Source organism: Camelus ferus, chromosome 3 (genome assembly GCF_009834535.1).
Source record: "Camelus ferus isolate YT-003-E chromosome 3, BCGSAC_Cfer_1.0, whole genome shotgun sequence".
NCBI lineage: Eukaryota > Metazoa > Chordata > Mammalia > Artiodactyla > Camelidae > Camelus > Camelus ferus.
In genome coordinates, this window is record NC_045698.1 from 60,797,130 (window position 1) to 61,373,845 (window position 576,716).

General features: G+C 37.2%; 1 protein-coding gene and 2 long non-coding RNA genes across 5 annotated transcripts in view; 1 reads left to right on the forward strand and 2 right to left on the reverse strand.

Annotated features, from left to right (window-relative positions):
• Positions 1 to 255: 255 nt before the first annotated feature.
• Positions 256 to 471,664, forward strand: ADGRV1 (adhesion G protein-coupled receptor V1). Its single transcript, XM_032475997.1, has 90 exons — positions 256 to 444; positions 32,435 to 32,619; positions 34,680 to 34,829; positions 35,898 to 35,993; positions 38,684 to 38,788; positions 40,152 to 40,265; positions 42,154 to 42,719; positions 43,073 to 43,343; positions 43,716 to 44,045; positions 49,875 to 50,051; positions 52,323 to 52,546; positions 57,148 to 57,274; positions 57,364 to 57,549; positions 58,378 to 58,558; positions 59,285 to 59,448; positions 60,800 to 60,923; positions 61,905 to 62,171; positions 66,149 to 66,275; positions 66,931 to 67,148; positions 67,678 to 68,421; positions 70,636 to 71,009; positions 78,271 to 78,447; positions 81,924 to 82,104; positions 83,247 to 83,449; positions 90,323 to 90,452; positions 93,044 to 93,124; positions 94,805 to 94,944; positions 96,476 to 97,085; positions 100,714 to 100,929; positions 102,590 to 102,805; positions 103,496 to 103,740; positions 104,949 to 105,130; positions 105,936 to 106,747; positions 108,747 to 108,956; positions 115,535 to 115,665; positions 116,714 to 116,813; positions 117,460 to 117,639; positions 118,290 to 118,453; positions 124,111 to 124,204; positions 126,200 to 126,278; positions 126,384 to 126,522; positions 127,133 to 127,274; positions 131,341 to 131,603; positions 133,484 to 133,659; positions 134,476 to 134,600; positions 137,591 to 137,748; positions 137,839 to 137,985; positions 138,330 to 138,437; positions 141,176 to 141,440; positions 142,177 to 142,299; positions 149,760 to 149,982; positions 150,309 to 150,513; positions 153,725 to 153,871; positions 156,410 to 156,665; positions 158,121 to 158,323; positions 159,521 to 159,697; positions 160,088 to 160,270; positions 162,195 to 162,374; positions 165,639 to 165,803; positions 170,452 to 170,569; positions 172,443 to 172,566; positions 173,464 to 173,602; positions 173,772 to 173,957; positions 174,227 to 174,459; positions 176,583 to 176,731; positions 178,333 to 178,534; positions 179,132 to 179,351; positions 181,173 to 181,412; positions 183,199 to 183,348; positions 184,406 to 184,879; positions 189,221 to 189,364; positions 191,507 to 191,678; positions 192,344 to 192,479; positions 194,216 to 195,309; positions 197,571 to 197,688; positions 198,587 to 198,758; positions 205,715 to 205,957; positions 210,008 to 210,415; positions 215,008 to 215,192; positions 218,314 to 218,563; positions 219,082 to 219,221; positions 220,666 to 220,826; positions 228,298 to 228,398; positions 311,640 to 311,756; positions 321,824 to 322,002; positions 390,684 to 390,841; positions 416,198 to 416,319; positions 460,140 to 460,331; positions 462,631 to 462,808; positions 471,206 to 471,664. Exons 1-90 carry the CDS (start codon positions 423 to 425, stop codon positions 471,322 to 471,324), a joined length of 18,912 nt encoding a protein of 6,303 aa, XP_032331888.1. The 5' UTR covers positions 256 to 422; the 3' UTR covers positions 471,325 to 471,664.
• Positions 141,048 to 153,871, reverse strand: LOC116662248. The gene is made up of 3 exons (XR_004318281.1): positions 153,862 to 153,871; positions 150,959 to 150,965; positions 141,048 to 141,130 (listed from the first exon to the last, which is right to left on the reverse strand). It is a non-coding gene; the product is annotated as an uncharacterized LOC116662248 (long non-coding RNA).
• Positions 471,665 to 571,349: 99,685 nt separating the features above from the next.
• The window catches only part of LOC106730045, a 7,320-nt gene continuing 1,953 nt past the window's right edge, over positions 571,350 to 576,716 (reverse strand). Inside the window, exons 3-4 of one of the 3 annotated variants that reach the window (XR_004318283.1) lie at positions 576,187 to 576,716; positions 571,350 to 574,764 (exon numbers count right to left, since the gene is read on the reverse strand). The exon at positions 576,187 to 576,716 is cut by the window's right edge and continues 1,174 nt beyond it. This is a non-coding gene — a long non-coding RNA (uncharacterized LOC106730045). Of the gene's footprint in view, positions 574,765 to 575,823 lie in introns of those variants that run through there. The other 2 variants (XR_004318284.1, XR_001366474.2) reach the window with 2 other exon arrangements.

Sequence of the window (576,716 nt, forward strand, 5' to 3'; positions counted from 1 at the left end):
GGATCCGAGACGCGCAGCAGCTGCTGGCCGCGCGTGTCCCGGCGCGCCGGCAGGTCAGCTCTGGCGCCTGGCTGATGGGAGAGTCCATTAGGGATGGCCAAGGCAGGGAGTTCCCGCCGCCGGAGCGCGGACCTGGCTGCCAGCTGCGCAGACGAGGGCGCGCTGTCTTGGACGACCACCCCCGCTCCGCTGGTCAGGTGAGCGCAGCGCGGAGAGCCGCGAGTCCTATTGGAGCAGACGGACGATGGGGGAGGAGGCAGGGGGCAGAGTGGGGGGGGGGGGGCGGTGCGGCTGGAGCCACCTTCCAGACTAGACAGCGGGAGAAGGAATCCGCAACCCGGGCGAAGCGTGGGGACGCGAGCGAGAAGGCGGAGCGAGGCTGTGCGAGGGGAGAACCGGCGAGGACCGCAGGGCGCGCGCGGATGTCGGTGTCCGCGGGGCCAGGTAGGCTATGGCTGCGGGGTGGTAACGCGAGCTTCCCGGTGGCCCCGGGAGCGCTGCAGCGTCCCCCGCGGCGCGGAGTCGCTCTCCCGCACCTGTTGCTGGAGGTAGGCGGCGAGCGCGCGGCGGGCTGCAGCGAACCCCGCGGAGCTGCCCAAGTCCGCGCTGCCCTCGGCCGCGGCGGTGCGGGGAGCGTGTTGTTCCTGCCGCGCGCCCGTTCCGAAGCAGCCTGGTCTCAGAGGGGGTGAGAAGTGAAGGAGCAGAGGGAGAAGTTTCTTCTCTTTCTTCCTGTGTGAAACTCGAATCTTAGCTTTAATTTTAAAATGTCTGCCTGGAAAATAACCGATTAAGAAAGGCGCGCCGTAGATAATAAATAACGGGAAGTTGAGATAAATTTGAGTCTTATTTTCCTAAATAACGGCTACTTTGAAGAACTTTCAGGGAATTGATTTCACGGAATTTGGAATTAGCCTGGAGCTGTAGGATGTTACATATATATTTACATACGTATATATATGTTTATATAAAGTTTACACACTTTAAATGTTTTAAACACGTTTTAAATGTTTTAAACTATTTTAAAATTGATTTTTTTCTTAAAACTAAAACTAAGAAATTATAGCGATGTTCATCTGGGGAAAACCGATTTTTAGGTGCAATGTTAGTTTATAATGTGTAATTTTTGTCTTAAACCAATTTCCACATTTCAAAAAATCCACAACCTTTAGAAACGTGTAATATGTTAGCTGCACCCTGTTTTAGAAATTACTGATATCGAGTCTTGAGGGTGCATAACTACTGATAATTAGGATAAAGCTAAAAAAAAGTACCTTAACTAATACATACAGCATTATATACAAATTCTTGTTGAAGTTATTACCTTAAATTACTAAAGTTCTTTTTTCTCTGTGTCATTTATCAAAGAGCCAGATAGACCTCCCCCCCAAAAAAAAAAGAAAAAGAAAAGAAAAAAAAGATGTTCTATGGTCTAGTTACAATACAAATGAACACTAGCAGTTTATTTTGGGGTAATTTCCTAGGCTGCAGAGATGTGCCAAATACACCGTGAAATGTGTTTCAATAAAACATTTTAAATGCATGCAATTAGATATAACATCCTGATTCTGACATTAACTTATAGTGACTTTGGACGTTCACTCATCCTTCTTTGGCTTTTCTTCAGTCATAAAGTAAAGGGATTGGACTAACTGATTAAAAAGACTTACTTCAGCTTGAAATGAAATGTCTCAAGATTACAACTTTTTTGAAAGAAGTAACCAAAATGTATACGCTAAAAAAAAGTATGAGGGGGGAGGGTATATCTCAAGTGATAGAGTGTATGCTTAGCATGCACAAGGTCCTGGGTTCAATCCCCAGTACCTCCTCCAAAAATAAATAAGTAAACCTAATTACCCGCTCCCCTCCACACACGAAAAGAGTATGATCGAAGCCTATCTCCATGTTCCTATTTCCATGGTGAATGACAGTTACCCAGTATTGAATGCTTGCTATGTAATCAAGTCTGAGAAACCCTTTATATAAAGGTTATTTTATTTAACACAACAGCACCATAAATTAAATAGTATCCCAATTTACAGATAATGACACTGAGGCATGGAAAGTTTAAGCTCCTTGTCCAAAGTTCCCCAGTTAGTAAGAGCTAATCAAGGATTTTTCCTGAGTACTCTGAGCATCTATGCTATACTAAATGTGATGATTAAAAACTGAAAACGCCCATAAACACCAGCTAAGAAATAATCTTAAACTGAAATATGAGTCCACAATGGAGTGAAGGTAAATTAGGCAACAACAGTGAGTCTTGATATCATCAGATATAGTATCAGTCAACATTTATCATATTTTAATATCAACAATTATAGTTAAATGTTGTATGTATTTTATCAAATATTGAATTCTAATTGTATTCATTGTTAGAAAATGATAAGATATATTTGGAACATAAATGCTTTTGTGGTAATAAAAATAATGATTAGAAATGATATAGGAAGTCAGAGGCTAATGTTAAGCAAAAATATTTTAGATATCTTTCCATTTGGAGATGTCCCTGCCTATGCTACGCCCAAAGAAAAAGACTTCACAGCAGAATCAGCTGTGACTAAACCCTTCTGTGCATATTCCCACGATGAATGATAATATTATGCCACATTTATTGAATGTCCTCTATTTATCAGAAATTCTCCTCAGGCCCTTTAAATAGAGTAGCTTTAGGTTTAATCATCAGACACTGTTACTCTGATTTGAAGGTGAAGAAACTTAGGTAGAAAGATCTATGCTCTGGGAGGGTCCACAAAGAAAGTCTATTTTGATATAGATTAGGTGCATGATACTTTATTGTTCAGAAATTCATACGCTGTGAACACAGCACTGAAATCCTTAAGCCCTGGGAGGAGACTTGGAGCCAAACTAGACCAATCCTTTATTTTATATTTTGGAATCTGAAACTTAGAAAAGTTAAGAGACTCCAAGTCACTTATTTCTATTTTCCCATTTATGACTTTAGTCACCTGCACATTTCAAGAAACTGTGAAAAGTAAGTGAAAAGCATATTAACAGGTTAACTTGGTCATTAAATGTTTGATTTATTGCCACTCAACCAAATGCTGCCTCATGTCCTTTTTTAAGTTACCCTTTTTTTTTGGTGGGGGAGGTAATTAAGTTTGTTAGTTTGTTTATTTAATGGAGGTAATGGAGGTATTGAACCCAGGACCTCATGCGTGCTAGGTATGCACTGTACCACTGAGCTATGCCTTCCCACTTTATGTCTTTTTTACATTGCTGTCCTACAATTCTTGAAATTTTCAAGTTGCCCCAATTAGGATACAAAATCTTTGAGGATGAGTGACTGTGTTATATATTTCTCTAGTATCTCTAGGGTTTAGCAAAGTGGTTAATACATTGAATAAATAGCTTTATTGCACATTTACCTGTAACAGGGAATTATTTTATGCACTGGGTCCAAAATCTGCACAGGGAAAGCACTGTGCCATCCCTACTTTTGACTTTATATAGAAGGTAGCTAGATAATTTATGCATAAATTATAAAGCATATTGAGCTCCTTAGATGATGATTGTGTAATTTCATTGTAAAATGTATGTTACCATGGAGAGATATGGATGGGCATTTCCCTGATTTTGTGAGAGAAAAATCACATAGCTAAGTATTACACACAGTTGAGTGTAGATTTCTTTCTCTCATTCTGACTTGCAAATAACTTTTCTTTTTCCTATTGTAAAGATAGTACAGAGGTATGTGGGAAATTCAAAAAGTCCAGAAAAAAAAAATTGACCAGGAATGCCATCATCCAAAGGTTTTGTTGAACATCTAGCCAGAGAGATGTCTTTTTTCCCTTAACTCCTATTGAATCAGGGTGAGAGCTGAATTATTTATTGAAACAGTTTACAGTTTAAACCTCTATTTAGACTTAGTATTCTGCCACTCTCAGGCAGCTCAGACATTATATAAACAAAGATATTTGTTGAGAAATGGAAGATAAACTTACTACTAATAAGCCAGACTCTTTCCCTCTCATGCAGGATGAAGTGCACAGAAAGTTAATTTCCCCAAGCATGCATGCCTATTTTTTTCCTTCACAAGGCAGGACTGGAGGGACAGGAGGCATCTTTGCATGTATGGAGGGCTCCCTGATATGCCAGCATGTCAGGCCACACAGGAAGCCTCAGCACCCGAGCTCTGTCGCCCTGATAGAGGTGTGGCAGAGGAGGAGACGGGTGGAGCTGGGACCCAGGAGGCTGTGTTAATACAAAAGCTGTGTTTTCTGATTCCACTGTGACACACTATACACTAAAATATACCAGACCAAGTCCCTCCCCCAGCTGTTGGGCAGGTGGTCATGGAGCCCTTTCTGGTGCAGCCAGGCGTGAGTCTAGCTATACCTCAGATGATGGCAGGGTGCTGAGAGGGCATTTCTCATTCATTTATTCTGGATTCTGAAAACCCAGAAAGGATCCTCTTTCATATAAAGGGGGAAAACTGGCTGTTGAAATAGTTGTCCATAAATGAGTTTTGAACTAAGACAAAGTTATTAGTTATAAAGGGAGGCTGGGGGTCTCTGAGAGAGACAATGATAGCACCGTCCATATGCACTTGAATGTAATTACATTGAAAATATTCATGTTTTAACGATTATATGATTTGATTATTTTAATTTCATAGATTTATTTGTTATTCAAAATTCCTTTTCCCTAGGCACATTTTCTTGATCTGTACTATATATTTGGGAGTAGAATTCTTTCATGCTTTACTTTATTAGGGGCTTAAGATGGCTTAAATCCAACCATCTGTTCGCATCTTGGCACATCAGCACTTGGAGGTGCTGGTAGGGGCTAAATAAAGTTCCCACATCTTAAAGGTTAGGGAAAGAGCTACCTTTATGAATAGATTTCAAATGATTCTCAGCTAGACAATAGTGCAGAAGTGGAATAAAAATGCATTTCGTTCTTTGAAGCACAAGGTCCCCTGTCTATCTTTAGTTTTGCTGAAAGGCAATTAGCATTTCAACTAGCCAATTTGGTTACATGCAATGAAGTACTTGGGTTTATAATTTGCTGCTCTCTGTCAGAGGCTGTTGAGCTGCAGCTCTTATGCAGTCCTCTCCAAGTAGCCTTCTCTCCAGCATAGTTATTGTTGCTGGTCTTAAATAACTAATCACCGGAGAGTTTTCCTTGCCTTCAACTGTAGGGTGCCATAGGGCAAGGAAAATGAAATGCCAAGCTTGTCATTATTAAATAGTCATTATTGAAATGTGGCATAGGTTGAAAGATACTGAATAACTTCAAATCAAATGCAACTTCAAAAAGGTATTGTGTGGCACTCTTAATAGTTTATTTCTGCATGTAATATGTGCAGTAAATGGTGAGTATATATATTGGAATTAATTAAGATGACTCAGAAGTAACAAAGAAGAAGCAATTCTTAATTATTTATATTGACTTTGCTCCTTTCTGCAAGAGAGAATTCTGTGGGTAATAGGTGTAAAAGAAAATAATTTTTTTTAAAGTGTTATAACAAATGAACAAGTGCTCTGAGTCATATTGTGGAAATAATTCAAGGGATTGTATTTGTGTGCCAGTTGGAAATAAGATTTTGTTAGCTTCTTTAGTTATAAATTCTGACAATTAGGTAGTATTAGTACCCTTCATGTATATACTCATCCCTCTGAAGGAACCACTGTATGTTATGATAATCCATTTGTCAGGATAATTGGAATGATGTTATCCTTTAATCCATGTCATGGAGCAGTTATTCAATTTAGCTCATCTTTTAATGCAATCCTGTTTTTGCAAAGTTGTACTTATGTAATTATTTGGAAGTAAAATAATACATTTTCTCATTTTCAAATAATTTTTAACTGAAAGAAGGCATAATAGAGAGAAGTGTATTAGATACAAGCCTTGCAATTATCATTAAGCATTATAATTTTGAGAACATATATGAAAGGATTGCATTATCTTCTATATTTCCAATCTGTGATGTAAAGAGAAAGCCCTGCCTGTAGCTGTAGCTAGAATGGTTTGTGTATTCAACTAGATTCAACAGTATTGATGAGTAGGAATGAGATAAGTAGGCTTACCTGTCCTCTGGCAGACTAATCAACTAAAGATGGAAAGTGTTCTGGAAAATGTAGGACTTTATCTGGGCTTTGAAGAGAGGTAAAGCAGAGGATGTGGGGAGAGGTTGAGAGAAGGGCCTGGGGAGTATCTTGGATCAAAGCGGCAAAGGTAAGAATGATCTGGCTGTCTTGTCCCAGATGCGCATTAGATCTACTTGACTGGAACTGTTGACAGATGAGAAAAAGACAGCTGAACATGCAGGGTAGGTTGGATTTTTTTTTAAATTGAGATATAATTCTCTTACCAAAAAAAAAAAAAAAAAATCACCCTTCAAAGTGGATAATTCAGTGGTATTTAATGTATTTACAAAGTTGTGCAATTTTCACCATTGTCAATTCCTTAATATTTTCATCACCTCAAAAAGAAATCCTGTACCTATTAGCTTTCACTTCCCATTCTCTCCTGCACCCCCCTGCCCAAGCTCCTGGCAACCAGTCTACTTTCTATCCCTATAAATGTGCTTCTTCTGGAATCAACCAATACTTGGCCTTTTGTGTCTGCCTTCTGCCAGTTACTATGATGTTTTCAAGATTCATCATGTTGTAGCATGTATCACTACCTTGTTCTTTTTTATGGCTGAATAATATTCCATTGCATAAAGCTCTTCCAGTTAACTAAGACAGTTAATACAACTGACTGTGAGAAAACAAAATGAAGGAGCAATTTGCAGCTAACGACTTCTCCCTCACTGCTGGCTGTTGGTCTTCCTAAGAAGGGAAGTATGGTAGTGTCTGGCATGACTGACCTATCTAGTATATGCCAAAATCAGAAATGTGATTGAATATTATTATCTGAATTCCATTTTCCGATGACTTCTGTCTTTTTTGGTAGGGACTCATCTGAATAATGTTGGTTGAATTGGTAAAATTAGATAAATTTATTTTTTCTTCTAAGGCAAATTACAGAAGCTTTAACATTATTTTGTTAATGAGGGCAATTCAGTAAATCACTTGACTGAGAATCAGGCTTTAAGTAAAAGACTTGTCCAGTTTGCTAATATATGGTTAGTCAGATATCACTCATTCTGGTGTGTATATAGGTAGGTATATGTCTGTACATTTATGTATTTGTTTATCTGAATCCTTAACTAGTTTCTTGAAAGGGTCTGATTCACTTTATAAAATAAATTGACATTTGAACAAATTTGTCTAATTTTGCTAAAGGCAAAATATTTTAGGCTCCTTTGATAAAACCTAAAAAATACATTTGCTTAGTGCCTTATGGTATGCAATATATGTTCGTATAAATTAATTTATGTAATTTTAATAACCTCTTCATTTTTTTACTTTGTAGATGAAATGAAGACTCATAAAAATCAACAAAATTAATTAAAAACAACAACAAACCGAGGTTTTCAATTTAATGTCCAAAAATTGTCCACTCATTAATAATTTTGTTATTTTGGTGTCTCACAAGAATATTTCTATTAATTTTAGAATGAATTGACTTCCTATCTTAAATCTACTAGTATAAACAAATATGATTCATTGGGTAGCATTACATTGAAAACCTCACTATAATGAAAATATTTCCAAACCTCAGCCAGGACTGTAATTCTTTTGAACATTTGTTACCAAAATTATAAATAATTGGAAGTAATCTTTGAATACCAGTGTAAAGCAATTTGATCATTGTGTGGCAGTTTTACATAGTATTTAAATACCTTTCTTACAGAACGTCAGCAAATTTTGGAAATTATTCATGGTTTAGGTGACTAAAGTACACTAGCTTTTATGTCAGTGCTATCCCTACTACTTGAGACTTTGGAATAATATGATTAATAGAATTTCCAGAAGCTGTTTTTGCTTGCAGAGGATTTTACATCATCCTCTTTTTATTTCTCACTAATACTCATGAAAGCTGTTATATTGGAAGTTGGTCATTCATTCATTCCTTTTTAACTGAAGCTCTCTCCCATGGATTTGGAAAACACAATGATTTCTACTTACACATTTTATTATAGCTGCTGACCTTAAAATTTATTTAGATTTTAGAGTGATTTTTAATGATGTAAAATTCCAGTGATTTCATGGCACTGTGTGTTCAGAAATCCTAACCCTACTCTACTGGGCAACCAACACCTTTTCCCTCCAGCCCCAGGCTCACTTCTTTCAACACAGGAGATGAATGTAGCCATGGAAAGAATTAGGGCTGCATACTTACTTCTTTCATTGCTTCTGCTCTTATTAATGTATCATGTCAGCTACAAATAAAATCTATATGACAACTAATTACCTTGCAAATGGCAAATCAGTCTGGGTGTGAAATGGTACATAATATGACTATTCTTATTACATCATTAAGCGTTCGGTGTGGGGCTGTTTTATTCACCAGACTATGCCAGTGGGTAGGCTGTGCTGCCATTAAGAGGCTGAGTGTAGTAACAAACAGAATAAAGATGTGCACTTTTTATTTCATGGCATTTTTGTATGATAGGAGGTATGGAGTAGTGGCTTTTAAATTATCTTCCCTATATGACTATTAGCAAGATTCTTTTGTTAATAAAAATTATTAATCTAGTATTTAGTTAAGAGCATAAGATCTGGACCTTGGGAGCTTGAATTTGTACTCTGGCTTTGCATTTCCACGGTGCTGTCTTGACAAATATATTTAATCCCTCCATATCTCAGGTTCCTCATCTGAAAATGAGCGTAATTATAGTACCTATCTTATATTTCACATGGGTGCTATGAGGATCAAATGAGTTAACACATGTAAAGCAATTAGAACAGCACCCAGCACTTAGTAAAGTTGGCTATTAGCTAATATTGTCACACATGAAGTCCGAATTACGGATGACTAAGGTGCCTAAGGATATCTTCTTCTTTAGCTCCTTTTGCCTCCTCTAGATCCCTGAAGAGGATTTAAATTTACCTCAAAGCTACAAGAGCTCAAGTTCCAACCTCCAATTTTTTTTTTTTTTTACTTTGTAGGTTGATTTTGGATCCTTAGCACATTAATCTTTAGCCTTTTTATTTTCTAATGTAAATACTTCCTTGACAAAGTCTTCCACGAACCCTCAAATTAGATTTTACATCATTCAGGTTCCTGTTTCCATGATTGCTGCTTTGACTTATGAGTTTTTCTAGGACTTGTTTTTTTAAAAATTTCTGAGTGACACTGTTTTAATTTTGGTTTTAGGTACTGTCAGTTTATCAATGAATTTTATTGTATTCAGAATGAAAGGTCTGTATGATATTCAATTTTTGGAATTAATTGTCAGTTTTTATAAACCTTTCCTGTGTGTTAAAAAGAACAGTGTATTCTCTGATTGTTGGGGATATATTCCGTATGCCCATCAGATCATCAGACAAAGCTTATTAACTGTGTGGTTAGAATCCTCCATATCCTTCCTAATTTTTGTGAATCTGGTATATCAACTACAGAGAGAGAGAGAAAGAGAATATGAATTTAAATTCCTCACTTCTCTTTGAGGTTCTAGCGATTTTTTTTGAAGGGGGAGGTAACTAGGTTTATTTATTTATTTATTTATTTACTTACTTACTTACTTACTTACTTAATGGAGATGCTGGGGATTGAACCTAGGACCTCATGCATGCCGAGCATGCACTCTCCCAGTTGAGCTGTACCCTCCCCCTGGCAATTTTTGTTTTATATATTTTGAAGCTATGTTTTAGCTTATAGTATCTCCTGGTAAATTGATATTTTTGTTGTTGTATAATGACTGTCTTTATCTGTAGTAATGTTTTTTGCCTTGAAATCTATTTTGTCTGTTACTAACAGACATCAGTAATATTTCAGTAGTATTTTCCTATTATCTCATGAACTTCAGAAAGAAGGAAGTGACCCCAGAAGGGTATAAGATGTAAAGAATGTTGGTAAAAGTAGAGAGTACACTTTTGGATAAATGAAGAAAATGTGAATGCTTAAGTTCTGTAAGTCTAATGTTAAATACTGAGAGTTAAGTAAAACAAGCTGTAGCTTATGTTGTGTGCAAAATTAGCGTGATAATGGGGTTTGTGTGACAGATGATTGGGCTAAGTATTCTAAGATCCTTTCATTGTTTACCAGTAAGGTGAGGGTATTAACTTTAAACCTTTGAAAGTTTACAAGAAAAAATGAACTCTCTCAACAAACAAAGGCATCCACAAGCACAGCAAAGGAAAGAAAGAAGAAAAAATAAAACTGTAAGAGCAGGGCAAAAAACCCTGCAAAATCATATGACAGAAAAAAATCTAAATGTAAGGTTAATTATAATAAGTGAATGAATATAAATTGAACTCTTCAGACAAGCACAGAGATTACCAGAAGAGACAAAAAAAAATTAATTACATGCTGTTTATAAGACACACACGTTAAACATAAGGACATAGAAAGGCTGAAAGCCAGAGATTGCAAAGAGAGGTAACAGCCCCTAACAATTTTGTATTTAATTTGATGCTCTTCCTTAAAGAGGAGCCCCCAGTTATATATGCTTCAGTTATAACCAAGCACTCTAAAACTTAATGGCTTAAAATAACCACTTATTTTGCTAATGAGTCTGGAACTTGGGTGGGGCTTGGTGGGCACAGCTTGTCTCTGCTCCATGCAGTGTCTCCTGGGGCAGCTTGCCTGGGGTTGGGGATCCTCTCCCAAGGTGTTGCTTGTAATGGCTGGCAAGTTGATGCTGGCTGTGGGCTCCTTTCCATGTGGGCCACACCAAGGGGAGACTTGTACTTCCTCATAGTGTGGTGATCAGGTTCCCTGAGCAAGTGTTATTTAAGGGACAGGAGGTGGAAGCTGCCAGTGTGTTAAGGTTTGGGCCTGGAAGCTAGTACTGTATTCACTTCCACTGAATTCTGTGGACAAGTGGCCACAGAGCTTAGATTTAAGAACAGGAGACATATAGCCCATCTGTCACTGGAAAAGTGTCAAAAAACTGTGGAGCCATATTTTAAAACCACTACACTGCTGTTGTTACTCATCAAAGTAGTAAGAAAAGTAGCTGTGACGAACTCCTTTGTTGAGATGATGGCAGTTTGGCAGAGGGTGTGGTTTCTGAGTAACTTAAAAGGAAAAAAAGCCACTTCGACCTGCTGATGGCAATATATTCATGCATTTTTAAATAGGGATTTTCAACTGAGGCACCAAGAAATATGTATATCAAATGTTAAAATGAGCTGTAAGAAATTATCGAGACTCAGAATTTCAAAGAAAATAACAGAAACTAATTGCATAATTTAGGAATTTCTTCATGTAATATATATAAAAAATCCGAAAGAGTGAAGTCTGAGAGAGGGTTTTCCGAGCAGAATTTATATTGGGAGAACCGTGGAAGTGCTGTGACTAGCCCCTGTCCCATGGGTATCTGTGCCTTGTTTAAGTGTGATGAGGAGGGCTTCATTTCTCCTTGGGGAGTTTGATTTGTGGGTGAGGACCAGAGCGAAAATTTTCCTGAGTGATTCCCGAGAGAGCTAAGGTGGCCTGTGGCAGCAGGATGGAGGGATGTATCTGGGCTGACTGGCATCCCCTCCCACAGCTGCACAAAGAGAGTTGAGCCCCAGGGCCAGCTGTGGCTCTCACAATAGGGATGTCAGCCTGAGGTTGTGTTAAAGGGATCTTGCCTAAGAGGCGGCAAGGGGAGCTCAGTAGTAATTTGCTATGAGTATATTGCCGGGGCAGAAGCCAGCGGGGATCTGGATTAGCCAGCTGAAAGAGAAGCACCGCCTGCCTCTGGGGGATTTAGTTGATGGGGCTCAGCAGTGAAACCGCTGTGGAACCTGCAAAAGGATCCACAGGAAGAGCTCAGCTAGGCTGTGGAGACAAAGTCGTCTCATGACAGTCCCATCAAGTAAGAACCTGTCTCGTACCTCTCCTCAGTCCTGACTCCCGCCTTGCTCTGCCCACAGTGGGGATGGGAAACCAGTTGGCCAGCTGAGGGAGGGGTGAACTCTAGATGGACAAAGAGAAAAGGACACAGCCCCTTCACCCACTGTAAGCCACCAGCTTGCAGCAGGCCCTGGTCGGGGTAAAAGAGGAGTTAGTGTTAAATTAAGATTAAACCTTTGATTGTTATGTGGGTTTGCCAGTAAAAATGTATTATTATGAAAGCTTTCAAATATTCACATGAATGCAGAGAACAGTAAAATGAATCCCTTTATACTCACGACCCGAAATTGCCAATTTTCAAGATTTTGTTTCATGAATCTCAAAATTTCACAAAATGAAGCTGTAAAAAATATGAGTGTTTTCTTACATAACCAAAATGCTATTATCCTAACTAATAAAATTAACAATAATTCCATAGTCTCATTCAGTAATGAGTCTGTATTAACATTTCCTTGATTGTCTAAAAAATATCTTTTTAGAATTTGACTCTTCTGATTAGGATATAAGTAATTCCTGATATTCTGTCTGACAGTCTCTCACAGTCTCCTTGAATCTCCCTTTTCCCCTGTACCATTGATTTGTTGAAGAAGCTCTAGGGGTAATTTGTCCCCTATAATGTCCATGTTCTGGATTTGATTGTTTCTTTCTCTTTGGACTACTTACTGTGTTTCTTTATCCTCTTTTTTTTGTCACTAGTAAATTGAGAGTTAGCTTTACAGCTGCTGTTGAATTCAGGTTTTGTTCCTTGGGCAAGAGTGCTATGAAGGTGGTGCTCTAAACTTCATGTGGTGTCACATCTGGCTCTCTCACGTGAGTGGCACGAGGAGTCATCAGCGAGTTCGAGTGGTGAAAGCCCAGTCCCTGCATTCACAGGTGTCCCACTGACAGCTCCCCGGACCCCAGCTTTATTGAGATACAATTGACATATAACATAGTGTTAGTTTAAGGTGTACAACATAATGATTTTATACATGTAGGTATCGCAGAATGATTATCACAGTAAATTGAGATAACATCCATCATCTCATATAGTTACAGTTTTTTTTCTTGTAATGAGAACTTTTAAGATTTACTCTCTTAGCAACTTTCAAGTATAAAATACAGTATTGTTAACTATAGTCACCATGCTGTGCATGGCATCCCCAGGACTTATTTTTGGGAGTTTATACTTTCTGTACACCTTCACCCATTTCTTACCTCTCCTCTCCCCTCTAGCAATCAACAATCTTCTCTGTTTCTGAGTTTGTTTCTTTACAATTCCACATATAAGTGAGATCGTATAGTATTTTTCTTTGTATGACTTATTTCACTTAGCATAAAGTCCTAAAGGTCCATCTATATTGTCAAAATGACAGGATTTCCTTCTTTTTTATGGCTGAATAATATTCCGTTGTATATCTTATATTTTCTTTATCCATTCATTCATTGATGGGCACTTAGGGTGTTTCCATGTTTTGGCTAAATAATGCTGCAGTGAACATGGGAGGGAAGATATCTCTTGAGATAGTGATTTCATTTCCTTCAGATATATATACACAGAAGTGGAATTCCTGGATTATTGGGTGATTCTATTTGTAATTTTTTTGAGGAACCTTTATCATGTTTTCTATAGTGGCTGCCCCAATTTACATTCTCACCAACAGTGCACAACTACTTTTCTCCACATCCCTGTCAACACTTATCTCTTGTCTTTTTGTTTACAGCTCTTCTAACAGTATGAGGTGATACTTCATTTTGGTTTTGATTTGCATTTCCCTGATGATTAATGATGTTGAGCACCTTTTCATGTAGTTGTTGGACATTTTTGTATCTTTGGAAAATGTCTATTCACTTCCTCTGCCTGTTTTTAATCAGATTGTCTTTTTGGTATTGAGTCATAAGAGTTCTTTATATATTTTGGATATTAACTCCCCATCAGATATATGATATGCAGATATTTTTTCCCATTCTGCAGGTTGCCTTTTCATTTTGTTGATGGTTTCTTTTGCTGAGCAGAAGCTTTTTAGTTTGATACGGTCCCATTTGCTTATTTTTGCTTTTGTTGCCTTTGCTTTTGATGTCATATCCAGAAAGACATTGCCAATACCATTGTCAAGGGGCTTACCCCTTATGTTTTCTTTTAGGAGTTTTATGGCTTCAGGTCTTAAACTTCAAGTCTTTAACCCATTTTTTGATTTTTACTAATTGCTTCATCCATGAATATCATTTCCTTAATTATTTTATTAGGAGTTGCAAACAGGTGCTTTTCTAATTCTTGCTGCATTAGTTGGAATTGGGTAAGGAAAGACTTTTTCCTTAACTAGGCTGTTTGGTTTTTCTGAAAAGGAATTTACCCAGGATATACGGGATAAATATTTAATTCTTCCCCTTTAAATGTTAATTTCAGAGTAAGGAGTTGATGCCCTAGTTGCTTTCAGTTACCCTAGTTGATCACCAATGAGATAGATTTTAGTACCCTTATAAACATAAGGATTTATACATTCATTGTGTTTCAGACAGTTGCAGTCATTACCCTTTTAGATGCCCAAAAAGCTTAGTCTTTGGCTTGTGGAACCCTTTCATGTTCCTCTTGTGCCCATTGAATGACTTCATTAATCTTCAGTGGTGTCCTTACTGGTATAAGATGTTGAGGTTCATTTTGCATATTTCCTTCCCCTGACATCGGTTATCCCTCTGAGGAGCCCTGGCTCCTTCTAGTGGGGAATGGTGTTTAGAGACAAAAATCTGGGCACTACTGATGCTCGGTGTTACTGATTTGTCATTACTTTGAAGCATTTTTAATGGTCAGAGTCAGGGAATACTTATTTTTACAAAGAAAAAAGTCATGAGGTGTTAGTGCTACTTCCAACTTAACTTTAACCTTATAGAGACCTTGCATAATTTCTTTGGCTTTATTGTAATTTCTTAATTATTATTTGCTCTATCCTACAACATGGTTTCAAAATATATTCTCTACAACATATAAAATATGATCCCAAAATGTATATTCTACAGTATAAAATTTATTTTAAACATAATAATACTGATATTACCACTGACAATAAGAATATTGAATGAAGTATAAGCTTTCTTTGCAGCTGTATTTGTCCTTCGAATGTATTCTGCTAAGGGCGGACTGTCAAAATACTATGTTCTAAAGGCATTAGAAATAATTATTTTGTCTGTGTGATTATATCACCACTTGATAATACAGTCACCTTGTTGCATTTTGTGTGCCTAGTGTATAGTTGTTTGCAAAAGAAACACTGGCAACATGATTTGAGGGCTGGTAAAAATGGTTATCTATAGGGGAAGAAAAGGAATAGGTGGATAGAAGTGAGAATCCTCTAAATATGCCTTGTTATAATGTAAGTTTAAACCTGTATGCATGTAAGTGCACTATATATTCTGAAAATAAAAATTAGATTAAACAATTATCTGCACCTGGAGATGTCTGTTGACTACATGAATTTGAAGTTGAGGGGAGAAGTTAGGCTGGAGATGTAAATCAGGAAGGTTGTGTTTAGAGCAGTGAGGTGAAGGAGTTCACAGTGGGAGCGAGTGCAGGTGGAGAAGAGGCCTGGGCCTGGGGACTGGAATATTCGCTCACGTAGACATTGGGAAGAAGACAGGGATCTAGCAAAGGAGGCTGAAGGGGACCTAGTGAGTATGAAGGAAAACCAGATGAATGTGGCATCAGGAAGCCACATGAGAAGGTGATTCAAGAAGCAGGAAGTTACCACTTGCCCTCTCAATCATGTTTTGTGTTGCAGTGCTTCCAGTATATTCTAAATCACAAGTGAATAAGGAGTTATGGGGGTAGCTGAACTTAGGGGAATGGGAGATATTTAGAGTGGACAGGGATGTGCTATGATTATGGGAAAGCAAGTCCAAGTTAGAAGAGAAATTCAAGTAAGCCAGTTCTTGTAAAACTTTGACTCCTGATCTAACTAACTTCTCACGACCTCAACCCTTTCAGTTGATTTTGTAAGTTTAAATGGAAATCTGGATTTAAAATAGGATGAAGTTAAAATTTAAAGTTGGAAGAATAAGACTTCCCAATACAAAAATGGGCAGAAGAACTAAACAAGCACTTCTCCGATGAAGACACATACAAATGGCTAATAGGCACACGAAAAAAATGCTCAGAATTGCTAATTATCAGAGAAATGCAAATCAAAACTACAATGAGGTATCATCTCACGCCAGTCAGAATGGCCATCATTCAAAAGTCCATGAATGATAAATACTGGAGAGGGTCTGAATAAAAGGGAACCCTCCTACGCTGTTGGTGGGAATGTAATTTGATACAGCTGTTATGGAAAACAGTATGGTGAGTCCTCCAAAAACTGAAAATAAACTTACCATATGATCCATCAATTCCATTCCTGGGCATATATCCAGAGGGAACCTTGATTCAAAAAGACACATGCATCCCAATGTTCATAGCAGCACTATTTACAATAGCCAAGACATGGGAACAACCAAAATGTCCATTGACAGATGGCTGGATAAAGAAGCTGTGGCATATTTGTACAATGGAATACTGCTGAGTCATAAACAATAATAAAATAATGCCATTTGCAGCAACATGGATGGACCTGGAGAATGTCATTCTAAGTGAAATAAGCCAGAAAGAGAAAGAAAAATACCATATAACATCACTTATATGTAGACTCTAAAAAAAAAAAAAAGACAAGTGAACTTATTTACAAAACAGAAACAGACTCACAGACATAGAGAACAAACTTATGGTTACCAGAGGGGGAAGGGGATAAGAATGGATAAATTGCAAGTTCTAGATTTGCAGATACTACTAATACACATAAAATAGATAAACAACAAGTTTATACTGCATAGCACAGGGAACTATATTTAATAACTTGTAGTAATCTATGGTGAAAAAGAATATGAAAACGAATATATGTACGTTCCTATATGACTGGAGTATTGTGCTGTACACCAGAAATTGACACAACATTGTAAACTTATTATACTTCAATAAAGAATATGTATATATATAAAATAATACTTAAGAAACTTTGTTTTTCATGAATTGTAAGAAAACACAGAGAAAAATGATACATCTTTTTTAAAAAAAGCCAATTAATTAGATACGTTTTATGATTGAAGGAAGGGACAATTATATGCTAGAAAGTGAGGGCAGAGTGGGTGGTATAACTTCAAAGTATTCTATACCCTGGACGCATTGATCAAAGGCAAAATAAAAAAAGAAGTAAGTCTGAGAGAGTCATTGCATTATCAGAAAAATCTCCCTGTATTTCAGTTCATGACACCAGATCTCCTCAGGCAAAATCAAGAGATGAAAGATACGGAAGTTTATACACACAGTGAATTCTATTGAAGACTTCCTTTTCACTCGTGAGTTTTCTTCAAAGGGAAGTTTTGGGTATAAAGGATTTCATAGAAGGACGTGAAATACATGTGTGTAGGGGAAACTGTGTTCTCAAGTCATGCATTCCCCCTGGAAGAAGAAAATGGAGAATGGAAGATAAGGAAGAAAAGAGCTTAGGAAAAGTACAAAGATGATAAGAGATTTGTTTGTCGATATTCTTGTTCTACTTAAATGGTATTTCAACCTTTTTTATTTTACAAAAACACTTAGGTACTGAACATATCTAGAAGTTCCCTGTTTTGATACATTCATGTAATTCTGGGATTGTAATTCTTGGATTGTAGTTTATATGTACAGTTCTAGTGTTAGGTTGGGTGTGTAAATGATCTTAGTTTTAGGGTTTAGTTTCAGACTTCTATTTCTTGGTATTTTGCTTTTCAAAAACAGAATCAGAAATGACCAAAGTAAAACATATTCAAATGCAATGACTTAGGAAAACATAGAAAAGGACAAAGAAACAGCACAATATCTTTAAACTTTATTACTTAAAGTTCACCACTATACTTCCAGTACTTTTCTATGTGGACACTCACTTGTATACATAAATGTATTTGTATGGTTAGTATTTATTTTTTATGTAAAGTATTTTATTTTAGATTAACATATTACATCATAAAATTCATTTAAAATATGCTCTATGATATTTCATAATACATTCTTCATTATTTTAAATAATTATGTAATGAGAATTAAAATGACACACATTAGATTTGGGTAATTAATGTATATTAAAATGGTAGGCTCATGAACAGAGATACTGAAGTTATTTATAGCTGTATACATGAATTGCCCCAAAACTTAGTGACTGAAACTAATTTATGATTATCTTGCACAGCTCTGGGTTTTGAAGGGCTTAGGGGCTCTTCTTGCTTGGGGTCTACCGTAGAATTAAAGCTAGATAGTGGCTGAGGTCATTCACATGCTGGTCTGGGTTGTGATGTCATGTCTGGACATGACGGGTGGACAACTAGAAGTTGTCCAAGTATCTCTCCTTCCATGCAACCTTTCTGTATGACTAGTTTGAGCTTCCTCAAAACATGCCAGCCCCAATCAAGGGAGTCAGATGTCCTAAGTCATGGTTAGCTTCAAAAAGCATTTCAAAAAGACTGGGCAGAAGTTTCAAAACAGTTTATGACGTAGCCTCAGAAGATCCAGAATGTCACATTTCTGTTGCATTTTATTGGTCAAGCAAATCACTAAGGCCAAGATTCAAGAAAAGAGGAATTAGATTCCACCTTCAAGGAAGGAGTAGTAAAGACTTTGCATCTATCTATAACTTGTTGCAAGTGGCTTCATCCAATTTTAAAGTGGAATAATGCACTTTAATTCCAACTTGCTATAATAGTAGACTCATATCACCCATGTTATGTATTCATTTAACTACTGTTATTTGTGAAAATGGACACTTAAATATGCTATCATAATATGATATTGTATTTGTCCTACTTTTTATCTGGGAACATTTTCTCATGCCTATACATTTTTTTATAAAAGATTTTTAATGACTTCATATTGCTTTCATATATTACTTCTTAAAAAATGGGTCTTTGCACAAAGATTATCTACCATTGTTACTATATTGACAAAATAGTTTAAATTGTTCACCTTAAATTAGAGAGGGGTTAAGCAAACCAATATAAAGGGCCAAAATAACTAGAGACCTGCTGAAGGAAAGGCATACCTGCTAATGACTCATTACTTAACTAGCCATTTGGGAATTAGAAATGATTTAAAAAGTCAACTAATCAGTGACATTTAAAGTGAATTCCTGTCTTAGCTGCTAAAAATAATTTCAGCCTGAAGTCCTTCTTGATACATCCTTGTGGAGGTTATGACTTTGTTAATATGAATTGGGTGAATTAAAAATAATGCACAGTTACTGAGTAGGTACTCTCAGCTAAGCAGTGTGCTAAGAGTGTTACATATTATTTCATCTAATCCTCACTACTAGACTTTGACATAAATGATGTAATCTCTCATTTTCATGAGAAGTCTGAGGTTTAGATACAACTGAGCTTCAGAGACACTAAGCCACTTGCCAAGCTATCGCAGAGAGTAAGGACTGAACTTGGATTTAACTCAAGCAGTGTGACCTTAAAACTAGTGTTTATAAATCTGTGTGATATACGGTTATCCCTTAGTATTGCGAGAAATTGGTTCCAGCACCCACCGCGGATCCTAAAATCTGCGGATACTCAAGTCCCCATCATCAGCCCTCTGTATTTGTGGTTCTGCAGCCATGGATTCAACCAGCCACAGGTTGTGTAGTACTGTAGTATTTATTGAAAAATCACATATACGTGGACCCATGCCGTTTAAACCCATGTTGTTCAAGGATTATCTGTACTTTCTTCTTTTAAATATATATTAAAAAAGTATTGATCAATGATTTGAAATATGATTAGGCTCAGTGCAGAGGAGGATGCAAAGATAAATAAAGCATGACTTCCCTTAAGGAGACCAGAGAGTAGTAGATGGCGGATTTCAAATCAAAGAATAATATTATAAGCGATTTATAAAAGAGAAGTGCTCAACTTGTCTCTGCTATGAGGATGCAGAGGCAGGGGACAGAGGGGGAAGGTTGGGAAGTGTAGCACTTATTTTTGATTTGAGACATGTTTGAGGGACTGGTAGGGCCTCTGTATGGAGATGCCCAGTAGTCATTTGAAAGTGTCTCAAGCTCACCATGTAGGATTGGGATTTTAACAAGGATTATTGCCTACTGTAGTCAAAACAGTTTACTGGAAACTGTGGGGTAGCTAGATGGAAGTGTCTAGGTAGTTGACAATATGAGTCTAGTTCTACAGGATGTACATAGATATCAATAGGGGAATATTGTTCTGTAGTTGTTATAGGCTTGGGAAATAATGTATTAAATAAAGTTAAGTCTCTGTTTAGGTCTTTTTGGTGCTTGTTATTTGTTTAAAGTATTTTAAATATTTAGGAAGGTATGTACAGTATCTGTACAAATTTATTTCTTACACATAATTCACAGCAAAATTCTTTAGTCTGGTCAAAATGTGGGCATAGCATTGAGCAGAGCACACTTGGGGAATATTGATTGGAGCTTATATGAGACTTTAGGAATTAGAATTGGGAATCTTTTATAGGAACTAGGAAACGTTGAGATCTTTCAGAGGGAAAGTTTAAATTTGATATTGAAGGAAAGGATAGAGTTGAGGGAGAAGCTTGAAGAGGAGGCAAGGCTGAGGATAGGGAATTACTTGTAGGTAAGAAGACTGCATTTGGGGCACAGGGAGGGCGGGAGAGAGGAAAGGAGAGGGGAAGGAAGAGGGGAGGTAGAGAGACTGTTAGGAGTAAGGTCTTAAAGAAACACCAAAGAATAGGGTCCAAACATATGTGTTGGATTATTCTTAGGAATATGGGCGTTCCATTTTGGGAATAGTCTGTGGTAATGAAGGAAGAGAGAATTTTGAGCAAAAGGAAATAAAACCCCTAAAGTGTTTGAAGTATAAAATTTTAAAGGTAGGCAGTTATTATTGATGGGCATTCAGATACAGTAATGAAAGCAAAGAAGAATAAACCTTACTCTAATTTTGAATTTACTAAGATGTATAATTCATTTTCCAGTGACTGTTTACACACTAGTGTAGAAGGTATAGTTGGGTGGCAAAAACTGATCTAATGAAGATTTACCTTTTCTTTACCTAGGAGAAAAATCCAAATGAAATTCTATTCTAATGTGTTGGTTTTGGTCATGTTTACTGCTGCGTGCTCAGGCCTTAGACGATGCCTGGTGCTTAGTAGAGACTCAGTAAGTATTTTTTGAATGTTGTTGAAGGGTAAATGAATGTTAGACACACCTACTGCACATCAGTAGGGTCCACATGCCACATGTGGGTTTCCTTTAAGCTCTTTCAAACTTGTCTACGTGAATGAAAAGACTACACTCTTAAGAGGACTTGACACTAAGCCCTGTGGCTGGACGGAGCTAGTTAGGGACTCTGAGGGCTGAAGATAACACTGAAGAAGTGGTATAGTCAGCAGGTAACACTCCTCTGAAAATAATGCTGACCTGTGCCATGGCCAGGAGCTGGGGCCAACATGGCAGTAGGGCCACAGCCTGATGCAGCAGACCCAGCAGATGGAGGAGGACCAGGTGCAGACAGAGCACCAGGTTCTGAGGCTCAGGGGCAGCTGAAGCAGTCGGGACTGGGAGACACCGGACCTCCTTTAAGAGTGCATAAGCCCTGGAATTCTTGGAGCATATAAATAAAGGACCTCCAGGAGGTGAAACTGGACTTTTTTCCAATGTGGTACATGGAGTCTTGGATAGCATTTAACTTGGAGAAATAATGGCATGGTGATATATTTGCACACTGGGTGTTTTAAACTGGTTCATACTTGTTATATACTAAGGATCCCAAGGAATTAATAATTTTTGTCACATCAGAGCCATGAGAAAATTGTAATCACATCCAACTCCACATCCAACTCCGTTATCCTCCCAATCCCCAGCATAGTACTGAAACAAAGTTTGGGCTCCGTTTAAAACCACAAAAACAAACACTGTATTCTTTAAGAGGAAGAAAGAAGAGAACCATTTAATTTTGGAACGTGTAGGCAGTGGATCATGACCGTAAAAGCCCCAAAAGAGTGGAAATGTAAGGTAAGAGAAGAAAAAAATTAGATGAGCTAAAAAGAATGCTTTGAGAAAAGTACAGACACAGTTACACAGGATATTCATGAAAGCAATAAAGAGTAAAGTCAATATGTTATAAGGCATTTGCTTCTCTGTAAAGGTAAGTTTAAATCAGTCCTAACGAATACAGTATTTATAATTAAAAATCGGAAGACCTTGCAAAATGTTTTCTATAGCTCAGACCTATCTCACTGATCTATTATTGATAAACTTGTATAGACTTTTCCTGAATTGGACAAATTTCAGACTTTGACTTAGAATTTTGAAATGTTCTGGTAGATATTATTAACAATTTTATCAGTAAAAATTCAGCTTGAAATGAGTTTATTCTGGCGTTAGTGGTGCTTCTGGAGGGTTCTTAACAGTGTTTAATGACCTCAGTGATGAGTATTTTAGCATTTGGAAATTTTGGTCTGCTTGATAGATATTTGTAATCTTACCAAGCATTATAGAACTTTATAAAAATGTATTTTCAGCTTTATCATGATGCTTTTTATTTGTAAACCATTCTGTGTAATTAGCCAGTGAAAGAAGCTTAATCTCATTGATTTCCTTTAGAGACAAATATATAGACAGAACATTGTAGCACACTGATGACATGGAATCTATTTCTCACGTGTTCAGTGTGGGTGAGACAGATGGAGAAATAAATTAATATTGTGAGGTCACTGGCTTCAGATTTCCTGGAATGGAGATGTTTGTCATCCAGTCTTAGGTTTCACATGTTTCAAAGTGTGGAGGATTATAGAAGTTGGGGGCAGAGTAGAAGGTGTTCGAATATTTTGGTCTCAAATTAAGCTTTTTACTTTCACATTAAAATTTTGTATAGTTCTTGAGGTGCTGTGGAAAATTTGAAAATTGTTAATTGAAGAGATTGAATATCTAAAGGGTAATTTGTTTAAATTAGAAAATGACTGCTGGAAGTGACAACAGACTGCATGTTACCTTGCAAATGGGAAAGAGGAATTACTCAGCTGGTCCATAGGTAATCTTCTAGCATTTTACCTAATTTATCTGAACATTACATATTTAGACAGTGTAGTTACTTTAAAGAAACTACTTTATCTTAACAAAATTTGGGCGAGACCAAAGAACTAAATGTATTCCCCTGCCAGCTGTCGTTTCATTTTTCCTCCCTTTAGCAGTTGAGAGAACTCGAGGCCCAGAGAAGTGAGTTGATTTGTCCAAAGTCACATAGCTGGGAAGATGGCTGTGACTAGAGTGGAGCCCAAGTCTGACTCCTGAGGCAATACTAACCTTCTGCTTCAGAGGTGCCTCGGGGCTCAACACCCCCAGGGGCCCTGGCGGTGTTCAGCTAGATGCTTCGTAGCATTTATGGCAGGAAGCCGAGGTATTCTAGGAATGCTTTCCCATTGTCCTGTAAAATAAAATTCCTGGGACTCTGCTGGGAGGCAGTCACAATTTGCGTATGTGTGCATGCGTAATATGTGTGGGCACACCCTTGTGCCTGTTTTTCCATATTTGAATGGCACAAATATAAGAAATATTTTACTTTCCTCTTTGACCCTAGTCTGAGGAGACATTGGCAGGTCCTGGAGAGCAAATACTCTAACGTTGCTGCTCAGATCCAGCCAGTTGAGGTCATGTAAAAATCTGGACTTAGATTTACCAGTTCCTTAATTTTTCAAAATAGTCTAGAAATCCATTTTTCTAAAAATGCAGAATTTTTACATTTTCAATCTTGGCAGAAATCATTTTAGTATCTTTAGAAACACAGTTTAGGCTGAAAAACACACATCCCTAGGTCTCTTTGAGTTGAAACCTCTGGATTCATAACATGAAGCTCTCTCCCTTACCTGCCACGAATGCAAATAATTCATTTAGAAAATAAAAGTGTCTCAATTCTCCATAAAAACAGGTGATATCCAGTAAGTAGGTACAGAATTGAAAGAAACCTACACAAAGTGACTGAGAGACCCCCTCTCTTTTTTTTAGGTAATACTGAATCTCAGAGGAAAGACTAGAACTAATTAGAGCTGTTTTTAGTGAGATCTCAATTTCAAGAAAGTTGCTTTTGTGATTTTTGTGTTTGAGTTCAATGGAGAATTAAAAATTGCATTTGTCTGCAAAGAGTTACAGGTGGCAAAAATCTGTCTTTAAATTCTTATGACCTCTTTTCACAATTTGAGAAATTGTTGTTTATTGATTGTTTTTGAAGATGGAGGGGTGCCATCTAATGGTGGTTCAAGAAACCTTCCTTTAGACACACGATTCTTTTATTTCAGAGGCGCGAAAAGCCAAGAGTGTCTTACTTCTTCTTGACGGAGATACCTTTCAGATCTGGCAGCTGCATGAACAAATCTTGACTTGATTTACTGCTTTTGAATTTTCTTCGAAGGATTTAGTATAGTGAATCTTTCATTTTGTGTTTTGCCAAAGTGGAGTTGAGAGAGCACGATTGAAACCCGTGATCTTTGAGAGCCCCACGTAGCTCTGGAATTGAAGCATCTGTATACTGTTCCTTCTTTTTCTCTGGTGGGCATTTTGTAGTCCGAATATGAGCATCTTGAGTGGTTTTTGTGGTCTGCTTATTTGGTGACTTATGAAAATGAGAGTACATGATCTCATGGAAAAATAAATAATTGAAAATAAGATAGAAATCAGATTTTATGTATTGTATCAGGTATTTACTTACCTCATTTGTGTTCAGTGACATGCTTCTTTTCCTGGAAATATTGGTCCAAACTGTAGGATTGTTTACTGATATGGTTATGGAACCAAAGTCCTATGTGTGTGCCAGGGTGACTTGTTCTGTCATGGTTACACTTCCGAAAAAAACAAAACAAAGCAGATTATTGTAGTAAAGTATGCTTCACAAAAGTTTATAAGCATAACTCATACAGATATAAAATAAGCATGTATCAAATATTTTATTCAACCGATTAATGAGGGAACCAGTAGGATGTTAATACTGGCTCAAAGAGCTTTTGAGGAGCTAAGTATGTAATAGAAAATTAACAAAGGAATGTTAAGATTTCTAGGTTACTTATAAAGCTGGTTAATGTCCTACTGGGCAAAAAAACTGTGACCTTTAGGTTATCTACTTCACTGGACAAAAATTATTGGCACCTTTACCGTATGAAAATTTCTGAATTTACATATAATTTCACCAAGTCTGAAACCTTTTATCAGTAGTAAACAATTGTTGAGTGAAACAAAGTACATTTCTTTAAATTTTGGGCAGATCTGTGCCCTGTATGATATTGAAAGTACAGGCCGCATGCATTTTTCCTTACCTTCAAGATTTGGATACTTTTAAAAATTATTAATATGGATAAGCCTCATGTCTGTTGCCATGCTATGAGTCTCACAGTCCAAGTTAAGACCACTGTGTTTGGTCCTGATAAAATTAAGTAAGGCAAGGGAGTTTGGAAGAGACTCTTGCTTTCCTTTACGACGCTGTATTTTCCCTGTCTTCCCACTACTCTAAAAAGATGGGTTAACTTATTCCTTCCTCGTTTTCTCATTGAATAAACATATCTTGATGACCTATTATATGCCAAGGACTGTGCTGGGTGCTGGGAATGCAAAGACATCCAAGATGGGCAAGTTCATTGTCCTGAAAGTGATTTTGTTGTAAGGAGAGAGACAGAGAGACAGAATAAGTGCAAATTGTGATGAGAGCAATGAAAGACAAAAGGCTGAGAGGAGGATATCAGAGGACAAGTTTCTGTACGTACAGAGAATAGAAAGGTGGTGACATTTACTCAAAAAAGTAACAGATTTTAAAAAAGGGCCATGTAAATTACAGGTGGAAGAGAAGAGAGTCCTAGGCCTCAAGAGCAACCAGCCATGGCACAGATATGGGAAAGGCTCTGCAGCACCAGTGTGGCTTAGTACGTAAGCAGGAGAGTGGTATTTGACAGAAAAGATAAGATGTGTTTATATTGGGTGTTGTGGTCCATGATAAGAAGTTTGTATTTTATTTTAAGTTCAGTTAGGAACCTTTAAAGATTTTTTTTAATGAAAGCTTTTTTATTATGGAAAATTTTAAACACATGCAAAAAGTAGGAGGAATAATACAGTGAACCCCCCTAAAACCATCACCCAATTGGGGACTAGATCCCAGGTACTTTGACTCCTAATGTATGATTAATGCAAAGGTAGGTGAATGATTAAGAAAATTAACTAGTTGAAAATATGAAAGTGATAAACGTAAACCGTTGGTATCACTTAATGGGAGACTTTAGAATGTTTGGTTAAAACCATGACAGACAGGATTAAAGTCACTTTGAATATTTAAGAAAATTGGGGAAATACGAGCTTTAGGTATACACTTTTAATGCTGGGTCTGTGTATATGACCTGAAATCTTATGGTAAAGGGCTTTTTTTTTTTTTTTTGAAAAAAATTATATACACTTACACAGATAGAAGAGGAGAGATCAATAGCAGTGCAGTTTTTGAGCCAAAAGGCAGAATGGATAAGTAGTAAAAGGCAGTGGAAACTGTTGTTTTATTGATGAGATCTACAATGATGATGGTGTATAGTTAAAACAATAAACATGTTCCCCTCATGAGTGTCTACATGGACACCTAGTATCTATCTCTCTGTTAACCACTGGCTTGAAAAAATATGTTGATTCCTGTAGTCTATAGGTAGAAGAAAACAGAATTTGCTGCAGGAATTTTCTCCTATAGACATACTTCTTAATATAGGCATATAATCTTTCTTGAGAGACAGGTGAAGTTGGTTACTATAATGGACTGTGGGTGGAAGCAGCATATGGCAGGTGTGGACTGGTGGGAGAGAGACTTACTTTTTACTGTTTACTTTTTTCCTTTTTAATATTGTACCACAAGTATGTATGTTATTTAAAGATGACTAAAATAAAATATATTCCTTAAGATTATAAAGTAAGTAAAAAATAAAGCTAAGAAACATTACTTATAGTCTGAATAAGGAGACCATTTTCTTTATCATTGAAAGGTATTTAGCATTTCCTCAATTTGTAACATTATTTTGTTTTTGAGAGTTGCACATTTAAATTCTGTTTTGGTATGGAAGAAGGAGAAGGCCATTTTTTTGTTAGTACTTGCCAAATACAAATAACACAGATTAAGAATTCTTAGAAGCTGAATAATTGATGATATAAATGAAACTTCTCATGTTCCACAGGAGTAATTCTATAGTTTTAGAATGCCCTTTAGTAAATGTAATAGAATTCAAGTAATTCTAAACTTGAAAACCTTGCTCCATTAGGATCATATTTTCAGTATGAATTACCTGGTGGTTGCACCATGGGAAGATGCTTGCTGTGGCATTGGCAAGGCAACAGCTGAAGCTAAAAGGTCAATGTATCCTTTCAATAATGTTTGTCTTTTCACCTTGTCCTGTCATTCACAGAGGTTGTGCAACTGTTTATTGTGAAACTTAAAAAGACAAAGTTAACATTTAAATTGGTGAAAGTATTGTATGAAAGTTAATTACTGCAAAATCAGCAAAATCAATTGAATTCTCATGTTTTTCAATACATGTCATCTATTGGGTCCTTATTCTCATTTACTTATTTTATTCTGTTCTGTTTCTACAGACTTATTAAAAGTTAAAGTAGAAGACTATCCCCTTTAATTCAGAATATACTATACTTTCTACTTTTCCTAGCGTACTTGTTAATAAGAGGCAAGATGTGAGGAAGGTAATATCCTAGATAAGCAGGATTTAGAATTCAATGATTATTATAATGTATTGTTTTGGTGCATATTGTTTTATAAATGGAGTTTAGTATGTTTGTGTGCTAAGTAATACAAGTGAGGAATAAAATTAGCAAATACCACATTTTTAGAAGGGAAGAAAGCTAGGCATCCAGGAAAAAAGCAAGAGAAAGGAACTAATGCTAGGCTAATTTAAAAACGTATGATATTGAGATTCCTTATGACAATCAGATGGGCATTAACTTTTTCAGAACACTGAATCTTTGTGTTCTCCTGCCCTGCTTTGTTCTGTTGTGAAGACAGTTTTGGTTTGTCTGTGTGTCCTACATTTCCTCACTGGTCATTGTTCATTTCAAGGTACAGGGGAAAATATTATAGATGGTGGCAAAATTGCATGGAAACAGGAAAGAAAGCCAGTGTGGTGTCCTTTCACAAATGTTTAGAAAAGACTATGACTGTTTAATGTTAGAGCAGAGACAGAGGGACCTTCCACTTGGTATATCCTAACATGAGTTCACAATGTCACAGATTTCAATTTAGTGGATAAATATTGACGTTGAAAGTGACAGAATATCCAACCCAAGCTGGCTATAGCAAAAAAATTTAATTTATTGCCTTAGCAACTGAAAAGGCAAGGGTAAAACTGGATTCTGGAACCTAAGCTTGATTATCAAGACTTGGCTCCTCTCCACCTCTTGGCTCTGTCTTTGGCTGTGTTGGCTTCATTTTCAGGCTTCGCAGGAAACTGGCCCCAGTCAGCAAGATCCTGAATCCAGCAGTAGAGGGAATCAGCATCCTTATGTTTAAGCAAAATTCTCAGAATTGTGTCTTGTTGGCTTTGATTGGCCTGATCTGAATCATATGCCCATCCCTGTGGGTGCCCTGGAGCCAAGGACCGTTTCTTGTGGATCTTTGTGTCCTCAGTGATTAAAACGAGTGTTACACATTGTATAGCAGGTGCTCAGTACACAGAAATTACACCAAACTGTAAGCTGCTCTTCTGAAAGCAACCAGTTTACATTGTAAGAGCTACTCTAATACATTCCTGGTTTTAATTTTGAAGTGATTTTTTTTTTCTGCAGAATTATGTGTCTTGTTGCATAGGCTGAATATGATTACTAAAATCCAAGAACCCAAGACTCTGTACTATCAGAATTCTGTCAAAACTTCATAATATAATTCAGGAAACAAGAAGCAAGAGGGTAGCCTAAGTTTCTTGTTAGTTTAACACGCTAAGAGATCTAAGAGATTAGAGCTCTACTGGCAAGAATAGTTTGTTTCCTTCCTTCCTTCCTTCCTTCCTTCTTTCCTTCTTTCTCTCTTTTCTTTTTTCTTTCCTTTCTTTCTTTCTTTCTTTCTTTCTCTCTCTCTCTCTCTCTCTCTCTTTCTTTTTTTGAATCATACTGAAAGTGGGAGGTGTGAGGAGAATATGGATAGCTGGAAATGAGAGGATTTGAATATTGGAATATGATGCTGTTACAGAGTAGAGGAATGACTGAGTAAAGCTAAAATTATTCTTTCGCGATTGTGACAATGTGAATTAAGCACATTATGATCTTTAAACATGTGTTGTTTGAAATTCGTTTTATGGAGAAATTTTAAGTAGGTGATGGGTCATGTAAAGCATTCATTAAATCTAATAAGAGAAAAGTGACCTGAAATAGATGAATGACTTATGTTTTGTGTCAGTTACTAATACCTGGTCTTCTGAGTTTAATAAAGGGAGTTCGAAAGGCTAGTAGCTTTTTGGTATGATAGAGGAAAATGTACCTAGTTGCCCTAAAAAAGAAACTATTCAGCATTTGTGCAATTATGCCTGTCTTCTAATGCAAACTTCACTTTTAAAGATTTTTCTTTATTTTTTAACTTCTATTGAATGCCTACATTGCCTCAACAACTTTTCTTACAAGTTGAAAAGATGAAAGCAGAGGAGATTAAATTATCAATGATGTCACATAATTTGAGGCATTTCCAATCATGCTTGTTTGTTCATTTTGCATAATTTGAAAACACTGATGTGCTCCAATTTTAAATGGATTTACTGACTTAACCACAAGATCTAGGAGTTCTAATTGTCTGGGAAACTGCAAGAATGCACCATTTGAGCTCATAGGTCCTGACATTAAAAGATGCTGTTAAATATTTAAAGTAGTCAAGAGAACCATAGTTTTGGTTAAATAAATGTAATGTTTATCAGAATAATAAGGGGCAAACTTTGTGATTGTGCAGTTTTATGGTAGTTTTGGTTATTGTGCATGAGTTTGAAATATTTAAATGCTTGGAAAAGTGTAGCATGAATAGGCTACCATATTAGTCAAGATGGGGATGTGTGACTTGTAGGAGTAAAATGTAAGAGGCAGTCTTGTGTGGTTACGGGTACAGAGTCTGGAGGGTGGATTCCTGGGTTCAAATCCTGCCTAGTTACTTAGCTAAATAACAGTGCAAATGTTAACTAATCTGTCTGTGCCTTAGTTCACTCAGCTATAAAATGGGGTTAATGATATAGCACCTTCTTCATAGAGATGTTGTGAAGATTAAATGTGTTATTGTGTGTCAGGTACCTAGAACAACACTATTTAAGCATCTGCTGTTATATAGTTACTTTCTATAGGTTATTACAGGTTTTCTTCAGGATACATGGAATCTTAAAACACTGTATAGTAATATGTAGAGAAGTGTCTGAGCAAGCCTACAGCAAGTTCAAGCATACTGCACTGAAAAACTCAGTGATTAACTTTAAGCTACCAGTGTGGTCTGTTGTGTGTCTACTCCAAGACACACCCCCCACACTTTCTCACACTCTTGGGTGGAGTATTTCAAAGGGCATCCCAAGGATCAGTTGTATTAGAATCAGTAGGGCTGCCTGTTAAATGCAGATTCCTGGGCCCCACCCTAAACTCACCGGATCAGAGTTTCTGAGTTTGCGAATCAGCAGGTGAACAAATGTGGGTGTTGCTCCTTATGCATAACACATTTTGAGAACTTGTGTTCCCAGTCGTTCATGATTTCCCCTTCTCATACTATAGCTCACACTCTTTCTCACTTAGCACTTCAAGTGTCTTCTTATTTCTTTCAGCTTAAGGAATTGAGATTTTGCTTTCAAAATCACGATAGACCAAAGTTGTCTTTTTTAATGCATCCAAGGCCTGGGCCTACCTCCTTCCCCCTTCCCCCTCTTCTATATTCTCTTTTTCTTCCCTAGTTTATTTCTTTCCCACTATTTGTTGTGAGATGTGAAATCATTCTGGCTTTAGAATTCCACAAAAGATCTTCTGTTGTCTCTGATTTAGCCCAGAATTCTTACTTTCCTGCTTCACCTAGGCGTTCCCGTTTTCCTTCTCTTTCTCACATCTTTTTTCTTTCCTTTCTCATAGTACACTTACCTGGCTAAGAAGTCGGGGAAGAGTTTGCAGTTGGTGAGGGAGAACTATTTTATTTCTTCTCCCAAGTCTTTTAGCTCCATGGCAGGCTTTCTTAGAGAGAGGGCCCCATCCTCCAGAATCTCTGTCCCTATTGGTCTCCATCTTTTTCCTACACTGTCTGAACTCTGCATCCCTGTCTACGGATTTTCCAGCCATAAACATGTGAGGCATCATTAAGCAATCCCAGACTGCATTGTTTGAATATACTTGACTGAGAAAATTGCCTTTTAACCCTAAAATATATCAAAACTCACAAAACTTTTGGTGGTTCCTAAATATAAAGCCATGTGAAGCCATGTGGAAATACCAGATACATGAAAATTTTATTACTTCTTGACCAAGGCAAAGATTAATAGGAAGCATTTTGGCTCATCGAGTACATAATGCAGCCCTTCTTTAAAACGCGTGAACTTGTTACGTTCGTGTGACTGATCACATAATCCTTTGGAATCTTAATGATCCGTGAGATAAATTGTTCACATTTTTAGAGGTGCATCTACATTACAAAACAGCAGATCTCTTAAAGGCCTCTGCACTGTTGTGCTTTTGAAAACATTTGAATCACGCAGTGCTGAAAGTGGGAACAATATTGACGACTCATAAACACACACACTGTACTAAGAAGAGCACAGTAGAAATTAGGAAAAGAAATAAAACACTTTGCCAAATTTGCTTAGTTTTAGAGCAATATGGACATTTTCTAAGAAGTGGTATTAGTGTTCTAGCCAGCAAAGTGGGAGAAGTCCTGGAAATTTTCTTTCAGTTTTCTGAAAGGATTAGCATTTCTTTGCAATATCTAAAAGTTTTTAAGAAGTACTCTCAAAGAAGACAAAATTAAGGAAAAAATAGAGATAACCAGGAAAGTTTTAGCTTCAGCTGCTTTATGTTTCAGGGGTTTCAGGGGTTCGCTCATGTTTGTATGATCATCAGATAGATAATCGCCCAGTAAGATTATTGATCCATTTGGTAACTTTCAGTTTTGGCTTGTATTTTACAGTTTCATTTGGGGGAAGGTGGGGCTTTAATTCAGTTTTTATGTTGCTGCTCAATTTTTTTTAAGAATAAATTGGAGGGACAAAATTTTTTAAAAACTGAATTTAATAAATAAGTTTAAGGCTCGTTATAACTACTATGTTAATGTGTTAAGTTATGGATAGTAAACAGAACCATAGAAGAGGATTGTGGTTTCTGACTTATTTCTGTGGTCACACATGTGAATTGGATGGCTTAATATTTGATGTGTTCATGTCTTAGTTGCTTATTAACTTTTCATCTGTGTTAATATCTGTAGACAGCGCAATTTAATGAAAATATATTGGGTATGTTTTGTGAAAAAAATCTTTTTTTTTTTCCTATAGGGATGCCCTCTGCATCTTTATTAGTAAATCTTCTTTCAGCTTTATTCATCCCTTTTGTGTTTGGAGAGACAGAAATAAGGTTTGCCGGACAAACAGAATTTGTAGTTAATGAAACAAGTACAACAGTTATTCGTCTTGTCATTGAAAGGATAGGAGACCCAGCAAATGTCACTGCAGTTGTATCGGTAAGAAATGACTGTGCTTCTGTTTTTATAGAAATAGATATGAAATTTCTTAGTTTCAGTGACAAGAATATTTTTAACTGTTTGAGATTCTGAGTAGTTCCATTATGATAAACAGTTTGCAGATACACTATTTATTCCTCTCATATTTCTTAGAGGTTTATAAAGTGCTCCAGGGTAGCACATATATTTGACAATAATAGCGTTTTAAAGATCTAGACTGATTATTTTAAAGTGTTCATGTATTTATTTTAAAACAAAACCCGAAAATATCAAGAAGTATTTCTAAGTAAAAGAACACGTCATTTTGGGTAATTTGGATTCTAGCTAACACTGCTCAAATTTATAATTGTGTCAAGTGGCTTAGAGACCGTATATGAAATATTTAAAAGTCGAAAAATGGCGATTAAAAAAACCCTTGGTTGTGTCAGAGAGCTCCTTTTTTAGGAGAAATTAACTTAAGTAGAAGTTAAGTAGAATTTGTTAAACTCTTGCTCTATCTTGCACACCACGTAGTTAGTGGATGGATAGTTTGAACATGTATTTGTGTCTGTGCTTAACCAGGAAGTCACGTCATATGCTATATTTGAGGCCCAAACTACTTGGAATTTTTGTTTTAAAAAATAAGTTTTAGGGGGAAGGTATAGGTCAAGTGGCAGAGCTCAGGCTTAACATGTACGAGGCCCTGGGCTCAATCCCCGCTACCTCCTTTATAAATACACGAATAAACATAATTGCCCCCCTGCCAAAAAAATGTTTTTAAGCAATAGGTTAAATCATCACATTGGGAAACACTGTAAAAAGAGACAATGGAGAAAAACTACCTAAGAAAGAAATCCAGTATTACGATTTTGTGCATTGCATTTTTAGTTTGAGTGTATATTACATTTAACAAGCTTTTACGAATAGTTTTGACTGTATCCTAATAATTTTTTCAGGTTACACTATCATTTTCACAACTTTTCGGGATGGTGATGTCATTTCCCAATCATTTCTGAACAATTTTTCATTGAGGTTGCTTCTAATTTTTATTGTTGTAAATGTTGCTCTTATTAAACTGTTTACATACATATCAGTTTTTGCATATTTTGCATTGTTAAAGTTGTAAATGATTTTAGGGGTTGAATTATTGTGATTTTCTCTTTGTTTCAGTGGCTCTTGATATTTGATGCTTTCTGAAAGGCTTTGCCCCTTTTTATATTAAGGCATGAGTACAAGTTTTGCAACACCTTTGACAACTTACTTGTATTTCTCAAGTATTTAAAACTAAGTCTTTTTAGTAAATGAAAACTAGAAATTGACTACAGTGTCCCTATAGAGGTGCTTCATTTTTTATTTATACTAAATCATATTTTTTCTAATAGCTAAGTTATTCACTTTGAGTTCTTTGATGTAGGAAATCTCATTTGGATTTGCACAAGAAGTTGCTCCTTTAATAATTTCATAATTCCTGCCTCCTTGCGAGTCTTATCAGCAATGCTGATGTTACAGAGTGAGGTCTTAAAAAGTTTTAAGGATAAGTTTGTAATGACTACTAAGTTTGGAATGCTAAAAGAATTGGGTCTTTATTGGTGGTGTGGGAGAATATAAATAAAACTTCAGGTTGAAAGTTTTGGAAAGAGCAGTTTCCTGGAAGCTGATAGGGAAAATCACTGATTTTCCTGATATATTTTGGCAGGCTACTTACACCTCTTCTTTGGGAGAGTTTCAGCTGCAATGTGCCTTCGTATGAGGTTTGCTGGAATCCACTTCAGATCCATCAAGAGGCAGAGAAAAAATTCACATCATTACTTTCCTATATAATTATTACTTTTCTGTGTGATTCCTTTGCCTTCCAGAGCATGAACAAATATTTTTGTATAGAATCACTTTTTTAATAATGCTTTTAAAGGAGATTCTTATCAATTGTTAAATACTTGTTTTGTTCTTGCACATCTCATCTTGTAAGCATCAGTGTCACTTGACGAGTCATGTATTTTTTCTGTCGATTGCTCCAGTTAGCATCCATTTTGCTTATCCTAACATTGTGTCATGTAAGAACGAACTGTGTTTTGCATTGATAGCTGTATGGAGAAGACACCGGAGACTTTTTTGACACATATGCTGCAGCTTTTATACCTGTTGGAGAAACAAATAGAACAGTGTACATAGCAGTATGTGATGATGATTTGCCAGAGCCAGATGAAACTTTTATTTTTCACTTAACTTTACAGGTAAGTCCTCCTTTCCCTCTTAAACTTAAACTTATAAAAATCTTAGAATGCTTAAAAATCAATTTCTCTAGAGATAAGCCAGTTTAGGTGACTGGTGGTGATTTTCATAGAAGCCAGAATTGACAGTCTCTTTGGCAATTCCACGGTCTGGTTATTCCTTAGACAATCTTGTTTAGAAGATTCTACAGCTAGTTTTTGGATTAATTCAGCTTATTTAGGAATCGCCATGACAGATGCTCAGGAAAACCTTGTCTTCCCTTTGGCCCTTTTTCTCTTTTATCCCTCCTGTGCTATCAGATGCACAAAGAATGACCGTGACTTCTGAGTTCAAAGGAGAAGGATACAAAAAGCAGGCATGGAAGTGGGAGGTCCCAGTACCTTAGAGTAGAGCGCCCCTGGGAAAAATGCTTGAATAGCCTAAGGTTTAATTGTTCTTTATGGCTTGATCTGTTAGGTTGAGGCTGCTAACACAGTGCTAGCTAATTTTTTTGAAGTGCATTGAGAAGTTTTTTAGAATGATTGTGTTGGTATGATTTTTATGAAAATGATACTTGAAGCAATCATGTTTTGCTTTTGTAAATCACTTTTTCATATTCATTTATGCTGCTGTTGAATATCAATAGAAATGCTGTAGCAAACTTTCCCCATATTTACTAGAAAAATTGTTTTAATATCTTAGGTTTAATTTTGCTCTATGATTTATAGAATAACTAATTCTGAAGTTTCAGCACCTTCTATAGTATAAGAAAAGAATTACATTTGAATAGAATTTCATACTGTTACTTAATTCTCTGTTGTATTAGTAATGACACTAGAATAATTATGTTACTCAGTGTTTACTTATTTTAACAGTCAGTGATTAATGGTTTTCAAAACTCTTTTGAAGTATTCTTGTTTGGGACTTCTTTACCATGTTGATTTAATTTGAATTTTTTTTTAATCTGTGCATTAAAAATATACTTGTATATTTATTCATATTCTGAATAATTATGTAACAACTGAAATTCTATTAAAATAATTTTTTTATTATGTTTAATTTATTAATTTATTTTTTGGCTTTTATTTTAGAAAACTTCAGCAAATGTAAAGCTTGGCTGGCCAAGGACTGTTACTGTGACAATATTGTCAAATGACAATGCATTTGGTATTATTTCATTTAATATGGTATGGTTTCAATTTGATTAATCTTGTGGTTGCTAGATAATAGTTTATTAAATTTTCTGATTACATCTCATGTTACCTCGTATCATCCTGTCTTTTGATGTGTAAATAAAATTTGCTCTAACTCTATCCATATTCTACATTCTATAGACTGTCCTTTTGTTCTACCTAAAATTTCTCTGAAGTGAGGAGTCCTTTGAAGTGAGAATGGTCATCTCTTGCCCTGATCTTTTTCTGCTGATCATTCTACCTGATTCATTTGTTACCTCTTTTGATGGCCTCTAACCCTGATGTCCTGGTTCCATCTGCTGTAACAAAATACCATGGACTAGGTGGCTGAGAAACCACAGAAATTTATTTCTTATAGTTATGGCAGTTAAGAAGTCCAAGATCAGGGCATCAGCAGATTTGGTGTTTGGTGTAGGCCTACTTCCTGCTTCACAGACAGTTATCTTTTTATTGTGTTTTGTTATGGCAGAAGGGGCAGGAGAGGTCTCTGGGGTCTCTTTTAGAGGGTACTAATCTGGTTTAAGAAGGCAGAGTCCATGTGACCTAATCCCCTCCAAAATGCCTCCTAATACCATCACATTGGAGGTTAGGATTTGAACATGAATTTTGGTGGGAGGCACAAACGTTCAGTCTGCAGTAGATGTTGTAACCTAGTTCCTTCTGCTTGATGTCCCCAACTGCCACGTAAAAAAGCACTGTCTGTTTGTTAGCCTCCTCTGAAAATTTTGAATGACTCGAGACAAGAAAAATATATTGAAAGAATACTGGAAAAACCAATTAAACTTACAATTGAATAGCAGACATTATAGCTCTTAAAAATTCTATAGTCAGTTCCTACCCTGAGATTTTCTTATTAATTAGTATTTCTTTTATTTGTTTTTTATGTGTTGTGGGGAGGTAATTAGGTTTCTTTATGGATTTTTAAATTAGTTTTTTATTTTATTTTATTTTTTAGTGGAGGTACTGGTAATTGAACCCAGGACCTTGTGCACGCTAAGCATGCAGCCTACCACTGAGCTATACCCTCCCCCCTTAGTATTTCTTAAAGATTAAAACTCTATGTCATCCCCCTCAGTTTTGCTCAGAAGTTTATTTTTTCTCCCTTATCACCATATTCACGTGTCACTGGCCAGACCTGTGTTCAGAGGATTTTATCTTTAGAAAAAAAACCACGCAAAATGGGTCCTTCCTTGAGATAAACTGTTTTTAGCTCTAAAATAAAACAAAATTTATCTCAAGTAAAATTGGATATTGCCAATATCTAAAGTAAGTTTTACTCTACAGTAACCTTCCTGATGTGGTCTTTTTGAATCATGTTACTAATTATCATTACTAAAAAATAATATGACACTCTCCAGTTACTTATTTTCCAGTTTCGGTTGGTGTATTTATGTCATTTTCTTAGTACCTTAAATTGTCTTTGAAACAAGGTAGGCCATAGATAAATATGATCTTTATAGTTGCAGTATCTTTATTGAAAAGGATACGTGGGTAATGACAATATCAGAGACATTTTGTAGCCTCCATTATATCAACATTTATAAAAATTAATCACTTCTATTTGAATGATAGGGGATTATTAGTTATTTATGAACCAGTCTCCCTAATTGCTTAATTTTTCTCCTTACTGCCTTTTCTCTAAACTTACTCCCAGCTTATCTCCAAACTCATGCTGATTGATTTAAAGCTTTCTTTCCTTCTTCCTTTTTTGGCATTAAATATCGTAGCTCCCTCGGAATCCTAGTCTCTCGCATTGGTCCCAGGTCCCTGATTCTTGTGGTCCCAGAGCTGCCAGGCAGCCTCTGACTGAGCACCTGCCCTGTTTGATTAAAATTAAACTAAGTAACTGTTGAGCTCACAGTAGTTACTACATAGGCTGACTTTGGTACCTGGAAGGATGATGATTATACTGATGATGAAGATAACATTGATGATGATGATTGTAAGTACAGCCAACATTTGCTGGGCCCTTCCTGTGTGTCATGTACAAGGATAAGCTCTTAGACATGAATGATCTCATTGAAACCTCATCACAACCCTTTGAGACAGGCATTCCTGATCCTGTTTATGGACTGGGATACTGAGACTTAGTGCCACCTGGAGAGATGGGCCCTGCTGCCTTAGCTAGTGTGAATATGGCCACTTCCCCCTTGCACCCTGAGTTTCAGCCAGCCATGCCAGCACATTCCAGTATTTGAAGTCTTGGCTTTTTCTTCCCCTCAGTGGTCATGTCCTGAAAGTTGCTGGCAGTTGTCCGTTTTTCAGTGGCACTTTGACCAATGAGTGAATAGTGGTTGGGGGCAAGGCTGAGTGGGAGTCCCAGGGAGCTGCTCTGAGCTTAAGGCACAACTCATTTCTGTGACCTCCTGGACCACTGGGAGCATTTGAATGTTTCATCTTTGGACCAGATAACCTTTAAGATTCCTCAGTAGAGCAGTTAGTTGTTGGTAGAAGTAGACCAAGAACCTACATCTTTTGCTTGACTAGTTTTGTTTCTTCTATACTATTACTTTAACCTTTTAAGCATTTACTAGCTACAGTTAATGAATGCTAGGAAACTCCACATTCTTAGTGTGCAATGTGGATTGATTTGTCTGTGGAAATTGAGTATTCCCATGTTATAGTTTGCATGACCTCCTACCTCTGATGGATCAATGCCTGATGGTCTTTGCTCTTCCCAATAGCCTTTCTCAGTCACAGCGAGTGAACCCAGGGGCAGAAATGAATCTGTGCCTCTTACTTTCATCAGAGAAAAAGGAACCTATGGAATGGTCACTGTGACTTTTGAGGTAAGTTCGCTGTGAAATAATTTTATATGGTAACACTTTAGGGTTCATACCAGATGGCTACAAATTTAGAAATCAAGATCCTTTTATAATAAACATGACCCTTAATGAAAATGAAATAAAAGTAAATACTTCCATTATCTTTTAAATGTTATGTTTAGTATACGAATGTATTCCTTTCTACTTGAATATACTATGCTTACATGAAACACAAGCTATCATTTTAGGTACAGGATAGTAATAAACCACAAATTGAATAATAATAATCATAATAACAATAAAAGTGTAAATTATATAAAATTCATAGAACTTTCATGATAAATCTTTTCAAGGATATAAATTTAAAAAATTCCCATGGGTTTCTTAGGCGTATATAAAATTACTTAATATGCAGTCTTCCCGCTTATATACATCCCACATTTAAAAAAATACACTTGATGGATGGTGTTAACAGGAGTTACCTCCAAAAACTGGAAAAAAAATTGGTGTAGAAACAATAAGACATCATCAGGTTATGGTGTTTTCAACTCTTTGTAGATGTCTGGAGTTATTTTATTGGGTCTTAAGGCTATTGTTTTGTTGAAATGATTACAGCTAACATTTGTGAAGCACTTAATACTGCCCGGTGCTGTTCTGAGTGCTTCATGCTGAATATCACTGCATGCAAACTGCACCTCTTCCCAGCACTCAGCCTCCCTCATGCCCTTTTAGATTTTTTCTCCATAGTACTTATCATCATTGGACACACATTTATTTATTTTCCATTTGTTCCCTTTCATTAAATGTAAGGTCCTGGTGATCAAGAAGTTTGCCTTGTTCACTGCTATATCCTTAATACCAAGAAGAGGTCAGGCACAGAGTACTTAAAAAATACTTTTCAAAAAGTATATGATTTTATTAAATCTTCAGCTGTAGCCTGGGGAGTGGATATTATTATGCTCATTTTCAAGATAAGGGAAAAGCTGCACACAGTTGTTAAATACCTTACCCAAGATTATGCCGTCAGTGGTTGAACTGGTATTTGATTCCATTATGTAAGAGAATATACTAATTTTAAATACCTTCCTCTCAAGAAAAAGCATTTATGCTTTTCTTGAAAAGAAGTATTTTTTCCTCATTTAATATTATGGTTGAGAAGAAAAGAGAAAGCTCTTAGAAACCATGTAGTTTACTATAATTATAGTCAAGATTTATAATTATATTATAGGCCTTGACTGTCAATTAGAAAAGCAGACTTAATACAGGTTAGTATCATTCTTCTTGCAAAACCTTTTTAAGTAAATATGTCAGCTGGTATCACAATAACGCTTTCTTACTCTTGTGGAGTATTTTATATTTCTTGATGGCACTGTGTGTTTTCTTGCAGGTCGAGGGGGGCCCAAATCCACCTGAAGAAGATTTAAGTCCAGTTAAAGGAAATATCACGTTTCCTCCTGGCAGAGCAACAGTAGTTTATAACTTGACAGTACTTGATGATGAGGTACGATAGTGTTAAATGCTTGAAAGGAACAAGACGTGTTAGAGAACATTATGAAAAGTATTAAATTATGTTCACTATTTGAAATTATTCAAGAACACAGGCCTATGTAAAGTTAGTGTATTGTGGTCAATTATGCCTTAACTATTAATAGCTATTTTGGAATATATCTTGTTAATATTTACCTTATTTAATTCACATGAAATTGTGTATCTAAAGGGTGATGAACTTGAATGTAACTGGCAACCACCCTTAATACAAACATTGAAGCTTTCTGTAAACCTTGAGGATTGATTTTTGCTAGTGATTTCAGTTTTGAGCAGGTACAGTATTACTTACCCAGCGTAAATATTTTACTATAAAAGCAAAGAAAATTCTCTTACAGTTGATACTCTTTTGTTTGGATATTTTAAATGTTCACATTCATAGGAAGGCTTTTGTTCTTTTTGATTTCACATCGAAGCTACCAAGGAATGAAATCTATGACACAGCTAGTTTAACTGGTAAGAAAAGAATGAATTTGAACAATATGTACAAAGATGTCCCCCAAGAGCTAATCAAAAGAAAACTTGACTTTTAACGAAATAATCGCAGTAATATAACAGAAAAAAAGGGAATAGCTGGGAATTTATAATCATCCCTCTACCTTCCCACAAAATATCATGAAACCAAATTACAACAAATCCTAAGAGAAGAAAAAAATGAATTAGAAGACATTGTTAGAAAAGAGTATTTATCTTGAAAAAATGAAGTTATAGGTAGCATCGATAACTCAAGTTCATCTTCTGGAAGCTAACAAAAACCTTTTGTTTTTAGATCCCAAACGTTGAACAGGTTATAATTTGGGGCAATGACTAATTATATATTTTAATTGTAAATTTAAAAGATCATCTTTTGAAGACCTGATGTGCAGCATGGTGGCTGTAGTTAATAATATGGTTTTGTATACTTAAAAGTTGCTGAGGGTAGGACTTAGGCAGTCTCCACATACACACACAAAGAATTAACTATGGGAGGTGATGGGTGTGTTAATTATCTTGCTCTTGATAGTCACTAAGTATCTCTCTCTCTCTATATATATGTATATATATGTGTATATATATATCAAATCATCATGCTGTACCCCTTAAGTATATTAAAATTATATTTGTCAATTATTCCTTAGTAAAGTTGGGGGGAAAAGATCATCAAATATTACATTTCTTTTTTTGAGATAAATAGCTTTACTTTTTATATTGCTGTTGATGGAGGTAAACATACGTATTTTTTCACTTTCATTCATTTAAAGTGAAGGAAAAGCTCAAATAGCACAGTAAAGATTATCCCTAGGATTTCTGTGCAGTTAAAAAAAAGAAGTTTCATTTTAATGGTGTCATCATTTTGCCTAATAGTGACTCTTATGGCTTGTTCTCCAGAGAGCTGTGATGAGTATTTTGAAAATTGTATGATTTGTATCATATATTTAACTCTTGAGTTAGAAACCATTTAGAGAGAAGCAAGAATAATTCACATGATTGAAAACTAACGATTTGTGATGTTTAATGTAGTTTTTCAGATTCTTAGTTATTATTTGACCTTAATGCTGCTTCTGACCCTACCCACCTGATGAAACTATAAGAATTATGTCCATTTTAGTTATCTAAAGATTTATCAAGTTGAAAGACATTATACCAATACTTCAATACCTTTGCTTTATCTAAAACATGTTATTTACCTTTGGAAAATATTTTAGTAAATGGACACCAGATAAACCTCTTTATCTGTTTCCTTCAGTTAAAGAATCTTTATTTCTATGTATTTACATTGAAACATAGGGACTTTATACACTATGGGTTTTTTTGCACATGTTTTGGCTATTGGTGTTTTGCCACTGTTTGTATTTCTTTGACAGGTTCCAGAAAATGATGAAATATTTTTGATTCAACTGAAAAATGTTGAAGGAGGAGCTGAGATCAACACTCCTAGGAGCTCAGTTGAGATCATCATTAAGAAAAATGACAGTCCTGTGAGATTCGTACAGAGTGTTTATTTGGTACCCGAAGAAGACCACATACTCACAATCCCAGTGGTTCGTGGAAAAGGTGACAATGGAAATCTGATTGGATCTGATGAATATGAAGTTTTGATCAGTTATACTGTTATAACTGGGAATTCAACAGCACATGCAGTGCAGAATTTAGACTTCATTGATCTTCAGCCAAACACAACTATTGTTTTTCCACCTTTTATTTATGAATCACACCTGAAATTTCAAATAGTTGATGATGCCATACCGGAGATTGCTGAATCATTTCATGTCATGTTACTGAAAGATACCTTACAGGGAGATGCTGTGCTCTTAGGCCCTTCTGTTGTCCAGGTCACCATTAAGCCAAACGACAAACCTTATGGAGTCCTCTCACTCAACAGTGTCTTGTTTGAAAGGACAGTTATAATTGATGAAGATACGACATCAAGGTAGGATTTAAATGTTGTGTTGCTACAAATACTTAAATATGTTATTCTAAGATTTAATGTTTGTGGTGTTGGATATAGTGATGAGCTGTCAAGAGTATGTGTCAATTCCTCGACTGTTGTTTCACTGTTTTCTTTCTTGTTTGAGGAGTGATTTAAAGATGCAAGTGAATTCATGTTATGGTAGTTTCCTAGGACACATCTACATCTCTACTCCTTCATATTAAAACGATCATTCTTTATGATTTGGATTCTGCTTTTACCAGTGTCTGATGGCCAACTTGATATGAAAATACCTATTTGAGGGAAGTAGAATGTATCGTGTGACTGTATATATTTCTTTAAAAAAATTCTAGATTTGAAGAAATAACAGTGGTTAGAAATGGTGGCACTCATGGGAATATTTCTGTGAACTGGGTGTTGACGCGGAATAGCAGTGATCCTTCACCGGTAACAGTGGATATCAGACCAAGTTCTGGAGTTCTCCGTTTTGCACAAGGGCAGATGTTGGCATCGATTCCTCTCACCGTTGTTAATGACGATCTTCCAGAAGAGGCGGAGGCTTACCTACTTCAGATTCTACCTCATACAATACGAGGAGGTGCAGAAGTGAGCGAACCAGCAGAGGTAGATCTCTTGTTACATTTTACTTGGGTGACTGTTTCTGTGCTATGAAATAGCCAAAGAATTTGATCACATAAATCACATTTCTGTTTAGTTCACTGTGACAGAAAGAACACTGATTTTAGAAATGATAGTTGCTTCCCTTTCTTGAGGTTGTTCCTTCTATAAATAAAAAGTTTGCTGTTAAAAAAATTCCACAAAGTTTGCTAATGTGTTTTTGATTCATCGTTTACTCTATTACATGTAAGAGTGATCATTTTTAGATGTGGTACATAAATAAATATTACAAATCAGAATAGTCTTAGAAAATAAACCATTTGGTAATCTCAGATGTGAGAATTCTATAACTTTAATATTTTATTCCTTTATCTGCAGCTTTTGTTCTACATTCAGGATAGTGATGATGTTTATGGCCTAATAACATTTTTTCCTATGGAAAATCAGAAGATTGAAAGCAGTCCAGGTGAACGATATTTATCCTTGAGTTTTACAAGACTAGGAGGAACTAAAGGAGATGTGAAGATATTTTATTCTGCACTTTATATTCCTGCTGGAGCTGTGGACCCTTTGCGAGCAAAAGATGGCATCTTAAATATATCCAGGAGAAATAGCCTCATTTTTCCAGAACAAAAGACCCAAGTCACTATAAAATTACCAATAAGAAATGATGCATTCCTTCAAAATGGAGCTTACTTCTTAGTACAGGTACTTTAATGATGAAAATAATCTTAACTTTGGTTAAACTGTAAGTGTACCTATCTGTGTGAGAGAGTAACTAATCATTACCTTGCCCTCATCTATATTTTGGGTTCTGTTGCTCACTAGAAATTCTGTGGGAGTCCAAAGAGAGACTGTCTGCTCCTAAGACATAGAGGGATGGATGGAACAAAGGTTGTACTAAAGTCAGTATTTTAATCATGTGACAATAAAAGCAGATCAGACATGAAATGTGGGGCAGAATGTGATGGATGACATAATGGAGTGATTCATAAACTGTTTGTGGGGGAGGGCCGGGAGGGAGAGAGCAAGAGACCTGCCTTTCTTTTGAGTTGATTTGGGAAAATGAGATGTAGGGATGTGGTTTGTAGGGTAAATATGTTTTTCATGATGGATACTGCAGGGAAGGCATTTCAGAAGTAAAAAAGTATGAGAAAAAATGTATAGATACTTTAAAATAATATACTAAAAAATCTGTTGGTCTAGTAACTGTAGATAAAAATCTTTGGAGTTTTTCTACTTAAAAAGAAGAGATAAGGACCCTATAATGTATTTTGCCATCTTATGTCTTTAATTTCTTAACTTTTATTAACCATATAATAACCAAAGCATTATTTTTATTGCCAAAGTTTGAAAATCTGCACTCACTTGTGATACTGTGCTTATATTTTCCAAACGGTTGGTATTGGTTGATTCTGAAAATTAGAAAGCAAAAAAGGGTGCTTATCAAATTTTGGTTATATAAATAAATTTAATATGGAATCAGATAGTATGAATGGATCAATAAAGGAAGAATGTGTAATCTGTGTCACCATGCATTTTGCTAACTGAAATATATATCAAATGAAGTCTCATATTCCATTAATTTCTTTGACTCATGCTGCATTTAAATTTGTTTCATATTTTTGCCTAGATTGTATGTTTTATTATTGCCTTCTCTGGAGTGTCTAATTGCCCCTTTCCATATGCTGTCCTTACCACATTAGTCTAACAGCTGTCTTACATGCGTGGGATGTTGAGTTTAGCTGCAGTAATTACTTTCTCCACTTGCTTCACACCTGCTACTTGGAACTGTTTCTACTGAACTCCTGAATTTTCTTTATTTTGGACCTTTTACTTCTTGGATTGTGTTTTAGTTTTGTTGGAGTGCATCTGTCCTCTAAATGTGCAGGAAAGGTATGTGCAAGGTAAAATTTTGAACAACTGAAAATGAAATTTCATACTCACATTGATAGTTGGCTTGGTAGAAATTTCTAGATTAAAATAATTTCTTCTTCAGAACTTGAAAGATATTGTTGTTTAGCTTCCAGAGATGCTGATGAGAAATTGGAGTGGAAAGAAATTGTTTACCTTTGTGGTTTACTTGCTCTTTATCTCTGAAAGCTTTTAAAAAGCTTCTTGGCTTTCTGAATTTCACAGGACTGTGTCATACCTTACTCAGCATGGGGTGGGGTGGACCCTTTCATTCTGAAGACTTTTGTTTTTGAGCTGGGCCGCTGCTCAGGCTTGTATGGTTTGAGCATTAATTGAGGACTCCTAGCGGAGGTGTCTAGTCAATGACCTGTTCTCGGGATATGTGATTTGTCAGTACGTAGGGGTGCCTTTTTGCTGCGTGCCTGTCTATAGGGAGACCTTTTATCAATGTCCCCAAAAGCTTTGTCCCTAGTGGTGAGAGATCTGTTCTTCATCTTTACTACTATTACTATTATTATTTTATTGTGTTTCCTCATATTGGGGAAATTATGATATGATGCATTCGCCTGTCTAGGAGGATAGCCCACTTTTGGAGGACCCTTGAATTTCTCTTTTTGGTGTGATGGGTGAACAGAACATGACATCATTCACAGTTGTGTCCGTTGCCCCTGCAGCTTGTGGAATGTTCTTGTGAGATAACTGGCTAGATGGTGGGGGATCTGGATCTGTGGAGTGGACTTGAGCAAGTGGTCAAGCCCATGGCTCTGGCCTTGTTGAGCAAGAAGTTAAAGCAATTAGAATGCTGCTGCCAGAGCACATTTAGAGATAAATTTAGAATTTTTGAAAAGCTTTCAGTTTGGCCTTATACAGAAATATGTCATAACTTACTTTTGAAAGTTGGTTCTTTTAATATATGGAAATACATACTAATTTCACCAGTTTGAACTCAGGGTAGCATATCCCAAACTTAGGAGTTCTCTGGTGCCTCTGAGAGATAATAACTTGTCGAGTGGAGTTTCAGAATTTAATGGAGGTTTTTGTGTTTTGTTTTTATTTTTGGCATCAGTGCTCTCCTTCGCCTTCTCTGTTGTCAGTGTCCTCTGGCTTCAGAGCATTCTCATTAATACAAATCACTCAATCAGTTTGGGCTGCCGTAAAGACTGCCACAGACGGAGTCGCTTAAACAGCAGACGATTCCTTCTCGCAGTTCTGGAGGCTGGGAGTCTGAGATCATGGCGCTGGAACGGTGGGGTTCCAGGGAGAGTCCTCTTCCTGGTTTGCACACTTACATTTTCTTGTTGTGTCCTCACACGGTGGGGAGAAAGAGGAACAAGCCCTTCAGTGTCACTTCTCATAAGGGCACTAATCCCATCATTAGGGCTCTGCTCACATGACCTGATCACCTCCCAAAGGTCCCACCTCCAAGTGCCATCACATTGGGCATTAGGGTTTCAACATATGAATTCTGGAGGGGCGTGGGGGGAACACAAACATTCAACTTACAGCATATGTTTAAGGTTTTTTTTGTCCCTAGTATCTCAGTATTCATTTCTCCTTTGGTCTCCAGTCTTGTAGCTCACAACTCATATGAAGTGAAGGAAGGATTTCACAGGGTTTCCTTTGCTTTCATAGAAGCCCTGCATCCTGGCATTCGTGTCACAGTTGCAGCGACGTGACATGAGTTTGAGAACTGATGATGCAGAAGTGTTGATTTTGAGTTGTAGAGAATGTCTCTGTTTTCTGATTTCTTCTCTTCCTCTGCCTCAAAACAGGTCTTTACTGTAGAGACCTCCTGTATCTATGCCAATATTAGTAACCTTTGTATTAAACTTTCAGACTCTTGAAAATATCCAATATCTATTCAAGTAGCTACAGAGAGTCCCTATGTAGACAAAACCTTATTAAGAACCTCTAGTGGGTCAGATATTAGCCTAGCTATTTTCTTTCAGCATTCTATGTGAACATGACAGAATTTACTTTTGATGACACTTGGTAAGTAAGGAAGAACTTGCAGAAGCATGTAATACCTGAATTTGGGTAATCCTGCGTTAGAAATCTGTTTATACCACTAATTCCAGACTCAGTTCTTTATCTCTCTTTGTATTCAGTTAAAAAACAAAGGTCTTGCAGTGCAGACAGGTCAGTTTAACACAGTCGGAAAAAAGGGCACTATTAGTCACTGACACAGCTCCTTAAGGTTCAAAACAGCTGTAGGCTCTGGAAGGCTGGTTGGAGTCAGAAGGTTGTGTAGTTTGAATAGTACATAATGGATGAGCAGCTCACGAATAGGAGGCATCAGACTCTGCGCTGAATGAAACTGAAGAAAGGAGAATCCGAGACTTGAGCTCCTCATTCTTCAGTAACTCTCTCGGCTAAATCCGTGAGTCTGAGATACAGCTTTTGGCAGGCCCGGGGTCACTAATGTGCTGTCCCAGTAGCAAACTGTCTGAAAGCAAAGAACGACTCTTTATGAATGGAGTGGTTTGATTTAGCAGATGCTTAAGGAACCCAGACAAAAAGGCTTAGAGACGAGGAAGTAAGCCATGGGAAATTAGCATTTTCCTTTTGATCAGGTCATTTCATAGCCTTCTATATCTTCTTTCTTTATGGTTTTTCAAAAATACTATACTTAGAATTAATTCTGTAACTGTTTTGATAAAAGTAAGTAAAATATGAATTTTTTTCCTTTCTTGTTGAAGAGTTTTGAACTAAAAATATATAAAGTTTTTTTCCTTGATGTTTTAAACAGTATTATCAGTTAGCTCTTTGTGAATATACAGGAATGAGAGGGTTCATTCACAAATACGTGTTTACTCACACAGGACCAGTGTCTTTTTAAAAAGTCTTCCCCTCCAGCCAATGCACACTTTATATTTATATGCCATTCACATATATATTTTTATTTTTAAATTTTTGTGCTATTTTAAAAGATAAATATATATGTATATAGGTATATATATTCTTTTTCTCTAGAAGGAATGACAGTTACACTTATGTGATTTTAATTATGTATCTTCACATTTTATTTATTTTACAAAGTAAATATGCAGTATCCTAAAGAACCACATGTTTTATTTTACTTGCCTCAGTCTGCATACCAATATTTGGCAAAATCGACCAGTCTAATTTTTTTTTCTTTTACTCAAATGAATATTTACCAAATATGGAATTTTTGATATCCTTCTCCTGTTTATGATTTTCAAAGCAAAGTATGTTACTTTTAAGAAGGCATTTACTTTTACCCTTAAAGTGAACATTGTTCATCACAAAATGTGAGCATCTGTGCAGGGTCAATACCAGTCCTGTCCCGCTGTGGAAAATCAACTTAAATCACAAGTCTCTAGTGATGCTTACTTAGTAGTGTTGTTTCTGTATTGCAGAGCTTAACAGAGGGAGGTTTCTAAAGAGTGGGAGGTCCATAATGTCCCATTAAGTTCACAGTTGCTTTTTAACTTAAAATCTCTGTCCTTTTTGCACTCCTGTAGTGATTATCTATTCCTACACTTGCATGAACACTGTGATATTGATAAGTTGGTTTTTGGAAAGTTAGAATATTAAGATGCTGAAGTTTTATGATGTGTCAGGATTCTTATGGTGCTTAATTTGTGTTGGAGGGATAAATCAACAAGTACTGTGTAGCTGCTGCACTTGCAGGTGTGTGCATGTTTCAGGAAAGTACTGAGAAGGACACAGACAGACCTGCAAGAGCTCTCTAGTCCTGTTGGAAGTAAAAGTCTGGAGCACATAAAATGATAATAAGCAAGCATTAAGTGAAATTTAAGTTCTAAGTTTCGTGAGGATTCAGAAAGAGATAGGAGAAAGAAGGCTGGAGAATCCAAGGAAATCTTCACGAAAGAGATGGATGTTTAGTCTTTAAGAGCGGGTACATTTGGACTCGTAAGGTGATGAAGAGAGGCCACTCTACATGAGGAAGAACCATGAAAGTTACTCTGGAGGTCATGATTATAACAGGGACACTGTATGTTATATGTATGTTGCATTTCTTTAAAGACATATTTAGGCACATTTGGAGTTCTGAATAGTCTTCTGATAGTGACTTTTCTCTGTTAGAGAAGGGCCAGTGGGTGATTTGATTGGAGGTGTGGGTCAGTGGATGAGAGGAAGGAGATGTGAGCAAGTCTCTGATATTTGGCTTTTAAGTCAGGGTAGTTGGATATCGGCAACAAGGAGGAAAAGTGGATGGTAGTATTGGTAGAAGGTGGTGGTAAGAGGACATGGACCACAGCTGGTGATTTCTATTTGGTACATTCTGTTTGTAACGTGTCTCTGTGACATTTATGTCATATCCAGTGGCAGTTGATTATAAATATTTGGAATTTGAAGGAGAGATCCCAAAATGATTAGGGAGAGGGTATGAAATTATAAGATAAAGGTATTAGGAAGAACCCTGGGGAAGAATAATAATAATTGAGGAGCAGAAGGAGCCCAAGAAGCCAGTGCAGGAGGTCAAATCAGGATGACCAATGAAGAAAGAGGAAAAGGAAGTTGCCAAGTGACTGGTGGCCTTTAGCTGTGCTTTGTTGCCTCATGCAATTAAGGCTAAACATTTTTCCAAAAGCTTCTTTTCTGTCAGTTTTATGGTGTTTTCTTCGTTTATTATAGTTGGAAACTGTGGAGTTGGTGAATATAATTACCCCAATCCCACCTATAAGTCCTAGATTTGGGAAAATCCAGAATATTTCTTTAGTGGTTACTCCGGACATTGCAAATGGAGAAATCAGCTTTACTAGCAATCTTCCAATTATTTTGCACGAACCGGAAGATTTTGCTGCGGAAGTGGTAAGTAGGCTTTTTCTTATTGATGGAGTGTAATGAGTTTGAGATAATGTATAGATACTCTTTTTGGGGCAGGGTAGAATTAGTTTATAGAGTTAACAGATGTAGAAAAGCTTCATCATTTGCAGCTGAGTCTTCAGTATGTAATTTGACATATGTAACTGGTAAGTGTGTGATTTTCATCACCTTTTGCCATATTCGATGGAATAAAATTAGAATTAATTGCTTACAGCAAAAGGAGGATATTTTGATATGGCTACTTGCAGCTAGTGGCATGGCATTTGATAGAGTGAAAGCCAAACACAATTTTTTTTTTATTGTCCAAGTGATATGTATCACAGGAATCCTTGACCTTTTCTATTTCTGAGCACTCCTCATACTTGCCTTGGAGGTCTTACTATGTTTTGGGGGTTTCTTTGGGTGGGTGGGTGGGTTAGATTTATTTATGTACTGCTTTATTTACCAGAGGTACTGAGGATTGAACCCAGGACCTCATGCATACTAGGCATGCACTCTACCACTAAGCTGTACCCTACCTGCCTCATGCTTGCCTTGGGCAGGGCTAGGGTGGTGTCCTGTGCATGGTGTGGAGGTGATATGGTTAAATTGTGAAACACCAAATCTTAGGAATTTTATTTTATGTATGTATTTACATATATATATAAATTTCTGCATACACACACGCACACACACACAGAGGCTTGTTCACATATATAGCACCCTTCCTGCCTCCCACCCTGACTGAATTTTCCTGCCATCTATCTAGGGACAGCTCTGACCTTTGGCCTTTCTATTCCCTGAGCCACAGTCTGTCCCTGAGACCCTCCCCAAGTCTCTCATGCTTAGATTTGATTTAAATTGGCTTGTGTTTCACATCAGGAATGTGGAGAGTTGTTTTTGTTATCAAAGCCTCATGTCAAAATATAGTGACCACAACTTCCTTTGTTTGTATGTTTGATTCTGTAAATTGGCAGAGAAGCTCCATTTTTCAAGATGGTTTTGATTTTTAAAATATTTTTTTTTGATACCCTGTTTTCTTCAGAAAAACTAAGAAGTATTTCATTTGTTCTGAAAGAATGGATTGTTTTAATTCATTTATCTTGCAAAGCTGTACATTTACGATTTCATGTTTTTCCCCAGAGGGAAATTAGATTCCAGGGAAAGTTTTGAGCTCTGTGAATCTGCATTCTTCCCCTCCTGGGAAATAGCAGAAGGAGTGAGAATTTCCCTTTGTTCTCTTTGTCCCATCCACAGCTTGGCCACGCCTTCTCCCTTGGGGTGATTTAAGGGCCCAGACCTTTCTTAATTTTTTTTTGTCTTTTCTAAGAATCTTACTTTGCTCACTAGTTTCCAGCCCTGACTGTTTCTAGCCAAATTAGAAGAATGGTTAGTGAGGAAAGTATCTTCCATTTTTTTCAAGATGGCCTGTGTTAAAAGGAAAAGAACAAAGAGGATTCCTTTTTTAGGAGCTTAAAAAGAATAGCATTATCTACTATTAAATATTTGTTTGAAAAAACTTCATTATGATTTACAGTGATCCTTGTATGATATATATTTAAAATGTGCTGCACTTTAATAAAACTACCAAATACAGTTTGTTTCAAAATTACTATAAAAACTTCCATTTATTTAGCTCATACTATGGAGAGACACTTTTATCTTCACCGCAAACTTGTAAAATAGGCAACTACTAGCTTCACTTCACATGTGGAAATTGAGGTCAGACAGGTTAAGTAACTTGCCCAAGGTAACACAGAGCCGTGATGTGAGTATCTGATTTTGTTTCTGCTGCATTTACTGTATTGGTTAGAAACATTTCTTATTCTTATTTATATTATTTTCTTATTTTGCCTCTTTAGGATACATTTTATGTAACTATCCTTTTCCAGATCTAATCACAGAAGTTTATTTTTCAGTTCGTATTAAATTAATTCTTTTTTCAGTCAACCTCTGATGGAAATTTACTCTTTAACCAAATTGTTCTATGTTTTTCACAGTTCCTTGGCTTTTAAAATTAAGTCTTTTTCTTTAAGACAAATCCCAGGTTAGTCATATTTTTGGTTGGGGGAAATTTTTTAAATAAATTCGATTAGCAAAAACTAATATAAAATACTTTAAAATTATTGTCATGCTTAAAGAGAACCTTGTTCACTTCTCTATGCACACAGTACATAAACGAATTCATGTAACGTGTGTGCACTAACTGAAAAGCTTATATAATTTGTGAGCATATAGTTCAGAAGAAATTATTCTGTTTTTTTCTCTTTTTATGAGGTATGCATTCCCTTACATCGGGATGGAACTGATGGGCAGGCTACTGTCCATTGGAGTTTGAAGCCCTCTGGCTTTAATTCGAAAGCAGTGACTCTGGACGACATAGGACCCTTTAATGGCTCTGTTGTGCTTTTATCTGGGCAAAGTAACACAACAATCAACATTACCGTCAAAGCTGATGACATACCAGAAATGAATGAGACGGTAACACTTTCTTTAGACAGGTAATAGCCCATTTAGGTAATGTTTAGTGATGTTTATGTCTTCAAGTTCTCTGAAATAATTTTCTTTTTTGTCTTAGTTCTTTCTTCCATATAAAGTAAAAACAAAAAACTAAGTAGGTAATGTTACGTTGACCTTCTGACTTTTCTGCTGTTTGTTGATGGCTTCTGGTTAGACCGTTAATATTATGACATAGTTAACTTTAACCTGGTGTTTATTGTGAAGAAACATTACATAGAGAATTTATGGAAGGTATTAGACAAATCTTAACCATAGCTTATATTTTGCTATATTCAAAAAGTAGGCAGCAAAAAATCTAAAATGTTAGGTTAGGCAAACAGCTCTGCTGGTTTCATTTTCAACAGGGAAGAGGATTAGAGCTTTTTTGTGTGAGTAGAAAGAAAGCGTTAATCTTCACATAATGAAATTCGCGCTTTACATGGAATTTAAACATTAAATAATACTTACGTTCCAGAGAATGAAAAATAATGCAGTCTTAAGAGGTATTTTTAAGTAATAATAAGGATTTACTTAACATTTCTCAGTAGGTAATTTATATTGAGAAAATATCATAGTCTCTCAAAGAGAAATTTTTTCAATAATTCAGAGAATTCTTTCCAAAAATGAAAAAAATACTGTGTTTAATTGATGTTAATTAATTTAAAAAATCGAAACCAAGATTGTCTACTACAGATACGTATTCGTAAAGGTCAGTGTGACTTGAGGGCTCTGCAGAACTCTTATTTTAGAAATGGTAAAATTCGTAGATGAATTTAATAGGTGCTATTTTGTATCATATTAATTAGGATGGAAGTAGTAATAATTATGTTTTATAACTCCCGGTCCTCTCCAGATTTTACTCTCAGACTCTTGCAGGTTTTTCTATAAAGGTGTATTGTGTAAACACATTTTATAAACCTTATAAGTAGTTTTTATTTTTATGTGAAAGAAAAATATAGAATGTAGGGAACAAATCTGTTGAATGTCTGCTGTTTGTTTTGTTTTCTATCAGAACCACATTGTGTTTTCTTCCTTTTTTAACATAAAAATTAAAACAAAGCACAACAACAACAAAACAGGCAAAAAATCAAAAAGCAAAACCCAAATCGACACACACACAGTTTAAATGACTTACAGTTTAAATATATATTTTGCATTAAATCTTAAGAAAAAATATTTCATGTGTTGAAAAAATTTGTGAAATACAATGTAAGATAAACTGAAAATTATTATTTTTTCACTTATATGATTTTTTCCTTTAAATCAGATTTGACTACTTAATAAATCAATGGGCAATATTAAAAAAACTTAAGAAAAAGGAACAGCAATTATAAACAAAAAATATAGCAATCTATAGAAACTTTGTCGCTCAGCTGAGAGTTTCTGTTCTGAACTGAATGTTTAAAGAATGATTTAAATTATACCTCTGCAAGTTTGTAATGACTATTCTTATTCTTTCAAAATAATCATTTTTTAACCTTATGTAAACCTTTGAAATTAACTAAATATAATTTTTAAGTGTTTTTAATTTCTCTTTCTTTACTATGGGTAAAAGCTGTACACAAGTACAAACCATGGGGTAGAGAATTTCAGAAATTATCGGTTCCTCTCTTTTCAAATAGAGGAAATTAGTTCAAATTTATACTAAAATGTTTCAGTTCAATTAGTAACTAGTGCAAACTTGGATTATCTCAGTTGTGCCTGAACAAATTACATTGAAGTGTTCTAAGGCGTGTTTAATTAAATAAATGTGAGAATCAAATGTATGGTTTAAAATAACATATTTTATAAAAACCTCCATCTCAATTTTGCAAATTTTTAACAAAACTAAAGGAAAGGATGAATGAATGCTAGTGTGATTAGCAAAAGTAACAGTAAAATATTGCAACAAAAAATAATTAACACTTTATTGTGGTACCATGTACAATTTTCTTTTAATGTCAAATTCGAATGAAAATTCCCTATATTTCAATTAAATATAGCTAAAAGTTGCCCTGGTACGAAACAGTTTATGATGCCGTACTAGTGAAAAATATTTTTGTTTCATTTTTCCCAGATCAGAAACAATTTCACGATGCCGATTTATTTCAGAAAAATTTGTGATATATGTATGTAGAGAATAACTCCTTATTTATAATATTATTTGACTTTAGAAATGAAGTACTAGGACTATACATGCTGGTGTGTTTCTCGAGGCTGCTTGAAAATGCAACACATTGCGAATTTGGAAAAGTGCTTTAATTTCCTGATATAAAGTTATATTTAAGTAAGATTTGTCATAATTAAAAGATACCATGATATCATTTGGCTTCTTGAGTATATTCGTACACAAACGATGAAAGGTGTATGTTTCTCTGCTGATAGAGGTTTTAGTTTTTCAAAGAATAACTGGCTTTAGATCTGAGGATGTAGGTTTTTTATTTTTTTGAAACCTAATTAAAGCTGCTAAGTAATTATAAGTCGGGCTGAATGAAATTTGCTCAGCTGCTGTGGTTTTGTAAGCCTGCACAGTGCTTGGCAGGCTCCAGCGCCTTGAGGCAGGCCTGGAAAGGAATGTCTGCAACGGGGCTTGACATGCTGGCTAGCCATGGGGTCATCTTCCCTAAGTGGGAACTGCCAAACCTCTTGCTAGCATTTGTCAATAGCAAAGAACCGAGTGTGCAGAGTTCCCTTAAAGTGAACATGACTAGCTCGTAGGGGGTTGGGGGTGGGGAAGGCTTTCTTTAGCTTTATTTTTACCCTGCCGTTCACTTTCCAGCAGTATTGGTGAGATTTTGGCGAATAGTGTCTCTGCCTCTTTCCCCCCCTCCATACTTCTTTCTCTGTTGACAGGGTAGAAACCGAAAGGTTTGTCGTGTATTTTGGGTAAGTGTCCTAAAGAGTGCCTTGTTTTTGATGATCCAACATTTTGCTTTGCAAGCCATTGTTTTGGACAAGGCTGCCTTTCTGCATGCCCACTGGTCTTGAGAAATTTTGCTTGTCCACCTGCCTGTGCATGCTTTTTTGTATCCTTTTATTTTCTAATGATAAGGGTAGCTTATCTGAAGGGTTTTTTGTATTAAGAGTTTTAAATTATGAATACATTTAAGTATTTGATAAAATTTTTGAGAATTTATGTAATTACATGTTTTGAAGAACTAAAAAGTTTGAACTTTCATTATAGTGTACATATAAGCAAGATAACAATTAGTGTACTTTGCTTGTGAGATTCTTAATGTCTTTTATCAATTTTGTAGCTTAACAGAGAATTCAGAACCAGTGCTCTCATCTTTTCCATTGGTTTTTGAGTTCATCTAAGCAATTTCTTGTCTATATTCTCTCAGTTTTTGTATAAAGAACTTACTAAAAATATGCTTTTTTTAAAAGGGTGGCTTATTTTAAGAAATTTTAACAACAAATTCATTAGTTTAATGCTCAGAATGGATTTTTATATTTCACATCCTGATCCTGTTTTGTCTCCTAGTTTATATGGACATAGGAAATTTTAATTAATGAAAATATGGATGTAAATAAAATATGGGCAAACTTGCTATGAAAATCATATGACTGCATTAGTATGTAAAAAGGATAACCATCTTATTACTTGGACTATAACTTCTGTGGCCACTAGTGTGTTAGGTATTGATTATTAGAATTCTAAAAGCTGGGGAAGGGTGTTAATTCAGATTCTTTATTACACAGGATGTGTGCTCTTCTTTCTACATATTAATTGTGGCTACATTGTAGTTTTGAGGTCTGACCAGGGGTACTTCTTGATTCAATAGAAAGTGACATTTGGAAAGGTTTAGAGCAGCTTGCAGGATTGAGAATTCTCAGAGTATGCTGGCTTTTAAACCCTCAGAGCCTTACAGTCCCAGTCCCTTTGATCATTCTAATTATACACTGAACATAAAAACCAGAAATACAAAAACATATTGTTTTAATATGTTCTTATGAGATGTTTATGGGAGTTGCTATAGCAGGTCATGTGTCTCAGGTCCATTCTTTTCCGTTTTTTTTTTTTTCTGTCTGTGTATGTCCCGCATTTTCTTTTATATGCATGCAGTTAAAATCAAGGTGAATAGAATCATATTAAAGATTACAAAATATTTCTAAAATCTAGTCACAATTTTGTTTATTTTCAGTCATTGTTAGTCCAAGCAGTTTTCCAACTTTTATTCAGTTAGTGTAATCTCATGTAATGAGTTTTTAAAAGAAATTCAAGTGTATGCAAAGTTAAAAATTTTTTATTTAAATATATTTTTAAACTACATGTTTCAAATTAAAATTTTTTAAAACTGGGAATAGATCTATAAATTTGATGCTACTTTATAAAATATATTGAAATCTTGGATTAATGTATTTTTGATCTATGTATGTACTGTTTGGTTTCAGTCAAATATAAAAGTTACAATGAATTCAGATATAGTAGTTCTTCTATAAATGTTGTGAGTAAAACTGTTTTGATCTTCAGTGGTTTTAATACACTTAAATTCAATTAAAGTTTCAACTCCTCATAACTTTCATATTCATTATCTGGAGGTGTTATAAATATTGTAAATAAGGCTTCAGAATTCAGAAAACTATAGGTAGCTGGTGCCTTTTTTCCCTCTGACTTCTTCAGGGTCAATGTGGAAAACCAAGTGCTGAAATCTGGATACACCAGCCGTGACCTAATTATTTTGGAAAATGACGATCCTGGGGGAATTTTTGAGTTTTCTCCTGCTTCCAGAGGTCCCTATGTTATAAAAGTACGTATGAGAGAGACTTCAATCTGTTTGTACTCACAATTTAGAACAGTCTTGAAGAATTTGAACTTTGGTGTTTTTTTTTTTTTAAGGAAGGAGATTCTGTGGAGCTCCACATCATCCGCTCCAGGGGTGCTCTGGTTAAGCAGTTTCTACACTACCGAGTAGAGCCAAGAGACAGCAATGAATTCTACGGAAACACGGGGGTACTAGAATTTAAACCCGGGGAAAGGGAGATCGTAATCACCTTGCTAACAAGATTGGATGGGATACCAGAGGTACGGGATTTTATTTTTCCCTTGTGTTTTGTGGAAAGTTGATAGTACCTAGTATATTATAGATATAAATATTTTGAAGATTGGCAAGGAGATATAGGGAAGGAAGAGGGCAAGAAAGGATTGAGAAATATGTATGTTTGGAAAATTAAAAAAAAAAAGAAGCTTAAGAAACAAAGTAAGACTCATTCCAATTTGAATGGTCCATGTTTGTCCTACATAAAGCAATACTAAACAATCTGAAACTTTCAGTGTGTAATCAGTTTTCCTCTCCTTTCAGCTTAATTTGTGTTAAAACCTTATTTTATGTATTGACTGAACTTTTAATGATAATGGTTTTGAGTTAAGGAAGTATTTCTGTAATACTACTCTTTTAAAGACAATAAATTTTAAGTTTTATATTAATGAAACTAGATACTCATTTTTTTTGCACACCAATGCATATACAGCTTTTTTTAAAATTAGTTTCCCAGAATGGAGAAGGTATATAAGATCATATATAACTTTTAAATTAATTTTATTATTTTATTTACTTTTCTTAGGTAAAATGACTAGATCGTCATGACAAGTTCCAGTCTTTCTATTTTAGTGTAGAATCATTGTTTACCTTTTTCTTTTATGTATAGTGTGTACTTATATCTGATATCTCTCTTAATTGATGGGAGAATGTTAAAAATTAAAAAAATGATAGTATCAGCTCTTTTGTCCTTTTAGTAAGTGGTATATTTGTAGAAAATTGGCAGTATTAATATTCTTGAATATATATATATATTTTACTTGCCCTGAAAATGTCAACTTTTCCTTTTTCCTAATTTGACATGTTCTTTTTAGTTGGATGAACATTATTGGGTGGTCCTCAGCAGCCATGGTGAGCGGGAGAGCAAGTTGGGAAGTGCTACAGTTGTCAACATAACGATTCTGAAAAATGATGATCCCCATGGGATTATAGAATTCATTTCTGATGATCTAATTGTTATGATAAATGAAAGTAAAGGGGACGATACCTATTGTGGTAATTTATTCTACTTCTTATATTCTGTTACTGTTTACTAAAAGAAGAAATCAGTCATTTTTAAATTTCTTTAGTAAATAGTTATTTTTATTTGTCCATCTGCTTTAGGGAATACATGTAGTGCAGAAATCGGTGTTTTTAAAAAGTCATATTTAAGATTGCTATTTTTATTTTTTATGTAGTATTGTGATGATACTGATGACTTCAGTTATATTTTGATTTCAATTAAATATATGCAGTGGAACTCAAACACTCAAAAGAATGAATTTAGTCTAATAGGAAGAACTTTAAAACTAATAGTTACTGCTTGGGAACTCTTGCAGTGGCATGAAATGAGAATAGCTTCTTTTTAGAGCCATTTCTGTCTGGGTAAGGAAATCATTTTCGAGTGTGCAGTTTTCTCTAGCAAATATCCTTATAGGACTTTGTGATGAGTGTACCTAGTTAGTCACCACCATGTTCCCAATGCTAAATGACTTTTAAAATCGCAAATTGTGATAAAATAAATGGACTTGATCTTTCCTATCAATTGTATACCTACAGAGGGAAGACTAGGTTATTACATTTATATATATATATACACCTTGAGGCTGGGCTAAGCAAATAATTGGCTTTTACTAGAAAAAAAACCCTTATTTTTACTTTTATTTGAGCAATTTCTTTAATTATCATTTTAAAATTATTTAATATATATTCATACGTGTTACACGCTTTTGTGTTTCACAGCTATTTATAATATAATAAGAAATCAAGGCAACTTTGGTGATGTTAACGTGTCATGGGTGGTTAGTCCAGACTTCACACAAGACGTATTTCCTGTGCAAGGTACTATTTTCTTTGGAGATCAGGAATTTTCAAAAAATACCACCATTTACTCGCTTCCAGATGAGGTAAATGTTACATGTATAACTCTCTCTTGTTGTTGTTTAATAATTATTTTTTATTGAATCATGAAGCATCTGGTAATTTATTTTGTTATGTGAGTATATGATAAAGAATTCAGGTGTAATAATGTCTGACTATGAGACAAAAGAGAAATATTATTTCTGGTTTCCTTGAAGGCATTTTTTCCTCTTAGAACTGATAGTCGCTGGTGACACCTTGTAGGTGTCAAATATCAGGGATTCAGTGGGGAGAGAGGTTAAGTGCTTGGCTTGTACTTAGGCTCTTTGAGAATAAGGCACCACCTACCAGATATCGTAGGTGCACTCTCAGAGGGATGATGGGTTCAGGGCAATAAAGAAAGGGAACTAAGTAACAGTTCTAAGTAACAAAGGGAACTGCGCTTTGAACAGGTGTGGAAGCCTGTCTTCTTTCCCTCAGACTCTTGCCTCGAGAAACGACAACACTCTTCCATTTTAGGGTGCGGAGAAGACGAGCTTACATGAATGAAGTAAAAGAGAAAGTGTCCATGGGGATTCATATAGACTCAGAGATATGGGGAACCTCACCTTATTAGGACATGGGAATGAGGTCTTTATGATGCACTTGGGTAACACTTAAATTAGGGTTTGTAAGGGGCCTTTGAGAGCTAGCTGAGCTTTTGTTACTATTACAAATTCTGTTCTAAATATGTCAAAAGTTCTTTTTCTGTTCTGTTTTTTTCCTTGAAAACAACATATATCCCATTTTTTTTTACAGAAATTATATGAGCCATGTAGTGTTTCTATTTTTAACTTATATAAGACAAAATATCTATTTCCATTAAATTTTGTAGTGAGTCAAAATAAAGTAGCTGTTTGGGACCCGCAGACATAGTAAACAGTCTTATGGTTACTGAGGGGAAGGGGGTGAGAAGGGATAAATTTGAGAGTTTGAGATTTACAAATGATAACCACTATATATAAAAATAGATAAAAAAATAAGTTTCTTCTGTGTAATGCAGGGAGCTGTATTCAATATCTTGTGATGGCCTTTAATGAAAAAGAATGTGAAAACAAATATATGTATGTATATACATGACTAGGACACTATGCTGTACACCAGAAATTGAAACATTGTAGCTGACTATACTGAAATAAAAAAAATAAAGTAGCTGTTTGGATGAATGCACATTAAAATTTTGAGGGGATCTGAGTCCTACAGGAGTAGTTTAGCATGGTTATTGCCTTGGTAATGGAAATGAATATTAGTACTATTACTAATAAAGCCATTCTTTTAAAGGAGAAAACTAATTTAGGAATATGTAATGGAATTATTTGTACAAATCGCCTGACTAAAACGTGTAACATTTTCCAAAAGATTCCAGAGGAAATGGAGGAATTTACCATTACCTTACTTAATGCCACTGGAGGAGCTAAAATAGGAAATAAAAGTACTGCAACTCTGAGGATTAGAAGAAATGATGACCCCATTTATTTTGCAGGTGGTATTGCTATCTTATTTAAGTGAGTTGAACAGTATAAAATATATTTTTTCAATAGTTGTTTTAAGTGAACGTTTTCTATAAACCACAATTGATGCTTGTTGAAATATGATTTCATAATTTGGGTGATCATTATTCAATCTCTTTGATAATTTAACAAATATTTTTAAGGTTCTTCTAAAGGAAAAAAAAGGGTAAGTACTATTTTGTTAGCTTTATTCTCCTCCTACCTTTAAATTCCAATGTATTTTCTTTCCTTTGTGCAAAAAGGAATACTCTTCCACATAACCTCTTCCAGGACACAGTGGAAGTCTGGGTATTATACTTAGTGAATGGTCCTATAACAACTAATATTTAATGGACATGTAATTAAGTTTTCCCCATTTTTGCCACTTTAATGCTTTCTTTAAAACTGTCTTTTGCCACATGAGACACCTTTTAGTTTTATTTGGGAGACTTAATTGGTGTCTAATTCTTTCTTAAACCATTTTTGCAAGCTATTCAATTTACAATCGTAGAAGGAATCTTTTAAACCTGTTGAATTTTTATTGATTTATATTCTTAACCTTCAGCTGACACTTACTTAGTGACTTAATCCGGTATTCAACTTTCTGCTAACTGCTGTGGCAAAAATAAAACCTAAGATATCCTATTCTCAAGGAATTCATGGTCTAAATTTGGAAATGAGGTGTATGAAACAATAGGTAGAGGATTCCAGATAGTATGTAATTCACTGACAAACTGAATGTTGAAAACAATGGATTCTGTGGGAATCAAGGCAGGAGGAAGGCCATTGACTGGAAGTAATCAGAGGAGACCTCGTGGAGGTGTTGGGAACGGAGCTGAGTGTTTAAGCAGAGACACAGTGGAGGGCATTTCTTGTTGGGGGCGGTGTGCAGAGAGAAACGTATGTGATCTGAAAATACGTAGATGGAATCAGAAAAGCTTACACGTTCCTTCTTTTCTTTGTGACTATTTCAGAACCTCGTGTAGTGAGGGTTCAAGAAGGTGAGACTGCTGACTTCACAGTTCTCAGAAATGGATCTGTTGATGTTGCCTGCGCCGTTCACTATGCTACCCTGGATGGGGAGGCAACTGCAGGAGAGGGAGACTTTGTTCCCATTGAAAAAGGAGAAATGCTTGTTTTTGCAGTTGGAAGTAGAGAGCAGAACATATCTGTACTCGTTAATGAAGATGATATCCCAGAAACAGATGAGCCCTTTTATATAATCCTCTTTAACTCAACAGGTAAATATATTTATGGCAGCTCTGTTTCAGTGCTTAAAAGATGATATTAAATACTTCACTGTCATCTGTGATTATTCAAGGGCAAGACTGTTTGTTTCATTGCTTTCTGAAGTGAAGGGGTGAAGAATATATGTGTTGAAACTTCATGTACCTGGTATGCATTGTGTCATCATTTTTAGTCTTTTTTTATAAGATAACACACATAGAAAATTACAATATTATATGAAGAATAAAAATCTTTTAGCTAAAGGTACCCTAAGGCTTTTCCAGGCACCCAAGGGCTTAGGGCATTCGCATTCTGTAGTCTCTTTCCTCCTGGCAGAGTGCTGGCCAGAGGGGCTGGGAAGCTGCCAACCTAAATAGGTGGCTGATCCCACCTGGCTGTTTGATAGTTCTCTGAAGCCTCAGCCACAGTGAATGACAGTTTGCAAGGGGGCAAAATCCACTCTTCCTTCTCCTACTACAAATGAAGCAGGATGTTTTGACTCCAATAAATGGGCCCTGAGAATGTTTTCACCCCATCTGTAGTAAATTGGAGGGGCTGTGGCTTCTTTTGATATTTGTTTTATTCTTTTAAAAGTACAAAGAGCTATTTTTTCCTTATTCTTTTTAGAGTGAGTTGAAGACATGATATTCTGTCACCCCTCAATACGAGTGACATTCTCCTACATAATGACAACATAACCATTAAAATCAGGAAGTTAACATTAATACAATCATTGCCTCAGGCCCCGTTCAAATTTCTCCAGTTTTATGAACAGTGTCCTTTCTAGCAAAATGATTTTTTCCCTCAAATTATGAATTGCATTTATTTGCTACATCTCTTTTAATCGCTTCAATCTGGACTAGTTCCTCAATCTTTCCTTGACTTTCATGACCTTCATAATATCGGTGATTACAGGGCAGTTATTTTGTAGAATGTCCCTCATTTTGGTTTGTTTGATGTCTCTTATTATTAGATTCAGGTCTTGCATCCTTGGCAGGAGTTTCACAGAAGCAATTCTGTGTTCTCATCACATCCCTTCGGTTGGCACATGAGTTTGTTTTGTCCCTTTCCTGCTGTGTTCACTTTGATCACAATTTAGGTGGTGACTGCCAGCCTTCTCTATTGTACTTTTTGTTCCTTTATAATTAATATTTTGTGGGGGAGATGCTTTAAAACTATCTGAATATCCTATTACTCATCAAACTTTAAAGTTCTTCTCTGATATCTTTTCCAGAATGGACTCGTGATTTCTGTTTAATGCAGTGGGTTATATTTTTATCATTATTTACTTTGATGGTCAGATTGTCCCAGATTTGACTCGTGGTAGCCTGTTCAGGATGATTTCTTCATCTTTTTGACATGTCCCTGTTATTCTTTGAGCATTTCCTTATTCCTGACACAGCAAGCTGTTCCATACTCGTCCTGTACTTCTCCTGGCACAACCCTGAAATCAGCCATTTCTTCAAGGAGCCCTGGTTCCTTTTAGTGAAGAATGTTCTTTGGAAACCAGGACCCTGGCACTAGGTGTGCTGATTGTTACTGAGGTTGTGACCCTCCAAGACCCTCTTACAGGGATAGGGACTGTATGTACGTATGTAGGCATTATGTACACACACACACACACACGCTTTAACATCTGTAGTTCTCTATCCAGGTGTATATACTGAGGACGATAAGTTCATAACAATGTCTCTGTTTCTATCCAGTATCACAGGGTTCATTCTAGTTTTCTCCCTTTCTATATTTGTCCCTTCCTCCTCTGGTAATGGGAAATCCAGCTCCCATTAGCTTTAATATATTTACTTATTTGGTCAGTTCGCCATTTACGTGACCACTTTCTCATTGTTTCCTTTACCTTCTTCCCACATTGAGACTGCCTTCATTACTGCACTAGGGCTCTCACTTCCTGCTCTAGGCCAACCCTCTTCCCCTGTGTGGATGCCCTCCCACTCCAGCATCCATCACTGTTACCCTCAGATGAGATACCCTCTCACCCTTTGTGAGCTCTAGCCTTGCACTGGGTCCCTGTGATGCTCTGGCCCCCACTGGGGTGAAAGAAATTGTTACTGATAAAAATAACTTTGGTGAAGTGAAATTGGAAAACAGAAAGTTCTGCTGTGAGGTATAGGAAGTTGATGAAGAAATAACACTGTCTTAGAATCGTTTACTCTAGAAATAAATTCCTGATGTGGTTTATTACTTTGATATAATTATGGTGATAATTATGGTGATAATCTTTGGGGTCAAAATGTCACTGGAGTTAAACTATTGTTGATAACAAAATGTCACTATGATTAAAATAGTGGATCAAAACATCCTGAACCCCTTGTAAAGAGAATGGAAAATGACTGCAAGGAGAGGTTTAGTGAGTTTATTTTGTAAGAGGCATCACTGAGGAAATATGTATTTGATTTTGAGGGAGAATGAGAGAGAGAGAGCGGTATGTGTGTATATGTACTGCTGCTGCCTTTGACTCCAGTATTCTTCCAGAAATAGTGGCCTGTGAGGATTTAGTGACTTTAGCTGTGAAGGCGTGGCTGACAAAAATCTCTAGAATTTGTGCATTTAACATCCTTTCTTAGTTCTTTCTCTTCCTCTTCTATGATGTCAAAACACTGAGGGCTTGAGGGGATCAACCATGGGAGAGCCGGAGGGCCTGCGTCTCTGCGTGACCTGGTGCTGCCAGTGGTGTTTGCACCTGGTAGTTATTTTCACAGTCTGTGCCCTGAGATTGAGTTACTGGATCCCAGGATGTGGTCATCCCTAGAGCCCTTGTAAATACTGTCAGTTCTTCCTGTAGAAAAGCAGTATCAGTTTTTAGGACCACCTATGACATGCTGCATAACAAATGCACATGATAGCAGAACCCTCCCAGAATTAGGCTTTCTTGTTTTTTATTAGATTTGTGATATATTTTAAGTTATTTTCTTACTTTATATTGTTGGCATTTTCTATACAGCGATTTACCGCCTGTATTTTGTGTTTTTTTCCCTCTTTCCACTGGCTAATTATCAAATAAGGTTGAGTACAACTGTCTATATACATAAATTGTTTTTAATGTGCTGGTTTGCCACATAGTTCTGTTTCTACAATTTTAGTTTTAGGTGCTGTCCTCATCTAATTTTGAAAGTTTTATTTGTATCACTTCAGTTAACATTCATAAATAATTTCTGTGTACCAGTTACTTACAGTAAAGTTTCGTGTGTGTGTGTGTGTGTGTACTAATATAATGTGATCGCTATGCTAGACTGACAAAGTGTGAAGTGCTGTAGGGACACAGTGGAGATGCACTTAACTTGGGAATTCAAGGAAGGATTCCCGGAAGAGCTGGTGCTTAAGCTGGTTCCTGAAGAGTGGTAAGAGGTGAGAAAAGATGGGGAAGACTGGCTCGCAGACGGAGCAGCTGCAGCAAAGAGGAAGAGTTGTGGACCTCAGGGGAGTGATGAGAAGACACCTCATTTACAGGCTGTGATGGTGCTAACATGCTGTGGAAAGAATTGGAGTGGAAAGGAATAAAGTTCAAACCATCAGGATTGCCGTGTTCTATGACCAGATCAAACTCTTCTGTCCGAAGGCAGAGATCTAAAGGGAATTGCTCAAGCCGGTGGTTCTAGTTAATATAGCTTATGGAGCAATTCTTTCATTATTTTTTAATGAAATGAAGGAATCTACCTCAAAAATTTGAAATTTGATAAAGCTGTGTTTTAAATTTCTAATTAAATTATTGAAGTGATATTACTATTGCAAAGAAAAATACCTTGTACATTTTTCAGTAAAATAATTCTTCTGTAATTAAACAGTTCCTCAGAGACAACTCACATTAACCGTATTTAGACATCTCTCTCTTGCTCTCATCTATTGATAACCTTCAGTGAGGAGATTCTTGCTGGAATTTGAATTTTATTATAAATTGTTTCTTAATTTCAAAGTACAAGTTTAACAGTAAGTTAAGTGCTTTTTTGTTATTTTGACTTTTCCATTTTTAATTTAGGTGACACAGTAGTCTATCAGTATGGAATAGCTACAGTGATAATTGAAGCGAATGATGACCCAAATGGTATTTTTTCTTTGGAGCCTATAGACAAAGCAGTAGAAGAGGGAAAGACTAATTCATTTTGGTAAGCAAAGCTGAATAAGGCAAATTCAAAACTGGATAAAATAAAATAAAATCTTTACATAGGCAAAAATTTGAAATTTTGTTAATCTTTCAAAATTAAAAAAATTGGTTAAGAATTGAATACTTTCAAAGTGGTAGAGTGAATGAATTGTAAACTTTTTTTTTATGCTGTTACCACTTGTTAAAAATCTTGACACTTTAGATGTTAAGCAGAAATTATTCTCTCCACTCTCCTTACTCCAACTTCCATTCCTTGTCAGGACCAAGAGACTTGAATTATCTGGGGTCTTCTGGACCTCTTCTCTTAAATGATGTGTGACTGCCCTCCCCTGTGCTTTGCTTTTGAAGAACTTTTGCCAGTTTTCATCTAAATATTTTTCAATTGAATTTGTCTTAAGCTTTATCTTTCATTTTGGACTTTGAAGCCAATGGTTTTTTAAAATTTGCTTCTCTTTATTATTTAAAGTTGCACTTCATTCTTCCTTTTCCATGAGATCCTTCGTGGTTGCTTAGTAAGAACTGGCTGGCTGGTTTATATTAAAGATGATAAATAGAAAAATTATATCTCTGAGATAGTACAGTAAATTCCCTTTAGAGTTAGATGCACTACTTATACATTTTTCATAAAAAGTAATTTTCTCTAATTTGTTATATAGGATTTTGAGGCACCGAGGACACTTTGGCAATGTTTCTGTGGCCTGGCAGCTGTTTCAGAATGACTCTGCTTTGCACCCTGGACAAGAGTTCTATGAAACTTCAGGGACTGTTAACTTTATGGATGGAGAAGGAGCCAAACCAGTAATCCTCCATGCTTTTCCAGATAAAATTCCTGAATTCAACGAGTTTTATATTCTAAAGCTTGTAAACATTTCAGGTGCTTTGTTTTCCCATCTATTTTATTTTACCACCAAAGTTTAATATTTTATGCTTAAATAATTAGACTGTATAGAAAATGCAGTTAATGAGATAGATTTGTGGACAGAGACTTACACCCATCCGCAAATTTGTAAATAGATTTTTCCACTCCAAATAGAGTGGGGAAACAAACAAACAGAACATTAATGGAAGTTAGCAAATACAGATTCATGGTAGCTTAAAGCTTGGTCTTTGTACCATAATTTAAACAATCAATTTTCCTATCACTTTTGGTTTTTAAGCACGGAGATTAAACCTTTCTAGTTAATAATCCTTTTTTCAGGCTCTACTGGTTATTAATGAATTTAGGCTGAACCAGAATACCTCTGAAAATGTGGTGAAAACCATGTAGTGACACTATTGTTCATTGATCAATGAGTAAATTATTTAATGAGGAGTTTGCTAAACAAATTCCCTTTGTCTTCACCTTACACTGGAAAGTATTTCAAATTCTGGTTTCTCATTCCTTATAAATTATCTCACTACAGGTGGGTCCCCAGGTCATGGAGGCCAACTAGCGGGAACCAACCTTCAGGTCACAGTAATGATTCCATTCAGTGATGATCCCTTTGGGGTCTTCATCTTGGATCCAGAGTGCCTAGACAGAGAAGTGGCAGAAGATGTCCTCTCAGAAGATGATATGTCTTACATCACCAACTTTACCGTTTTGAGGCAGCAGGGTGTCTTTGGTGATGTACGAATAGGCTGGGAAATACTGTCCAGTGAGTTCACTGCTGGTTTGCCTCCAATGATAGACTTTTTGCTTGTTGGAATCTTTCCCAGCACTGTGCATTTACAGCCACACATGAGACGTCACCATAGTGGAACAGATGCTTTGTACTTCAGTGGAGTAGACGGTGCATTTGGAACTGTTAATCCAAAATATTTTCCCTCTAGGAACAACTCAATTGCCAACTTTACATTTTCAGCTTGGGTGATGCCCAATGCCAATACTAATGGATTTGTTATAGCAAAGGATGACGGTAATGGAAGCATCTACTATGGGATAAAAATTCAAACAAATGAATCCCATGTGACACTTTCCCTTCACTACAAAACTCTGGGTTCCAATGCTACGTATATTGCCAAGGCAACAGTCATGAAATATTTAGAAGAAAATGTTTGGCTTCATCTTCTAATTATCCTGGATGATGGAATTATTGAATTCTACCTTGATGGAAATGCAATGCCCAGAGGAATCAAGAGTCTGAAAGGAGAAGCCATTACTGATGGTGAGTGTCATCTTTACAATTAGGACCCTGCATTTTGAGTTTTAAAAATTTTTGACTTTTTTTAATAATATCATTTTAAAATTTACTTACCTCTGTTATCTCACACATTCTTTTTTCTTTTCACCCATTTTTTAAATTGAAGTATAGTGACTTCTTAACAAGGCTAACAGGTATTTAAAAATCTGCTCGTGTATCGGTTTAATTTCTTTGAGTAAAACTGTGGCTACCAAGACCGTAAGTTCTGTGCTGAGTGTTGCAGAAATGGATCAGGCAAAGTGTCTGCCCTTGAAGTATCTGAAATAGGCTGTGGATCACTTCAGCACATCGTAGGAAGAAGGAAAAAAATGGTGAAGGAGGAACGTTTATGCTTCTTGTGGTAGTAGGAGGGTTGGGCATGATACTCCAGATAGAGAAGAGCAGAGGTGCAGAGATGGGAAACAGAGAATTGTATCTGGGGAATTGCTAGCTCAGGATTACGGAGGGTGGTGGGCGGTGAAGATCCTGTTAAAGAGGAATCAGAAAAGAAAATTACATTAAAAAACCCAACAATTAAAAGGGATTTATAGTTTCAGGAGTTAACCTGGTGAATTCTATGGTGTGCTTTGAAGAATCTTTGTTGTCTTCAGGCCATATCATGTGCTGTTTCCTTGAGAAACACACTGTGGGCATGTTTATACACAAATCTCAGTCATCTCTATTACGATCGCCAGTTCCCTCCCAGCTCCTCCATCTATGAAATGATTGCTTTTTATTTAGTAGGAAAGTAGAGCAGAGCTTTTATTGTTATAGCTTAACAGAGTATTTTCCTTCTGAACCTCCTGCAATAGATGTCTGGTTGTATTTCTTTCGAGTAGGAAAAAATATAGGCAAAAGAACAGCATACACATACTACTGATTGCAACCTCAAGAACTGTGCTTATAGCATTGTGTGGCATTAAGTTATTCACCTTTTCATCGTGTGAATATATACATATGTCTGTTAACATTGATTCCTTTGGTAATGACATGGTGGTAGAATGAGAATGGGAAAGACTGGGGAAAGTGAGAGCTGGTGTTTCTTTTCTCTGTTTGGCCTACTGCAAGGAACTTATATATTTTTGTCATTTGTAACTTGGAAATAAAATTGAAAAAGTATATATACTTATTTAGGTTATTAATGAAATAAAGGATATTTTATTATAAAATATATGAAAGTGTACCGATAGGTGAATTTAAAAAAATTTAAGTTAACCATTTTTCAGCATCCCATTAAATCAGCTTCCAGATCAAGAAACAGTGTTCCAGAGGCCCCCTGGCTCTTCCCCAGTCACTCACTCACCACCATGCCCAACTACTATTGCCATTTCTAAGAGTGTAAGACTAGCTTTTAATGTTTTTAAAATTTTATGTAAGTAAAATTGAGCAGGGTGTACACTGAAGTGTCTGGATTTTGCTCGGTACTGCTTATGAGGTTCATCCACATTTTTAGATATTTCACTCTCATTGCTATATAGTCAGTCAAAAACCACTGTAGAAGGCATGGAAGCAATCCCAAATCACTGCCAAACACCCATCTTACATAAATATCTTAGCTGAGTTATTGGAGAAGGACAAAGTAAAGAAATAAGAATTGGGGAATTCCTGAAAAGGGTTATTATAATAGTAATGGAGCAATATGTTTGAGCTGCATGTTGTGATTATCATGAAAAAGTCCCTAAGACTCATACAGCGTTCCTGGGAAGGGATACTTCTTTTCCTACATGTATTACAGTAGTTGTTTAGATAAACACTTACACTTGGTCCACAAAAGCTTCTCACAACTTTATGTAACTCAAGATGAATTTGTAGCAGGTCAAGACTTGAAGTTCTCAAAGAATAGTAATACTAAAGTTTTAAAATTGTGAGTGAATTGAATTATTCCATCTGTAGATGTGAAGGGAAATTTTTAAATTTCCTGGAAGAAATGTCTATCCAAATATGAACACATACACGCATATACACAATACATACACATGGACAAAATATCCTTTGGTACAAAATATCTTAAATCCCAGTGATTACTGATTCAGTTTTCATCATAATAGAAAATAGCCTTTATTTGATTGTGTTCTAGTTATGTAAAAGTTGTACTTACCTAATAAAATCTTTCAATAAAGTCACTTTCTTAATCACAGTTGTAGTTTAGTACAAGCTAGTTGTGGATATTGTAGCATTTAAACTCATTTCTAATTTCAGGTCCAGGAACTCTGAGAATTGGGGCCGGAATGAATGGCAATGACAGATTTACAGGTCTGATGCAAGACGTGAGGTTCTATGAGCAGAAATTGACCCTTGAAGAAATTTACGAACTTCATGCCATGCCGGCAAAGAGTGATTTACACCCTGTTTCTGGATATCTGGAGTTCAGACAGGGAGAAACTAACAAATCATTCATTATTTCTGCAAGAGATGACAATGAAGAGGAAGGAGAAGAATTATTCATTCTTAAACTAGTCTCTGTACAAGGAGGAGCTCGCATTTCTGAAGAGAATACTACAGCAAGATTGGTGATACAAAAAAGTGACAATGCCAATGGCTTGTTTGGTTTCACGGGAGCCTGCATACCAGAGGTAGGTAGTGAGCTTGCTGAATTTCAGAGTTAAAATATTCATCGTAGGTGGATTTGTTTGGGAGTGGAATTTCTTTCATTTGGTAAGGTTGCTTGAGTGTTGACTCTCGGCTCAGAAGTATGCTACAGCCAGTGGTTGCAAATGTAAGGTCTTTGCTCTTACAAGTTCACAGTTTGAATCAGAAGCTGAATGAGCTGAGAGAAGTAATAACAAGTTAGCAAATGAAACTTTAGCAGTTATCTTTAAAGTTAATGCATTTCACAGAATGCATAATTATATTCCATATGTAATTTACTTTTGGGCTAACAGCATAAGGAAATGAAAGAATATATATTGAAAGCTTCTGTGAATAATTTTAATTGAAACTCTATTAAAATATGACTTTTTGAGTTATTTTTTTACCCCACATGTGAAACGTCCTTAAGTAGTTAGTTACAACATTCTTCCATGTTGGGTGTAAATGCCCTTTCTTATCACCCTTCTTGGCCAGCTTAATTCATTAAGTGGTTTTACTGTCCTTATCAGTTCTTTCCAAGTTTTCGTAATCATCTTGGTTTCCTGTTCAGTAATGTGAGAGCTCATGAAACGACTTCACAGGTGTTGTGTGTGACAGTAAGAGCTCAGTGTCCATGAAAGGATGCCAAGCAACCAGAGAGGCTTTCCCTTTGCAGGTTGATTCTTGTAGGTTTGGAGGGGTCTGTGTGTATATTGAAGCAAATTGAAGGGATTAAGAAAAACGTTAACGGGTAGAGCTTGAAAAAAATACCTAGGTCATAGGCCTCATTTTGTTCGTATTGGGGTGCTTGGCTCTCTCAAGTGTCTTATTGTGCCTTTTAGCTCTTTGGTGACAATCATAAGAGATCTTCAAATAGTGTTCTTTTTCTATACCAGAAATAGAGTATCTTAGACAAGGAAGAAAAATATTATACAAATCTATGACTTAAAAAAGAAATATGTTTATCTATATGGTACTTTCAGCTATTCAGTCATCAAAGAACTTTACATGTTAAATTTTTAATGCACCTTTCTGACAATTCATAATATAGTTGCAACTAATATTAATATTTAATCTTTCTACTTCATAGGGTTAGAAATGGCAGCTTGGAGACCTAAGAAAATAACTAACCCTAGTGGAATTAAATGGGATAGGATCAAATACCTGTTTCAAAGCGTGGCAGTTACTAGTGCTTAATAAATACTAATTCCAGCCCCCCCACTCAACCTTTTTTGCTCCTAAGGTACAATGGGAAGAACTGGAATTTGAACTTACGTCCTGTGACTTCTAACCTGCTGTCTTTCCCCCCTCTATCTTTAATATTATCATCTCTTTTTTTCCCTTAAAGAGACAGGTGACTTCCTTCTCTCTCAGGTTGTGAGAACCCATTCTGGTGCCATGTAAAATAAGGTTCCCTTCTTATCCCTTCATGACCTGGCACTTGCCTATGGCTCTGACTTCCTGTGTAATTCTCCTCTTTGGTCAGTATGTTTCAGGCAGATTTGCCTTCAGTTCCAATCTCAGGCCGTCAGCACTTCTTAGCCTCTCTTATTCCAGATCTTCAGAATCAGTCATTCAAGTCTCAGCTCCAAAGACATCTTCTCAGTGAAGACTTTTTGTTTAAAGTAATCCCCCTACTTCTCCCAACTGGTCACTCTCCATCCCTTCTCCTATTTTTACATTTTTAGTAGCATTGTTCCCACTCTTAAATTTCTTATGTTATTTATAAGCCTACTTACACACTGTCTATCCCTTCCACCACAAAGATGAAAGAGCTCTGAGTATAAGAAGATTTTATTATTGCTCATTATTATATCTCTGGCACCTAGAATGCAACATAGAAGTTACTCAATAAATCTTTACTGAGCTTGTGAATGTATTTTAATATTGAGACATGAAAAGGCTCATAGTTCAGATAACAAAAACGTTATTCAGCTAAGCTGCATAAACAACCCAACTGAAAACAAAACAGAACAATACATGAAGTTTTAGAACTTGCCAAAAATGAGGAATAGTATCAAAGTGTTTCTCTGGCTTTTTGGGCCATTATAGTAAGTTCAGTGCTGGCTTGTCTCGTAAATTCCGTTGGTAGATTGTGTTGGTGTTGATTTAGCTTCACCTAGATATGCAACTTTGTTCCAGAAATCTTGGAATTAGAACAGAGCCAGTCAAGCCTTTGATTGCAGAAGAGAGCTTCCCTGTGAAAGCCACAGTACCAATACTAGTAGAACTGCTGGAAGATGAAAGAAAACATGGTTGGCTATTCTCCAAGCCCACATGAGAGAAAAATAAAATACATTTATATTGGAAAGAGTAAATTTGAGATGGTTAATATGGGAAAAGTACTATGTCTAGAAGATCAAACATTGGAAGTTAATTGTCAGGAAGATTACAGAATTTTCATTCCTGAAAGTGTCAAGAATAGAAGTATAGAACTTTTACTTTCATTTTGGTGTGATTTGAAGACAGGAATAATAAGAGATAGTTGTGTCATGGTGACCATCATCAATATTTATTAACTGCTTAGTGAAGTCATTCTCAAAGTGTAGCCAAAGAACTCCAAGGGGTTCCTGAGATCTTTCAGTAGATCTACAAAGGTCAAACCTAATTTTATAAAATACTGTGATGTCTTTGTCCTTTTATTGACATTTGCACTGTAAAAGCAGTGGTTGCCAAAACAGCTAGCTGCTGGTGCCTTTGTACGATTCAAAGTGGTGGCACCAAACTGTACCAGTTGTCATTGTTTTGTTTATCACAGCACACCCGTAGTTTAAAAGGTGAAAATTTCACTTCAGAGTATCTGTGATGAAGCAGTACAAAACATTAGTTTGATAAAATCTCGACTCTTGAATACCTGTCTTTCTAACATTCCATATCATGAAATGAGAAGCACAAATAAAGCACTTCTGCTAAGATAACAAAACATGGTAGTTATCATGAGGAAAAGTGCTTGTGCAGATACTAAGTTGTGAGGGAACTAGGTGCTTTTTCATGGAACACCATTTTTACTCAAAAAATGAGAAATGAAGTTTGTTTATTTGGACTTGGGTACCCTGCAGACATGTTCATGGAAACGAAGCGGGCCAGTGACTACAAGGAAAACAACTAGTAGTATTTGTTGCCAGTGATAAAAATTGAGCTTTTTCAAACAAAGTTAGAATTTTGGGTACATTTTACCTGTCAAAGTGAGCTTGTCTGTTTCCCAATATTTAAAGACTTTTCAAGTAAGATTGATAGTGATGTTAGCAAGTGTAATTTATTTATTTATTTAGTGTAATGATATGTGTCAGCATTTGGAAGATCTGTATAACTCAGTGAACCAATACTGTCCGTATAATCAATGCATATTGTTACAAAATCATGCATGGGTGACAGAATGATTCACAGTGTGAGGTGGACCAGAGTATGATTTCACATTGCAACTAAACCCTAAGAAACTACCACTTGTCAAATTTTGATATAATATTGAGGAAGAGTACCCACAGCTATCTGAAAAGATGGCTATAGTCCTCCTCCTTTTCTAGTTAAATGTCTGCGTGAGGCTGGATATTCTTTATATACTTAAAATAACAAAGCAGCAGACAAATTGATTACAAAGGTGATAGGAGAATCTAGCTGTCTTCTGTTAAGCTAAACATTAAAGAGAATGCAAAAATGTAAACAATGCTCCCATCACTATTTTTTTGTTTTAGAAAATACAATTATTTTTCATAAAATACGTTGCTTATGTTAACATGTAATGAGTTTATTACTGCAGTTTTAAAATGAGTTAATGTATCAATATTTAATTTTTTTCAATTTTCATTCATAAAATGAATGAAATATCAACAGATTTCACCAACATAGCAAAAGCTCCTTGGGGTTCTCCATAGTTTTTATGAGTGTTTAGGAGTCCTGAAACTAAAATATTTGAGAACTGGTGGTTTACTTTATGCCTGGAATTATCTTCAGAGTTTAAAATATATGATTATTTGATTCATTTTCAGAAATAAAACCACTTTCACTTCTATAGATTCTTCTCCATTGTGTTGTTGCAGTGACATTGAAAAGTTAACTTTTTTTTAATCCTTTCAAAAATACAGAAGGCAATGGAGATTCTTTAAAGACTTCTCTATGAGTTATGTTACGCTTTTACATTTTCATAGATTAGTATGATGTTAATAGTAAGGTTAAAATGAAGGCATATCACATCTTAAATAATGAAAATATGCGGAAATACATAGTCTACTCCTTGTATATCACATAATTAAGTAGTGAGATTGCTTTTCATAAGTAATTCATAGAATTTGCTAGTCTTAACTATTTTACTTTCACAAATAATACTTAGATTATGTTTTATAAACTCATTGCTTAGGAATAAATCTAGAGATATTTTGAGAGGGTATTTGTAAAAATGAGAATATTATTTAACTTGGGCAATGTTTATTTTTAAGTGCCTGCCATATGCTGTGTGAATAGATTCCTTTAGATATAAGCGATATTGATCTAATCTGATATCACAGATCATCACCCAAGCATGAAACCAAATAAAAAATTAATTGGGTATGTAATTGTTCGACTTTAATCTTCTATCTCAGTAGAGAAAGCCAGTTCATGGCTTGGAATAATCCATTATTTTTCCTGGGGAAATTGTTAACCTTATAATTACTTTTCTGATGATCAGGGGGTCCTCACATTCCTGACTCAAAAGAGAAAACAGTTGTGGGTGCTGCTGTTTGTTGTGCAAAACTGAGTGAGGATGGTTCCGATGATTATTACTTGATGTTATGCTCCTTCATACACTGGCCTAAACTTTTGATTGTATTATGATTCTAAAGTCAATTACATAAATATTTTCATAGTAGAAAAGCATCTTTTAATTATTTATTCTCTCTGTCTTAATCATCTTCTGGTCATTACGAATTCCATCCTCTGGTCTTCTGTTTCTCTAAGTGCTGTGCGTAGACAGCCTTGGTTAGAAATGTCTAGTGCATGTTCCTGAACACCATTCCTGAATCAAGACCCCATTTCTGAGTCAGTACCTCTGACTGGGATGGGATGGGAGGCAAAATGCTGCCTTTAAAAAATCTTTTAAAGTGGAAAATATCATATGTACACAAAACAAATAAGTAGAATAGTGGAGCCCAGTGACCCATGTGCCTAACTTCAATGTTTGTCAGCCTTTCACCAATCTTGTTTCTTCTTTTTGGGCTGAAGTAATTTTTAAAGCAAATCACAGGCATTGTGTCCAAAGTTGATAAGTATGAAAGGCAGATTTTCCAAGCATCCTATGTGACTTTTTTTATGGACCCTTGATACTTGAAGCATCTTCCCTAGTGAAAACTTTGTAGAATATACTTTATTGTATAAATTAATAATTTGTTAAATTTTCTATGAAATTTTGATAACATAGCCTGTATCTGCACACACTTGTATTGGATATGGATAGTTTTTTCCCACTTCTTTTTAAAACTGAAACTAGTTAGAAGGTGATAATTTTAGTGAAGGCTTTACTAAATGAAAGTGTGGTGAGATAACTTCTCCTCATATGATTCCTGCAAGCAAAATGCTTAGCCCCAGATGCTGCCTGGTAATGTCGTTGACTTGGTAAACAGCTGTAAGGAAACATCACATTCCTCAGTGTATCTTTGGATCTGTTTAAGCTATGCCTCTTGCATAAAGGGAAAGGTTGAACACTCACATATTGGGATTAATGGTTTATAATGTAACTCATGGAAAATATTCTGATTAAAATTTGGGGTAGGAAAGTAGAGCAGATTTTTCCCCATTGTGATAGGAATCTAAATACATGGGAATTAGTTTGTGTTTTTAATATGCAAGCATATAAATTTTTGATAAGATGAGGGAGTGTTTTATGTAGCATTTTTTGGTTATCATGTATGTGTGTCTGTATTTTAAGGGGAAGAAATTAAATTTTTTTAAAGCACTTACTGTATTAGTAGGTATCATGTAAAGTACTTATTTAACCTCCACCAAAATCCATTAGACGTTGTGATCTTCACTTGAAGAAGAGATGACTGAGACTGAGAAGGCTTGGTAAGTGATAGAGTGAAGGTGCTAAGGACTATTTGATCTTAAAGCCATACTCCTTTCACCCCACCACGGCTATGATGAAAATGCTGATGTAGATGTCTAGGTGGAAATTAAATTAGGTGCTGTATTGAGCACCTGTGTCTCTTTGCTGCTCCCTCTTCTCTCCAGCCTCTTAGGGTTGGCAGGCCCCACCTTCAGAACAGTCAGTTCTGCTGTAATGTGAAAGATGGGCTCCTAAAAGTCACCACATTATGCCAAATTGCATAATGGAAAACACAGTAAGTCAAAAAATTGGTCGGTGATAGAGAAAAATAAAAATAGGGACATAATAACAGTTTTACACAATAAGTGATTCTTAAATATGGTAATAACTATGTATATACCTTGAAAAAATCATTTGCTTGTAGAAGTGGGCATCAGAGGAAGGGCAGCTTGTATGTTATTGTGAAGTGATGAAAGGAGGGTTATCTGAAATCAGAGGGAAAGTTGAATTGAGAGACTGAGAATGTAAAGACCTATTCTAAAAGATTTTCCAGCTTCTTGCTCCATATAACTTTTAAACAGTATCTTAAAGTGTAGATAAAAATGTTTTCCACGTGAAAGAATGCACACAAGTATGTATGTATACTTACGTATATAGGACAAATACCAAAAAGATATTAAGCATGACAGCAGTGCCCTCCTTTACCTGACTATTGTTTCCCCACCAGGAATTCCTCAAGGCTCTCCTACTGGACACTTTATACCAGCCTCGGAATGATTTCACCAAATCCACTCTATTACTTCTTATGTCCATGCCTAGAAAGTTCTCCCTGATGTCGTGTTGCACTTTCTTCTTCTCACTTCTCTGCTGAACTCATCGTAAAATCATGAGTTTGTTTTTCTCTTTTGACTTATCCAGAGGAAGGAGTATGCTTGTTAAAAAATCTTTTGTAACCTTAATATCTAGCACAGTGCCTGACACACAGGACGTTTCAATAAATGAATTCCATGTATAGTTAATTATTATTGTTCTTGCTTTATTTATCCCTCTAAAGGAATGAGTGGGAAAACAAATGATTGTAAATACTTCTCAGCAGTCAGAGATATATCTGGAGAAATACAGAGGTCTCCTTAGAGAGTTAGAAAAGTTATAGAATTAAGTTTATGATAAAAGAATTTCATGAAAGCATTGTAGTAGTATCACGGATTTGAATCGGTACATACTTATACATAATTTATGTTCAATTTCAGATTGCAGAGGAGGGATCCACCATTTCATGTGTGGTGGAGCGAACCAGAGGAGCTCTGGGGTACGTGCATGTTTTTTACACCATCTCACAGATCGAATCTGATGGCGTTAATTACCTCGTTGATGATTTTGCTAATGCCAGTGGAACTATCACATTCCTCCCTTGGCAGAGATCAGAGGTAAACCCTTATCTTCTTTGTTTCTTTGAAAGCATCCTGGAAAGCTTTTCCTGGTCTGTTTATTCTGTAATTCATTTGCAGCTTCTTGCTTTTTAAGCAATTTAAAATTTTTAGGCGATTAGGTATATATCATATTAAATATTTTTGTATTTACTTATGCAAAATTAAGAATGTTGAATAATGTGTGTTATAGTTTTATCTGTTCTTTAACCTCAATGTAATAAAAATGGTATAGCGTGAACATTTGTCATTACGGGCTTTTTTGTTATTACTGATAGGAGAAACTGCAGAATTCTTAATGATACTCTTCCAATCAGCCAAGAGAAATTCTTATAACTGTAATCTCATTTTACTTTTAAATTTGGAAATTTTTCTTTCTTTTGAAAGTACAAGTGATAACTAGTTTTATCAAAAACTTTCTGGGAACCATAGTTGATTTCTGAATAGATGCTCCAGGAAAAAAATGATAGTTCTTATAAGTGAAATCGAGATGAGCCCTCCTCCTGTATCAGATTTTTTTTAAACATCCTTTTAGTCTATCATGTTGGAATATTCATGTCAATATAATTTTTATTAAAATATAAATAGCTTATAGATCATCAGGGATAAATACTAAAATAACATAAGATTACAAATACAATCTTTGAAGAAATTTCTAAGGGATTTAGTTAATTGGATGAAAAAGATAAAACTGAGGGAAGATTTAAAATATTCTTAAGATTTAAAGAGTTAAAGCTAAAGTAGTGTGATCAAATCTCTATAGTTTGGGGAAAGAAGGAAACAAGTTAATTTATAACAAAATTTCCTTAATAGCAGTCTGCAGATAGAGCCATGATAAATGTTCTACTGGTGTTTGGTAAAATGAGGACAATTAGGACAACTACTGAGTTTTTGTAAGGCTGAAAGCATTTAATTTAAAGGACTATATTTTATACTGATGCTGTCTTTTTCACTTCTTTTTTGGATTTAAAGTGCTCTTTCTTTTATCAAGTAATAATGATAGTGTGTGGTAATTTTTTTATGTTCCTGTTTGGGAAATGGAGTTGATTTTTAAAAATTTCTCTTGGAAAATGTACCACCTGTGAAATAAAAATATAACTGGGAACTACTGTTTTATAAAGTGGATTCATACAAATTTTGGAAGCGGTATGAGTTAATAAAATTTTGGTCAGGAAAATAGTTGTGTATACTCCTCCCAAGATTTATTTAAAATAATTTTCTTCATCATGAATAATTGACTTTTAAAGCAACAACGACATGAATATTGGGGTTGGATTATAACACGTTGCCAGCTGGATCTGTGCCAGCCTCTCAGTCTTATTAAGCCAGGGGCTGGATACAGAGATGTCTGCCAGTGCTCCGTGACTGCTTTATAACACAAACAGCAGTAAGGTGGCCTCCACTTTGCTTCTGCCTTCCACTTATACAGGGAGTGCATTTAATTAAATAGACTTAAATCACTTCTAGAAACCTAGCTGTAAGAGAGTCTGGAAAGTGTGTGTGTGTGGTGTATGTGTTGGTGCAGCACAGGAACCTACACTGGAAATGTGTTTCTCAAGTGTTTTTAAATGGCCCCTTAGTTATTAAATCAATTTAGTGAGTTATGATCAAGATTTTAAAAATAGAGTAAAAAATAGCAGAATGTAGTATGGTTAAGGTAAATATTGTCTTGTGTACTGAATCACCATGTAAAATATATTTGTGCCTTGATAGGGTCTTCAGTTTCAAATTCTTCATTTCACTGAAAGAGTCATTACTTTGGTATTTTTCAATGCTTTACAAATATTAATTGCTTCATTTTTAAAGTACATCTTGATGTTTTGGTGTTACTTTTCATAGCAACATTTGTCAGTTTACTTTCTAGGGGAAGACACTTTAAATCTTCAGACTGCTTATTATTGTTCACTTTAATTCAGCAATTAAAGTGAATTCGCTGTGCCATGTATTACTTCACTAATTAAAATTTTGATTAAAATGAACATTAAAACCAAATTCAGATTCTACCTTATGCCTATTTGAATCAAAATCTCTGGAAAAACTTCATTGAAAAGAAGCTCTTCAAATGCTTTTAGGTCCAATGACTAGTGTTTTGGATATTGAATTTGCAGTTACAATTTGTTTTCAGACTATTGTCACCCTCCTTTCTGGGAGAAACTGGGAAATCATACATCATTCCATCCTGTCCCTCACTCCCTATGTTGAGTCATTAGGCCTGGGTATTCTGTCTTCAGAACAAGTCTCAAGTCCATCCATCTTTCTTCATCTCCATTGTCACTGCATTAGTTCAGAATCTCATTATTTCTGGTCAGTCACCTCCTACCTCAACCCCTTGCATCTGTTCTTCCTGTGTCCACTCCGTTTACATTCTGCCGCTCTATTTATTCTAAAACAGAATTCTCATTTTGTGAGTCTCCTTATGATTCTTCAAGTTTTACTCTACTCCCTGTGGAATGAAGTTCATTTTAAAAATCATAGCATAAAAGGTCCCTGTGATCTTGACTCCTGATTATCTGTCCAGCCTCTTCTCCCACTCCAGCCTTAGTGGTCTATGTGCAGTTGCTCAGATGTCCTGTTCTTTCACACTGTGGTTTCTTTTATTCCGAATGTTCTTCCTCATTATTAGTTACAACTGCAACTAATCCCTTAAGACTTGCTTCAACCGTGTCTGCTGTAAAACCTTTACCAGATAGGGTTGACTGTTTCTTTCTCCACTTTGTATGTCACTCTATTATGACATTTTTACATTGATTTTAATGTTTTCCCATAGGTCTCTCTCCGTGGAAGACTGTGAGCCTTTTTGAGACTGGGTATTTCTAACCCTTGCAGGTTGTAGGTGTGAAAGCATGCTTGTTCAATTAATAAAAGAAGGGAGGATGTTTTTCCACTTCCGATTTTGACTTAAATTTGGAGAGCATGACTGAGTTACTGCTTCTTCTTTTCATAATTTTTTTTTACAGACTGTTTATGCCAGACTTCTAGGGCCCATTGTGAATCTGTTTTCTAGAATGCCGCTGCTAAGTGTGTCAGGCTTCCCTTAGGTAGGAACTAGACATGGATGTTCTGTCCTTTGCTACTATCCTGCCACGTCCTATCAGATACCCTGCAGTTCCTTAAATAGGAACTCTGCACCCTGAGGTTGCTGATACCACTGTCTTTGGTACAAAGAATATATGATATGGTATTGATATATCGGTATGTCATATGTGCTATTATATTTATACATGAACAGGGTATTTTTAGACAGAAAATATTACTGCTCAGCACCCATTATTTAAAGAATTAATTTCTCAGATCTCTCTCTCTCTACCTCTCTTTCTCCCTCACTCTCTGTTTTAGTGTTTCAGTTTGTGTAGAAATCTGTCATGTTAGATATTAACCTCAATGAGAAATAATTGTCTGTTTTGTTTTCTTCTGGTAGGTGGTAAACAATTTCCACATGCCTCATTGCTTAATGCCTCTGGGTTTTGTATTTATAGGTCCTGAATATTTATGTTCTTGATGATGATGTTCCTGAACTTAATGAATATTTTCGTGTGACACTGATTTCTGCAATTCCCGGAGATGGGAAACTAGGTTTTACTCCCACCAGTGGTGCAAGCGTAGATCCTGAGAAGGAAACGACAGATATCACCGTCAAAGCTAGTGATCATCCATATGGTAACCACGCCCTTTTGCAAGAATAAGCTTCCCTTCTCTGGGTGTACTTGATCCTTTTAGGAAATTAAGGGACTTTCTGCAAGTGATCGAAGTAAAACTCCTTCAGACCCTCTAACTTCCCGGCTCTTGAACTTCTAAGCTGCCTTGTTGAGGGAATGTTTATGAAAAAAATGTAAAGATCCATTTCTAAAGTTTAATAATATATTTTGAAAAGTATAAGCAGGGTTGTTTTAAATGAAAAAGTATTGTTATTCATGGCTATCATTTTTTTTTAATTTTAAAAATTATCCTTCTATGATATGTTAACACCTAAGTGAAGTACTTTGTAATTTATGTTTTATTAAACTTCAAGAAGTAGAGTTATCACTGTCTATTTATATTAATTTCTTTTTTATCTTATGCTGGAAAGTGATAATTTTCTTAATTGGGGAACTATCACAGATGTCTGTCCTAGTAAGTCGAGACTGTTTTCTGCATTGAAAAGTAATAATTCTTTTGTAGGAATGAAGCAAGAACACCCAGTAAAAGCTCTGTGTAGGAAACTTGAGAGGTTCTTCAGATGTGATTTGCATAGTTAAATTTTTACAATATGTGTTGCCAAGTCCTTCAGGGTGGTGTTAATTTTATTCTGCTTCTAGTTTAAGAATCGGGGGAGGACATAGCTCAAATGGTAGAGCACATGCTTAGCATATATGAGGTCCTGGGTGTTAAACAATAAATAAACCTGATTACCTCCCCCACCCCCATCAAAATAAAAAACAATTAAATAATATGATGATAAATACATAAAATATTTTTAAAAAAGAATGAATTCTGGAGACTCAGATATGAGTAAATGTTTAACAATATGTATTTTTAAATGTCATCCATTTTCTTTTTATTGATGCTTCCATTTTAAAAAGCTTTCTTTGGACAGAGACAAGAAAAATTATCATTTTAATTTTTAACATCCTGAAAACTTACTAACATATTCCATGTCAAATGCATGTTAATCAAATCTTCACTGGGGTCTTTTCTAAATGAGAGCCCTTAGAATTTTATCCCGGTGATCAAAATAATTGTGCAGGATTGTTTCAAGTGAGTAGGAAATTCTTCCATGGATAATGGGGGCAAGAATGCTCTCTTCTCTTTGTATCGGCCAGGCTTGCTCCAGTTCTCCACAGACCTGCCTCCCCAGCCTGAGGACACAATGACGCTGCCTGCAAACAGTGTTCCACACGTCACTGTGCTGGAGGAGGATGGAGAAGTCAGGTTATTGGTCATCCGTGCACAAGGACTCCTGGGGAGGGTTATGGCAGAATTTAGAACAGTGTCATTGACAGCATTCAGTCCTGAGGACTACCAGGTAAAACACTTAATCCTTTTGAAGTGGTGTTTACACTTGTAAAAGAGACACAATCCTCTTGGAGGACTGGAAGGGACTTGGTACTGTACCTAGAACATGCTACACAAGGAAAAGAAGCACTGAGGGTGTTTCAACCTTTAAATTTACATAAATTAAAGTATTTCAGTCCATTGAAGCCTGACACTTAAGTAGCTCTCCTACGGATTCCTCTTATACCTAATTTTTGTCATAGGCTTCATTTGTATTATTTATTTTAATGTTACAGGTTTTGATCAGATATATTTAAAATTATGTTTCTTACACAATTTAAATCCTCTTGTCTGTACCCATCAAGCAAAACCATAATTGTAAAGAAATTGTATGTCCATGTCATTTCAGTTTTAACTTGTTTTCCTTTCAAGTGAGAACCAGTATGATACTGACAAAAAAAAAAAAAAAAAATGCCTGGGATTTGGAACTGGAAAGAACTGGGTTTAAGCTCGTCTTTTACGAGCTTGTGTGGTTTTGGTAGACTCAGTCTTTCCTAACCTCAGTTTCCTTATCTGTAAGAGAGAGCTAATATCTGCTGGGCAGGATCACTCTGAGGATTGATGGCAGCTTTGTAAATGTTATGTACTGTGCATGCACACATGCAGTAACACTCAGCAAGTGTCACCTCATCATATTAAAACTAGTACTCAAATTAAATGAATGCTCATAATTTCTCTGCTACACTTCTCAAGAATTATTTTATGTCCTTCAACATTTGTTTTCCCAAAGAATCTTTCTCTTTCTTTTTTAAAAAAATGTTTTATTTATTTATTATTTAATTATTTTATTTGGGGAGAGGTAATTAGATTTATTTATTTTTAGAGGCGGTACTGGGATTGAACCCAGGACCTCATGCATGCTAAGCATGCACTCTACCACTTGAGCTATACCCTCCCCCCAAGAATCTTTTTCTTTAAATTCAGTTTTTCTTGTTTTTCCTCTTCTTCCTAATAAGACCTGTACAAAGGTGTAGTGTTCAGTAATTTGTATTTTTTTCTCCTAAAGCCCAGAAACCTTGGCTAATTGAATTCAATTAATTTTGGCTGAATTTCAGTGAGAAAAATTTTCTCAGATTTCTCCTTTCTCAAACTTTTTTCTCCACATCCTTTCCAATACTTGTCATCTCTTGTCTTTTTAATAATACCCATTCTGACTGGTGTGAGGTGCTGTCTCATTGTGCTTTTGATTTGCGTTTCCCTGATGATTAGTGATGATTTGTATCTTTTCATATAGCTGTAGACTATTTGTATGTCTTCTTTTGAGAAATAACTATTCAGGTCCTTCATCTATTTAAAAATTTTTATACAATTTTTAAAGGTTACTTTCCATTTACAGTTATTATAAAATATTGACTATATTCCCCACGTTGTACAGTATACCCTTGAACCTATCTTATACCCATTAGTTTGTACCTCCCACTCCTTCAGTCCCTGTATTGCTCCCTCTCAACAGTAACCACTAGTTTGTTCTCTGTATCTGTGAGTCTACTTCTTTTTTGTTAGATTCACTAGTTGTAGTTTTTTAGATTCTACATTTAAGTGATATCATATGTTATTTATCGTTCTCTGTCTGACTTACTTCACTTAGCTTAATAATCTCCAAGTCCATTCATGTTGCAGCAAATGGCAAAATTTCATTCTTTTTAATGGCCGAGTAGTATTCCATTGTAGATATATACACCATATTGTCTTTATCTGTTCATCTGTTGATGGACTCTTAGGTTGCTTCCATATATTGGCAATTGTAAATAATGCTGCTATGAATATTGGGGTGCATGTATCTTTTCAAACTGGTTTTTGGGTGTTTTGGATATATACCCAGAAGTGGAATTGCAGATCATATAGTAGTTATATCTTTAGTTTTTTGCTAAACCTCCATACTGTTTTTCACCGTGGCTGCACTAATTTACATTTCCACCAACAGTGTACAAGGGTTCCCGTTTCTCCACATCCTCGCCAACATTTGTTATTTCTGCTCTTTTTGATGATAGCCATTCTGACAAGTGTGAGGTAATATCACATTGTGGTTTTAATTTGCATTTTCCTGATGGTTAGCAATGTGGAGCATCTTTTCTTGTACCTATTGGCCATCTGCATTTTCTCTTTGGAGAAATGTGTAGTCAGTTCTTCTGCCCATTTTTTAATTGAGTTTGGGTTTTTTTGATGTTGAGATGTATGAGCTGATTATGTATGTTGGATGTTAATCCCTTATCAGTCATACCATTTGCAATTATTTTCTCCCATTCAGTAGGTTGTCTTTTTGTTTTGTTGATGGTTTCCTTTGCTGTACTAAAGCTTTTAAATTTAATTAGGTCCCATTTGTTTATTTTTGCTTTTATTTCCTTTACTTCAGGAGATAGATTAAAAAAAAACTGCTGCAATTTATGTTAAAGAATTTTCAGCCTATGTTTTCCTCTGGGTGTTTATAGTATCTGGTCTTACATTTAGGTCTTTAATCCATTTTGAATTTATTTTTGTGTATAGTGTTAGAGAATGTTCTAATTTGATTCTTTTACATGTAACTATCCAGTTTTCCTAGCTTATTGGAAGAGGCTGTCTTTTCTCCATTTATATTCTTGCCTCATTTGTCGTAGATTAACTGACCATAAGTGTGTGGGTTTATTTCTGGGCTCTCTGTGCCATTGATCTAAGTGTCTGTTTTTGTGCTAGTCCCATACTGTAGCTTTGGAGTATAGTCTGTAGTCAGGGAGCATGACTGTTCTCCCTTATCAAGATTGTTTTGGCTATTTGAGGTTTTTTGTGTTTCTATATAAATTTTAACATTGTTCTAGTTCTATGAAAAATGCCATTGGTATTTTGATAGGGATTGCACTGAATCTGTATATTGCCTTGGGTAATATGGTTATTTTAACAATATTGATTCTTCCAGTCTAGGAGCACAGTATATCTTTTTATCTGTTTGTATTGTCTTCAGTGTCTTTCATCATTGTCTTAAAGTTTTTGGATTACAGGTCTTTTGCCTCCTTAGGTAGGTTTATTCCTAGGTGTTTTCTTCTTCTTCTTATTTTTTTTGATGTGACAGGTAAATGGGATTGTTTCCTTAATTTCTCTTTCTAATACTTTGTTTTTAGTGTATAGAAATGCAACAGATTTCTGTATATTAGTTTTGTATCCTGCAACTTTACCAAATGCATTGATGAGCTCTAGTGGTTCTCTGGTGACTTATTTAGGGTTTTTTTTTGTGTGTCATGTCACCTGCAAACAGTGACAGTTTTACTTCTTCCTTTCCAACTTGTATTCTTTTTATTTCTTTTTCTTTGATTGCTCTGGCTAAGACTTAACATAGCTATGTTGAATAAAAGTGGTGAAGAGAGGGCCTCCTTGTCATGTTCCTAATCTTAGAGGAAATACTTCCAGCTTTCCACCTTTGATGGAGTATGAGTATGATGTTAGCTGTGGGTTTGTCATATATGGCTATCCCTAATATCCAGTTGGATTATCATTTTCTTTAATAACTAAAACAAAATGAAACAAAACCTTTGTTCTTATTCTTTGTGGCTATCAGAAAGCTAATACCCTTGGGGACATTCCTGAAAATTTTCAGGGATGCTTCAATGTCTTGTTTGACAATTATTACCTCTTTGAACCATTGTCTTTGCTTATCAGTGAAAACCTGGTAACTTTCGCCTTTACCATTTCTCTATGATGCTTCTGCTCTCTCTGATCTGTGATAGCATGAATAAGATTTCCTAGGCTCTATATGTGAGTCTGTGTGTATAGGTATGCTGGAGAGGGGAGGACACAAGCTAGGAGTGATCAGGTATGGAAGAGATGGAAGAGGAGACAGCTGAGTATCAGACATCACTGTTCTTAACCTTATTCTGTACACCAAGAGGTGGTCCTCACCTACCAGGTGTTCATTTCTAGCTCTTGAGAGTGATATTAAACAACTAAGTAATGACTAAATCACAGTTACAGGAAATTTTCAGAGTTGATATTCTTGGAGAAAGGTGAGTGTTCACTTAGTCTGGGTAGTCGAGAAAGGCTTTTCTGGGAAAGTGATATCTAGGCTGAGTTCTGAAATTGAAGGAGAAACTAGCAGACTAGATGAAGTGGGGAAGAATTCCTTGAGACTGGTAAAATAGCATGAATAAATGGTAAAATGGCCCTAAAGTAAGGAAAAGCACAGGCTGTCAGAGGAACTGAAAGAAGACCAGTGTTTCTAGAATGTGGTGAGCTGGATGTGATGATAAAACATAAGGTAGGCAGGGAGTAGATCATTCTAGGCCTTATGGGTCATGCTGCATGTTGTAACTTTTCTTTTAAAAGTAGAAAGAAGCAATTGAAAGATATTATGCATTTATAAAAGATCATTAGACTGAACTGTGGAGAATGGATTAGAAGACACTGGATGCAACCAGTAAAGTGTCCATTTTGTGGAGCAAGGCAAGAGGTGATAATGTCTTGGACTAGGCAGCTAACGGTGTAGATTAAAAACAAGTAGGTGGGCCCAGAAAATATTTAAGAGTTAAAATGGCAGGATTTGAGGATGATTTAGGGTGGAGGATAAAGCAGAAGAGGGTGTCAAAAGTGACTTCCTTGTTCCTGGCATAAGAAACTTGCTACTCTACAGTTTAGTGCTGTGGAGAGGGTTGGATAAGACTGTAGATTTTAAGGGAAGATCATAAATTAAAAATTCTGACAGAACTTTGAAATAGACATTAAGATTTAAGTTTGGCTATCAATGGTTGGAGATACAATCAGACCTCAGAGATACTTCAGATTCAGTAAAGGAAATATCGCAGTAAAGACAGTCACATGAATTTTTTGGTTTCCCAGTGTGTATCAAAGTTTTATTTACTCTATACCGTAGTCTGTTAAGTGTGCAACAGCATTGTGTCTAAACAGACAATGTACATAGCTTAATTAAAAATCCTTTATTGTTGAAAAATGCTAGCTGTCATCTGAGCTTTCAGCAAGCCATAATCTTTTTCCTAATGGTGGGTCTTGTCTCAGTGTTAATGGCTGCTAACTCATCAGGATGGTGGTTGTTGCAGGTTGGGATGGCTGTGGGGATTTCTTAGAATAAGACAACGATGAAATTTGCCACATCAACTGACTCTTCCTTTCATAAGTGATTTCTCTATAGTATGCAGTGTTGTTTAATAGCATTTTACCAATAGTAGAACTTTTCCAAAATTGAAGTCAATCCTTTCACACCCTGCTGCTGCTTTATCAATTAAGTTTATATAATATTCTAAGTCCTTTTATTGTCATTTCCACGGTCTTCTTAGCATCTTCACCAGGAGTAGAATCTATCTCAATAAACTGCTTTTCTTTGCTTATCCATAAGAAGCGACTTCGCATCCACTAAAGTTTTACGCTGAGATTGCAGCGATTCAGTCACATCTTCAGGCTCCACTTCTAATACTACTGCTCTTGCTACTTCCACCACATCTGTAGTAACTTCCTTGAAGTCTTGAACCCTTCAAAGTCATCTGCGAGGGGTAGAATCAACTTCTTCCAGACTTCTGCTACTGTTGAAATTTGGACCTCCTCCAACGAGTCGTGAATCTTAATGACATCTAGAATGGTGACTCCATCAGAGCAATCACTATCTATGACAGCTATATCCTTACAAAATGTATTTCTTAAATAATAAGACTTGAAAGTCAAAATTGCTTCTTGATCTGTGAGCTGCAGAATGGACATTATGTTAGCAGCATGGAAACAATGTGAATCTCACTGTACATCTCCATCAGTGCTCTTGAGTGACCAGGTGCCTTGTCAATGAGCAGTAATGTTTTGAAAGGAATCTTTTTTTTTTCCTGAGAAGTAGTTCTCGACAGTAGGCTTAAAATATTCAGTAAACCATGTCGACAGAAGTGCTATTATTTCTGTCGTTAAGACTTGTGGAATTACTTCTCTGATGACTATACTCTAGGCAAAATTAACCACTCATTTTTCATGAGCTAACTGTGTGCCTTTTATAGCAGTTGTTTTCTATTCCATGCTGAATACTCCTTCTGGAATGTTTTCATGAAACTAGAGATTTGTCTTGGCTGTTTTTGAATCCCAAGTGTCTAAAATGGTGCCATGCATATGCTGTGTGAAGATATTGAAAAAAGTTAATAAATGAGTGATTAGTGATTGGTACTTGGGTTCCTCAATTTAGCTGTAGGATCATTAATTGCTCTACAAGATGAAATATAGTTGTCCACACAAGCTAACCCTAGAAACATTTAAACAGCTTTAAATTTCATTCTCATCACTTGAGGGCAAAATGCTTACATTCAATAATGGGAGGAAAAAAGGGCCTTAAGACTTTGAATTTAAATAACGTTTCATTTTCCTTAGAGTTGTGAACTTTTCTGATGAGGAATCTATATTGTGAATTGTGATTGCAAGTATAATCAAGGAAAGATTAATGCCCAATATATTGATATTTATTATTGCTAGGAGAAATTTTTAGAATGAAAATGCCATTATTATTGTGCACTGAGTATTTAAGTTTGTCAGTGATATAATTTGAATAGTTCTAAGTAAACTTGGTCAAGAGAATTCTGTGCATCTCATTCAATCAATTCATTAGAAATTTGTGGATGTCACCTATTCAGGTTTCTCATTTTCCTTGACTGCTTTTTTGATGAATAGGCAAATAAGAGAGATAAAAATCCACCTACTTTATTTCATTGAAGAATATTTATTTAGAATTATATTGAACATTATTCATATCCACTTAAGTGTTTTCCATTTTATATTTTGCTTATGTTCATCTGTTTCAGTATGTATACAATTTAGGACATAGTAAACATTCTCATTTTACACATTCATGTATAGAATAATTATAATCTAATGGATAAATCTTCTATTTATATTTCAGAGTGTTGCTGGCACCTTAGAATTTCAACCAGGAGAAAGATATAAGTACATTTCTGTTAACATCACTGATAATTCTATCCCTGAATTGGAGAAATCTTTTAAAGTTGAGTTGTTAAACTTGGAGGGAGGAGGTAAGACCAGTGACTCAAAAATATTAAATATTTGCTTGTCCATTCATCATGATAGTAGTAGATTCTATTAAAAATATGTTCCTTTGATTTAACCTATTGTTCTGGTTTCCCCCCTTTTATTACCCATTGGTCTTTTCATAAAGTAGATGTGCTTTTACGATGAAACAGTTTAAATATGCTAAATCACCAAATTATAGTTATTGTTCAGAGCAGGTGCCCCTAAATTCACCTCTCTCCCTTCTCCCTTATTTCAATTTCATGGTAGCTCCTCTAGAGCTAGCTCCAGGTGTAGCACAGGTACAGACAGGTAAAATTATTAGTCCCTTTAGGTGATCTTTTATGAGGTGGTTGTCAATAAAACAGTTAACAATACCTTATCCTCAATTCTGATATTCAGAAAGCTTCGATTATCAAAGATTTTTGGAGTCAAAAATCCGTTTTGTGGCAAAACTCATCTGCATTGAAGAATAGCTATTTATAATATTTATTTATCACTCTTAGGTTAACTATTATATATGTATTTTTGCAGAAGTATCACTGTGTTTGATTATCAGGTGCTACATGAGATGTGTGCCATGCTACCTTTATAAATATAAGAAATTGAGCATTGGTATGGTATTCATTAGGGCAGTCTCTTCCATTACAAAACCTGATATTGTTACCTTATTATTATTTTCATGTTTTGGTGAAGAAAATCATAATACTCTATAAGCCATCCAGAGGGAGAAATTGGATAGGACAGAAACACTGTCTTCTGGTATGTAGTGAGACTTTGGAGTAAGCACGGCAAAATTTCTCCACATTTCCCTTCCCTGTGTTCCCACAGCCCAGGAGAAGGGAAAGGAGGCCAAGCCAGAGAAGTGATTATACAGCACCTCAGTATGGTGACTGCATAAAACAGTAGAAACATGCTGGACAACCTGTCTGGCAGGTGGCATGTCAAAATACCAGCCTTGCTTGTCTTCCGGAGACAAGTCTTCACATCTCCAAATCATTATTTTCATGACAAGATTTCATGAATCAAAGGTCACTATAAAATATATGAAAAGTTGTTCTTTGTATCACTTATAGCTAAAAATACCTGTGTAATAAATAACATGTTAGTGATCAGTATCTACTATTGATTAATAAGGAACATCAAATATTGTCCCAGAGTGATATTTGTGATCATGGTGATACTTGTGATTTTGTGAAGAAACTTCTTCCCATATCTCTAGAATATGCATTGTTAATTGGGCATGACTGCTCATTTGAAAACCAATCTTGCAGTTTCTTAAGTGGGCAATACTGGCAGAGAATCTGATCCTGCCCACCTTGAGTCGGGACTAGAGGTAAAGGAATCCAGACGCTGGCCTCTGGTCTTTGAGTCATAGCTGGGCCTGCCTAAGACGTGAAATGGTTTGTAGAGCTAAATTCTTTTGCGGGTCAGGGGAGAAACCCTTATTCCACACTGTTGTGTCTATAAAACCGATTTTACATATGACAGCCGCCTGAGTAGATGTTTTATGCTAACCAGAGCACTTTGGTGTTAAACCTCGCCTCTCTTTCTCACAACTTGTGGTTAATATGGAAGCAAAGCCATGCACTGGACAGTCCCTGAAATCCATTTTCCCTCTTGTAAGTCTCTAAGATAATTTCAGGTTTTGGGTGCCACAAATTCTCAAGTCTGATGTATCACAGTCCTTTTGAGGGGAGAGCAGGGCAGATCTTAAACAAGCATGTCAATCAGAGATCCCGTAGAAGGTGTGCATGTGGTCTCTCTTCTCTTAGCTCTTCTTTTCCACTGTGGCCTTTGCTGCCCTCCCTGTCTTCTTTGTTTGCAAACGCTTGGTGAAATAATGGTTGGCGTATGAGATGTATTGGAAGTGAAGTTAAAACCACTTTCTCTTTATTATAGTCTTTATGTATTGCCAGGGTACTTAATTTTCTACATTATTATTTATTTGATCTTTAGAGAATTTCTGTACAAGGCAGCAAGCGCCTTTTATAGGTAAGAAGAATGAGGCACCAAGAGGTTTAGTGATGTGCTGAAGGTTTTATAGCTGGTATCTCTTGCAGCCAGGGCTGAAGCAGGGTTTTTAGACTACTTGTCTAGGGTTCTTTCCAAAATGTCAGTGGCAAAAGGGTGATCAGATCTGAGAATGGTAAACATTGTGGGGATTTAAATGTGTGGCTGGAGGGAAACAAAGTTTTAGTTGGTTGTTGTCAGTGTTAAAGTGACTGTCACATGCGTACAGGCCTGAGTATAAGCTGTTATATGCACAAAAATATTAAAAATGTTAATACAATTTACATTGTTATAAGTGAAAATCTAAAAATAAAACCAGAGATAAATTGGCAGAAATTGGAAATGCCAGTTACAGCCTACCTGGAGTATTTCCTGAAGCTCTGAATGAAAGTTTCCTAAATTGGTAACTTGACTAATATTGTACTGTCACCACTTAGCCTGGTTTTTATGGAACAATGCACGTCATTTGATGAATATTACTGTATTTTCCTCTTTGCTGGATATGTTTTAAGAGCTCTCAATTTTCTCTTTGTGTCAATGTATGTTGTGTGGGTTGTGTCTCTGTCTATTTTTCCTTGTGAAGGGACTGATCTCTTTAGGGCTGATGGCAGTGGTAGTGGTGATGGGGACATGGAATTCTTCCTTCCAACTATTCGCAAACATGGTAAGCAGCTGTTCCAAGGTCCTTTACTATTTTGCATTTTAACTTTTCTTTTTAGAGACAACAATACTAACCATTTATTGATACCTACTATGTGAAGGTCCATGATATATTTTCTCTCATTAACCAGTACAACAACTTTATGAAGTATTATTTGTTCCATGTTATCGTCACCCAGCTAGAAAGTGATAAAGTCAGAATGAAGTCCTTGCCTGCCTCCAAAGCCCAGACTCTTCTTTGTATGAATCTAATGCAGTTTCCTGATCCCAATTGTAATAGAAATTTTGCTTGGTATCATTTACAAAAGTGATTATTGAAAAACATTTTACATAGTTTTGAATACCTGAAAAGGAGATAAATAGAACATTTATATGTTGGTGTAAAATGTATCATACTGATTTTCTTTACAAAAACAAATGGGTCGGGTGGGAAGGGACAGACTGGGATTTCAAAATTTGTAGATACTGACAGGCATATGTAGAATAGATAAACAAGATTATAATGTATAGCACAGGGAAATATATACAAGATCTTGTGGTAGCTCACAGCGAAAAAAAATGTGACAATAAAAATATGCATTTTCATGTATAACTGAAAAACTGTGCTCTACACTGGAACTTGACACATCATTGTACAATGACTTTAACTCTATAAAAAAAAATGTTAAAAAAACCCCCAAAACCCAAAAAACACAAATGGGTCTTTATATGCAGCTTTTAATCAAAACAAATGGGAAGGGAAATTAGAAAATAAATGGGGAGAATAAGTTGCCTATTAATGGGAGGAAATAGTAAAAAAAAAGGGTGCCTTTTGAATTAGATTCATATACAAACCTGATTCAGCTTTTTATCGCAAATATTTTTTCGTATTAAGGGGGAATACATAGAATACTTATTCTCTTTAGGGAGAACTCTTTCAGACTCTCAAAAAGATTCTCTAAAAAGATTCCCTAAGAGAATTCCTCTTTCCGAATGTCAGGTTTGATACTCTAGTTTCAGAACTCATGTTCCCACCCCTCTCATTCCTGACTTCCATCAGTGCCTCTTTTAACTTCGATATTTAATTACTCTCCTTCTTTTGGGATTGTTTATTTTCTTGTCTGCATCCATTAATACAACGGAAAAGTTGAACATACTTCTTAGGAAAAAGTAAAATACTTCTTTAAGTCTTGGCATCTTTTTAGTTAGAGGACTTGGACTCTTTGAGACCGGGAGATGTAGATCTATAATATAATATGATGAAAAATAGGCCTAGAATTAATGCACGCTTGGAAACCAAGAGTCTGTACAGTCAGGTTAAGGAAATCATAGGGAAACTACTGTTTCCTAAAGGTAAGAGTCATTTTGGCTCATGTTCTTCTGAGGTCAGTAAAGGTCGTGGGAGACTTTCCTCATAGACTTATGTGGGAGAATGTTCTCTTTCATAGAGAAGAAAAAGAAAAACAAGTTTTCCTTATTCATGTCCACTGCTTATGCAGCACTTGTGTATCACGTTGGTGCCAAAACAGAGAAAGGTCATAAAAGCATGAATACGTGTGACAGCCATTTGTGTCCGCCTTTTTTTCTAAAACAAATTAGAACCTTACCCAGTGAATGGTACAACTCTTTTCAGTAAGTTGTTCCTTGCTTTTTCCTTTGGTTTGTAAATTACTGATTAACATTTATTTGGAACTTACTCATGCAGCCAGTTTAGGAGTGGCTTCCCAAATTATTGTCACCATCGCGGCCTCTGACCACGCTCACGGTGTATTTGAATTTAGTCCTGAGTCACTCTTCGTCAATGGAACTGAACCAGAAGATGGGTACAGCACTGTTGTATTAAATGTGAGTACATTTTTTTCCTCCAGTCCTAGACACTTTCTGTTCTTTGAACATTGTATTATTGTGTTGTGTTGGGGTAGATTTTTTCTGTGTAAGTGGAGGGGAATGAGTCCAGTGGCACAGACAGTTCATTGATAATTGAACAGTGATTTGACATTTGTCTTTGTTTTGTTTTGCATACAAACTCATTTTATGATTTTGAGGGTTCCTGACTCTTAGGAATACAGTGGAGATGTACTGCATAGATTTATATAGTAATTCAGATAGGTGATGGGAAGAAACATTTCCAAAATCTCATTGGCTTACTACAACAGAGATTGATTTTTCACTCATGGTATACGTCCACCTTAAGGTGGCAGTCATCCATCACTCAGGGCTGAAGATTGCAGAGACTACATCTCAACTGGCTTCATGGAGAAGGGAGACGTGGATGTGGGAACTGCACACTGGCTCTTCAGCTTCTTTGTGGAAGTGATTCATAGCATTTCCATCTACCTTCTTTGGTCAAATCAAGTCACATAACCATGCTTATGTAACTGGGAAGAGAGATGAAATCCTGTCTTTTATCTCTCCCAGAGGGAAAGAAAATCCACAAAATTTGTTAACAGCAATAATGACACCCCTTTGTGGTATGTGTGTGTGTGTCTACTCTGCTTTGTTCCAGTGGAAGTTAAGTAGGAGTCGATTGTTAAATAATTCAGAGGAGCTAGAAGTTTGCTCAGCTTCCTCAGATTTTCTACAAATGATGAAGACAAATAACTCAAAATATATCCTTTCTGTACTCCTATGGCAGATCTTCTGTAAACTGTTGTGGAGTAAATTCAACACCTTTAGAAAGGATAACTAATTACTCAAGAAAGAAAAAAGAAGGATTAAGGGAAAGCATCAAGTTTTGTAAAATTCCTATCTTGAATTTTATTTTTAGCCAACACTCACATTTTAAGTATAAATAAAAATTACTTTTAGTCTGGACTTAACTTGAAGTGGTTTTTTTTTTAGGCTTTTCCTCCTTTAATATACTGTTGTTGAAAGCATTTCTTCCTTCTTAAATATATTTTATATAATCTTGGGTGAGGTTACATTTTTTGTTGAATTTGTTTTTCATATTATATTTTACATACTATTAAATATAATTTGTTTTAAAAGTGAGTTTTATGGCTAATTTTTCAGAAAACCATCATTCGTCTATTCCTTGCAATAAAGTATATACCTCTTTGCAGTAAATGTAGACATATTCATGAATGTGCTTAAATATAATATGTTGTTAATTATATTTGCTTTGTTACTAATGTATGTTATAGTTGCAGAAATGATACAGCTGTAGTTTAGTTAAAAGCTAAAAATAGTCCATATAGTAATCACTTTTTAAGTAATCACTTTTTAAGGGTCTTCAAAGATGGGTAGTACATTGTCTTTAAGAATGTTGGATTCTCGACAACAGCTTATATAAAACAATAAAAATTTAATATCCTGTTATCATTCTATATGTGCAAACCTCTTCCTTTAACATATTTTAATATTAAATATTTTAAAGATCATGAGAAGTCATGGAGCCCTGTCTCGGGTGACTTTGCTTTGGAGCATAGACTCTGATCCTGATGGTGATCTGGCCATCACCTCTGGCAACGTCACATTTGAGATGGGGCAGAAGAGCGCCAACATCACAGTGGAAATACTGCCTGATGAAGACCCAGAGCTGGATAAGGCATTCTCTGTGTCCATCCTCAGTGTCTCCAGTGGCACTCTGGGACTTCGTATTAATGCCACATTAACAGTTTTGGCTAGTGATGACCCGTGTGGGGTCTTCATCTTTTCTGAGAAAAACAGACCTATTAAAGTGGAGGAAGCCGCACAGAACATCACGTTGTTAATAGTAAGGTTAAAAGGCCTCTTGGGAAAAGTCATGGTCACGTATGCAACACTGGATGATATGGAAAAACTGCCTTATTTTCCACCTAATTTAGCCAGAGCAACTCAAGGGAAAGACTATATACCAGCTTCTGGATTTGCTCTTTTCAGAGCCAATCAGAGTGAGGCAACAATGACTATTTCAATTTTGGATGACGATGAACCAGAAAGGTCGGAGTCTTTGTTTATTGAACTACTCAACTCTGCTTTAATAGAGAAAGTACAGAATCGCCCAAGTAAGTAACCATTAGTGTGTTGCTATTATTATTAGGGGTAAGAATCCTGAAACAATAAATTAAGAATTTGGTATGGTAGAAAATTACATAAAGATAGTAAGCTCTAACTTTGAAAGCATCCTCTTACTAAAGTGTATGTATAAGGCAAATGGCAGTGGGACAGTTGAAAACATGAAATCATGTTTAAAAGTCTGTTGCATTCCCAGACTAAATTTTTAGAAGTGTCTATGTAATCCAGTGTCATTGACCTCTAGTACTATTTACTGTATATCGTAGCTTCCAAAACATTCTGGAATCAACCTGGTGATTCCAAGGACAGTACTGGTAGCAAGATCCTGAGTCTTTCTTGTGCTGATCCACTCTGGAAGATTCCTTAACCAACAGTCTCTTTGTATGGGTGATGAGCACTAGATCTGGCAGCTGCATAAAGGAAGGGGGCCAGGGCCGTGTAGTAGTAAGAAGTCCTGGAAATTTTGTTGGTCATTGTGACAGCTGAGAAGAAGGCACTGGTTGGGGATAAGGATGAGGGATGGGGAAAGTAGCAGCCATTTCCACTGGGGTTGTGGCCCAGTAGCATTGTAGAGACTGGGGGGCTACTAGGAGAGAGCAGGGCCTGAGCTCGTGAAAATGAAAGCAGTGACTGCTCCACAGTTTATTCATTAGTCACATTTCTCTAAGAAGACAAAGAACTTTAGAAAGGAGTTTTTAAATAAAGAGAAAAATTTAGATTTCCTGGAATGAGATAACAAGAAAAGGAAGAAAGATTGGTGATATTAATTTAATATCAATTTAATATCAGTTTTAGAATAATATTTATAAATAAAATATATTAAATGAGTTTTATATATTGAATAATATAATAAAACCTTCTTAAAGAAATTGGAATTAAATAGTCCAAAGAGTAAGATTTTAAGATCTGCATGTGTTCTGTGTTCTGCCATATAGATTAAGGTTTCTTACAAGTAAATTTCTTTACCTTACTGTAACTGCTGGATGAATATATTGTATAGTGGGCAACGTTCTTGCCTGCAATGTAATTGTAGTCCATGGTTATAGAAGGAAATTTACTTTTTAGGACAATTGCTAACATTAAATTTTCGGGTTATAGTCCAGATTAAAATTCTTACACAATAACCCATCCATTTTTTTCTTAGCAAGATTTAGGATCAGTTATAATAATAAATAGATTGAAATAAAACCCAGTAATTAGTCTTATTAAGTAAAAAATTATAAAATATAGCCTAGTTTTCAGGGAACTCACAGTTTACTGAGTGAGCTAGAAATAAAACTGAAAGCGAGGATCACATAGAGCAGTGTCTGAGGGCTGTGGGTGCTGGTGTCAGATAACTTATGTTCACAGGTATAGTCATAAGCTGTTGCACATAAACTTTTAAAGCCCCAGTTTCCTTATTTATAATACAGAATTTATGGGACTTAAATACGATAATTATGTGTGAAAATGAATAGTGTCCTACATGTGGTAAGCATTCAATAAATGTGAACAATTATTATTAATAAAGTGGTATATGCAGAATATCAATGCACTGTGGGATGGGAGAAACAGTCCATGTGTATTTTATGCTTAATATGTTTCTAGAACCAGGCAGCATGCTTGGTGGAGTTCAGAATAGGCATAAGCTATGATGTGACATAATTAAAAAACAATTAAAAGCATTAGAAAGAAAATAATGTTAAAAATGAAAAAAAAAAAAGAAAAATTAAGCGCAAATTTGGGTGATATCATCTCACACTTTAAAAGGCCAGTGTAGGGCTGACAGGGTCTCTGTACTCTGTCATCACCAGCTTTCAGGAGAGCAGTGTGAGAAGACTGGTGATGAGCAGGCATGGGGCAGGAGGAGCAGTCATGGATAGATGGTTTTATCCCTGGTTTGATGAGGAATTGCATATTGGGAGCAAGGATTAGACAAACCCTTACAGAATGCATCGCAGTTGTGTCCACCAGGTCCTAGTATAATGCCTTAGCTGACCTCATCAACATCTTTGTGCCTCTGATTCCTAATCTGTGAAATGTGGACAGTGTTACCTACCACATAGAGATGCTGTGGGAAGCAAATGACTTAATGCAAGAAAGTACTGAGAATAATGCCTGTCAGATGGTGCACACTCACGAAATGTCATCTGCTTGCTCTGGGTTGCTGCTCTTTTTTTCTAATTTAGTTGAATTTAATTATGTTATATTGATTTATAGTTTATGGTTTTAACTGTGATATAATTTAGCACAGTCGGGGCCTCTGTCACTGAAATTAAATGGTGTCATTGCTTGTATTCAGATTAAATTGTCTGAAAAATGTTAAATTTTATTCATTATCACATACTTCCACATACCAACATTGTTAGAGATGTTCTAAATATGAACTCAGAATTGTGTACTTGTAATAAGAGTCTGTTGATGCTTCATTTGTGTTGAAAGTTTACTTTTTATATTGTTTTGACAAGGGTGCTGGTTGGAAATGAGTCTTGAGAATAAGTCAGGGAGAGTTTGTGAAAAGTCTTGTGAAATGACTTCAAAATAAGTTCTGCTTTCTCTACGATCAGTGGAAAGTAAGAAGGGAGTCTTAAAAGTAGGCTGTGTTGCAGGTACTCGAGGCCTGGCGGGTTCACAGACTTGGCGGGCGAGGAACACTGTTGGAGCCGTAGGTGCCTCTGACGTGTCTTTATTGCGGAGATTCCACAGGCTGCAGTGGCGGCAGCGGAGGCAGAAAGTCCCGCCCGCCAAAGCCGGCACCTAGCCAGCTACGTGAACCACGTGGGGTATCCACCGCGCTTGCGCAGCACAAGTGATTTCGTACCAATACATGGGGCCTGCGCATGCGGTATAGTATTGCTGCGTCACTGGGCACTGGACGTTCGGCGGCGGAGTCTGACCGACCCAACTTTCCTTGCACAGGCTTAAATGCATGCCCTCACAAGCTTAAGGGAGCGCATTCTATTCTGGCAGTGTTGAGGTCGCACTGAAGCCCATTCTGCTTTCTGGACAAGGTAGCTGAGTGACTTATTAACCCAAGTGGGGCAGGGAGAGAAGGTTATTGAGGGAGGGCCTTGAAGCAGGGAGAGGCAGTGATCGAATTAGTGTGTGGTGATTTGCAGCTGGCCTTTGGGGAACTAAATTACTTTCCTACTCACCTTTGTAACTGAAATGCTGTTTTAAAAATTTATAGCATGCTGGTAACTAATTAGAAGAGCATAATTTTGTAGGTTTCATCATTACCTGTTGTAATATTATGCAGAGTGATGACGAATTCTACTCTAATCATTTTTTACCTTTTGACAAATTTTCAGTGCTTATTAAAATTTGTTATCTTTGTAGGGTAATAAATACTTGTTTTAAATAAACAAACAAACAAATATTCTTTTGCTAAGGATTCTGTGATAAAAATCTCCGTAGAAGCTACCAGAGAGTTGGGACTTTCTCTTTAATCTATTTCTGTACCCCTAGTGTCTAGATTAGTGCTGGCTCATAGAAATGGATGGCTATTTTTTAATGTAAATAGTAGAGAGAAAGCACAAAATGATGATCCCATTTGGCTGCTGGATCTTGCTGAGGCTTCTTGATGACTTTTGGCCAGTTCTTAGAATTTGATATATTAGCTTTTCTTCTGTCTTTCAGTTCCAAATTCTCCACGCCTTGGGCCCAAGGTCGAAACTATTGCTCATCTAATTATCACTGCCAATGATGATGCGTTTGGAATTCTTCAGCTCTCCGTACCGGTGGTTCGAGTGGCAGAAAATCATGTTGGACCCATTATCAATGTGACTAGAACAGGAGGAACATTTGCAGATGTTTCTGTGAAGTTTAAAGCTGTGCCAGTAACTGCGATAGCTGGTGAGAAAGGACAGCTAAGGAGCAGTGGAGTGTTTAAGAGGGAAATTATATCCTTGATTAACAAAGCCACTCAAAGATGTAGTTAGAGAAGTCAACCAGAAAACAATAGTACTCTTGCATCTTTTTAAAGGCACAAATCTAGAGTTTTGTTTTGTATATTTGACATTGTTTTTGTAGAATTTGTGAAAGCTGTTGGCAAATTAAAAGCTATGATGACCCAGATATGCGCAAACCAGTGAAATTTAAAGCATTGTTAGGATTTCTCTTTTTGGAAGGAATTCATGTGTAAACTATACCAGGGAATGCAGGATAAAATGTGCAGCCATGATTGCAGTGCTTGGCAACAGTCTTGTCTCTCAGCCCATTTATCTGGATTGTTTATTTATGAAGGATGTGGTAGAGGTAATGATTAGCATTAACTGTTTTACCTTTAAGCAAAAGGATTTCATTGCCTAATGCAAACATTAGGAGACTGTCTTCTTTCGTGGTGCAGTTACAGCATGTAGAGGGAGATTTGCCTAGGAGCTGTTCAGTTAGAATCTTTCTAGTATGTACTCAAAGGACATAAGTGTGAATGGATGGGATAATATACTTGGTTTTTTGAAATAAATCATCTGCATATGATACTTGCTTGAAAACACAACAAACCAGACTCACCTAGTCTCTAAGTTGTGTGTGTGTGCGCGCGCATGCACGCACATGCAAATGCATTTGGGGTTGGAAGCCCAGAGGAATACCTATCTATAGGGGGCTTTATACACTGATAGATGGTGAGAATTGAACAGTGTTTTAGGAAATTAGCCCCCAAGCTCCTTAAGAAGCCTCTTTCCCTTTCATTTCACTGTTTGGCCAGATTCAAGACCACCCTGAGTGGTGTAGTAGCAGCTTTTAATCCAACTTTGTTGAAAAGTCCATAGTTTCCAGTTAATAGGATTGATGATGCTAACAGGTCCATCTCTGTGCAACAGTGTGATTTATCTCCTTAATGAGATCAGAATTCTAGTTCTGTTCTTTGTTTTAAAAGTATGGCATACATTTTTTTAGAATTCTGTAGATAATGGGCCATTTTGTGGTAATGAATGACACTCTGTGCATATCTGTATCCTTGTCTATGTGTCTGTGTCTATATTTGTATCATTTACATGTGTATGTAGCAGATAGAACAGATTATGTAAACGTCTTTCTAAAAATGAAGGCATGACTATATATAAAAACAGACTTTAAACCCCCTCAGATTTCTTCTGTATAGCACAGGGAACTGTGTTCAGTATCTTGTGATAATCTTTAATGAAAATATGAAAATGAATGTATATCTATGCATGACTGGGACATTGTGCTGTACACCAGAAATTGATACCTTGTAACTGACTACAATAAAAATAAATAAATTATAACAAGTTAAAAATATTTAAAAAAAAAGAAATGAAGGCATGAACTTGAATACTCAGGATGTCTTTTTCATTATTTTTGTCATATCAAACCTATTTTTTCTTGCAAGAGAGATAAAATATTGTTTAGAATAAATCTAGTCAGTATCCTCAAAAAAGTCTTTTGAAGTATGTCCATGAAATGTAGTATGTCATAGTATTTCCCTCATATATGGGATGTTGATTGTCATATGTTAAAATAAGTCTTAGCATTTTGCTTTTTGTCTTTGTAGGTGAAGATTATAGTATAGCTTCATCAGATGTGGTCTTGCTAGAAGGGGAAACCAGTAAAGCCGTGCCAATATATATCATTAATGACATCTACCCTGAGTTGGAAGAATCTTTTCTTGTGCAACTGCTTAATGAGACAACAGGAGGAGCCAAACTAGGGGCGTTAACAGAGGCGGTCATTATCATTGAAGCCTCTGATGACCCCTATGGATTATTTGGTAATGAGACTAGTCTGTGTCTTTTACTTGTTTGCATAGATTCAGACAATGTATACTTGTCTGTGTACATTTCTTTATCTTTAGTGACTCAGAATTGATTTGATCATGTTTCCTTTTAACCTGTTGTCACTGACACATAGAACACTTGTGTACTAGCAGTGGTTAGTTGCCATTAAAAAAAGAAACCAACCTCCTAGCAAAAATCTGGAAATCACACTTAGGCTTTTAGGTCAGATCTGGCTCCTAGGTGTATTTGGTGAATCTTTAAAAAACTAATTTAATTCACAGAACTTTCTTAATTTCTGGGCTTTCTTCATAATAGAATAATCTGGCAACATCAAGCCCCCTTTCCTGCATACCATCAGTCATGGAAGCAAAATGCCAACTGCCAGGCTTGTACTATGCAGTTAGCCACAGAACTCACCAGACCCACTTCACGTTGACTGGTATATGCCTGGCCCCCGTGGGCATCTGAGTTTATGATTTCTGCTTCTGTCATAATGAAAAATAATTTGGAAGATTTGACAGGCCTGACCAACTTGTGTCACAGCATGTTTCCCTGATTTTGTGGAGTTTAGCTTCCTAGATTGCTCAGGGGACAAAAGAATCGACTATAGGATGGCAATTGGTTAGCTCTCCCTTGACTTGGTTTCACATTGTAATTGAAATTAACTCTGCTTTGCCCTTTAGGTTTTCAGACTACTAAACTTATTGTTGAGGAACCTGAGTTTAACTCAGTGAAGGTAAACCTGCCAATAATTCGAAATTCTGGGACACTCGGCAATGTTACTGTTCAGTGGGTTGCCACCATTAATGGACAGCTTGCTACTGGCGACCTGCGAGTTGTCTCAGGTAATGTGACCTTTGCCCCTGGGGAAACCATTCAAACCTTGTTGTTAGAGGTCCTGGCTGACGACGTTCCGGAGATTGAAGAGGTGAGAGGAATGGCTAGTCTAGAATGACACTGTGAATTATATCTTGTCTTATAGTGACTAGAACAGATGACTGTTACTGTGACATTTATAGAGGTGTCCAGTAAATTATTTTTGCAAGAATGTTCAAATTTGGTACTGTGAAAGTGATCCTTACAGACAACAAATGCAAGAATATTCTAGAAATAGATCTTGTACACATAACAGTTTACTAGTATAAGAATTTTTTTGGTTACGATTACATATTTTTCAATATTTTGCTTTAATGATTCAATATATATATAATCTGTCATAAGTTTTGCTGTATTGTTCCATATAAACTCTTAATTTGTTTATATTCAGACTCCCTTTTGGCTTGAGTGTGGGCCAGTCGGTCTTAATTAAGTGTAGATTTTGATTTTCCACTCATTTATTTATTCTTCAACAATTTTGAGAATTAACTATGTGACAAATACCATGCTAGATTTATCTTCCTGATATTTGCTTTTCAAGTTGAAGAAGCAAGGTGGCAGGTAGAGTCTTAGCGGGAAAATTGATTCATCACTAGCATATATTGGCTGAAGATCATTTTATTTTATGAAATTCAAGTATTATTAAAACCTAGATCTCATAAAATTATACTTAATAGCATATATTCTTTAAGAGTGTCAAATTTTCATAGAAGATAAGTCCATAAAATTTCATTTGAATGCTAATTGTGTCATTCACTTCTAAAATATTAGATATTAGTTAATACATATAAAACATTTTTCTTTTTTCTAAATTTAGGTGAATCATATTTTTTTGGTTTAAATTTTATCAGAGAATTTCCATTTATGAGAATGTGGGAAATAAAGCATAATAAATTAACTATTCACAAAACACGCATGCAGTATTTTCCCTAAGCGAAAAAAGGTATAGGATATAAAAGTGTATTATTGAAGTGATAAACATAAACAGGCATCTTAAAATTGATTGACAAGATTATATAACAGCATATTAAGAAACTTGAACAGCCTGTATTTCTTATGTGTAATCATGCTCTGTTATTAAAGTTGGTGGTGGATTATTCTGTTACATGCTGGGTTTGTAAATGTAATGGAGAGGTTTCTTTATATTGCACTCCATTTTGTTCTGTATTTGAATGGATATTATTGATTTTTTTCCTGCATCATTTTTATTCTAATTTCAGAGCCAAGATTCTGTTAAGGAAGTTTTCACTGTATTTTTAGGTTATCCAGATGCAACTAACTGATGCCTCTGGTGGAGGTACTGTTGGGTTAGATCGAGTGGCAAATATTATTATTCCTGCCAATGATAATCCTTACGGTACGGTAGCCTTTGTTCAGTCGGTTTATCGTGTTCAAGAGCCTCTGGAGAGAAGTTCCTGTGCTAACATAACTGTCAGGAGAAGGTATATGAGATGACTACTTGTGTCTGTGGGGATGATGGGAATTGTGGGGTGGTGGGCAAGGATCAGTTAAGTAATTTAAGTTTGGTAGTTTTTATGTAATGTGAATTATTTTATAGGTTATTATAGTTTGTTTAATTGAATCATGCCTCTTAATGTAAGAAGCTCATTGTGTTTATCATACCTATTATTAGTGAAATGGATTATACATCATAGGGCTTTCCAACCCCAGAAATTCATTGCTTTAATCTGTGATTTGTTTGAATTAGAGCTTAACTACAACTAGCTTCTAAGTTAAAGAACATTCAGATGCCATATAAAGTGGTTGATTTTCAGGTTCTGTTTTTTCTGCATTTCTTTTCTGAGGCAGCATACAGTTCACTGACCTCCTTCAGAAATAGAAAATATGTGGTCTTTTGACCTTGTGGCAAATAATTACATTTCCTTAAAATGTACTCCTGTTGTTATCATTGTTACTTTTTTCCAGTGAAATCTGGCAATGAAGATCCATTTTCTAATTCTGTTTGAAAATTCTGTAATGGTTATGATTTGCATATCTTCCAGAATACTTCTGTAGCTTGGTTAAAAATAAGTATTGTTTGATCAAAAACTAGCCAGGTATCCTTACATGAGAGAAAATAATGTGAAAGACAAATGTGATTAAGACACATAGTTATGCTTGTCCTAGTACTTGATACATTTAAAAAAAAAAGAGTGAAAACCACCATCAGCATTCTCTTCGCTATATGTAATCCCTAGATTGCTTTGAGTGCTTAACCTGTCTTTTAATTGTCGCTCCACGTTTTAGCGGAGGGCACTTTGGTCGGCTGCTGCTGTTCTACAGTACTTCCGACATTGATGTAGTGGCCCTTGCGGTTGAGGAAGGTCAAGATTTACTGTCCTACTATGAACCGCCAATTCAAGGGGTGCCTGATCTACATTGGAGGACGTGGGTGAATGTCTCTGCAGTGGGGGAACCCCAGTATACCTGTGCCACTTTGTGCCTCAAAGAACATGCATGCTCAGCGTTTTCCTTTTTTAGTGCTTCTGAAGGCCCCCAGTGTTTTTGGGTGACATCATGGATCACCCCAACTGTTAACGGCTCAGACTTTTGGACCTACAAGAAAAACATGACCAGGGTAGCATCTCTTTTTAGCGGTCAGGCTGTGGCTGGTAGTGACTATGAGCCCATGACAAGGCAGTGGGCCATAATGCTGGAAGGTGATGAATTTGCAAATCTCACAGTTTCTGTTCTTCCCGACGATTTCCCAGAGATGGATGAGAGTTTCCTAATTTCTCTCCTTGAAGTTCATCTCATGAACATCACAGCCAGTTTTAAAAACCTGCCAACCATAGGACAGCCAAATACTTCTACAGTTGTCATAGCATTAAATGGTGATGCCTTTGGAGTGTTTGTGATCTACAGTATTAGCCCCAATACCTCAGAAGATGGCTTATATGTCGAAGTTCAAGAGCAGCCCCAAGCCACAGTGGAGATGATGATCCACAGGACAGGGGGCAGCTTGGGTCAGGTGACAGTTGAATGGCGTATTGTTGGTGGAACAGCTACTGAAGGTTTAGATTTTATAGGTGCTGGAGACATTCTGACTTTTGCTGAAGGTGAGTGATGTTCTAAATGGATTTCAGTTCTCCCTGACAAAGTCATTATAGTCAGTTTTTATGACAATGTTCGTATGAATTCTAACTGTGTACACTCTTGCTGATATGTAAAAGTGCATGATAGTTTTGAAAAAAAATGGAAGTTAATTTGCTTGTTAATATGTATACTGATATATGTAGACTGATAGGGCCTGCCATGTGTATTTTGTAGTTTATTAAAAAGAGAAGATTTTTAGGGAATGTGTGAATTTTATCCTTTTTATTTGTGGTAGAGAGGCTTTAAGGAAATGTAGAGGCCATCTGTAAAGCAAGTTTTACTTTTGAAAAGGAAGTTACAAGAATGAGCCATGTATCTACAACTAGACATGTGGGTAAGAAGTATTGGTAGCTATGAAAATGAGTATTAACTGGGAAGCTTTTTCATATGCACTAGACAAATCAGGATAAACCTCCAAAGAGAATCATTTGTAAGTATAAATAGTATAAATTTGCTTACTTCATTCATGTTAAATTAGGCCTAGTGATAGATCAACTTATAATACTGTCCTTAGACTTGGATGGGAACACTGTTTTACATTTTCATGAACAATTAAATTGTAGAGAACTTGGACAATAGTTAGAATTAGGGTCAGATTCACTGATTCTTTTCCAAGGCTGTTTGAGTCATCTAATTCTTGAAAATTTCAAAATTTCATATATTTAATATAGTTTTCTTTGAGTAGGAGAAAGATATTTTTACTGAAATCATTGTTTAAATCCTGATTTGGGCAATTATAAATTTTATATATTTTTTTAACATACTGTTTTTCTGGTTGAAAAGTAATGTATACTCATAAAAACTTAAGGTTATTCAACAAAATGAGGAAGTAAATGTCATTCACAATTTTATATCTTAGAGCAATTCATGGCATCTTTTATCATTTAACTTTTTAATGCATATACTTTTTTGGAAACAGTAATTGGGGTCATGATGGATATAGATTATACTTTTTGAAACATCTAATAAGCATTATATTTTACAGAAAAATTTAAAAATACTATAAAACTTTTCTATAATGGTTATTTTCTAGTAATTGGTTTTGGTAACAGTGGAATAATGATATGCTTGTTGTGGGGGAGGGATCCACAGATTGGTGATTGGTAACATTTCTCCCTATTTCAAAGGAAATAATGAAAATTTAATGAGGAGGGAGTGGAGATGAAAATTTAAAGTTAGGTTTTTTACTGACTTTGGTAACTACAAAGAAGTTATCATGTAAAATAATGGCATTATACAAATTAGTGTTACCATGAGTTGTAACTTTAGTCTCACACAAAATGGCCTATAGTTTATAGCCAACCTAAATTCTTAGATAATCCGTGCTCTCTGGAGGCACTCTTGGTCCTGCCTCTTTTCTTTAAGGTCCACAGCCTGCAAACTGGTATCTGATGGTGTCATCTCATCTGGCTTCTGGAAGACTTACCTCATTTAGGCGGGTTCTTTAGCTCAGAATTAATCATCCTGTTTCTGTTTCCCATTTTGACTGCTATTCCCTAAGCATTCCTGGTCTTTCAGGGAAGTATCAGCTTGATTACCTGAAAATCGTTCTCAGTTTTAACACCGAAATGAGAATGAGACTCCACTCTCCTAGAGGGAGCTGTTTCTAAACAGAAGATGCTTTAGAACCTCTTCCCCTACCTAGGTCATTGTTCTGGGCTAAAGACCAGGAAGTAAAACCATGGTTCTTTGAAATAATTCTACCCTTTATATAATTCAAAATGTCCTTTTCACAATCTATCCATATTAATGAAATTTTAGTGTCTTATATGTGAAAGAGGATAGAGATAAACATATAACATTTGCTTATGGTGGCAACTATATTGCTTATGATACTGAACTGTTGTAATTCACTCACGTATTTTTGCTTAACTTTTTTTTGAAAGAAGTTGTTTTGGGCCTTTATAAGTTCTCTGTTGATGATTTTTCTTACTTAGGTTTTATTCCATTAATTCTTTATAGGTGAAACCAAAAAGACAGCCATTTTAACTATTTTGGATGATACTGAGCCCGAGGATGATGAGAGCATCATCGTTGGTTTGGTGTACACCGAAGGCGGAAGTCGGATTTCGCCCAGCTCTGACACCGTCACAGTGAACATTTTGGCCAATGACAATGTGGCGGGCATTGTTAGCTTTCAGACAGCTTCCAGATCTGTCATAGGTCATGAAGGTGGGTTCCTTTTTTTGTTGTGCACATTCATTCTCTTTTCCATGGATGCCATTTTTTTGTCTAGTCTTTTAAAGTTTCCCATTTTAAAAATTCTTTCATTATTTTGTACAGCTGGGTTTGTTAATGTGCATGGAGCTTATTTGGGCTGGGGCTGTATGGTGAACTGTTTAACTAGATTTAGGAGCCTTGCAGATTGGTATTGTGTTCTAGCTTGCCACTCCCCACTAGTGTGATTTTGAGGAAATTAGTCAAACCTGGGATGCTCAGCTTTCTCATCTGTCAGCTGATAGGAAATACAACTTCCTTCATAGGTTTCTGTGTGTGGATTAAGTGAGCTAGTAAGTGTGACATGCTTAGCATAGTTCTGATCACATAGTGTGTGTGTGCTCAGTGGTAACTGTTGACATTAAATGGTGAAACACTGGCCCTCTGTTCAAAACAAACAGTAGTTTGTAATCAGTGAATGTATTAGCCTGGATTTTATGTTTATTTGTTTGTGTATTTTATGAACAAAGTGCCAAACTAGAAAAAATTATAAAATCTCCTTTTTTTCCCTTAAAGAAACAATAATTTCTTTGGCTCTTAATATTTTGCATCATATTTGGGTTTACATTTTTTAGGCTACTTTTTGTTTAAAACATTATAGCAGTGTTTTTGTCTTTGAATAAGTCAGTTTGAGATAAAACTCATATTTAGAGTCTGTGTTTTATTATAATTTCTGTTTAAAAAGATAATTGTACCTCAAAGAGGTAATAGATGAAAAGGACATAAATTCTGCATTTGGATTTTGATTTTACAGATGAGAAAACTGAGACACAGAGAGATTAAGTGACTGGACAAAATCACGTAGCTAGTTAGTGGCTGTGCTGGAAACTGAGTGCATTTTAGTGTGCGTCAGCTCTTACCTTACTGTACTTCCAACTTGCAAGTTTATTTAACTTAATGCAATGTCTGAGCCATTTTCCAACACTCTTTATTAATGATTTCTAATTTCATGTTGTCATAGCAATAGTGAGTAAAAGTGACTAACAAATTGCCCTAAGTCCAATCTAAAGACAGATCAGCAACTCTGAGAAAATTATTTGTAGTTTAATACAAGTAAAAAGTCACTGCCGGAGAGGTTAATCTTAATAATAATGACAACAGCAATAACATTTATTGAGTGTTTTCTGTGTGCCAGACATTTCACATCCATTATTTCACTTCATTTTAACAGCAGAGCTATGAAGTAGGTGTGATGATACACACCAGATTTTCACATAAGGAAACTGAATTTTAGAGGGACGACCTAGCATGTAGTTACTCATGGTAGAGTTTAAACCTAGTGCTGCCTGAATTCGAAGCTTATGCGCTAGGGCACCTTTTGAGAAGAAACTTTGTTTTGCCTTAGCTTGTCAACTGCAGAACCTGACAGTGCGGAAAGTTTGGGTAAATATTTCAGGATCTGAGTTGGAAGAATACTGAATTTGAGTAACAGTGTCCATGTGAGAGGAGAGCATTGGTGAGAGAACCTGACCCTATCTTCAGCTAGAGGTTAGAAACTGGATTTTTAGAGGTCATAGTTGAAATCAGGGAAATTAATAAGATCTAAGTGGAGAGAGGAAGCAAAGCAAGTTGTCAAGGGTGGAGCTGTGTGGAACACCAGACTAAGGTGCTGGGAAGGGCAGAAGGCGAAGAAGAGAGGAGCGAGGAGAGGAGGCTCTGCCAGAGAGGTGGGAAGAGACCAGAGTACGAGAGTGTTTTCATTAGTTATCAGAAGAGAAAATTAACTAGTGTATCTCGTACTAGAATAGGCAACAAGGGAGATTAGATTCCCGAATGGGCTAGAGGGAACAGTAGTAACTGCAGAGGAGTTTTAAAGGAGGACTTGGGATGGAGAGCAAATAACTAAGGATAACAAAATACAGGACCTCAAGGCCTTTGGGGCAGTGCTCCTCAGAATACCGTGCTCAGACTGACATCTGCATACTAAGTGTCTGCTCCTGGTTGGTGACAAGTTGAGCTCAAGAACGAAAGAATCTTTTCTAGAGACTTGTATAACGATCTCATTTTGCCGTGATCTCATTTTGCTGTGATATCCAAAAGTGATCTCTATGGGCTTATATTTTGTATGAGTTCTTTTTGCCATTTAAATTATGTAGTAATTTATTTTACTGTGTTTTACAAAAATGTCAGTCTATAATAGATCAAGAAAACAAAAAAACAAACAAAAACCCCTTGTCCTTCACTGCATTAAATGTGAGAGGCACTGCCTTAGGGGATATTCTGCTTATTGGCTACGAGAGCAAGGAAAGGAGAAAAACTGTAGAAAACAGATTAAAGCGTAGAGAACTTTGGACTTGTTTTCTTGAAGAGATACAGGGAAGAAAGTAATGTAGAAGAAGACAACAAAAGTGTTAGCGCCATGGATGGTATAAATAAATTCAGGGAGCAGAAAGGATTAGATTTAAGGAAGGACTTAAGAGCTAGACTAGGTATGTAATTTTCAGCAATAGGATGGGAGTTTTTTTTTTAAATACAAAAATATTTGAATGTCCAGGATTACTTTAAAGAGATTTTAACTGTAAAACAGCTAGTGTCATAAAGTGGATCCTGTGAGAGTCTGGGTGGTGACGGTGGTGGTGGATTGGAGGCTCTTCTGTCATCTTGGAGAAACTGCAGGCAGGGGTACCTGTGTTCTTCGCCTGAACGAATTTAACCTGCAAATCAGATTGTGGTCTTTAGTTTCCAACAGTCAAATAATCTTTAGGAAGTGTAAGGAGGGAAAATGATGAGTCATTAAAACACATGGTTAAAAATCTGCTTTATCATATCAGTCTATGAGCATGAGTTTGGTAAAGGAAATAAAACAGTGAATCGCTTTCATTAATTAGTACTCCTTAGACTCTTCACTTTTTCTAAATAAAAATTGAGAAGAATTTCTATTTTTTTACTCACTTTTCTTTCCCTTTCCTCCTAAACCTTTTCCTAAAGTCTAAATTAATTTTCTTTTTTCAAAAATGTTATGTTGAACTTCAGAATTCAGTATTTTGTGTGTGTATTCTTTTATGTTGCTGCGACATTGCCCAGAGAAATGTCTATCAAGCACGTGTTTACAAAAATGAATTAATGAAAACTTCATGGTGATTCTTCACAGATAACTGCTAAACAAATGGGGTGGAAAAGTTCATGCCATGTCGCATTTTAACAATGTTAACATTGCTTTTGGCCTAGTGTTGGAGTTTCATTCATGTGATTAGATTTGAAATGTGGACTCTGCTGAACTTCTGGCTCTAGAATGCATTTTCAGTTCATGGGGAGAAATTGCCTTAATGTTTAATAATGTATTGAGTTTTCTGGAATCCTATTTCTACATTTTTGTCCAAAAGAAACTGGATAGATGCCCAGTGGTAAATATCACTTTCTTCCAAATGTAATGGGCAGAATTTAGAAATATGGGACAGTAGATTTTTACTGTGGTTACAAACTATGTATAGATGTGCTATTTCTAAATCTGTGTTGGATGTTTCACTCCACACAGCTCTGCAGCATCATAATCATTATGTCATGTTCAGTGGGTTTAAAAATTTTCCTTTTTTTGGAGGCAGCATAATTCTTTTCTAGGCAAAGATTTGAACAAGTGTGATTCTTTAATAAAATATATCAAACTGTTGTATTAGAAATACCTTTTTTTGTTAACTGTTCATATTGACAGTTTGTGCTTCACCTAATTCATATCTCTGTAATTGTTTTAAATTATTTTCTGTTGTAGAGCACAGTCCATTTGGATGGTACCTGTCTACCATGTATACATGAATCTGTTATAATATGTGTCCTGTGTTTATTTTCCATTATTTTTATACACATCATAGTTGATGTTTATCTTTGTAAAAAGAATCCTGATTTGTTTTAGAAACAAATAGACGAAACACTCTGGGTTATTAGAACGAATTTGATATTCATATTTCTTATTTGTGTTAGGCTAGACTTAGAGCCCACATGGTAGATCTTCTGCTTCGAGTTAAAATGTGCCACCACCTTTTGGTGAGCTCTAGATTTCATATCAAGGTAAACATCCAGGAGTTAGTCACACCCTCTGGTAGAGGAGGGTTCTCCTTAGGCCTTCATCCTGGGTAAAAACTAGAAGGCAGGTCAGTAAAAGTGTTTGTTACCTGAAAATTTTACCTTCCCTCTCTAGGACCTACCTTCTGTCCTTTCCTTATATTTAGAAAACTAAACATTTGTTTCTAATTTTTCCTTTTTCTTTGTTCTTTTACTCCTCCTCTAGGTAGAAGGTAGCTTTCTGGTAATTTTTCCTGGGAAGCATTTTAAATAGACCTGCTTCTTGGCAGTCGGCCTTAAAGGGGCAAAGTCAATACTCTGTTTTGACTGTTCGGAAAGTCTTCACGCTGTCCACACTGTTGACCTGATTTGCAGTGGGCTTACAAGATTTATGTGTTTAAGGAATACTTGCTGTACCTCTTATGTGTGTGTGTTGTGTTTCAAACTGTGCTTCTCGCAGTATATTCTTGCAAGTTACTTGGATGGTAACTTGTTAAATTTTCACAGGTGATACTAATTTGGTAGTATTAGACTGAGTATTTTTACATGTAATAAGTTTTTAGAAGGATTTTACTTTTTTCTCTCCTTGGCATTTTACTTTTAGTCTCACCTTTAATGGTGTAATTTTCCGAAATCTCTGTACCACCTTACAGCCACGTTTTTTACTGTGATGTTTACAGGTTCCCCTTCAACATGGATTCTTATTGACCTACACTTTTTTTTGCCGCTTGTATCCTCATTGCATTTTTAGTACTTGATCAAACTTCCATAATTTTCTTTTTGAAGTATACTTTTGTTTTGTGACTTTTTTTAAAATTCGAAAACCATGACTCTATATACCTTTTTATTTGTGTCACCAGATAGTAAAGTAGGTGAAACAGCTTAATGACTCCAAGGCTCTGTCTGTGCCTTTCAGTAATAAACGCTTGAGGAATTCTGCATGGTGTACAATAGAGACGCCAGGGTTTCCCTGTTGTGCCTTTGCCTTTGTTCATGTGAGCTGTACAAGTATAAAAACTTGAAATGGTCTGGCGATTATGGCTGCTTCTACCCATCTTTCGGTTAAATCCTAACTTTTGGACACTCTGATTCCTATTAGCAGTTCCTGTATGTTTCAAAAAAAAAAAACCAAACCATCATCCAAGTCTCAGTCTACTAATGTAATGACAATTAAAAAAAATTTTTTTGAATTGAAACATTTAAAAATGTGTACATTAAACATTGAAGTATTTGAGGAAATCTTATTTAGAAATCTTTCTGATGTTTTTGCTTCCTTGTATTTTCTGCTGTCCCCAGATAATTTATTGCATTAAAATTATATGTGCTTATATTTAGTATGAAAATTTTATTTTGTTTTTTAGTAATTGAAATTAAGATAATCTCCAAATTAATTAATTTATGGTATTTTAATTTAAGAAACCTTTTTATTAGAAATAATTATTTAATTTTATTTTCTTCAAGAATAAAGAAAGTTCTAGCAGTTAAAAATACTTGGAAAGGGTGTTTATATTTCATTTTGTTTCTACTCTCCTTGTTTAAAAAGTGTCAGAAGTGTTTACTTATTTGGATAACTAAGTAAAAGTGATATTTTTAATGACTATGCATGGATTTCAACTATATGTCTGTGCTCTAAAATTTGAATAAGGATGTGTTCTTTTCAGCCTTTTAAGCATCAATTCATTTATCTTTTTATAATAATTATTATTTTTAGTGATACAGTTTATTAGTATACCTTAACTTGTGCTCCTCATTGTGAAACTTTTGAATTCAGCATCTTTTCAGCAAGCCAGATGGCTACAGCAGTACTCTCTAGGAGCTTACTTTCCACTTTCAGCCATTTAGAAGAAATGACTACTAAGATTTTCTTCACTTTTACAAAGTATTACATGAGGATAAAAGCCAGGAATGGAAAGTATCTAAAATACCTCAATTACCCAGGAAGGTTAACTGTAACTTTGGGAAAGTTACAGAGGTTGATGTACAGATTTGACACCTTTCCTTTGTATTTCTTTTTATAAAACAAAATCATTGATGGTATATGTAAGTTACAATTTAAAGAAATGTGATTTTCAGGTATTTGCAAGCATTTTTATGCATGCATTGTGTAAAATCACATTGCATACCAGTGTAAGGAATTTGTGTCCTTTTGAGAAGTGAAGGAAAAATTTACTTATGTCATTACTAGTTTTGACCATGAGGACTTCATAATTTTCTTTACTTCACAGAACATTTGTGTTCTGGTGCATGTTTTGGAGTGTTTGTTTGTGTTTTCCATTTTAGCATGTGCCTTTGTAGCTTTTACATGTTGAACTTCCTGATGTTCTACTAAGTGGAAATATTTAGAAGTGGGTTAAACAATAATGTGTTAATAAACAGTAAGCATGTATAAAGCTTCTAGACAATTGCAAACAGAACACCTTTCTAATGTTTTTGGAAAAGGTGCTTCAATTGCATGTTTGGGATTTGGGTTTTGTTGGCTTCAGATGTTAAGTTCATGTTACATTAAACGTTTCTCAATCTGTACATTTCACCTGCAGGAGAAATTTTACAATTCCATGTGATAAGAACACCCCCTGGTCGAGGAAATGTTACTGTTAACTGGAAAGTTATCGGGCAAAACCTAGAACTCAATTTTGCTAACTTTACTGGACAACTCTTCTTTCCTGAGGTAATACCACCAAGAAAATGCTTTGCTGCAAATATCTGGAGGAAGCTGTGTTGTGAGGAAAATGGGAAAATTCTGATTATGTAATTCTAGGATGGAGAGAGATTGATGAGGGAGCTGCTTGCTTAGAAACCTAAAGGGAGACTTAAGGAGGGGGTTTATTTTTCTGTTAAGTACTTGGTAGGTCTCCTTTAAGGAAACAAGATGCTGACTTGGTATTTGAAGCAAGCCATCTTGCAGCCTTCCTGCCCTCCTCCCACTGTTGGTGTCACCTGTGTCATTCTGGAGATGATAAACACTGCTTGTCCCTCTTCTCTTACTCCTCTCTGTCTTGGAACTTTAAATGCACTTTGGACTTTAAATGTTTCACTCCTATGAAGCAGCAGATATAGCCCTAGAAACAAATGTCTTTTTACCTCCTGTTCACACAGTATTTTTGAAGTTATATTTAAAGGCTCTTTCTGATAGTTTGAAAGAAGACGGTTGGTGGAAAATAAGTATTTAAAAGCAGTTCTTGGATAGAAAATCAACACTACTTTATTGTAACTCTATCATCTCCTCTTCTCCACACTCACTTGATATGAATTCTTGTTTGATAATGTGTTTAATTCTTCTCTCTTCATTTCCACTGCCTTGATACTAAGCCAAACCCCTATAACCTTCTGTCTTGAGTACTACATTTGACTTCTAATAACTGGTTTCCCTTCAACACTGGTCTTATTTTCCAGACTCTAGTTTTTCCCATTCATGACTGCCTTTGAAATCTCTCTTATTTATTGCTTTGTCTGAAATTTTCAGTAGTGCTATACTGCTCATTGGATAAAATCTGCATTCATTAGCTCAGCACTCAGAATCTTCCGCACTTAGTCTCTACCTATTATAAGCCTGGTTTCATGTGAGACAATAGTTTTTTATTTAATCTGTTTTTTTTAAGCCATGGAACTCTGTAAGTGAAAGTATATTTGGATGTACAATTTATAAGGCCAGTAAAAGCAGAAGGTAGTTTGTATTCAGTGACACAGAGGGATGAATTTCTTTCTGTTTGACGTAGGGGTCACTGAAAAAAACAATATCTGTGCATTTGTTGGATGACAGTATTCCTGAGGAGAAAGAAGTATACCAAGTTATTCTGTATGACATCAGGACACAAGGTAATGCAGAATTTAATTACATTTTTTCCTCTGGTATATTATTCTTTTCAGAAAAAAGATAATAGTTGCTATCTCTATATTTAACAATTAAATACATACTGATTTTTAAAATATTACTTATAGTATTGTCTGTCTCATAAAAATTTAGATCCAAAAAAAAAAAACAGCTCAGAATGGAAATACTTACCTTTATGAATTCAATTAAAGCCTTTAAAAATTTTGTTAAATATTTCTTTATGAAATAAAATACATTTCCAAAGGTAGAATTTTTCTGAAATTAATTTTATACTAGCAGATCAGTTTGAATTCTGGACCAGTTATATGGATAAATCAGATTTAATAATTGTGGGCAAATTATCTGGGTATTTTCTTCAGTTTCTACTCAGTTTCTGTAGTTCAGATGATCAGTATAGCAAATAATGATAATAATAGGCCAAGCAAAAATAAATTCATGATTTGCTGTCTAAGAAGAAGAAAACTATAAAGTAGGTACTGTTTGTCAACCTGAAGATTTCTGTTAGAGAAGTAAATGAAATAGAATACTTTCTGATTACTTTAATGTGTTTCAGAGAGCAGGGTTATAGTTTAAGTATTTAGAAGTTAATGCAAATCACTGTTTATTTCTTGTGGTCCCTGACATTCGTAGGAGTTCCACCAGCAGGAACCGCTCTGCTTGATGCTCAAGGATATGCATGTGTTCTGACTGTCGAAGCCAGCGATGAACCACATGGAGTTTTAAATTTTGCTCTTGCATCAAGATTTGTTTTGCTCCAAGAGGCTAACGTAACAGTTCAGCTTTTCGTCAACAGAGAATTTGGATCTCTAGGTTTGTGTTACTGAAGAATGAATGGCGTTTCCAGGAGGATGCTTTTTAAATGTTCTGTTTAGGGCAATGAAAGCCATTGCTAAAACAAATCAGAGACAGGAAAAAATTGTATTTATTAATTCAGAACAGGACTTTATAACTTCTTTATTTTTGAAAGATTAAAGGAATTATGTAGTTTCACAAAAGTGCTGTGTAAGAAACAATCAAAATCTCAGCAGCATGTGTAATAGGCTAGCTGTGGGTCCACTAACTGAGGCTGGGCTTGGTCAGGGATGGCTGTACTCCTATGCTTCTCATTCTTCTCGTGGAACCAGTAGAGACACAAGAAAGCAAGCAGAGACATGCCAGGCCCCCTGTGGTCCAGGCTCAGAACCACATCAGCACTTTTACCTTGTACTAGCAGCCAAAACAAGTCATGCAGCCAAACTCAGAACGTCTGGAGGCAGGGCAGTATGCCTTGCCCACAAGGCGGCATCTCTCAGCCATTACCTATGACATGGTAAAGGCCAATGATTTAGAAAGGGGTGGGGAATTGGGGCCAGTAACACAGCTAGTGCAGGTGCTTCTAGGCAAAGTCAAAATGTTCATAATGAGATATTATTTTTAAATTTTAAATAATTATAAAATGTTTTCCCATCCAATTCAATTAGGAGCCATTAATGTTACATACACCACAGTTCCTGGAATGTTGAGCCTAAAGAACCAAACAGAAGGTAACCTAGCTGAGCCAGGTGTTGACTTTGTGCCGGTAGTTGGCTTTCTGATTTTAGAAGAAGGGGAAACAGCCGCAGCCATCAACATCACTATACTCGAGGTAAAACTCTTATTTCACTATTATTGTATTAAACCTGGATAACCAGATAAAGAGTAGATCGATTAAATATTCTGGTGCTTTTCAATCAGCCTTTTTCTTTTCGTGACTTTTTTAAAACCACATGGGGGATTCTGTTCTTGTCTAGATAGTCTGGTCTGCTGTTGTGTATTTTATTACAGAACATCTTGCTATACAGAGAATTTCCTTAGGGCAGTCCCTTTAAGATGGCATTGGCCTCATAGATTTCCAAAGGAGCATTTTGATTACTCCAAAGGATTCACTGGAATAGCAAAGCCATGTCGCTTAGCGTCTTAGTTGTTAGGACTGGTTAAATTAGAGATAGTGAGAGACTAACTAGAGGCCGTTGGTATAAAATGTGATTATGGTCAGACTTAATCATTGGTGACTGAAATTGTGTTTTAAATGATTTTTCGTATTGTGAAATCTTGTTGCATTTTGAGACTTAGTGTTTCAACTATCTAAATACATTTCCAAGAGGTTTATGGAAATAGTACGAAAATAGAGAAGGTAGGAGATGTTGTGTGTTTGGGGGGTTAGGGAGGGAAAGAGAGAGAGAATAAATATTGCCTTAGAAAAAAATTTTCAATTACTATGTATTTAGGGGGTTCTCTTTTTGAAAGAGATTTTTACTACAAAATTATGAGTACTGTAAACCATTTACCATCTGAAGTCAGTAATTCTTATTTTGTTGATTATCATGGCTCTGTGACCTAATATAATAATGTGAGAACTCTAAAGCTGTAAGGTGAAAGGTAATACTATGTCAGTGTTTGACATAAAGATTTGATAAAACTTTAAGATAAGTCTTCTTTCAACTATGTAGTCTATTAATGTAACTGAGTATAAATAAATGGATACTTACTCAGATATGTTAGTTTTTTTTTAATAAACTTTTTTTTTATTGAGTTATAGTCATTTTACAGTGTTGTGTCAAATTCCAGTGTAGAGCACAATTTTTCAGTTATACATGAACATACATACGTTCATTGTCACATTCTCTTTCACTGTGAGCTGCCACAAGATCCTGTATATATTTCCCTGTGCTACACAGTACAATCTTGTTTATCTATTCTACATTTTGAAATCCCAGTCCCTTCCCACCCCCAATCCCCTTGGCAACCACAAGTTTGTATTCTATGTTTATGAGTCTGTTTCTGTTTTGTATTTTTGTTTTTTGTTCTTTTTTTTTAGATTCTGCATATGAGTGATCTCATATGGTATTTTTTTTTCTCTTTCTGGCTTACTTCACTTAGAATGACATTTTCCAGGAGCATCCATGTTGCTGCAAATGGCGTTATGTTGTCAGTTTTTATGGTTGAATAGTTATTCCATTATGTAAATATACCACAACTTCTTTATCCAGTCATCTGTTGATGGACATTTAGGCTGTTTCTATGTCTTGGCTGTTGTAAATAGTGCTGCTATGAACATTGGGGTGCAGGTGTCTTTTTGAAGTAGGGTCTCTTCTGGATATATGCCAAGGAGCGGGATTCTTGGGTCATACGGTAAGTCTATTCCTAGTCTTTTGAGGAATCTCCACACTGTTTTCCATAGTGGCTGCACCAAACTGCATTCCCACCAGCAGTGTAGGAGGGTTCCCTTTTCTTCACAGCCTCTCCAGCATTTGTCATTTGTGGACTTTTGAATGATGGCCATTCTGACTGGTGAGAGGTGATACCTCATTGTAGTTTTGATTTGCATTTCTCTGATAATTAGTGATATTGAGCATTTTTTCATGTGCCTATTGATCATTTGTATGTCTTCCTTGGAGAATTGCTTGTTTAGGTCTTCTGCGCATTTTTGGATTGGGTTGTTTGTTTTTTTCTTACTGAGTCGTGTGAACTGCTTATATATCCTGGAGATCAAGCCTTTGTCAGTTTCATTTGCAAAAATTTTCTCCCATTCTGTAGGTTGTCGTATTGTTTTACTTACGTTTTCCTTTGCTGTGCAGAAACTTGTAAGTTTCATTAGGTCTCATTTGTTTATTCTTGCTTTTATTTCTATTGCTTCGGTAGACTGTTCTAGGAGAACATTTTTGAGATGCGTGTCAGGTAATGTTTTGTCTATATTTTCTTCTAGGAGGTTTATTGTATCTTGTCTTATGTTTTAGTCTTTGATCCATTTTGAGTTTCTTTTTGTGTATGGTGTAAGGGAGTGTTCTAGCTTCATTGTTTTACATGCTGCTGTCCAATTTTCCCAACACCATTTGTTGAAGAGACTGTCTTTATTCCATTGTATATTCCTGCCTCCTTTGTTGAAGATTAGTTGACCAAAAGTTTGTGGGTTCATTTCTGGGCTCTCTATTCTGTTCCATTGGTCCATATGTCTGTTTTTGTACCAATACCAGGCTGTCTTGATGACTGTAGCTCTGTAGTATTGTCTGAAGTCTGGGAGAGTTGTTCCTCCAGCCTCTTTCTTTCTCTTCAGTAATACTTTGGCAATTCTAGGTCTTTCGTGGTTCCATATAAATTTTATTATGATTTGTTCTAGTTCTGTGAAATATGTCCTGGGTAATTTGATAGAGATTGCATTAAATCTGTAGATTGCCTTGGGCAGTGTGACCATTTTAACAATATTGATTCTTCCAATTCATGAGCATGGGATATCTTTCCATTTTTTTAAGTTTTCTTTAATTTCCTTCATCAGTGTTTTATAGTTTTCCATGTATAAGTGTTTCACCTCATTGGTTAGATTTATTCCTAGGTATTTTATTACTTTGGGTGCTATTTTAAAGGGGATTGTTTCTTTACTTTCTTTTTCTGTTGATTCATCATTAGTGTAAAGAAATGCAACTGATTTTTCAACGTTAATCTTGTAACCTGCTACCTTGCTGAATTCTTCAATCAGCTCTAGTAGTTTTTGTGTGGATCTTTTAGGGTTTTCTATATATAGTATCATGTCATCTGCATATAGTGACACTTACCTCTTCTTTTCCAATTTGGATCCCTTTTATTTCTCTCTTTGCCTGATTGCTGTGGCTAGGACTTCCAAGACTGTATTGAATAGGAGTGGTGATAGTGGGCAGCCTTGTCTTGTCCCAGATTTTAGTGGGAAGCTTTTGAGTTTTTCACCGTTGAGTACTATGCCAGCTGTAGGTTTGTCATATATAGCTTTTATTATGTTGAGATATGTTCCCTCTATACCCACTTTGGTGAGAGGTGAGAGTTTTTATCATAAATGGGTGTTGAATTTTATCAAAAGCTTTTTCTGCATCTATTGAAATGATCATGCGGTTTTTGTCCTTTCTCTTGTTGATGTGTTGTATTACATTGATTAATTTGCATATGTTGGACCATCCTTGTGTCCCTGGGATGGGTTTTAAAGCAGAAAATATATAGCCACCCTTTAGGGGTCTAGTTTACAGAGTCTAGTTATATGAACACAGGGTTTTGAAGTTTCCTTTTTCTTCTCCCTTGAGCTTTGAAGCCCTTTCTGTTACAGAGTAGTGCAAGATTAAGAGGCTGCAAGCCTGGATATACAGAAATAAGCCAGGCTGGGGGTTGATAAGGGGAGAGTCACTGCACGGGGGTGGAGAACAGATGGGTTAGATGGGGGACAGTTCCTTTAACATAACTGATTCTGTAACTCACGTTAGTCCGTATGTTATATAAAATAGAGGCTGTGACCTTCATTTTCTAGTTTTTTTTCACATGGGAACATATCTCCATTAAATAAAATGAAGAGACAAGTGTATGTTGTGATATTATATATTCATATAAATATATACATTGAGTTTCTATGTAAATATTGTTTGCTGTCTTGTCACTACTGATGTGGGTTTTGCTAGTCCTCATATTTTGAGTGCCCGCCTTATTGTCAGTGCTCTTGGATGGACTGGTGGTTAATAGTAATATTATATTAAAATTAACCATCACAAATATCTGTCACTTTGAAGGGACTCTTTCGAGGCCAGGCAATCCATACACATTATTTTTAATCATTATTGGAATCCCCAAAGTAGCTATTATTTCTCTCACTATAAAGATGGTAGAATTGAGGCCTTAAAGTTTAGGTACCTCACCTGAAGTTACAGAAATTTGGTAAATTTAAGGTAATTAAAATCTTTTCCTCTTATTATATTTAAGATATATTAGGTTTGTGTATTTATATATTTGGTTTACATATTATATTAGTCTAGGTCAAAAATGATATAATATTAGCAGTTTCACGTGGTTCAACCTAATAACTTACCATATATATAAGTTTAATAGTTTATTTTTTTAAATTTCAGCTTTATTGAAGTATAACTAACCAATTCTGCATGGCATCATGTAGAACCTAAAAAAATATGAAATTATAAGATATTTAAAGTGTATATTGTGTTGATGTGACATATGTACACATTGTGAAAGGATTCCCTGCATCTAGTTATTAACACGTCCATCCCCTCACTTATTTATCTTTTTGTTTGTGTGAGAACATTTAAGTTCTACCTCTCTAGCAAGTTTCAGTTTTACAGTACAGTGTTGTCAGCTGTAGTCACCATGTTTTACATTAGCTCCTCAGACCTTATTTATCTCATAGCTGAGTTTATACTCTTTTACCAATCCCTCTCAGTTTTCCCCACTGTCCAGCCCCAGCAACCAGTTTTCTACTCTTTCTTTCTGTGAGTTTGACTCTTTTTTTTTTTTTTTTTTTTTAGATTCTACATGTAAGTAATACCATGTAGTATTTGTCTTCCTCTATCTGGCTTATTTCATTTAGCATAATGCCCTCAAGGACCATCCATGCTGTTGAAAATGGAAGGATTTCCTTCTTTCTCATGGCTGAATAGTATTCCATTTTATATATATACCATGACATCTTTATCCATTCATTTGTTGATGGACACTTAGGTTGTTTCCATATCTTGGCTATTGTGAATAATGCTGCAGTGAACATGGGAGTGCAGATACCTCTTCTCTATCCTGTTTTCATTTCCTTTGGGTATATATACCCAGGTGTGGGTATGCTGGTAGTTCTATTTTTAACTTTCTGAGGAACCTTCATATTGCTTTGCACAATGGCTTCATCAGTTTACATTCCTACCAGCAGTGCACAAGGATTCGCTTTTCTCCACATTCTCACCTACACAAAAACACTTACGTTTTGTCTTTTTGATAATTGCCATTCTAACAGGTGTGAGGTGATATCTTATTGTGGTTTTGATTTGCATTTCTATGATGATTAATGATGTTGAGCATCTTTTCATGTACAGGTTGGTCATTTGTATATCTTCCTTGGAAAGATGTGTGTTCCTTTCTTCTGCATTGTAAATCAGATTATTAGTTGTTTTGCTGTTGAGTTACGTGATTTTTAAAATGTGTTTTGGATGTATATGATTTGAAAATATTTTCTCCCCTTCCATTAGTTGACTTTTTTTTGTTGATGGTTTCTTTTGCTGTGCAGAAGCTTTTTAGTTTGACATAGTTCCACTTGTTTATTTTTGCTTTTGGCATCAAATCTAAAAAAAATCTTTGCCAAGACATGTTTATTTTTTCTAATTTACATCTTTTCTACTCTATGTTTGCATTTTAAAATTTTCTGTATACTATTTAAGTACGTATATTTATAAGATCATTTTAAAAAGCAGCTTGTGAGAGGTGATTACTTTGAGAGCATAATTATAGTGAATTTAATGGATGTAATTTTTGCAGGATGAAATACCAGAACTAGAAGAATATTTCCTCGTAAATTTAACTTACGTGGAACTTATCATGGCTCCTTTAACTTCATTTCCTCCTAGACTAGGTATGATGGGATTTTTGTTTGTCTCTGTTTACTCACTGCAAATGAAGTAGTTTCTTTCTTTCTTTTTTTTTTTTTTGGTCAGAAGTGATCATTGTGATGTTTTTTAATCTCAGCTATATGTGAAAGTATGTTGGACTTTCAGATTTATTTTAATTTGGAGACCATAATATATTATCATTTTGTACACTGGACAGCATAAAGACATTTAAGAATTATTGTGTGATGCTTTTTAAGCATTGCAGTTTTTTTAGAACCTAATTTGTAATCTTCAAAATAGAATTAGTTCTTATGAAGGCATTTTCCTTTTAATATTTAATTTGCTAATTAATTAGCAATTAAATAATTCAATAATTTAATTTATTTTCGTTTGTTCTCCAACCTATCAGATGTTTTTATTTTCTCTTAGATTAAGCAAAACTTTTATTTGTTTATTGGTTGTGTTCTCTGCTTCTTTTTTGACTTTTTATCTTTTTCTTTTCATGCTTTAGAAAAGACTCAGTTAATTCATTACAGACTAAAAGGTAAAACTTGTACCTCAGTACAAATTTATGTAGATTACGTTAAAAAGATCTACTCCTGTTATTAAAAGACAAACTCTTGTTTATGATTTGGATGTTTGATATTGGAGATTTTGTCAGAAACTTGTAGATGTGATGGACCACTGGCGGCTGGTGGTGAATAGCACTGAGGTTGCCTGCTCCCCACCTCATGGTTAGAAGGGCTCCGGGCAGAGGGAAAATTAGTCTGGGTTAAAGGGGGAGAAGCAGGGCCTAGAGCGGTGGCCTGAGCATAGAGGTTCCTCGTTTACTTCTGAGGCTCAATACAACAACTTTGAAAATAGCAGAAGGGAATCATCAGTTTTTAACTTATTATTATTATTATTATTATTATTATTATTATCATTATTATTATTATTAGGAAAGTTTCAGTTCTTTTGCAAAAGAAATATATGACTCTAATGACTAAGCTGTTTACATCAAGCAGTTGTTACAAGGTAATTATTGTTCATACTAAGAAAACTAACAGAGTACATCATATTTCCCGATGCTCATATTAGAGGTAATTTGAATAGTTTAGCCATTGGTAAGTGCTGTCTAATGCCCCTGTTTCAGGTGCTTTGTATACTGGTACCAGTATTCCTTACATTTTCCCATTTTACAGATGCAGGAGCTGAGGCTAAGAGATGCTAAGTAACATGCTGAAGTCACACAGCTAGGAAATGGTGTAGCCTCTGGTTTGATGGGTACAGATACTGATTTTACATTCCTTCCTAGTCAATGTTGGTCTTTTCACTCAGAGAGAATTATACTCTCCTCACCCCTTCTTCGCCCAGGCAGCTGTCATGAGTATCGTAGAGTACAGTAGAGCCACTGAATTTAAAAAGAAAAAAAGACAAACATACTAAAAAAAAAGAACAAAACATTAACAGGCTTAGTTACTATTTCAAGACTGAATAATGAATATTGGTAACATACTGAGTGTGATGGACAGAATACAAAATAAAAAGGGAAAAGAGAAATTTAATCTTAGTTTTTATCCCACCTAACCTTCCCCCATCTTTCCCACTTTTCTCAGCTTCTGTTTGTATCCCTGTCTCTTTTTCACACCTGTTTTTCTCTGCAGTACCTCCTGCCTTTATCTCCCTCTTTCTTTTGTCTTCTCTTTCTACTCTTTGTGACCATCCCCATTTTCCTCTCCTCTTGAAATGGGTTGAAATAACAGAAATAAAACCATAACCTTAGTTGCTTGTTTTATACTGTTCTCGGTTCAGTATAGATTTCTATTAGTCAGTGGTTCTTGTTAGCAAAAAGTTTTTCATTTGAGTGTTATAAGTATTTATGTCTTATTTTCTTAAACATCTTTTGAATAACATCGACAGTACCTCTGTATTAGGAATTATATAATACCAAAGGGGTAGGCTTTAAAATTCTGAATCAAATAGTTCTCCATTAATCATTTACACTTATTTTAAAGTATGTTTCCACATTTCCTCAGATTCAGAGGGCTTGACGGCACAGATTATTATTGATGCCAATGATGGTGCTCGAGGCATGATCCAGTGGCAGCACAGCAGGTAAACCCAGGGCTGCGTGACTGCCCTTTTTTTAGGGGTTTAGATGCTTCACTGTCTACTGAATAAATGCTTATAAGGAAAAATGATGTATTCTCTTTATTATAGGTTTGAAGTAAATGAAACCCAAGAAAGTTTAACACTGGTAGCCCAGAGGAGCAAAGGGGCTCTTGGCCACGTTTCCCTGTTTGTGTATGCCCAGAATTTGGAAGCACAGCTGGGGCTGGATTACATCTTTACCCCAATGGTGAATTCATTGAGAATTATAGTGATTTAGGTTCTGTAAATAAATTAGTGTAAATATAATTAACTACTGTAATAGTCCACAGTAAATTAGAGCAAAGATTTTCAAGTGGAATAGCTCTCTTCACTATTTTAATAAAATATATAAATTGCATTTTTAGTACTGTCCTAAAGATTATTCTGTATTTCGTTTCATTCATTCACCATTTTATTGCAATATTTGATAGTGGAGAACATAGATTATTGTGTTAAAGAATTTATATCATTAGATGACCTTCCCAGAGTATTTCTTATGCTTCTTGAAAATGTTAACTCTTTCATTTCTTTGTTTTAATTTAGGGAAACACCTTTATTATTTGAAAATGCTTTTTATTTTGTCTCTTCATGTCCTTTACTGCTTAGTCAAATGTTTACTTTTCTTCCTGTAGAACTTTTACTGTTTAAACTTAATATTGTCAATTTAAATAAAAAGAGATCATGTGAAAAAATAAGGAAAAAATCCCTATAGACAGCTTATTTCATATTCACAACTACATTGTATTTGTTTCCAAGCATTTTCTAACGACTCGGAGTGTATTTAAATATAATACTGTCTACTTTACTTTTTTGACCAGATTCTACATTTTGCTGATGGAGAAGGGTATAAAAATGTTGACATCATGATTCTTGATGATGACATTCCAGAAGGAGATGAAACATTTCAGCTGATTTTAACAAATCCTTCTCCTGGGCTGGAGCTGGGGGAAAATATACTAGGTAATTGATCATTTCGTATACACAGCTCCCTCTCACTCCTTCATTTCTGCTGTTTTTGTAATATGGAGGCAGTTGTAGAGGGTTTAGAGAGACTTAAATGGATTTCTGTGCTCAGAGTGAAAAATATTTTAAGTTAATCATTTTAGAATTTCATGTCAGCGTAACAGTGCTTCTAGCCTGTATGTTTTGTGTGTGTGCGTGTATGTAAAAATGAAAAAAGTAGGTTGGTAGCAAAAATATTATTAAGTGATTTCTGCAATTATTGTACATTTTATTTAATTTGTAAATGTCTCCCCTTTGGAATTTGAATTCTGCTCTGATTTTCTGTTTAGTGGCAGAAGGAATGACAAGTTAGCAATTTCAGTGTCATCTAACTGCTGTAGTGTTTCCACATAAAGTTGAAGTGTATTGATACTTCAGACAGATGGTGGGAGCCAGAATTCTTTGGTTGGAGCAGTTTGACATTGTTAGGAAAAGTCATCCAAGGTCACTGCTTGTTAGATATCATGCTCACTGCTTAGAGAAGGTTAAAAAAAAGAGAGACAGAGGAGGAAACCTCGTAGAAGTACTGAACGTTAAGATTGAAACAGCTCTAAAAAAGCCACTTAATTCAATTCCCTGTGGTGATAGGTAAGTGGATTTAAAAGACTGAATGTTGACTGACTCTTCAGCCCCTTGTTTTAGCTATTGGCTGAGACTTTTTTGACATTCCTTTAATTTACCTTTGTATTCCTGAATTACTGACCTGTTTGTGAAAAAAATCTGATGTGTGTTAAAAAAAAAAAAAAAAAGAATTGTGAGTAACCCAAGAACTGGTTTTTACTTTTATTGTCATACTGATAAAGTTAAGTGCTATTTCTAAGTTGCCAGAACTTTTTCTTGAGGCTGTGGCCATTGTTTCAAATTCAAAGAGGATGTTGAAAATAAACTCTTCTCATTGTTGGGGAACATAATAGGTTTGTATGTAAAGGGTTGTAGAAATGGACACTGCATTGGTTAAGAGTCTTCCGTATGGAAACAACAGAAAACCCAATTAAAACTGACTTAAATGGAGACAGTTTATTGGCTCATTTAATCTGGGAGTCGAGAGACATGTAGCTTTAGATGAGGTGGGACCAGAACTTAGCATGCCACCAGAGACACTGTTGTTTTCTGTCTCTTCTCCTTGCCTTTCGGAGTATTGGCCTCATTCCAAGGCTAACATTACTTGTACTGATGGTTGTCAGCATCATTCTTCTACATCCCGTGTAACAAAAAAAGAGAGAGTATTCAAAATCAAGCATTCCTGCAAAGTCCTAATATAATTCTGATTGGAATTATGTAGGTTACGTGCCCACTAGTATGAGTAGCAAGAAATAATATGTTGTGGGCTCTGTCAAGGTTACTTTACAGTTGTAATTTTCTATTTTTAAATATTAAAAAAATCTTCAAAACATTAAGTGCTTTGATACTAAGTAATTTCTTAAACTAGGCCCCACGAATTGACCTTTATACTATTTCCAAACTTCCATAAGTTTCGAGTAAATATCCTTGTGTACAAATCTTTGGATGTATGGGCAGTTAAGATTCTATCTGTTGAGTACCGTGGGTGTTTAGTGGGAAGGACATCAGCTGCCCTCTATGTTACCTGCACTCCAAAGTGTCTGTATAAAATTGTTTATCCTTGTCTACACCAGGAATTTCTTTGGTCCTTAACATTAAAAAAAAAAAAAATCCCTATTCTAATGAATAGGAAATAGGTGATTATACTGTGTATTTTTTTCCTTTATTTCCTTGTTCATTAGTGAGTTTAATACTGGTTATTCGCTTGTTTGTTTGTTTGTTTAATTTGTGTGATTAGGTTTTTATATATCTGAATGTGCTTTTCTGTGGTTTATGCCTTTATTGGTTTATAGGAATACTTAATATATTCTGAAGTCAGTCTTTTTCTTGTGTTAAATATGCTGTATTTAACACATGTACATAATGCATGTTGTGTTATATATATTCTCCTACTCTCTCATTTATTGTTTAATATGGTCTCTTTTGTTATAAAATAGTTAAAATATCAAGTATTTTTGGATATACTTTCAAATTCTGTTTATTTAGATCTTTCCCACCCAAAAGCTATAAAATGTTTTACTATTTTTTCTAATATTTTCATACTTTTTGTTTACATTTAATTATTTAGCATACCACGGATGTATTCACTGGTAGTAAGTGAGATAAGGATACTTTATTTTTCTTCTGAAATGTAAAATCAATATTCTGTTATCATATAGAGATGGGACATTCATTTGGTGTTGATTTTCAGTGTAAAATTTATTTTTATGTCTGTCCATTTGTCTGTGTGTCTGTCTGTCTGTCTATCCTTCTGTCTGTCTATCTGTTTTTCCTTGGCTCTTTTCTTCTCTGTTTGCCTGTTCATGTGCTATAATAAAATAGTGTTTTATTTGCCATAGCTTTAAAGTACATTTTGTTATTTTTCAGGCCGAATGCTTTCTATTTTTCTGACTCTAAATCATCTCATTTCAAATGGTCTCTTCCATATGAACTTTAGAGTCAAAAATTGAGTTCATTAAAAAAAACTATTTTGATTGAGTTTGAAATTTTAGATTAATTTGGATGGACTCAACATTGTTATAGTACTGTTTTTCTGTTTATAAATATATATACCTCTCCATTAATTGTCATCTTCTTTTAGATCATTGCCTTACTTTGTATTCATTCCCTCAAGAGCAAACCCTTAGACAAGAATTTGGATGGAAGTAGTTTATGTGGGAGGTGATCTCTGGAGACATAATGAGAATCAAAGACGTGAGACAGAGAGAGGAAAACTGATAGGAGATGTACCATCAGTGAATGGTACTGCTGTGGGCAACTGGGGCTCAGTCTTTCTGGGATCCTTCTTAGACACTGAGTTGAATAAAGCTCAGAGCTGTCCTACTGAGAAGGAAGGAAGCTGGGATATTCAGCCATCAATTCCTATTCCTCATTTTTTGAGGATCAGTCGTGGGTGTGTAGTCTCTGGCTTTCTGGCCTGATTCTTGCTTGAATTAATGCTCTTCTGGGGCAGACAGAAACCAGTGGGCAAACAGAGCTGCTGAAAGTGACTCAGGAGCGAGCTGAGGGTTTTGGGCGAGGCTCTGACAGCATCTGCCACAGTCACACATGAATGTTTTATAATTTTTATAAGTCTTATTTTTTTACTTTGATTCCTAGGTATTGTTGCTATTATGAACGAGGTCCCTTTTCTATTATATTTTATATAGTTATACCTGGTATATAGAGGTATTATAATAATCTTTCAGAAAGCATGCCCTGAAGCAGAATTCCTAGTGTTGAGCACCAGGCCTGCCAGGTCCTAACTTGTGAGCTTCCACAGATTGGCCCATCTGTGCTTCAGTCATCGGTTCTGTGAAATGAGAATAATAATAGAGTCAGCCCCGTAGGGTTAGAGTGAGAATTAAATGAGCTCATACAGGTTAAGCAGTTTGTAAGTTCTCAACAGTCTTAGTTGTTTCAGTTGTTATTCTTAACATTATTATTAGTGGTAGTAAAAAATAGAAAGCCCTTGATTTCTGAAGGTTACCCGGCCTATGTTTTGAACTCTTACTATATAATAGTTCTGATGATTTTTTTCTCTTGCCTTTTCTAAGAAGGCAGCCATGGTGTCTAGAAAATAATGACGGTGCTGACTCTTTCTTTTTGTTGCTTTTACACTTGTTACCTGGCTGTTAGCTCCAGGACAATGCTGAGTAATAATAGCATGATGACAGACTTTGTTTTGTTCTGATTTTAGTGGCAACCCTTCTAATGTTTCAGTGTTAAGTTTGGTATTCGCTGTTGGCCTCTGAGAGATAACACTTCACCAGGTTGAGGAAGCTGCCTTTTATTTCAAGGTTACTATTTTTATTTATAGCATCAGTGAATATGGAATTCCATTAAATGCCTTTTAAAATTTCTCTTGTTTTTCAGATGATCTAGAAGAGAGTTGGCCTAGTTTACAATGAAACATCCACATGTTCCCCACTACTTATAACCCATTCTGTTTTCATTTATTGTTTTAATATTTTTATTTTGACAGCCTTAATTACTGTCCTTGCTAATGATGATGGCCCTGGAGTCCTGTCATTTAACAACAGTGAGCACTTTTTCGTACGAGAACCAACAGCTCTCTACATACAGGAGAGTGTTGCGATGCTGTACATTGTTCGGGAACCTGCACAAGGACTCTTTGGAACTGTTACAGTTCAGTTTGTTGTGACAGAAGTGAATTCTTTAGTGGAGTCTAAAGATCTGACTCCTTCCAAAGGCTACATTGTTTTAGAAGAAGGTGTTCCTTTCAAGGTACAGTATGAACCTTTAATAAGAATGAATGATTAATATTTACAAAATGAATTTCTCTTGGAGGAGCACCCTAGATCCTTGAAAGAAAAATCGCATCTTAAGTGGTAGGTTAAGGTATGATTAGATTACTGTGTGAAAGTGCTGTAGTGCTGTCTTGTTTGCATAACAGGCAGCTGGAGAAATTTGCTCCATTAACAGGATAGTGGAATGAGCAAATGATAAAGAAAATGTGCATGTTGCAGTTTTAAATGTTAAGTATATTCAAATGGCATACTTCACAGTATATTGTCTGTAAATCATAAACTTACAAGAAGCTCCAAACCATTCATTGCAGTTGTTAAACCGTAGCCATTCTTTTGCCACATTTTCCTGAAAGAAAATATAACTGTTTCCTTCACACTGCTTGTTTGATAAGCAAGTATCCTGTGTGAACAGGAATAGGTAATTGGAGGAAAAATGCTAGATTTGGGTTAATCATAAATATGAATTATACTTGCAGAAGTTTACCTTCTGAAACTTCTTTTTTCTGTATATTAATTTGTTTCTGCTACTAAAATTTATTTTTAAAACACAGTTTAAATTTAAAATAGCTAATTGCATTAGCTTAAGATATTTTTCAAGCCAGATATATAAAGTATAGTAATTTTAAAATTTTAAACTTAAAGTTTGAAAAAATTTTAAATTCTTTTATTTAAAAATAGTCCATCTAATAATTAAATAAGTTTGTTTATGATCAGTTTGTGTAAACTTTAGTACGTTTTAAAATTCATGTTCATTTGTCCAATTTATTCATGTTTTTTGAAGTTCAGAACCCTTAATTGATTTGTTCAAGAACATGTATCTTGATACAGATAAAAAGAATTCAGATTTGAAGTATTTTATGAATTTGCTATTGCTTTACATTCACATGCCTTTTAAAAATGTTTTGAATTTTATTTCATTTATTCAACTTTTTGTATATTTTTAGTTTATTATTATAATTTATTGTGGCTTTTTTTCCTTAAAAGACTCTTTTTCAAAGGTGCTTAAAAACTTTTCTGTTTATTATGCAAATTAAATATTAGAGCAAATTTGGATTAAATAGATTTTTCTCTCACCTACATAACTGTCTTTTTCCCACATGTTTTTATTTTGAGGTATAAAAAAGTAAAATACAAAAAGTTAAGTGCATTGTCCAGTGACTTAAAAAATATGTATACACCAGTGTAACAGCCACTCAGATTAATATATGAAACATTACCATCACACGGAGGTTTCTTTCTTGTCCTTTGCCCTTCCCAGAGGAAAGGGCTTTCTGGTTTCTCTCACTGAAGCCTCATTTTGCTGATTCTTGAGCTTTTTATAAATAGAATCCTACAGTATGGATTCTTTTTGTGTCTGACTTCTTTTGGTCAGCGTCATTTTTGGTTACACATATGAGTAGTTGGTTCTTTTTTATTGCTCAGTAGCATTTCATTGAATAGGTTACTATTTATCCATTGGGTTGTTACTAATTTGTGCCTGCTATGGTATAACTGTTTTTTAAGAGTGAATCTTAGGTTAGAATGAGACTAGTGCAGTTATGTAGCTAGGGCAGGATAAAGAAGTAGCAAAATTGAAGACCTAAATTTAATTTTTCAGTCTCAGTGATATCTTCAAATGACATAAATACTTATTTTTAGACATTTCAGTGGAGTATGTCACAGTGTTGAAGATCTTGAAAGTTGTAACTTGAAACAGTTGTAACTATTACATTATAAGGACCAGTATTAACATAAAAAAGAGGTGATGTTTTCCAAACACGATGTTTTTTGTTGTCAGAAATGTTTAGCACATTACTCTATATGTGTGTTGCAAAAATACTGTATTCTAGTAACTTTATCTTTTGATTGTGTTTTCAGGCCCTGCATATATCTGCCATATTGGACACGGAACCAGAGATGGATGAGCATTTTGTCTGCACCTTGTTTAATCCGACTGGTGGTGCTAGACTAGGGGCGCGTGTTCAGACACTGATCACAGTTTTGCAAAACCAGGCCCCTTTGGGGCTGTTCAGCATCTCTGCACTTGCAAATAGGTATGGTTTGTTCAGAAAGAAATTATCACTGCTGAAGCTAAGTAGGAAATACCTTTTGACATGAAGACAATGCAAAAGCAAATTGATCTCTGACGATTGTAATGGGGACTTTTAAAACGAGCTCTGGCAGATAGATCCAGAGAGGCCATTTGCCCTTCCGTAACAGGGAGCATCAGAAACCTAAGCTTGTCCTGTGTATGCTGTCGCTAGAATTCTTACATTCTCAGAATCTACCCTTTCAGGTGAAAGCACTATTTTATGTTTTTAATATTAAAAAGTAAGGAATAATGTAAATTATATTTAGCTGCTCAAACCAAATGACTGACTCTTCAAACATATATTAACATGATTGTAGTTTTAAAATTCCTTGTGGAAACTGACAAATATTTATTTTTTAATATCTCAGAAATATTCCGATAGATCTAGTTTTATTAATATGTCAAGAATTTCCTGATTCATTTTTCCCTCTAAAATGTATTTAGTTTATGTGAGAGGAAACTTAGGAATGACAAAGCTTTATTTATTTTAGAATATGTAATGTGAATTTACTGAATTTCTGACTCGGTATTCTCTACAGTCATAGTATCAGATCATAGTGCTTTTTAAAATCTTTATAAATGAGTATTTTTGAGCTCTGGAGTCAAGTCTTGTTCCTGCATAAAATTTGTAGATGGTTCTCATCTAGACTTGTGTAAATTTAAAAATGTACTATACATATACTAGCAATGCTATATATATATATATATATTTAATATATATTTAATATGTAGAAATTATATTCTTTTTCTGTTTTCTGCAACCATTTGTTTCTTTTAGAGCCACCTCTGTAGACACTGAAGAAGCCAACAGGACTGTGTATTTAAATGTGTCACGTACTAATGGCATTGATTTAGCCGTGACTGTGGAGTGGGAGACAGTTTCTGAAACAGCCTTTGGCATGAGTATGTTTAGTTTCTTATAACAGCAAAATTCTACAACCAAGAAAGATTACATGTATAAAATTTACATTTCCTCCATGAATTGTATCTTACAGATCTGTTGAAAATGTAGAACAGATATGTAGTTCTTTTATTGCATTCATAAATATTTATTGAATGCCTGTCCTGTGCCAGGCATGATACTGATCTCATGGAATTTAGAATTTAGGAGGAGATGGAAATAAATCAAATAAGTAAAAATCAGTGTGTAGTTTGAAGTATAATGTTTTAAAGGTGAACTAAGAGTGGTGAGACCATAAGGGAATGCTTACCAGGGTATTCATGTTTGAACTGAAACTGAATGATGAGTAGGGATTTTGCAAGGACCTGATTGGAGGAACATGGAGGAGAACGTGGAAAGCTATCAAAGCAGAAGTCTAGAAGCACAAAAAAGCATAAGTGAAGAACTGAAGAATAGACAATGGGTTTAGAAATAAAGGGGCATGTTGAGTTTGGAGAGCGAGGTAAGACCAGATCATTGAAGAACTTGAATATGTCACATGCATTAGACTTTATTCTAGGGTTATGGAAAGTCTCTGAGTAGGCCAAGTATGAGGGAAGATTACCATGTATATATATGTGGGTGGTGTGATCATATTTACATTTTGAAGATATCATTCTTGGTACCATATAAAGAACAGTTCGGCACAGGAGAAATGAGAGGATAAAGGAGACAAACAAAAGGGCAACAAATGATGGTAACTTGGACTGGGTGATGGATTGGATGTGAAGAAGTTACCTGAGATGTCTCCTAGGTTTCTGGCTTGTGCAGTTGGATGGAGAGTCATGCCATTCAGTAAGAAAGGGAGTACTGAACGGGAATGAGGTGTTATTTTGGTGAGGGGAGTAAACTATTTGCATTTGAGTTAATAACTTTTTTAAATTGAAATACAGTTAGTTTACAATGTTGTGTCAATTTCTGGTGTACAGCATAATAGTTCAGTCATACATGTATATACCTATATTCATTTTCATATTCTTTTTCATTATAGATTACTACAAGTTATTAAATATAGTTCCCTGTGCTACACACACAAACACACATATATACACATATATATAGTGGTTAGTATCTGCAGATCTCGAATCCCTAGTTTATCCCCTCCCATCCCCTTCTTCCCCTGGTAACCATAAGTTTATTTTTCATGTCTATGAGTCTGTCTAGGCTCAAAAAGATCTCTGCTGAAGAGAGAAATTTGGGAACCTTTAGCGTGCACATGGATTTTAAAGTCACAGAAATTGATGCAAACACTTGGAAAGTGAGACTGAAGATAGAGAAGGGAAGAGGGCCCAGACTGAGCTCTGAGAAGCCTCAAATTGAATGGCTAGGGAGAGGAGAAGGAGACTTAGAAGATCTGGTGAGAAACTCAGGGAAAGGTGGGATTACAGGCAGCAGCAGAAGAGCATTTTAAAAAGAAAGGAGGTAAATTGTGTCAGCTGCTGGTGAAAAATCCAGTAACAGGAGAACTGAAAAAAAAATAACTGTTGTAATTAGCAATACAGTAGACATAAAATGGCAAGAGCTATTTGTATAGATGGATGCTAGCCGAATAACATTTTGAATGGAGGCGAGGAAATGGAGACCTCAAATATAGGCCACTAGTTCAAGAAGTTTGGCTGAGAAGGTAGGACCTAGCAAGAGTAGTGATGGAGTGTAGGATTCAGGATTTTTTGTTTATTTGTTTAGTTTGGAGAGGCCTAAGCACATGTAAATGCTGATGGAAAAGGCCTAGTAGATAGAGAAGGATGGAATATGTAGAAGAGAAAGAGGGTTAATTAATAATGGTACAATTGCCTGGAAGGCAGGAAGAGATGGAATGCAAAAAAGAAAGATTATGGTTTCTAATTTGGAGTTATCTCATTAGAGTTTGGACTCTGCATGTATTTTGTGGAAATGCTTGTGAAAGTATATGACATTTAAGAGATTCTTAAATGTCAGCAGGCGTTGTTTGTTCTTCATTCACCGTCTTCCTGAATTAGAGTAGGGAAGGATTTGACCATATGGTCAGGACTTCACTGGAAAACATTCAGACTCTTAATGCAAAAGCTGTGATGTACCTTTAAAAGGTGGCAAAGCAGGAATTTAGAATAATGGGTTTCTGGGAAAGAAAATCACTAATGGATAGCACATAAAAGGCATAGACATTATGACTTTCTGAAGTGGTAATCTAAAAACGATCAGTAATTTACAAAGACCCTAGGTTTCAAGTGTGGCGTTTGTTCTTGTTGCATCATGTTCACACCACTGAAGTTGAAAAAGAACTTTCTATGGGAAACTGTCATATAATAGAATATAGAAGATTTTTAAAAGGTGTTCTTTATTAGATAGAGTTTTTTTTTTGTCTCCATTTAATTGTACAGAATTTTAGGACATGTACCTGTTATAGCAGGTGATAATACTTGAAAGCCATTTGTAGGAGATGAGTCTGCTTTGGCATTCATAAAATATATAACATGTAAAGCTAGAAATCATTGGATGGGGATAATTTCAAATGAATAGTGTTTAAGTTTTTAAAAGCTAACATTTAACATGTTTCCATAAAAGATATTTATTATTTTTAAATTTCTCAGTTATATTTTTGTCATCTTTATATGTATTTTAAAATTTCTCAGTTATATTTTCAAAGCTGATAAAAACCATTCTGAACATATTTTCCTGTAAGATACACATTTGCTATTTATTTATAAATATACTCTGGAAAAGTCTTTGTGAGTTTAGAGCAGGGTATTAACCATTTTTCTTGTCTTTTTAAATTGATATTTTTAGTTACTGTTTTAAAGTTCTCTAATTTGTCTCTTCTCTGTCTTTCTCATACACACATGCACATAGATCATGGAAGCATCTTTATTTGTAGTAACAAACTCACTTAATTTCAGTGTTTAAACAACAAACTTAGAATAGGTGAAGTTTGGAGAGGATTTTACACAAGCAAATCATGATTTATCTTTTCCAGGGGGAATGGATGTCGTGTTTTCTGTATTTCAAAGTTTCTTGGATTCATCTGCTTCTAGCTGGTGTTTCCTGACTTTGGAAGATTCAGTTTACGGTGTAATGTTAAGAAAATTGTCTTCTACTGTTTACCGATGGCAGGGGATTTTTGTTCCACTTGAGGTAAACATGACCTGTTTTACAGTACACAAACTAAAACACACATGTGGATTTTGGATGCCTCATGAATTACTGTTATTCCTTGTTTCCTAGGATTTAAGTATAGAAAATCCTAAAACCTGTGAGGCCTTTAATATTGGTCTTTCTCCCTACTTTGTGATTACTCATGAAGAAAGAAATGAAGAAAAGCCTTCTGTTAATAGTGTGTATACACTCACATCTGGATTCAGATTATTCCTGGTAAAAAAAAAAACAAACTTCACTTACTTTGTAGATTGCTTAATTTAAAGACAAATCAGATTCAGTGAGATTGATCTGAATACAAGATAGTGTACATTCTCTGTTAATGTGAAAAGGGCTAAAAGGGCTTAAAAACAGGTTGATACACATTTTGGCAGAGTGTCTTAGTCCAGGGATATTTTTGTCTGTTTTGGAACGACACCTCAATAGGCATAGCTAGGGATCAGAAGGAGTTTTCAAGTTTTGAACTTCAAATATTTACTTATACTGTTACTGTATTTAGAGCCTTTCTTAGTTAAATTTTCCTTTAAATTTTTATTCCCACTGTTCTGTCTTCCTTGCAGGTACAAACGATCATTATTTCACAAAGTTCTCAAGTAAGGTATTTTACTTCAGACAGTCAAGATTATTTAATTGTTGCGAGTCAAAGAGATGATTCTGAATTAACTCAGGTTTGATTCTTTTAAAATGAATTTTTTTTCTTTTTGATATCACAATTGAAACACATCAAAGATGTAGTCTGTAGGTTTAGTGTAAAAGAAAACCATCATTTGATTGTGGTAAAGTAGTAAAGAAGAATATAGATATTGGTTAGTCACAGTCAGTTTTTAAATGATAGAAGTTATGAATATTATATTGTCTTCAAGAGCCAGAGCAAGTGTAATAATAAGCATGAACTTTTAATTTTAGAATTTAATTGCATTAGAAAACATTGTGGAGAAAAATCACACAACAGGATAGATGGAATCACTGATAATTCATGCTTAGCATTGCCAAAAGGGCACTCAGCATCACCCTGGAAATCCCATGTTTCTCTAGTAAACTGTATCTCACTATCCTAATGATATTTATTTGATAATTTTTGTCATTCCTCAGACTCCCATACCTGCTTCTCATCTCTTCACTGTCAGCTCGTGACTTTGTTGAAAACTACCAGAAAGGAGCTTCCTCATCTTCCCAACACCAAATTCAGAAACCCTCTCAAAACCCAGTCTTACTCCTCCCGCCTGTTGTGCAGGAGGAAATGTTTCTCATGTGAAAGCCAGGCTCTTCACATAGGTGCCCCTCTCGTCCTCATAAGGGTTAGTTACTCTGTCTCATGCTGGCGTTCCCAGCACCTCTTTCTCGGTCAGGTTATTGCAGTCAGTGTAAATGCGGCCTCTCCAGGCTTAAAAAGTAATTTCTCTCCTGATCTCATCCCCCTTGGCTTGCTGTTTCATTTCTTTCTCCCCTCTGTAGTCAGAATCTTGAAAGAATTTTCTGCTTGCTTTGTAAACTTCCTCACAGTCACTGATGACGGCTGGCGAATATAGTGGGTGTTTTTCTGTCATTATTTTACGTTACTTCCCATCAGCACTTGACACTTGCCTCATCCTCAGATTTAAACCGTCTCTTCTCTTGATCATCGAGATACCACACAGGTTTTCATTCTGTCTCTCTGTGTCATCCTTCTCAGTCTCCTTTGCCACTTCCTTCTCCCTTTTCTGAACTTAGATACCTTGGACTTTTTCAGGTTCAGTTTTGGTTCAAAATTTTTTTTTTCTTTCTCTTCACTCACTGAGTATTTTATCAGTCGTGTGGCTTTAAGTATCAGCTATAGGATGTCTTCCAGATTTACCTTTCCTCTGTATTCTAGGCTTCATAAAATAGAATGTCTCTTGGCATATCCACTTAGATATCTCTTAGGTATCTAAGATTTAACATATCCCAAACTAAACTTGAAATTGTCCCTGTGACACTTGTTTCAGGTGTTTGCTTTCATCTCGGGAAATAGCAGCCTTATAAATGCAATTGCTCAAGATAGAATGCTGGGTTACAACTTTCTTGATTTTTCTTTGTTACTCATTCACATCTAATTTATTATTAAGTGTTTCTCATTCTGTCTCCTGATGCTGCTTTGAGTACAGATGTTTCTTTTCACCTCTCCTTCTTCCTCCCTAATCTGGGTCTCCAGCACTTCCCACCGCACTAGCAGAGTACCTTCTGTTTGGTCTCTGAACTTCTCTGACATCTTCAGATCCATGTTCCATCAAGGAACTGGAGCAATCTTTTAAAAATATTAATTCATTGTTGTCCCTTATTAATTCATTGCTGTTCCTTATTTGAAAATTATTCAGTGATTTCTAATTATGTTTGGAATAGATTCCAAATTATTTAATTTGGACTGTAAATAGGATAACCCTATCTTCTTATTGGCCCAGCACAGTACTGGATTATGCCTGTTGTCTTGACTCACTTGCTAAGGTTGTCTCCTTCACTCTCTCAAGGTTCCCTGTGGTAAATTACATGATCACCTTAACAAAAGGTACCTTGTAGTCTTACCTCTCCAGGTTTATCTTTGTTCCCCCAGTTCCCCGATGCCATCAACTTCATTCTAGCTGGACCAGTCTTCAGATTATGATACACGTCTTCTGCCTTAGAAACTGTCATGTTGTTCCTTCTAACTTTACTTCCCTAGTACACTCATAATTCCCTGTTATACCATCCTAACTGTTATCTTGAGCACTTGTCTCAATGTAATAATCAGGCATTTATTTAATTATTGGTGTGTTTATTGTTTACCTTTTCCTAGCTGTTAGTAAGATCCATAAAGGGAAAAGGCACTCTATCCGTAACTTCTAGCAAACTGCCTGGCTCATGCAAGGTTCCCAGTTACTGACTGAGTAAATATAATTCTTTGGGAAATTGACCAGATTACATAAGAAATCAGACAGATTGGGGTTTTTTAAATTTTTAGTTTTAAATACACGAATACTCACCTGAAACCTTGTATGCATTGCCACCTTCAGGACTGAAACGTTTAGGTGTTTCTCTTTATATGGCTTGAGCAGTGTGTATTGATAATACAGCATTAGAATACAGCATTTCTTATCCAGTTCTAAAATTTTTGTATTTAAACTAATTCTGTCTTATTTTTGTCTTCCCTCTTCTCTTGCTGTCACCTACCCCTGCCCAGATGTATATTTGAAATTGATTTATTTCCAGATGACTTCTCTTCCACTCAGTCTGTGTGTGTGTACTCAGGCACACACACATATACGCACACACTGGCAGAGGGAGTGGGCGGTGAGAGGGAGGGTCAGTTTTGGTATTTTCTCATTGACAAAAGTATTTTTGTAACTGGAAGATAAACATCTGATATTGGCTCCTCCCTAGTCCTGAGGGTTCTGTATTTGAACCTTCCCTGCAGGTCTTCAGATGGAATGGAGGAAGCTTCGTGTTGCATCAGATGCTCCCCGTCCGAGGTGTGCTGAGCATGGCCTTGTTCACCAGAGGAGGCGCTCTGTTCTTAGCTGTTACCCAGGCAAATGCAGGGCCAAACTCCCTGTTACTCAGGTGGTCTGGCAATGAGTTTATCAACTTTCAAGAAGTGCCCATCAGTGGGACAACACAAGTGGAAGCCTTGACTTTAGGCGATGATATTTACTTAATTTTTGCCAAAACTATCTTTCTAGGTGAGAAGATACAGTGCTTGCAAAGCATACATATCATTAAAATTATTTTGCATTATATAGTCTGTTCATATGAAAATGCTCTTGTAATAATTTTGCAGCTAATCCTTAGAATGTTTCTTGATGGACCTAAGTATTGACTGTCGGCTACAAATGGATTTTGGGAAAAAAGAAAAACATTTTATATGTTATGTCCATAATCTTGAGGTGTTCTGAACCACTACTTAAAAGATATTAAAATAAAGTTGGGGATGGGTGGGTAAAGTAAAAGATCTGTGATGATCTTACACCCAGAGTGCAAATAGGTAACTTTTTATATGACTATACTTGGAATGTCATTGATGATCTCTGGTGGTAAGAAGTAGCGCTAAGCAGCTTTTGATAAGACAGTTTAAAAGTATTCTCTGAAAACAAATATGCGTTTTTCTGTTTAGTAGAACTTTCATAGGTAAAATTTCAACATCCCTAAAAAGAAAATACCTGTTACTATTCTCTGTTTGGTATCAGGTCATGATTAGTGGCTAACCATGTATGTATTCCATGTTGTAAGTGCAAAAAGACTTTTGAAGTGCTTCCTAGTAAGTCATATTTTTGTTTAATTGAATGAATTTTGAGGAGTGTCCTACTAAATTTGTTTTTTAATTAAATTTAATATTTTAATTATAATTTTACTGTGTAATTTTGTCATTTTTCCCTGTAACTTTTGCCTTCAGATTTGACTTTTATTCTCTTATTGTAGGAGATCAGAATTCAATTGAAATTTTCATCTGGGAGATAGGAAAGGCTTCTTTCAGATATTTTCAATCCCTGGATTTTGCTGCTGTTAATAAGATCCACTCCTTCACACCAGCTTCAGGAATAGGTAAGGGCTTTTAAACTGATAAAAAATCCTAAAGGCAGAGTGGAAATCTAAGATTGTAATCTCATTGAATTAGCAGTATTGTCACATTGCCAGATTCTGGGTGTTTTAATAAGGATGTAAAATCAAGATCTTTATAATAGTATTTCCGGAAATACTAGAATTTCAAAAGGATAGATGCTTTTAAAATGGGCATTGTGCTTGAGAAGAATCAGAGTGACTAAAATATGGGTGAAAATATTAGTGAAAGTTAAATAAAGGTAATACGTTTCTTTTGTCTAGGGAATACATGAAGTGTGACATTGCAAATATATATTTAAATATGAAGGTGTTTATAAGGTGATAACAAGTATCTGCATCTGAGAATTTTTTTAAAAGTCAGAAAGTGATTGTGAAAATGCTGCTGTCCTCCTTCACTCTCCCCGCCTCCTCCTACAGTCTGAAATCCTTTCTTGGTCCTCTGTACTTTAGGTCCACATGTCAGAAATATAAGCAGTATTTTAAATCTTGATGGTTTCTGGAAACAAAGTCTATTACTGAGACCCCAAGGGGTTAATGCTATCTGGAGGCTGCAGGATTATTTCAGTGTTGGTAAGAAATTACTGGGTAGGCTAGTGGCAGTAAGGTGAAGAAGCCAAGGGCAGTTGGCGTGGTGGGGTTGGGGGCTGCCTCCCAGAGCACTGATAATCAGTGTCTTCTGTTGAGGTGCCGAGAGAAACTTAGAAGCCAATCCTGAGAGGCTCAGCAGACAAGTCTGGATGGATCAGAGTCCCACTTTTAAACTGAGGCACAGCAATTCAGCGTGAATTGAACAACATTTATTAATTAGACGTTATATGTAAGTCGGTGTTTAAAGTTATGAAGAATTCCTTGCCTTCAAAGGTTTAATGTCTGATTGGAGAGGCAAGAAAAGTATTAAGATAATAATTCAAGGTGGAGTAGCAATACCATTTGCTGTGTGAGTGATAGAATTGGAGTGGTTAAGAGGTCTCAGAGGGGAGCTTGAGCTATGCTTGGGGAGATTGGTAGGAAATATTGTGGACAAGGGGGAAGGTGTGAGCAGAAGAGAAAGGCAGAAGTGTCTATGGCATTGAGTGTGCAATGAACAGACTGCAGTGAGAGGACAGAGGCTTGGACTTGGAATGTGGTGCTGGCAGGACTGGGAACCTAGGCAGAGCCTGTATGGGAAGGTCTGGAGTGTTGGGCTCTTGGGTTGAACTGTGTCCAGGGGTAGTCCAGTGGTTCCCAAACTTTTTGGTCTTAGAAACTTTTCACCCTCTTAAAAATTTGAGAACCTCTAAGAGTTTTTTGTTTGTGTGGATTCTATCTATTGATATTTATTATATTAGAAATTAAATCTGGGGAATTTAAAAGATATATATTAATTCATTTTAAAATGAAGCAGTGAACTCATCACCTGTGCACATAATTAATAGGTGTTTTAATTAAAAAAAAAACCCTAGATTTTCCAAAACAAGAACTTTGTAGGAAGAGTGGCGTTGCTTTTTTGTTTTTACAAATCTCTTTGACGTCTGGTTTGATAGTTGGATCCCCATGTCTGCATCTCTGATTGAGCCCATTGCAGTAATACCAGTCATCTGGCCTGTGAGAAATCCCCCTGTGCACTCAGAGAGTGAGTGAACTGGGCAACATCTTAGTATTGTTAAGAAAACAGTTTTGCCCTCACAGGCCCTCTAAAAGGGTCTCAGGAACTCTTAGAGATCCATGGACTATGCTCTGAGCATTACTGAGGTGGAGAAATCCTTGAAGGCATTTCAAAGGTCGGTGATGATCAAAGGCGTTTTATGCGTCCACCTGGCTTTAGTGTGTAGAATGTGCTGGGTGCAGTTTGTAGCTGCCCAGGCCAAAGTGATGTAGATCCCCTAGTGGGTGGTTAGAGGTGAGGAGCTGAGACCGGAAGATCAGTAAGAGGACAGGTCGACACATGGGGGTAGTTGAACTCACAGAAATTAAAAACCTAATATAGTTTCCTATGCTATACAGTATAAACTTGTTTGATATATTCGATATCTTGTAGCTTATGGTGAAAAAGAATATGAAAACAAATATATGTATGTTCATGTATGACTGAAACATTGTGCTGTACACCAGAAATTGACACAACATTGTAAACTGACTATACTTCAATAAAAAAAAAAAACCTACAGAGTAAATGCAGTTGAGGAGGGTAGAGGATTTGGCATGAATACAGGAATCTATTCTTGCATTTTTCTCTTTGGTGTCCTCCTGAGACAGGAAGAGGGCAGGGCACAGCCATTTAAGGAATAACACAGCAGTTAACACCAGAATGGCGAAATATTCAACCCTCAGTAGGCCTTGAGGCTCAAGATGGTGGGAGATTTGACTTGCAGTAGACCTTGAGCTTCATTATACGCCCATTGTAACATATTAACATAGTGAATAACATGCCCACAGGCACCCATGACAGTCCCAAGGCTAGCCACAAAAGGTCACAGTGGGAAATGGCCAACTTCCTGGGAATCCCAGCCCCTTCCCTAGGCTAGTTAGACTGGTCCTTCCACTTATTAGCATACGAAGCTACCAAGCCCATAAAAACTGGCAATACTGCCCCTCACGGCTGCCCCGCTCTCTCTCCCTCTTTGGAGACAGCCTGTGCTCTGTCTGTGGAGTGTGTACCTACTTTTACTCTAATCTGACCATCCAACCTCCACACCTTGTGGCCTTTTTCTTGCCTTTCAATATATCTCTGTAAATAAATCTACCTTTACTCAACTGTGGCTTGCTCTTGGATTCTTTCCTGTGCAAAGCCAAGGACCACACCTGGTGGGGCATGTCCCAGGGGCTCAACTGAGTCATGGGATACAGCCCTCCTCACGCCCCACATCCGTTTTCCTGCATTACTGCTGCTGCTTTCTCTCTCAGGCACTGTACCCTTTAGGCACTGCCACCTTCAGGCACTTTCACTGCTGACCAGGAATCAGAGGTTGTTCACCTCTCATTTTTAGTAGATTGTTTATCTCATTGTCCTTTGCTTCCCCATGTCCTACTCCCTCCTCCTCAGCCCTGCGTCCTCCCATACGTCCATGCTGTGTTCTCCCCACGTTCTGCGCACGTCTTCCAGCCTCCACACCAGTTCACGCTGCAGTCAGTCCTGGGTTTGTCTGCTTTGCTCATCCTCTTCTTAAATAACTTCTCTTTACATTGTCAGCCTCTGCCAGACCCGGTCTGTGATGTCACCCTATGATATACAACTCTGTGACTTATCATTCACTCAGCAGTTCATTAACTGAGTAAATCACATAGCTTTCATCAAGGATTTGTTTAGTTTTTGTCTACTTGTCTCTAATTTTGTGTCTTTAGAATTTTTGCTTCTTCTTACCTCAAGTTTTCAAGTGGACTAACTACGTCTACTTGAATCACTTATTATAATGCAAATAGTCCCTAATGAGTGTTTTTAAGGATGAAGAGTGCTGCCTGAATGGGCCATTAATTGAAGTTATAGAATTCCCTATAAAGACTTAAAAAAAAAGAGAATAGTCATACCTTCTAAAAGAATTTGTGAAAAATTCTGCCAGAGGCTTGTGACGGGACCCATTGTGAAGTCTCTATTTCTTTTGCTTCTGTGACTGGAGGATGTAGAAGTATGGAAAGATTATAGGTAATGATTTAGAATGACTTATTATAGATCCCCTGAAAGCCAAAATTACGCATTAATAATATTCAAGGACTTTCTTATTTTGAGTGTGTCAAATATTTTATTAAAAGTGTAGATTGGAGCCATGACTATGAGAATTACGTATTTACTCTGGTTAATGACTTGACAGAGATTATTGGGTGGTGACTGAATTCTTTAAATGGAAGAGGAAGAATGATTATGACAAAGACTGCAGAGATGTATAAACCCATCTGTCCTTTCTCCCTTTTCTCCTTTATTATTTAATAGATATGTCTTAGTGCCAATTAGGTGCCAAGCACAATGGTAGACCCTGAGGAAACAAGGATAGGCAAAATCAGATATAGTTTCTGCCCTGAAGAAGTTAAACATCTGATAGGGAAGAGAACCATTATATATGATCACACAAATAAATTTTAAGCTACAAACAGATAACTGCTATGAAAGTATAAAATACTCCCATAATACAAAATGGAGAGGACATGACCTGGTCCAAGGGATGCTCAGGAAGCCTTCTAAGGAGGAAACATTTAATTGGGAACTACAAGGTGAGTAGGAGTTAATGGGGCACAGATTTGAGCACGAGGCAGCCTCCAGCAGCATGCAGAGGGCAGAGGGTGGCAGTGGGCATGTGCTTTTAGGAAAGAACCAGAAAGAGGCCAGTGTGGCAGTGAGAGGCGAGTGGTACGGGTATAACCGAAGGTGTAATCAGATGGGCAGATAGGGACTTACAGGGTTCTTGTCTTTATCCTTAAAGTATTAGGGTGCCTTTTGTGAGAATGTGATGAGGAGATGGAGAAAGAGAAGGTTGCAGAGAGAGAAAGAGAGAGAGAGAGAAACAGACACAGAGACAGAGACTGTGTGCAGGTGTGAGTGTGAGTGTGAGTGTGTGTGTGTGTGTGTGTGTGTGTGTGTGTGTTTTAAAAAAAGAGCTTTGAGTGCCAATAGGAGAAAAACTTAGAGGCTGGTAAAAGAGAATGTCTGAACACAAGCTGGATCAGTGGACAGTTACATCACAATTCAAACCAAATATCTTGAATGTTTGAGCTTGGAAAGTGGTAGGTGATAGGGGTGCAAAATCATAGAAGTGGGTTGAATTCAGAAGCTAGTTTCACAAGTCATAATCCAAGGGAACTGATGATAGATTAGACATGGGGGGTAGGTGAGAGAGAATGTCCGGGTTGACCCTAGTTTCTGCAACGAATGAATGGGTGATAGTCCTCTGGCCATTATGGTGATCACTGGGGGAAAAATCCAGGCTTTGGGGGACAGAGGTACTGAATTTGATTGGGATAAATTGAGATGCCTTTGAGTCATTCATGTGCAGATACTGAATAAGTGTTAACTGGTTGGAGCTTAAAAGGGAGTCCTCGACTGCAGCTGAACATTGGAGGTTTATGCATGAAGAGAGTCATTTTACTACAGACAGAGGTGAAATTGTCTACAAAGAGACTGTGCAGTATGAGAGAAGGGGCCTTCAAACCAACTTTTGCTGAATTCCACTTTTTAAAGGGCAGGTAAAGGAGAATATGTGATAAAAGGAGTCAGAAAGTATGGAAATCTGTGGCTAACGCTTGCTGAATGTTTATTATGTCCCAGGTCCTATTCTAGCGCCTCACTTTATCTCATTTAATCCTCAAAGCTCTGGATGCTGCTGGAAAAACTTACCCCTCCCTCCCTAGTACCTGAGCACTCTCAGTTTCATCAGAACTATCGCCTTTGGAAATCATGGCCTTTGGACATCACTTGTATTAATTCATCCCTTCCTTTATCCCTGTTTCATCACCCTTTAAGAAGACCAAATTCCTGGGGATAAAGAAACTGTTTTCTCCATGTGGTCTTAACATTCTTTGCACCATATGAGCCCTAATTTTCACATGAGATGCTCAACTCTAGCCTCCCCCAACTCTCCAAACCCTTCCATTATGCCCTGTGGAGCAGCTGCACTGTATGTCAAACCTTCCTCAGAATCTTCCCTTCATCTCCTTGCTCTGGAACTCAGCTCTCTCCTGAGGACGCTGCTTCCCATGCAGCCCTCCCTGGCTGCTCTGTCTCTTGCTGGTCCCTCTTTACATTCCCAGATCTCTGAACGTTAGGAATGCTTTATCTAGCACTTAGTCAGAGAAGTTCTCTTTATCTACACTTACTTTTTAAATAATCTTATCCAGTTGCCTTCCTTTGGCATATTTTTGTCTTTTTTAAATAGTTGTGCTAAATGGAAGAGAATTTTATAATCAGGACTAGTTAGAATCCTGTTCCCCAGAGTAGAGATTTAGGGAATTTTTTTCCCCGTGTAAATTCTGTGTCCCAATTTCATGATCTTGAACAAACATAAATGTCTATTTTCTGAGAAAGTAGTTTCTGCATACACATACGCAGCTCCGACATTTCCTACTCTGAATGTCTGATTGTCTATTCGCTGCCTTGTTATCCTAATATGATTGTGTGGAATCAAATAGGGTCTATCTCCAAGGGTTAAGATATATAGTCAGTGATGTTCAGAATACTTTAGTTTATGATTTTGATTTGGACTGTAGAATCAGTTAAACTTGAGAGATGCAGAGATTGATCTGAGGAGTCTGCTCTTTACTGATGTATACAGTTTCACAGAGCTTTTTGAAAACATTTGACTAGTTTTAAAAATGCAAGTTTACTAATAGCAGCCTTTCTTGATCCTTGCTATGTAACAGTTACTGAACTGAAATAGTACTTAAATTAATTACCATAAGTAAACATGATCAGTAGTTCTTGTTATTTAAGAGTAAGGATATGGACTATTCCATTTTAACCTATTGACTAAAATGTTAAAAGAGACTCATGAGTTCTGGTTCTGTGTACTCTTTTAATGCCTGGTTAATCTTATTTGATAACTTCCTATTCCGATGTGTTCTTCCAAGTACTGGAATTTGTGTATGTTTCTCTATGATTTCTCACCTTTCTTCCGAGTTTTAAGTCTGAAGATTGCTTAATGGTATGTACACAGTAAGCCCTCTTTCCCATCCTAATTTTTGTAAATACAAGTAATATGCCATTGCTTTGAATTATTGACAGCATGTTTTCCTACTAACATCTCAAAAAGCATTGACAGAATATACACCAAGATCATAAATTTGTTAATATCCTTGGACACCTTTAAGAATTTATCAAGTGAAAATAATTAAAATGATGAACCCTGTCTCTCACTAATATTGAAAAGTTAGTAAATAGCAGTAGACATCCAATGTAGGAGAATTATTAAATATATTTAAAGGTCAGCCCTAGGATTAGTGTCTATGCATTAAAATTATAAATCTGAATGTAGCAAAATATAAAACTATAATATATATACTAGAAATACAGCATTAAGCTTTTTAATTAACTTTTTAAATTTAGACTGTTTATAACTATGTCAGTTATAAATTCACGTGGATGATGACTGGAAAGAAAAATACAAAACTGAAACATTTAGTGGTGGGATTATGGGTATTTTTCAGTTTTAAAAACATCCTACCGTGGTCTCCAATAAATAAATAAATATTAAGATGAATACAAAAGAATCCAGAATCCGTTGGGTTTTATCATCCAGTGATTTTTTTTTTTTTAAATTAAGTGGATTGTGGGTACATTGTCAGGCTGACTTGATTGTTCCACGGTATTTACAAATTATTATTTTTATCCAGTTGTTTCAGAAATTGAATCGTATTTAGTTACTTCAGCAATCAAAAAGGAACTTTGAGAGGTGGGAGGGTTTTGCTGAGCTACCCATGCAGGGAGTGTGGGATATGACATTCACATTTCATTCTCTCTGCCTTTTCTTTCCTTCCTGCAGTCCACATACTTCTTGTTGGTCAAGCTGTGTCTGCTCTTTACTGCTGGAATTCAGAGCTGAATCAGTTCTCTTTTATTCTGGAAGCACCTTCTGCACTTGAGGCAGCCTCTGTTACAGTAAAGTCCCTTAATTCAAGCAGGAATTTGATTGCTCTGGCGGGAGCCACCCACTCACACCTATACGAACTGGCCTACATCTCTGGCCAGTCTGACTTTATTCCCAGGTAGGTTCAACATTTTATGCTGAGTGTCTTTATCTCACCATAATTTTATATGATATCTAATTTCTAAGTCTCTCTTTAGTGACTGAAAAAAGATATAAAATATAAGAGCTATTTATAAGCCACAAGTTTGGTTATTATCCATTTTTAATATCTATTTTACTCAGTTAATCAGTATTATATGAACATTTTGTATGGAAATTTTACTTATGAAATGTGATTTCTGAAAACTTTCAGTAATAATGTTATGAGAGTGTTATGGTTAATCTACCATTTGTATGTCTTTAATTTGTTGTAGTTGACTTACTTATATATACTTCTTATGCTAGTTCAGGTGAATTGATATTTGAACCTGGAGACGAGGAAGCTGTAATAGTGGTGAATATCCTTGATGATATAGTTCCAGAGGAAGATGAATCCTTCAGAGTTCAGCTTAAAAATCCCAAAGGAGGAGCAGAGATTGATATTAATGGTTATGTAAAAATAACTATTCTGTCCAATGATGATGCCTATGGAGTTGTTGGATTTGCTCAGGTAAAGATCCCACACTTAGAAATCAAATGATTTATTCATTGTATTTATTTATTAGCTGCTATCAGCACTCAGTGAGTCACATTTTTAGTGTCTTAAGCCTCTCTTCTTTTCCTTTCCCTGCTTCACTCCCTACTCTGTATTATGTGGTGAATTCTATTGATGCTTGCAGTTTACAGACTTACACACTGGACCTTGGAGTCAACTTGTCTTAAACTTTTTTATTTGTACTGATCCCTTTTATAAGTTTAAGTTTGAAATATACCAGTTGGCCTTGGTCCAGGAGTTTGGCTCTGCTGTTACCCTTGTTTCCAGAGAGTAATAGTGAAGCAGATTGCAAATATAACGTACACTGCAAATATATTACTGTCGTTTGCCTTTGTTACTTCTGTGTATTGAGAAAAAGAGAGAGAGAGAGGTTTTGAAGGACAGCAGTTGACCTTGCTACCTAAACTCTTTCCCATATGAGCCCTGTAGTGTGATCATGAAGTTGACCTATGAGGGAAATTGAAAGTGTTTGGAGAATTGGGGTGGAAGATCATTGTGCTCTAACTCGCACTTTAAACGGGCATTCTGTTCATAGAATTGACTCTAGGTTATAAGTGGGTAAGGACAGAAACAGACCAGTTGGAGACTGCCTGCAATGATTCAGCAACAAATGATAGAACTGTGGGTGCAGAAATGTGCCTTTCACCAAGATACTGGCCACCGCTAGGAAGAGTAGTCTTGGGGGATAAGTGAGGAATTTTGGACTTACTAATGCCCTGATTCCATTGCTTGCAAGGCGTTGTAGGATCACAGTGTTAACTCAGTCTGTCCCATCTCTGGAGCCAAAGGCAAGTCAGCTTCCTCTGAGGCAGCTCTGCCCAACAGAAACGTAATGTGAGCCCCTGGGTAATTCTAAGTGTTATAGAAGCCACGTGAAAAAAGTGGAGAAAAAAAAAAAAAAACAAAAACAAAGCCGGTGAAATCAGTTTTTATATTATATTTTATTTGACCCAGTGTATTTCATGAAGTATTATCGTTTCAGCATGCATTCAACATAGAATTATTGATGAAATATTTTCCATCCTTTTCTTCATGCTTTGTCTTCAAATCCAGTGTACATTTTTCCAGTCTCAGACAAGTCACATTTCAAATAGCACTTGAAATGGCCGGTGGCTACAATGTAGGACAGTTTAGCTCTCAGATATGAGCTGTGGGGGAGGGTTAGAAAGAGAGAAGCCTACCTCTGTCCCCACTAGGTATTCACATGACCTGTTTCCTCACTTTGTTTCCTCTCTGCTGAAATGCCATCTTACCAGAAAGCTCTTTTCTGATGAAAGATTGCAACTCCCACCATCCTACTGCAGCTTTTAATTTCTCCTTGCTCTTCCTACGGCACTTATAATGGCCTACTTTGTCTATTGTCAGTTTCTTTTTACTGAAATTGAGGAGTATGCTCCCTGGCATATTGCTTTCTTCATAGCTCTCCCTGGGCCAGAAAAGTACCTGGCACACAGTAGGTGCTTACTCTGAACCAGTCATTGTTCAGGAAAGGAAACAGAACACTCACATGGCCTTTTCAGGATCTCATACAGGTTCCTTGGGCAGGAACCCTCCTGCTCTGCTGGCTCGGCTTCACCTTCTCACCCAAAGCCTTACTGCAGATGGAGAGTACATTCTGTTCCTCAAGTATTTAAGCGTAGATCTCTCTTCATGAAGATTGTTTAATAATTGTTATGGAGCTGTGAAATCACTGTGGTTTGATCCTTGCCAATAAATAGTATCCTAGGGTCCTTCAATCCATTTGGTAAAATTCCTCAAGATAAGCCTCTTGTGTCTGGACAACCTCGTTTCAAGATGAGAGTCAGTAGATAATGAGTTTCTTGAATATTTTCTGGCTGTGTTAAATCTTCATTTTACTAACCCTTGTTAATAGAGGGCATGAAGCCAGAGAGAGGCTTCTCATTTTAAAAGGCATTATCTTTTGTGAACAAATTATATGCATATTTTAAAATCAAGACATTTTCTGTAGAAGTGTTTGATTGCCTTGAGCAAGATTTTATTACTATGTAACATCTGTAACAATGTGTTAAAATGCTGTGTAAAAATAGTGCTATAGGATTGGATAGATACTCAAATTAGCATTCTAACTAGAAGCTTTCATAAGCTTAAATGAAATTTTGTAATTTCATTTCAGAAATTGAGGGTATCTTTTTTTTCAGCTTAAGTAAAGGTAAGTAAAAAGAAGAGAAAAATCTTACTGGAAAGATTTTTAAACATCTTTATTGATTATACTTCAATATAAATAAATAAATCAAAAAATTTGATACTCCATATTCTTGCTTTTTTTACCTATGGATAAACCAGGGTTGTTGTAAGAAGAGATTCTCTGGAGTATTAATTTTGAGGAGAAGTTCATTAAATGGCTGGCAAGAGAAGTTGCAAGTGTTAGGCGAGGAATGTTTTAGTCACACAGAGGCAGAAATCAGTTTGGAACAAAGGAAAGAGACAAGGAAGTGTAGATGAGAAGAAGTGAGTAAGGAATTCTAACCTGAGGGAAGGGGATAGTTCTGGCAGGAAAAATAGTTGTAAAGACCACAAGCTAAGAATAAAACATCACCCATGGAAACATTACACATGGAGAAATGTTTCAGAGGATGTGAATTTAAGGATAAGAGACATTTGTAAATAATCATAGAGAGCTCCCTGACTCTTATGATGTCTTTACATTTGGATGGGACCTTGGAGACCACGTAGACCAAATAGTTATTTTATAAACAGGAAATAAAGACCTAGAGGGATTGCCGGAGCTTAACACAAAGGAAGAAAAAGACTTCTTTGTTCCCCTAACTCTGTCTATGACATTTCTCTTCTATGAGCTATTTACATGCTATGTATACTCCTTTAAAAAATGTGTGTGCTTTCTGAGTATAAAAATAATGTATATTTATTGAAGAAAAATTGAAAAATACAGAACCTGGAAGAGAATAAAAATCCTGCAAGAATTTTCATTTACTCTTAGTCTTTTAGCTATTCAAATATGTTCTACTTATTCGTACATGTTTAAAGTAAAATCATGGTCATTCTATATTACTGTTTTTTAAAATAGTTTTTCACTTAATATAATGTTGCTTAGTAGTGTGAAGTTTGTAAATGCATAATAGCACGAAATAGAAGTCTGCTTAGGTAATTTCAAACAACTGTTTATGACTTCCTGTGTATTTTTCAGAATTCGTTATATAAGCAAGTGGAAGAAATGGAGCAAGATAGCCTAGTAACCTTGAACGTTGAGCGCTTAAAGGGAACATATGGTCGTGTAACCGTAGCGTGGGAAGCCGCAGGAAGTATTAGTGATATATTTCCTACCTCAGGAGTGGTATGTAATTTTCAAAATTACAGGCGAGTCACTTTTAAATTATGGTTACTGTTGATGCATGGGACCAAACCCTGCCTTATGGATGAAGTATTTGAGTTTGAGATTCCTACTAATCAACATAGAGAGAGATACAATTTAAGGTTAATTTTATTGTTGTGATTCTTCTTTTTTTTCCCCCTATAATACCAGAATTATCCGTTAAAACATCATCCCTTTTGAGATTCAGTACACTGGTTAGCCAGATTATGGGTGTATTACACTGCCAGAAAGAGAAAACCAACTGTGGCTGGAAACGTGATTTCAATATTTGAGTAGCATAGAAGCAATAAATAGTGAATAAGTCCAAATAAAACAGCCTGGCATATGGAAAAGTTAACTGGGGTTGCTGAGTGATATAGGTTGAGGTTTCTATAAGTCGACTCTGAAATTGGGAGTTGTGGGCAGAAAGTTATTGGGAAGAACAGCTATAAGGAAGTGAGGAAAGCAAGCATGTGCAGAGAGAAGTTGATCCACAGGCAAGAACGCCTGAGGTTGAGGGAGTTCTGGAGCTGAGCTGATCCTTTGGAGTTGTTTCCAGTTCGGGTGAGGGGACTGTGATGTTGCATCCCTGTTTCAGCTGTCTTTCATTTCTGGTCACCTTCTGGTTGGGGCATAACCTTGGGAGAAACAGTTCTCTGCAGCTGAGGGCAGTTCCCAGTGAGAAATACAGAAGCTATTATTCCCAGCACCCTGGGGATGGGTTCATCAGCCCCAAGAAGGGGTCTGGGAAGATGACCACATTATCTACTGTTGGAGGATAGTACACAATTGTGGCACAGGTTCAAGAATGGATTCAGAATGGGCCAAAGAAGTAGATGATTCACAAAGAGGGTTCAAGTAGCCTTTAGAGCCTAACTGGAAGATGGGTTTTCTGCTTGACTTGTCTTAGGTTTCATAGATTAATCTGTGTGTTTTGCCCAAGTGCTTCTTTGAGGGGTGCTTTTAAAAGACCTCTTGTGAAATTGTCTTTAAAAAAGACTGGTGTCATTCTTACTCATGCTTCTCTTCATAATTGTATGACGTTTTCTCCTTTTACTAAAAAAGACAGTTGTGTATTACGGTTCAACATTTTGAGGTTTCTGTATCATTTGAGAGGTGATTGGAGCTTCGTGTTTTTAAGAATATTATGGCAAATTTTATTGCATTTAGTATTTACTTTATTCAAGGTACCAAAACTGTAAGTTGTATTTCTCAGTTTCTTTGTGTTCTGAATTATATTTCTCCAATTAATATTTCTTATATAAGCCTGATTAAAATTATTTCTAATTTTAATGCATAATTGTACCTTAAGTGTACACTGTATTTTGGAGGAATTAATTATTTTATCCAAAGATCAGTAAATTCTGTTAAGGGCTGGACAAAAAATATTTTAGACATTGAGGGCTATATGGTCTCTTTCCCAGCTATCAACTTTGCCTTTGTAGCACAATAGCAGCAAAAGGTAATATGTTATTGAATGAGCTTTGTTGTGTTCCAATAAAACTTTATTTATAAAAACTGGATTTGGCCAAAGGGCAGTAGTTTTCTGACTCCTAATTTTATTAATAAAGCTCTTGAATTTCTGTCCTCAAGTGCCTTTCTTAGGTGGAGCGATGAGTGTCAAGAAAATAGTTCTGTAATGCTAGTTTGAATAGTTACAAATCGCTTGTAGCCATGTTACTGGATAATAAGGTATGAGATAGGGGACAGTGGGAAGTGGCATGGTCAAGAAACAGAAGCCCTATCAGAAAGGACTTCAGATGACTTTTAGCAAATTCAGATTTGACTCTTCAGGCAATGGAGACACAAAGGAGGAGAAAGATGCTGGGATTTCTATCTCTGCCTATCTTTCTCTCTCTATTTCTGCTTTAATTAATTCATTGTTAAATAATAAATCTGTTCAGAGTTTAGACAAGGGAAGTAGAATTTTTAGCAAAAATTTTTTAGAGAAAATTGTTTAAACTATGATACTTTTTTATGTTTATAGATTAAAGAAAATTTTTTTTTATTAATGGAGGTACTGGAAATGGAACCCAGGACCTTATGCATGCTAAGCATGCACGAGGTACCGGAGATTGAACCCAGGACCTTGTGCATGCTAAGCATGTACTTTACCACTGAGCTACGCCCTTCTCCCAGATTTTTTTTTTCCTGTGAATGTGAATTTATTTATTTATTTATTTCTCCCAGATTTTTATATATGGTACCTAGGACATACATTTCCAGAAAGAGATAGTATGTACTCAATATTTAGTCAAATGTAGGCTTCAGGATAGGACATTTTAGCTACGTGTTTTATTAGCTTAAATTTTAGTAGTGGCTTACTTCTTTCTTTTTCCTAACAATCTTTCACTTCTCATATGAAAGACATTAGATGGACTTGTAAGCTCATATTATGTTGCTTAAATATCTCATTATGTAAGATATGGTCAGTATTAAAAGATAATCTAATCTTTGGATATTTTTACTGCACAGTGATAGCTAGAAAATAAATAAAATCTTCTTTCTTTAAAATTTTAGATTTCATTTTCTGAGGGCCAGGCACTGTCTACAATTACGCTGACTGTTCTTGCTGATGATCTACCAGAGTTATCAGAGATTGTGATTGTGACGCTCATTCGTATTATCACAGAAGGGGTTGAGGACCCATCAAAAGGTGCCACTATTGATCAGAAAAGAAATAAGTCTGTGTTAACCACTCTGCCCAATGACTCACCCTATGGCTTGGTGGGCTGGCATGCTGAGTCTCTCTTTGTTAGAGTGACAGAGCCTAAAGGTAAATCGTGTTAAATATTTTTCAGGTTCTAGTAAGTTTTATTGGATAATATTTACTAGGGATGTAAACTTTTTTATATGACGTTTTTCAGTTTGACAGGTTGTACTCAATTCTTTTTACTTTTTGTTTTGTCTTTATTAAATTTTATGATCATGTTATCTATCACTCAGTGATACTACTATGTGAAATACTTCTGCTTTTTGAGACATTACTGTCATAACAGAAATGTTAATATTTTAGTATATCATTGTAGTAGAAGCTTTTGGTTTTTATTTTACTTTATTTTTTTTTATTCTTTATCTTTTCTCTTTCCTCACTCAGAATTCCCCCTTTGTAGATTTTTAGTAGTTACAGGAAACAACGAACAACACAGAAAAATTTATATGCTGCTTGAGGTGTTAATTGTTAAACTCAAAGCAGTAACTAGAATAGTATTTTTTCTGTAAAGTGTAAGTGATCAGTCCCTATTTCTGTATTTCCTTTGAGTTTAGAGTTGAAATCTTTACCTAAAGAACCATTTTTATCAACTGAAGAATTAATAGATTTTTGTGGATAAAGGTCATTTGACTTATTTGAATAAAAGTTTATATAATATGTATGTGTTACGAATATGTTATGCAAAGGCTCTATAATTTTCAGACAGGAACATGGACATCTTTCAAGGACCTCTCATTTAAATAGTTGATGGAAAAAATGACATGTAATTATACACCTGGGTCTGTCTGTCTTATATATGGGAACAGAAACAGTAGTCTTAAAATAAAATGATCTGTTCAGTTACCCATTTCAACAGTTATTTCTGAAACACCTAATAAGTATCAGAAATTGTGCTACATGTTCTGAGAGCAAAGACACAATATTTGGTCACTAGGAACTTACAGACTGGTAGGGAAGATTGACAGTCATGTTTTTTTTTTTTTTCATTTATATGGCAAATCAAATTTAAAAAACCTAAGAAATGAAATAAAAAACAGATGCTTTGAAATACTTTGAGCTTTGTGATAGCCACCTCACTATAAGAATGAAATTGCTCTTTTAATGTTTAGTTATTAAACAATGACTTCTGTGTGTTTAATTTTTTATTTTCAAAGAATCGTCTTAGCATTTGTAATTATCACCTCTGCTCAACCTGCAGTTATGCACTTTCCTAATATTTTCAGTAATTTCTGTTAAGGTGCATGACTTGTGCAACAAAGGAAAGTGAACTAGAGAACCAGAGGTGAGGGTTTAGAACTGGGATACGGTGCTAGCAGTGTACGGGGAGTCTCAACACAACTTTGGAGACAAGGCAGATGAAGCACAAAATACTCTTTCGGAGAGTGTATTGTTTTTATTTTACCTCTCTTTCCTTACCTGTCTAAATGCAGTAGTGCAGAGCATTCTACTCTGAGTGCTTGGAATAGCATCAGCAGCAAATAGAAAAGCTTATTTACTTGAGATGTGTGTGTCTCACAGAGAACATCACCACTCTTCAGTTACGAATTGTTCGAGATAAAGGACTTCTTGGAGACATAGCCGTTCAGTTGGTAGCTAAACCCAATTTCTCACTACATGTAAATAATCAAGCTACTGAGAATGAAGATTATTTACTACAAGAAACAATGATGGTAATGAAAGAAAACATAAAGGAAACTTATGTTAAAATTGCCATTTTGCCGGTGAGTCTTGGCTGCAGTAAATATGATGTAGAATAAAGGAAAATGCTCTTAGAGATAAAAATGTGATGCTCTTATAGGTAAAATCTTTTTTAAAAAGGATGCTCTTTAAATGTAAAAATGTGAGTCCTCTAATGCTTCTGGCCACCCTAATATTTAATAATGAATATTTTATAGCTGAAAGATAAAGATAGTAAGTGTATTGCTTGTTTTTAAACTGAAATATTGTTTGAAGGAACTTGAAGCATTGAATTTGGATTGATTATAGTGTAGTTGGATCCTCTATTCTGTTGGTTTGTTAGTTGTTTTAAACTAATGACTGAATTAATAAAATGGCCAAATCAATCTGGTTATTTTTGTTATTGGTTTCATAGGGCAATATTTTCATTTCTTGGTACGATTGCTTGAATTAAGATTAGTCTTCTGATGGTTTAGAGCTGGTTTTAGGGCTCTCGCTCTCCTGTGTCTAAGGAGAATGTGTATATGCATCTGTAATGATCCACAAGAAACTGAAATTGGTTAGTAGTATTTTAGTAATATTATATAATTAAACATTGTTTATATTACAGTACTGAATATAATAATATATATCATATACCATTAAATAAATATAATATTTTATAATGATGTTAAGTGTTACTAATAGCGATGTTAGTGGTATTAAATAATAGTGGCTTCTGGAGAGGACATTCTGGAAAGACAGGGATGGGGAAGAGCAGAGTTTTCTTTTCCTTTTCACTAGATACCCTTTTTATCTTTTGAAATTTTTATTACCTAGTGAAACGTAAGGTAACAATTTTTTGAAAAGTTAATTAAAGTGCAGGATTATAGTTAGATTTACAAGTCTAGAGCTTTCACTTCTAAGATGTATGTAGCATTTACCAGTTTCTCCTAAATTGAGAGGGTTTATATAGGTAAAATGTATTCAATAGGGTGTGATCAAAATTGCGGGATAGATTTTTAACAATTGTTTTAGTTGCTCATGAGTGTCAGGCTGCCATTGAAACATTGCTGGTAAGCTTGAATATCCCCTAAGATTCTGAAATTGTCAGTAGGAATGTATTAAAATATATAAAAGAATCTTTTCTATATTTGTAACAGAGCTGTCCATTCCCGTGATCAGTCATTTATTCTTTACTGAAAAATATTATACTTCCAATGAGAAATTGAAAAATAAAATATCATCCCTCCCCTTCCCAGGATGATGCCCCTGAGCTGGAGGAAGGATTTATTGTCAACGTCACTGCAGTGTACCTGCTGAACTCTGGCTTCTCTGCTGGACAGCCAAGTGTGTGGAGGCCTGGAATGGAAATAGCAGAGATAATGATCGAAGAAAATGATGATCCTAGAGGAGTTTTTAAGTTTCATGTTACCAGAGTGAGATGAATTTTCATATATTTATAGTAATATATTCATATATTTGTAGTAATATAGTAATATAGCTTATACCTGTTGACTTGGCCAGTGTCAGATTTTCTGAAAAATAATTGGCCTTACTTGTAGATATTTATAAATATCTGTCTGAAAATTTGTCTTACAGACTAATTCTTATTTCTCTTTGAACTAGACCAGATTAAGCAAGTTTATTTACATTACATTTAAAAGTTAAGAGTTCTGAAGACCTATTATGCATATTTATATCTAGCTATTGATTCCTGCTTTGAAGACAGAAATATAAGGACTTATGGAGAAATAATAAATTTAGACACTGATGGCTTATAAGAGTTACCACTGTCGTGCATTTTAACTTATATCCTTTACTTTAAGGATGTTGATGGAGTTATTACTGCCTATGAGGTACCTCCACCCCTGAACATTCTTCAAGTTCCTGTAGTCCGGCTGGCTGGAAGCTTTGGGGCAGTAAATGTTTATTGGAAAGCAATGCTGGACAGCGCTGGCCTGGAAGACTTTAAGCCATCTCATGGGATCCTTGAATTTGCAGACAGACAGGTATGCCAGTTATGGACATACTAGCATTTTTTGGTTGTACTGCAAACGTTTTATAGGCATCCATCAAATGAATGTGCAGTAGTGATTACTAAATGTATTATACTGTATAAATTTCCATGTTGAGCAAACAGAAAAATTGTTAGTTAATGTATAATTTATTAATGGATGTAGGAAGAGAACATAAATAGGCAAGAATTTCATCCTTTCCTGAACTTCCCCACCTTATTCTATTTTAAATAGGAGTTATAAAAGAAGATAATACTTGGCTTAGAGGTGCCTAAGAATGTATAAAAAACTACATGATGAACCATACTATTCCTATGAATTGTAGGTCCTTTTATTCTTTTTATTTCTTAATGCTTATAGATATGAATATTTATTGAGGATTTGTACTAAAATTATGTACATTTATTACTAATACCCAAAACCCTTTTTACAATTAAAAAAAGACTAAAATGTTAGAAAAGAAGCCTAATAGTTAAAACTGGAAAAAATTGAAAAATGATATTGTAGATTTGGGCCAACCAATCTTAAAAACTACAAAATATTCCCTAAGAAGTGTTAAGTTTGTAAAACTGGGCATTTTGCAATATGTAAGAATAAAATATTTTCATAGATTTTTAAATCAGTAAGTGGAAAAAGCACATGAACAACCATGAAAATATTTGTAACTTCACATAGCAGTGTCTCTTTACTTGCAGTCTGATTTTGCCTGCACGGAGCTGCAGAGTGTGCATCAACATAGCAGTTGCCTTTAGGGGGTATGTGAATGCTGCTCAAAGATTAACATAGAGACCTAGATTTTCCTGCACATAAAGATCTATTATTAATATTTGAAATCATGAGTTTTTAACAAACTTAGAACTTTAAACATTTGCTACTAAAAGGAAGGGAAGTACAGATTTTTACATTAAAAATAGAAGCAGATAAATTGATTTTCATTGAAGTAGCCATCCAACTTGAGTTATGTCATCAGCGCTTTATTCTTTCCATGAAGTTCAGGCCCCATCCCATTTAGCACATCCTTAGGATCATCATTATCCTTAAAGTTAACATCCTATAGGGAAAGTATTCTGTATTCTGCAGTATAGATTTGGGGTGTAGACATTTTAATAATCTTACATTTTAGCATGTGCTTTTGTTTAGGTTTCTGTTTCTCTGAGTGTGATGTCCAGATGTCTCACTTTTTTTTCTCATTAAATTAAAGTGAATTTAGGTAGGAAAACTTTATTTTTTGATAAATGTCAGTGTCATTTCCCTCTGGGTACAGAAAAAGATTTGAAATGTGGAGATACAGCTGGGATATTTTTATGACCAATAGTGAAATCACACGCTTGACCAAGTACTTATTTATAAGTTATAAAAAAACTTTTAACTTAGACCCAAAAGAATGAAGCCCTGATCATAAACGTCTAATAACAGCAAATTTGGCTTTTTTTCCTGCCTGTCTTTTTCCCTACATTAAAAGAACAATGATTTGAAACCAAGGGGTTTAGTCTAATTGCAGAAGACAAAAATAATTTGTAAGATACCATTTGATATCATACCACATTAACACAAGTATACTAAAATTTATGTTTGTTTAATGGTTATTAGAGCTTGCATGACATTTTAAATATTTTTGTTTAAGAATAAGTCTTCATTTTTTTGGTATCTATAAATAACCCTGTATTTTATTACATATATAATTTCCTTTATCTTGGAAATAGTAGACTAAATGTTTTACTTTGAAATACTGTAAATATATATATAACTTTAAAATAGTATTATGAGCATAACACATAAAAATTCCTGCTTTTTCCCTTGGTACTATCTATCTAAATTTCAACTAAAAAGTTGAAATGTATGCGATCAGAAATTGCTATTACATTATACCATCCCTCTTCTTTCTCTCCCTTCCTCCTTTCCTTCTCTTCTTTTATAGGTCACTGCAATGATAGAAATCACCATAATTGATGATGCTGAATTTGAACTCATGGAGACATTCAGTATTTCCTTAATCAGGGTGGCTGGAGGTGGCAGGCTTGGCGATGATGTTGTGGTAACCGTTGTTATTCCACAAAATGATTCTCCATTTGGAGTATTTGGATTTGAAGAAAAGACTGTAAGTGAAATATACCAGGAAGGAGGTGCCTTCCCCTAGGCTAATTTTTCTTGTAATTTATAGTAGAAAGGTATTTTTCTTTCTTTTTTTTTTTTTAACTGTTCATTACTCTTCACTCATGATTTTTTCTCAAGGGTCTTTTGAGTTGGTGATTGAATTAGGGGCCAGTTCTCTCTCCTAGGCACACAGTTTGATAATTATGAGAGCGCTTAACATCAGGCAGTTACAAAGGGAAACAGATTTCTGTTACTGAGTGTAATAGACCAGGAGGTGCTTTGTGTCTGTACCTTCTGTTCTCTGCCTGCTCTGCTGCTAGACCTCCATCCTGGTCACAAGCCAGGACTCTGTCATACCCTGGTTTTACACCCCAGGATGGATTTCGCTGGGAAGGGATTTACATTATCCACCTTTCAAGTCCTCTCTCTTGATTTATATTGAACAAAACACCACAGTCACCGCCGCACACGTCTGTCTCCTATTTCTTCTCTCTCACCTCTTACTTCTCACTGAATGCTTACTTCCAGGGCTCACAAGAGTGGGACCAGTTGTCACTGGTTCAAGCCCTGAGGGAGAAAAAAGCTTAATCATTTGTGCAGCCAGGTTTGATGACTAGTCCTAAATTATCTCTGCACCTTAAGTATAAAATATAGTGCTGTAAACTATTTCATAATTATTATGACTTTACTTTTCAAAGGAAATTCCAAGGAGAAATAATCATAATATATAATTTCAGTAATAGGTAATTTCATATACAGCTTTTCTGGCTCCTATGTTACCATTTCCTTTATTTAATCACTTATAGATAATCAGTAATTCACCATAGATCATTTTAAATAGTAGCAAATTGTTCTAATGTCTGTTGTCTTTACTGTTCTGTGGATGCAAGGCTAGGCCTACAGTTTGCCTGTTAGGGCTGGAGTGGCCAGATGCTCCAAAATTTAAATAAACACTAATAACTGCATAGTGATTTGATCATTGAAATACCAACTTCATAAGAAAATGGAAAACATAAAATGAACAGAGCACTTCTACTGCTGCAGCCTAATGAGACTTTTTCTTCCTTGGGAAATGAAAGAGCGAAAGTAGGTGTTTGGAAGTAGTGGTAGATTCGCAAAAGAGTAGCTGTCAGTGTTTCCAAGTCTGGGAAATACAAACTATATAAAGAAGAGAGTAAATACACCCATAATATTATCGTTCTGAGATAGAAATCATTAGCATTTTGTTGTATTTCTGTCCAGATCTTTTTTGCATATATGCAGAGAAATATTTTAATATATATGAATGTGTAACTTATTTTTAATAAAATTTATTAAATTATTAAAAATGTATTCTCTATTAACTTCTGAGGTTAAATAAAGTTTGGGGTTTAAGTAGTCAATTCTCAAATTGATGAAACTTTGTAATAATGTTTTTTGCTTTTAATTTTGTCACACATTTGGACTTAGCCATTGGCCAGTATATTTACAGGTTTCTCTCACTGTATGAAAAAATAGTTATGCTACTATTTATAAGTAATTTTTAGTTATTTATTTTATCTTAACTGCCATCATAAACTTCACTGCATAAACTTCAGTGTGTTCTTGGTCTGGGAACTACTGTATTCCAATAGCCTCAGATCTCCAACTTGTCTTGCAGTCTAAAAGGAAGATTTAAGTCACCCAAACCCTGCTGTGTTATTCTTCATAACCCTCATTGTGAGGAGTGAGTGAGTTGCTACATAAGGCATATATTAACTGGGCTTTCCACTCAATAGGTGTCAATTGCTGTTTTAATTGTTGATGATATTAGTGGTAGCTTTTTGCTCAGCCCTTTGTGGCTACTTTTCTTATATCCTATCTTTTTTTTTTACTGCCCAAGTCTCTTGATAACAGGGAGTTTATTTATTTATTTTTTAACATATTTGTAAGATACACAGTATTGTGCATGTAGTGAACATTCTGTTAGCATTATTTGGCGATTCAGATTAGACTCAGAACTGAAGAACACTGAGAAACGATTTTTGGTATTAATCTGTCAAAATTAGTAAGCTGCTCACAGGGAAGTGTGCTAAGTATACCAAAGCACTGGGAATAGTAGAGACTCATGCAAATATACTTGTGAAACTGAAACTGGAATGTTACTGTCTATAGAAACAAAAAGGACTTATACATGTGGTTTGTTGATAATGGATTTCTTTTCTTTCTCACGTTGCTTTTTTCTTATTAAATATTTCTGGTCTCTGAGGAGTGGTATGAACAGCACTGGATGTGGAATCAGAACATCTGAACTAAATTCCAGGCTCCTTTTCTCCAAATATATGTATATCTGTGGCCCTCAGATTTCTTAAAGTGTCTGTGAGGCTTAAATAAGATGAAGAGAACTGACATATATTAGAAGCTCGCTAAGTATCAGTTGACTCCAAATTCCTACTCTTGGCACCAATGCAAAATCTCATGGGAAAGCAGAAAACAAAATAAGATTGTATTCTCTGCTTGTTAAGTGTCTGTCTTGAAAATGGAAAGCACTGTATTATATTTTTGTATTTACATAACAAGTATGCAGTATAAGCTCAGTTTGGACTTTGCTTCACAAAATCAGTATAGGTAACTCAGTTGAACCAGGTCTTTTAATAGTAAAAAATAAACAGTACAGGTAAATTAACATACTGAATTTTCTTCTCTCCCTATGTTAGGTTAGTAAAGCCTCTTTTAAATTTGAAGTTGCTGAAGTTGTCAAACTGCAAATAATTCAGAGGGCAGTTTGGGTCTGTATTCTGTGAGGGGCCTGACTGCTGTAAAAAGAACCCTCACATCTGAGTTCCTTAATATAATAAGAATTTATTTCTTTTTTATGTGAAAGACTGCATCATTGTTCCTAATTGGGGTTTTATGGACACTTCTCCAACTGGCATCTCAGGCACCAGACTCTCTCCATCTTAGTCACCCAGCAGGTGGAGAAAGAGGGAATGTGGAAGATTATGTGGGAAGTTGATGGCCAGACTACGGTAACATACTTCACTTCTGCCTGTATTCCTCTGGCCAGAATTCAGTTACAAGCTCCACCTGATCACAGGAGAGTTTAGGAAATGACAAGTAGCTGAGTGTCTAGGACAAAAAGGGAATGGGATTTGGTGAAATGTATTTTGGGGGGCATGTTTGTAACAGAGTTCTAAATTCAAACATTGCAGTGATTGTGAATAGAAGTAAGACTCTGTTTGTTTTTCCTGATTCTTTCTTTCTTCCTTTCTTTCTTCTTTTAACCTTACTGGGCTTTCTTTTTTTTCAGGTAATGATTGATGAATCCCTTTTGTCTGATGACCCTGATTCATATGTGACATTAACAGTTGTCCGGTCTCCAGGAGGAAAAGGAGCCGTTCGACTTCAGTGGGCTGTGGATGAGATGGCCAAAGATGACCTCAGTCCTTTGAATGGGACACTCCATTTTGATGAGGTATAATCATCATCAGGACTTCTGTAGTTTAAATTTGTCCTTGTTTGATTTTCTTCTCCGTAGTATTGCTTATGAATTCATATGATAATATTCACTGTGTCTGGAATTTTTTGAAATCATGTGCACCGTGGGGAAAAAAATCACAAACACACACACACACACACACACACCCCTATAATATCTGAAATCAGATTTAGTTCATACGCTGTCTTCATGCTACCATTAAAACTACTCTTCTCTCAACATTTCCTCTCCTGATTGAAGGCAAAACCAGTCAACCAAGCTGCATACCTGGTATCACCCCATCTCCACGCATTTTGTAACTCTTGCATGTATTTGATAACTGAGTTTGATCATTTTTCCCTTTTAAATACCCTTTCTGTTCCTCCTTCTCTGTCATGGCTGTGGCAGTGCATGCCTTCATCTTTCGTTTGGTGGAGTCTTTTAACTGATATTCCTATTCCAAATCTTTTCCCTTTTCTGTCCATTATCTGTGCCACTGATGAGGGTTATCTTTCCATAAGGAATATATTGTTATGCTACCCCATGCTTAAAATGATCCAGGGGCTTCCTCTTACCCACAGAAATTCAGACTCAGTAGCATGGAACACACAGCCTCTCAGAGGGAATCCTGGTGTACCTTCCTCCTTGTCTTTCTTAATTGCTTAGTTCTGTCTTTCGTGTGTTAGTAGTAGCAATCTCCGCCTTATCATCCCAGAAGAGTCTGGGTAGTTTCATAGCGCCCTCTTATCGAGTTGCTGTTTCCTCATTCTGTTGACTGCCTCTTCTCTATAGCCTTCTCTTCTGATGTTAAGCGGAGTTCAACACACTTGTGTGTATTATCACTATATCTGTTTACATGTTGAGAAGTGTACTTACCACAGGAGTTATTAGGTCAAATCATATGGAATTGGAACTGTCCGTTTTGTTGTACAAAATGGCAATTTCACATGATTAAAACTGATAGTAATTGTGTGTCTCTCCCCATACAGGAATGAGGTATCCTTTAGCTAAGGTTTACAAATAACCTACATATTTGAATCTCCATAGGCACCTTGGAGCTGTTGATTCTTGAGTATTACACACAACACGGGTTATTCTGATTCCCTTCTACAGACTCTTAACTTGCTTTTCTGGGAATAGGTGATATTAAGGAGACTTTCTTAAGGAGTGGCATATCTCTTACTAGAGTACTGAAGGTGAGAGATTTATCTCTAATAAGCTGATCTTTGCTTTATTAGGATAAAAATTCCCCTGAGTTGACGAAAACAATTTAATTTTTAGATCAGAATGACTGAGCCATCCCAGGCTAAAATAAATTTAAAAGACCCACAACTAATTTTATCTTGGGAAAAAACACATTAATTTCAAGGATAATGAGAAAAGGCCACAAGTAGTAAGACAGAAAAAAAGGATAAAGAAAAAAAAAAGATGACAAAATGATAAAATATTTCTCTTCTACAGTGAATAAAATAAGATGTTAAAAAAGTGTGATTCAGAACTTTCATACTGAGTCAAAATATCAATCACATACCATAATAACAGAAAGACAATCTCGAAATTACAGAGAGTACGAATTTTTGACAACCACATACACTTTGAAAAAATGATTAAGGTAGTGTTTCAGTCAGTCAGAAGACTGAATGAAAATAATTGAAGAATGGAAGGTGTATTAGGGTCCATCCACATGTGTCCCAGTGACAACTCTCACGGTGACAACTTTGAGGGAGGACCAAGCTCCCTTTGCCCAAGCACTTGGTTTTTATGATTCCTGAGGCTGACTTCTCCTTCCCAAGTCCTGTAGAGCAGGAGTATCAGTATTAGCTGGAGTATCAGTAAACTCTTCTGAGAATATGACTTTGCTAGTTTCCTGTGTCCATGCAGCTTCCTTCTCCTTGGCCAGCTTTACTAACCAAAAGAAGCTGGGGATGCAGCGTATGGTGCAGTTAATCTAAGCGTGAGGTTTCACTGTGAATCCAAGTAGTGTTTATCAGAGCCAACCAGAGCCAAGTAGTGTTTATCAGTCAAATTCTCAGTTCTTTTTTTCTGGAAGGAGGGATGGAGAGGTGGAGGAGAATTGACAAGCTGATTCTAAAATACGTATAGAAATGCAAAAGACCAGGAATAGTCAGAAACTCACAAAGAAGAATTGAGGGTGGTCTTCCATAACTAGATTAAATAACCTGTATCTAAGGTAAATATGACAGTGTGATATTGGGCTCTGGGATAGACCAAAGAGAAGAAAATGGGAGTCCAGATTTATCAGTCTTTTATGGTTTTTGCTTTCATGTGTGCATAAATCATTCCTAAATTAATAAAAGATGAAAGTGAGAGCGAATTAGTTAAGAACCAGAAAAACAGTAGAACTTATGAATAGGTTAAAAAAAAACCCAAAAATAACTTGACAAAATAAGAACTAACCAGAAAGAAAGAACCATTACTTTGCAAATCTAGACAAATAAATGTAAACATCTATGTGAAATTGACTCTAATATAGTAGATACAGAAAGTCTAAGCAGATGAATTTCTGTAAACAAAATAGAATAAGAAAAATTAAGGAATGGAGTAGAAGGTCCCTAAGATGGCTTTCCAAAGGAATTTGACCAAACATTTAAAGAGAAAATAATCCCAGTGAAACATGGTCATTGTCTATTTTTTTTTTTTTTTGAGTCTGTTGACCTTTCATCTGAGCATTCAACACCAAACACACAGAGAAATGTATTTTTTTCTTTCAGTTTTCTCATAGGTAATCAAGAAATTAATCAGTGATGCCCTGTGGTAATTCATTTGCCACTTAGACATTCTGCCACTCTTTTTTTAATTGAATGAAAGATTCTTTAAATTCTGCAGTGCTTTACAGTTTTCAAGTTTCAGATGCGTGATTTCATATAATCCCATAATAACCCCCTTTTTTCTCCCCTACCCCTGGGTCCCCGTCTTCCCTTCCCTCTCCCCACTGTAACCACTAGTTTGTTCTTTGCATCTGTGAGTCTGCTTCATTATTTGTTTCATTCACTAGTTTTTTTGTATTTTTTAGATTCCACATATAAGTGATGTCACACAGTATTTGCCTTTCTCTGTCTGACTTATCTTACTTAGCATAATACCCTCCACATCCGTCCATGTTGCTGCAAATTCTGCCACCATTTTTGAGGTATTGGTTACTCTAATGGAACTAATGATCTTAAACCAGATGTTACAGATATTTCATCCACTCATTTCTTAGATTCTGATACATGATGGCTCAAGTAACATCTAGGTTGCATGCCCTAGCCCTCTATAAGCTTCTCATTTGTCATGAGACGAATTTAGAAATTACTTTGAAATTTCTTTAAAGATTTTCCATAGTCATAATGAGCAATAATTTGCCTGGTTACTAGATTCTAATTGCTAGATCTAGTTTCCAGATGATTAGAAAGATTTTCTCGTGTTCAGCAGGACATCCATACCAAAATGACAAACAGTCTAATCTTCCCCCTACTCCGCCAGGAAGTAAGGCCATCCTTGGTCAGAGAACTGCATCAGGAGGGGTGGGTTTGTGGATCCCCTTGGATTTGACCTTCTCCCTCTTCATTGCTCACCAGCCTGGTGCATTGCATGTACAACTGCATAACAGCTTTATTGTTCTCGTATCCTCAGCTCTGACACACCTGTGTCTCCATTCTAACAAATGGTTTTGTGGCTAAGATATACAATTCAGAGCTGCTGATTCACAATGTGTGGAGAGTAAAAGGGTTGGGAGTGATTCACTGCATCCCAGGAATTATAGATTTTCCATGAGTATATTTAAAAAGGCCTTGAGGCAGGAAGTATACAGTCTCATATAAAATTTTTAAGAAGTACAGAAATAAGGGGCTATGAAGAGAGAATGGCTTGAGAGAAGAGATTAAAATAATGCTTTTTAATATTAAAACTCTCAAAAGATGCAGTTGCAGAACTGAGATGTACATGAGAAGCAATAAAACGCTGAATTCAAGCAATAGAAAGTTAATCAGTGATGCTTGGGGCAAACTGGAGTTTTGCTATCAGCATAGAGAGGAAAAAGTAAAGAGAAAAATGATTCTGTCATGGTTGTATCTCAAAGTATTAACCTAGTTGTCTTCTGTATATTTGCTTTTCCTCATTCTTTCTCTTCCAGTCTACACTGAAAGTTTAACACATGTTGCAGGAAATTACTGAACTAAGTGTAAGACAAGAGAGGGAAGGAATACTAATCAGCACTCTTGAGACCAGCACCTATGGAAGGAAAGGGAAGGAAGCAGGAATGGGTAGACGGCAAAGTAAAAATGGGTAGCAGAAAGCTAACCTTTATAAGTATTGAACCTATGACCTTGATCTGTTTACATCATGCTGTGACCATTTAACTCTCTTTAAGTGATTGAACTTTCAATGGTTGAAAATTTTCAGTAAATTTAAAAGTTGTGTTAAAATTTCCCTCCTTTTTCCTATTAAGAACTTAAATGGGATTTATGCTCAGAGCTAATTTTAATATAGTAGTTCTCTCAAGAAGAAACCCATAATTCTAGGGGACAAAAAGGATACACTTTAAAAAATGCTTGTAAGTATAAATACTATTCTGCTAATGAGAACATTCAAAATTTAACTTTGGCCCATCTGGAAAATATGTTCCTCCTCTCATTTGACGTAGACCGAGTCCCAGAAGACCATTAAATTGCACACACTTCAAGGTACTGTGCTGGAGGAGGACAGGCATTTCACCATTCACCTGCTACCAGTTGATGAGGTAGAAATATCTCCAGTAAAAGGTGAGACAGATTGACACTTTTTGAAATTAAAAAGTAAATTTTCAGAGACAGGTAACCAAATAATCAATAGTTACAAAGATAGGTAGTGTTAGTTTTTATAATTCCTAAAATGTTTGCTTAACATATATTATTTGCCACTCATATTACAGTTGAAGACTTTCAAAAACTAAAATTACAGTTACCAGTGTTGGTAAGGTCATATGCCAAAGATTTCTACTACTTAACTGTGTGCTTTTTAAAAAATAAAGGTGTTTATTTTAGCAATGTTTATAAAGTAAACAATGAAAAATTTCCTGAACATTCAACAATAGGAGACTTGTTAAATTTAACAAAATACTATGCAACTATTCAAAACAATGTGCCAGAAAAAGCCTTACTGCATTAAAAATAAAGAATACTTAGGTGACATGAATAATTATGTTAATAAAGCAGGTTTCATAACAGCATGTTCAGTGTAATTCCATTTTTGTCATGTGCATGTCATAAGTATGTTTGTAATTATTTACTTGAAATGTGGATAGTGGTTTTTGATTACTCGTATTTCTACACTATTTATGATGATCTTGTATTACTTTTGTAATAAGATGTTATTTAACTTAGCGCATGTCTCTTTCAGCCTACCTATACCTGTTTTCATCAGAAAGTAGTTACTTAGACATTTTGACATTTCAGAAACAGGCATCAGAATTCTCATTTGCCTATGGTCCATGTGAAAATTTGTTTCTTAGATCTGGAAAGGATTAGTGGTACTAAAATGGTTTCATTATGTTATGAAGAGTAATAACCATAAAAAATGGCCCAGCAACTTTGATATGAAAAGTTAGTTACTGTTGACATATAGATAACAGTATCTTTTTTGCCATGAAGAACTTCATCCTATGCAAGGGTCTCTGGCCAAACGAGCAGAATTCTATGGCCAAGGAAATTGTCAAAATTGTAAAGAGCAGCACTGTACTCTTTACAGTTACCTAGGGTAGTTATTCTTTTTGTATTTTTATCTAGAGTGCTTTCCAGCAAGTCTGTGAATCATATCTTTGCACCATATCCTTCCATAAGTCTTACAGTCAGCTCAGTTGTCTACATTGTATTAAGTGTCAGGGTTGATGTTATGTAGACTAACTAAACACAAGAACAAGAAGATACCAGTGGGTCAAGGTAAATTGTTCATTAACATAAAAAATTCATAATATATTTCTAACTGGGATGTCCTTACACATGACAAACCACTCTTGGTCCCATTAATCCATTGCCAAAAAGTGATAGATGGTATAGTAATCCAGTCCTTTGTTTCGTGAAACCCTCATGTGTACTTCTGGAAGCAATTTTTTTTCAAGTTACTGCTAAATTATACTATGAGTCCTTGAGTTACTTGATACGGCTTTTATTTACATTTTAGCAGGAATATTTGATGCATTTTTATAAATGCTTAAAAGCAAACAGTAGAATCAGAAAATTAAAAATATAAAAGGGCCCCCACGAATTCTTGCTTTTGCCACGTAGCAAATAGTTACAGCCATGCAGCCAGTTGCAACGAGCTACCAAATGGTTACTGTAGAAGTGAATGAATGCAAATGGTAGAAGAGTACTTGCTTATCATGGGAATGATAGTGGAATTACTGTCCACTTTATCCTACCCTTTTCATGAAAATGTGTGATCTTGGGCAAGTAAGTTTACCTTGTGTCTTCAGTCCTCAATGTGCTTAAATGTCTTCAGTAAGATAAAGATACTATTGGTACTTAATTTATATGATTGTCATGAGGATTAAGTCAAAAGATTAGTATGTGTAAAGCCCTTAGCACATTGCTAGGCACATACCAAGTGAACACATGTATTTTCTGCATAAGTGGTATACATATATCATCTTCCACTTAGGTAGCGCATCAATCGTCATTCGGGGAGATAAGGGAGGGTCAGGAGCAGTTGGGATAGCTGCGTCATCTTGGCACGTCCTCATTGGTGAACCCTCAGCAAAATACAATGGTACTGCTCTCATCAGGTAAGGGCTTCCTAGTTTTTGTTTGCCTAGGTGAGGGTCTTGATGTTTATTTTTATGCCCTAAATACTTTGTTCTCAACACAGACACATTCTTCAGGCATTGCCATTTTATGTATTGGTAATATCCTGTGGAGAATAGAACACATTTCTGGTGAAAACTGAAGATATACTCTGACCTGTCTCTTAGTTAGGTCATGAGATTTCTGACTGTTTCTTAGATGATTTGCACAACCCATGCCAAGGAAAGCATATTGAGTGACATCAGAAGATCTGTGCTTCCAGCCCTGTTCTGTCACTAACCATGTAAAGTGACAGTTATTTCGTCTCTGTAAGCTTGTGTGTCTTAGCTGCAGAATCACTCCTTAAAAAAATCATCTGGAGCAAAGATTTTATGAGTCTTTAAGTGTTCAAAAATTAGGGCCCATTATATATCTAAAGTAGTATGATTGTAGGCAGTTTTGATTGTCACAGGTTTTCTCATGAGGAGTGGGATAGCAGTTATCAATGCAGTAGCTGAATTTGTGTTGAGACGTTATCTTTTTGGTAGCTTTTCCATTAGCGTTACATGTAGGAAGTGTTACTGTTCTCTGGGGTATTCATATTTCATACCTTGTATATTAAGTGAAAAGTCTTTACAAACTTAAAAAAATCCTTTAAGCCTTCTCCTTGTGATGTTCAGCTTTTGCCAGTGTTCTGGTCGAGCAGGATTGCACAAGTGCAGTTCTTTGGGTGTTACTCTTGGAATTGTAAGACTTTCTTTTGCTTTACTGTTGATAGATGAGGCTATTTAAATCTTGAAGTAAATGAAAATTGTTTATTGTTGAAGGTTACAGCAAACATTTAGGAAAAGTTCCTTCAGTAAAAATGTGTTGAAATATACACTTGTGTATTGTTGTAGCCTCGTTCGTGGCCCAGCGATTTCGGGGGAGGTCACAGTGGACTGGAGGATACTCCCTCCTTCCGTGGGGGAATTCGCTGAAACGTCAGGAAAACTGACGATGCGCGATGGACAGTCTGCGGCAGTTGTAGTGATACAGGTACCAGTGTTCCTGATGACTGTCATGCCCTTTGCTCTGTGTGTGTGTGTGGCTGGGGTGGGGTGGTGGGAGGTGGTTAATATCACAGAGTTTGTTGTGGTTGCTTATGTGATACTTTCCTTCTAATGTTCACATTCTGCTGCGCATGGCCCTTTTTGTCCTTCTCTAGGCTTTGAACGATGACATTCCTGAGGAAAAGCGTTCCTATGAGTTTCAGCTCACTGGAGTCAGTGAGGGGGGAGTGCTGAGTGAATCCAGCAGCACTGCCAACATCACGGTGGTGGCCAGTGACTTTCCCTACGGCCGATTCGCCTTTTCACAAGAGCAGCTTCGAGTGTCAGAAGAAGTACAAAAGGTAGAGAGTGAAGTGCTTAAAATCTTAAATATCATTTTTATTTTTGTATCGTGAGTGATCTTTAAAATGTGTTTCTTTGTTCATATTCCAAAGGTTTCACAGACTGGTTGATTTGTTCCTAATATCATTTGTACATAGAATTTATATAGTTTTAAAATTTTTATATAATTTCAGCATAATCCTAGTGAATAGAATTAGAGACATTCAAAATTAAGTCTTGTCTGGTAGGTGACTCATCCAAATCAAATGGAAAACTGCTTCTTGCGCAGGTTAACCTCACAGTCACCCGTTCGGGTGGCTCTTTCGGGCCCGTGAAGCTCTGGTGTGAGACCGTGAGCGGGACTGCAGAGGCTGGCTTGGACTTCATCCCTCCCCCCGGGCAGCTCCTCTTTGAAGCAGGGGAGGTGGTGAAAAGCCTGCATACTGAAATCCTTGATGACAGCCTTCCTGAGGGCCCTGAGGAATTTTCCCTGGTGATTACAAAGGTGGAACTCCTGGGAAGGTAAAGTGAAAAGGAGGATTAGGAAAAAGGAAAGAAAACAGAAAGAGAGAAAGGATGAGTCAAAGCTCGGGTGTGCAGGGATTACTACGGAATGTAAGACCCTCCTTTTTTGTGCTTTTTCTCGCATTTATAGGACACTAAAACAGGACATGGTGGCAAAGACTAACTTAACTGCACAATGTTCTAAATTACATTTTTTCCCTGAAAGTTGGAAGTCTGTGTTTCTATTCTGTGCAGTCACTCTGGGCAGCAGGAGAATTGAACATGGTATGGGCTTGTAGTGATTTGGTGAGGAAAGAGAGTAACTGCTCTGTAGGTCAAAGGTCAGCTGGCGTGGCAGATTTCCGTTCTCCCATCTCTCTTTCCACATCTGTGAATGGGCTGGAGTGAGAGACTTCTTTCCCTGGTTTCTCTGAAGGCTGTATTGTCTTCCTTGTGAGTGAATGAGGAAGATGCAGATTTTAAAGCAGGGGAAAAGTTAGAGTCAAGTAGTTAATGCACCATGGTTTTGATGAAGATCAAGAATTAACCATATCGAGGCCCCCTCATTCTCTGATTTAGTGGGAGCGACTCGGTTAACAAGGGTGAGAAACACAGGTCGCCCGACGAACTACCCTCAGTTTGAGTGGCCCAAGGAGCACCTGCTCCTAGGCCTACACCAAACCTTCGACTGGAATGATGTTTGCATTTGTTTATGTCCTAAAGGAAGTTTTCTTGTGCATGAAATGAAAATGTTTTTGCATTTGTTCTGTTAATGCCATGCTTTAAAAGCTTTTTTTTTTTTTAACTAAAATGTTTCACAGAGTGACTGAGGCTGAATATATATCATTCCCCCGGGGAAAATATTGTGGGCTCACAAACATTTCAAATCCTAAGTTTCCCAGACATAAATTCTGTGTCTGATGATGGGTATGAGTTTGTATTTATATTAAATATATTAAAATTTGAGCTGGTCACCAGCTATTTTAATCCAGTGAGTGAAGTTTGGTAAAAGTAACTCATCTTGTGTGAGATTCTGTCTGTGTTCTTAACTAAGTAGGGCTTGAAGCATTTGTCCTTTCTGCTGCCTTTTTAAAAAAGCAATTCCTACTTAAGCTTAACTCTGAGGAAACAAGTTTTTCTTCCAGATAAATTTCTAGGCTTCCTTTGATCTGAAAAGGAAAGTACTATAAACCCATTTTGCCTAGTTGCTAGACAATTTACTGCTTTGGTATTAAGTTGTAGTAAGCAGCTAAACTACATCCATCTCAGGCTACTGATAACAGTTCCTCTTATCATTTAATATTTTAATCCCCAGTTTTCTAATTTTGCCTTCTATATAATCTCATTAACCAGCTTTCAACCTGTTCAAACTATGTAGGGTAAAAATACTAGGTAAATATAATTTGGGAATTGAAGGAAGGGCTAAAATGGTTCAGTGCCATTTTTTTAGCCTGAGAGATTACAGCAGTATAAACCCTTTAAGTCAAACTTTTCTTTGATGGAAAGAATATCAACCTTAAAAAGTCTTTCTTAGCAGAAATATATTGCTAGATGAGTAAACTACCATCTGTATTTAAAGAATAGAGGCATTGATTTAATTGTCCACAGAAACTGAAATATTTTCTTGAATCTTGATGGTTTCGTTTGAAATTTCTTCAGTGGCTTCGCGCTCATGGTATCTTTAAAGTAACCTTCTCTTCCATAAAAAATAAAAAAATAAAAAATTAAGTAACCCTCTCAACCTAGCACTGGCAGTCTCCCGCCAGGCTGGTTTCCATCCCTGGGTGCACTGCAGTTCACTGTGTATCCCCTTTCTTGACCGTTACTGTAGGATGTGTTCAGAGTTCATTTTACGGCTTTTTCCCAGTTTCCCAATAGTTTTATTATCTTCCCACTGCCTGCGCTCCATAACTCTGTATTAATTTTGGTTTTATGAAGGCAGTGATAATTGGGAGCAGTCCAGAAACCTATTTCAAACATCTTTCAGGAAAAAAAATTTTTACTATTGGGATCTTGAAAAGGATTAAGAAGCCTAATAGAACTAAATCATAAGAACTAATAGGAGCCTTCTCTGATTCATGCCAAGCAATTATGTACTCAATTTATTTTATTTTTTATTTTATTTTTTATGACTTTGCAAGAGGGTATGATTTTACCATCCAGGAAAATGGACTTCAGGTAGATCAACCTCCCGAAATAGGAGACATCTCCATTGTCCGAATCGTAATAATGAAAAGTGATAATGCAGAGGGAATCATTGAATTTGATCCAAGGTATACTGACTTTGAAGGTAGGCTCAACAACCTTACTCGTAAATTTACCACCAGTTTCTGCATGAGAGTGCTTGAGCACGACATTGTCAGTGTAAATTCCCATATGTGATTTTTCTTGGTTTGGGATGTGTGCATGTGTATGCACATGTGTACACCTTTATGTGTATTTATAGAAGACTTTCCACATATTTATATGTTTATCGTTAAAATATATTTTGAGTTACCGTTGGGCAGTCTTGAATCTCACTTGTGTATGGCAAAACTGTACGGTTAGGAGTGAGGCAATTAAAAACATAGGAGAACTTCTGCTTAACTTTATTGAAATGCTTATATTTCAAATGATTTGATGAATTTATTTCTAATTTATGCAATGCCTAATTTCCTTTGTGATTAGAGGTCAGTGAATATTCCCATGCTAATGAACAATCACCTTTGAAATAAATATTTTACTGGACTGCAGGTTCAGGTAGTATCTGGACTCCTCATCGTGCTTTCTTGAAACAGTTCCTAATAGCAGCTTGCCTGCTACTGTCAACTCTCCCCTCCTGTAGAAGCAAAATGCAGAATATATGGCTGTGTTTCTTCCTATTTCCTCCTGGATAGAAGGAGGTGGCTGCCTGTCTGATTTTATTCAAAGGCAGAGTGTGAATATACATTTCAAAATAAACGTTATCTTCTTGTTGCAATTAATTTATCAGTTTCACTATCTCTGTCAAATTCTTTGGTTTTCTACCCATTTTTAAACTTCATCAGAGATCACTTTAGGAGCTGATTTATATTGATTTCATGGGTGAAGTCATGGAAGACATCACCATTTTGTGAATTTCAGTCTACAGCAAGTAAAATCAGGCTGCATTTTTACACTAAGAAAAAAAAATGAGACTTGGATTTTTTTTCTGTTTACTGATTTCTGTTTAATTCACCAAAACTTTGGAGGGTTTGGGGCAATGCATGTTTATAATTACAATGTAAGTTTGGTAATATTTAGCTCTGGCTGGTGTAAACTCAATTACGTGATGTTTTAATATACAGATCTTAACATGGCTTAAGAAGAAACGAATTTTTGAATAGAATTTTTAAGTGGAATCAAACATTGAAGATTTTTTTTGGATTTACAAGTCGGTTTTATAGGAACCAAAAGTGTAATAGAATCATATTTATATCTGGACTTTTAAAGCATTCATATGATAAAAATAACAAACAACTCAATTTTTATATTACTTATTTTTCAACTAAATATGCAGAAACAATCCAGAATGGTTTACTTTGAGTACACTTTTAAGTGTTTTTTATGTTCATCTAACATTGTCTTAAAAAGCAAGGGTTCTTTACTTGTATGTGGCACACAGGAAGAATGCCTGTTAATGATTAAATCAATGATTTAAATTCCAGCTTACACTGTTCACTATAACTTTCCACTTGTGACACACTATATTTCTTGTAAAAAATGTCATGAAATTTTCACTGATTGTTTTTTTAAAGCGATAAATGAACTATGGAAAAATTGAGTGCTTGTATTACACCGTTATATTCAGTTGTCAGTTTTGATTTGACTGAACCTTATGAAAGTTTGGTTGTTTGTCTGGTATACGACTTACATTCCGAATTCCTGTTACAGTGGAGGAAGATGTTGGGATGGTCATGGTTCCAGTGGTGAGGCTTCATGGAACGTACGGCCTTGTGACAGCCGATTTCATCTCTCAGAGCTCCTCTGCAGTTCCTGGTGGTGTCGATTATATGCTGCATGGTAGTTCAGTCACCTTTCAGCATGGGCAGAACTTAAGTTTCATAAATGTTTCCATCATTGATGACAATGAAAGGTAATTCTTTAGTGATAATTGGAAATAACGTGGACATGTGTTTCATAAATGTTTCCATCATTGATGACAATGAAAGGTAATTCTTTAGTGATAATTGGAAATAACGTGGACATGTGTAAAGAATGAATATCATGTTTCAGTTCATACCTGTCTTTTGCACTGATAATAGAATTTTAGATTACACATGTGCCCATTGAGAAACAAGTGAGAAACTTCAGAGGGTGCTGGAGTAGGGAAAAAGGGACTGGAAGATCATTGTGATTGAATGTCACTTTTTCTCAAATAGAGGAAGAAATAATCTTTGTTCCCCTAGATTAGAAAAGTCTAATCAGAATGTGGAAGCATCCTGCAAATCACTTTCTTTAATGCATTAAACAATTAAAAAGAGGGGAAGAAAGTCTGATAACTATCTCAGGTTGTGTATAATATGGAAGTTGATCATTTGTACCTTTAGCTAAGCACCCTCTTCCTACCAGTGGATGTGTGACTACTGTGCCTTGAATATGTATGCCCAATTTGGAAAATGAATGGTTATTTGGATTTTAGAAGCATTTTAATATGTTTAGACTCACAGACTTGCTCCTTCTTGCTATGCAGTGAATTTGAGGAGCCGATTGAAATTCTGCTCATTGGAGCTTCTGGTGGAGCGGTCCTTGGGCGCCACCTAGTGTGCAGAATCACGATTGCCAAGAGTGACTCTCCCTTTGGTGTAGTAAGATTCCTCAATCAAAGCAAAATTTCTGTTCCTAATCCCAGTTCCACAATGATTATACCCTTGGTGCTGGAGCGGACTGGAGGACTCTTGGGAGAGATTCAGGTACAGTTATTCTTCCCATGGCTTTACAAATAATTTGATGGATTGAGTATGGTATTGGGTTTTCTTATTCCTCAAATATATTCATTTATTTATTCACATCCAATAATATTTATTAATTACCTAGTAGGTGTAGGTAGCTTCCAAACCTTAATAAGTACATGAAAATGTATAATGCATACAGCTGTCTTCAGGGAACTCTTTTAAGAGCAAGTTAAAAATTAAATGAAGGATTCCGGTAAGTAAACAAGTATTTGTTAAGTGCTTTCCATGTGCCAGGACCCTGTTGTAGGCCCTGAGAAGACACTGGTGAACAAGACAGACTTCATCTCTGTCCTCATAGAGTTTTCAAACAATAAGCAAATAAATAAGGAGAAAATGATCTGATAACACTAAGTGTTTAGCTGGAATGTAAAGTCAGGAGACATAATCAAAAGTGACCTCATGGCAACCCTTGATTGGATGGTAAGGGTGTGATATTTCAGCTGAAAGCTGAATGGTAAGAAAGAGGTGCTCTTGTAATTGTTAGAGGGATTGGCATTTGGGCAGAGGGATTAGCTAGTGCAGATCTGCAGACCTGGCATGTCTGAGGTATGGAGAGGTCTGTGTGCAGGAGTGTGGGAGGTTGGAGGTGAAGGGGTAACAGCACAACATAGGTCACAGCCAATAGCTGTGTGATCACAGAGAACTTTCTGAGCCAAGTGAAAGATGAGTCTAGGTGCACATAGGATGCCATTAGAGAGTTTTAAGCAGAGGAATGATGTCAATGTCACCAGCTTGTCAGCTCACTTACGACTTCTGTGAGAAAAATGGGTTGTCAGGAAGCTAGAGTAGAAGCAGGGAGGACAGTTAGAAAGCTCTTGCTCTCTATGGCCCAGGGCAAAGCTGGTGGTGGCTCAGACAGAGGTGGAGTTGGAGATGGCTACTAGGCGCTTCAGGGGAAGGGTCAGGGAGGCAGGGGGATGTAGAGTGTGGGTTGTGGAAGTTCAGAGCTGCAGACACAGACTCAAAAGGTGTTGACACACTGGAGGCATTTGAAACTCTGCAGCCGAAGGAGTATGGACAGGGATGTGAAGGTTAGTGACCAAGCCCCGGGCTCCCAGCATTGAGAGATCTGAGGAAGGAGAGCCAGTCAAGAAGACTGAGAAGTAAAGAATAAAAACTAGGAAGGTATGTAGTGTGTAAGTATCAAGCCAAGGAAGACAGGACACAGTATTTCAAGAGAAAGAACTGGTCAGCTGTGTCCACTGCTGATGAAAGATGAAAGAAGCAAAGAGAAGTGCCCAGTTTTCTTTCTTCATAGATCTAAAAAGTATACAATTTTAAAGCACAGAAACTTAAAAAAATGCATTTATTACAATATAAAGGTTTTGGTGCTTGTATCAATTTAGGAAAATTATTGTTCCTTTTACTCTAGGAATTTATGTAAGCCTATTTAGAAGAGGTTGCAGACCCAGCAAAGTTTTCACATGATTTTATTGTCAGATTCAAATAGATTTTGTTTGACAGAACCTGTACACCAGCAAGACAGTTTATGCTTCTTTTTTTAAGTTTATATAAATGACCAGGTATTCAGATTTTTCTTGTTAGACATTGTTATTCATGAAAATGGATATTGTATAGGAATGGCTTATATTTGCAAATATCATTTTAAAACACATGAGTTGAAAACATAGAAATTTGTTGGAAATAATTCTAGAGTAGTTTTCACATGTATGTATGTATGTTTTTAATACTACATATCCTGCTAAATAATTCTTTGTTTAAAATTGATCATCTTTGTTTAAAATGGATCATCTCTATTGAAAAACAAACACTGTGCAGGTGGATTGGGAGATATTTGGACCCAATTCTCAGGAAGCCTTACCACCACAGAATAGAGACATTGCAGACCCAGTGAGCGGGTCCTTCTATTTTGGAGAGGGGGAAGGTGGAGTGAGAAGCATCATTCTGACAGTCTATCCTCATGACGACATTGAAGTTGAAAAGACTTTCATTATTAAACTTAAACTCGTGAAAGGAGAAGCTCAGTTAGACTCCAGAGCTAAAGATGTTACATTAACAGTAAGTCTGACTTTGTTTTTCCCGTAAAATTTTGGGGTTTTTTTTTCTGGGCTTGTATTTCTTTTGATCTGTTTTCCAATTCTTGTGACAGTATTAAGTGTCTTAATTGCTGTGGGTATAGCAATATCTTAGTAGTTGAGAGAGCAAGTCCTTCCTACCTGTTCTTCTAGTGCCTTTGCTATTTTGGGACCTTTTATTTCTACATAAGTTTAAATTTTAAAAAATTTTGTGCTATTTTAATTGGTTACTTACCATTTAGCTATTACAAAATACTAGCTATATTTCCCATGTTGTGCAGTATGTCCTTGAGCCTGTCTTACACCCAGTGGTTTGTACCTTCTACTCGCCCACCCCTACATTGCCTCTTGCCCCTCCCTACTGGTAACCACTAGTTTGTTCTCTGTATCTGTGAGTCTGCTTTTTTTGTTGTGTTATATTTTGAATTTAATGGATTTTTCAGAAAATGCATTTACATTTGTTGAAACTGTATAGACTTACGATGAATTGAAAGTTATAAAACCAAATGAAGTCATAATAATTCCTGTGGGTCAGATGTTCTGGCTGTTATATTAGTTTATTACATAGCCTGATTATTAGTAAATTTTAAAGGCTTTAATAGAGTGAGAAATACTTACTTTACACTTTTTGAGAAAGTTTGATGTTTGGGGAATATTTAGTACTTTTAGAGAAGAGGCATTTGTTACATCATTGGACATCTTTGCCATTAAAATGCATAAAAGTTAACAAGTAGTCACAAGTCAGATTGTTGGAAGGAAGGATGGTACTTGTTCCATTAGTGAGATGATGAAGTGGAACAGATCTGAATTCAGTGTATTTGGCATGAACCACCCAGTGCGTCGGAGCAGAACGTAGCTGGGGACCAAGGTTACTGAAAAAAGAAAGCCAAAAGATGCACTTTTTTTTTAAGTTTGGGAAATACTCTTGTCTGGGGTCTGTGTCAGTCAGGTGTATCCAGAGCACTGGAACTAATAGGAAATATATACATGGAGAAAGAGGAAGAGTTTTTAAGGAATTGGCTCACAAGATTGTGGGGGCTGGCCAGTCCAAAATCCATAAAGCAGTCTGCAGGCAGGAAGTCAGGAAAGAGCTGAAGCTGCAGTCTTGGGTTTGAATTTTGTGGGGCAGGCCAGCAGGCTGGAAACTCAAGCAGAATTCCTAAATTGCAGTCTTGAGGCAGGAATTCCTTCTTCTCTGGGAAACCTCAGTGTTTGCTTTTTAAGGCTTTCAAGTGGTTGGATGAAGTCCCTCCACATTATCAAGGATAGTTTTCTTTACTTCAAATCAATGGGTTGTAAGTATTAATCACATCTACAAGACACGTTTATAGCAACATCTAGACTAGTGTTTGACCAGACGACTAGGCACGGCAGCCTAGCCAGGCTAACCACTGCAGGGCCTTTGTCCCTCTCCATGTTATATTGTAACCAGTAGACAGAGGTTAGCTAAACTTAACTGATGCAAATATTAGATGAATAAAGCTAAATTCAGGCATTGAAGTACTATCCTTTTGAAATTCTACACATTGTAGTTTTCTGAACGCTTAATCCCATTATCCTTGGGGAATGAGAACCTCCTTGTTTTAGATAACAATCAGTATATTAAAGAAGGTTTTTCAAAATCAGGTAACTAAGTAGATTATATCTAAGTGTCATTGTTTTGTTTCTTTCGTCTCTGCAGCTTATCTGCGTATTGATGTATTGGACACTGTGATTTCCTCCATAGTTGTTCTGTATGTTTTCACTCTGCTCTCTGCTTCTGTTTCTAGGTACAAAAGTTTGGTGATCCAAATGGAGTGGTTCAGTTTGCTCCTGAGTCTTTATTTGAGGAGGCCTATTTGGAGCCGTCAGCTCTGGAAGGGCCCCTGGTCATTACTTTCTTCGTCAAAAGAGTCAAGGGCACTTCAGGAGAGATTATGGTATCATTTTGCATTTCATTTTTAAGTAGAGTAAATAAGATTGTGTAACAATTGTGGTTGAGAAGAACAGGGAAGTTGGGTGTTCTGGATAATTAAAGTTTTGATAAAATGAAATGACATATGAGTTTTCACAGAAGCTGAGCAGGTTCATCTAAGCACCTTTGGGCTCTCCCGCACCAAGCTCTAAGCTGTCTTTCTAAATTCAGTTACAATTAGATGAAAAAGATCTTTGTCACACTTAATCATGAAGAGGAGTATGACTGAACTATATTTATAATTTCTTGTTTACCATAATTTGAAGCTTTTCCTACTTAACAAGCTTGTTCCTGGTTTTTATAAATTGCTTAATATATTCTTAATATATTTCTCAATATAATTTTTCTGTTTAGCAGCTGTTCTTTAAGGGGTTGTATTTCCAGTGTATATTGATACAGAACTTTGGGAGATTCTCTTGCAGATCAAGATATCTATCTAACAGATCAAGGTTTTCTGATTGCTAGCAAAACATTTTTTGTGCAATTTCTCTATAAACTTACCTCTTTTCCTATATTGAGGATTAATTGTTACTTCTTTGGTTGAAACTTTATGGTTTGAAGGAAAAAATTCTTGGAAAAATAAGGGGTTTAGGGAGGAAAATTCTTAATTCTTGAAATCTTAGATATTCTCTTTTTATTAAAAACAAACAAAAACAAATTCCAATGTGAACATCAGATTATCTACTCACTTTTTACCTTCATATACTGTCTATTGTTCACTATTGAATGTATTTGTAGAGCAGATACTTTAAAGTTAACTTGTTTATCTTTTCAAATTATGTTATTGTTTTAGAAGCAGGTGAAATGAGATTTCATAATCCTGTTCTGCAAATTGCATACAACAACCCAAAAGAGTTAGGATACTTCCTAAATTAACTAACTGCTTGGAGAGTTTGACTTTGAATATAATGATGCACACTTAAGGGATTTTTTTGGAGATAATGAGGAAAACTGATTTACAGGATTTTGAATCAAAATCCTGAACTATATAACTTTGTTGGATTTTTTTTCCCTTTTATTAGGTTTACTGGAAATTAACTAGTGAGTTTGATATTGCTGGAGACTTTCTTTCTACGAAAGGATTTTTCACCATTGCTGATGGAGCAAGTGAGGCACGCTTTGATGTTCTTCTGCTCCCAGATGACATACCTGAGATAGAGGAAGTTTATGTGATCCAGCTTGTTTCTGTAAAGGGAGGAGCAGAACTGGATCCAGAAAAATGCATCACACGGTTCTCTGTTTCTGCAAATGATGATCCCCATGGGGTATTTGCTCTGTATTCAGATCACCAGTCAGTACTGATTGGACAGAATCTTAGTAGATTCATCCAAATTAACATAACCCGGCTTGCTGGAACATTTGGAGATGTGGCTGTTGGATATCGAATATCATCTGATCGTAAGGAGCAGTCTGTTGTTACTGAAAATGAAGAGAGGCAGCTGGTGGTCAAAGATGGTACCAGATATAAAGTGGACACGGTGCCAGTAAAGAGTCAGGTTTGTGGCATTTCTTTAGTCTCCTGATTATTCCAGTAAAATTCCTTCAAGAAAGCCCTAGTTAATCTCATGATCAGTTTAAAATATTACTCAGATATTTAAGTGGAAGCATAAAAAATGCCTTATAAAATGCATAGTAATTATTGTATAATACATATACTGAAAGTACTTACCAGTAATAAGTAAATAAGTATATTCTTATTTAGAGATAAATATTTTTGTTTAGATAGTAGCAGGCACTTACTTAGATTACAGAGTTCCAGGAATTGTTCCAAATGCTACACACTCACACACCCCTGGTTGCTTGTTGACACACACACACACACAACCCTGGTTGCTTATTGGAAGGAAGATATTTGTAGGCTTCCTTGAGTTCCTACCAAAGGGCGGTGCAATGAGAGACACTGATGTGTTCCCTGGAGTTTGGTGGAGGCTACATAGTATCTGCTTTTCTGTCCTTGAAATTCTGGAACGTGGGAAACTGGCTGTGGTTTTCTGTTGGTTTGGTAATGAGGAGAGAGGATAGCAGACTATTCTGCCAACCCTTTGGTGACAGTGATAGGAGTATACGGATTTCTGGTGGGTCATATAGATACCTAGCAGTCTTTCTCAGTCTGACCCAGTGATTTGAAAGTGATTTAAGTGACTCTTTGTCTTGATCCCCCCAGGAGGATAACTAGTGTCATTCCAGGTGCATAGGAGAGAAGGTAATTTACTTCATATGTGGGAAGCATTATAGCAATGGGGATTAGTTATCTCATGGTTGAGAAAGTCTGTACCAGAGGGTTGCCAGACTGGAGTCATCTTGATAAAGATCTGCAGGGTGGATTGTGAAGCTAGGAGACAGTCAAAAAGGGCATCAGAAGAGTATATCGTTTCTGTGGAGGGATGGTGAAAACTTGAATTCTGAAGTCTTTGATGAACACCCGAATTGATTCCATGAAAGGTCAAACATTTGGATGCCTGTTGGTGTTCAGCCAGTGTTATTCAAGAAAGAGCTACAGCAGTGAGGCAAGATTTTTGTCATCCTGTCTCAAAGCCACCATCCTCTTCCCCTGCAAGTGCCAGAAGATGGATTGAAAGATCACAGGTGGGAGTGGAGGATTGAAAAATCACACCGTGATCCTTTTCCCAGCGTAGAACTTGACCCGTGGGTCGGGGAAAAACTGGGATAAACAGGGGAACTTTAACTGAATGTGAGATGTACGTTTTTATTGATACAGATCTGGTGTATACCTTCTTAAAAGTAGCAGAAGCTTTGAGATCTGCCCACAACATTGTCCAAAGGTGGTGCAAAGAAACCCCACAAAGCAGTGAGAGGAGAAAAATGAAGCAGTTTTCCTGTTATAGTCCACAAAGTTTAGCCTGCTCAGTAATTGATGATCCTACTTTCATGTAAGTGTAAGATCAATAGAAAATAGGCTGTCTTTTAGCACATTACACCAACTCGTACCTAGTATGCAACTTTTGATTTTTTGTGCACTGCGTTTTTACTTCTGCTGCTTAATAAATGGAAAACATGGAGCCATGGGTTCCATAGTTATTCTTACATCCCTAAAGCTCTTTGGGAAGTTGACTCAGTGCCATGACCTTGTTTCATCAGTTTCTGTATCCATTTCCTGTATCCCCAAATTCTCAAGACTGGAATAAAGAGTGCAAAGCTGGGGAAATGAGAGGTGGATTAAGGTAACCAGATTATCATTGTACTTACAAGTTAAAGGAGTTCTAAAAATACAGTTTGCTTTAAGTAGGTAACTTTTAAACATTTTCTCATACATGTCAAAATAGTATCAGCTTCTGAACACATTCAGGTTAAAATTTCTGCTAATGAACACTAGGAGGCATTCCTTTAATTTTTCTAGGAATAGTTTTGTACTATTTTATAGCAAGATTTCATTTGACAGTTAGGCATGCCACAGTGAAATTACGCTATTATTTTACAAGGTAGATAATACAAATTAGTTTCAGACTGCGTATGAGAAAACTGAAGTATGTGATCACATGGAATAAGACCCGTGACCTGCCTAGCTTTTAGATTATCTCTTGGCGGTGGTACCCGGGACGTTTTGAAGGTTGGTAGTCCTCTTTTCGTGTCGCTTAGAAAGCTTAGTGATATAGCTTATAAAGATACTTAGCTTTCTTACTTCCTGTTTGAGTTATCTTTGGATTTCTTTGTATCTGTTTTGAACCCTATTTTGTTTTTATCATTTCTATTTTTAACAGAGTAATAAAAGTTAACTAAGTTATGCATGCATGAGACCTTCCTCTTATTTGCTCACATTAATATCTTCCATTAATATATTTAAATTTTGTGGGTTTCTTCTCTCTCTTGCATTTCAGGGTGTGTAGTCTAGACTGCACATAGATTATTAGGTGTTGCTGTGTGAATTAGTCTTCCAAGGTGGCTTTTTAGGGCAAGGTGTAGATTTTTCCAGTGGTCCCTTTCTCCCCTCACACCCTGGATATAACGCATTGCTCCTTAAAGTTTGGGGTATTAGTTATAAGTTACAGACAGTTCTGCCTGCTCTACCCTCCTGATAAAAGGTAAGACTTTGAACAAGTCAGCCACAGAGAAGGACCTTCAAGTGGGTCTTGAAACAGAATAGTTTCCATTAGGTTCTGAAAACTGGAAGACTCGAAGCTGGTTTAACGTTAGGACCAGGGAGTGAACAGTTACCCTCCCTGGTTAACACAGCCTTCTTTTATGAAGTACTCACTGACGATAAGGATCATTGGCATGCTAAAGAAACAAGTGTCTGCATTTAAAAGAATGTAAGTTAGAAAGCAAGATAAGATTATATTCGTGGTTGTCATTTATTCTGATATTTACTGAGCACTTACTATGTGTCAGCTGTTGTGAGAAGCCCAGCAGATGCAACGATGAAAAAGACAATCCCGGTTGTCGTGTTGTTGCTCCCGGTCGAGTGCAGGAGAAGGCCCTTTAACACCAGTTATAAAAGCAAGTGAAGGAGCAGTGTTTAAGATGTGCACAGGCTATTATGGGACTGTGAATTCTGTTTGTGCCCAGGCGCCATCAAGAATGACGGAAAATATGTAGACTCGTATTGGTGATGTAGTCCTGGATCAGGGACATGGAAGGGCAGAACACAGGCTCAACTCCTGAAAACTTCTGTGTTCCTTTTCAGATTAGTCTGCCTGCTTTTCCTCTGTAGGCAAACCAGCGTTTCCCCAAATCCACGGTTATTCCTGTTCAATGTTAATGTTTATTTCCTGCACCCTGGGGTTCTGCCTCACCGCGCAAGTCTGTGTGCTGGATGGGTCTATGAACAGAGAAGCTGGGCAGGAAGGCAGAAATGACTGAGTGCTTTGAGCTGACATCTGGCCCTTTATGCTTTAGACAATAGGAACTAAAAAAAAAATCCTTAGCCGCCCAGCCAGTGAACCGCATGGGGAAGGAGAGAAGGGAGGCACGTGATTGAAGTCAGGACACTGTGATTTGTTTCTGTTTCCTTAGCACTTGCTCTGTGCTTCATGTTCAGTGAATGTCATTTTGAAAAAAAATGAAGATTGATTGAAAAACATCTGTTCTCATGTTGCATGTTTGAAACCACTATAGTACAGATTTTACACTTTCAGGAGTGTGATATGTGTTCCAGTACATTGTATTTAAAAGAAGAACAGATTTCACAGAAATGGTTGTTTTTACATTCAGTAGAGATACATGGAATCTTCAGTAATATTCCAGGTTATGGGATAACTGGGGGCCTCTCCATCATCAGTAACAACATATCTGTGGAAAAACGTAATATAAGTGTCAAAAAAGTCGTTTAAAGCAAACGCAGGTTTTAGATTCAGGATTTCCTTATTTTACTGGATTCTAAAACTTTGAAAATATGGTAGTCTAATACATGGCGTTAGTAATTTTTACTTGTCCAAAATATTCAAAAAATCTGTATATCTAAATCATTATCCATTTTGAGTAAATGTCATTAGAGTTACTAGTACCTATTCCCTGAAAAGGAATGAAGTGAACTTTGCTGATTGCAGGAGCTGACACTGTTCACCAGTGAGCTCTTTTCATCCCTGTGGCGTGTGATTCCATCACTAACACTACTACGGGGGTTCCCATCATTCTTGAGGTCATTTGGGCACAGAGGGAGAATTTGCAAATTTGTGTTTTTTTTTTAATACTCTACGACTGTCACTTTTAGCCCTGAAGTTTTCATGCTGGCTCTTTGTTTTATAACATGGGGGGAAAAGTGCATATGTTGATGAAACTGAAAAGAAGGCAAGAACTAATGACTCATGTGAAATGTCAATACTTCCCTTTGAAAATTATTTTTTACTACTAAAAAAGTTATTGATACTGTTTATTTATAGGTCTTCCTACCACTGGGCTCTAATTTCACCTTGCAACTCGTGGCTGTGATGCTTGTCAGTGAAAGTTTCTATGGCATGCCAAAAATTCTCCAGGAAGCAAAATCCGCTGTCCTTCCAGTCCCTGAGAAAGCTGCCAATTCCCAGGTAACTGGCCCTGGGTGTGGTACTATCCCAGAACCACTAGAGGGCAGCTTTTACAGGAAGGACTAAGATTCTTAGAATTTCTTAAGAGTCACAATTTCCTTAAACCTAAGTAATCCTGTGAATGTCAAGGGGAACATTATGGATACACTATATGAAAGTAATTTGTCAGTTTTTGACAGTGGGTGGAAAAATGTATTTCCTTTTTAACGTTTTAGAAAGTTTGGATCTTGCAGAATTTGAATGTAAGATGTAGATTTTTAAAAATAACATTCATCTAGAGTCAAAACTTGCAGGTTTTTTCTTGATAATGAATGTTTAATATTGAGGTATTTTATGCCAAATAGTTAAAATTAGAATGAAACGTCAATTAATATTTTTCATTTACTAACATTGTAAATGTTTAATTTGGGGGCTGTTTTTACAGTGGCAGGTTTGTACTGATGTAGATGATCGCTAGTGGTGAGAGCCTGTGTCTTGGTCACACCTAAGTATTTGAATCTTCTATCTGAGTTCATTTTAGGAAAGATCGTTTCCTCCTCACTTGATAAATTCACGGGAGAAAAGCGAACACCTTGAGGGCCTGGCTTCTGGTGTAGGCCAATTCTGTCAATATATGAACAAGACAGGGCTGCCATCTCTGGCTGTGGTTATGTGTGTAATTTTTAAATCATAATGAGGTATCAGCATGCATCCTACTCCCTCAGGTGGGAGTTCCTTCAGCTTGACCAGGGCAGGCCTGGCCCAGGATGCCGGTGCCGAGTCTGTGCAGAGGAAGGGGCGGGAGTATGGGCAGACCTGGCCGCTAACGGAATGCTCTTCGGTTGCTCCCTCTGGGCTGCTTCTCCACAGGAAATGAACTTGCTTTGTCCCCTAAAGTGGAATCTACCAGCATGAAAAATAATTGAGAGGGATTGTTTTCTTCCTGTGCCCCTCTATTCAAGAGGGAATGAGGGTATAGAATTAATAATGCTCTGAAGTTTTGTTATCATCTTCTTGTTAACAGGTTGTTGTAAAAAGGATTCCTTTCAAACTGAACTATTCATTTGGTGTAGCAAACTGTTTTCTACTCCTTGTCCATACATGTTGTCATAACACTGTGTCACCTCAAAGGGCTGGATAAGGGCCAGTCACGATGTATCCCTGTCCTTGGAGTACCTCTCTGCTCCTTACCAGTATTTGTATGTGATGTGTGCGTGTGAGAGAGAGAGATGTGGCTAGGATACTTGCAAACAAGCTCTAGCCATGTAGCAGGCATGGTTTAAGATACACATTTTGGCACTTGCTAAGCAGAAATCTCACTTTAGTAGGAATCCAGGCTGGTGTCAAATGAAGTTTGTTTTGTTTTTTTTTTTCTTCTTTGTGGCTTCAGAAGCTGTCCTGTGGCACCTTCTCACACTTTTCTGAAACTCTCCATCCCAATTTAAAATGGAGAGAGTGCATCTTAATAGAGAACTGTTGATCCCGTGATCTCCCAGATTTGTAGAAATTAGGACCAAAAGAGGTAAACTGAATTGTCTAAAGAACAATGTGAAGCCAGGAATCTGGTTTCATTCTTACTGTTTGACCAGAACTTATTTCGTCTATGAATCATCTGTGACTTCTAGGGTTCCCTGGGAAGGTTGCCCTTAAAACAAGATCTTACTTGATGTGGATGAAAAAGATGTTTGAAGGTTTTTGATCCTCAATAAAAGTTATTAAATTGAATCAAATAACTGAAAAGAACCTTAATAGAAAATCTAGTTCATGGTGCTCACTTCATAAATGAAGAATTTATTATTATATCTTAGAAAGAAGTCAAATTTCAGTTATAGAGAAATCAAGTTCTATAAAGACCCATGAACAAATCATAATAAAATGTAATTTTAATCTTTGCTTTCATTTAATCATAATTACAGTTCTTTTTATTGTTAATTCAAAGGTTTACATCTTGATAAAAAATAGAGCTATAAACTACAATCAGAATTATAAAGTAGAATACATTTTCAAATCTCAGATGTCGTTTCTTAAACATTACACTTTAATTGAATATATTTTAAAACAAGGAAATATATTGTGTAAATGAAGAGAGAGTTGATTTTTAACTCATTCTTCAGAAAACAAGAACCTTTAGAAAGAAAATATTCTAAGCATGTTTTTCCTTAGGTTGGATTTGAATCTACAGCTTTTCTACTCACGGACATCAGTGCTGGAACAAGCCAAGCCGTGGTTTCTAGGAGAGGCACGTATGGGTCTCTCGAGGTTTCCTGGGCGGCCGGATATGCTCTTGGGTTAGGAGTCCCCGAATTCGCTGTTGGCAACATGACCCCCAAACTGGGTGAGTTGTCGCTTTTCTAGGACTTGCCCCATAGGACTCAGAAATGTATCATTGTCCACTGATTTTCTTGGATCCTCTTACTCTGTCTGCACTCTGAACTGTTTGCTTTCTAATACAATACTCTCATATATAAGTGGTCAGAATTGTACAGGCTGCTTGGTGAGAATGAGAGAAACTATTCAGTCAAATTAAAAACGTCATACCTCACCTGGAAATAGTGGCCACTAAGCAGACTAGTATGTTTATATATGAGGAGTTTGTTAAAATTATTTCTGAAAACCTAATGTGGTCCATGCAGTAATCAAAAGAGACAGGCGTTTATATCCATTTGGGTCTTCATCTGGATATTTCTGACAGCAGAGCAATTGTTATTCCAGCTACTTTAGTTCTTAGTTATCCCATCAGCTCTGTGAGATGCAACTGTCAGATGGTTTGGCCTTTACCTTGTAAAGCAGACGGGGGTTGAAGGCACGGTTTGTGTGGTCTAGGGAGCCCCTCCTATAGGTTTATTTACCTCCCCCCTCCACTGACTTTAAATGTTTTACCTTTTGTAGACTGTCATAGAATTTTGGAAAAGAAAATATTTCACTACATTTTTAAGAGTTGAATCCCAGTTGAAGAGCTCAGAAATGAAACACTTCTCCCCTTTTCATGTTCCCTGTCAGGGAGTCTTTCCTTTTCCCATGGAGAAGAAAGTGAACGAGTCTTGCTGTGGACATTTCCTAGCCCTGGGCGACTAGAGGCTTTTGTTATTCACCTCTCAGGAGTGCAAAGCAGTGCCCCCGGTGGGGCTCAACTTCGGTAAGAACAGCTTGATTCTTAGCCAAGAAAGTCTCTGAGGAATATGCTGGAATTCACCAGTTGAAACAAAAAAACAAAAAAACAAAAAAAAGAAGAGAGAGAAGCAGAAGCTTCTTGAAGCAGATGCAAAAACAGCTCTAGTGTAGAGCAACACATGGCCTGCATGCCAGAGATGCCATGGAGGGCTGACTTTCGCGAAGTCACCGCCCACTGCTTGCTTGAAGAGTTTATCACGACTGTTACCTCGAGAATGTTGGCCTGGAGTGACATCTCCTATGATAAGAACCATGATGTCTTCTGAAAGGCAGCCAGAAATACCTGATTTCCCCAAGGGATAAAGAGTAAGAATAAGACATCATAGGAGGATAATTACGTCATTTGTACCAGTAGTTCTGTTGAGTGTAATTTACGTCGGTATATTTGCAGATACACAGGTTCGGGCCAAAAGCAGTTGACCCTTCTCGTATGTGAGATGGGATTGATCAGAATACGGGGCAGATCTTAGAGCCAGACTCCTCAGTTTAGTTCTGGCTCTGCCACTTACTTGCTGTGTGACTTTGGGAAAGTTCCTTGATTTTCTGTTCTTCAGTTTACTTATGGAAAATGGGAAAAATATGTTGGAAAAATCAGTGTGTGTTCAAGTATGTTTGTATACATGTTTACGTGTGGGAGATGTTGGTTGGCAGAATCAAATAAGGCTTTATACTGTACATATACCATTTAAAAAGTGTTTGGACACAGAACATATTTCAGGGTAGCAAATTCAAATGCTTTTAACAATAGCAATAATAGCTAACAGTTTTACAGTGCTTACCCCATGCCAGGCATTGCAAAGGGTATAACAAATATATATATTTGTTTACTCTTACTCTTATTGTTCACAACATCCATATGACATAGATACGATTGCTAGTCCCACTTTATAGATGAAGAAAGTGAGTCACAGATAGATTATATAATGGACCCAGAGTCACATAGCTAATAAGTGTTGGATCCGTGATTTGAACCCAGGCTGTCTGGCCGCTATCAGAACTCTTAACCACTATTGACAGTAGAGAGTGATGAGCTCTGAGCTGTCCTCCTGAAAGATATTCAAATTTAGATGAAAAAAAATTGTTAGCCGGAGAAATTATGTCTATGGTCTGGATTAGGTTGATAGGCTACCATTGTTACTTCTAACATAACTAGTAACTCACAACAGAACTCCATACGAAAAAGCTAAGAATAAATCACTCAGTCATCACCGATTCATGTATAAAATTTTAGCAAAACTTGTGTGAGAGAATAGTCCCATTACTGGCTGATAGAAAGAAACAAGGATTTTACGTCTAGTAGAGGCAACTATTGCTATTAGGTTAGATAAGAAATCTGGCTGACATCCAGAGCATCCTGAGAGTTTCTGGTTCCCGTGTGCTGATCATAAGAAAGAGCCTGGCGCTTCAGACCCTTCAGAGGGCTGCTGTGGGGTGACTGGAGAAGCAGACCAGAGCCCTGTGAGCTCTTCCCTTTGCTGACACTTGTGAGGACCCGCCACCTGCGATGACAGCTCCTGTTCTTGTGTTTCTCGTGTTCTGGTGTATTCATCAATAAGTGAGTAGGGCTTGACAGAATTTGAAAAGGCATGTCATTTTTAAGATGCCCTCACAAGCAGCGTCTTAACTGTGTGAAAGATGAATCTCTACAGTGGGATTCATGTTTTGCTTCGATTCTCTGATGGTTTAATTTTTTTTTTCCAGGTCAGGTTTCACTGTTGCTGAAATTGAACCAATGGGAGTCTTTCAATTTTCCTCTAGTTCAAGAAATATCCTCGTGTCAGAGGATGCACAGATGATCAGATTACATGTACAAAGACTGTATGGGTTCCACGGGGATCTTATTAAAGTTTCCTATCAGACAACTGCAGGAAGGGCAAAGCCACTGGAAGACTTTGAGCCTGTTCACAACGGGGAGCTGCTTTTTCAGAAATTCCAAGCTGAGGCTGATATTGAAATAATTCTGATTAATGATGAGCTTCCTGAGATAGAGGAAATTTTTTATGTTAATCTAACTTCCGTAGAAATTAGAGGATTACAAAAGTTCGATGCTGATTGGAGACCACGCCTAAATATAGATTTCAGTGTAGCAGTGGTCACAATATTGGACAATGATGACCTGGCAGGAATGGATGTTTCTTTCACCAAGACAACTGTGGCCACAGCAGTTGACACAGCTCTCATTCCTCTAGAAGCCACCTCCTCCCCCGCATACCCTGACACCACCAAGGTACCTGCCATTCCACAGCCAACCGAAACAGAGGCATCTGGTGTATCTGCCGCCGCTGAGAGCCTTGTCACCCTTCCTGGTACATCTGCCACTTCTGAGAAGCCTGACGTGGCCACTGTAACTGCAGATGTGTCCGATCGGGGAACATTTAGTCTTGGGCCACCCATTGTTTACGTTGAAGAGGAGGTGAAGAATGGCACGTTTAATGCTGCGAAAGTTCTTGTCCGAAGAACTGGTGGGTCTGCTGGCAATGTCAGTGTGACAGTTAAAACTTTTGGTGAAAGGTCTGCTCAGAAGGAACCAAATGCATTGCCCTTTCCTGACGCCTCTACGATTTCCAACCTAACATGGGCAACTGAAGAGGAAGATTTTCAAGAGCAAACCCTTATCCTTACATTTGTAGATGGAGAAAGAGAACATAATGTGTTGGTTCAAATTTTAGATGATGACGAGCCTGAGGGACAGGAATTCTTCTATGTGTTTCTCACAGACCCACGAGGGGGCGCACGGATTGTGAAGGGAAAGGATGACGCGGGGTTTGCAGCTTTTGCCATGATCGTTATCACAGGTATATCTTTGGAATGATGGAGATAAAAATGAACTTTTGTGGTACAGGATTTGTAGTAAGATCATTCTGTCTTAAATTTAAGAGGGTGAATTACTTGAATCACTGATAGTAAAGCATTGAAACTGTTTTCCTATGTCTTGAACCCATGTTATGAACTCATGGTGTTGTTCTGAGGTGCCAGGCTAGAATTTAATGGGCTGTAAATGTCATGTAGCTCAGAGCCAGTGAACAATCTATAAATCTGTACTTTCACAATACAGGGTAAGCCTTGAAAATACTTAAGTTCATGTTTTTCCTCTGGAAAATAGTTAATCATCCACACATGATTGCCTATCCTGTTTAGAAACCTCATTTTGAATTTCCTAACCACTTTCGCTAAATCATCCCAAAGTCTAAGATCGCATTGTCAGAAATTCTCTATATTTGTTGGAAAATAGATTTAAACTATTTTCTTCTGTTCTCCTTTTGAACCAGTGTGGTTTATATAACTTTTGTACGTGTGTATGGGTCAGTGATTTTTTTAAGAGTTCCTCATGTATGTTATAAAATTTTTTAGTGATAATTTGCAGTTTTCCTCTGAAATCATACTGTATTTCTTTAAGTGGATGAGCTCAACTTGTCAATACCTTATACTAATTAGAGTATTGACAAGGCATTGTCATGTAGGAGTCTTGCCTACTCTGCTCTTTTATGCAGACATTTATGAGTTCTACACAGTATTTTGGAGTTTCTGATGATGCTATTATAAAACAGTATAATGGAAAGAAAACTAAAAATTAGGAAGCCTATATTTTTGACCCAGCTCAGCCACTAATTAAGAGATGTTGATTAAATCATTTAGTATCTTTGCCTTATGTTTCTTTTTTTAAAAAAGGAAATTTTTAGAATAAATATGTTTATGATCCACTTTTAGGATTTGATACTTCCTAGAATTTTATTTTGGCCATTCAGTTACAATTCAGTCATAAGTTTACAATTGTGTAATTCCTTCTACACCTAGCAGTGTGCCATTTGTGTTACTCTGTAAATTTACACCAATTCGAATTTTCATTTATTTTTATTCCTCCAGTTTATCGAATATTGTGAATTCTGTTCTCCAAGTTATTTACTGATTTTGAGTCACAATAGCTTAATGCCGTCTTTGTATTTCTATTAAAATTGTTTTGGCACTGAGCAGCCTCCTCCCCCAATTCCATGACACAGATATTTCATTACAATAGCTTAAATAAGACCAGAGCTGACAGTCAAAATATTTAGCAGTTTGTTTGGCAGAGGCAGAGACCAATCACATTGGTTGCTGGAGGCTTTTGGCTGTCCCAAATATTACCCTGTTAGTTACTAGATCATAGGAAAATCTTACATTGGTTAGGATGGTGGCAGAGGGTTCTTTAGGGACTCAGGACAGCAGCTGTGGTCCAGCTGAAATGGAAGTGCTCCTCAGTCAGCTGGGCATACCAGCACATACCAGTATGGCATGCCAGTACTATACCAGTACAGCATATCGGTGCCTACCCACTTATCACCTCTGAGCCTAACTCTCCAGGCAAATTCCCATTTATCAGCTCTGAGCCTAACTCATCAGTCAGTTGAGCCTCGACGAAGTTCCCTAATGTTTACCTTCCCTACATAACACGTGGCATCACACACACAGCAAGTGATTGACTCCTCTTGGTGTCACGTGATATAATTTACCTGACAGTGTCACCAGCACTTTTGCATGTTGTGTACCCTGAGTTTCTTTACTCTGTCTGCAATGTTCCCATCATCTCACTTGGCTTTTCATAGTGGTTCAGTGCTGAGGGTGAGGATGGGCAGTCTGGCTGAGACAGAACACACACGAGACCCCGGGATGAAAGCGGTCAGTCACGCGCACGACCCTGAGCTGCTGGCTCCATGTTGCTCACGCTTCAGACCTGTGAAGTAGGGGCTGGTGACCACTAGCTCTCCCTCTTTGGGACAGTTCAGTGGGTTTCTGTTTTCTTACAGAAGTACTGCCTACGTGAAACCTCAGGAGTTCCAGGGTGAGGGGTACAGGTGGGTTTTGAGGCTGATTGGTTTTAGGATCACTTTGCAAACCTGGGTCACTGAGAAATGAAAAGCAGCAGGAGCCGTTGACTGGTATTTCTCTCATGTGAGAAGCTCGCTTGTATGTTGGCAAGATTTTTGAGTGATTATTTCAGTGTAGTGTGGGCCCTAAGTTCATTCCAGCTTAAACTCATTGTTATACTTTCAAGTTTGTAATTCTCTATTTTTCTTTTCAGGGAGTGATCTTCACAATGGCATCATAGGATTCAGGGAGGAGTCCCAGAGTGGACTAGAGCTGGGTGAAGGAGCTGATATGAACACACTGCATCTTATTGTCTCAAGGCAGCCAAACAGGTATGTTTGAATATATATGGAAATGTAATATCCTGTGTGTCTATACAGTGTATAATTTGAATTCATAAAATGGTAGAGACAGGATGAAATGCTGATAGAAGAAGGTGGTGGGGAATTTGGCATGTCAGTGTTCAGATGCTCTAGTTCCTAATCTGTGACTTACACTTGGTTTATGAGCATAATGTAGGGTTACCTTGAACATTTTATACTTTATAAAGTGCCATACAGATGCCAGATTATATAAGTCATCACTTCATCATATTTACTATTCTCTGATCATGCCACATATACAACCATTTTCTGTTAGGGAGAGCTGGATTACCAAAATTTTGCTTGCAACTTAGTACTGTATAGTACACATCTTCTGAATGTTCATCATGTACATGTACTTGGTATGCACACATGTACATGTATATATACTACCTTTTACAATATCTCTTGCCCTTTACTTGTAGAGTAGCAACCATTCCTAGCAATAGTGTTTTTCATTTAGGAGGATTCTTGTTAAAAGATAAAAGAATGTTTACTTGAAGGCAAGGTTTTCTATAATTTTTATTTTCATATTTATGTTGCATAATGAGCGTATTTCTGTTGCATAATAGGCAGAAAAATGTTAACTTCTTTTCACATTCCTGATACATAATATCAGGAATTATACCTCAATACATATTTAATCAGTATTGGATAGAATGTGGTCAAACAATGCCACGTAAACTCTGGCTTTAATTTCTTAGCTGCAATGGGGAGAATTGGTTATTTTCAGCATTATCAGTGAGAAAGTAAGTCCCGTGGTTTGGATGAAGAGGTACACTTGGGTACAGTGGTAACACATTCGGTCTTAGCTGCAGGAGTAATGCACTCTGTGACTGCATTTGCATAGGTTTTGATTTGTTCCTAGAGCTTTTGAAGATGTCAAGGTCTTTTGGCGAGTCACGTTTAACAAATCAGTCACTGTGCTCCAGAAAGATGGTGTGAACCTGATGGATGAACTTCTGTCTGTGTCAGGGGCCACGATCTGTACCAGGAGTCAAACAGAGTGCTTTATCACCATTGAGCTCAAACCAGGGAAGGTAAGAAACAATGAGACACAGTGTTGTCAACTTCTGATTATATTTCTTTAGAATTAGTAATTTTAAAGCCACTTTGTTGAAGCTTACACGTTGGTTATGTGGAGATTCTTTGTATCTCACCTAGCCATAGCATCTAAATCTCTTTGGTGGACAACAGACTTCACACTTAGAATTCATTACATTGTGAATTTTTGTAAATAAGCTCATCAAGTTGTACACCTAAAACTAATATGATGCTATACACCAACTATATCTCAATAGCAATAATAAAGAAGCTCATCAGTTTTCTCCTTTCTGTTCCTTGTCATTTCCAAGATTCTTCCTGGCCCACTTGCTCATTGTGTGAATGATCCTTTGAGTCATTTTCAGCCTAAATAGACTGAATGTTCAGTTTTTTGCTTTTATCATATCCATAGATTTGGCCACATCATGTTATATCCATAGATTTCATCCATAAAAAGAAAGTTCTCTCATTTACCATTCATTTAGAGTTTGTTTTAGTCTACCAAAAAAGTACAGAGCCCGTGCTTGGGGAGCCTTTGGATAAATTTCTGAGGGTTCATGTTGCACGTGGCACCCAGGAGCCAGGCGTGCCCCTCTCTTTCTAAGGGAATCTGCATTTTTCAAATGGTATTGGTCACCGATGACCTAGTAGAGCTTTAGTTATTTTGTAGTGGTGTGTGGTTTTTTTAAATGACTGTTCTATGATACTTTAATGCCTAAGGAGCACTCAGTAGTCCTCGTTCTTTGTCTACTGCTTAATTTCTTAAACTCAAACATTTAATACGAAAACTAGCCATTATATGATGAACGTTCAAAAGTATCATGGTTTCTTTGTACATGCCAAACACTTCAAACAGCAGAAAAATTTGTTGCACAGGTACAATTATTTCCAAACTTATGATTATATTTTAACCCATTCTAAATAACAACCCTGTAGATTTAACTCTTTTTTGAATTTTTTCTCTACTTGTTTTTTCACTTCTGAGAATTATTGAAACAGTTATATTGATCTTCTGTAAGGTTACAGTTATACGTATTTTCATATGTTGCTGGAGTTGCAGTAATTTTATTGGTTCCAGAAGAGGAATAATACTGTTTCAGATCCCTGAGCTTACACGCCCTTGCTTATCACCACTTTGTTCTTTGTTGGGACCATGGGTCCTCTTTCTCTTCCTGAGCTGTTTCAAATGGGAATTACTGATTGTCTGATTGGAATCCATTTTATGACTTCACTTGTTAGATCAGCGTGTTTTCTAAGTTCATGCTTTGTAGGTTAGTTTTTTCAATACCTTGTGTTTTCCCCAGAATGAGTTGTTCTTTAAATTTTGCAGTGCCCACTTTACCTTAACCATTGCCCTGTTACTTTTGGAGCTGGTCTGTTAGTGGTATTGGAAAGACGTGCCTACCTTGTTACTATCTTGTTATATTTAGGAGGACAACCTAGAGGCTTTTTCTCATAAGAGATGAGATAACAAATCTGTGACCTTAGTGCAGCTCTGTGGCTCATTTCTTCTGTTACACTGGAACAAACATACAACTGCATCATCTTTCAGCTTGTGTGTGACCACCAGTACTCTCTAACTTCTGGCTTGTTTTCATCTTCATTTGTATGTGGTTTATAGGTCCTAATAATTTATTCCTATTCTTAGTACAATTCTTACTTTTTCTAGGAATAATTATCTTATGAATTTTTAAAATTAATTAACCCTTTCCTACTTACAAAGAGAAGTTTTATCATTCCTTAGTAAATGAACATATACTTAATAAAAAACATACCTGTCTTGATATGTTAACGTTCTCCTACATATTAAAATTAATAAAATATTAAGTACACACTATTACAGTCACACTTTTGTTTCATTATAACCACTTTTTGATATACTACAATAACGTTTCTTCTTTAAGTACCATTATAGATGCAAATTCAACTAATTTTAAGTGCTTACTAAATCCTTTTCTCTTTGCCACTCAAATATTCATGTCATGGCCACTGAAAGACTTACTAAGCTGATCTTTTGTCTTTTCATATTGCTTTATAAACCTCTGAAAGCTTAAGTGCTCCATAGCAATAACATGTTCTAGAGCCATCTTGATTTTTCTTGCTCTAAGACATCCAAACAACTATTGGCTTAAGACTTGATTTCTTCTGCCAGCAAGCATTTCAGAGATCTGAATCTAGGTACTGGAGATATGCATGAAAGTTGGCAGTTCACACAGGTGGTGCTGCTATGAGCCATCTTGCTAGTGACGGAGCTAGAAAATGTGTTTTTTAAAATATTGAGTCCCCACTGATTTTTTGATAATGTGTTATATTATTTTATTTTACATTTCTTGAGTGGCAGTTTCATTAGCAACTAATACTTTCTATTGCACTGAAAAAAAGGAACTGAAATTTCAATATTTAAAAATATTTGGCTGTGTAATTCTACTTGAAAACACTTAAATCCTCCTCTCTGCATTTGTCCAAATAATCTTATGCCTTCCTCCACCTCCACAACTGCACATTTCTTAACTCTCCCTTAAAGACTGATCAAAATACCACTTCCTCCAGTATGTCTCCCATGATATCTTCAGTTAGAATTCTTAATTCTCTAAGTTTTTGAAGGAAGTGTCTGTACCTTTCTTGTGGGAGTTACTGGTTATATGCAGGGTTAAAACTAATTGTGCATATTTTATCTTGACTGTTGGACTCTCAGCTGCTTGAAAATTAGAACATAGCTTTGTTCATCTTTGCATTCTTTCCGTCATCCTCCATAAATGTGTTGCATACATGAGTAATTGAAAATTCTGTTGTTTTTGTTAGTATTTATTAATTTATCTCAGAATTTTTGTTGAATTAGAATCTTGGACAGTTCTCACCAGACCTAACACATTTATCTCATACAATGGATGTTAACCTTAAAATTGTAGGAAGTCTTTTGAGGTCAAAGTCAGCTCAGTCCTATATTGCTAGTTGAGTAAATGTTTTTATCAATCTTTTGCTGACCTGGTTCTTGTAAAGTGAGACTTTATGTACGTATGTGTTAAGGGATGGAAACAATTTTCATAGAGTGGGAATACCTTATTGGTAGAGCAGCCAGGTACAGAGGGTAAAGATCCTGAAAGATAAGGAAGCTGCACATTGATACTGTGTGGAGGGGTCTCTACCTGCTGGAGAGAGAGAGAAAAGAGGAGAGCCAAACAGGGGTGCTCTTGGACAGGCTGGAAGGAAGGAAAGGAGGAAAGTTAGAGTGTAGGTGGGAGAAGAGATTGCTTCCTCTGAGCTCACTCTCCTTGCAGGAGACTACTAAGAATTCCCAGGTACCAGAGGTCTTATAATTAAAGAATAAGAGAATGTGGTAGGCAGTCAGAGGATGCTAACTGTGTATTTTCTTTCTCCTAACTAGGGAAATGCTACTGAGCCCACATCCCGATAGTTTCAGTTAGGCGGGAGAAAGAATTTGGTTTCATCTCTTTATTTCTCCTTCTAATTTAATGTTTAAATCAGAGAGTTGAGTTTTCTTCTGCATCCTGAGAAACAGCTAATTTTCAAGGCTTTTTGCTCTCATTGTCTTCCCAGCTGTTAAAAGGTAAGGTATAGACTAGAGTTACCCACATTCCAGTTTTAGTAAGAGGAAATTTCAAAAGAGGCAAGAGATCGTAGTCTTCTTTTCATGTCTGATAAACTGGTACTTAGGGATACACCTGTGGCTGGTTCTGTGTCTGCATTCTTTTGTAGTGGAATTTGCGAGATTATTTGGACATCCCAGCAGAGCAGCACAACAGTGCTCTTTGACTTTTGACCTAAGAACCATCTCTTCATTTTTTTAATCAAAGGAAGGACTTCAAGGATACTGACCTTATTCTGGAAAATACAGTATGGTGGTTAAGAGCTTGGGCTCTGATGATAGAAGACCTGGGTGCAAATCTTAGCTCTTCCACTAATTAGCTGGGTGACATTAGACAAGTTGCTTAGCTTACCTGAGCTTTCCAGATTTGATGAGGTTAATAACAGGGCTGTTAGATTAAATGAGATAATAAATGAGAGATGTTTTGCATGGTGCTTAGCGAGGAGTTGGTCCTTCCTAAGAAAGGGTTGGTATTACTATTCAGAATGGGTGGGAATAGAGACCAAGACGGTTCAGTGACTTGAGTAGTAGCACATCAGCAGCAGTGCTGGGGCGTTACAGCACAACAGCACAACACAGCAAACACAAGGCTTTTCGCCATAGACTTAACCACCGATATATGGTGGTTTCTCCTAAATTCAGTGCAGTCTCCAGATGCTCAACTTGAAGTTTTTCTACTGCCTCATGTCTTAAATTATCATCCCTATAGTTATTCAATACTTTAATTTTTTCCCCTTTTTAAATTGAGATATGTCAGTTACAGTGTGTCAATTTCTGGTGTACAGCATGATGTCCCAGTCATGCATATGTATACTTATATACATTTTCGTATTCTTTTTCATTAAAAGTTATTACAAGATATTGAATATAGTTCCCTGTGCTATACAGAAGAAATCTGTTTTTTTTTTTTCTATTTTTATATGTAGTGGTTAACATTTGCAAATCTTAAACTCCCAGGTTTATCCCCTCCTACCCCCTTTCCCCTGGTAACCATAAGATTGTTTACTATGTCTGCGAGTCTTTCTGTTTTGTAAATGAGTTCATTAGTGTCCTCTTTTCTTTTTCTTTTTATATTCCACATATGAGTGATATCATATGGTATTTTTCTTTCTCTTTTTGACTTACTTCACTTAGAATGACAATCTCCAGGTCCATCCATGTTGTTGCAAATGGCATTGTTTTATTCTTTTTTTTTTAATCACTGTGCAGTATTCCATTGTATAAATATACCACAGCTTCTTTATCCAGTTTTTATTTTCAAGTTAGGAAGAATTTAAGTAACTTTCCCAAGTCAATTACTCGGCAAAGATTAGAACTCGTCTTTTGAATTCCAGTCCATTTGCCCTTTCCGTGGTGGGGAGTCTCATGGTTCTATGGGTTCTATCTTGCGGTTCTATATTAGCAAAATATATAAAGGTCATAGTTAATTAACTTAAGATGCACTTCTTAACCCACGAAGTCTGTTTACTAGACAAATTGTTTAAAATTTGTTGCAAATATTTTGAAAAAATATTAAAGATATTGTTTCATGATTACCTTGCTTCTGAGCAGATCTGGGCGCAAGAAATATCGTTTTATCTTGGGCAAAGATCATCTTGGAATGCTGCTGGCCTAACTAGGAAAGGAACTTGAATTCTTGTGAAGTCTACAGTCAGATTTAGATCTAGAGAGGTTCAGATGTGATCTGTAAGTTATGCCTTCCCAGGATACTTCAGGCATATTATTTGAATAGAGTATTTTGTTGTAAGACTGGAAGATTCCTTTTGTCTCTTCTAATTATGTGTTGGCACCTAATCTACACACTGTTCAATTTTAAATGGTTCCTTTCTTAGATTATAACATATTCTTTTGACTCAAAGTGTTTAATGTTTTAATCATCATCACATTGAGAAGAAATATTATACTGAAAAATATAAGAATCTACGTTGGATTGTAATATACTGAAATCCTTAGTTAAATAAAACTACTGTGAATTCAGGCTTGTTGGTCATTAGGGAATAATAGTTCTTGAATATAGTTACCTACACTTCCCTAGTGCTTCAGTTCATTGTATTTGCCAAATTTAGCTTCTTAAAAGCAGAAAGAGTATGTTTACCTTTATTTCAATATTCACTGAGTGGTGATCAGCAAAAGTAAAGAATAATATATACCCCAGGAAAGCTAAGTATGTTTCTTCAGACAATAAAAGGAGATTAAATTCATTCACTGTGCTACTAAGATATGACTCATTTTTAAATAATAACAAAAGAGTTTGTTGGATTACTTCAGGACATAAGAATTCTCATTAAAATGATCACAAAACAAGTAATGAATAAGGCCCCCTTGCTGATAGATTAAAAATGATGCATTGTATCACATTAGACAGTGACGCATGCAGTTGAAAAATGCATCAGCTTAGCTTCTTTGAGTTATGCTAGGAAGCTAACAGTGCTGCTAAATTCTTAGGTTATTGTGTCAGAGCAAACAAGTAGAAACAGGTGATTGAAAGTATTTTATAAATTTGAATTCAGGCTTCAGAAAATAAATTATTTGAGATTGTTGTGGAAGAACTGAGGTAAAACATGAGAAAATTATATCCAACAAACTAGATTTCTTTGATACTAAAATTCGGGAAATTTTGCAAAATACATAAAATTACTAAATTAACTGTTATCAATATTTGGTCATATTTATGGAAATCAAGCCTTTTGAAAATAAAACCTTACAAAGCTGAAGCTCCCTTCCCCTCTTATCCCCAGTGTTTCTCCAGCTGCATGCCCTGCCCTACCCTCACTGCCACCCCTTCACCTGAGATCACTTCTGTCATGTGTTTTGTTTTCTTTTTAACTTTTTAAATAAATATGTAATCCATTAACAATATGTCATAAGCTTTATGTAATTAAAAATTTTACATTTATTATATCATGCCATTCATATCCTCATACAGCTTGAATTTTTTCACTCATTATGTTTTCAGATCCATCCTTGTTGAAAAATATTGAAATAATTCATTCCTTTTGACTACTAGATAACATTTCACTGTGTGAATTTTATGTAGCCTTTTATTTATTTATTGACATATACAAAGATCATCTCCTGACACTGATTTTCTAATAAGCTCACCCAAAGAGTAAAGGTGTTCTTAAAGAGACCGAAAAAATAAATCTCATGGTAATCTATCAGAATTTAATTCTGTAATTATACAGAATGTATCTCTAGATGTATGTTTATTTCTATAATAATGCATATGAATAATACTATTTCTTGATAACAGAATTATCTTAAAATAGAAATCTGTTAGTAATCATCCTTAATTTTTTTCTGTTAGTAATCATCCTTTATTTTTTTCTTTTTCCTCATTGTCAGATACCTCGAGTTGAAATGCATTTTTTTGTGGAACTGTATGAAGTAACTACTGGAGCAGCCATAAACAATAGTGCCAGATTTGCACAGATTAATTTCTCACAGAGTGATAAACCTCCAAGCCTCGTGTATTTCTCTGTGGGTTCTCGGCTGCCAGCGGCTCATAAGAAGGCCACTGTAATCAGTTTGCAGGTGGCCAGAGACTCTGGGACAGGACTCATGATGTCAGTTAACTTCAGTACCCAGGTAAGTGTGCACGATGTATTAACACACAGTAAGGTTTTCTTCTTTAACTATAGCATGTGTAATGAAGCAGAGAATAACTGATACATAGGGGGAGGGTATAGCTCAAGTGGTAGAGCACATGCTTAGCAAGCATGAGGTCCTGGGTTCAATCCCCAGCATCTCCTCTAAACATAAATAAATAAATAAACCTAATTACCTCCCCCCACCAAAAAAAAATGACTTCAAACGAGAATAACTGATATATTATTTTCTGAGGATACCCTCATAAATCACATTATGTTTGTTACATTGAACTTTATCCTTGAAACAGTTCATTTTTTTAACTTAAATTTATGTTTTAAAATGGTAGCTTTTTGTTTTTCTCTTCCTTTTGGAAAAGTTGATTATACAATGCAAAGTGTCTTACATAAATCTGTTGTATAAAATCTCTAGAGAGTTAAAATTTCTTCAGAATGTAGCTGTATAAGACCAGAAACAAAAAGCGTGGATCTTTGTTCTGGTTTATACTTGAACTAGTTGAAGATACTCTTCAGGACTTCAGACACTAACTGATTTTTATGTTTCTTTAAATCTGTGAGCTTATGAGGTCTCACTGCCCCTTTCATGTCCATTCTTTTGGGTGATATCAAGTGAAAGAGAGCGAGCAGGTGGGTATCCAGGGACTGAGCAGCAATGCTACAAAACACTAAGTGACTAGAGCCTGGGGCTGGTCCACACAGCACCCTACACCTTCTCAGAATTGTGGCTTAAAGTTTGTTTAGTAGACAGACAATGTCTGTCTACTCTGCTTGAAGTATGATTGTAGAGATTGGAGCTTGCCCACCTAAGCCTTCTCTTTTTTCCCCTTGACTCATATCCTCCAAGAAACCCAGAGTTTGAAAACTCCCATTCTGAACCAGTGCTGCCATTTCCCCTGTTTCGAAATTTCAAACTTGGTGACACTCTAGGTCTCAAGGTTTCCAAGTTGTTTTTTATTTTTTAAGCAAAGTGCTGTTTAGTATGTGCTTGGTCATGTCGCTATTGAGTGGCTCAAACATATGGACCCATTTGTGCATAAAATACAACATATGTGCAGCCAATTTGCTGCAGCAATCATGTGAGTCAGGGATGGGAAGTTAGAACTGGAGCTAACTTCCAGTTCTGGGTCGTGAGCTGTCCGGAAGCTTGCCAGGCAGAAAGCTTATCCTTATGATTGAGTCCTCAGCTTGGCAAGCAAGAAGACCGAACTATCGTATGAGACTCTAGAAATAAACTCCTTCTGAATAGCCCTGAAATGGCATGAACATGGAAAGAAGTATTTTGATTCATGGTGGGGAGATTTTAGCATTTTTGCTTTTAAGCATTTGAGATGGTAAGAGAGATGGTAAGAGAAAATGTGTGCTTCCTCCTCTTTCTCCCATGAAATATATATCATCATATGCTCGCTACTTTGTAGAATGGAAGAAGGAAGAAGTGATAAGAAGACTTGAGGCACATTTTAAACTAGTTCATATACTCAGTTGAAAGGGGAATTGAAGATGCCAAAATAAGAACCCGAATGCCAGTATCTGTGTCATAGTCATTTATATTCTTCCTGAATTATTCACACATGATTCCTTGCAAAACACATGCTGTCACCAGCCTGTAACTCATAGCATTTTTATAACACTATAAAATCAACATAGAGGAGACCCACAATGATGAAAATTTATCTTGACTGTGTCAACATTGATATCCTAGTTGTGACATATTATAGGTATGCACAATATAACCAAGGAGAGATGTTGGGTAAAGGGTACAGGAGACCACTCTTTATTATTTCTTACAGTTGCATGTGAATCTGTAATTATCTCAAAATAAAAAGTTTTATTTCAAAAATTAGAAATGAAAGTTTCCCCTCTCTGGTATGATTTTATTTTCCTGTTGCTTCAATGCCCCTGCATTTTCTCTCTCTGAATACTAGGCAAATTGCTGGAAGAGAAAGTCATACAATTCTATTTTCCAATAGCTGGCAAGGATGAGAAAATAATTATGGATCAAGTTGCTATTCTGTTGTAATGATACCAGTTTTGATTTTACTTAAAATAGAATTTAATGACATAGTTAAAACAGTAGCTGTAGCATACCTGTTGTTTGGTAAGTCAGCGTTCTCAGTACATAAATACTACAGTCTTAGCAGAAGTTCCCTTCTGCCTACGTGTTTGTGATCTAAAGGTAAGGGCGATAAGGATTTGATATAATGGAAATGTCGCTCATTCCAGTTATCTTTAAATTAAGCCTATAACTAAGCCAGATTTGAAAACCAATTCCAGATACTTTCATTTGTATATGTGCACACTAACCCAAAGCCCACAAGTTCAAGAAAGAACATGACTTTCCTTCCGATTCTCACATTGCTTATTCTGTCAAAGGCTGTTTCTATGTTAATCTTCATTGTTGCTTTTAAATTGCATAGTGCTTCTTGGTGTTTGTTATATGTATTTTATAAACACAGTATTATCTCGATTATTCCATTTCCTTTAAATGTCTGAATTGTGAAATAAATTCCACCAGAAAAACAGTGACCAGAGTGTATATATGCACTTTACAGTAATAAAATCATCACCACCTAACTTTATCAGGATCCTAAAACTAGCTGCCGTAAACCCTTCTCTGATGCCATCTGGCTTTTTCCTTGCAGGATAACCTCTCCCCATCTTGCAGATAACTTCTATCCTGAATTTCATGTTGAATTATTACCTTGCTTTTATTTATAATTTTGCCCCTAACCATAAGCTGTGTAGGTTTACCTGTTTTGGAAATTATACAAATGAGATTCTTCCAATGGTAGTGTTTTATGGTGTGCTTTTTTTGCTCATCAATATGTTTTTGAGAAATACCTGTGCTAGTGTGTGTAGTTCTTTCACTTTTACTCTTGTGTGATATTCAAACTTTAATTTATCCATTCTGAAGCTAGTAGAATTTTGTGTTGTTTCCTTCAGTGAGGCTTTTTCTACCGCTAGGCAGATGCTCATGAAACCTTTTATCTTCCTTGATTTTTCACTTTTTTGTCACACTTGGTCCTCCTTCTGGAAGTGTGCTGTTCCCCTTTGGGTGTCTGGAACACCACCCTTTCCTGCTCTCAGCCTTACTTCTCTGGCAGCAACTTCTTGTTGCCCCTGTTGGTCGTCCTGACCAATGAATACTGGGGTCTCCCTGGACTCACTCTCTAGGCTAGACCGTCCACACATGTCCTCTTTGAATATCATCTATAAAATGCGAACTCCTGAATTTTTATCGCTAGCCTCTTCACCACCCCTGATCCAGACTCATCTATCTGATTGCTGTTATTGATGTCTTCGTTTGAATGGTTTAAAAGGCATCTCAGGCTTAATGTATATGATAAATAACTGGATTTCTCCCGTAATGATATTTCCCTCAGTTCACTGCCATTCATCCAGAAAAACAGCTAGTAGTTTCCTCTTTCTCCTCTTCCTTTCCATCCAACACTGAATTAATCAGAAGGTCCTGCTGACCCTATGTTCAAAATATCTTCCCAGTCTGAGCGCTTCTCACTTTTCTGACTCATAAAACCTAAGCTATCATTTTTTTAATCAATTAATGTAAAAACCTCCTATCTTTTCTTCCTGCTTCCATCCTTATCCCCTGCTGTAGCCTAACAATCTACAAGGGCAGAAGTACTCATGAAAATATGAAATAACATGTGTCCTTCTGCTGGAATCCTGCAGTGTCTTCCTGTCATACTCTGTGTCGTGAATGTACATGATCTGACCTCTGGGCATATATGCCTCTGAATATCTTCACAGTTTTAGTATGCTCACAATTGAGAAATTCTGTGAGGCATTTCTTTCCTAACTCTCTTTCTTGGTCTGTTCTAAGGCATCAACCCTATCACTATAAGATGTGTATTTTTCTCTCTAATTTATCTTAGGGGATTAGAAAAAAGTATAAAATGCCCCGTTTTAATAGTAATGTTGTTGTGGCCCATCAGATCGTTTAAGAGAAATAAAATTTGTTAGGATAGGATCAAGGTTTTATAGTTTCACTTAGATGGTGTTGTTTAATTTCTAGGAGTTGAGGAGCGCTGAAACAATTGGTCGTACTCTCGTGTCTCCAGCTGTTTCTGGGAAAGACTTCATGAGAACTGAAGGCACCTTAGTCTTTGAACCTGGCCAGAGAAGCACCGTATTGGATGTGATCCTAACGCCAGAGACAGGGTCTTTAAATCCATTTCCTAAACGCTTCCAGATTGTGCTTTTTGACCCAAAAGGTGGTGCCAGAATTGATAAAGTGTACGGGACGGCTAACATCACCCTTGTCTCTGATGCGGATTCGCAGGCCTTTTGGGGGCTTGCGGATCAGCTGCAGCAGCCCCTGGATGGCGACGTTCTCAACAGAGTGCTTCACAGCATCAGTGGGAAAGTGGCTACGGAGAACACGGACGAACAGCTCAGTGCTGTGATGTATTTGCTGGACAAGGTAAGAAGCCCTTGCAAAGTATTAGCAGTTGCAACATACATTTTTAGAGAACAATAAACCACATACAGTTATAATGTCAGTTATCATGGATGTATGATAGAGTTAAATTTCTGAACATAAGAATGAAATTCATCATGTCTGACACTGTGCTTTTGATTGGATATGACTGATGCCTGTTTGGAAACTTCAGTCTTACGCTGACAGAGTGATGAGTAATTTATTGCAGCAGTGAGGATAGTCCAGGGTCTGAAAGGAGACACCTAGTGTCAGAAGCTCCAAGCTCATTCTGATTCTCCAGAAACTGGATAAATATCTTTTGAGATTCCATCTCAGTTTTTTGGAGTCCATAAAAAGAGGACTTGGACTGGATTACTTAGTTCTTCCAGCTTAAATGCCATGAAACAGGAGCTAGTGCCCTGTGCTTGTTCCCTAATCTGGATACTGAAAACTTCCACAGATAAAGAAAACTAAGGAATGACCTGATGATTTCAGGCATTCAGATTGGTGTGGACTCCGGCCAACTAGGTTTTGTTTTGAACCTATTTATTTACATTTCTGTAAATTAAGAAATTAAATGGAGATAGGAGGTCCTAAGAATGTAAATGAAAGAAGATATCTAAAAAGAGTTTTACTGAAGGAAAAAACTTGTGGCAGTTTATTTTGGGCTTTCTTATCAAGATATTTCTTATCAACATATTCATACACAAAGGAAAAAAGTTTTGAATGCATCCACAGTAGTTTATAAATACTGTATTTCTTACACAAGATCTTTAAATACCTGAGGTGTTTATGGTGGGGTTTTAGATTATCATGCCTATTTTACTTCTTATGATATCTCTTAAAATGCAATGCCTAAAGGTTAGAAAAGAAAATTATACAGTACATGGTCAAGGAGAGGAGGCCTTGCCAAGTAGCTTGTAAAGCAATAAGAGGTGACTGCTGTTTCATGCAGAGTTCTAGGGGTGAGAATTTACTCTGGGAAATGATGTTAAAGTTTCTAATGATGAAATAGTATAGGACAAAAAAGTTTGATTTTGGCCGAGTAGAGTGAAAGACTGTACAGTAGCGACATTTTAGAAAAGAGAACTTCTTTTTGTGTAATTTATAAAAGATATAAGGACATTTTGTTACTTTCTTATTTCTCAGCAAGTTATGTAAGAGATCATTAAAAAACATTCAGAAGTCATGAAGGAAATGGCTGATAAACTTGACCACATAAAGTGGTCAAACAAAATTTCTCTTTGCATATACCACAAGCAAAGTCAAAAGACAACAAATGATTGTATGTTGATTATATCTCAGTAAAACTGAGGGAGGCAAGAAAAAAAAAGACAGCTAAAAGGTCTGGGGAGTATTTGTGCAAATACATGTATAACAAGAATATTTCAGCATTACTTATAATAACAAAAATTGGAAAAAATAGCCATTAAGAAAGATCTGTTATATCCATAAAATGCAAAAAATTTTCATGATTTAGACAAATTTATAATAATGAGAATAAGACAGCAATAAAACAAGCATTGAAAATATAGATAATCATATGGTAGGGTTGATATTTTAACAATAAGATACAGGATGCCCAATTAACTTTGAATTTCAGATAAACTGAATATTTTTTAGTATATGACAAATAAAAAACAAATATTTTTATTTGCATGTGCTATTTGGGACATACTTATATCAAGCAATTATTGGCTGCTTACCTGAAATTCATACTTCATCTGGGCAGAGTCACCCATACTTCATCTGGCAACCACTCATATGTCTCCTGTGTACTTCGTATGTTCTCTAAGATATCCTCAAAGTCAGGAGTGCAGAATAGAACTTCCAAATACTGAATAGAACGTCATTTTATAGGGTCTCGTATTTTAAGTGAGATTGTTTCTTATTTGTAAGTTTTAGTCTTCCCCAGATTCTAACTTCTTTGAAACAGAATCTGGTTTATCCTGTATATTTCTTTATAGGAAGAGCTCAACAAATCTTAATTATTGTTGAATTAGTAGTAGAAGTGACTGCTTATTTATGTTCAGAAGAAACAGATACTGTGCTAAGAGCAACAGCCTTAAATGACTCACTGTAAAGGTGGTCTGAATAAAACCCAGCTGTGTGGCTTTGGGCCAGTTTTTGCCATGACATAATATTCTGTCTTTTGATTTTCTTAGATAGAGGGCAATGAAAATTATTCAAAACACTGTCAGTTGCTTTTGTAACAGTTTCTGTCCTTTAAGACTGTTGGATTTGATATGCAAAATTTAAATTTCATTGGGTTTTGGTTTCCAGGTTATTGAAGCTTGGTGAAACACAGGTCAAGGGGCATTGCCTCTGATTTTGTGTCCTAGAACACTCAGAAGAGTACAGGAATAACTTCTGTGAAAGTTTGGTAGGCTCTCCTCCCCCACAAAGTCCCCTTTTACTTTCTCTCATGACAGTTTTAAAGCTCTCCCTGTGGTCGATTCAGGTTTTCTACCTTTTTGTGAGCCAGGTTTGGTAATTTGAGGGGTTCTTTTTTATTGTTGTTTATGTAAAATGGCTTTTAGAGCCGGTATGTTTCTTTTCATCATGTACTTTTGAATATTGTATCTTATATTTCAGTAGTTATTTTTTTACATTTGATTAATTTTGTAATCATACTAACAATGATTTAAACTTAGCTCTGTATTTTCCTACCTGGTTCTGTATTTCATGCTTGCAATAATTTTGACTGACTTGTCTGCAGACTGAGTCAATCTGTGTTATTTTAGGACAAGCCAGTGGGAGGATGTTTTGAGTCAGGGCAGGATGGCTGTCACTTTTGCCTTGGAGGACTGGCTGTTCATCATCTCCTTCTCTGGAAAAGTTAGGCGTCCTCTTTCTGCCTCAGTTTCCTTACCTGGAAACAAAACAGAATAACAGTAACACCTCCTTCACAGAAATGTTGTGAGAATTAAGGAAGTTAGTATAGTGTGCTGTGAACAGTACCTTTACAAACCAAGGGTTATATGAATGGCCTTCTTGTTTTATTTTTTGTGTGCTTTACTAAAGGAAACTTTCTGTTGCCCTTGAATATGCATGAAAGGTTGGTTCTAGAATTCTTGGATCACTACCTTTAATTCTTAAAACTGCATATGTTGCTCTGCTGGCTTCTGGCATTTCATATGCAAAGAATTCTGACGTCAAACTGAATTTTTGATCCTCTGTTAGTAATTTTTTTTTCCTGTCTGATTTCTGATATGTTTTCTTTTAACTCTTGAAATAATATTTAAAAATCACCCAAATACTTCTGGTGGTGTTTCTTTTCCTAATTTTCTTTGCTATAAAGCAAGCTTGCATTTTAGACATGAGTTTTTCTTAAGCTTATCAAAGATCTGTGTTGCTTTTCTCTAATACTTGCTGTTTTATATGCTTGCTGTATCTTATGGGTTTGTCCTGTTTGTCTGTAATATTTTCTCTGGGTTCTGGGAGCATTTCTTGAGCTTCTTTTTCAATTAATGTATTCAGTTTAATTGTTTTAATAGCAGTGGGCTGTTCCCTGTCTCCATTGTAGTTTTCATTTCATTAAATTTTAATTTTGTACCTTTTATCTTTTCCCTATGGATTATTCTCCATTCTCCCTTATTGTCTTTAGGATGGCTACTCTTATAAACTTAGATCTTGAGTTTAGCCATCAGCTTGACACTGTATAGATTACAAAGCTATTAAAAAATATGAGGAACATCGAGCCACTTCCTCAATGAGCTCTGCTAGTGGGAGTAACAGAAAAATCATTTCAACACTGCCATGAGTTCATTAGTAAAGGTATGTGCAAGTTGCAGAAGGAGTGATGATGCATGTCGGCAGGTGGGACATAGCATAGCAATCACAGTGATTACTAATTTGAATTCTGAAGAATTAGTGGGGACTTCTCAGGTGTCTAAGAGTGTAGTGGAATAATAAGTCAGTGGCTTCACACCCGTGCGTAGTCTGACAGTAAAGATAGGGTTCCCATCATTCTGGCAAGGGGAAAATTAAATCATGAAGACGGCTTTTCCTCTTACTCTCCTTGTCCCTCAAACAACAAATAACCCAGTCCTTTCAGGTAGGAAGGTTCATACTTACCAGTAAAGGCAAGAGTGAGAGGAACTCTTGACTACTCTTGGTTGAAAAAGGATTTTCTCATTTGATATTTGAGAAAGTTAGTGATAAGTGGTGGCTTCTGTCCAATGAAAAACAGATAATTAAAAAGGATTTTACTTCTATTACAGACAGATATTCTTGTGCTTATTCCCTTAGTTGTTGGTCAAAATAAAAAGAATCTTTGGGGTAGATGTAAAAGTGAGATTAATTTTGACTCCTGATGTTAGATGTTGTTAAAATTAAGTGACCCATGCAACTGTTTTGGGCTTTATGTAGACACTAAATAGAAAATATTTTGGTGACTATGCCTTTCTTTATAAATGAGTATTTATGCTTTTAAAGTATAAATGTATTTGAAATATGATTTTGATACTTATTTCTCTTAAATTCTTAATAGATTCACCCTCATTTTGTTAATGTTACTAACTGATATACCATACATATCATTTAAGCAGTTTATTCTTGAAGATGTAATTTCATACTTGGATTTTTTTTTCCAGATAACCATTGAAGGAAAAAAAGAGGCATTAAGCATCGTAAGCCGAAATCTTTTCTATGAGATTCTTTGTGCTCTTGTTAACCCAAAGCGCAAGGACACTAGGGGATTCAGTCACTTTACTGAAGTGACTGAGAATTTTGCCTTTTCTCTACTGACTGATGTTACCTGTGGCTCTCCTGCTGAAAAGTAAGTATCTTTTAATTTAGTAGTGGTACTTTATGTATATTCTTTCACAGTTTACAAACCAATATGCAATGCAAATTGACATTTAGATGATGTAACTAAGGATTATACAATCAATGCATTGCACCTAATGGACAAATTAAGTTAATTATTTGAAGGAAGCGTTGAAACTGCACCACAAAATCAGTTTATACTGTGAAGAATATATTCCTCTTGTTTTGCAGGCTCTTTTAAGAATAAAAAGTCTTATTGCTTACTTGTGTTTATATAATGAGTAGAAGATAAATTCTGAATAGAATAAAAGGAAGGCGATTCCCACGTTTAGACGTGTTTTAATGCACTGTTAATTGTGCTTCCCCCTGGAGTCCTGGTTCAGTTTCAGCCATTTGGAGGCAGCTCCCTGAATGTTGCTGAACTTCAGACTAGTTGTTTCATGACTGGAATTTCATGGCAGAAAGCAAGCAAGAAGAGAAGGAAAAAAATTAAATTCAGCTTGTGTTCATTATTAACTGTACAATTATTTTTGTACTTATATGTTAATATTCTCCAGAAGTCTGGTTAAAAGTGTTGTTCGGTGAAGTCAAATAGTTCATAGCTTTGCGTAGTCCCAGTTCTTTCTGTTTGTTTTTCTATATTTTGGCAAGAACTCTGGGATATCGAGATAGTGTCACATGTGAACCATCTACCCTGGTATGAATGTTGGTTCTCATATCTGCGCCCTCAAAGGCCTGGCGAGGACTCAGGAAAGTATAAGGTGCACAGAAGGAGTGGCTTTTTCTGTCTTGTTGCCTAATGTATACTCAGGATCAAGAGCAGTGTCTGGTACATGGTGGATAATCAGTAGTTACGGAATAATGAGTGAATAAAATGAGTAAGTGAATCATTGTGTTTTCTGCCATGTACATCCTCCCTATAGACTTATCTCTCCTTCTCAGTTGTTTAGGAAGAGGAAAACAGCATGTATAGTGGCAGTTTGGGGAAATTATCAATTGGAAAGATCTTCAACCATTAGAGATTGGATATAGAATAAGTTAGGTAGGGTGTGTGTGTACGAATCAGACTTAGAATTTTGGAGCCATCAAATTGAGGACACCGTTAAAGATTAAAGAACAGGATAAATCCATAAACACGATGACTACATAGGAGATAATTGTTCAGGGAAGAGAAGGTGTGGGCTAAAAGTGAGGCAAGGATGAGAGGAGGATGGCACCTTGAGAGTAATTAGGTGGTAGAATTTAATGTATAGGTGACAAATTAAAAATAGAAAATAAGAGAGATCAAGACTGATTCTTTCTTTACTCAGAAAACTCTGAAGATGTTGACCCTTCTCATATGCATTATTTATACATTGTCTTACACGGGATTCAAGGGCATCTACTGAGAGTGAAGGGTTTGAGAACAGAGCAGGGATGTTGAGAGAAATAACATCTAGAACAGTCATTTGGAAGCCAAGTGAAACCAGTGTCAAGGGGCATTGAGGGTCTGACTGAGGTTGGTCGCTGTGGATTTGTAGTGGTGCCAGTCTACATGTTAATATGGGTTTCCCCCACCTCACTTCAGTCTGGGTGTGAAGCAAATCTGGGGATTGATCATAGTGAGTACAATTGGAAGGACATGGATGTAGGAGGTTGAAGGTCAGGGAGAGTGTAGTCACCGTCAGGTAAGAGGGACCAGGAATTTGGCACACTGGTGTCATGGTTGGATAGAGTACCCCTATACGTGTTGTGTTGGTCTCAGAAGGCCAGCATAGTGAGTCCATGATGGTGCTGATGGGATAAATCTCAGTAGTGGGTATGCAGCTATATGGCTGAGGTTCGCTGGTCTCAGGTACATTGTACCTGGTAGGACTGGGCGAGGGGGAGATCTGCAGTGATAGCCTTTAGCTCAGAGTCACCAGTGAAGATATGGGAGTCTAGATGGGGAAATTAAGAAATGAGTTTCTCATAAACTGTTGTGAAGGTGCAAGTGGCCCATGAAGATTGAGGGGTTCTAACAGCAGTCTTGGACACAGGGGTCCAGAGCCTGTATGAAGGGCTGGACTAAATAGATGGATATTTGAAGGCACTAATTCAAATGTGGTAGTTAAAGATTGTTTTAGAAAGGGTATATTAACTAGAGGGAAAACTTAGCCCTTACCATTTCCTTTTCTTTCTGAAATCTATTTAAAATTCTCAGCTCCATTTCCCAGGTTAGGGGTCTTGACAAGGTATTTGTCCCTACAGTACAATCATACATACTCAGCATCTCTTCTGGCCCATTTAACTTTTACAATTTAGTGCATAATTTTTACCCTAATATCCTAATAGTCTCCCTCCTTTTTCAGGCAGGTTTCAGTTTTGATTCATCTTTGTGTCTCTTCATTGTTTGCAAACATGATAGGTCCACAGGAAAAAAAATGCATCAGATTTTTTGGAGGACTGGTTAACAAATAGTTTCATAGAACCTCCAGCCTCCCTCAGGCAAGGATTCTAATTTAGTAAGAATGGGATGTGATCTAGACATCTGTATTTTTAAACAAGCTTCAAAGTGATTTCAGTGCCCACTGAGGTTTGGAAGCAATTTCACTGAGCACAGGATCTTATGCCTGGGAGAATGTTCAAACCAGAATTGTTAAATGGATAAAGATCACTGTTCAGGGCTGTTTCTTTTACCAGTCACATGGCTGAAGTTGAAATGCTCTGATGAGTTAGAAAGGAATGAGGTAACTTGATGAAAACATGGCTCTAGATATATAAGATTTATAATATTCTTAAATATAATGCAGAGTGTTTCAGTTTAGTGGTGCATCCTTTCCAGCCTAGACCACCAATGCTGATGTGACTGACGCAGAAAAATACATTTAACAGCCACTGATTCTACGTGGTGTCTGTGAAAAAGCTTTCAAAAACCCATGTTTTAGGTTATAAGGGGGATCAAGCAAGAGGACACAGAAAGTTGTGTGCCAAAAATCATGACAATTCACCATAAAAGCACTGAAAGCACATTCTCTTTACTGCTTCTAGGTGGGTAGTGTCATGTTTATACACAAAGAACAGAGCCCCAGTGTAATGAATTTTAACAAATATAAATGGATATACATATACAAGTACATGCCATTTTAGCAGAATCTGCTTTTCTGTCACAGAAGCAAAACCATCCTTGACAGTTGCCCATATTTGTCCATACTGGCTCTTCACTGGTATCCTCAGCAAATCAATGGGCACAAGTTTGAAGGAAAAGAAGGCGATTATATTCGAATTCCAGAGAGGTTATTGGATATTCCAGATACAGAAATAATGGCTGGGAAGAATACATGTGAATTAGTCCAGTTTACAGAGTATAGCAGCCAGCAGTGGTTTATAACTGGAAACAGTCTTCATGCCCTGAAAAATAAGGTAATCTATCATTTGAAAAATTATGTGGTTGGAATTTGATTTTTCCTTAGCAAACATTCTCCTCAGGATGCACTGAGTTGATCAGATTTGTGGTAAGTGCTACACGTGGTGAGCTAATTATGAAACATCCCATCTTAATGATCCATTTGTAGAATGTTTAGTCTCAAAAATAGTTAGAAATATTTTCTTCATGTTTTATTGAGTAACATATATATAAAAGTGGAGAAAGTGAAAAAATACAGCTTCTGCTAATACTGTGTGGTGTTACATATCCCACTCATGGTGAAGTCTGACAATGAAAGTGAGCATCGTCAGCTGCTCAGTAACTGAGGTGGAGGTAGTGCATTTACTGTGGAAAACCAATCAAAGGCCCTGCGTTCTTAACTCTGTATAGCTGACTCTGTACAGCCGCAGTCTGCAAGTGACTAGAAAAATGACATAAAGCTCAGATTGGGAGATTCAATCATGACATTAATTTGAAAATATCATTAAATTTTCTATTCTTTGTGGCGTTTTAGGTGTTATCTTTGAGTGTGAAAGGTCAGAGTTCACAACCCCTGACCCACAACAACGAGGTTCTCTACAGGATTTACGCTGCTGAGCCTAGAATTGTTCCCCAGACGTCTCTGTGTCTTCTCTGGAATCAGGCTGCTGCTAGGTACTTGTTAATAACTCTTAAAATCAGAATTTGCACCTTCCTCATTCCAGGACCATTGAGCCCAGTTTTTTGCACTGACCGTACTTGGTCTCAGGTTAGACTTTAGACTGGAGAACAACCTCTATAAAGAATGAGATAAAGCAGCATAGGAAGTGGTCTAGCAGGTGGCAGATGCAGCCAAACAATTTAAATATGGGTTTAACACATTATTTAGTCCTTCATTATTACTACTTCTATGGGACTTAGTCTGAGTTCTGCTCAATTCACATAACCTTCTTGTGGTTATTGGTTAATTTATTAAGCAGTGGAGGAAATTCTTTTGACCCCTTCCATCTGGGCTAGTCCACATATGGCTTGGGGTACCTTTTGGGATTAAAGCCATGCACAGGAATGGGAAGAGAGTGATTCTTTCTGTGAATCTTCTTGGCCTAAGACCTCATGTCTCTAAGCAGTACTGTCACTGGGAGCTCAGTCAATGCTGTAGGGTCAGGCATTGCTGGCCTAGAGGGTTTAGGGTTCAAATCAGTCACTAGATTCTGTTTATTACTGACTTTCAGCCACACAAACTAAATTCCAAGAAGGTTTAACAGCTTAGTTGAGTAACCAGCTGTCCTCCAAACACCAAAATTCTAGTTAGTCTTTTTGTGAGAAAGTAATTCTTAATTGAAATTCCTCATGCTTTAGGACAGTTCTTAAACCTAATATATAGATGCTCTACAGTCTTGAATATATAATTTATAATGAATATTTCAAGCTTGAATCTGGTTAAGAAGTTTTATGTCCTTAGGAAAGTAAAAGTATCAAAAGGAGCTAGAAGGCAAGAAGCTCAACCAGCAGTCACTGAGGAAGGTGTGACACTGTATTTGCTATAATTATGAGAAAGTTCTTATGCTAAAAAAAAGGCAGGTTTTATAGATGTAAACACCTGAAAGAACCCTGGAAAACAATTATGTAATATAACTGAATCAAAATCTAAAACAGATGAAGAAGGAAACTTAGAAAAGCATATAAGCAACTTATGTGGTTCAAAACACAAGAGGTGTGAAAAATGAGGAAGGGTGAACATTGCACATTTGATGTCTATGTTGACGTTTGGGCATTTTTGAATGCTTGGGAGGAGTACTGTCTGTTTAATTCCTTGGATGTGTTTGCTTGAGATTAGGTAGGGACTGGTACTGCTCTTTTGAGAGGACCAGCTTGTTTGGTATTGGAATGCTTTTGCAGGTTTGGTTCGTATTTTGGCTCTTTCCTAAGGTATCTGTGGGACCTGTTGTGTCAAGTCTTGGACGAGATGTTCCCACCATTGTTTCTTCTTGAAAATGTGGTCTGCTTAAGTCTTGAGTAAAGATCACTAGGTTCAATAAGTTATTTTTTCTTTAAAAGCCATCTCAGCACCTTAAGTATTGATGAAAGAGGAGTACTGACAATTGTGTTTTGGCCCTAGCTGGTTGTCTGACAGTGAGTTTTGCAAAGTGGTTGAGGACGCTTCACGCTACGTGGAATGTGCCTGTTCATACATGTCCGTGTATGCCGTCTACGCCCAGACTGACAACTTGTCTTCATACAATGAAGCTTTCTTCTCTTCTGGATTTATATGTATTTCAGGTGAGTTATAGTATTTTTGAGTCAATAATTTAAAATATGTATGAGAATAAAAGCCTGTTTTCCCATAGTCCTTTTATATATGCAAGATACAAACTTACTGTAATTCATCCGCACCAGCAGGAAGTAAACTTTCCCATGGTCTTACTCATTAATTCATATAGTGGTTATTTATGGAGGGTCAACTTTGTACTGAGGATAAGGAAAAAACCAGACATAGTTCCAACTCATCAGTAATATAAAGTACAGTGTAGGGTAGAAGCTAGATAAAAAGGGTGTAATTGATAAGGTTGTGGTTTAAAAAGCAGGTTCTGCAGTAGAACATCAAGACTGTGTGAGAAAATATAAACAAAGCATTTTGTGTTTTTGTTAAAAAAAATAACCTCTCTCATTGGATTTGTATTCTTCGCTAGAAACCCTAAATATGCTCAACTACTGTGTTCAAAGAGAAGTTGTCTTTCGCCTTCCACGTCTAGGTCCTGTTTCTGGCAGGAATAGGAACTTAAATTGTATTGATGTCTGTCATGCTATTTACCTTTAACTTAACTTAGAATAACTATAGAATTATTCTCATCTGTTGTTTTGATTTTATGGTTGGGAGTCTGGGAATTCCTTAAATTATATTTCTGTCCCTGCCCTCACCCATTCTGTGCCCCGAGTCATCTTTTCTGGCTGCACAGCTGCTTCAGTGAACAATACGCTATACAGAGAACTGGGTAAAGGGTAACTCTGGAGCCAGGCTGCCTGGGTTCACATCCTGGTCCTGCCACTGGCTAGTTGTGAGACCTGGGACCAATACCTCAGTTTCCTCAGTTTAAAAACATAACATATGTTTTTAAATTGTGTTAACCTAACAGAGTGGTAGGTATATTAACTCAGACAGTCTGCTTTAGTGATATTTGTATGTAAATGTGATTATCATTGAATTCATGTCTTTTATTTGGTGTGCGCACAGTCCCCTAATAGTCTTTATCTATTAGGAAAATTTCGTGGAGGTAGAAGCATGTAATTAATGACTCTTCTTAGTCCTGGTTGTTAAAATCTTTCCACTATAATTTAATGTTCTTTGTACTGGTTGTTAAAATCTTCCCACTATAATTTCAATTTATAAACTTATACATTTTCCTTAATGCATCTTAATTCTGAACCTAACTTAGATTCAGTGGCAGAAGTTAATCTCTTATTCTTAATAACATCTTCCATAAGGATGGTGTTACTTGCTTAACAGATTCTTCTAGGTACACATAGTTCCAAAATCAAATGGAGACATCCTGTTTTACTTTGATGCTAATATATTTACAGAAATTTCATAGACTGATGAAAAGGAATCTAAAGGTAAAACATTGACATGAAATCTAGATGTCATTTTACATATTTCTATAGAGACATAAATCTAAGTGGTGATATGACCCACAAAAATCCCTTGCTTATTCTAAATACTGAACATCAAAGGAAAGAGTTTTAAAAACTAAAGCGAGAATGTTATGTGATTTTTTAGAAGACTTAAGCAGGACTATAAAATATTTCCTTAAAGAATTGTTAATAAATGTTTGTTTTTTGCAAATAATTCTAGGATAGATTTGCTCGTGTATTTGAGAATCAACACTCAAGTATCAGTATCTACTTTTATTACTGTTGACTTGGCGTCACCTTTGAAATTATTGGTTTTTTTCCCTCTATCCAGGACAGATTGTAATATGCATTGCATGTTCTGTAGATCGAGAGACTTAAAGTTTTGTCTTTGTGCTCATTTTTAGCTTTAGGGGAGGATGAAGTCCCTCTAAAGGTCCCCAGGAATCAGAGAAGAGACTTTTATATATCTTATGTACATATTCTCTAATTTGTCAGTCCACGCCGAATATCCCTCTGAATTTGGAAGCAGTCTGACTAGCTTTTGTTGTAAAACGTGTTAACATACAAATATAGACAGGAATTAAACCTTTTAATTTAAATCAGGATAGATCACAGTGTATCTTTTCCAATTCTAGTTTTCAGTTCTGATTACTATACAGAGCAGAGCAACTAAAGTCATCCAAGTGTGTAAAATGGGCATGTAGGCCAAGAAGTTTAGTAATCCTCAGCTGAGAAAGGCGAAAGATTAAGGTGTGCACCTGTGACTTTTTAAAATTGTAAACCAGTTTATCAAATTCCAAGAAATTAAGCTAAGGTCATCCCTTGAAGCTAAAATGATGGAAAGAGAGGACAAGTAAAGTGTGCACATCGATGTAGCACTACGGAACTCACCTCAAAGGTGACTTGGAAGAAATACAGCCTAAAAGAACTTTAGATGATAATACCATAACATTATAGTATAGTTGTTAAGAAATCCAGGCATGGTTTGCGATACTAGTGCTGTGTGGAGGGTAGTGTCAAAGAAACCTACTTTGCTTCCCATAACTGTTGATACTGATGTATCAAAGGCTGAACACTGGATTGGAATCATCCTGATTTTGACTCTGAATACAGTCACTGTGAACTTACGAACTTAATGAGACCCTGTAACGTTCCGTAATCCACTTCAGTTTTAACATCAATACATGAACTGGGTCATGTTTGATGTACTTGTGGGTGAGTCTCCTATTTCGAAGTGCCTTTAAGCTGAGATTGGAAATGGACCACAGCCTGCATATCTGTTTCATTTGTTCTTTTTTTGTTCTCTTATGGTGGAGTAATCCTTTAGTCAAACTAAAGCTTTGCCTTTTAAATGGCTAATGGTTTTATTTACTCTACAGATTACTGAGTCTATAAATGCCAAGACAATGTCATTTTTATAGTAAGTAACAGGAAATAATTGTCTATAAATTGGTAAATACTAAGAAATTACAGGATAAGTAAATCAACGCAATCCAAATTCCTTTGAAGCATACTTATTCTTTTGTTCACATTTATTAAGCTGCAAGATTATTCCAGTTATGCCTTTTATATTTTACAAGCTGATGTTCTGATAGTTTTCCCAGGGAGAAAAGTCTTTATCAGATGCTACCCATTTATTTCAAATTATTTTTAAAGATAAGAGAAGTTTTCTAAAATTTTATGTCAGATTCTTCTAAAATATCAAGTTCATATTCACAGTAATCATTGCCTTAGATAGCCACTAAAATTATGGGGAAGGTTTATCAAAACAGTTTCTATCAAATGGGGAGTTGTTTACAAGAATAGGAGAAAATACGTAAGAACTTTTAAAAAAGTAGTTTGAAGGGATAACTGCAGGTGATAAAGGTGAGAGCTTAGACTAATTCTAACATGGCATAAAAATGTTAGATTTCTCTTGCTTTGTACATGTGGGTATATTGTTTAGGGAGGCCTTGGCTGCAAGTAACAAAAGACAAGTCAAATATCTTAAGTAAGCAGATTTAGTTCCAGGGTTTATTAATTCAGCACCTCAGTGGCATCATCAGGGGCCCAGCCTCTTCTCATTTTTCTGTTTTGCTCTTCTCAGAGGTTTTATGTTGTTTTCTCAGCCTTGCCCCTGCATGGTCTTGAGCTGGCTGCAGCGGCTCTAAGCATCCCTCAGCTTTGTCCAGGCTTGCCAGTGGAAAGGCACTTACTTGGATCCTGTTTTAAGAGCAATGAAAACTTCCCTGAAAACCACCCAGAGTGTTTTCCTGCACTTCTCTTTGACCAGAATTGTCATAAACAGTCTCCGTCTGGGAAAAGATACAGATAGAAATACAGAGACAAATAAAGGGAGAGCAGCAAGTAACTCTCCTTTGAATATTGTGTCTCTGTCACCCAACGCAGCCCCTGACATACAGTAGTTTTTCATTGGCTGCTTGTTAAATTAATAAATATATGAGTATACAGTGTTGATCTGACATCCTCCAATAATGAGATGTACCATTGGCTAGTTCAGGTTCATACTTTTAAGTCCTGAACCATCTCGTTTTAGCCATTTTTTATAAAAATTTTTCTGAGATACACTCTTTCTTGCTTTCAGTTTGGACAGTTTAACACAGCACTCTCCAATAAATCTTTCTTCGGTGATGGAAATGTTCTCCCCTCTTCAGTGTGGTGGCTACTAGCAGTGTCTTGTTGAACCCTTGAAATTGGGCTGGCACAATTGGGGCCCCAATTTTTAATTTTATTTAATTTTAATTAATTAAAACTTAAATAACCACTTGTGGCTATTGTATTGAACCTCACAAGTTACCTGGAGGCTGGTCTCCAGGCCACCTCGTCCCTCTGCAATCAACCCTTCTCTCTAAAACAGAACTTATATACTCTCAGGAGTTTCATGTTGACTTTTGTTTCACCTAGAAAACTTTTCAGGATTGACAATTTTGTTTCCCTGCCCTTGGCTCCTTAGTAACTGTAATCAAGAGGCACGATACAGAGGGAAGAGTTTGCAGGAATATGGGAAGCAATAGAGATGAGAACAAAAAGTAGAAAAGGTGACGGTACGGCTAGCATTAGGTGGGAGAATAGGAAGAACCTAAGCTAAAAGGCAAACAACTGATTTACTAATGTGATCATTTGGTTTTGTTTAGGTTTATCTGTAGAGAAGACAGAGCTAGATACGTAGATAAAGAAATAAATTTATAAATATTTTAAGTATATTTTCATGGGAAAAAGTGTTAATGTTTGGCCTCTGGAGAGACAAACTTCAGTAATTTGAAAAGTAAATTCCATTTTTAAAAGGATGTCAAACAATAGATTTTTTTTTTTACTGGATGTGCATATTCATATACAAATATTAGTATGTTTATATACATACACACATTCAAATATTACATAGATAAATAAGGTCTTTGGTCTGCTTTTATCATAGCAAAATAATCTAGCTGTTCTTTAGAGTTTTGCATATCTAAATCAAAGATTATTAGGTTATCATTTTGTCAAGGATGATTTCTTTTCCCTCTTGTTGTCTAATTGTATAGAAAAGTCATTCGTGTTAGTAAATGGATTAATTGCTTTTTTCCAGCAGAGTCTGACCTGCATAATGCTAGGGAAAAAAAGTAAAGTAAAATTATTCAATTAGTTACTTGTTTGTTTTTCTACATAATTGCTAAGGAATCAATTTTTATAAAACTGTTTAGAGTACACCTTTATGTAATACCTGGAATTGTTATACTTTATTTTTTAAAATTCTATTTATAGTTATAACTTTTTGTACTGTATGATTTGCATGTTAAGGGAATTTAAGCCAAAAAATTGTTACAATTTTTAAAAACCTGACATGTAAATTTAAATCATGTATGCTAAATACAGCCATTCCAGATCAGATAAGAAGGTAAATACTTAGCATATAGTGTTTTAGGAACTTGGTAACTGAAGTATTTATTTCTTTGAATCAAAGGTAATCAGTATATTTCCCAAGGCTATTTGGGGCTAGGGTTGACGTTTTTAGCCCCATTATTTGCCCCTAAATAAAAATGCATTTAGATAGCCATCAGTTTTAGGCTAATAGAATCTAGCTCATTTTCCTGCCACTGGCTTTGAATCCTGGACTGCCACCAGGTGTCATGCTAGCATTTTATTTTATGCTTGAGTTTTAATTGAAGCTTAGTGGACTTAATTATTCCTCATCTGGTCAAGTTTAACTGTGCTAAATTTATATCATGAAATGGAAGTGTATTGGAAAATTACCAAGTTAAGGGAAAAGGCTGTGAATAAACTCTTCTTTTGAATTGGAAGAAAACAGTTGACTCATGAGTGTTTCTGCTCAGCCCAGCACTCATTCCTTACCTCACATTGTTACCATCCGGCACGGTAAACCGACTGTAAAGCACGTATTTGTGATCCTGTGGCCTGCAATGAAATAAAACTTGCAGGACTCTGCCTTTAAGTCAGTGTATTACACACACACACACACACACACACACACACACACACACACACACACACACACACACACACACTCTCTCTCTCTCTCTCTCTCTCTCTCTCTCTTTCTCTCTCTCTCTCGTCTTGACTTTTAGGTGATTTTGACCATCATAGGAAATTAAAAGTATACATTAGTGAATTTGGAGCAACAGCTTCAATAATTTATAAGCTACCTAATAAAGGTGCAAAATCAGACAAGACTCTGCAGTGTCTGGCTATACCTCGTACCTGTGTGGGTGGATCTTGGAGGCAGCTCCAGGAACTGCACACCTGTCCCAGAACACCCCCATGGCAGCCTTCCTAACAATGGATTAGTCTGGATTTCTTGGCCAAATTTCTAGGCCAAAAGCCTTGGTGAATGCCAGGCCTCACTTCCTGTGTGGAATTTCGTCTACCTTATTCAGATCTAAACATATTGAAAGCTTTTCCCAGAAAGGAGTTATGGGAGGCACTCCTGTCCCGACAGTTAGTCACAGAACCCATGGGGGCCTTTTGCAGATGCCCAGTCCTTATGTACACATGTGGTGTACTTTAGAAGTTTGTTCCATAGCTTCAGAAAGAATAATGCGGAAGCGAAATGTTAAATAAATGCAGCGTCTCCTGTTTGTCAAGGAGGCGTTGATAAATGAGGCAGTGCATGCAAAGTACCCGGCCAAACGGCACACACAAGCCACTTGTTATGTTTCGGTAATTCTTAGACAAAATAACCCTGTTGAGGATGAGAGTGGAATACAAGGCTTAAGGAATAAAGCAAATGGGTTACCTTATGCAGCATATTTTTTATTTTAAAAGGCAGGAAATATTTAAAAAATACATATACACTCTACATTTAAAACCTAGCATTAAAAGAAACTTATACAAATTGCAATATAAAAGATTTATATTGCCACTCTGTCATGGATGTAAAAGAATTATGGATTAGTCCTGAGGTTCTGATCTTCCCCTTGAAGTAGTATAAGTGAACTATAGGTGAAGTCAAGATTTTAAAAAAGTAATAATAATTTTCTTCACACCACTTAGAAATGTAGATGTTTAGGTTAAAAATCATCTCGGCGGGTAGAACACGTTTTGTTCCTAATTCTGGCACCCAGGAGCATACGTTGCCTTTGAAATTCATAATTACCACTGTTGTAATTACATAACTATTCCTAGTGGATAAAAAGGGTTAATTTCCAAACCTGAGTTTTGGTAGCACCATTCACAGTTTTATGCCTGAAAAGTCCTATTCACTTCCCTTAATATCTCTTATTTAGCCAAACCACCTGTTCTTAGAAAATTAGATTGGAATTTGGTTCTTTTCTTAAACAGTAAACCTTGTCTAATGGAGACATAGGAAACCAATAGTTTAATGAAATGATTAATTTGCTTAATTTGTGCTTTTTATTTTATTTATTTTTTTAGTAGGGAAGTGGACAAGTGTATATTAGACATTTAAAGTTACCCTTTGGGCTTAAATGATAAGTGTGAAGATTTTATATGTCTTATAAAGTGGAGTAGATTAAAATTGCCGTATGACTGTTCCCAGCAATGCTGTGCTGTGTGGCATAGGCAGGCTTCAGGCTTTATGTGCTTAACATTTCTGGAGATTTTCTTGATGCTCCTGTTTGTTCACGGATTGTAAAACCACACATGGGCTTTTTTGTTCCTACAGGTCTCTGCCTGGCTGTCCTTTCCCATGTCTTCTGTGCCAGGTATTCCCTGTTTGCAGCTAAACTTCTGACTCACATGATGGCAGCCAGCTTAGGTACACAGGTAGGAGAGCTCTGGGGTTTCTAACTTTCGTGAGATGTTCATGTTTCTTCTTCTGTGGTCCTTGAACCAAATGTATCAGTAAAGTTTAATCTCCACTTGGTTGAAATAAGCTTGTTTAATTTTATAGTGGAAGAGGATGAGGAAGGAAAGCAGTAGAAGGAAATGAGAGCAGCAGGTCTAAAAAGTATATTTTATGAGCTTCTTTCTTTAGAGAAGTACTACTTATAAGAAAATGGCTGCTTCTTATCTGAAGCATCATCTTTTCAACTTATATATGTGAAATATATTATTAGTGTGTATATATATTAAAATTAGCACATCTTAATCTGTTTGAATATAATATACTCTGTTACACATCCTTTATATGGAGGTCATTAAAATGATATCTACTGTGAGACATCTGGATAATATATTTTGCTTCATTTAATATTATAGAATACATTTTGGTAGAACATTCTTTTTTTAATGTTGTTCAGGTGTTCATGGCAGAAGAAATAGTGTGAAAAATGTTGTCATTCATTAGCATACAGTTTAAAGACCAGAAGGCAGATCAAATGCCTTTTCTGTCATGAGGTACTCAGAAATCTAGAACTATAGATGTCCATGTAGATCTAATTCAGTGTGGTAAGTGTGAACATGGATTATTTGTGAAAATAGATGAGGACTTAATTTTCTGTGAAGGTCAAGGAAGTCTTTATAGGGGAGGTGATATTTGGGCTGGGAATGAGAAGTTCATGCAATTTGTTGATTAGGGGAAAGATGGGCATAGATGTTTGTATAAGCAAACAGAAAAAAGCATGATCATGTCTGTATTAAGGCTGTAATTACAGATCCGGACGATAAGAATGTGCTATACAGTGTTATTATTGAGAAAACTCTGTAGTATTATTTTATAAAATAAAATTTCTACTTTTCTGAGTGGGCAGGGGCACTTTTGATGTGCAGAAAATGCTGGTTCCTGATTGGGTGCTGTTATATGTGTGTGTTCAGTTTACATAAATTTATTGTGTTTGCACTTAGGATTTATACACTGTCTTTTAGACTGCTAATGGCATTTTATTGAACAACATACAGAACTTTAAAAAATAATACTAGTAGAGGAGCTGAAATTCTAAAAAGGAAAATTATCTGGGACATTGGACTCCTCTTGCCTTTTTTGGTCCCAGGAGTGAAAATAACATGTGTAAATTTCATAACTTTTTTTAGGGAACAATTAAGTGCTGAATTCTAAGTAGAAGATCCCAGATTGTGCTTTTAAAGTACCTATGAACTATGAGAGGTAACAGCTGTTTCCAAAGAGGGGCTTACATGGAGTTTGACAAAGCTATTTATACTGCCTTGGTAACTATCTTAGCTGTCTGATCTTGTCTTTGCTTCTTGTGTTTAAGATCTTAGAAAACCCGCCTTCCATAATTAGAGTTTACTTGGCTGTGTTCACCACCCACTCTGGTGATTTTTTGGCAGCAGAATTTGTACAAGTCTTAATTATAGAACCATAGAATTACAGACAACTCTTCAGTGTCCTAGCAGACAAATTTGCTCATGTCTAGGGATATGAAAAAGAGACTTAGGATTTATATCTTGGGACATTGCCTTCTGATTCACATTATACTTAACATTAATTTTGGAGAAAATGGTTAGTTAAATCCATGTTTTTCAGTATATTTTTAGAATAGATGAAGCAATGTGGCATGAAAAATCCTATAATGTATGACTTGTGACATGAAATAACTAAAAAATAACTTCCTTAGTTTATTTTTGGCAGGAGAATTATTGATATGCTGTTGACAGAAAGTACTGTTTCCTCAAAATTTTTGACCTATCTATTTTGATTTTTTAAAAATACTCTTTAAAGAGAATAATTTTCTCCCTCTAAGCTATTTAGCCCAGACTTAAAAATTCTTAGACTCTCCAAAAACAGAAATGAAGCTGACTGCAAGAACTTGGGCCCACCCTCTCATTTCTGAATATTGAAATCATGTTTATATCTCCATTTTACAGAATCTTGCCAAGGTTGAGGGGGATTCTAGTTTTAGTCTCAGATCTCTCACCTGGGATCCTCCATCAGTGTTACGTTCATATCTTTCGAGTTTAAGTTTCCTCTAGAGAAGTCTTCAAAAATACAGTTTGGCCTGTGGTTATTCCACTAAAAGAGTGAAAATCCTCTAGGTGACCTCAAGTATTTCAGTCGTGAATACGCTGCAGACAGGTCTGCTAAGACCATTCGGTTTCAGATCTTTATTGCTGACCCAGAACTAAGTTGAGTGACTTTTGTGGGAAAGGGAAGAATGGAAACGTGGTGGTCTCTGACGTCCTTTCAGGGCAGTGTGTCAGTGAGGCAGGCGGTCAGCATCAGGAGAATGTGCTCGTCTGCCTCTACTTCTAGAAATAGGTATTGTGTCTAATATTCCTGCTTTAAAAGGCAAAAGATTCTCCTTTAATCTGAAATTTATGCTATTCAGGCATCATTGAGAACCATCGACTATAAATTACCAGCAGGTGGCAGTAAAAGATTCTTTTTTCCTTTTTTGGGCAAAACCAGTTTTTAGTCTTTAGCAAAGATGGAGTTCAGTAGAAAACTTGCAGTGGTTTCGCAGCACTTCTCTCGCTGGGCTAGAGAGTATTCTTCTGCAACACAGCAAATACACATTTGTGATTTTCTACCTTTCTCTCTATCCCCGTTGTTCAGAATTGAACTAATGAGTCTGTGAGGTACTGTAAGAAAGCTATACATCACTGGCTTGGAATATATCTTTCTGTCATTTATCATTTATAGTTAGATTCAGGGGCATAATGTTCTTTTCATTATATCTATGTTGTTATAAGCTTTAAGAGCTGTGTTGTTATAGAAAAATATGTTTATTGAAATGTCACAGAAGTTTTGAGATAAGATCTGTATTTTCAGTATTGTTTATTTTAGAAGTATGTATTTTTCTTCAGTGCCAAGTTAATGTTTCTCACTTACCTAAAAAAAGATGATTAAACATCAAAAATTGTGAGACCATTATTTTTAAATATGAAGTGAAAAACAGCAAACAGGTTTTCATGGCATTGGGTGATATTTCTCGGAACAACATCTAATTATATCTTTGGAATTTTTATCTTTGAATCGCATTGCCAGCCCGTGTGTGCCCTGGTAAGTCTGGTAAACAGCAAGGACAAAGGACAAGTTTGCAGTTCAGGGTTCTCGGTTTTGGGGGTTCTGTCAGGAAAAGCAATTCTCCAAATCTAAAAAAAGAACAGAGGTTTCTTCACAGAAAACATGATGATAAGATAGAACTACATTTACTCTGATTAATAAACTTAACCAGGGGAAAACATTTGGGTTTTTTCCCCCTCTGTTTTTTGTTTGTCTGCATGGCCTTAAACACATTTTCTGAAAGTGAAGAGCAAATTAGTCTAGAAAAAAAATCTATGTAAACGTATTATCTGAATTCAGATGACACCAAATATCTGAGAATTTGAAATACTTAAATATTAATTTTTGGTAGCCACTGGATGTGCAGGAGTTTTTGCTTACATGGGCCATCTCCTCATGAAAGGACAAGGAAAATGCCTTAAAATTCAGAGGACTGTTCTTTGGAATTTAGCATAAGTTGGACTGTCAGTGACTTGTAAGGTTTCCTCATTCTGTAACATTTTGGGATGTCATTCTGCAATGTTACTTTATTTCCCAGTTAGGATCCTGCTCAGATACTACTGCCAATAGATTCTGCTTTAATCTGCAGTTTATGTCGTTCTGGCTTTGAATATCCAGCACCTTCGAGATTCAGAATCATTGGCCGCACATGACTGAAGCCAGAAGCCGACTGTGACCTCTCCAGTAGTGATTCCTTCTGGCTACTCCAGGGCCTGGCTTCTCTCCTGCAGTTTGCACTGGTTTGTTGACAGTCAGCCCAAGAAAGTCATTGTGTGTGTAGGGTCTGAAATCATGTACCTAATGGGCATACTTTTGTGGGTTGAGCAGAGTGAGATAGAAATTGTGAAACGGTCATTTATCAGAAGAGATTTCTCATTAGTTGGAAACTTTAGTTAATTGCTTGTTGAGCAGAGTAGCCTTTGTTATTTCTGCTTTTGTTATTTAAGAGAAAGGAATTTAAGAGTTTAAGCGCAAAGATCAAAGTTAGACCTTGCTTTGAGGATTGGGAACTTGAGAAACACAAAGGGTCATTATTCAGTAGAACATTAATGATTATGTGTTAGTGCAGGTGTCAGTGGATTAGGAAAGTGTTTCCTAGAGTTAAAGGGAGGCATCTTGTTAAAATTTAAATACTAGATCATTAAGTCTGGGTGGGTTTCTGGATCCTGCTTGTTGAGAGATCAGGTTAGCTGTGTAAATGACCTGAGTGAATTCTGGCTGTTGCTGCTGCTGCTGTTGTTAGTATTACTATTATTATTAAACCCATGGTATCAATCGATTTTCTTTACTATAAAAAATTATTTGTTGAAGAAAGTCTATTAATTAAATTTTTGTCTTCATTTAAAGTGTCATTGCCATGAAACCACTTACAACTATTTATCTTTCCTTCCTGAAGGGAAGACTTCTGCTGCTGCTTCCTTCTGGTTTTCTTTTTTTCCCCCGGGGTTACTTAGAAAAGACCCTCAGACAAGGGAACTAATGTACCACTGAGAGTACAAACTAGGCTTTTATTTTGGTCTTTCTAATAGCATTTCACACTTTGTAGAGCTTCTCAGTGTTGTGTTTGGATATAAACTGGTAGAGTGAAAGTAAAACCAACCCCACTGATTCTTTCCTATAAAGAGCTCGTAAGGGCCCCTCTTTAAATAGTATTGAGTATGTACGGCTTTTATTTTATTGTACAAAAATTTGAGGTATTTAACTGTACCTGTTCTTCGTGTAGAGGTAGATTTGGTGAACATGAGTAAAGAGCATTCTGCACACAGATATGAATATACATGTGAGTTAAGCTTATTAAACCATTTGATTCTAATTTAGATGTGCTTGTTAATGTGGCCAAAGTATTGTCATGTTCATGACTCTGAATGCCCATTCAGCCATCCGGTAGTGAAATTAAAACAAAAAAAGTTGAATAAATTCTGCTTATTCCACATCAGAATCATCAGTCATCTATGAACTCGACCACTTCCACCTCGTCTGCCATATACACAGTATTGAGATTGAGCTAACGGGAAATACCAGGCAAGATACGCACACGCAGAGCATGTAAATAACAGTCTGAAAATGAACCTCATGGTAAGAGCCAAACTGTGTGTAGAAGAAGGCCTCCTCTTGCTGGTGTACCATGTGGTACTGCATAAGCTGTGGGTGGGGCCTCGGCTTTTCCACGGAGCAAATGGAATCTGACTTGGTTGTTGAAAACTGTCTAAGATTTAAAGAAATAGAATGTGGCACATCTTAAGCAGGGAAAAGAACGAGAATAAAGACCTGGAGGGTGCCGTGACCCTGGGAGTTCTCCTTAGGTAAGGCCTGCGCCTGTGCATGAGAAAAAGATAAGCCGATGGCAGGGAGGTAGTTGTATACTATCTGGGAACTGTTGGGAGTTATCGATGGAGTTAGTCCAAAAGGGCACAGTATGAAAGGATTGCTTCAAAGAGTTAATCTGGCAATTAGGGAAGAAATTAAAAATGGATTAAAGTAGAAAAAAGGCTGGAATTTGGCAGATCAGTGTAGAGAGGCAGGGTGAGCAGCTTTTACCATCATCTGGTGATGATGGGTTGTGAGCTTGGACAGTGGTAGTGGCAATGAAAATCCAAAGGAAGGAGTAAGAACTCATAAAAACACTCCATTTTGCTCTATGAAAGTCTTTACTATTTCACTGTTCTGTTTAAATCAATACAAAAGTTGCAATGTAAATTTTATTTTATTTAATAAACATTACTATAATACCTACTAAGCATTATGTGAGGTAGGTACTAGCACTGTTCCTGTTCCACAGCTGCAGAAACTAAGGCACAGAGAGTTGTAAGTTACTTGTTGTCCCAGGTCACAGAGTGACGAGTCACAGAACTGGTAATTGAGCACCTGCAGCCTGTAACCATTATGTATGTATACTGCCTCGTAAATCACAAATCAGTGAGATTTACTCTGTCACCAAAGGGGTAGGTAGCCTCTTCCATTTAAGCCATAGGAGAGGCTGAACGTTTTAGTGGATGGAGAGGAATATGTGCGATTTGGGGCATCAGGGGTGCAGAGTTCCTATAGCATATTTCAGCTGGTGATTTAAATGGTAGCTACTAAACACAGTGGTCTCAACACTGTAAAATAGTTCTTTGAGATGGGTTGCGGAGAGACCCTGATTGTAGAACGCACGTGACTGGTGACACAGAGGCTTTGCGTTTATGGCACTGAAGTAAGTGAAAACTGCATGTATTGCTTTATTCACTCTTTATAACAACCAGATGAGGTGGGTACTTTAATCATCCCTATTTCACAGATGGGAAAAAAATGGGACTAAGAGAAGTTCGGTTACCTGCCCTAACCTTCATAGATTGAATGTGGCAGCTGGCACAGTTCTAACCCAAGTCCCTCTGGCTCCAGAACCTACGTGTTTAAAATGCTATGACGTGTGGAATGAGAAGGATCATTAGAAGCAACTAATTAAAGTGTTGTTAAAGATTCTGAGGCCAAGGAAGGAAAAAAAGGTTTCAAATGGAAGGATTTAGCATCAGTTGAGAGATTAGTCCTCCAATTTGGCAAGAGCAAGGTCACTGGAGATCTTGGAGAGAGATGAGGAAAATAAGGCATAAGAAGTTAGGGGGTTCAGTGGGTGGGGAGGAAAAGGAAGGGGCTGTTTCCAACCACTCCTGAGAGAAGTTTGGTGGTGAAAGAAGGGGGCTGTGGGTGCACAGAAAGAGGGAACAGCTCTGGTGCCTCTTATATAAAAAGTTTGCTGAAGGGAAACTGGACCCTGGGGGTAGCAGCTACCACCTCCATTGGTCCTTTTCTTGAAGTGGAAGCTTCCATAGCAGCTCGATGAAAGGGTAATAGGAATTAGTAAATTTCTCTTTGGTCCATGGTTTTAGTTATACTTTTGATTACTTCAAAATTTTTTCTGCCTGAAGCAAGTGACTTCCTCCTAGTGTGCCTAACCTAATCATGTTATCTTTAGGAAAAGGTTAAAGTGCTAGTTTGAGCTCTTATTTTTTCCCAGTTCTTGAATCCAAATTTTCATTGATGACCTTACATCTTTGATATTACTAATTTCATGTGACCGTGTAATTAGTAATGAAGTAAATTTGTAACTAGTGATTATCAAATAATTTTACAATCCATTCTGTAACCAGAAATATTAATATGCTATTCACAAGTTTGTGCTTTGAGGGATTAAAATAATACTGGTATTTAAAATGGAGTAAAACTTGAATATTGATCAAAGTATTAAATTTCAGAAGAAGTAATACATTTTATTTTTGCTTTCTTAAGAACACATTTTCTTTACATATCAATTTTTTTTAATCATTGAAATCTTTTAATAATAATATCCAGCTCCTTTTTTCAGCAAGCTTCAAAGTTCAGCTCCACCGTAGACTCACTAAATCGAAAATAAGTGAATGCCAAAGATACAAAAATAGTATCATGGTCACACTACTGGGAAATTCAAACTTTCCCAAATGCTGAAGTAGCAAAGCAACAGAAAGAGTGAGTAATATTCTGAATGAGGCTGCAGTGACATTATCATGTTTGCAACATGGCTTTTGTTACTAGGAAAAATTGTGAAGCAAATCCAGCCTTTACCAGAAAATACCAGTTTGGAATCTTCTATTACAGCCTCAAAAACATAAACTATCCTTGACTTTTAAAAGACTTCTTTTGATCTCCCTAAGTAGGGAAAATCAGCATCTGAGAAAAATTGTTTTTATGAATATTTAATGATAGCTCTAAGGGGCTTTAAGTAACAGATATGGAGTGCAGGAGGAAGAGTCCCAGGTTTAGAACTAGAGGGACAAATGGGCTGATAATCCATGAGCTGTATCCGAAAAATCATTAGAAAAATAACAACAAGGCCTGCCCGGCAGAGTTGTTAAGACGATAATAGGTCATGTTCAAAACACTCGAAACACAAGTTCTGGGGAACAAACGAGGGGCAAAGGCAGAGAGAGGCTGCAGGATGATTCTTGCTGCCACTGAGCACTGCAGAGGCCCCTTGGGTTCTGCACAGAGTCCAGAGATTCGAATGCCCTCTGGAGAGCAAGCCTGCTTTCCGCTTCTGGAGGTTTTCTTTCATCAACTGCGTGGGCAGTGGCCGTCTTTCCAACCCTGTGCCTTTTTAGATAACGGGCTCTGTTGTGCCTGTCAACCACACCTCCGCTCCACTGTTCCGAGAGTGCTTTTGCGCTGGTCTGCACTGTGTGTATACACTCTATTAATTTTGTTTATATTTTCTAAATGAGACTTTCCCCCCTAATCTTGAGTATTTTCTAAGAGTTTGTGTCTTTATTGCTTGTGTTGAATTGTTAGAAACTTAACAGCTGGAGAGATTATATAGATTGATTTGAAAAAACTATATATGTGAGTGTCTGTGTATGTGGTATGATCTTGTGGATGTGTTGTGTGTACATTTAAAATTTGAAATAGGCATATTTTTAATACAGAGACACTATTTAGTGAAACAGTATTGCTAAGGATACCATAAGCACTTGATCTGCAAAACGCCATGTAATCCTTACAACACACCGTGAGTCCATCAATGTTATTATTATTGCCTCTGCGTTTCACATGAGAAATATGAGACTCCAGAAGATTTTTCATTTGCCCCAGGCCCCACACAAGTACATCTGTCAACTCCAATGCCCTATCTCCCTTTCAGCCCCTCTGGGAAAGATACCTCAGAACCCCTCAATGATGCCTTTCCCCTCCACTTCCATGGAACATGATAGTATGGTCCCTTGCAGCTTTTTAAAATAGCCTTGTCAAAATAGAATTCATGTGCCATGTATTTCACCCATTTAAAGTATACAATTCAGTAGCTTTTAGTATATTCACAAGAGTTTAGCACCCATTTCCACAATTAGTTTTGTTTTTTTGTAGCTTTATTGAGGTTAACATTTGCTACCATACTCATCATGTTAGTAGACCTCTCTTTAATCCCTTTGGCTCCTCAACATCTTGTTTCCTTTTGTGGATCTTTTCAATCTGTGACCCTTATAAAATTATTTTTGACATTTCCATGTACATCTGTAAGTCCCAGGAAGTTATGTCTGGGTTTTAGCCACGTGCTCTACCAGCAGAGTGTCTTACATTTAACTGCCTATCGGCCTAACTGAGCTTTAACTTCCTAAGCAGAGATAGTTCTTTTTTCAAACCATGTACTCTGTGAAACGGTATGTAACAGGGCCAAATTAACAGCAGTTTTGTATTAAGGGAAAGTAGCCTTTTCTATAGGCTTGTTAGTTGTGTGAGTCCAGAACACCTTTCTTGCAGAGCCCCATTTGGATCGCATCCCCCAGGAACATATACTCTGTGTTCTGCCAGGGATGAGGAGGAATTTGGTTTGGGGCACTATGTTTTGGTTGTAAGGGGAAATGTTTTTGCCAACTTGAAATATTTACATGTCACATATGGACAACCAAGTGCATTTCTTGGCCAAGTTTTATGTGCATAAGATGGTGTGTACCAGTGATTTTATGGAGCATGGCCTGGAAACCGAGAAACTCCACAGCCACCCAGACCTCACCTCTAAGCTCCATTCCAAGCGAGTTTATGCCCTTACTCCTTCTGGAATACGGAAATCAAAGTTAAATGCAAGTCAGCTTCTGCATTCATATTCTCAAATTTTGCATATTGTAAAACTTTTTTTTAGTATGGGTGTCCCTTTTTAAATTTACATGTAGTATTAACCATATTTGGGAATTAAATTCATTTTCTCTCTCTGCTTCCAAAGTGTATCTCAATTGTGTTCTCTTCTATCGCTGTTTACCATTATCATGCTCGTCTAAGCCATCTGTCTTTTATGGTAGCTTCCAGATTATTACCCATGGTTTCCACTCTGGCCCCTTTCTTTATAGTTTGTTCTCTTCTCGGTAGCCAGAGAAGTCATTTTAAAGACTAAATTTATTCAAATCACACTCCCACATAAAATCCTTCAGTAACTTCCTACCACACATAACAGAGAAACTTCTGACCTCCGTCCAGCAGACTTTTAGGATCGTCTCTGCATACTTGGACCTCATCTCCTCCCGTCTCCACCAGTCATCAAGCACCAGCGACACCGGACACTTTTTGGTTCCTGAGACATGCCACCTCCTTCTAGTCCTGGGCCCTGGGTTCCAGTTAAGCTCTGCGCTTGGGAGGCTCTGCACTAGTGCTTTGCTCATTCAGGTATTCATTCATCCATCCTTCATTCACAGTCAGCTCACATATTACACCTCAGAACAGCCTCCCTGAGTAGCTCTCCTGCCTCACAGTATCACATCGTTATGTTTGCTTCCTATCACACATCGATACGTGAATTCTCTTGCTCATTTATCGTACTCCGTCTCTTTCCTTGCTCCCTGTTTCCTGCCTCCTAGAATGTAAACTCCATTAGATCAGGAATCGCTTGCCTTGCTCATTGCAATGTTTCTAGCACCCATAAAAATCTTCTTGGAACATACTAAATTTCCAACAAAAATTGGAAACAATAAAAATAATTATTTCTTTAATAGTAAAATTCAGTAAAATAATGAAACAGTGAAGTGAAAGGAAGTTGTAGGCTTGAGCCTTATGAACATTCTTCAGCAATTTAAAACCTCACCTATCACCATTTTCTCATGAAAATAAACTTCCTATATTCTCAGTTCCTTAAAGAAAAATTAGAATTAAAAAGAAATTATTCATATTCTTAAAGAATTGTAATGTTGTAGTGATCTACAACTTATAAACAAATAGCAGTATAAATCTTGGTTTATAATTTAAATAGGTTCAATTCACAATTAGTTTTTCCACAAAAATAGTTATAGAGGTAAGTTGAGATCCCAAGCCAGCCACCAAAGGCTTTTAGCTCTTAATCTGACTATTCTGGGTTCTAATAGCAATTTTTCTTCACGTTAAAATACATTTTGATTTCTGGTTGGAAACATCAAGAAAACACTTGCTGCTCTCACAGCCTCTGTTACCTGGCTCTCTTTCCTTCAGAAATCTGCATAAGCAGACAGTGGGTGCTCAGAATGGGGTGGGGAGATGGGAGAGGGAATTAGCACAGAGACATAGACTTCTTGACACCAGCTTCCTGAGTCTGGGTAGATGTTCTGCAAGTGAGTTGGATGGCAAATGTGAAGGTTTTCCAAAGCTTGTGGACATAGTATGGGGCTAGAGATTTGCCTCATAAAGCAGCTGTATTAAGTTCATGTTGTGGAGCAGGGGTAGAGATGAGAGAACCACTATAGGAGTACACAGAGAAAGTTGTATATTATTCCATAGTAAACTTTCTATATTCCACAGGAATAACGTTTTGTGTTAAGACTGGGTGCAGACACTCAAGGTAGATAATAACTAATTATAACAGCCACTTCTAATAAATAGTTAAATAGTAAATGTCTTTAGTGCCAGAGGTTGTTGTCATATTGATAGTATTAGTGCTGGGATGAAGTACTCCAACGTACTGTAATATGTCTAGACGTAATGAACAATCCTGCCATGCTTAGGTCATGTTTATAATCGTGATGAAACCACTGTTAGTTTCTGAGTTTATAATCCCCAAAGCCTTTAACCTATGAGTAACTGAAAGCATTCATTATAATGCCTGGTATTACAAGTGAGTTAATGAGACAACCACCACAAAACGCAATTCCTTGCCCCAAAAGAATTTTTTAAAAATTAAAACCTTTGCATTTAAGGAGTGTGGTTTTATACCTTGGAAATCTTTAGATAAAGAAGTGAAAGTGTTGGTTAATTTTTTTTTTTTTGCCTCTTTGTATCTGCCCAGAGATGTGTTTAATAAATATTTGTTTTAGAAGGGCAATTATAAGCATTTTAAATTATACAAATAGAGGCGTGTAGGTATTGCTTACACAGTTTTTTCACTCCACAGAGGTACAAAGGCTGGAGAGTTTAAAGAGATTAACCCCAGGAAGACAGAGTAGCTGAAGTGCCAATGTCAGCTCAGGTCATGGTTATCATTACTGTTAACTCACTAGGTACTTGTGAGACTCCATAAAAAATGGTCTTAATAGTGTACGGACAGTCCATACTTCAGCAAATTTTCAACTCTGAGGATTAGGAATTGCTCTTTGAAAATGTTTGTCAGGGTTAATTATTGAAGACTCTTGTGTGGATATAGAAAAGTCAAATGAGGGCAAGCAGGTCTGTCTGCTACCTCCTGTTTGAGTCTTAGAGCAGTGGAAAATATATTTATCCTTTCTGTAACAAAGAGAGGAGGACCTTTTCTGAAATGTTTGTGGCAGCCCAATTTATATTTGTCTCCTTAACTATACAACCACCATTCATTGTTCCCATTCTGTAAATATTTAGTGTCATAAAAAATATATCAAGCTCTTTGCTAGGAACTGTGGACATAAAATAAATAAGACATACTTTAGACCCTGGACCACTTATAGTCTACCAGGAAGGGGATAAATGTGTAAATAAATGAATGCAGGCAAGTGGGATAGGCATGTGGTAGTCAGTACAGCATGCAGCGGCCACCACAAAAAGGGGAGTTATTCTATCCAGGGTGAAGGGTGGGTTTAGGAAAATCTTTATAGAGATAAGAATGCTAAAGTTGTCTTGAAAGATGAGAAGTCTTCACCAGGTAGAGTGTACATATAATTAAAATACAGACATTAGTAAAGGCAGAGGAATGGGTTATGTCCGGCAGGATCTGTGATGCCAAAAGGATTGCTCCACATTGGATTTTATTCTGTTTATGTTGCAAGGCTCCAAGGATGGTTCTTCTGGTTAAGGGTTGATGCTGAGGAAAGGAGAAATATTTCTGCTCCAGACCTGGAGGAGATGGAGAGTTAGTCTCCATACCCGAGCAGAACTGATATTTGGGGAAGGAACAGGAAACAAGAATTTTTTATAGATTTTTGTAGGATAAAAATTTGGGTGCTACAGATACATTTTTGTGTCTCATGAGCATTTTTCTTAGAAATGTGTTAACTTGTCTAACCTGAAAAGGCTGACATATCCAATTCTATACCACTCTTCATAAAAAATCAGAATTCTCTATTCTGTAAAGTGTCAGTAGGGGTTCAGGTTTTTTTTTTTTTAATCTTTTACTAATGCATGAGGTAATACCTCTTAGAAATTGAAGCATTCATTATGCATGGAGTTAAAAAGCTATTTCATATTTTAAAGAATAATTCCAAAACAACTCTGACAAACTCTTTGTTATTAGTTCTAGTGAAGAAATAGGGAAAAGTTATCAGGTAAAAAATATTTTTCAGTGTTACTTCAAATATAATCTGCAGTCATGTGTTAAAGACCCATAAAGGCATAAATCATTAGAGCTTCATATATTGCAATATTTAAGCGTCTATAAAAAGTATTACTGTAATACTACATTTTATATACCCGTTAAGTAAGCCCTAGGAGCAAAATTCTGGGGGACAAAAAACCTACAATGAAATTATAATAACTCCAACTATAACGGTAGGAGATATATCCCATGTATATTTTCCATGACACTACCCTTTGTGAATTTACTATTCTTGAAGTGAAGATACAATTCAGAGCATAGAGAAATGCACTGAAAATACCCCAGGAGAATAGTTATGGTGGTGTTTTAAATTCAGCATGTGTAACTTTTTTCTAAGTTATTTATAGGCTATACAACAATATAAGCCATTCTTTCCTAAATAGAAGCTAGTCTGAGAGAATAGACTTCCGGCAGAAGTGGCTGCCGTTAGGGGAGAGGGGAAGCTGAATTCAGGCAGTTTTGTGAGAAACTAGAAAAGAGGAAGCAATTTGGCTTCACAATCGGCCACTGATGTTTGATTTACTCTCTTTGGAGTTTCCATGTAGCTGCCAAGTTACGTATAACGCACGCTGCCTAATCCTCGGAGGGCTCTCTCCCAGCCCGCGTCTGCGTCAGTGGTGCCGGGAGAGGGGAAGCAACTTGAGGAAAAGATTGTTTACCACTGGGGTTTAACATGGAATTAGAAGGCTGCAGTAGGTGGTTTGGAACACCATTGGAATACTGTTTTGTATAAATTTAAAAGATGTATTTAGTATCTAGCCCTAAATGTTAATTAGGATCTCATACTGAAGGGCACCTTCTTACCACTCCTTTGGGGGTAATTATGAAAAGTCAAAGACATATTTTTAATAAATACTTCCTATCTTTACAGTCATGTATCAATTCTGTGTGAGATTAAATAATCAAACTGACTAACAAACCCCAAAGCAGTCATATCATGTCCTTTGGAATATTATCATCTAGGAAATGCTGGGGGTGTTTACACAGATAGGAAACAAGAGAAAACAAGGAAAGCCTGAAATCGGCCGCATGAACGTGGTGTGGCTGTCACACGTTCTTTGTTGTTGGACATTTACACTTTTCCCCACTTACAGATGATCATTTATTTGAGGGGAAGGACTCTAACCACTTTTGTTTGTTAAATCTCCTTCTGTGGACAGACTGGAACAAATGGGAGAAAAAACCATTGACCAGCTGTGCATGAGTAATTCTTTCCCTAGAATAACCCTGCTTCAGCTTTCAAGTGGAGAAAGGCTTGGGGAAGGTGTTGTGGAAATAAGGTCCCAGACGCAGGCATGTTTGGAAGGAGGCTTTTGCTGCTCTTCTCCCCGTCTGCAGGCAGGAGGAAGGGAGCGGAGCAGCCACCAGCAGAAGCAGAGTGAGGACTCCAGATTCCCTTCCATGATTCACAACACAAGAATGGAGCCCCACATTCCCCCCTCCCACTGTCTTCCGGAAGTCATGTTGAGAGCCGCAGGAAAGATAGGCTTACACTCCCAAGTAAATCCACTTTTCATGTACGTTGGAAGAGGGATCCATGTGCACATTTTGAAATAGAGAAGTGTCCCTGAACAAGATGAGATATAAATTTTGAAATAAGATTTTGAAAGAAAAGAACAAATCAGTTTTCATTCAGATAAATAAGGTATAACATTATGGGAGTAAAATAATTAAGATTTTTTAAGTTTAGGTTTAAATTTTAAAATACGTGATACCTGGTTATTTTGAATATGGAAAAGCTGATTCTTCTCATCAAAGGAGGTTTGACTTTTTCACTGCTTCCTTCTAAGGTTTAGCTGTGTACCTTGAAGTTTCAGTTTTGTTTTTTTTTTTTATGATACTGCTTTGATTTGTTTGATTTTTTCCCCCCTTCGTTTTCCCAAATGATGTGACATTTAATTTTAAATTTTAATTCAATTAAAGTAAACTCTTTTAGGAATCTGTTTTTAGGATTTTTCATTTTATTTATGTAAGTTTTAGAGAGGTAATGGCATTGTAATTATATTCTCTTTCAGCTCCTATTATAATCCATAGACTAAGTAGATGCTACTCCACTCTGTTCTCACAGTAGTGCTATCAATAGGCATTACCGTCTTCATTTTATAGCTGAGGAAACTGAGTCTCACAGAATATAATTACATTTTTCCAAGTTACTGTAACTACGAAGCAGACTAAGATTTGAACCCATGTGTGTCTGATTCCTTTTATCCACTAAACTACCCACAAAGGTGTGCATGCATGTCATGTGTATGTCACAAGTGCATGATGTACGTCTTACGTAGCAGTACTTTTCCCTTTTCCTGGAAATTAGTGAAGGCTTTAGCCAGATAGCTGAAGTTTGAACGGAGTTGGAGGGTGCCTTTCAATGGGGGTAAGGCATTTTGAGTGAAGAAACCAGGATCAGTGACACCTTGTGTTTAAGAAAGTGCAGAACATGTTTTTAAAATCCCCAGAGAAGGACACTGTGCATCATCTTTGAATGAGGGTGTTGGGGGAAAAGCTTGGAAAGGCAGATCCAGATGAGCTTATGTGAGACCTTGAAAGATCGATTTAGAGGTTTACTTTCTAGACATTGGAAGATTTCTGTCAGAAAAATGACATGATCAGAAAGTCCATCCCAGAGCCACCTCTCAACTCAGCTTCTTTGAGCAGCTGGAGTTAGACTTACACAGTTCTTTAGCTGTCAACACCAGCAGCCACCATCCTGATATGTCAGTCTTGTGGAGACTGTCGCTAGTGTATTAAGATATGGTAGTAATCTCAAATTTCCCATTCCTCTGTAGTCTCTTACCCTTAAAAGTAAGCTTGCACTGAAAAGTGAACAGATTTTAGCAATGATCTTTTCTGACCAGTGACTTCTCTCTAGACCCCATGGTTCTGTGTGGCATACTTAGGTTAAAGTTCTTACATCCACTGCTTTCACTCTTTGGGGAAGTGTAAATTCTATCTCTTCAGTAATGCATCCTTTTCTTCATAGCTGCTTTTTAGCAAAGTTAGGCTCTGAGGGTAAATACCAGTGTCAGGACTTTGTTGTGCATCTCATCCCTAGTTGATAATTGATGGAATATTTTGTATTTCTTGGATCCTACCTCAGTATGCTGCCAAGAAACTGCTGGGTTCCACCTGTGCAATTTTTAAAAAGAAATTAAATGATGCGTTCCAGGAAGGGTTCACATTTGCTCATTATTTCTGACTTAATCAAGTTAAGGAGAAAGAATAAAAAACAGTTAAGACCAGAGCACCCATAACCAGTGTTGCCGGAAATTATGACCCTGTTACTTTGACACTTTTTTTTTGATGTGTGTGGCAAAGGGATCTAATTACTGGGCTGCTAATAACATTATTTAAGTACTCATTAAATGTGCTACCATTTAATAGACTTACCTGATCACAAACCTTCATTAAAAGTCTTAGAAAGTTTTTTTATTATCTTGTATTTTTCCATAAAATTCATGTCATTGGATAACTCAAGAGAGGTGGACTTTCACCAGTGGGTCACAGTAAAGGGCAAAGATTGGGTATTGTATGTGAAGGATGCTCAAAATTTGTACTGTTTCCTACGTTTTCTTGCAGTATTGTAGGGGGAAGTCTGGAAAATGATTAGAGATTGGGAAAAAGAGACACTAAGAATAACATATGGGGCAATTTCATCTTTAACTTTTGACTATGAGCTAACTTTTACTGAGGATTAACTCAATGGAAGAACTTCTAAAATTCATGTTTGGAAGAAAATTGCAGATTTTCTCATAGATGTAAAGCAATTACTGTTAATATGTTCACCTCCAAACAGAAAGCTATTTCTGGATTTTAAAATTAAATTTGAATTTTTTCAAATTTTTTAAATTAAAATTAAAATTTTTTACTGAGTATAATTATTTTAAAAGAGATAGTTTTCTCATTTCTGAAACCAGTTTTACAAAGCTCTTGAATGCTCTTTTTGTATGTTTTTTCATTTTGGAGGTGAGGATGGGAAATAATATTGAATGTTTTGTTGGGAACCAGGTAGTTTTACCTTTTTTAAGTCCCCATTTTACAGATGTAGAGACAGACTTACCCATAGTCTCCTGCTAAGTAACTGATGAAGCTGTGACTGTAACTTGCATTAGGCTCATCTCAAAACCTGTTTATTCCATTACACAAATACTCGTATGTATTGTTTCATGATAGACTTTTAAGAACTTCTTTGTGATATTTCCTATTTAAATTTTTGAAGAAAGCTGTTGTTCTGGGTGGGAAATCTCCACCTGTGCCCAGACAGGCCTTTGGATGCCCTCACTGCTTACTTGCTTCAACGTGATAAGCTGCTCACTGTGTTTGCATTTCACATCTAAACAATAAGTGCCTTTTCTTTTTCTAAAGAATCTTGTATATATGGATTAAGTTCATGGAAGATTAGAGACAACATCCAAAAGTACCCCAATTTTTTAGTCAGTAAGTGCATAATGAATAAATATATAACAAATAAATAATTTTTAGCATGAATAGAATTCTGATTTCAAAATTCCAAAAATTCTGTCAATGTCCTTAAAATCTTGTTGAGTTAAAAAACCTCACTGTAAAAAAATGTTTGTGACTGTATTATATATTACGCTATTAGTATTTAGAAATCTGTAAGTTTAGGTCAGTGTTTTTGGGTAGTAATATTTTCATCAAAATAGTAGTGCAAAAGAGAAAATTCCTTCTCTGCTTTAAAAGTTTAGGTTTTGAACGTAATCTTGGTGGGCAATGTTCCTAAAACTGCTGTTTGCCTTAATTATCTTTGAATTGATCTTGTTCAACAATATGATTTTAAAGAATCATGATTCTTTCTAAAATATTTTTAGAAGAACGCTAACGGGTTTTTAGTGATAGAGATATTTTACTAAAAATTACATGTTCATCCTTGGGAGCCAGGAGGAAGTTTTCTGTCTTCTAGAATAGCTACACAGTAGTTCAGGCCCTGAAGAAGAGAGGCAGCAAATATGTATTGATTCTTAAATAGTTGTCTGGTTTTCTTCCTCTTTTTCCTGTTATTTCAGTAGATATAAAGTCCAATATAAAGTTATGTAGAAAATGTTGATCTTCTTCAGATTCCTGCTTAGTACTTTGAACATTGCATTTTAAATGATGTTTCCCTTACCAGCTGGTCCTTTTCACGATATATGGTTCCCTGTGTATGATACACAGCTCCCAGATTTAACTGTGAGGAATATTTGTCCCCTGTCAACCTAGGAATCACACTCATAGACTAAAAGTACTTTTCATGCACTTTAGTCTCACTGGCATTAACCAAGTGGGTTTTTTGTAAAGGTTTTATGACCCTAAATGAAAATTTCTCAAACTAAGAATCTCAATTAAGATTTCTACACTATTGACATCTAGGCCAGAAAATTTGTTGTGAGAGGCTGTCCTGTGCATTGTAGAAAGTTTAGTGCCATGCCTGGCCCAGTAGCACCCTGCCATCCAACTATGATAACTAAAACATCATCTCCTGGAATCCAAAGTTGCCCCTAGTTGAGAGCCAGTACTCTATAGACAGTCAGTCTATTCCTTTCCTCATTTTTATCTGCGTGCTTTGTGAAATATCTCCTGTTGTTTTTATTTTAGTTTTTCTTTCAATTTTATTGAGATATAATTGACACACAGTGCTGTATAAATTGGAGGTGTATAGCAAAATGATTTGACTTACATACATCATTATTAGAAAAAGTTTAGTGAACACCCATCATCTCATATAGACACAAAATAAAAGATAGAAAAAATATTTTCCATGTGATGAGAACCCTTAAGATTTACTCACTTAATAATGTTCATATATAGCATACAGCAGTTTAATTATGTTAATCATGTTGTATATTGCATCTTTAGTTCTTATTTATCTTATAACTGGATTTTTGTACCTCTTGACTACCTTCATCTAATTCCCCTTCCTCCCACCTCTGGTAACCACAGATCTGATCTCTTTTTCATGAGTTTTTTTTTGTTGGTTGGTTTTTGAAGTACAATTGACCTACAAACACTATGGCAGTTCCTGGTGCACAATATAGTGATTTGATATTTCTTTATATTTCAAAATGATCACCACAGTAAGTCTAGTTACCATCTGTTACCATACAAATATATTTCATAATTATTGACTGTATTCCCCACACTGTACACTTCATAGCTGTGGCTCATTTATTTTATAACTGAAAGTTTGTACCTCTTAATCTCCCTCACCTATTTCTCTCGTTCCCCTGTCCCCATCCCCTCAAACAACCTTCCGTTTGTCCCCTGTATCTATGGCTCTGTTGCTGTTTTGTTCTGATTGTTTATTTGTTTTGTTTTTTAGATTTGACACACAAGTGAAATAATACAGGATTTGTCTTTCTCTTTCTGACTTATTTCACATAGCATAATACCATCTAGATCTATCCAGGTTGTTGAAAATCGTAAGATTTCATTCTTTTTTACGGCTAAGTAATATTTCATCTTCTTTATCTATTTATCTGTTGATGAACACTTAAGTTGCTTCCATATCTTGGCTACTGTAAATACTGCTGCAGTGATCATAGGGATGCATATATCTTTTCTAATTAGTGTTTTCATTTTCTTCTGATAAGTACCCAGGACTGGAATTGCTGGATCATTTGGCAGTGAGGAACTTCCATACTGTTTTCCATAGTGGCTGCACCAGTTTACATTTCCAGTAACAGTTCATGAGTGTTCCCTTTTCTTCACATGTTAGCTAATACTTGCTATTTGTTGTCTTTTTGATAATAGCCATTCTGACAGATATGAGGTGATACCTCATTGTGATTTTGCTATGCATGTTCCTGATGATTAGTGATGTTGAGCATCTTTTCATGTGCCTGTTGGGCATTTGTATCTTTTGTTTGGAAAAATGTCTGTTCAGGTCTCCTGCCCATTTTTAAGTGGGTTGTTTGGTTTTTTGTTGTTGAGTTGAATGAAGTCTTTGTATATTTTGGGTATTAATGACTTACTGAATGTATCATTTGCAAATATCTTCTCCCATTCAGTAGGCAGCCTTTTCATTTTGTTGATAGTTTTCCTTTGCTATACTAAACCTTTTTAGTTTGATATAGTCTATTTGTTCAATTTTGCATTTGTCTTCCCTGTTTGAGGAGACAGATCCAAAAAAATATTGCTAAGACCAGTGTCAGAGTGCATATTGCCTATGTTTTCTTATAGAAGCTTTATGGATTTGGGTCTTACATTTATGCCTCTAATCCATTTTGAGTTTATTTTTGTATATCATGTGATAAAGTAGTCCACTTGTTTCTTTTGCAGTTAACTGTTCAGTTTTCCCAACACCATTTACTGAAGAGGCTGTCTTTTCCCCACTGTGTATTCTTACCTCCTTTGTCATTGATTAATTGTCCATATAAGTGTGGATTCATTTCTGGGCACTCTGTTCTGTTCCACTGATCCATGTGTCCATTTTTGTGCCAGTACCATACTGTTTTGATGACTGTAGATTTATAGTATAGTTTGAAACCAGGGACCATTATACCTCCAGCTTTGTTCTTCTTTCTCGTGATCAGTTTGACTATTTGGGGGTCTTTTGTATCTCCATACAGATTTCAGAATTATTTGTTCTAGTTCTGTGGAAAATGCCGTTGGTATTTTGGTAACGATTTCATTGAATCTGTAGATTGCTTTTGGTAGTATAGCCATTTAATTCTTCCAATCTATGAGCATGGTATTTATTTCTATGTGTTAGTCACAGCTTTAATTTCTTTCATCATTGTCTTAAAGATTTTTGAGTACAGGTGTTTTATCTCCTTAGTTAGATTCATTCCTGTGTATTTTATTCTTTTTGATGCAGTTGTAAAGGGGATTGTTTTAATTTCTTATTCTGATAGTTAGTTGTTAGTGAATAAAAATGCAATAGATGTCTGTATATTAATTTTATATCCTGCAACTTTACTGAGTTTATTGATGAGTTCTAATAGTTCTTTGGTGGTATCTTTATGGTTTTCTCTATATATATCATGTCATCTACAAACAGTGACAGTTTTACTTCTTACTTTCCAATTTGGATTTCTTTTATTTCTTTTTCTTGTCTGACTGCTGTGTCTAGGACTTCCAATGCTATGTTGAATAAAAGTGGTGAGAGTGGGCATCATTGTCTTATTCCTGATCTTAGGGAAAATTCTTTCAGCTCTTCACAATTTAGTACAATGTTAGCTATGAGCTTATCATACATTGCCTTTATAATGTTGGGGTGTGTTTCCTCTATACCCACTTTGTGAAGAATATTTATTTTGTGTGAATGTTGAATTTTGTCAAAAGAATTGCATCTGTTGAAATGATCATATGATTTTTATTCTTCAATTTGTTGTGGTGGTGTATCACATTGATTGATTTGTGGATATTGAACCATCTTGCATCCCTGAGTTAAATCTCACTTGATCATGGTGTGTGATTCTTTTAATGTATTGTTGTATTCAGTGTGCTGATATTTTGTTGAGTTTTACATCTGCATTCATCAGTGATATTGGCCTGTAATATTCTTTTTTTGTGGTATCTTTGTCTGGTTTTGGTATCAGGGTAATACTGGGTTTGTTATATGCATTCAGAAGCGTTCTTTCCTTTGCAATCTTTTAGAACAGTTTGAGAAGTATAAATAGTTACTCTTCTTGAAATGTTTGGTAGAATTGACTGGTGAAGTAACTGGTCCTGGACCTGTGTTTATCAGAAGTTTCTTACTGCAGATTCAGTTTTATTCCTGGTAATTAGTCTGTTCATATTTTCTATTTCTTTCTGATTCAGTCTTGAGAGATTGTATATTTCTAGGAATTTGTCCATTTCTTGAGGTTGTCCATCTCTTATTAGAGTGTAACTATTCATAATAATCTCTTAGACGATTTTTTTTTTGTTTTCTGTGATGTCAGATGTAACTTCTGCTTTTTCATTTCTGATTTTATTTATGTGGGTCTTCTTTTTTACTTAATGAGTCTGACTAAAGGTTTATCAATTTTGCATACCTTTTAACAAAAAGCAGCTCTTAGTTTCATTGGTCTTTTCTGTTTTTCTAAATTACACTGCATTTATTTCTGCGCTGGTCTTTATCATTTCTCTCCTTCTGCTAACTTTGGGTTTTATTTGTTCTTTTTATAGTCCCTTTAGGTGTAAGGTTAGGTTATTTATTTGAGATTTTCTTGTTTCTTGGGATAAACTTTGAGCATCTTTATGATCATTACCCTGCACTCTTTAATCAGGTTGATTGCTAATTACCACTTCACTTAGTCTTTCTTCTGTGGTTTTATCTTGTTCCTCTGTCTGGAACACATTCGTCGCCTAATTTTTCCTAATTCTCTGGTTTTATTTCTATGTATTAGGTAGGTCAGTTATATTTCCTGACCCTTATGTGTCTTTATGTAGGATATGTCCTATGGGGCCCAGCAGCACACTGCACCGTGGTCACCAGTTACATGCTCTAGAGGTCCCCTCTATGTGGGCTGCATGGGCACTTCTTCTGTGGTGGGGCTGACTACTGTAGGCACCCTGGTAGACGTGTCTGACTCCCAGTCCGGTTGGTAGTCAGGCCTCGCCTGGTGGGAAAAGCCACTGGCTGCTGGTGGACGGGGCCAGGTCCTGGTGCAGCTGGCTGCTCGGCCTGGGGAGTCACAGGTCCTGGTTCCAGCCTGCTGGTGGGCATGGCTGGGTCACAAGGTAGCTATCTGTGGGGCCGGGGGTCCTGAGCTGGTGTTGGCCTATTGGTGAACAGGCTAGGTCCCAACTTGGCAGGCTGTGGGGCCCAGAGGTCCTGGGGCTAATGTTGGCCCACTGGTCAGCAGGGCCTCATCCTGGGCGCTCTGGTGGATGGGGCCAAATCTCAGGGCACCTGAGGGGCTCAGAAGGGCCTCTGGCAGCTGGCCTGCTGGTGGGTGGGGCTTTGTTCCCCTGTAGATAGCTCCTTGGCTTGGGGGTCCCAGGATTAGTGACTTCTGGCTGGTGGGCAAGGTCAGTTCCCTGGCACTAATACGCTGAAGGGAGGACTCCGAAACGGTGCTTGCTAGTCCCAGTTTCCTCCTGGTAGAGTGAGCTCTCCAAAACTGTTGCCACCAGCAGCTATCCGCAGGATGAGTCTCAGTTGCCTCCTGCCTCTCCAGGAGGCTCTCCAAGATCTGAAACCCTGACTCTTCTCAAACTACTGCTTCTGCCCTGGGCCTCAGATATTTTGTATGAGCCATTTAAGAGCAGAGTCCCTCTTCCTGCAGCCCTGTGGCTCTCCTGAAAGCAAGCCCTGCTGGCCTGCATAGCTAAACATTCTGGAGGCTCTTCTTCCTGGTACGAGACCGCCAGGCCGGGGAGCCTGATGTGGGCCACAGACCCCATGCTGCTTGGGGAGCACCTCTGAAATTGTGATTGTCCTCCTGTTTGTGGTTTGCCTACCCAGGGTTGTGGGTCTTGACTGTATTACATCTCGACCCCTTCTACCTGACTGGTTGTGGTTCTTTCTTCATATCTTAGTTATAGAAGATCTTTCCTCTTAGTCTTCAGGTTATTCTCATTGATAGTTGCTCTTGTATATTTACAGTTGTATATTGTAAATAGTTGTAATTTTGGTGTGCCCATGGGAGGAAGTTATCCCTACTCTGCCATCTTGGCCACTCCTCCATATCCTATAGGTTTTGAGTTCCAGAATAATTATTTCACTTAACTTAGGAATGTTGGATTCAACACTGCCAGGTGATTAAATTGCCTCTGGTTCCTTTTGTTTCTTATCATAGTCTCTTTAAGAACTGCTAATACATTTTCACCGTGTTGTTTTTGTGTGACATATTGAAAAGATAATCTCAGTGAACACATGCCTTGTGCCTGTGACAGTTAACTGCTTTATCACGCTAGCTACTGTTTGGAGAATATCTTAGTGATGACTCTGCCTTCCTCCCTGTGTGCTGCCTCTACATTTTTTAAAAGCCAAGCTACCAATTTCAACTTTTTTGTGAAAACTAGACTCCACATTGTCATGATGATTTGTTCCCCCAGTAATTGTCTTGATTTAAGGTGAACAACTGTCCCTGTTTGCCCAGGACTGTCCTGGTGTGGCAGTGAAAGTTCTGCGTCCTGGTACCCCTTTCAGTCCTGGGAAATCCAGGACAGTTGAAAACCCTACTTGGTATTACCTTTTATTTCCTGGGCAATCAGAGCAACTTAGTCTGCCTCCAATTTCTCTGCTACAGTGGCATGGGGAATTTAATGCAGAGGCCCTGAGATTCTGGGGCTTGTGTTTGGCCCAGATTTTTGATGGGTGTGGTCTCCCAGTGTTTCCCCAAAATTGAATTTGTATGTTTGCCATGGACCTCCTGCTACATGTTGTTCTGTGTCTGGTTCCTCCACACATTTATGTTGATGGCCTTTTATCTGATTGTCTTTGGTTTGTAACCCTTCATTTAAAAACTGCTTCCAGCTTTATTATTTTGTAAAGGAAATTTTTGTCTTTGGCTCTTGTAGATTTTTCACAAGACAGAACCGTAGACCTATTTGTTGTTCAGGATTTCTTTCAGCTATCGCATGACGTGAAATCAGCTTTCCAAAGTGGTTTATAGTCTCTTGGCAGTCTTTTTAAGTGGTTGCTTGCTCCCAGGTAAGTAACTCAAAGACATCTCAAATTGTCTGTCAAGACTTTACATATAAAATAGATAGGAATCTGTGGGGTGTTGATTAAGGATTGTTAAAATTATCTTCCTGTACTTAGTATATCTTTGTAACAATATAGGAATGCTCCAACATTAGCTTAACTCCTTCAAATTAAAGTTTGTATCTGCAAAAGCTCTTGTTAAAATGCAGATTTGTGGGCACTAACAGTACCATCAACATGTAATAATTGTATGGATCAACTGCTGATTGCACAAGCCTAGTTGAAATGTGACAAGCTTTGAAAGGTTATCAGAGGGAAAGTTCTGAAGCTTGGTTTGTCTGACAAAGGTAAGGACTGCATGATGACACTTCTAAGCAGATAAACTAGATCTAAAAACTAGTTCTAAGCAGGCAGGAGACATGGAGTTCGAGGAAAAGAGTCAACATAAAGTTGAGAAAGAGGTAGAAATGAATCTGCCTCCTAAACTGTCTGGCCCTGCTTGTCTTAGCCTATTGTTTTAAGAAGTTAATAAATACTAGGGTTTGAGGCTAGTTGCGTACTAAAGAAAAGGATAAAAAGTAGTGCTGTTACTCATTTCTTATCCTCAGTAATGTTGAAGTAGTTTGGTGAAGATCTCATTAAGTCCATCATGGCCAGTGCTAATCCCAGGATAATCTCTCTTGATTTTACCATAGTAGTAGTCATACTTAGAAGGCATCAGCAATTGAGATTGTCCATATTTTCTTCTTAAAGTAACAAAGCACAAACTCACTGAGCAGCATTGAACGCTCACACCAGTGTATTATTCTGGAGGCCTGCTCTTGGAACTGTTTTACAGGAGCTTACTGAAAGGAATCTGACCAGATTCTTTCTAGTAGTACCTAATAGGTGTGCTTTATTTTCCCATTGAAGACGGTGTAAATTGCATGGACCACGCTGTCCTGGTTGGTCTGTGGCTTAAGCTTGTCAGACTCCTCCTCTTCTGTCCAGTTACCAGCTGCTAGAGTTTTTCAGCTTGCTGAGGGGCTCACTTATTTTCTGTCTCTCTAGCAGTATTTACTAAAATGGTGTGAGAATAAGACTCACTTAGAGAGTTTAAAAAAATGCAAATTCAGAGTCCCCATCTGAAATCTACCAAGTCAGAATCTCCCAGGAAATTTTCCCACACATTGAAATTATGGAAATGTTTCTCCACACTCTCTCCATCGGTGATCTCATCATTAGCCATAGCTCTAAGTGCCATTCTAGGTTTCATGACTCACAAATTTATATCTCTACCGCAAGCTAGTCTTTGAAGGTCTGGTCTTAAGTATTTTGTTGCCCCTTGATATCTCCACTTGGACATCTCATAGGTATCTCAAACTTAACATGTCCAAACAAAATTTCTAATATTCCCTCAAACCTGTTTCTCCAAAGTCTTCCTATCTCAGTAATTGGGGCCATCTTTCCCTGAGTTTCTCAAGAGTATTATTCATTCCTTTTTCTGATACATCAGCACAGTCTCTGATACATCAGCAAGTTCTATCGATTCTGCCTCCTAATTATACCATCACTTCATCTACTTTTTTCCAAATCTATCCCCTGCCTTGTGTCCAACCCACCACCCAAATTATGTGACTACTGAAATTGCCTTCTAACTGATCTGCCTACTTCATCTCCAGCTCCCTTCCAATTTGTTGTCTCCTTAGGAGCCAGTGTCATCTTTTAAAAGTGTCACATGTATCCTTTCTTGAAACTCTTTAATGTTTACTATTCAGTGCTCTTCAAATTCAACTCAAACGTCTTAATATGGTTGGTAAGAGAGTAGACGGCTAGCTCAGTCTGCCTCACCAGTCTACGCCCACCCCCACCAGCATTGTGCCCCTTGCTCAGTGGGCTTCAGCCACACTGGCCTTCCTTGGTTCCCTGCAGGTCCCCTGTCTTGGAACCTTTGTGGGTGTGGTGGCCTCTTCCTGAAATGCTCTTTTTTCCCCTGGTCCTTGACTCCTCGTGTTGCAGATTCCATCGCTCACTGCAGAGATCAGGTTGCATGTCCCCTTTTTGTGGAGGTGTCACCTTCCTCCTCGCTCTACTTAGCTCTGTTTAATCCTCCCTCATCCTCAGCACACAGTATTCTCTCGGTTCATTTTTCCTTTCCTCTGTGCCTCTATATTGCAATTACTGATTTATTCATTTCTGTTTCCTTCATTATATTATAAACTCCATGAGGGCAAGAGCTGTGACTGTTTTCATCCCTGCTCTACACTCAGTACCTAGAACAATGCCTGGCTTGTAATAAACCCTCAGTGCATATTTATTAAGTGAATTCATTGCAGTTTAGGTTTTTTTGTTGTCTTTAATGTAGGGCCAAGAAATGTTAACTGGGGAATAGAATTTGGGTGAGATTTTAAAAAATTACTGTTTTCATGTTGACAGTGGAAACTTACAGACTAAAACCTAACATGAACTTGTAATCATTTAACTCTGCTTTATCTCATCCTTCATCTGTCATTCTTTTATGTAGTTTATGTATAAATATTTAACAACATTAACTAGCCAACACTTACTTCCTTTGTTTGTATAATTCACAGTAAGAGTCTTATACTACAATTTTTTTCCTGATCCAGCATTCCAGACGCAGTAACTAGTTTTTTTTTTCATTTATATGGAAAAAGAACAAACACAGGATTGACCTTAAATAGAGGCAGAAAATGGCCATCTGCCTACCTACTCTGACTCAAGGGAAGTTACAAAAACCAAAATAACTAAATAGTATTCTTTACTTCTTGATTTTTGTGCCCCAAATTTTACCAATTTGAATAGTGTCTTCTCCCTGGGGTTCTATTAAAATCATATACACATGAGGAGTCATTACATTATCCAAGTTCATTGTGCATGAGATCTGTTGTATCACCTTTGTTTTGATTAGTGAAACTGCATAGCATTAAAAATCTTTTTTTTTCCCTGTAGAAGGAATAATGAATTTTAAAAGCAAACTCATCTCCATGTACAGACATATCTCAGAGATATGGTAGGTTTGGTTCCAGACCACCACAATAAAAGTGAATATCACAATAAAGCGAGTCACACAAATATTTTGGTTTCCCAGTACATACAAAAGTTATGTTTACACTACAGTGTAGTCTGGGAAGTGTACAATAATAGCATTATGGCTAAAAAAAGGCATATAGCTTAATCAAAAATATTTTATTGTTAAAAAAAATGCTAACCATCATCTGACAATGCAGGTTTGCCACAGACCTTCAATTTGTTTAAAAAAAAAAAAAGGCAGTATCTGCATAGGCATACCTTGTTTTGTTGTACTTCAACTTATTGCTCTTTACAGGTACTGCATTTTGTACAAATTGAAGGTTATGGCAACCCTGCATTGAGCAAGTCTATTGGCATTATTTTTCAAAAAGCATTTGCTCACTTCATGTCTCTGTCACATTTTGGTGATTCTTGCAATATTTAAAATGTTTTCATTACTATTATATTTATTATGATGATCTGTAATCAGTGATCTTTGATGTTAGTATTGCAGAAAGATTATGACTCTCTGAAGGTTTAGAATATGATTAGTATTTTTTAGCAATAAAGTGTTTTTAATTAAGATACGTATACTGTTTCTGTAGATGTAATGCTGTAGCGCACTTAATAGACTGCAGTATAGTGTAAACGTAACTTTGATATGCACTGGGAAACCAAAAAATTCATGTGACTCATTTTATTGCAGTATTTACTTTATCACTGTGATCTGGAACCAAACTTACAATAACTCCAAAGTATGCCTGTAAGTCATGGCAACTTCCTGTGGCTGTTGACAGTGTTTACAAAAAAAAAAAAAGTCTTGACAACAATTAGAATAATATAATAAAACTTGAATAAATGTGCTTATGGACTTTAGAGGAAGAAATGGCTCCAATGGCCTTCTTTCACAGTTTAAAAAATAAAGTATTTGATATTGGAAATCATGTGTCAATCACTTGGTGTTTCTGATCATTGTAGTACATACAGATTTGCTTAGTCAACTGTTACATTACTAGTCTTTGTTTTCTCTTTTCTTATCTAGCCATTTTCACCTTCTATGCTTAGCTTATTTTTGTTAAGTAGTACAAATATTGAGTAACATTTATTGATGTTGGCACATTTTCACAGCCTCCTCCGACCCTCTCCCCCCAACCATGGCCTTTCTCCTCATTACCTTATCTGACACTCTTTAAGCTGTGTTTTTACTATTCTTGCACAACTGGTTCAGGTTAGAGAAGCCATAGTTTTTAATCCCCGGTCTGCTCTTTTTTCTCATAGTAGAAGCTTTGGCTGCATCTCGGGTATCATTAGTGAGTTAAGTGCTGAATATCACATCTTGGATTGTGGCTTCATATGAGTCATTTGTCTTTTGAACAAGGTGTGCCCCGTGTTGGAAAGAAATCATAGCAAGGTCTGCACTGGGATGCCAACAAGTCTTTCAAAAGGTGTTGCCACTCCCAAACCTAAAGCATTTTTCAACAGCTAAAATTACGAGTAATTAACATGTAATGTATCTCCATTTATTTCTCCATTAATTTTCCATGAAAGCTCACATTTTAGCCGTGTATGTCAGCACTCACTTTAGCTTCTTGATCTTTCAAAGATTTGTCTTTATTAGATTGGTCGTTTCTCCACATATTTTTTTTTTTTCATATTAACTGCTGTTCCATGAAGAGTAATCCTGCTCTGTGGAGGTTGATGGTCTAGATGGACTGACATCAACATTGTGGTCTCTTGAGTGGCCTTCCTTGTTCATTACACAGAGAAGGCTCATTTGGGGAGTGAGGAAGAAGAGCTCAGTGCTGTGACCTTGGACAGATCATTGTTTTCAGGGCTAGAACCTCCCTTCAGTATATATATTTGAAGAAAGTACTTTTTTGTTAATAGTCTATTTCAGTAAGAGGCAAATTCTTTGACAGGCCTATCTTATAAGACTATAAAGACTACTGAATTTTCTTTTTTCTCTTTTTTAATCTTTTTTTGTCATGGAAAGTAAGCAAAAAAAATTTTTTTGCTATTAAATGGTTTTCTATGAATATTTTTATGTGTGCAATTTGCAATTTAAAACCTCTCTGTGTATTCGTGAAAACCATATCTAATGTGTGTAAGTTTAGTGAAGACTGTTATACTATTTAATGTTTTGGATTTTGTATGAAGATTATTATTATTGTCTTAAGTCAAGAATATAAGCCTTATGGTAATTATGTACCCACACATTTGATGGCAAGCCTGTGGAGAGGGGATAGAGAATATTTTCCTTTCTTGCACATAAGCAGATTTATTTCATCATTTGAAAAACTTAGCATGCGTGCTCCAACCAGCTACAGAATCCTTTTCATCACTCCAGCTGCTCACTCCAAAACCTGATCTAGTTAATCAGTCGTGCAGTTCCCAGAACTGACACACTACTCGAGGTGTTATCAGTCCTTAACCCCCAGGGAAGGAAAAGGAAAGGAACCCTTTTATTTTTTTTGCTCTTGATTCTGTATTTTTATTAATATGTAGAGCTTAAGAGTGCTTTAGCTACCATAGCTATTAGAAATAAGTCATAAAGGTGAGTTTAGGTATTGTGCAGTACAAATCATTTTGCACCTTGCCGTTTCTCCCCATGTTGGGTGGCTGGAATGTATGCGAGCTGCTGTGTGCAGTCTGGCTGTTGCATCTTACTGGCTGGTCTCTATGGCTCTCTGTGCATGCCTGCTCCTTGTTTGTTCCTTCCTCATGGACCCTTGGAGGACTTCCACCCTTTCACGCTTCCATCCAGTTCTTCAGTGACCCATGCACAGAGGTTAACAGACTGCAGACTGGGCTGCTTGTGTTTGTGGTTCCACCACTACTAGTTGTGCGACGTTAGCAAGTTATAAACCTCAGTGCCTCAGTGTACTCATCTGTGAAATGTGGCGTGTTATTTCCTGTGAGGAAGGCGTGTTATGAGGATAATAGAGTAAAAACAAAGGAGGGTCTTAGAGCAGTGCCTGGAGCGTTAAGAGGCATTATGCAAGTGTTAGCTGTAACATTTATTAACATGATCCTTTTGCATGCTTTCTGAGATCTAGGTGTGATACTTTCTCATGAGTAAGTGCCTAGAGGGGTAATTTCTGGCCCATAACATAGGAATATCTTTGCTTAAAAATTGTTGAATTTTTCTCTAAAGACATTGTACCAACAATTTACACTTCTACCTATGATATGTTGAGTTCCTGTTTATCCTCATCTTAACCGATACTTTCAGCCTGATGGGTGACAGAGTAACTCTCTGTTATTTTAATTTGCATTTCTTGGTGAAGAGTGAAGTTGAAAATCTTTTCTAATTGGCCTTTCTGGGAATTGCCAATTAATATTCTTTGCTCAAAAACAATATATGTAATACTGGATACAAGCATATGAAATTAAAATATAAGGTAACTCACTTTTTACCTCTAGAAGGAGTAGGAGTGGAATGAGAGAACAGGATTTGAATATATCTGAACATTTTATTTCCCTAAACAACAAAAATTTGAAGAAAATTTGGGAGATTTTAATCTGTTATATCTTGGCGATGAGTAGCTGGTTATAGTTTACCTTATGTGTCATTTTTAATATTTTATAATTTTTCAAAGAGAAATCAATTTAGGTTTTATTATGAAGCCAGGTCATGACATGTTTGATATTCAGACCTCTTTATGATTAAACGTACCTTTGTACTTTCCTCACTTTTTTGGTGGTGGTGATGGGGACATTGATTTTCTTAGCATTTCAAGAGTAGTTAGCAATAGATGTGGTACAGGGGTGCTCATACGCTGTCATGTAACACAAACTGAAAGATACTATCTTCAAGTAGTCTTTGTATGAAATCACCTTCTTATAGATAACTGGATAATTAACTGATAGCAATATTCTAAGTATCATTGATAAAGAAAATTAGTACATACACGTTACTGGAAGAAAACCAATTACTTATAGTAAAATCTTAATTATAAAAGTATAAATAGTAAAATTAAAATCATAACATTCACTTTATTAAGAAATATGGAAAATAGGTCTGGAGACTAATAGGATCAGAAAAAGTAAAATCTTCAGCTTCTTGACAATAGAGGATGATTATTGTGTGATTAAATAATAAAATATCCTATAGAACATTGTATTTTAAATATTTTGTTGCATGTAAGTTACCAAAATTAACTATATCAGTATTTTACTTGGAGTTCATATAGAGGTAGTATTCTTAATTTCAGAATGAATTCTGTTGTAAATAACATCATTAAAGTAGGTTAAACGTTATTGCTGATGTAAGGAAGCAAATCATGTAAACCCACCTATTCTCATTGCTTATCTGTTCATCACGTTTCAAGACTCTTGTGTAATCAGCCCATAAAATCCACTTTACAGGATCCATTTGCCTAGTATTTGTGGGCTGATTATGTAACAGTCTTACAACTTACTGAATACTAATTTTTAAAAGCTCATATTTTACTACCAGCCATTGAACATGACACTGTTGCATTTCCTTTAAATGTCCTCTGCATTTCAAAAACTTCTTGTTAAATCTGGTGTGAAATATCTCTTTGTGTTGGTTAAACTTGCAGTCTGTTATAAAAGAATTGGATTCTATTATTTCTATTATTGTATGATTTATAATCTGTATGATTTGTAATTTATATGATTATTATTTGTATTACTTTTAGTTTTACTCAGAAGGATTAATAATAAATGTTGAATTAGAAAGATTTGCTAATTCAATATTTATTTTCCCCAGACCCATTGTAGCAAAAAGTAGTTCATTTTGAAGATTGTTTTTGTATTGTTCACACTCTTCAGCATATTTTCTGTATCTTAGGTGTAGATACATTTAAAATTCCTTCTTAGTGTTACTTTGAAGACTGGTATGGGGAGAATTAAAGAGGAGGATTTGAGTGTAAAATTAAATCCCACTTAGAAATTCAGCATACTTTTAAAAGATCATCTAAAGTTAAATTATAGCTTATAGTTAAACTCTAATAAAGACTCAAAATATTAATAGATGTTCCCACATATTAATAGTAATAGAGTATATGACTCAAAATAAGCCCCCAAACGCAAACAATGAAACTAAATTGAGCACAGCATCAAAAAATCTGGCAGCAGCATCATTTTGCCCCGCCCTGTAGCTCATGCTGTTCCCAGGGAAGAAGCTGCAAGTTCTAAGGCCTAGGTTTTGGCAAAGGTTTTTATCATTCTCAGACCTCCTTCAAACTCCCAGATTTGTATTCAATTTCATTATTCTTTTCCTACACCTGTTCCGTGTCCTCATCATCCGCTCTTACCGATCACTTTATAAAACATCAGGGATACTTGCACAATTTCATGTAATTTTAAGTGCACCCCGAAACAGAGCAGCATCTAAAATGAGCAGGTGAAGGAGCTTGCCTTGGCTTAGCAAGTTGAAGTCTCACTTGTTGCGGGGTGTAGGGGGAGGGAGACTGTGTTTGTTGGCAGACTGACAAAACTGAGTAGCTAATACTTTTTGACTCTTCTATTCCCAGGATAATTCTTTATGTCACCAATATTTTAGGACTTTGTTAAGAACGCTGCAGTCGCAGACTCTGCAAGGCATGTTGGGTTTCCAGACTCCAGCACAGAGTCACCAAGCAGGGCACATGGTAGAGCATGGGGCATGAAGTGTCTGTTTCCAAGAATGAATATGGAACCTAATTCATTCTTTGCCTTGATTTTCTTCAAGGTCAATTTTGGTGAAATGAGAAATGTCAGTATTAGGAAACTATGTCTTATTTTCTAAATTTGATCCTTAAGTCAAAATGCTTTTATGAGATCAATTTTAATCATTCGTTACATTAATCAGTATTTTTGAGTTTCTGATAAAGGCCAGATGACCACATTTACAGTGCTGAACAGAAAAGGACAAGGTCTCTCCTTTTTGGGTATAAATATCTTAACATCTGAGCCAGACATAAAGGGGTAACTAATCATGCTTTACCTAGTGGTAAGTGTTACGGTGAAAACCAGTTGGTGGAGGGACATGGGGTCAAAGAAGGCATCACTGTAGAAGTGACAGGTGAACTGAGAGGAAATGCGAAGATTGGGACAAGAACATTCTTGACAGAAAAAAAACAGCAAATGTAAAGAAATGCCCAGAAACTAGAACAAGGTTGGCATGCTGGAGCAACAGAACGGACAGTGTAAGCATTGCTTAGTGAGCAAGATGGAACGTCTTAGAAAATGTGATCGGGGGTGGCCAGGGCCTTGGTAGAGCATGTCTTTAAAATTTAACATTTTTTTTCTCAGTTTAGTAAATGCATAGACTATCTGTGTCTTTTTTCAGTAAATTTTTGGTTAGAAGATTAATTGATGAGAAAGTTAGCTACTGACAGATGAAATAACTTTTATTTTGCTGACCGCTCCAGCTTGGGTGATGTACTGTAATATGGAACTTACACCCAAGATCATCCCAGACAGCTGAAAGCCTGCAGTCAAGAGGAGCATATTAAAAAGGATAGTTTTCACACTTTGCTTTAATTAAACAGTACATGTATCTATTAATTTTGTGCAAATAATTGAACTGAAATTTGTTTTATCTATAAATTTGTGCCATTCGTTAGACTGAGACGTGCCCTGATCTGTCTAGTCTCAGGAGTACCCACTGGGGTGCAGGTAACTCCTGGAACCCCAGCCTCTGAGACAGTTGACTATCAAATGGTCAAGCTAAGTGGACTTTAGTGCAGTTGAAAATGAAACTTGTTGGACCATATGTTTTTTATAAAACTGTCATGAATTAGTTTAAATGCAGTAGATCTGCTCTTTCTTTCTGAGCTATTTCAAAGTCTAAGGAAAGAAATTTATCTCTTTGTCACCTAAACTTGTAAGTTTAGCCTGAAGTGATCAAATTTAAAAACATGTAAATCTGATACTACAGTGAATTTTTTTGTTACTCATTGTGTAAGCACTGGGGTTTATTCTTAAGAACTGAGTAGAAAACAGTTGTGTTGTTGTAGCTAGTATATCCAGCAGTTGATACTCGTGCAGTGTGTTTGGTCCCTGACTGCTGCGTTGCATTCTTATGGTTTCAATACTCATGTATTAAAAGTGAAACTGACAAAATAAATATTCCATGTGAGTGAAAAAATAAGCACTATGATTTCTCAAGGGAAAAAAGCTACTAAAAATAATCTTGTCATGAACTCCTTGATAACTGCACCAGCATAAAGCATAATTAAATGTCAAAGGAGGGGACCACCAGGGCTAGATGCACTCTTGTTATGGCGCCATCTAGTGGCGAGTGGACCAACAGGGTGTAGACTGTGAGGGGCCCAGGTGCTGAAGTTCCTTTGCAGACAAGGACAAAATAATGGATAGTGCTTTCTCTTCAGAACCAGAGCACAGAAGTCTCTGATGACTTTAATCAGTTTGCTTGAGCCAAGAAGTAGGGGACCCAGCAATTCAGTAGTCATTTCATTGCTTTCAATGGTTGATATAATTTAATTTAGCTCCTGCATTTCAAACTGGTCATAGAAATTAGTTTTTAAAGCTTGATAAGCAGACAAGTCCCAAGGTTTAGTTTGCTTAGTCAGTCTTGAGTCTTTGGTGTATTATCACTTTTGTAGCAGATGTCACCATTAAGACTTGTTATACTGAAGTACTTTCCTTCTGAATAAAAATGTAGGTTAGCGTTTTCAACGTGTCTGATTTTTCAAGCATGCTTGAATAAATTTAAATGCTGGTAACTAGTTGAAAGTAACTCAGCCAAAGGGACTGGGGATGGTGTCAGTGATTCTTGGAAACAAGTTATGGTTAAAGATGAGAATGGACTCTGCTGCTGCCTGTCTTTCTTATCAGTCATGAAGACCGAAGATCACACATGACACTGAAAAGAATTACTTAGCTTCAGTAAAACTTTTTTTTTTTTTTAACTCTTTCTTTATCATACCCTGCTTGGAAAGTCAACAAAACAGTTGAACTTCCTGGCTGCTGGGTTTTAGCAGAAATACAGCAGATGGTAGACTGGCTGGCCTTGTTCACCTGCAGTGGAGGAAGATGCACTGCTCTGTCCCAGGTCAGTCCAGACCTGCAGGACAGTTCTGGCCTCCAGTCTACTTGGGGAGCAGATCACCCCCATACCTCTCTGGGGTTAAGTTCCTTACCCCATCTGTCTCTTAGTAGATAAACATTCCTTACCTGGCCAAAAGCAGTAAAGTTGAAAAAACTTGGCTAAATCTGAAAATCTGTTGTGAGTCTGCCTCTTCCTGTACCAAGAGCCTGCATTCTTGCTTGTTTCCCGGGGTCTGACTTCAGGCCACTGTGTTTCCTCACTGGCATCTGTTATATGAATTTGGACTTTCTTCTCTCTGCCTCATTTCACCGTCTTTCTTTGTACCCTACCATTGATCTTTACATTCCAGATACTTGTGGTTTTTCTTCTTTCTCTGAACAGGCTTTCAGATTTCTCCAGACCTGATATGCCAATCCACTGCCTCTTCCAGACTGTCATGCCTCATTCTTCCCCCACCGTTCCCCCATCTACTCCACCTCACTTGAACAGTTTAGAATCAAAGCAGGAGCTTCCTGCATCTCAGTCTGAGAGAATTTTTGGCTAGCTGACATTCCCTCACCACCTAACGGACCTCACCAACTTGTCTTCCGTCCGCCAGGGGTCATGTCCCTTGCCCTGGTTCTTTGGGAGAGGGAGTTCTTACTATGGATTTGTCCTAACTGATCCCTCTGGTTTCCTTTCTTTGACTTACCTAAACCTTGCACTTCTTTTTTTAACCTTAAATTTCATGTTCAATGCACAATATAAGAAAGACACATGTACTTCTTTCATTTACTATTTTAGTAAAGTTTTACCACCTAGCTCTTGTTTTAGGTGTCACTCCGCTAGTCTGTTCACTGTGTTAACGTCTAGTAGAGACTTAATTATAAATAGAACGGAATAAATTTTACTAGCAGAAAGTAACACTTTAGAAGTGTCTACTGTTAGATAGGGAAGTCTCCATTTAGCTAGGGATTTAATAGTTTTCTTAGTCTGCATACTTTTCTTTAATCTAGAGCTGTGCTTCTCAGACTTAATGTGAATATGGGTTTGTATACAAAACAAATAAAGAAATATGTACCTTGTATTTTATAGGCAAAAATCACTGTCAAAAATCCCTTAAGTTTTTTGGGTCCCTCACAGAGTTGTATGTTTTTTGTTTCTTGTTTTTCTAATTTAAATAATTTGCCCAGATCCAAAAATCAGGAAATTTCAACAAAAATCCAGATTTCCTATGTTGAAAAAATTTTAAATCTGGCAACACCACTACCTGCATTTCTCTGCAGCAGTTATGTCCAGGCATCTAGGAACATGCCTCTTTTTATTTTTAAGATTTAAAAATTCTTTTAATTAAAATACATATTTATTTATTTATTTTTTTATTGAATATAGTCAGTTTACAGTGTTGTGTCAGTTTCTGGTGTACAGCATAATGTTTCAGTCATCCATATACATACATATGTTCCTTTTCATATTCTTTTTCATTATAGATTACTAAAAGATATTGAGTATAGTTTCCTGTGCTATACAGTAGAAATTTGTTATTTAACTGTTTTTTACATAGTTGTTAGTATCTGCAAATCTTGAACTCCCAGTTATCCCTTCCCATTCTCTTTCCCCACTGGTAACCATAAGTTTGTTTTCTATGTCTGTGAGTCTGTTTCTGTTTTGTAAGTAAGTTCATTTGGAACATGGCTCTTGACATGATGATATGCTCACTAGTTTGACACAATTCCCATCCTGCAGGCTTCACTCACTTATATCAGTTATTGGGCCTTGTAGACATTGGAGTTTGTAATCTTTGTCTTAAGAAAAGAAAAATTGGAGCCAAAGAGATAAAGCATAGATTTCCACCCAATAGCACTTTGTTTTTTAAAGAATAAAACATACCAACAAATTACAAAGAATAAAATAACTATCTTTCATATTATCACCTCCCAGAGTGAGTCACTGTGAAGTTTTGGGAAATTTGCTTTCAAGTTTTTTCCCCTCTTCTCTCTTCCTATTTCTCTTTTCTTACCATTTTTCTCCTGTTTGTTCCCACACATGCAGTGTTGGTGAATGTATCTCACACTTCAAAGGAACGTATTCACCCATAACCATAGGCCATTTCTGTGTATCTTTCTGCTTATGGTTCTTATCTTAAAGATAAATTTGAAAATGCGTATGTTGTACTGCTTTGTTTGTTCTGGAATCAGGTAAATCACCACTGTTGTTACTCCCAAATGTAAATTTCTGTAACTCAATTCAGTAGCAGATTCTCCTAGCTAAGAGAAGGCTCATGGTTAAACAGTGTCTATACATGGTCAGGTTGCATGAAATAGCTGTTAACTGTTTTGAATTGAGTACCAGCAGGAAGTCCAGTATGGCTAGGCTGGAGAAAGCAGGGCAGAGAATGGAAGGAGTTGAATTTAAAAGAAGTAGGATCCAGATACTGTAAGTTCTAGTCAATTACGATAAACATTGTGATGCAAAGTGATTACAAATTCTTTATAAAGTTTTGGCTGCTGAGTGGAGGAGAGATTGTGGTGAATAGTGGATGGTGGGGAATAGTGAAAACAAAGAGAACAGTTAAGAGGCCTTTATAAGAGTCCAGGAGAAGCGTAGTGATGGCTTGAGCTAAGGGATCCGTAGTGGGGAGAAGAGGTTTCAGGTTTGCGCTATATTTTGAAGGTAAAGCCAACAGGATTTGCTGCTGGATTATACATTGTGTGTAAGGAAAAACAAGGAGTCCGGGAAAACCCCTGGTTTGAGCCATTTAATCTTAATTCCTTTTCTTCAGCACACCAGTTACCCAGGTTATTATTCCTTTCCACGAGAAATCAGCTTTGAGCTAGACTCCGTTACTCAGTGGCTTCTCAGCACTTCTGTCACCGCCCACCTCAGGAAACTTACAGTCGGTACCTGTTTGGTGAACTTTCTTCCAGATTTTGAAATCTTTGCTCTTTCATCAAACTCTTCCGACTGACCAAAGACCAGGCTGTTTCCACATAGTTTATTCAGTTGGGAGGAAGAGTGTCCATGGCGGTTCTGTCCTCCACCCACTTGCAGATGTTGCCTCCGTGCTGCGGTGCATACCGCTTGTAACTGAGGAATACTAATGCCTCGTTTCCTGCTCATATATTTGCTCTGCAAGTTTAATTCCATGTTTCAGTATATGTACATCCATGTAAGTGCCTGTCTTTGATGTTTAATGCCGAGAGGACACTTCTTGCCTTATGCTTGTGCAGTTGGGTTCTAAATAATTATTTTTTAAATGGTAACATTTTGATGCCATTGTAGTGGCTGTGTTTGGTAAGAATCACACTTTTGCCTAGCTCTTTTCCCCCCAACATATTAAAGTGATGATACACCTGTTTTTTCAGAAGCCAGCACTCTGCTTTCAGGTTTCAAAGGCCAATCTCTTCACCATACTGAGTTTACCATGCTCTCCCTTGTGCCAGCATCATACCTTTGCCAATCTACGCATACAACACACATTTCCCAACACTGGAAAGCCACTTTTGTGTTAGAAAATGTTTGGAAAGGGATGGAAAAAATGTCTTGTTTTATGGAAAAAAAAATGACATCTCCTTTTAGTAATAAATCTAGATTTTTTACTGAGTTGACTTTAGTAATATGTTTTTCTCAATCATGTTTGGCAAAGGGAATTAATTTCCTTTGAGTATCACCATGGACTTTCAGAAACCAGGAATGATTTATTTGCTTTGTGTTTCAGATTAACCAAGTTAAGAATGGAAAAATCCTATTAGATCATAAGAGACTGTTCTTTTCCCCACTGCAGGGTTACTGCGACGGTATATTTCCTAATCTTTGTTCTTTTTAATAACATTCTTCCTGTATTCATTTGAAAGTCATTACCCCAAAATATTTCCATGAAATTGTAATACCGTGCGTGATTTCAGGTAGAGATAGATTCCTTATGTTTGTTTTATAATACACACCAAAGATTTTTTAATTTTAATATTGAGCAATATTTATCTCTTTCAAATGGGGTGATTATATTAGCTTTCTACAAGTTTAAATAATAGCAGTATTTTCTTTTACTTGAGTAACTTTCACTATTGTTTTGGAATAGTGATATTTTGTTTGGAACATGCTATGGACTATGATCATTTGTCACATACGCTTTACAAAGAAATTGGAATGTACCGTAAGCTAAAAGGCAAGCAGGTCAGGGTTTGTCTTTTGGTCTTTTGGTCTTTTTGGTTTCCATTTTTCAGTCTAAAAAAGGCAGTATTGGTAGACTAATGATCCATTAGGACATGAGTAACTCAATAAAATTTGTATTACCCCATATATACAAATGTGTAAATAAATTATATATACTTATATAAACATAAATACCTGCATATATATCTCCCTGTGTCGAGATGCACATGTAGACCTACCAGACTCTCTGCAGGTGACTTCTGCTGTGGTTCGTGATTCTCAGGTGATAGTTCAGGTAGGGCTGAATTTTTTCAAAGTGAAGATACGTCTAGAAAATACAACCAGGAAGTAGTCTAAATTAAGTTAATTAGCAAATTATTAGATACATCATTATTAATACATTAAATGGTATCACTGTGGACATCTCTCTTTCAACCTAATAGTGGATACATTTTGAATTATTCTCAAAGATAGATTGGAAATCAGCTGGCTTTAAAAAAAAAAAAAAAAAAAGCTAACTTGGAAACAAAAGAAGAAGCCTGAATGTGATGTATCACTTTGGTTGGTTCATGGATTAGTAAGAGCCTGCAATTAAATAATCACTTAAATAAATATTAACTTTTGTTCACCAACCCAGATGAAATCTACTAATTTACTACTTAAAAACTGGCCATGGCTTATCTGTGCCTCCAGGATGAAGGTCACCTTCCATCCTTTCTCTTTCTCACATCCCCCTTCCCCACACCCACCCTCCAGTGGTCTCATCTCTCTACCCCTGTAGATGGTGCTGCCACCTGCAGCTTCTCTCCTTTCTTTGCCTAGTGATTACTCCTCATTCTTCATGCCCAGTATCAAATGCCTGGGCAGCCTTTCTGGGTGTGATTAGGTGGCCCTGAAATATTTTGTATTGTCTAGGTTTTTCTGAGGCTGTGATGATGCTTTATTCATCTCTGTATCCCTCTTTGCACCTAGCATCTACCCTAGTGTCTTCAAGGTATTCAATAGCAGGGATATTGTAGGTGTTTATGGAATATGTCAATATATTAATAAATGAATGTTATAGTTATCTGTCCCTGGATGGATAGTAATCAGTGCTTTAAAGACTAGAGTCCAATATTTCCTATTCTAATTCTTCATATTTCACACAGGTGAAGAGATCTCTATCTGTTATATTTTGGTACAGAAGCCTTTTTTATTTGCTCACCTTTGTTTTGAATTCAGTGGTAGAATTTTATTATAATTATCTCTGGTAAATTACCTGCTCTCATGTAATTATATACCACATATTGTGTACATGCCCCTCTGTGCATTTGTCTGGGTAAAGCCTGATATCACAGTATTCAGAAAACTCTCAGAAGCATTTAAGGAGCATTGACTACTAGAAATCAAAGTGTAAGGTGAATTCATAGCTCTCCAGGTGTTTGGAATCTCTTTGAAGATGCTGACACATGAAACAAGAAAAAAATGCAAGTCTTCACACAGTTGTATCAAAATGCTCAGAGGATAAAATAAATGCTATCAGAATTCAGAGTAGTGTGCTGAGATGGTTAAGAAGGGCTAAAGGAGCGGGTAAGAATAGAGTGTGATTTTAAGGATGAATAGGAGAGGGGGCTACTCCAGGGGCGGGGAGCATCGAGGCAGAGGTAAGACGAGGGAGGTTATTCCCTCGATCCCTCCTCCCTAGTCCACCTTTCCTCCAGACACTCGCACTAGCCTGCTGCTATGCACCGGGTCCCACTAGCCAAGTTCTGGGAAAGGATCCAGTAGGAAACGTGTAAGAAACTTCCTGGCCATCGCAAAATTGCTTCAGCATCAGATTGCTTTGTTGCTCGAGTCTCGCATCTGTTTCCTTGTCCTTTCACCAACCCCTGTGCTTGTTATAGTGGATCTCCTGATTCCGGACTCCTCGACCTTTTGACCATGCCCAGAGCCTTGCCATTGTGTCTCAGGTTCTCCTCTGCCTGCTTGATTTCTTTTCTGCCTTTGGTCTCTCAGCTCCTATGACCTGTGTGTTCTAATTTCTTCCTGGCCGACGCTCCTGACTTGCTGTTCTCACTCAGACCCTTGGCTTGTTAGTGTAGTTAGCTTACCATCTACCTAGTTGCTGGCTTATTATCTATCTAGTTGCTGACCTACTGCATAGACTATATTTCCAACTGAAGAATGTTGTAGTCTCATTTTTCCAGCCAGCTTTTTCTGTCATAGCAACTGGCTTGCTTACCCCCAGAGATTCATTTGTGGAAATACTTAAAGAAAAAAGATCAAGGTTGGGCTGTGAAGGAATTTTTGAGACAAGTTGGAGTTTATATTTCATTCTCTATGCCAGTGGTCTTCAGAGTCTGTAGTATGCACCTCAGAAATACGCAGAATGATCCATTGGGGTATGGACATAAATGATTATAATGATCGATTCAATGCATTTTTATCTTTAAAACTTTTAATGAATATTATTTTTAAAATAACGATAGAAATAAAAAAGAAAGTACTTAAAATAAAAATAAATCAAAAGTACAAATATTTAAAATATAGAGTGACCCAAGTTACTCTGTACGCTAGATAATCACATACCAAGTGTAGTAACTGGTTTCTGGAGGGAGGAGTATAACCTTGACCGCCTGGAAGGGTTGACGGTGGGGACTTTATGTGTTTATTTACTTTCAGCATTTTTGAGTTATTGTAATTTACGTGTGCCTAGATTTACAGATTGTGTTTCTAGCTTTAACCAAAATTGCACTCACAAAATGACCAAGTGCCTTAAAAAGATTCTTGCCGAGAACCTGCAGGTTGAAGCTACAACTCAGGAGGCAAACATGTTGAAGCTGATATTTACGCTCCTAACATAAACCCTTCCTTAACTACACTTGGAGCAAAAATCAGTGGTACTTTCGTCAGGTGTAACAGAAATCCCACCAACAAAAATAGATATTCCCAGGGAGGGGTGGTTTCAATCTGGGAGTGACAAGATGAATTTAGATTTTACTCAAGTTTATTCTGAAGAGAGAATATGCCACTTATTGAATCATTAGGTTCTCATTTGAAATCATAACTCAAAAGAATTTGGTTTTGTTGGAAAATTAAACTGTGTACCATTTTCCTGAATACACAGTCTACATACACTTAAGTGAACTAATTAGTTTTTGAGGAAGAGGTTATATGTGGATAGATAGATCAACTTTGACATGTAATTGCATTATGGCTGGTAGCGTTGGTCTTCAAATTCTTGGTGAGAATCTTTTTAAAAGATATATACCTTTTATATATATAAATATATATATAATGTCATAATTTTATTTTTATCTTCAATAGCAAACTGAATCCTGATGAAAAATCTGATTTTTGTGGGAATTAATTTTTTGACAATGGTGATAGCAGGTTCTTCTTGTCATTGTTTCTATTTCCTATTACAATTGTGGTCCGGTAGTTGAACTTTGCAACTCAGAAAGAAGGATAACATTAACCTAGTCTGAGATGGTCCGTTTATTAACTAAATAGTGGCCATATCTTACTTAATATTGAAAAACAGAGTTCCAGTTAATGTGTTTTCTGTCTGTTCTACAATAAACCTAGTAAAGGAGTTTTAATAGAGAACTATAACAGCTTAAACACATTTGATAATGGATTTACCAAGGAAGGTAATTATGGCTGTAAAATCAGTGTAGCTCTATTTTAAGTGAAGTTCTTCAGGAAGAGGGGGTAACAGCAAAATGAGAATTCTATTTTTAACTTAGTTCTTTCATGTATTGACAACATGTGACCCTTTCAGACAGACAACTAGGCATTTGCCTTTTGAACTCTTATGTATTCTTTAAACATTAGGAAATATCATTGTCTCTTGATCCAACATTCTCATCTAGGCCTCATGTGCCGAATCTTTGATCAATTACCTTTGTTTATTCAAAATCTTTTAAAAGGTGTAATTTAGATCTGTTCTCTTAATGTTTCTGTAGAAACTAAAAAATTGGTTTATAACACTGTTTTATACACTGGTTTACCTAAAAGGAGAATAAAGTTTATTTTAATTTGTTATTAATATAAAATATATAAAATGAGTCACACAGATGTTGACTTTGAAACTTCTCATTTGTCATATTAGTGGGTTTAATATTGCAGCTGAATTTCAAATAAGAAGTATTAAATGTTAAATATATAATTTTTCCTCCCTTTATTTATGTATTTATTTTGGCTTCTGCCTTGTTAGCTTTCTGCATCTCTAAAAGACTGTACATTTTTTGAATCAGAAACAGCACTGTGGATTTTCCCCCTTTGTTGTCTCAGGAAATTAATTAAAATGGGAACTGTCTCAGGTCCCACGGAAAGTGTCTTCCTGTAGCTCAGGGTGAGGACACACTGTACATAAGTTGCAGTCTCCTGTGGGGGCAGCCCAGTAACGATGAGAGCACCCTATCTGCACTGTTACTCCCTGGGCTCACACCTCAGCTCTGCCAGTTCTGAGCTGCATGCTGTGGGCAGTTGACTTAATGAGCCAGTCTCAGGGAGTTGTTAGGAGCATAAAATGGCCAAAAAAGTGTATAAGTGCCCTCACAAGGTGCCTAATACATGGTAAATACTTCACCAGTAAAAAGTTGTTATTAATGTCATTGTGAATGTGGAGAGGAGAGAACTTTGTTAACGGCTGTTAGAGGAGATACGTAACTTCTCAAGGAGACCAATGGGGAAAAACACAAAGCCTGTAGCAGCGCTGACACCATGTCCTCTTGTAATGGAGGGAAGGGGAGGGAAAGGAAGAGGGAAGTAGCTGAGCGGGCGGGCCTGAGTCGACTTGAGGTCCCAGTGGCCTTTATGATTTTAATGACAGTACCAAGCATTTCTTTTGACCCTTTGCCGGCATCAACTTTTACTCAAAGTTAATCAAGTCCAATTTTCAAATCTATGTCATCCACACTTACTGCTGTATAGTAGAAATTTGGGACCTTGATGTTCAGTTTGAAACATTATTTTCATTCTCCTTAACCCTCCAGGTTTATATTATATGAAAGACAAGACTAGATAGACATAGTAAGTCTTGAAAAAACTATTTTACAGATTGAATTGAGTGGGAAAAATTGTCAAAGCAAACCCTAAAATCGAAGGGAGGCCATTCCTACATTTGAAGAATAGAACTGGAATATTCACAAATGTATTGTTAGAAACACATATTAATGATTTATTAATTAGGCACTGTTCAGATCCCTTTAAACATATAAATATATCTAATCCTCACGATTATCCTAGGTATTTATTGCCATTTTACAAGATGAAGATACTGAGGCACAAAAATTTTAACTTTCCTGAGGTCAAACATCCATTAAACAGCCTAATAGGAGGCTCTGCTCCAGTGCTCATGCCTGGACTTCTGTGTCACATCATCTCTCTTAACCTTATTCTGTCTTAGTCAAGTGCACATGTATTTCTGATCATGATCAGGCTCACTGCAAAAATGATGTGCCCCATTTAACCAGAAGTTGGTGCTTTGGTCTGGGTAATTTGCGCCCCAGGCAAACTGTGTGCATTACAGACTGCAGAAATGAATGGCCAGGGCCTTCTCAATGCGTTACGACAGAGACAGGGCAAAAGCAGTGTCTGCATTGATCTGGGCCCACCTCTGGAATGGGAGTGTCATCTCCCACAGTGGCAGCAATTACACTAGCAATCAGAGAATTAGCGCTTTCACGAATTTCACTCCTCATCCAAAGCATAAGCCTGAATTTGTAGACTTTTTACTGCAAACATCCTGTTACATTGGTATTTATTATCTTCTTAGTGGGAATCCTTATTTTTATGATTTGGCAGAAGTTATCTAACCAGTTAGTCTAGTAGAAATTTTACTTCTAAAAGTGGTTGCATTTTAAATTGGATTTAATGATTGATATACTTATAGAATTGTAAAATGCCTTTAATAGTGTTGATTATAATACACTTTTAGGAAATGTCTTCAAGTTTTATTTTTTTCTCGATTCCAAGAAATGTAAATTTGATATGGAAACCTGAATTCTTCATTCAGAGTTTTTCAACTCTGTGCCTTATAAACCCTGTTTTTTCACAATTTAAGCATCTCTTTCCGTTGCAGAGTAGTTTTCTAAATATAATCACAAAGGGGAGCTTCCTTTCTGTAGAACCTCATTCTAAAATGAGTTCCACATGAGTGTCCACAGGGAAAACCAAGCTGACCAAAAGGCACTTTCAAGATGCATGTGTTCATTTTATTTGAACTTATTTAGAATTAGTTGTTCAAAGATATGTGATACTTTTGTCCTGCCTGAGTATCACCAATCTTTGCAGGTGAATATGCTATACTGTTTGTCACATGACATGGATCTTTAAGATTTAGTAAGACCCTCTTAGTACGGTTACACTGACAGTGGAAATCTAATCCTTTGTTCTGTTTGTGCGGTGGTGGATGGGACTGTGGTAATAGATCCAGGCTTAGCTGAATAATAATATAACCTTACTGAGGCTCTACTCTGTGCCAGCCACTGTGCTAAAGCTTTCGTGAAAACCATGTCATTCAATCACAGCAAATCTTTGAGTGGCCCACTCTTATTGTCCTTACTAAAGAATGATAAGCCTGGGGGGTTAGGTCTGGCTCAGTGGCAGAGCATGTGCTTACCATGCACAAAACCCAAGGTTCAATCTCCAGTACTTCTATTAAAAATAAGAAAAGTTCTCTGAATATTAAAAGTTTGGTGGGAAACCTATTAAAAAAAGAAAAAGAATGGTAAATAAACCTGAGGCTCAGAAAATTTATTTAGCTTGTCTAAGGTCACTTAACTATTAAGTGTTGATAAACTGCTTGGTTCTTAATCCCAGACCACAGAATTTGGATAGTATGCTTAGTGAAGCATAACTATGCAAGTATATTACTCAAAATAATCTAAGTAAAAATTTTGTAAATTTTATTATTTTATCTAATAATTAACCTTTAATAAAAGAGTTTTTCCCCCCATTTCTCATTGATTTTCATTTACCAGCAGCTGCTAGATTCTTTTTCACAAACTTTACAGGTCAAATGGTTAACAATCTTTAAACAGACCTTTAAATCTACCAGCTAAGTTTATTTATTAACAACAAGAAAAACAAAAACAGCCTGTTTTCAAAGAAACCTTTTCTAATTATCAGTAGTCATATGATCATGATATTTTAGTTACCTTCAAGCTCTCTTAAGGGACAAATTCTCTAAGTAACTTTTGAAACATTTATGAACAAGGAGAGTTAATAGTCTCTGCCTGTGTGCTCTCCTCAAAACTGGAAAAGTTGTGATTCTTTTTCAGTTTTTTATATATATATAAATATTCATATATATATATATATATAATCTTTAGATTCTTTTCTCTTATAGGTTATTACAAGATATTGAATATTGTTCCCTGTATTATACAATAAATCCTTGTTTATTTTATATATAGTGATATATGTCAGTTATTCCCATACTTCTAATTTATCCCTGCCCCCTCTTTTCCCCTTTGGTAACCATAAGTTTGTTTTCTATGTCTGTGAATCTTTTTCTCTTTTGTAAATAAGTTCATTTGTATTATTGTTTTAGATTCCACATATAAGTGATATCATATATTTGTCATTCTCTGTCTGACTTCCTTCACTTAGTATGATAATCTCTAGGTCCATCCATGTTGCTGCAAATGGCATTGTTTCATTCTTTTTTTTTTACAGCTGAGTAGTATTCCATTACACACACACAGACACACACACAGACACCCCACATCTGCTTTTATCTATTCATATGTTGATGGACACTTAGGTTGCTTCCAGATAAGTTACTATGTTTGTAATTTTTTCCTTTGCTTTTTTTTTCTTTTAACTTTGAGAAATTTAAACATAGTTAAACTTTTTAAAATATTCATTATCATTAATTAGTGGGGATTATTACCTAGGAAAGACTAATTATCAAGACAATATTCTTAAAGCAATCTTAGAAAATGTAATATATTCAGATGTAGTTTAGGATAACTTTTCAAAAATTATTATAAGGTACTATCATTTTTAAAAACAAATAAAACATTTAAGGTAATCAATATTCTTCTTTAAAAGAACTTTGATTTTAAAATATTATTTTGAAATTTGTTGTGTTCAGTGACTGTGGAGTTTGGCTTAAGAATTCTGTGGTTGTTTAATTCCTCTGACTTTAGTATTACTTATTAATCTCTGTGGCCTTTGGTCAGAAATCTGGGGAAAAGCCACATGAACTGAGCACGATGAAGTCCATGACCCTGTTTGTTTTTTCATTGTGACTGAAGGCTAAAGGAAGGCAAACGCACCCTGCAAAATGAATGCTGACTTTAAAATTGTTAGAGAGGGGGCGGGAACAAAGTAAAAAAAATACACATTGAGTTCTAAAATTAGCCACTGTTATCAATGCACTGCCCACCAAGGGCTGTTGGCTGGCTTGTGGTTGAGAGGACCCTCCCCCACCCCACTGGGATGCTCTAGGGAGGAGGAGCCCAGCCTCTTGGTCACAGGCTTTGCCCTTATAAGTGTACTACATGGGCATGCCTCATCCTTAGACAGAAGAATTACCAGAATCACTTCAAAAGAGCAGACTGGTCGATTTTACTCATATATATGTATATACACACACACACACACATATATATATACAGACAGACAGACATAGCTAATAGGTCAGCATTTCCCAGTTCATATGTGTAAAAATTTGGACTCTAATGATAAGGCTTCTGGCCATACTTAACAATATCATTTGTTCATACTTTCAAGCACTTGAATGTTTTTGATGCTCCTTTATTTGAGGTGAGAGGTTGTGGTTTAGATGGGTATGGACTGGGAATCTTGACCTCCCTGTAGCATTGCCAGAAGGTTTCCTTTGGGCATGGACTAACACCAGCACTTGGAGAGCTCGAGAGACGCGGAGGCGAAATTTGGACGTGGGATGCTTTTGGTCTCCCCTCTGAGTATTCAGTGGAGCCACTTTATTATATTTTTATGAGATTGCTTCTAGAATCCTATTCCAGTGAGTTAATTGCAAGTAAGGATTCTTTTTAATAAGACAATGGCAATTTTTAAAACTATAGGTTTAATATAATAATTTTCATTGACTTCAAAGTGGTGCCTTAATAATTCAATAACATTTGAAAATATGAGGGGATGTTGAAATTGATAACATTATTACACTAAATAAAATCTAAAGGAAATGTAAATTTTCAACAATCCTGCCACCAATAGCTCAATTGATTAGGATCCCTTTGTGGTGGACCTTTGGCATTTAAATTTTTAAGAAATTCTGCAGATGGTCTCATATATACCCCAGGTGAAGAACCAATGTTTTATATAATTTTAACTACAATGTACACATTATTTTATATTCTATTTATATATTCTGTTTTCCTTAATATTACAGCAAATATTTCCAATGTTTCTTCATAGTCTTCAAATTTTCATTAAAATGTTCATATATTTGTGTATCATAATTTCTTAAAGGCATTTTTATAATGTCAAATGTTTCACGTGTAGGTCACTAGAAAACAGTGGTGCAGTATCATTTGATTTCTTTTGGATCACTTTCAGACCAAATCAAAGAGAATGAACAAACCTTGCTGTTCGTAGTTACCACACTGCTTTCATAAGGGATGTAGCAATCCCAACACTATCAGCACTGAATGCTGTTTCACCACAAATTTCCTGGAATTGGGAATTATCATTTATTTTCAGGACTCCAACAATGAGAAGAAGGGGGAAATGCTGCAAATAGCTACATTTGCTAACAGAACCACGGGCAGTTTTACCTGAAAGTAGGGAGTATACCTTGTGGTGTGTCTAGACTCAGATAGATATGGGCAGGTTATTCTAATTTAAAAATGACTTTCTCAATCATTATCAGCAAAAAAATTTTAAATGCAAGTAACCTACCAAGAATGGATAAAATTTAACTACCATGCTTATGCTAACTGTGTGTTGGCAGTTGGGATACTCAAAATGAGCAAACAAGATTGTGGTAAATCAAAACAAAATGAACAAGTGAAACTGGCTTCACATTCTTAAGGTTTATATCAAACTCTGACTCTGACTCATTGCTGAGGAAGTAAATTTCAGACCTGACCAACTGAGAGAACACATCTCTTTCCTTGAAAGAAAAACCAGCTCTAAAGAGTCTCATCTTATGTTGTGTATTACTCCTTGACTATAGAAAGCATGCTTCCAAGCAGAGAGGAGGTTATTGGATAACAGATACACAGAAATGAAGATGTTCGGAGGCTATCTGTGAACTTTTGAATTGGACTCCTTCTTCTTCCTCCTACTCATCCTCTGTCATTTTCTTCATCATCATCATTATTGTAAAAAGAGCATTTGTGAAGTACTATACTGAGTACTTTCTCTGCCTTATTTCACCTTTATCATAGCTCTCAGAAGATGGATTTCACTATTTCATTTTTCAGATGAGGAAACTGAGCACGGAGAGAATAAACACCCAAGTCAAGGTTATACGACCAATAAGAACAGAAGCTAGAATCTGAAGCATATCAGATCCCTTCCAACCCCTGCATCAAACATCTAAGTGGATTTTCTAAGACTGTTTGGCTCTTACAGACCCTGTGATTTGGGTGCTAGATCATTACAATCAGGTGGCCGTAGGAGGTGCCAATTCTTATGGGAAGTAGTCCCAGAATTTTGGGTCAACTCTGGCTCTAATGATCCTCCAGAAGCGTTCATTGACTTTCAGGAAGCCTGCAGTGGGTTTATGACAAGCCATGTCTACTAGACTCAACAAAGGCCCAGATCTACAGAGAAATGATTGAAACATATTTCTTAGAGGCTAGTTCTCTCTTATTAACATTCACATCACTAGGTTCGAACCTTCGGGCTGTTTTCAGTGATTTTGTCTTTGGGTCTTCCATGTCTGTGAGTTACCAAGTTCAGTAGGAGAGGTAGGTACAAAGATTAGTGTGGAAAGATTGTAGATTTTGAATGTAGCTATATCCACGTTTGAAATCCAGCCCCCTCTACTTAATATTTTTGTAGCTTTGGACCACTTAGTTAACCTAATGTCTCTGTGCCTTGGCTTTTTGCTCTTTAAAATGTATACAACAATAATAAGTTACAGGGTTGTTATGGAGATAAAATGAGATACCTGTATATAAATATTTTATACAGTGTCTGGTGTGTATAGGCTCTTTATTTCTGGTATTTTTCACTCCACAATAATTATTTAAACCACCCTATTATTACATTTCCACTTCTAACATCACTACAGCCAAGGCTTCCATCTCTTTACTTCTTAGTTAGTGGAACACATACATATACTAGCCATCAGGATCTTCTCAAATAATTCTTTCATTGTGTCTTTCCTCAGTTTAGGAATTCAACCTTCATCTCCCAGGGACCTAATCAATCTGCCGCTAGGTCATACCACTGGACCATCCTGCTTAGTGCCTTTCTCTGATTTAGGGATATATACAGTGTCTAAAAGTACTAATCCCAACCCATTTTGTCAGTGTTAGGAAGCAAGGCACATTTCCCAACATAGTCACTGCGCCTTATTGTTGCAGTCCATGAATTTCTATAACTCTGTTTTTCTCCATACCACTTTTTTTGTGCCATAATGCAGGCTTCTCCAAAAGTTTACTATCTTTGAACTTAAAAAAAAAGTAGTATTCATTTTTAAAGTGAATCCTTAAGACTTTACTAATGTCCTGTATTTCCTCATTTCTGTTTGTTCTTATTCTCTCCATATTTATGATTTTATAGACTTTAGTTCTATCTCGTCTCAGTCTTCTCCTCCTTCTCCTCACCTTGTCAGGTAGTCACTGCAACACCACTTCCATCCACTTCAACATTTTATTTGATTGATTCCAGATATTATTGCACATCGACTTTGTACAAGCATAAGAACGTTTGCTTTCCAGGTGCATTACGATGCATATACTTTGCTTGGGCACTTTGTAGCAGTGTAGGGCTTTGAGGAAGTAAGCTTCAAGGCCCATAACATTTCATATTTATCTTCTAAATCTGGCAGAGAGCTCATTGTTTCATACACAGAGTTTGGGTTAAGTTTCTGTAAAAGTTTTTTTGTTTTAATTTGATCATCCCTCAGTTTTCTGGCTACTCATGAAGCATGGTGAACCTACCTGCTACCCCAAATATCAAATCAAAACCTCTTTTTTCTAGTTTTTAATGTTCTCTGGCTACTAATAGCATCCTTCCTGTCACTTATATTTAGAATGACAGAATCATGAAGGGCCATAGAACTCATCTGGTCCAATCATTTCCTCTTTGCCCAAATCTGCATCCTTATTCCTGTTTGATCTACATACTTCTTGACAGTGTCTCTATATTCCCAAACAGTAGGTGGAATAGAAAATCTTGCCCAGTCATAATAACGGTTTTATTCTAATGATTAGATGGGTGGTATTTGGGATGGAATAAGAAATTTCAGAAAAGTTGGTAAGAGAAAATAATGTTGGAAAGTGTTATTGATATGTATAAAGTTCTGTTACTGCAAATTCAAATTAGTGGTTCACTTTCTTTTATGTTGCCAGGATCTTGTAGTGATTGTTATTTTAAACAAGAAGAAAAACAACTGGAGTTTGAAAAATTAAAGTTTTTCATGAAAGTAATCTCTTACCTGGCTAAAATATAGTATTATTTAATGTATTTGTCTGTGATTCAGGTGAGGTTTAGTTTAAGCTTTGAGTTCAGTTCCATTAGTGGGAATATAGGCAATAGCTTGATCCCATCACTGCTAGAATAAATAGGAACAATATTTTGAAAGAGGGTTATTTTGCAATACTCTTGAAAATTGTTTGTTGGCTTCTTGAAAAAGATCTTTTTTCACTTCAGAGTCAGTTTTTACTTTCTATCAGTCTAAATTCTGCTGCCTCCGCTAATGTATATAATTTTATTAGATATGGGACTTAAAATTTTAATATGCTGATGGAAAGTGAGTAACACTTTATAGTTTCTTCCTATAATGAACTAAGCTAGTTAAGAAATTTGTTTTGTTAGATGAATTGAAGTTATCTCATGAGTATTTTCCCCTAATTATTGCAGAAATAGAATTTATTTATTTATCTCAAAATAGTTATATGATTTCCTGTAAACTGAAAAGCTCAATAGAAGTAGTGTAGTTAATGTTTAAAATATAACCATGGAAATTTACTCTTTTAATTAAAAAAAGTCTAACTCAACTTCTTCTGTACTTACTGAAATTCCTCTTATAAATGTGATTAGCAGACTCCAGTCTGCCAAATCCAGTGGTTGTTTCTCCATTTCTCATCTTTGATACTGTTTACAACATCCTACTTTGTCAAACTTTTTTTTAGCATTCTAATTAATTTCAAATTTTTATTATGAAACATGTAAACTGTTAAAAATACGAGCACTCATGTGCCTCCTCCCAGTTTAATAAATAAAATATTGTTAACAGAGTTCAAGTTCCCTGTGTGTTCCTCCCTGACTGGAATTTCCTCCCTGCCCAAACAGAAGTGTAATTGCTATCCAGAATTTGGTATTTCACGTTCTTATGCATTCTTTATACTCTTACTGTATATGTGTGTACTCCTAGTCAGTATATCATATGTCATATTTTTATGTTTTAACCTTTATAAAATCATATCAAAGTGTGTGAATGTGTTATTTAGCACCTGTTTTTGTAATTTTCACTTGACATTGTTTTATAAGATCTGTCTTCTCTTTTATTTTTCTAAAATTTCTGTGACACTATTTTCTATTTGTTCTATTAGTCCCCCTACTCATCTCCTTTGGTTGGACCCTACTCCTCCATTGGTTTTATTCCCTGGGCCCTGTAACTAACAGCTTTCTCTTCCTACTGCGCAGCCCCTCCCTTTGCCTTCCCCCACCTCCCGTGGCTTCTACAAAGCTCTTCTATTCTCCTGAGATCCAGGCCTGTTTGTCTAAAAACCTTCTGGATGTCTGCAACAGGATATCCTGCAAGTCCCATAAACTTCATCCCTCAAAAAGTGAGTTTAGTGTCTTCTTCCTATAACTGCAATTCCTTCTGCATTTCTTTAATTCGAATAAGAACACACCATCAACCCCGTGGTCTCTGCTGTTGAATTTAGTCATTCTGAAGTTCCTAGTGGTCTTTACTCCTCACAGCCACTTAAATGATTCAATCCTCTTGAGGCTGAAAGGAAAAACTAAGCTACTGGAACAAGACACATAATAATACCTATGCATAATAGTCATATTTGGCCAGTGAAGTTTTGTCTTGTTTTGGTTTTTCCCCCTAGAGCAGTCTGAGGTGCAGGCTCTGGTTCATGGGCAACTCTAACCTACACAGTTCTTTAGAGGCTCAGACTACAGCAGCTCTCTCATCTTCAGCATGTGGCTTCCAGTGTCACCACTCCACCATTACGAGATGGGTTAGTAGTGGAAAAGTCCAGGGTCGAAAATTGCCTCTTAAGCAGGTTCTGAGTTGTCACATCACTCCCACTCACATTCAGCTGACTGCAGAGCGTGGTCCAAGAAACACAATCCCTAAGTGAGCAGCCACTCCCTGGCCATCGTTCTGTGCCACGAAACACCAGAGAATGGATTTTGGTAGACAGTTCCATGTCTGTGCCATATGTAGCTTGATAAATGTCTTTTGCAGGATCCTCTTTCTCACTTCACTGAAATGCCACTGCAGTAGTCCAAGCCTTCAACATCTCTTGCTTAAACTATTTCAAATACCCCTTTGCCTGGTTGTGTTTATTTCTACCAGTCCATTCCCCATGCTAATGTCAGAATTATCCTTCTAAAATATTGGTGTCTAATGCAAAGTATAATGAATACAGACAATGTTAATGTACTACAATCATCACACTTGGTAAGAGACTAAAGTTAAATTACCCCAACCACTAAAAAGAAAGGCTAGTTATGTAATATGACTGGCAGTGCTAAATTTGCTACAACAGCAGTAATATTGCAGTATATAAATGTATCAAGTTAACATATACACCTTAAATTTACACAAGGTTATGTGTCAAATATATTCAGTAAAAATTAAGGTAACAAAAAATGTCCAGTATCCCTCCGAGTCTCTACACTGCTTAATGGGATAAACTCCATGATGGTGACGGCTGTATAGACCAGTCATAGCCTGACCTCAGGTTAATTTTCTGACCTTGTTTTTTGCTACCCTTTCCCCTGTTCTACACTCTGCACATTTTTGCCTGCTCACTGTCACTTAACGCTGTTTTATATTTCCATAGCTGTACATCTTTATTTTTTGAAGTTTCCTGTGACAAGAGCTCTTTCTCCCTTTATCCTGGACATTTGTCACGGCCTGTCAGTGGCCTTCCGGGTACCTTCCATTGAAATTCAGCTTGTCATTGCTTTACCTGCATTGCCAAGAATTTTAACCGTCACTACTCCGAACGTGATCTACAGACCAGCAGCACTAGCATCAGCTGGAAACTTCTTAGAAATTAGAATATTGGGCCCAGCCAGACTTGCTGAGTCAGCACCCGCATTCGTAAATAGCACGCGTGTATTCTGATACTGCGGGTGCTCAAGCTTTAGGAGTAGTACATATATTTGGTTCTTGATGCATTGTCTCTTGTAGATAGAAACTGCATCTTGTTCACTTTGGAGTCTTCAAAAACTTCTTCAGACCATCTGTTCCATGGTGGCTCTCAGTACCTTTATACTGAGTGACCAGGTTTGTATTTCATCTTGTCTTCTCTGGAGATACACTGTCATAAGAAGTCATGCTTGGAATTTGGATGTTTTCAGCATTAAACCAACCAAATTATTTATCTGAATGAGAAATACAAGCATTTTTTGGCCCTCCCAGACCATGTCCTTTTAAACTTGTGAACATTACATGTATGTGTTGCATAAATTAGATAGCATAAATTGAAGTTTACATTCATAATTTTTGTTATGCCTGTCAGGCAGCTATTAGCTAAAAGGATATTTTCATAAACAAATGTTAGAGTAAGATGTAGTATAATGTATATAAAAGATGATTGTCTCCAATTTTATATGTGCTGCTATACAATTCTGTCACAAGTTACAGGTTTCCCATGAATTCAGTTTAAAAGGAATTAAAAAAAAAAAAAGAATATGCATGATGCTGGGTGCTAGGGCTAAACTACCTGGCTTTGAGCAGGAGAAACCTAAACAGATTGTTTTACTACAGGGTGTCAGTGCTGAGATGAGACTTATGAACAGCCATGAGAGCTCAGAGAAGGAGCTGCTTCATCCATTCCCAGGGTGACTTGGAATAGATAACATCTAAGCTGATCACTGAAAGATTAGATCAGTAGACTTTGACAGGTGATGTGAAGGAGAAGGGGAAGAGGAGCTACTGGCTGTAGTGTGTCTAGGTGGGCGAGTAATATTGGCAAGAACGGGCAGCTCTGACAGAACTTGTCATGTGTTGTTGGAAAAAGAGGATCAAACCTCAGTTTACGATGACTAGACTAAGTGTAAAGCAAAATTGGGCAAAAGTGGGAAATGAAGCTGGACTGGTAAGGAGGAGCTCGTCATCAAGGTCTGGGTATCGAAGAAGCGTGTAATTTTACCATTGATTCAGTCTCCCATTGGGGAGACTGAAGATTTAGAGTAGAGGGGGAGTGTATGAAAGGAATTGTTATCCCCAAAGTTGGTCATGGATCCAAGAATATATCTAGCTTACTTAACGGAGCTTCTATAAAATAAATTTCTTTTTTAGTTCAATTCTGTGTTGCTGCCCAAATTGATAAATTTCACTAGGCAAAAATGTTTAATTTCCTAAGAGTAATACAATGCTACTTAGAAATAAGTTGAATCTTTTAAAAACACAAATTGTAAGAATAACTTTTCCAGCTGTGCTGTTATCAGTTGTGTTAAATTTTATAGAATGATTAAATTGAAGTATGGAAAGTAAAGTATGATTTAACAACATGGAATTGACAACAGTTTCTTAAGAGAAATATTTTAATAATTTGTCCATTCCTTCTTCTTTGATTAATTCGTAATTAGGCAAGTTTCTTAGCTGGTGGACAGATATGAAATAACTATCTCAGACAGGCATATGCTTGAAAACCTTTGCTATATATTGACTGAGAGAAAAATCACTGGCAATCTATTGCTGATCTAAATTTGATCACCTGAAATCTTCACACTTAATTGAATATTTAGTGGTCAATAAAATCAGTAATCCACAGGAGCAGAGCTACAAAGCTGCATCATCAAGACCCACAAAGAACTCTAGCTTTAGGTTTTTTACTTTACTCACTTTGTTTTATTTTCCTTCCCCACATATATTGTTACAAATTTTCCACTTGCTAGTAAGGATTTCTCAAGCATTGCTGGACAATTTAGCCTATTTTCCTCTTTGATAAATCTGCATGCAGTCATTTTAACAGGTGAGAGAATTCAAGGAAGTGGTGACTTGCTAGGAAATGAGTTTGCAAGGCTGTGAATTTTTTTTTTGTTGTTGTTATTGGTATGATTTTCCAAGTATCCCCTTTCATTTTCATGTAAAAGGTACTTTTCCATCTTGTTACTTCTACATTGAGCAAGTCTACCCACTAGGAGGCACTCTTTCCAAACTCTGCTTTTCAAAGCGCCCGGAAGACTTTTCTCCAATAAACTTTGTGGATACTTATTTATCTTTTCTGGTTTTGTTTTGAAGGTAAAGATTTTTGCACGCAGTCTCTATTTGCTTTTTTGTTGTTATTAAGACAATAAAAACAACAATAAAAACTTCCAAGTGTTTTGATTGGTACCTGGTTTTCTAGGTACTATTTTGTGAAGAGACATATTTAATTTGTTAGAAAAACACAATCGCATTTGGTATCAGATGTTCACTAAAAGTTCTACTAATACCTTTAAAATAGTGCTTCTCTCCCCCGTACTTTTTTCTCTTCGGTAAAAACATGTAATCTCTAAGTTTATCTCAGTTGTGGAGAGGTGATGATACTAAACTACAATAGAATGCAATGTTAAAAAAGGTTAACAGTGATTTGTGTTAAGACGAACTTCCTGATTCAAAGAAATCGTCAGAGACTGTAGGATTGGTATGTAGTATATATACACATACGTACATGCAGATGAGAATGACCAGCCCATAGAGAACATTTTCTTGGTGGCATGTGAAAGTCAGTCTTGTTATTGATGGTCATACACTGATAGATGCAGGCACTCTGTAATAAAGATGCATATAAAATTAGACTAGAGCTATTAGTGATGTCAGAAAAAGTCACACTGCATTTTAGAGGTAGTAATTAGTACAGCTATTGAATTTTTAGATAATTTTAAATTTCTGTTATCCAAGATTATAACTGAACATTTAAGATGCATTTCAAATTGAATTTGGTTGGTTAACTTAAAAAGCATGATTTTTCGAATTTGTTCAATCAGAGTTAGAGACCCGGCTCCATGTATTCATTCATTTACTGAGTGCAGACTGTGTCAGGTCCTGTCCCTGACTCTGTTTAGAGCAGTAAGCATACAGACAAAATCCCTTTATTTGTCTTTATATTTGGCAGTGGTGGTGGCAGGGGACAAGGGTGCATGCTGGGTTGGGATGAAGTGCAATAAAAAAGGGTGAAGCAATTGTAAAAGGACTGAGAAAAATAGAAGCCGAGCTACCTTGTACAGAGAGGCCAAGGAAGGTCTCTCTGAGAAGTATTATTTGAGCAGAGATCTGAAGGAAATGAGAAAGTCATGCATGTAACTGGGGGAGAATGTTCCAGATAAAAGGAAAAGAAAGCACAGTCCTGGGGTTTATTCTGGGGACAGTCAGAAAGTGTAGGTTCTGGAGTGTGGAAGAGAGAAGTAGACGAAGTCAGGGAGATGTAAGAGGGCCTCGTAGAATTTTCCTCCAAATGAGGTGGACGTCATTGGTAGGATTGGTGCGCAAGAGTAGGTTGATCTGACCTAAGTTTTTCAGAGGCTCGCTCTAAGTCATTATGCAGTTGTCTCGGCAAGAGATGATGGTTTTTCATGAACTTGAGGATGTTTCTTTTGTTGGGGCTGTTTCCTCATGGTAGCAGGGGATAATGAGACCTGTGTATTAACTTGTTTTGAGGATTAAATGACGGGACTTTGCCCACCTATCAGTTATGTGATGGCTTCTTTGAGTCTCAGTTTATTCATCTGAGAAATGGATATACTTCCAAAAAACGTGCCTGAAAGCATTCATAAAAATGTCTTGTTAACTGCTGCTGCTGCTGCTGTTATTATTGTAAGTTCCAAGTGTTAAAGTCAATCACTCATACCCTTACTGGCACACTGAGATTGTGCAAATGTTTGCACTAAGGGTTATTGAGCACAGAGCATGTGCAGAGCTTAGTACTACAGACGAATGGGTTATTATGAAAGAGTCCTGCCGCCTTCATTTCGTCAAGGCTTTGTGATGCTGATTGATTCAGAAGATCATCTCTTGAGTTTTCCATGCATGTGCGTGCACACACACACCCATGTGTGTATACTGTATGTACATTTCACCCAACCAAAATCATGCCTTTGATTATTGCAAGAGTCAGTCTACTCACTCATGTCTCAGTCTCCTCTGTCAAATACATTTTCCACATTAACTGTGTTTCTCAACATATTTCTGAATGTGTGTTTCACTCCACCCCCAATTCTCAAACCTGTGATGGTTCCCTGTAACTTTAGCATGAAGTCAGAACCTTTGAATTTAGTATTTGAAAGCCTTCAGTATTCAGTTTCCTCCACCTACTGTTGCAGCAATGCCAGACTGCTTGCTGTTTCCTATAAATGCCCTGCTCGCCAATCCTCTTGTGTTTTATTTAGGGTCCTTCTGCCTGGAATGTCAAGGTATGAATCTCAGTCCAGCCAGAAAGATATGTGAGGAATATGACTCTGTTTGATCATAGCTGAATTGAGCCCCATTCTACTGGTGGTGGGAGCTTACTCTGGCAATTCTGGGCTCCCCTTGGCCTTTTCCTGTGGCTGTACTTAGGTTCTTAGGGACTCTTGTCATTGTAAGCCATGTGGGGGAGGAAGGCAGGAACATCAGTCTGGTGGTCTGTGATGATCCCTTAGCAATAACACACTGACTGGCCTGCCTGAGACGTCTGCCATTCAGCTGCTCTCGATCGGAGACTAAGGTCTTCACTCTGCTCCCTCTGGGTGAGTAGTTCTAAGCACCAGTTCTCAAGGGTGAGTGGTTCTGGGACTTTGTGTCTCCCTACAACCCTCAGTCCCAATTTCTGTACCCTCTGGGCCCTGAATGGTAGCCGTGGGCTGAAGGGAATAGCTGTAACTTACGCGGGCAAGTTTTGCTCTCTGATCTAGAGAGAAGTGGATTATGCTCTTGAAACTTACGGAAGTTTATAGTCTCTATGTTCATCAGGAAAACATAAGCATGTGATTTTTCAGTAGTTCTTTTGTTGTTGTTTTCAGTTACTAATCCTGTGGGTACCACAGAATTTATATCTTTACCACTCTACGCACACCACTGGTATGTGTTCACTACAGTTAGGAAGTTATCCCAAGCTTTATAGTTAGATGCCCAAATGTCTTAAGTCTTGAAGAGTGTTTCTCAGAATGTGGCTAGAGGGCCAGCTCTATCAGTTTACTAGGAGTGCTTGTTTAAAATGCAGTTATTCCAGAATTTTTGATCTAGAATCTCTCATGATGAGGACTGATAGTTTGCATTTGTAATAAATTTCCAAGATGATTCTTACGTACCGTAAACATTCTCAATCATTGCTGTAAGTTGTGGAGAAAGAATGGCCAAAGGACAGTGTTCTTTGAAACAACTTTTTGATTTCTTCTGGACCAAGATATTTTGGATTATGGATCAAATTTAGTTAATTACTACTGAATTATTAATTTTTCATTATATACTTATTTCTAGCATAGATTGTAGTTTTCTTATTCTATCTCCATCTAAATTTGTATTTATTTACATCTATAGCATTTAAATTTGTTACTATGAATTTTTGTATATCTTTATGATTTTTTAAAGTGATAACAATTTATCTATAAAAATCTTCCCCTTTTCATACCCAGTATTGTTTATTTGCACCTCTTTTCTTAATAAGCCTTTCTCAAGGTTTATCTATTTTATTTTTATTTTCAAAGAACAAGTTTATAGTTTTGCTTACTGCCTCAACTTTTGTCCAGTAAAATTTTTTTATTATTTTTTATTTTTTCTACCTATTTACTTTTTAATTTTTAGCTTTTGACTTAAATTATCTTTTATTTTTAGTTTTGTTTTGAAACAAATCTTATCAATTTTTGTTTATAGATCTTTTCAACAAAAATTATATTTTTTTACTAAATTGATTAAAAATGTTGGCATATATAGTTACTTACTGTGTTTATCATCGTTTCTTGTATTATTATACCTCCCTGCTGAGTTTAATTTTCTTGTTCCAGAAGATGAGTCTTTTGGTAAAAAAGTATCTTAATCTTTGTATGTCTAAAATAAATTAATTTTGTCCTCAATTCTTGAATAGTAGTTTGGGCGGGTATGAATTTTTAGCTTAAGGGTTATATTTCCTTGGCACCTTGCAAATATCACTTCATTATTTCTTGCCATTTGTTTTCAGTCAGTCAGTGAGAAGTTATTTTCAGCCTATCTGTCATCTAATGTAGATAATTTATATTTTATCTCCTCTGTTAGTTTTTAAAGTTCTGCAATTTTGTTGCAGATATCTAATCCTAGATTTATCCTTATTTATTTTGCTTACATCATGTTTTTCCTTAGTTCTGATAAGTTCTCAGCAATTGCCTTATCACATACTTGTTTATCAGTTCTCTTTTTCTGTAAGTATGTTAGGATACTTTCTTATATCTTACATATTCTTTCATAATTTTAACCTTATCTTTCTGTGCTGCATTCTGGGAGAGTTCTTCATTATTTACTACCCTTTCATTAATTCACTCTTTGATCCCAGCTTAACATTAACCCATTCATGTCTTCATTTAATTTCAATAACTATATTTTTAAATTTTAAGGTTTTATGTTCTTTCATATTTGTCTTTTCTTATTTCATTTCTGACTGTGTATACTTGTGAACTCTTCGCTATTTGTATTGATAATTTTGTCTGCACTAATTCTGGCCATCGTTAACCTACTCTTTTGCAATCTTTCTCGGATTGTTTCATGCAATTAATTTCATCTGGAGCACATTTATATTCAAATAGTTGATTTTATTGGTTGCCTTTTACTCACATTAGATTTATTCATCTGTTTTGAAATACTAGTTGTCAGACTCATTTTGAGTAGCAGGCTTTTTGTTTTCTCTCGTTTCTTCTCCTCTTTTTTCCTCCCTCCATCACCTCTTCATGAATAATAGTAGCACAGTGACTTCCACCCAAAACTTAGAGCCCCCATTCTTGGAACTCAGACTTACAATAACAAAGTGTAATACTGGGGATATGGTCAGTCTAGTTTTGAAGCCAATGGATGACTTGTCTTTATTTCTGGTCAGGAGGCTGTGTTGGAGTTTTCACTTACCCTACAGTTCTCTAAAACACTAACTGAGGCAACAGTTGACAGAAACTGTTTCATTCTTTCTTTAGGAAGTTGAGATGAGGAGGCGTCAACCAAGTCACATGTGAAACATTTTGATTCCCCATCTCCTGTGAAACATTTTGATTTCTCTGTATCCCGCAGGAGCCAACACTTCTGATGTCTCAGCATACTTCCAGACCTGTAGCCCAGCATGATCACTGCTTCAGCACATGCCTAGTCTCTTGATTTTTGTTCCATTTCTGGTTCACTAAAGTACTTGATTATATTTGACCCTGGCTGTAATTTTTACTCTTCCCACCCTTATTGTTTTAAACTCCATCATTGGTGTGTATTTAGAGTGGACTTTCCTGTGGGAAGCCATTGTGCGTATTGAATTGGAAGTCCTGAACAGCTTGTTTAGGCAAAAGGAAGAAATTTAAAAAATAATTTTATTTGAGGTATTATTCAACAATTTTTTTAATGTCAGTTAGGGTAAAAGTAACTTTTTTATTTACTGGCTTTCATTCTAGTTGTAGAACTTGTTGCTCTGAAAAATTTACTTCGATTAACTTGAAGCTTTTCTTATTTTGATTGCCCCAATTTTAAAACTGCTTGGCTTTAACTTGTAATTTGTTGCCTAATTTAATACAGTACCATAAGTATTGAAGAGTATGCTTTTTGGAGAGAAAGCGTAACATCAAGGCTGGCCATATTTTACTTCCAAAGAGATATTATTTTATTAAAGGCTTCCCTGCTGAACACTTCTATTGAAGCTTTTTGTGATTTACTCTGGATAATATTACTGTGCTTCCTCAGCCAGAACCTCCGCTTAATTCCCCACTTCCTTTCACTCAACACATAGTTTATTGAGTACCTGTTTTATGGCAGGCACTGTTCTGTGCACAACACGTGGGCATATGACAGCAGACAAATCATATAAAAAGTCTCTATCTTCTTGGAGCTTAAATTCTAGTTTATTATTAATTATAGCTTTGGTCAGGTAGTGTTTTTATTAACCAGTAAACACTGAGAAAAGTTATAATTCTGGGATTTGGTATTATGTACAGTATTGGTAGGAGAAGTACAGTTGGTGCTTCTGGGTTCACTTTTATTATCTTTCTACCCAGGAGTTAAATCCAGAGGAACTCAGTTGATTCTTCTTATCACATGCCTGGAACACTGACGCAAGAAATATGCCCCCAATCTGTACAGGCTTGTTTCTCTGTTTTCTGTTGTTGATATACACTGGTAGAAGACTATCAGTTACTCTAATGCTATAGCTATGGACTTAAAATAAAGATAATCCAAGAAAAGACTGATAATGCATTTTATTTGTCTATAAATTAAATGTGCATTTTTTAGAAAACCACGTTCAAATCTTCCGGCTTGAATTACAAAGTTAAACCAAGGCAATAAAAGAAAAGCATGTTGTCACTTTAAGCCTTGGAATTTTGTTTTAAAACATAGTAGTCAAAGAAGGGGCCCGTTTTTAATGAGGTACAAGATGTGGGTTAGGATTTCTTTCATTAATTAGGTAGCTGTGTGAGGAACGTCACTTAAAAGCAGTGTTAGGGTATTCGTTTTCATTGACTTACTCATTTTTTTCAGATTTGCTGCTGTGATTAATGAATTTTTGAGCAATGACAATTAGTTTAATTTGAGTTCATTATTCAAATACCAGAACCTAACAGACGGAACACTAAAATGAAGGTCAGGAAACGTGGATTCCATTCCAGGCTCACTGCTGACTTCCCATGCAATTTGAATTTCTTCCTGCCTTGTGGAAATATTGTGGATTAATGTTTGTGTGAATGAAATGCTTTCTTTAAAGGACAAAGCTATAAAATACTATGAAAGTACGTGTGGGAAAAAAATGATAATAACTTAGAAAAAAATGTCTCGTGTTCACTTGGGAACAACATTTAGACTTAATGAACAAGTTTTCAGTGGAAATGGAGATACTGTGCTCTACAGATGGAAGCATAGCGTTTCCTTTACATTGGTTTAAATAATCACGATACCTAACATTTGAATAGTGAGTTCCAGATTTTTAAGCACTTTCTTGTTCTAGCTGCATATGCAACTTACAAAAGCCCTGTAAGTGAGAGCGTTTCTGTGTGGCCTCGTGAAAAGCAGACAGTAATCTTGGAAAGCTGAGGAGCGATCAGACACACTTACCTCCCCCTTCAGCGCTGATGCCGTAGTGGTTTCCTCACACAGGCGGGAGATCCTGTCCTTCCCGCCCCCCTTCACCTCACCTCTTTATGCGGTTCAGAAATAACTTCTTTCCCAAACATACAGCTTGATACCCTTATTTTCGTTAGGCCTTTAAGACGCCATTGTTGGCTGTTTTCTCTGAAGACTTGTTCCTGGAACTAGCTCCCGGCATTTATTGCCGACCAGCAGAGCAGCAAAGGAGCGGCAGTCATTTCAGAAAAGGAGTGTAAATGGGCTAAGAATCTACCACTCTCCACTAACTTCCTTTAAGGACTTGGATCTAAATCTGATCCTCTTACCCAAAATATGAGTTGCTCTTATTTTGTGACATGTGGAAGCACACCCAGCCTTCAAACGACTCCACAAAGGGAAGACACGTTATTTACATCATTTTCTAGTTTTCTCCAGGAATCCAACGTAACTCAGAAGGCCAAGTTTAGTTGGCGTTTAGTCTGAATTTATGAGTCATCCCTGATTTGAATGATGTTACTTCTTATTCCACGTTTGTCCGTTGCTGGCAAAGGGATGAGACACAGGTGAATTGGCTGAGTTTCAGCACAATGCTTTGTTTAATTGTAAGCGTGCACACTGGGGACAGTCTAGGATTTTGTATAGACTGCCATGTCTGTTGTCACAGTGAATTTGCTTCTGAGACAAAATTCCTAAAGGAGAGAGGAAAATACGTGCCCAGAGCTTGGAGGTAGGCTTTAACGTGTGGTCAGCGGAGATGTTGGGTCATAAGACACAACTTAGCGTCCGAAGTGGGGTCACAAACTCTAAGGCCTTCAGAGGCCAGTCACAGGAACAGAGACAATTATAAGGCAGTGGGGACACAAGAAGTACATGCCCTGCCTAGGGGAAGTCACATTCAAATTATTAAAAACACTGCACTGGCCAAGGTAAACACATGTCCAGGCAAAAGTTCTCTTTCCAGTGTGTGAAGCCTGCTGTGAGGTCAAGTTCATTTCTCCTAGCTGGTTTAGATTGGTAGATCCCATTATGTTTGTCAAATGTGTGTTAGCATTGAAGGGGGTTGTAAAGCCTTGACTCTATCAGCTCGCCCTTGCCTTTTCTCTGTTCCTCTTCTTCCTCCCACAGCACACACACGTACAGTTATACAGAAGTACAGAAGCCTGAGGCCAAAACTCCGCTCATAACAGGCTGGTGTATTAATCCTCAACACTAGAAGGGAAACTGCAGTTAATATGGGGTGGCAGCTGTTTGGTGTAACTAAGTCATGTTTATTTTTATTTCATCAGAATCTAATATTTCTGTGCTTTTGATTGCTTTTATTTCCTTTGAATTTTGATAATGACGTATGCTTATTCTAAAAACAAAAAATTGCTTTGAAATAGTTTCCTTCGCATAGATAGGTATTGTTACAGAAGGGACATACTCAGTGCTTCAGATAGTTGATTCTAAAACCAGTGCATTGCTTAAAATAATGCCATTGTATGGGTTATATTTTCCAGTTTTCCCTTTGTTGAATGAGTCAGGACTATTCTGTTTACTCTTCCCTGTCTGTCCAGCGGAAAAACAGAAAAAGTTAGGATATTTGAATGAACTTCCCTTGGATTCTTTACAAATTCTTTATATAAATATTTCTTTAGGACTTCATAAACAAACAAACAGAACAGTTAAACAGAATGACTTATGATTGGCCAAGGGTTAAAAGCAATTTAACTACCAGAAATCAAGAGAAGAGCTGAAATACAAATATATATGATAATAAATAGTAAACATGCAGTTATGTTTGCTTTAGATTAATGTTATCTTTTCAGGTAATTAAGTCATCAATAGGTTATTCCGTGATAGACCATGATGCTTTTCAGTTTGCGGGTTAATTGCACAAGCTGCGTGGAATGAAAAAGCCGTGCTCTGTTCTAACCCGAACAAAAGCCCAGAGAAAGAGAGGAAGGATGCTGCAAAGACTGGAGCCAGCCAGTTTGAACCGGCACTAGTTAGTAATGACAGGGAGAGCAGGGGTGGGACTGGCAGAGAGGAGGAGCACTCGGAAGGGGAGTCACGTTCAGCCAGTGCCTGGTTTCAGAGACTCACTGTGAAGGCCGCTTAGAAGCTCTCATTTGAATGTGTGGTTATGGGCATAATGTTCTCTCAAACTTCTTATTCTTCTGTGAGAGAAACACATAAATAGCTGTTTGTGCTACAGCAGAGGCTTCTACATTCTCCCCACCCCCCCGGGATTTGCCTTTTTTCCCCCTTTCCCATTTAGAGCAGAATATGAACAGTGATAAAACAGAATCCTTAGTTTTGATAATTTCCTAAGGAAAAAAATTAACAAAATATAAACAAAACCTGCTTCTAGAGAATTCCTAAGAAGATTTTGCCAACTGAAAGCACTTTTTAAAAAATATTGTAAGCAGATATCACCATCAAAAGTGAATGAAACTTTACTTCAGAACGATGTCTAATTACAATCTTGTAGAATGTGTATTAGGGACGTCCATTTGCTCTACATCAACAGAGACAGGAAATCACTTATAATCCTTTGTGAGGATTAAAGTCACAAAAGATTTTCTTAAGTAAAGGGAATTGAAATTGGTTGATAGTAAATGAGCAGTCTTGTGAAAATGTGTAATACAAATAGCTGTCTTTTAAAATGAGAGTGACCTTCAGGAATGAGTTAAATTGAGTGGGCAAGAGTGTGGATATGGGGCTTCTGGTATGTTTCAAACCCATCATTCTCAAATCAGTTCTGTCTCATTAATTTTGGTTTTACTACTACTAGGCAGCAGTCCAAAACCATTTAAAACCTGCTAGATGGTTTTCACTCCAGGAGTCACTGCCAGCCTGGTCCCCTGTCTGAAAATACAGGGGTTGGAGATGGAACTGGGAGAGCAGTCTGAGGGCTAACCCAAATTCTCAGCTACACAAATACATTAGGAATTTAAGGATTCAGCTTCAGGGTAGACTCTTGTGCAGAACAGGGTTAGTCTAAATTCAGATGCATGTGAAATAAAACCCATAGTTAACCTTACATTTATTTCATTTAGTAGAAGCCATCCAGGATTAACTCTTAGTTTTATAATGATTTTGAAAGTCAAAATATGATGATGCAATTGATTTTTAATTTTCTGTGGTAATTGTGATCACAAAAATCCTAGGAAACCTAATAATCTTATTTTAGCCATTGATTTCAATCTTTCTTCTCATAAAGCCTTATGTTGGAGCATTCACAAGAAAAATCATACCCTTCTTTATTCTCCCCAGTCTTTGCTAGATACCCATCAGGTAAGGAATTGTCTAGAAGTAAGAGGGTGAAGCCAAAAGCCTAGCTAATATAATCAAAAGTGTGAATAATTAGAATTATTACCTAGCCAGCCTTTCTGTGGTGATTAGTCATTGATACCATTCACTTGTCACTTTACGAAACTAACCATGAGTATTTTAAGTGTTAAGTGCGAAGATGATGGCAAAAACGTTCGTGACAACCCCACATAATCTTTGGCTTAAATATGTGTACTTGACTGTTAACTAACAATGCCAGTCAGCATTCAATTCAGGTAACTAAGTAGCAGACACAGTAAGAAGTTAGTTCTGGAAAAATAGTGGGCCAGGTATGTTCGGAGAAAGTGCCACACTTGTGTTGTTCCCTGGAGCAGGGGTAGATTTGACTGAAAGAGAAATGAGGTGGAGAAATGAGTATGAAATATGAAACACTTATAGAAGAGTGAGGAGTTTCTCCAAGTTAATAGTGAGAGGTTTAAGTGTACAGATAAAGTAGGGTCAGGTTGAAGACTGTAAAGTCAGCTTTTATAGACCAAGCTCACAAACCCAAACGCCTGCAATAGGCCAGAAAAGCTATTTAAGTGAGGCTCTAGGGACCGTGGTTATGGGTAAATGTACGCCCTTTCTAAGTGGAAGCCGTTATCCAGCACTGACTAGTCATTCCCTGAGGCATGGACTTCTTAGTTTTTAAGAAAAATTGAGTATCTAAACTATTACGTGAAATACCTGGGTTTTTAAAACACTAAGCAGATCAAACAAAACCTATTTGGAAGCTGATTTCAGCCTATGACACTAAAGCTACAATTAGTAGAGGAAAAGGTGAGCCTTGAAGCTTTTTCATCAGGCCAGAGACATGGTGGGTTTTTTACCGAGGTTTCACATGGTTGCCTATAGGTGAGTTTTGAATGGAAGAGAGCTGCAGCCTCCAGGAAGCCTTTTCCACCCCTTCTTTTAAGAAGGAGCTACAAGTGATCACCAAGACTTAGAGGCTGAGTAAGCTGGCCCTCACTTGTGCTTCTGTAGGGTGCTTTGGCTAGGAGGGAAGATTATAGAGTAGCTCTTTAATACTGTCCTTGCCTTTCCCCTGTCTCTCATAAAAATGTCCTTTGTCAGCAGTATCTGCTCTGCCTGCCTCTAGCCATGCTTCACTTTTAATTGCCAAGAAAATTGAACGTGTGGTTGGGTGGATGGGTGGATTGGTTGGTTGCTTGGTTGTTTTGAAGATCTTCTGAGATCTAGACATAGTAGGAAAGCTTTAACCCTTGATTTAACCCTTGGTCTTTGAATCAGAAGTCTTGGGCCCAAGACTCAGTTATTCAATTTCCTGGTCTTATGACCTTGGATAAATCACGCAGCTTCTTGAACCTGACAGCATCTTCTCCCTCATGGCACCTTCAAAACCTCTCTTCTCTCAGCTACCTGACTGTCTCTTTCTTGTCCTTAAGGCTGACAGCTGAGATGTCCCTTTTTCCAAGGGGTCTCCCATGACCTTCCCATCCGAAGTGGAACCTGTACTCGTTCCCTAGGGCTGCTGTACCAAGGACCACAAACTGGGCGGTGTAAAACGAGAGAAGTTTACTCCCACAGTTCTGGAGGCCAGATACCGGAAATCACAGTGTCGGCGGGACTGTGCTCCCTCTAAAGGCTCTGGGGAGGAATCCTTTATAGTTCTTAGTGACTTCCGGTGATCCTTGGCATTCCTTGGCTTGCAGCTGCCCTACTCCAGTGGGTGTCTCTCTCGTCATATGGGCTTCTTCCCCATATGTGAGTGTGTTTGTCTTCACACGACTTTCTTTATCAGGACACCAGTCATTGGATTTAGGGCCCACCCTAAGCCAGTATGTCCTCTTCTAAGCTAATAACATCTACAAAGACCCTCTTTCCAAATAAAGTCAACTTCTGAGGTTCCAGGTAGACATGAATTTGGGGGTGACACAACTCAAACTAGGACAAGCTTCCCCTTTATTTTTAAAAATGCAATTCCAATATTCCTAAGCAAAACAAACAAGGCCTTTGGTGGCCAATGAACTGAATTTCTTTCTTTTCAAAAGACAGATTTTTCGTCTTTCTTTTTTTCTTTAGTATTCTAAAAAGGCCTAAAATACCAATATTTAAGAGAGGGAGGTGGAAGAGAATGCAGGTTCTGAAACAGCATGGAGAAGGTTATGAGAACAGCTACTCTTGCCACAAATTTGGGTAGTCTATTCTGTCACAAGTATATTTTTCCCCCAGGCAAGGAGGACAGTGTTGCAGATGCTGGAGAACCCATGTGTCTGTCCTGTCTTCCTGCATCATCAGTTACCAATGTTAGTTTACAGCTTAATAAAATTAATATATAGATGAAGTTAAATAAGCAGGATGATACTAAGCAGCATGTAAAATTCACACAGAATTTAAAGATTAAGTCTGACATACTCACACACAAGAAGTCTCCATCAAGGATACAGCCCCAGACTTCCCAGGAGGAGTCAGAGATGCATATTCTTCTCCCACAGAAGTACTTGAGTAGAAAAGTTTGAGATAACGCTAAATGTGTTATAACTTATTCTACACAACTACCCAACAAGATAAATATAACTAGCTTGATTTTAAAGTTATAGATCTGAAGTTCAAAAGGTTTAGTAACTTTCCTGACATCACTGTTAGTTGCTGGAAATAATTCAAATTTGAGTCCAGGACTCTGATTTAGAAGAATGAAATCTTGGGGGAGGGTATAGCTCAAGTGGTAGAGCACAAGCTTAGCATACAAAAGGTCCTAGGTTCAATCCCCAGTACCTCCTCTAAAAATAAATAAATAAATCTAACTACCTCCCCCCACCAATATAAAGAAAGAAAGAAAGAAAGAAAGAAAGAAATATATAAAAGAAATTTTTTAAAAAGTTGTGTAATAGAAGAATGAAACCTTTATGTTATATAAGGAAGAGTGTTAGAAGCAAGCAAGTGTGAAGACGGAGGACACACTATTAACATAAAATATCAAACACATCAAGTTGGATGAGGACTGAAAAGTAGTCTTTGGCGTTTGGCCCTTGGTAGCCATGAAACCTAGATTTTAGAAGACTGAAAGATGAACGTGAACCAGAAATTAGTTAAGGAAATTAGTAAGAAGCATTATGGAGCTTAGATGGTGGAGGTAATAAATGGGAGAGCGGAGTCCCAGAACAGGTTAGCAGAAGAGGGATTTGGTTACTAGCACAAGCGTAGAAAAAAGAGGGGATTTGCCTTTCCCTGTTATAAGGGAACTCTAGGGGTTCTCTGCATAATAGAGTGCCTGTGCACATAATGACTGGATTTGGTTTAGAGTCTCTGAGATGCTTTTGAAAGATGTCAGAACAAAGCCAAAAAATTATGGTATTTTACAGTGGTATGATAATGTACATTAGCTTTCATCCAGTCCAATCCTGTTAATTTTTAAATGGATTGTGTTCCATTGACTGATAAGTGACTCAGTAAAGTACATGGTGCTCTGATGTGGAGTTTCTTTGACAAAGGAGGGATGACTTCACTCATGTTTGATTAACCATTTCCAGAATAATGCACTGTTAAACACGAGCTTTGTACGATGGTTGGTAAACGTTTCCTGTCAGTATCTTAACAATTGAATGTTCCTGAGTATAGGAGAACTGGCAGTATATTTATTCATAACTATGGTTGTTACTTCAATGAAAAAAATACAGTAATGAGTAGATTTTAAAGTTTCATGCTTCGTTTTAAAATGTATTTATCTCCTGGATCAAATTATATATGGGGGGGTGCATATATTGCTGTACATTAAAGTAATTACATCATACTGTTCACTGTGGAGAGGAAGTAGTCCAGGTGAAAGATAATGATGGAAAGTGGGGAGAGATTGACATATTCGAGAGGTATTTGAAAAGTATAACTAATAGGATTTGAGAATTAGTTACACAGGATGAAAAATAAAAGGAATCAAGTTCTTGAGTAACTGGATAGATGGTGGAGCCATTGACTGGGACACAAAACACTGGAGTAGTAGGAGTACTTTTGATGGAGAGGGCCAAAATTTTAGAGTGGAGCCTTGTAGAAAGAGGTTATGCCTGAGTATATATCTCTATTTCATAATTATAAGTAATTTATAAATAACGTTCTGTTATCTGTATTTCTCTTTCTTCTTACGGTTGATAGGGCTAACTGAATAAAACGTTGATGCTTATAATTTAATTTTGCTGCCATCGACAGAAATAAGCCTCAGTCTTCTTTTATATCCTTATTCCTACTTTGCAGAAGAAAGAATAATCACTTTATAAAGTTTGTAGTTAAAACATAAAAATAGTAGGAGAGAGGAGATCTGGTGTGTGACTTAGCCTTGATAGAGATTAGCTCATCTTTGCATTTAGGTGGTCCACTTTTCCCAGCTAGGAAACATTTCTTCTGCTCCTGTGTCTTCCATAGAGCCCACCTCAGTGCTAGATATTCTCTGCCTACTGGGTAGAATCTTAATATCTGCTGCCAAGGTAGTGTCCTCCACTTCTAACCTCTGCCCAGCTGCTGCCGTCTCCACCCCCACGCTTTCTCTCTGCCTTTCTTTCGGTTTCTGCCTCTTCTCCAGAGAATCTTCACTTTAATTCAAAGTTGGCTGACTCTTTACAGACATCATTTGGCAGTTGACATGCTCTTTTCCTTCTGATCAGATTGTGGGCTACCGTTTATTCTCTCCGAGCTCTTTCTATTTGAATTGCTACATTCTATTCAAGTGTGGTACATTGTGTACAATCTCATTTTTGCCTAAGGGTGGGGACATGAGAAAGATTAGGGTGTTTGGAAAGGTGGGCTACTTTGAAATTTGGAGAATTGTGGATGCTTGAAGCTGCCATATGCCGATCTGTAGCTACCCCACATGTATAATATGGTCAAGTACAATTCAGCTTCCGTGAGTCTTTGTCTTCTTCCAAATAGTGTTATATAATCCTCTTGGAAGAATCAGATTTTCGCCTTTGGGACACGAACTCAGGTTAGCTCTCTATGTAGATAATAATAAGAGGAAATACCAGAATATCCCCTCAGATAGCTACTATTTAGATACAAGGGTAATCGTTTATGTATATCTTGACTTATTTATGTTGACTTGCCCTGTTCTCTTGTATATAGCCTTTTATTTCCTAGATGCTGGTGAGTTATCTATAGAAGGAATTTTTCATTTTTAAAAATTTTAAAAGAGAGGCATTTGGGTTTTATGTTGATAATTGTTGTGTCACCTATTTTTCCAGTTCAAGAATATAAATTTTAATATTAATAATGAATTTAAAAGCAGTTTAATAAAATGTAATCATTGAAAAGAACAGTTTGAATCACTTGTGAGAGTCACCAGCTTTGACCAAGTAGATGGGAACACTGGTATTATCAGAAATACTCTTTAAAGCCACATGGCAAATCTCAGTTCTTTCTCCACATTCAAAGAACTAGTGACAATCCTTGCCTAAACTTCAGCCGTTGTCCTGAAAACAGCAGAGAACAGCAAAAAAAGAATCAAGTTAGCAGTCAGATAAGCCCAGTTCAAGCTCTGTCACTGGCGAGCTGTAAAGCCTTTGAGTTTCTGCTTCCTTAGCTATCACACAGGGGTGATAACCTTATAGGACTATTGTGAGGATTAAAATGAAATAACCTGTCTACAGAAACCACAGAAAGCCTGCCACACCTTAGGACCCCAATAAATGTTGATTACTTTCTTCCCCATTTGAGTCAAGGCATTGCCCATTGTGCCCATAATACTCAGTGTTTTCGGACAGTCCTGGGAATCATATACTCAGTTTTACAGTTCCAGGAATACTGGGTCTTCTTGGAGGAACTAATTTATTTTTAGTTCAGTTATTGGTTCTGTTTTTGTTTTAACTGACCTACTCAGATAATGATGACTCTTGACAGTTCATAAACATCCTGATATTTCTACTTCAAGAACAGTTATGCAGAATTATTACACAATTCAAATTGAGCAAAGTCTGAGAAACTCATAGAAACTGTGACTTCATTTGTACCATAGAATTCCCTATTTTTATAAATATAGTTTTATTATACTTTTATTTATAGATTTTTATTCATTTATTTTAATATGTATATATAATACATATAAATAATATGATATATTATTTTTAATATATATATATTTAATCATATAGAATTTTTCTATACAACTAACTATATAACTATTATATAACTAACAAGTTATTTACCAACTGGTAATAACTAGAGTCTTTATTCGTTAGCTGTTCATCATCCTGTCCAGTGTCATGCAAATAATTAAACCTATTTGAACAAATTACCCATGCTTACTTTATGACAGATACTGACATAAAATTTACACTTACTAATACCTTTGATCTTCACAGCAGTCCTATGAGGTAGGTAGTGTACTCATCATCTCTGTTTTACAGATGAGAAAAGAGAGGCACAAAGAGGTGATTTTCCAAAGTTCAAAAACTAGTAAGGATTGGAGTTAAGATTAAAGTTAAGTATTTCTAGCTCAGAGTTCATGATCTCAATCACTGTACATTATTGTTATTTTTGTTTTTGTTTTGTGTGTGTGTGTGAAATGATTGGGGGATTTGAAATTTTGAGACTTTAATTTCAATTTTTAAAAAAGTATATAGAAATTTAGCTATTTGATTTGCAGTAAAATATGGATTAAAATTAATAAACTGAAAATAACGTGTGCTTTTCCTTTATAATAATTGTTATAACTTTCTTGCATAATTCTAAAAGGGCAAATGGTGCAAAGAATAACATAAGGAGTATGGTAATGGTTGTGGAAAATGTATTCAATTTTTTATTCCTTAAAAATCTAGATGAAAGATAAAAGCTTCTTTCTTTAAAGGCTTTTAGAAATGTGTTTAGTTTCTGCTATGCTCATTTAATTTTGACTATGCCATTAGATTGATCAAATAATTATCAATAGTAATTAAAAAGTACTTTGTATATTTAAACAAATACTGAGATAACTAAATGTTAAGTTGACATTGATTTTTAATGATAAATGAATATATTAGATATCCATGTACTGTGTAAAATCCTATGTAAAACAGGGCTTCTTTTCCAAGTTATTTTAAACTTTCATTAAGCCTCAGTGTCCTCCTCTATAAAATGGTGGCAGTGACATCTAAATTGCATGGATTATTTAGGAATAAGATGAAATAATATCTTGGAAGGCATTTAGCATAGTACCTGGCACATGATAACCACTCATTAAATGGAAATTATTATTATTGTTATTACTGATAAAAATAAGTTAGTACTTCTTTGTGTATCAGGTCAAAAAGACTAGTCTTGGTGTTAATGAATGATTCATTTCTTTAAAGAAAAATGAAGAAATAAAAGCAATAAAATACATCAAAAAATCTGAAATCAGGGTAAGAGATTATTTTTTTTTTGTAAATAACTGTTGTCTTTCACAGAATGGCCTTCTAAAATGTCTTTACCTCTGTGTGGTAGATTATCGCAAGCAATCTACTTTACCGAAGATAAACTGAGACCAAAATTGAGATGTGTATAGACAAGCCATGAAGTTTTTATCTTTTAATGATAATTAGCATTTTATAGACTGATTTATTTTGTCATATACTTAAACAGATAACTTAATCTGACTGCATATACAATCTAAGTGAACACTTCGAATCTCCATCTGCTTCTGATTAATAGCTGCAGATTCACTTCTGTTCTTACGGTATCATGTAGCATGAGCGGGGTGTCTGTGCCCTGTGTTGTTTACAGCAGTAGGGACGAGGGTACAGTGAAGACAGGGCATGTATAGAATGTGCCACTTGAAAACTGAAGGTGTGTTGATTGATTTTTTTACTGTGTTTTCACTATGGCAACTATAATAATGTAATAATTATAAAAAACCTGTTCAGGCTGGTTTCTGACATTCAGTAGTTGCCAAAAACTTGCATAAAGCACCTTCCTGACACACCTAAGACATTCAGAGGCATATTTAGTTTAGCAAGGATCTTTGATTCCATACGTTTTATATAATAGCTGAAGTAACTATAAAATATAAGGAGTTGAGATTGATTTGCGATGGAAGGAAGGAAGGGAGGGAAGAAGGAAGGGAGGGAAGAAAAGTGAGCATAATAGATTTTGCATTCTTTAACATGAAGACCATAGGAAAGCTATCCAAGAATATTTAAAGTCTTATAGCCAATGTAGCAAAAGAATAGCTGTGTGAAATTGGTGAAAAAATTATAATGTTAAGTAAGATGCTTTTAATAATAGTGAAAATTAAGATTTGGTATTGACAGAATGTTTCTGACATGTAAACATTCTCTTAAAGGATAGGGTAGAAATACAAGGGAAAAGATACTAACCCAGAAAAAAAAAATACTAGTAAACATACTGTGTGATCACAAGGTAATGAAGAAAAGATAAGAAAAATAGGTATGGCTTTATTTCAAGTACTGTGTTTATAGGAACATGCTCCAGGCAATCTCTTTTGGGCATAGTCAGGCAGGAACAAAAAAATGATAGATTTTGCTCAGAGTTACTTTCCCGTTTCTGGCTTCCACACTACTGCATAAGGAATTAAAGATTATCACTAAGTTCTGGTGTTTTATGTTTAATATTATGTTATAGGTCTTCAGACAATTTTAAATGTTTTTTCAAATAATTTTAAAATTGCATGGATAATGGTGGTAAGAAGTTAAACAAAAGGGAGTCTGTCACCACAGAATGCATTACTGTCATGAAAATGTCATTACACTTGTGATGACGTTACACTTGGCAATGCCACCGTGGCCAGTGCAGCAGCAGCATGCAAAGATCTCTTTGTCGTTAGCATCAGATTAAAGTTATACACAATTTTCTACTGAGAGGAATTTTGCAGACATAAATGAGTAGCAGAGGTAATTTAGAGCTCAGCATTTTGTGGGTTTTTTTTTTAACTTAAAATATCTTGTTTTTGTCACTGAAATTAATGTTTAAAATAGCTTACCAGCTAACTTTGAAAGAAGAGAGTGTAAAACTTTTTGTGGTCAAGAAAAGAGAAGTAGATCAGAAAAAAATGAGCTATAAAAATTCACAAAGGAAAGTATAAGGATAATTTAGATTTAAGTTCTTTTTAGTTGAGCTTAGGACAGAGCACCATCATAATAGAAAAATTTTAATTAAAAAATATTAAAAACAGGATCTAAAAGGTATTGAATACTTACTAGATTCTACCTCGAGTCAGGATAAAATGACAGGGGCTAGATTTATCCTTAAATCTGCAACAAATACATTTTTTTCTTTCCTTACTTTATAGATACCCATCTTCTTCCTTTGGCTTCATATGATTTTTCCTCTATATGTGTGCATTTCTATATCCAAAATTTTATCTTCTTATAAGGACACCAGTCAGATTAGGTCCCACATAAAGACCTCATTTTAACTCAATTACCTCTTTAATGACATCATATTCTAATACAGTTATATTTTGAGGTGCTGGACTTTAGTACTTCAACATACGAATTTTAGGAGGACATAGTTTAGTTCATAAAAATACTTAATGGTGAGAAACCAAATGTTTCTCCTTAAGATCAGAAGTAAAAGAAGGATGCTCATTTTCACTACCTCTGTGTATATACAGTATACCTACATTTCTGTCTATCTATCTACCTACCTACCTACCTACCTATTTATCTATCTCCAGTAAGTATGGCAGGAAGAAGGAATTAAAGCTATTCTGATTTTAAAAGTAGGTAAAATTTCCTTTATTTAGAGATCACATGATCCTTTACATAGAAAATGTAATGTTTTCTACTGAAGAGCCATTCAAACGTGTGTTCTGAGTTTGCAGAATACAAGATCAATATACAAAAATCAACTTTTATTTCTGTACTAGCAGTGAACAATAAGAAATTAAATTTTAATGAAATATCAATTAAAATAACAGCCAAAATAGAAAATACTAAGGGGTTAATCTTTTAATATGTGAAGGACCTATACATGGGCAGTTCTGGAAAAATTGGTTATCTACCTGCCAAACAAAAAGCTTTGGATCATAATTTTCATCATATTTTAAATAACTCAAAATTAATCAAAGTTCTAATTTTAAAACCTGAAACTATAAAACTACTAGAAAAACATAAGTGAAAACTTCTGTGAATTTGAATTAGGCAAAATTTCCTTAGATATGTTACCAAAAATGTAATCAATAAAAGGTCAAAAATGTATGACCCAGTCCATAATTGGGTTTCATCAATGTTAAAAACTTGTTTTTCAAAAGACACTGTTAAAGAGAATGAGTACGCAAGTCACAGACTTGGAAAAAATATTTGCACACAAGTATCTGATTAAATACTTTTGTCATGAATATGGAAAGAACTTAAAAAACTCAAACCAATTTTAAAAGTGGGCAAAAGAGTTAAGTGGGCATTTCTTCAAAGAGAGATATGGATTGCAAATAAACACTGAAAAAATGATCAACATCATTGCTGATTAGGAAAATGCAAATTAAAACCACGCTAAGGAACTACGGTATACTTATTAGAAAGGCTAAAATTTAAAAAACTACCCATAACAAGTTTTAGTGAAAATGTGGAGTAACTAGATATATACATTTCTGACGAGAATGTAAAATGTTACAACCACCTTGGGAAAATAATCAGTTTTTTAAAAGATAAAGTACCCACTTACCATATGATCCAACCATTCCTCTCCTAGATATTTACTCAAGGTAAATGAAAGCATATGTCCATACAAAGACTTGTACATTCAGAGCAGCTTTACTTATAAAAGCCAAAATCATGAAACAACCCAAGTATCCATCAACAAGTGAAAGGATACATAATTAGAATATTATTCAACAATAAAAAGAGAATGAACCATTGATACATTATTTTGGATGAATCTCAAAATAATTTTGCTGAGTGAAATACACTAGAGAAAAAAAAGTACATATGATTCCACTTACATGCAATTCTAGTAAATGCAAACTAATGGGTAGTGACAGAAAACAGGTTGCCTGGGGATGTGAGAAGTGGTGCTGGTGCAGGAAGGTACTATGAAGGTCATGAGGAAACCTTTGGGGATGGTGTATATGTTAATTATCTTGATTGTGATGATGGTTTCACAGGTGTATGTATGTGTCAAAACTTATTAACTCATACACTTTAAATATGTGCCATTTATTGTCTGTCAGTCAGACTTCATTAAAGCTGTTTAAAAAACACTGCTCAAAATTGTGATAGGGTCTGTACAGGATACTGAATACTTGCTATGTTTTCCTTTGTAAAAGATGTGTTTCAAAATAATTATAATGGAGAATATGATCAAATTGTTGCCCTTAAGGAGTTGACAGTTTTCCAAGAGATTAAGGCTGATTTTTATCTAAGATTTGGGAGAATTGGATAGGAAAATCAATCCTTATGTTAATAAAATCCTATTTAAAATCCAGAAGAGGAAATGGTTGTTTATGATTGAAAAAAAAAAAAGCTGTATCTTCATGATAACATAGACATTTCAACCATACCTTGAAAAATGGACGTGATTTCAACAGAGAAAGATAGGAAACAAATTCTAGCTACAAGGAAGACAAAGAACAAAGGCAAAGAGTTAAGAGACAATGGAACATGTTTTAGGGAAGAGCAATCAATGCAGTGAGAGTAGCAGGTTTGGAACATGAAGGGTCCTTTGGAAGATAAGCTTAGGAAGGGGAGGTGGGGCAGATGGGACTTGCAGGGCAAGCCGCCGTAATTCTGTTTCCTCTTTGAATATTTCTTCGACTTCCGCAAGCAGAACTAATGGGTCTTGACTTTGCACTCCCCTGATATTTCACCCCATACCCTGTTATAACACCTGTCACATTTTATTGTGTCATGTGTGTGTCTGGCTTCACCCATAGGCACTCTCCTAGTAGAAAGGACATTTGGCTCAATAACAAGTGCTGGAAACACTCTAAAAAATAGGAAAGTCTAGGAGTCTATCATGATCAGAGTAGGCAGGTAGTATTTGACTTCTCCTGTAAAAACTGAGTAGTTTTTAGAAAGATGGAGAGTAGAGAGAGAGGCATTTCAGAGAGGGAGAAGTGAGAATGTCCAAAGTAAAGTGTGGGGGTCGGGGTGGGGAGTAATATATTAAGGAATACTGAGAAGTGAGGTTTACAGGAAAACCAGTTTTTATGAATCGTTATTGTTTAGCTCAAGGAAGAAGAGATGCATGCAATTTATTTAAAGTGAAAAAGTTGGTATTTCTCTACATTTCCTCCCTTGGCTGTTAAAGTAGAGCTCTAATCAACCAGAATAAGAAACGATTTTATAAGTTAAAACAAAATATATCAGATACTCTCTTTGGAGAATTTATTTATTTTTCTTTTAGTTAAGATGTGTTATATCAATATAGAATTAAGAATAGCATTATATTTTTCATGGGCATTATTTCTTTTGCCATTGTGAACCTGTGGTGGCCCATGGATTAAAAAAGATTGAGAAACAGTGAACTAGAATTTCAGCATTTTGAGATGACTCGTGCTTGATTTAGCTTGGTGGGCGGCAGCGTGGTGTTCTAGAAAGAACGCAGACCTTACAAGTCGGAACACCAGGATTTGAATCCCACTTTAAAACTTGTTCAGTACTCTTAAACCAGTTAGTTCCCCTATCAGATCCTCTTTTATCATTTATGAAATTGGGATAAAAACAATAATGACTTCACATCAGTAATATGTGGCTTACACACACACAAACCACAGAGAGAAAATGTGTAGCACTTTGCTGGTACACAGTTTCCTGCCATCATATTCTTACATAGATGACACAATGCTTTGTAGATAGTAGGTACTCCAGCACTTAATTACTAAATGAAGCAATACATGACTGATTGAGAACCATTGAAAAATTCCTTGATTCCTCTTATGGTCTTCAACTTAGTGTATCCAGAGAACTGACTGTGAAAATAACCTTTTTCCTGTTCATCCCAATGTGTTTGAGTAAAAAAAAGCAAAGGTAAAACGTCATCTTTTCTTAGGTTACCCCTAAAGATATGTGAGCTAAATATGCTAGTAGATTTTATTTTACTTTAATCATTTAATTTGTATTTTAATTCAACTTTAATTTAATTTTAGGTAGGCTCAGTGACCTGTAATTGCTGATTCTCCAAGTAGTCTTACCTTGTCCCTATTGTAGCAGTGTGTTCATGTTCAATGGTAGTGTTTTGGAGAAGGTATTCAATGAATATTTGTGGAATTTAGGAAGGTTAAATTTACAACATGTTACAATTCAGAAGTTAGGAAGCTAAAATCTAGGAAAATCTAAGCATGTTTTTAAAGTAAGCTCTAATACAAAAGCTATTTGTGATGTGTTCTGGAAAGGCAAGCTTGTTGACTTTTTTTTAAGGAAACTCAGTTGTACCAGATTGTTAGGAAATAGTGAGACATACATTTCTAGCATCTGCTTTTTTTAAAATTGTGTGTTACAAATACTCCAAATCTAGGGCTAAATAAACAGAAAGTTGAGTCAAGAATACTTCTCATTTAAAAAATAATCCTGGAATTTTGGAATAGAAAGGGACTTGAGAGTTTATCTTTTCCACCTTCTTCCTACTACTGATGAGGGAATTAGTCCCAGAAGGGTAAACTGACTTGTTTACTGTCCATAGCTTTAAAAAAAAAAAAAAAAAAGGATTCTTTTTCTCCTATCCTTGGTCCAGAAAGTACTCAGTAAATAATTCCATGAGGGAAGAGTTAAACTTCAGTGTGGCACAAGATACATATTATTGCAAATTTAATAGTTAGCATTTGGGTTCTGTAATTGACTGAGGAGACTGGTTAAGGTGAGTCTTACCCCATAAAACAGAGATATTGGGAGCATGCAAGGCCTGACCCAGAGGCTGACATTCACCAGAGCGATGCCACCCTGGGAGCACTGTTGGGCAGAACTTTTCAGGGAGTTGTAATGTATACATTTCAGGGACAAAAAGATTGAGGAGGGGCATATTCCATTTGAAAAATAAAAACCACACTTTGTTGCATTGCTCTGATTTGGTTTTGAGTACATTATTCATTTTTTTTTTAAATTGAAGCAGCACTAAAGGTATTTGTGCTTCCTTTTTGGAAGTTGAGAGTTTTTGAGGCGTATGTCAGCTAGTTTTTTTCTTCACACTCCTCTGTCTTTCTGGAATTAACCATTCTTTCTTTTAACAATCATTTATTGAACATTTCTATATTCCAGGCAGAGTGGTAACCTGTGAAAATGTTAAGTTGAGAAGACTTGGTCTCTATCCTAAAGAGAAAGGGAGTTTATGCCTTGAGAGGTTACAGTATACTGTTATCGCTCCAAACTTTCTCTTGCCGGCTATAGTACACCTTTCAGTACAAAATTTGACACAGTAGTCATTTTATCGTAGAGAAATTACAGAATGATAGAAATCACAAGAGTTTCGCTTCATTATTTATCCATTTATTCGACAAGCGTGTATTGAATACCTCCAGTAGGAACTTTGAGAGTACCTACTGGGGGCCAGACTTTGGGCTGTGTGACTGGGATATACCAGTGAGTGAAACATTCAGTAATCCTGCCTTCATAGGGCTTACATTCTAGTGGGTGAGACAAACTTTGACCAAGAAACATAATAAATGAACAACTACAGAGAGTGTTAGAAAGTGATAAGTGCTGTTTAAAAAAATAGAAGAGTAGGGAGGGGGATCATGTGTGTGGGAAAGAAAGAAGAAAAGGGGGTGTAATATTAAATAATGTGGTCAGGAAAGGTCTCGTTGTTTGTAAAGGTTACGTTTGAACAGTTGTGAAAATTATGTTGTGAAGACTTGAGGGCAGTTGACATGAAAACCCAAGAATTAAGGTAACCATAGGGTTTGGATTTTTAACTTTAAGTCTGTTTTGTTATATATGTTACTTCCTGACAATAGGATGCAGATGATGGTGAAGTCAGAGCTTTTGCTTCTTTCTTTTCTCTCTTATTAGCTTTGACTTAAACAAGGAATGATATTTCCTCTCTATTTTCTCTTTTGTACTTAAATAAATGTATTTCATAGGATTTTTGTCCACCCATGATAAAAACAAGGTTTACTTTGAGAATTCCTCTTGACAATCCAAAGCAGCATGTAGCATAATTTCATATAATTCATTATTTCTTAGAAACAAAAAAATCTGTGAATTGCCATTTTTAGAATGACTTAGTCATCTCAGTTTGGGCAATAAACCAACTTATTTTCCCTTTGAATCATTGAATCATAGATTCAGTATCTATGATTTAATAAATTATAAGAAAATAGTTTATTTTCTTAATATTTTTGATTGAAGTTAACATGATTTGAAATAAAAGTATGTGTTTCTTACAGATTGTGTTCCTGGCATCTGCATATGCAAGTCCCCAACTCACAGAGGAGAGCTGTTCGGCTGTGGCTGCTGTCACACATTACCTGTATCTTTGCCAGTTTAGCTGGATGTTCATCCAGGTTGGTACCTCGTTTTCTCCCCTGCCCCCTTCAACTCTCCAGTGCATCTGGATGGAGTGGACTTGGTATCTGATCTTCTTTATTCTGAAATGGAGTTAATTCCATACATTTGTCACTACATTCCCAGGAGATCAATGCAAGAAAATCCTTATACAACTGTACAACATTAGAAGGCATGGTGAACTTGAGGAAATGAGAAGAAATCTAGTGGAATTGGAAATAAGGGAGTAGTAGGAAGTGAGGCTTGTGATGTGGGCTTTTTAGGCACAGTAAGAAATTTTAACTTTTTTTTTAACTGAAGTATAGTTTTGTGTTTTTTTTGAGGAAGTCATAGAATTATTTTCAAGCCAGAGAGTGACATAAGATTTAGATTTTAGAAAGAACTTCCTGTTTGTGGTGAATTGAGCTCAGAAAAGAGTTGACATGGGAGCCAATTAAGTAGCTTAGTAGTTGTATTCAGGGAAAAGAATTCATGGTGATGTGAACCAAGGAGGTAACAGAAGAGGCAAAGGGAGTGAACAGCTTCTCAAAATTGGTGTTTTTTTTTTTTAAGTAGAACTATAGGATGTAGAGATGGGTTATAAAGAATGCAGAAGGTGGAACCAAGGGTGTTACCCAGGTTTCAGGCATGAGTGGATGGGTACATAGTGGAGCTTTGGACTGAAATAATGGTGACTGGAGCTTGGGGGTGGGGTATAGCTCAAGTGGTAGAGCGTATGCTTAGCATATACAAGGTCCTGGGTTCAATCCTCAGTACCTCCTCCAAAAATAAATGAGTAAGTAAACCTAATTACCTCCCCTGCCCCCAAAAAATTACAAAAAAGACATGCTGAGTGTGAAGTTCTTTTGTGATCTCCTTCCAATGGGGACTTTGAGATAAGTGGGATACTCAGAACTAAATCTCAGAACAGAGGGCCATAATATAGAAATACATTAGAAAATTACTGACTTAGAGTTGGAAAATGGGACCATTGCTTTGGGAGAGAATACAGAGTGAGACCCAGAGAGTCCTAACATACTTTCCTAAGGAACTAGTAAGTGTTGGGGAGAGATCTGAACTCTCTTTTTCTGACTAAAATTCCAAATTCTCTCTGTAGTCCAGTGCTGATCTGCTTGATAAAGAGGCTAATGTGAGAGCTGGATCCACTTCATAAGTATTAATGTCACTAGTTAAATAGCGCAACTAAAATACTGCCTTTGAAAACGATTTCTACATAATGATATTGTTTAGTCTTTCACGTGATAGCAACACTTTCATATGTGTTTCTGAGTGTGTGTGTCAATTGTTTTACGTAAACAGGTGCATTCAGACTATTGCATATTCTTTGTTCTTGTTGAATAAGAATTATGTGGGATTTCCACCATCTAGCAATATTTGAGGAAAGTGAGGTGATACTATTATGAGAAAATACCATACAGATTCAAGGAAAGGATATTTTCCCAGGTATGATAGGAGCAGAGAACAGAACTATTTAGTTGACAGAAATAGTTGGAACAATTGGAGGCCTGCATCTGAGTTTGAATTCTGGCTCTGTCATTATCTTTGTAACCTTTTTAATCAAGTTATTGACTCTCTCCTAGGTTTGTTTCTAAATCTGCATATGGGGATAATCCTACCTCACAAAATTCTTTTTTATAGCAGCTCTATTTATGGAAAGTTTATGGTGTTCTCCAACCCCCCAACAATTAGAAAATAAATCTAAACCATATGACATAAAACAAATATTTGCTGAAATTAAGATAGCATTTGCTGTATTCTCTAATTCTCTTTAGCAGTCTGTCTAAGCTGAGATTTTTATGTGCACCCTGTGTATGATGTCATTTATCTGCCTGAACTGAGGTTCATAGCAGTTTGCTGAAGGTCTTTGTCCATGTCCCTGACCTATTCAGTTTTTGATGAATGACCTAGATGAAGACATAGGAAGCTGTCTTATCAGGTATGCAGACGATGCAGAGCTGAAAAGATAGCTAAAACAGCAAGCTGCCCATGTTAGGAGTATAAGTAGAGCGAATATAGAGAAATTGCACTGTGACAGATTGAAAATGAGAGTGAAAGAGACATTATCTGACGGAGGTTACTGTAAACAACGTGAAATGTTCATTTAACTCAAACTCAGTGGCAATCAAATGTGTTAACAGATTGCTTAAAACATAGCAACTATAGTAACTACAAAAACAACACAGACCTGGCTTAGATTAATAACACTATGGAGGCAGCTGAGGGAGCCATGTTTACATTGTTATCTACAGTATTCAGACAGCCTTGGGGCCCTGTAACCACTGTTAGCAGGAACATTAACCAGCCAATGAGAAGTTGGGAAACAGTCCTATAGGAAACTTGGAGGCAGCTAGAGGTAACTAACCTGGAAAGAACTTAGGAAGATGTGATAACTGCCTGCAAATACTGGGAGGGCTGCTATAGGAGAGAAAGAATGGATTATATTTGGAAGAACCAGAACAAATGGGTCAAAAATTAGGGAAGCAAATTTTGATTCGCATTAAGATTTTTAGAGCCAATAAAAATGTCAAAGTTGATGAAGCTGTTTCTAAAAGTAGAGAGCATCCAGTCACTGCAGTATATTCAAACAGGGAAAAGACCAACTTTCCAACATGTTTTAGACGGATTTAGATGGAGGGTGTTAGCAGGATGGCATATAAAATTTCACCCAACTTAATAGAGACTGGTGTATTCTATATCTCTTCTTCAAGTCTGGAATAAATATGATTGTGGCTGATGCATATTTAGTAAACTAATTAGATTTCTCTATGGCTAATGGTTTAGGCAAACTATTTAAAGTACCAGTGAAGTTTAATATGTTTCAGATGGTAAACCACACATTTTTCATGGTTTGTGGTGTGACCACAAAGGAAAAACTCAATAACTTCTGATTCTAGGTAGGTTACCTCTAATGAGTTACTTTGTGGTCAGAGGCTGTCACTTTACTAACCTGTGTTTTCCCTTTTATAAAATACAGTCTGCTAAAGTCTTTTTTTAAAAACTGAAATTCATTTTTAAAACATTATGTAGAAGGTTAGACCACTATTAATCCAGTCTTGAACAAAGTTGAAAAAAGTTGAACAAAGTTGAAAAAAATTGAGAGAATATTAACATTTTAATAATTCTACTTAAAAATGTTTAGCAGTATAGGAAAGAATTTGATATGTGTATGTGTATGCATAGCTTATAATGACAAAAAAGTTATCACTGGCTTTTAATCATTGGGCTAATAAGCATGTCAGAATTATCATTTATTTTGGTCTGCATTATATATTCAATCTTAGAATAAATGTATTTAAATGAATTTATCTTGAAAAGTTATTTTACTTTTATGTCAGACTTTTAATACATTATAGTGAAATTGGATTCTATTTTAGAGGAGGTAAAGAACAGTTTTGTTGGTAAAGATGCTATGTAACTTCTCCAAGTCTGGATTTTCTTACCTGAATGATCAGATTTGTGATAATGGTACCTCTCTGAGGACTGTGGAAAGACAAAATGAATTAACACATGGAAAGAGCTTGGAATGGATCCTGGTACAGACTGCACACTCCATATATATTTAGCCTTATTTTTATCTAAGTAAATATGTAGACTAATAATTCATAGATTTTGAAACATGTTAAATACTTTTTTCCAATATGATTTACATCTTTTTTTTTTTTTTTTACAAAAGAGAATTAGCTAGATATAGTGGAAAGAGTGGGCTAAAAGTGTGAGGCAGGCACTAACGAGCTGCAAAGCCTTAGCAAGCTGATAACCTCTGAACTCTTTACTGAAGTACTCAGTAAAGTGGCTCAGAGCGACCTCCAGAGCTAGTGCCTTGACTGTTTCTTTAGGCTTCCCCTTTCTTTGACAGGGAAGTCATATTGTGCATGATGGAAACAGTGTAACAAATTATTTTGCTTATTTTTTTAGAAGTATAAAATTCATGAAGTCCCTTCTTGGCCAAGGAAATTGAGTTACCCTTCTGTTTGTGCTTCACGTAGGATCCCTCTGTGAAATTACTGAAGCAACTTCCCACTTCCTTCAAACAGCAGGGTTATGTCCACTGCAAGAAAAATTGACACTGAGAACTTAAACTCTTGTAATGCTTTACTCTATTTTCCTAGTTGTTATTGTTCTGTTTTTCTCTCTTTTTCTGTTTTGATTTGCTTTCATTTTAGAAATGGCATATACTAATGGTACAAAACATAGTCATACACTGTAGAGAAATGTAAAATGGAAAGTACATCCGTTTCTCTCTATTTTATATACTCTCCACCCTCTGCTCTACTGTCTACCCTACTCCCAAAGGTAAACTGTTAATGGTTTCCTGTGTATGGTTCCAGATATAGTCCACAAATATATAAATATTTACAAATAGATGAAAAAGCACGTATGTGCACGTCATGAGTATATGTTCGTGAATGCATATATATTTATATATAGTGTAAATATATATTTTGTTTATATATATAAACTTACCCCATACAACTGCTTTTTTTCCATTCTATAATATAGCTATTCCATAATTTATTTTTCTAGTCTCCTATTAATGAAATACTGCATATTTCTAGGTATTTTTCCTATTGTAAACAACGTTCCCTGGAACATCCTTGCACTCTGAACATTTGTTTACTTATAGAATATACATAGAATAAATTCCTAGAACTAATGTCTTTGCTGTTAACGTCTATGTGAAACATGCTACCAGGTGGATTGCCAGACCATGAGTTAATCTGTGAAGGAAATAAGTCACAAGTAAATTATTTGAGATATCAGTATATAATATAGGTAAATAGAAACTTCATTTTACCTGTATATTCATTTGGCCCAGTTTTATGATCATTTCCTGTCACCACATTAAATTATCTAACAATCTGCTTCAATTATGATCAACATCCAAACTTGAGTTGTCCTTGGAGTCTGTTCATTTCATGCCAAAGGACATAGCTTACTCAAAAATATAATGTTTAATTTTGAAACTAAAGCTTACTTGAGGAATGTATTTTTAAAATGGGAATAAAATTAGGAATCATTTCACAATGGTACTTGAACATTCTCCTCTTGTGCCTTAATTTCTCTGTAAAATTAGGCTCCGAAGAAGCAAATGTACCTCTGATTTATTCTTTGGTAGAAAGGCTACTTGGTGCCAGAGCATAGCAACAGGAAGGGAAATGCTAATATTAGCTGTGTTTTTCCTTCGTCATTGATTTGATTTGGGGGGACATCAAAGGTATTGAGGACAACAGGCTGGTAATTACCAAGATAAAAATGACATACTCAGGAAATGCTGAATTCTCTATTCCTCAAAAAGCCCTGCAAAGATTGCTAAGAGGGAGACTAACAGGAGCAAGGGCGAGTGGTAACATTTCTTAGACCCTCTGCTGAAGTGAATGACTAAGAACGTATGGTAATGACAGAATTAATAGCATCCGTGATCTCTGACTAAACTTGATGCTATATTTCAGTCCAGGGCCTCTGGTGACACAACTAATAGCCAAATATTAAACAACAGGCTAGATACTGATCTTACTCACATACTTTGAAAATTTATGGGACTTAAGCAGCCTATTTGAACTTAAGAAAATGCATTTATCTTTTATATTTTATAAATATAATAATATGTATTACATTAGTGTATATTATATGAGCAAAGTAATAAATATGTGCTCATGGAGCATATGAAAGCATTGCATTTATGACCTGTGATAATCCAACAAGTAAAGTATATCTTCAGTTTTCCTGCACGGACACTTAAAAAGTAGTAATGGTAGTCACTAAAAATGTTCCTGTAAAGATAAATAGACATGTCCATATAGGAATGTAAGTAAATATGCTTACAGACACACAATCTTGTAGTTTATTCCCATATATTTGAATAGGTATATCTGGGTATTTCAGTTGGTTAGTTTGCATCTTAATCAGAATCAATTTAAATTCTAACAGCCTCGGTTCCTGATTATGGGAAATGTACTTCTCCCATCCCCAGTGTCCTTCTGTGTAAAAGAGAAAACAAAACAAAAACATACGCATAATAAAACTTAGAAAAGCAGCTTTCTTGATTAAATGAGGTATAGTTTAATGTGGAGTCTACATTTATTACCCAATTAGTAAGTATTTGTTCCATTCTTCCTCACTTAAGCTGTTGCATTTAACGTTTTTAAGTTTCCACTGGTTAACTTTGACCCCCTTCATTAGGAGTTCAATCCAGTCAGTTCTAAAATTCTTTCTTGCAAGGTAGTATGTGAGTGAATAAACTCAATAACTAAAGCAAATTATGAAATAGTTGTTACATTCAACAAAAAGTGTTAAATACTGAAATTATGTACATTTTCATTTGTTTGATATTTCTCAGTAGAGGTTGCATGCAGAGCATTTTGCTGGGTACTACAATGTGTATACAAAAATTAATCTAACACAGCTCCCAGGTATGTTTCAGCCATTTTTTTCTGATTAACCTTTAAAATTTTTCATTTAGTGTGAGCAAGAAGTGAAGAGGGAGAGAGAACGACTTATATCCGTACTCGAACCAGGAATATGCATCTCCACTGGCACATAAAATGAGTAGGGGAAAACGAGGACAAGAAATAAGTCCTTGTGCAAATAATAATATTGTCAGTATCTGCGTGAATTTCTATGGAAATAAGTCTTAACTATAGTCTTCATGTGATGCTTTGGACTTGTGTTCTGTTCCAAGTTCTATCACTAACCCAAATATGGAAAAGCTGTTTTTCTCTCACTGTCTCACCTTTCTTATTTCTAAATAAGATGTCTTGAGATGGTCCATAAGATGGTTCTTATTTTTAAAGCTTAGAATAGAAATGAAACTAGGGACCTAGATACTGAGATTTCAGTTCACATTTAGTCTTTAGCGGAAAATCTGTTAAATGTGGTAAGCCGTGGTCAGTTGGTATGAAGCATATTGGTGAGAGTGACACCCTTAAACTTGTACTGAATTTTCATAATTCTTTTGGTTCTAATATTGGACAAATACACAGATAACTGAGACACGCAGATCACATTTGCTAGATATCTGTCAACATAAAAGTAATTATGCAAACAATGATCTCTTAATACTCTTGCCTTCAATTACAAAGGAGGAGCCATGATTACAGGGAAAGGAATATAGTCACATGCTCCACTGCCTTCTTACTGCAGAAGAATGGCAAAAACTGGAGATTTTATCCCAAGTGCTTCCAAATAACAGTGTATGTCTCAGCTTTTTTTTAGAACAGTGAAGAAAAACTAGGTGAAGTTCATTTAAGCAATTCAAATTATAAAAGGATAATATTCAAACAAGCATATAGAATAACTCATTGAACCCAAGTGCCATAAGTCAAGGGACTGTGAGCAAGAATGGACGGCTTAGTCTTCAAACACACTTTCTCTCTTCACTGTACTTTTGGCTGCCTTCGCCATTAAAGTTTATATGTTTATCTTTTGTCATTTGACCAGCTTCGACTATCACAAAATTGCAGGGAATTTCATGGTAAATGGTTGGTCCGGCCTGGGTCAGTCAGGCTTCTCCTCCAGATAACAGCTATGGGCAGAGGTGCGGAGTCCTGAGTCACTGTGATATGTTGGCAGGGGTTGGGGGAGTGGGAGTAGGGAGCCAGAGTTCAAAGAGAGTGAGCTGATGACTTAGGCATATATCCCCAAATGTATCTACTGTGCAGAATAACATACACATTAAAATATTTTAAAATTCAAGTAACACTTGAAGTGAATCAGTCAAAACAAATCTTAGGTTTGGGGCATATAGTATTGCTAAAATAATTAAATGTTGTTTCATTACATAATGTTTCATTCTATAGCAAAAAAAATAAAAGTCATATAATGGTAAATACTGTCCTCAGAGTATACCTCAGTGATTGGATTGTCTTGAGAAGAAAAGAGTTTTGTTTTGTTTTGTTTTTTTAATTGACAAAAACATATGGCATTTGGAGCTCATTTTGTTTGACTGAGTATATTGTACCTTGAACTCTTTGGAGCAGAAGCATTGCATGTATAAATCTAACAGGCAGTTACATTTGTCTCAGTCTTATCTGAGCCTGTGGTAAAGGTCAGACAGCTGCTGAAAGGCTCAGTGACTCTAACTGACGGAACTAAAGTCCGTCTGTGTACAAGTCGACATTTTGGAAATGCCCAGATCTTTATCATGACGAATCAACTTAAAAGTCATTTACCAACCTGTATTCTCCTTCTTGGTTCTTCCACTGAGTTACCATGTTATGTGGATACACACAAACATCTGTTTCAAATAAATAATCAGTACTTTTATTCTGGTAAATAGTTAATCATCCTTACTTTGCATGGATTTTCATTCTCTAAAAAGGCAGTATTGATCACCCCAGCATCAGACACTTGATACAGCCCCACCTATTTGGGTCATGTCTCTATACTAATGGTAGGAAGGAGGAAAAAAAGTCTTCTTGGATCTAATAATTTGTAAAAAAGAAGTTAGAACAAATTTACATAAGCAACAACTCAAAACATGCTTCATAATTACAGATATAAGGAGATGTACATAAAGATATGGAGTGCTGACAGGAAATAAAATTCAGAGACAAAAATCTCCAAGTAACCCAACATTTTTATTCTTTCTTGGTTTAGGCCAATCAGTACTAATTCCTCAAGGCAAATTTGGTCCAGATAGAATCTTACTTGGAAGCCTCAGTAAACAGTATCTGAAAACCTTCCCACAAATATTAGGTGTGCTGTTTTTCCCATAGAAGAGTTTCTGTTGTATCACTACTTACTTTTGGTCTAAACTTTTTATCTTTTGTCTTTCACACTGTCTGACATCCTGTTAAGAGATCTAAGGGAGGTGGTAACATTTTCCAGTGGTAGTTACGTGCTTAGCACCTTATATGTAAATGTTTTCTGTAATGTTTATAATAACTTTGTTGTACGCATTTAGAAACGGGCTCTGGGATTGTTGTCACTTGCCCAAAGTTATCCCAGTGCCGTATAAAAATATACATATATAATTCATTGTACTCAAAATTGAGAAAGGAGATTTATCTAGTAAATAAGTATCACTGTGTGAAATATGTATGATATGACATTTAATGTTTCTGTAATAAATGGTAATTAAACATCAGTGCTTTTATGAGAAAGGAACACTAGAAGGCAGAATATGTAAGTTCTAGATTTGGCTTATATACACACTAGGTGTGATTTGGGGCCAATAATAACATTTCCAGGCCTAAAGTTCCTTCTGATACGTCCCTTCATCCCACTCACTGTCTATACACTTGTCCCTTTTATATTTTTATCTTAATAGGATAAGAAATAATAGATATAAAGTATGATATAAATGTAAGTATTTTTCTTAATGATTTCTTTCCCATTTGTTCGGAAACTAAAAGTCAAGAAAGTAAATACCTCTACCATCTCTGTTATTGCTATATCCCCAGTGCCTAGACTGGCCTTTGAGATTCAGTAAGCATTTAATAAATATTTGTCAAGTGAATCAATGAAAAGGGAGAGTATAAATTGAGAGAGAAAAATGGCCACAACACCTACCTGATCTCAGTACATTTTTCTCTGTGCAGTCAGCTTCTGTTTACTTGTCTATATCTCCCACTGGAGATTGAGACTGGGGCTGCTGTCATATCTGTATCCCCATTCCCTGAAACGGTGTCTGGACTTACCATGTGATAAGCCCTGAATAAGTAAAAGTTGTTTAAAAGTCTGGAACATAGGGCTTTTTACCTCATCATCATCATGAAGTTGTCCACGTGGGAAGTAGGTTTGAATACCAGTGCGTATTTCTTCAAAGACACATTGACAGAACAATCAGATGATTATGACTGAGTAAATCAAAACAAATTAAGAAAAATAAAAAGTACAATAAATAAACTCAGTATTTCCCAATGTTTCCGGACTTTTGAGGTGTCCTGAATTTCTTGGGTATATGAAAGAATGAATGTGTGAACTAACTTAAAAAAAATCAAATCAAAACTATAGTTATTGAGTAGATCCTGGCCCTTTGGTCAGTAATATGTCTAAGCCAGGTGAGTGTGTGTCCTGTGCCATTAGACCAGAGCCTGTTCATTTCATGTTCTGTTTCTTTCCTTAGTCTGTGAATTTCTGGTATGTGCTGGTGATGAATGATGAACACACAGAAAGGCGCTATCTGCTGTTTTTCCTTCTGAGTTGGGGACTTCCAGTTTTTGTGGTGATTCTCCTCATAGTTATTTTGAGAGGAATCTATCATCAGAGCATGCCACAGATCTACGGACTCATCCACGGCGACCTGTGAGTACATTCAGGCAGAGCACACTGCCTCCTTAGCCATTGTGTTCCCAGGCAGCTTGACTGGTAGATGGTGGAAGCAGTTGACTAAAGAGGTCTGACTGAAGGAGTACCACGAAGACTTGTGCCTTCCTGCCACACCATCTAAATCTCTACTTCCACTTATTCTCTCTTTAAGTGAGAAACTACTGCCTCCCCAGTTCCGTTGATAGATGCAGTTTTCTCAGTTGAGTTCATATATCAAACAATTCAGAGCAATTTATACCTTCCCATAGTTTAACTTGTTAGATTAAGACAAACAAATACCTAGTGAAATCAAGGAGCTGTGAAAATGTTAATGAGTAAAATCTGTGAAAAGTTTGGAGTGTGGCATGTTATCTGAAGAGTCTGATCTTTGGTGGGGTGGGGAGCATAGCAGGCTGCACCATCGTTCATAAGATTCCTAAATACCAGGAGACTGTATCAGAATGAATGGAGAGTGTCAGCAAAAGTGCATGGGAAGGAGACAAGGTCAACTAGGTCCTTTTAATGGATTGTTATTAAAGTGCACTAGTCTTGAAATCTAACAGATTTTTGTACACACGCATATAGACATGGCTTAATCCTGAATCTGGTATCTCAAAGCTTTGAGGACCATTCAGCCCCTTTTATTGACTCCACCAAAACAAAACAAGACTTTTTATAATAATTAAGCTTGAGGATTTAGAGGAAAAAATAACAATGCTAAATAAGAAAGAGTAGTCTATTCACAATCTTACGAGGATGATATCTACAATTATCAAATATTTTACAGGTTATTGTGAAGAAAAAAATGAGTTAATAGATGTGAAAATCTTTGAAAGTAAAAGTACTACATAAGCAGAAGTTATTTTAATATCAATTGCCACTGATCAGTTATGATCATCCATTATGTTCTTAATAAATACTTGTTATTGATGTGTGCAGATGTATTTCAGACATGGGCAGCCAGACTCATATCCCATTCCCCATTCAACCAGAGGAGGCTAGCCATATGATACACACACACCCCCACTGAGATATCATATATACTAGTTTTGTCTTTTTATTGAGATCAATAAGATTCCCTCAACCTGATTAATTTGTAGTAGTACAACAATAGTATTAAAATGTAGTATTACATTTTGTCCATATAAAATTCTAAAAATCTTCTAGAAAAGACCGATTGTGTCTTTTCAAAATTATATGACGACATTTTACTGCTCTTGGCATTAATTTAATTCTTGGGCTGCCAGGATTAATTTCAGAAAGTTCTTCATCATTCTTTGTCAAGTACAAAGTAACCATGAGACAGGTCCTGGTGGCCAGCAGCCATCCCTTTCATGAGCTCCCTGGCAGGACAGGCGGCAGTTTTTAGCATCACATGTATGCACACCCAGCTTTCATAAGTGGGACCCGATGAAAGTGATGCTAATTAGAAGAAACTCTCTTGATGCTTCTAAAAGGATTTTCAAAGAGAGAAATAAACTATTATATAAGAATGTCCAAATCAACTGACTCATAAAATAAAAAGCCCTCTGAGGCTTTCGCAAAAAGTTCTTTGTTACCAGATCAGTTATAATAAATGAAATATAAAATATATTAACCTTTAGCTGGTTTTAATATTATAGAATTATTAGACCAAAACTGACTAATCTTTGTAAGTAAGTATAGGTTACTTTTCTCCTTTGTTCACATAGAATATTTATGTGAATTTATTCCAGTTTTTAAAAAAAAATCTGTATTTTTAATATTGCTTTAATCTCAATATAAGAATAAATAAATAGATCTCTAATGCATTAATATTCGCAAGCTATTATTTTTACAATATTTTTGTCAAAATTTAGAACCAAGATTTTGATAATTTCATAAAAATGGGAAATGATGTCTCTTTTCCTATTAGCTAACAAAGTTTGCAAGTTGAGTGTTATTTCTTCTTTATTATTTTTGAAGATGTCACACATGAAGCCACCTAGGCCTCAGGTTTTCTTTGCAGGAAGACTTAATTATAGCTCCATTCTCTTTTAAACATATAGAAGTATTCATATTTTTTATCTGCAGTTCTTTCTTTGTCTTTTTTTCTAGGAATGCTCCCATTTCATTTAACTATTCAAATTTTTCAATGTCTGTAAGATCTGTAGTGATGAATCTTTTTCATTCTTGATACTGACAATGTGTATCTTCTCTTGATCAGTCTTGCTGGGGGGTTTATGAATATTATTGTTCTTTCTCAAATTCAACTTTTGACTTCTTGATATTCTCTATTGTGCATTTATTTCCAGTTCATTTCAGTTTCATCAATTTCTACACTTGTTTTTTAAATTTACTTTTACTTTTGAGTTTTAATCTGATTTTTCTTTCTCTTTTAATTTATTCTGTTTGTTTCCTTTCCTTTTCTTACTGTGTGCCAAGTACTCTGCATTTATTTTATTTATTTTTTAAAATTCCCCAGCTTTATTGAAATATAATTCACATACATAATTGAGTAAGTTTAAGGTATACAGTGTGATGATTTGATACATACATCTGTTGTGAACTAATTACCACAATAGGGTTAGTTAACACCTTAGTCACCTCACATAATTACATTTTACATGTTTCGGGGCAGAGTGTAAAAGCATTTAAGATTTCTTCTCTTAGCAGCTTGCAAGTGTATAATACAGTATTGTTAATGATAGTCACCATGCTGCACACTGGATCCCCAGAACTCATTTACCTTATAACTAGAAGTTTGTACCTCTTGACCAACATCTCACCGTTTCCCCCATCCTCAGGTCATGCAACCACTGTTCTAATATGTTTCAATGACTTCAGCTTTTTAGATTCCTCATGCAAGTGAGGTTATACAATATCTATCTTTCTTTGTCAGAATTACTTTATTTAACATAATGCCCTTGAGGTTTATCCATGTCATTGCACATAGCAAGATTTCCTTCTTTCTTGTGGCTTAATAATATTGTATTGTATTGTATATATGGCAATATATGTCTCACATCTGCTTTATCCATTCACCCACACACAGATGCGTAGGTTGTTTCCATATCTTGGCTATTGTGAATAATGCTGCTGTGAACATGGAGGTGCAAATATCTCTTCAAGATCCTGATTTCATTTCCTTTGTGTATATACCCAGAGGTGGGATTGCTGAGTCATATGATAATTATATTTTTAATTTTTTGAGGAACCTCCATACTATTTTCTGTAGTAGTTGTAACAATTTACATTCCCGCAACAGTCTGTGATCTTTATTATTTCCTACCTTCTGCTAACTTTGGGCTTAGTTTGTTCTTCTAGTTCCTTGAGGTGTGAAGTTAGCTTCTTTACTTGAGATCTTTCTTTTTTCTTAATGTTGGCTTTTATAACTATAAACTTCATCTTAGAACTGCTTTTGCTGCATCCTACTAGTTTTGGTATATTGTGTTCCATTTTTGTTTGTTTCAAGACTTTTTTTATTTTCCTTTTGATTCCTTCTTTGATCCATTGGTTGCTCAGGAGTATATTGTTTAATTTCCACATATTTGTGAATTTTTCAGTTTTCTTCCTGTAATTGGTTTCTACTTTCATACTGTTGTGGTTGGGAAAGATACTTGGTATGATTTTAGTCTTTTTAAATTTGTTAAGACTTGTTTGTAGCCCAATATTTATGATATATCCTAGAGAATGTTCTGTATGTACTTGAGAACACTTGTATTGTGTTGCTGTTGGATGGCATGTTCCGTTGTCTGTTAGGCCCACTTGGTCAAGAGAATAGTTCAAGTCCAACATTTCCTTATTGGTTATCTGACTGGATGACACATCTATTGCTGAAAGTGGGCTGTTGAAGTCCCCTACTATTATATTCTTGTCTGTTTCTCCCTTCAGATTGGTTAATATTTGTTTAATATATTCGAGTGCTTTGATGTTGGGTGCATATATATTTGTGATTATTATATCATCTTGATGAATTTACCCTTTATCTTTATATAGTGGTCTCCTTTATTTCTTGCTACACCTTTTGATTTAAAGTCTATTTGTTGGGTATAAGTATAGCTACCCCTGCTCACTTTTGGTTTTCACTTGATGGATCGTCTTTTTCCATTCCTTCTCTGAGCCCATATGGGCCCATAAAGCTGAAGTGAGTCTCTTGTAAGTGGCGTGTATAGTTGGTTTTTTTTTTAATCCATCCAGCCATTCCGTTGGAGAATTTAATCCATTTACATTGAGAGTAGTTATGGATAAGGACTTGCTAATACATCTTATTATTTTTTGGCTATTTTATGGTTCTTTTGTTTTCTCTCTTATCCTATCTTCCTCTTTGAATTGATGATTTTCCATAGTGATATACTTTGATTCCCTCCTCTTTATCTTTTGTATATCTACTGTAGGTTTTTGCTTTGTGGGTGTCATGAGGTTTATGTAAAATATCTTATTGATTAAACAGTCTATTTTATGCTGATAATAACTTACCTTCGTTTGCATACAAAGACTACTCTTTCACTCCTTGCGTTTTGTTTTTGAGGTCACAATTTACTTTTTATATTGTGTATTCATTAACAAATTGATGTCATTATAATTATTTTTAATTCTTATGTCCTTTAACGTTTTTAATAGTGTAAAGTGGTCAACACTGTGTAATTACTGTATTAGAATATTCTGAATTTGACCATATACTTAGCTTTTCCAGTGTGTTGTATATTTTCATGTTTTCCTGTGACTCATTAGTATCCTTCCATTTCAGCTTAAAGAACACCTTTCAGCTTTTCTTGCTTGTAAGGCAGGTCTAGTGGTGATGAATTTCTTCAGTTGTTGTCTGGAAAAGTCTTTATTTCTCCTTAATTTCTAAAGGACAGCTTTGCCAGGTAGAGTATTGGTAGGTTTTTCTTTCAGCACTTTGAATATATCATCCCACTCTTTTCTGGACTGTAAGATTCCTACTGAGAAATCCACTGATGGCATTATGGAGCTTGTCTTGTAAGTTACAAGTATTTTTTCTCTTGCTGCATGTAAGATTCTTTCTTTGTTCTTGATTTTTGACAGTTTTATTAGAGTGTGTTTTTTGGAGAAGATCTCTGTAAGTTGAGTTTATTTAGGGACTGCTATTATTTATTCAGGAGTTCAGTAAACATTTTTACTGGAATGATATGCAGCTGTCATATTTAGCGGGTTTAAAATTAATCTTTTAAATGTGTGTTTTGACTTACATTCCTTGTGAGAAGCCCACCATCCCCCCAGGTACCCAGGCTGTTAACTTGAAAGCTTTTCTACTTTTTTTCCCCTTACACTTTATATCCTGTTGATCACTAATTATTTCCTAGTCTAACTCCTAAATGTCTTCCTTACCCACTTTATCATTTTCATCTTCATCTCTTATTTCACCACCATTTCTTCAGTTCAGCTGTGTTATCCTTGTCTGGCCTATTGAGTTGCCTCTTAACTTGTGTTCTTATTTCTGGTTTCTTCCTTTTACAGTCCAGCCACTAAATTTTGAAATGCAGAGATGATCATATCAGGCTGAGGCTTAAAACCCAGGAGTTGCTTTTCATTACCTTTCAGGCCATGAATTGTGAGGTTATCCATAATTTGACACTAAACTGTTGAATCAGCTTCTTTTAGCATCCTTCCCACCATCCTCTCCATTTACCATTTGTAATTGAATCACTTGAGATTTCCCATGGTCTCTTATGCCTGTAAGTTTGAATGTATCTTCTATGTTTTTCTATTTTTCCAATGCTTTTCTTTCCTTTTGTCTCCCCCAAAATACCTATTTTTCCCCCTCTAAACATCAATTTAAATATCAACTCTTTAAAGTATCTATTTTCCGATTAAAACACTACCTCCTGTATATATAGCCTTGGTAGACTCAGAACCCTTTATAAATCCTATGATTGTACCAATCATACTATGTTATGAATATTTGGTTAAGTTAGCTTGTAAATTGGAATTCAGCCTGGAGGTCAGTGATTAATTACAGAATTTATGGTAAAAGTTAATAAATGAAGAATGCACAGCTTTACTTACCTCTTAATGGAAATATGTGAACTGGAAAAAAGAAAAGTCTTAACAACTAAAATAAGTTTACACAAATGTGGGTTCAGAGAAAACTTTCACACTTTCTCTATGCAATAGCATAAAATTATACACAATAATATGATTAGCAAAATATCTAAATTACCTGGAAGTCATCAAATAATACTAATGTCTCAGCATTTTAAATACTGCATGAGGCATGTCATATCTCATGAGAAAAAAATTTTCTTACACATGTATAAAATATCAAATGCTTTTTACCAAGACTAATGGATTTTTGAATTTAGATTTAAATCACACAGCATGATTTGAAGAAAGGTCTTAAAGAGCCTGTCAAATTAAAAATGTACTTTTGTCTATGAAGCAGAACACCCAACATAGACTTGTTACTGCTACTTTGTCACTGAGCCAGATTATCCTATGAGTCTATGAGAAATTATGATACTCAAAGTTAACAAAAGAAGGCTTCTTATACCTTTAAATTTTTAAAAACATTTTCGTCACTTTTTCAAATTTGTGCTAGAAATTCTTCCAGCTTTCTTGTTTATCTTATAACTGAACAGTGCTTAACTAAAGGTAAGCTAAAGTAAACAGTGAAATCTGTCCTTGATTGATTTCATTGGTTACCAGAAGTAACTCTATTTAGAGTACTGAGAGGTAGTCTCTATTGAGTGATTTACATTGAATGTAATAATCACCTATTTTTCTTGGATTGGCTTCTCAGCTGTTTCAGGAAAAGGAAGCAAGCTGAAGGAGAATCCCTAGTCTTATTATGCCAAGTGCAGAGGAAAGAGAATTTAGCAGAGTCAAGAGCCAGCGTGGAAGCAAAGGGAAAATAGCCCTGAGAATTGTCCCTAAACAGATAATGTGCTTTAATATGGGGCTACAGTTATGTGACTATGGAAGGATAGACTGATTGAGAATGAGTGTCAGAGAGTCGTGCCATACGGAGCATGGGACAATGAAGACTGACTTAACTCAATATTCCTACCTCTGAGCTGTAAGATCCAGACCCATTAATAAATGTCAGTAATAGTAAAAATCACATACCAATGATGATAGGTTGTTTTGTACTTCTAAAACACTTGCTTTTTTCTTTCTTGCTATTTCATATGAATTCAAACTTAAAGAAAATCAGCAAATTACTTATTGATTAACTATTACGTGCTAAGGCCTAAGTGAATTCTTTTCTATTTAAGCTAAGAATTTGTTTCCTCATAATGAAAAAAGTGCATAACTTAATTTTAAAATTGATTACAATGTTTTTAGTTTTTCAGTATTTTAGTTTTGTAGTATTTCAGCATCATGTTTTACTTTAGATGTTAACAAATCCTAATTATAACCCATTCTGATTATCCTGCTCCTGAAGTGAACTAACCCTTTTATAAATGACTCAGTCTTCTGAAAACAGTCTAATTTTTCTAGCTATATTAGAAGTGCTGTTAATATCGAGGACAAATATGTGTATTCTAATTAAAACTAAGTAGAAGTAATGGCACCGTATTGGAAGTATGATATGATGAGAGTCTTCATTTTCATTGAATTACTTAAAAAGAAACTCATGAAAAGATATTAATAAATATAGGGAGCTTGTTTTCCTATTGTCTAAGGATTAGAGAAAATAGAGAAAATTAACATAAACCTATGGGAGAGAGATGTCAGTTTCTCTTCATGGATTATCTCAAGTAGGTGGTACATGACTGCACATGAGTGTGTGCACAGCACACACACACACACACAAATATGTGAATAGAAATAGCAGCTTTCAACTAGCATTTTCTGTTTATTCAGAGCTCCAAAGTAAAGAGATAGTGAGAATATACTTCCCCACAATGTCATAGAATCATGGAGTGGAAGATTTGAAAATACCTCACTTGCCTTAATAAACTTCCAGGCATGTGCTCAAAGCATATCATGATTCAAACCCCTGTCCAAAGACTTGTCAGCTTCTTGAACTTCTTATTCTAAACATACTCAGCTTATTTGACCTTTTATAGCTACTGATTATATGACCCATTCTCCTACTCTTACCTCATTCTCTTAGCTGAGGTTAGCTTTAGCTCTTCTAGGACCAACCTCAGCTTTTCTGACCACTGCTGTGTCTCTGAGAAAAATTCCAGCTTCTGCATTGAATTACACCCCTCATGGCTTCTCTTAAGTCTGTTGATCCTCTTCTTCACACAGAAGGTGGAACCTAAGCGAGAGGGGAACTTTATAAAGCATTGAATCCAGCCTCCATCTAATCCTTGAGTAATTTTTACAGCATCACTGATGAATGTTCATTCACTTTATATTTGAACTCCTCCATGAGAATGCATGTATTTCCTCCCAGGATTTTTCACATAGAGTAGAAGTCTTTTAGATTCTGACTCAGAATCTTATTGCTGGGCTCATACAGGAAAAAAATAATAATTCAATTTAATAATCCTACAGTTTGTCACTGTTCTTTTTTTCCAAGTTAAAATATTTCCACACATAGCATGCCCTTGCATCTTTTCACTGTCTTAGTAGCCCTCCTCTAAAGTTGTTCTGTCCTCTGTCAATCTCCCTCTTCATCTACATTTTATTTTTGAAAGGATTTTAAACATAAATTTTGAAAAAATTGTCAGGGTTTACATATACCCTTCACCCAAGGGCACATACATACAAACTTACATAACCATACTACAGTAATCAAAGTCAGGAAATTAACTTTGATAAAATGCTATTAACTAAATGACAAACCTTGTTCAAATTTGGTTCACATTTACTGGTTTTCTCCATCTTTGGAGACAAGCATATAATTTTATTCATGTATCTCAATACATTAATATGATACATATTATTAAATAGAGCATACCTACCATTCCTCGAAGAAAACTCTGTTGGTCACTGTATTTTTTCTTATGTGGACTTTGATTCTCTTTATTTATTTTTCATTTAGTATTACTGTATCACCATTCATGAGTGATACTGGTCTATATTTTTTTCCCTTTGGACTGCCTTTATTTTTTTAGGCAACAATGTTTTACTTATTTTATTAAAGGACTTAGGAAGCACATGAGACTATCTGATGTCAGAAGATTTGGTAGATTTCCTCTGTGAAATCATCTGGGCCTATTACTTTTTTGGAGTTGTCTCTTAACAACTTTTTCTAGTTTTCTATAGAAATTGATCTTTTTAAGCTTCCTAAGTCAAATGGGAACAATTTTGGTAGTCTGTATTTAACTAGGAATTTATCCGTTTTGCTAGGTTTTCAAATTCATTTGCATGCAGGACTGCAAATCCTCGTCACTTCTTTATGATATATCCACAAATAGGAAATTCTGTTCTCCACAAGTGATCTCACTATAGTGACCTGGTTTGGCTAATATCAAACAGCATGACAAAGTTCTTTGTAAACTGCTCATAGCTGTGGATAGTGAAGGGAAGGCATATAAGAGCTTTAAAATGTGTCTAGCAAATATATTATTTGCCATTATTCAGTGTAATTTGAATAATGATTATGGGGTTTTTTTTTAATTCTATAGCTGTGTCCCTGTGATGTGGTGTATTACTTCAGACACACAAGCATAATACTCAAGTAAGAAGAGTTTAGAGGACAAAGATGAGAATTTCCTGTGATCAGTTTAATATTCTAAGTTAAAGGAGCCTCAGGATCATTTTACTTGTCATAATTACTAGAGAAATTCATAGATATATTACCTCCCTTCCTCTTTCTCTCCATAAATAGCATTCATTGAACACTGTATAGGGTGTCCAATAAACCAATTCTACCATGTCTTGTATTTGAGTAAAAATTAGACATTATTTAACAGTCATTCAAACTTCACCTCTGATATCCTTCTATGTAAAGATGTAGCATCACCAAATAGTGTTGTAAGAATATTTATTTATTGAGCCAGACATTTATAAATAAGCACCCACGGCCAGATGCAACTCTGACTCTTATTTCTAGTACAGTAGGCATCCAGCTCTTAGTATATGTGCTTAATATTTACAACACCCACATACAGAAATACAGGGACCTAAAAAAGTGTACTTTATCAAATTTATCGTACAACTGATAGCCTAAGAGGTGGCTGTGAAGTTTTTGTTGATTGGAATACAGCGAAAAGAGCAGAGGCTTTATAGGTAGATAGACTAGAAGTCAAATACCAGCTCTGCCATATTCTAGTTCTGTGACCCAGCCCAAGTTATTCTCTGAGAACTTGCAGTTCCCCATCTGTGGAACAGGTATAATAAAACCTGTGTAATAGGGGTGTGACATGGGTAGAGTGAGACAGTGCATGTAGAGAAAATGCATGCTCGGTGCCTGGCACAGAGGAGGGGTCAGTTCATGACAGCCCTGTGTATGGGTCTGTGAATGTGTGTCTCATATGAAGGAATAATTACATGCAATCTATCAGGCAAGCCTGACAAGCCTGACTAAACGTTATTGACCATATGAATTCCTGAAGGGCCGCTTACCATTTTACTCCCTCCAGTTATTCTGAAACTATTATTTAAACTATTTCTGTCCTTTTCTTTTGTATCATCGACATTAGGATTGCAAACCATACACTCTTTAATATTTCTGAAACTCAGAAGCTTTTATTAACCTAAGTTAGGAGTTTGGTTTGTTTTGCTTTGTGTTATTTGTTGTCATAAATGAGAAAACTGCCACCAAACCTTGCATTCTTCTATGATACTATTTCATTTCAGGCTGATAGAACAGAATACCATTGACTCTTCTGTGACTTTAACCATAAACATTTATTTCTCACAGTTGTGGAGGCGAGAAGTCGAGATCGGAGTGACAGCAGGGTCAGGCTTTTGTTGACGGCCCTCTAAGTGGTCTTGTCCTCACGTGGCCTTCCTTGGTGTGTGCAGAGAGAGACCCTGTGTTTCTTCCTATTTTTATAGGGTCATTAATCCCATTATTAGACCTTACCCTTATGACCTAATCTAACAGTAGTTTCTTCCCAAAGCTGCCACCTCCAGATACATCCCATTGGGGGTTAGAGTTTCAACATACAAATTTGAGGGGAGGGGAGACACAAGCATTCAGTCCATAACTGGTATTTTTATAGTTTATCTAAATATAAATACAATCTGAAGTGAAAGATTAAGTAGCCATTCAGTTCTGTGGAGTCCTTTTTGGTATTTTCACAAGTTGTGAAAAATAATAGAACATTAGTTTTCATTTATGTTGAAAGATGAGGAACTGTATTTTTCTATTTCCAGAAACAACTAGGTTTGTACTAATATTATCCTCAGAGAGTAGTGTCATATAAATATATTTATTTATGATGACTTCAGTAATATCAATAGTAGGTTTTTCCAAGCCTCAGTACTTATTAGAATAACAATATTATAATAATATTTAATCTCAGCTATAACTTCACATTAAAGATATTTGGCACTTATTCTTCTACCTTTTTTCTGTGTATTCTAATACATGTGTATGCACACACTCATACACATATACTCACACAACAAAAACAGGATATGTACTATTTTGCAATCTACTTTTCATTTACGGGGCAGTTTTCTATGTCAGTGTGTATCAGTTGCATTTCATACTATAATTTCTATTATATTTATTTCACCAACCCTCTATTGGTAGACTTTTGGACTATTTCCAGGGTTTCTTCATAACATTATTATTATAAATATCCCTGTATAGGCATCTTTGTATACTTGTGTTAATGTTTTCCACAGGATGAATTTTGAGCAGTGGAATGGCTCTTTCAAAAGATACATATATAATTTTTTACTTTAAAAGATATTATCAAAGCATTTCCCAAAACGGATACACCTGTTTATACTCAAATCACAAAATATGTCAGGGCCTGTTGTCCCACATTGTTGACAACTCTCGGCATTGTAAGTTTTTTTCCAGCATTTGCCATTATGAGATATACAGATATATACATATATATTTAGTGTATATATACATACGTATCCATGTATGTATATATGGTATGCTTTAATAGCTTTATTTATTATGCATCAAACATTATACTAAGTACTTGTCCCATTTATATATCTTTGCATACATTTATTTAGCATTTCCTTTTGTGAATTGCTTATTCATCTCCCTCTATTAATTTTTCTGATTATTTGTTCATTTTTTCCAATAATTTGAAGAGTGCTTTTTTCTTGTTTTCTTTTTAACTTTTCTTGGAGGTGAGGTGCACTGTAATAGGGCTATTAGCTTTTGTCTCCCTTGAATTGTTATTTCTCTATTAACACATCTTTCTCCTGTCCATTTTTAAGGAAAATCTACATTTTAATGTATGAGATGAGCTTTGTGTGATACCAGGTTATTTCAGAAAATTATTTTAAGTGTTGTGTATGCTAATTAAATTTTCCAAGTCTAATAATAGCATGGTTAACATGTAGAGAACATTTAAATTGATTTACTCAGGGTCAAAATGGTGAAAACGTATTGTCACAAGAACCTCAGTCTGTGTTCATAATAATTTATTAACTAGAGCCAGAATCAGGAAGAATAACGATTACTTCTTAATGTGAAGTGCTAAGAACTTAGGCATTTGCAGTATCAAGCTGAATAAAGCATTAGGACAGAGGTAATTGTAAAACTGCAGGAAGTGGAGTTGTAATGAGAGATGCTTGTGAATTGCATTTCATCTTGCTTATTTAAGAATTTTAGGGATAAAATGAAAAAGTTGGTCCACTTCATTTTCAGATGCTCTACATTACAAGATATTTTGCAATATCTCAAAAACTCTCATTTGAAAAACTAAGGAAACTCATACAACCACAAACGGTCAAGTGTGTATTAGTTCAGGAAACAAAGTGGTTATTTATAGAGGAAGTTTGTTGGGAAAAGTCTCTAATGGAAAAGGAAATGCCCACATATATAAACAGTTTGTCCAACAGGATCCTTGGTGTGACTTAGAAAAACCCTCCCTGGCTCAAAAGGATTTTCTGGCAGTTGATTTTAGGATTATATTTTCTACTTTTGTAGCTTATCAGGAGCAAAGAATCTTCCTGCTATTTTTTATTCTTAAAATAATATTTTTTCTTTCTTATTATAACTTAAATCATTGTTTTAAGAAGTTATGTAAAACAGAAACTATAATTTTAAAAATAAAAAACAGATATATCCCCATCATTCAAATATAAACACTTCTGCTTGTTTATATGTTTCTGTTTATGTCTAGATTTATATACTTTGGTTTTCATAATAAAATTGAGATCATGCAATTTTATCTCATTTCACTTAATGTTATATCATTAGAATTTTCCATGCCATTTAGTTTACCTCAATATTTTTTTAATGGCATCACAATATCTGTCTCAAGATAGAATTTATCATAGTGTGTTTACTATTCCCCAGCAGTGGACATTTAAGTTCTTCCCTGTCCCCATTTTTTATATTTAAAAAGTCTACAGTGCATAGGCTGTGTCACGTTTCCACATCATAGATTCTTTGAAATGAAATTACTAGATAAAAAAAATAAAATTTGAAAGAGGGTATAGCTCAGTGGTTGAGTGCATGCTTAGCATCCATCCATGTAGCATCCAGTACCTTCATTAATAAATAAGTAAAATAAACCTAATTACCTCCTCCCCCCAAAAAATGAAATTTTTAGAAATATTGCCAAACTATCATCCAGAAAGGTTGAAAATTTAGTCTTAATGATATTCATTGAAAGTACAAGTCTCCCAACACCAGTGCTAGTCCTGATTGTGAGCTTTATGGTTTTGATAGGTAAATGCAATGTAATAGGCTTCTCTAGGACTAATAGGATGTAGGTAGGTAGGTAGGTAGATATAAATTTGTTGTAAGGAATTGGCTCAAGAGGTTATGGAGGCTAGCAATTTCCAAGATCAGCAGAGAAAGTCAGCAAGCTGGAGATCTAGGAAAACCAGTGGGATAATTCCAGTCCAAAAATTAGCAGACTTGAGACCTAGGAGGAGGCAAAGTTTCATTGGAATCTGAAGGCAAGAGAAAAGCCAGTGTCCCAGTTCAAAGACCATAAGGTAGGATGGTCTTTGATCCTCTTACTCAGGGAAGGATCAGTTTTTTGTTTTATTTAGGCCTTCAACTGATTGAGTGAGGCCCACCCATTTTAGGGAACACAATCTGCTTTACTCAGTTTATTTACCAGTTTAAATATTAATCTCATCCAAAAACACCCTCAGAAACACATGCAGAATGATATTTGACCAAATATCTGGGCATCCCATGGCCCAGTCAAGTGAACAAATAAAATTAATGATCACATGCCATGATTTATTGTTTCTATTGCTATTTCTTTAATGAGATCAGGAAGTTTGAATACACTTTTATATATTTAGGTCATTTGTACTTCTCTTAAAAATGGTTCAAGTTTTTTGCTTTTCTGTTTTTTTTTATAGATTTGTGAGAGCTTTGTTCCTGTTAAAGATGTCCTTTGTAGTATTTGATGAAATATTTGTCACATGGCACTTGGGCTCTTAACTCCACAGACATGGTGTGTTCTGTTCAGTTGAGTTTTCCAATCATATATACATTCTTTGCTATTTTTCCCATTGTTCTAGTATCAGAGGATTCTAAAGTATAGTGAATACTTACTACTGTACCTTGTCTTCTGTCATCATAATAATCATACTTTAAAAAAATGATTTCCACTCTTCAACTTTTCCCCAGGCATCCTGCCACAGCTTTTCGAATTAGTCTGCCCCGTCAGTCAGCTTTCTGAATTGTCCTTCTGCACATCACTGCTTCCAACGCCGATTTCAGTTGTTACTGCTTTTCTCCTTCATTTCTTTTGCTTCTTGGATAGTTCCTTCAGATAGTTTTGTCTGGGCCTTATTTTGCTTCTTTTCCTCAGACTTTGCCTTCTTATATTCTACTTAGATTCTCAGGAATTTTTAATTCTTTTTCTGGCACCTTAATAATTTTCAAAATCATGATTTTTTTTTTTTGATTTTGGGGATTTCACTGTCTCTTCTCATGTATCCCATGTTGTTTTTTTAAAATTATTTACTCATTCTGGAATGAGATCTCCATGGAGCCTTGTGTTGTCCCAACACATGAAGCTATGGTGGCTCGCTCCACTCACTTTATTCTTAGTTAGAATCTTCTTTTTAAATATCAAGGTTGATTTAAGGTCTCCGTACATAGTAATAGCCTGATTAACAGTGATTGACAGCCTACATCTACTGCAGGTCTGTAGGACAGAAGTGGCATTTTCATCTGCCTACATAGCCTTGTTGTCTTACACTTCAAACTGAAGGAATACATGAAGAATGTCAGCCCCCAGGAGATGTTGCTGCCAGGGATTTTCCTATCTCCATTCCTGTGAAATATATCTTTCCTAGGAACCGTACCTGTCAGAGTACCATGCCCAACACAGCCCCCTTTATTTCTACCACTCCTGCAAATTTGGTGAACTGCCGGCTTGGAAACAATGGATAAAAGTCAGTAGTATCTGTTGGAAGGGTGGACTGCTAGCAGAAGGAAAAGAACTTTGGCTGTCTCACAGAGAAATCCCTGTGAGTTGCTTAGCTTTCTAGTTGACAGAGATTCTGGCCCTCGTTAGTTAATGAATGTCATGTGAATCATTAGGTTTCTTCATAGGAGTTCAAGGTGCAAAGAGGTGCAAAGTCAGAAGAAGTACGGTTAGCACAGCCTGAACTAAACCCGGTGGGTCTGACTTACCCACAGGCCCACAGCTGCTCTCTCACACACGCTGGACATCCTATTCTGCTTAAAACACAGTGACTGATGATATTTTATTTGAATATCTGACAATTTCTCAGAAGGTAGAGGAAGCAGCAAGGCAAACATGACATAATTCTGTTCAATTCTAGAAACAGAAACAGTAAGATCCAGCAGAAATCAACCCTTGCCCAATAGAGCCCTTGGTAAGCAGAGAGGGAAATCCTGAACATAATTCTACATGTGTGCATGTTAAAATTTAGGAAGCTCAGTTTTGAAACACTCAGATAAAAATTGGATAATATTTCATGACCAGGGACCCTGGAAGGAAAGAAAGTATTAGAGGAATGAACGTTTTAAAACTTAAATTCAATTGGAATGATTGAAATAATTTTAAAGTGGGGAAAAAAGGAAAGATAGTCATCAAAATCAACAGGGTGCATGTGTTCTTCCTGGTGGGCTGAGATGTAACACGGACAGGCAGAGTGAAACCAAGTAGGAACACATCATTGATAGAAAAAGAATGACTAGTGTAACAAAGAGGGAAGCTTAAACTTCAAATGATACAAGACTTGCTAAAAAGTGATAAAATGGCAACTAGAGGAAAGGAGGGGCCATTTAAAGTTACTGTTCAGATTAAAGATGTGAGGAAGTTTTCTACTATAGGAAGGCATTTAATATTAGAAAGATGATTAAGGTAGATTGTGCTTTAACTTTCTCTGTCAAAGAATCTCTAGATTCTTTCTCTGAAGACATCTCGCTAGAAGGAGGAAAAAAAGGCTGCTGGTAAAAGACTTGAAATCTCAAAGAAGTGAACTGATTATGTGAGCACCTAATTGTTGTAAGTCACTTCATATTTCTCTTCCTGCATTAATGATACTATTCATATATGAGAGAATTTGGTGACTTGACCCTGAAGAATACAGGACAGTTAGGTAACAGAAAACAAATGGAGAATAAGCAAATACTGTCCCCAGTTTCATAAACTGGATGCTCAGTCTTCTGGATCCTGAAAAATGTTCCCAAAATATCTTATTAAATCAATTCCTTAGAATCACTTAGGAAAAGGAAGTGGTGATAAACTGAAAGATAACGTATGATCAGACCAGTTTCCTTTAGAAGGGGTGTATCAGCATACCTGGAGAATGCTGTGAACATTGTACCTATGACATATTTACCTGTGGTTTTCTAAAGGACAAGATGGCAAAATATGGACTGGATATAGTTGACTTATTTTATGCTTGCTTACATAAATACATCCAAAGAGTATTGACTTAACAATTTGTTTTAGATTTGAAGGTAAAGAGACGTGCTGAAAAACTACGGTCTATCAGGAGAGGAATGGCTGTGATGGTTAGGAGGATGTCAGATGACAGCATGCAGAGGTCATGGGTAGAAGCAGGGCCTTGTAAAGGAGAATTCTTAGGGGCACAATACAGCTTTCTTCACGTGTGGCATGACAAAATAGGAGACCAGGAGAGTCAACTGGGAGAGTCAGGCATTGGTGGGAAGTTAATTAAATGACCTCTAAAGTTCTTCTCCCCTCAGTGTTTTATAATTTTATTCTCTTTTGTAAACCTGAAATACTGATTTGTATTTTTTTTAATTGCTTTTATATATAACATACTACGTTCAGTCCTGCATTAAAAGAGCATACTTTGTATGCTTTTTCAGAATTCACTTTTAACTTTATAACTTATCTGTGCTGATTTTAGGGTGAACACTCAGAAAATACTCAGTCAATAAATGTGGTTGACTGATTTGCTTCAACAGTCTAGTTGAGTGGGAAGGGATAAATTGGGAGTTCGAGATTTGCAGATACTAACTACTATATATAAAATAGATAAGCAACAGGTTTCTACTGTACACCACAGGGAACTATATTCAGTGTCTTGTAGTAACCTATAATGTGAAAGAATATGAAAACAAATACACGTACATCCATGTCTGACTGAACTATTACACTGTACACCAGGAATTGACACAGCATTGTAAACTGACTATACTTCAATTAAAAAAAAAAAGAGTCTAGTTGGTAGTTGATACTAAACACCTACGATATAACTGAAAACCCAAAAATTGACTTCTCCAAAGGGGAAAAGATATCCCAAGATAACTCATATAAAAAAGAGTTTAACCGTATTTTAAAACTCTGTTTTAAAAGTCTATCAAAACTTTTTTAAGGCAACAATTCCAATCGGTTTGCCATTATTATTTATGTTGTGAAGATCTGCTTATGTTGCATTCTCCACCTTCTTATGCGCAGTATTACTGCTCTGGTTGCTCAAGCAAGAAAATTGAGAGTCATCTCTGGCAGCTCTCTCTCACCCACTTTCCACATCCTGTTAGTCACAGGGCTATTGATCCTTTTGATAATGCTTAAACCTGTTCCCTCCTGTCTTTTTCCATTTCATTGGCCTAACTCAGGGCCTCATGGTCTTGAACAGCGTCTACTGCAATAGCTTCAAAGTTGGTTATCGTATTATTTACTCCCCTTTTTAATTCTTTTCTTGTACTATAACCAGAGTTCATTCTAAAACAATATCTGCTTAAAACGCTTCAGCAACTCTCTGGGAAAAAAATCCAACTCCTATAAACAGCAGGCAATACCTTTACTGCTTGGGACCTTAATATTGGTCCCAACCTATATTTTTTCAGCCCTCCATAGCCACTTGTGTATCTAAGCCTTGGATATGTGTATTTCCAAACTAGGGTACTCATAGAACACCTCTGAGTTGTAGACAGAGCCTCAGGATAGACACGGCTCATCTTCCTGACATATAGTTTAATTTAAATATCTAAGCTAAAAGTAATTTACTTGTTAAGTTAAAATGTTATTTTTATGCTAGACTCATAATACTCTGGTCTGTGACGTTTGAGTGGGAGCACATGCACAGGGCCTTACAGGGGCAGGTTCAGATGCTAGGCAAACTGTGGAGGGACACAAAAGATCAGTGGTTGCCAGGGGTTGAGGGAGGGAGCAGCATAGGTTGGGCACAAAGGATTTCTTGGGGCAGTCGAACTATTCTGTAGGATACTATAATGCTGGAAACATCATTATTCATTTGTCCAAACCCATACCATGTACAACACCAAGAGTGAACCGTGATATAAACTATGGGCTTAGGGTGATTACGATGCGCCAGTGTGGGTTCACCAGTTATAATGAATGTACCACTCCCACCGGGGAGGTTGACTATGGGGGAGGCTGTGCATGTGTACCTTCCTCTCAGTTTTGCTGTGAACCCAAAACTGCTCTAAAAAAATTAAGTCTTAGTGTAACAAAAGTAAGTATATAAAATATTTATCATTTTTTTCCATTGGCTACATTTCTGGCAGAAGAGAAATGGGAGTCTGATAATAATTGGAAGCATTTTCCACAGACCACCTTCAAAGTACATCCACTCTAAACCTTGTTCCTCTTCCATGCTCTTCTTAGGCTGGACTCAGATGCACATTTTCGTACTTCTGTAGAACCTCTGACCCTCCATGTCCTCGCCACTGATGCCCAGTGAGGTGGTACAGTGGATGATGTCTGACAACTTCGTGCTACATTGACGTCGCTCTCAGCCATATAAGTACATCCCACACATTCCAGCAAAATGTATCCCCATCTGAACTTCCCCTTAGCCACATCCCAAATTATCAGTCATTCCAGGATCACCTAACTCAGCAGGCAGTAGGGCAAAAGGGGAGTTGGGACTGAAAAGACCGCAGTCTTAACTGATTGCAATTAAATAATCTTAGTTTTATAAATTTTACATAAACTCTTGACAGGATGAACATACTGCTAGGGCCACTCCCAGGCCTTTGAAAAGGGTCGGTGCAGATGAGTGGCCCTCGAGCTTCATTAGCTTCCTGTGCATCCACCTCTGGTTCATTATAAGAAAGATCACAGGCTACTGATACCCGATCATACATATATTTGGGGTCTTGGGAATGGTTTGAAAACGTATCTCTGCAGCGTAGCTTTCAGTGCTTAGAGCCATTCCGAGACACTTTCCCTCCTTGATCTCTCTCTCTGCCTCCTTTTCTGTCTCCTTGGCCCTGCTTCCATCCTTCTCCTGCATCTTTGCCCATTTCTGTCTCCATCCTGGGAGTTTATTGGTGGACATGTACACCCTCAGAGCACAGCATATAGAAGAACTACTACTGTTTCCCTTGATAATACTGATTTCCCCTCATGTCTTTAAGTACCTGAAAGACCTTTCCCCTCCTAGTGAAGAGGTCGAAATGAGAGAAAGAAGGTGAAGAAGACAAACCTTATCCCAAGTGAAAATGCATAAAGATAAGGGGAAATTCTGATGAATTTTAAAGGTAAAGGTAAAATAGGTAAAATTAAAGAAGTTTCTCTTAGCCGTGAGCCTTTTTTTTTTTTTTTTTTTTTTGGTGTGTGTGAGGGGAGAAGTAATTAGGTTTGTTTGTTTGTTTGTTTGTTTAATATATTTATGTGGATGTACTGGGGATTGAACCCAGGACATCATATGTGCTAAGCAAGCACTCTACCACTGAGACACAACCTCCCATGAGCCTTCTCAAGCTGCAACTTCAGATCCCCATAATTACCCATTCATTCTTTGTCATTTATGGCTCTAAGTGGAAAAGTCTAAGAAACACTGCTCTCAACATATTCAATAGTCAACCCTTTGCAGAACATGCCAAGGGCATTTCATGCTTTACCCTTTGTTCTTTTTTAGAAGAGCATTTTCCTTCTTCTCTGCCAGTGAATTTTAACTCAGTGTTTAAGGTCTAGTCAGAAGTTGTTTACTCTGTGAGACCTTCTAAGAATACTTCAGGCAATCTATGAAGGTAGTCTTATTCTTTGAAATCCTGGAACTTACCCTGCAGGTGTCGTTCTGGTAGATGTTTAACAAGTGGCCCATGGGACCAGGGAACAACAGATCTGTAGCATTAGTTAATTTCCATGTTGTCAGTGCTCTCACTGTGGCTCGGTTCAAGCTGCCAACGTGACATCCCTGAAAACAAGAGATGTAAAGGGTTGCATAATAAGACACCATTATGTGACATTTTCACCACACAGATCATTTAGATGCATGGGTAATAATAAAATGTAGTAAAATCATTTAAAAGTAGTGAGGTTTGAGTATCTTTTACCTTTGCTTTTAATGTAATTAACTTAATTGTAAGTCTGTGTAATTTCACTTTTAAAAATAATGACTCTGTTTAACAACTGGTTCACAAAACTCTTGAAAATTTAACAATCAGTTCTCATGAGTGTGTACGAGCCAGCCTCAGTGCCGCACTGTTTGTAGCTCCTTAGAAGCAAATGTTGACAAATCGTAACAATCATTTTCAGAGAATTCTATTAAAAAATCATGTTGGTGGTGGAGTAGGGACACTGATACTCCCCCCAAGTTGATACTAATGTTATCCTCCTAATCTTTTGTCTTCGTATGTGACTTGCTGTCTCTTCAATTCATAAAAGTCTTCAAAATGTGTAGTCCATAGGAGCAAATCAGAGATAGAGTAGTGTGAAGACTATTGACCATTTCCTAAGTTTCCTCCAAGTGTAACATTTTCCCTCGTAGAGATAGGAGATGATAGGAAGCCACTCTGACCTTCCACTCCCAGAATCTCTGCAAAATGATCTTTCATCAGGAAATGATGAAGAGAATAGATGTGGTATCCAGAACTGTCAGTATTTCCCCTGGTAAGATTTTTGCTAGCCCTGCACTGCAGTCAGGACACACGTTCTCAGATCATACCGCCCAGTTATGTTGGACGGAACTGAAACAAGACGAAGCAAATCATACAGGTCTGGCAAGTCCCAAGAATGACTTCCTTCTGGTTTCCCTTAAAGTGAAATGAAATGTTCCTGGGAGATTTCAGAATGATTTTTTTTTTTGTTCCAGGTATTCACACTGCTGATGTTTGCTTCTTCATAAGAAATATCTGTGACAGATAATTAGAGCCAAATAATGAAAAATAATTACAAATTTCCTTTTGTTAAAGCTGTAACTTCTGAGTATAATTTTAATAAAAAGGATCCCATATAAGTTTTATATGCCCATTTTCTAATGGCTGAAGAGAGACCAGTCAGTCATGTCATGGACCAAAGTTAGATAATATGTGTTTAATAAGTTGTGCTGTAAGTGCGTACAGCACTAAATTGGGTGGCTTTCAAAACACTGTATCACAGCCCGTCAGGTCTTTAGAGTCAAAAAAAGAGACTAAAAGTATCAGAAAATTAAGACCATACATTTAAATATGTTCCGTTAAAGTGTTAACAAAAACAAAAGGTCATTGTCCAGATCAGGGTCACCCTAATAAAACTGCCCTCATCTTAGCATGTCATTGACAAAAATTAGTCTACAGTAGGTCACAAACGAAATAGTCTTTAAATATGAGTTACTGAAAGCTGGCCAGGGTAGGAAGTGGATGTTAGTAGGGGAACAAAATGAATGGGAGTGCATAAAAGCTAAATGCAACATGACACACGGGCTTCCTAAGTAATGAATAATGATCTCATTCAGCGTTTCTGAGAAGCGGTAGTTTCATACGCAGTTCCTAGGGTGGATCAAAGGACCACGCAAATATGAGCACACATCTGTCCATCTTCTAAAGTAGGGGAAATGCTTGACTGAACACAAAGGCTGAGTTAAAACACCAATCTTGTTCTCAGAGATCAGACTTTTCACTGACTCTTGTTTGCCTTTGTACAGACATAGTTATGAATAGTCAGTGTTGTTTTTCTCTGAGTTCTAAACTATTTGGAAGTAGGGAAATCAGTATTTACAGTTGTTCAAATGGGTTTTCGATGAGGCAAAAATTAAATGAAAAATTTTAGGTCACAGGTATTTTCAGTTATTGTAACCACTGGAAAAATGAGCACTCTAAGTGATAGTCACTCCATAGTAAAGAAACTTTGCCTGACTTATCTGGAAATGTCTGGCTAACTCTTGCACTACTTGCACTAGAAACCTCCTGAAAATCTAGATTTTGCATCCTAGAAATCACCTTTCATTCAACTGAAATATAGTAGTCTTAATTGCTAGAAATTTTCTGAAATTTTTTGAAATATTCAATAAGCATTAGACAAAGTAATGATTCTCAAACTAAGTTCTGTATTGTAATAATTGACTGACTTCTCTCTCTTTCCCAATAGGTAATAGATTCCTTGAAAGTAAAATCCAGACATTATTTGACTTTGGATTCTTAGCATAGTGCACAATTACTATTTGTTAAATGAGTGATTTCTTGGAAAGAGATAGCAACATATTTTATTGAATTCAATTTATGTTGCAAATGTCAGCGTGCACAGAACAAGTCTGTAACAGTGGACAGCAAACCACTAACAGGTTTTTTTTCTCTAGGGAATAAGATGAGGAATGGGGTCAGGAGGCCTTTACTTTCTGCTTGTTTTTCTGGTTGTTTTTATCACCAACTTGCTTTACTGCTTTTATAATAAAAATGGCTAAACATATGTGGCACCTTAAAATTTTGTAGAAAGGAATATCTCTTGTCAAATATCTCTCTTTTACATTTATATTGGAGTCTTCACTAAGTTTTGTTACCATTCATTTTCAAAGGAAGAAAATTTTAATTAGAATATTTTTGTAATTAAGAACATGTCATTTGTAGTTCTCTTCTGATTTCTGGGATTCAGCTTCTCTTCATAGTTCTGTGTCCATTTCCCTTTCTTCCACTTTCCTCATTTAGTCATTGTCTCCTTACGAAGTGGCAAAAAACATTAGCCTAGATCTTAGGAGATTTCACTGCACATTTTTCCTCATTCATTTAGAACACTATTAAGTTCAAATTATTTACTTTTATGGACTCTTTAGATGTATTAGCATATTAGCATCTTGTGTACATACATAGCATCACTCATCTATGAAACTAGAATATGATGAATTTTAAATTTCTCTATTCTTCCTCTTATATCCCCTTATCATTATCAGTTTATCTGTTAACAAAATGGTTTATGCTTTCCTTTCACAAAATTTATTTAGATTTAGTACGGCAAGAAAAAAAAAGTGGTGCTAAAAAGACTTGGTTTCACACCTAATAAAGCTATCTTATTAGCTTCAAATGGCATTGCATTGATGATAGTAGCAATTAAGTGATGTATCCATTTAAACTAAAACACTTTCCTCCCTGGGAAATGAGCCATGATCTCTTTATTCTGAGAAGTTTCCCAGGTATCTGAACTTACCTCAACTCCATTCCCCTCCTCCATTCTTCTCTGTAAATAAAATCTCCCTGGCTTTCTGGTTCTTCCTTTGCAGGACACCTCACAGCTGACCTTTTGTTTCCATTCCTACTTCTCCCACTTGAATCCATGACCTGAAATACTGAAATAAAATCAGCCTTAGGAGCCCGCTGGTCCCCTTTCATCTCTCTTTACGTTAGGGCCAGGCTGGTCTACCTTCCTTTACGTTCTTCTGGTAAGTGGTTTCCTAATTCCTAAATAAAAAGTGATTTCCCTTCGCCTGACTTGCAGTGTCCCTGGACACCTTTTCAGCTTGCTCTGTGACTGTTAGACATGCCACTTGTTCCAGTCTAGTTGGAATACTTGTTATCCTCCTCCGAATAATGTACTTCTTCTTTTCTCTATCCATTAGCTTGTACTGTTTGTTTTACTAAGTCACCTTCAGTCTTCCTATCCTACTTCTCTGTTAGAATCTTGTGTATACTTTGGGGTTAAATTCCGTGACTTCCAGGAGCCTTACTTCATTTTCACGGTAGGCAGGCTCTCTCTCCTGTGAACAGCTTTCTATTTATTTAAACACTCTTGTGGCACTAATCACATATTTTCTTGTATCGTTTATGTAGCTTTTTCTCTCCTTATTAATTTACTCACCTACTGTGTATCAAGTAGTGTTGCTCATGTGGATGTTTTCCATGGAAAACAAGAAACAGTTGCTCCCTGCCAGACACCGGGTCAGGTTCACAGATGCTTAAAACATGTTTAAAATTGAGATGTCAAAATATACATTTGTTTGTCATTTTTAATCAGCCTTTACCTGACTAATTTAGGCCATACTTTGCCTTTACAACAAAAAAATATATTTTGTTCATTCAGGAAAGACTTACTGAATATCTATTTAGATCGAGGCAATGTGTGTGTGGTGGGAAGTTCTACAGAAATTTCCATACCCTGGAGGGTTATTGCTCTTAAATAGTCCGGTTACCACCTCAGTTCCTGCAAGCTTCACACACAAATCAGAGATAAATTCCCACATACGTAGCTCCAGACTTTTGACCCAGGTCTCTTTCTTGGTCTCTTTTTGTGTCTGAATTTCCTTAAGCTGAGTATTGATTAAAGAAGAGTTAACCTTGGGACTTAGCCAGGAGGGGGAATGCTGGCCAGTATTCCATGAAAACCATTCTCTGTTCTTCAGGATCATCAGTTGAGGAAGCAGATGTCAATCCTGTAAGCTTGCCAAGGGCAAGGTTGATGGATTTTAGGTATCCTGTGTCAAATGTTAAGAATGAGAGATTATTCTCACCCACTCCAGTTTGAGTAGATAGACTGAGTAAAGTTAAGATGGAATAAAAAATAATGTGACCCAAAAAAGAAAGCCATTTAATTCATTTATTCATTCATCAGTTTATTCATTCAAGAAGTGTTCAAGATTCTTTTTTGTGCCAAGCACTCTAGTAGATACTGGAGATAGGAGATATTAGTAATAAAAATGGTCTCTGACATTATTCCCAGTGATAGTGAAAAGAGAGGGTGTGGCACTGATAATGGGAGGGTAAGGAGAGAAGAGGACTTGGATGTTCAAGACTGTCACATAATTATAAAACCTAGGGATGTTTAGGCTGTAATTTGAGGAGTTCCAGTGGGAGAACCATTTATGAAACTGTTGTCCCATTGCATTCAGTAATACCCAGCAGGCCACAAGAATTAACGCATATTTCAGACATGACTTACTGTAAATGTGGCTTTCAAAATGGATATATGCAACTCGGGAGGAGCCTTATTCTGTATGCTGGTGCTAAACTTTCAATTTTTTGTATATGTTTTTTCTTATTGCAATGTCCTCTCTTGCAGTGTTGATGGACCAGCTACTGAACCATGTAAACTGCATTTAGACCACAATTGGCAGAATGTGTCCTAGTGTAAAGTATGAAATATCAGATACTTTCCTATAATTCCATGTTAAAATTTAGAGTAAAAAAAATAAGCACAACCCCAAAATGTCAACTTTTCAAGTTATAATGCATCAATGGATCCATGGGAGTCTATGAAATGTCTTTTTCTGTGTCACTGAAGGAGGACTGAAGCTGTTTGTTTCAATCATGCTGCCATTGGAGCAGTGAGTCAGGAACACTTTATCCTCCCATGGCATGAATAAAGGGAGTGATTACAGAGAAAATAACCAATCAAAGCAATATTATACTCAAATTTTTAACTCTGTGGCTCTGGATAAATAAGATATTATGCTAAAAGCATCACGGCACCCATGATGTGAATTGCTGTGGTTCTTAGGTGACTTGTGTCACCTGAAAATTCAGATCTCTAGACTCTGCCTGCAGAGATTGAGGTTTCTCAAGTCTGGAGTAGGCCCTGGGGGTCTGCACTTTGAGCGAGTCCTCAGAGGATTCTAATGCGAGTTAAAGTTTGAAAGCTAGGAAACTAGAAGGAAAAGCATCTCTTCCTGTCAGTCAGTATAACTAAATTGTTCATAGAAATAAAACTCTAATTATTACATGTTCAAAAGTACAGAATATATATCATACACTGAAAGACAATGTAAAACACAATGATTTTATTGAAAGTATTCATAATCAGCCCTACCCAGTTTTTACCAAGAAAATGCTGGGTTTTCCATATTGACTTAGAAAAAGAAAGCAACATACAGACACCCAAAAAAGAATCCGGTCCTGAAAGGGAAAGGAAATCCTTTTCTGCAAGTTTCTGAGCATCTCCTTCCCCCTCTGACCTTGTGTTTTAAGGGCTGGTCTCCTGCAAGAAGTCCCAGGTGAGTTTCCTGGAATGCAATCTCCTACTCTGCCAGCAATCCCTGCCCTTAAATACTGGGAGTCAATTGAAGTTCCAGACAGCTCTGGTAGCCAGCTGGGTTTCTCGAACAGTTCCCTCTGCCGTCCTAGGCCCTGGACAGAGATGCCATTGGAGATGCCATCAGTAAACTTGATACGGGAGATTTACATAGCAGCGTTGTAGGACGGAGTTTTTGGCAGAGCCTCTTTAAGAGAGGTGTTGATAGAAAAGATGAGATTTATGTTACTCAGTATCTTGACCTCAGATAGAATTTGCTTTGGGTTCTTAGGTGTGAAAGGCAACTTTTGCCCTTCTAAGAAGTTACAGACACTCTTAAGTCTTGCATCTCATGTTTGCTTTAAATCAGCTCATGGAAAAAACATGCTGTATATTCATGCAAATAAATTAAGAAGTGAATTTAAAATCCTTTTATGGAATAGCCCCGTTGATACTCCTTTCAAAAGCAGTGTCCTAAAGCACATTAATACTGATTCAATAAAAATCCGCACATTTTATGAAGCAAGATTTAATTACTTAGAATTTGTGCTAATACAAAAGGCAGAAACCCAATGCACACTGGCAGGGCGTCAGCCTTAAAGATTATGTACGTTCATTGCTGTGAATGAATGGCTCTAGGCATTGCTGAATCCGAGCGTTCAGTCGACATAGCACTGTCACCATCCAGGGGTTGGTGTCATGGCAATCATTCTTTCATTTTATCACTGCAAGATGCTTCCCTCAGGGTGGCAACATGATAACTGGTGGCTTCAGACTCTCATCCTACCATTTTAGATCAAAGAGTATTTTTTCTTTTCAAGAATACCACCAAAAGTCTTAAATGTGAATCTCATCGGCTTCATGAAGTCAGTGTCCATCTCTGAGCTTATCTCTGTGGGTTGGGGAGCAAACTGCATTAATTGGCCAGGTCGGTGGCCCATTCTTAGAGCAAAGAAGAGTGAGGTCAATTTCCTCTCAAAGGAAATTCTGAAGTGCTATTACCAGAAAAAGGAACAATAAATGCTGGATGGGCAGCTAGCATCTATGTCTATTACATAAGTACATCATAAGTAATAGTATGTAAAAAATCTACATGAAGTTAATCCTAGGGGTTAGGAAATGTAAATGGCAGTGGGCTTGTTGACATCCACTCTTCTGGTTACTGTCTACTTTGATCTAGTATAGATGACCATTCTTAGCTAGAATACTTTTAATCACCTCTTCTTGCCTTGAACTACTGGGCAACATGTTACATTTTAGAATAAGATGACACCAGTTTAGGGTTGCTCTTTTGTACCCTTACCTAATGGTAATAGATGAGGTAGCTTGACCATCACTATGCCATTAATTTACTTATGCTTTTTTCTCATTCTCTGGGAAAAAATTGGAAATGATGCCATTAGATCTTTACTTGTTTCGTGGGAGTCTGATGATTAGGAAACTGCTTTGTTATTTTTTTAATTATAAAATTTCTAGGATTCTTTGTGGTAAATATCATCCAAGTGAAATGGTTGTCAGTGAAAATACCATCATCCAAGTACATGTTTTTTAAAAATGAATATTTTTAGTTCTTTACATTTTAACTCTTTAGATTTGCATAGCTGTTTAAATATATATGGAGAGAAATACAATTCTTCTTTCTCAGAGAATTTCCTTATTCATTTGTCTGACAGTTTCCAACTCTCTGCACCTCTTCTAATACTTCCTTCTTGTATAATTATCATTTGAGCAGCTGAAACTTTAAAATTCTCATCAAATAATTGGACTTGTCTACGCCTTGGTGATCAAAATAGGTCATGTTTAAAAAAAATGTAGACAAAATATGATAATGTTTCTAAAATTTCTTTATGGCTCCTAGTAATGGCCGAATGGTGATGATTTCTTCCCCATAGATTGCACGTGATGCTACTGTCTGTGTAATGTTTGCTGGTTTATGTTATTTCTGCGCAGGTCCCAGTAATCCTTCTTGTCAGGCCACCACAGGTGTGTGCTTTTGAAAGATGGCCTTGCTCTTAAGGAGTGGGACTAGGAATCCAGCATGTGTCCAGTTCTGTTCTCAGCCCTCTGAACTGTGTGACTTTCTTAGTGCTGACATAGGCACTGGCCTGCATTACCTAATCAGCAAGAAAAAAGAACTTACCAGGCAGTATGTGACTTTTCATTTCAGAAATTGTTCTCATATATAATAGCCCACTTGATTCTCATAATAAGTGAGGTATCATTATCCTCCGTTTTCAAGTAGATTAGAGTTTGAGGACCTTTAGTAACTTGCACCAAGTTATATCAGAAGGAAATGACAAATTCGAGGCTGTGACTGTGGACTGAGTGTGTATTCTTTCCATCACAACATTGCCTGGAATCCCTTCTGGCATTTGTAGACTGTGAGGCAGAGCTAAGCACAAGGGAAAGACTCATTGCCGTTGTGCATGTTCATCAGGAAGGGTGCAGGGCTGGGCAATTTCAGTTGGAAGGCACAGGGGCTTGACAGAAGTTGAGACACTGGGGAGACACTGGAAAGAGGATAAACCAGTACGAGGCATTTTAGAGGACACTAAACCTACTGAATGCCAGTGCCTTGCTGTCTAAATTTCTGAAATATTATTTAAGAGGTACTGATTTTGGGTTAAAGTTAGTTCTTGTGCTGCATGTATCACAATTCAAATAAAAGAGATATTTTCATTGAATGTCACTTAATTTGAAATAGGTAATGTTTAACTTTGAATTCTTTCAAGCTTATTTGAGCTCCAGTTTACTAGTATACAAAAAGAGAAAGCATGCTAGACTAAGCATGCTTTTTCTTTTAAGTGTTTTTTATATTTTTTTTCAAATTTTAATGTAAATTTAAAGCAAATATTTCCATGTCAGAAAGAGACACAAATCAATGATTTGGATCCCTAAGGGCAAATATTTTATGTCAGTTAATTTATTGTTGGGACTTTGAATTGCAGAAAGAAAATAATTTATCTAACCTCATTTTTATCTTGTTTTTAAAATGTCAATTACAACTGTCATGACTGATTTTTTTGAAGGGCTATAATGCAAAACGGCATAAGGGTTGTCAGTTTCATTCGTTGGTAAATAAGAAATGACTTGAATTCTAACCGAGGCCTACTGTCTTTCCCTCGGTGGTATTATTTTTCTGTTGATTTCCTCACGATATTGTATTTACAAAGTACATAAAATCCAATTTGAGTGGCTAGAAGCAGATCAGATGGTTTAATGAACTCAGCTTTATTTGTATTAGGTGGGGAAATCAAAGCTGAGACTGATTATTTCTGTGCTCGTGAAAGAATCAGAGATCTAATTAAGCCCACACAGAGAACCGGGTTAGAAGCTGCTTATCTTCCACATTTCCTGTGTGAAATAAATAGTCCTGTGCCATCTCATCATCTTTTATGTGAGTCTTTACCAAAGGAGGGTAGAGGTAAGCATAAATCACACTGGCCGTCATCAAAGGCTTGCAGCTGGTAGATAACGTGTGGTTGTACCTGAAGTCATTACATTTGTGTGGCACAGACTCATGGTAACCCTTGTCCTGGTTTTTCAGAAAATACCAGGCAGTTCTGAATTTTATTTTAAAAGATAGGTAGTGTCTAGGTAGAAAGCCTAATATGATCTGTACCTGGGGCAACTGAAACACTTGGAATTCAGATTTAGATGCTTCATGTGATCTGAGATACCGTACATCAAGGGAAGAGCCGGTGATCATTTTTTACATGATTGCCTACCAGTGAGAATGGGTCAGCTCCGTTGTTAGTGTGCTCTTCAGTCAGCCACGATGGCAGGTGAGGATGTGTTTTTCTTCCAGCCTCATGTGCCTGATTCAGCCGTCCACTGTATATATCGATGCAACCTCTGCTCTGTGATAACGATCTTTATAGTAGACGTTATAGCCAAGTAAACACGGTAACATTTACCTTTCTGCTAAAGCTAGCCTAAGCTTAGTTACATCCAGCTGCTTGTAGCGTGTCCATGGAGCCCAACTGGGAAGAACCACTAGACTTACCATCAAGGAGAGTTGAACAGTTGAGCTATAGAAATTTTCTGTGCTCCTAAGAACTCTTTTTTTCCTGCCATGAAAATAGGCAGCAGGAAAGAAAATCTGACTGAAAGATGTGATTCAGATGCTCAGTATAGAGTACCCCTGTGCTTTAAGATTTATGGAAAGGAATGCCTCTAAGCAATTTTCTAAGTCCTGGATACATTGGGTTCTTATTTGTGTAACCCCTGTAATCAAGGCTAAATATAGACAGCTAAGAGTTTGGCTTGGCCTCTGCTTTCTTGAAATGGCTGACATCCATTTATAGGCTCACAAGTCCTTCAAGTGTTTTCCACTGTGGCATATGCAGAACCCCACACCCATTTATGAGCAACTAAAATTGGGTCACAGATAAGCTTGATTTCTTGTGGAGATACAGTTTGGGGGCAATGAATATGGTGATTTGGTTTCCCTTTATATGAGAGATAGACTTGTTCCAACGGGTTTAATAAGTTAGTTTTAGCCTACAGCTTTCTGTATTGCTGTTTTAAGATGTCACATTTAAAGGAGACAGAAGAGCTAAAAATAACTAAATATAGGTGTGAAATCCTCGGGTCTTTGAAAGGAAATTTGGGATCCTCGGGATGTTTCTATAATTTTTGAGCTCCCTGTTGTCTCAGGTCTGACTTTCTTCTTTCTGTGTGGGTTAAATTAGAAATGATTTCTTTTTCCCTACTGAAGATCCTGCAGATAAACTTAAGGCCTAGTGATTTTAAAAGGAGGTGGGTGTTTAAACAGAAACCCTTACTTACAAGCAAACTTATATATTACAGTTGTACCGTTAATAGGGCCAGTATTTAAATATTAAAAACACTCTTGTGATTAAAACACTATAACATGTAGCTAAACTATGACTTTAATATCAGCACTATATACTCGGAGCATCAAAATTAATCTGCAGATGTTCACAGGTTGAATTAAGGGTGGCACACCAGAGCCCAGTGGAGAAGGTGTGATAGTCTAAAGAATAAAGGTGAGGTGATAAAGACTTAGAGATGCAGTGGGAATGGAATGGAAAACAAAGACCTGACACCAGAAATACAATTATTATTGTACACTCCAATTAAAAGGTGTATGTTTCCTCTCCCTATCTTTGGTTTCGTTTTTGAGTTAGAGTTGTTAATTTTCTTGAATTGTTTCAGGTTTAGTTGTCTAAGAATAGTGGGTGAAGGCTATTTGGAAATACTTTCTGGTATCTGGTTCAAAAATATAAATCAGTCCCCACCCATGATTTCTATCTCATCATCTCAAAAGGATCCTGGGTCACCTCAAAGCTCCAGGGGTGGCTAAGGGGTCAAAGGACTCAGAGTCCTAGCAGAACTTCCCCCTGGAGCCCTGAGTGAGGCTGTTAAAACTACATTTCCCTTTTGGAAAAGGCAGGTGTTTGTACTGACAGAAGTGGAGTGAAAAGCATAGAATGTTATTTAAATGATTTTCATATATTATTTTTGTTTATTTTTAGAACCTAATTGTAATAATTAACATATAGCAACTAGTAACTGCCCTTACTAGACCTTCACAGATTAAAGTTTATCCCTTCATGTTTTTCATCCTATAGTCCACTGGTTCTCAGCCTTTGACTACACATTAGAATCACCAGAAAGCTTTTTGAAACTAGGGCTTAAACCAGTTTCTGCACCTAAGACCTAGGGCCCAGATGTAAGTAGGTTCTAAAAACTCCCTTGCTGATTCAAATGTGCAGCCAGAGTTGAATTCTTCCTCCCGAGATGCCCAACCATGTAGCATCGCTTTGTCTCACCTGCTTGTTCTCTTGGTGATCTTAACCATTTCCCCCACTGTATCCCTAGCCTTGTCCACTGTGTGATGACTTTGAGACAGAGAAGAATGACAATGACACTGAAGGTTTGAGCATTTTCAGTCTAGATGAAGAAAGTAAGTTCATGTTAATAGTATCCTGTTTCAAAAAGAGAAGCCATCTCTGAATATTCCCTGAATTATTTGATTAGATTAATAAACCCTAAGTTAATGCTCTGTTAACTCCTTACTTTGCCAACATTTAGGAGGATTTTAAAACATTAAACCTTTGTTTACATCCTCTATAAATCAGTACTGATTTCTTTCTCTCCTTGCATTTTACTAAAAGCAGTGCTCAGTTCCACACAGACTTTTAAAAACCGAGCAACTACACGAAATGATTATAAGTTATAAAATTAAATTCCTAATCCCTAGGCAATGCCTCTGAATGTTTGCATATTTCATAATGAGGGGAACTAGTTTCCACTAAAACTCTTCCTTTTTGGTTAAAAAAAACCCAGTTTGTCCTCACAGACATAAAGTAAATCGTGAACGCTTCTTTAGGGTTTAGAATGCTGCCTCTTGCACGATGGGCTAAAGAGGTTAGATCTTTCATTTAAGAGAGAACGGCCTTTCAGTTTCTTGCCAGGTGACAGATGAGACAGTTTACATCCACTAAGATTTCAGTAACTTGATGCAATAGCCTTGGCAACAAAATTCTACCAAATGAAGAGCGTCAAATTGCACAGAATGGTGTTCATAGTCAGTGGGTCTCCACATCGACTTCCCTGGGAATTGTGCCAAGGTAGAAGGCTTTAAAGTTTCCATTGCTGCTTCTGAGTTATAAACTGCAGCTTTTTGAGTTCTCATTAGACTAGGAAGGTTGAATGCCCATAACAGGCTTTTCAGACCAACCCTGGCAACCTTGAGACCCTTCCCTGTCTGTCGCAGTAGAAGTCCTGCTGCACAATTAAATAACATGTCCCTCCTATTCTGCATAATTCTCCCTCTCTTCTCTCTAAAATCCCCTTGCTTTTCTGTTCTCCTTTCCTGTTTACTCCTCCCATTCACAGCTCCCCATCTCCTCCCCCATGCAGAATTACATAAAAATCACACAATTAGGGACGAAATCTGGAGCTAGCATATTGCAAAGACAGTAAAGTTGCTCAAGGGCAGGAGGAGGATTCTTGAGGCCATGTCTTACCTGAGCCTGACAGGTAAGCATTTTAATACCAATTATCAAAATGATGCCTAAATACCTTAAGAATTTGGGATTGATTTAGGATAAAAGTGAAAGACCTTTGTGGACACAGAGTTGGAACAATGGATTTAATTACTTGTGAATAGGTGGGCTCTTTTTGATTGTGAGAGACCCCGGGGAAAAGCAAGCTCTCATCTAAGATGGTTTGTTTCACCGGATCTCTCAGGGGACTGCCACAGGCGAAAGACGAAGCCCCCTCTCTTCTGCCACCACGTTCAGAATGGCAGCCTGTGAACCCTGGCCACCACCTGTCAGTAGCAGTGAAAAGAGCGCACACAAACCCTTAGTTTTTGTTTCCGTGGTGGGCCGCTGCATTTATGCCAGTACCTCTGTTGACAGCCCAAACAGGGAATGGAAGCAACACTGCCTTAGTGTGTTACCCCGCTGTGGTTGGCCCAGGAGCTCTGGACACACTGCTAACAAATAAGGCAGAGTACATAGAAAAGCTCAGCAGGTGCTTCAACACATGAAAGCACCTCAAGTTCTCAAGGCAGAGGTGACAAATTTGAAGAACTGGTCACATTATATTAATGAGCTGAGAACCAAGAAAATGCCACCTGAAAGTAGTAATAATACTTACTGCATACTTACTACAAAATGCTGCATTGAAGTACGTGCTGTTATCATCATCTCCACTTTGGAAATGAGAACACTGCGGCACAAAGTAACTTTGTAAAACTTGTACAAGTGACACAGCTAGCAAGTGGCTCAGCTGGGATGTGAACCTGCTCCCAGGTCAAGGCTTTAAACCACTAGCCAGCAGTTCTGCTAACCGTTAGGAAACTTCTGGGACTTAAAAACAAGATTAAATGTTTGCAAATGCTTTAAAGCAGAATAGGTATGATGCCAGCAATTGAAATGTAAAATATTTCATTGGAGCAGAGCATAAAACAATGTCTTTTAAAAATACAGCAATCGAAGATCATTTGACCGCTTTGTTGCTTTGGAAACAGTAAGCAAGCTACTATTCAAAAATCCTGAAATTTAATTATTATATAATATATATATATTTTCTATCTTCGTACAATTCCCTTTCCCTATGTTGGAACGCAGGTCTTCAAAAATGAAAAATACCACAATGAAACCTCTGCGTTTGATGTTGAGGAGTGGAAGGAAATAAGTATGTACTTACTGTTAACTCGGGATGACTTTGGATTAGTGCCTCCTTGGATCTAAGTTAATAGAAGGAATGAGTTCAATGCTGAAGCTCTTAGGGAGGTTTAATAGCACTTTGAACATGAACATTCCTGAACTCATAGGTGACAGACACAGCCGTCTGTGCTGTGAGTGGATTTTAGAGGTGTACCAAAAAGACTTGGCAGGTGAGAGATGGGAACACCGAAAGCCTAGTAAAATGCCTCTTCTATCAATAAGAATGAATGTTTTCATAAAGTGAAGTTAACGTTGGCTCTCACAGTGTGATGAGGATAGGACCAAAAGTCCACAGGACTAGAAACCAGTCCTCTCTCTGCCTGCCATTAATGAGCTGCCTAACTAGAGGGAAGAAAAGGAACAATCCCTCAGTTATCATTTTCCAATCCATATAATAATGAATGGACTAAATAATGGTTGCTAATCTCTGATAATCTAATAAAAGCTCAGAACTCCCTGTCTTCAGAAATGGTAAGCATTCAGGGGTTTCTTGGGCCCCTAAACCTCATCATAGAACCCAAGTTACAAACAAATAGATTAAATCTCTCACATTCTTTACAATGCCTATTTGGTTGTATTGTGGGGAAGCTGAGATACAGTGGGTGTGCTTCCTTGTTTGGGAACAAGGCAAGGCCAGCCCAGAATATGGAAAGATACCAGAACAGATGAGAAAGGGCATCAAGAAGGGTGTTGAGTGACTTGAGGCAAACACTCAGTGAACCGAGCGAGGGAGGTCATTGAAGTGCGAAGGCTCTGCTCTGGGCTGAAGATAAACTGCAGTGACTTGACCGTTTTGCTTGCAGGGGTGAGATTTTAATTTTGCTCTGCTGCTTTGGTAGACTGTGCTTTATACCTTGGTCCAGACTGTCTGTAATCAAGATCTCATTAAGGAAAAGCTTAGCATTGTTTGAGTTCTCTTTCCCACAGCAGACTAAAAGTAAACAGCAGCCAAAGATAAACAAGGAACATTGCTCTTTTCCTGTGTTGTACAATAGTAAGTCTAATTTATTGACAGTTTTGTTGGTGGTGTAAATACTAAATCTTACAATGAACTTTTTGAAGAGCCTGCTGGTTTCTAAGCTTTACCAAGCCAGCAGACTTTCTTTTGTTGTTAAGGGAATTTGTTTTCTAAATCAGGATTTCTTAAATAACAGGCTTTGTGTGCTAGAAGACACTAGAGACCCACTTGCTATTCAGGTCCAGTGGTTGGTTTTGTTTTGCTTTAATTCCTTAAACCAATGAATGGCTGAATTTCAGCTTTTCTCTGCTTTTGTTTCTGGTAAAAAGAGTAGAAAGACAGATTTATGAGTCAAGAATAGAGTTCTACATCCCTGCTGCTGAATCTGTCTTGTGTTTATTTTTTTTATTTTTGTATTTTCCTTAACAGAGGCACTGAGGGTTAAACCCAGGACCTTATGCATGCCGAGCACGCACTCTGCCGCTGAGCTGTACCCCCCACCAGACTGAGTCTGTCTTGAGGTGTCTGGATGGTGGTGTAGGGGAGGATTCCGAACAAAATCCATTCCTCCCAGAAGTCCTCTTCTCCCGCATACCCAGTTATTTACATAAACCTAGAGGGCCTGGCCTCATTGAACCCAGGGTTCTAAAGAGAGCCAAGCCAGGTCTGGGTTACAGGCCTGGTTTGCACCAGAAAATTCTATTTACCGAGGTCTGCTTCATCATTCCTTCTTGATTGCTTGCTTATTTACTTGTGGCTGTATTTTCAAAATAACCTTTGCTGACTTTGATATTCCTAAAGTCCATCCTGGTATCCTTTTCCTTTGAACTCTGTTTGTCTGACCCAACTGATATCCTGCCTCTAGGCTTATGCTCCCAGCAGTAAGGCCCATTTGTACATGACCAGATTTATCTAACACACTGGAAATATCCTAGTCATCTGGTGATGCCTTGCCCGGCCCCAGGGTTTAGACATCGCTACCATCAAGGACCAGCCTCTTTAAATACAACGTCCAGACTCACCAGACTCATTGAACATGACAGAACTGAAGTCCAACAGGTGAAAACATTAGACTTTTTTTTCCCTTAGTTTTCTTTTTTAAAGAAACACTTCCTAGGTACAGTTCAACTTTTTCCCTTCCCTATGATTTGAAAATTATTGTATATCCTTTATTTCTTCAATTTATTAGCTATCAATAGATAAACATGTAGATTTTCCAGATTTTTCCATTGTTATAAGTAGTGGTTCGCTGAACACATTTGCATATGGAAAAATAAGCAAAAATTTCTCTGGGACATAAAACTAGAAATCAAAGTGCTGGTCTCATGGAGGCACATCTCAAATATTAGTGGATGTTGACAAATTGCCCTTGAAAATGGTTGCAGCAACTTATACCCCATCAGATACATAGGAGTGTGTCCCCACAGCTGCGTTGACACTTGGTGCTTGGTCCTTTTCAGTAATTGCCCATTTTCCCAGTAGATAGTTTGTCTTTTTCTCATTGATTTGTAGGAGTTTATATAACTTTTTTCATGATAATAACAGTTTATCAATTAAATATGTTGCAAACTTCTGCTTCTAGTCTATACCTTATCTTTTTAATTGTGTACCAAATGAATATTCAAATTGATGTCATCATATTAACCAAAAATCTATCCCAATATCACGAAGTAATCTCTTAGATTTTCTTCTAAAATACTTGTTTTACTTTTTACATTTAGATATTTTATTTATCTGGTATGTATTTTTATAAGTGATGTCAAGTGGGGATTTATTTTTAAAAAATCATCAATTGTCTCAATACCATTTATTGAGTAATTTATTCTTCCCCCATTTATTTGTCTTATACTAAAATTCCCCTTCCCATGTGGGTGGGCTCTTCTGTTCTTTTTCTTATCCCTATACAAAGATCATATTCTTTTTCTTACTGTATGATATTTCTCCTATAATCTGTGAGTGATAAGATACCCTTATATCAAGCTATCTTTGAAATCCTTGTCTAAACCTTGCTTTGTTTTGGTCCACTCTGGGATTCAGATTACTGATATTTAATTTAGATTTTTCACATGAATGTTTATAAGCAAGACTGGTTTATTATGATACTTCCCATATTTCTGGCCTTTTGAAATCCAGGTTTTGATAGCATCAAAAAATTAGATGGAGAACTTTCTGTTTTATAATATTATTGGTGTAAGATGGAGTCATCCATTCCATAAAGGTTTATTTAACACTTGTAAAACCTTAATTACCTGAAAATGTGGGGTGAGTTTTGACTCTAACATCTTTAACAGTTTTTAGTCTATTTATGTTTTCTATTTTTATTGTCACTTTCATTTTTTTTTCTAGAAAAGTTTATTTTCACCTAAGTGTTCAAATTTGTTGGCATAGAATGCTTTGTATTATTTTCTTATATCTAAAGTTATATCCCTTTTTCACTTTTAACATTGTCTTCTGTGCTGTCTTTCTTTCTAGTGATCAATAATGCCAGTGATTATTATTGTCTTTTCAAAAAAGTAGCTTTTCAAACAGTTACACTTTATTAATGTAACCAATAAACTCCATTGATTAACTGCTGTATGCCAGACTCTGTTCTGAATCATTGGGATGGGGGTAAAAAGAGAGCCGTGAAAAATAAGCAGATTCTAGATCCTTGCTTTTGTGGAGTTTATGAGGCAAAGATAAAAAAGCAAACATAAAATTTAAGTAATTATATGGGTTATCATAACGATAAGAAATGTTATGGGGAAAAATGGAGCAGGGTAAACAGGATCAGAAGTGCTGCAAGGTGAGGGGGGCATGTGGGTTGCAATTTTAAAGAAGGTGGGCAGTGAGGTATCGTTGAGAAGATGAGAACTGAGCAGATATTTAAAGGGGTCAGGGAAGTTTACCATGTGGGTATCTGGGAAGAAATATTTCTGGCAGAAGAAACAGCCAGTGCAATGGCACTGAGGCAGGAGCATTCCTGGTATGGCTGGAGATTGCAAAGAGACCAGTGTGGCCCAAGTAGAGTGACTGAGAGAAAGAGGAAAGGAGAAGTTAGGGAAATAGGTCAATGTACTCACTCTGGTTTTACACTGAGACAGCTATATGGGAGGAATGACATGATCTGATTTCCAGTTTCAAATGTAAGTGGAAGTGGAGTGAAGTTAGGAAGCTATTGCAATAATACAGGCAAGAGATAATGGCCACTTAACCCAAGGTGGTAGCGTTGGAGATGCAGAGGTGAAGTTGGAACCACCCTCTCTCTGCTGTTTGTTTCCATTTCAGCAGTGTTGGCTGATATCTTTATTAGCGTCTTCCTTCTACTTTCTTTAGCTGAATAATTAAACATCTTTTTAAATCTTTTTTGTTCTACTAATTATAATTAAATGTTGTATTTGGCCAAGTCCCTTCATTATGTAGTTTATTCTTTCATTGTTTTCCTAATATTTTTGTTTTTGTTAACTTGATCTCGGTTTCTGAAAAACTGAAAATTCCCAATGTGATTATAGAGGATTGATGTTACCTTATATCAGTGTTTGCCTTATATATTTCAAGACTATCTTGTTAGGTACATACAGGATTCACACTGTTATATGTTCCAGGAGGGACTGTTCTTTTTATTATTAAACAGTACATCTTTTTTATCTCTAGCAATGCTTATAACATTCTATTTGGTTTTGTATTAGTATTACCATCCCAGCTTTCTATTTTGCTGTGACATTTCCTGACCCTTTACTTTAAACTTTATGCATCATTATTTTTAGGTAAATCTCATGTGGCATATATCTGGATTTGCTTAAATCAAATCTGAAGCCCTATTAGCTAGTGGTGTTTAATACATCTACATTTACCATGGTTGTTGGTAAACTTTGAGTTATTTCTACTAACTCATTTTGTATTTTCTATAAATCTGAGCTTTTTGTTAGCTTTTCTTTTTACTGTTCTTTCATTGGTTTGATTTAAGCAATTCAATTTTTTGCTTATATGTTTGTATACTTTTTAAATATATATATATATACTTGACAAAATTTTTAGTTAATAATGTCTTTAACCTTTTTTTGAATGATACAAGGACCTTTATTTCCTTGTATAGTTGACGATTTTTTAATTTTAAGTTTAGCTAGACGAGGGTTGTTTTCCACAAGAATTCCCTGTACTCTTTGATGGAGCCTATACAATTAACAGGTTCCAGACCAGTTTTATGTTAATTTCTCAGGTTGATGTTCCTGATTATATGAATATGTGAATTTGGATGTCGCATCTACATGGGAGTTCAAACTTCTGGCTAGCAGCTATTTTCCACTTCCTCAGGGCAGTGAGCAAAAAGACTTCTGGTTCCGCTCTCATGATCTTGGCAGCCATTCATGGCACCTAGGTTTCTGCACATAACTCAGTCCTATGACTTGCAGGCAGAGCCCTGCCACCGCCACACAGGCATGAAACCCAGGCCTCCCTGGTTCTGGTTGCTCTGTGAGTCACAGGTCTGCCCCCATTGACCAATGTGTGGCTTTCTTTTTGGAACGTAAAAATCTGTTGTTTTATATGGTGAGTTAGATTGTATGTTTACATTTTTAGTATTCTTGTTTATTGTTAAGTAATTTGTTTGGAGCAGAGGGTAATTCAGTATAGTCAACCATATTGACTTGAAGTCCAACCCCTACATTTTATTTTAAACTAATATTCAAAATATTAGTGATATATTGTTTCATATTTCTTATGCTGCCTTATTCAAATACATTGTTCTTTAAGATTTATTTTTTATTGTTTTGGGTCACTAAGTATTTCAATTCCTTTAAAAAGGGAAATAAAGTACAGTATATAGAAATTTTCAGCCTGCTGTTTTGCAATAACTTGATTTTATACGTGAATCCCAAAATTTTAAAAATTTTAAACTTTTTACTTAATGTTTGGTTGAACATTCCTAAAAACATGGTAACAGTGATTGCTTTCTCTAAATCTTCCAAAATGTAGCTGGAAGTCCAAGTCCAGGGTAAACCAGGATGCTACACACACATTTTTCTGAGGCTTCTGAAAACCAGTCAAGGTCAGTCTAAATACAAAATACATTACATTTCAATCCAATAAGACCTGCATGCAAACTTTAAGCAGGTTAAAATCTGAATAACACAAAACTCGTGGAAAAGTAACACAGACTCATAGGTGGCAGCACTGCAACAAGTTTTTATAAACATTTGAAGAGAGATTCAAGAAGGGTGGGGTTATTAACATCAATTAATCTGTTTTGTTTTGGGAAAAGGATCCTTTTAGAGCTTTTATCACGTACTCCATCCTCTCAGGATCACCCTTCCATATAATGGTTTTGAGAGCTTGGCCTGGTTCCCCATCACAGGAAAGGTGAGGAGTACAGAGTCCTCACCTGTAGCTCCGTGCTTGGATTCCTGCATTTCTTGTATTTTCCCTCTCCACTCTGCATTAGCTTTCATGAGTTTTCTTCTCTGTCTCTTATCAATAAAGATGGGGAACATAGCCATCTTTTGCTTTTTTGTGTCCTGCTAAATTCTGAAAGCAACGAGTCAGTGTGAAGAGGAAATGAAACAGTATAATGGGCATCTTGCTTGACATCCTTATTTTTAATGCTTCGTCTGTCATCTGCACCATAGTGACTTTCTCAGTGGCTCTGTTTCAGCTCATTCCTTCTTCCATCATTCAGCTTGTCATATCTTCTCTATCCTTCACCCTCTTTTGTGTCCTCAACTCTCTCTTATCTCCCTCTTGGGCTGCCCCTGAAAAACGAACCAGTTTTTTTCTCACTTTCTTTGAAAAGCAAATCAGCCTTTCCTTGGTCTCATCTCTTCTTTCTCTTGAGGCCCACACCTTTACTTCCCAATGGCCTGTTAGGAAGTTTTACTAACCAAATTATATTCCTAAGAAGAATTATATTTATCAGATTTTGGAATAATATTTTTTTCTTCCCCAACATGTTTTAGAATCATTTTACACTTTTTCCTTAACCTCAGTTTTCTGAACTGCTTTGACTCTGATTTTGTCAAATAATACAAATTTTAAGAATGTACTCTCCAAGGATGTGATGGGTAAGCTATTATTATTTTATAATTGTATTATTAACTAGCCCAATTTAGTTAAATTGAATCAGGTAGCACATGTAGGCCAACATGTAAAAGCAGAAGGAATCCAAAAAGTTCTTGAATTTTTAGTGAAATTTAGAAGCCAATAATATAGCTTGTGCATCAGGAGCAAAGATAAATTCATGTATCTACCTGTCTGGTTTCACATCTTCCACACTTGCTAGCTATGCGACTTTGGACAAGTGATTTAACCTCTCTGCTCTTCAGTTTTCTCAGCTGTAACAGCTAATAATAATAATAATAATAATAATAATATAATAATAATAATAATAATAATAATAATAATAATAATAATAATACCTATCTCATATGGATGTTGTAAGTAATAAATGAGTTAGTACATGTTAAGCTCTTAGAACAATGCCAGGCACTTCATTAGCTAACATTCACATACCCTGATCACACACATTTTATCAAGTACTTGAGAACAAAAACATGATTTAAAGAAAGAGGTTGACCAGTTGGAGTTTTAGATTAAGTATCGCAGATAGCTGACATTTGAAATAGATTTAATGAAGAAACTGTTGTTTTCCAACTTACTCTAATATACTCCAAATAAATCTAAAATATTCATAAGGAGGTAAGGCATGCATGTACCCTTAAATGGTTCTTAGTATTTTTCCTGGCCTTTTGGAAAATATGATAAAAGCAATTTACTCATTTCAGGAACTATATTAAAACAATAGTGCTTGCATGCTGGATTCACAATTTCCATGAAGCCCATCCTGGTACCTCAGCTTAAGAATTCATGGCTTAAATATTTTCTTGGATCAGTCTCCTAAGGCAAAAGAAACATAAGCAAAAATAAACAAATGGGACCTAATTAAACTTAAAAGTGTTTATAAGCAAAATAAACCATCAACAAAACAAAAAGGCAACCTACAGAATGGGATAAAATATTTGCAAATGCTGTGACTGACATGGAGTTAATATCTAAAATTTGTAAACAGTTCATACAATTCAATATCAAAAAAAAAAAACCAACCCAATCAAAAAATGGGTGGAAGACCTAAATAGACATTTCTCCAAAGGCATACAGTTCGTCAATAGGCTCATGAAAAGATGCTCAACATCGCTAATTATTAAAGAAATACAAATCAAAACTACAATGTGGTATTACTTCACACCAGTCAGAATGGCCTTCATCCAAAAGTCTACACCTGCTGGAGAGGGTGCGGAGAAAAAGGAACCCTGAACCCTCCTACACTTTTGATGGGAATGTAAATTGGTACAGCCACATGGAGAAACAGTATGGAGTTTCCTTAAAAAAACTAAAAACAGAGTTACAACATGATCCAGCAATTCCACTCCTGTGCATGTATCTGGAGAAAATTCTAATTAGAAAAGATATATATGCACCCCAGTGTTCACAGCAGCACTATTTACAATAGCCAAGACATGGAAGCAACTTAAGTGTTGCACACACACGCACACAGTGCAATATTACTCAACCATAAAAAGAATGAAATAATGCCATTTGCAGCAATGTAAGTGGACTTAGAGATTATCATACTAAGTGAAGTAAGTCAGAAAGAGAAATGTAAATATCATATGATATCACTTATGTGTGGAATCTGAAAAAAAAATGGTACTTATTTACAAACAGAAAAAGACTCACAGACATAGAAAACAAATTTAGGGCTACCAAAGGGGAAAGCAGGATGAGGTGGGGGAGGGACAAATTAGAAGTATGGGTGTAACAGATAGAAACTCCTATATATAAAATGAGTAAGCAACAAGGATATACTTTATAGCACATGCAGAAAGAGAGAGACCCATGGAAAACTGTCTCTCAAAATGTGTCCCATCAAGTCTGGGGGAGGGGAACAATATTGTCATATGTTAGTTGGAGAAAGAGGAATAAAGTTAAGTATGTGGATTAATAGATAATCAATGATCTCTTCAGTATAATAGGGGGAATGTGAGAGGAACAAGATACACATAGTGTTTGCCTTCAGGAAGCTTACAGGTTTTAAACAGATAAGCTTTAAACTGGTTAATTGCAATGTGGATAAATTGCACCAGAGAAAATTAAATTAATATGTGAAATTATATATTGGGAGGATTTGTTCTAGTTCCTGATGTCGAAGAATGTGTCCCTGAGGAAGTAACAGTGTAGTAGAAATCATAAGGTTAAGAGTAAGGGATGCAGTGTTCCAGGTAGAAGGAAGAGCCTACTGCATGAAGGAAGCTGAGGTTATTTGAGGAACTGCAAGAAGACCAGGATTATCAGATAAAACAAGCAGGGGCTAGACTGGATTCCGGACTTGATCTACATGACAATGCAAAGTTACTGAAGGGTTAAGAGAGAGAATATCGTTATTATATTTGTGATTTTAAAAGCTTCCCCTTCACAACAGTTTGTTGCATAAGGAACAGGTTGTAGGGGAATAGGTGAATGCAGACAGTGGAGATAAAAGCTTATTTCCATAAGCCAGGCAAGAGGTGGTAGTGTTCTGCTCTGTAGACAGTGGCAATGTAGATGAAAAGACATGAATGGATTCAAAAACTTTAAAGTATAGTTGTCAGGCCTGGCTGATTGATTTGATTTAGAGGAAGAAAAAGTCATGGATGATTCTTAGATTTCTGGCGTGGGCGACTGCACAGGCAGAGTGCCTAGAAAGAATTAACTAGCCTCTTGAGGATTTATCTCATAAATTCACTTCTATTTCAGTGACAGCAAGCATTTTAGATTATATACACATAAGGAACCTGATTCCCTTCAGAGCTCTAAGAACTGACTTTGGTGCAGATAAAAGATGAGTGGTAGGGAATTCAGATGTTCCATATACCTCCTAACCTCAATATGTAGCTCTTCTTTGCTTAAATTCACTGAAGGAAGAATACCTTTATGCTATCAGTTGACAAAAAATTATGCCTCAGATTTTCCTACCAGTATGATCCTTTCCAAGCTGTATAATTTAAATTAGGGTATAATGCCATCATTAATGCTCCCTAAATTCCCAGGGTGTTAACTCTGAGGCTTAAATCCTTTTCTCATATTGTCCTACTGTTCATAGACATTTTGACTGTATCTACAACCATATCAAATGTGTTTTGAGCCTGATTTTCATGATGTGTAAATTACTTCTTAAGATTAAGGAACTCCTAGAAGCATATTCTTGGAATATTTAAAGTGTAAGTTGACAAAAAATCCAACTCAAACTAACATAAGAAAACATAGCTCATATATGTTAAAACCTTTAGAGCAGAGTAGGATTCAGGCAGCGCTGAATAAAGCAGATGTCATCAGGTTTCTATCTCACTCCATGACTCACCTCTGGATTTTTTAGTTACTTTCAGTATTGGCAGGCTTTCTCCATGAGGCAGGAAAAGAGGCCACTGGCAGGTCCTAGCCTACGTGATCCTTCTGGTTTCTTCAGTTTCCCAATGGAAAAGTGTATTGTTTTCCCACAATGAAAATAGAAGACTGAGTCACGTCCCCATCCCTAAACCAATCACTGTGGCCAGAGGATGAAGCACTGACTGTCCAACTCAAGTCACCTGTTTGCTTTGGCCAGTTTAACCAGAGCTGTATGTAATCTCTTCTCTATAAGAAGAGGGAGATGTGATTCCAGACCACAAGGAAGAGGTGATGAATATGCATACAAACTGGCAAACAATAGATATCATTTCAGGGAGGAAAATTAGAAAAATGCTGAAACATCACTGAATGATTTCAGTAAGAGTAAAATTAGAGTTACAGACCTGAAAGAGTAAAACAAGGAGTATAAATGTAAGATGAAGAGGAAATAATTTTGCAATAATACAGATAAAAAGATGAAAAGACTACATTGTGAATCAATAGGTGCCAAAGTTTTAAAATCAAGAAAATAGAAGGATGAATAAAACTATGTAGAGAGTATGGAAATGATGATTTAGTTTCACTATCTTACTACCCTTAAATGAGTTGCTTTTATCTAAGCTGGGAGTTTTCAACTTAAAAAAAAAAAAGGCTGAAAACAAATTGGAAAGGATTTGGAAGAGTTCTCCAAGGATGCATAGTGGGTAGAAAATGAAATGTTAAAATCAGTAAGTATGAATGTAGTGCTTTGTCTATGCGAAATAAAGCCTTTTGAGATGGAGACAAGATGCAAATGTATTGCAATAGTAAAAGACAAATTGAATGCTTTTACATATACATGGTTCTAATTCAGAAAAAAATGACTCTTTCTGCATCTGTATTCAAGATAAAACAGAATAAAAGAAGTATGAGCAGAAGCATTAAACATTTGGATTTGAGGTAGAGGAATTTTTAGCTGGAAGTTAGTAAGAGTTGAAATGCATTCAAAGCTTTCTCTGAAATCTTGTAAAATACAGCTCCTTGTTATACTTTTGACTGGCGGGGATCCTGTGCTGCTTAGAGGCAAAGAGTTAGCTGAGTATAGGCTTCATGAGGGGCAGGAATCATGTGTTCTACAAATTTGCATCTTAGGGGCTGGAACATAACAGACCCTAAAATATTTGCTGAGTAAATGTGTGTTGATGCTAATTTGTGTAATACACTCAGTTCTTAATTATCTGTGTATGCAGTCTTTGTTGTGAATCTACCAAACAAATATTATGCTTATGCTGGTGTTGTCAGCATGCATAGCAGACTCCTAGACTGCCAACTTTCTAGCTACTGTGTTTTCAGTGAATAGAAGCAAGATATGCTTTTTTTCCATGCAGGGAGGTGGTTAGATTTGTTTGTTTGTTTGTTTGATGGAAGTACTGGGGATTGAACCCACTGAGCTATACCCTCACCTCCAAGACACGCTTTTAAGCCAAGTAAAAGATTAATGACAATGTGAAACTGATACAATTTCTAATTATCTGCATTGTTGGATCATCTGGTCTATTGTCTCCGTCTCTTATTGTCATCAACCAAGAGTTCATTTTAACAATCATTATGAAAGGATAGAGTTTATTAATATCATAAATTAATACTAAATAAAAAGCACATGCTCATAGCACCTTTATAAATAGATTCAATGTTGAATCCAGGTTAAAATGGAGTTGAATGATAGAATATAGGTTCAGCAAAGAAACTGAAGGCCCATCTTCTACATAACTTCTTCTGTAGTCGTCTCATTTATTTAAGTGATAATAAGTAATAACATCTGACTATGTTAAATGACTTGCCCAATGTGAAATAATCTCTTTCTGGCAGAACCTCGACTAGAGTCTGCTTAAAAGACAAAAATTTTCTGAAGCCAGAGGAAAGTTTTCAGAGACTGTATGTTAATAGAAATAATTCATTTCAATTGGTTAATATAATCTATACCTTAATCCCATCATAAGATTTCATTGATTTGTAATTTTCTTTTTCATGATGCTCTGAAAACAGATTGAACACATGCAGATAAATACAGGCTTAATGTATTTTCCTTTCTCTTTAGGTATAAGGAACATCTTAGATTTAAGAACTGTGTATTTAAAATTAGGTCTCCATTAGGAGGTAATTTTAAGGGTAAAGAGATGAGAAAGTTATTTAGGCTTCGTGGAGGTTTTAAGCTTGAGGTTCTTCATTTTATTGATTTGCCTTCAGTCTGATTACTCTGATCCGTACACCATTGGCCCAGGAAGACATGCTTTCAGTTCAAAGATCTCCCCAAGCTCTGCCTGAACTTCTCTGGAATCAGTTGAGTAGTTAATGCATTATGGAAAGATTGTGCTTTGCTACAGACAGTTGTTTTTATTTTGAATAATAGAAAACTGCAATAGTCATGCTGTTAGGAGTCACGGTAAGTAATAATGGATTATAAGTATCACAGTACAGTTGGTGTATTAAGAAAAAGCACCTTTCTTACAGCCACAAAGTAAACTGTTTTATTTCATTCACATTTGGGCCAGAGCTGTCCATTTGGATATCACAAGATGTGTCTACTACCTTGGATATTAAAACAATTGTCATACTGCTTCAGTATGATACACCTTTTGATTTTTAGCCAGTCACATTGTAGAGGACTATCTATTAAATCAGGATAATGTGATCTGAATAAAATGTCAGTATTAGAAAATACAGCAGTCTTAAAAAAATAGTAATACCCTACACATTAGCAAACAATCTCTGTCCTGTTTCTTTCATGCATTTCTAAAGTTCTGTATGTCAGGGCTTTAACAAAACTGTGCTCGTAGACCCATAAATGGGAGGCACCCGAGAAGGCAGCCTCCATCATGGTTTTACATGGGATCATGAGCACTGAAAGCATTCACTGTTTTGCTCCAGCTCTTTATTGAGACCCTTAAAACTTGATTTCTGGCTTTTTTTTTCCCTTCCCAAGAGAACAAACAAGCTATAGTTTGAGCTAGTAGTAACCCACAACAATTTTATTAATGTGTGCTCAGCGACAGCCTGAACCTTCTGTGGTTGCTTTATCCTCAGTCCAGTGTTTATCTGCAATTTCCTGTTCACCATCTGGGAAAATTAGATGTAACCCTTTTAAGAAGCACCAAAGTTCCATCTCTGCTTCATTATTTCAGATGTAATCAAAGAAATAAACCTATGGAGTGTTTTTGGCTATAATAAGGTAGAGCTGGCCATAGCCTGGACCCAAATCCATCTGTGTCCATTATTCTTCCAAAGGAATTTTTATTCCAGGTATAGCTATATTAAGTGTTATGTTGGTTCAAGCTGATAAATCTTAATTTTTTAAATTAAAGGTGGTATCTTGTATCTTGATGACGATACTCTTTGGAGCTCTAGAAGTTCTTGCTAAAACTTTTTAAGGAGACTTAGCTCAGTGCCCAGCCCCAGCAGCCCCCTTGTTTAGAGAGGCAGTGTGGTGCAGTGGTTAGAGAAGGGACTCTGGAGGCAGACCACGTGATTGGTTTCAAACTCTAATTCTGCCTCCTCCTAGAGTTTAACGCAGAACAAGTTATTTAACCTTTCTGTGCCTTGATTCCCTGACTTACAGACTGGAGATGATAAATATTAGTAACTACCTCTTGAGATTGTTGTGAAGATTAAATGCTGTTCCACTGATTCTGCTCTTATACTGAGGAGAGTGCCTGGCATTTAGTAAATAACACGTATGTGTGTTACGCAGTTTTACAGCTGCTCTTATCTCGAGACCTTTACTCCTGGTGTTCCTTCGGTCTGGAATGTTCTTCTTCCAGGTACTCACATAGCATGCTCTTTCACTTCAAGTGGCGCTCCTCAGAGAAGCCTTTCCTGACCATCTTTTTCACTGTTTATCTCTGTTCGCTGCTTTATTTTTTTTATAGCCCTAATCACCATCCAATCCTATATTTCTTATTTATTCCATCTTTCTAACTCTGTTTCTTTAAAAAGTATGTAATCTCAGTAAGTTTGATTTGTTTTGTTTTTTGGTTTTTTGGTTTTGGTGGCACTGTCTCCCTAGAGTCTAGAGCAGTGTCTGACATATACCTAGTAGGTGCTTAACAAATATTTGGGGAGTAAATAAATGAAGAAATTATGATAAAAAGATATTTAGAGTACATTTCTACAGATATATGGATCTTTCTGTCAGAATGCCCTAAAGCGCAAAATAATCAGAATTACTCCAGAATGAACTAGATCCTGGTTTTAGGTTATGCTTGCAGTGAATCGAAGAACCTATCTCATACCCCACACTTGAGTGTTCTTAGTGATTCACATCGTAAGCCTGACCTTTTAGTTTGACGTCTCAAAGTCATTTTGTTTTCAGGATACATGAAATTTAATATACATTTGAATGAGGAAAGAAAATGGTAGAGATTTAAAGATTTAAGACATTTCTTCACACACAAAGATGGCAATATTTTCGATCACTGATAAGGAAAGTTTTTTATGTAATAATCACTTAGTGTGCATTTTTCTCAGTATTACGATCGAAAGTACTTTCTCATTTTCAGTTCTGAATAATTCAACAAGCTTTTTTGTTGAACTTTTGCTTTGCTTTAGAACATACCTCAGGGTAGAGGAGGCTCTTTAAGCAAGTTAAGTAAAAATGGAGATGTGCAGAAAATGAAAGACTCTGTAAACCTGCATGAGATTTGTGCTTGCTTTAATATTGTGATTTCAGTATTTTTGAATTGACTTTGCCTTTTGAAATCTCATTTAAATACATACTGGCAGTGCCATAAGGCTAGAAGAACAAACATTTCTTGTTTCTTGAACCTTTATCATGTTTAGTATTGAGCAGCATATAAAAACAAATAAATTGTAACTCTTGTTTTGGGAAATCTTACAGTCTGTTTAGAGCAATAAGACAAAAAAATAATAAGAGGTCAGTACAAACAGTAAATTATTGGTGATTCAGAAATTCAGTTGAAGGAAAGATCATTGTGGGTAGATACGGTTAGAGAAGGACTTGAAGAGAGGTTATTGGAAGGAGGTTAGGACATTCCGTGCATAGATTTCAGGCTGCCTGAGCAAAGATAAAAATGGGCCAGTTAGCATGAGTGGAAGACTGGAGCAAACGGTTTGAACCTGGAATCATCCAATGGCCAGAACATATTTTAACAGTTTATTGATACCTTATAAATGTAAATATCACCTTTCTCTAACTGGATCCCTACTCTTGTCTGTTCAAGTTTTCCAGTGAATGCTAGGCATGCATTTTAGTAAGTTAGCAAGTACTTAACTTAAAAAAAAATACCATATATTTCTACTCACATTTAGCTAAGTCTTTTGATTAAAAATAAAAGCAATCCACCCCAAGGTAAAACTATAAAGAAAGATATTCTTGTGAGGGTACAACGAGAAACTTCTGGAAATTAAAGGCAAAGCAACCAAAATATAAATGCGTTTATGGCCATATCTCTTTTAGTAGAATTCAGTATGAGAAAGACTCAACTTAGACCTCATCAGTCAAAATTTGGTGACCCTAGTAGAGTAAAGTTAACATCGGTCTGTGATTCAAAGATCTGTACTTGAGCTCTAGTTCCCAGAGTACCTAATAACTGTAGGCAAATTTCTTAGCCAAGAAAATAGTTCCCTTGTCATTATAAGAGGAATCATGGTATTTGCTGTGACTGTCTAAAAGGGAGATAGGTGTGTGACAGTGCTTTGCAAACACTTTACAAGAATGTGGTTCTAAGATATCACCTAAACTAAACCCCCCTATTAAGACCTTGCATGAAACCAAGTGATGATCTTTGACATACACTGATCTGATAAATAGGCAATTTATTTTGACCACTGGCCATAGCTATCAAGATCTTTTTTTTTCCCTATACATGTAACTAGTATGTTAGGGCTCTTGAAATCTGATCAGAAAGTACTGACCATCTGCCACTCATTCTTGCTTTATAATTTGTTCAGTGGAATAGAAGTCTTCTGCCCCTTGGCAAACCATGTGACACTTATAATCACTCTTAGGAAATAGAAAGTCCTGTGGTTACTTTAAATCACAAAAAAGATGGTCTTGATTAAATTATGTAAACATTCCAGTCCCATGGAACGGTCAAAGTTGCTAATTTTATTCAGTTTGAACTACTTGCTTTTCCATCAACAAGGGCTAACTGTAAAAGCAGGTCTTTTTGAAAGACCTTGTAAGTTTGTTTTCTGTTTTTGATGCTTATAAAATAATTGAGATGGTACCCTAAATAAGGGAAACTTTAATCATTTGATCTGTATTCAAAGCAGTAATAACAAATAGTGTATAATTAATTTCTATTTATTGTTTGTATCAAGATGGTTTTTCGAGATGGTAATGATACATTATTTATAATAGCAGTAGAGATGGAAGTTGGATTTTTCTAGGAAGTGGAGTGCTCAGGACTTCATTTTTTCCAGCTGATGTATTTCCACATGCTCAGTGTTTTTGGAGAGTGATTCTCAAAATTCATGTGTTTGCTTATGAATTTGTCAGGCCTACCCTCTTTTTAAATGCAGTCCGAAATCTAGGATGTTTCTTCCATTCTTTCAGAGAAAATATGAAGTCTGGGCTGAATTGACTTTTCACTCTTAGGTGCAAATTATTCCAGCATTTTTTAAGTCTTATTTTTGTATTTTCCTTATGATGGTCCATTTGGAATGAGGCAGCCCAGGTGGAATAAATAAATTAAGTTAAATAATTAAATACATGCATGTCACATCAAATGACCACACGTGGACACTTGTTACCCTGTATTAATGCAGACTTGTAGTAAATATTATTCAGTGTCTTTACTGGATAGCTTGTGCTCAGGCAAATACTGCGATTTAAGGGATGACTATAATCAAATGAATTGGATTCTATTAAGATAGGAAAAAAATATATCATTCTCAGGCTAATCTAAGATTCAAATCACCAGGGTCTTTTGATTATTTTTGAGGGGAGAATGCTTTAGGCAAAAGAAAGAAACTGAGTGTAAGTGAGAAAAACAATATAGCTTATGAGGTCTAGAAATATCTCATATAAATCTGTAGGCTTATCAGATATCCAGTGCAACTATTTTACGGACGTGAGTCACGTGCTGGCCTGCCCGGGACACCTGGCGTTCCAGGTGTCCTCCTCCAGATCCTGCTGATGAAGAATTAGAAAAAATGATTAACCATACCTATTTGGGTACACATGGTGACAGTGAGGATCTGTGTGTTTTAGAAATAACGTGATAGGATTTTTTTCCCTAGCAGAGTAAGGTATTCATTAGGTGGTATTCTGCCATTCCAAGACTAGCATTAATTTATTTGGGACAACATGTTGGTGATAATACTGGAATTTACTATCGTTTCCTATTGTTTGAAAGAGATATTTGTTGTCAACTTCACTGATTTGGTCATAGAAAAATCTCATATCTCAGCTTTGCTTCTTAATGGGAGACTTTGTATCTCTCTGACAGTTTTGTGTAATATTAGTAATTCCCAGACCTCCATAGTGACCTTATCCGATTTTATTTTCCATCATGGCATTATCACCATCAGATGTAGTATGTGTTTATTTATTTGAATTTTTTTTCGTATTTTCTGCCTCTCAGGTATCGGTCAGATTCCAGTTGTGGTCTAAGAGAAAGTTTTTACGTTTTAACTTCTTTCTGAGAATTTAGCTCAGGACAAGGTTAGATTACAAAGAATGAAGACAAAGAAGTATCCTCTAGAAAGTAAGCTCCAGGAGGGCAAGGACTTTCTGTTGTGAGGTTGTTCACTGCTCTGGCCCTGGAGCCTTGAACAGTCTCTGGCGTTTAAAAGGTGCTCAGTAAATACTCATTAAATGAAAGAATGGAGAAAACAATGCTTGTCTTATGGATTTGTCACGAGGATTAAATTGATGATTGTGTGCAAAAGTACCTAACACAGTATCTAGTGCAGGAGATGGAATTCAGAAATCCTGAAAGAACTCACACGGCACCCAGAAATGGCCAACCTGACTTTTAAATGGATGTAAACTGAGAGATACTGATTAAATGAATGTTTTAAATATAGTTGGCTTCTGAAAATTATATCCGGCATCCTGGTTTTTTATATTGAGTGAATTTTTTTTAATAATGATAAGTTCATTATGATTTCATTAGCAATTGGCTTTATGTTTGGCTTATAAAAGCTTCTTTCTTATAAAAGATGGAATAACATCCTAAACATTTTACCAAACCATGGGCTGAGAACTATTCGTGACTTTATTTGACCGGTACCTTGGCACTGTTTATTTGGTGATGATTACACCTTAACTGTAGAACGAACTTTCTAGCGTTTCTTTTCTGTTTTATTAAATTAATGTGAAGGAAGGCCAGAAACAGTACTCCACTTGCAACTCCAAGCAAAGGCAAGTATTAACATCAGGATCTCTGCTGTGTGTTTTTACGAGGATTATAGAAAAGGAGTTACAAAAAATAAGACATTTGATATTAGCGTATGTGATAGCCTAAAAACCTCTCTATTTTCTTGATCCTTTCTCGAAAAGATGCATCTTAGAATGTAACTTTCCAAAATTGCATAGTAGTAGCATTTATTAGATGGATTATAGTGTTTTGTACTCTTTCTGGTTGAAAGCGTTGCACTACAGGAGAATCTCCGCTGTATTTCTTTTAAGACTGCTACATGCTGATGGCTACACTGCTTGTAAGCTATCAGGAGAGTCCAGCTTTAGACCTAGCATTTTATATACCCTGTGTCTTGTTAAGGATGTCTATGTCAGACTCCAGTTATACTTTAGGAAGGATTTTTATTTATCAATAAAGAACAAATTTACATTGAAAAGATCAGGGGCAGTACAAAGGCCTCTTCTCCCTCCAGAAATATTGTTTCTTCAGTATTCTTCAGTTCATTGCTTTTATCTAATAGTAGTACTTTCTTCAGTTGTTAAGTTTGACCAGTTTCCAGCTAACAAAGGAAAGTGTAATTTTTCAAGGGTGGTGAATTACACCTCTACTCCACCCCTGAGCCCCCTCCACGCAGCTGTGATCTAATGGATCACATCTTGTTGTGTTCACTGGGTTGAAGGGTCCTGAGAAGAGAGCATTGATTCAGTAACTGCTTCCTTCCTGGTGCAGCTGCAATTTCTGAATCGTCTGGCTTCTTTTGAACTTCTTATATGGCTGCTCTCTTGAACTTTCCTCCATAATTATGCTTCACACAGACAGTAGCGGAGGGGGTGTGAAAAGACGGGTCTCTCTTTCACTCCAGGTCTTTTCTCTGAATTAGTAAAATACACAGTCCGTATATCCTTGGACCAATCAAGCCTATGTTTTAATTCTATGTAGTCATTAATTCTGGTCCCTGTCCCAAGTCATAGGCCCCAAATCAGAGCATACACACAAATCCTTGGCCTTGAAAGTTTTATAGCCCCAGAGGAACAAAGATTAATCATAATTATGTTATCTTCCTGAAAATCTCAGACTGTGCTTCCTTCTCAAGAGCACAGGTGATTCCTGAAGCAACAGGAAACAAAGCTGAGAAATTTTTGAGCCTTGCCTTTTCTTTGCCCTTGTCCGGGAAAGGGAGTCTGGCTTTTCCAAGGCTGTCCACATCATTTTCCTATCAGGTCACTTAAATAACAAATGTCCTTCTTGATTCTCATGTCATTTCTTTCTTGGCAAATATGATTTCACCATCCAGCTCCCCTGCACACAATAACTCTCTCCTGCCTTTGAGGTCCCGCCACGCTCCAGGTGGCTGTGTATCACTCATAACACGTTCCAGTAAGATTTAGCACAAGCCTCTCCTCCACAGGAGACTCCGGTCTTCTCTGGGTCAGGGGCCATGTATGATTCATCATCGATGAATAGCATGGCAAATCTCGTGCACAAAATCTCATGCACGTAGTTGGTACTTCATAGATGCACATTAAATGAATAAATAACAGTCATGTAAAAGTCGATACTGTAGTTCTCATGGATATAAGATCAAGAGTATTGTCTGTTATATGACACAATAACCATGTTGCTCTCCAACTGGAAAGAGTTGTGCTTCTCTTGAACCACTGAGTGTGTGTGTTCGCCCCTAAACATATGCTAGAGAAAGCACACCAGGATGAATGTACAGCCCATTTTTAGCAAATAGCGCTTCAGTACCCCACTCCTGATTCAATCTTAGTTTATTTTTTATTTGCTCCATTTCTCTCATTCTTATTTTATGTTGAGGATATGTCTTTATAAGCTACTTAAAACCCTTTTAGGAACATTAGTTAAACTTTAGTAGTTTATAGAAATAATACAGAAATGAAAAGAGGGTCAATTACCCCTTTGCTGAGGAGGAAAGTAGGGGGAAAAAATCCCCGAGGATACTATTTATTATTACTCAGATACTGAAATAACATGATAGGAGCCTTTAACACAGCTGCCTTAACTGCCAAAGGAAATGTCTTCTGAGGACATTAACATAGCTGTGAAAATAACAGCGTAGTCACAGTAAAGGAGACCATGGTGTTGGCCTGCACTCCTTTAGCTTCAGAACAGCAACCACAGAGAAGCGCATCCCTGAGCAGTTAGGTGATCTACATCCCAGTGTAAAGACTTCATCACCCCTCACCTTTCTGTGGGTTCAAATCTAGGATTTAGTATAGACAATTTTGGGTCACCTGTGGCAGAACCAAATAAAGATTTAAACATACATATTTTCAAAGATTGTATGTCTATCTTGCTTTCAAATGACTGAACATTGACCCACAGCCTTACCTTTTTTTCATTTGTTTGATTTTAATTGAAATATAATTGACTTACAGTATTATAGTAGTTTCAGGTATACTGTGCATAGTGATTCAATGGTTTTATATATTACAAAGTGATCACCACAGTGAGTCTCACAACCATCTGTCACCATACAAAGTTACCAGTATTAATGCCTATATTCCCTATGCTGTACATTGCATCCTTGTGAGTTATTTACTTTATAAGTGGAGTTTGTACACCTTAATCCCTTTTCCCTATTTCACCCACCCACTCCCTCTTCCTGAAAGCCAGTTTGTTCTCTGTATCTATGAGCCTTTTTCTGTTTTATTGTTTATTCATTTGTTTTCTTAGGTTCCATGTATGAGTGAAATCATATAGTATTTGTCTTTGTCTGACTTATTTCACTTAACGTAGTACCCTCTGTGTCTACCCGTGTTGTCATAAATGGCAGGGTTTCTTTCTTTTTTATGGCTGAGTAGTAGTCCATCATGTATGTATACCACATCTTTATCCATTCATCTGTCAATGGACACTTAGGTGGCTTCCCTATCTTACCTATTGTAAATAATGCTGTAATGAACATTGGGGTGCATATATCATTTGGAATCACTATTTTCATTTTCTTGGGATAAATATCCAGAAGTGGAATCACTGGATTATATGGTAGCACTACTTTTAATTTTTTGATTTAAGTCATTGTTGTAGGTGCTGAAGGAAATGTTTGCTCTTCTGAGAAATGGTGTTGGACACTGGATTAGAGGTGATGATGACTTTGCAGATAAGCTTGCTATTGCAAAAAAAAATTATGATATTTACCAAATATATGAAATAGAGTATTAAATGCCATGTATAATTTCCATCCATGAGTTAGCATTATTAAGTTTTAGCAAATAATTAAATCAGTTCACATGCTAAAGTGAATGGTGATGGCTGTCCTTTATTGAGTCTTTACCACATGCTAGGCACTATGCTAAGCACTTTAATCAAGTTAATCTCATTTAATTCTCACAACGCATTTATGAAAAAAGTAGATTTTATTCATATTTTATCAACAAGGATACTGAAGCTCAGAGAGGTAAATTCACTTGCCCGTAGTCACATAACTATTAGAAAGCAGTGCCAAGGTTCACAGCCAGGGCCATCTGATTCAGAGTCCACATCTGTAAGGACTTCACTTTTTCACTCCCTGTTTTGTGAAATCATCATTTCCTTCTTGTCTTCCATTTAGAACATCCCAGACAAGTATGGGTTTTGATGCATTTTCCTTCATAATCAAACCCAGCTAGATTAGTCTCTATTCTTGGCGATAACAGGCAGCAGAATCTTCAAGCAAGTGTTTGATTTAGAGGAGATGGTATCTTCTGACTTCTCCCCACACACCCGAGTGATAGGCTTTCAAATGAGTTATGACAAGCAGTCTCAACATTTGGTGATATTTTATCATTTAAAAGTATCAATTACAAGATTTTATCATTTGAAATGATAAAGAGGCATGCATATCACACTCTTGAACTTTCAGCATGTTTTAAAAATTATTTCCACTTTGTGGCCCATGAGCTTTTATTTAAAGAAAGAGAGAAAGAGAAATAAAGAAAACAACAAACTTGTGTACCATCATAAAGGGAAATTTCTGAAGATGTTAGCTGGCCTGTCCCAGCTCTACATTGAAGAAGTTTGGCTACAGTTAAAAAGGGAAGAACTTCAGCCAAAAAATCTTTACTGCATGTTAGATCGTGATTTTTTTTAATTAAAAGAATTCAGAAAATTCATGAAGGAGATAGCCCTAAATTTTTTATGGCAGGTTTTGGACTATTTGGGGTTTTCTTACCCATTTATGATTAGACTCAGAAATTAATATTACTCTACTCTTCTGATTTCATTTCACTGCCCTGAAATCCTGTTGTTGAAATTACAGGACTTGAAAATAACAGGAACATCCTGTTGTCAAAAATAAATTCCTTAGGATAAAACGTTAATTCAACTGAAGCCTAGTTTTTTTGGAGGGTAGGAAGGACCTCAGCGGGAGGGGAGTTTATGAATGACAGGCTGCCTTTTGGAATTCACTGCTCTTTCTTCATATTTTTCCTATATCAATTTATTGTTTCGTGTGAATTTTTATATTTAGCAAAAATTTAGTCTGTGGTGTCGTTAAAAACTTTCATGAGAGGAATAAGTAAGGTCTGAGATGTTGGGGTCGAGAGGTTCTTGTTTTATTTGCAGAAAGAATTCAAGACAAGACACAGAGGTTAAGAAAGCAAAGCAAGGATTTATTAAGGGGTAGGTAGTCCGCTCTCAAGGCAAGAGCGAGCTGACCCAGGTGGGTGGCTGCCCCAAGTTCCTTGGCAAGCTCATTATATGAGTGTAAAAATGAATGGGCAAAATACTCATTGGTGGGGAGGGGTTTGGGGTCATCTTTCCTGATCTTCATCCCAACTCCACCTTTCCACGTGGGGAGGAGGGATTTTTCATTCTTACTTAGTCTTGACTGGGAAGTTGGATGAGGTCATAATGAACAAAAGGTTACATTTGGATGGGGGTATCATAAGCGAAAGGTTACATTTGGACAGAGGTCATAATGATCGAAAGGTTACATTCGGATAGTGGGGATTCCTCTCCTGTCCCACCCTTCTGCCTCCAGGACACTTATCAACCCAGAAGGTGTGGTTTTTCATTAGTGCAAAGGATCCTGTTTTTCTTGGTCTGCCCCAGGATCCCTGTTGTTTACAAGACAGTATGGTTTTCTGCTATTTGCCTGTGTCCCCCTTTCTCTGCTCATATCTAGCTACCTGCCTGCTCTAACAAGTACTGTTGAGTATTATATTCAGAAATGTATGTGTTTATTGTTTCATTCTATGATTTACTCAATAGTTCCCTAGCTCCTGGGAATTTCATGTGCAAAGTAAAATAAAACACTGGGGATACTTTCTTTAAAAAGGGATTTTGGGATTATTAGGAGAATATGACCCCTGGAAACATGTTGGGTTATTTTTCTTGAGTCTGATTTATGCTTTGGACCCTCACTTGGATTACTGACTTAGGAGTTTAGACAGTCAGGTCCTGGGCAAGCTCAGAAATCCTTGAGTCTTGGTTTCTTCACCCATAAAGCTAGAGGGAGGGTGGGATGGCCCTAGCTATTCCTTCTAGTTCTAAGATTCTATGAAGAAAAAATGTTTTCACAAAGCCTTGCTTTCTGATAGTCAACATTGGGAATTGTCCAGCAGTCACCCCATTCAGAGTGCAGGCTTCCAAGAGGCTAGAAATTCTCCCTCTTTTAGAAAACCCTCAGCTAATTGGCCTTTTCCCTCCAGCACCCTTGGCCCTCTCTTCGGAGGTTTGGGTGGGAATGGTGGTTGGGAGGGGGACAGGAGGACAGCGGGTAGGAAACCATCAGTGCAAAGGCCTGGAGAGGCCGCTGCAACCAGCTCCATCTCCTGCTGCTGACGCTTCTGGACCAGGCCTGCTGTTATTTACGTCTGACTTCCTTGAGTATTACCTGCCTCTTGCCGAATGACCCGTAATACCGTTGACTTTTCGAGCTGGAACCAGGTTTCGACAACTGATTTTGCAGAAACACACATGAGTCATGGGGAAAAGCTGCAAAGGGAAAGTTTTCCTTCTTCCCCTCTTGCAGAGCCTTTGTGGACACAGGCAAAACATCTTATTTGCATGACTAACTCTCACTAAGTATCTCCTGACTGGTAAGGAATCCCAGGGGGAAAGAGCTGGAATCAAACCCCACCTCTTTCATGAAGTCTTCCCTGATTCCCTCAGTTTAAAGATTTTTCTATCACTGGATTCATACTGTTGAGCACTTTTCTCTAACACATAAAAAAGTTGACAGATGTTCACACTTCCCTACACTGCTATTTGGTATTGTCTCTTTATTTAAATACAGGTTAAGTCTTGTAGACATAAGAGGAGTTGGGACTTAGTAACAGGTGATAGCAATCATCATAAATACCTTTTTTGAGCCCCTGCAGCAGGCCAGGCTCTGAGTGGGGAACTTTACGTGCATCAACTCATCCAGTCCTCACTCCGCAGTCCTCACTCCACAGTCCTCACTCCACAGTCCTCACTCTACTCTCAGGAGCTGGATGCCATTGTTCTCCCCATTCTAATTTTTAGGAAAGTGAGGTGTGGAGAAGCTCGATACTGGCCCAAGTCACAGAGTCAGTAAAAGGTGGACCTAGGATTGACTCAAGACAGCCTGGTTCCAGTGTCTTCATTCATACCTTATCTACTCACGTTATCCTTGTTTTCTCAAGAGTTGAAAGTTAACACTGTTGTTTTCAGGATTAAAATTTTACTAATAGCACAAAGAAGTATGTAGTGTTTTTTAAACAAAGCATGACTAACTTCCATTAACAATTTCTTAGTGATTTTAAGTCACCATTTAGGAACATTAGTTCTTGCAATGTGCTGTAAATGTTAATGTGAATTAGAGGATACAAGATATGGGTATGTGAGCATTCACTCCTACAGGGAACACTGTGGAAGGTTTTTCTTGGAATATTTGCAACTTGCACATAAAGCCACAGAAATGTGTGGGCCTGATCTTCAGGACAATGTAATGTGGTTGCTGTTTAGTAATATGTAGTTGATTAAAATCACTTCTACTAAGTGATTCTTGCCCCGTTGAGAAATGATTACCATTGCTGTCAGGATTTTTTGCCACTTAAAGCATCCACATCATTAACAGAGTGGCCACAGTGTCACTTTTGTAGACATATAGCTACACTTTTACTTCTCTTGTGTTTCCCATGGGCTCTAAATGAAGCACAGGTAAGTGTATTTTAAGAGTATTTGCGGAGAGAGCAGTACTTCAAAGCCTACGGAGTCTTAATCAGAGGAAGGATGGAATATTTATACTGACATGAAATACAGTCTCTAATTTCTTCTGACTATTTCTAAGTGCTTTGAGTTTATTGAAATCTCACATTTAAAGCACAAAAAGTCACATCTCCAGCATCAACCTGAGATCAGAAAGTACTTCATCCTGCCTGTGTGATGGGAGATTTGCCTTACCTGAAGCTGCTTTCCTGCTAACAGTCATATCTGAGTATCGTTGTCCACAAGTGCAATTGTGATTGGAGATGGGGGGTACAAAAAGATAAATTTTTTTGGACATTAATCTTGTATTCCCACAGTCACCTCTGTAAATTTAGTTTTAAACTTAGAAAGCCATATAATTTTACTATCTTCAGAAACAAGAAAGCCATAGGATTCGTCAGAAAAAGACTTTTTTGCCATCCATTCAGGGGCTTGGTGAACAAGAGGTAAGGGCAGGACACCTTTGAATGCTCGGGGACAATGACATTTTCCAGTACCTAACAATTTTGTATTATGAGAACAGAGCATTAGTACATGCAAAAAAATAGCAAGTCAGCCTGACCTTATTATGATTAAATTCTGAAGGGGCTTAATTCACTGGAACCTACCTAGAGCACAGTTGTCAACCACTGTCCAATAGACCAATTTCAGCAGTATCATCCAGTTGTTCAGGGAACAGATGGCTCAGAATTGAGTTTCTTGGAAAAGGGGGAAAAAAAGAAAAGGTCATTTGAGAGGGTATCATGATTTTCAGACTTTTTTTTTTAATGTGTAACTTGATCTTTTTTTAAATTTTTATTTTATTGAGTTATAGTCAGCAGACTGTTTTTCAGTGACTATCTCTATCCTGTTTAAACCTTGAGTATTTAATGAGCTAAGGATGTGGGCAACTATTGTCTCATTCAAAATTGGTATTCAGTGAATTAAAATATCTGCTCTTTTTGAAGTAGATGAAACAATATTGCTCCAATCTGTCCACAGTTTTCTTTGCTCAGTCTTTTCAAGTAATATAAGCATATGGGCGCTTTTTAAGTACTAAAAGGTGAGCCTGAGTCTTACTCTTTGAGGCAATTGTCAGTACATCGAGTTAGATAGGAATGCTCATCGTGGTGCGGAGTAAACTCTAAAACTATTAGACATGGCAATGGTAGCCTCCTACGTCTTTAAGAGCAACGTTGTTTTAAAAACAGCTGTGTGTTGGCTCCCCCTTTATCACTCACTAACTCTGAAATAAGGCCATTATTCATAGTTTAACCATGGCCGTGCGAGTGGCATGTAAAACCCTACTACAGATATTTGAAGTAAAGGAAGTGGGGTTATAGAAGTATGTGTACCCCAGTGGCACTCTCATGGACATTCCAAAGTGGGAAACGAGGTATAACTGGACCTCAGAGAACCTGGAATTAAAACGCTGAAAACCAGTACTGCGGTCTTCATCTGTCAGGGACCACAGAGTCTCTCGTTCTTCTTGTTGTGAGCATCTGAATGCTCCTCCCAACCCTTCCTTCCTCCTCGCTTTTTTTCTGTCCATTTATTTTGTATATTCATTGTGTATTTACTCCAACATGGCTGTTTGCCCTGAATTTATAACAGCTCTAGTGCCTGCTGCTAACTGGCAGTTATCCATGTCAAATTCTCAAGAGCAAATAGCTGATGGGCTCAGCTCACCTCTTAGAGCTAAGTCACCAAGTTATAAATCAGGAGCAAGGCAGAAGAATGGCTGTCTTTGGGTCAGGTATCCATCTCAGAGCTAGTCACCTGTGTCTGGGTGACCTGGGGCTGGGGCTGGGGGATAGAGGCATATGGCCCATGGGGTCACCTCTTCCAGAAACTGTGAGCAGTGTGGGCAATTATGGAGTACGTCTAGTGCTCACAAGTGACGGAATCCTTACTCTTTCAGGAGTTCTTCAGATACAGTGAGATTGAATATTTACCTTCCATCCACACCCATCATAGCCCGGCACTCCTCTTCTTGTTTCATTCTACCAGTCTGCAGATCTGTTGTGTCCTCTCACTTTATTTAATAACTCCCTTCTTTTCTGCAGTGAGACAGCTCAGATTGCTAATCCCAAGCTCCTAAATATGACAGATCTCTGCTTCGCTATCCTTTTTGCTTCCTGTTGCTTTTCTTTATTTCTGGTTCTTCAGGCTGCTTTGACCATCACGTGTTACAAAATCTCGAGGCCTGATTTTCCCTGGGATTATGTAATCCCTTGTCTTCACTGCCAAAGAGATGTAAGGATTAATTTGTTAATTACATTAAGCTACTTTATGTCGCATGTGTGTGCGAGAAGAGTGCTTCTCAAACTTTCAGTGTGTACATGAAACGCCTGGGGATCTTGTTAAAATGCAGTTTCAGGAGCTCTGTCACGGGGTGCAAGATCCTGCGTTTTTCACAGGCTCCCAGGTAGTGCTGTTGTTGCTGATGAAACAACAACTTTGAATAGAAGGCTAGGTTCACTTGTTGTCACTATAATCTTCTTGATGGGAAAGGACTGTGCCTTAGGCATCTTTATATGCCCTTCCATGTCCAGCACTGTTCCTGGTACATGGTAGATACTCAGCTGTCATTTGGATTATGATTAAACTGAACACACAGGAAATACTGGATTTTCTATGCCTACTTTTTTTTAAGTGAGTGGTTTTCAAAGAGTGCTATAAATCAGTGAAATCAATAGACATTTATTAAGGGTCTAATTATGCAAAGGACTAGGAGAAATATGAAAAAAAATTGTAGTCTCTGTCCTCAAGGAGAACACTGGCATGTTTCCTACTTACTTTAATATGTCTTTGCTAGAATTCTGAAATAATTTTAGAATTGTAGGGGTAGCAGAATGACCCTATTTATGCTTCTAGCATTTGACCTCATATGCTTTATTTTTAAAATTTTTTATTAAAGTATAGTTGATTTACAGTGTTAGTTTCACATGTACAGCAAAGTGATTCAGTTATACATACACATATTTTTTCCTTTCAGATTATTTTCCATTACATGTTGTTACAAGAAATTGAATATAGTTCCCTGTGCCATACAGTAGGTCCTTGTTATTTATCTGTTTTATAAACAGTAATGTGTCTCTGTTAATCTCCAACCCCTAATTTATCTCTCCCCTCCTCTTTCCTCTTAGGTAACCATAGTTTGTTTTCTGTCTGTGAATCTGTTCTTGGTTTGTAAACAGAATTTGTGTCATTTTTTTTAGACTCCTCATATAACTGAAAGCATATGATAGTTGTCATTCTCTGTCTGACCTCATATACTTTGTCATTTTTCCTCATGTACAGTGAGGCTGATGGGACTCTTGTGATGTTTATGTGTAGAGATGCACGTAAGTACCGAGTTTCGTGCCTGGCACATGGTAAATGATCACTGCCAGTGTTAGTGGTAGTGGCGGTAGAAGTAGGAATAGTAGGAGTAATAGTTGTGATTGTTTTCATTATCAGGCTAATCCAGTTTAGGGAAATACTCTGCTCTTCCCCTTCGTCTCTAAGTCCATATGTTATCCTACTATGAGACTTCACTTTGTAGGGCTTATCTGAAATGTAATCTTAATATTGTTCTTGTTTAAAGTTAAAGGAAAATGAATTTAGAGTTCAGCCGTATGCACTACTACAACAGAAGGACAGAGAGAATACATTTTCCTACCTTGCAGCGGTTTAGCCTATACTGTTACTTTCTCTTCACTCCAATGTCTTCATAAATTTATTTATTAGAGAAAAATTAGTATGCTTAAAGGATCCCTCTTAACCTCTCCAGCCATTTTGAATGGAACAAGAAATACACACAGAAATACATGTATACATACATACATAAGTCCACAGGTGGATTTAGAATGTACGTTAAATAATGACATCATCTTTGGAAAGAAAGTAAATTGACTATGCAAGGAAAGGACTATTGAACTCATAGGTATTGGCTTTGGTGTATTTATAAATGATAAGCATCTACATAATGAATAACATCTGTATTCTTTAATAGAGCCAATAAATTGTTCTATTGTACTTTCTACGTAAAGTAGAAATCGGTTCGCAATAAATAATGAATTCCTGATTCATCATACATTTAAACATTTTTAGGATAAAACTGGCAGACCATCTCCTTATCCCCAAATAAAGTAGGGCATCACCATGCGTTTCCACGTGGAAAAGAAAAAGTTGGCTGCAGCAACAAATATAACTGTGACGTAGATGCCATTGGTAAAGAAAATCTTAAGGAGACTTACCAGGGGGAGCCTATGAGTCATAACTATTATCATTGTCTTGTTGAGGAGAAGCACTTAACAAGGAAGACCTTTGAAACAAACATTTATTATCCTTTCATTCCCTAGTTGCTTTTTCATTACCTGTGTAACCCAGATGTAATCCACATGTCAGCTGCTTGGATCTCTGCAGGTCCTCCCGTTTGCCAGGTTCAGCTTGTTCTTGAAAATATAATTTAAATGGAGTCAAATTACAGTCTCATGTACAGGGAGTTCCCAACATCCCTTCCAATATTTTCAGCAGTTTCAAGTGGCGCTTTTGTCTCTCCGGGACTCTGTTTCTGAGCTCCACCTTATGCTGATCTCATACAGGAATAAAGAAACTGCGGTACCCCATGCCACCCACATAATTTTTTAATCAAGTTGGGTAATGCAAGTGGAAACACTTCAGTAAATATGAAGTGCCACCTAGGGGAGTAATAATCTGACTAAATTAGAAAGTGACATAAGGCATGGTGAATGGCCCAGTGCGGGGGAGGGGGCCTGAAAGAGGGAAACTTGAAGATAATGAAACAGCATTCACTTGTTTCATCTGGCTGAAAACCAAGAAAAGGATGAAGTCCTCACAAGATTTTGAAATAAAGTAGGATTGTCTGTGGGTCATAATAAGAAAGAAAATTTACCCAAGAAATGTTAAAAGGGAACAGCAAAAGTTACTCACATGATTACAAGAACCCAAAAGAGCATTCACCACCCAGAGAGAAGGGTCACCAGAGTGCTATGAAGTTGGATGAGCTGGTAATTACAAGGAGTTCTTTCCTCGCCCCTTCTCAGAAAGCAAATCCCCATGGTCTTTGTCTCATTTTCTGGTAACTGCCAGATCTGTCCTGGAAGCAGTAGCCACCAGCACGTTAATCAGCTGTTTCCACAGCCCTGCGTGTGCATGGCATTCAGTCTGCTCATTTCTTCCATTACATTCAGTTTTTCCAAGAATTTGTTCCCAGCCTTATTTCAGAGATGATTTCTAACGTAATATTCACAGTTTCCTAACTCCCCACATCACTTTCCTGTGCTCTAATCCCCAAACTACCTGGATGTACTGTACATCTTATTTGGTTGGACTTTAGAAAATTCTGGTTGGTGAGGGTTTTTTTGTTTGTTTCTTTCTTTTAAGGGTAAGATATAGTTCATTTATCTTGGGAACTTTTCAGTGTATGTGGCAAGTTTTATTCTACATCAGTAGAAATCCCATCCAGACAATAGTGATTAGAAAGTAAGAATACCTATTAGCTCTAGAAGAAAAGCTGAGTGAGAATTTACAACAAGAAAGCTTTAGTCTACGAGATACAATGTGGAATGACGTCGCCTGCCCCACTCGCTTTCCATGGACCGAGTCACGGGAGTGGCGGCCCTGTCTGCTGTATGTGCTTGTGGGTTATCCTTTCTACCCCATCTCATTTGCCAATGATAATGTTTCCGGACAGTTGGGTGACCCCCCTAATCCCTAAGAGAGGTAGTACACAAGGCAGATAGTTTTTGTTGGAGGGAGACTGGGATGGAGTCACTGCTGGACAGGAGTGGGCAAGGGAGGCCCCTGGCAGGACTGCAGGGCTCGAAGTAGTGGGGAAGGCAGGAGGGGCTGCCAACAGAGCAGGTGTGCTGTGGGCCAAAGCCCTGTTCACTCATGATCTGGCCCATGTCGACCATGTGGAGGGCAAACTTAGGGCGCTGTCAGCAGCCTCGTTAGTGAGACATCACGACCTGCAGAAGCAGAGGGGAAAGGGGTTGCTTCAGGACTGGATAATTTTTCTGCCCCTTTCTCTGAAAGAATTGGCCCCCCTGGCCACCTCGTTGTACAAGCAGGGAGAATTGCAAATGAGATTTTGAAGAGTGGTGACTCTTAGGGAATTCCCCTCTCTTCCCAAAGCCACTGCAGGCATGCCTGGTTACTTCTGACCTTCCAGAGGTCCGCTTGGCCCAATTTATTTTTTGACCAGGATGGTGCGCCATTAAGTGGGGTTCTGCTTTCAAAGGTTTTCCCCTGAAATAAAGGAAAGTTTTCAGAAAAGCACTTCAAATAGAGAGGTGAGAACCAAACGTGGCCAGGCCCAGGCAAGTATAGATAGAAAGCTGGACCTGGTACCACAGCACTGTGTAGAAACGTCGATTACTCGTCGAGCAGCTCACAGTAGCTTCTTCAGTCATCATCCCCATTTTACAGCCTGAAATTGAATTGTGACAATATTTTTCATAATAAAAATAAAGCATTGAAGCCTGTGTGAGTTCCTTGTCAGTGTCTGTATTTGTCTAAGCCCCTTGAAGCCAAATCTGCGGCAGTGAATCCATAATTCAGATGAAAACAATAAGAAATCATGTAGAGGCAATGTACATAGACATGAGTAGCCAACATGATCTCTATTTTTAGTGCAGAAATCTCTTCAAGATCAAAGTCATTAGTGTTTGCCTGTTTTATTTAATTGTACGCCTTTTACCTGGAAGATGCGGGTCTCATGGCATACAAATGAGAGTACAGGGAAGGATTCAGGCTTCCTGCTGTCCAAATTAAATTCTAAAAGCCAGAAAATTCATCATTCTGACATTTCTTTGCAGATGCAGAATGTGTCTTGAAATATCTCTTGAAATGTGTCTTGTTTCCTTGAGGAATACATTTAGCAGCTCATGTTAGTTAGAAACAGTATCTAAGTAAAGTCTTTAATAATGTGTGTCTTTTTAAATAGGAAATTGAGGGACTAATTTCCCAAATTGCATGAATGGGTGTTTCTCCTGATTTATCTATATTTTTAATTTTAAGATTTCCTTCTAAACAGGTAATTTTTTTTTCGTTGAGTTTTCAGCAACCATTATGTTTGGCTACATTGTAATCTTGGTTTACAGATATTATGTATTAAAAATGGAGAAGTTGGGGAATATTGAAAAGAGGCACCATCTACTATTAAGATTTCTTGTAATTTAAAGTATTGTTGTCTTGTAAGTTGTAGGACATGGGTCCTTTATAAGAATACCTCAAAAGCACAATTCTAGATATTGAGAACCTATTTAACAGTTGTTCATTTTGAGATTGTTTGTGAAAGATTTTATTTGAACAAGAGGATTTTTATGACCCATGAGTAAAAACTTCCAATTACATCTCTGAAACCATTTCCCGTGGTTTCAGTGTTACCAAAATAAATAAATAATGTTAAGTTAACCTTAAACCTCATTGATCTAAATAAAACCCTGTAATAATAGATACAGTTATGCAGTATAGCTTCTGAATGGAAAATTGTCATCCTTTTCAAAAGAATTAATGGCTCTGGGGAAATGTACGGCTTAGGAATGACAAGACTGTCATTCACTCAAAAAACAAAATTGTGTAAATGACAGAGCTGAGCCCTGGGAATCCTCAAATTTGCCTTTAAATAATACTTCTTTCATGAAGTCCTTAGTGAGACCCTGGTCTCATTAGACCAAGAAGATAGAGCTGGAAAAGCAAGGATGCCTTTCTCACATTTATTTGGCTATCACCTTTTTTTTTTTTTTTTTTGAAGTTTTCTGAGCACCTCAGGATTTGCATGTTCCATGGAATCTACTGTGAAGCAGTGGATTCGATTTAATCACGGAGCCTCTATTCTAACAAAGCTCCAATTTGGCAAAGCAGAAAATTGCTTTTGCCAACTTTGGGATAAAAAGTGCTAGTATAACGTGATGATGTCATACATGGTGCATTTAGAAGTGTTTGTATTGAAGTCGTCTTGAGTTATCTCGTTTCTTCCCTCTACCAGGTGTTTCATCCCAAACGTGTATGCGGCTCTGTTCACTGCTGCTCTTGTTCCTTTAATGTGCCTCGTGGTGGTATTTGTGGTGTTCATCCATGCCTACCAGGTGAAGCCTCAGTGGAAAGCATATGACGATGTCTTCAGAGGAAGAACGAACGCAGCAGGTTTGGAACAAACTGTTTTCACTTTGGAGATGGGATTCTTTAATGGTGGGAAAGTGTCACTGTATGTTCTTTGTCAAAAAAAGGAGTCAAGTGAGACTCAGCTCTGAAGCCACAGGTTAAGTTCTAGCTCTCTGCTTTATCCTGCTCCTTGTTACTTCTGACATCTCTCTGTCTTCAGGACTCTGGAGATTTTATTGCCAGTTCCAGTTTTGTCCCTAGGATGTTAATGTTCAAGTAAGTGACTCACAGCCTTTGGGAGCTGCTTCCCCAAGCAGTCTTCAACTCGAGCGATAACAACCTGTGTTCAATCTGCGAAATCTATGCATTTCTTTCAGATTCTGAGGCTTTCTCACACACAAACCTCTGTAATGCTTGTGAGTGCTACGTTGTGCATGTGGAGCTCTGATTGTGCTGACAGATGTTTAAAAACATATGTGACCAGACAGCTTCATAAGTGGCTACACATGTCTATGGTTACTTAAGCGTGCAAGTCTTTCCAGCTCAAGTTGGCTTTCACTGCAGCTCATTTTTTCCCTTTGAATCATACTTAACACGGGTTTTTATGATCTGATTCTTTTTCTGTGGTTAGATTAGAGTCTCTTAGGAATTTTGTTTAACTAGGAACAATAACCAAACACCTCCATAGAGAAAACTCACTCTAACATAGTTTGAGTGACTAGGATATTAGGGAGATTCTTACGAGCTGGGGTGGGGGATCCCTCTTGGGCCAAAAGCTTTTCTAAGCTTTTACAAATCTAAAGCCAAATGAATGAGAGAAATTCTAAACATCTTAGGTGTTTTTCGGAGTTTAGGCAAGATACCCTATATGAAGTACCTAGAATAGTGTCTAATACATTATTGGAAGCTCGGTAGATATTGGCACTTCCAAGATAAAAAAAAGATTCATTCTAATACAAGATGAGCCTCTAGTTCCTGAGCTGGCTTAGGGAAGATGCAAAGCGATTTTCCTAGCGGTGTAAAGAGAAGGGACTTTTATACTGGTTCGCTGGGTAGGTTGTGGGGTCTCTTGTCTAGCCAGCTCTTCCCTCTTCCCTCTCATTTAGCATGCAATTAACATGTGGGCCAAAAGATTATTTAAAGTTATGATTAATCTTAAATTCTTCAATTAAAAAAGCAATATTCGTTGTAGATCTCCTACTTTTTCATGGACATAGAATTTATCCAGAAGCTATGCTTTCATTCAACTTGAGATTCCCATTATTAAAATGCATAATCTCTTTTGAAAGGAAAGTTTGCTTTCTATATAATATAAATGTGCCAGTGTTGACACATTTTCAATAGTGACAACATCATAACACATAACCTAATGTGTTAATCCTTTTCATACCTAAATCACCCCTATGCCTTTTGTATCATGGATACAGCAGATAAATGATGCTCTGATTACCTGCAAAATGTAGCCCTCAAGCCTTGAACATAATGGTAAAAGCTCTAGCCCACATGTATCTCAACTAGCAAAACCTCTCTTGCAACGAAATATTAATAGAAACATGGCTCTTAGTGTAGCTTTTCAAATTTAAAAAAAAAATTGTGGTATTTCCGATTCCCCTATTCCCATGGCAATCCAATCTAGTAGTCGTTATCTCACTTGAACTCTCACGGTGTTTTCCTGGTTGATCACTTTTTCTAGTCTTTTTCTTCTTCATTTCATCTTCTCAGATATCTGTATTTCAAAAGTGTGACATGAATTCTCTCACTCTCTAGCATTACAGTCATGCAGTGTCTCACTGCCCAGAAGAACATCCAGTCTCTCACTTTTATAACACAAGAGTCTCTCTAGTCCACCCCAGCCCATCTTTCTCATCCCCAAGTGAGTTACTATTTAGCCTGCATTCTGACCACGGCATCAATTTACTCCTTCCTAAAATTACCTGATACTGCCATTTTGCTCATGTCAGAAGCCCTCTACAAACTCCTTACCGTTACCATTAGTTGATAAAACCCATGTGCTTAGTAAGTCATGTGAGAAAATGTGGATGAAAGAATGGGAGAAGGGGCTTATTACCCTCCCATAATCTTCATTATCTCCCCAAAGCCATCTTAAATAAACCAGTAATCTAAGTAAAAATCATATGCTGGACAAACACAAGTTAATCCCTAGGACCCCCGTCCAACAAGATGCTGCTCACTCTTTTTATAGAAATTCTGGCAGCTCCCAGGATACTGCCTCTTCTGTGAAACCTTTGGAATTGCCTCTTTACAGAACCACACCAGCCAAGAATTACCCCTGCCTCCATCTACGCCTTTAAAGCATTTTGTCCCTACAGCCATCATAGCACTTAGCACTTGCATGAGAACGGAATGGTGACTTTTTTTTGGTGTGTGTGGCTGGTTTCCTTAAATAAATTATGAATTCCTTGAGGGCAAGGACCATTTATTATTCATCTGTAACACCAGAGCGCTGTAGAATGCTCAAGGGATAGCAGGAGCACAACTAATATTTCTTGACTAAATGAATAAATTAATAATCATCAATGCACCATAAACTCTTATAATTGTAGAAACAGATCTGCAAGCTAAAACAGCATTAAGAAGAAGAGGATTCTGTTATATCATCAACAGTAGAAATTACAGAATTTACCTCATTGATCTGTTCATAGGTGTCCCTTTGGAAGTTATTGTCAGGACTATTATTTTTTACTTGACTTCTGTGATTCCTAGCACTTTGTGTTCAGCTTTCAGCTCTGACCTGATATTTCGTATTTTATTTGAAACCTCCTTTGACTTTCCTCCACTTGAATATGTTTCACTTTCCTCAAATTCAAAATTGCAAGAAAAAAACAGTCTGTCTATTCTACCAAGGAGCATTTGATACTCTGAGTTTTTCTGCTAAAATCCCATTGCACTGCCCTGGAAAGTATCCTGTCAAGATGGGACTATAAATTCATGGGTTGCCCACTCCCCTGCTCCGTGTACATATATAGCAGTTAACAACAAGCTATAATAAGAGAAAATTAAAAAGAAGATGAACTGTGGATCAGAAATAAAGCAGAAACATGGAGTCTTAGCTGGGCTGCAGCCAACGACCTGATGTTCCCTGGGTCCACAAGCCTGTGGATGCAGGAGTATCTCAGCTGCTGTGGTGACAAGTTGGGAATTAAGGGTCTCACCCAAGGCAGGTAGCCCAGAGCAATAGCACCTGCAAGATGCCTGAAACAGAGCTGCCACAGTAACTTGGGCTTTAGGTTAGGAATCTGGGAGCCCACGGGCAAGGCAGATGAAGCATCTTATCAAGTTCCGAGACCAAGCTCTCTAGAGTTCACAGCGTTTATCTGCCATATTCATGTATCATTATGGGGGCAGAAGACCCAAGGCATCAAACTAGTCCTCTTTGGACAGGAGGGTTAAGTGGGAGGCCACCACAGAGCCATTAGACAGAGAAAGGGAGACAGAGACAGAGACAGAGACAGAGAGAAGGAGGGAGGGAGGAAGAGAGAGAGAGAGAGAGAGAGGGAGAGAGAGAACAAGCAAAGAAACAATGCTTCCCACTCAAGATGAGCTACAACATAAAAGTCTCAAATATGGGAGGAAAACTAACAAAGACAGTCCTTAAAAATCAGCAATCAGAAAGATGAATTTAATCCAGAAAGAAAATATAAAAATAGGATAAACTATAAATAACTAAGTATGTTAGGCTCCTCAAAAATATAAAGCAGGAATCATCAAACTGTGGCCCTACCAGCCACTCACCTGTTTCCTCACTTTATTTTTTTAACAGCTTCATTGAGATATAATTTACATGCCATAAAGCTCATCTGTTTAAATTGGTCTTTATTCATTGATCTTTATTAGATTTATATGGTTGCATAACTATCACCATAAATCTAATTTTAGAATATTTTCATCATCCCAACAAAGAAACCCCATGCCATTAGCAGTCACTCCCCATTCTCCACTTCCGTGAACCTTAGGTAACTGCTAATCAGCTTTCTGTCTCAATAGATTTGTTTATTCTAGACATTTCATATAATGGGATCATAGAATATGCAGTGTTTTATATCTGACTTCCTTCACTTAGCGTAGTGGTTTCAAAGTTCATTCATATTAGAGCATATATCCATGCTTAGTTCTTTTTATTGCCAAATAATATTGCACTGTATGAATACACTACCTTTTGCATATCTGTTCATCAGCTGATGGACATTTGGTTGTTTTCACCTTTTGACTATTATGAAGAAGGCTGCTGTGGATATTCATATACAAGTTTTTGTATTAAAATATGTTTTCATTTCTCTTGGGCATATACCTAGTATTGGAATTTGTGGGCCATACAGTAGCTTTATATTTAACTTTTTGAAGAACTACTAAACTGTTTTCCAAAGTAGCTTCAGTGACCTGTTTTAGTAAGTTTTTTTTTGGCAAACACCCATTTGTTTACAAATATTCTATGGCTGCTTTCACAATACAGAATTGAGTATATGCAGTTGCAACAAAAATCACATGGCCTGAAAAACCTAACATAGTTGGTATCTGGCCCTGTACAGAAATAGTATGACCATCGACCCCTGATATAAAGGAAAATATGTCCACGGAAAGAACTTAAACATAAAGAACAAAAATAGATACAAACAGCTAAATAAAAACAGACAAATATGAAAATGAAAAAAAATTTTAAATCTTGGCAATGAAAAATATACTAGTTGAAAATTTTAAGTATCTTAATATTTGAGATAAACTATAAATGAAACACAGAGAAGAGGGAATTAATTGATTAGAATCTGAAGCTAAGATTAAGGAATTCATCAGTGAAACATATTAAGAAAGGAGAAAATATGAAAACAAAGCTGAGAAGTATGAGAACATATTGCCAGAAGAAAAGAATACAGGGAACTGACACAAATCAAGATTTGAAGAGATAATGGTTGAGAATTTTCTAGAATTAAAAAAAAATTAACATAACTACATATAAATATCTACATTGTTAAAAAGCGGGGGTGGGAGTGATGGGAGAATGCTGTAAGGTCTAGTGTATTAGTAAAGTTCCCAAGTCTATATTTTTGAAAAACAATAGTAAGTACCTTTTCCTTACTTCTAATATACTTTATTGTTAGAATAAGTGGCACAGACCCCATTTACGGGTTCAGAGTCCACGGTGCAAGCAGATGCCACTAAGTTGTCTAAAACCTAAGCATCAAAGACAACACAGACTGGTACCCAGCCTCTTCTCTTTCCTCTCAGATACCTGCACTTTTTATTTCCCGTGTATACTTTGTACCTGAGAAGGAGGGTGGTTCTAATTACATCCGGCCCTTTGTTTCACCAGATTCTGCAACTGCAAATTCGACCAACCATGGATTGAAAATATTTTGGAAAAAAAATTCCAAAAAGTTCCAAAAAGCAAAACTTGGATTTGCTGCACACCGGCAACTCCTTACATAGCATTTACATTGTATTAAGTATTGTAAGCGATTTAGGGGTTAAGTATTCTGGAGGATGTACATAGGTTATATGCAAATACTATGCTATTTTATATAAGGGACTTGAGCATCCTTGGATTTTGGCATCCTGCAAGGTCCTGGAACTAATTCCCCACAGATACAGAGGGAAGACTATAATCTCTAACAGGTCCAGCTTGGTTCTCTACAATTCCAAGCATGCAAAAGTAGCCCTTTTTCCTAAGGCAGCAGGTATGGTTTATAGTTTAGTTATGTTTTGTCCTGCATTTTTTAATTGGATGAGCATTTTCAGATATTACAGCTGACCCTTGAACAGCAGTGATTTGAACTGTACAGAATATGTATATGCTTAACTGTAACGTTACAGGTGGAATTTTTTCTGTGAGGGGGTTTAGCTTCTCTCTAACCTTTATGTTGTTCAGGGGTCAACTATATTAGATCGTGTCATGAGAAATATATCCTCAAATAATAAGTCAAGAGTTAAAAGTAAGTCCCCTTTTCTTACAGTAGAAGCAGTTTCCTAGTTCTCCAAATTATGCTAAATTTTGAATATTCTTGGTGAAATCTTGTCAAGAGCTTTCTTTATCTATAAATTACTTTTAGTAAAGAGTAAGATGCATTATGAGAAGGAAAGGTCAATTTGTAGTTTCCTTATAGCCAAGCTGGCTTTTGTTTTTAGTAATTAGAATGATTAGGATTATTTGTTTACCTTAGAGTTTTAGGTTTGGTAAACAGATGTGATCAGTTGACACCAGCATCAGGCCTATTTGAATAATTGAGGAGCTTGCATCAATCATTTTGCTAGGCCTAGACTCTTCCATATTTCTATAGAACTTTTCTCCAAACGAATCACTCTTGTGCAGATTAATGTGCACAAGACATCAATTATGAGCAATTTGATGTTAACACTTGCGTTGGTTATGTCTATTCAGTACCAACCCCTTCATAGTCTATATGTTGAGTGACTTTTTTTCTCCTTACATCCCTTAATTTCAGGGTTTAAATAAACTCACTGAAGTTTAAAGGAAAGGGCACACAGAGGAAGAGCTGCGAGTAAATAAAATACACTCTGTGCTGTAGTCTCCAACGGTGGCCATTGTAAGTCCCACCCCTTCTGAGCGTGGCTGGGACAGTGATGGCACTGCTCCCCTCTTGCTGCTGGGCTGCTATGAACCAAATTTTCAAAGGTCAGTGGCCCCTAATGAAATTCACTGGCCTCCTCCTCCTTCAGTAGGGTGATCATGCAGTGAGAATGAGTCAGGATAAAGGTATGTTCCCTGAACTAAATTTCAGTGTCTCAAATGGCATTTTAAATGAAACCTGTAATTTTAGGGTTTGGTTTTGATCTCTGGCAATGATAAGCTTGTCTCTCCTTTAGGCTCATTAGAATTTACTGACTCCCTTCTGATTCATCATCCAGTTCTTATGTGAGGAATGATTCCCGGATCAGGGAAGGAAAATTAATTTGAATAAAAAGAGGAAGTAGGTGATTACATATCCCTTTCTTATAAAAACCCCACACACGTGTTTCAATATGATACATAAAAATATGTAAAGATGGCTGGATCCAGCTAGCCACGTATAACACGGACCTCCCAGTTCATACAGAATCTCCCGGTTCTGTCATGGCCACTTCTCTGCTTCGTTATATATCTGAAGATGAATGCTCCCATTTCTTCTGAGGCTCCATTTCTTCATATTTACAGTGAACAGCAATACATCAAAATTCCATTGCTATTATGAAAATCATTGAAAACTTGTTATAATTAATATTACAAAGTATCATCCCTTACATCCTAAAATTGAGTGACTTTTTTTTCTCCTGACATCGTAGAAATTTCAAAAAGAGTTTCAAGAAACTCAGTGAAAGCCAAAGGAAAAAGAAGAAAAGGAAATTGCTCCTGGTGAATGCAGCACACTCTGTGTTGTGGTCTCCAGAGATGCCGCTATCAGTTATTTCCCTCCCTTTGCACATGAGCTTCTCCTCACATAAAGCAGGGGAGTCTCCTTCCCCGTCCTTTCACTCTGGACTGACTTTGGACCTGCTTAGACCAATATTATCTGATGGAAAAGTGATACTGCCCCATAATGGGTCTAGCCTTTAAGAGGACCAGCAGTTTCAGCTTCCTTTCTCTTGGAAGCAAGCCACCAAGTAAGAAGTGCAGTTACCCTGAGACCACCATGATATTAGAAACTCCGAGCTAGTCGTGTGGAGTGGCCGTGTGAATGAGCATGCTTGGCCGATCTCCATTTGTTGCAGGCATCCCAGCTCTGACTCCAGACATGGGAGTGAAGAAGCCTCCTTACAGGCCAGCCTGAGGAGACACCACACAGAGCAGAAGACTGCCCAGCCCAGATCAGTAGGACTGTGAAAAATAATAGATTATTTTAAGCCACCAAGCCTTGTGGTGGTTTATTCTGTAGTTCTCAATAGCCGAACTGCTCTGATTCTACTATCCTTACTGTTCTCACTTCAAAATTCTAAGTATGTCATTGTCATTTTAAATTTTGTCACTTTTATTTTTTTGCATTTAAGTTTTATTTTAAATTTGTGTTTCTTGTCATTTCAGATACGTATTACAAAATTATAAGTATGTGTCACTGGCATTTTAAATTTTACATGGTTCATAAATAAAAGTGGAAAAACACAATATGATTTTTTTCCTAAACCAAAATTGAGGCTTCCACTAAAGCAGAGTAAAAGTAATCTTACCTAGTAACAGTGCGTGCTTGAATCAGATCCAGAATGACCAATATAACAGGTTTCACATGTCCTTGGCTTGTTTGCAGTCTATTCCCAGTTCCATTGCTGAAAAGAAAATAAAAAACAATGCCTAGGGACCTAAGGAAAACCCCAAAGCTTCTCACTAGACAATGAACAATTTCTGCTGCTGGAGCTTAAAAAAATCTTTGTGAGCACAGTTCAGTCTCCCCACATGTGGCCAATAGTGGTGGGGGAAATCCAAAATATTTAAAGAAACATTATGGATGTTCATTCCCTGCTTAGATTTATATTTATGACTTCAATCTTTGAAGATTCAAGTCAGAAATCTTTGTGCCTGGAAGATGATGTGTAGTCATTCAGTGTGTGTTGGTTTTTTCATTTTTGTTTTGAAAAAATTCAAGATTTGCTATTCCTCATTAAAAACTCTTAGAACAAGCTTCCTTAAAAAACTAAAAACAGACTTACCATAGGATCCAGCAATCCCACTTGTGGGCATACATCCAGAGGAAAATATAATTCAAAAATACACATGCACCTCAGTATTCATAGCAGCACTATTTACAATAGCCAAGGTATGGAAACAACCCAAATGTCCATTAACAGGTGACTGGATAAAAATGATGTAATACACACACACACACACACACACACACACACACACACACACACACACAATTAAATACTACTCAGCCATAAAAAAGAATAAAAGAATGCCATTTGCAGCAATATGGATGGACCTGGAGATCATCATTCAAAGTGAAATAAACCAGAAAGAGAAAGAAAAAAATGCCATGTGATACTGCTTTTATGTGGAATCTAAAAAAAAAGAAAAAAGGACAGAAATGAACTTATCTACAAAGCAGAAACAGACTCACAGACGTAGAGAACAAACTTATGGTTACCAGCATATAAAGGGAGTGGGAAGGGATAAACGGGGAATTCAAAAATTGCACCTCTTGGGGAGTGATGGAAGTGTTAGCTAATTGATTGTGGTAATGGTTTCATTGGTGTATACATCTATCAAAATTCATCAAACTGTACATTTGAAATAATGTGTGGTTTACTGTACCAGAACCATACCACGATAAAGGTGTTAAAAAATGAAAAGTCCTAGAACAAGTTACATCAGGGATTAGTCTCCTAAGACTTAGAACATAGAGATAAAAAGTAAAAAAAAATCAAATCCAATCAAAGAATTGAGAGAAAGCTTAAGTTTCTGTTTAAACTCCTGACTTGCACATGTAACCAAAGAAGAAACAGGACTGGTAATTTGTGGCAGAGCTGGGTCTCTCTAAAATTCAAGTTTCCTGAACATCTATACCTCAGTGACTGTCTTTTACTTAGTTTCAGCTGAATACCGATGAGGACAAGGATAGCTCTCTGTTCAGGCTATGTGAGTACTAAACTGTTAAATTCAATCTGCATTTGTTTCCTAGGTGGGCAGAGGGTATAGAGCATGGATGTGGTAGAGCTGGAAGAGTAAAGGACTGGACCACATATAAGAGGAAGCTGTGAATGTGCTTGGGCCCTGGTGGTCACCATTATTATCATCTTCACCACTACCAATTAAGACTCACCATATGCTATTTACAGTTTTATTTTTCTGGCATACTCCACTGTGCTAAGCATTTTATATATACTATCTCACTTTTTACAGAATCAAACCTTTCATTGAGAAAAATAACATGTAAACATTAAATTAAACCTAGCAAACTCTAATTCCATAAAAGTAATTATTAGACTCCATTCCCCAGAAAGAATTTGAAGTGATCTGGCTAGCAAATTATTCCTTCATCTTCTGATTTCCAAGAAAGACTGCCCCTGTCCTTACATTGAAACATGCCTAATTTTCCTCACTATTCTCATATGTAGTACAGGCATAATAATAATATTTAACTTTATAGAGCTGTATGAAAGATTAAATGTTAATTTATATAAAGTCTTTAGTACACTCTCTGGAATATGCTAAGATTCAGTATGCCTTTGTATTCTTGTTAGCGTAACAACTCTTTCCATATGTAATTGGTATAGAATACAGTCAGATATATATAACCACTTTGTTCTGTATACTTCCTAAATGTCTCTCAGATACACCTCTTTTCCTTTCTTCATGGCTATGACTGGTGTATTAATGAGCTTGAGCTGTCGTAACAAAATGCCATGGACTAGGTGGTTTAAACAATAGGAATTTATTTCTCAGTTCTGGAGGCTATGTCCTATAATTTGGGTGCTGGCCAATTTGGTTCCTGATGAGAGCCCCCTTCCTGGCTTGTAGATGGCCATCTTCTTGCTGTGTTCTCACATGGTGGGGAGGAGAGAGAGAGATAGAGAGACAGAGAGTGGGAGGGAGAAAGTAAAGGCATTAATCCCTTCATGAAGGCTCTACCCTCATGACTTAATTAACTCCTTAAGTCCCCATTTCCACATACCATCACACTGAGGGTTAGGGCTTCAACACATGAATTTTGGAGGGATGCAATTCAGTCTACAGCACCTGGGTTATATCCCCATCATCTCATACTTGTCTTAAGATTGATACTCCTTAATTCTTGTCTGTCCCCATTCCACGTTGAACCCATCTACAAGGTGAAATTGATCACACGATTAAAGTCATTCAACAGCAACCCTCAGACTGTAGAATAAAAGGAAAATTCCACCCATGTAAACTCTCTATATGCATAGCCATGTTGAACTAGTGCTGTTGCCTCAAAGTGACACGATGTCTGATGAGTCTGGACTTAAATAATACAACTGAATTCACTCTCACTTACTGAGTTCATTGTTTATGGTGGCTGGGGAGAAGAAGGAATGGCATTGAAGCTGAATTCTTGATACCCATGATGAATAGGCTTCAGTGGGGTGTTAGTGGAAGACAGGGTACACATTTAGAGCCAGTGCCTTAGCATCACTTTGGCACTGCTGCCTTAGCGCACCACACACTCTGACCTTCAGTGTGGCTGGCAACTCTTGTTGACATAAGCATACAACTGCCAATGCCCCAGCCTGATCCAGAGAATCAGTGAAACTTTCCCAATTGTTTATATTTTGGATATATAGGTTGAGTTTCCCATGTATTTCCTTGGTAGTTTTTCTCCAAGTTAATAAAAAGTTTACATTTTAATTTTCCTGGCATATTCCATTCTTTTAAAGGACGTTTCCCCTCTCAAATCCTTCTTTAGTTATCTTAGAAAAATTAGCAACGAGGCATTACTTTTTACTCTTTTGAAAGCTACATAAAGCAGCTATTCATGTTTATTGCTTTGATCTAAGAGCACATTCATTTTTTTTAATGCGTGACTGAAGTCTTCCATTCAACCCTTGGCTGATGAAAATATAATTTCTGATCTTTTTAATGTGTCTCTCTAAAATTTGTATTCAGACCATTGCCAAAGAATGTATATAAACTCTACTAAAGAGTAGAAAAATAAGTTTTTCAAGACTGCTTTATCTTAGAATATTTATGGCATTGAAAACACTGTATTCCCCTTGACCTGGTCTATGAGGAACCTCATTTGGTGTCAACATAGTGATCCTATAATACACCATGGTTCTTTCTAATCAGGCAGATCCCCAGTTGTAAGATGTCAATTCCATTATTGATTTGCAACTTTTCCCATGTATTACTAATTGCTACTCTCATTATTTAGAGAGATTTTCAATTTATGATTCAGTGCCTACACAGTTCTTTAAAAAATACAAATAGTCACAAAAATAATTGATCACATTTTAATTAATCAACTGGTACTGGTACAATTTTATTTATTTTTTAATTTATTTTTATTTTTTATTTTTTAACATTTTTATTGATTTATAATCATTTTACAATGTTGTGTCAAATTCCAGTGTAGAGCACAATTTTTCAGTTATACATGAAGCATATATATATTCATTGTCACATTCCTTTCTCTGTGAGCTACCATAAGATCTTGTATATATTTCCCTGTGCTATACAGTATAATCTTGTTTATCTATTCTACAGTTTTGAAATCCCAGTCTATCTCTTCCCACCCCCCACCCCCTTGGCAGCCACAAATCTGTATTCTATGTCTATGAGTCTATTTCTGTTATGTATTTATGCTTTGTTTGGTTGTTTGTTTGTTGTTTGTTTAGATTCCACATATGAGCGATCTCATGTGGTATTTTTCTTTCTCTTTCTGGCTTACTTCACTTAGAATGACATTCTCCAGGAGCATCCATGTTGCTGCAAATGGCGTTATGTTGTTGATTTTTATGACTGAGTAGTATTCCATTGTATAAATATACCACATCTTCTTTATCCAGTCAGGTACTGGTACAATTTTAAAGAGAAGATTCAGAAATAAAGGAAAATAGGATTGTTAGGACTAGGAAATAGGAAGTGGGGACAAGTCATCTGGGGAATTAGCAATTGCTCATGAATTTCTTTAAAACTGTACAGTTGGCTCAATGTCCTTTATCACACGGTGATACTTAATAGTTTCTACATTATAAAACTCAGAAAGTTAGAGAAAAATGACTTTTTTATAATAAGTTTTTTCCTTATAGTGGGAAAGGACACCATGTCAAAGGTGAAGGTTTGAATTTCATTGGGCCAGAGAGCAGTAACAGACTTGGTCTAATCCTTTCATAAAAGTACTCTTTCAGTTGCATTATCATAACCAAAGTGGCAGCCTCATAAAAAATTTACTTTTCTTACAACCAGCTGCAAGAGGCTACTCCAAATAATAGGACATCAAAAATACTTTCGTTCCGTCTTACACATCAAGGTCAGTATGTCCCTGCATAATAATTTTCCCTATTTTTAAATTTCTGCTTTCTGCTTACACCCTTTTCCTGTTCATATCACTGTGGTTACCATTTCTTATGATATTTTCCCTTCCTGGGTCACCACTTCCCTCTTCACATCTCTCTCTGAACACAATCTCTCTCTGTCTTCCTCTCCCAGTTCCTCACTCCTACTGGTTCTTTATCTTCACCGTGACCTTGTGATTGAACATCCAAGGATATTTTCACTAGCTCCCCTGATGTCCTCATCAACTTGGCTCCCTCCTTAAAGAATATTGCCAACCATCATTCAAGTCTCTGTCACACACTTCTCTACTTTATCAGCCAATTAGTGCTACTCTGTAATAGATACTAATTTATCCTAACTGACCTTAACTGAGCCATCTCTGCTTCTCAGTAATCCTTTGGATTATCTTTAATTAATTCTTAGGTAATCTTTGAAACAGATTCCACTGCTCTTAAGTCATTTGCTTAATACTATCTATTCTCACTCTCTATATAAGATGTGAAAACGACATGATGTTAGTTACCTCACTCAACTTTCCTCATTTTCTTTGATTATTTATTTTTTTCTCCCTTCTTTGCCACTCTTCCTCCCATTTTAGGTAAAGAGGTAAATCATTCTCACTCAAGGCAACCCTCCCAATCATGCTCTTCATCTATTTGTCCTTCTCTTGGAACTTATTTCATTAAATTTTCCACAGTTGCCTCACATCTTAAATAGTTCTCTATCCTGGGTCTTTCCTCTCCATCTATATACATGCATCACTTTTCAGTGTCTCAAAGAGCTTATTCAAAATGCTGCTGCCTTATCAAGTTACTTCCCTGCCTTTCTCCTTCAACAGACTTTTTTTAATGAATCTGTTCATGACTGTTGACTATTACAGTTGGCTTCAGATTCTTTTCTTACCCACAAACTTCTTGAAGAGTAGTCCATATGGAGCTATCTATACTCAACACTTTCACTGCTATGCCTTGAGAGTACCTTGCTTATTCCCTTCCATTCTTCACCCATAACCTTGGACACCAAGTCAACTGACCAGTCTTCTCCGTGTCCTTATCTTTAAACTCTTCTGCATAAATCAGTACTGCCAACCTCCCTTCCTTGAATAGTCTTATCTGCCTTAGTTTTCATGATACACTTTTTTTTTTCCTGCTAAATCCCAGTCCATGACTCAAGCTTCTTATGACTCATCACTCTGGAGTATATGTGTTTTCCAGGGATTGCCTTTGTCTTTTTCAAATTATGGTGATAATTTTCAAATCTATCAATTTGAGCTCAACTTCTCTTCCTAACTTCCTCTGTCCTCTTCCTGAGCAGTCGTATCTTGTCCTCAGGAAGTACAAAAATTGTCAACAACTTGCCTGCCCCAGTTGCTCTGATTTCTGTGTTGTTCTTTCTTCCTCTTCCTTCTCTTCTTCCTCTGAATCCTTTTCTTATCTTCCTGACCTTGAAGCCAGTGTAACTTCTTTTACTTCGTAGTCAGGGACTTTCCGGTCAGTAGTTGTCAAACTAACGGATTATCAGAATCACACTTTCAGGAATTAGACGTCTTTCTAAAGTCTTGCTGAATTGGAATCTCCAGGGATGAAGTCCCAATATCTGTATAATGTTAAAGTTTCTCATTGTTTTCTGATTTGAGGGTACTTCTTTAAATTCTACCTCTGTAATATTTTCATGTCCATCCCCTTCTTTCCAATGTGAGAGTCACTCCTCTGCCATTTTCTCGGCCCAGACCTTCATTGTCTCTCACTCTGACCAGTTACCTGCCTGGCACCCCTGCCTTCAGCATTCTCTCCACCAGTCAGTGTACTTTCCTGTGACATTAAGGACGTTTCTGTTTTGATTGGGCATCTTAGACATTTTAAATGTCTTTCCATTTCCTGTAAAATAATTCTGTATTGCTTAACTTGGTCCTCAGGATCCCTTAGTGGCCTGGTGCCACAGATATTCTTAGTCTTCAGCTTCTTGAACCTTCAGCACCAATCAGAAGGACAATTTTACACCAATTTGTGCATTTGCCTTTTTGCCTCTCTTTATGCTGTTTCCACTACCTTAAGCTCAAAGTTCACATGTGCAAATATAGCTCACTTTAAAGCCTAGCTGAAATTCCTTCTTCCTCACAAAGGCCTCTCTGCTTCCACTGACAGGAGGTAACTGCTGCTTTCCCTGAATTTTTGTATAACTTGATCCCTCTGTTCTCATATTTATCTTCTCCCTTTTATTATAGTGTTTGTGTGTGTGTATACATAGTGAATGTATGTATGTATGTGTGTCTTTGAAAGAAGGCCCATATGTTACTCATTCTTTTACTTATCAAATTTTATCAAATACATTTTTAATATTAAATAAATAAATAAATTTTTGAATAATAAGCAATAGCCAAAATAGATATAAAACTGTTCTAAGTATTCTGCGTTTCAACCATTAAATCTTCACTGAACCCAGAATACCTTATTTAGAAGGTACTAATGTTATCCTTGTTGTACAGATGAAATTGTACATCAGACCAATCAAGTAAGTCACCAAGGTCACACAGCTAGTAAGTGGTCCTCAAAGAATCTGGCTCTGGAGTCCATACTCATAACCACTCTAGTATTCTGCCTTTTTTATGAATAAATCCCACTCAGCTGACCTCAGTGCATGCTTTTTAAAAAAGTTTATTTGGCTGAGGGCCCGTATTCAAAACCAATCTTTTTCTTTTCATTGAATTTCCAGAAGGAAATTATAAAATTTAGTATAAGTAACTATCAGGAAAGCAAATGATGTGATTTATAATTAGGATACAGTCAACTTCAAAAAAGAAGGAGGAAGTGGGTTGCAGGAAAGACTAAGAGTGTTGAAGAATAATCTGAAGCTCTGCTGTGCAGTTTAATAAGACAGCATAAATGGTGTGCCTGTAAATTAACAAGTGATTGAAATGAACAATGTTTGATACTTAACACTCATTTAATTATATGGTTTCCAAGCAGTGTGGTGATTTCCCTCTCTCCATCATTTTCCCTCCCTGACTCCAAAGTGTTTGCAAATAGACACTTAATCTGTGGTTATAGTAAAGCTGCTTTGCCACCATAAAAAAAGTTGTTTTTCACAAATGTGGTTCACAAGCTTTATAATAGAATAAACTTCACCTGGTTAAAAAAAAATAGGATAGAAACAAAAAATATAGCAGAATCTGTGTAGCCTATTAAAGATGGAATTGAATAGTATAAATAGCTCCTTGTGGGGGGTTGGGAAGCAAAGTGACCCCAAAAATTGCATGGCTATTCATTCGTTAATCTTACGTACTAATGCCAAACTCAGGGTACCCAGAGTTAAGTAAAATTCCAATGCTCTCACTCTTTAAAAAAAAAAAAGAAGAAGGAGGAGGAGGAAGAGGAGGAGGAAATGGGAAACATACAGTTTTGAACCTGGGGCAAAAAATAAGCTCTAGTATCTACCTTACATTTGCTTATAATACCCGACACCTGTGAAACAACCTACCTTTAACAATTTTAATTCCACATGAAAGAGGAGAAAAAGTTGGAATGAAAATCTCACAGATTTTCAGGTCTACGTAAGACATTGACAGATACAGAAAGAACATTTTAAAGGTTTATCATTGGGTACAAATACGTTTCAATGTAGATTTGGGGGTGGTGGTGGGCAGCCTCCTTTTCCCATAGATCATATACATGGCATTCAATCTGGGGATTGCCTTTCTTTCTTAACACAATGGTGTCTCTTTCCTTTCTGTAAGGGCTTGATCCAGGGTTGTTAGTGAGAATGAGCGATAAAGTGTTAGTTCATTCCCTTATGCATAGACATTCCTGGCACACCTGTGAGGACTGTACCAGTGTTTAAGTGGATAATGTAAGCCTTTATACAACACAGGTATTATGCCACTTTATGGTCTGTTACTATACACTCTGGAAAACCACTCTCTGTGTGGGTTTGGTATTAGTTTTCTGTATTTACAGATACAGTTATTTAACAACAGAGAGTAAGTAATATCCCCAAAGCTTTTGGGAAATACATAACGTTATTTTTAAGACCAGAGAATACCCTGATAATCTAATATCAGATTATCTCTCTGCTGGGAGAAGGGATGCAATTAATCACACTGACAGGGAGGAACCAAAGGATTTCACTCAGGTAGACTTTTTAGAATAGCAACATAGCAAAGGAAGTAAAAATAAAATAAAATAAAATATTAAATTGGTGTTACAGTTTTGTAACGTGATGTCTGGCTAGGGAACCAAATTAAGGAACGGAAATAAGCATTGAGGTCAATTGGCATCTGTCCAGATGGAGAGTCTACCAGGAAACTGTTCTGGGAACTGACATATTTAACACACTGTAAAAATATTATCTTGAACACATAGAGTTATTTTTAGTGTAAATTTTTTGAGACATTGTGTCAGGATTGACTCAAGACTTCAGTGTTGAATTTGAGCCTATTAAATCTTAATGACTGCTATGTGATGTACTATCAGACTATCTTTAAACATAACAGGTTATTTTAGGCCAAAAACATAGTAACCTAATTTCCAACAATTATGAGGCTATCTAGTAAGATTTAAAATATAGATGTAGCAGGTTGAAAGATGCATTGTACATTTTCGTTGTGTTATGAAAGCTGAGTGTGTTGGGAATTGCTCCTAGGTGCCTGAGCATGCCTGCAGATGACTGGAACTCCTTAACGGCTGAGTAACCGGTAATGAAGTTAGGAAACTAGGTTAAGCCAGTCTTCGATTGTTGGTTGGTTAACTTCATGTTTGTTTTAGAACTCTGATCTTCTAAAAACATTTGTTATAATGTCATTTATGAAACATTTATGAAATGTGTATAAAATGACTGTGTTGTTTGTGAACCCCTATGATAATTCTCCTTCCTGTAGTTCCAAGACATTTTTTCTCACAAGAGGAAAACAGATCATTTAACTTTTTCCTTAAGAATCACAGACCTATTTGATCCCTCCCCCCAGTAGAATATTATCTGGCAACTTTGAAGTACATGGAATTATCCTAATAACAGTGCATACAAGGTCCATGTGGGTATGTCTCATCTAACTTGATTATTCTCCTTAGATTCAAAATTATAGCCTGCAAATTGAAAATTATATATAGCTTTTGCAAGGCGAGACCATAATTCTAGGCTTGTACCATTTTTTTTCAATCCCAATAAATCACACTCAAAGTAGTCCTGACACTCAGCTGTCCTCTAGCATCCAGGAGCACCCTAAGTCAGTCACTGACAGAGTACAGCTGTTTAGGTTCCCAGCAGACTTGAGACTCCTCTGAGGATTTACTCACATTCCTCCTCTTTACCCCTGGAAAATATGCTCTAGGCCAGTATTGACTCTCTTCTCTGCCTGCAGATCCAATATCTCACCTGTAAAGATCTCTCCAAATTACACTTGCCTCCTTCATATTTCAGGAAAGGTCAGGGTAAATCTGGGTCAGAACATGGTAGCTGTAGGAGTCCACTGTAGTTACGTTTACTGTACCCACCTTATGTCTAAGACATTCTAAGAGCTACTTAAATTACCTTTTAGAGCAGAGGTTTGCACATTGTGGGTCACAGTACAATACATTGATGAGTCTGATTGCAAGCAATTTTTTAGTGGGATGGGGTGAGATGGATGAGATGGGATGGGATGAGATGGGATAGGATGGGATGAAACAGAATGGAATGGAATGGAATAGAAAAGAAAAAAATATCAAAGGGAGACAGAGGAGAATAGAAGACACTGAGAGGTCCATTTTAAATAGATTGATCAGTGAGAATTTGGATGTGATGGAACTTAAGCGTCTGCACACTGAAAGCAAGCCTCCTCTGTGTGCGATCTTCGTATTATGTCAAGGTAAACAGAAGGGTTCTAACACCAAATAGGCTTGGAAAATCGAGGTACCAGAAAATTTAAACATGTTTCTTTATTACAAGATGTTTTGGCACTTAAAAGATGCGAGAGAGGGCTGTCTATAGCCATGCGCTATTTCTCTAACTTGACTAAAGTCGTGATGGTGATGGAAATAAGGATGATAGCAGGTAAGGCTTTTTGAGCATGTGCCTTGTGCCAGGCTCTGTGCCGACCATGTGCATGGTTTCTCTTCCCCTCCCCCTGCCCATTTGGTGCAGTGTATGAGGAAAAATGAATCATAGATAAATCTATATGGGTGGCAGTACTAATCAGAAGGAAGAGAAAGTCTGAGGGGAAGGATAGCAAATCTAGCTTTGGATGAACTGCGTTTGAGATGTTTTTGAGGATCTCCAGGCCTGAAGGTCTGGAGCTCAGGAGAGAGAGAGAGATACATATTTGGAAATTGTTGGCCCTTAAATTGCTCATTGAAAGAAGGTGACACTAGAGATTATGAATCCGATAAGGAAGGCTAATTAAAGTGAAGCGCCTGGCGCATCATCAAGTTGAGATACACAAAGTCGAGCCTGCTGCAACAAACGTTTGCAACTCTGTCTGGAGACAAGAACCACAGGACTTAGAGCGGGTTCCCTATTATCCACATGGGTTCTCACGAGCTCTTTTATGAATGTGTTGAAGTACTGAAGCAAGACAGGAATTCTAAAACTAGAACCGTGTATAGGAGTAGTGAGCAAAGGTTAGGAATGCAAGCTACTCAAATGAAGTATGGAGTGTTTCTTTGAACAGTTTGCAAATCCAATCCATAAGTTTTTTGTTATCCGTTCCACCTGCAGTATCCTAATGCTGATTTGACTTCTGTGAAATATGTGTGTGTCTTCTTCTGCGACATCAGATTTATTTACTGAGAACACTAGTGGGTGACTATGCATTGTGTGTTAACCCTTGTTAAGAAAGCTCAAGAGGACAGTTAATACTTTCTCACCAGAAAGTGGATCATATCAGTGGAACTTCTTTGCCTTTGAGTCTCTGTTAATTTCAGAATATAAGCCCATATTTTAGAAATAAGACCCTTTGATGCCTTTTTTTAATTACCTGTTTTTCTCATTTAAAAATAATGCATGCTTATTGTCGGAAACAGACCCATAAATATCTTAAGCCCACATTATTTCACAGTTGTGCTACGTTGATGAGTTTGTTTCAGTAGCACATCCAAATTGTTAGAATCAGGGTCAGTGAGGTAAAATTAAAACAAGTGCTTTAGAAGATTGTAAACACAGAATAAATTTCAGCCGCATGTAAATGAGGTGTGATTTCCATAATAAAGCCATTATTGTTGTCACTGGTGCATAGCAATAAAGCAAAGGCTGCAATTACAAAGGAAAGAGATAATACAACACCATACTTTCTTTAAAAATGGCAGTGAAATTCATTGAAATCATATTCCCCCCCTAAAAATAAAGAGATTTTATGTATTCTCAGTGGAATCTACAAATTCCCATAAGTAGAGTATCTTAATGATAGCAGTACTAAATGACATATCCACTTGCTGGTTTGTGTTTGTTTTTTTTTTTTTCTCTGAAGTAATTTGTTTCACTAGAACCTTTCAGACTACTTTGTTTTTCTCATTAGTGACTCCTTGCTCATGTAAATATTTAAATTAAGTACTTGGAAGATTTGATTTTTTTCCCTCCCTGTTACGGAACTTCATCTTGACATGGGCCTGCCTTTTTTAACATGGACTTAAAAAAACAACACTAGTAAAATATACATAACATAAAATTGACCATTTTAACTATTTTTAAGTGTACAATTCAGTGGCAGTAAATACATTCACAGTGTTGTGCAACCATCAGCACTATCCATTTTCAGACTGTTTTCATCATCCCAAATACGAACTCTGTACCCGTTAAGCAATAACTCTCTCTTTCCCCTCCTCCCAGCCTCTTGTGACCTCTGTTCTACTTTCTGCCTCTGAATTTGCCTATTCTCGGTGCCTCACATAAGTGGAACCATATATTTGTCCTCTTGTGTCTGGCTTATTTTACTTAACAGAATTTTTCACAGTTCATCCACATTGTAGCACATGTCAGAATTTCATTTCCGTTTAAGGCTGAGCTATATTCCATTGTATGTACGCATCATATTTTGTTGATCCGTTCATCTCTTGAGGGACATTTGGGTTGTTTCCACCTTCGGGCTACTGTGAAGGATGTTGCCATGAACATTGATGTATAAGTCTCTGAGTCCCTTCTTTCAATTATTTTGAGTATATACCTAGAAGTGAGAGTTCTGGATCATATGGTCATCCTGCTTAACTTTTTGAGGTACCGACAAACTGTTTTCCACAGCAGCTGCCCCATTTTACATTCCCACCAGTAAGGCACAAGGGTTCCAGTTTCTCCACATCTTTACCGACATTTGTAGTTTTTTAGTTTTTTGGCAATAGCCATCTTAGAGGGTGTGAAATAGTACCTCACTGTGGGTTTGGTTTGAATTTCCCTAGTGAGCAGTGTTGCTGGGCATCTTTTCATGTGCTCTTTGGCTATTTGTGTATCTTCTTTAGAGAAATGTCTATTCAAGTCCTTTGCCCATTTCTGGTTTGGATTGTTTGATTTTTGCTCAGTGGTAGGAGTTCCTTATGTATTCTGGACAACACAGTCCTTTATATAGAAGCCCTTATTCCTTGGACTCCATGCTGTGTTTTTAGGGCTTCCTTTTATTGAGAACATTGAAATGATTCTGTTTCCTCTTAACTAATTCACAGCTAAACATAAGTTTCTGACATTGCCAATTTTATAAATGCCTGCTTTGATAAGCGATGACTTAGATAGCCAACAGAAAAGTTACTAGTAGTTCACCAAATGTGGCCTATCAGCTTAGGAGACATGAAACTAACACAGTTTTCATTAAATAAAGCTTAAGTTTCAGTTTGCCAAATGGAATTTCTAGTAGCTGTTAAACGACAACACCCACCCTCCTCCGACTTTCATCACCCCCCACTCCACCCCGTCACTGTTACTCTCGGCCCCAAAGAGGTAGGAGATACCTCCTCAGGTAGGGTAACCAGAAAGCTCATGAAACATGGGTTTTAGGGCCTCTTACGTGCATGAGCCCCTTCCAAGATCTTAGGCCTAATTATGCTTTTGCAATTTTTATTTTTTAAAGAAGCCTTGCTAAGTTTTGTAAACTTCAGGCTCACAAAATCCAGATGTTCCCCTGGGTGTGTTTATTCCATCTGAAATCACGTCTCAATCATTGTTGCACTGCTGGAAAACCAGCCCGGGGTTTCTTGTTCAGGATACTGAATTATTTATGACTGGCTTTCTTTCCTTGCAGTTTCTGATCTGGGGTGCCAAGCGACCACACTTTTCTGCAGAGTTCCAGAAAAACATGAGCCCTGGGTGTTTCTAGTCAGCCCCAGAATGCTCTCTTGGCTTCCGCACTCAGCTTTGTCAGCACACTGTCTGGCTCTAAGCTCTCAGAGGAACATGCAGGCCAAATTTTGAAAATTTGGTTTCTCGCTGTTCATGCAAAATATGCATGTCCTTTTGTACTGTGCACAGAGCCATAAATAGAATTCTGTACTTACACAGTGAGAGCAAAGAATGCAATTGCCAGGCTGATACCTAATTTTGAAAACTTCCATGAGCGTAGCTTAGGCAGTTTCCTAAATATTAGGGATCTTGTCAGAAGTGAAAATAAGCCTTCTGGACCTTTATCCAACTGCATGATGTCATTAAACAAAAATGAATTTTTTAAAAAAATTAAATCTTAATAGATTCTCTCTTGTCCTCAGGTAAGGCATTAGTGACAAAGAAACTGTTCATCTGTATAAACTGTGTTTTATATTATTCTTATTTTCTCTGTGCAGTTATGACAATTCAGACAGTGGACATGTTTCTGTGAAGGGGATCTCTGACAAGATACCAGCCTGGTCTCCTCCTAAAGCCTTTTTTTTTCTTTTTCAAAAAAGGAAAAAATGCTCTGATTCCCTCTTCCCCTCTTTCTATGCTTTCTCTTCCTGTTCTTTCCTTGCTCTTCCTTTCCAAAGCAATTCTATCCTAAGGCCATTAGTTGATGCTGAGCAAGATGTGCACCTACAGGGAGATGTCGAGCATGGAGTGTCCCAACCCAGTCATTACGAGAGGGCGTCCCTGTGCAGGGTGAGGTGTCCTCATGAGGTTCATGAGAACCTGAGTGAGTCTGGGAGGCCATCTGTAGAAGGGAGAGATGACTGCAATGGAAGATTGGTTACCATCCAATACAGTTGATCAAACAGGTGAATATATTAACAATAATGAGAAGTACATTTCTTAACAACAGAGAAGGGAATTACAAATACAAAAAGGGAGAAAATAAACCCTGTGGCATTGGATGGGAATTTGAAGTATTGCTGTGAGCTAATGGTTTTCATTATGTAGAGGTAGATATAGAAATATAGATACAGGAGAGGGTATAGCTCAGTGGTAGAGCACGTGCTTAGCATGCATGAGGTCCTGGGTTCAATCCCCAGCGCTCCCGTTAAAAAAAATAAAAATAAATTAAATAAGTAAGTCTAATTACCTCCCCGCTCCACTGCTGCCAAAAAAAGAAATATAGCTATAAATGTGTGTGTGAGCTTGTGCTTACACATGCGTGTTCCCCAGCTGTGTCTACAGAGAGGGCTGAGGAGCAGCAGCCCCCTCAGGAGCTGCGATCATGCCCAGCCCCCGATCTTGGTCTCTGAATGCCATTCTACCCTAAAAGAAACCAGGACTGGGGCAGAGAAGGTACAAGATGAGCTTGAAACATCTTGCTGGGCCAAAGAGCCACGGAAGTGCTCACAGGATGACGAGGACGTACCAGAAAGCGCAGAAACCATCCTGAAGGGACTCCCACTGATCAAACTTAGGGCGATCTGAACATCAAAATCAATGATAGCAATCAGTAGTAACCCATTAAATTGGAATCTGTGGGTCCATATTATAAAAAACACATGAATAAATCAAACATTTGATAAGTAAAAGGATATTTACCTAGTTTCAAAATAATGCCATACACAATTCATATTAGTTATAAAGGGGAAAAGACTAACTTTACAGTTTGTCTGCTGTCTTAATCAAGTAACCAAAATGAACATTTTAATAATGGGACAAAGTGAATTATTGTGGCATAAATGCTAAAAAAGAACCCAGCATCACTTCTGTGATTTCTGGCCAACTTTACCATCTAAATCATGAGAAAATATCAAATTCAAATTTAAGGACACCCTACAAGAAAAACTGGCTGGTAATCTTCAAAAATGCTAGAGTCATGAAAGTCAAGGACACTCAAAAGAACCATTTCAGACTAAAGAAAATTATAGAGAATGTCAACTGGATTTTTCTGCTACAACAGAAATTATTGGGATAATTTACAGATACTGAATGGGATCCGAGGAGGGTTGTAACCTATCAATGTCAATTTTCTGATTTGATGGTTGTATTGTGGTTATGTAGGAGGCATGTCTTTGTAGAAAATACACACTCCAGTGTTCAGAGGGTGATGAGGGATCAGGTTGGCAACTCTGAAATGGTTCAGGGGAAAAAAACAACCGCAAAACTTTGTAGCCATACTGTACTTGCAACTTTTTATAAGTTTGAGATTGTTTCAAAACAACTGAAGTTTTAAAATTTGCTGAAGTTGTAAATAATTCCACAGTGCAAGTAGATTTTAGGCCTTTGTTGATGGTGAGGATATATGGACTTTGAGGTCTGTCATGAGAGTTGTGTCAGTGATGTGGTCCATCCTCATCTTTCAGTAGCTTGAAAGTGTGTTTATTTGCAGCTGCAGAGATCAGATTCACTTTCTAATTCTTACATAGCCTGCCATTTAAATATTAATAATCCCCTTTTAAGATTATTATTCTAATTCCCAAATATCAGAGATAAGTAGAAAGAGTAATGAAGTCCTTTGGCCCTGAAGAAAGCTGTTCTGGAAACTATTAAAACAAATTGCATGATAAAATGATGGGTAGAATAAGCTTAGTGTTGACAGTAGTGAATCCATCCCTTCATCTTTGTTCTTAACCATAGCTATAAATAAAGTTTGGTGTCTTCTCAGTCAGAAAAAGAGATGAATGCCTATTTTTCCATTACATACAAACAAGTTATATCATTTATGTTTCAAATGTGGGATTGGACTACAGTAATTTTGGGAGCACGCTGCTGTCTACCATTTTCTGGTGGGGAGCTCTTTTAAGGAGATTTATATGCCCTGTCTTCCCTGGGATTGAAATGTGATTGCATATCTGCGGTTCTCAGTGGCACTTCCTGAACAGTCCAGCAGGTGGTAGTCTAGGAGAGGAACAGTTCTCACCCTTCTCCAACCCCCTGCCTACCAGCAAAACAGAAGGAATGTGGACTCAGCAATGTGCCTTCTCTTCTCTGGCATAAGAATGGGATTTCCAAGGTTGTTGTTTCAAAATGGGTACTTAGGCATAGGGAGTATTTTCCAGAAAGGAGCTAAAAATAATTTTGCATATATGTGTTACTATGAGGTATTCTGAAGTTCAAAAATTTTTTCTTTTCTTTTTTTCTTTTTTCTTTTTTTTTTTTTTTATGATTTCTAGAAATTCCACTGGTTTTGTATCTTTTTGCCCTGATTTCGATGACATGGCTTTGGGGAGGCCTGCACATGGCTTACAGACACTTCTGGATGTTGGTCCTCTTTGTCATTTTCAACAGTCTGCAGGTAAGCCTTACAGTTTGGTTATAGATAGCACACATGCCTCCTAATGAACACAAGGCATGGAGTTTCAGTGTAAAGGTACCAAGTGTCCACACGTAGGTGTATTCGTGCACACAAAAACATCAGTCAGAACTTTAGAATAAAGTGATAAAAACTATGTTAAAAATATTTAGCACCTGAAGTATGGCTGACTGGGCTTCAAACTTGCTGATTATACAGATAAGGAAAATATAAAGTATTTACTCTCCTTCGTTTTGACAGCATCTAAGTAACTACAAAAACATACTTTTTCAACAGGATTGATGTTCATAAACTTTGCTGATGGCAGCCGTCTAGGATCTATGCACATACATGGCTGTGTCTAAAACTTAGATCAACTGAGCAGTGAAGTAACAGTGATGTTCACACAGTCCCCTCTTAAGTCTGGAGCTTAATATTTTGATTGACTGATGAATGATTGACGTCCTCCAAGTCTGGCAATGCCTAGCTTAAATTAGTTTTGTGAGCATGTTTGGATAGCATAACTAGAAATGATATAACTGTAACAAAAATTAAAGCTGACTTTTTTAGCTTTTGTTAAAAATGGGGGAAAGTTGCACCGTGAAATTGACAAATGGAACAATTGAACTCATTTTTCTTATTTTCCCAAGTGGAAAGATCTGTCCTAGACTCAAATAGTTTCTTGAATTTACCAAAACTATCTCAAAACAGCCCTGGCTTTGACCACCATCTTGCAAGAAACCTCTGTAGGAAAACATATTAGGGTGATAGCACACACCTGAAATAGGACTCAAAACGTATTTAGGTTTGCTTTTGGGGAGACAGATTCTTTAGTGAGATCATATCTAAGAGCAGGGTGCCTAATCAAAACATAGTGTCGATTTAGGGAGGGAAAAATACAAAGTAATTTAAAAGTTTGGAACCAAGTTGATACAAGTTATGTAGAAAATCAATGTGTACCCATTGCTAGTACAGGGCGCCAGTGCTGTCAGTACCAGGATGAAGATGACAGCCTGCTCCTCTAGGACCTGGTGATTCAGGGAGTAAGCAAACAATTGGGCTATAAGGGTATATATATGGCAGATGCCATGTAAACAGAGTGTTACGAGAGCAGAGTGAAGGACTTGTTTACTCCTAACTGTCCTAGTGTTTGAGCTGAGCCCCAAAGGTGAACCGCTCAGGTCAGACATTGTGTCACTTTTGAATCCCAGGGCTTAGCAGAACTAACACCAAAACCAAAGTCCACACTGACAGCCTACAGATGTATTTTGTTTGGTGGACACACAATGGTACATGGAACAGGGTTTTAGATTTTTTTTTTAATATTTTTGCAAACTTTTAAAATTGAGAAATTTCACATAAAATGAATATCTGGCTTCTCTTTAATGGCAGTACTTGCAGGGCAGCAGTTTTTAAGTCCTGAGTAGACGCTGCCCTCTTTGGATGGGACAGGTGCCGTCATTATGCTCGGTAGATTTAATTCACTCATTTTACCTGCCCCTGACTGTGTTGCCTTTAATGTTTACTAATTAAGTGATGAATAGGTGGTTAGAGATCGGTATTTCAAGCAAAGTACACAAGGTTAGCCTAGGCTGCAGAAAGAAAGCTTGATTAATCTTGCCTACATTAAGCAGGGGGTTGCAGGAGGAGGAAAGGTTTTGCAGTTACAAAGGGTGTGATGGGAGTGGAGACAGATAGCAAGGCTGGCTTCAGCGCCATCGTCAATGTTCCGTACGGGATGTTAAACTTCAGCCTTTAGGTAGGGGGAAGCCATTAAAGTTGGTTTTTTTGTTGCTGTGTTCTAATTTGTTTTTTAAATTTTGGGGTTTTTTGAATTTTTTAAATTCTAAATGAGAATGATACACTCATACTTACTTTTTAGAAGGATAGCTGGAAATGTTTAGGACGGTGTTTAAAAGAGCAGCTCCAGGCAGGTACGTTGTCATATTCCAGCCCTTCATGTTGGGGAGTACACCTGGGAATAGAGACCAGGTGACGAGTTTGAGAATATTATAGAGACAAATACTGACAAAATTTGGTTAACCAGGAATGTTGTGGTGAGAGAGCAGCACCACCTAGAGATGCAGGCTCGGGTGAATGGCTAGGCACTGACTCCTCTGGTCAGCATGGAGATCACATCAGGAGAGGGCCTTAGGGAATATGCAGCCAAGTTGGTGAATTGGTGAAATTTGGGAGACATTGGTCAAGCCACCAATGTTTTAGTGACTAGGTATGAGGAGAAGGCTAGTGAAAGAGATCGTTAGTGAAAGGCAATCAAGATACGGTGGTTTGGAATTGCTGGGAGAAAAGAAAGCTTCAAAAGAAAACAGCATCCAGCCCTACCCAGTGCAGCAGAGAAGTTAGATGGGATGGGAGCTGTGGGGCAGTGCAGTCTAGGGCAGCGGTCCCCGAACCGCAGTGTCGTCAGACTCGCATGAAGGACTTGCCATAACCCCACACCCAGAGTTTCTGATACGGTAAATCAGGCGGGATCCGAGAATTTGCATTTCTAACAAGTTCCAGGTAATGCTGATGCAGCTGCTCTAGGGACCCCAGCTTGAGAACCACTGGCTGAAGTGAAGCATGATCTCAACTCCACCAGCCTGCTCTCTGGTTGACTTCAGCTGAGTCATGGATCCTGACTCAGTTCTACTGTCTTCATCCGTGATTTGGGAAGAAATGTTATTTAGGATTACAGTGGGATTTAATTAAATGGTATAATGAACATAAAGCAAATTGTACAGTACCTCACACATAAATAACACTTTCTGTCTTTAATTCAAGAAGTGTAATGGAGAATGCAAAGAGAGAGGAGGGGCAATGGCTTAAGAAGGAACGTTGCTTGGTTCAAAGGAAATTTAGGGGTTTTGTTTTCTTTATTTGTGAAAAGAACCGACACAGGAGAAACGAGCAGAGGAAAGACTCATTGCCTTGGCAAAATCACGGACAGGGCAGGAAGAACAGAAGAGATAGAGGGCTTATCTGAGGGAGAAGAGGGGGTTCTTTCTCTCGAGGCTTGGAAAAGAAGGATTAGGTATGTACGAAAAACTATTCTGGAGCTAAAGGTGTGGAAAGTTGGAGTTTGCATCTAATGTCCTCTCTTATCTCCAAAAGGCAAAAGGCAAAGACGTTTGTTGAAAGGAATCTGTTCAAAGCTTGAGCTAAAAATGGTAAAAGGTAAGGAGCAATCTTCAGGCGGAAAGCAAAGAACATAAAAATTATGGTGCTTTCAAAGACGGTGAAGAAATGACTGGAGAGAAATCGGTAGGACTCAGTGGAGGTTGGACCCCCAAAATCTGTAATTGTAATTCAGCAGTAATTTAAAAAATTAAGCCTTATGATTAAAATGGTAGCAGTGTATGCTATCAAACCACAGACACAGGAAAAAGGTTTTTTGAGCTCTTATGGAGGATGGAGGCTTGGTAATAAAGGAGGGTTGTTGAGCATTTAGCTATATTTCATGGGGAGATACAAAAAGAAGTGCTGTGAACTTTTTCTTTGAGGAACTGAAAACAAGCTAAGTATAAGTCAAAACTAAATATTTCAAACTCATGTTTAATGAGCTTAATTCCCTCTGTGTGGCGCTGTTGAAGCAATGACTGTATCACTGCTGCGTGGCATCTGGAGCACTGGCCCACTCCTAGTACCAGCGCTCAGTGAGTCAGTCCTAAAAAGAACGCCTCTTAAGAAACACTTGGAAAATATGATTTCTCTAGGGCTTATTAGCGTTCATTTAATTTATAAACTGCCTTATGTCTTCAGGTTGGGCGTTTCCATGGAATATGGGTACATCCTAGTAAGATCTTCCAAGTATATTCCATGAAAACTTAACAGTTTTGTTTGTTTTTGTTTTTGTTTTTTTTACTGGCTTTGTGTTTCTTTTCGGCTTTTGTGAACATGATTGACCGTAAATGTGTATTAGGTGTCTCATGCTTGGCTTCTATATTTTACTCAGAGGTAGTTACTGTCTCACTTTTTATCCAGATTGTTATGTCATAGGTGCTCTGAGACTCACAGATGAAAGGTATATTTTTTATATTTATTATTGGATGCAGTTTTTAAAAGGAAATTTTGATCCCTTGAAATATTTTCAGCAGTTTCCAGATCACTTTCTAAGGATTCAGGGTTGAGCTACCAAACTTAATTCATTTGCTCATTCAAGAAAATGTATATGAAAAACTTTCTAAAAAGCACAAATGGATGCAAACACAAAAGTGAGGCCAAAAAAAATTATCATTCTAAATACGTCTGCTACTACTTTATTGAGTCTTCCTTGAAAAACACGTGACTTTTTTCCCCAAGAGCTGAACTTCAATTCAGAATTTTATTGATCTGTATTATTTATATCTTCTTGATTGCTTAAAAAAGTGTTTAACTGGTGGATATCAAGAGTGAGGAGAAGGTAGAGAATGAAGGGTGAAATGTCCTTTAAGTTTATTCCCTGGGAATTTGTGTTTTTAATTCTAGGAGTCGCTTGCCAACATGTCGGCAAGTTCATGTTACCTGTGTCTTTGCCACTTCCCTGTGATGCAGTTGATTTGTGGTTGTGAGGTGAAAACATCCTGATTTTTCTTGTGCTTTGTTTCATGTCAAAAAGACTCTGAAACTTCCAAAATGAAAACAGTAGTTCCATACATTCTTGATTAGTGATCCCAAACCCCAGAGGCCTCAGGGCACTGTCTTACTTTTTGCTGAAGGGGTTTTCTGAGTGCACTAAGCAAGGGAGCCACCACCAGTTTTAATTCCTATCAGCTTTCCAGCCCCAGCAGAGAAAGAACTTACACCTCAATAGGAAAATGCTGTGAAGGACTTAAATTCCCCTCACTTTGGATCACTGATCATCCAGAAACAAATCACAGAGTGACAGGGACTCTGGCCAGGTCTGGGTCGTAAGCAGACTCCAGAGGTGGAAAGAGTCGAGTCGATCTCACCAAAAGCACGCGGAATGGGGTTCCCCCAGAAGAAAAGACTCTCTTACCCATAGAATGGTCGCAGTGCCAGGCAGACCAAAGTAACAGGCGATCGCTATACATGTTTTCTAAATTTTCTTGTTCATTGATACAAGTTTGGACCAGGCCAAGGGCAGTTATGGTCAAACTACCTGGAAACTTCATCATTGTGACACGGTTTATTATGAATATCTTTGGGATCCAGCGTATAACCAAATGTCTCTGTATTGTCCACAAGGAAGGCATAAGGGATTACATTTAATATTTTTCTTAATCCTTCTATCCATACATTCAACAACCTCTATTTAAAAAAAAAAAAGTTGTCTTTTATTTCTAAGTAGATTTATGCTAATACTTATAGATCACAACTTTCTTAAAATGTTTAGTCCAAGGTATATCCGCATTTGTGTAACAATTAAAGGGAGTAATCACTAAGCCCAGTACCCAGCTAGTGGGCACTGGTAGAACCAGTCATTTCATACCAGTCATTATAATACTGAAGTAACTACCATCTAAACCCCCTGCGTGCGTCTCTGGCTTCTAACCATTTAAGCTAGAAGCATCTGCAGACCGCCAGCAGCTAAAAGGCTAATGTTTGGCTAGACAGGGAGCCTCCAAGTCCCAATTCCAGCACTAGATCTGCAGTCTGATGGATCAATGCCTGTGCCACACTTTTTCATGTTTTTCACATCACTCCTAGCTTAATTGTGTTCTAAAATATAGTTACATTTTTAACCTCAACCACTCAGATTCATACTTAAATACAGCATTTATTTCAGGTTTCTCTAGGGCTCTCTCACATTTACTAAGTCAAAATTTCACTGACTGACAATCTTCTCACATGTAGGGAATCCCACATAAGATAATGAGGGTAGCCGGCAGTAAATAGGCTTAAGATTCTTAGTGATGCTGAAAAATAAGTTTTTGGAGAAGATTCATATACACAGAAGAATTGTTCCAAAAGCTGAAATGAATTCTTCTTGGAGTACACAAGCTGGCAAGGGAGTGGAACTTTACATAGTATTGGGAAATGACATGTCTCAGAATGTGAGTTATGAGACCACATTCTTCAGAATCTTATTTAACTGTCTCTGTAATTGACTTCTGCTTATTCGTTTGTGCAAGCATCTGGTCTCGAGATGTTCCCTGGCAGTTTTTGGATCATTCCCTATTTCAGAGAAGGGAGTTACAACATGGAATTTGTAGCTAAAAATATAAAGCCTGTATTCAAATTTAAGGTCAGCTGGTTAAAATCCTTGTCATTTCTAGCCTCATGTCTTAAACAGCTAAATAGCTAGGGAAATAAGTGACTCAAAGGTGGGAACAGTTTCTGCTACTTTAAAAAAAAAATTGTGGTTCTTTGGTGTCCACTATAGTGCCTTGAAAACAAAGTATTTTTCTTCTACTAAAAAATTGGGTTTCTTTTTTACTCCTTTTTTTCACCTCCCTCCCTCTTTCCTTCCCTCTCTTTCTTCCTTCTTTCCACCTATCTCTTGTTAATACGTTGAGTTTCAGCTTTAAAACTAAAGCCATCTTTCAGGAAAAGATTTTCCCAGTAAAAATAGTCCTTGAGGTATCATAAGAAATGGAATATGTTTCCTTGCTCACAAAAAGTTACAGAGTTCATTGCAATGGAATAGAGAAGAAAATTAATAATCCTCCTTTAATTTTGTTCTGTGAGAATTTCCATTTAGCATCCAGAGGGCTTCAGTGCAAGTGTCTGCTTAGATACAGTACATATTTAGTCTTGGCTGCTCCCTTTTGAGGATAAACAGCTCTTGGGAAATACACATTGTTAAATAATCAGTTACAGAGGACTAATTGTTTCAAGGCACTCCCTTTGCGATTGCTTTCCAACAGCCAGCAGTAATAAGAAATGTCACTTTGTTTCCATTGGAGACTAGCACATGAACTATTCATGAAGAGTGGAAAAGCAGTCTTCCCAGAAAACCCTGTAATAAACATGCAGAAGCCAGGGGAGGTTGGGACTCTATCACTGATTTGTCCCAGAACCATGTCAAGTTCAGTGGAAAAAAATCACTGCACTTGTTTTGGAGAGTGAAATTCAGAAACTAACCAATACCTCATGTGCACTTCACAACGTCCCAGAGCATTTCTATAACTTTACAAATAAATATACAGAAGCTCAGACAAGGAGATGTATTTAAATTGTCTTGATTAGATTGTGCCATTCTGTTCAATGTTCAGTAGCATCTGGGCTGGTGAAATATCTTTGTGTCCTCGCGCAATAAACCTCTTACTCCATTTGACAATGAATGACAGCATCTAACATTACCTTCACGTTAGCCTGTTGATTGGCCAAGCAGCGCTCTTCAGAGGCTGCCGGATTTTTGCTTTTGTTTGTGCTGGGTTCTCTAAATAAAAGTGTCAGGATCTGATCTGCCAGTGAGTGTCTTCTGTGAATACAGTTTCAGTAATGATGGGCTTGAATAGACTGTGTTTTGATACCTGGCTCTATCCTTGCAAAAGAGGTTCCTCCATTTCTCCTGCTCTGATCCGATCTTAGTTTCTCACTCCGTGGTTTTTCTATTTCAGTGTTCTTTCCTGTGCCTCCATGACCACATGCTTTGCATTTTAACCATGTGGCATGCTTTTGGGCTCTGTGGACCTTTACTTTACATGTGAAAACATTTTAGAACACTCTGATTCTTGAAATAGCAAACCTGTAAGAATTAGAGTAAGCAAGACACATGCCTCCCCTTGTTAAAAACAGTTTTGGGAGAACAAATCGAACAGTTAACATTTGAGACTAGTTTTCACCGAGTCATTCAGATTCTTTGACTTGCTGTTAATTTATAATTTTTCCAGGGTCTAAAATTTTCTTCTTATCTCATGTCTTAACGCAGATATTGGGATGAGGAGAATACATTTTCCATGAGTACATTTGTATGCGTATTTTATGACCTTCTGTAATACTGAGCTGTCAAGTGTACTAGAAGGAGCGTTGTGCAGTCTCCGTTCTTCCAGGGACTTGGCCTCTCTGAGCCTTAGTTATCTGCTTTCCAAACAGAGGTGTGATTCTTGCCCTAAGTTTTGTCCTAAGTAGCGTATAAAAACATAATTTGTAAACTATGTAATGTTTTACAAATGTAAAGTACTATAAATGAATACGTGGACAAGAAGAAGTGTTTGTCTCAGAAGCCACATAAAGGCAAATTAGAGGCTACACAAGGATTTGTAAACTCAGTCCTTAAATCCTCTCTTCCGCCACCGGCCCTCCCTCTTAGTGATGTCCGCCACCCACCGATGCTTCCCTCATGCAGCCTCCTGTGATCACTGACATAGTGCTTGGTTTAGAACATAGATCTGTGGTCCTCACTCATCTGCTTTCCAGGGTGTAGGAAATGCCTTCAGTTTCCAGTCAGTAACTTTAGGTGGGCAAAATGGGCCTCTTGTGAGACCACAGAGATTGGTGGGGACTGTGGAAGAACCAGACAGTACAGACTCCTCCCAAAAGCATGCGGATGAGAAAAGCGAACATCGTGTGGGCCAGACAAAAGCTTTAGCAAGTAAATTCTCAGAGGTGGCAGTCCGTGTGCCAACCCTATATAAAAATTACTTCAAATTTCTTCCTCTGGAGAGGATTTCACTTTCTCTTGGAAGCCAAATTGAATATGAGCTATCACCCTGGTCTAGTAGAAACTGGGTTTCAGGTATAGTGATGGTTAATCCAGTTATGGTTTGCCTCCTCTCTTGGGGCAAACTAAGTTTGATTCAGGTGATCCAGGGGACTCACCTGAAAGCCCGTTGTGTCTTCTGGAACTCCTCCTCCTCGGCAGGCTCTGGACTCTTGTCTTTTCGTTCCCTGGTACGTGCAGCTGCTGAAGTGTCTGCTTAGCTGTTGAGCCTCTGAGCAGCTGCTTTCTGCTTGGTTTCTGAGCCTTTCAACCCTCACAGGCAGCTTCAGAAGTGGCAAATGCCTTTACAGTTCCCTTTTTCTTTGGGGTCTTGGCCCCTCAAGTCCTGGTTGCTTTAGTAGATTTCAGTCCTATTTTTTGTCTCCCCAGCCTCGTTAGATTCCTGCAGGTCCCAGGCTACAACTTTCTGTTTGGCCCCTAGGCATCTCACTTTGAGGAAAATTCCCTTTAAAAAAAAAAAACAAAAAAAAACCCAGCAATGAATATAGGGCTTCCCACTCAGTGGATTTTGCTTCTCTCCACGATCTTGGCCTCTCAGATACTAGCTGGTTTTTAGGTTTTTAATTTTTTTTTCATTGCAGTTGATTTACAATGTTGTGTTAGTTTCAGGCATACAGTAAAGTGATGCAGTTTTACATGTATATATTCTTTTTCCTATTCTTTTCCATTGTGGTTTATTACAGGATATTGAATATAGTTCCCTGTGCTATACAGTGGAACCGTCATGTTTATTTTATATATATTAGTTTGTATCTGCTAATCCCATACTTCTAATATATCCCTCCTCCACCCCCTTTTGCCTTGGATAACCATAAACTTGTTTTCTGTCTGTGAGTCTGTTTCTGTTTTATAAACAAGCTCATTAGTATCATATATTTTACTTATCCCACAGAACCTTAGCAGAAGGTTGTACTTAGAGTAGTTGTTCAACAAATGCTTGTCGAATTAGAACTTCTGCTAAATTAAAATGCATAAAGAGGCAAAGTGAATTAAAATGAATACATAAGCATAATTAACATATGAGTTACTGTTTTCTTGTCTTTCACTTGTAAAAATTAATTTGTTTCAACAAATGTTTATTTTAACACTGATGTTCCCTATAAAGTCATGTCCTCTCAAAGAAGAGTCTCTTTTTGTCTTAGTTGAAGATCTTCACTGAGGGGTTTGTCGGGCAGCAGTGTCGCCCAACAGACTCCAGATGAGACAGAGGGTCCACAGGGAATGTGCTGCCCACAAGCTATCTGACATCCTTCCTTTCCCTAGTTCTGTAATTTAGCCAGTCTAAATAGAAGTGACCTTGAACATCAAGTCAGTTTAGCAAGTCAGGTTCCTGTTGCTTGCTTAGGACATTTGTAAGCACTGAGAAAGCTGAAACAGAAATAAAAAAACATGACCCCTGCCCTCAAAAGCTCTAAAAAAAAAGTGTGAAGTTTGTGGTATGTCTGTGGCTCCCTTAGAAATCCCTTACTTTCTCTTCCCATTTCTCATTGTCCCCACCACTCTCTAAAGCCCATGCTCTTACCTGCTGCTGCAACTGAACTACCTGTCACCTGGACCAGCTGCCTGTCAGTCTTTTTAAATATCATATAGAAAAACCTACATCTGAGACACAAAGACTAAGACAGAGCTAGAAAACATCAAGCATTGGATGTTTTTTGCCCAGGTGCAAAGCATCCAGGAGGAGGCTTGTTAAAGGAGGCCCGAAAGCCGTACGCATTGAGCTAAACAGGCCAGGTAGAGTGGGTTTCCCAAACCTCTGGTAACAGCCCCGTCCGTGAATCCAGTGTTTTCTGGAATCCCTAACACACTTTACTTTTCAGGGAATATCAACTAAGTTTAAACATGGCAGCAAAAGCACAGTGCAGTTAACATTTTTCTAGGAAAACACTGAGTCTCTAGCTTTATTGTTCTCCACTTCATTGCTAGTTGCCGGGTGAAGACAAACACTTGGTACGCTTAGCACTAACTAGGACTAAACAGGCCGTCTGAAAGCATAGAACAGCCAGCAACAACAACAACAGCAACAACAGCGGAATGGAAACTTTGGATTCACTGACTGTATTCAGTCCAGGGAGCAATGTCCCCAGTGTGTCTGTGACTCTTAAAATGAAGTCAGGGAATTTGGTGCTTGAGAAGCCATTGTCTCCGTTTTGCTTCGCTGCGTTCTTTCCGCTTTGAGGTCGTATCCGGCCTCTGGTCCGCCGATGGGGCGGCAGCACTTTGTACTGAAGATGTGCTGTGTTGTCACTGAGTGCCCACTCCACCCTCGGTGTTAGGAAGAGCTGGAGAATTTTGAGTGGCGTAGTGCAGAAAAAAAGATCGCTAGAGCTGTGTAACCTGACCACTAGAGCTACGTCAGTGACCTGAGCATTCGCTCAAAGGAAGTTTTTCAAAGGCATTTTTTTCTTTCTTCAGTGAAGACTGAGAAGCAAAATAAAAACTGAATAAATTTACCCATGATTCTCTATCAGAAAGCCTTCAAATACTTTTCCCCTTAGAAGTCTAGCAGATTAACAGCCCGTGGGGTAACAGAGCTAACAGTGAGTCTTACTAAATGAATTTCGTAACGGTTATAAATGTTACCGAATTACAGATGCTATGCTTTTAAGTTAACCACTTTTCATAAAGAATTCACTATAAAAATTAAAGGGAATTTGTACAGGGAGACGTCCCTTTTTATTCTTCCCAAGTATGAAAATTTAGTTAGATGTTTCTGAGTCTGTGAGAAATCTGCTTTTTCTTAGTTTTTCTTATAATAATTCTATATTAGTACTAAGTTTATTCATAGTAATATTCCAATTAATAATAATGCATTTACATTTCTCTGGGTCTTTTAGAAATGTTCATGCTTGAAACAAATGTAAGAAAAGTGGTCATCCCTGCGGACGTTTTTCAGTATCTTATTCCTATGAGATACTTTTATGAAATTTCACTTTCTGTCATAGCCTTTTGCTTTTCTTTTATTCAGAAAGTCTCATTCATCCTCTTTTAAAGGTTTGCTTTCTTCTGAAGAAGAAGCCAACTAAGTAGTCATTGTAGAAAAAAAATCTGCAAAAGCTTTTCACATCTACTTGAATTTTATCCATTTGCAAATTTAGTTGTTTCCAAACTAGTCTCAGTGATTTGAGGAAACATCCAAGAAAATACTTGCTACTTCCAAATACATACTAGCTTAATGGAGAGTGTTTGGATGTCTCTCATCATTGGCAGTATGATTTTTCGTGTGTACGATCTTCAGTGAAATGAAACACTGTGCTACATACAAGTGAACGAGGACTTACAAGTCCCTGCTGACTCTAGCAAGTTCTGTGCTAGAACCCCTTCTCAGTTCTGCCCATTACCCATGAGCTCCACTTCAAAATTAAATTATCAGAAAAATGTTAGACTACTATAATACAGACATGAGCTGCAAATGCAGGAATTATCTTGAAGAATTGTTGCCTTTTAATCATTGCTGCAAATTTTCTGGACTTGCTATATTTATCACCCAAGTTTTTGTAAGTTTTAATAATGTGTACTTGTAAAATACTCCTTTTGTCCTCTTCCTCCATGCTTCAGTATGTTATTTACGTATAATTGATAAAAGCCACAGTGTTTTGCAACTGGTAGGTTTCTCTTAGTACACTGTAATTTAGTACTTTGGTCTTTGGACAGAGTCCACAGTGTTTGTTTTTTTATGCCTCTAAACCATATAAATCAAATGTTTTATTAGGAAAAGTAGAGTCAGAGAAACAGAAAGGTCATCTCTACCAAAACAAAACCACATTTCGCTCATCCTAGATCCTTAATTTCATCGTGTACTCTTCTCTCTCAAGCATGGAATGCATATTTTTAATGCAAAAATGACTAGAAGCCAAATATAAAATCTATTTGAAATCTGGCTTTGTTTGAATCACCAACTGGGCTGATTAATCGATGGGAATTAGCAAATTCATATACACCCCTGACTTCGATGCTCGCAAACATTGTTCCTTTCTCCTGCCTCACTTTGCTGACCTGAGGGCAAGAGGCCATGCTGTGGCTACGGCTATGCTCACCCCTCTGCCTGCCACTGTGCGTGTTCCAAGAATCCTCCTGGGCTGCCACCACTGCCCCTCACGTCTGTAGGGTTCATTCCAGCTGTTTCTTGAAGACCTCATTTTGTACATCCAGAATTCTGGGAGGCTCTGCACTGTCCTCTGTTGGTACACTCACTGCTTATAATTCCCTTCCTCTCCTTACAGTGGTCACGTGCCCCTGCCTAACCTTCTTTGTTTTCTGCTCCTCTGGGTTATCATCTCCTATGGCATATATTGCCTTTTTTGCTCCTTTCCCTATAACAGCTTGGGTAATTCTTGGGCACCAAAAGTAGTTTTATCCTTCTGTCAGATCCTCACTGACTTTGTGATCTTGAATCAACTACTTTACCTTATGGATGAAGGAGCCCAGGTTGGAATGGTTGACTTGCTATGTCCCTACATTTTCTTTTTAAGACCTCCACTTTTCCTATTCCTTTACATTTGGGGCCAAAACAGTCTTTGAAGAATACGATTGTACAAAGAAATCAATTACAAGTGTATGACTGTGTAACCCACGTATAAACAGACATGTATGGACTTGTACGCCTATGAAATAAGCAGTATTTGAGTCACGATGACCTGTGAAAACAGCTTTGAACTTAGGAAGCACAGATACGTCACTAGCTAATTGTGTGACTCTGACAAGTCATGAGGCTGGAATCCTTCATCTATAAAACGAATGGAATCGGACAATATCTTGACTAGCTCTAGAACTTTACAGTTTTTTTTTAACTTTTTTTTATTGAGCTATAGTCATTTTACAATCTAGTGTCAAATTCCAGTGTAGAGCACAATTTTTCAGTTATACATGAACATACATATATTCATTGTCACATTTTTTTCACTGTGAGCTACCGCAAGATCTTGTATATATTTCCCTGTGCTATAATCTTGTTTATCTATTCTGCATATGCCTGTCAGTATCTACATAGAACTTTACGATTCTATTCCATAACTTTATAAAGATGAATAGTGCTCTGTGTAGGGAACCAGAAAAGTTTTGGGGACATTGCTTTTGCCATTCATTCTTTTTATAGCTTTCACAAGTACACATGTTTTCTGCTATTCTTTTGTTTCAAATTGGAAAAGCAAAACCTGAGAGAGATGATGGTCTGGGAAGTGAGCCTGAATTTCCAACAAATAGTCACCCATCCCAGATGACATCCCAGTGCTCTTGTGGGCTCTCACTCTTCTTCCTTCACTTGTAGGTGCTATTCAAGCTTCTCTTTGCTCAGTCTCAGGTATCTCATAAGTCTCCCAGAACCCTGAAATAGAAATCATGGGATTAACGGAAGAGTACATTTTGTATTGACACCTCAGTTGTACTTTTTACTAAAACACCTGGCCCAAACAGTACATTTTAAATATTTCAATAACTGTGCAATAAATAGACACAAATGATGACTCCATAGTTAAATGCTAAATTGATGACACTGATCAAGAATTCTCTACCACTTACTAGATATCATTGGAAACGTACTTGATTTCTCTAAGCATCAGTTTCTCTCTCTGAAAATGGGGATAATAATAGTACTTAGGATTGAGTAATATGAACAAAATAATATACATGAAGCATGGCCAAGTTTGTGGAGTGGAAAGAATGCTCAGAAGTATGAGTTATTCTTACTGTGATGGTGATGGTTGTGATCTAGTGTTATTTGTAATTATTCTTAGCAATAATAATAATAATTAGAGAAGTTCACTGAAAAGTCTGAAAAAGACAGAGGTGGCTTCATGAAACATGTGGCCCTAGAGCTGATCTGTGAAGGATTCCAGATCTGAATGAGTTTGGAAAACAGGAAAGACTCTTCAGGTTCTTTGGATAGAAGAAAGAGGTGGGCAAAGGTACGAGACGGGAAAGCTTCGTGCTGGAAAGACGTTTATGAAGGAGAATAAAAGTGAATAGCACTGAGAAGGTCCTGGGGTGGGGCAGGGAGGTGACATGAATGCAGTCTTTTCACCACATTGTTATGAGATCGCGTAGAACAGTTTCGAGAACTTTTTTAAAAAAACTTCTAAAAAAAAATCATTCTTTTGTAGGTACCTTAACCATTGCAAATATTTGATTCTGTTCTCTTGCATTCCATCTTTGAAGACAAGTTCAAAGACAGCCACCAGGGAGTTTATTTGGCTGGAACACAGAACCAACATCATGGATGCTCTTGCCCCTCCCACTGTCACTGACTCAGAGAGTGAGCTCTGAACAGCATAAAAGGAATTTACTATAAATAAATAATACGTAAATGCATAAAATAAAATTGTAATCCAGAGCATAATCTTGAAATCTGGGGCCACGATTTATAAATCTTCCATGTGTCTCCCAATCACAGCCCCTCCCACGGTGCTGAGAACCTGCTAAACTGAATCCACAAAGCACTTGCAGTTCCAGGTGCTGCACAGACAAGCCCTGCAGTGAAAGAACATTGTCTCATCCTTATACCATCCCAGAGAAGGTACCATCCAGGGGCCCTCTGAACGCAGCACCATTTGTATTCATCTAAAACCACTGGTAGTTCCCTTTTTTCTCTTCCTGTCTCCATCTCTGTGTCATCAGCTGGAATTTCTTATCATTTTTCTTTCCCTTTCAACATCTGGTTTCGATTGCAGCCCATTCTCTCTCTCTACCTCTCTTTTTTTTTTAATCTATCTTGATCATTCTCACGCATTCAGGACTCAGTCGGTAATCCTCATGATAACTGTGTACATTATGCTCTGAGACAGCATGACTTCCACACACAAGGACCCATCTCTGCATTGAAAAAACAAAGCCCCAAAATCCACTTAAGTAGTGTTCAGCAGGGCATTTGGGGTTTTGTTTGTTTTAGGAGACCTGGTGAATTTCCCAGTTCAGACAGGGCGAAAAGAAAGAATAAAACATCCAGAGTTGTACGATTTCAGAAAGCCAGCGCACATTCCTAGAGGCAGTTCATCATGGCAGGTGCTGTGAGGAATCATAGGCAGGCCACTGGATTCCTGAAGTCAGCCAAGAGTTGATTGCTTGTGTTTTTCGAGCTGTGTGAACAGGAGAAATGTAGCTGGACCGCTGCTATGTAGTCAACAGGCGTCTTACAGCTGTGGGCCCCGAAGCGCTTTGAAAATCACCCCTCATTGTACTTTGCCTCTGTGTTACCAACTTATCGCCTGGCCCTGCAGCCAGTGTTATGCTGCGTGTCACCAGAAGCTAGCCTCTGCTGCTTTATGAGAGAACTGGCAACTGTCCTGAATCTGGAGTCTAAATGTAATCTCTCTAGTTTCAGGTTGAAGCAAAGACTTACCTTGACTTCAGACATCATGCCTTATATTTATCAACTGTGCACTCCAATTTAAAGCCTGCATTAGTAGATAAAACACACACGCACACACACACGCACACACTTCTCCTTTGGCCCTTGGAACTCTTTCCCTTGGCCTGGCGTTGTAAATAGTTGATTCAATTATATGACTTCGAGATTTTCCTCACTAATAAATCTTTTCCAGCCAGACCAATTGGCTTCCCATACACAAGGCCTTCAGAGAGTGGTGGCATTATGGCTTTGCTGAGACTTCGGACCTTTCAGCAAGGGCAGTGTTATTACTAGTAAGTGCCCAGGCGGCCTCAGCGGCAGGTTGAAAGGGGATGGAAAAGGTTAGAGAAATGTAAGTCAAACTCTGCCAAATGTTTACTGACAAGAACACAGTGCTGAGGGGGAGGGTATAGCTCAGTGGTAGAGTGCATGCCTAGCATGCACAAGGTCATGGGTTCAACCCCCAGTACCTCCATTAAAAAAAAAAAGAAGTAAACCTAATTACCTCCCCCCCCAAAAAAAACACTCAAAAAAACCCCCAAAACAATAACAAGAACACAATGCTGAGACCAGGTTCTCTGCTAGTCACTGAGGATGCTTTTACCAGCGGCTGCACAGTTCCCGCGCCTGCAGGGCTGCAGGCAGATGGGGCCGGGGCCTGTGGTCAGGAGCCGGCGTGCCTTGTCTAAAGGGGCAGCCACTGCTTGGCTCCAGTTAAGCATTTACTAGACAGGAGCAGATGTAGTATCAGTCAGACCTTCTGATTTTTCTAGAGAAGCCAGAAACCCAATTTTTATGTGAAAGCTCCTAATTTGTTAATGTTGGCAACTATTTAAAGACAACCTTTAAATATTCTGCAGACCAATCAAAACCTGTCGGCAGGCAGTGTTCAGGCTGCCAGCTTTGGGCCTCCGGCCTAACTGGTAGGCACTCACTGAAGGGTCCCCTCCCTCATAGTCTGCTCGGATCAGGGAAGAGAAACTCCTCCGGCCTTTCTGTCATTTACACATTTTTTAATACCAAACATTTTTTAAAAATCAGAGTTGTTTGAAGAATTCTTGGACTCTTTTTCTGAACATTGTCTGTATTGAACCCCAGCTCCTAGGGTGGCCTCAGGAGGATTCATCCCCTCAAGTTACCTCCAGTCCATGACTGATCTGAGAGGGGAGAGGCTGGCCATTCTGGATGTTCTGGGTGACTGCAGAACACTGGGTTCAACCTTGCTCAGATCTGCAGCCCCAGAGCAGGCACAGATCCAGATATCCTTGACAGATGGGGGAAAGCACGTGCCTGGCAAATCAGGCCAGAACCCCCTCAGCTGTGCTTGGCAACTTGCAGTATGTGAGACGGGAGGGGAGGGGGTGGGGCACAACACTGAAGGAATGACACAGCAGTTGAGGACAGGACAAACTGGTTAGAACCAAGATGGCAGAAGATCTGGCTTCCAGTAGACCTTGAGCCTCATGGCACTCCCACAGGCACTGTGACAGTTCCTAGGCTGACCATAAAAGGTCAAAAGGAGGTGGGGCCCAATTCCTGGAAATCCCCACCCCTTTCCAAAGTAGTTGGAATAATCCTCCTGCTCATTAGCATATGAAACTACCAAGCCCATAAAAACTAACCACCCTGCATCTCTTGGTCCTCTCTGTTGCCTTCTGAGACAGCCTGCAGGCCCACATTCTTCCTATAGCCTGTGTATTTTACCTTTACTAAATGTCCCTGCACCTCTCAGCCTCTCCCCCTCTCGCCCTCTGAGATGGCCCTCACTCTGCCTGTGGAGTGTGCCGTTTTGGCCGACAGCTCCCCAGTCGAGCACCTTTTCCCCACTGGAGTGCTTCCTTTCCTTCTCCCTGCTCAATCACTTTCCTTCCATTTCCCCTTCTGAGCAATAAAACAGCTGTTCACTTCCTCCCTCTGCCTCTACTGTGTGAATTCTTTCACAGCCAGAGGCAAGAACCCACAATTTGGTGGGCTTCCTATTTAGGGGTCCCTCCATCTGCGAATATATGTCCATGCAGAAGGGAATAGGGTGCTGCGGGAGACAGAAGAGCTAAAGGAGGCATCGAATCGGGAATGTTGGGGAATGGTGCTCATTCCTATTCCACAACTGGAACTAAAAACAAGCCATGGAAATCAAGAGTAGAGGAGCTTCAGTACTCAGACCACAGGAGATGCTTTGTGTTCTTTCCTTCCTTTTTCATTGAATGTGCCCATCCATTCACCAGACTCTTGGAAATCTTCACTGAAAATGGAAGCAGTGCCAGTGGTCCAGGGGCTGGAATGGAGACAGCAGACAATTTTTGTTCCAGGTGGAGGAATAGGCCATGTGAGCAGATGACATGGGCCAAGGCAACAGAAAAGTCAGCCCCCGAGCTCATGGGGTGTTTGTTCTTTGTGGTGGGAGAGTTGGGTCAGAAGTCTGAATAACTGAGTCAGGACCTGCAGTTGTGGCTTTCTCGAGTTGCACTTCAGAAAGTCAGTGTCATCTGTATCTTGTGTTTTTTTCTTTTCTTTTTTTTTAATTGTTTTTTTTTCCCCCAGAGAAGAGAGGATGACATCAGCCAAATATGCAAGGCAGGCTCATCTAATCAAACTTGTGTTTATTTACTTGTGATTTTAAAAAGAATATGAAGCCTACTTGTGAGACGTTTGTGTCTGGAAAGAGTTGAGCAACTCTAAAGCTGTAGCGTGCGGCAACTGGTTAAAAATTGCTAAATTATGTTTCTTTATTTTCCACGAAATGTCAAATGTTGTTCTTTTGCTTCTATAAAGGTCAGTATGGCTTAAGAAGGGAAGAAAAAAAATGAACCTTGGACCATTAACTTGTTATTGAACTTCAGAAGTGTTTTATTTACCAGTAAAATGAAATCTTAAAAATGTTTTCGTGGCTCTGAAACAAGAGAGACTAGATCGCAATAAAGTTAATGGCTTTGTTTTACTTCCCTCTTTTTTTCTGGGCCTTTCAGTGAAAAAAACAAGGAGAAAACTAGTTTGACAGGGAAAATTGTTCATGATTATTCTGTGAGTACATAGATGTGGAATACATATTATATTGAGTGGATGAGGTGTCAAAGTTTTCCTTTATGCTTTTCTGCCCTTTGATGTTCTTGAACAGATTATAGTTTTGGAAATAAAAGTCTTTTAATATAGGCACTGCATAGTGGCATTCACCAAATGCTAACCAGGGACTTGCTCCTCAAGCAGAGTCGTCTCCTTGTAACTGATGATGAACTAGTGAGTACACACTCACAGCCAGAAGAAGAGAAGGCACTTTTGTTCTTGGTTATTTCCAAATAACCATTGTTATTTATTAGCACTGTTTGATCTGGTCACAACACACTACCACCTCAAGTGTCTTTTTGGGGAAAAAAGTGAAAATCGTAAAACAGCATTACTTAACAATGCGAAACCAAAATTGCTATTGAGTTGCTGCGTCTAATCCTATTACAAAGCCTGAGAGTGGTCTGGCAAAATGCAGATCAGGAAACGACAGTTGCTGTCAGTGACAGAACACATACTAGTAACATCTCCAAAATGGAGCATGCAAAAATTTGTCTTTAGTAGCTCCCCATTCAGCTTTCCACATCTTTTTGCTTCTCTTGCCCCATCTGCTCACTACCCCATAATCCTGCTCTTTTGCTGACCGTGGCTCACTGTCACTTAATCTCCCCCCCAACCCCACCCCATGATGATCTCACCGGGTTAGTTTCAGGTGTACCTCTTGCCAGGATATTGGCATTTAAAAAGGGACTCCCAGACCTCCTCTCGTTTCTCCTACTCCCGGAGAGAAAGTGAACAGAGTAAAACCCATTTTCCTCAATTATCCACCTTCCAGGATATGCAGATAGCAAACACAAGCTGTCCACCACACTTCCTAGGTTCAAATCCTGGCTTGCCATTCGCTAGTTCTGTGATCTTAGATGAGTTACTACACATCCCTGTGCCTCAGCTTCCTCATCTGTAAAGTGAGAGTGATGATGATACCAATCTTAGAGTGGTGTTGTGAGGATGGAGTGAGACAGTATATGTAAAGCATGAAAGAGTGGTAGTCCTTAGTAAGCATTCAATAAATGTTATTTACTTTTGTTATTACTGTTATTCTCAGTGTTACCATTCTTGTTTTACAAATCTCATTGGCAGAATTGACTTATAATTACTTCTCTGTTCTTCAGCTATGAATTTTCCACAGTTAACACTAGAAGATGTTTCACTTTCGTTAGTTAATTGATTGATTAAATAATTTGTTTCAGGAATTGTTTTGTATACTTTGGATAAATCAGTTAACAAAACAGAAATGCCTGCCCTCGAGAAACTTGTATTTAAGGGTAGGAATGGGGGTAAGGGGATAGATAGATAGTACAAATAAATATAATAAGGACATTATGTAGCATGTTAGAAGGTGATAAATGTCAGGTTCAGGAAAGTGAGGGGCAGGCAGGTGGGTTTCAATTTTAAGTAAGTGGTCAGGAAAGCTCATTGAGAAGGCAAGTAATGACCACATGGAAAAGGAAACGAGGAAGGTCTCAGAGTCCAGCTTCAGTTGCTTTTACTTCCTTGTCTATTTATTTTTAAAAATTTTTCCTGAATAGAATTTTTTGTTTGTATTATTTCTGAGTAGCCATCAGTGAGTACCATTACATTACTAGTATCACAAAGGGGGTAGTATCTCTTAGACTAGACCTTTTGGTCTATTTTTGGAATTTATCCTAAAATTTCCCATTGCATTTATTTTCTGGTATATTTTGAGTTCATCCATCCAAAAGCAACCAGAAAATTAATTTATTTTAATGTTTATCCTGTTTTTTTCTCTCACAGGTAAGTGGGGTTAGTATTAGGTTCATTAAGTAAAGTATCATTTTCACTTTAGGCCCATCTAGTATTGCTGCATCAAAAGGAAGTTAAAACTTATTGGCTTAACATCACGTATTAAGGTAGTGTGATACCTTTTGCCCCCAAAGTAGGCATTGCTGTACTTCTCTGAATGGATCGGGAGGGAGTGCAGGCAGAAGACACAGGCGAGCTGTAATCGGGAGCATCTCATCGCAGCATTCTCCAGGTGAATAACCTGATCCATGGGAATGCCTTGCAAATCCCGAAGGTCCAGAGGGAATCCAGGCAACGCTAGTCTTGATAAATTACAGCCGAGAGTTAGGGACCTGGAATCAGGCCCAAGTTTGAACTCCAGATACAGCGCCATCCCTAAGTCCCAGTAAATGAAGTAACACACGTGAAGTGCTTGGCCCAGCGTGTGGCACATAAATAAACACTCAATAAGGGGTAGTTTGACTATTTAAAAAAAATAAAAGGATAAAAGGAAAGAAGAGTGGTATGGCCTTAAATAATCCTCCAAATTTTTTTGAGTAAATGCATTGTGTGCTCGAGCTTTTTGTGGTAACCAGATCATCCAAAGCATGGCAAACACCACTGCTAGGACGTGTTGGCTGCACTGAACGAATACAGCAATTATGGTCGTTTACAGGGGACCTTTATTTCATTCCCATCTCCTTTGCCTCCGACCATGCTGTTATGTTTATGTGTAATTCTGTTCCCCTTTAAAACTTTTTTCCAAATCTTACCTTGCTTCAGGATCCAGCTTTAAATGTACCACTTCCCTGAAACCACCTCTGCCTCGTGAGTCTACTGTGATCTCTTGTGCGGCCAGCCCCCACATTGTGTTCTGTGTTTTCACTCACTCGACACATCCTACACCACCTGAGGCTGTTCTCCAGCCCATTCCCTGAAGACCCCCTCTCCCACTTCTTTTGGACTGCTCGGAATGCTTAATTCCAGGGCTGGCACAAGGTCCTCCGTAAATTCTTGTCGAATTAAATCGTATTTGAAAATTTCAATGTCTCCACTCCTCTCCCACAAATCTCCTCAATTTAGGGAAGTCTCTTGAAATGACTCACAAGTTTTAGCACCTCATCCCAAGCTGACCTTTTCAGATTATTTACATGTTTCATAGTTTTCCAGCCTGTACTACCAAAACATTGATATACAAAGAACATATTTAATTATCAGACATTCTCCCCGAGAACTGTGTGATAGCCAGCAGGATGGTTCCACTTAAGAGCTGAAACAGCTAAAGGTTACATGCTGTGCCTCGAATAATAGACTTCGTGGTGGGGTTAGCAGTAGAAGTAAGCTTAGCCTCCCAGAGCAGTCTGGTGGCCTTCAGCAACCAGGAAGGTGAAGTCGGTGCCTCAGTTAACTCGCTGAGTTTACTGGAAGTGCATGTTTCCCTTGTGCCAAATTCAGTAAGTCATGGAGCAAATGTTTATTTTACTGTGCTTTGAAAAGTTGCTTTGCTTCTTGTAAGTTTTCTCGGTGGAAGAAATCCAAGATATGACTTAATCTGTGTTTGCAGCATTGAACTGGAAACGGGATTTGTTATGTGACTTGGCTCTGTCATTTATGGCCCAGTTCTGCAGGGAAGGTGTGTGGAAGCAACAGGGGAAATGCCTGGTGTTTGAACAGTTGTGCCTCCCACAGAGGCAACAAGCCACATGCTCCTAATACCAAGTTTTTGATTGTCTACCATCTGAAAGCAGGTATCCAGCCTTACAGAATGGCCATGTGTCCCTCTTGTAGCTTATTGTCACTTGTCTCCAGAATTACAGTAACCAGATTATACCTGGGATCACCTCATTGGACTTGCCAATAACCTGGACAGAGAACACGCCCTCAGGCTGGAGAGGGCCTGGCCAGTACCAGGAGGCAAGCCCGCCACCAAGTGGGGCTTCTCGCATCCCCTGAACTTACTCTGCAGGCGTTCAGTGAAGCATTTGAGACTTTGTTTAACTGATAATGATCTTATTAGTGATTTCATTTATTACAAAAGGGGCTACTGAACAGTTACGCCTTAGAAAAATCTCTCTTCAGTTGGATAAATAGTCCATGTCATCACACAGTAGATAAAGCAAAAGACTTACTGACAACTTGAGCTCTGGGTAAGAAATTAGGGAGCTAGTACCATAGGTGACACCAGCACTTGGCCTGGACCATTTCAAGTTTTTTTTGTTTTCATAATACAAATTTGGATTGTTTTCAAAATCAGCCAACTCTCTTGCTGTTGATTCACCACCTAAACAACTTTGCTAACCCTTTCTTAAAGTCAGTCTGATTCTTGCACTCATGAGAAGTAGCCTAGCTTTACAGGTCTTCAGAGTTCCTCACGTCCCCCTCAAAGCAGCATTCTACAGTCTAGTTTAAAATCTCATCACCCCTCTTGGTACTGTCATTTTGAACAGTCAGTAGGATCCATTTGGGGTTTGTGATGTACTCACTGGGGACCATAAGACATTTAGTAAACGTCTGAGATTCCCTTTCATTGTACGCTGAAAATGATGTGCTCCATGAAGACTTGATTCAGTCCGATGTCAGAAGCTTCACTGCCCTTCTTCACTGGTTGTTTCAGCCTGGACATGTTGTCTGGTCCTTCTGAGTGTCATCTTCCACTGCCCTTTCCTCCTTCCTCCTTCCTCCTGCCTGCTGCCTGGTTTCCCAGTTGTTGTTGTTGTTGTTGTTGTTGTTGTTGTTGTTGTTTAACTCACTTAGAAGTCTTACAGAGAGTCTTCTCTGCTATGCCCCAATGACTTTTCAATGTATTTCCTCTGAGTTCCTGCAATGTGACTGTTTTCCTGATTATGGCATTCTTCTGCTAGAATATCATTACTTTTGTTTCTCTCTCACTCACCTGTTGGCACTTGAAGACAGGTATTATGTATTTTATCTCCGTTCCCAACTCTCACAACGCCTATGCTCAGTAAATGTTGAATGAATGAATGGATCCATGAATGAACAAATACTTGAATGAATGCTAAGAATAATGGAAGGTTTACTGTACCTTTCCAACATGTTGACTTATATTGGTGAATCCTAAATTTAAATGACCCTCTTCCAGCACCCGCACTCTCCCCACTGCACCCCCACATATACCCACACTGGGAAAAAAGAGTAAAGGCATGAAGCCCTGTTCTCTGTTCCTGCAGTAAACTGATAAAGACCACACTAAGTCCAGAATGGTCTGTCCTGAGTTACCTGTGCTTAGCACTTGATTCATCACCATTGTTCAGTCCTAGGCAAATCTGAAAGGATTCACTGGGAAATAAAAGTTCTGTTTAAGTTCCTAAAGGATTATTATAAAAAACAGTGAGGCAAGGATTCTTTAATGATAGAAAACAGGAAACAAGACTTCTGTAATTAAAACCAAAAGCTATAGTATAAATGAGGAAAAATGGTAATCAGCCTAAAATAGGAAAAGCCTGAGTTTAGAATATTTATTTTTTTCTGGACTGAGAGATTGATGCAGACTGTTGTGGGTGTTTTAAGATCAAAATTATTTAGACACATCTGTGTAAAATGTTTTGCTATTTCACTTGTGGGTTAGAATTAACTCTGAAGTTCATTTCCTTTCTTTATAAACAAATATGGTTGACATTTACTAGAGATGCTCTTTCTTCTCTGACACATAAAATTGTCATCTATGCAACAAGAAGAACAAAGAGTCACTATTAAAGCCCTGTTTCTTAATCTTCCCCATTACCACTCTCAGTCACGCAGACCACCAGCCAGGCTAAATTAGGAAGCACTTTCCCAAGAAGGTGGAGTTCTTTCCTACCTATAAATTCTATCGTCACTTGCCATGGTTGGATTCACCAGAATTTTTATGATGTGTAGGATGTGGTATTGTTTTTTTCTCAAGTTTATTGTAGAGGTCAGCTTTATCTTTGGGGATGCCATAGATCAAAGTTTGGTCCGTAACTTTGCAGGCTCAAAAACTCAGACTTGACAAGGCTCCAGAAAGCTGATTCACTACGCAGGTATTCATGGTGTATCAATTTACAGTGAGATTTGTGTAGGGCTGGAGGACAGACCAGCTGTCTACAGAAAGTAAATTCGTAGGTTTAACCTTCTTTGTGATAAGCCCCAAGAGAAGACAAAATACCTGCAGCTGTTATGTTCTGTAATTATTAAAAACAAGCAAACTTTAATTCTGTAAAGGCTCATATAGAATACAGTCTGCAGCACACCTTGATTTTACAGATGAGAAATTGGAACTCTGGGTTTTGAACACTGTTTAGTGACAGAGCTGAGACTAGAATCCAGGTTTCCCGGAAGAAGATCTGTGTACTTTTTACAACCCCTGCTGCCTCCCTGATTTTGGAGTAAGATGGGTGGTCAGAAGTCAGACCTAGAGATGGTGCAAATTCTTTAGTGACTATAAAATTAAACAGGAAAAAATGCTCAAAAGGAATAGTTTCATTAAGCAGAAGTCATCTGATAAAGTACTTGTCTCCACTTGGGGTGGGGGGGACTGGTAAATTTCTAAATTGAAGAAATTAAATGGAAGAGGACATAAGTAAAGCATCTGGTCACTGATTAGTGATGAGTCTTTTGACAGGTTCTTGACTCTCACTGGCTACCTAAATGATCATTATGTCATTGGCTTCCTGAATGTTTTGTCTTTGTAAAACAAATTGTTCAGTTGGTTTTAACTATTTACATTGAAGATCAATGTGTCTTTCAATTAGAAGGTCCTCTAGAGTTCCTGATACATTTGAGTTTTGTTATGACCTTCATCAGTAATACACTTCCAAATCATATTTTATGCTATATCTGAAAAATTTCAACAGGTAGCCTCTCTCAGCATTTATTCATTCAAAGTTATTTATTAAGTAAGTCACTACATCAGGTTCTGGGGGCATAATGGAGAACCAAACAGGAATGGTCCCAAGCAGAATGCATAAAATCAGAGGCTGCTTCTACTGTGGGAGACAGATTTTAATAAAGTAATCCCACAGACATTGGTTTTTGGTTTTTGGTTTTTTGAAGTATAGTCAGTTACAATGTGTTGATTTCTGGTATATGGCATAATGTTTCAGCCATACACTTACATACATATATTTGTTTTCATATTCTTTTTATTATAGGTTATTACAAGATATTGAATATAGTTCCCTGTGCTATACAGAAGAAATTTGTTTTTTATCTGTTTTATACATAGTAGTTAGTATTTGCATATCTCGAACTCCCAATTTATCCCTTCCCACCCTGTTTTCCCCCAGTAATCATAAGTTTGTTTACTACGTCTGTGAGTCTGTTTCTGTTTTGTAGATAGGTTCATTAGTGTCTTCTTTTTTTCTTTCTTTTCTTTTTTTTTTTTTTTAAATTCCACATATGAGTAATATCATATGGTATTTTTTTCTCCTCTGGCTTACTTCACTTAGAATGATGATCTCCAGGTCCATCCATGTTGCTGCAAATGGCATTATTTTATTTTATTATTTTTTATGGCTGAGTAGTAGTATTCCATCATATAAATATACCACAACTTCTTTATCCAGTCATCTGTTGATGGACATTTAGGTTATTTCCATGTCTTAGGTATTGTAAATAGGGCTGCTGTGAACATTGGGGGTGCATGTGTCTTTTCAAGTTAGAGTTCCCTCCAGATATATGCCCAGGAGTGGGATTGCTGGATCATAGGGTCAGTCTATTTTCAGTTTTTTAAGGAGTCTGCATACTGTTTTCCATAATGGCTGCACCAAACTACATTCCCACCAACAGTGTAGGAGGGTTCCCTTTTCTCTGGTTCTGTGAAAAATGTCCTAGGTAATTTGATAGGGATCACATTAAATCTGTAGGTTGCTTTGGGTAGTATGGCCATTTTAACAATATTAATTCTTACAATCCAAGAGCCTGGGATATCTTTTCATTTCTTTAAGACATCTTTAATTTCCTTAATCAATGTTTTGTAGTTCTCTGTACATAAGTCTTTCACCTCCTTGGTCAGATTTATTCCTAAGTATTTTATTGTTTTGGATTAAAGGAACTCGTTTTTTGTTGTTGTTTTGTTTTTTTGGGGGGGCAGGTAATTAGATTTTAGAAATGTATTTTTTTTTTAATGGAGGTACTGGGGATCAAACCCAGGACTTAGTGCATGCTAAGCGCTCACTCTACCACTGAGCCATACCCTCCCCCCTGACATTGTTAAAAACTGGGATAAGTTCTATGAGAGATCAGTACAGGGTGCTATAAAAAAGCATAAACAGAGGAAAGTCATCTAATTTGGGTGATTCCTGAGGAAGTGAGATCAGATGTCTGAGTAAGGAGTGCTGGGCCCAAGAGGTATCGTGCGGTTTAGGAGAATTTTCCAGAGGGAGCAGCACATAGCAGGGCAGCACTTAGAACCATGCCTGGCATCCTGCCTGCATAATAGACATTCGTGGAATGATTGAGAGAATGACTATGCAAAGGCCTTGAGGTGGGGGACTTGAAATCAGACTAGTGTAGCTGGTTGTGGAGGATGCAGGCAGAGTGGTGACAGTGAGCTTGGAAAAGTGGGTAGAAGGTCCTGCAAAGGCTTATAAAACAGGTTAGGATTGGGGCCTTTCTCTTATAAGTAGTGGTAAGCATTAAAATGTTACAAGGAGTGGAATGACGTTTTCTATGATGGAGAATTAATTATTGTAGGAGAGTAGAAACAAGAGGAGGGGCAAGTTGATACAGAGCTTCTTGCCTTGACGAAGGTGTGAGATCGTGGTGACTTTGACTAGCATATGAGCAGTGGATTTGGAAAGAAGTCCAAAGTTCAAGGAATATTTTGGAGGTGAAATTGACTGGGCTTGGTGATGGGTTGGACTGAAGGTAGGGAGGAGGAAAGAGAGAGGGTCATCCCGAGTGTCCCACCCCATCCTCGGGACGTCAGTATGTGTAGTTGATCCACCCTATGCAGCTCTTGGTGGCCTCCAGCGCCACTAACGCTGCCTGGTCCCACCCGGGTTTTGCCATTGCCCTGAACTGCTTCGCTGCTGCAGTGTAAGGGAAACGCACACTACTGTGCTTCCAGGCACTTCACACCTAGATTTCCCAGCCTGCTGAAGAGAACTTGAAGAAGTTACTGAGCCCCTCTGAGGGAAGGCTTCCTAAAATCGTTAAATGTTTGAAGGACAGTGTTTGCAAATCTCCTAATACAGTGCATGGTATATACAGAGTGCAGTAAGGTAGAAATTACCTTTCCTCTTTTCTGTGCTGATTCTTGTATCTAATACTTCTGTGAACCCCATAACCTTGTCTGATTTGCTACTATAGTGAATGTGTTTTTGATACAGCATGTATTTGATCAGGGTCTTGTACAGAGGTTAACTCCACCACACAGCTTATTAAAGACACAAACTTACTGTCTACTAGGCAGCAATGGATGGTCTGAGGCTAGATTCCGTTATGTGAGGGGAGTGTTTTTTTTCCCATACCACCAACAAGCACCTCTTAGGGACACCGGCTGGATGTCCTACCATTCAACTCACTTCTGATACTACCTGGAGAGAGCATGAGATTCCATCAGTAAGGATCCAGTCCTACAAGACTGCCTGTTCCAGCCCTCCACCCCCTACTCCTACTTCAGAGGCCAGTTTCAAGTCCAGATTGTTACCTGTGCTTCTGACAGACTGGCTATAAATCAGAGGTAGCCAAGAACACCCCCCTCAGGTTCAGTTAATTTGCTGGAGCCACTCACAGAACTCAGACCTTTACTTACTAGATTACTAGTTTATTATAAAGGGATGTAAGTCAGGAAGAGCCAGATGGAAGAGATGCACAGGGCAAGGGATGGGGAAAGGACGAGGAGCTGCCCTGCCTGCCCCAGGTGTACCACTCTCCCTGCATCTCCATGTGTTTGCCAACCTGAAAACGCTCCAAACCCAGAGCTTTTGGGTTTTTATGGAGAGTTCATTCCGTAGGCATGATTGATTAAATCATTGGCCACTGGCAACTGATTCAGCCACCAGCTCTTCTCCCATCCCTGGAGGTCAGAAAGTGGGACTGAAAGCTCCAAGCTTCTAATTACAAGGTTGGCTCTGCTGGCTTCCAGGCCCCATCCTTAGGTGCTTCCCAAAAGTCACCTCACTAACCTAACAAAAGACACCTTGATTGCTCTCCTCACTAAAGGAATTTCCAAGGGTTTTAAGAGCTCTATGTGAGAAATGGTGGTGAAGACCAAATATATATAAATCACAATAACTGCTTGTAGCACCAAGTGAGTGTGCCTTTCCTAAAGTGTAGCTACCATTAAAAAAAAAAAAAAGATAAATTCTAAGGATGCCACTGACTTCAGCTTTCTATGTTAAAGATTTAATAAAATGGAAAGACCCAACTACTGTTTTCAGCCTATTGATTTCATATATAGGCATAAAATATGTAGGAAAGAGGAAACAATATATAAACTACAAACATACATGTCCAGAATTCCCGAGAGGAAAAAATAGGCAAGCATAGAGCAGTCTGTTTTATCCCATGTAATGTGTCTTCAAGGAACGGCCTGCTGCTTCTCTGTGTCCAGACTTTGTTATTATTGACAAATAATGTGAAAGATCACAGTCATTCTTTTGCCATGTGGTGGAATACATAGATTCACTATTTTTTATCAAAAACATGTAAATAAATATTATTGATTGTTTTTATTAACTGGACAAACATTTCCTTATACATACGTAGAATGTTTTCTTATATTTTTAAGATGTTTTTTCCTAGAGAATATGGGATTTCATTTCTTTGTGTTCTAAATCCCACATTTTCATTTGTTCTAAAAATTACAAGCTGGGTTAGAGTAATGTTGTAAAAAAATGCATTCTCTTATAAGTGTGGTAAAATTTAAAGTCGAGGTATAAACCACTATCTGCATTGCAAGTTTTGCAAAACTACATAAAGTAAAGCAAAATTTGGTGTTTGGAGTTTAGTTCCTTAATTTTAGCAAGTTTTCTTTTTAGATGTAGCTATTACTTCATATACTTAAGTTAAAATTATTTTTAAACCAATAAAATAGTAAAATGTGTCATGTTTTCACATATATTCCCAACACACACACACACACACACGCATGGTTCAGCTTTTATTTCCTTTCTCATAACATGCCTTTCATCCCCTCCCACTAGAGGTGGTTTTGGTTCCAACTTCACAGCCTATAAAGATTTGTGATTACATACCCTCCTACTCTTACTGCCTTGGGATCTGAGTCATGGGAGCAACTGTCAAAGAGAGCACCCTAATTTGTCTTCTAGAATTTCTGGAAGACGTAGTAAAGAAAGGGCACGGATGGTACACCTGTACCCATTTCTTAGTTAAGAGTAAGCCCTTCAGGAATAGAAGCTGTCTATTGAGGAATCCTGATTTTTCTCGCCCTTATTTTTCAAGGCCCCTGGTAATACAGGTTTTCAGAGACTTCATATATTCACTCATCCACTCAACAAATATCTGTGGGGACTTGGTCTCTGCAGGGCACTGTGCTGGGCTTAGGGCAGTGAAGAAATCCAGGTGTCTTGCTTTAAGAAGTTTACGGTCTGCAGTGTGATGGAGGAGCCCAACTAGAAAGCTGGCAATTGGGACAGAGCATAATAAATGCTGTGAAAGGAGGTGCACAGGGTGCGGGGACAGAGTGTTGGGCTACTTACTCCAGCACGGCTTGTCCTGGAGGGAGCTGATACCGACCTGAAGAGCAGGGTCAGCTGGGCTGGGGGAGGAAGAGCAGCAGAGGGAGCAGCAGGTCCACAGGGCAAACCAGAGGAGAAGCGCAGCCCACTTGGAGGAACTGAAAGTGTCTGGTGGCTCATTACGCCTGGAGTGTGGAGTCTGAGGCGGAGACTTGTGACAGACAGGACCAAACTGCAGAAGGCTTTATTAGCTAAGTTACAAATGCTATTCTCTACTCTGAAGGTACTAGGGACCATTGATGCATTAATACTTCCCCACTAACACCTCCCTGCTACCTTCACATTTTTTGTGAAAAGACTCAATAAAGGATAAACCCTTTATCAGTGAAGAAACTGATGCCCAGGCCTTAAGAAAGATGGGCAAGAATTGTGTTTACAATCACACTAAGGCAGAACAGCACCTTGGTTTGTATTCTCTCCCATTCTGGGAAAGAAGTGGTTCTTAGCCATGTAAAATACTCAGCCGCAAAGATCCTGCTTGGCTTACATTATTTCTCGGAACACAACCTTGTGGCGAGCCACCTCAACTGGTAGGAATGTGCTGTACAAAGAAAGAAACCAACCAGGTTAAGGATGAGACTAACTTTGTACAGCATAAAAACAATATCTCCTTATATTTATAAAGCAGGCTTGCAGTTTACAAATATATAGCTTGCACTTATTTTATCTGAGTCTTAAAATAATCCATTGAGGTAACAGGTATTGATTCCCATTTTAAAGATGAAAAAACTGAGGCTTACATAAAGTATAGCTCAATATAGCAGTATTTAGCAAGTGGCAAAGCAACTTATGTTATAACTTACTTAGTATCATTATACTAATTAGTATATACTTATACTTATTATACTAATACTATCTTTTAGTATATTCCAAGGTATATGACTTTAAATCACATTCTCTACAAGAGAATGGCAATAAGCAGTAAAGAAAATTAGGTTTAGGGCTAGACTAAAATCCTTATTTAGGTTTTTTGTTAAATTATCAGTCCCAAGAATTGAACGCTCCACTTCTTTAAAGAGTAGAAGATAATAAATAAGGTCCTTGGACTCCAAGTGTAAAACAATATAATACCCATTTTGCGGATTTTTGTATTTGTTTTGGTCTAGAGGAAACAAACATTCTATTTGAAATGTTCTTTTTAAAAAAAAAAGAAAAGAAAAGAAAAGAAAGGAAGATGATTGACTCACTTGAGGTCCTGGTCATTGAGAGAGGCAAACTAGAAAATCTGTCTTTTGCTCCCAGTATGATCTGTATGTAAATTGTGTTCTGAGAAAGTGGCTATGGAGTCAGTACATGAAACTAAATCTTTTGCTTTTCCTTTTGCTTTCATCATAGGAGCTAAAACATGCCCTCATATGAAACTTACCTGCTATCACAAAGTTGAAAAATTCTATTGTTAAAGTTAAGTTTGGGAGTGTGGACCCAGATCATAGGAGGCATTTTAGGCCACATGACTTAATTTTATTTCTATGTCTCATATAATTTACTCTCGTGTAAGCTCTTTGAAACAAGTACCACATAATTTTTATTGTTTTATGAATTTTCCATGTACTAGACACTCAAAAACTTTTCACAGAATAGCATATATTATTTTGTTGAAGAAAGATAAAATATTTGGTAGAGTATCCCCAAATTTAGGTAAAGCCAGTCACTGGACCCATCTTCCACTTTACTGATTTCCACTCCAGGCAGCGATCTGAGATTTGGGAAGCAGAGAAACTGCTGGTGGAGCTCCAAGCATTGAACCACACAAGGGGTTATGAAATAACTCAGGAAAGCACTGAGCCTGTCTATTCAGTGCCTGCGTGGAACCTGAGTGCACTGCTAGGTAGACACTCAGCTATTATGATTTAATGAATGAATCAAAGATGGTCAGGAGAAAATTTAAATTGCAGACCATCCTCTCATAAAGAGGGTTGGTTAGAATCTGGGTTTTTGTTAGGATACACCCAATGCTCTTTTAAATAGGATAGCTTCCACTGTGCTGGGTCCTTCTGGAGCCCTGTCTAGCCCTACGAAATTGCCATGTAATTCACTGTCGTTGACGCTTGAGTGAAAGAGAGTGATGTTAATAAAAATGCTGAGACAGCAGGGTAAACCAGGAATCCTAAGGAAACCAGGAGTGTCCCAAAGAAACCAGGATCTGAGGTTTTTTCAGCTATTGCCCAAGTGTAAATCCAGTCTTCAGCTCTTTTTCTCCAAAAATGCTTGCGTATGACTTGTCCTTGTATAATTAACGGGTTGAGGAAAATAAACCTTCTCTAGAAATTGTAATTTTTAAAAAGTTCATATCCAAGATAGAGTGGTTATTTCTGGGTGTTAAGATTTGGTATAAATTTCAGGGAGTTGGGGCTTCTCTGCCTCTTTTTTCTTATTTTCCCCTTCTACAATGAACTGGGGCTGCTTTAAATTTTTGCTCTTTAAAATTAAAATATCCATACATTTTTTAGAGCTTTGTTAGTAAATTAATTCTTCCATAGAGCATTCTTGGAGAAATCTCAGTGTCCTTGTTTCACTGACTAAAAGATTGCAACACAGAGATCCTAAATGGTTCCTCCCTACGAAGTAGCTCATTAATTACCAGGAAAGGGGCATTTGAAAATAATACCAAATAATATTTTGACAATATACAGTCTGGTTCTTAATATCTGGAATTAGTATTGATTTCTGTTTAGATGCTATCTTATCTCAAATTTATAAATGCAAAGATTCCCAGAAATGTGATAATTCAGAGTTTTTATCTGTTGGTGCGATGTCTCAGAATTTGCCAGTTTTGCCAGTTGTAATGAGAAATCTCTTTCTGTCTTCCCAGTGCATGATTTATACCTGTGTGTTTCAGCACAGCAAGTCATAGGAAGTTGAGCTCCACATTTTTATAAAAGTCTACACCGATTGTCATTATTTTGGAATTGACTCATTCAAGAATGTTTCTGAAACAAGGTCATTTAGATCATCTTTCATATTTGATTAACCACATTATGATGAAATTAATAATTTCATAAAAGTTTATTAAATATTTTAACCTTTTAAAAGCAGTATAAAAGATGAAGAAGCCCAGTAGTTATGTGTCATTGGCTGGCTGACTGCCGTCAGCAACTTGTGGGAGAGGAGTAAGTCAGGAGTACAAAAATTGGCCATCTCCTGAAGGGACTTTTGTGTCAGAGATGATGTAAAATTGGCAAGAAGGTGCACCCATGTTAATCCAGCATTATAGAAAATGCGAAATATTTAATGTTCATTCAGTATCTTCTGGTGGAACATCTGAAGTTTGTTTGCAGTTGAAAGGACTTAAACTCTGTGCTTTGTAGTCTTTTGCTCTGAATAAGAATAACAATAAAGTAGATGGAATGGAGGGAAGAAAACACCTCATCCAGTGTGAACATGAAGTTATCAGACTGGCTGATCTCACATTGTGAGTCAGATCAGTCCCTACCCTGAGGGTACCTTTTTCTTGCCAACTCTATGTATTAAATTATATATTTCAGTCTTTTCTCACTGCTCTCTGGATGGGGATGACAATAGACTGAAATATGTAATATATGGTGCTGTCAAGGAAAAGGTACCCTCAGGTTAGGGAATGATCTGGTTGTGCTTTTCCCAAAGGTATCGGTTACATCTGCAGTGAAGCAGCGCCTCCTTTGGCTTCTTCTTAGTGTCTGTCTGTGATGCTGTGGACCACCTCTCTCCTGGAACAGAGCCTGCTCTTAGGGTCCCTGACATAGCTCTTTGAGGCTGTCCTCCCATCTGACCTGCCTGACTAGCCGGCTGTTCCTTGTTTATTCACTGGTTCCTCTTCCTGTTCGTGTCCTCCAGCTGTGCTTAACCCCAAGCACTCAGCACTTTGCTCTACGAGTGTCTTCCTTAAAAAAGTGGTACATCCGTATGGCTTCAGCTTTTACCACCGCGCAGCTGTTCCCACACTTCTGTCTCCAACCTTCCTTCTCTCCTGATCTCCCGTCTAGTACCTAAAATAACCTTACTTCTTTTCACTTCAACATGGGTGATATTTAATTTAGTTTCCACAACAAAATGATTTCTCTTCTTTCATTTTTATTAGCACCGGGTCATCCAGTTTTCTCTTTTTGTCATCATCAACACTATTTGGTCACCTATCACTGCCCGAACAATTAAGATTCATCCATAGACTTGTTAATTGATATCTGAATGCTAGAATTTTAAGGCCTTGCAAAAAGGCAGTTTAAAGGATGCTGACCAAAACTATGTCGAAAAGTACTTACAGAGTTAAGCATGGTTTTTGCATTATAAATGTTGGGAAAAATAGAAAGGAGAATCATATTTTGGGACATGTGAAAATTGTGTGAAATTCAAATTTCAGTTTAGCTTTGACAGAGACCATATGTCCTCCTATATCTAAAATATTTACTGTTGACTTTTCAGGAAAAGTTTGCTGACCCTTAATTTAAAAGATTAGTGTTCACTTTATTAAAACAACAAATTCAAAACCCTAGTTTGTTATTAAGCTTTTAGAAAAGCAGGTGATTACACACCCATGAAACCCACAATCAAGGTATAAAACATTTCCATCACCCTCAAAGGATTCCCTAGATCCCCCTGGAGAACATTCCTCGCTTTGCTCGCAGAGCCAAGCAACCACTGATCTGCTTTCTGTCATTGTATATTAGTTTGTAATTTCTAGAATTTTGTGAAAATACAATCATACAGTAAGTACTGTTTTGTGCCTGGCTTCTTTTTCCCAGCATACTGATTTTGAGATTCATTCATGTTGTTATATGTGTCAGTAGTTCATCCTTTTTATTGTTACAGTTTTTTTTCAGCTTTATTGAGGTACGACTGGCAAATGAAATTGTAAGATATTTCAAGTGTACATCGTGGGGATTTGCTCCAAGTATACAAGTTGGCGGTGAGCCAATTTGACCCATTGCCATAGTTTGCTGGACACTGCAGACTTTTTACTGTTAGACAGAACTGAAAGTGCCCTTTTGAATAATCTTTTCAGCATAGAAAAACCACCCCAGAGGGCATGAAAACAACTCACGTTAACTGTTCTATTATTTTAATTGTTGTTATTATTAGTAGTAGTATTTCAGTCTACAGACTTTGGGAATGTCTAGTGCCTGTGGCAGAGATTTCTCAGAATAAACCAAAAATGATTTCAAATTATTTTTTAAAAGGACTTCTAAATATAATAATATTTAAATAAACAGTCATGATAAAGTTTGGCATTTTTGTAATTTCAATTAAAATATTTTTATATTCAGAGCTTAATCCAACTTGAATCTCTTCTACTTTTTATGAAAACCTTTAAAAAATTATTCTCAGGTTCCAAACCTCTTCTACATTATTTAGTTCCATCTCAGTACTGTTATGACCACCTCCAGTCCTCTCTGCCCCTCAGTCCTACCACCCAACTTGATTTGTACTTCTGAAATTTTTCTAATCTAGGAACTCTCAAAACAGGGTTTGGGTGGGGGTCAGGGGTTAGTGCTGTTGTAACTTAAGACAAAAACAGCTTAATTTTCAGTTCCTTCTATTTTGTCAGAAATAGTCTGGCCCCTGATAAGTAGTGTCATGACTGATCAGCACTGCGTGCCTTGAAACCTATCAGAAGCATGAAGAACACTGACCTGAGAGGCTCCAAGATGAAGCCCTGTAGAACAGGGTGCAAGAGGAAAGGCTGAAGGAACAGGGACCATATAATCTGGAGGTGAAATTGTTGAGGCGTGACTTAATAATTATCTTTTGATTCACGAGTATTAACAACAAGGAAGACGAAAGGTTTCTCTTGTCCATAAGTGACACGCAGAGAAATACATTCTTAAATTACAGATAGAAACTTTGGTTGTATAAAAGAAAAAATACCTTGTCTATACTCTGGATATTTATGATGAAAAAATACAGAATTGTTGCTCCTAGGAATTACACAATTTGAAACAGACATCTTTCTAAGCCCAAGCCTTGAAAGTAAAGGCCTGCTACTCAGATACGTTAGTCATAGACGTACCTGAAACCAGCACACTAAGGTAACTGAACTTCATTGACTTTCCCTTTTCTGAATAGTGTCCCTTAAATTAGTAAAAAAATTTTAGAAGAACTTGACATAATCCATGGTGTACACTAGGCAATTACCAACCCCATCCAAATATTTTTAAGAGTATTTAGGTAATAATTGTTCCCAAAGAGTTCTAAATGTTTCAGTTGTGCTGATAACCAATGATCAGCTCTTGTTTCCTTTCTCTGTATATTTAATGAACATGTTAGATTGCAGACTCTTATTATAAATAAGAACATTAACAAAACCAACTAAAACGGTGAAAAGTAAGAACAGTTCAAAAAATTTGAAGCAGTGGAAGATGGAATCCCTGCTTTTCTCACACCTGAAAAAAGGGTACAAATGCATAAAACCTGTATTTGTCTTTTCAATCCTGTCACTGGCATGAAATCCAGTGTCTTTGCTGCCAAGTCACTGATGATGCAGAGCAGCAGTAGGTCAGCAGCCCAAGAGCAGTGAGAAGCCAGAAAGAAGAAATCACAAAGACTTCATTAGGGAGCCTGCCAAGGGGAGAGCAAAAGCAGAAAGCAGTGAAGCCCTTTAAGGAGAAGCAGTCACCAAAAAAAAAAAAAAAAAAAAGCAGCAGCAGCAGCATGCAAACCCACTCCAAGCAGAGAAGCCAGAGACAGCCAGGAAGGTACCTGGGGGCTCAGTGCCAAGCAAGCCCACCACCAGAGGGGCATAGACCCAGGAGAACAGAGACCCAGTCAAGGGCGGATGCTTCATTCTCCCGTAAGAGTCTTGGCACATGTAACATGTGAAACACAAAGAATGAGCCAAAACAAAATTTTCTTGAGCAACTACCGAATTACCTAACGTTAATGAGAAAATTAGAGGACTAAAACCAACACATGCCACTCCCCACTCCATCCTACTCTCTCCTACTGATGAAACATAAAAACTATAATCTCCTATTTAACGAATATTTCTTGTGTGCTAGGGGCCATGCTATAAACTAAAAAATACAACTGTGAATTGGACAGTCTCTTGCTTTCTAGGAGGTTACAATTTATTGAAAGATATTCTTTGCATAATCCCAAATTTGTAATTTTTGAGCTGAAAGAAAGCCAAATTTTAAAGAAGATTTCATTCTTCTAAGTCCTTTATCCTGTACTTTCTTCCTCTATCTAATAGGTAGGTGGTTTTGATTAGGCCACTTGTAGGATTCCACTACCTATTTCTTAACTATTTTCATAACAGAATTAACATATATCTGGAGGTTCTGAAATTGCACATTTTCCCTATGTCTCCAAAAATATTATTCCTGTTATTTAACACCTTTCTGCTTCAAAGTTTTAAAAATATAGAACAGAAAAACAATAATAATAAATGGTCCCTGTGTCCATGTTCCCATTGTACAGAATTGGTCATTCCTAATATGCTAACAAATTTGCTTGGAGGTTTTTTTTTTTAATCATTGTAATTTTGGGGAAAATGATAAATAGTTATTATAAAGAATTAAATAATAAAAGTATAAAGTTTAAAAACTTTTAAAGTCACTTCAAACTTCATCCATAAATAATCCTCATAAACATTAAGTGACTATAATAGAAACAATCATGGCCAGGAATTTTCCAAATTTGATAGCATAAACCACAGACCCAGAAAGCTTAGAGAATCCCAAAAAAGAAAAATATGCCTCAGTGAATCATAGTCAAACTCTTGAAAATCTAAATAGGAAATCATGAAAGCAGCTTGAGGAAGTGAAGGGAGCATTGTATACAAGAAAATAATGATAAAAAATAATACTATTTTCATCAGAAACTCTGGAAACCAGAAGACAGTGTAATGACTCCTTTCCCTAACCAACAAGAAATCAAGACCTGTTAACCTAGATTTCTATATCCCGTGAAAATATGCCTCTAACAGGCAGGGCAGTAAAGACATTTTCAGGCAAAAGCTGAAAGAATTTACTTCCAAAAGCTCTGAACTACAAGAAATACCAAAAAGAGGTTATGCGGGCTGACGGGAAAGGAAATGATGTAAGAGAAATACAGTTTTACGGAAATTAATGGAGAACACCAGAAAGAGCAAATTATGTCATTAAATATAAAAGATCATTAAAAAAATCGTTCCTACTTTATACATATGTATGTCATCTTGTCTCAAAGACTATTGACTGTTTTAAAGTAAAAATAATAACATTAAGTGAACATCATTTCAGACATCTTTCTAGACATACTGAATATGACTGAATGCCTAATTATAATTAAGTTTTAAATATGACCATATTATAGTTGCTGTAATATACAAAATTTAATTTTAATTTATTTGAATTTGTCACAAGAAAAACTAAAATGGAAAAGAAATAATTGTTAAATATCAAAAAGTGCTTCCACACCATAGATATTGTAATCACCACAAGAGAAATAAGAGGTCTCTCTTAGATTAAGAAGTTACAAGTACATTCAAGGATTGGAATCACTGTTTTTTTATCACCTAGGTATTTCAGTTTTATAGTATCAACTGACCACATGCCATGAAAGATGATAAAATCATCAATACTCAGATCTCCTCCTAATTCTACTCTTCTCAACCTTAGGAAATTTTTTAGTTAATATTATGCTTTTTACATTATCTAGATACTTACCATTTACATTTGAATTTATAATTTTCATATTTTTTTCAATATTGGTCCTTTATCTAAATGCATAGCTACAGGTCCTTTTACATGATATTTTTGCCATCTTCATTTCTGAATTGTTTTTCCCTAGGTGTTGACAATTCGTATCTTTATTGGTTATATTTTATTATGTAGTTTGGGTTGTAGTTTTTTTTTTTTCCCCAAGAAAATTTATGAATGCTGCACTTATAGCATTTTTTTATGTTTGATAATTTCAAATACTATGTTGGCTGGGTAAAATGTTCTTAAGCCACTTTCTCTCACAGAATGAAACAGATACTGCTTCATTGTCTTTTAACCCTAAAAATTGACATAAAGTCTGAAGGCAGCCTAAAATTTACCACTTATTAAGAGATTGGCTTTTTTCTACTGGAATCTCATAAAGTTTAAAACTTAATAAGGCTACAATGCGGTTTTAAAGAATCTATACCAAAATTTCCCTGGTACATAGTATTATACTTTCAATTCACAGATTAAGTTTTATTTGGGGTTTTTTCCAGGGAACTTTCTTGTACTAGTATCATATATTTTTATTCATCTTCACTTACATTCATTGGATTCCCTATTTCAAGAATAGCAGTTAACAATTGTTGAGTATTTTTCTTATCTCTTAGTTTCTGTAATCCCTTTAATCTCTCTGTCTTTTTCCATCTTAATTCACTGGAAGTTTACATTAGCAAAATCTCTTTATTTTCAAATTCTCTGAGTTATGATATGCTTCATCCATAACCTGTTCCTGCTACTGATAGTGCAGCTTTTCATCAACTCTCACAGCACACCATGAGATAGATTGTGTCTGTCGGACCAATCCCTCGTTGCTCGTACATCTCTAGCTTTTTATTCCTCAAATATTTAAGTGCTGGCACCACTACAAAATCTGCATTTTAATACCTAGACTGATTCAGTTCTTCGTGCTCTAGTGACAGGGCAGGCACTATCACCTTCATGGTTTTTTTTTAATCATACGTAACAACTCTTTGCCAGAATCTGAAATAAATATTAGAAACAGAGGCTGTATGGAGTCAACATGTCAAGATGCTGAACACATTTAGCTCGGGCTTGCTGAGTACTCTTGCTGTCTGGGTGTGAATTCTCACTAGTGCAGGACAGAGTGGGAGGTGTGTCACACTAGCTCCAACTGGCCGTCGTGCAAGGCCAGCATTCAGAATGCAGACAAAATAATGAATTCATGTTTCACTTTACTTAGAGACAAAATTAAAAGAATGAGCCTGGGCAGCTACTAAGTACGTTTATTTAATGCATTTGATATTTTAACCACTTGTCTGTAACCTGAAGAAATTGAGATTGGAGAGGCGGAGACAAAAAGGACTGCTGACTAAGACAGCGTGCCTGTAGTTATGGTTTGAATACTTGGTTTTACCCTCTTCTGAGATCTTTTTACAATTCCTCCAAAGCTTAACTGCTCCTAATTGAGGGCTGTATCTCAGTCCTCAGAGGGGGCACACTCAGGTTTCAGATGAGTTCTCCGAATCAGCATGAAACTGAGACTTCACTTCCTTCAAAGACAGGCAGCTTGATCAACTTCCTGTGTTACCCACTTCTCCTCTGCCGCCACTGCTCAGGTAGATTTGTCAGATGGCAGTGTTGATTCTTTCCCAGCTCATGTGGAACCAACGTAAACTACTAGATAAGCAGCTAAAATCTTCTGTACTTACTTGCGCCTTGATGAGGTTAAGAGCATTTACTAACTCCTTTAGGTTGTTGTGGTCTCATCTGTGTCTCACTGAACATTTGCTAATGAGTTTAAATTCCTAAATCAAAAGAAATCCAAAATTGGCCAAAGTAGGTAGAGTCAATTCAGATACAATCTGAAGACTTTTGAAAGCATTTTTCTTTTTTTCTTTTCTTTTCTTTCCTTTCCTTTCCTTTCCTTTCCTTTCCTTTCCTTTCCTTTCCTTTTCTTTCTTTTCTTTTCTTTTCTTTTCTTTTCTTTCCTTTTCTTTTCTTTTCTTTTCTTTTCTTTTCTTTTCTTTTTTTTCTTTTCTTTTCTTTCTTTTTTTATTTTTGGCAGCTTTATTCATAATTGCCCAAAATTGGAAATATCCAATATGGCCTTCAATAGGTGAATGGATAAACTGTATTACATTCACACAATGGAATACTATTCAGCAATATAAACAAATTTTTTAAAATGAGCTATCAAATCACGAAAAGGCATGGAAGAACCTCGAATACATATTGCTAAGTGAAAGAAGCCAGTCTGAAAAGGCTGCATACTGTATGATTCCAACTATATGATATTCTGGAAAAGGCCAAGATAACAATAATAGAAGAAGGTAGGGGTGGGAGGTGGGAGATAAGATACGTAAGAACTCTTTTTCATCATTGCAGTGGATCCAGCAAAATCATCAAAAGAGCAATGCACAGAAAGAATTCCCTTCTCGGTAAGCCTCCACTAAGTAAAGAACAGGAAGAGCAGATGAATTACTATGTCCTGCTTCAGGAACAGTTAGCCTGTTATTTTGCAGGATTTTGTCTTTGTGAGCAGCTTGGGATAGAAACCAAATGTTCTATCCTTGCATCTCATCGCCTGGCAGTGCACATAGAGGGTGGTCAGCATATTGGATTGAGTACTCGAGATTCTAGATTCTCTCTTAAAATTCTTTTACAGAACACCGTACAGAGGAGAGCCTGAGATGTAATATAGTGTTTGGAATAAGCACTTGTTTTCACTCTGAGGTCAGAAACCTCCACAGCTGAGTACTTTGGGATAATGAAGGTCCTTTTTCTATATTTGCCCAGCCTGGGCTGGACACAGGCAAATGTCATCAATCTACATTCTTTTCTTTCCATTTTAACAGTGTTTATGTTTCCTGAGGCACATCTAAAAGATTCAGAGTATTTACTGTGTATGTAAATATGCTTTTAAAAAAAAAATACACAGTTTGCACATGCAAGTTATTTTCAGCAGGCAGTTGCTTTGCTGGAGCACAAAAGGCTAGAGGTAAAAACAAACAAGAGAGAATGTGCTGTTTTAACAAATGAGTCCTTAGAGATGGATTCTAAGGCATGGTTTTTGTTTCCTGATCTAGCTTTTACCCTATCGCTTAGTAACACTTAGAGAAATCCTGAAATAAATCAACAGCATTCTCACAGTTTTCAAGGCTGACAGTTTAATTTTTTTCCTGTTTTGTCTATTGCTGTGGCCAATGTAATTAGGTCATACCCATGTGAAAAATTACTGGTACAAGAAAAATTTTGGATGTGTGTGTGCGTTTTCAGGAAGATTTAATTCTGCTAATATTCATGACATCATTTGCATGTGAGACTCGTTTGCTTATCACATGCAATTTAGACTATGAATATTGTTTCCAAAAAAAAAAAAAACCCAAATTCAAAAGGAAATGTTTCTGTTACTAATTTTATATCATGGTTAGAGTAATTATATTTAAAAATATTTTTAGCAGATAAACCACTGATTTTAAAACATATTTGTTAATTATATAGACTGGATGCCAACCCAGAATGGGGTCATTCTAGTAGAAAGAGGAGAAAGACCTAATTTATAACAGTATTCCAGAAATGGCAACACAGATCAAATGCTAGCATTCCCATCTTGCAGACTGTCCTCTAATTTCATTTTACATTAGAAGTTAGTTGTAGTTCTTGTGCCTTGAGTATATTCTAATAGACTTTTTACTGTTTATACCAGCAGATATAAGCTTCAAGCCCATAGTATTTGCTTTATTGCTTCTACACTTCCAGAAATATTAGGAACCAGGGGAGAATGCAAATTTCAAATTTCACAGAATGATGATACTTATTTGTATTTTATGAAAAATCTTGGCATTAACTCCTTTGCCTCTTTAACAAGCTGAGTGTCTTGCTTTCGTTTTTGTGGACTAATTTAAGAATTTTAGTAACTAAGAAGATTCTTATTTGCACCAGGATTAACAGACACAAAAGGCACGATTTAACATATTTTATTGGCTGAATGTAAAGGTCAAAATTACCAAGCCTTATAGAAGCACCATTAGAAGTAGACAGTAGACCCCTTGTAGAAATCAGAAGGAAAGCCAGTGTAGGCAGCATCTGGGACACAACTGCAAAATGTGAGTCGCTCTCTGTGACGGAAGCAGAGCAATTGTCAAGAGTTTGACTAGATTGCAAAAGAATTTAAAGGGCCGGCAGATATTTAAGAATACACAAGACAGCTTTGTTGTTCTCATGTAACACTGAGGAGCAAAGCATGCTAAATATTAAGCAATCCATAGAAGCCCTCTTGAGTCCCTGCCCAGTGATTTTATTTCCAAATGAGGGAAGTAGGTGAGCTATATACACAAAATCAGAAGGCTTACTTAGTTCTTCTCCATCCGCCAGACTCCAAGGTGGCTGGAGCATGTGTGCCTCACTAGAAAATTAAGGTAACCAATTTGCTAAGAAAAAAATGAAAATTAAGTGAGATAGGTGGGAAAAGACAGTAATTTTTTGGAAGATAAGAGGTTTGCCCTCTAAAACAAAATGTCCACAGCCAATCAGATACGCCTCTGCAAAGAGCTAGATATCAGAGTTACTTATGTTTTAACCAAGAGAAAAAAAAATGACTTGTTAGCGAGAAGGCAGTCTTGCCAAGTGATATTGAATGACTTTCCCAGCTTTGGGTAGAACTTGGAGAACACGTGTAGCAAATCGGCTGTGCCTGCCCTCACGTGTATTGTTTAGCGGTGGTCGCAGGTCACCCTTTTACATGCTGGTGTTCTTTTCTTTTACAGGGACTTTACGTTTTTGTGGTTTATTTCATTCTACACAACCAGACGTGTTGCCCTATGAAGGCCAGCTACACAGTGGAAATGAATGGGCACCCAGGACCCAGCACAGCCTTCTTCACCCCCGGGAGCGGAATGCTTCCTGCAGGAGGGGAGATCAGCAAGTCCACCCAGAATCTTATCAGTGCGATGGAGGAGGTGCCTGCCCTGACCCTTCTCCTTCTCCCCCTCTGTCTCTGTCACTGCTTCTCTCTGAATCTCTCTCTGTCACTCTCTTTCATGTACAACCTTTCCATTTTACAAAGAGCACAAGTTAGACGGTGCCATGTACTTTTTAGACCCTTTTCCTCCTGATGTTCTCTGACCTGTAGTGTTGGATGTGCTCACAGTGGTATCATGTCCATTATCTAATTCTTCTTCCCCCTTGCCCTGTGAGCTCCACCAACCAGCAGTTTGTACTGGGAAATCAGACAGAACATACTTTTTCATCTCTTTCTTCAGAAGCTTCCTAATTTGACATGATAATGACTGAATCTGCTTCAGAAATTTTTCTTTAAATACTGTTTCTTGGGTTGGGGGCAGCATCTAGCTCAGTGATAGAGCGCATGCTTAGCATGCACGAGGTCCTGGGTTCAATCCCCAGTACCTCCATTAAGGAAAAAAAAAAATCAGTGTTTCTTCCTAAAAATATTTTCACAGCTTTCTTCGTTTACTCATCCCAAACTCACTGCTTCAATCCCAACAAACGTTCTGAAACAAACCTCCCATTGTTCTCTGTCCACACATTTGGGGTTCCTGTGTCTAAATCACGTTGCCCCCAACCTATCAGTAGTGCCGCCCATAGCATGGGCACCACTGCTCATCTTTTAAAACATACCTGAAGACATTTGTCCAGGAAGAGACAGTAAACAGGTCCCTGACAACTTCTGCGGTGCCTGAGATGTGCTTGCTACCATTCCTTACATAGCTCATATTGGTGTGTCTGTATTAAAGAGTCAAGAGGAGCAGTATTTGTGTTTGGATCCTGAAAAATAGCAGGAAATGAAGGTGCATCTGTCTGAAAAGAAAACAGTTTATAGACAGTTAAGTAGGGAGGGAGAGAGCGGGAGAATCTACCTGCTCAATAATATTTTTTGGCCTCCATGTTAATGTAGAAAGTAATTTGATTCATGTCAGGTGAAAATTAAGGTAAGTGATCACAAATAAATTACCATATTTAAAAACTGGGATATGTGTTTAGTACCCTTAACTGTTTAGAAATCTGGTACCATTTTTATAACCTAAAAGTTCTTGAAACTGAATTGTTTCCGCATCACAGTTGATAACAATAGAAATGGGCATTTTTAGGATCAGCAGTTCAGAAGTGAGACTTAAAACTTTTTTTTTTTGTCTTTTTGATCGGCTACCCAATCTAGCACTTATGTAAATCTGAACTATACAGTACGTTAGCCATTAGCCACGTGTGGTGGTTTAAATTGAAATGAATCAAAATTAAATAACATTACAAATTCAGCTCATCAGTCACCCTGGCCATGTTCAAGTGCTCAATGGCTGCATGTGTCTGGTAGCTACTCTAGTGGGGAACACAGATATAAAATGTTTGTGGCATCACAGAGCTACATCAAGCTGTATTGAACAGTGAGTGCTAGTCTAGTTGTTCAACTTCCTGGTGAAATTTTCTCAGGTTTCATCTTCTCTCAGATTTATTTCTCCAGTCGTTAGATCACTTTTCTCAGTTCTCAGAGAACCTTATATGGGAGGCAGCAGCTGTGACAGTGCAGTTCCTGGCCTGAGCACTACTCGAATGTTCATTTGGGGTGTAGCACAGTGGTATATCCTACAGTGTGCTCTGCATTCCTCAGAGGCTTAAAACTGGCCTTGATCCAGCTGTCCGTGAGGGACTAGCAGAGACATTCTTGAAAGCCATGCAGAGAAGGGAAAGCGTTAGGAAAGGAAGGATTAAGGGGGTGTTTACCAGTAACCGAAAGGAAAGCAAATATATTTAACCGTTTCAGGATAGAACTGTCTCTTTAAACATTTAATTTTAGAAAAGGAGGAGTTTAGAATTCTATCAAAGAACTTTTTTTTCCAACTCACTATGTCCTTAATCGGTAGCTACTATATTTAGAATTCTATATTGTATCTTAAAGACTAGAAGTGTTCCTCTCCAGGTCTTATTTTTCAGCAGTTTTCTTTGCACATATCCTATGAAAAAATGTAATGTATTTATTGGCTTTTAAAAATAATCCTCTTTCTCCACATGTGACGGCATAGAAATCTACAAGTAATTCTAATAGAGAAGTTGTTTAGAATTATCAGATTAGATTGTCTGATGGAGAGACATACTAAAGAAAAAATGTAAAATTAAAAGTCTTAATTCTAATTCACTTGGTCTTTCTAACTGAGATACAGAGATAAATTGTTCATATAGATTTTAGAGTAAATATGTGTGTACTCATATTATGGTTCCCTTTTCTCCCAACCCCGACCCTAAAAGGTGCCACCTGACTGGGAGAGAGCATCCTTCCAGCACGCGAGTCAGGCCAGCCCTGACTTAAAGCCAAGCCCGCAGAATGGCGCCACGTTCCCGTCCTCTGGAGGATACGGCCAGGGGTCATTAATAGCTGATGAGGAGTCCCAGGAGTTTGATGACTTGATATTTGCATTAAAAACTGGTATGTGTGAACCCACAAACCCCATTAGACGTAGGCGCTCTTGCTGTGCTAAGATTTACATCTTCTTCCCATGAAGCTGTAGAAGTTCAGTCACCCTTAGCTCATCCTGATTCTCATGACCCCATCCTAATCCCAGCCAAATTCTAGGATATTTTATTCTTGGCACCAAATATAAGACAGCCTAAGAATAATGTAAAACTTACTTTTAAGGAAAAGGCATACTCTAACTAAATGTAAGTATCTCTGCACTGGAGTCTTGCTAGCACACCAGGAACCCATTGAGACAAGTTCAGCTTTGTAAGAATCTGGTGGGGGTTTCACTGAGAGAGTTTTGCCTTTGACCTGCCAGATAGAATTTCTTGTGGGGTATCTTTGCAGCAGAAACTTTCAAAGGCAACCCAACAGGCCTCATATAGTTTTACAGTTTTCAAGGAGCTATCACAAATAGAATTTCCTTGGCTCTTCCTGTATGTTCAACTCTACTCAACCTATGTCCCCAGTGGATAGTTGTTTTCAAATCAAATATGCAATTTTTTCTTTTTTTTCCTCAGAAAATTGTTAAACTGTCACTGTTATAAAAACTTCAGTGAACCTTTCATTTTTAGATATACAAGCAAACTAGAAGAGATATGACTGTGCTCAGACGAACCTATTGTACTGATTACTGCATTCTACTGTATATATTCCTGTGTTCAGATTAGTGCTTGGTGCTTGGTAAACCTTTTGTAGATGTTTTTGGAGAATGAATGAATGAATGAGTGAATGAAAAGTGAAACAAAGTTTGTTTGGAGGAATAGACATTCACACAAACATGACATAAAGAAGAGTAAAATAAGTAGTGGAAAGAGTTATTCAAAGAAACTTTTTTTAGAACCTTCTCAGTTGAGCCTTGAAGAATATGTAAGGCTGAAGTAAGTAAAGAGTGGAGGAAAGACAGTGCAGACTGAGGGAAAAGAATTAGCCAAAGCCCTGGGCTGCACCGGGTGGGGGGCATGGCCTGCCTGGGGAGAAGCAGCACGCAGTGTGGCTGGGGTGGAGGCGGGGTGAAGCCAGGCGGCGGGAGAAAAACCTGGAAGGCAGGTCACCTGCATTGTTAGCAAGTTACTAGAGTTCCTCAACTGGGTTTCAGTGAGCACCCTCCTGGAGATATTCATAGTCACCCTCGGTGAAAGGATCCCCTGACCGAATCCACTTGGGAAACTGCAGAGGTTCACAATTCCCCTAGCGTTTTAGCAGCCCTAAAAAGCCCTAGGATAAAGAAAGCCACTTCACTTCATTTAACCTGGGGCTTCCAGAACACAGTTCCTGGTAGATTCACTTTGGGGGAGCAGAGTACTTACCGACGTCCTGCATGGTATTAAGATGCTCTGCGCATGCCATGCTAGGCAGTGGGATGTTTATAGAGCCCAGTGAGCCACGGAGGTTTTCCAGGAGAGGAACAGCATGTTCTCACTGGTTTTGAGGCAAAATAACTCTTGTGAAAGTCTGGAGGATAAATTTGGAAGCAGTCAGAAAGGCTGGGAGGTGATTACAGTGGCCCAGGGTTTAGGCCTCAGATCTGGGGAGTGGAAAGAAAAAGGACAAGGGGAGAGCTGAGGAAGCACAGAGGACAGGCGAGTCAGCAAAGGCTCGCGCTTCTCACCTGAGTGAGGAATCGCATCTAAAGAGCATTTGTGTGTTGATTGCTTTCAGCAAGAAACTGATGAGTTCCGATTTGGATATTTTGATCATTCAGCCTGGGGGCTCTTAAATATTCAAGTTGGGATCTTTGGTGAGAGATGCAGGGTTGGAGGTAATGATGTGCAATGCCTCATGCAGCAATTACGTTTGAAGCTATGGGGGTGAGTAAGTTGAGTCTGGGAGAGTGGAAGCTAAGAGATGAGAACAAAAGAGGTGAGGAAGGGAGGGAAAAGGAGAAAGGGAAAACATGAGAAAGGAAAGAAATAGGAAGAACATCCTAGATAATACCTACATTTAAAGAGTGAGTGGAAGAGGGTCCCACAGAGGCTGTGTGGTGAGCACGAGAATAGAGAGAGAAGAGTTTCATGACGGAGGGAAGGAACAACTTTATTAAACGCTCCTCAGAGTTAGGACTGAAAAGGGTCTTTCACATTACAAATAATCCTGAGGGAAGATTATGTTCCCAGCGCTAGAGAACAGTCAGTTGATATTACGGCACTGCGAACACGAATTCTTGTAACATAATTAAATTAGATCTGGATCCTATATATATAACAAGTATTGAATGCATTCCATTCAGGAATGCATGGAATGACTTGCTTACTTATAGATGGAGTTGAGCATTGCTTAGAGTTCACTAAACACATTGGGAAGTAAATACTTAAAAAGACCAGAATAGTAGCCTCTAACACAGGCTCCTTTTATTTTTGGAAAAGGTACCAAGCACCACTCCCTAGACACTTTCCATCTTAGAATACGGTGGAAACAAAGGAGCAGGCCACCTGCCACTCCATCTACAGCAGAATTCACAGTCAACACATGGGCCAGATTTGGACCAACAGGGAATTTTTTTGGCCTTCATTGCATTTTAACATTTTTGAACCAAAATTTAAAAATTTAGAAATACCCCATAAAACCCCAGAAATTCCTAAAAAAAAAAATCTAGCGATAAGAGTGCTTAAAATCTAGCAGAACACTGATTGGAGCTGAGTAATAGCTGCCCCTTTAGACAGGTTTGTCCAGTGCCCACCAGACCTGTGTCACTGATTTACTCTGGTGTCCCTAGGCTCTGTGACATTTGAGTTTGCAAATCTTGATCTGTCTCAGATCCCGCCTAACTGTGAGCCACTCTAGGTCAAGTACTAGGAACAGTGGATCTTCAAAGTTTTTTTCATTTGAACCCCTAAACAACTTTGAAAAGCTATATTACTGTTTGCATATATCTAAATAAACATCTAAAATTTTTCATCATAAGTTTAAGTAGTATCAAGAAACATAATTTCCACTAAATTATAAATTTTAGATTTTTTAAATTTACATTATTCTTTCAAACTAATTTAAAGAAGTCTAAGTACCAGAGCAGTTTGATACCCACAGTTATTCATTTGCTTTTAAATAGCTATGAGCAGGCTTTTCTTTTCCAGTTGGAAATTTTCCACTATTCTCTTCTCTCTTTGAACTTGCATTACCATTCCACTCCCAACACAGAATTTTATCCAGATGTAATGTATCTTACTCATTTAATTGGTATAAAATAGAAGCCCTTGCCCCAAAGCCAGTCTTGGACTTGTTTTTTCATTTGAATTTTAACCATATTGCATTTCTTAAAACACATACACACGCAAAGAAAAAGAAAACACTATTGACCTTTTTCATTTTTTAAATAAATTATTTGTTTTTCTACGAGAAATCTAAAAATTTCACTCTAAAAAGAGGACATAATCTTCAATTAGTTGTTCATGAAGTACATTAGCCTCTCCACAGGCAAGTGAGACACTCAGTCCTAGACTAGTGGTGTCGTGGTTATTATTAGTTATTTTAATAGAACTTTCTCAGGGATCATCCGTGTTCCCAGCCAGGACTTTGGGAGAAAGAGAACAGTCACCCTGGGACAGCCTCCGTTTTCGGAAAGAGGAGAAGGTCTGAGCTAACTCACCAGAACGGACTCCGCCTGCACAGAGGGCGAGGCCGGCATGGAAGGGCATGTGCTCTGTTTACATCCCTCACAAGTGTTTTGAGAACTGGCATTTTTATGTTGATTCAGAACTGACGTGATTCTAGAAAATGTCAAGCTGGGAACATCTTGGGCTTAGAAACAGGGTCATTCCTCACAGGGATCTTCTCCCAGAGACTAATCTGATTCCCCGTCACCCCAGCCCCTTAACTTCCTGATTTTGCCTCAGGCCAATGACACAAGTGTCCTGATAAACAGTTCCCTGTTGGAAATCTTTAAATGATTTCTTTTTTCAGTCAGAAGAAAATAAATAACAAGTCCTTGAACACACATGAAAACATTCAGAATCGAGGTCCAAATACACAAACTCCTCGAACTCATTAATACGTTTCTCCTTCAGAGACATCACATCACTACAACTTATTTGACTTCAAGAACTTCTGCAGCCCAGTGTACTAAACAAAGTTGGGTGGGCATCAAAGTGGAAGAGTAAAATGTGGAAAGATTTTTATTTTTTTTCCTTCAGAAGAAGATTGAAGGAGTATGACCTCTGTCTCATTATTTTAAAAGGCCATAGGATGGGGAGGGTATAGCTCAAGTGGTAGAGTGTGTGCTTAGCATGCGTAAAGTCCTGGGTTCAGTCCCCCGTATCTCCTCTAAAAATAAATAAATAGATAGATAAATAACTGAATTAATTAAATAAGTTACCTCCCCTCCCCCCAAAATAAGATAAAATTAAAAATGGAAAAAAAAATTAAAAATAAATAAATAAAAGGCCATAGGAAATAAGAATGGGCTTTGGGGTCCATGAACCCTGTGTCGGAATCCTGGTTCTGCAGTGTACTGTCTGTGTGACTTTGAGCAAGCAGCTCAACCTTTCAGTTTCCTCCTTTAGCAGATAAAGGTGATTATAACTAGCTTGTAAGTTTTCATGGAGTATGGAGATTGCCTATGTAAAGAATCTATCACAGTGTCTGGCAGAATTTAAATTCAGCACATGTGTGGTATAAGTTATTTGTTGGGTTCAATTTCTTGTTATGCTTAAAAACAGTTTTAAATGTTCATACTGTTTTCTGTAACACCTGGGTGTTCACTGCCCCATAGCTATTGAGCCAGGTAGTTTGGTGCTTGAGTATGTGACAAGGAGTTTGAAATTTATTCTATAGACACATGTGAACACTTGAAACCTGGGGAACAAAGAAGTTACATGATTTAGAGCTGCCCGCACACGAAGCAGTTGGGTGTGGAAGACAGCCCCGTACATTTGGGGTCAGAAGGCCCATTGAATTCCATGACTTCCCTGCTGTGTGACGTGGGCAACTCATTGGGTACTTCTGATCCTTACTCAGTCCCCATGTCTGTAAAACAGGACTAATAATCATGCTTCCTAACTAATAACTAAAGTATGTTGAAATGTTGAGGAAATGAGAGACACGAGATGAATGTAAGTTGTTACTTGGAGTTCCTTTGACATTGCCTGTTTAGTTAATCACAGTGGAAAGTTATTACTATCAGAGATACTGGATTTTTCGTGAATTTTTGGCTTAAAATTTAAGCACTAAGATACTTTTCATAAAATCAGGATTCTTACTGCCAAATGCCTTCCTAGACCATTGAATGAATTACAGCAAGACGAGAAACACACTTTGTCCTGGGCCGTGCTCCCAGTCCTGCCGCGTGCGTGTGTGTGTGCACACGTGTGTGTGTGTGATACTTGTCCTGTCTGAGTCTCAGGAGGGATTAGGATTTGGATACCGTGCATCTGTGTCAACTGAGAGGAAACTGAAAAGGAGGATGAGGTGGGTCACAGTCAGGGTGAGGAGGAGGACATGGTGACTCAAGGGGAGGCTGTATCTAGAACCTGCTGACGTCTCCTGGGGCTCTGGGCTGCTCAGCAAGCTGGTGGCACCCCTTCGCTTGTGAAGCTGCATTGCACGTTGGACCTCCCAGCCCAGTCTGCTCTGTCCCTCACAGGCTGCTCTGCAGGCTGTCAGTACAGAACTTCTTTGTAGTGTGCTTTGTCCCCACGTGGGCAAACGCTGATGCATTCCTAGTGGCCTTCAGAGCAGACCAACCCTGAAATCAGAGGGAGGCAATGCTAGTTCATTCATTATGCCTCACTCTTCCCTGATGCTGATCCTGGGGGCCCCTCTGTCTCTCCATGGTTGATCCCATATCGGGCAGCTCTGTTGCTGAGCACCTGAATTCCGCACCCAGATCAAGCTGCTGTAGGCTCAGGACCTCAGTCACCTTCTGTCTTACTGTTCCGCTTCGAGGTTCTTCCAGGTTGGATAGTTCCCTGCTTCTGTGACAGAAAAATATGGGCCCTCTGCCCTTCAAAAGCAGTATGGCAAACTCAAATGTTACCTCAGGGCCAGACATATATCATAAGTGATCCAAAAAGGCTGATGAAAACATTCACAAACCAGAAAGTAGTTCCTGGTCTATGTTTTTGCCTTTTTTTTCCAAAACAATTCACAAATATAAGCCCAGCGTTCACTTATCTTCTGCTTTTTAAAAGAGAAACCCAAATTCTGTTTTTTTAATGTTAAATATATATTTTTTGAACTATGGCAACTAAATTTTGAAAAACATTGTCATTGGCAATATTCTAGTTCTTAACTTGAGGACAGAGTTCACGGGTGTTTGTTACACATTTTGTTTCATGACTTACATGTCCACTATATATAGAGGTACCATCCAATTTATCATCCACACTAGGGCAATTGGAGTGTAAAAGGATGTGATTAATAATTTTTTCAAGTATAAACGGGTTTTTCAGACAGTTCACTCTCCAGCTCCCTGCTGTGAAGGAATAGTGAAAGAAGAATTTATGAAAGGGTGTGGAAATGGGCCTTAATGGACAGGCAGGAAGATGCTCAGGCTGAAAAGAATGTGGCTGGTTGCAGGACCAATCAAAAGAACTGATCACTTTGAGAAAGCTCTCCAGTGGGCAAAGGTTGAACTCTTGTCCGTTTGGCAAGGTACAGCCAGGTTAGGAGTGTCTTAAAAGACATTGCAGATGGTTTCAAGCTTGATGCCATTGGCAAGAGGAGCTCACATTTGTTCTTGAGAAGGAAAGTGCAGTGGAGTGCAGAATGGATCAGAGGAACAGCTCAGGCAATAAAGAGGGAGGAGGCATTTTCAAGAATCAGGATGCAGAACACAGTTTATTAATACATTCAACAAACATTTCCTGAATACCCACAAGGAGCTGGGCACTGTCCTAGGAACTAGGAGACATAATCTAGCAGGAGAATCAGAAATTTAACAAGAGAAACATCATGTTCCCATGAGTAGCAGAGGTGATACTACCTGAATTGATACTTACAGGATGAGTGGAAGCAGCCAGATTAAGGAGTGGGGCAGAGGGAAAGAGCATCCTAGGCAGAAATGCCCACATAATAACATGGTGAAGAAAGGCAGTGACCAGTGGCCCTAGTGAGACATTAGGTGAGAGAGCAGACAAGGGTCTGGCAGATCGTGTGGACCCTGAAACTGGGCTGAAGACAAGCCCTCCAGACCACAGACCACAGCCCATCAGACCCCAGAGGTGCTGTGCAGGAAAGCAGAAGAGCTTTGGAAAGAGCCAGCAGATCAGAGGGTTCGATGGGCAAGGGCAGCGTCACAGAAGCAAAGGGAGGAAGTGAGGTTTCAACAGCAGCCTGTAACAGAGAGAGGGTGGGAAGAACAGAGACTCAAAAGAGGGGGGGCTTGGTTAGAAGGAAGTCATTAGTGGACTTCTGCTTCTGTCTCCAAATAGGTTAAGAAGAAGCTAATTCACCATCTTCCCTTAGCTACCAACTCTGCAGAATCACCTTTCCTGTATCAGATGGAAAGGGAAGTCTCAGCTGCCCAGGCAACTGATTTTTCACTTTCCTTCTTATTTTCAGTCTTGTGCCTGGCAGAGGGGGGTGGGGCTGGGAGCTGTAATCTCTGGTGATTCAGCCAACAACACGCCCTGTGACCACATCCCTATTCTCTGTCTGTGTGTTTGTGTGTGTGTGTGTGTGTGAGAGAGAGAGAGAGAGAGAGAGGATGTTTATCTGTTCCTCTGCACCTTATAAAAGAAAATAACAAGGTGTTAGCCTAGCATAGTGTCGAGTTTTCTGAGTTGTGAATAAAGTAGTAAATAGTAGAGCTTCCTCAACAGAGATTCTGGTGCTAGCTGCAATTAACAGCTAGCTTTGTGGGATTCTTGTGTGGATCCGTTCTGGCCTGTGTTACATCATTATTTTTACCTTGGGAACAGATCTGAGTCATTCAGAGCCAGTGCCTTCTGGGCACTGATATGATACCAGGTGTGGTCAGTGGTTTCTTTCTCAGATCCCTGCCCACGCTGAGTCTCAGCTGAAAGATCGACTAGGTTCAGTAAATGTGGGGTTGGAGGTTGTATGTTTTCCAACAGCAAATCCTATCCCCCTGCTAAAAAATTCCAATCAACTGTCTGATTGGTTTTATTTCAGTAAGCCCCCTTTTGAGAAATGCTGTTCTTACGAGTACGTTATACCTGTCAACCATGTGGGAACAGAAAAAAGATTAAGAACCCAAATTTGTGTCTTTAGAAATTAATTTTTACTTATAAAGGCTACCAAAAGGAATTTGAAATATAGTTTTATAACTGTTAGATGTTAATAATATTTATTCTAAGTACATAGCTCACTTTTTGTTAACATCAGAGAAATAAATGTGTGTTGACTTAATGTAACTTGACCCTTAATTTGCTGAACTAATAGCTGGGAGTTTTTTGTTTTCTGTTGCAGGTGCTGGTCTCAGTGTCAGTGACAATGAATCTGGTCAAGGCAGCCAGGAGGGAGGCACCTTGCCTGACTCCCAGATCGTGGAACTTAGAAGAATTCCAATCGCAGACACCCACCTCTAGCACTCAGTAACCATTAGGAGGAGACTACTTTCGTATTTGTGTTGACTCTGCTAAAACTCTATAAGTACATGAGGCCATGTAATAGGATTCTTAATTATACTGGATGATTAACCCAGAAGTGATGATTATGTTTGAAATATAAATTGCTTATCCTTGTGCAACCTGAAAATTAACAGCTATAATGAAAGACTGGATCAATTTAAATCAGTTAATAGGATTAATTTATATCACTTAATGGGGTGTCCATATTCCAAAATATTAGTTGTTTTTTAATCATCCTACATGGCTACTAACATTGTTTAATAAAAGTAATAATAATCAATAAAAACTGTAGAATCCACTTGGTATCACCCAGGCTCATTATTTATGAAAAAATACTGTGCCTGAGCAAAGAAACCTCGATGATGTCAAGCACCCTGTTTCTTCCAGCCCTGGTACAGGTGATCCAGATTTAAGACTTCACGACATCTAGAAGATTTTCTTTCCTAAAAACCACAAAACATATTGTCTGTTGATGATTTTGCACCTGTGTGTTGGCAGGGTGCTGTGGTTTGCACAGTCTTTCATCTAAAGTATGTATTTCTGCTCGTTATAAAATTAGGTGTCTGAAGATTTTCCAGAATGAATGTTCTGTTCCCAGTTAAAAATAACTCCATCAAGCATTTTAGCACAGCTAAGAGGATCATTCACACAGTGCAGTTTGTTTGGGAGAGATATTTCTTGGTTTGGGGTTTTTCAGTCTTTCTTTGCCTTGGAATGAGAAGGTCTATCCTAGAACAAACCCTGTTGTGTTCAAGATGATTTCATTGACTCTGGTTCCAGAAGAATGATTAGGAACAGAACAAGTTTGTTCTAAGAAAGCCTTTTTGGTCTTTTATTTTTGAATTCTTAAGGACTTTGGGGGGAAATTAGTATCATTTCAAGAAACAATTATAATTTTAAAAAATCTGTCTAAGAGGAAATTTTGTTCTGTTAATAATTTCCCTTAAAACACCCAAGTGTTCTATCATCACTGTTAAGCATGGCTTTGCTTTTTTTTAAAAACCTGAGGAGGCATTATTGATCTTGATCATTTATAAAATTCCTCTCCTCTCTTCTTCCTCTTAGCTCCCCCATTTCCATCTCCTCCTCTTACATTGAGTTTTGATCATTGGATTGCCATGTAAGTACAAAACAAAAACTGCACAGGAAAATCAAACAGCAATAAAAACAAAGGCAGCATCATGATAATCCCTTTTAGGGACTTTAGAAATGGCGGTGATAAGATTGAGTTTACCTTAAGTGACAAACAAGTTAGTCATCTCAAAGCCTACAGCATCGCCCTGTAGTCAGTTACATGATAAGGTAGGAGGAATTGATGAAATTGGTTATAAAATATAAAATTTAAGGTGAAAAGTTTGAAGTTGGTAAGCATTTTTAAATTGTTAATAGGTTTTAATGAATTTGAGGCTTAGATAATTATTACAGAAATGTAAGATTTTGTTGTGTGGAGTCATAATTACTGTAACTTTTTTTTACAGATAACTGGATTCTTATTTATCACTTAAGGTAAATTTAATCTTATTACCAGCATTTTTTGTTTATTGAAGTATAGCTGATTTACAATGTTGTGTTAGTTTCAGGTGTATGGCAAAGTGATTCAGTTTTATGTATATTATTTTTCAGATTCTTTTCCATTATAGGCTATTACAAGATATTGAATATAGTTCCCTGTACTACGCAGTAGGTCCTTGTTTATCTATTTTATATGTAGTAGTATGTATCTGTTAATCCCAAACTCCTAATTTATCCCACCCCTCAATTTCCTCTTTGGTAACCGTAAGTTTGTTTTCTATGTCTCTGAGTCTGTTTCTGTTTTGTAAATATGTTCTTTCGTATCACTCTTTTAATCTAAAAGATTCCACATATAAGTGATATCATATGATATTTGTCTTTCTCTATCTGACTTACTTCCACTTAGTATCATCTCTAGGTCCATCCATTTTGCTGCAAATGGCAGTATTTCATTCTTTTTTTATGGCATATATATATATACCACAACTTCTTTATCCATTTATGTGTCAATGGACTGTTAGGTTGCTTCCATGTCCTGGCTATTGTAAATAGTGCTGCTGTGAACATTGGGGTGCATGGATCTTTTTGAATTAGTTTTTGTCTTTTCTGGGTATACGCCCAGGAGTGGGATCGCGGGACATATGCTAACTCTATTTTCAATTTTTTAAGAAACCTCCATACTGTTCTCCCTAGTGGCTGCACTAATTTACATTTCCATTAACAGCGTCAGAAGGTTCCCTTTTCTCAACACCCTCTCTAACATTTATTATGTGTAGACTTTTTGATGATGTTTATTATCAGCATTTTTAAAGTTCCTAAAGGGGTTAACACTCCACCATGATGAATTCTCTAGCAAAGGCAATTGTCAATAGCTGTGTTCATTTCTACATGTTGTCAGAATTTGGAAAAATGTGGCCAGATAACAGACCAATCAGGGACACCTTTCTTACTTCAGATTACTGAATTTCTATTGTTGTCCAAAACTCCATCTTGATAAGGAATCAAAAGATCTGCCTGCCACTGATCAGCATGATTCTTTAAATATTAGAAGGAAAGAGCAAGATTCCTAGAAGCCACAGTGCTAAAACAAATAAGCTTCATATTCCAATAGCAGCAACATTTTGCCAGCTGGTTTCCTCTCAATGTAGATTAGAATGGGACATCTGCCAGGGAAGTATAGTACCATGTAGGAAGAGGCAAATCAAATCGAATTCTTAAAAATGAAAACTCAGGGACTAGAACAGTAACACTTCAACTGTGGTCTTTCTCTGTCAGGAGGTTTGCTACTCCTTTTATCCATGACATTTTTAAAGTAATTTTATTAAGATATAATTCACGTTCACCCATTTAAACTGTGCAATTCAATAGCATTTGATTATATTACATTATTGGGGTTTTTTTTTTTAATTGTGCTGAAATATGTGTGACACCAAGTTTGCCATGGTAACCATTTGTAAATGTACTTTTTCAATTCAGTGGTATTAACTATACTCAGTGTTGTGCAGTCATTACCTCTATTTCCAAAACTTCTTTCTTGCCCCCGAACAGAAGCCCTGTATCCCCCATCTCCATGGCATTTTCTTTTCTCTGTTGGTAGACACCTAATATTTCCACGGGAAATGTCTGTGCTTCAGCATTTTTGTGATTTTTTAAAAATTTGTTTCTGTTTTAGTTTTTTTTTTTTCCCCAACTTTTTTTTCCCCAAAAATGTTAAATCCTAATTTGGATGCAAGTGCAAACAGGTGTACAGTTGAGGCATGGTGGAGCAGCAGGGCTCGTGGAATTCCAACTAAGACGGGAGACCAGGCACATGAAAATCTTAGTAAGCAAAACACAGAAAAAAATTCACTCTGAAACTGTAGCTTTGAGTTGGTTTTCAATCTCTCGAGGTGTTTTAGGGTTTAACTAATACTGCCATGTTTCCCAAATTTGACCTGAGAAGTTTAAACACATAATGGGAGTAGGACTGGGAAAAGAAAATGCCATTCAAGAATATAACTGCCAAACAACTTGGCCTTGTGTTTACCAGCACTTAAGATCTGCCTTGAGTTTAGCCTTTGGACCTCTGGGTAGATCTGTTTGAGGGTAGGTCTCAATCAGATAAGTAGGGGATGTTGACTTTTTCAAAGCAGCCGGATGCCAGAGTGGATTTCCTCTTAGACAGCCTGACCTTGGTGGGAACAGAGAAAGCAACAAGGGCATTCCTGTGTTTCATGTGGTTTTTAATTAATGGCACAGACCCAGTTCCCCAGTACTGCTCTAGCAGGATGTGAGTTGAAGGACCATGTGGCCTGTAAGTATCACTTAAAGAGTGGATCAAGTGACTGAGGCTAGGAACACTTCCATTATCTTAAATTTCTTCCAGTCTTGTTGACTGACTAGTAAAATAAAGCTGAGTGATACTCTTATTGATAAGATTTAGTTGGTACATTGATGTTATTATCCAATACATCTCATCTACCCAAACTTTTCTCTCATAAAAGTAATTTCAATACTACAATAGAAAACCAAACTCACCTTTACAAAAATTTTGAAAACCCCAGACAATTTATTGAAGTATAACACGTACTAGCTAGCATGTACAATGAATACATGCACAACGTTTTTAAGAAAATAATCCATTTTTTTATTGTGGTCAGTAACTATTCAAATCACCTGACAAGTTTGGCAACCCCCTTAATTACAAACTTACTACACTGAAGATAAAAGAGTTTAACAATTATAGTTAATAAACATCTTTTACTGAAGCAATTACTTGGTTTCAGGAAAAGAAGCAAATGGAGAATAACCCTGCTTCCCACCATCTATGACAGTGGGGTGCAGTTGTCAGGCACTGCTGCCATGGTTCCTGGGAGCACTGCCCCCGCCAGGGACTCAGCGGTGGGGCCCAACAGCTTGGACTGTGCTGTGAGCACCAAGGTTAGAGCTGAAGTCCCTAAAAAGGACTCAACTCAAGGAAACTGTGAGCACTTTCAGGGCAGGAAAAGGTATGTTAATCTTGTGAGAAAAAGTAAGACTCACTGTTTTCTAACAGATAAAAGGATTCCCACTTAAGCGGGGTAGACTATGCTTTTTCCTGCAATTAGCCTTTAGGAGTCTATGAGCAAAAGCGCAAATTTGATAATTTTTTAAATTTAGGAATGTATTGATAGCATTTGTTTGATAGCATACAATTGATAGCATTGTAACAAGAAGGAAGGTAAAAGGCAATGCAAATCATTTCAATTTCACTTATTTGATTATATGTATTTTCAAGGTTAAGGTATATATATGAGTGTGAGAGAATGAAAAGGAGAGAGATTGATAAAAAGAATTCTGGGGACTCAAAGCACCGAAAAGCATGATAATAACAATTTCTATTACAGCTTACAATACATGGTAAAAAGATATTTTGAAAAGCTGATTCATGCAACATGTGACACTGTCCATCATTCTGCCCCACAGTACATATCCCTAGTCTGCACATCCATCAAAATCGTGTTGAAGACTTGGCTGCATTACAGGAGGGTAGTAGTAATTGTTTAATAAATGACCTGCAGGAGGTGAGGACACTAAAACAAAGGAGAAAGCTGCTCAAGAACCACCAAAGGCATTATGGTTCCTTTCCTGAGTGTTCGATCCTATCAGATAGCAGACAGATATTGTCTAGTAGATGACGGTTTCTTCTTTTAAAACATTATCTTTGTCCTCAGGGTTCGTCCACGGGGTCACATATTGCAGAATTTTCTTCTTTTTTTAAGGCTGAATAGTATTTCATTGTACGGACACCACATGTTCTTTATCCAGTCATCTGCTGATGGACATTTGGGTTGTTTCCGTGTCTTGGCTATTGTGGATGATGCTACAGTGAACATGGGATTGCACTATCTTTGAGGTACTGACTTCAGTCCTTTTGGGTAAATACCCAGAAGTGAGATTGCTGCATCATAGGTTTGTTCTTTTTTTTTTTTTTTTTGAGGAGCCTTCATAGTGTTTTCCATAGTGGCTGTGCTATTTTGCATTCCCACTAACAGCGTGCAAGGGTTCTGATTTCTCCACATCCTCGTCAACACTTATTTTTTGTTTTTTTAATAATAACCATTCTGACAAGTGTGAGGTGATATTTCATTGTGGTCTTGATTTGCATTTTCCTGATGATTAGTGACATTCAGCATTTTTGCATATACCTGTTGGCCATTTGTATGTCTTCTTTGGAGAAACATCTGTTTAAGTCCTTAGCCCATTTTTTTTAACCACGTTATTAGGTTTTTTTGCTGTTGAGTTGTAGGAGTTCCTTATATTTTGAAGATTAATTTTTTATCAGATACATGGTTTGTAAATATTTTCTCCCATCCCATTGGTTGCCTTTTCATTCTCTTGTAGGTAAAATAAGCCAGTGACAGAAAGACAAATACTGCATGACTCCGCTTATGGGGTATCTAAAATAGTCAAATTTATAGAATCCAAGTGTGGAATGGTGGCTGCCTGGGGCTGAGGGCAGGGAGAAATGGAAAGTTATTAATCAATGAACATAAAGCTTCAGTTAAGCAAGATGAACAAGCTCTTCAGTATTGTACCTGTAGCCAACAATACCAGATTGTGCACTTAAAATTTTGTCAAGAGGGTAGGTCTCATCTGAAGTGTTCTTAACCACAATAAAATGAAACAGTTTTTTAAATTGTTAACAGGATTGTTTGATCACTCATCTTCCCTGCAAATGCTGGCATTGCATGGAGAAGGAAGTTGAAACAGTTTTTTAAATGTTTTACCATCTCTTCTGGAACTTCTGCTTAACCCTTGCAGAACCTCAGATGTCATCTGTAGACCCCCAAATGAGAACTCTCCACTAGACTGTAAGCTCCTGGAGAGTAACAACTCTGTCTTACTCCTTCTGGTGTCCTGAGCACCTAAGACAATGCCTGGAACAAAACTGATGCCCAGTAAATACTTGTTCAACTGAAAAAAAAAAATCATCTTCATCCTCTTAGCTAAATCAGAGCGTGTTTTTTCTTGATCTTTTGTAGATTTAGTTACAGTTGTTTGGCCCTTAAAAATCCAAGTGAATGGCAATATTGCACAAATCAGATGTCGTAGCATCCTCACGTTACCAACAGCTTTCATTTCCAAAGCTGTAATTTGTTGAATTATATATGTAATTCATTCTGCTTCCTAGTCATCCAAGGAGGCTTGAAAGCCACTGAAGACCCATGAAAAACTTGTTATTTTCATTTTGGCAGTATTCTATATAGCAGGTTTCAAACTAGGATGGCTTTTTCTAAGGATTACTGGGCAAGGAGGAGGCCAAACCAGGAGGAAATAGACAATAAGAGGTGATATTTACTCTCCATATCTCATTATTATTCCATGACCTGCTAGTCATAAGGGTTTTTGTGGGAAATTACATATGCATGAGTATTTTGTAACCAAAGGGTTATAATCTACAATCTTTCTCATACTTATCTGGTTCCACAGGAGGAAGTTAAAGAAGTATGTATTTGTCATTTCATGGTTGATTCATGATGCCTGTACTAAATATATTTAAAATAACAGTATGCATTGTAACACTCAAACCTAGATAACATATGATTTCTAATCTTCGTGAGCCAAGTGAAGAAGACTAATTGTACTCTGAAGCTAAGAAGTCAGTGTCTACCAGATTAAATGTTAGTGTCCAAGGTTCAGAAGAACACACTATCATCTTCATAACTGAGCAGTGCCTCTCTATTCCACACTGCTAGGGACTAATTACTGATAAGAGTCAAGACCTTTCCAGCCATATTGTACTTTCTCAAGACAAGCCAAAGAATTATGGGTCAAAGTTGTTCCTTGCCAGTCTCCAAGATAAAGACTGAACTGTGGAAAGTAGACTCTCTCTGGCAAAGGACAAAAAATATGTTTGAAAAAGCAACTAATTTTTTAAAGGAATAAACATTTTAAAAGGAGCAAAAAATAATTGATAGATTGCTTAAAATCACAATTTGCCAAGGTAGATGCTATAGAATATACAACAGAATTGCCAGATTGGAAGGATGAACAGAGGAACAGATTTTATTTGGATTTATCTTTGGTCTAGGTATTTTAAAACTCTATAAACTAGAACAGTATAAAATATTTTGAAAGAGGGAAAAAGCATTTGTTGACTTCTACAAAATCTCCCTTTGTGTCTTACTGTGTGAGAACGATCCCGTAGTAAAGAAGGTTTTGGCTCTTTCCCCTTCATCTTCCTATTTACCGTTTCCCCTTTTCCTCATACAGGCACACTTATTTTGTATAAGGAAGTATTTCTGAACATTTAGATTAAAACCATGTATTTAGATAAAGTATGTCACATTTTCCACTCTTATGTTGGAAAGTCTGATTATAAATAAGGATTCTATAAAAGATTGGCTTACAGTAAGATGAGGTGCACCTGCCCGCTCATCAAAAAGAAAGAAGAAATAGACAAAACAATGGAGATGTGTGATGTTCAGCAAGTTCTCCTCACCACCTGATAATGACTGAGCTGCTGGAGATGATACGTAGACTCGGGTGCCACGGCATGGATGAGAGGCTACACAGAGCCAAGCAAGGAGAGCGGAGCAGTAAAAAAAAAAAAATATGTTTCTCTTTGTGTTTTTATCCCATTATCAGGGTTTGCTTAAGACTAATAGCAGCTCTAGAATGTTGCAGTTACTCCTTAACCCAGAGATGTTGACACTGAGATCAGAGTAGCCGCTGGATTGGAGGCACTGTTAAGAGTTTGCAGTCACTCTGAGTAATTCACAGAGTAAGGTCGTCAGTCCCCAGAGACCAGGTTGAGGTTGGAGATCCACAGCCCAGAACGAGAATCTCTCCCCTCCCACCTCAGCCCCGCCCCCGTGCCAGCACCTGTGTTTGTGCATCCCTTGCTTGGGGATATTCAAGAACCAGAAGGTCCCCACTTCTGAGTGCTGATCCTGGTCACAGCAAGTAAAGAGCCAAAATGATCAGCATGTTCTTCTCACCTCACGAGTTGTTTTCATACACACTTTGTACATGGAAATACCAGATAACTTTTTCCTAACACAATTCCTTCCTATACCCTCCCCACTGAGAGTTGAAATATAGGTTATATATTCAATACTGGATTTTTAGAAAATCATTTAATAAATACCCATTCATTACTGCCTTCAGGGAAGTGGAGAGCAATGGGTCTTTTCTGTCTTCTAGGATTTTCACCCACGTTAAATTTAGTTTCAGCGTAGATGAGGTAGAAAGACACTCAAAGGTAAGTGTTCCCAATATAATTTGTATTTTTGGCAAAATGGGAAAGTTTTTTTTAAATTGTCATGTGGCTTTTTAAAAAATTGAAGTAGAGTCAGTTACAATGTGTCAACTTCTGGTGAACAGCACGATGTCCCAGTCACGCATATACATACGTATATTCATTTTCATATTCACTGAAGGTTATTACAAGATATTGAATATAGTTCCCTGTGCTATATAGAAGAAATTTATTTTTAATATATTTTTATATATAGTTGAGGCAAGAGGCAAGATGGGATGAATATTTTTGGTCTCTCCTCAAGACAGGAAGTTTTGTGATACTCTCCCCGCCTTCCCCTCTTCCTCTCCCCCCTCCCTCCCTTCTCCTCCTCTTCTCTTTTCCCTCTTTCTCATAAACACAAAACCTGCAAACTATAGGTAGTCTGAAGTAGTTGTTAGAGGTTAACAAGTTTACAAGTCCAAACAATTATTCATGGTAGTTTAAGAATAATTTCTTTTATTTACACAGTGATCAGTTTCCTTTGACATTCAGACCAGTAGACTCTGCTTGCTAATAGCTAGAAAACTCTATAAAGGAAATTACTTTCCTGAATATGAAAGAACTTATGCAAATAAATATGACCAACTCTATACAACTAAAGAAAAATGTATAGAACATATACTGGATTTTTATAATAGAGCAAACAATAAAAGAAATGAGTGAAAACATTAAGAGCAAACAATAAAAGGAATGAATCCCAGTCAGGTGGAGAAATGTATTTTTTGAAGGATCACAAGCAAATGCAGTTATTAGAAATAAGGTAGGAATTGAACATGCCTTAAAGATAAGATAAATTGGATTTCTTTTGAAATGCAAATATTTAAGTCAAGGATTAAAAGACACAAGCACTGTAAGACACTTGACAAATCTGGAACTCAAAAGATTTACTGAAGGGTTGGAAAATGGTACAACTCTAGATTAATGTTGGCCTATTTTGCTTACAGGTCATCTTACTAAGAAGTAGAATTATTCACTAAATGATTGTTCTGAAAAGCTTCCTTTGCAAATGCCCAATATTTTCTAAAACTCTATTGGATTTAGCATGCGGTGATTCCACGTAAGTCAACTCAGATGCTCTTCGTTTCTACAAAGAGAGTAGCTTATCTTTTCTATTAAAACACATACAACTATACACTTTTCTGGGTTTCATGGTCCCACACTTGAGATGATATATTTCCTGTCTCATCAGAACAACAGAAGTTTATAGGCAAAGTTCAGTGGATTTTGTATTTTGCTCAAATACTATCTCTAGAATACAAGGTTGTCCATTTGGAATTAAATGATTCCTTCACTTTCTGCATTTAAACTATCTGACTGCTTTTGTTGTCCTTGGAGAACAATTCTTCGCAGGATTTACATCACAATAAATAACACTGAGACCACAAATTAGAGACTTTAAAGATGACAAGCCTTTTAACTTCAGTGATTTGTACTTCTCTTTGCTTCCACATTTTCTCCTAATCATGGTTACTGAAGACTTAGACCTTCAGAGCAGAAAAATACCAACTGGATATATAATAAATTTCATGCATTTCATCAACTCGATTCCAGCTGTCATACGGTATAGTCTGGAGAAACCGAGATCTGTATGGCTTTTGGAATAAACAACAGTTGCTTTCTGTTGTAGGACTAAACAGTGTAACATGAAGCAGAGTGGGGAGTTGCTCACACTCTGCCTGCTTCAAGGAAAAGTAAAAACTAAGCCCAGCGTGTCATCACATATTTACAAGTGACTGATGTGAGCATTCTTTATAAATAGATTTTGAGAGCACCAAGGTTTCCAATGAAATAGGAAACCACTGAAATGGTTTATCATTTATCATTTTCGTTATAGGAAAAACAGAGAGACCACTGATTCCCCTCAGGTAATAATTGACCCTTCAAGGACTGTAAAAGAATCAGACAATGGCCCAAACTATTAAATTTACTACCAAATAGGTAGACTTCTTAAAATATGGCTTCTAAAATGACCCCTGCCCCATGGCAGTACAGATGCTCACGGTAGGCGAAAAATACACACAATTAAAGATTTAATAAGCTTCCTTTCCGTGATGTTGACGGTTTATAGTTCACAGTTCTTCCTGCTAATGCTAAAGCTTCATTTCAAAGAAGGGGATATCATTTATTTTAAAGAAAAATGTAAAAGTGGTAAAATTAGAAATTTACACAGTATACACGCCTTTCTATGGTTCAGATTTTTTGGAGAGTGAAATAAATGTAGGAAGAAAGCTCTTATGAAGTCACTTGAGAGAATATTTTTAGAGTGTCTTAAAAATAGTAGTGAATAAATAAGACAACTTTTATAATACAAACCAAAGTTAATGGCCAACAAAGTTATACAGTAAAATTCTATATATTTACATATATGCAAATACATAATATAAATATGTAAATATACATTTATATATTAAGTGTATATAAATACATAACATATACATTTACATATTACATTTGGAATGTAAATATATCTTTACACACATCTTTACAGATGCACAAATACACAGATATACATATATAAAAAGTTGTTAATAGTGTCCAGAGATTTTCAACTTTTTCTTTGGTTTTTGTGTTTTTCAAGTTTTCTACAAAGAATATGTGTTATCTTTAAAGTCAGAAAAAATATACAGCTTGCTGGAAATTATTTCAGCCCTGAATTTAGCACAGGTGGTGTTTAAGACACCTTTTTTTTTTTTTTTTTTGCTCAATTTCTAGTAAAATAATTATAGCTAGTGAGTGCTTCTTAAAGACAATTTTTAGAGCAGTTTTAGTTTACAACAAAATTGAGAGGAAGGCACAGAGATTTCCATGTACCTCCTGCTCTGACAGTGCACAGCCTCCCCCATTATCAGTATCACTTCCCAGAATGGTACATTTGTTACAATTGATGAACCTACTTTGACACATCATAACCATTCAATATCTGAAGTTTACCTTAGCGCTCCCTCTTGGTGTTGTCAATCTCTGAGTTTGGACAAATATATAATGTTGTAATCACCATTATTAAATCATACATAGTATTTCACTGCCCTGGAAATCCTCTGTGCTCTACCTGTTTCTCTCTTCCCCACCTACCCCAACCCTTGGCTAGTGAGATTTTTAGTCTGAGGATCTTGAACACCCTGTTCCTCGTGGCAATGACATGCTTTCAGTCTGCTCCATAGATAATATTAGGCGACCACAGTGATTGACTCACAGTGACCACCAGGAGCCTTGGGACCGCTGGAGCCAAGGGCACGCGAGCCTGCAGGATCTCTATTCATAAATTCTTAGACTTCCCTCTCAGCCAAGCAAATCTTGAACTGGGGTGTGGAAAAGAAGTGGGGAAAGGAAAGGGAAGCCTCAATCCATAGGAAAGGTCTGTCACTGGCAGTTTTTAGAAGAAACAAAGGAGTCCTTTTATCTCAAGCAATGGGTGCCACCAAGTTAGCATACTTTGAAGATACATCTATTTGGTGGTCATTCACTGATGAGTGAACATTTTGGGTATTATTTCAGACTTTGGAATTTATTCCATATTTCAGGGAAAAAAAAAAAAAAACTCTGCTGTATTTCAAAGGAAATGTTAGCTTTAATTTTTTACCCCTTCAGATGCTTGGAAATTTCAAGTAACTGTTCCAAATCTGATCACTAAATATTTTTGTTGCATAGAAACTGACTTACAAGTCACTGTATTTAAGTACTAAAAAGCAAAGGGAAAAACTAACCTCTCCTGCCACTTTCTCCAGACTCCCAGGCCCAACATGCTTCATATTTAATTGCACACAATCCAAACATTCTCCACATACAGTGCCCATCCTCACAGCATGCTCCACTCAGCAAACAAAGAGCCTCCCTCCTCTCCTGTGTCTCTCCATGGAGTTTTGAAATACATGTAGCACACTTCAGCATTCTAAAAAATCTTTTCAATATATATTTAAGAATTTTATACTTGTTCTTTGATGTTTCCTATTTTATATTTTTAAATAAACAGTATATGTGCTTCACTTACAGTTGTATGAAATACACATTGTTTTAATTATAGTTGTCAGAAATATGTCAGTCTACTTTTACAAATGGAGGTCCATTTAGAGGGGTCCTGCTCAGTTCTACAGTTAGGTCAGTACATCCACAAAATGTTTTCTGTCTCTGGAGGCCCTCCATGCCCACTGCCATCTGCTTTCTCCTGTTCCTCGTCCCACCCGCCTCAGATACTCTCTCTCTGAGCAGTATTTTCCTGCTTTTTTCTTTCTTTCTTTATTCTCTGGCTGTGACAACATCAAAGACAGTATCATAACCAAAGAGACACTACATTAGCCAGGATAATTAATGCTAGCTACTGTAAGAAACAAATCCCAACTTTCAGTGGCTTAACAGAATTTAAGTTTATTTCTTGTTTTGCAAGATCCAATACGTCCCCTCCAAGCAATGACTCAGGAGTCCCAGTTCCTTCTAGCCTATGGTAGCATCATCTTTCAGACCATCAGAATCCTTCCTTTTTAGCAGGATGGCCTGAGAAATAGAGTGGAAATCTTCATGGGGTGTGTCGTGATCAGAACTAGAAATTCATTGGCCAGAACTCAGTCACATGACCCTTTCTAGGTACAAGAGGAGTTAGGAAATATGCTGAATTGTGTGCCATGAGGAGCAGATATAGGTAAACACCAAGAGCCTACACCATGTAGAGAACCTCTCAGTTCTTTCTGTAATCACACCACCCCAGGCGACCAACCCTTACCTAGGGCATGTTTTCATGCACACACTCCTCCTGCCGTCCCAGCCACCCTGATGCCCTCTCTGTCTCACCTCTCTGGCACCATCATTTTAACTCACCCAGCGCTATTCTTCCCACAATCCCAGTACATTACTTCCTGCCAGCCCTCACTACTGTACTTCACGTTCCAGGTAGGAGTCAAATGCTTCCAAAGTTAATATCCTTGCTGCAGATTGTGCTGATCCCATCAGTGTTTGTAACGACTGAATAATGAGGGAGAAATAAGCCAATAGAATCACCAGCCACCATGGGGAACCATTAATATGAAGAGTAAGAAACAATGAAAATGGCTGTAATGAAAATTCTAGAGAAGCTAGAAGTTGAAATAAGAACTTAAAAGTTTTCCATAAAAGACTAACATGATAATTCTCGATACCCTGGTACACGTTTACAGTCCTTCAAAACTCCCTGAGAGGAGGAGGTAAATCCGCGGTGCTGCAACAGGTGGCCTGGGGCTAAGCACGAGTTGTAAAAGAGGCGCCGCAAAGCGCGAGCTGCTCGAGGAAACGGCAGTTTTCAAACCTGAGGTCAATGACCCAAAGACGAGTTGAAATACTCCGAAAAACAATCTGATACATTGGACGTCACTACTAAACCAGATAGATATGTTTCTTCCCCTGAAACAAAAGAAAGAAAAAAAAAAAAAAAAAACTCATGATGAAAAGACCTCACTGCTCTTCTGGAATTCAGAATCACCCAAAACAAACACTGCTGGAAAAATAAACGGTGGGAGGCACTGCTCAGCTTCCTGGGCTTTGCTTGTATCCATCAAATTTACTATGTACAGTCAAATTTAAATGTTCCTATTTCACGTAATTATAATCATACTGATACATTTTCTTCATATGGCATGTTATTGCTTTTCAAACTTTGTTTGGGTTTATCTTACTAACTTCTTTATCTGTATCTCTTCAATAACTTACGGGAATTTAACAGTCCTTTTGATTTAAATTGGTTTATTGTTGCTATTGATAATTTTTTTAATCAACATTATTCTAAAGCTTTACACCAAGTCAGACTTTTCTTGGCTGAATGGGGCAATAGCAGGTATTATAATTAAAAGTGAAGAAACAACTTAGATCAGAATGAAAAATTTTCCCTGGCTCTTTTACTTACAGGAAATCATATTCTTTTCCAAAGGGTAAAAAAAAAAAAAATCTTGCATGAGTAATAAGACAAATTTTTACACAAATAACCAATAACATGAGCTAGACAGATGTTGTTTATAAATTCTTTCTCTTGTGCCATTTTTCTGGGAAGTTATTCAATTTAGGAAAAAAAATCATTTAAAGTGAAAAAGAATAGATGCTCTACCATTGGGACCTTGTTATAATATGCAATAGAGAAAGTTCAAATCATTTTTAATGTTAATAAATCTAAACTGTAACATGAATTGTGTGATAGATTTTTTTTCTTTGGTTGCAGAAATGTCCACCTGTAACCAGCTTCAGTGATAAGGGGAAATTGACAATTTATTATAAAATTCCAGGTCGTGCTATGGAACTCTCTGTCTCTCCCTCTGCAGACTAGATTTCTGTGCTGCCTGAGTAGAAGTGGAAGAAAATGTGGCTGACAATATATGCCAACCTGTCCTCCATTTAAGAAAGTACCTCAACCAAGTCCCAGTTCTTAATGCCTGCTCATGAATCTCAGGTTGCTCCAGTCTGAATCAGGTTGTCAACTTCTAATGCAATCAGCTTTGGCAGGGGTCATTTCATACAAATCGGGATTTAAGGTTCCCTCCTAGGACAGTTCAAGGAAAATACAATACATGGTAATAAACAATGGCAAGAACAATGTTAGCATGAATGCCTGGGAGAGTAAGCTTGCACAATGATCAATCAACCACCTTAACTAAAATTTTTTATTAATCTGACTGTAAGCTTTAGTAGCATGTTATGTATAATCACAATGAGCTACGTAAAGATCCAGGTTAATGTACTAGTTGTATCATTGGCCTCCTCAAACAAGTCACAACCACGAGGAAGGTAGGTGTGCCAAAGACGTGGCTCATCTATCTACTTAAATATCCGTCTATCTATAGCTCCCTAAATCTGTCTGTCTGTCTATCTATCTATCTATCTATCTATCTATCTATCTATCTATCTATCTATCTAATCCACTGTTCTGTGCTGCTACACAAGCTCTGAATTGTGTAGCTTTTAAGGCACTCAATTCAGAAAAACTATGATGTGGATATCATCCTCTGGTTCTACTGTATAGCAGTCCTCTTCTTATGATAGAATATTTAGAGCCTTTACTGGTTTGTAACGTTTTTTGTGCTGCAACCTACTTCTCCAACTGCATTGCAAACTTGTGGAGGCCAGGGATCACGTATTACCATAATAGTTACCTGTTGCCACATAACAAATTACACAAAAGCTTAGCATCTTAAAACAATGCACATCTATTATCTCACACAATTTCTGAGGGTCAGGAATCTGGGAGCAGCTTAGCAAGGAGCTTCTGGCTCAAGGAATCTCCAGAGGTTACAGTCAAGCTGTCAGTGAGAGCTGCAATTTCATGAGAAGTCATCTGATGGGTTAACTGGACCTATGGGATCCACTTTCAAGGTGGCTCCCTCAGATTGCAGTTGGCAGACGGCCTCAGTTCATCACAATGTGGGCTGTGCAGGGCTGCCTGAGTGTCCTAATGGATTTCAACTCTTCTCCCTGGTGTGAGTGTTGTGCACTCATGAGGCGGAAAGAGCGAGAGCACCACAGTGCTTTTGTATGACCTACATCTCCAAAGTCTCACATCACAACTTCTGCTTTATTTTGTTGGTTAGAAGCAAGTCATTAAAACTGTCCTCAAGAGGAGGGAAATTAGGGTCCACCTCATAAAAGAAGAAATATCAAAGAATTTGTGAACGTGTTTTTAAAGCTGCCAATAATTTTTTTAATGACATCTTCAGATTTACCTTTGAGCCAGTACTCAATTCTTACTCTTTGATTGATTGCATTATACAATTCATCAAAGTGAGGTAGAGTGTGATATTGTGATTTATAATAAGAAATATATATATTTGGTCTTCATCCCATTTCCAGCACAGAGCTCCTTTAGTGAGAAGAGTGAAATGTGTCTTTTGTTATGTTAACGACGTACTTGACCGACCCACCCCCACCCCCAACTAAGGATGAAGTCAGGGAGGGGTAAGGGTTTACAGGTTGAGCTAATCACTATCTGCTGATGATTTAATCAATCTTGCCTGTGTAATGAAGCCTACTTTAAAAGCCCAAAAGGCGAGTGTTCGAATTGCGTTCTGCGTTGGTGAGCGTAGGAGAAGGGGAGAATGGGTGCTCCTGGAGAGAGTGTGGAAGTTCCATGCCCTTTCTGCATACCTTTCCCTGTGCGTCTCTCCATCTGGCTGTTCCTGACTTTTATCCTTTTATCATAAACCTGTGACCCAGTAAGTAAAATGTTTCTCTGAATCCTTTGAGCCACTCGAGCAAATTAATTTTACCCAAAGGAGAGGATCGTAGGAACTCTAGTCTATAGCCCGTTAGTCAGAAGCAGAGGTGACAACTTGGGCTTGCTATGCTGTCTGAGGTGGAGTCCCGGGCGGGGGCAGATTTGAGGGGAAGGGGCTTTGAACTGAACTCTTAACCGGTGGAATCGGATACTATCTCCGGGTAAAGTGTCAGAATTTAGTTGAATTGTAGGACGCCACCTGGTATCCCCAGACAATTGGTGGTGGTATAGAGAAACCCCTACCCCCATTGTAAATTGGGTGCTCAGAACCCCAAAAGGAGTAAACCAAGATCATAGCTCAAAATATTTACTTTTGTTTCTAACTTTCTAGGAAAGTGTTTTATTTATGTGTGTTATTTATTAATGCATTAAATAATCAAAAGCATTGATTATTTAATGCGCTTATTAATATATTTGTTATTTCCTTTAACAGTCATCATCTGCTTGGTATTGGTAGTTTTGTATAATTCCTCCGGTGATTCTACTGGACAGCTAGCAACAAGAACTACTGAACTAGATAACTTTGGATGTCTCTTTCAGCTCTAATTTTCCATGATTTATTCTTTTCCATAATGGCCTTCTGGCATTATAGTAGATCCCTGATGCAAGACCAATGCAATAGTGGATGTATGCAGTGCCCAGGGAGGTCCAGGAGACCATCCAGGAAAAGGAAATAGGCATTTCTCCTCCTCCTGGCACATGGTGTGTCTTTAGCTTTTTGGGTATATGAACATACTAGATTGTGACTAAGATTATAACTAAAGGCATAGAATTTCCCTCAACTGGGGTAGGAACTGGTATTCAAGAAACTGGAGAGGACCCCTCAGAGATTCATTGTAAGGGAGGACCTGGTATGGCTTAGATATATTTCTTGTAGTTTGCTGGCTCAACTTATAACTAGATAATTGCCTGCTTCATATAAACCCTGCACCTGAGGGTAAAGAAAGAAAATCAGCTTCCTTCTTCCTCGTTTCTATAGGCAGAACTTTAACAAAGTCATTTCTCTTTGACTGGCAGACCTGTCTCCTCTTTGGGTGGAACTGAGCTCACTGAAAACAGGGTTATTTTAAAAACACCACACCTATAATTGAAAAGGATTTCTTAAGGCCTTTTATGATTTATCTCTTTCTATGGCCTCTTACCCCATCCAAAATCAAACCAGCTGAATCCAGAACCCAGGTGGCAACTGTTGAGACTTGGTTTCCACCACTCCCCCAGCAACCCTTGGGACTCAGGGTGTGACTCTGCAGTGAGATCAGACGTAAGCCATGAGGCATCTCTGGCTACTTTCTAATTATTTCCATTACAAAAGGCCCCTAGTTATTTGATGAATCATGGCTTTTTTTAATTGAAAAGTAAACCAAGGGTGATAAAAGACCTATGGCCACACATGAGAAAAACCATAGGTTCACAACGGGGATCCAGAGGAAGAAAATCTGTACATATTCACTGTATATTTGGGTTTGGGGCACGGAGGATAGTTGACCAGAAGGCAAGGGTCAGATCATCCCTACCACACATAACAGCAAGAGTAGGGATTATGGTTTGTTTCTCAAAAAAAGTTATCTGGAGTTATCTTTGACCAAAGATGGATTGATGCACATGTGACTTTTAAAAATATCTTAACAGGGAGGAGGGTATAGCTCAGTGGTAGAGTGTATGCCTAGCGTGCACAAGGTCCTGGGTTCATTTCCCAGTACTTCCACCAAAAATAAATAAAACCTGATTACCACCCCCCCAAAAAGCTGAAAAGAAACAAACAAAAAAGATACCTTATATTCCAAGTCTCTTATTATAATATTATAATAATATTATAACAATTTTTGATTACTAGTGATATACCAGGCACTGTTTCATGGCCTTTGCATACTTCATCTTAGAGAATCCTCCCAAGTTTCCTAGAAGCTGTTTACTCGATTATCCCTGTGTTGAAGAAGAGGAAACTGAAGCCCAGAACAATTGAGATCTTTACCCAATAGTAATTTCCATCTCAATCTTTTCCTTTCTACTCTCTTCCAGCTTTCCTTCTGTTCCATCTTCATTTTTCTGTCTTTTTTTTTTCTTGATTTTTTTTCCTTTTCACTTACCTCTCTGGGCTTTAGGAGCAAGAAGTTCAATTTTAGAAGCATAAATGTTGAAATCAAGAAAAGGTAAGTACAACCCAAGTTGAAGTGAAATTGCTGTGTAAAGAGGGGAAAAACGTCAGGTCAATAGAACAGGATTTACTCCTGACCCAACCCCTCCTCTGCTTACTGTCTTAGGAAGAATTTGGCTAGTTCACCTGACTGCCAAAACAAGTTTGCAAAGGAGAGAGAAGTGAACACTCTAGCCTTGCAGCAACACCTGCCCCACCTCCCACCCACTTACTCTGAGCAGGAGGATAAACATCACGTCCACTGGTGTAGTTGCATTTCAGCTCTGCACACTGTGCTATCCTGGGGCCAAGCACCCCAGGGAATCTGGAGGACTCAGACATGTGAGATTTTAACATCATAATGTCTTCCATTTGTATAACCTCTTTACAAAGAATGTTCGCACGTGTCATCTCATGTAATCGCTTAGATACTCTGTTCATTGAAGTGCATGTGAAGTTTGAGATTAAAATGAGGATGTTATTTCTCTAAAATAGCTTGAGACTTAGGTTTTATGAAACACAGAAAGGACTTGCTGGCACAAACTAGAGCCGTCTCTGAGACATCTGTCTAAGAGCCAGGGATCGTTCCCCCATATATGCAAGTCAGCAATATTCCACTAAAATATTTAACTCTACTGGCTCTAAGCCCTTTCCCTATAGCCTCCCAGAAATCTCTACTGATTTTCTAAATAGCTCATGAGTGGGAGAGATCTTAAAGTTACAAGGACTTGGAAAGACTTTTATGGAAAAGTGGGGATTTGGACTGAGAGAACTAACCTAAAAGTTTAATTAATCTTCACAGTTGGCTTGTGGCCTTTCAATACATCGATCTCTCCAGGATTTGTGAAGGGCACTGGTATGATATTAATACACTCCCCTTCATCCCTCCCTCAAGGGGACGGCTGTTAGCCTCCCGTTTCCAGGAGCCCTGTCCCTCTGCAGCAGCCCTAGCCTTTCCCAGAGGTCTTTTAGAGGTGCTTTATCAAATGGAAAGAACAAAATGATCATTTCTACCAGACTCTTGGATTTCCACATCCACACAGAATTGTTATCATTATATATGAAACAAAATTGCGAAGCCCTGACACCTCCTAGAAGCAACACCCATTTAGAAAGGTAGATTGGCCTGTTTCTAACCCAAGCAGGTAGTTTCAGTTAGAGCTCTGCTTATATATATCAGGGTAATAAGCATTTTAATAAGTCAACATATAAAATATATAACAATATAAGCAATGAATATAATACAGTTAAATTTATAGAGTGAATATAAAATTTATCATTTAAAGCAAGACACTTTCAAGATCAAGGGGGCCACCACTAACAATTACACTAGGACAACAGAAAAACCTGGACTGTCCAGGGCAAAATAGGACATTTGGTCAACCCACCCATGGTGAATATTTAAAACAGTTTTTCTATGTCTCATAATACTTTTATTACATTAGTGTGGCAAGGGTATTGTTCACTTCCTTTTTATATCGAGAAGTAGATTTGCTCTACTCTAAGCCTCAGCTAATCTGTTTTGAACCTCATCATATAATTTACTTCTGTGAAACTGAGATGTAGCTTCCCCGCACATCTACATTTCTGTGAACCTTTCAGATTTTTTTAAAATACCTGCAGTCCTTCCCACTATTTCAACATTTATTCAAAGGCACTTAGTTTTATTTTGAACAACTGCAAAGTTTATTTAGGAAGCAAAGTGTCAGTTTTCCCCTGAAATTCTCCAATTTTTGGTAGAGCAATGGACTCACCTTTGGAAAGAACTTTGAGTACCTGAATAGATCCACAATTGACTGGTCATTATCAGACGTCATAAACTGAATCTCCAGGCCCCACCCCATGGGTCATTGCCTGCCTAATTTATATATAGCTATTGATGTGGAAATAGAGAGACAGATATGTGAGTAGGTTAGTCAGACAGACAGATGCATTTCATTGGGCCTAGTTCAAACACATGCATAGGGAAGACTGGTTTGAACATTCTAGATTTTAAGAGGGCTCATTTGTCTACATTGTAAATTTAAATTTTATTTATGTATTTGTAATACATGAATACATTTTTTATTTTAATACATAAATTTTATTTATATATTTTTTTCTCCTGCTATACACATTTTTGTAAGCTTTCTCAAATTCTTTGGAACTAGATAAAGTATAAAAAAAAAAAAAACCAGTCACATACAAGGTTGTAATGGGTGGCGGGCACTGAGGGGGTTTAAAGTGGTAAACTCAGAGGTTTAAGCAATGGTCGGCTGGGGGCAGAGAGGAAACAGCACCTGCAAGAAATGGGGAGGATTCTCAGCACACGGGTCTCAGCCCTGGTTGGAGTATGAGGTGTTTTTGATTTACCTATTTTTCTCCCCTATATTAGCATCCAAATACTAGCTTCCCTTTCTGCACTAGTTGACATGGTTGCTTAAGGTAAGGGTACTACTCTAAGGGATTTCTGGAATACCTGTTTTTCAATAAAATCATCAGCCACTTACGAACATCCTGAAATCCTGAAAGCTGTTCTGGATTTTGAGTGAGCAATGACACTAGAATATGCTTTAGTAAGACTGGGCAATGGATAAAAAACAAACTAGCATTTAGATAGTGCTTGTTCTGAACTAAGTATGATAAGTATTTTATATTGATTATATCGCTGAATTTTCCAAACAATATCTGTAAATACCCAGTTTTCAGATGAAAAGATAGGTGTTAACTTGTGTTGAATAAACTTGTCCAAGTTCATGTAACTATGAAAAGGTAGAATAAGTCAAACCTACGCAAGTTGTTCTAAAGGTTGTCTGGTCACCCATCATACTATCAAGACAAAATGGACTAGTAAAAGATACCGAAAGCAGGAAAATTATGCAACTACTGTAATAGTCCAGAGACAAGAGGATGAGGCAAAGGGAGGGGACTGGGCGTAAAGGAAGATGTTACAAAAGGAAAAGAGTAGGACTGTGATGTTCCTTGGATTTGTCAGGTTGTTAAGGGGGTACTAGGTACGCTTAGCTTGATTAATAGAAATTAAACGCTGATGACCTGGTAAACACTCCTTTTGTGTTTCCTTGGTGATCAATAATTATAAGTCAGAATGCTCATCACCAGTGGTGATTTTCAGTCCCCTAGGCAAGAACTCCAAGTGTGAAAAGGGTGAAAGAAGGAATAAACAAGTGAGAGACTGATGAATGCATTGTATAAAGATGAGAAGAAGGAAGAAATTCTCGCCACTTGGAATTTATCTACTTTTCCACTAAACCACGTATTAAAATTTAACCTTTGTTTCTTAAAAAATCTTTCTAAATGGAAAATCATTTGCCTCAAATCCCTTTGTTGTTGCTGATCAGCCCTTCAAACACAGGAGTGTAATCTCAAGCTATTTCTACCTAGAGCCTACATTGATGTTGGGTTTGGTCTCCTTTAGGAAATTCTGCTGTCCCAGGGGATGGGGCAGCAATTTTCAGTCTTCACTTAGTTCAGAAATCCATGCTTGGCCATGTTTTATGGTTCGACAGGCAAACATATCCTTGGACATTGGCTGCGTCTTTGTATTTGTACGCCGGTTCGCTTATCTTTTAGCTTGTAAAGCACTAGCTGTGGGGACAGAGGTTGCTTTCTGTTAACTGCATCTTGACAGGTGAATGCCTCCTTGTTTGGAGGTATTTTAATCCCTTCCAAATAGAGAGTAATTTATCTAGCTGGTGGACTGGAGTTACAAGGCAACTGAAAATGAGAGCAACTTGTTCTCTTCCTTCTGACAGATTCATGTCCAGTGGAGTACATCGTCTTCAACAAAAGATGACCAACCCACGAGGTGGATTAACAAGGCTTGGTAAAGTGTATACAACTTTTTAAGCTCTTACTGGAAAAGTGCTTCGGTGACCATAAAAAGTTGATCTTAATCTGTCAATGTTCAGAATAAGAATCCTCGTTCATGAAATCAGCTTGTTTCCAAGGGTTGTGAGGGTTAGTCACTAGCTGTTTTCCAAAAAGGTCAACCTGTGTTTGAGACCAGTTTAAATTATAGCTGGTGTGAGTTACTCCCTGGAACAGAGCTCCTCAAATGTTAGCATGCCTCAGAATCACCTGGAAGGCTGGCCCCGGGCCCCTGACCTTCTGATTTAGCGGGTCTGGGATGAGGCCCAAGAATGTACATTTCTATCAAGTTCCCAGGTGAAGTGGCTTCTCCTGGTACCACACTTTGAGAACCACTACCCTGGGAATTGCATGCTCTCACCACGGGAGAAGTTGTGTAAACCTCTCCAGAGAGCTTCAGATGTGGTTATTTTAAATTAGATCTGGTTTTTGTTTGTTTTCTTATTGTTTGTGTATTATTTGTTTTGGAAAGGAGCTATGTAGAAAAAAAGAGACGGCTTCTAATACTCATGTCTAGACCTAGTGTTACTTGATTAAATTTCTATCAATGCCTGCTGCTAAATCCTGTACCTCTACTCAAATCCTTGCTCTCCACCCAAAACAAAACAAAGCAAAAATCTAAATTGAGGATTGTTTCTTACCAGCACTTAAAAAGTTAACAACAGCTGCCAAACAGAATTGCTCAGGTCAGTGGAGGGTAAAACCAGCATTTGGAAATGCTGTGAGAACACAAATAGTTTAAACTGTAGAAGAGGCTTGAGGAAATTACAGAGGGAAAACTTTCCGTCCAAGGTTCCAGTTGCCAAGGAGTTTGTGTAGGTTTCTGGAGACCTCACCCCTCCATGGCTCCTCTGTGACTCACTGTGTCCCTGGGAAGCCTCAGATTCAGCAAGCAGAGAAAAAAATTCTGCTTTTGATCTCACTGGGGTGAAATGCACCAGAGAGCTTGGTTTCTAAACCATGGATGTTTCTGATCAAATAGATGGTAGCAGAGCTGATACTCTGATTCCTAGAAATCAGTCTGGTTCTGGCCCAGGTGCAGAGGTTGAAATGACAGAAAGGTGTGTAAAGGTCCCATTGCAGCAGCAGAAGAGAGGGTGGGCAGGGTTAGAACACATATGGACCCAGCTGAGATGTCTGGTTGGGTTTGGTGCATCAAAGTCACTCCTATTACATTCTTGAAATCCAGTTCTCAGAATCCCCTTTTTTGAAGCTAGATGGCCTCCTACAGGTAGAAACTCCCACCCATGACATATCTTTTCCTTCTGGACATATTTTATTCTTTGCTGTTTCACATTTTATCCCCTCAGATTCAAATCCAATGCTAGTCAGAGGCAAATACGTGAATTCTCCTTTCGCTGACAACAGGGAGAATATAACCTAATGCTGTAGTGCTTAAATAAACTTTTTCTGGGTTTAGATCGGTGCTTCTGACAATTTAATGTGCATGTAAATTAGCTGGGGATCTTGTAAAAAGAGCAGAATCTGACTGAGTAGGTCTGGGTTGATTCTGCATTTCTAACAAACTCCCAAGTGTTGATGCTGTTGTTGTGAAACCAGGCTTTGAGTAGCGAGGTGACGAGTTCTCAGCTTGGGCTCCTCAATAAGATTGTTCTGAGAGGCTGTTTTGTTTGTTTGTTCATTTTTTTTTTTTTTAAGACAACACCCATGTGCCCAGAGATGTTGATTTGGCTGGTCTGAAGCAGGGCCTAGTAGTTTTTTAAGAACTTCCTAGGTGATTTATTATGCAACCAGGATTGAGAAAACAAATGCAAATTAATCTTTCTGAAACTATGAGTAGCAATTATTAATGGGTCAGAATCAGAAATAACACTGAGAATGTTGTTTAAATGAAATAGAATGGAGCAGGGAACAGTAGACACGCTGTTTGTGAAACTTCTCACTCTGCATCTGTGAGTACACAGCTCTCAGTGTAAAATACATTAATGAGGATTACACCCGAAAATGCCATGGCTGCTACTTGACCCTGCATTGGAGTGTCAAAGAAGACACAGACAACATGTAAATGAATGGGCATAGTGATGGGAAATTTGTATTTCATTCCGTTTTTACACATCACAAGATGTTTTCTATTGTGCTTTTCAACCATTCAAATACAACAGTCATTAGTCCATGAGCCCTGGGCAGACGGCCTTCCTAGACTGAGATATCTTCTTGGTTTTGACTGTCAACTTGATTTAACCAGTTGTGATGACTGGCCTCATGCTTGGTCCCAGAATTGTCTCTGACTATGGGGTTGGCTGCTTTATCTTTTGCATTTTGATTAAAAACACCTGGATTTAGAGGTGCGGCCTTTAGTAGTTGTTAGTAAAAATAATAATTGTTGTTACAACAATAGTATTGGGGGTTTTAAAAATCTTTGTCAAAGCCCTGTGTTATATATGGCAAAATAGTTTTGGCAAAAAAGAACTGAATCACTGGATAAGACACATGTGTCTTCACACTTTGGTGTAGCTGCATTTCACTTTGATAATAAAACCCCAATGCTTCTGTTTATAATTAGCAGTTCATAATAAGGAACAGGTTTAAAAGATGTGCTTTGCAAATGAACAATTGATGACAAATGACTAAACGCAAGTAAGTTCCTTACCTGAAAACATGATTCTTTCATACGATTTACAGGAAACTTTTGTTCTTGAACAGAAAATGAAACAATTTCAAGGAAAGCTCTGGTTGAAACACTCCTCTCTTTTCTTAGCTATTAGGTATATTGTACATTTTGGTGTTGGGCAGTTACAGATAAATCTGTAATTACCAACTGTGATAAAACTGAAAGTGCTGTGAAAGGAATGTATTGAGGGACTCAGTTTGACTAGGTGTTTCACGGGAGGTATCTTTGAAGAATGACGTTTTAGTCAAGGCCTAAAGGAAGTAGTGGTTACTTAGGACATCAGTGGCTGTTCACTAGACACAGAAGATCCTGTATGAAAACTCTGAAGGGCAGGCAGGTGGCAGTTTCAAAGAGCTCTGAGGCTGTTAGAACCAGAACCCAGAGAGGTGGGAGAAGAGTCACCCAAGCTGAGACCAGAGAGGTAGCAGGGCCAGACCACATGGGGCCCAGTGGCCGGGTAAGGATATTGTCCTTTATTCTAAGGGCAATGAGAGATAATTTTTAAGGATTTTATATAGAATAGTTACATGAGCAGATGAGCATTTCTGATCTCCAGGGGAGCCCAAACTCCTGTTTAGTTGATCATCTTGCAGTGTCAACAGAGTAGCACACAATAGAACCAAATACCCATTCACTACTGCTTTTAAAGTAAACACCCAGCATCACTCTGGCTACTGCTTAGAAAATAGATGGGAAGGTGGGCCAAGAACGTAAGTGGGTTGATCTGTTGGAAGATGCTGTGCTCCAGGTAGGAGATGGTGACATTTTTGGACAAGGATGGCAGGGGAAAAAATGGAGCAAAAAGGATCGAATCATGGTGTGTAGAAGATAGAATAATAAGACTGGTAATTGACTGGATGTAAGGAGGTGAGGAAGGAGGAAAAATGAAAGAGAACTTTCAGATTTTGCTTGAACCACTATAGGAAAGGGAACATGAGGGAAGATAGGGGTTTTGTGGGTTAGAGGACTCAATTTGGAAATGTTTAATTTGAGATGTCTCTGAAATAGTCAAGCAGGCACAGCAAATAGGCAGTTGGGTTACACGGCTGGGAAGCACAAGGGTGGATGAGGAGGACAACATATGTGGAAGTCATGGGCATGGGTGCATATTTAATATCTTTTTTGTAATAAATGCTCATTCAGTACCTACATTCAGTACCAGGCACTGTTCCAGTCACTGAGAGTATAAAGAAAAACAAAAAGTGTCATATACAAAGTGCTTTGAAGACACCATACTTACATTGACCAGAATACATAGTTAGAGAGAATGAGAGAAAGAGGAGTACCTCGAGGCGGCAGTTAAGAAGATGAGAATGAAGACATGAAACAAGCCATTCAAAGATCTGGAAAAGTGTGCTCCAGACCAAGGAGACAGTAGCTGCAAAGTCCCTGAAGGAGAAGTGTGTCGCTCCGTCTGAGGAACGGCCAGGGACGTGGTGTGGCAGGAGTGATGTGAACAGTGAGGAACTAGAAAGGGGAAGAGGGCTCTGAATCCCATGGAAACTTGTAGCCCATGGAGTAGCTTTTTTCTAAGTGCGACTGGAAGTCATCAGAGGATTCTGAACAGGGGAGTGTTGTTATCTGATCTATATTTTTCAAAAATCTGTCTTTGTTGAGAATAGGTGACAGGCTTTAGCGAAGAAAGGGAGATGCATCAGGAAACTACTGGAATATTCCTATTTGTGTATTGTGTAGGTGTCATAGGCTGATTTGTGTCCTGCTCCAGATTCATATGTTGAGGCCCTAACTCTCACTGTGATGGTGTTTGGAGATGGGCCTTGTGGCGGTAACTAGGTTTAGAAGAGGTCATGAGGGTAGGGCCCTTAGGAGAATGAAGAACTAGGAATTATATGCCTTAGAAGTGTAGGCAGTAGAGAGCTTGCTAGGTGCCTGTCTCTCTGCCTGTGAGACACAGCAGGAAGGCAGCATCTGCAAGCCGGGGGGAGGGCCCTGACCAGGATCCTGACCGCGTCAGCGCCCTGATCTCACACTTGAGCCTTCAGAACTGTGAGAAAATAATCAGAAAGCCAAAAATGATCTGTGGAGGGTGGTAGGGACCAGAAATAGCCCTTTAGGAGTTAGCAAACCTGGGCACTGTGCAGAGTTGTAACTTCCAATGTGAACAAAAGTCATGAGTTCTCATGGTGTGGGAAAGAAATGATTATGGTTTGGAATGAGATTCAGCTCCTGAACAGTACAGACAAAAGAAGAGCTTCTAAGCTCTGGCAGCTAGTTTTCCTTCCATCAGCTTCCCTGTCATGTTCATTTTCTGTCTCTGAAAAAGGCCAAGCCATAAATGTAAAGACAGCAGTTCGACAGGTTGTAGGATTAGTCAGGTCTCCGAGGAGACTCAGAACCCCGTCTGCCGCTGTTTATTTGATCACTGCGAGCTACAGAAGCCTGCTGACGAGAGGTAGCCAATGCTGTGCCATTAGAACAATAGAGAAAACGCAACAGCCGTGTCGTAAAGCGGTTGCCCATCATCACAGTTATGTTTCAGTTGTTTCTCAACGCACCGAGCGCATTAAAGGGTGGTATTTCTAACGACCAAACAGAATTCTGGTTGCTGGAGCTCCTCAGAGACCCCTGCTGTGAGTGAACGGTAGTATTGCGATGATTATTGCTGCCTGGAGAGCGATTGCCGACACACGTGCCAGCTGCCTGTCCCTAAGCTGGACCGTGTAAGCTGGGTTTAAATCAGACTGAAAATGAAATCAGTTAACTTGAAGTTATTTAAATTTCCCAACGAAGCAAAACTGCAGGTAGGCTAATAGACTGTCTAATTTTGTGACCATACTTTGGGGAACAGGCTGCAACAAGGCTGCAGTTAGGCATAGATAAATTACTACTCTAGACTATTCCTAGGATACCTGTTTCACAGTAGTTGATTCAGTCTCTAATTTTCCTTCAGATGAGTGCAGAGGCCTGAAAAAAAAAAAAGGCATATTTTTGGTTAGATGTTTGAATCTATTCAGTCTTACTTCTCAGTCCGGATCACTGAAGAAAAGCATGCTACCCTGGCCATATTAAGGGAATCATAACCAATTCTAATCATGGTCCCAGGCCTGCATCAAAGCCCCACTTTGACCTCAAGAGTGAGAGGTTATCACAACTGCAGCCAAGATTCACTGGCTAACTGATCGTAGGTCTGGAACAGCTGAGAAGCCGACAAGCAGCCCCAAGTCTAGGATTCGACCCCAGCCCATGCTCTCCTAGTACAACGTCCACAAAGCCTGTGGGAGCCCTAAAATGCAGAGCCCCAGATGCCGTCCACACAGTTGTCACCTGTGATTGAAACCCTGCACCACTGGGTCTGTTACCTCCCATGACCTTTGCCACGGAGACAAACAGTGACCTTTCTTAAGGCTGTTCAGTCTTAGAGGAGGGACAATGGGAAAATTCCTAAGGTTTTCCCCAGTTTTAGTTAAAAAAAAAAAAAGAGACCATAGGCTTCAACACATTCACGTGCTTCTCTCATGGCCCAGCTTCCCTGACGGCTAAACCTGGGCCACATGACTAGCTTTGCCTGTAGGATGAACACTTCCAGGCCTGGCTCCTTAAGACATGCCAGCTCTTCCCTGCCTTCCCCCTTGGAGGGACTGGTACAAGCGTATGACTAGAAGACAGTGAAGCCACCAGATCTGTATCAGACCAGAAAGTCAGGGAGAAACGAGATGCTGGCAGTCTGTGTATTAGGCTCACCAGCGTTGGTAATCCTGGTTAAGACAAGGCTGTCTTCTGCCTGCCGCACTGAATTGGAATTCAGGCACCGTACCTTGTAGTTCAGCCTGTCTTAACAAGTAGTAGTGATCTTACCATGCTCAAGTAGCAGTAGTCTTAAGGCTTGTACTAATGGGCAGGAAAAGAGTTAAATACTTACAGTTAAATGCATTAAGTCTTGCTGACTATACATAGAGAGCAGTCAGCTGAAAACTGGGTAATACCAAAAAAAATAGAAGCTACATTCAAGGAGATAATGTGAGAGGCAAGAATAAAACAGTTAATGGGTAAAACAGATAAAAATGACTCTTAGGAAGAAAGCAGGGAAAGATCACTGTGGGCTAGATTTATCTGTCATCAAAGGCACAGCCCCAATAAAACAAAACAAAAACAGTAAATAGCTAAATGATTCGGAAAAAGGTATTTTTCTTGGAATCCAGTTGTGTTGGGTGCTGCAACTTTCAAAGCTGGTAAACATGGGGCTTGCTGTCTTCCATGTCCTTCAGGCTTACAGTTCTATTACAAGTCAAGAGCCTACCTTTCAATCAAAAATCCTTCATACCACAGCCTAACAAATCTAGTAATATAAAAACAGTACACAACATGTAACCAGGGCAACTCAAAGAGCAAAATACTAATGGTAAATTGAAAAAAGGGCAAACAGTGTATAAGAGACCACTTTGGGAAAGATAAGCAGACCAATTCAAGAAGATGAATATGACTACAGTGTGCAATGTATATTGGAAAAGATGAAGTACACTAATTATTGCTCCAATAAAAATCTGACAGATAATTTCCCAGGAAACTTGGGCAAGCTTGTGGAATATGTAAAGGTCTGTTAAAAAAAAACAGAGTAAGTGCATCATAGAAGTGCAAGAAAGCCCAAAATTGGCAATGTGTCAGTATGAGTTCATTTTAGTTCAAGAAAAGATTGTTCCTAAACATTGAAAACCTGGAGAGATGCCCTGTGTACTGTTTTAATTTTATATTATTATAATAATCAGTCATTATTTAACTGAGTCATAAATGTGAACATTTCCAACAGAGCAAATAAAATGGATCAAAAGGTGTTCATTAAGGTGCTGTAATATATCAAACTTACAGCACAGATCGTGCCTTGCCCTCTGAGAAAACAACACAATTCTAGGCAGCGAAAGAAAAACAGATAATAAGTAGATAATATATAGGTGAGATTAAGCATATATATGGTTTAAAGATCAAAGTTTAACTGAGCTCTAGGGCAGCCAGTGTAATAGAGTCAAGAATTACATTTATATGAGAAAAATAAAGGCAATCTGCAAATTAAATTTTTGTTTATGTAAAATATTCATATAATAATATGAGATGCCAAGCCACAAAGACACCTAATTTTGGATCAGGTGTGTCCATTTTCTGTCTTTGGACTTGAAATTCCCACTGGTGTCAGTATTTTACTCCGAAGGATAGACCCTATTTGTTCAAGTCATACTTTCCTTATATTTGCCCAGATATCAGCAATCCCTGGGGTAAATTTCAAAGGAAGTTTTCTTAAAACCCACTTAACTCTGCTGGTTGATTTTTGTTGTTTACCTAATGAAATCTATATTATCTGTAGAAATGAGGTTATTTCATGTCTATTAAGGGTATTATTGCACTACTTATTTTAGAATTTAGAAGTCCAAGTTAATTTATAATCCTATGGGCTTTTTTCACAGATAATCTCACTATCCCCGAATAAGGAAGTTTATTTGTTCCTGTGATACAGACAGGGAACCTATTCATGTTTAGTATCAGATAGAGCTGGGACTCAAACCCGAATTCTCTGACTCTAGATCCCCTGCCTCCTCTTGCTCTAGGAAGCACTCAAAACTAGAATAAAACCATCTGATTAAGTGTCTACTTTAGCAAAGCAGGGAAGTAGCAGAAACTTATTTTAAGCACACAGAAGACACAAAATAGGAAAAGTTAGTTTATTTATTGACTTGGCTGAAGTGGCACAAAATTAGTGGCATTGAAATACAAAATATTTTCTTTAAATGATGAATTACAATACAAAGTTCTTAGAGAACCCGTTCAAAAGTAGGAATGAAGCAACATGTAACCACAGATAGTCTAAAAACATTTTTTCCCATGAGAAAAGGCTTGTATTCTCCACCATTAATTCCCAAGACAAAACAAATAAAATACGCTCGGTTTGTACCTTGGATACATATTTTTTGGGATTTGAGGGAATTAAAGAAAACAAAGTAAAACAAAGCAAAACAATAACAACAACAACCAAAAAGAAACTGTGCTGTTTGGCCTCTAAAACAGTCCTTTCAACATTAATTTCTCCTAAGATTATTTCTGCTAATGAAACTCATTTAACTTCAAACTTTCGAAATTATGTGTGTTTTCTGATACGTCAGGTATATACAAGTCAAAGTTTAATGCATATGTTGAGTTTACAGCTCTGTCTGCATTGAGTGTTTCCTCTCTTTCAGTTTAATGCTAGTGGTCCCACTGGCTCTGAAGGTCACAGAATAGTTAGTGCAGAAGGGACAGTCTGTGTGGAACCCTTTGTTAGAAATGGTTCCATTTCAGAGCCAAAGTACTGGAAGCTCCAAAAGGATTCTGAGCAATGGAAAGAGAGGCCTCTCATACACCTCACGGCTTATTTAAGAGGTTGCCTCTTAACCGCAGGCTTTTTTGTCTTCAGTGCCTTGGCCTTCATTACTACCATCCTCCATTCTTAGAGGTATTTTCAAATGTTTCTTCTTGCTAAGAGAATGTTTCCTTTATCCTACATTTCTTTCCATCTCCAGCTGTTTTGCGAAATATCTAGAAAGAACAGTGATCTTTGATGCTTCTGCATCTCTACTTCCCTCTCATTCACCCTAGTCTAGCTTTCCCCCGTTCTACTAAATGTTTCCCTGAAAGATCTCCAAGGACTTTTGTATTAGCAAGTACTGAAGTCTCTCTCTGGTCCTTACTGTTGTAGCATTCCAAGTGCTCGATTGCTTGTCCTAACAGCATTGCTCTGGACTCAGGGTCTTGCCTCAGTGGATTTTCTCCTCCTCCCTTAGTCTCTATTTAAATGGGTGCTGAAATGTAAGTGGCCCTTAAGCCTCCATACTTAGCCCTCTTTTCTGCTCACCCTGGACAATCTCTCTTGCCTTCATTCAGGCTTCTGCTGGGACTTCCATACTCTGCGGACACGCCACAATTTATGCTCCCTTTCTCTGATCTTTGTGAGCCTGTATTTCTTTCCAGAGGAAAGCTCAACATTTCCACTTGGATGTGCTTTGGTCACCTCAGAATCAGTATTCCAAAAACCAAATTTTCTGTCCCGTCCCCATTTTTCTTTTTCCTTTTTCTTGGGTGTTTCTTGGGTGAATAGCATTGCCATCTCCCTGTTCATCGAAGATAAAGAACTTAAGTCATCTCCAATACTTGCTTCCACCTAAGGTCCCTCTTTAAATTATTTAATCTGTATGTTGAATTCTTTCCGTCTTCTCTTTTGCCTCTGACTTCGCCCTAGCTCACACTCTGACTACCAACGTTCTGAACAATATCGATACCCTCTTAACTTGTCCCCACAAATCCCATCTTTCCCAATCCTAATGATGATCCAGGAGCATTGAAACTATTTCTTAGCAAATGATAAGGTAAAATTCAATGGGAAAACTCATCACAGTAACATTTGGGGGAGTAAAACAAAAAAACCGCCATGTTGAAAGACTACCTAAACCCTAATGTTTTCAACATGACGTCCTGCCAGAGGAATATTGTAAGGTGAACATACCTTCCATTACTTCCCTGCTTAAATCTCTTTAATAGCACTTTGTCTTCAAAACCAGGGTAAGGAGAACAGGGTCTCATCTACCACTCCAGGCTCATCTTCTTACCTATCTTATTTTCCACTCCTACTTCACTCCATCTCTGCTAATTTGTGTTTAAATTTCCAGAGATCGCTATGCTTTCTAATAACCCTGGGTTTGGTACTTTCTATTTTTCCTGCCCAGAATGCCATCTTCCCACCTGATCTTTGCCTGTCCTCCTTCATTAGCTGGCTCCTCTTCACCTCTCCAGGCTCCTGTCTCACCAGTCTCCTTAGAGTAAGTCAGCATTTAACCTACCCCAAACATCTTCTAACCCTTTGACATTACTCTTTCTTGCCTAGGGGCCTTGTACATACAAGTTTGTCTTGAACACTCTTTCCCTATTTAGCTTGCCTGATATTTACTTAGCCCTCAAAATTCAGCTCAGATGTTACCTCCTTTATCCTGGAATCCCCAGGCCATCCTCTGTACTTGGATCAGAGCATGTTTTACCATCAAAGCACTGTACTGTATGGTGGTTTTTAAATGTATTTTCCTGTTTGCTTTTAAGTGCAGTGTGTTAACGAGGGCATGACTAGCTATTGGAAGAGAGAAGCTCCTACATCTAAGCAGTTTAATGCCACAGAGGTTTGTTTTTTGCCCATAACAAGTCCCCAAACAGATGACACCCATGGTCAAGTGGCTCTTCTCCAAGCAGGAATCGGGGAGTCAAGTTCTATCTTGCGGCTCAGCTGGTTTCAATACATGTTTACTCTGAGAAAGAGGAAGGAAGTGTGATGGGTCAGGCCTGCCAGTGTCACACATGACTGCCCACCAGCCCCTGGGCTTGGGCACATGGCCACACCTAATGAGAGGGCTGGGAAAAGTGATCAAGCTGTGCACCCAGGAGGAAGAGCAAATCACTTGGGGGAAGAGTCACCCAGGCTCTGCTAGAGTTAGACACTGCTTTTCATCTTTATCACCAGGGCCCATCATAGGCCTGACAGAGAAGGCTGAATGGGGGAGTGAATGAAAGGTAACAGAGCTTCCAGTTCTCAGCCCTGAGCAGACTAGTATAATAATCATGCATACAAGCCCATGGAGAGTCTAGAGAGGTTCAGAGAAGAGCCAGTAGAGATTATTAAGCAATTGGAAAATCGGTATGTGTAGAACAATGAAAAGTTCTGAGTTGTTCTTCTTGAAATAAAATAACCTGAGGAAAAACAGATTCATCATATTCCTAAAAGTTATCAAGTCTGATAAATATACTTCAAATATTACGCTTAATCATTCCACCACCAAGCTGTGTTTGTTGGTTATTAAAGGGTTTTGAGAGAGTATAACTAGGATTTCTAACAAGAGATACTATCTTTGGTAATTTTTAAAAATTTGCAGGTTCTATGAGATTTGCCAAAAGGAAGGTCATGATATATATAAATCTCAAGTAACATGTGATCTATGGATCAAAATTTGGAAACTCCAGGCAGGGAGATATTTAGCTTTTTTTTAAATTGTGGAAGAGAAAGTTAACTTTTCAGATTAAAAAATAAAATCTGAAATAGGAATTTACATCGCTTCTCGGCCTTTTGGCTAAGATCAAGTGTGAAATAGGAATTTACTCTGTTGCTTCTATGTAATGGTCTTCTGCTTACTTCTACCATGTGCAATAAGGAGTAGAAAAGTTAGGTATAATGAACTAGGGTACGATTTCTTGCTAGTGGTCCTTTCTCTGGGATGAGAGAGAGGGGGAAAAAATAAACAGACTGCTGATAACTTTGGTGGGTCTTAAGTTCTGAGGTTGAGGTCTTAGTCCCAGAAGATGTCTTTCTTTAAGATCACGATCAGTGTTTTAGGAAGGAGCACTTTCAAAAATCAGCCTCCTGTTAACCATATAAGACAAACTTTAACAAGGAATATTTTTTTTTTGAAATTTTTGGTATATACACCCTCTTGAAACACAAAGCCCAGTAATACTGCTTTAGTTTAGGTTACAACTCAAATGTATGTGAATAAGCTGTATAACTGGAAGTAGCGTAATATCATGGGGAAAAACATTGGGATGGAAATCAGGACACCCGAGTTCTTCTCTCAGTTCTGGCACAAGCAGTGTAATCCTACTAAGTACAAAATTGAATTCATCTAGGGGCGTGGGTATAGCTCGGCGGTAGAGTGTTTGCTTAGCATGTAGGAGAATCATGGGCTCAATCCCTAGTACCTTCATTAAAAAAAAATTACAATAAATCAATATTCACCTTTCTACTTACTTATAGATTAATTCAATTTTTTTAAAGTATCGTAGTTATAAATTTCATGTACATGAATAGTAGGTGATATAGAGCTTTTTATATACAAGCACTGAAGTGTAGTGGTTAAAAATGGGGCTTTGGAATCAAATAAACTGAGTTTGCTTCCAGACTCTAACATACACTAAATGTCTGACGTTTGGAAAGTTACTTAATCTCTCCAAGCTTCAGGAAATGAGGGATAATGAAGGTATAATAAAAAGACCCACTGCGCTGCAAACTGTTTGAGAGTAAGATGAGATAATTGAGGGAAAGCTTTAAATTCAGGACCTGGCCCTTTGTTGACTATCTTATACACTTAAGATGACATGCATTAAAAACTCCTGCACTCCTCTGGTTGCTGATGCTAATCTGTGGGCAAATAACTTAGCATGAAACAGTCTACACGAATGCTGACTTGTAAACGGTCTCAGGAACATCACTAGCGTACTGAACAGGATGGAGGTTACTTGGTTCTCACTTACACAAAGAAAAAACTATTACATTGAGAAAACAGGTTATTTATATGCTGAAGAATGTCTTTTGCATTAATTATAATTATTAAACATGAAACTGCCTTATTTAATTCCAAAGCTCACTTGACATGCATTCAGCTTCTGTTTCTGTAGGATTGTTTCTTCCATTGTCACTAGTTTTAAAGATCTCAAATCTTCTATCTGAATTGATAAAATAAGAGGACTATAGACAAGGGAAATCCTTAGTAAATTAGGCTGTGCTAGATCGGGGAGCTGGTCACATGTGTGCACACACACACGTAAAATTTGTTTATAATGCAAAAATTAATGTTTCAAATACAACCACGCACTTGCTTCAGGTAAAGATAAAGTCAATTGTATTAACCACAACCACTAGCCAGAGAAAAACCTAAATAATTAAATTTACTTATGTATTTGGACTGATACTCTCTCATGATAATTTTAAACAAGAGCTTAAAATTATAGCTCCCTGGCAACAATTAGAAGTATGTGAAGTATATTGCCCTGGGTATTTCTTTCAAATTGCAGAAGAGTAATAAAATTTTGTCAGGATGTGTGAAGTAAAACTTCTTTATATAGGCATTGTAAGAAAGGCTAAAAGAAAACTTGTTAACAGGCTGATACTACTCTTAAAATCTTTAGTGGGTGAAATATAAGGAGTGAGGTGGAGAGAAGTTAATATTAATTCTACTCTTACGTGTATATAGGTCATTCCCTCGACATATTTTTAATCATCTGTGGAAGATACCATACTAGGTTCAGGGAATATTATAGAAATAAGGTAGATACAGTCCCTCCCTTCATGGAGATTAAATTGTAGCAGGAGAGACATTTATGAAACTATGAAATCCTAAATTATTTATTTAATTGGAATTATGACAAACACTAGGAAGAAGTACAGGAAACTGATAGAATATAATCAAGGGAGTCTCTTGGTTTGGGAGGATCAGGGAAAGGCTCTAAAATGATGTGTCATTGAGTAGAGCTCTGAAGGATGAGTTGGAATTAACTAAGAAAGGTGGGGCAGGAGAGAGCAGAGTGGGGTATGTCTTGAGCAGAGGAATCTCTTTGCTCTGAGTCCTAAAGAAAACCAGTATAACTGGAATCTGGCTATGCTGGAGGGGTAGACTGGGCCATAAGATTTTGGTCTTTATTCTAATAGCAATGGCAGATCATAGAAGGGATTTAAACAGGGAAATTAATTGATTTTGTTTGTATTTTGAAATTTACATTAAAAAATTTTAGCTCATTCTGGCTGCAAGTAGGTGAGTGGTTTGGAGGAGGTAAGAGTTGTTAGGGGAGATGGGACCTTTTACAGTGGTCCAGAGTAAAAGATGGTGGTGGCTTGACAGAGGCATGCAGGGGAGACAGAAAGCAGTGGATGGATCCACAAGTTCTTTCTGAACCCTGGAGATTTATCTTATTTTCCTATGAGATCAGCTATGCATTTTAAAGGATATTTATTATATTTTTAACCTAGTACCTCTAGTGGTTTTTTAAGAATACTTAGACCACAAGTCCACATAAAAGTCTTCTATCCAATTATCTTTAAAAAAATTGTTTTTTACATTTAAGAAAAATGTAAAATAAATAATAACAGTGTATGCTATCATAGCAAAAGTCATGAAAATATCATTAAAATGATTCTCAAAACTGTTGTAAGTGGGGCCTGTGCACTTGGTGTCAGGGCTGCCTTCCATCCCATCGTCCCTCTTCAGCTGGTAAGGGCCTTTGGGATCAGAATTTGGTCTTTAACAGAAGAGAGTCTAATCCAAATAAGGAGATTATTTCTAAGTGTTTCCTCGAAATAAGGCTAAATTGGGAGGCTAACTCATCTGAACTCCACAAATACTGCTGTTATCGGTTGAATTATGTCCTTTAAAAATTCAAAGGATGAAGTCCTTACCCCAGGTACCTCAGAGTGTGACCTTATTTGAAAATAAGGTCATTGGTTGCAGATGTAATTAGTTAAGATGAGGTCATGTTGGAGTAGGGTGGGCCCTGACCCAGTAGGACTAGTGTCCCTATTAAGAGGGACATCTGGCCAAAGGCACACAGGGAGAATGATATGCAAAGATGAAGACAGAGATTAGGGTGATGCAGAAGTCAAGGAATGCCAAAGAGGGCCAGCAAGCAAGCCACCAGAGCTAGAGAGGAGGCATGGAACAGATTCTCCCTCACAGCCCTCAGAAGGAACCAGCACTGCCAAACCTTCACCTCAGACTTCTAACCTCCAAAACTGTGAGACTATTTTTTTGTTTGTTTAAGCTACTCATTTGGTAGCACTTTGTTACAGCAGTGCCAGCAAATGAATACAACTACCATCACTGCGAATTTTCTAGAGAGGTGTTTCTTAATTGCAATCACCTTCCCAGCAACTGCTACTGAACTCTTAGAAGAGACATATCTGTCAATTAAGGTAGAGTACTTGGCTTTGACTGGAAAGTCAATGTCAACTGTTTATGAGTACATTCTTTTCCCCTGAAGTTCCATCTAAATGCAAATATGTGAGGGATCTTCTCTTCTCAACAAACACATACACAATGTGATATCTAGCAATTAAAATGGCAGCTTCAAGCAAAATCTGATTTCCCACATCATCTGGTCCTTTAAATCACAACTATCATCGTCATCAGAGAGCCTTGACAAACACTAAGTGAAGCAAAAGACTTGTTTTTCTCTTCTCCTGTAGAGTTTTCATTAAAACCTCACAGAGCTGGAGAATTAGTGAGCTTGAAGCAATTGTGGGGATTATGTAGTCTGGGGAATTTCCATGTGTGCTCCACAAAACCCTCAGTTCGTGGGAGTCCCCAGGGGTGGAGGCAGGTTGGGTGGGCTGGGTGGAGTAGTGGGGCAAGGTGAGGGGAGGTGGGGGGGGGAAGGTGGGAGATGGGGGAGGGGGGAAGGGAGGAATTCTGGCATTGTGCACCCGGCCTGGAGCAGTCTACCTTCATCATATCCACAAAGTACCAATTGTGGCTTTGTTTGTAGAAAGGATTTTACATTTTATAAAAGGAGAAAATTTAGACCCAGAAGAATCATGAATTATTCTGACTCCCCCCCAGCCAGTGAGCAGCAGAGCTGAGGTAGCTTCAAAGTTGTTTTCTATGCTGGCTTCTATTTAACTACATTTTTCCTGTTCCCACACAAAAGCAGGGAGGGAAACCTGCCCCAGGTCCTTCTAAGGCAAATATGTTGTCAGCCTTCATCAGGTGAGATTACGACTCAGCCCAAGGCTTCATAAAAATAACCCAAGCCAAAACTGGAGCATTTTTAGCTCAGCCCTCATAGCCTGGTGAGGATCTTTATGATATCAAGTCATAAATCTTATGTATGACCTATTATACTTCAAGTTAATAACAAATCTAGACCTTTATTCTTCATCTGCAATTCTTTTTCTCTCAGTTCAATGAAGAGCATCTAATTTTTAAAGGCCGGTTGGTGTAACTGAAGCTGATTGAGCCAGAGAAGGGTTTCATCGAGTAAAACATTACAAAAGGTTAAATTTCAAAGAGAGTAAAAAGTGTTTTTTATTTGTTACATATAAATACTGTCAAGGCAGCCTGAAGCTGCTTCTTAAATTCAGTGTACTTAGAGAGTGGGCTAATTTTTCTTCCACATATGATATTTCAGTGCAAGTGGCCACCTTCTTATGTGTGTGCAGGTGGTCCTAGGAGTGTCCCTCTGCTCTGTTCCCCTCCATCCTAGCCATTTGTTTCTATTTAGGGCAGAAAATGATCAAGACTCGGAGAGGAACAGAGGTGGGAAAAGGAAAGGAGGTCCTCTTCTTCTTTGGAGGGAAGGATGTTAAAAGCAGAAAAGGAAGAGCATCAAAAGGATCAAGGGGGGAAAAAGGATCAAGGAATTGGAGAAAAGAGGAAAGAGAGTGGGGAAGGAAAGATGCAGGGGAGAGAATAAGATACATCTCATGTCTTGTCCTCTCCCAGACTCTTGGTTGTCCCCTCACTCAGGAACACATTCACATTAGCTTAAGTGAAAAAGAGGAATTACTTGGAAGGATATAGAAAATACCTCAGAAAACACAGACCACAGGAGGGACTGGTAGCTACAGCAGCCAATTGACAGGCTCCAAGGAAAATTCTCTCCTTCTGGTTATCTTGTTTGCTTTTGCTCTGTCTCTCTCCCTCTCCACCCTCAACACATGGTTCCTCATCTCTTCTCTCTGTCTCTCTCTTTCTCTCTCTCTCTCTCTCTCTCTCTCTCTCTCTCTCTCTCTGTCTCTCTCTGTGGTTCTCCTTCTTTTTCTATGTATGCCAGCCCACTGCTTGTCCATTTCCTTGACAGGACTGGCTCCCTGTAGCCCCTGGAAATATCTTCATTTCAAATAACCAACAGGGTTAACTGGTGCTTCTGTCCCCATTTGCAAATTCTTAAGTTAAAATATCTGGTTGATCTACTTTAGGTCAGGTGTCCACCCACGATTCCATCAGTTTTCACCTAATTGCCAAATAACTTACCTTGTTGGATGTGTGGAGAGGCAACAGGTAGCAGAGAGGGCAGTTAACTAAATATATTTCTGCACCCCTTTGGAACACTGCCCCAGGCTTTCAGCCATGGTCCCCAGTCTCCTGTACTTATCCCAAAAATCTTCAACCTCTCATAATAGTGTTTCTCACAGTATTGGTCAGATCACTTGCATCAAATTGTGCTTATGAAAAAAGTGCTGATACTCAGGTCCTTACCCCTTACCTATTCCAAATTCTTTCAGTGTTAAATACACTTTGGGGACTGGCATGAAAAATTCACTGCTAATAAGACTCTTTCTATTAGAAAGCATGCTTTGAGTTTCAAATAACCTGTAGACAAATTAACCTCTAGAATGAATATATTCCAGATAATAAATATAAAACACTAGTGATAAAAAAATATATATAGCACTTTTAAGATAATACATAGTTACTTTAAAATTTCAGAAAGGAAACAGAAGATGCTATCATGCAAAAGTTAATTTGAATTTTCTTCCTTATTTATTTGCCATGCCATTTACTTTGTGCATCCACAGTTGCTATAGGTGTATATGGTACTTAGGACATGTGTGCTGGTTGAATCACGTTTCTGCCTCTTCCCCATCCATCTTGAAGACTCTGTATTTTGAATGTACTCTCTCTTCAGCTCCGTTGCTATCTAGACACTTCTAACATCTCAAGTTTCAACTATGCACTAGATCTTATCATCAAAAGGCCCTGTTTCCCTGAGAGTGGCATCCATAACAAAACTCCTTACCAGCTGATTGACCATTAATAGATGCATTCTTCCCTGACTAGATCCTCTCCCTCATGCTTCTTCTGAGTTCGTCCTTCTCCAATTTGATTACATAGAACTCTGGGGATACACAGTTTTAAATCAGGAGCCACAAGTTAAAGGTGATACTTATTACTGGATCATTTATTTAACTGAAGATTGAATTACTTATCTGGAAAGCAACCTACATGTTGTTTTTGTCTTAAACATAAATATGTTAAAGAGAAAGATGGAAAATTCACGTTACGTTTTAAGAAAAAAAGTGAGTCTTCAAAAAATTGATGCTGTTTTCTACATACCCAGACTCAGGCACATTATTCACTTGGTAATATGTTATGAATTTAGCTGATCTTCATGAAACATGTGCATTGAACAGCGATGAAAATACCAGCTTAAACAATGAGAAAGTTTAAAAAGCAGAGCAGGCCCAGCCCTCATCTCTTCTCTTTCTCCTTCTAACTGAGCCCCAAGGGTCTCTGGTGTTCAGGGCGCTAGGTGGGGACCAAAAGAAAGCAATTTCATTTTCAAGCAAGTGCGTCTTTCAGTAGATCTTCAACAAAGTAAATATTCTCTGGTGCTGGTTTCATAATAGGTTCCTCTTATGAAGACTGGCTCTAACCAGTTCTTGGGAAATGTGCTTACAGACAGGGATTGCCCAACTGATTTCAGTAGACAAGAAAGGACACAGGGCAACAGAGGTCATGCCAATGAATATACACTCTCTACACATCTTTATGGACAAACTAATCCACCAAACAATGCCATATACTTAACTGTTACTAGGATTTAGACAGTACCCGCTAAAAGAGCTCAAGGCATTCTTCATAAAAACTTAAAAGTAAATAATGTTGTAAAAAAAAAAAAATGTTGTTCATTCTTTTCCTGTTAGTAGACTGAAAATTACCTCCATGGGGGTGGACCATGTAGATAGCTAAAGTAGACAGCTGCCCACACAGTTTAATTTTAGGTAAGCTGTTAGGTCTTGCCTGTTGGAAAATATTTTCCCCTTTGATTTCTCAGAGCGCAGCCTTCCCCATATGCCAGGCCTCCATTCCTACCATTGAATTAGACTAAGTAGAAGTGTTATCTCTACAAAGTCACTGTGGAAATGTAAGTTTAAGTGATCTGGAAAGAGTGTTGTTTTTTTCCCATTTATACAATAAAATACATTACTTGTTGACAGCTATTAATTGTCAGCTTGGAAAACAAATGCTAGGATTCTGATGATATGTGACATAAAAAGATGTTTTTAATGGGCATTGAAGCATGGGCTTCATGGGCTATTGGCCAGAATCAGAATTCCTGGTTGGAGCCCAGCAGAGGGCACCCTAGGAAACCAACACAAGGAAACTAGATCCATAATAGGGGAGACAAATTTACTAAACCGGAAGTTTCTCTCCTCTGTAATTCTTGCTAGGCCAGTCCTGATCACCACAAAGCAAACTGGACAACTTCAAGGTTAAATGGTCATACGTAAAATGGACAGGAGGCAGCCAATTACTTCTGAATTCTGTAAAACGCTAAGATAACAAGATCAGCAATCATCACCATCATCACCGTCACCCCTGTGAACCATACATAACTTCCCAAATTGCCTCTGGTAGAATCAGTCATTTTCATTCCTCCGGTAGGTAATATAAAGCTGCTGGCAGCCACAGAAAACACAAAGACAGACAATTAGGAAGGCACAGAGGAGAGTCAGGACTGATAAGCACAGCCAAGGGAAGATGGTACAAGTGTAGCTGAGATAACATTCTCACTGATTGCTCCATAATGCAGATTGCTGGATAGGCCATCAAATTCTTTTGCTCTTTGAGACTTGTTTGCACACATACCTGTAAGGGCTTTATCAAAGATGACAGATGGAGCTAGATTCGTTAGTTCTTAGAGAGCCAAAGGACACCTCATCTACACAGCATACAAAATTGTTTCTAAGGAAAAATAAGGTGTTCACTTTACATTCATCAAGATGATCCCAAAATAGCATTGAGAGTGTGCTTGCACTGTGCCAAGGAGTATGAAATGAACTGTGTAAAATTATCACAACAAAATTAATAGTTCAAATCCTTCAAGTTGTGTGGGGCAAAACACGAGTATCCAACAAACTTAATGTAGTCCGTAACCATCTTCCATGCCACCCTCCCCCAAATTAAAACATTTTAAACAATGATCCTGCTTTGTGACATAAACAAATATCAAAGTGTTAAGCTTTAATGAGAAAAGAGGATACAGGGAGGATCACAGCCTCGGACTGCTGCTGTCACTGCACTTATCACACCCTTTCTTCTCCCCCTTCCCAGGTGTTCTGTAAATTGTGAGGACAGAGACACAGTTGTTGGATTTGGTGATTGCTCCACAAATACTGATTTAATGGATAAGCCTGATACATACAGTTAGGGCAGTATTTGGGGTGAGAGTCCAATTAGAAGTACTAGGAAGTCTAGTCAGGTGGGTGGAACTTTGTGCCCAATATGTGTATTTAGAGTCAACAGGTGTCAAGGATATCCAGAAAAAAGTTCTGGGATATGCTAGTGGTTAGGTGGCAGGAGCCCAGGGACAAGAAGTCTAAAAAGGGCAGCACACAAATGTAATATGTGCATGGCAAAATAAGATCAGGGCGGTCCGTCAGCAAAATCTCACCATCAGGCTGGTGTCAAGGAGAGTTTATAGTCATTGAGAAGGCATACATACAGTCAAGGCAGAGGCTAAGTCCTAGAATATAAGGTAATCAAGACAGGCTTCTTGATATTTCTAGTAATGGAAGCTTCCTAATCTAGGGTAAATGGGAGAAGAGGTTTGGTTTCATTAACAAGGAAAACAAGTCAACAGCAAGTCAGCAACAGGTGTTACTGGTCCATTTTACAGATGAGGAGGCTGAGGCTCAATGAGAATAAGTAACGTGACCAAAGACAACTAATTTAAGTAGCTAGCTGATCCTGGGTTTAAAAATAAAGCCTACCTAAGTCCAAAGCTAATTATCCCTCTTTCTCTTACTTTGCCTGCAACTCTAGATCATTTCCTGGAACCAGTAAGTCACACTAGCTGTGTAAGATAATTTTGTCTTCTCAAGACTCCTTAGAGCACTGGGTTTAAAACTCCTCAAATCAGCCCTTAAATGATTCGAGAGCTGGGGCTGCAACCTTACCTGAATGTTGGAGTCATCTGTAGTGTTTACTGATGCCTGGGTTCTGCCACCAGAGATGATTATTTAATTGATCTGAGTGAGGTGTGGCCTGGGCATCAGGATTTCTGAACAGCCCTCCAGGTAATTCTGATGTGCAGCCAAGCTAGAAACTACCAGCTCCAAGCAAAAGTCAAGAGGCCTCAGCTGTTTGTTGAAGAGAACCATGGCTGCTCAGCTTGTATATTTCAGTGAGATAGGAAAAATACTAGAAGACTCATAGGCTTTTTTTTTTCTTGGACAAGTGGACCATAACTTACTCTTTGCTTTTACAGTTTGACCTCTTAAAAATATTCCAAAAGTAAACAGGTGTACGATTAACCTTGCAAATCAAAAGGTTCCATGTTTTTAGATTCTAAGTGCTAGCTGTATGTGACCAAAGGCAAGGTTTTAGAACTGGATCTCCCAAAATGCTCATTACTATTCTATGCTTGGTTAAAACTCTTACATCATCCCAGAATGGAATGTGACCCAAGTCAAGAAGAAAACAAAAACATCTGTATTGCTTTCATAATTAGTAATGGTATTGGAGAGGGGTTGAGGTATCTCAAAACAACTTGTACTTTTCCCAACCCATTTGAGACCTGATTCATTTTATAGTTACTAACTTTGATGCTTCCAAAGGATACAGAAAATGTATAATTTCTGGGTGTATAAAGTCTAGATGTGAATTTGCGTGGACTAAATCAAAATCCTGAAACTCATTTATTATTTAAGATATATTCTTATTTTTTTAATTGAAGTACCATCAGTTACAATGTGTCAATTTCTGGTGTACAGCACAATGTCCCAGTCATGTATATACATACATATATTTGTTTTCATATTTTTTTCAAGATATATTATTAATACAGCAAATATAACAAAGCCCCTACTCCTGACTTCCATTATCAGAATTCTTGTCCACAGCTCCCTAATAGAAAGCAATTAACAACAAAACAAGTACACATTTGTCTATGGTGACAATAAATCCTGGTTCACCCAGGACAGTCCTAATTTATGCCTGTTGTTCTAGCATAATTGCTAATAACACCCTCTCTCATTCTCAGAAATGTTTCTGTTTGAGTGCTGATATATCTAGCCACACTACATATAGCTCACTCAATCTGCATTCCCTCTACAACTGCAATAGGGAAACTTCATGATTGGAATGTGGTCCCTTTATATTTAGAATGCTCCTGTAGCTATCCACGAAAATAAGGTCATTGAAATATCAGTCAGCTGATCAACGTTTCTTCTTTAAAGACAAAATAATGGTGAATTCTAAAATATTTTTCTGTTTAACTCCATTAACATAGAAAATCCCATTAAACAAAAGTAAAAAAAACCCTACTTTCCCACTTAAGACCTGCGTTCTTTATCTTTCTACTAGTAACTAACCATGTGGCCTTGAAGAAGTCTTTTCTTTGTGATCAAGTTTTCTCCTTTGCAAAAAGAGTAGATTAAACTAAGTGGTCTCCATTATTTTTTCGAATGGCAATTCTGAGAGTCTCAATTGCCACTTTCTCTTTAATCAGCATTTTGCCAATTCTACACTTACTGCACATTAAACTAAACTTGTATCAGAGATCAAATCTATTGGATTCACTCTATTCAGTATCTACTTTACCATCATAATCTATAGGTGTGATTATTAAATATTTTTGAAGTTCTAACAATATTTATTTAATATTTGCTATCTGAAAAACTCTGTCCGGGGCACATGGATAACTAGTTACATTTCATTTATTTGGCCATTGTTCACTGTCTATGTTACCATCTATGAAACATTTGGGGCTATTTTGAAAAATATGTAGAGAACTGTTTTTAGGCATTTAAACATGTCAAAGCATATCACTTGTTGTAAAAGCATGCATCTGCCAGTTAATACATGTATTTTTAAGGACAAATGCAAAGTTTTGTGTTTGAGCTTAAAACCACATGATTGGATTTATTCATCTCCTTATTCAAGAAGCATGTATTAAATATCCACTATGTCCTGGAATTGAGTGAAGTTCTGGGAATATGAAGTCAAATAAAACATAGTCTCTCAAGTTGTTCACATCCTAGTGCACCTGTACCTGTGGAATAACCTGTCATATCAGCAGATAGTGGTTTACTAGGGTGACCAGAATGGGACTTTGAAAGTGAAAAGGACGCCATTAATAATTACACTGGCCCAAAAGGCATTACTGGGGCTGTTCTAGGCAATGCAGACCACAGTCACTCCATTCAGGACAGAATATGAAGTGGCCTATTGCATCCATTTTACATCTAAATCCAAGGTTTATCCTAAGCAAATTGGACTGCTTGTAGCAAGGTGGGCCACAGTTAAAAAATGAGTCTGTATCTCACAGTGTAATCTTGACTCCCTGTTGATTTATTTATGCCTCCCTCCACCAAATACTCTTCTATAGAAGCATATTTTTATGATACCTTAGTAACAGGAACAGAGACAAATGAGAAAATGTCTTGAGGAAAAGTAAGACAATAAAGGTCATGGAAAATGTACCATTCGAGAAATGGCTGAGGAAACGAGAATACTGGATGGCAAGCCTGATTTGCATGATATCTGACCTCATGCACTTGAAAGAACAGCATTTTTAAGTAGGAAGGGGGAAATACTACACTCCAGAGAGCAGAGCATAGATAGATTGATGTTTTTAAAATCCAGGGAAGCAAATTTTAATTCAATACCTGGAAGAACTTTAACACTTACTGGCAACAGAATAGATTGCCAAGTAAGAGAAAAAAAATGTATCAGCACCAGGAGTGTACAAATGGAGGCTCAGTGACGATTAGTGGTGTTTAAAGGAGCCTGTGGCTCCAGGTGTTGCTGGGAATTCAAGTTCTTCTAGTGAAAGGGTTGTTGCTTCTGTCTGGCCAGCATCCCACTCCTTCTTCTGCTAAGATCACCCCCACTTTCTTTGTTGAAGCACTTCTCTTCCACTTCTTTGAGGTGTAAGGTTTGACAGAACTGAAGTCATCCTCAGATTCCAGCAATGGGACGGTGACCTGACATAGGCATTCCATGTCTTCCATATTCTTGGCCAAGAAAGGCACGTAGTCATGCTGGGCAAATCTGAGTCAGTCCTAAGACTTTTAAAGAAACTGTTGGGAATTTTTTCTTTTTAAACAGGATTGCTGAAAGGATAGGACGCAGGCCCAGAACTTCTGGCAGCCGTCTTGGTAGCAATAGGGGATGGCTTGCTGAGAACGGATCCAATACAGAAGAAAGCACAACCCAGCAGTGGCGAGAGGTAGACCGAGTCCTGGTGCTTTTTTTAGCCCCTACATCTAGCAATGCCTCATGTCAGACTAACTGGATTTTTCAATTCTGGCTTTTTAAGTTTAAGCCAATTGAATTGAGTTTCTATTACCTGAAACAGAAAGAATTCTGAATAATATACAGGTCCCTTCCAACAAAACTTGATTGTATGATTATAAATCTATCTTGGCACATTTCTAGTAAGTTCTAGCAGGTTTCTATCATTTCTAGTAATGCTTTGTTGGTATTCAGATGCAGCTACTTACTGTAAGGACTTGGAAATTACAAAACTTCATTGCTTTAAAATTTGGTTTTTTACATTGATGTAGAAAGTCCTCCTTCCTGTTTAATTTGAATTGATGAGGTTTTACTGCACAGTGTGCATTTTATCTCAACCCAGTGATTCTCAATCTAAAAGTAATGATGAAGGCATATATCTTATTTTTAGGATTTTTAAATTGAGGAATGGTGTAAGTTTACCTGAGCTAAAGTTGCACAGACTTAACAAATACATTTTGCTTAATATTAAAACAGTTTAAAATATGAGGTCTCTGACTTTTAAAAACAGATTTTTTTAAAGGGATGGTTTAAAAGTTATTTTTAAAAGATGATTCATAACATTGACAAAATGTTGGAAACTACCTCAACAGATGCTGTATTAGTTAGGGATTCTTGACTTCTAACAATTCTGGCTAGAGTTAAGTAGAAAAGGAATTTATTAAAAGGACATTGAATAGTTTACAGACACACTGGGAGGGCTTGAGAGCCCAATTTCAGATGAAGAATCCAAAGGAAAATCTTCAAGCTAAGTCTCGGCCTTGTTTTTCATAAGGAAATGATTGCTGTCATTGCCACAGTCACACATACACACACAAGTCACCTGTTCTTGGTTTCTTGCATCACTAACTACTTGGTCAAAGTCCAGCTATGAATATTAAGTCTCACGAGAATGTTCTGTCTTTAAGAGAAACTGCTAAGTATCTAGCATTCTCAGCTTCTATAGCAATAAACTCTCTTTGCCCCACACCAAGACTCTTAAGTAGAGAACTCCCCAAATATAGAAAGGGACTTGGTTGCTATGTGGCCAAAATGAATCACAAATGTCCTCTTTAAGTCAAACCTTTGGCAACCCAACATGAATTTACACACTTCTTCTTGCACTAGTCTAAAGTAACTGTTTTTCCTCATACAAAGGGAATTAGCTTCAGTCTTACCCAGACTGAAATCCAGACTTTCTGGAAGATGTCCAATTCTTTTGGAGTTGTGCCATGGTCTTGTCTCAATATTCTATAAATTATCTATTAATATTTAAATTAACCACCACTAACATACACTATATAAATCAGGAGAAATGAAGGGAAAATGTAGGAAAACCTGATAAAATATATAAATATACACTTGAAAGAATATATGCATAGATTCCACAATCCTTATTTCTGCAACTCATCTTTGGTGCTGTATTTGTGTTGTTGACTTGTCTCCCCTACTGTCAATTTCATTTTTCTTTTGCCCTCAGCCAAGGGGTTACCTATTTCCTTCATCCCTGAGAAAACTGACCCTTTGACCATCTTTCCCATATTGAGTTGTTGTGGATTTCCTTTTAACTTCTAACACTGAAACAGAAGATCACTGGGTTTCCATTAACACTTTTTTGATCCCACTGTATAATAACGACACTGTTTCCCCATGATAGCTATGATCAGTCATTCCTGTCACACTCTAATCTTTTTGACTCTTCATCCTGTGGTTTCAGGATCAGAAACAGAAAGGTGGCGCTATCAGCTTCCAATTCAATCAGTCTTGATTCCCTGTGGCAGCAGCCCCTCTTTGCTACTGCAACCCCTAAACCTGTGGAACCTAAAGGGACAGGAATTTGATGCAAAATTTCTGTAAGTGGGCCACTAGGTGAATTAAATGCAACTCCCATTCTGCCCCTTGCTTACCAGATTCATGTCTTCTACCTGTGGAAGTGTCATAATGGTTATGGGATTCAGAGCACATACCAGATCTTATATACTAGCACCCCAACTTCACGGAATGTTGTCTCCAAGCTAACATAAGAACTGAATATTTCATGTGCCATTCCAAAATTCTGTAGGGTCAACTGCTTCTGGGTAATGGGAATACATGGTAAAGCCAGTAATTCCATAAACACCATAAAGTAAGTTTCTCAATTGAAAGTTATGTTGTGTGGCTCTTCATGATGGAGAATGTATATAATAAATCTATGAATCTATGAGCAGGGAAAGCAGACATAAGCACAAAATAATCATCTAATCATTTATTCCCAAATAATTGTGCTCTTCATTATGGAAAGAGTCCAATATAATTAACAAGCCACCAAGAGGCTGGCTGGCCTCCAGACAGCATGGAAATTGAAATGTTGGTGGTTCAAGACCAGCTGGGGTAGTATCATCCTAAATATATATTTAGCAGTTTTCTTCCCAGAGCCAGTTCTAATGTGGGTTGTTTTGGGGAGACTTCCTTGATTAGTTTGCCAAATTCTGGTTCTTTTGCTCTCCCAGTGATGCTACGAGGTACCCAATATGCTACCATGACTGTCTAATTCAACTAGAGTTAATTTCAAGTGCTTATAACTAGGTAATAAGTAACCTTCCTGAAATAGAAGCTTTTATGAAAGTTGGTTATGAATCAACATTCCACAGATGGAATAGTCATCTAACAGCTTCCTCTAAGTCACCAAATGACTGTCTAATAGGTACTTCAATTGTGTTTTTTTTAAATTGAAGTATAGTCCGTGTACAGTGTTGTGTTAATTTCTGGTGTACAGCATAGTGATTCAGTTATATATATATATATTCTTTTTCATTATAGGTTACTACAAGGTATTGTATATATTTCCTGTGCTATACAGTAAGACCTTGTTTTTTATCTATTTTATATATAGTAATTAGTATCTGCAAATCTAGAACTCCCACTTTATCCCTCCATGACCCCCTTTCCCCCCGATAACCATAAATTGTCTGTGAGTGTTTTTCTGCTTTGTAAATAAGTTCATCTGTCTAATTTTTTAAAATTCCACGTGTAAGTGATATCATATGGTATTTTTCTTTCTCTTTCTGGCTTACTCAGTACAACAATCTCCACATCCATCCATGTTGCTGCAAATGGCATTATTTTATTTTTTTATGGCTGAGTAGTAGTCCATTGTATATATATACCACATCTTCTTATCCAATCATCAGTCAATGGACATTTAGGTTGCTTCCATGTCCTGGCTATTGTAAATAGTGCTGCTATGAAAATTAGGGTGTATGTATCTTTTTGAATTAGAGTTTCCTCAGGATATATGCCCAGGAGTGGGATTGCTAGATCATAGGGTAAGTCTATTTTTACTTTAAAGAATCTCCATATGATTTTCCATAATGGTTGCATCAAACTATATTCCCACCAACAATGTGGGAAGGTTCCCTTTTCTCCACACTTTCTCCAGTATTTATTGCTTGTGGACTTTTTTTAATGTGGCCATTCTGACAGGTGTGAGGTGACACCTCATGGTAGTTTTGATTTGCATTTCTCTGATAATTAGTGATATTGAACACTTTTTTCATGTACCTATTGGTCATTTGCATATCTTCATTGGAGAAATGTTTGTTTAGGTCTTCTGCACATTTTTTAATTGGATTGTTAGGTTTTTTAGCTATTGAGTTGCATAAGCTGTTTGAATATTCTGGAAATTAAACCCTTATCAGTTGCATGGTTTGCAAATATTTTCTCTCATTCTGTAGGTTGTCTTTTCATTTTGTTTATAGTTTCCTTTGCTATGCAAAAGCTTATAGTTAATTAGGTCCCATTTGTTTATTTTTGCTTTTATTTCTATTGCCTTGGTTGACTGCCATAGGAGAACATTGCTAATATTTATGTCAGAGAATGTTTTGCCTATGTTTTCTTCTAGGAAGTTTATAGTGTCTTGTCTTATGTTTACATCTTTAAGCCATTTTGAGTTTATTTTTGTGTATAGTGTGAGGGAGTATTCTAACTTCATTTATTTACATGTGGCTGTCCAGCTTTCCCAACACTACTTGTCAAAGAGGCTGTCTTTTCTATTGACCATGTGGGTTTATTTCTGTGCTCTCTATTCTGTTCCATTGATCCGTATGTCTGTTTTTGTAGGTACCTCAATCTTAACACATTTAAAATGTAGCTATTGATTTTTCCACCTTTCCTCCCGTAGTCCTCTCTATCTTAGGTTATGATGTTACCATACACCCTGATGCTCAGACCTCAAACCATGGTCTTTTTCTTCCTTATTTCTTCTCATTCTTTTATCCACCCACATTTAGCACGCTTTTACAGCTCTGCTTTCAAAACATAATCTGAATCTACATATCGTTCTAATTTCCATCACTGCCATCCTATTCAGAGCTTTTATCATCTCTTACCTGGACCATTGCCTTAGACTTATAACTATTCTCTCTTTTTTCACTTTTTCTCCCATGTAGTCTGTTCAGCACACAGCAGCCAATGTGATATTTTAAAAGTTTAAGTTAGATCATATCATGCCTGTTATGGACTTAATTTTCGTGTTCCCCCAAAATTCATAAGCTAAAGACTAACACAGCATGGTTACCCTGTAGATGGGGCCTGTAAAAAGTAATTGATGTTAAATGAAGTCAGAAGGATGAGGGCCCTGCTCCAATGTAATTAGTATCTTTAAAAGAAGAGCTATTACTAACAATAAAATATCTGAAAAAGAAATAAAAGAAAATAATCTCATTTACAATAGCATCAAAAACAATAAAATAATTAGGAATAAGTTTAACCAAGTAGGTGAAAGATCTGTACACTGAAAACTGTAAGACTTTGATGAAAGAAACTGAAGACACAAACAAATGGAAGAATATCCCATGTTCATGGATTGGAAGAATTTAATATTGTTAAAATGTTCATTCTTCTCAAAGACAGATTGACTGCAATCCCTATCAAAATTTTAGTGGCATTTTTCAGAGATAGGAAAAAAATCCTAAAATCCATACAGGACTGAAAAAGACCACAAATAGCCAAAGCAATCCTAAGAAAGAACAAAGCTGGATGCATCATACCTCCTGGTCCCAAATTACAGAAATCAAAACAGTGTGGTACTGGCAGAAAACAGAAACATAAGCCAATAGAATAGAATCAAGAGCCCAGAAATAAACACTTGCATATATAGCCAACTAATATTTGATAAGGGAGCCAAGACTACTCAATGGGGAAAAGATAGTTTCTTCAATAAATGATGTTGGGAAAACTGGATAATCAAATGCAGAAGAATTAAACTGACCCCATCTTACACTGCTCACAAAAATTAACTCAAAATGGATTAAAGACAAAGGTAAGACCTGACATTGTAAAACTTGTAGAAGAAAATAGGGGAGAAAAAGTTCTACGTTGGTCTGGCAATGAGTTTTTGGATATGACACCAAAATCACAAGCAACAAAAGCAAAATAAACAAATGTAACTACAACAAACTAAAAAGCTTCTGTACAGCAAAAGTAATAATCAACAAAATGAAAAGACAACCTCCAGAATGGAAGAAAATATTTGCAAATCACCTATTTGATAAGGGGTTAATATCAAAAATATATAAGGAACAAAACCCCTAAAAATTTGATTTAAAAATGGGCAGAACATCTGAGATACACAAATGGCCAGTAGGCACATGAAGAGGTACTTGGTAATATTACTTATCAGGGAAATGCAAATCAAAACCACAATGAGATACCACTCACATCTGTTAGAGTAGCTATTATCAAAAGGACAAGAAATCATAAATGTTGGTGAAGATACAAAGAAAAGGAAACCCTTGAGCACTGTTGGTGGGAATGTAAATTTGTATAGCCACTATGGAAAACAGTATAGAGGTTCCTCAAAAAATTTAAAATGGAACTATTAGCAATGACCCATCAACTATACTTTTGAGTATTTATACAAAGGCAATTAAAAATAGGATCCTAAAGAGATATCCACACCCCCATGTTCATTACATTATTCACAATAACTAGGACATGGAAATAACCTAAGTGTTTGTCAACAGATGAATGGACAAAGATGCTGGTGTGTATGTATGTATATAATATATATACGTGTATATAATATATATATAAACACGTATATATGTATGTATATATATATGAATGTATATAATATATATATTATTATTCAGCCACAAGAAAGAAGGAAATTTTGCCATTTTCAACAACATGGATGGACTTTGGGGCATCATGCTAAGTGAAATAAGCCAGACAGAGGAAGACAAATACTGTATGATCTAACCTATATCTTGAATCTAAAAAAGCAGAACTTATAGAAACAGAGTAGAATGGTAGTTGCCAGGGGCTGAGGGGTAGGGAAAATGAGATGTCAGTCAAATAGTGCAAACTTGCAATTAGAAAATAAACTCTGGAGATCTAATGTATAATGTGATGACTAAAATTAACAGTACTGTATAATACACTTGAAAATTGCTAAAAGAGTAGATCTTAAATGTTCTTGCCACAAAAAGATGATAATTATGTGACATGATAGAGGTGTTAGCTACCCTATTGTGGTAATCGTTTTGCAACATGTAAGTGTATCAAATCATGAAATTGTACACCTTAAACCCACACAATGTTATATGTCAATTATATCTCAGCAAAGCTTGGAAAATATAGAAAAAGAGCAGAGCTTGCTCATGTGCTGACTCTCTCACTTGCTGGCTTGCTCTCTCTCCCCTGTGCAAGCACATATGGAGGAAAGGCCATATGAGGACGTAGTGAGAAGGTGGCTGTCTGCAAGCCAGGAAGAGAGTCCTTACCAGAAACTGACCATGCTGGCAACCTGATCTCAAATTTTCAGCTTCCAGAACTGTCAGAAACTAAATCTATGTTGTTTAAGCCACTCAGTTTATAGTATTTTATTATGGCAGTCCCAGCTGACTAATACAATTCCCCACTTTTATATGGAGAACAAAATCCAGAATTCTCAGTGTTACCTAAAGAGCCCAACATTATCCTAACACATCTGTGACTAGTCTGTCTGGCATTCACTTAGCACCAGGCACACTGGCCCTCCTATCTATCTATTATCTATCTTTCTTTCTTTCTGTCTTTCTTTTGATCTATCCATCTTATTTTTTATATTTTTTTTGGTGAGATGGTTAGATTTATTTATTTATTTAAAAAAAATTTAATGGAGGTACTGGGGATTGAACCCAGGACTTCATGCACGCTAAGCATGTGCTCTCCTGCTGAGCTATACCCTCCCCCCGACACTGGCCCTCTTGATGGTGTTTAAAAAAGCCATGCCCAGTTCAGGCCCATCTCACAGGCTGTGAACTTGCTTTCGCCCTGCTGAGTCAGCTTCCCCAAGACTTCTGACATCTCACTTCCTTACTTCCTCACATGGTCTTTGCATAAAATCTTCTCTTCACAAAGATCTTCTATGATCACCCGATCTGAAACAACAATTCCATTTTCACTCATAAGCTCTACCCTCTTACTCTGCTTTATTCATCTTCAAAATGCTAATCCCCCCCTAAATTATATATTTATCACTTTACTTGTTTTTCTAAAGAATCTTCCCCAGTGGAAGATAAAGTCCATTAAGGCAAGAATCAAGTCTGTCTTGTATACTACTGTATTAGAGGAACATACATAATGCCACTCAAAATTCTAGAAAGTTACTGAGATCAAGTTGCTACTTTCACACCTTCCAGGTACTGTTTTTAAAAAGCCACACATAATTTAAAAAAAAAATAACTTTACATGAGACAGCAGGCAAAATTTAAAAAACTACACATTAAACAGTAATAAAAACTTTCTAGGAAAAACCAATAATACTTGAAGTAAAATATTGTGCTAAAAATACAACACTGCAAAGTAATGCACAGCGTGGCTTCTCAGAAATACATGGAAAGGAAAAGTCCTTGCTTTCTATTTATGATAGACAAACCTAAAAAATTCTTTTTAAGGGCCAGTAAAAAAGAAGTGTTCAAAAATAGTTGCCTTGAACAATAATTCCTTATCCTGTGGTTATACCTTTAACCCATTGGTCTCTTCCCAAGAATTTTTGTTTGTGGTAATGAAGCTATAGTTAAAAAAAAAAAAGAAAGAAAGAAAAGAAAAAAAGAAATGGTATGTACCTGTGATACCTTTAGGTTGACAGTGTAATTAAGATTAGCAGCTGGAGACAAAGAGAATCCCAGCTAGAGATTCCTGTACTTTAGTAAATTCTCCCTCCTACGCTCCTAGCAGCAATAGCACTGCCATTGTGAGCAATGCTGCAAAGCAGGTTGCTTACACGGGCGGCTTAGCCAAGAATGGGTGGCTTGAAGCAACTGGGGAGACAGGTTTAAATTGGCAACACCATTTTCCTGATTTGACCCCGTGACTGAAGCATCCTGACAGGATGTGGGTCGGTCAATCAGCAGGTATTTATCCAATGCTTATTTTGTATCCAGACGCTGTTAACTCAGCTGGCTAACACAGGCTAAAGCAAAAAGTTAGAGGCAAGAAAGCAAAAAAGCAAAAGAACAAAAACTGAGAATAAAAAATTCTGTTACACTGAAGAATGTGTAAGTATCACCAGAAGTAGGAGGTAATTTTGCTCATAAATCTATGAACTAAAGAATTATCTACAGCTATAATCTATTGGTTTACACAAATGTGCTTGTCAAATGATGATAAAAAACACTAGAGAAATACATATTTTAAAATGTTTTGACTGCTATCTCCCAGTGAGTACCGTAGGAATGGCATAGCTATTTTAATGATGGGAAATTCCATGTATCACCCCTCCCCCCACAAGTTCTCATTCCTCTCAAAATTAAATGATTATTTGAAAACACTCAAAAGCTCAAATATGAGTACAGTCAGGCATGATCAGATAACGCCTCAGACTGTAGTGATCCCCAAATGCACTCTGATGGCAGACTGAAGGTGGTGTCAAGGCCTGCATCGGTGACAAAAGAGGTGCTGTGAAGATTTGCTGTTCACTCTCACAGGGGAGCTCACCTGCTGCCCCTGTGGCCTTCACGTTCCTGACCTTGAAACCTCCTCCTCTGGCTTTACATCCTGATTTCTGGTCCAGGAGAGACGAGACCAGGCCATGGGTACCTGTCTGCAGAAATGTCACAGCCTTAGATATTTTGTTTCATGTGTTGGTCAAGTCCTCATAACCATGAACCTTTCACATGTAAAACCACTCTGTTTTAGCACCATCAGACATATCAGGAAAGTTACTGAGATCAAGTTGCTACTTTCACATCCTCTGGCTTCTTGGCAGGGACCACATCTCCTTCCTCACAGAGAGGAGTTGCAGTGTACAGACAGGTGAAGCAGCCCATGACTTCATTCCTCTTGTATTACCATTTCAACTGTTTGCTTCCACACTAAAAGTTAACTCTGCTTGATTCAAAAGCAGATCCCCTATTCTCTCTTGCAGTGTTTTGTTTCATAAATTGTTTCCTTGGAAACTGTATTTCAGTATCATCGTCCTTTCCCCTGTAAAACAGATTTAGTCTCACTACTATAAAAATAAACAATTAAAACACTCTTCCTCAACTCTGCACCCACTCCACAGCTGGTTGCCCTGTTCCTCTACCCCTCCCCTCCCTTTCACAGCCCAGCTCCACAAAAGAATGGATTTCAATCTCTGGCTGCATTTCTTTTTTTTAAATTGAAATATAATTGATTTATAATGCTGTGTTTCAGGTGTACAGCAAAGTGATTAAGTTATACACATATATACATATATATATTCATATATATATTCTTTTTCAGATTCTTTTCCATTATAGGTTATTACAAGATATTGAATACAGTGACCTATGCTATACATTAGGTCCTTGTTGTTTATTTTATATTTGTTGTAACTTGCGGCTGTTAACCTCAAACCACTAATTTATCCCTACCCCCTCCTTTCCCCGTTGATAACCGTAAGTTTGTTTTCTATGTCTGTGAGTCTGTTGCTGTTTTGGTTCCATTTCATTATATCCCGATTTCTCTTCAACTTCTAGTTACTTTCCTTATGATTCAGTTTCTCATATTTCCTGGGTAAAACTCATCAAAGACTTTCCTATTTCCAAATTCCTGGGACTTTTTTGTCCTCAGCTGAATTAAATTATCATCTATGTTTCTGCAGGAAGAAGTAGACCACTTCTTGAAATCCTCACCTCCCGTTTGCAGGAGATAATTTCTCTGACCACTTCTTCTTTATTTTCTTTACTGGTGCCTATTAATTAAATGTTTGCATTTCTTCATTACTGTACAATTTCCTAATTTTCCTAGGAAATTCTATGTACCGATAAATCCTAGATCTATATTTCCTTCCCTGCCTTTTCTCTCTCCATCTCATATTCTTCCCCACATACCCAGTAGCCTATTCTCTGTCCATCTCCATCCTGCGGTCCCAGATAAGTCAAACTCAACATGTCTGAAGCAGAGATCATCTTTCTCTCGAAACTCCATCCTCCATCTTATTTTAAGAAATGTCATTGCTGGTTCTATGCCAAACAGTTTCTTGCCCTCTGCATTTTTATACACTCTGTTACTTCTGCTGAGATGACATTTTTGCCCCATGTATCTGCCTAGGAATGCTTCCTCATTTTCAAGTTTGAGAATCACTTCTCTCATGAAGCATGACCAGCCTAGCCCAGTGAAAGTAACCATTGACGTCTAACCCTTAAAGAGATATCTAGAATAGTACATGCAGCATTAAGTTGTGAATGAGAAGCATGTTCCAGGGAGAGGGAAGAGAACAGAGGAAAGCCTTAAGATAAGGAGGGATTTGAGCTTTTTGAGGGACCACAAGAGCTCTGTGTGGCTGGAGTCCAAGGGACAGTGGCAGGAGAAACAGCTGAAGAAGGTGGGGTCCTAATCAAGCAGGGCCTCACAGATTATGGTAAAGATTTTTGCATTCTAACCTAACCTCAATGGGAAGGCAAAAACTTTTCAAAGGCTGGAAATAACAAGATCCAAATTAAGTTTTAAAATGATCTTGATGTCTAGGGTGTGAACAGATTTCAGGGAGGCAAGATTACTAAAGAGACAACCAGTTAGTAAGTCATCGTAATAATCCAGCTGAAAAACAATGCTCACTTAGCCTGGGGTGGTAGTAGGAATGAAAGAGAACAGAGTCAACATTTCCGACAAATTCTCTCTTAGAAGCAAACAAATGAGACTATGTTGCTTGATTAAACTCATAATCAGTTTCAGGATGTTCCATGGTCATTATTGGCTGCATCCTGTGACCATCTGGAGATTAGAATGACCAGCCAAGCCCTGTGTCTTCGCATACACACAAAAACAACTTTTACAAAATTCACTGGCATGTTCCTCAAAGTTTGCTGTGTTCTTTGAACTCTCCTGACCTTGGGAAAATGCTTTGCCCACAGAAAACTTTTCAGCTAATGGAGCTTGGACTCTTCTTAAAAGTCACATGGACTCTTGTATTAAAAATGCTGTTTAGTACATTTCTGTTTCTTTTGTTGACTCTGTTTTCTACATTTCTCTTATGGAACAAGCAAAGAATAGAGGAAGATCAATCAAGAAAACGGGTTTTAGGGATCACAGTATCTGATCCAGCTCTCAATTCAAAACTATAGACCTGGTTGCAAAAATACTTCTTTATTAAATCAATAATGCAATGTCCATTCCATAAATATTTATTGAGAACTGATTATGGCCTCAGATCTCTGCTGGATGTTAAGGATGACAAAGCCATTGCCCTCCAAGGAACTCACTATCAGACCATCAGATAGAGACTTGTTGAAAAGTGTCACTTGTTGAAAAGTGATCTCTGGGGCTTTGAGGGATGACTGAGTTTGTTCTTTAAAATCATGTTAGTTACTGGTAACCTCACCCAGCTCTCTGGAAAATTATCATTTCTTAGCTAAAATGCTAGCAAGATATTTTCTTAGTTATTTGTACTAAATCAACACATGACTTCTGAAACATACATTCAGTGCTTAACAAACTGTGCAAGTGAGTAACATTTTCATGCCAGATATCTCTATGTATCTTCTCTGTTTCTGAGTTCAGAAGTCAGATTACTGTGGACTCTCAAATAGAGTAGAATCCTGAAAGTTTTCAGTCATTGGAACTTCTTCATCAATCTTTGTGTTTAATTAATTCATCCATTTATTCAGCAAATATTTTATTATCTATCATGTGACAGTTGGTGAAAGAACATAGCAGTGGCGATGGTGAAAGTAATGAAGAAACAGAAAAGGCCCTTGTCTACGTAGACCTGCACATTCTAGTGGATAGAAACACGTAGTAAAAGAACAGTTAGAAAAATACAGGGTGATAAGTGTGTGGAGAAAAATAATCCAAGAAAGGGGATACAGTATGTTGATTATTAATAAAATGATCATTACAAGAACAGGCTCACTTATCTGGATATCACGATGCCTTCACATGCTTGAATATACATCTGTTTCTTACTTGTAAACATTTATAATAGCGAGGATGTCCTAGGGGCTCATATTATATTCAGAATAACTAGTTTTATATTTGGTATATAATCAAATTACATATTGAAAGTGAGCTATAAAACAATAAGAATGAGTTTTTCTTTATAAATTTCCACTGTGGAACTCAGCTGGGGTCAAATTATAATGCTTAGAACTTTGTTTACATTGCTCTTGAGTCAAAGTTGGCTTTTGCTGGCACTACAAAATGGAGAATATAGTTACCTGGTCCCTACCAATACGTATGCATTTATTTTCAAGTGTATGCCAACCTACACCCTATTTTTGAGGGAGTTCTTGTCCTTTCCATCAAGTTTGGCTGAGGGTCTAGGGAAGACTGTTCTTGTTTCAAATCAGGATAACCTGGAAGAGACCAGAACCAAGGTGTTTGGTACGGCACTGATGTGATCACATTGCCCATCCCTTTTACAAACATACTGGATTCCTCAGGACTTTCCATAACTTAAAATTCCTAGTAGGCTGCCTCCGGATTTTCCCAAACTGATTGAGCTCACAAAAAGCTGATAATATTCTGTAAACACATGGCATTTTGAATATTATTTTCCAATTCTAAATCTGACTAGTCGCTCTGAACTCTACTTCCAAATTCCATTGCCCTCTTACAACTAAGCCCAAATCCATGTTTCCTTTTCTTTTTTTCCCCCACGCAGTGATGTGCTGATAAGTGTGTAACAGCTGGCTGTCCAGGGTAAGAAGACCTGATCTGTAGAGTTTTGCCGTTTCTGTGGTGTAACTACTACTGCCGTGGCTGATTTTGAACTTACCAGTATGACATCATTGAATGTGGAGTTGGAAAACACTCAGATTGGTTCTCAGAAGTCAGTTTATACCAGCTCTAGCATGCCATTGACACAATATTCTTTACATCCTGCTGGAAGGTACACAAAATTTGACCTGTGAAACTTTTAACTGTTTCGGGCAGCTTTTGCAGTTGTAGTTGAAAAGACTGAGCATAATATATTTGGATCTAGAATCCAGCCAGACAGCTGCGAAGTACAGTCTTTTTTAGTATCAATTATAGTGATTATTAACAATAATTTTATACCTCAAAAGAAAGAACTGAAGATTTATTTGAATTATAAATTCCTCATGTTTAAATCTCCCAAAATATATTCTTAATTGATTAAAAAAAACCCATTATTTTTCATTGAGAGGTAAAGGTTTTATGAAATTTTGTTCTTGGCATCCTCACATAGAAATACTAGCCAGTTCACTATCAGCTGGCCAACATATGATTAACATAAGAAGCATTATAAACATAGCAATATTTAATTACCATGACGTTGGGTTATTTCCATTGTTGAAGGAAAAAACTGTGTTTTACTTGAAGATAATTCAAAATGAGCTCTTTTGAAATTTTTACAAAATCCCCAATAACAAGTGTTTTGACAATTCTGGCAAGATGAATTTAGAAATAGCAACATTTTAAACTTCCAGAATATTACACAAGATGTTAAATTCCATTTCATGCTTGTAAATTACACATGAAATCACACAAACAATTTTTTGTCACTGACCAGATACGCATGACCTTCCAATTGCTGGCCCTGTGCACACCTGGGAGAGAGTGGATAATTCACAGTGGCCTTTGAATCAGCATCCCTGAGGAGCCTGCAAACACAAGCACTACACACATACAGAATGTTGCATGTGCTGAGCTGGCAGTGAAGAAACTATTCCCAAAATATTTGTTACTCAGTATCACACTTATTAGAAATATATGAGATAATTTTATTTCAACAATTAATTACCTGAACTATGAATTGGAGATACACCAAAACACAATACTTCTCCATGCTTTCCATTACATTTTTAGACAGGCATTAATTTGCTTAGTAATTTCCAACTACCCAGGTCCTATAAAACTATCTGAAAATGGACATTTTTTTGCATTTAATTTTATTGGCCTGTCACCCCCTCCCAAAAGTTTAAGGTTTTTCTCACAAACTAGCCAAAATTTTCCATCAAAGTCACTAGTTTAAAACTCTTATCTGTCTTATCTCAAAGGAGACTAAGCTTAGTAATAATAATACTTTTCACTTTAGAGATGTTTGCTCCAGTGATTCTAGAATTATTATCCTCATCTTACACATGTAGGAAGAAAAGAAGCTTGTGATGTGTGATGAGTTAGAACTGAAATGCTGGTTGTTTTTAACTACAAATTCAAAACATTTTATAATCATTTGCTGGAAATAACATATATTCAGAACTTATTACTAGAGCCTTCCCCCAAATGTTATGGGTACAATATGAAGTTTCCTTTGAATGATTTTCTCCTTTAACGTTCTTAAATGTTGTTATTTTGAAGGTTCTCCCTTCTTATATTCTATTTTTTTTCTTGTGTGATATGTGATGGGCTCTTCCCTTGTTCTCCAGATGTGGCTTAGTTACACTTGGCCTTTTTGCATTTTCTTAGAAATTACAGGCTCAGCTTATCAAGTTATACATACACTAGAATTTGGAATGGGAGGCGGAAAAGTGTGCTAGAGAAGGAGAATAGGGAGAGAAACTGGGTGGTTTTGGGGGGTGTGGCAAGTACAGTGGTCAATAGATCCACATCTATAAACTTGGGCTTCTCTGCTAAGTTGTATCAAACAAAAGAAAAAAAAAAGATACCTTTTTCCTTCTAATAATTCAGCTCCTCTATAGATAAAGTCCTTTCCCTGCAAGCAGTTAACTCCATCACTGTACCTCCAAAGATGGCGATGCTGTTCCCCACCATTTGGGGTCATTGAAAGAGAGAGTAACATGAGAGTTAATGGAAAAATTCATGCTTAGCACCGTGTAATTTCAAGACTGTATGGTAGTGGAATGCAGTTGAATAACATTGGCTGGAAAAAGAACCAATACATTTCGCTTTTTAATTCTTTCTGATGAGACATTAGATTCATCAATGACCACGTTGCCAGAGATTTCCATTTCAGGGACTGTCAATCAAGAGCAGAGTTGAGGAGCTAAATGTGTACATGTCTGGCCTCCGAGACTGCTAAAAATGTTCCAGCTGCCAAACAGAGCAAGTGAATGTTTTGTCAGCATGCAGCTGAGGGGTAAATGAGGACAGCCAGGCTGGGTACATGGCCACTGTATGTTCAGCTCACGTCATAGGCTTCCTTCCCTCCCCCACTACCTTCCCGGTCAGTTCCGTCTTTCCCTCCTTTGTGCTTAGGTAGGTACTCATATATTTAAATTTGAGTGTAACTTCTTTATGTATTTGCGTATGTATTTAGATGTGTTTTTTACCTCTTTTTGAGACAAAGCTTGTTAAGATTAGAGATCATCTCTTATTCCTCCCTTATAACTCATGTGATCCAATTCATAATAATGTGAACTATGGAAGAGGGCTGTAATGCAAAAAAGTTTGTTCATTTCCTCCACTCTTGGGGGTGGGGCAGGGCATGGCAGACTGTGATCTACTAATTCTAAAGAGTCTAGAGCTTCAGATTTAATAGTTTAAGATAAATGATAAAAGACAAACTTGAGGACCTATTTGGTATAGAAATTCTTATATGAGACTTTCCCCCAACAACAAATTTGTTCCTTTCGGTAGGACAACTAAGAAAAAAGGAAATAGTCAAGAAACTTTCTTTCCTTGGTCTTAACTCTTGATGAGGGTGGGAATTCTTCCTTGATAATATTTAACCTCAAGCTAGCCCTCAACCTGAGTTTAGGGTCAGAACTTACGCTCAAAATGCCCAACCTAAATATTCACACTAAAGTGATCCTAGGTTGGCAATGTTCCCAGGTAGCGCTGATAGAAGAAAATTGAGATGTTTTAAATCCAAGTCTCAGAGAGTTCTCTTACATAAATTTCCAAGGAACAGGAGTACAGAATGAAAAACGTCTCAAAGCATACAACAAAACAAGTCACTGTGAGCAGGAGAAACAATAAGAAAACAAAAGGGCAACACCACACCAAAATCAAAATGTTAAAGATCAAAGGTACTGAAATTATAGGCTACAGAATATAAGATAATAAGCATGTTTAATGTGTTTCGTTATTTTTAGAAGAACTAAATATATTCTAGAAATAACATATATAATAATTAAAATGAGAAACTCTACATACAGCTTAAAAGCAGTCTTTAGGCATGGCCAAAGGGTGAATTAGTGGGCTAAATGATGAATCTAAAGGAATTGTCAAGAATTGTGCACAGCAATGTGTACACTGAAACTGCTAGTGGAAGATAATTTTTTAAAATGTAAATGAGAATATTCTGGGATTGAGAAAAGATGCAAATCTTCACATCCAGGAACATAAGGAACCCTAAGCAAGATAAATGAAATCCACACCTAAACTCATAGTTAAACTGCAGAACACCAAGAAAAAAAAGAATGGGAGGTGTATAAAATAATGCCATTTGCAGCAATATGGATGGACCTGAAGATGGTCATTCTAAGTGAAGACAGCCAGAAAGAGAAAGAAAAATATTGCATAATATCACTTATATGTGGAATCTAAAAAAAGATAGAGAGATACAAATGAACTTATTTACAAAACAGAAACAGACTCAGACATAAAACAAACCTCTGGTTACCAGCAGGGGAAGGAAGTGGGAAGGGATAAATTGGGAGTTAGAGATTTACAGATACTAACTATTATTCATAAAATAGATAAACAACAAGTTTCTATTATATAGCACAGGAAACTATATTCAATATCTTGTAGTAAACTATAATGAAAAAGAATCTGAAAAGGAGCATATATATGTATATGTATGACTGAAACATTACACTGTACATCAGAAATTGATGCAACATTGTAAACTAACTATACTTCAATTAAAAAAAATGGAAAAAGAATGGGAGGTAAAAATAGGGTTCTGAAAACTAGGTGAATTTAGCAGAACTCAAGAAGCTTCCTACTAAAAATGACAGTAGAGAAAGTTAAAAAAGCAACCCATTGTATACCCACAAGCCCACTAATATCTCAGCATTGCTAGTATCTGATAATTTTGAAGTGGGAGTAAAGTTAGGACTAAAAAAGGAGGTGTTAGATACTCAGAGCCTTGCAGCTCTTTGTAGCCAGGGGGTTGCCATTTTCCTATTCCAGCAGAACACTGGAGGTTTAGCCCCTGGAGAGACTAGAACAGAGTGTTTCTTGACTGGAGGGCTCAGGGCTCAGCTGAGGGCAGACCTGGCTACCACCCCGAAAAGAGAGGGATTAAATGAAATGTTTACTAACTGGCTAACCCCCTACCATCATCCTGACTCTGAAATATTAGCAGTCAGGTTTTACAGGCAAGGAAGGCAAAAGGAAAAATCTCTTCTGGGGAATTTTCCAGCTCTCATAAAAGTACCGATAGGCAAGATGTCAGGGATTCCCCCAATAAAATGGCTTAGCCAAAACATCTTAAAAGAAGCTTGTGGTCAGTAAGCCCTGGGCAGGAATATGGAATTTCAAACACCTTTTCAGTGCCCCATTCTTACATGACAGTGAACAGCCCAGGATCACTAGGAGATACTGAAGAGTAGAGAAAGAGACATCACAACAAAGAAACAGAAAAAATAAAAGTTTTCCAGAAAACAGTGACCACACAAAAAGGGGAAAAATATTTTAAAGTTATATATATATTCAGAGAAATAAATAAGATAGTGCAGCCATAAAAGAATATGAGGCTTTAGTAAAAGAACAGATGAGAAAAGGGAGCTGTGTCAGAAAAATCACCCCATTTCTTCCCTCCTGTGTCTTTCTCCTTTACTACTCATATGCTGACATTCTGGTCACCAAATGTGTAGAGGTTTTTTTTTTTTCCCCACATCAAGCAATTCTCCATGACACCCGGTGGGTATCCTGCAATTTAACTCAGTTCCACCTGGAGATAGTGTCAGATGCCACTGGTTGAAGGCTCAGTCCCACAAGACTGCCCCCACCCCACTTCAGATGCCAGTCGCAAGTAGTAGGTCCCCAAGTTACCCACAACCTCTGTTCATTTTGGCTACTAATTGGAGGTTTCCATGACCCCCTCTTCAGGTTTGATTATTTCGCTGGAGTAACTTACAGAACTCAGGGAAACACTTATGTTTACCAGTTTATTAAAGGATGCGATAAAGGATACAGATGAACAGCCAGATGAAGAGACACACAGGGTGAGGTCTGGGAGAGTCTGAGAGCAGGAGCTTCTGTCCACATGGAGTTGGGGTATGCTACTCTCTTGGCATGTTCAGCAACTTGGAAGCTCTCTGAACTCTGTACCACTGGGATTTTTATGGAGGCTTCTACTCATGGCTTGGTCTTTCCTAGAGTCCCCTCATTAGAACAAGAGATGCTCCTAGTGCTCTTAGCACTTAGGAAATGACAAGGGCTTTAGGAGCTTGGTGCCACAAACCAGGGGCAGAGACCAGTACATACATTTTCTATTATCTCACAGGAGCCACTGGAAATTATAAACATGACAGAAAGAAATTAGAAGGGCTTAAAGATAGAACTAGGTGGGAGGGTATAGCTCAGTGTCAGAGTGTGTGCTTAGCATGCATGAGGTGCTGGGTTCCATCCCTAGTAGTGTTAAAAATACATACATACGTACATACATAAAAACGTACTTCCCTCCTTCACCCGAAAAAAATTAAAATAAAAAAGATAGAACTAAGAACATTTCTGAGAAAGTAGAGCAAAAAGACAGAGATAAAAGATGGGAGTAATTTTTTTTAAAGTTAGGATACCAACGCATCACATCCAAAATTCAAATTAAGAGCAGGGAACAGAGACAATCATCAAAAAAGTACTCCAATAACATTCCATAGAGCAGACGTTCATGAATTTCCAAACTGAAAGGGCTCACAGACTGCTCAGCACATGGATAAAAACAAACCCACACCAAGAGACATTGTTGTGAAATTTCGAAACACTGAGGACAAAGAGCTTCCACAGAGGGTGAAAAGTGGGTTGCATGCAAAGGATCAAGAGTCAGAATGGCATCAGGTGTCTGAACAGCAATGCTGGAAGCCAGAAGGCAATGGAATAGTGCCTTCAAAAGCCTGAGGTAAAAATTATTTCCAACCTAGAATTCTATATTCTGTCAAACTATCACCATTAGAGAGGGGAAACATAGGGGCTCCTAAGATAGGAGTAATGCTTTATCTTTCAGGCATGCTGGAGAGTGCACAGGTAGTCATGTCATTACTGTTTAAGTCATACAGGTGTGTTCTCTTATACTATTTAAACCGTCTAATCTATCACATAATTTAAAAGAATAATTTTTTAAAAATCAGTAAGTATGGCAAAATGTTAGAACTCGATGGAGTTGAATAATGGGTACATGTAAGTTTGTTGTGTTATTCTTTGTACTTTTGTATACTTAATAAACATTATGATAAAATACTTTAAAAAGGTTTGTTTCAAAGAAAAAGGTTGGCGGGGGGGAGATGTGGAGAACGAGAGAGAGGATGAGTGACATCACACTAAAAGAGCATCCTCTCTTGCTAGTATTAGAAAAAGACTGTCCTTCCCAGGGGGCTCTGATCCTTACCAACTCTATCATTTTTATAGGTATAGTCCTAAGCGTTTGGACTCAGGGAGCAGTCTCTTCCACTTAAACACAACTACAACAAGACCCTTTCCGTCAAATTACCGAACTCTTGGCTTTTTACATTTGCCTTCCAAAATGCATGTTGGTGTCTTTCTTCTTCAGATGTTCTCCACGGGAAATAGGCAGGCTGTCATGAGCTGTCCAATGCTGTCATTATGTTCTGACAGTTTATTACCTCATGTCATCTAGCTGGGCTCTAACCGTTTAGTGGTAAATTTCTTAGCAAGTTTCTGTCTCCTTTTTAACTATCCTCATCAGTGTACTTAGAATAATAACAGCATCTGACTTGTAGGAGTTTTGGTGGGATTAATGTTAGCTACTGTTATCATCACTATTTACAAATGGCAGAGTTGTATTGTCATAAACGAAAAATGGTCATCATAGTTCTCTAACATTTAAATGCAGAAAGAGCATTTTTACTTGTAAGGTTAGATATAAACATAGTCACACTGCAGAGAGATAATAAGAGAATCCTAAAACAAATATAAATATGACAGCACTAAAGATCAATATACAACAGTACTAAAAAGGTCTCTGAACTATGGAGCTATTCATAGTTTTGGAAATAATTTTGTTAGTGTGGAGTTTTTTTCCTCCCCCAAATCAACACCCAAATCTTACAGTGCAAGGTATTTGAAGTACAACTAAGGACTTTTGGTTTGCTAAAAAATATATATATTACCAAAAAAAGAGGGAACAAATGAAGATAGTCTATGTCCTCGGAAACCAAAATTGTAATTATTTCTACTGATCAGAAATTGTTGGGCTAAAGTTTAAAAAAATTGTAGTCTAGCCTAAATACTAAATTTCATATAGCCAGTGGTTGTCTCGCTCAACAATAGTCATCAAAAATAATATTAAATACAACACTTAAAAGATCAAGTAAACTGCATATAAACGTTGTAATATTAAAATCTGTCATAAATTCATAGTCTTAATTTTGACTTATATAACGATTTCTGCCCTTTGACTCTCAGCACAAAATCCCTGAATTACCTCTAAAATCATAATGCTGTTTAAACTTGAAAACTTATAGAGTATTTCCTCAACCCCAAGGCATCAATTATAGAACTCCATTAGTGAATTTTGATGCTAAATCTGGAATAACTGGTTATGATCCTGTTTACATCAGAGGAAAAGATTAAATGAACCCTTGTCCTTTCTAGCCTGTGCAATTCGAAGCTTGTTCTCATCTTTGTCTTTCACACAGAGGCTCCTCTCAGATATTGAATGGCCTTTGTTTTTCTAGGAGTGGGAGGAAAGACTGGAAAGCTGATGGGAAGCTCTGAGCACCTCTGGGCACAGTATGTTGAGGAGAGCTTTGCTCTTTGTGGGTGATTTGGGTGGCCCATTTCATTGAAGGAACCTGGTGTCAGGATCTTTAAGCTGATCAGATTCCCCAGAGGTGACTTTTCCATTCCGAGGCCTAGGAGTAAAGGGTGGAAGTGAGCATTCTAGGGACCGAGTATGAAAAGACAAGATGGCTGTTCTTAGAATTCTGTATGTTAAAATTCATTTAATTCTACTGTTTTTAGCATGGTACCACTAGCTTCAATTTTGCCTAGTATCCTCCTTTTCAAAAATCCTCTTTAGAATGAACCTGAAATCCTCTGTCATAACTGGGGATGTACAAGTGGTCCACTGTACAGAGTAGGGGGATTGCTCCATGGTGAGGAGGTGTCCACCTGTATCCTATCAACTCATTCTCCTATTTATAGCCTCACGTTTAATACAGTTCAAAGGCACCTGGTGCCAACAATTGTGAGCCCTCAGGGAATCTGAAATTTAAAAATAATTTGCTTTCTGACTTTTCCCGAAGTTTCTTTCTAAAGTTTTAATTGACAGTTACCGTTTCTGAGTCTGCTTCTCAGTGTCTAGAATTTTCTTGTATTGACACCTCTTCTGTCCTCTTTGTCTTTATGGATTTGTTCTTTTTAAATCACTTTCTATCATTTTGACAATATTATAGAAAGAAATCACAAGTACCTACATTTGATCTTTTATCTTTACCTAGATGTCTAATCTTAATTTTTCATTATTTTAGCTATTACAGCAAGCACCCTAAAGCTATAGGTATTAGGTTTACATAAAATATCTGAAGATGGATATCTTTTAAATAGTTTAGATTGAGCAGATTTAGGCAAATCATGAAAACTACCATTTGGCTCTCAAAATTTTATTGAGTATTATTAGCTTTTATAGCAGTTTATGCATTTCCTAAATTGACTCAGAAAAAGCTCTCCTCCCATTTTCCAGGTCCTAAAACTGCATTATTCTAGTAATTTACTCCATATTTTGAATTCAATGAGATTGTTTCACTAATGTAAGATAATTTATTTTCAAATCTATTTTCACCAAACAATAAAAATAGTATTAGCTTATTTACTTTGACAGTAACATAGTCAAAGTTACAGCTTTCAGGTACACCTAACCAGTATAAATTCAACTTGATAGAATTTATGGAGTTATTTCTGCCAGGTAGTAAGCATCTGGACATCAAATATTGGTTAATGTTTATGTTTATGTGTTTCTCTCCATGTGTAGCACAGTGAATTGTACTTTGAACTTTCACAATAAATGATTATTGAATTGGAGTGCAATTGGTATTCAGCATAATGATCATGTATCAGGATTACATATAAGAAATCTAATAGATTAAACTAGTCTTCAGGTAATTTTTACCAAAAACCTGGCACCAAAAAATGATTTTTTTTTCTTCTCAAAAACTCCCAAGAGGAAGTAGTTTGGACTATGTAGGGAATAGTCCAATGATGGGGCAGAATGTCCAACAAGATTGTGTAACTAGTCAAATTTTATTTTTAAGCTGTTTTCCTAAAATGTAACTGGTTTGTTTAAATGCTTGCCTCTTTGTTGCTTTGGAAATCGGTTTATAAATGACGCTGGAATCCTCGGTGTGCACTTGCACGTCGTCTCATTCCTCGTTAGCACCAGGAAGCAGGACTAGGATTACTTTTCCTTTCTGAGGGTGGAGAAGTTCACAGAGGTCACCTGGCTGGTCAGGGTTTCTTCCACACTGTGATATTTCAAACAGGTGCATAGAATGTTTACTCACTGAATAACATAAGGACCTTGTTTGAAGCAAATGTTTTCATTATTGTTTATTTACTCCGTGGCACCGTCCAGAGGAGAAATGTGATTCTGCCAAAATTTGACTCTCTAAAGAAGGATACCAAGAAACACCTAAAACTTTTATCTATCAATCTGAAACAATATTGTCACTAAGAACTAGATTATAAATCCTTTGAGGGCAAAGACCATTTCATTTTCTCTCTAATATTTCTTCATCACTCATCACTCTAAACCACTGATGGACATAAAATAGATGTTCAGTGCCCTTGTTGGTTGAATAATGAACATCAAGCTCCAAATGGCCTTATCTTTTCCAATTTTAAATGGATTTTATTGAAATTCACTACCTGGGCAATGTTAATTTATTACTGCACTGAGTAAGAACTGTAATTCACATTTCTGCTGGGTAGTAAGTTTTCCATAGTTGTTTAGCAAAATGAATTTAATACTCAATCAGCCACAAAGGTTAGAAAAGTCATCAAGAAATTCTGCTTATTATTTTATTTATTCTGCCTATTCTGATGTTCGAGAATTACATGAATCCCAATTTTGCTTGCTTTTTTAAGGCCTGCATTTTTGGGGGGGAAATGGTGATCCTTCCCACTGACAATTTATTCTTCTCTCAATATATACCAGTATAAGATGCACACCTGGAATCTCTCTTTCAGCGAACACAGCAAACATCTTTGCGAGAAGAACAGCCCAGAAACAGAGATGTTTGGGGCTCACTGATCTGTAAATATAAAATTAATGAATCACATGGTCTGGTATTCATTCTACTGCTCATGTGATTTTTTTTTGCCCATTGTACCACATTTAAATATTTATACCTTTGTCAGTAAAGTAGAAAAACTACCTCCTGAATAGTTTCAAGGAAGAAATAACTAAGGAAGTCAATTTTGATACTAAAATATGTGTGTGTGTGTGTGTAGAGATATAATGAGTCATGATTGATTACCAAGAAAAAAATGATCAAGTATCAAATTGTATGTGGCACATTATTAAGCTCTACAAAAAAAAAAAACGTGAAAATTTCAGCCTTAGAAAGAAACATTCTTTATTTTTCCCCAAAGTTAGGTAAAAAGCTTTCTTTATAAAATTTTAAACTGTGCAGTCTTCAATATTTAATAAAATAAGTTTACGTCATATCAAGTAAATAATAAGAGTCTTGCTGGCCATCTTTGCTATGGTAAACAAGGCTCCCAGAATTACTGGACAATCTAGTTGTCCTTAATCTTTCCAAATACACACAGCTATTGTATTGAAGAGTGACACATTACCAATATGGCCTAATTATTGGTGCTTGCTCTGGATGTATGCAAAATATCTATCATGGAATAGAAGAATCTACATGTCCTAAATAGATTCTACAGCCCTCTCTTTTAATTTTAATTTTAATTTTAATTTTTTATTTTAGGGGAAATGTCTGCTCAGCATCAAGGAAGTAAAAATTACAGTTCCCAGCCCTGCTTTGTTTAAATGTGTTTGCACATGTTCTTTCTGTGTAGATTTCTAAATATCTCCCTCACTCCCCTACCTGCAACACACACATATTTGAACAGATTTTGCCACTGCAAAATAAATCTACACAATTATAGCAGCATTAGATGTTTCAAAATGCTCAAGATACAGATAATAATTTTCCTAGAAATTGGTTTGTCCAAGGTCTTTGTAATTCACTGTGCTATCATTTGGTAGAACCTACTAAATGTGCTAACATCACACAGAGTCTTCTCATAGTCATCTATTGGTGTTTCAGGAAGTATGCCATGAGAATTAAAGGTATTGATATGTGATATCTTTCATTACAATAGGCAGAAAAGATAGACAGCAGGCAGCACTGAGCAGGACTTGGCAACTGATCAAAGAGTATATCTGAGCTAGAATTTGAATCAGTAGACTCTGATCCTAGTCTCTGATTCATTAGATTTGACCCAATGGGGTCATTTATTTATCTGGATTTTAAATTTATAAGCTAAAGAATAGTAGGACTAATAGTTGTCCATCTTATATTTCAAAGGATTGCTATGATTCTCACTTTACCTTATTATTATTTTCCAAACTTTGAAGTATTTTTATATGCTCAGAATTCTAAAGCATTCCCAAATTGACATACAGTCTATATATTGCATTTTTCCACAGCATTGAATTTACTTTATGCAGACACATTGAGCCACTTAGATTGAAAATATTTGGAGTGATTAAAATGGTTTGAATTTGCTAGTGACCATGTTTCAACTTAGTTTCTTACCAGCTTTTAACCATGCAAACTGTGTGTCATTCATTCCAAAGTTCACTAGCCTAAAAGCCCATGAGCTGCGCTTCCGACATTTTTGACCTCATTTCCTATTCTCCTCTCTCACTCCACTGCAGCCCCTTGGCCTTCTTGTTATTCTGCAAACACACCAAGAAATATTCTTCTGTACACGCTGTCCTCTGCCTTCTGAATGCTGTTCCCCCAGATACCTTCACAGTATTCTCCATCACTTCCTCTAGGTCTTGGCTCAAATGTCTTTTTATCTAGGAAGCATTTTCTGACCATCTTCTATAAATAATATAAATAATAATGTTTCACTTCCTTGCCCCTTTTTTCCCCTAACTTTTACTATTTCTCCATAGCATTTATTCCCAATGAATGTTTATTAGTTTATAATATGATTTCCCGTTATAACGTAAGTTCAATAAGGCCAAGGACCATGTGACAATTTCAGTAGATGCAGAAGAGGCATTTCAGAAAAAAATGATTTGCACTTATAGTAAAGTTCTCAGCAAATAGACTAGAAAGGAGCATCCTCAATCTGATGAAGGGCACCTATAAAAAACCTACAGTTAACCTCATACTTCATTTTGAAATATGGAGTATTTCCCCCTAAAAACTAGGAACAATGCAAGAATGTCTGCTTTTATCACATCCATTCAATCTTGTACTAGAGGGCCTAGCCTTTCCAATAAGGCAAGGAAAAGAAAAGGCAAGATTGGAAAGAAAGAAGTAAATCTATATTTACTTATAAACAACATGATTATACAAATAGAAAGTTATAATGAATCCATAAATAAGCTACTGTGACAAGTGAACTTGGCAGAGTTATAGAATATAAGGTCAACATAAAAATCAATTGTATGTCTACATCCCAATCATGATCCCTTGGAAGTGAAATTAAATAAACAATTATATTCATAGCAGCACTGAAAACATGAAATACTAAGGAATAAATTTAACAAAATATGTATGATACCTGTACATTAAAAAATTCAAGATGCTAATGAGAGAAGTTTTAAGAGACTTAAATAAATGGAAAGATATACTGGATTCATAGATTGGTAAGCTCAATATTGTTAAGATGGAAATTCTCCTCAAATTAATTGAATGCAGTCTGAGTCAGTAGCTCAGTAGGCTCTCTGTAGAGATTGACAAGTCAATTTTTAAGTTTACATGAGGTTGTGAACAACATTTTTGTAAAAGAAACACAAGTTTGCAAGACTTCTGTTGACAATATAATCAACAGTAAATTTTTTAAAAAATTGGCCTAAACGTACGTTGTCAATTGATTTTCAACAAAGTTTATCTTTTAATCACACACTACTTGAAATGAACTTCAACACTTACCTTCCACCATAATGTAACTGGATATTGATCAGAGACTTAAATATAAGACCTAAAATCATAAAACTTCTAGAAGAAATGATAAATGTTCATTGCAGCCTTATGGTAGGCAATGCTTTCTTAGGGTATAAAGTATACAAATCATAAAAGACTGAAATTGATAAATTAGACTTTCCCCAAATTAATAACTTTTGATCTTTGAAAGACACCATTAGAAAAATGAAATGGCAAGCCAAAAGGTGGGAAAAAGTATTTGTAATACATATATCTAATGAAGGACTGGTATTCCAAATATACAAAGAACTTCTGCAACTCAGTAAGAAAATAACAATCCAAAACAATATTGGCAAAAGATCTGAAGAGACATTTTACAAAAGAAGCTATCCAAAGGGGCAATAAGCACATGAAAAATTGTTTGATGTCCTTGGTCTTCACAAAACTGCAAATTAAAATTACAGTGAGACAACTCTATAATCCCAATAGAATGGCTAAAATTTTAAAAAGCTGACAAAGCCAAGTGTTGAAGATGTGGAGCCACTTGAATTCTCATATATTACTTGTGAGAACTTAAAATGATGCAATCACTCTAGAAGACAGCTTGTAGTTCCTTAAAAGTGTACACAGGTACCAATAATGCAGCTCAGCCATCTGCTCTTAGATCTTTGCCCAGGAGAAAGGAATGCTACACAGAAACTTCTACACAAATATCCATAGTAGCTTTCCTCATAACAGTCCCCAAATGGAGACAATCCAAATGCCCATCAACAGGCAAATGGATAAACAAATGGTGGCATATCCATAAAATGAAATACTACTCAGAGGGGAAAAGAAAGAACAAGTTATGGATACATGCAACAACAGTGATATGTCTCAAAAAGTTTATGCCAAGTAAAAAAACCAGACCCAAAAGAACACATGCTGTTTGTAGGAAATTCTGGAAAAAGTAAAACTAATCTCTCGTGTTAGAAAGCAGATCAATTGCCTGAGACTGGGAGTGGAGGAAGGACTGACAGGAAAAAGGGCATTAGAAAGGCTTTGAGGGGGAGATGCTCTTTATCTTGTAGTGATGGTTTACTCAAGTATGTACATTTGTCAAGACTGTACGCTTAGAATGAGTGCATTTTATTCTTTGTAAATTATAACTCAATATAGGATCTTTTCAAAAAAGAAGTTTCATAAGAAAAAGAATGTAATTCATGGCTAAAAACAGTATTTTTAATTGTCCATCTCAAAAAGGGAGGATCTGTGGTACATCATTAAAAAAATTATATTGTTTTTTCAAATGTAATTCCACTGTGTGTTATAACTTAAGATGGCTGGTAAAAGCATCTTGGTTGACATGATAAGAAAGGTGAAGAAGTCACCATGAAATCAAAACTATGATTCCTGTTAAGCTTCTGAGTTAGTACAGAAGTTCTGGCCCTTGTGAACATAAAAAGTAGCGTCCTGGAGATGCAATGTCACAAAAAATAAAACCCAAAAGGCTAGGGAGGTGGTGAGAGGTGGATGGTGCTGATACCAACCTGACTCCTTTGCTGGGAACTCTTGTTAGCTTGTTCTGTATTTACCCAGTGCTGTATTTAGAAAAGATTAAATCAAAACTGTGAAATTAAAACATGATGACTGACAGCTGTGAGAGACAACAGCTGTGGTGTTAGATTTTCATCATGTCAGGCCTGAGACCTGTATTTCAGGTCACTTTTTTCCATTGGCACCAATCCCGAAGGACAAGAATTGTCTTTCTATTGGCTATTTTCTAACCCACCTGTTGCCTCCATGGGGTAAAAGATTAACAGGGTTTCAATGGGAAGTGAGCCATTTCAGAAATCTGCATTGAACAGGGTCTTTATAGAGCACTTATCCTCAGAAGTTTAAGTAAAACATTATCTAATGTTATCAGCAATAATAATCATATATGTTGTATTCCCATTCTAGGTGGAGAAAACTCTTAGAATCACAGCACACACTTCAAATGTACATCCATAGAGGTTGAACAAATACATATACTTTTTTCAGTTATACAAAAAATACATTTTTTGAAATAGCTATACCTAACATATAGTCAAATCTGAAGTAACCAGAGAATTCAAGGCATAAAGGAAACTTATTTTTCCCCTTCTTTATAAATACATAATTTCATAGTGATGAAACCATCCTCTTTTACAAAATAATTGATAAATGGTTAAATATCAATATTTGGATAAACTAACTATGGTACATCCATACAACGGAATATTATCAGCAATAAAAAGGAACAAACTAATGATACATTCAAGAAAATGAGTGACTCTGAAATGCATTATGCTAAATGCTAAATGCTAAAAGAAAGAAGCCAAATTCAAAAGGCTATGTACTGCCTGATGGTATTTATATGGCATTCTGGAAGAGGCAAAACTATATGTAGAGAAAGCAGATCAGTCATTGTCAGGGGCTGGAGGGGAGGATAGGATTTGACTTTAAATGAATTTGAGTGGACTTTGAGAAGTGATGAAATTGTTCTGTATTTTGATTGTGATGGTGCTTTTCTGTCTGCATGCATTTGTCAAATATCATAGAACTGTGCACTAAAAAGGCTAAAAATTACTGTGTGCAAATTATACCCTAATTTTTAACAAGAAGAAAACCACTATTTTCATAGAACTATCTCCAAAAAAAAAAAAAAAGTGAAGGAACTATTAATGGCCGTCACAGGTATTGCAGATCTAAAAATTCTCATTAGACTCAGTGTACAAAATGAGTCATCAAACTGTCCTATTAATAGAAATTGAACTGTGAACAGCAATATTTTAGTAAGTCTTATAAAGAGCTGTAGATACGATTGTGGGTTTTGTTTTGTTCTATTTGCTTCTGCATTTGTGTTCAGACGTAGTAACTATAAGAGGTATTGTATATTTGAGTTTTGCTCTTTTACATTTATGAAATTAAGACACTTGATTGAAAGGAGATCAGGAATTCCCACCAGATTACTCACATTTAGTTTTAGAATGCTATTTAAATGTTTTTTAATTGTCTTCATAAATTGTTTAAAGTGGATAGATTGTTTTGTTTGTGCATATAAATACTAGTTCCCCAGCCTTAAAATGTATTTCCACATCTACCTATTCATCATTCTATTGTAATCTAACATCATTCTTATTAGTAATCTCTCTACAAAAGGAGCACTTTAGTACTATTTCGTGAGGGTGACATTTAGTATAATATCTGGAAGTAAAAATCAGGAAGAAAGTAAAACCTACCCCTCCTGACCACTTTCCTTTTCATGCTAATGGCACCATCACTCTCGGAGTCAGCTCAGGCTTCAAACCTAGTAGATGGTTTTGAGTCCTTCTTCTTTGTTCTTCCCATACCTAGTCATTTGCCAACTTATAAATCTCCTACATCTTCTTTAGCTTATACATTTACCTCTTCCTCAAGTAACTAGTAACCTCTTGGTGGTACTCAAAACTGACTGTGTGCATGAGCCAGGGAAGGTATTTTAAAAAAATAAATAGGCCCACCCCGGAGGTACTGAATCAGGATCCCTAGGGAGAGCCCTGGAATGTGTACTTTTTGAGAGCTTCCTAGGAAAATGCAGAAGGCTGCCTATTTGTAGCACCCAGAGTCTCTCTTCTCAAATACTGAGAGATGCAAGAAAGGGTAAGTGAAAAGTGGGACAAAAACATCCAGAAGAATTGAAGGTTCTATGGAGAACAATGAACAACAGTGAACAGTATTCCCCATTTCCAGCCATCTAGGTCAAAACATGTAACAATTAAGCATTCGCCCCAATCCAGAAAAACAAAAAACATTTTAAAAAACTGAAGATTTTCATTTAGGGGCATTGAAAATGCAGTCTGGGAGAACTGTGGTTCTCTGGGAGAAGCAACCTGATTGTTGATGCCTGAGAATAAGGTCATGTTAGAATTTGAGGATCTAGGAGTTTATATACCCTAAATTGGTGCATTTCTGGTGTTTCTTTACAAATATAAAAACACAATCAAGAATTCCTAGACATTTAAAGAAAACTTGCAATGTGAAAGAAATTCATCAATAGAAAACCTAGCGTAAGGAAACACAAATAATTCAGGGAACAAAGAACTCTTAAACTTAGTAGAGCTTTTTTTTTTTTTTTTTTTTGTCTCAGAAATTCAAGCAGGTAAGATGCTATAATAAAAGAATAATCAGACACTAAGTAAAAATCCTGGGAAATCAAAAATGTATTTGCCAAAATGAAAATACAATTGGAAGAATTTGAAGATAAAATTAAGGAAATTCTTCAAAATATAAAGAATCAAGAAAATATAAAATAGAAGAAAAATAGTTGACCCAGAGATTCTAAGACCTAATTGACAACACTTCCATAAAGAAACGTCAGAGAAAATGGAGGAAGAAAATATTTAAAGAACTGAAGGGAGCCATGAATCTTCAAATGGAAAGTTCGTACTAAGTAGTAAGTAGAACAAATGAGAAAACACCTACAAACACCATGAAATTACAGAAAGCTGAAAATAAAGAGAAAAGACTCAAAGGTTGGAGAAGAGAAAATAAAGGACTGAGATTCAGGTTTTCATATGATTTCTCACCTACAGTATTGTTAAAAAGAAAATAATGCTCTCAAGCTTTTTCAAGAAAAATTATTTTCAGCCAAGAATTTTATACCCAGCTTAAAGGCAAAATAGAAACATTTTCAGGTATTCAAAAATTAGTACATTTATTTCCTAAGCACTCTCCCTTTAAAAGATATCGGAGTGTGAAGGGAGTAAGTTAAGACTTAAGAGGCCTGGAAGCAGTGGCTTTAACCTAGTATTGCAGTGCCTGGGAGTCTCAGAGGGATCACTGTGCAACACGCCCAGAGGGCAATCAGTTCAGAGGCTGAAGGGGTACCAGAGGCTCGAGGTGTCCTAGAAAAAGAGGTTTTCATAGACCAGGTAGTATGTTTGACAATTTTGGAAAAAATTATGGGTGATAATGGGGGCAGGGGGAGGGGGAAAGCAGAGGGAAAGACAATTAGAAACTTTAGGGGAAGCAACAGATTATAGAAAAGGACATGTTATCATACTATAGTATTTTCTCTTCTGTGAAGAATATTCCTAGAGTCTTAATATAATGCAAATGTTGTTTAAGAAAGTTTTTTAGTTCAGGGTCAAACCTATAGACAAACCTCAGAATAGTTAGATATCTAAATGTTCTCAATCCCAATAAAGTAAAAGGAAATATACAGGTAGATGACAGAATTTAACAGGTACAAAGAGAAAAGAAAGGTGAAGGGAAAGATGGGGAGCATATACCCTCTTCTAACAAAGTAAATATTCATATTGTCTGTCATAGATTTTTTTTTTTTAATTTGAAGGTGAAGTATTTTACTTAAAGTAATAGCTGGTATGACAGTTTAATGTACCTATCGTAAGGAGGGAATCAATGGATAATGTAATTCTAGGCATATAATATGCACTCAATAAATATCACTCCTTTTTCTTGATCAAAAGCCATTAAAGACTTATGTTTAAGTACAAAGTCCTCACCATGATATTCATGGTTCACTATAATTTCAAAATAGCTACTTTTGTGGCTTATTCTCCCCATATACTTCCTATTTCAGCCAAATCAAACCATACCACCATGCAACCATTGACACAATGGGAAAATTGGTGAGAGTCAAGAGTAAGGACTCTGAGAAGCAGATATACCTTGATCAAAGTAAATTTCATCAGTAGAACTCAGAAGACACACATTCACTGCTGGCCAATATGAAGGCTTTAGGCTAATCTTTGCTTGCAAAGAAAAGATTAGATTTAGCTTGGCATAACAAAGTCTCCATTTCAATTTTGAAAAGCTCCCTGCTAAAGTAGTTCTAATTAGAAACTTCGGAGTATTTTTCTTAAATCTTGTTAATATTGTGAATACTATGAAAACCACAATGAGGAATTGGAGGCAACATAAAGAAGATTATTGGTGTCTACAGGTAGCATAACAAGAGTGATTCTTCTGCACCCCTGGGCAATTTGGACAGTTTGGAAGGGAAGAATGACTTAGCTTGAAATACAGGGCAGTAATGACAGCTGGAAAAAAATCAATTGAAATAAACTGAAAATAACTTTGTTGCATTTCAAGACACATTTTTTTTATCATGAATGCAGACTACTATTTCAGGTTATCTGAGTAGGGTGGCTGTAGGCAATATGTGTTCTCCCCATCAGTATATTCATAGTAGTTATGTTCCTTTGGTTGTAAGCAATAGAAACCAACTAGGGCTAACTTTTGGTCCCATAAAAAAGAATTTAAAAGAATAAGTTAAAAAATATTGGAGAGGATAGTGAGAGCTTTCTCAAAAAGAAAGAGAGAAAATGAATGCTGTGCAAACCAAATCAGGTGCCCACTACAAACTGTCAAGAGCTTTTAAAAAGACATTACTCTCTTGGAGCTGCCTCTCTGGTCCTATTCTTTCTTATCCTTTCCTGTGGTTAAAAGGGTTCCCTTCACTTTCTTGCCCTGGTCCTAAGATATTTTCAGTTTGCCCGTCAGTATGGTTATAATTTTAGCTGTAATTATTTTTTCCTTTATTTTAGGGCTTAATTTTTATGGTCAAACTAATCTTTGTGGCAGAATTTCCTCTTACCCTGTACCATCGATAGATTAATACATGTGAGATTTTGTATATTTGTCTAATGGTATTTCACAGCTTGATTGTCATAATTAGTAACTACTAGGTTCTTACTAGGAACTCAGCATCATGTTGTAAGGGATGCAAAGAAAGTTGCCCTTGGAAAGAGTTCATTATCTAGCTGCAAGGATACAGGATAAAAATTGTGAACTAACGGCTAATGGGAGAGAATAGTACATAATTATTTTATAAAATTAATCAGGTCTTTGAAAAACAGAATGCTTATTTTTAATGTTATTTTTTTACATAATGCGTTTCTACTTACTGAAAATAGAATTTCCAATCTCCCTATTATGGGTTGAATTGGCAAAGAGATGTGTTGAAGCCCTAACCCCTAGTGCCTGTGAGTGTGACCTTATTTGGAAACAGTCTTTGTAGATGTAATCAATGTAACATGAGTTTATTAGGGTGGGCTGTAATCTTGTAAGGACTGGGGTCCTTATAAGAAGAAATGTAAAGACAGAGACACACAGGAAGAATGCCACGTAATAGCAGAGGCAAAGATGGGAGTAATGCATCTGTAAGTTTGTAAGTGAACACCAAGGATCCATGACTATCACTAGAAGCTAAGAAGGGTTCCATTCAGTCTCAGGGAGAGCACAGCCCTGCTGATGCCTTGATTTTGACTTCTAGCCTCCAGAACTGTGGAAGAATACACTTCTGTTGTTTTAAACCGAGTTTGTGGTACTTTGTTACAGCAGCCCTAGGAAACACACCCCACTTCCTGTTTCTTCTCTTTTCCTCCACCAGCCCCAGATTACAACTCTTACCATTACTATAAGGCAGCACTTCCCAAATTTTAATATATATACAAATCACTTGGGGAATCTTCCTGAAGTATTTGTCCTGATTCACTAGTTCTGGTTGGGGCCGGAGAGTCTGCATTTCTTACAAGTTCCCAGGTGATGTCCAAAGACCACACTTGGAGAAGCAAGGCTATATCAGAGAGTCAGCAAGGACACGTCCCTGTCAGGTGTGTGTCACATCTAGGCTTTTTGCCACAGTGCTAACAATGACAACGTGAAAAAACTTACCCAGCGAGATGAAAAGAAAAGCAGAAAACAAATCATCCAAAGAGAAAGAATAAGGAAAATTTCAAAATAAACTCCCAGATTACTGTCCGAACACCCACCATCCTCCCCACCCTTCCCCTAAAAAGATTTAGAATACAAAGCTTTCAAACTTGCTTTCTGAAGAAGTGAATTTATCAGTCTAACAATTGATATTTTATGTGATCCTTTTTAACTTTATTTTTTAAACAGTGGTATTAAAAGCAAACAGTGCAGGCTAAGAGATGAGTGAGTACCTTAATAGAACAACACAGGCCAACTACTGTGCAGTTAATGTTTCTATTGTTCTTGGGAATAGCGGCCTTTTGCAAAGGTACAGAGACTAACTTTCAGAGCTTTTCAAACTGCCTGTTCTTGGACTTCACCTTCAGAGAGAGTGTTTCTTTAGGCCTAGGGTCTGGCCTAGGAATTAGAGTATTAGAAGATTCTGTGCATAATTCCAAGGCAAAGTCAGATTTGGGAAATACTGGTCTGAAATAAGAAAATTGATTCAATAGGTACTTCATTTTATTCTATATCTGAATTCCTAATTAGCAAGGAAAAAATCTGTCATTAATATACAGTTAAAGCAAACACAATATCATATGTAAAATCATTTTATTCTATACCTGAATTTCTAATTAAAAAGAAAAAATCTGTCATTAATATACAGTTAAAGCAAACACAATATTATATGTAGAACCAATTTTAGAAATATGGTTGCCTGGCATGAGAACTTCAGTATCAGTTTTAGAACTAAGTGTTCTGGACTTGAAGGATTTCTCATACTTTTCGCAAAAATAATGTCTCACACCCTTATCCTCTGGCTAGTAGTTTGCAAACCGAAGTGTACACAGGAATCCCTGATGGGCGCTTCGTAAGATTGATTTCCAGGCCCCAGACCAGGACATTCTAAGTCTGCAGTTTGGAGTGCGGTGGAAGAACCTGATTTTTTTTTTGCCAAATATCGCGGGCACTCCCTACACAGGTGGTCCCTCGGCTACAGCTGGAGCGGTACTGCCTTACTATTGCTGTCTGCGTTGAACTCTGGAGAGGAAGAAAGGAGCATGACCGCTCAGGATATTTGGGTATTAACAATCTAAGTCCATCCCAGGAGCTTTCAGAGGGTAAGTGACAGACTGAAATTGAGCGTGGCATCTAATCAGCAATCGCGATGGCAGATAAGGACGTCTTTAAGAAGTGTTCCCTGGTTTTTACAGTAAGTCACTCAAGGACAGCTTGATTTGCGTCACCACAATTGTGGGTTTGTGCCAAGGCTAGTTATCAAACACACTGAAAAGATAACCTCCCAAAATGTGGGACAAAGTAAGATGCGAGCTTGGTACGACCGACAGAAGCAAACTCTGAGTGGAGGTCATGTCAAAGTCACTGTGAAAGCACGACGTGAGGGATTTATTTCAACAAGCCTTTGAAGGACTTTGATTAGTGAACTCTTTAGCTCTTAAAGTCAAAGAACACTAGCCCAGTTAATTCCCTCCTTGATCGGGATTCAAAAGCTGTAAAATCTGTCCTGCTCGGTTTAAAGCGACGAGACTGGTCGGGCGTGCAGGAAAGGGACCCGGGAGCGCGAGCGCTGACCGGGAAATCCAGTGGCAGCGGCTGCGGTGAGTCAGCGCTGAGTCACGCCGGGCGCTACGTGCCGGCCAAGGCGCCCCGGCCCCACGGGCAGCCGCTCGGTCAGCCGAGCGCCTCCGGGCTTCCTGGAAGACCCTCCCCGCGCCGGGAGGGCGCGTCAGTCCCCGGGCCCCCGCGGTCGCATACTCGCCTGCACGCACGGCCTCCTCGCCCCAGTCTGGTGACATCCAGTAGCCAGGATTCAGCGCCGAGGGAAAGTCACATGTGACAGCTGGTTACGGAGCTCTGGCGGATGCTTCAATCCCATGTGTTTCCTCAAGACCGAGATTCCTGTTGCTCTGGCTTTTTTCGTGTTTGTTAGGTTTTTTTCATTTCATTTTTATTTTTTAAATAAAAAAAAAAAACTTTTCCAGGCAGGGGACTAACACGCTGATTTTTTTTTTATAGTTTCCAGGATTTTAAATGGAGCACAGGAAGAATGGATGAATAAAACGTGTTGAAAATTATGCGTCAGATCGTCACACTGCTTTGGGGGTCTAAGATGATTATAATGTGACTACAGTTATAGCGTTGAATGCTGGGTAACTGGAGAAAAAGACGAACTCTCTTCTGATTTGCTTTTTGTTAGTTAAAAATATTTTTTTTTTTTTGCTGGTTTGTCCAATCACCTTTCTAATAACTAAATTATTTTGGAGATGAAAGATATTTGATAGTAATTTGATGTGAGATTACCAAAGAACAAGGAGCCATGTCCTTGTGTGTCCTTTTAACTAATATCCCACTGTCTTAGGTACAAATGATACTTTGTTGGTCTTACAAAATATTGTGGCAATGATTGCATCTGTGCTGAAAGTTGACAGCAGGTATTATGTCATTAAGTGCAGCTAGTCAGTGAGATGGTCCTGGTGCATGTCGGGTAATTATTATTTAGGGGTAGTTTGAGGCGGAGTTTCAAGACAGTCAGATTGGGTCTAGAAGTTGTTGTGGCCAGCTGTTGTCAGTTGTTCTGCTTCTTCCGGAAAATTATATCCCTCCTTATCCCTGTGTGCGTGTGAGATGATACAAAACATTCGAGTGTTCTTGGATTTTGACAGCTTTTCTTACAAGGGAGGGGACTGAAGTAATTAGAGGTTGAACTGACTCACCAAGATTACAGAGAAGCATGACTATGCAGTTTTTTAAAAGCAAGGGAAAGCCACCAAACTGGGAAAAAAAAAAAAAAAATCAGGAAACATGAAAATGGGAGAGATGGTGAGAGCCCAGAAAAGCAAAATGAGTACTATGGACCAGAAATGGAATTTAATATACTTGAACTGTTCATAACCAGAGATATACTTATGTGCTGTGCTTTTTCAAAAACATATTTAATTATTCTTATGTAAAATATCTAAAATTTTAATCAAGTATATACAGATCTTCCTTGACTTACAATGGAGTTATGTCCCAGATAAACCCAGTGTAAGTTGAAAATATTAAGTCAAAAGTGCATTTAATACACCCAACCTACCAAACATCATAGCTTAGCCCGGCCTACCTTAAACGTGCTTAGAACACTTACATGAGCCTACAGTTGGGCAAAATCATGTAACACAAAGCCTATTTTATAAAAAAGTGCTGAATATCTCATGTAATTTATCGACTGCTTTACTGAAGGTGAAGAACAGAATGGTTGTGTGGGTACAGGATGGTTGTAGTGTATTGGTCGTTCAGTCTCGTGATCGTACTGCTGACTGGGAACTGTGGCTTGCTCCCTTTGCCCAGCAGCGCAAGAGAGTACGTACCTCATAGCTCAAATGCTCAGGAAAAGATCAACATTTAAAAATTCAAAGTACAGTTTCTATTGAATGTGTATCACTTTCTCACCATTTTAAAGTCAAAAAATCGTAAGTTGAACCATCATAGGTAAGGGACCGTCTATACATTGTTTGATGTTTAAAAAACTGCTTGGTTCTGATTCTTTAGTATTATATTATCCATACTGAGACTACTTTGGCCATTTATGGAGTCATACCAACTGCAGTGTGAAGCCCAAGTTCACTTTATAGCAGTGTGAACTTGGGCTATTTACTTAGCTTCACTAAACTTCAGTTTCCTCCTCTGTGAAAGGAAGATGGAAATCACTATTTCGTGAGCTTCTTAGGCAGGATTAGAAGAGATGATGCTTATAAAAGGTTTAGCACAACGCCAGGCACATTAAAAAACAACCAAACAGTACCTTATTAAATGAATGCTTATATCCTGTTATTGAATTTGATTAAACTATGGATTAAGTCACAAAGAGGTAGTGTTTTATCCAGATCATAGAACTAATAAAGGCTTTGGAAATATACATTACCAACATGCTGGTTCAGTGACCTTAGTCAAGACCTTTGGGTAAGGTTGTAAAACAGCTGGGTGTTTAATGTTCTTTGATTATGAGGAGAGAGCTGGAAGAGAAATAAGGAAAACCTAAATCAAGAGAATGCCTACAATTATCGGTTGGTCAGAAAGGTGGTAAATGATGTAAAATAGCCAAGCAAGAGCCCTTTTCTTCTGTTTTCAGAGAGGACAACTTGACAAAGTAATATGGTAGTCAGTAGGCAAAGAGACCTTAACATTTACCCTTTAAATTATATATCATCTCTCTTGACATTTGTTATTTTGTGGAGACAGAAATTTCATTCTTGTCAGGTGTAAAGTAATGAGCTTAGCTATAAATGGAGGTTAGTGACCAATCTCCCATCAACTGCTAAAATCAGCTCTGAACCCCCTACTCACAAGAGGTAACAGTCATTCTCCTGAAATAATAAAGTAAATATTTATTTTAGAATTAACCGCAAAATAAAGCAACTGCTTTGTAAGTGATTGTAGTGTCATATTCACAGAATCAAGAGGTGAACATGGTCACAATTGCATTTTATGACAAATACTTGCTATACTGATTTTCCATTTATTTCCTTTCCATTTATTTCCTTTTATTTCGTATTCAGTGTTCTCTGCGATCTTCAGTACTAGATTCTTGAGACTGCAAAATGAATAAGACAGACAAGGCCTAATAGCAGAGGTTATGTTTTTGGTAGGGTAAACAAATATTTAAAAATGTTTACAATCTAACAAATGCAGTAAGTAACAAAAATTCTCAAAAACTTGATAAGTGTGAGAGAGGAAAATTCATAGGCTGCCATCTAGAATCCCAGAGGAAAGTTATTTAGAGCGTGAGATCAAAGAAGACCTCTCAGACAAGGTGACATGAAAACTGAAGCTTGAAGGGTAAGAAGGCTGTACAAAGCAGGGGGAATAACAGCTCAGGCAGAGGGCACAGACCTTGCGTCTGGAGTCACCTTGTCTAGTTCAGAGAAGAACAAGTGAGGGGACTGGCAATGTGACATGAGGTCTGAGAGGCCAGATGCTTCAGAGCCTTGGAGGCCAAAGCAAACAGATTGGACTATATGCTTAGTAAAGTAGGTATGCCTTCAAAGGTTTCCAGCAGGGGGGTCCACGATGTGATTTACATTGTGAAAAGACTGCCCTGTGGAAAACTGCAGGGATCAGGAATGGAATGGGGGTACCTTTAGCATCAGGACAACCATAGATAATGAAAACTGTTATTGGGGCAGTGGAAATAAAGAGAAGTGGAGGAATTTAAGTTATATGCTAGAGGGAGGAGAGCTAGGATGACCTGATAGATTAGAGAGAGAGTCAAGAGCAAGAGGAATTTTGATAACTCTACTTTTCTGGGTGCTGAGCATTTGGGGAGTCACAAGGGTCTTGGTGTTGTTTCCCTGCCGATATTGAAAGTTGAGAGTTCTGAAACATGTGTGCTCATATGTATACACCCCCCCCCCCCACGAAAACCCCCATTGCCACTTATAAAAATAGAAGTTCATGCTGAGAGGACTGAGTTGGACATAGGAATGGTGGAGCGAGTGCTTAAGTGAATGCGCCACACAAATGGCATTTGTCTCGACCTCCGTACTTGCCCAGGCACATAACATTGCAGGGCACAGAATGCTCTCCCCTCTTCACTCTGGGTATTCAAATCCAGCTCAGTATGCATGCCCAGGTAAAGTCCTGTGTTCTCTATGAAGTCATCACTAACACCCAAGATCTAACTGTCCATGTCCAGTCCACTAGGCACTTGAACTTTGGCCTTGTCAAGTGGCTATCCCAATGGTTTTCATGTCTCATAAATGTTTATATAAATGTCTCTCCAACTAAACTTTAAACCCTTTTGAGACCAGAGACAGATACTCATATGCCCATTATAGCCCCCACAATATCCAGAAGCAGGTTCTGAACACAGGAGGGGCTCAGGAACAATGCTGTCACTGGCATTTTTACATGGATGGAAGCTTGGTGATCACCTAGTTTAATAGTCCACATATTTGGTAACTAGATGAGGTCACAAAGAGAGTACTCTGTCCAGATCATAGAATTCATAAAATCGTTGAGAATATACATCACAAACACGTGGGCTCAGTGACCTTAAGTAAGATCCTTTACTTCTGGGCCTCCATTTCTTATTTTAAAAAATTAAGGAGTTTATACTTTGTGATCCCAAAAGTTCTTTCAGGATTTCTTTTTTTTTTTTAACCCATAGTTTACAGCCTTTTTTTTTTTTTTTTTTTTTTTTTTTACTGCCTAGTGTTAATGAGCCAGGTACTGAATTACGCACTATAGACATTCTTTTATTTAATTCTTGTAAAAGCAACTTTGTTGTTAGGTGAGTTGGTATTAGTCCCATTTTCACAGATAAAGAAATTAAGAAATAGAAAGTTTAAGTAACTTGCCAAAGGTACTCAGCTAGTAAGCAGCAGAATAGAAGTGTATTGGAATCTAGGCCTGGCCAACTGCAAAGACTGAGCTCTTCATCATAATGCTGTCCCGATTCATTTCTAAACTCTACATGTTTCCAGAGACTGAGAAAAGTTAGGTATTTTACCCAGAACTTTATATCTAGGAATTGGTAGAGATAGGCCTGGATTCCAACACCAGCTCTCTTTCCCTTCTGCTTCAAGGTGTCTGTTTTATCAAAGACTATTCAGAGTGGGGTTGTTTTAGCCTATTTCAATGAGTATCTATAATATAATTCAACAATGAACACAGTCGATTGTGTGTGTTGAATAAATAAATGAGTTTATCTTTAGTTCAGAAAAGTTTTCCAAAATACCTCTATGATTCACCAGTTCTAAGTAAAAGTCACTGAAAAAGCAAGTGCCAGGTGGATTCCAGTAACGTAACTGTGGGAACACCCTGGGATGTGAGGGGTGGTGATCATAACTATAGTATAGGAACCAGTCTCTGTAGGCAGTTTTTTGAGAAAAGTTGGAGAATAAAAAGTATATTTCCTCTTAATCACATCAACAAATGGCGCAGTTCGTGTCATCTCTATCTCCAAGGAAGAATACACATGGCTCCCTGGCCTGAGTTCAAATTATGATTTGAATTGCACCAGAAACCAATTTTCCTCAGGGGCGGAGAATCTCTGAGGGTGTAGCCCATGAAACACATAAAAGAATAGCATGGACCTCCAAGGAAACAATTTTGAAAGGAGGGAATCTACACTAGAAGGATGAAGATACGGATGATCTAACCACACGTCCCAACAAGATATTCCTAGATGCGCTCTGGGATTTTCCACAGCCAGACCCGAGCAGAAAGCTGGCATTCATCCCAGTAGACCAGAGCTTGAATCTCCTCAGCAACTCCACAGGCTCTGAGGAGACTTGAGTAATAGAAAAAAAAAAAACCCGACTCTCCCATGGCTTCAAAGGTCAGAGATTTGCCCTTCAAGTTAAAAATTATCATTTACAACTTTGTGTGTATGTTTTCCACAAGTGTACACAATGTATGTTTTGTAAGTGTGACTGCAGAATGATTCACCAATGTTTATAGATGGGTTCTAAAGAATACAGGGACTTCTGGGTAGCTTTAATAACATGTATTTGCCAAAGAACATTTATTCTTATTAATGATTGTAAGAAAGCACAGTTCTGCTTATTAAATTACTTGCCAATCGTTGATCAATATACAACTTTTCTTGTATATTTCTCTGTCACCAGTGTAATCAGATGAAGTAAAAGATCTACGTGTGAGGGCAGGCCTCATTCAACTGACTTCTGGCCACTTGCGTTTGACCTCTTTCATAAGGCCAAGCCGTTGCCTAAAGTAGAATAGAACCTTTCTAATGGAGAAGATTGGTTTTTTGTTTGTTTGTTTGTTTTTTCAGAATCTAGATGAGAGACTCTGAGACCCATACGTTAATACTGAGGATGGCTGTAGGAAACAATAAACAGACTGATTCACCATATGAATCAAACCAGTGCCGGTTAATGATAATCACAGTATTTGCATAGTGCTTTGTTTTAGTTTTGCATAAACCCCTTCGAGGCAAACTGGCACAGTATCATTATCCCCCTTTTGTAAATAAGTTAACTGAGTCAAGAGATTAGAAGCTTGGGGACCACACAGAGACCAAGCAAAGTCTTTAAGATGCCTCTTCTGCCAAATGCAGACTACTAGCCCCTGCGGCTATGTTGTTTTATTGCCAGGGATCTGAAGGCTTTGCAGTTGGATAGCATTAGGGGGAGGAACTAGGGTTGCCCTCCCACTCTTGAATGAGACGTGTCAGATGCTTAGGCCAGAGGTATGGTGAGGCATCTCAAATGCTTTGTCTCATGAAATCACTCAAATTCGAAGGGAGCCCCAGAGATGTGGATAGTGCCACCACATGAAAAATATTGAAGTATAGTAAATGCCTGGTTTACCATAAAGGGCAATACATTAAAAAACCCCTGCGTGACCGAATCTCCTGAAGGAGGCTTCAGGATGCCACGCACAATCGGTGTTCTTATTCATGTGCTGGGGTGAGATTCAAGGGCGCTGTGTCGCTTATGAGCTTGGCAAAGAGGAAACTAAATGTGTATCTTTGAGCCACCCACCATACTGCCACCTAAGCAATGCGGGGGTTGGGGGTGTGGGGGTGGAGCTGGTAAACAAACTTCCCTCGTTTATAATTTAGATTTCTGACTTGGCGCAAAAGGAATTTTACCTTAGATTTCCCCAAATCTAGAGGCTCACATCCTTCTCTCAGGACAAAGTTTCAGAATTAAACAAACATTTAAAAGGGGGCGCACTTGTCAGCAAATACCTGTACGTGAATGTCCCCTTAACCTCAAAGCATTTACAATCTTAGTAGCTGTGTTGCCGGAGAGTAGCTTCTTGTCAGGCACCGTGAAGAATTCAAAAGTGAGGCATAGTAAAATGCAAGTAAGTTTATTTAGGGAGTTATACTCTCCAAAGATAGAATGCTGGCCATCTTGGAAGGCAAGAGAGGTGGCCCCAGGGTATGGGGTTGATAGTTTTTATGGGCCAGGTAATTTCATACTCTGACAAGTGGGAGGATTATTCCAACTATGTTGGGGATGAGGTGGAGATTTCCAGGAATTGGCCCCACCCATTTTAGGCCACACCCACTTTATGGTGAGCCTGGCAACTGTCATGGCATCTATGAGTGTCTCATTTAGCATGCTAATATATTACAATGAGCTTGTAATGAGGCTCAAGTTCTACTGGAAGTCCAATCTTCCACCTCTTGGTTCTAACCAGTTTATGCCCTGTTCCCTTCCCTCCTGTCTCATCTGGAATGCATTACTGTGTGTACAATAGGTAATTATATCCTACCAATTAAAAGTTCAGACTCACAGTCAAAATGAGCAGTACACAATGATAGTTATTATTTTCATGATCATGATAAATAACATTTATTAAGGGCTTTCTATATGCTAGATGTAGGGTAAGCTCTGTATCTCATTTAATCCTCACAATAAGCCTACAAGACACAATAGTTTGCAGAAGCAGAATCTTGGATAAAAAACTTGCCCAAAGTCATCCAGCTATTGTTTGCCTCTAGGGTCTATGATACTATGAAAAAAGCCACAGATACAAATACCTGTGTAGTCGTGCACATATGTAATGTGTGTATCCATGGTGGGCAAGAAAATTCCAGGCAGAGACTCAGGTATGTAGCATTGCTACTGAATTGGTCGTTTAGACCCCCGCTGGGGCCCCAGCCCCACCAAAGCCCCCTGCCCTGGTAAGGAAGGTTCTCTTTCCTTTCAGATTATCATAGCCAATAGTGAAACCAATGCTAAGACTGAAACAGCATGAGCTGTATTTAATGGCCAGAGAATGGAGAAGTGGGAACTTAATTAGAAATCAGCTTCTCCGCCTGACTGAGACACCATATATGTAGGAGTGTCAAGTCAAAAGGGAGGGAACTGAGTAAAGAGAGGGAGGAATATTCATGACTTAGCTGAGAACAGGGGTGTAGTATGCTCAGAGATGGAACAACATCCCTTTCAGTCCCTCTGTGAGCTTGGCTGGTTGTTGCCATGGCAGGTGTCAACTATCATGGTGCTGGTGGTGTGTTAGTTAGCATGCTAATGTATTACAATGAGCGTATCTGGAGGCTCAAGCTCTGCTGGAGGTCAGGACTTCTGCCATCTTGGGCCTGACTGGTTCTAACCAGCTCTGGTGAGCTCTTGTTTGTCTCTTCTGGTGGTAAAACAAGGATAACTCTTCTCCACAGCTTACAGGAGGAAGGGTTAGAGCTGGAAGCTATGAGCCACAGTAACAGCATGTAACTTTGTTTCTCTGTCACTGATCTTACCTAACCCTATTTCCTCTGCCAGTGGAAAACTGCATTTTGCTAATTCAAAACTCATTTTCTTTTGAGTCATTCTCACTTAATTTGGGATTACTCTTTATCTTTTCCCATCCCCTTTACTGGAAATGAGATAGCGAAGGGAAGAGAGTAAAGCACATACCTCATCCTGACATCGGGTGGGAATGGGGCCCTTGGTCTTCCATCATCCTCTAGCCCAGCTGGCCTTGACTGAAGTGGAACCCAGTCTGCTTGGTCTCTGCTGCTGCTGCTGCTCACAGTCCATATACTGAGGGTGGCCTGCCCAGCATTCTGTATCCTCTGCATCCTACCCCTGGCTCCTTTGGGTCCCCTGGCTATTCTCAGCCACCCCAGTGCTCTTCTTGAGAATTGTGGGATCTGATGGACCCTCTCCTGCCTGTGTGGGGTGAGGCTCCCCTCAGTTCTGACCACCCAGATCCTCCCTCACCCACTGTGCTCTGTTGCCCCGCTGTACGTGACATTTCTCTGAAATGTCTGGAGCCTCTTCTGGCCATGCTCTAATAGAGGTAAAATTTCCCACCTTCTCCAGTCGTCGTTATGGGTCTTATACTGCCCCCTCTCAGGGGCCCAGGCACTAACCAGGTCTCTCTTTGAATTTCTCACTCCTTCAAGTTGAAGAAACATTTATCTCCTCTCTTAATTGTGAGGAAAATAGCCATTTTACCCACTTCATGGCTTATAATAGGAACTCTCTGGGGCTCTAGCTCCTTCAGGCTCTAAGTCTTATGGAACTTAAAACACCCTTTATTCTCTTAAGTGTTGGCTTTCAAGACGATTCTGTCTACATTAGCCTTCAGAAAAGCTACTGAGTAATTGACTTTTTTACTCTAGTCTGTATCCTTCTTCTTTCTGAGGCAATTTCCCCTTAAGCTACTGGTTGATGTGGGCAAACAAGAGAAATAAAAAAAAAAAAACACCCAAAAACCTTAAACATTACTTCAAAATGGTAACTCATGATATTTCTGTACAGAGATATTGTGAGTGTGTATTGTGAGTGTGAACACTAATATTTTTTAATTGTCTTCTATGACAGCAGTGTCTTAAACTTCAGCTTTCCCTGCAAATATGTGTTTTTTTGGTCACTTTTCAACAATACTTAGGATATTTACCTGTTAATAAAATGGAATTAACCTGAAGAGAATGCTACACTTTTTTGATTTGCAGTTTTACTTCTCTTAGCAGAAAAGCAATTAAGATGTGTGAAACGTATTGTATTTGTGAGTGTGTGTGTGGACAACTAATCAGGCTACCATTTTACACATATATCATAATTGCCTTTTGTGCTAAAAGATATGCAAAGGTGAACCACAAAATTTTAGCCACTGGGAAGCTGCATTCCAGTTTCATTACATTCAAATCATGGACAGTATCAGCTGAATCATGTACCACAAATTCATTCACATGTTTCCTTCTGGTTGGTTAAAGTCAGTCTGATGCTGGATTGTGCTAGACCCTGAAACACAAGTACCTGACTCTTGGCTGTATGACTTGTATTTGAAAAGCAGATGTTCTTTGTGCCAGTGGCCATGCCTCTGCTGCATGGTCCAGGTCCTGGATGCCACACCAGCAAGCTCTCCTCTGTCATGAGGTCACACAGAGCCAGCACACAGAGAAGGAGGGGAGGATGGCAAATTGCACCAGCATCTCCTTTAGCTGCCGGCCATGCACACATTTTAGCATGTAAAGAGAACATTGAGAGCACATTTTGATAAAAATAAAACCCAAAAAGCACAAACTTACAGAAACACCTACATACATATATATTTGCATATGTTTAGAGAAAGGTCCAGAAAAACACTTCAAAAAGTTACCATTAATTATCTCCAGAGAGGTGGGGTACAGACAGGTAGTGAGGTGGACTTCTGCTTTCAATTTATACAACTCTGAGCTGATTTGATTTTTTTCCCCCATAAGCACAGCCTACATTGTAGTTTTTTTTTTTTTAATTATTTTTTGTGAAAGAGAACATCAAAGCCAGCATTATGAGAGAATGGGTTACACCAGAAGGAGAGGTGGGGAGGTGTTTCCTTCCTTCTAGTGCAGAGTCAGCTCCGGGAACCACTGTTGCAGAAGCACTTGCTTATGCCAAAGGAACACAGGAGAAACAGCAGCGCTTTACTCCTAAGACTGAAGAAACGTAGGGTCCAGGAGAAACTTTCTGGTGGAGAGGTGGGCTGAAGTCTACAGGCTACAGCCTGGCTCTTCTCCAATACATGCCTCCCAAAGCTGAGGTAACAGGCTCAGCAGTAGGTCACATCTTGATTCTGTCTCACCAGAGTCTCTGCCCAGTTGCCCAGAAATTCAGTATATTAACGAAGTGAGGGATGTGTGGCAAGCCCAGCTCTGTGGCTGAGACACAACCCTGGCACACCTCCTGCTGACTTGTGCCACTCCTGGAATGCTGGACCACTCCACCCTCAAACTAACTTCTGGCTGAACTGGGGATGTCCTGGCTCCAGCCGAGAAGATGTTTCAGTCCTGGTTTTCACACTTGAACTTTTGGTTCAGGAGCAAAAGCCAAAAAATGCAACCTACCCTGAGCAACAGCCAGGATGCTGATGCTGCCAGGCAATTCCTGGCTCCCTGGACCACCGCCTCCCACTTTCTGGACCAAGAGGATACATCAGAGACCAACCTCCTGTGATTCAGGCCTTGCTGACAAATCATTGATCTTGGCAGATTGTTTCTTTTGCTTGAGTTACTACCTGCTAATGAATTGTGCACTTTGCAAAGTGTATTAATACTCACGTTCGTCAGATACAGAAGAAATTCATGAAGCATTTATTTAAAAACAGTATCCTTGGGGACTAGAAGAGTTGTAGGGGAGGTGGGATTTTATTTTTTCTATCATATTTGCTCTAACAAGTTTAAAACATATAAGTTGCTATTGAGTGATTCATCATATCATCATAATTCTAGTGTGGTGGTATATTTTTTACACAGGAATGTTAAATGCATGGGACTTAAAGTGCTGTGATCAGGCCACAACTCTATGGGAGGATAATTCTTAATCTCTACGGAAAAGCTGACTGTGACTTAAACTAAATAAACACAGCTGTGGTACCCATTAATACAATGTGGTATAGTAAAGAGGAGAAAAATGTAAAAATACTGAAAGAATCTGCAGTGAAGGATTCTGCAATTATAATAAAGAAGATTGTCTCAAGGCCTTGCTTCTGATCTGGCCATAAAACACTTAGTTTGCATTTTATTTCCATATAATCTATTCGTACCACTTTATATTTAATTGGCAACTTTACTTTTTTTTTTTTTCCATCCAGCCTTCCTGTCCCTATCCATCCAAATCCCTCCATCTCTTCCAGACCCAGATCAAGTCAATCTCTTCCATGAAACTGTTCACCCATTTCTGTTCCCAATGCATAAAGAAGAGGAGAGGACCAAAGGCCTCCATAAAGCATCGTGTTTTCAGCCAGGCAAAAAGTAGAGAAGGAATGTAGGAAAGAGAGGAACAGGAGAGGATGATGTCCCTGATCCCAAGAGAGAAGAGAATGTCTAATAGGGAATATCAACAGCTTTAGAAACTGCGCAAACGCAGAGTGGGCTGAGAACAAAGGGTTTTCTACTTGGAGATCACCATTGATCAAGTTCCAAGACAAATACTGTATAATCTCACTTACATGTGAAATTAAAAAAAACAGAAACAAAAAACAAGCTCTATGGATACAGAGAATACATTTGTGGTTGCCAGAGGTGGGTCACAAGGTCCAAACTTCAAATTATAAAATAAATAATTCACGGGGATGTAATGTACAGCATGATAACTGTAGTTAATAAAACTGTAGGCAACTTTACTTTTGAAAATAAATTCATATCTTCATTTTCTTTTAGCTTTATTTTGAAAATCAAATCACAAAACTTTGACTAAAGTTTACCAAATAATTTAGCTCAAATAGAGGCAAATTTCAATCATCTTCTGACTCTGAATCAAATACCATGCGTTTTATTTGACGAACCTGCCTCTAGGGCTGTCAATTCCACACAATTATATTTTATTGCTACTATTCTTAATGCCATTTCTAAACTTTAATTTTTTTTCTTTCCTCTTCATTTACTTATTATCACGGAGGCATCTACATTGTTCCAGAAATGCTCAACAGAGTTGGGAAAAACACATAGAACCTTGGAAAGCATGAGTAGGTTAACATCTTAAGTACTCAAGTACCAGCAGAGATTGTCATAGATGCTCAGACTAGTAGACTATGAGAAGACAAGAATTTGTTTTGTTTTCTCATTTATGGTTACACTGACATTGTCTTAACAATGAGAGCACAGAGTTCAAACTTTAATTCTGGAAGACGTTAATAAGTATACTTTTATATCTTTCCAATTTCATCAGTTTATTTTTTAGCTCTGAAAAGTTGCTGTATCTTTGTACTAACTGTAAGAGGTTTGCATTCTTTATGAGCAAACTGACTACAAGAATAATGAATAATGTCAAGGAAGGAAAACTGAATTCCCTCTCCTTGTTCCAACTTTGACCTTGGAGAAGACAGAAAGTTTTCTTACTAGGCATTGTTTATGGTTCATGTGTTCAGAGAAAGCAAGCTAGTAAATCTGTCAGAGAAAAATTAACATTTCCCAGGAGATCAAACAGTAATGCCAGCCAACATCCCATCAAACAATATGACCATATGTATTCCTGTATTTGAAACTCTAGTTTTGTTTCTAGCATTTTAAGCTTCAGTTCATGAGCTTGTTGACATATGAGAATCTTCCTTTTTGGAAGTCCAAAGAGATTGAAAAACAAATTGTGAAATCACATGACACTCAAATATTGCATCACTCTATTCCCACTTTCTGTCTCAAGAGATTTCCTAACATCTGAGAGCATCATCAGTGTGAGTAAAGTGACATTTAAAAAGATGAAGAGATGTTTTTCAAAGCCCCCAGAGCATTTACTCTTAAAAAGCACGGATAGAATGAATTTACCATTGAAAGTTATTCTCAGATATGCTCGTGTTTTATTCCATCTCAAGCACAGTTGAAAGAATGCTGTTGTTTTGTGTGAAAACAATATTAAGATGACATTTCTTTTATTTTACATAGCTCTTGCAGTATTTAAGTAAGTCAGAAACAAAGAAGTAGAGTCAGAAGAGCTGGCTCCAGTCATTTAAAAAAATTCATGAAAGAAATCACAGTGCTCTCAGTTTCAGTTGCCTTTCCGAAGACAGTGAGCATAAATTCGTTTTCACTGGTTGACACATCACTACCAAGAAGCAGGCCCAACAACAGCTCCTTCTGATAGAGAGGCCCAGAGCTGGAGAATTTCAAAGCAGATTAGCTGTCTTATAGTCAATGGATGCAGCCCCAAAGAGAATGCTAGTTCATCCTGAGTTGTGACATTTTATTCAACAATTATTATATATTACTATGTTATTAGCACTTGCTGCATTAGCTGTTGTTGTTGTTATTATTATTATCACTGTCATCATCGTCTGCTTTTGGTCATTGTTACATTTCCAGTACAGGGATGAATACTTGGCACATAAAAGGCAATCAAAAAGTATTTATTGAATGAGTGAATGACTCAATCTATTAATTAAGAGATAACTACTACTTAAAGAAGAGTAATTTTGCCCTTGTTTTACTGTGTAAAAACAGCACTTGAAAATCAGCTACATTTATTTTCTTTCAGACTCTTCTTTGCCAAAATTTTACAACTCTTCTGTCTCTTCTTCTGAGAGTCAGCTTAGACACTCAGCTTTAATTTGATTTTCCTCCTGCTTGGGGATGTCACCCATATATAGGCCTTTTCAGCCAGTATAACCTTTCCAAAAGTCCTTGTTGACTACAAGAACTTAAAAGCTCTTTATTGTTGAAGGGATGAGAAGACTGGTATCCATTGTGTCTCATTTGGTGACTGAAATGTGTGACACATAACAAGGCCTTTCTCCTCTGTTTATCCATCTGGAAAATGAGAACAATAATACTCACTAGTCTGGTATGGAAGTGACTGCCAAGGACTTTGTGATCCACGCAGGGAAGGTGACATTTTAGTCGGTACATATTAATTGGGTGTTTAAGGACTGAAGCACGTATAGAGATGTTAAGCAAAACAACAAAAACAACAACAAAGCAGATTGACTTACAGATTTTTAATACTATTTACATGCTTCTTTAACATACTAACTTTATATTCAATAATTCCTCAATCTACAGTTGCAGATTTGAGACCACTAAGTCTGATGCATCTTAGCCAGGGTGTGCCCATGCTCCTCAGTGAAATATTTAAATCTACACGTGCCTTTTCCTAACCTTATTTTCCTGTGGTTAAGAACTGGGGAATCCAGTCTCTTTTTTTGTGTGTGAAATAGCACATTAAGGGCCAGCTGGTAAATGTAACACCAGGACTAAAATCCTCATTTGCTGACTTCTGATGGGTTTTCACTTCCATATATGTGAGATCTCTAATCTGTGTCTGTGCTATACCCTTGAACAGCACAGAACTGAACTGTGAGGGGCCACTTCTGTGTGAATTTTTTTCAGTAGTAAATACTATAGTACTATGAGATCCTGGGTAGGCTGAATCTGAGGATGTGGAACCATGTTTCTGGAGGGCCAAATGTAAGTTATACACGGATCTTTGAGCAGAGGGTCAACTGTATTTAAGTTAACTTTCTAGATGTAACTGCTGTGAGCTCTGGAAGTTTAATTATCTGTGCTGTTGTTAGTTCATAGCTTCTTTTTTTCTCTTTCTGTTTCTTATCTATTCTATAAAGCCGTCTGAGATTCATCTTGTTAGAAATAAATTCAACCCCTTACGAGCTTTCAAAGTGAGTTAAACCTCTATCAGAGCATTTGTCAAACAGTATGGTCCTGTATTAAAGAACTTCATAAAGAACTCTGTCTTTCTTTCCCTAGATTGTGAACTCTTGGAGACAGAAGTCAATATCCTCATTGTCTTTAGAACAATAACAAATAAAATCTTAGGCACCAGGCAATGTGTTAGACCAGCGGTTCTCAAATTTTAGCAACCATCAGAATCACCTGGAGGGCTTGTTAAAGCACATATTGCTGGACCCTGCCCCCAGAGCTTCTGACTAAGTGGGTCTGGAGTAGGGCAAAGAATCTGCATTTCAAACAAGTTCCCAAGTGATGCCACTCTTCTGCCCGGTTTCTATCTGAATATTTGCCACTACTCCAGTAAGTAGTTTTATCATTCTCACTTTTAAAGAAGTTATATAGCAGGATTGTAATCTCATCTCTTGATGGCTAGTGCTGTGGTCGTTCTCTTAATTGCTCCTGTACATCATAAGCTTTCAAGAAATGCACAGAGAAGAAAAATTAATTGTTAGAATGGAGATAGACTTCTAAGGCCCAGTTATGTTCTTGGGCAAATTAATTGATCTTTCTCCCTCATGCCTCAGTTTTCTCATTTGTAAATTGGGAATTAGCAGTATTTTCCTGTAATGTATATTATAGTTGGCTCCCCAAATTTGCTCAATTCCTTTTCCATTGTGTAGTAGGCAGTGTCGTCCAGAAAATCTCCCCACCTTCAGGAGTAAATTCTAATTCATCCAAATCAATCAGGATAATTGGATTCAGGAATATGAGTTAATTATACCATGATATTCCTCCTTCCTCTAACTTCCATCCCCAGGAGCTGCTGTCTCAGAGCTAAGCAGCTGACTAAAGTTAGGTGGACCATGAGGAGGAGAAGCCTTTTTTTTTTTTTTTTTTTTTTTTTGCTTTTTTCACTGTGGGGGTACTCACTCTCCTTTGCTAGATATATGTAAGTAAGCAAGTTTCCTGTTGATGGCCATCCTATAGAGGGAAATTGGTACAAGAGGGGGTCCAACAGTGGATATCAGGACAGAGACAGAACCTGGGGAGTTGGTGACATTTTGGAGCCACTGGATCCATAAACCAACCCTGAAGCTACCCTCTCTAGACTACCAGTTATGTGGGCCAACAAAGGCCCTACTGCTTAAGTTAGCTGGAGGCTGGGGTTTTTTTTTTCCCCATAACTATAGTCAAACACCCTGATACCTTATTTCAAGGATGACTGTAAGAATTAAATGAGGTGATGGATTTTCTAAAAAGCTTGGCATTAATTAGGACATAACAAATATGAGCTAAATATCATTATCAGGGAAGTTACTAGGTCCAAATTAAATATATATGTATTATTGGTGGTTAGATACTGGTGTCCTTTCAAATCTCCTTCTCTACCAACAGCACAAGTGACCTTAAATGCCATTGTCAGCTCCTGACCGAAAGCTCCCTTGGAGGTGTTCTCAGCAGCAGGATTAGAGAAGCCAAAATAACCAGGTGAATTTCTCTGTCAATGATAGAGAATGTGGCTATAACAGGAAAAGATTAATCTGAGAATTGAAGACTCACAGAACAACAGATACAGTTAACTTTAGTAAGGAGAGTTACAAAGTAAGGAGACAAGTATATCAATACTTGAGTTATAGCTGAAGAAACTAAGGCTTATCTTGAGTGAATTGTCCCCAGTCTCACAGCAGAGATAGGTCTCACCCAAACCTGGTACTCATATTACTTGTAGTGGATGTCTGTTCTTTTGGCTGTCTAGCGTGCCACTCTTTCCTTCAGGGCACTGCCCCTCCTCTACAACATGTGTTTAATAACATGTGATTCTTTGGGGGCTGCCAAAAATACTTAGTTCCTCTTTTATTGGGCTAAAGCAAAATGATCGTTTCTCCAGTAATTACATTTATAGTCATTGATTCACTCACAAGCATATTGAAAATCCAACTTTTAAAAGGAAGCAAGAAAGGATAAGTAGAGGACACATTATCTTTGGTCAATAGATGATTCCATTATGATAGCTTATAGGGTCTGGAAGACCCTGATCAGTGGATTAGACAAAAAAAGGTCATTAAGAATTGGCTAGGGAGAGAGGGAATAGATCCATTTGAAATTTAAAAGCATGATTTTGAGAGTAACTTTTAGAGGGGAGAAGCCTGCAAGTCAGCAGAACATGCCCTGGACTCTGGGGTGTGTGTGTGTGTGTGTGTGTGTGTGTGTCTTGGTAGTGATGTTGTGTCATTGCCTCATTCTTGGCACCCAGGCTGTACTCAAGAAAACCAGATTGAAAATTTGGAATCTGTGCTTTAGTGGATTGAAATTGACCTCCAGTCACTAAGGAAAAATCAAAACAAAACATACAAGAATTTAGTGAGGACATTTTTCTGCCAAAAAAATAATTTTTCCTTGATGTTATTTCTCAGTCAGGCCAATATTCCAATGGAAAAAATAGATTGGTTAAGAGTTCAATATCATTTTTTGTAACATTTGACCTAAAATGACATAATAAAAAAAGTAATGACAGAAAATTGTATCCTCTTCTATGGAGGCATGCATGTGTGACAACTTGTCTCACACAAAACATTTGAGAAAAACTGTAGAAAAGATATCTTGAAATGCTAATTCTCTAACTATTTATTTATTCAATAAATATTTATGCCAAGTGTTCTTATGGGCACTTGCTATACATCAGTGAGCAGAACAAAAACAGTAGCAAAACTGTACCTGGAGATGAAGATTTAAATTACTGTTGGGTTTCTGAGACTCTTGTGAACTAATTTATTTGCTTGCTATAAATTGCTCTAAGAATGGTTGGCTACCTGAATGTCTCGATTTGGGGAAGTTTCACTTAGCATCTAACTTCCTGTCCTTTGTTGAGCCAGATGTCGTGATAGGTGAGGGGACCTAAGGAGGCTGAGAAGAGGTTAAACTGATCTTTCTGAAAACAGAGGGGCCACCTCTGGGATAATCTGGAGGATGCGAGGTGAGAAAAGAGCCATCCAAGTCAGGAAGAAGCTATATGAAGGGAGATGTTGGGATTTCTATAGAAAGAGAAACTCTTTTCAGCAAGACAGTAGTTACATTTGTGGTGTGCGCTACAGTACAGGTGCCTCAGCAGTACTTAAGAGAGCTTCAATAAAACCTCCATTTCTCTTCAGTGTTTTTGATGGGGATGTTTTTTCCCCCTTTGCATCTCTTCTTACTTCTTCTCCTCTTCTTTTTCTTTTCCTTCTGGTTTCTTCTTCCTTTTCTTTTATGTCAAATGTACAGAGAATAGACCTTACTTAGGGCAGGGCCAAAACAACCTACCTTAGGTTAATTAAATCAGGAGGCCATCAGTCTAATGTTGTTCGAATGCCTTAGCAGCCTAGTAAGCAAACCAAAACTTAAGCCTACAAATGCCTTGAGGCTAAGAAATCGAAACCTAAGGACACCCTGTCACAAACAGCCAATGAGTCTTTTCCAATTAATGCAACTACTTACACTATTGCCAGTAATCTTTTACTTTGCTTCCAGTTCTTTTCTAGAAAATTCTTTCCCAAGGCTCCTGTCAGTGAGCTCCTTCTGGTTTGGTGTTGCCCAATTTAATTCAATCTTTGCTCAAATAAATACTTAAAAATTTTAATATGCCTGTTTATCTTTTAACATTACTTATATTTGAATTACATATGATTTTTTAAAAACATTCAATGTTATAATTTTATGCTTGGGGAAAAAAATATTGCTCTCTTAGATTAAACTTGTAAGTAACCCAGACAGTATCTTCTTGACAGGGATTTTCAACTGGATGTCAATTTAAGGTTTTTATGATCTGTTCAAAGAAAAATACAGGTTTAGAAAGGAGGAGACACCCTGAACTGTAGGATGCTATTGTTAAACACAAGGCCACTGGTCATACCCAGGAAAAACTGCTGGCTTTATAGATGCAACCAAAGTAACAGTAGTAGAGCAGTGATGGTAATGAGAATAAGAGAAATTGCCGTTGTGATGGCTTCTGTTTACAAGGAGCCTATTGTGTGCCAAGCACCATTCTAGATATAGTTTCCTTGACTTCTCAGACCTCTTCTATAAGGTGGGTAAATTATTTGCTTCATGTTGCACAGATGTGCAACCATTCTTGAACACATCTATTGGGCATGGACCACCAGAGGAATGACAGATTCTCTGTCATTAGCGATTGTGACCCTCTGAAGAGAAGAACAAAGAGCCTTTTGCTCTCAGAGGGGATTCTCAGGACTTCAAGTGTTGACTTGATCTCAGAATGGGCCTCCTGGGTTCCAGAACTTCCCGGTAAAGAGCCCGATGTGTTCTGCGGTGCTGTAGAATCCCCAGACCCACCTAAGAACAGAAACCTGTTGTTTACAAGAAGGAAAAAAGCAAAAAAAAAAACAAACTGGATGCTTTCATCTTCACTTCCAAACACAACAAAGGATAATAATGAGATGGTTTTCCCTCCCTCCCTTTCTTCCTTCCTTCTTCCTTTTATTCTTTCTTCTTTTGTATATTTACTCTACCAACAAGTATTGAAGGGACTCCTTCATGCAAGGGCCAATGCTGGATGCTGAGACTGCATGATTATGATATAATAAGAAATAGACGTTTTGGTCCTCCTCCCTGGTTCCTGGCACAGAGCTCCTAAAACTCTTGGGATTTCCTGAGTGATAGTGGTGATAAGAGCATCTTTAGCTATTCATGATAAGCCTCTTTCAACCATACTTGAGTTTGTGATAATAAGGTAACTCTTGGAGGATGGGGCTGGTGGCCAGAGGATCCAACCATGTGATTAGAGGGTTGGAAATTTCCAACCAACTCCCTGACCTCCAGGGAGGGGAGAGGGGCTGAAGATGGACTTAATCACCACCAGCCAATGACTGACTCAGTCAGCCTGTAAAATGGAGTCTCCTTGTGTATCCTAAACTATGGAGTCTGTAGAGTTTCCAGGATGGTGAACAGATCAAGGTACTGGGAGGGTGATGCACCCAGAGAGGACACAGAAGCTCCATTGCCTAACCCTCCACCCCCGAAACCTTGACTTATATAAATCTCCCCCCTGGCTATTTCTGAGTTGTATCCTTTAAAATAAACCAGTAAACATCAGTAAAGTATTTTTTCTGAGTTCTGTGAGCCATTATAGCAAGTTACCAAACCTCAGGAGGGAATTGTGGGAATGCTCAATGTCACACGTTCAGAAGTCCAGGTGACAAGTGGGACTTGGTGTGTGATGTCCGGAGTAGTCTGATGCGACTGAGCCCCTAACCCGAGGGGTCTGTGCTGACTCCAGGCAACCAGCGTCAGAACTGAGTTAAACTGTAGGCTACTCAGTCCGTGTTTGCCAAGAATTGGAGAATTTCTTTGTGAGGAAAAACCACACATCTTGGTGTCCGAAATGTTCTGGGTAGAGAGGAAACAACAGCTTTACTTTAGCTGATGTTCCTTTTAATGGTGTGCAAAGCCCAGCCCCTGCCTCTAGAGGGGAGAATGTATTTCCATACAGTGTAGAACATCAGCACCATGAGGTCAGGAGCCGGAAGGTCTTGTTTGCCACTGTATCCTCTACAGCTACGCAAGTACATGGCAGTGAGCATGTGCTCACAAATACGTTGAATGAATGAAGACAAGTCCAGTGTTGCTTCCCAGATGAAAGGGTACACTTGCCGCTTCATCTGGTTAATGCCACCCTACAGATTGCCCATGTGACCCTCAGGAAAAACAGAGCCAGTGTACATTTAGATCTGGAGAGTGGTCATGCACAATACATACCTTCTGAAATAGTAAGGATATTCAGGTTGAGTAACGATACACTCAGTTTGCAAATAACACATGTTCATTTTCATGTTGCTGAAGACTCCTTGCTAGGAAATGAGACACTTGTAATTTAATATGTCATGTTCTCAGAGTCTGAGGCCAAACCACCTCAAGCTGTGAACGCCTTGGCTCTGAAGAGCCAGTCAGGGTCAGGGCAGGGCAGGACTTGGCCCAATGCCCTTCCAGAATAAACCAAACAGCTACAGGAAGTGGTTTCCGTGATTCAGTAGGTGGCACACTTCCTTTTGAGTCAGAACTGAATCACGACTGTGAGAGGCAAAAAAGGCCTATTTCTTTGTCCCATACTTTTCCCCTATTCCCAGTAGTAAATTTATCCCAGTCTGTCATATGATATATCCTGTTGAGTTTAATGTGTTTAACTGAAAAGAAAGAAAGAAAAATAACAAATCAACAGTGAGGAAGCAAGAAGGGAGTGGGAAACCTGGCAGACTGAAATGAATCCAAGCATCATTATTTCATCAGAG

Bases quoted from the DNA above. Each gene is read 5' to 3' on its own strand.
- ADGRV1 (XM_032475997.1), top strand. From the start codon at position 423: ATGTCGGTGTCCGCGGGGCCAG. The intron at 50,052-52,322 runs GTAAGTAGGCTT...TCTTTTTATGAG, and splicing joins AAGATTTTGCTGCGGAAGTG to GTATGCATTCCCTTACATCG. The intron at 134,601-137,590 runs GTATGTTTAGTT...TATCTTTTCCAG, and splicing joins TGAAACAGCCTTTGGCATGA to GGGGAATGGATGTCGTGTTT.